This window comes from Agelaius phoeniceus, chromosome 11 (genome assembly GCF_051311805.1).
Source record: "Agelaius phoeniceus isolate bAgePho1 chromosome 11, bAgePho1.hap1, whole genome shotgun sequence".
In the NCBI taxonomy this organism is placed as follows: Eukaryota; Metazoa; Chordata; class Aves; order Passeriformes; family Icteridae; genus Agelaius; species Agelaius phoeniceus.
In genome coordinates, this window is record NC_135275.1 from 2,566,288 (window position 1) to 3,139,531 (window position 573,244).

The 573,244-nt window shown below is 46.4% G+C and overlaps 4 protein-coding genes and 1 long non-coding RNA gene across 20 annotated transcripts; 4 read left to right on the forward strand and 1 right to left on the reverse strand.

Moving 5' to 3' along the window:
• Positions 1–9,704: 9,704 nt before the first annotated feature.
• NUP210 (nucleoporin 210) lies at positions 9,705–58,966 on the forward strand. Its single transcript, XM_054639966.2, has 40 exons — positions 9,705–9,930; positions 17,570–17,706; positions 18,470–18,601; positions 19,453–19,549; positions 21,031–21,181; positions 21,509–21,641; positions 22,375–22,533; positions 22,995–23,063; positions 23,357–23,463; positions 24,468–24,608; positions 25,786–25,923; positions 29,041–29,196; positions 30,480–30,678; positions 31,265–31,410; positions 32,321–32,542; positions 33,753–33,926; positions 34,891–35,083; positions 35,352–35,458; positions 37,627–37,731; positions 37,858–37,959; positions 40,623–40,751; positions 41,415–41,542; positions 42,091–42,226; positions 42,536–42,598; positions 43,498–43,677; positions 45,055–45,135; positions 45,365–45,496; positions 45,682–45,840; positions 46,362–46,453; positions 47,094–47,268; positions 49,957–50,132; positions 51,102–51,319; positions 51,774–51,910; positions 52,628–52,751; positions 53,646–53,792; positions 55,546–55,796; positions 56,457–56,676; positions 56,811–56,906; positions 57,034–57,114; positions 57,583–58,966. The coding sequence occupies exons 1-40, from the start codon at positions 9,779–9,781 to the stop codon at positions 57,681–57,683; spliced, it is 5,646 nt and encodes a 1,881-aa protein (XP_054495941.2). The 5' UTR covers positions 9,705–9,778; the 3' UTR covers positions 57,684–58,966.
• Positions 58,967–102,349: 43,383 nt separating this feature from the next.
• LOC129124858 (IQ motif and SEC7 domain-containing protein 3-like) lies at positions 102,350–259,632 on the forward strand. Of its 10 annotated transcripts, none has more exons than XR_013183850.1 (6): positions 102,352–103,723; positions 161,139–161,168; positions 234,923–235,009; positions 239,027–239,137; positions 240,262–240,383; positions 240,956–241,257. XR_013183850.1 is itself a non-coding variant. In XM_077184516.1 (4 exons), the coding sequence occupies exons 1-4, from the start codon at positions 103,458–103,460 to the stop codon at positions 241,020–241,022; spliced, it is 450 nt and encodes a 149-aa protein (XP_077040631.1). In that variant the 5' UTR covers positions 102,350–103,457; the 3' UTR covers positions 241,023–241,257. The 10 variants fall into 10 exon arrangements, 2 of the variants coding, with proteins under 2 accessions (XP_077040631.1, XP_077040632.1); XR_013183851.1 differs by having other exon boundaries at positions 240,281–240,383; XR_013183852.1 differs by lacking the exons at positions 240,262–240,383; positions 240,956–241,257 and adding an exon at positions 259,613–259,632.
• Positions 259,613–400,749, forward strand: IQSEC1 (IQ motif and Sec7 domain ArfGEF 1). Of its 6 annotated transcripts, none has more exons than XM_077184511.1 (14): positions 259,613–259,657; positions 358,955–359,234; positions 359,803–361,067; positions 373,488–373,649; positions 374,977–375,099; positions 375,849–376,015; positions 378,236–378,375; positions 379,640–379,669; positions 380,712–380,837; positions 382,146–382,245; positions 385,450–385,623; positions 388,398–388,574; positions 394,718–394,767; positions 396,152–400,749. In XM_077184511.1, the coding sequence occupies exons 3-14, from the start codon at positions 359,809–359,811 to the stop codon at positions 396,599–396,601; spliced, it is 2,958 nt and encodes a 985-aa protein (XP_077040626.1). In that variant the 5' UTR covers positions 259,613–259,657; positions 358,955–359,234; positions 359,803–359,808; the 3' UTR covers positions 396,602–400,749. The 6 variants fall into 6 exon arrangements, with proteins under 6 accessions (XP_077040626.1, XP_054495979.1, XP_077040627.1 ...); XM_054640004.2 differs by having other exon boundaries at positions 385,450–385,611; XM_077184512.1 differs by lacking the exon at positions 259,613–259,657 and adding an exon at positions 266,056–266,832.
• A 7,808-nt stretch (positions 400,750–408,557) lies between these two features.
• ACAD9 (acyl-CoA dehydrogenase family member 9) lies at positions 408,558–423,213 on the forward strand. The gene is made up of 18 exons (XM_054640326.2): positions 408,558–408,856; positions 410,385–410,478; positions 411,805–411,906; positions 412,081–412,187; positions 412,908–413,008; positions 413,680–413,758; positions 414,680–414,854; positions 415,440–415,513; positions 416,738–416,813; positions 417,489–417,559; positions 417,890–418,009; positions 418,648–418,776; positions 419,535–419,614; positions 420,139–420,265; positions 420,968–421,045; positions 421,547–421,675; positions 422,406–422,478; positions 422,925–423,213. The coding sequence occupies exons 1-18, from the start codon at positions 408,698–408,700 to the stop codon at positions 423,023–423,025; spliced, it is 1,875 nt and encodes a 624-aa protein (XP_054496301.2). The 5' UTR covers positions 408,558–408,697; the 3' UTR covers positions 423,026–423,213.
• A 69,378-nt stretch (positions 423,214–492,591) lies between these two features.
• LOC143694996 (uncharacterized) lies at positions 492,592–499,128 on the reverse strand. Of its 2 annotated transcripts, none has more exons than XR_013183846.1 (2): positions 498,900–499,128; positions 492,592–492,770 (listed from the first exon to the last, which is right to left on the reverse strand). It is a non-coding gene; the product is annotated as an uncharacterized LOC143694996 (long non-coding RNA). The 2 variants fall into 2 exon arrangements; XR_013183845.1 differs by having other exon boundaries at positions 492,592–492,780.
• Positions 499,129–573,244: the final 74,116 nt, after the last annotated feature.

Sequence of the window (573,244 nt, forward strand, 5' to 3'; positions counted from 1 at the left end):
CAAGCTTAGGCAGGCTGATTTGAACTCCAGGCCATGCATTTACTTCAGATACACTCATCTTACAAATCTGGATGAATTTACAGCAAAAGATGCAATTTAACTATGAGGATTTAGAGGGCATGCAGTGTCCAAGGATAAGGACATGCATAAATGTACTGAGGAGCAGAGCACCTGTAATTGGAAAGATGCATTTTGAAAATAATTTAGAAAGTTAATAAAATTTTCAGATCCTTACAGATGCTCTTTGCATTGAAGGAGTATCTTATGCTCCACCAATTGGTATTTAATTAAAATATGTCCTTTATAAGAAGAGCTAGGATTTAAAAAAGAGCATAGTTAAATGACTGAGATACTGCTTCACATTTGAATTCTGAAGCAAATATGGTTTCTTGCAAATATTGTTCTTGCACACAGTCCTGCAGTATAACTCATCTGTTTTGTTCACTGCATGAAGAAAATCAGGCATAAGCTGGAAGGAAAAACTCTTTATGGAGTTTTCAGCATAATTTTTTTAGTGGAATAGAATTACAGTACCTAAAGCCAAGCAGGTGCAACATCTGGTCTGAAAGAGAACTCCAGAAAGGTCAAACAGAATGTGAGAGTGTGTTCTGAGTCCACAAAAAACTACTGCATCTTATTGCAAAGCTCTAGAATGGATAGTGTAGGATGGGGTTTTTTCCTTGTTTGTTTCCTTGCTTGTTTGGTTTTTAATTTGGTGATTAAATTTGAAAAACAGGGCTATTCATTATTTATACAGAAAAATCCCATTTGTCTTCTGCTTTTCACCAATGCTTTCCAATTTAGAAAGGGTCACTTGACTGTAATTAAACCAAATGTTAGTGAATAATTCAGTACCTTTTTTCTTCACCCCATCCTATTCATTAGTTAGGGCCAAAAGGCTGCAACTTTCAAATAATAACAAATCTTTAGTCAATAATTAGTAATAATTAAAGACTCAAAGCTGTTATAGCAGCTAGTTAGGAACAAAGAAAATTCTGTTTGTGAAATGAGAACTAATAAGGAAAAAATTAATTTCTCATCAACTTAAATATTTCTAAAAATGTAAGCTTTCATACACTGTACTCCTGGGAATCTCTTTGTAATTTCATTTGATAAACACAGAGCTAAAATTGGCATGCTTGTAATTAATTTACACTATTGCATAAAAACATGGGGAGAATAATATTCACAGAGAGAAACTGCATGGTGCAGTTGCTTTAAAGCTTTTTTCCTCTTTCTATGAATTATATCAGATATGTAGTTACATAAATCAGAATGGTACTTTGGGGGCTCTTACAGTCTGAGGTGGTTAAAAGATTTACAGATTTTAAGTAGAACTCAGTGACTGTAAAATTAGTTAATATTGGGCTATATGGAGAATCTTCTATATTTTTTCCTGTGTTTCACACAACTTTTCACAAACCTCTAACATGAGAAAAAAAATTAACATTCTAAACTAAAATTAAACTGAAATGAGGAAAAAAATTTACCAATTGTATGAAAATCTGTTGACAAACACTGTTCTGCCATTTTGGGTCTGGGTCATGATTAGAACTGTGAAGAACTGTTTAGCACTTCCACTGGAGGAAAAGTTCAAATTGCAGTTTTCTGCTGGAGCAGAGTTCATCTGACAAAAATCTTTAGTCCTGTAGGATTCCTGTGCTTCCAGTGTAACTGAGCCTGGCTCCAGGTGCAGCATGGGGGATGCTCATGACCTTCTAAGGGGATCCTCCTGTCTCTTCATCACCTCCTTAGCAGTGCTATGCAGAGAACTGATCTAAAAGAGTGACAACTTACTCAAAAGGACCCACAACCAACGAGAAAGGCCAGTGGGAGAAAAAGGAGAACACAAATATGTTCCCAGGATCCCAAGAGGAAACATTTCTAAATAACACAAAACCTGGTGGCTGGAGAGGAGAAATAAACAGGCAGATGGATGTCGATGTGCTCAGGGAGATCACATGGGAGTAAAAGCAGACTGATGACACCTTGTGGGGGGGAGCAGCTCTTCTCTGGGTGAGAACAGTCACCCCAATTTCACTGCATGCACTGATCTCCAGAATGGAAAGCAAAGGGAGGCAAACGACCTTCACAGGTTCCACACAAGCCAGCATGATTCTGACAATGGGCTCCCAGTTTCCTGCCTCAGCAACAGAATACAGAACCTGGCAATGCATTTAGGAACTGTTGGAGACAGGGCCCTCTCCTATGATAGATCCCAGGTGAGGGAATCACCCCGGCTTATTGTGAAGTTCAAAGGCAAACAGGAACAAATGTTTTCCCACTGTATTTTGGGTCTTTTCTAGGCTATTTCTTTTTGCATTCCACCACCTTATTTAGCTTTGGAGTGCTGCAGGGCATTGAGAAGAGTCCATAATTGTGCTGGGTGTTCTTTCTCCCTTAGCAGTTAGTGAGAAGTTAGAACAGGGCCCTGGGTACAGGCAGTTCAGATTTGCCAATCTCCCGTGCTCTCCCCTGCATTTGTCAATGACTGAGTTTCACCAACTATTATGCTGCCAATTTGCCTGCTTCTGTTCCCATGAAGTTCATCACAGCCTTCTCTTAGGAAGATAAATAATTTTGTTATCTGCAAATCCTGCTGACCTCATTTTTCTGTTCTACACTTCATTTCTGCCTTTCTGGATAATGAATGAGTGTATTAAATGCTAACTACAGTCCAGCTCCTTGGGATATACTAATATTAACCTCCTACTGAATTGAAAACTGACAGCCTAATGAATTAAAACTCTTTGCATGAGAGCAACAGTGTTGACATAGGGAAAATCAGGATGACTTGTATTTTACTCCTAAGCTGAAGAAAAAACCAAACCAAAACCCCTCTCAAAACTTTGCAAGTGCAAATACCTGAGATTTTCACTGAATTTAATGATGGGTCTTGGGGGAAAAAAAAAAAAAACAGGTTCCGTGAGGAAAAACCAAATCTAATTAAAAAAAGGGGGGGAACCACCTCTGTATTCCTGTTTCCTTTGCTGTTTATGGAATCACTGAACTATAAAACAGTACCCTAAGCATTTCCCCCCATGAAACTGCTAAAAGTGCTTTGGCTAGAATATCCTTGGAACATCAAAGCTTGTTTAGGTATTTGATCCAGAAGGGACAAGGTAAGCATTTATAGCTAATCAAGCCTGAAGTCAAAGATGAACAAGATGAACCAAACTGATGACTACTGTAGCTTTAATCATGCTGGCAGGACATGCTGCATTGTCAAAGTCATTTAGATTTTTCTGGATATCAGAAAAATTCCTGCATTTCTCTGACACTTTTGTAGAGTATCTGTACTGGATATTTCTGAGAGCAAAAAATATATTTGGAACAAACATCACCAAGCCACATAAAAAGGGCAGTTTCTTAGTATTCTGCTACTGTTATAAAAATTAATATATTAAAACTTAGATGTGTTATAAACTTCAGCAGAAAGTCTAGAGTTATTCCTGGAACTACAATACTTCAGCATCTAAAAATTATGTAATTTATACAGCAGCTTTAAAAACTCTAATTAGTGTCTTCTAAGTACAAATGGTCTTGTTTGAATTTTGTCCCAAAGAAGAGGTAGAAGAATGCAAAAAATGTTAATGAATATTCACATGCTTTTGAAGCGAACCTCCTTCATGCATGAACATTTTGAGGAACCAGTTTTTCTTAGAAGAAGTGTGCTACTTCACAGAAAGTGTGCAGGTGTAATAATGCATTTAATTAAAAATGTATTAAATGAAACCTGTGTTACTAAACTAATAGGCCTTTCCATGGGAAACCATAAAGTTCTTTGGGAAATTTGCCATGTTTTATCAAAGGTTTCAATAAGTTCTATCAAAGCAGATTCCTTTACTCAGGTTAGAAGAGCTTACAAAATGCCTGACCTCTAAAATCACTGTCCTGTGCCTCACTATCTGCAATGAATTTGTCTCAGGGACATTCTATTTAACCTTTTTATTTGCTACAAATCTGCAGTTGCAAATTCACATCAAAGACAACTTTTTTGCTCCATAAATTAATCCAGTTTTTCAATGTTGAACATTTCATTCCCCACAGTAACTTGATTGGTAGGTGGCTTACCTGAAAAAGTGACCCTGAAAGGATTTTAGGAGACAAAATAGAAATCTGGGCACCTGAGTGCAATGTGCACATGATCTGTTATATTCTGTGGTGTATTGCAGCACCTCCTGCTTTTCCACTGACATTCTGCTACAGGAAGTGATGCCTCCTTTGAAGGACTCACTGTGCATGTAACAGAATTTAGGTTTCTTCAAGGTTGGCAGAAGGAGTTGAATTTTTAGTACTTATGTATATATTAGAATGAAAAAAAATTATTCAAAGAAATGCAATTTTACAATTGAAATGCACACTTTCTAGTGTCTCTGTAAATGGAGGTCTGAGATCCTTATTCAGGATCAGAACCCTCCAGATCACTGCCCATGCTGAGATAAATGAGGTCAGAAAACTTCCACATGAAGAGAATGGGAAAAATATTAAAGATGATGAGATTTTATATATTGTCTCATGTTGGTGTTTAATGCATAAAAAATAGCAAACCAAGAAGAGTGTTAATGTTTAAAACAGACTTAGAATTATTGTACTGGAGTGCCTACTTAAGATTTGTGAGGTGTACATAGCATAATTTGCAACCAAGTAACCTTGAAAAAACCAAATTCACTTTTGTTAGTACTATTAACTAAGTCATTAAACATATTCACATGCCTGCTCATAAATTGTATTCATTGTTTTCAAGATTTAAGACTTCTGTGTCCTGCTAAATTTCCCTGATGTATTTAAAGCACAAACAAAGGTTGGGGTTTTTGTTTGTTACTTGTCTCATCTTGTGAATTCTCCTCACTCCTGCATTCATTGAGTTGTTGGGTGAATAGCTCATTAATGTGATTTCTATCTGTGTACAAAGGCACAGGGCAGAAGCACTGTTATGTAACAGCTTGAAAAGACACCTATAAATAACCTCCTTTAATAACCATAAATTTACATTAGAAAGGTAGATAAACTCTGAAGTGAAAACTGTTTATTTTTATCTGATGCTGCTATTTCATAATCTCAATGTTATCAGACTCATCCTGCATAAATTAGTGAGGTCTTGGGGTTTTATACCATCTGGGAAAGTCTTGCATATCGAATGGATTTATCGGAAAGGAACAGGGATCTAAAGAGCTGCATTTCTCTGTGGGGACTCAGTTGTACCTGGTACACATTGGAAAACTCTCAGCAGCATCCCTGGCAGATGAAGCTGTGCAAAGAAAGGCAGGCTTGGCTCTTATTTTACCCATTTTCTAAACACAAGTGCTCTTGTCTCAATAACCTGAACTGACTCAGCCTTGATCAATTTTAAATATTCCTTCCTTGACATCAGTAACTGCTTGCCTTAATTTTGGACAGTTTCTGAATTTATGCCTTCCTTTGGCCTAACACCTTGGAAAGAAGGAAAATTCTGGCAGGATAACCAAAATGTTCAGTTTTATATTGCTGTCAGTCCATCGTTATCCCTGTAGAAAGCAGTACTAAGGCTGAGAGGATGTTCTCATAAAACCTTCCATATGAAGGTGTATGAAGATACAAAAGTCTAATACAGTAAATTGAACATGATTACTGGTGGAGACAGCTATAAAGAAACAACTGGAAAAGGACACTTTGTGTACTCTGTAAGTCTCCAATACCCATTACAGGTAATGCAGGGTCCTGCCTCCTCTTACAGCTCAATTTCTACAGGCAGCAGGAGCAGCTGAGCCGGGACCTGGATCCACACTGGGCTGGATGGGGCTTGGGGCAGCCTGGGATAGAGGGAGGTGTCCCAGCCCATGGCGGGGTGGGATGGGATGGGCTTGAAGGTCCCTCCCAATCCAAACCATTTGGGGATTCCCTGAGTCTTCTGCTAGCGCTAAGGGGCACCAGCTGAAGTGCTGTTCCTCTGGTGTTGGTTTTTAGGTACCTTTTAATATATTGGATGCTTCACGTACTACTTTGACTGAAGTTCCTTTGGAGGAGATACTTTTCAAGGCTCTGCAGCTATGGGGGTGGAACCAGGAAGCGAATTAAGCAGAAAAAAGCCCAGCAGTGACAGCCATTGAGCTGGTCAGTCGGGAAATACTTGGAACTCAGTGATGGGTAAGGCAGACAAGGGGAGCAGCAGCCTGCCAGGGAGGAAGGAAGCTGACCATCTTTCCCCGTGATTTTTGCAGGATACTGTTCAGCTCTGCAGTGTAAACACAGACAGCATCAATCAAAAAAAGAGGCCCATCACTGTTATTCTGCTCTAAAGTTACTATTCCCAGAACATCTTCTTTGTCAAGTCTATTGACCTGCCCTTTTCATCTCCTCCTCAGCATGGTGTAGGCAACTCCCCATTCTCTTCCCAACCAGAGCTGCATCCCTACAGGAACAGGCATTTCATTAAATGTATTACTAGTGCTTGTCAGTCATTCTTCAGCCTTTAAATCAAATATGATTTTATTTAAGAGGTTCAGGATTGTGATAATGGAGAATGTTTTTCATCATTCTACTGGGTGAGCCCTGATTCTTTCAGCTTAATGAAACTGCTCTTACAAGTAAATTGTACCTAATGCATTCAGCTGCTGAAGCTTCACAGAGCTGGCCCTACACTGTTAACACACAAGTACAGACATACCTGCAGGGGTTAGGATTGGAGCTGATTTGAGTCAGCCTCACCCAGTACACTTTAAAATAACCCTGCACACCTCATTGCCTTACCATTTTGCTGAAGTTTCACCTTCTAAGTTGCATTTATTCAGAGTTGGTTTTGTTGTTTGGGTTTAGGTTCTCTCGGGGGGGTTCTTTTGTTTTGAAGATGAGTGTTTAAAATATTTTAAATTACTCAGATATTTAAAAATATGAAATGCCTGAAAATTAAGCCAGGTGTTTCTTGTCCAGATGGTGCTTTATCACTGTGCCATTCAGATACTTCCTTTTCTTGAACAAGGATTTAAAAGTGTTTCACTGCCAACAGATCACCTAATAATATATTGATACACATTTTTTCTAGCTTTATGAAAAATATATTTCCCTCAGAAACTGATAGATTTAAAAGATTTGATCAGAGTACAGTCTCTCTGGTTCCTTGGCAGTGTTTTCAGATCATCAGACCAACCAATCAAGTATGTAAAATCTTCCAGTAATTCTCTCCATTTTAGTTTCCTATTCCAGTAGAAACATGGTCAGCACCTGGTGCTTTGTTATTTATTGCATGTATTTTGATTGCCTCTAAAATCTCTTGAAATTCTTCCACAAGAGGCTCAGCTTCTTCGGGAACAACCATTTATTGTTTGCCTATCTCCCTCCTTCAGCAGCTCATTAAAACACTCCCTCTTATCGCTCTGTAATCGCATTCTTTGTGGCCGAGACATTTCCATTTGTGTTCTTTATCAGACTTACTCGGGTGTACATTGATATGTCTGTAAAATTACCTCAGATTCCTGGCGTGTGTATCCTGTTCCCAGTCTGCAGCACACCAGGTAACCCTGAGAGGAGATGTTTGTCCTGGCAGGAGGGATGTGCTGACTCCTGTGGGTCCCACAGCAGCGTGGAAAGGGAAAGCAGAGCAGTGCACCAACACTGCTAAGTCAGTCCCTGGTGTTTTAGTGACTCCTGCCCCTGAGGCAGGGACTCCTCACAGAGTACACACTGCACTGGCTGCCTCCCAGCTCACCCTCCTCTGGCCAAAAGAAATGCTAACACAGTGCTGCAATGCATGACTTCCAATTCAAGTGAGCACAAAATTCACTTGGTAATTTTACCATATAATGGAAACTTCAGATTTGCTCATCAATGTCTCCGGCCTTACTCGGCTCTTAAAATTGCTTGGTATGCTCTGAAAGATGTGTTGGATGTTTACTTGCAGTACTTCACTGTCATGATTCATCAATAAGCTTTAAGGTCCTAACTGCACCTTGCTGGTCCTTATGAAAATAACTCTAAGAAGTATGTATTACTGGAAAATTATTGTTCTCACATTGAACACTCATCACCACCACTGCTGATGAGAGAAAGGAAATAAGTTCTGAGACTGCACACCCTGCTTTTAAAGCTAGGAAGTACTGGGATACAGACATTTCCTCACCTCATTCACAACACAGGATGCAAGGTACTCACTATCTACCTCTTATTTACTCAGTTGTAATTGTACTAACTGTAAACACATTGTACTGTTTAGTCATGGGCGATTTTATCACATTCCTCCCTAATATCCCAGTCTTTACTGAACTTATCTTCCTAACATGCCTACAAAGAAAGGTTCCAACTTCATTGAGAGAAAAAGTAAAGAAAATAAATAACCCTCAGTATGTTAGCTGGGGAGCAATTTAAAGTGCAAAGGCTTGATTTGCCGACACCTTTAACATTGAACATCTTCCTAGGCCCAGCTCCTATTGACTTAAATTGCAGCTGCAAAGTTCAGCTCTTCTCTAAATCAGACCACACAATTTCAAGATGTGCAATCAGAAAATGAGTAATACACACACAGAAGCTGCAGGGAGAAGTGAACTGTCCAGGAGTACACATTCCTCTGGGATAGAAAGTGGAACAGCATTGCTGAGGTACTGATAAATAAAACACAAGCTGAATAAATAGTGCAAAAAGTGCTCCTATGTAAAGAGAACATCCTGTATAAGTTTACTTGCTTAGAATAAATGAGAACTGGTTAACTTCGGTAATACCACCTAAATTAGAGCTGGGTAAACTCTTAGCTGGTGTCCCTGGGCAGCAGGCTGATCTTCTGGGCAGGATTTAATGATCTTTACTCCAAGAAGCTTACGCTCTTCCTGAAATCCATTTTCCTGATGCATACATGTACCATCCCTCTCTCATAGGTAAGGACCGGCAGATCCTCCACACGTGGAGCATCTCTCATACAAGGAAAGGCTGGGACAATTGGGTTTGTTTAGCCTGGAGAAGCTTTGGGGGGACTTAACTGTGGCCTTCCAGTACCTTAAGGGACTGACAAAAAAGATAGAGGGAGGCTATTTGCAAGGACCTGGAGTGACAGGAAAAGGGTGAATGCCTTCAAACTGAAAGAGAGATGTTTTGAACTTAGATGTTAAGAAGAAATTCCTTCCTGTGAGAGTGGGCAGGCCCTGGCACAGGGTGCCCCAGAGCAGCTGAGGCTGCCCCTGGATGCCTGGCAGTGCCCAAGGCCAGGATGGACAGGGCTGGGAGCAGCCTGGGACAGTGGGAGGTGTCCCTGCCCACGGCAGGGGTGGGAGTCGGTGATTTAAGGTCCCTTCCAACCCAAACCATTCTGAGATGCTACAACAATGAATGAACTGTGGCTTAGCATAGCTGTTAGCACCAATGTGCCTGGGGAGCATGAACGGGGCCAGGAAGGCCAATGGCACCTGGCTTGTTCCAGCACTGGTGTGGCAGCAGGTCCAGGGCCGCGACTGTCCCCCTGTGCTGGGCTCGGGTGAAGCCACGCTTCGAATCCTGCATTCAGCTTTGGTACCCCACGACATAACAGACATTGAGGTGCTAGAGCCTGTCCGGGGAAGGGTCTGGAGCACGACTCCTACGAGATGCTTGGGGTTAGGCCCGGAGGAAAGGAGGTTTTTCAAACCACCAGCGCCTCGCTGTTGGCGCCGCTGGAGTTCCCCCGAGGGAGGGCGGCGCGGCCCCGGGGGGCGGAGGGCGGGGGGAGGCCCTGCCCCCGGGCCGCCCTGCCCTGCCCTGCCCGGCCCGGCCCGGCCCGGCCCCGCCGCGCCGCTCCCGCCGCACTTTCGCGCCCCGCACGGTCCCGCCGGCGCGCAGCATGGCTCCCCCCGCGCCCGGGGCGCTGCCTCTGCTCCTCCTGCTGCACCTCGCCGCCTCCTCCAAGCTCAACACCCCCAAGGTGCTGCTCCCTTTCACCCGCGGCACCCGCGTCAACTTCACGCTAGAGGCCAGCGAGGGTTGCTACCGATGGTGAGTGCAGGTGCCGCCGCCCTTTGTCCGCTTCTCCCCCCGCCGGCACCTGCGGCGGCTCCTCCGCCCGCGGCGGGGCCTGACGGCTCCCGGGGCAGCCGGGCCCTCTCTCACCGCTTTTACCTCGCTGCGGGTGGGTTTGGGCGGCCCAGCAGTGCGGGAGCAGACATGGAGATAATCCCTGAGGGGAAAGGTTGTTTATTTTGTGCAGTGGGGGTTAAACCCGCTGGAGGGGGGCAGTGTCTGCAGGCCGGGCCCTGAGCAGAAGGTCCCTGCTTGTAAAGGAAGCTTCCCGCCATGGCTCCGTGCCCGACATGTGCCTCACACCCCGTGTGCACCCACACACACACCGCACACGTGTCCACCTGCTTCTCCTTGTACCCCACACCCCCCGAAACACTCCAGCTGCTTCTCCACGTACCGTGCCCACTCTGCCTCCACACTCCCCATGTGCTCACCCTGCTGCTCTGTGCTCCTGCAGTGCCACTCCGCACACACACATGGCCACAGTGCCACTACACACACACACATGGCCACAGTGCCACTACACACACACACATGGTCTCAGTGCCACCCCACGCACACATGGCCACAGTGCCACTACACACACACACATGGCCACAGTGCCACTACACACACACGGCCACAGTGCCACTACACACACACACATGGCCACAGTGCCACCCACGCACATACATGGCCACAGTGCCACCCACGCACATACATGGCCACAGTGCCACCCCACGCACACACACGGCCACAGTGCCACTACACACACACACATGGCCCCAGTGCCACTACACACACACACATGGCCTCAGTGCCACTACACACACACACATGGCCTCAGTGCCACTACACACACACATGGCCACAGTGCCACAGTGCCACCCCCCACACACACACGGCCTCAGTGCTGCTCCATACACACACACACACACACACACACACACACGGCCACAGTGCCATCCCACCCACATGGCCACAGTCCCACGTGTGCGGGGACAGCACCCAGAACTCTGCTGCTGGTGTGGAAATGCCCTTTCTTTTGCTGTAGTCGGTAATGAAGGTCCTGGCAGCCTTGAGCTCAAGGTGTGCACATAAATGAGTCGTAGCTAAGTCGGGAGCCTCTCAGTGCTGCTCTAAGTGTGGGTAACAGCACCCTAAAGACTTCACCTGGGACAGTGAAGTCGAGTTTTCAAAGTGAAAGCTTTTCCGGTTTTCTCAGTGTTGAGCACGTGGGATGTACTCCAGGAACTTCTGGCTGGGATCCCCCTTCCTGCCTCGCACAGGGGGCAGGACTGGGCAGGGTTGAGCACAGAGGCTGAAGGCAAGTCCCTCAGCATGTGCAAATTTAGAAGGCTCACAGTAGTCTTCATGTTAAACGAATGTTGCCAACTCCTTGTCCTTTCTGTCGAGCTCCAGAATAGCAACTTAATCAGTAATGAGCAGGAGGTACCCACCTGAAAAAGAAGCAGCAGTCGAGGTATGTTTAGGATGATGCTTCCATGTGTGCCAGATGGATGCGTGTAGCAGTTTTCAGTTTTGTGTTTGGCAATTACTGAAATGCATCTTAAAGGGCTGTATTTTTATTCTCTTCATTTCTTTGCTTGGTTGTTGTATACTTCTTGTCTCTGGGCTGGGTACAAACCTTTGGTCTGTTACAATTTATATATTTGAGGGTGCTTATGCAGAAGAGCAGTAATTAATATTATCCAGAAGTCAACAAAATGAAAGTTACTAGATGAGCTGCCTGTGGTCATGTAATTTAATTTTTAATGGACTGCTTTAGTGAAAATCTCACAACTGTGGGTTTTTTCTCTTTCCTGACTCGAATTTTTGAAGGCTGTTGAGCCTTAAAAGGGTTTGGTTTGTGAGGTAAAGTACATTGTATAAAGCTAAACCCCAAAACTCATCAAAGCACTAGTAAAATCTGGAAGTACAGACGCCCTTTCCTGTTTGCCAGTGAGCTGTGAGGTAATGCTGGGTTGGCTGCAGCCATTCCTGCACATGCCAGGTGCTATCCTGCTGTCAGAAGCATGGAGATCTTTGCTAATCTCACTGAAGTCTGCAGATGAAAAGATGTAAGATTGTTCTCCAGAGAAATGCCAGATTTGACTCACATTCATATCTCTAATGGAGGTGATTTTTGTGCACTTCAGAGCATGTGCTATTGGTGCTGTTTGCAGCAATGACTCATATCCCTCATGCAGACAAACCTCAACATCCTTTTCCATCCTCTCCCTCTGCCCTTCAGAGAAGAATTTTGGTTGAGAATTAAGGAAATTACACCTGGTTCACCTTGTGTGTGCTGTTATTTTCTGTGGCTTGTAAATGGGCATTTATTCACTTCTGCTTTGCAAGGCCTGGCAGGATGTGGGTTGTGAAACTCGAGGTGTGCTCAGCAAACCCTCTGGAGGAAGCAGGAGCTGTGTGTGTGTGCCTGAGCAGAGGCTGCAGTTGCATCTGGGGCTCTCTCCCTCTGCATCCTTGTCCCACAGGCCTGGAACTGGGGGGTTAGGAAGAAATGTGTCTGGAGGAGCAGCAGCACAGCCCCTTGCTGGCAGGGTTCCTGTGCTTCCTGTCTCAAGGAGCTGCTACTGGACAGGGGCTGTTGAACTGAGCAATTTAAGAAGTACCAAATGCAATGGCTTGGGAAGGAGTGACTCTTCCTCACATTTGAGAAATGATGGGTGTGTTTGTGTGCATGAAAGCAAGGATTTGAATGGAAGTGGTCAGATTCAGGCCCTGTGTCTGGAGGGGGGACTGGGGGTTTGTAATATGGGAGATTGTGGGGTTAGAGGTGGCCTATGAGGGCTGTTCTGGTTGTTCAGCAGCATCTGATAGCAAGTGACACCTTTTGAAGGTCTGCATTACTCATCTCAAGCGTTCAGAATTCAAAGGCAAGTGTCCAATTTCCTGAAAGATCAGTCTATAGCATGCTGTGACCTTTTTTTCCCCAGTTTCCCTTTCAGCCTTCAAGTTTACCTCTGAAAGTAGGATATTTTCAAAGTGATTGTAGTGGTGTCTGAGAATTCCACTGATTGAGAGGGAAAAGGTCAAATTCTATCATCATCCCAGCAGACTGGGAGGAGCGGTAAAGTTACAAGCATGGCTCTAAAGTATTTTCTGATTTTCAAGATGCTCATGCCTTCTGGAGTTTGGGTTGCCTTTATGTTAAAATTATTTTTTGGGAAAAGCTTTGTTTTCAAAGCACACGGTATTTCCATCTGTAAATATTGTACATGGTCTTATTTTCAGGCATAAAATACAGTCTGTACAGATATATTTAGCATTTATATTGCATCTGTATTTGTCTTTTAACTACCTTAATCCATAAATTACTCCTGAAATTCAGAAGCAGAATTTTCTCCTTGAAACCTGTCATACCATAATAACATTGTCAGGAGGAGGAGGGGAACACATCCACAAAAAAACCATTTCCCCCCGAGATATTCTCCATGGCTGGGTGTTTGTAGCAGAAATTATCTGCCGTGTACAAATATGTTTACATATTTCATTATTCCATGGAGTGTAGAATTGAGATACATGGTGAGGGCTGGTGGAGTTGAAGAGGAGTTTATTGCCACCTTAATGAAAGGTTTGTGTGTGCTCCTGAAGCCCTCACTGAGGGGTTTGTGTTGAGGTAATTGCCATGGGAGAGGAGCTGGTGGCACAGTGGTGAAGGGAGAGATGCTGTGGCCGAGTGGTGTTGGAGCTGTGGGATGTTCTCAGGTATCCCAGAGAGCCCAAACCCACTGCACAGTGCTGCTGCTGCAGTAGTTGGCTGGCAAAGCTCATTTTCTAGCTCCTTACCTTGTCGTGTTTTTGTTGCAAATTGATCTTACTGTCCAGGTCTGGCTTGTGTGCTTTTAAAGCCCTGTATCAGTAATGTTGTTCACTGAGATCTGTTGCTTTGCTCTAAGACCAGTAGTCTCATCCCTGGCAGTCTGGGAGTTGTGTTGTTTCCTGGATCACCTGTTTTACCATGGGTCTAAAAAAACCTGACTGACTCTCACTGAAAAATGCTTTGTGTTAACAGTATCTCACTGAGATACTGTTAACTTCCATACTGTGAAGTGACATCTTAAGTGTTTGTTATTTCTCACCTGCTCTGCATTTCCCTCTTGTAAGGCATTGCAGGATGTTCTCCCTCTCCCTGAGTCACCTGGCTGTGCTTTCCCAGCAGGGCTTCAGGCTCTTGGAAGTGCCAGCAGGAGCTCAGAGTTGGTTTGAGGTGTGCTCGGTGGTAAAGTGAGAGGGGCTGTGCTGCTGTGGCTCAGGTGTGTGTGTTACCTGAGAGTGTTGGCTCAGAACCAGAGCAGGGGGTGTGAGTCTGTAGTAGAAGTGTTCTGACAGAGCCTAGGAGGCACAAGAAATAATGTTGTTTCCCTTAGGTGATGTGTGAATATCAGTGCAAGTTTACTGTTGGAAAAAGCTTTTCTCAGTCTGAGCATCACCTGTCTGTTAAGGCAGACAGAAGGATTAGGGACTTATTCATTTTGACCAACATTTCATTGCTGAACACCCATGAAATAAATGGTTTAGATTTCTGGTCATTTTTTAGTCCCAAGAGTGACTATATAATGTCCCTGCTGTATTGGTCAGTCCAATCTTCCCAAACTCTTGGAAACTTTTATTACCCAGTTTCCCTCTGACTGCATACTGGCCCAAATGCCTGATAAAATTCTAAATGATCAGATCAACTGACAGTCATGGTGCAGCTCCACAGAGGTGGATTTTTGCTGACTCAGTCAGCTGAGTTTGGTCTGAAGAGCTGGCAGAACAGTATAAAACACTGGGGCCTTGAGAATCAACAGAGACTTGCCAGGGAGAGAAACAGGAATAGGTGCCTGATCTTTGAAGCAACTGATAAATAAATGAAGTATAATCTGCTGAGGTATTGACATGTGGTGTTACAGACCAGTCAATGAAGAACACAGGCATGGGCTTGGGTCAATGTGTGGATACAATCTTGGCTCTGTGTCTGGGGCCCTGGAGGGGGATGGAAATGGTGAACAAAGCAGAAATGGACACGAGGACTGGCAGCCTCTTCGCCGGTGCCATTCATTCCTCAGCAAGTAGGATTTTACTCTGAGGGAAATACAAATTGGGGACTTTTGTGAGCTTTTTTTCCCCTTCCCTCCTCACTCTTCTTTCAAGTGCTTCCTCCCTGCCTTGCTGTTTCTTACAGGCGCTGGCATGGGATCCAGAGCAAGTGCCAGAAATGCTTCCCATTGCTGGCTTCTCAGGAGCTAATTTTGCCTTCTGACAAGCCCAGCTCTCAATGTCACACACTGACACGCTGCTGAAGAGCTGCTGTAGTTGGCAGGGGATATAAATTGCATTTTTTGTCACTTAAAGCTGAAGTTTCTTTTTCTTGCCCATCTAGGACCCAGTAGTGATCCCAGTGTAGTGCTGCTGTAATCCCCAGTCTGGCTGATTAATGCCTTTGCCTCTCTGTGCTTGGCCCTGCATCCAGGTAGCTGTAAACAGAATGTGCTTCTGATATTTCTGAATGATAGAGGGGTCATCAGATACTTCCTATGTCCTGCTGGAGAAAATATTACTTGTGCAGATTGTTTTTAAATATGAATCAATACGAAACCAAGCTTCAGAAAGGCCCACTTGAGTAAAATTTGTATTAGAAAAAAGACATTCAGCTAATATTCTGCCTCTTAAACTACTGCTAGAAGCCAAATAGTGTCTAATCTGTTTCTCTACTGCAGTGACTGGCTTTTAGCTGTAAAAGCGTGAAAGTTCCTTTAAAACTGGGGAGTGTATGTATGTTTACAGTTAAAATTTAATTTTTGTTGATTTTTGTTCCTCCCTTTTCTAGTCTGAAAAGTATCCTGTAATTAGATTCCGTTTTACAACACTGCTATTAGTGCAAACTGCAGTGGTTTTGTATTACAATTCATAGCCAGATATTAAAAGAACAAATACAAACCACAGTGAAACCCCTGTTGTGTTGTAAACACAATCAATACCAGACTGCAAGAATGCACAATCCTCAAATTAATAACAAAAAATCTAATGGTAGAAAGTATTAAGCAGTGTAAAGAGCTAAATAAAAGTCAATTTCATACATATAATACTTAATTAAAAATACCTGCATGCAGACTAAGTCAAATGCTCATGCTCAGCTTCAAAAGCCAACCAGGCAAGTACAGGAAAAGCCTTACTGGTTGTGAATGCTAATATTGTTTAAAGAAACTTGTCAGTGTTGCAAAACTCTTTCATGGTTGCCTGAGAACAACAGAACAGGAAAATAACTAATTGCTCACTTTTAAACTCTAAAACGTATTTTAATTTTTTAGAATAAAGCTGTGTGCTACTAATACAGAAAATCATGTTATTTTAGGAACAGTGTAAAACCTACTATAAAAAATATGCACATATTTGTGTAGTTGTTTAGGTATATAGACTAGATATAAACAAACAATTTTCAGGTTTAAGCTTTTAATTGGTATTTAAATTGCCCATTGCATACTGCTGTGGGCTGTTTTTTCCTTGATCAGATAAAGTACTTTGAAATTCTGGGTCACCAGTTGGTATTGTCATTTCAAAATCCTCTAAAACTACTCCTTATGCAAGCAAAATACTGTTGGGAGCTTAAGAGTTGAAACAGGATTTGCAGTTTTATTGCAGTGACTACAGCAGAGGTCCGTGCTCACCTGGGCTGCAGCTGTTAACTCTCAGATAATTGAGTGTGGTGTGATGTGTTGTTTTCAATAGATAGGATTTTAGTTAAGGAGAAATTCAGTTTTTCGCTGGTGTGGATTTGTTGGTTGTGCTGGCAAGAGAAGGAGGTGAAATCTATATGTGGGGATTTGGGCATACATGACATTGCTGTTTGTTTGGAGCTCCCATCCTGCTCCTTGCTGGTTAGAGAATTTTCCCCACACATCCCAGGTAGGCGTTTTTGTACATCTTCTAGAAAAAAACTCCAAACCCATCCAGCTTCCCCATCTTTACTGGAGGGATCCAGTGCCCACTTTAGATTGCATTTACCAGATAATGTTTTCATCAGAGCTGCTGTCATCATCCGGAGAAGCAATTGCCGAGCAGCTTTGTCACCCATCAGTGCTTGCTTTCATTGTTTTAATCCTTCAAAGGGCCCTTGTGAGCGGATCCCGGGCACACAGCGGGGGCTGTTCCCTCCCTGCCCGGGCACAGGGCTGAAGGTCCGGAGGGATTTGCAAGGGCTTTGGCTGCTGGAACTTTTCACTGCAGTTACCCCTCAGATGTGTATTGCTGCTAGCTCAGATTTTCTTTCAAGAGGCTTGGTTTTTAATAACTCTCCAACTCTTGTTGTTGTTTTATCTTGACGGTTTTGGCACACTGGAAGGGAGAGCAGGGCTCCACTAAGTAATGCCCTGGCCTGCTCCATGGGCTTAGGGGAAGGTTGGTTGATTCTGTGCTTGGTGGAGAGAATGCTGAGCTTGCCTGCCCTGCCTCTGGCCTGGGCTTTCCCTGTGCTCATCCCTCTGTGCTTGCCGTGGCTGGGGTCCTCGAGGAGCTGCTGCCATCCAGCTCTTCCCAAAGGCGGCTGCTGAGCACGCAGCAGGTCCCGGTGAATTGCTGGGGCGGGCGGAGGGCAGAGCCGTGCCGGAGTGCTGACAGTCCCCACCCGCAGGTCCTCCACGCGGCCGGAGGTGGCGAGCATCGAGCCCCTGGGGCCGGCCGGCGTCCGCTGCTCGCAGAGAGCGCTGGTCCAGGCGCGCTCCTCGCAGCCCACGCGCCTCACCACCATCATCTCTGCCGAGGACACACGTGAGTCTGAGCAACCGCTGCCTCTCGGGCATCCCGCCGTCCGCAGGGAACAAAGCTGAGATCTGGGGGTGCACAGGCACGTTTCAGTTCCTATGCACAGTCATTTTTGACTTCCCATGGGCGTGGGTTTTAACTTCTGCTTGCCTCAGAGAAGTGGTAATGATTTTAATGATGCACCCAGGAAAAAGGTAATTCTTAAAACCCCTGACCCCCCAAAATCCACAAATCGAGGGGGTGACTGAAATATAAAAAAGTTTTTAATAAAAATGACTAACACAAATTTCGATACTTCACGTTTGAAAAAGGTGGAAGTTGCTTTTGTGTCTGTCATGCAATATACCTGGTTAGCTTTTATAGTGAGAGAGAGGCACAACCAGATGGCCAGTTCAATGCCGTGCAGTCACTAACTGAAGGAGTCTGTGGGTGTTTATTGGCTGTGGGTAAGAGCCATTAATTTCTGTGGGACATGAGAGCACTGTAGCAAGTCTGCATAAGCACTCCCAGACAACTCCCACTGTACCTGTCAGTGTAGATGGAAATCAGAGTTTCTGCAGTCCAGTGAGGAAGGGAACTGTTTCTCTTGCTTTCTGAGCCACCGTTTGACCACGAGTTTCTTCATGGAGGTCATGACCAAGTTTCAGTTCCTTCAGTGTCAGTGTCTTGTGTCACTGGCTAAATTTGAGGTGCATCTTGACTTCTTGTTGTTCTTGATGAGCACATGCAGTGTTGTGCTTTCTTGTGCTCTTTCTGATGTCTCTTCAAGTGACTGGACAAGTGATTCGCTGTGATGCCATCGTTGATTTAATTCATGGCATTCAAGTTGTGTCCACAACAAGAGAGCTCTACCTTGAGGATTCACCACTGGAGCTCAAAATTCATGCTTTGGATTCAGAAGGTAAGAGATCTGCTTGTAGGAAATTAAATATATATTAAAACTTCTAGCTGTCTAGAATAGTGATAGATGATATCTAGTGATAGATGCACTAGCTTTATTTCTCACACTGTTGATTGTTTGAAGCCAAGTGGAGAATTTTAAGAAGTTGCTCTGAATAATACATTGTGAAATTGTCCTTTTTTCTTTTTATTCTTTTGAACTGAGGTAGTCTAAAGAATTTTGCAAAAGGATGTTTTTGTGAACAGTCAGGTATCTAACAGGAGGTTCAGAGGTGATGTTTGAGAACAATCACCTATTGCTCAATCTGTTTAATTACTACACAAACACTTACTTTTGGGACACACCATTTAGGCTTGTAAGAGTCAGTGCATTTGTGAATGCATTGTTATTTAATAGGAGCAGAAAACTTCTGCTTTTTGTAGTCTGTAGCATCAGAAAAAGAGCCATGATCTGCTAAGAATTGCATGCTTTCGACAGTCAAGTTTTGTGCACACATAGGACTCCAAGCAAGGGATTTTTAGGACAACTACTGAAGGGAAATAATGTGTCAAGCTGCTATAAAAGGTGTAATTAATTGTTTTGGTAACTGTGCCCATCCCACCTGTGTTTGTAAACTATGAATGCCAGGTGAAGTATGGTGATATGTTAATAATGAAAAGTAAATTTGTTTTTATCCTATGTGTAGTGCTGGATTTGTGGCTTGGCGTTGTGTAAACTCGAGGGTGCTTCATGGTTCTTCTTATAGGGATAAAACAGAGAAATTTCCCAGGGAAATAAGTCATGGTTTATGTTCCAGGAAGACTCTATGCTTATTCTCTGTTTTTGTTGTAATCTGGTTGTTTGATTTGTAGGAAACACTTTCAGCACTCTGGCAGGGTTGGTGTTTGACTGGACAGTGGTGAAGGACCCAGAGGCCGATGGCTTCTCAGACTCCCACAATGCTCTGCGGTAAAGTAATTTCCTTTGGTCTCAAAGGTTTGTTCAGTCTGATGCCTAAAAATACTTCCCAACATCTTGGCAGTTCATTGAACTGATGCCTAAAATTATAATGTTAAGGGTCAGTTGTTTCAGGTTGAGTTTTTTAACTTACTTGACAGCCTGGGCACTTTGTTCTCTGTTCAGTTTACCTGATAGTGTTAGTGAGCAGCTCTGGTAGCTCTGATGCAATGGTTAGAAATAAACAGATGCGGTTGTTGATCTTGCTGGAACATTTCATGCTAAAGGAAGATTTATCAGTAAGATTGTTATCTCAGGATTTCAGCAGAGTTTTATTTTTAGCTTTTTAAGGAATAAAAATCCCCTTCCACTTCAGAAAGGAGCTCTCCAAATGTTAAGAGTTTCAGGTGTCAGTGGACACTTAGTTCTGGTGTTGAAATAGGATTCCTTGTGGGGAAACCAGTTCTCCTGCAGAGCACAATGGTTAACAGCCAATTTCCATCCTCAATCTCCAAATACACTGCAAATGGAGTGGGGGGGAGCCAGCAAGACTTTGTCCCTGGGCAAACACAAACTGATTTTGTAGCCTTAGAGAAGCAGCATTGGCTGGGGAAAGCCTGCTAAGCCCATAATACACCTGAAGCTGCAGGTACAAGTGAGAGCCAGAATGAATTGCTTACTGGGACTGGATATCCCAAGTCCTGGTACATATGGAGCTTTTTCTTTCAGTATAAGTATTTGCTGATGTGATTTTAACCAAATTAATATTGATATATGCTCTACTGTTAGCATAATTATGATAGCATTAAAATGTTCTACAGGTGGTGCAGCTTTGCAAAATAAATCATAAATTGTCATGAAAATGTTAATATCCATAGCTATTCTCCATATGGCTCTACTGGTTTTACTCTGAAAATGCACATGAAGCCAAGCAGATCATGTGCATACAGAAGGTGACACCTTGTAAAACATGCTTCTTTTTCCAAAATTTCCTGTCATTTGCCCATTCATGGCAAATTCCTTCCCTCTCTTCTGTCCCTTTTCATTGAAATTTCTAACAGTTACTACAAGTTTTCTGCTTGTAGATGATTTTCATAGTCATTTATTAAATACATCCTGGCTTCTTGAGGGAGGTCAGAGTTATGTTCTGGGTTTGCTTTTATAAACATGAGCTTTGGGTCTTGCACATTAATTCTTCTACAACATAGAGAGTTTTTGCAGTCTCACCTACTGAACAAACTGGAGGGGTCATTGTAGACAACATATGCAGTCTTCTGATAGCTCACAAGCAAGCTTCAGACAAACTTATCTGTCACAGAAATTAGCTGCAGATACCTCAAAGAATGAGTAAAATTTGGATATCTGTTCCCAGGCAAACATCTTAAATTGGCTTAAAATTGGAAGTGACTGGGAGTAGATGCTGGTGGTGTTTCTCTGTGGGTTTACAAAGGTTGTTTAACAATTTTCTGTTCACTTTGTGATTCACCTTTCAGTATACTCAAGTTCTTAGAATCCACTTACATCCCACCTTCCTATATATTGGAAATGGAAAAAGTTGCCAAGCAAGGAGATACCATTCTGGTGTCTGGAATGAAAACAGGGAGTTCTAAATTAAAGGCAAGACTTCAGGAAAGCATCTATAAGGTAAGATTTCTGAATGTCAGGAGGGAAGATGGATTTCTGAATGTCTGAATGAGCATCTGTCTCAAGTTTTTCTGTATTCTCCAAAATGATCTTCATACAGACATGATTTTTTTCTTGATTCTTGCACTGTGTGCACAGAGCAGACCTCTGTACCAGTCACTGTCCCGTGCATTGCCCTGTTGTGACAAAAGTCGAGATAAAACTAAAGAGCCAATTGCAGCAAATAATGTTTTTCACTTCCAGATTCTAAGTTCCTGCTGCATGGTCTGCTTCAAACAAATGAGCTGCTTTTAATGTGGTTACTTTTCTTTCCCCCTCCATCAACAGGATGTGCAGCCTGCAGAAGTCAGATTGCTTATTTTGGAAAATATCCTTTTAAATCCAGCACATGACATTTATCTTCTGGTAGGAACATCAATTCAGTACAGGGTGCAGAAACCGAGGCAAGGGAAGATCACAGGTTTGTTCTGTTCTCATTTATTTTTATTTTTTAATGCTTTGTGTGAATTTTTAACTGCTGAGAAATTTTTAATTGTGTTTAAACTGCTTTGTTAATGTTTAATACTGTTTTCCTAAGGCACACAGTGATACAGCTGCTTAGTTCTTTCAGTCAAAAAAAATTGTGACTGTTAAGAATATACTCTTGCAGATTTTTCAAGGATGTAGAGACAAGGTTAACTTAAAATAGGAACTAACACTGTCATTTTAGATGTTGACAGTCACTAAGGAACTGACTGACTTTCTTATTTAAATCAAATTTGGATTAGTAACTTTTCTAACAGGAAATATTTTATTGGCAAATGGATTTGCTCCACAAAGTGAAGCCTTTGTAAATGTGGGTTAGCTGGCTTTATGCCCATTTCAAAATACAGTGCCTTGAGTTTTCTCTCCTCTCTCCTTTTTTCCCTTGTCTTTTTTTTTCTTTTGAAGCTGGAAATCAGTTAAATGTTATGTCTAAATAGTGAGATGATATTAATTGAGAATTGCAGTTTCACAGATATTAAATTTGCCAAGAAGCTCGTTTTTTTTGTGTGTGTTGATGTGATGACAGAAGTGCTATTTTTACAAGACACTGAAAATACTGATTTAGTATGTGCATTAGGCATCAATAAAAAGTAATCATCAATAATTAGCAGCAGCTAAACACTGCCACACCTGCTTTGATTGTTTCCTATGTTTTGTTTCACCTCCAGAAATAGCAATGCCATCAGAGCAGTACGAGCTGCAGCTCCAGAACAACATCCTCCATCCCAAGGGAGATCCCTCCTGGCCAGTTGCCAAGCTGGACCAGGCAACATCCACTGTGACTGCGTTGCAGCAGGGCCAAACCAACATCATCCTGGTGCACAAGAGTATCCTTCCTTGGGAATGCTTCTCCAGCCACCACTCTGTGGCAGGACACAAGCTTTCCATCCTTGGCAACACAGAAACATCAAGTTATCCTCATTTGTATCGAGAGTCTGGAAATCAGGAGCCATGGAAAGCAGCACTGCTGTGAATTCAGTCTCAGCAGAGCTGTCTGATGCCTTGGAATGTTTTAACAAATTAGGTTGGCAAAAGATCACTTAAATTGTGTCTGTTCCCCTCAGTCACTGTAGAAATGTCTGGGGCTTTATTTAATTTTTATATTTTTATATTTCAATCATTATATTCTCTAGTGAGATCTCTCCAAAGAGCTCACTGCCTTGCAGTGGAGCAGGGATAATGTTTATTTTCATGTACACTCAGCTGTACAATAGCCAGAGAGGCACGAGGAGTCCCAGGAGGATGCTGGTCCTGTGCAGAAGCTGTGTGTTCCTTGACTGAGCCTCAGGTATCCGCATGCAGGGCGTGTCCAGGCTGCCCAACAGCACTGTCTACGTGGTGCCTCCTGCATATTTGGGTTGGTATTGCTGCACTCTTCCTGATTGCTTAATGCAGTTTCTGGCCTTGTTGCTGATTTTCTTGCTGTAGCTCCACGCTTCCGTTCAGTGTTAGTTTTCACAGAAAAGTAATTTTATTCATAAAAGTAGCTCAATGTGAAATAGGTTTTATGTACTTTCTTTTATCTCTGTAGTCAGCAGTTTAAAATAATGAATGTTCATCTGCAGTGTGTGGGCACCAGAAGCAAAATGCTTTTCTCCATTAGATAAAGAGGCTGTTGGTTTGTGCTGTTCAATATTTCCTCTTTTGCAGGATTTACAGTTCATCCAGGTGACAGATGGGTCCTGGAAACAGGCAGACTTTATGAAATTACAGTTGACGTGTATGATAAATCAAGCAATAAGGTGTATTTATCTGATGTAAGTTGAAATGTTTAGATACTTTTCAGTGACTGTCTCCTAAATCCCAACTTGCTTTGAAATTATTTGAGTGGTTTCTTATTTACATCAAGACAGGACAGTGCAAAGCTTGTTGTTCCTTGCCTTTTCTATTTTTCAATTTGTTTTGTTGTTGTTACTTTTTAAAAATAAAGCACTCTGGGTGATTAATGTGAAATTATTGGAGTCTTAAGTGATACAGAAAAAAAATGGAAGTTGGACAAAGTCTTTCAGGTTCGACAGGGCTTGGAGCAACCTTAAATCATCCAGTGCCACCCCTGCCATGGCAGGGACACCTCCCACTGTCCCAGGCTGCTCCAAGCCCCATCCAGCCTGGCCTTGGGCACTGCCAGGGGTGCAGGGGCAGCCACAGCTGCTCTGGGCACCTGTGCCAGGGCCTCACCACCTCCATAGGGAAGAGCTACTTCCTAAATTCTGTATTCCAGGTAGCAAGTATACATAGTTCTTAAAAAACTGCAAAAGTAATGAAATATAAATAGTTCAATTGAAACAAGAAAAAAATTATTAAATTATCACTTTTCAGAATATTGAAACTAGGGGAATATTATTTTATTTGCCACAATTCCTTTTTTTGGATACAGATCTGAGTTTGAGTTAGAGCTCAGCAGTGTACTGTTGAGGCAATATATGAATGTGTTCTTTTGTGTTGAAGAAGGAAAAAATTAGAAGAATACTATAAAATATGAATTATTTAGTGGTATAAATATGGGTACTTTCATGTTACATTACATGTTGCTGATAGTTTAAGAAAAAACTTTCTGTAGAGTTAATGTTATGTCTAAAGGTAAAATCTTACTGAAAGACTGAAACTTCCCTAGGGAGAGTTCTGATCAGTTCCAGCAGCATGTCTTGAACTGTGTTATTAAACAGTGGTTTGCTCACTGACCTGTTGTGTGTTCAGGGTTTTCTGTCCTCCATTGATGTCAGTTACCTGTGGCAATTTCTGTTTCATGTTTTGGTTTTAGAATATCCGAATTACTACAGAGCTGTCCAAAGAACACTTTGAGGTGCTGCAGTCCTCCCTGAATGGGTCCTATCATTATGTGATGGCTGTGAAGGCAGGGCAGACCACGATTGATGCTGCACTGACATCAGTAGTTGATCAGGTGTGTCTTTGTGAAAACTCCTCTGCTTCACTGGTAGGCCTAAAAATAATTGAGCTGTGCAGTAGTGACTTCCTAGCAAAAGGAAACCTAAGAATTACATGGGGCTGAGCTGTCTTTGTTTGAACAGATTAAGAACCAAATTCTAAAATCCTTTCTTCATGGAAACTGTCAATTGAGTCAACAGAGGATTTGCTTAAATTAAAGACTGTGGGATTTTGCTCCCGAGCATGTGGCAAACTCCTGTTAAGGCAGTGGTGCACAGCACTGATTTCTTTTCTCGTGGCAGATCCTTGTGCTGGGCAAGGGGCCTCTCACAGGCTGAGGGAATTTTACACTTTATTGTGGTAGGATCATCACTCATACCCTGGCCTTGTTCTGCAGTCAGTTACATTGGGGAAGTTTGCTATCAATTGGTAAGTGACCTTAAACTCTGGAATGACAATCTGCCAAATGTATCAGCCTGCACATTTCTCCAAATTAATATTCATTAACTTTCTGCTGGTTGGGCAGGCTGCTGAATGTATGGCTAACTAGGGCACGTGGTGTGGAAGTGACTTGCTTTTGCTTGAAAATTCAACACTTCAACCCATTTGCTGTGAAATCATTTTAGTGATTCCTTGAGCAGGATTTAGTAGCTCCTTCAGTGTGATAAGCCACGGTCATTTTCTGTGTCAGAGATGTTCTCTTCAGTGGAAAGGCATCCCCTGAGAGCTGTTTTTGCCTCAGAGCTGCAGTAACAGTGTGTTGTGCCAGAGGGTTGTGGCACTGCAGTGACAGCAGAGCTGTGAAGGCCAGTGTTTGGGGGGGCTGAGCAATGGCACTTTCAGGCTGAATTTTGTACACAGTGGGATGAGCAAAGAGGAAATATTGAGCCTCCAGATTGGCTCTCTCCAAATGAGGTCTCAAAATAGGAGCTGTGAAAGAGTGTATTTCTTCTTGCCTTTTAAATTAATGTGGGCACCTGGATCTTTATAGCAATAGTACTCATTTAATGCAGTGGCACACCTTGCTGCCAGGAGCTGTTTGCTCACTAGGAACTCCTGTTCATAAGTGGTCCTAAATAGTTTTCCTTCCTCTCCGAGGTGTTTTCAAGGACTTGTCTGTACCTAAGGACTAAACAATAACTCTGGGAAGCTCTGTGGTGCCATTTATAACACTGTGCTTTTGCACTTTGCAGGATGGAGGTGTTCATACCTTACCAGTTCCAGTGCAAAACCAGCAGGATGTGGAGATCTATGTTCCAATATCTCTTGTACCCAGCATTCTGATGTTTCCTTGGCAGCCAAAAGCAGGAGTCTACCAGTACACCATCCAGGTATGCCAAAGAAGTACCCAGCTGCAGGGAATGTGGCTCAGGCAGGCACACTGGGGCATGACACCACTGAGCCAGGGTCGACTTTGGATACTTTAGGCATGGTGGCATCCAAAATGTAACTTGCAGGAACTTCATGGGACATTGGTTACAGGAATTTATTGTAAGTACAGGGCTACCGATGAAAGAAGGAATGATGAGGAGGACTCTATCTTACTAGAAAGTTAATTTATTACTTTACTATACTAGATTATATTAAAGAATACTATACTATACTAAAGAATACAGAAAAGATACTTATTGAATGTTAAAAAGATAATAATGAAAACTTGTGACTCTTTCTAGAGTCCTGACACAGCTTGGCCCTGATTGGCCAATGAGTTAAAACAACTGACACTGGAGTTTAATCAAGCAATCACCTTGAGTAAGCTATCTCTAAACACATTCTACATGAACACAACACAGGAAGAAACAAATAAAATAAGAATTGTTTTTCTTTTCTCTGAAGCCTCTTGCTGCCTTTCAGCTTCCCAAGAAAGAAACTCGAATCATGTTTAAAAAATGTGAATACCCTAGGAATTAATATACAGTTCAGAAAAAGCACCAAGAAACCAACAAACATAAAAAACTCCACTGACTTCCACATCTTGTCTTCCCTTCCTCTCTCCCTCATGCATGCACCACACACATATGCCTGGAATGGTTTGGAATTCCAGGAGCATCCTATATCCAAAGATCCACAGCAATCATTAGAGGCTGCCCTTTGCTGGCAAGGATGGGAAATATGAATGGGAGTGTGAAGTGACTGCAGAAAGGGCATGGCAAGATTAATTAGCAGCACTCTGCTGGCTTTGGACATCAGTATTCCTCACTGGCCACACACCTCGTGCTCCTAATACAAAGTTCCAGGGAGGCAAAGGCCACAGCTCAGTACAGAAGGGATGATTTCCATGTTTACTAGGTGTGTCTGTGCTCCCAAGCTGTCAGTTATTCCTTATGCTTCATGAAACAAATGGTTTTGGTTGCAGTATCCAGTATCTCCAGTCTAAGTAGGGAAAAGAAAGTTGTGCTTTCTCAGCCCAGCCTCTTATCCCAAGCCAGTGATACCCAGACCCTGCACTCAGGTGTTGAATGCACAACTCCTTCCTCTCCCTTTTACCATAAGGTGGTGCTCAGTTTTGGATCTGTGTTAAGTAAACCATATCCAAATAGGCAGCAGAACACTTTGGTGCCAGGCTCTTCTCGCAGGTAACAAGGGACAGGATGATGAGAGGAAACAGCCTCATGTTTAGATTGGATGTTAGACAAATTTTTCACAGGAAAAGCTGTCTAACACTGACACAGGCTGCCCAGGGCTGTGGTGGAGTCACCATCCTTGGAAGGGCTCAAAAATCGTGGGCTGTGGCACCTGAGGATGTGGTTCAGTGGTGGATTTGATAATCTCAGAGGTCTTTTCCAGCCTTACTGATGCAGTGACTCCATGGAGACAATCAGTCTCACAGGACTAAACTGCATTCTCCAGTAGAAATCTAAGGCCAGCTCCACTGAGTTAAGCCCTGCATTTCTACTTGTGTGTTCTGTGGGATTAGTTTGCTTTACTTCATGCTATTCCTGACCACACCAGCAGAGTGTGGTAAAAATGCTTAGTACTAAATCTGCATTTTCAGTACTTCATAATTCCACTGGAGTTTTCCCAGTAAGGAAAAGGTAATGTGGTTTTGTTTCCTACCTCTCTCACAGTTCTGTTCTCACCTTATCTTGCATATATAATGAAGTGTTTCACTAGAGAACATTCCTTCATGGTACTGCAATAATTGTGTCACTGTTCTTACTTTACTCTGATCTTTTTCTGTGAAAACATAGAAACTTTTTTCTCCCAAGATTTAAATTTTGCTGAGACTGCGACCTTTCTTCTGGTCTCTCCATCCCACAACACCACTGGTCAGCAACATTCACACAGCTCAGCTGTTCCTGCCTCTCCATCAGAGTTTGCCTCCCACTCCATAGCTTCAGTCAGGCTATTTCAAATGGGTGAATAAAGTTTTTCTGAAAATAAATGGAAAGGGATTTTTGATTCTAGCCAAATTCTGTTTATAGCTGAAGTAACTCCCTCCAGATGGTATCAGAATGCCTGGCAGGCTTTCCTTTGGCAGCTGTCTGGTTTGTTGGGGGTTGCTTTGTTCATATTTGTGCTAATGAGGTGGTTTCTGTTGCCTTCCTTCAGTGCACGCACGCACGAGAGGTGCAGTGCCAGCTGTGTGAGGCTGAGCACATGGAGGTTCCTGGGGAGGGCATTGCTCTCAGTAGCACTGTGGAGCTCCCTGCCAGGCTCTGGGTAATGATGAGGCTGCAGGGGAAGCAGCTTTACCCTTCCTCTCCTCAGTGCAGACTGACTGCCAGAGAGAGAAAATATAGTGAGGTGTCTGGGGTTTATGGCAGGGACCCTCATGAAGCTTCATACAGTTATTAAGAATTGGGTATTTCTGTTTTATGTTTTCTGTTCATCTCCCTGTTTCAACTAAAATACCTTTACAAATATGCTGAGCTCTTGGATTCTTTGAGCTTTTCTCACCACATCCCATGCATCTCCTGTAACCCACCACTACCTATTTATTAATTTGTCTGTGTCCTTCTGTAATCAGGTTGTGCACGTGCTCAGAGGAAGGAAGAAGGGAAATTACCCTCCTCTTAATTTTCTTTTTGTTCTCTTTCCTTGGTAAAAATTACTAGCTAAGTTCCTGCCTAATTGAGATTTGTTTGTTTTCCACACTGTCCCTCTAGATGAGATTTATCACCTTGTTAAATTTTAATTATGAAATAGGTTAAAGGAAGTTAAAGAAATTAAAACAATATACATTAAAAAATAGCTCCAGTGTTCACCTGTGTTTTACTCTGATGGAACTTTTGACATTTGTTTTGGCATGTGAAAAGCTGAAATGAAAAGGAATGAAGGGTACAAATCTTATGTATCTCTTGCTTATTAAGTTCTGAGATGTTATTTTATTTGTATGTCCTGTTCTCAGTGCATTCCTGGTTTTCATGCAAAATATCCAAAGCTGTGGAATTTGAGAGCCAGGTACTTGATTAAAAGTTTGAAAGATTTTCCCCTCTGTATTTCAGGCTCAGGGTGGAAGTGGCAACTTCAGCTGGTCCTCTTCTAACCCTGCAGTAGGCACAGTGACAGTCAAAGGAGTGATGACCACGGGGAGTGAGCCTGGGCTCAGCATTATTCAGGCACTTGACGTGCGGAATCCACTGCATTATGGGGAAATGAAGGTAAGAGATTCATTGTTCAGTGACTGGTTTTGAATATGGCTTTTGGGAACAGCAAAGGCACTGAGAATGCCATAGGCATTCCCCTTCTACTTCCTGCCCTGTGGCAGGTTAAGGGGTTAGTTTCACTTTGTGCTTCAGGGAATCCAGCACTGTCCAGTGCATTAACTTTACTGCCATTTTTGCCTCTTCCTGATTTCCTTGGCAAGTCTTTTTCCCTGTTGGAAGTTTTAAGTGCAAGAAGGAAATGGTAATTGACTCCAGGCCTGGCCATCTAAGCAGACGAGCCAAACTAAAAATTCATTCTGTAGGGTGATAGGTGGGTGTTCTCCCTTGATACCAAAGGGTGACAGTTGTTATCAGGATGTGCAAGGAAATTTCTGTCTCGAGAAGTAATTGAAGTGAGCACAGTGCTGCAGACTGACTGCAGATACCTGAGCTGGCCAAGAGAAAACAGTATTTTAGAAAAATTAGGAGAAAATGGCAATGAAAAATATAGCTCCCAAGAGGAATATTGTGGTGTCTCTGCAGACCATCCCCTGTTCTTAGGTCATGGTGGTCAGTGAGTGGTGTGGAGTGAGGAGAATGCAGAACAGTACATATGGTGGCCTCAAAGAGAAGGGTGTGACATTAATTAAAATCTGTTCAGAACTTAGCTTACATACTTGCTCTGAAATAATTCTCTGAACAACCCAGGATGCTGCTTTTTACCAGTGTAGCAGTTACCAGCTGGAGACACAGGAATGATTTTTTCAGCTAAAACTTCTTATCCTCAAACATAAGTCAAAGCCTGAAGATAGAAAGAAACCTTCTGTCCATGTGAGCTTTCAGAGCAGTGTATTGCACAATCTGAATAGGTTATTTTTGAATGCCTTTTTTCCTGTGTTAGGAGCTGCTTGCTTTGTGGAACAGCTCTTCAGAGTTCTGTTTACTGACCTCAGTGAACAAGTTTTTAGTAGTAGTAGTTTTAGGAGTAGTTAATCCACACAGATTACAGCTTTAACTCTGTCCCATATGGTTTGGTATCCTGAAGCCAGTTGCAGAAGATTAAGTAGTTAAAGATACTGCAAATAAAAGCTTTGATCACAGTGATTGCTGTGAAATCTGTGGATTCTTTAATGGATGCTGAACCTCTCCCAGCTGGTGATGGAACCTCCTGGAGATAGCACACAGCTTAGTCCACACTACAAAGTCTGTAAAGCAGAAGAGTTTCAGGAGCAGCAGTAGAGGGGAGGCTCCCCAGGCTGCTGTGGGAGCAGAGCACTGACCCAGCCCTGTCCTTGCAGGTGTACGTGAGCGAGCCCAGCGCCATGGAGTTCACTCCCTGCCCGGTGGAGGCGCACGTGGGGCAGGTGCTGGAGCTGCCCCTGAGGATCAGTGGCCGGACCAGCGTGGACAGGGGGGAGCTGCTCCCCCTGAGCGACTGCTCACAGCTGGAGCTGCTGGTGGAGCTGGAGAACCCCAGCGTGTTCAGCCCACTGGAAGGTGCTTTAACTCCCTCCCTGGGATGGAAGCTAAATTGGTGTCAGGTCACACCTCTCCCAAGTCACCAAGTCACAATTCTCCCTTTGTTCACTGATTCATAGCTCTGTACAGTATCCCCACAGAAGTGCTGAACCTCAGAGGGGAGGGGGTCCAAGTAGTTTTATTTTGAAGATGTGTTTGCTTTTTTATGCAGAATGGTTTGAGTTGGAGAGAGCTTAAAAAGCTCATCCAGTCCCACCCCCTGCAATGGGCAAGGACACCTTTCACCTGTCCCAGGCTGCTCCAAGCCCTGTCCAGCCTGGCCTTGGGCACTTCTAGGGATCCAGGGGCAGCCACAGTTTCTCTGGGCACCCTGTGCCAGAGCCCTACCACCCTCTCAGCCGAGAATTCTTTCCCAGTATCCCATCTAGACCTTCTCTATTTCAGTTTGATGCCATTCTCCCTTGTCCTGTCCCTACGTGTCCTTGTAAAAAGTTCTCTTCATCTTTCTAGTAGGCTTCCTTCAAACAGCCATGTTGAATTTGATGAACATGCCTGGGCATTTCTTTCCAAATAAGCTCTTGTATATTTTTAATTTATCTGACAGGAAGACTTAAGCCAACTGCTGATTTTTGCAGTGGAGTGAGGGTGAAGGCTGAATTTCAGGGGTACACCAGGCTGGTGGTTGTGTACACCCACGGGCACGTGCGCCTCAGTGCCAGCATCACCATCGCCGCCTATCTCCCACTGAGAGTGAGTCTGCTTCCTCTGCTCCTGGAGAGATCCAGGGTCCAGCACGGGAACACCTTTGCATGACAGGGAACTGGTTGTGTAAGGAATAGGTTTGAATAACTGAGGTGGGTGGGTTTACATTCCACCACTGGCTGGTTCACTGAAGAAAATATGAAAGAAGCTGAGTCCAGGGTCAATAGATGGAAATACAGAAGAGGCTGCTTTGTTACCTCGTCTGCAGAGGCCTAGCACTGACTGCAGGCTGAAGTCTGAGTATTTCACTATAGCTTTCCCTCAATATGGAAAAAATGTTAGTGCAAATCCTACAGATTTGTGGTTATAATGATGTAATATGATGTTGTGAAACACAAACTGGAAATGGTTTTTGTGTACTAAATGTCAGATTAATTGCTGTGGTGGTGAGCAGCCCAGGCTGTCCCAGGGATGCACATCAATGCAGAATTTGTTGGATAGGTTTGAAGTGAAACTTGTGTAGGAGAATAGCTATATACACAGAATTGTTCTGGAGAGAGCACTGTCAAGTGAAAGTACAATTTGACATAATTTCATTCATTTTAGATACTTATTTAAAAGTGTAGCAGAATACTATCTCTCTGTGCTCAGAAGAATATATTAAGGGTCTCCCTTTTGCTGTAATTCTCCACGAGAGAGATGTGATTAGAATGCAGCTAAAACTTTTCTTTGGATCCGTGGCTTCCTTTGAATCTAATCCAGCTGGACAGAATCCTTGTGGATTTTGGTGCAGCTCTGTTTTTCACTAAGTGTGCTGACAAACCACTGCATGGGAGAAATCACAGCCTTATCCAAGTACAGCTGTTCCGTTCAGAAGGAGGTTTATTTTGCAGAGCACAACCAAACGGTGTAAATAGATGATTGATTTTTAATTAATTAATTAATTAATTGATTACAGGCTATCGATCCACCATCTGTCACTTTAGTGACTCTGGGTTCCTCTAAGGATATGTTGTTTGAAGGAGGACCGAGGCCGTGGGTCCAAGAGCCTTCCAAGTTCTTCAGGAATGTTGCTGCTGAGGATGCAGAAAGCATTGCCCTGTCTTTACTTGAACCTCCCACACCTCGAAACAACAACCAGCACTGGCTTAGGGTGCTGTGCAGGAGCCTGGGAGAGCAGGTGAGTGCCAGAAGGGCTCGCTGTTGCCCTCCATCAGGCACTGAGAACTGGCTCCAGACAGATTTATGGTGCCATATATCTGTTGGGTAGCTAGATGCTTTTATAATGAGCCAGTAAAGAAGTTGGGTAAGTACACTGTTTATGCATTATGATGCAGATTTTAGAGCGAGCATTTCACAACATTACGTTAAAAAGTGGTTTATGATGGGTTTATTGCAGTATAAACCCAAGTTGTGGAAGCCTTATGTTGTGGGATGCATTAAACATCCTGATGAGCGCAGGTTCAGTTGGCATGAGCAGGATCAGAGCAGAAGGTTACTGAGCAGGCTGACTCCTCTGTCTGACATGCTCTTAACTGTGTTACCTCCCAGTGTAATTCTGTTTATTCTAACAAATGGCAGCCACAGAATTGACTGCTGTGCTCTCTGTGCAGCCTTGGTGAGCGTGGCCATGCTCATTGTCCAACTGGTTTTGTTCTCACCAACATACAGAAGTGATTTCTCCTGCTGTACTCACCCTCCTCAGCCCATGAAGCTTTTAGCTTCAATGTAATGTTTTCCTCCTGCAATTCTGCAAGGCCTGAGCATTTTGGTTGGGCTGTCAAGTTCATTGATTTCCTCAGTGGATACTTAGCCAAGTGGAGCTGTTTCTGTAAGTGCAGATTCAAAAGGAACAGGCCTTGGTGTTGGTGTGCAGGTCTGTGCAAGGCTGGCTGTCCCCAGCATGTCACACCTGCGTGGCTCTGCCAGTGCATGGGGGGATGGGGCAAGTGCCCAGAGCTGCCTCAGCCTTCTCTGGTTTTGTATCCACTTTCACTTTGCTGAAGGCTAAGAAAGGAGTGGAAAATAAAAGATGAGGTGTTTTTAAACACACTGAAGTGACTATAAACGTTGCCTTTGGGCTGTTCTGTTCTCACTCTGCAAGAGCACCTGCTGTTTCCTTTTTCAGTTACAAGAGATTTGTTGTTTGAATTGAATTTGATAGTAATGAACATGAACACCTAGGAAGAGTTCCCAGGAACAGTATTTTCATAGAGATAAAGACCTGTTCTTGAAATATGCTGCCCCTTTTACATCTTCCTGTGTCTTAATAGTGCTGTAAATCCCCAAGAATTTTATTTTTGCTTTTCATCCTGGTATCACAGTGTAACTGAGACCTGCAGAAATACAGCATGCCCGAACTCAACTCTTTCCTCATTTGCTATTTTCAGGTTATTACCTTAACAGTTGGGAACAGGCCCACAGTCACCAACCCTTTCCCAGTGGTTGAGCCTGCTGTGGTGAAGTTTGTCTGTGCTGTCCCTTCCCGGCTGACTTTGATTCCTGTTTATGGCAGCCCTCAGCTGGATCTCTCCTGCCCTTTGCTCCAGCAGAACAAGCAAGTGGTAAGCCTGGGAAGTGGCAGGAGAAGGAGGTGATCTTACAGCTGAAAAAATCAGTGTTTGGAGCTCCATGTGTGAAATAAAGCATCTGAGCTGCTGCAAGAGGAGCAGTAACTGGAGCTGTGGCCACACTGGTGCCCTTGGGAGCTCCTGCACAGAGCAGGCTGGGGGGGTCCTGCAGTAAATGGACAATGGATATGTGTAGATTATCAGGCATAAAGAACTTTGCTGTTCTGTTTTTCTTCCTAACTGGTGTTGTCACATGTTGGCTGCTGAGTAAACCACGTTTTGTCATGTTAATATTCCCAGGCAAATGTAAAAGTCATCCTCGTTCCCTAAAATGAATCATTTTAACGAGCTTCTATGTAATAACAAGGGGAGAAGGAGACTTTTGTGTATTGTTAGCCACCTCAGAGCTCACCTGCTTTTCTAGCTCCATTATGTGTCAGCCTACCTTGGTGCACTGCTGTTGCTAATGCATTTCACCAGAGCAACACCAGAATTTTGAGCTTTAACAAACAGCAGTGTTTGTCGTAATTTGTTTGAATTCTAAAAACAATTTTGTTGAGCTGTGGTTCAATTTTGTTGTTGTTTTGGGGTTTTTGTTTGTTTGTTTCAAGGTAATTCATTGGCTTAAAAAACCCCAAACCCATGCTCCCCTTAGAGTTCAGAGATTCACAGAATGCTCTGAGTTGGAGGGGACCCACAAGGGTCATGGAGTCCAACTCTCAATGGCCCATAGAGGACTTGAACCCACCTGGGGTTAGCAGCACCCTGCTCTGACCAGCTGAGATAATCTCAGGGCTGTTAGAGCACAGCTTAATGCCTTGCACTGATGGCTCCTTTTAGTGAACATTCCTCAGGTATTGATGTTGTAACAAACCTCATGGAACTCAGCATACATTTCCTTTAATGATTAAAGAATCCTGTTGTATCTGTTCAGTTCAAAATATTCCTTCTTTTTCAGGTCCCTGTTTCCAATTACCGTAATCCAATACTGGATTTGGCTGCCTATGACCAGCAAGGCAGGAAATTTGATAACTTCAGCTCTCTTAGTGTTGTGTGGGAATCCACAAATAAGGCCATTGCTCGTATTGAGCTGGAGCTGCCAATGGAGCTGACTCTGAAGGAAGAGGACAATGGTCAGAAGAAAATGCATGGTATGAGTGGGTTGAAATGAGCATTTCATTGTTTGAAGGTTAGGATTAAATCTGTTTGGCAATGTCTCATCTTGATTAAAGAAGTCACTGTAATCTGCAGTCATACTTCAGCTTAACATCAATGTGCATTTTTAGTGTGTGCTGTTAAAGAGAGGAAAAAAAGGAGCCAAGTCCAATGCCTTGAACCTGTCTTGAGAGAGAAAGTTCTTGTCTGATGACAATGATCCTAGAGGAACTGAGTGTATTTTTCATCTTTGTTGCATTCTAGGCTTGCAAACTGTGGTAGTTGACCGTGAGTTTGGAACTGCTGCCATCTCTGCCACTGCCACTGGGTTCCAGCAGCCCCATCTGAAGGCAGCCAGAGCCAAAGTGCCGGTAACAGCCCCTGGGGGGTTTGCCATTTCCCTGTGGTCAATGCCCAGTGTTCTGGTGGCTTTATTTCCTCCACACACAGCCCTGTACAAATGAGGCAGCTCCCTGGTGGAGTCTGGTTCATTCTGCAGAGGTTTGATACTGGTTCATGGTTTTCCTGCTTTCCTCTGCACTAGGTGCTGCTATCCATATCAAATCTGTCCAAGTCCTTGGGAGTTTTTTAACCATGTGAGCAAGGGCATTAGTGAGAAGTGCTTCAGTTGGTTTTGTTTCAGTTTAGGGTTTTTTAATGAATTGGTGAATCCTTGCTGCTTGTCCTTCACTAAAGCAGCCATGTGCTTTGTGCAGCTGTCACTGGGGAAAGCAAATGGATTATTGCCCCTGCAAAGCTGGGTGGGAAAGTTCTGCATGAGCAAAGCAAAAGCTGACTGATTCCTCATATGGACCATATGTTAGTCTGGGCTCTGACTAATGCTCTTTTTTTCTTTTTTTTCCTGAGAGACTCCTCCATTGTACAATGCCAGCCATAAGCCCAGGCTCTCATTTTACAAGTCATTAGCCACTCCCTGAAATACTTTGTGTGTAGGTACTCAACCTAGGGAAGAAAAACAGCAAAAGGTAGTGATGATGAACAGAGAGGGCAGGTGTAAACAGATGGCAGTTTTCTGGTAATATCATTTTTGTAAGCTGAATATAAGGGCACGTTTCAGCCTGTGGAATAACCTGACATGTGCAATAATTTCTCTTAAAATATTCTGCTTCCTAACTGGAATTTCTATTTAATCTTGTTAAACAAGATTTAAGTGGGTTTGAACTATATGCAGTACCTTGAAAACAGGCTTGAGGCAAAAAGTAAAATATGCAATGAGAGGTTACAGGATTTAACTCAAGGCAGGTAGCAGATGGGCACCAGTAATGTGAAATACCCTGTGAGCCAGGTTCTTCTCAGCATGGCCCAGGTGTGGCATCTGCTTAGTAAATTCTTTGAGAGGTGATCTTTTTGCCACTTGGTTCTTGACTTTTCTGTGAGGTTTCCACTCTTCTCCTGTTGGGAAGCATGGTGTAGATGCATTTCCCCTGAAGAATTTGCCTGCAGCTCAGTGAGAATTACTGCAGAGACACAGTTACTTTGCTGCTGAAGTTATTTGAGATATTTGGTTGTGTTTCTTTTTTTTCTCTTAAAAATTGAGCTGTAATATGGATACTTGATGTTCTACAATCATTTTGTAGTTCACTGTGCTCTGCCTTGTTAAACCAATATTACATATTCTTTCTTACTTTTAGAAATAATTAGTAAAGTGAATGCTCTAAACTTTGCCTTGAATTCAGAGAACACTGGAGTTCTCTTAAGTTCTATTCTCTGTGTTTAAATTTGGGAGGACTCTGGTAGCTGTCAGTGCCAGTCCTGCTGCACTTTGGGGGCTCATGAGTTGTTTTATTTCAATGAGGTGACCTGGCTGTGTTTTTCAAGTCCATCAGCAATGGGCTGCTCTGTTCTGCTTTCAAACCTGCCCATTCTCCTTTCTTGCAGCCAAAACCAAAAATCTAGTAGATGGGATATTAAGATGTCTTGACTGTTGTTCCATGTTTAAGTGGAACACCCTATTATGTCATTAGGGAAAGATGACATCCTTTCTACATCAAGGAAATAATTCTACTAATGAGGTGAAATGGGTACAGAGTAGTGACTTCCTCTAGAAACCTTTTTCCTTTTCTGAGCTAATGTTGTTATGAATGAGTGATTAAACCTACATTTGGTCCAGTGTTCATGTACTTACATTTAAGGAGGAATTTCTCTTGGTGGCCTGCTAAGAAGAATCATGAAACGATGAGTTTAGAGCTAGAAAACTTTGTGTGTTTGCCTTATCATTCTGTATGAACTTAGGCCATGGCTCAGAGTTAAAATCCTGTCTGTGCTTGTCAGACATCCCTCACTGATCCTGCAGTCCTGGGCCCTCATCCTCTGCCTTGGCCAAGGGTGCAGATCAGACCAGCCCTGAGGATGCCCTTCCCTGTGCAGGATCACTGACTGAGCCCTCTGGATCTTGTGGGCTTCTCATCCCTCAGCCTGTGCTCTGAGCTTTGGCTGCCTGCTTTAAACCTCCTGCCTGCACACACTGGACTCTGGCAGGGCTGTGCCTCTGCTGTAACTGCTGCCATTGTTCTTGCAGCACGAAGCTGTGCTCCCAGGGCCTGCCACCATTGAACTGATGCTCGTGGAAGATGTGAAGGTCAGCCCCACTGGGCTCTCCATCTACAACCACCCTGACGTCCAGGTGAGGAGTTCTCTGCTGCTTTCCATCTGCAGGGAGGAAGACATCACACATTACAGAAGGTGTGGGGGGAGACAGCTTTACTAGAAAGATACAGTCTTAATTCTGGATGCTTTTCTGGTTTTGCAGGCAGAACTTCACATCCAACAAGGTTCTGGGTATTTTTTCATTAATACCAGTGTGCCAAATATTGTAAGAGTGACACATGAGGAGACTCAAGGCATTGCTTTGGTGAGTTCAGTGTTTTGGGGTTTTACACCTTTTTGGCAACCAGGTTATTGTTCTGCAGCTTCAGCATTCCTGGGCATTTTGCAGCAGGTGTGGATAGAGAGGCAGCAGCTGCATTTTGGATATGTTTGCCTGTCACAGTTGGGCAGGGGGATCTTTGCACTGGCACTTTCTTCAGGTATAGTCTCAGGTACAGGAAATTGTTTCATTACAGCTGTGATGCACTTGTGTTCTCTGTATAAGATAAAAGCCAGTTCCATGTACTTCACCCATTACAACTTTGCAGTAAAATGTTCCTGATTTCTCAAACACACCACGAAGAATAACATGACAGAACTATTCAGAAGCTACACATGAATTGGTTTCCAAAGTAATACTGGAGTATTTGCTGTGGGCCAGTTCTTCTGAAAGTTTCAAATTCTTTAATCCTGTAGTGCTGTTTCAGGGTATTTTTTAATCACAGTATTCCATCCTGATTTTGTGAATGAATATCTATTCAAGAGTTTATTCTGATCTCCATGTGAAGTTTCTAATGCACTTTTCCACTAGAAGATGCCACTGAAGTGCAGGTGTGCTTGACTTCATCAAGCCCAGGATATGAAATGCATTTTGCAGTGAACACCAGTAAAACTGTGTGTTTGCATTGCTGCTTTCATTAGGCAAGAACTTGAAACAAAGCAAGTTGCTCTAAAGAGTGGTTTTTATAAATGTATAATTTACAGATTTGCCTTTTAAGAAGTAATGCTGATAAAGTTAGTGAAATAATGGTAACTAAGGTGTAAATGAGAATATCAGAAGAATTTGTGAAACATTTTGATTCTCTCTAACTGTTATAAGAGTGAGGTGGGAATATTTTTTCCAACTAGGCACAGAGGTGAGAAAAATGTAGAAGAGATGAGGAGTTTTTTGTACATAGTACATTGTTCAAACTCTTAATAGTTTTTTAGTCAGGTCTCCCTGATGAGTTTAACTGATGTACATGAGATGGGTTCAGTGCTCTTGTCTGCAATCCAGGAGTGGAGGAGTGACAGCAAGATAGGCTTTGTGAAGTGTACGAAGAGATTTAACTGCCTGTCAGATTAAAGGAGAGAAAAGTCCACTTTAAACACATTTTTTAAAAAATGCAGCCCCACACAGGTTTGGCAGGTTTGTTAGCCCTGTGTGCTGTGCTTGGGTTAAATCCCAGTACCAGCCCTGGTTTTCCATGGAGGCAGCAGAATGGCCTGGGAAATCAGCAGGCTCTGTCAGGCTGCTGCCATGGCAGGTACCAGTGCAGCCAAGTTGGCAGAGGATGAGTTGGCAGTAAACTCTTCTGAGAAACTAAATTCAAGTGATCTGGAGCAGTGATTCCCAGACTTTTCAGTGGGGCTGCCAAGGAGGAGTTCTGTTCCTCTCCCTCTGGTTTTGACACAGCAGCTTCTCTGGGCATGGGTGGGTGGTAGCAGGGGAGGAGTGAAGAGTGGTCACCAGTGCAATATCCCTGGATACTGGGAGCCACTGGACACCTAATAGGAGAGGAGAGCAGCAGAGGTGGCTGAGACAGGAAGCATTTTAAAAGTTGCAGTAGCCCTGCTTGCCCTTTTCCCTGTTTGCTTTCTCTGGTCTCCCAGCCCAGCTGAGCTCCATTCCAGCTCCACATCCCCTGCCCTGCTGCCCAGCCCCTGTGTCAGCCATCCTCTCTGGGAACTGCTGCTGTTCTGGAAGCTGACCTTTATTAAAACTTCACATCCCTTTTGATTTTGAAGCAGAAACAGGAGTAGTGCCCTCACAGAACAAAATGTCAGCTTTCCCCACTGCTCTGCTGCTGACTCCTGTGGTGCTGCTGGGCAGTGCTGAGAGTTCACTGAACTCCTTTGCACTGGGGGGGCCTGGCCATCTCCCCTTGTTCAGAGCACACAACAGGACACCCAACCTCACTGCTGTCCCTGGCCAAAGGGAGGAGAACAGCTGGGATTGTTCTGAGGTCTCTGACAAGGTCAGGGAGTTGCAGGAGAACTGCAGAGCTGATGTGAGCAAGGTGTGGGTGCATGGCCTTGGGAGAGGGGACTTCAGGATGGGTGCTTAGTTCTGAGGCCTTGTGTTTGTGACCAGAGGTCTCTTTCTTCATTGTTTTATTCTCTTTATCCACTAAGAAGTGTAACATTCTCTTTCTTTAAAACTTATGGAATAATAGTTTTATTAAAGAAACATCTCATCTGTCAGTTGTCCTCTTACTTACCAGGATCTACCACCAGGTTTGGGCTGCTCAGATAAAAAGCAGTGACAGTAGAGTACAGGAAGCAATACCAATGCTTTACAGGCCATAATTGTTGTCCTCGATTTTTTTTCCTTATCACTTTGGTTTTCACTCTACTAAGAAAAGTTTTGTTGTTCTAAATGATTTGTGTGTTTTTTCTCCTGATGGCGGGAGAGTAACAGGATGCCAGACTGTTCCAGATAAAGAGCTGTTAATTCACTTGGTGCCTGGGGGCTGTTTGCACTAGCTCAGTAGCATGATACTTTTTACATCCGTTTTACAGCTTGATTTTTATTTTGGTGGAAGAATTCTCTGTGTCTAAGCTTGGAGATTTCTGCATTCAACTGCTTCTTCCCTGAAAGTGAGACAAATTTTATCCTCTGAACAACAGAAAAGAAGTGCTATAATGCAGTTTTCTTTTGGCTTGCAGGTGCAGCCTCTGCTCCCGGGATCAGTGACTGTAATGATTCATGACCTGTGTCTGGCTTTCCCTGCCCCAGCTGAAGCTGAAATTCATGTATCTGATATCCAGGAATTGTACGTGCGAGTTGTTGACAAGGTCAGTGCCTTGGCAACAGCATTAGGAGCCGATCCAGCCTGCCCTGACTCCCTGGGCTGGTCCTGAACACAGAGATCAGACATGGACAAGATGCTAGCACAGAGAAACAACTACAACCTCCCTGTGTCTCTGTTCCTCCATCCCAAATTTATCCCTTTAGGTTATAAGTGTCTCACAGTATCAGATACCTGTTCATGTTCTTTGTGGCAGCAATCTCAACTTTTGCATTTACACAGCAACATTATTCCATAATTTATATGGACATGCTCATTTACATTTCCTCCTGTTTAAAGTGCATGTGAGCAATTATTTTAGGAGTAGGTTTTGCCCCAAGGTCATTTTCCATATGTCAGGTTTTAAAACTGAACAGAAAAAAGTCCAGCTCATTGCTCTTGCCAGTTTGGGTGTGCCTTAAAGAAAAGAAGTGTTGATATTTCTGGATGTTTTAATTATGCCCTTGCCAGCTGAAGGACCTGAGTTCATTCATTTCATCTGACACTAACTCTAGCTGGCAGGGATTAGTCTTTAAAATTAGTGCTAGTCTAACCTTGGGGCTCTATCTCCACTACCCTACTATGAGTGTAATACAAAATAAAATGAAACTGTTTATGCTAATAAATAAGAGTGGTTTGAATGCAGAATGACTGGATGTGTCTGTTTCAGGTGGAGATTGGAAAAACAGTTAAGGCTTATGTCAGAGTTCTGGATGATTCAAAGAAACCTTTTCCAGCAAAATACTTCCCAGTCATGGATCTCAGTCTCAGAGCAGCATCTCAGCTTGTTTCACTTGCGTAAGTTAATGGATTTTTAAAATTAATCTGCAAGTAAGAATTGGCAAAAAATGAATAAAGGTATTAGGTTAAAGACACAGTAGTACACAATGACTGAGATTCTATTTATGTTGTTTTTGTGAAGTCTTAATTGCCTGGGAAAAGGTTAAAGATTGTTATTTTTGAGGAAAGTTGCCTGAACTAACAGCCTGAATGTTGCTGGCTGATGAAAGAGACTGCATTCCTCCAGTGTGATGACTGATGAAGCTTTGTGCATCTTGGAAGCAGTGACTTGGCAAATAGTGTCAGGTGAAGAGTGCTGTGTGAAGGCACATCTGATGTTATCAAACTCACTGTTTCTGTTACTTGTTTCATTTTCATTTCAGGTATTTAATGTTACAATAAAGCACAGGTTGCAAATGTGTAGAAATGGGATAATTTCCTTAACTTTGCTTCAGACAGAGTCACTTAGCCTTGTGGTAGAACTGCTGGGCACTAAATGAGTCCTTTGCTTTGCTATTTGTAATGCACTCAGTAATTTATTATGTCTTTACTGGATTTCTTTGCAGCCCCCTGAGGGAGGCTCTGGATGAGCACACTGCTGCTTTCCTGGTGCGTGGGATGACCATTGGGCAGACGAGCCTGATGGCAGCTGTGGCTGACAGAAGAGGCCAGAGAATCAACTCTGCTCCACAGCAGATTGAAGTAAATCATTTCAGATAAGATACATGCATAAAGAAAGTCTGTGCTACAATGGAAGAGGAATGCATAAATTGTGGTTACAGTATGGTAATCAATTTGCCATAAAATTCATTCTGTCTGGAAGCTGACCTAATGCCAGTCAGATTTCAGTGTTGTTTAACTGCAGATGATGAGTTAAATTTCTGCATGCTCAATTTACCTTGATTAAGCAACTAAAGACTCAGTTGTACACTTGTACACTTGTACTGTTTTGTGGCATAATTTATCTGACTGAAGGATCCTGAACACAGGTATTCATCTTTCTGTTTTTAGGTCTTTGCCCCGTTTAGACTACTGCCAAGGAAAGTGACCCTAATTATTGGGGCTATGATTCAGGTGAGCCATCTTCTCACATATTTTCTTTACTTTGTAATTTCTGTTGTAAAATGAATCTTCATACCTGGTTATGAAGATTCATTTTCTGTTGTAAAATGACAGGATTGGTGGAGTGGGATTTTGGGAAGGGCCTGGAGTGACAAGACACAGGGAGTAGCTTCAACCCCTATGCAGGGCAGGGTCACATGGGATATTGGGAAGCCATTGATGCCTGGGAGGGTGGGCAGGCCCTGGCACAGGGTGCCCAGAGCAGCTGTGGCTGCCCCTGGATCCCTGGCAGTGCCCAAGGCCAGGCTGGACAGGGCTTGGAGCAGCCTGGGACAGTGGGAGGTGTCCCTGCCCATGGAACAAGATGAATTTTGAGGTCCCTCCCAACCCAACCCATTGTGTTTCTGTGATGAATACTCAACTGAACAAGAACAGTGTCATTCTTGAGCCAGCTTCTGTTTTGCTCTATTGCTGGATCAAAGGATTTGTATTTGCTTTTGTCAATTGAGTGTCAGCTTTTCTGGTGTTAAATACCAGCACAGCATGAGTAAATCTGCCAGCTCCATGAAGTTAGGCATTGTGGGATTGTTGTACACACTGAAACACAGAGCAGAGCTCTGCACCAGGGTGCTGAGGAGAAGGGGAGGTAAAGCATACTGACACTGTCTGGAGGGGAGATGGCATCAGCCTGTGACACTCTGTGAGGCACAGGGTTCACTTGTGTGCTCAGCTCACACATTTCCCAGGCTGACATCCTGCTGGGACCAGGGGGAGTAGTCCTGGAGCTGTCCTGGAAGGTGCAGGCAGCACTGAAGTCACTGTGGTGCTGAGCAGGGAGGGTGTGCCCTGTAGTGGTGACCAGAAGAACTATCTGAAGGGTTCATGTGCTGTTCTGTGTGCTCTTCTGACAGATCACTGCTGAGGGAGGCCCCCAGCCTCTCTCCAACATCATTTTCTCCATTGACAACGAGCACATTGCAGCAGTGAACAGCTCTGGGCTGGTCAGAGCAGTGGCCATTGGCACTGGGGTGGTGACAGGAGTGCTGCAGGCTGTTGATGCAGAGACAGAGAAGCTTGTGGCTGTGTCCCAGGTAATGGTGGTGGTGCTCTTGGCAGGGGGCTGACAGGGGCTCTCTGACTTGTGGCTTTGGCTCTGAAAGGGGGCACAGAGCCAACGTTTCTGCATGAGCAATGTTACCTCGTGCACTTCTCTGGTTTCCTGAAGATGAATACTCCAAATTCCTTCTCCCTGGCCTGTGAACTACACAGGTATTGGCACAGTGGTACTTTGAACAGGTAGGTAAATCTTGCTGTGCCTTAAACCAGAGTCTCACAGGTTACCTGGGGGGCTTTTTGACCAGTCTGGTATCTTCAGGATTGGTTAGGTTCAGGATTGGTGCATCTAGAAAAGCCCATCTAGAGAAGCCTTTCCAGCACAGCAGAAGGTTGTCCTTGTGTGCATATTCCCTCTTAGATCAGGAGGATCCAGAAGGCAGCTGTTGCTGTAAAAAACACACATTGTCTCCTAAGCTGCAGCAGCCTGTATAGAACACTGTCACCCCTTGTTGTGGTCTGAACCCATCTGTGAGGTGCAAGCAGTGAATCCCTGATATTCCCTCAGAATCTGTGTCCTTAGATTTTCCTGCAGCTGAGTGTGGGAGGTGGGCAGGCCTGCAAGGGAGCACAAGTCCCTGGGGCTCACATGAGACTCAGAGCAACAGAACTTGGGCCAGATCTTATGACTTCTTCCTTTGAGCTCAGGGCAGCACAGCTGCTGTGAACCACAAAGCTCTGCTGCTTGAAAGGTGTCAGCACAGTCCAGGAAGACATAAAGTGAGTTTTTTAAAAAATAAAATATCAAGAAATCTCCGCTTTTTAATGTCTGACCAGCAGTCTGCCTTAATGGTGTGACAGGAGGCAAAGTGAACTTGAAAGGTCAATCTGCTGCCCAGTGAGGTCCAGGTCTGACCTTTCCTCCCCAGTATATAGCAGGAATAAAATCTATAAGGAATGCCTGGTTATATGAAGAGGAGATATCAGAGTCAAACATTATTCTTTTATTCTCAGTTGTCCCATTTAGTCCTCTACAATCCTCATTTCATTCTAACTCCTCTCCATGTCTTCCTTTACCCCTGGTTTTCTTCATCCCTCTTCTTCTTCCTCTCCCTGTGATCTTGTCTGCTGCTGTCTCTCACCTCTCAGCTCCATCATTCATGTCATCAGTAATTTTGAGCAGATTTCTTTTTCAATTTAGGGGGCATTTTTAAATGCTTTTCAATCAAAATTTAATCCTTTTTAGTTTTTTACAGTCCTACTGAATTTGTCCATCTGTATTTCCTCTGACAAGTCATGATAATCACACGGCAACAGTGATTAGATAATGGCAAGATAGTGGCTATAGAGCCTGAAAGTGAAATCTGGTTTCTGTTTGACAAGTGTTTACAGTGTCTTCCCTTCCTCCTTCCCAGGACAAGGTGGAAGTTGAGGTGGTGCAGCTGACAGCTGTGAGAATTCGGGCACCCATCACACGAATGAAAGCTGGGACTCAGGTGAGCTGGTTTGGATTGGCTTTTGTCCCTTCATGTGTTGGAACTGCAGCTTGTGCTCATTGCTGTCACATTGTCTGCTGACAGCACTGCAGCTCTGGGAGGAGCCATTTTCTTCATGAGAGACCCCATCTCTTGATCAGTGAACTTAAATTTTAATTCTCTCTGCTGTGGGCAGGTGTTTGGTTTGCATGCTGGCACTACCTAAGCAGGCTGGTTTCTCTCTTTCCAGATGCCAGTTTATGTCATGGGCATCACCAGCACTCAGACTCCTTTCTCCTTTGGCAATGCTGTGCCAGGGTTAACGTTCCACTGGTCTGTCACCAAGAGGGACACTCTGGATGTCAGGACAAGGCACAGTGAGGTAAAGTGTGGGTGTGTGTGCAGTGCATGTGTGTGCAGCTTGGGCAAAGGAAACGGCCACATCAGGGCAATGCAGGGAATATTGCTGCCTCCACTGCCTCAAAACCCAGGATCAGTTGTCAGCACCTTGGTGCCAATGTCTGGGCTTTCCATGAGTCCAACTTGAATCCCTTTCTCCTGTCCAAGGCTGCTTTTCAGCTTCCTGCAAACTACAACTTTGCAGTGGATGTTTATGGCAGAGTAAAGGGAAGAACAGGCCTGCAAGTTGTAGTGAAGGTCCTCGATGCTGCAGCCAACCAGTTCCACAACATGGCAAGAGAACTGTCCGATGAAATCCAGATTCAGGTAGGATGATTTTCTACACGGTTCATGTTGAAGTATCTCCTTCAGAGCTGGACTGAAGTATCTGTCTTTGAAATCAGGAATTTGAAATGCAGGATTAGCTCCAGCTTTGTTTTATCTTTGAGTCCTTACTCTTGTTTGTATAATATTCCTCATTGGGGCTCATTCAGTTCATGGGTTCAGGGGAGCAGGGGAGTCTAAAGTAATTCAGGTGAATATGGGGTTCCCAACACCTTTTCTCTTGAGAAATCTTCTGTTTTCATGCTGAAGAAAATTCCTGAACTTACTACAGTTCAGTTTAACCATAGCCCTGGAAATAAATATTCTCAGAATAACTTGTAAAAGATACTGTCTCTCCTATTCTCAAATATTCATGTTCAGTTGTCTTGTTTTACCATATATATTATACAAGAGAAGAAAGAATGTTACAGCTCTGTTCGTGTTTGTTTGTTTGTTTTGAAGATTAAATAAAGTAAATTAGTGTCTGCACACAACAGTGGGCCAAAATTCCTCTTATTTTCCAGGTGTTTGAAAAACTTCATCTAATCACTCCAGAGGTAGAAGCAGAGCAGATCCTCATGTCACCAAATTCCTTTATAAAACTTCTGACCAACAGGTCAGTGCTCACTTTCCACACTGTGGCTTGTGTCATCCCTTTATCCAAACTGGAGGGCAGTTGGGTTTAAGGGAGCTGTTTCTGTCTCTCAGTAACACTGTTCATCCATTTAATGCAGAACTTCCCTGCTGGCTCGTGGTATCTTACTGTTCTCTTGGGCTTTGTCAAATCTTGTATTAGATTGTAGCTGGAAAATTCATTCAATATTGGGAACTTTCAGATCCTTTTTTTAAAAGCAGCTGAGCCAGTTAAAGCAGTATCCCGCTGCCTGCTTCCTGTAGAGGTTTTGATGGGAGATTGAGGCTTTGTGGAATATAATTCTGTGTGTTTTGCACACAGAGGTTATGGCTGGATTTTCAGATTAAAATGTCATTTCCAAATGAGAAATTCTTTTTACATAATCTGTTTTCAAAGACTGACATTTTGGACTCATACCAGGCCTGAAATGTAGTTTTCCCAGCATAATAATGGTCAGATAGAGACAGCAGGACACACACTGAGGGCAAAGCTTTAGAGACATTTACATTTTAGGGAGAGGGAACCCATAGTTTCATGGAACCACAGAATGGTTTGTATTGGAAGAGACCCTAAATATGGTTTTACACATTTAAGGGGTTCCTTTCTTTGTGTTTTGCTTCAGGGACCGAGTGGCCTCGCTGAGTTACCGTGTCCTGGATGGGCCAGACAAAGTCCCTGTAGTGAAAATCGATGAGAGAGGATTCCTTGTCTCTGGCCCCGCCATCGGATCCTCAACCATTGAAGTGGTTTCACAAGAGTTGTTTGGCATCAACCAGACCATCATAGCTGCTGTTAAGGTACTGTCAGCTCCCTTCCTTTGCAGTTTCCTCTAGTACCTCTTCACTACTGCAACAGGGATTGTTGGCTGCACTTCCTGAACGTCACTTCTGAAAAATGAGCAGTGTAGGAATTAACAGTTCTGAGCTTTGAACCATGGGACACCAGGGAATGTAAGCCCATCATCTCTGTTCAAAAAATCCTTGAGCCAAGAACTTCCTGCATCTAGCAGCATGAGCCTTGTGATACCCACTGCTCCCCTTCCTCCTATCCCTTTTTACTGTCAGCATCTTCCTGCTGTCCCAGTTAAAGGAGAAAAATGTCCAATTGAGTGCTTTAAGTTATTTCTAAGTTTAACTCCTGTAATCACTGTGAAGGAGCTTGGTGGATTTTTTTATTTTGAATTTTGGTATTTCCCATGGTGTTCAGCTTTGCCTGTAGGACAGGGCGTGGATCTGTCCTCCTGGGTGGGGAATGAAACAAGAAATGGGGGCCCAGTGTCACTAAAGCCACCCCTGCTGTGAGTTGTGGCAGTGAATTCTCCAGCTCTGTTACTGGTGACCCTGTTTCTTCCCTTTGGCAAGTGAAAGATGTCTGATGAGTTTGGGGTGGCTCAAATGCCATTTAGTCAGCACCCAGTGGGACTGAAGTCAGATCCCCCTTTGTGAGTTTGTCCTGTACACAGGATGGTGATACAGAGCTCTCTGTAGTAGAACCCATCTCAGTTCAGCACCTTGTACAGCTTATTTTTCCTGTACTTACTACAACTGTAGTGCCTTTATGGAAATGATATTTTTGACCTCCTGAGGTAACACAGTTCATTTTATGGCTGAAGAGCTGAGAGAGCTTGAGAGGTTTTGCCAAAGGTCGTGTCAGAGAACTTGTGACAGAGCTGAAGATGAGCTTGAATCTATTGTGTCATTCTAAGGCAAAGCTCTCTCCTTCACTTTGTCCTTCTTTCATAAGATCTGGTGTTGTCTGTGTACAAGTGTACACAATTAAGAACCAAACTGCTGCAGCAGCATCACTTAACACTGAGCCCTTGAACTTGGCTCAAAGAAGGGCTCTTACATAAGCCAGGGAGAGTGGGGGAAGAAGGAGTGACAGTGAGCTTAGCCTGGGACCAAGCTCAGCACTTGCCTGGACCTGCTGCACTCAGTACTTTATTTTATTTTATTTTTTCTTGAATTAAAAAAAAAATACATCAAAACCTGAGATGCTTTAACAGTAAAAGGCTGTTTTCATCAATATTAAATTTAGCAGTTGTCCCTTGTGGGATAGTTGCTGAGATTTTAAAGTAAAGCAAGCTTGATAATCTGTCAGGGAAATGGGGTTTTGTTGGCTTGTAACCACAGCTTGTTGGACAGAGATCTGTGTGCACAGAGATTTTAACTGATGAAACCAGCCCGTGGAGCAGACAGTGGGATATGCTGATGTTATAGCCCCTTTTTTTTTCTTTTTTTTTTTCTTTTTTGGATTCACCAAAGATGTATTTTGCTGGAGGCCAAATTTGTCCTTTCCTTTTTAAGTTCTGACATGTACATTTTCAGATTGCAGAGTTTTACGTTTTAGCTGAGCCTCTTAGGTCAAGAAAATAAAGGGATTTTTCTACAAGATAAGCTTGAGGCCTTCTTTTAAAATAGTTTTTTCAATATATTTGAGGGGTTTTGCTTCCTCTGCCCTTCTATGTTTTATTTTCCAACAGCTGTAACAAAAAGAGCAGATATAATTACTTTTGTTGGGTAATTTTGCTCGTTAACCTAGGTAAGTTAATCAAGAGTAGTAATATGCTATTTAAAAGCCAAAATACTAGGTTGTCAAGTCTTTGTCTTCAGAAAGCCTTTTTTGACTGGAGTGTTACTGCAGAAATGTGGGGGTGTGCACATATGGTTAATGGAGCAGACTCTCCTGAGGAGTTCAGAGCAGTTCCCAACTTGTGTCTTGGCTGAGGAGAGGCACTGAGGGAAGCAAGCTCAGCCTGCTGAGCCCCCAGGGTTTGCCAGCTGCCAGCTCTGCCTGGAACAGCTTGGCTTTCTCACCTGCTGCAGGGGAGCTGGGCAACAGTGACTATTCCATTCCCTCATTCATACATTGTGAGTTGCCCTTCTAATACCTGGGCAATGAATTGCACCTTTTATTTCAGGAGTTATTAGGAGAGAGGACATGGGGCCACTTCTTAACAGTTTGAATTGATAGAATAGTAATGTGTTCTCTGAAGTGTGTTTGTGATGTGTGTTTCTACATGATTATTGCCTGTTTCAGTTCCCTGTGGTACTAGAAAAAAAGGGCTAAGAAATACCAGCTGTGAGGGTACAAAGCAGAGAGAGCCAGGCTTTTCTCAGCCATGACAGGGCAAGGGTAACACACAGGAAACACAGTCTGAAGATGGGGCAGCACTTTTTACTGGGGTGGCTGTTGAGCACAGAGTGCAGGAGGCTGTGGAGTCTCAGTCTGCACATGGTCCTGGCCCTGGGTAACCCAGCTGGAGTGGGGGGCTGGACTAGACAGAGTCTGAGGCCCCTTTCAGCTGTGAAATGGAGATACTGATAACAACAGCTGCACGTGTCAGTCCTGGCATGTGGCTAAATGCAAATAGCTCATAAAGGCAGCTCTGGATATTTACATAAAAAGAACTCTTTTAGATTATTTTTATAGGGGAATCATAAAAAGCAATTTAACTTTCCTTCTCACTGCTGATGTTTTTCCAGGTCTGCCCCATCTCCTACCTCAGGATCTCCATGAGGCCCATTCTGCTGACCCAGAACAGAGAAGCACTGCAGGCCCTGCCCCTGGGTGTGACACTGACATTTACAGTCCATTTCCATGATAACTCTGGAGATACTTTCCATGCACACAATGCTGTGCTCAACTTTGCCACCAACAGGTGGGTGTCTGTCATGGGGGGTAATTACAGAGAGCAAAGAAAGGCCAGACACACATAGAACAAGGATGGTTCCAGAGATACCAAGTGAACATGCAGCTTGGGCTGGGATTAGCAAAGCAAGGGTTGTGTCTTTGCAGCCTTCAGAGGCAGTGGCAGGAAGGAGAGTTGCAGTTAGCAATCGATATTCCCTAGCCATGGAAAGCTGCCCAGATCATAAGCATGGTCCCAGTGGGGCCTGCAGGAGCTGTGCTCTGCTCTGAGTGACTCTGAATCATCCCCCTGCATGCAGCAGTGGCCCAGAGAAACAACTGATCCATCAGCATCTGCCTCTCCCAGTGCTGTGTTCCACTGACTCACTGAGGGCTTATGTAAGGTGAGGAATGTTCTGGGTCAGGGGCTGTCTCCTCAGATAGGCTTGTGCAGCCTTCCCACAGCAGGGACAAGCCTCAAAAGGCCTTTGGTCTCTGCCTCACAGAAGAAATGCTGTGAAGCAGCCTCCTGTAGTCTTCGGTAAAGTACCAGTAATGCTGTACTGAAACACGGTTTGTTTTCTGCAGAGCACCTTGCTGAATTTGGGTAAATACCAGAACTGGCCATCCAATGGCATTATGTCTGGGAAGTTGCATATTGGTGTTCAAATTTCTTGGCTTCTAACTCCCTTGAGAAAAGGGAAAAGAGACAGATGATGTCGTTCTAAAGCTCTACAATTCTCACAATTAAGAAGTAGTTTTCATGCATAATTATGATCTCAGTATTTCCTCAGCATCGTGGTGAACTGAGAACTGTAATTTGCCTCAGTGGCACCTAAATAATTTTTATAATTTCCTTGCTTTGCTGGACTTCATCAGATGATTGTTCCTGAAAACAAGTCAGGCAGCTGAAGGGTTTGATAGCTCTCCTGTTGGAGAGACAGTGCCATTGCCATTGCCAAGCCTTCCCTGATGCAGCAGCACTTGTGTTTGTGTGCAGAGACGACTTCGTGCAGATCGCCAAGGGAGCTGCCAACAACACCTTTGTGGTCAGGACTGTGAACGTGGGGCTGACCCTGCTCAGGGTGTGGGATGCAGAGCACAGTGGCACTGCAGACTACATCCCACTGCCTGTGCAGCATGCCATCTTCCCAGAGCTCCCAGATGTGGTGGTGGGGGATGTCCTGTGCCTCAGGACCTTGCTGACAGCCCAGGAAGGTGAGTGGCCTCCAGCTCTGTGGGTTAGCAGCCATTCCATGGGACACCAGGCTCAGCAAAACTACATGCATAATTTACCATGTTTGTTCAGAATCAAATGTCACTCTTCTTGTTAATGATAAAAATAGGTTTGATCAACTCCTCTAATTTTAATTGCACCGTGCAGTACATCTCTTGTTTTGAATTCCTGAGCATCATCACGCTTCAGACATTTCTATTCCATTGGCTGGAAAGGCTTGATTCTGTGGGACTCCTGCAGAGTCAGGCCTGCCTTCACTCACTCTGATTGTTGCTATCACTGGGCTTGTGTCAGAATAACTCTCAGACACCAGAGTGGTTCCTGGGCACTGGGAGGGGTGTGCCCTGCCTGGCAGTGGCACTCTCAGACACCAGTGCCCAGGAAATGCTGCAGTTGGCAGCAGGGTGTGAGCAGTGCCCCTGTGGTGTTTTCCAGGCCTGCCAGGTGTGTGGAGCTCCTCCTCAAGTGCTCTTCTTCTCATGGACCCCAAGACTGGCGTGGCCCTGGCAAGGGACTCTGGGGTGGTCACTGTCTACTATGAGATCCCTGGGTTACTGAAAACCTACAGAGAGGTGAGGCACTGTTCTGTTCCTGCTGAGATTGGTTTGTTTGGGGTGGACCTCACCAAACTGTATTCTGTGGAATTTTATTTTGTTATAAATATTTAGAAATGTTTTTAGAAATGCAGATGGTTGGGAAGATGGTTGGTATGTGGCCAAAAACATCATGTTTTTTTTTTTAAAACATCTGGCTAAGGAGGAAAATGTAGCATAGCCATTTTGATTTTTCACCTCTACTGTTCTTATATTGAACGTTTTGATTCCGTTGTTGGCCAAGTTGTTTCCAGGTGCTAACCAGTTTTAGAGTATGGCTGCTGTTATGAATGAAGCTTCACTGCAGGATGAGTTGCCAGCAAGAACTTGCTCAAGTGATGTGCCATGCATCACTGATCAGAAGTACTCCATTAAATTATTTTGTTTATCTGCTATGCAATCGTACTGTTGACATAATCCACTACATCAGCCAGCATAAGCACTAGACATTCTTTTAAAATTAAATTTAGACATAGAGCTTTATGCATATTAACTTCTGGGGGTTGGGTAGGAAGACAAAATGTTTTTGCTAGTTTAAATTGCTTGGAAAGGCAGTTTCTAATATTAGAGAAATGTGGGATTTCAAAGAAAAACATCACCTGGTGGAGTCTTTCACAACCAATCCAGTCTGGTTTTGCCTTAATTTTTATTTGTTGAAGCAGTTTTTGGTAACCATGTGCTTCATCCTTTTTTCAGATCTTGATAAATGCACCTCAGAGGACCACAGCAATGCATGTCAGTGGCATGCAGACAAGCTTGCAGGGAGCAGCAGCCTCAAAAGTCATAGTTTTAATTGGGGAAACAAACAAAAATTTGAAAGGTATGATTAAAAAATACTTATGCTGATGGTTTATTGTGTGTTTATGGATTCATGATGCTTTGGTTTATGTTAGGGGGGTTTTGTTTGTTGTTTAAGGGTAACAAGGTCCCCAGGAACCTCAAATGCCTTTCTGGAGTCCCAGGAGCTCTAGGAGCCATGGGACAGAATTTGGAAGGTGTTCTGGAGCACTATTAATATTTCACAACTAACAAAACCAGTAGATTTCAATAGAGGCACCATTTTTGATCATATGAACAACAGTTAATGGGCAATCAGCTAATTGCTTATATGTTTAATTGCAATTGCCTTCTTGGAGTTCTTACATTTTCTTACTTAGTTACCATCCTTAAATCTATACAGAACTTATCACCAGTTAGAATCAATACAAGGATTAATCATCATATTGTGTCCTCTATTTAATGTGCTGTATTTTGTGTGATTATAGATCCTTTTGGCTTCTAGTTTAACAATTAGCACTTCTTCCAATAGTATTTTATTTTGCCATGTGTGAGTTCTTAGCCTACCAGAAAAATCATCTCACCAGATACTAAAATCTAACTTAAAGCTGCTAGAATCATATAAATTATTCAAGAGACATCTGAGCAGAAAATTTTCTGCAGCTAATTCTTTCCTGTAAATAAATTATTCTTGTCAAGAAAACCCCACAACATATAAAATTTTCATTGCTGTCTCTTTGGGATTAAACCCTGAGCAAGGGCAGCTGTCTGTGATTTCCAATGATTTTAAGATCCTCTTAACTTTGTGAAACTATTTCAGAAGGTGGTAGAATAACCCAGTGCTGCAAGTCATGATTTTGCTTTTAATTAATTCAACTTAATTAGTTACAATTTTATTTTGTAATTAATCAGAGATGAATTGTTTCCTTCCTCCTAGGGGAGTGTTCACCTGCTCAGACTGAAGCCATTGCTGAGTTACAACCCCAATCCATTATCAGTTGTCATCTCGATTTCAACAGTGATGCCTTTGACTTCCCAGCACAGGATATTTTTGTGGCAGAACCTGGATTTGATGCAGTTTCAGGTAAGATGTGACAAGATGCCACTGCAGACAAACACAAGCTCTTTGGTCCAGCAGATTCCACAGAATCCCAGCATCATGGCTTGGGTTGGAGGGACCTTAAAGCCCATCCTGTGCCACCCCTGCCATGGCAGGGACACTTTCCACTGTCCCAGGCTGCTCCAAGCTCCCAGCCTGGCCTTGGGCACTGCCAGGGATCCAGGGGCAGCCACAGCTGCTCTGGGCACCTGTGCCAGGACCTCCCCAGCCTCCCAGGGAAGGATTTCTTCTTAACATCCAATATAAACCTCCTCTATTTCCTTCTGAAGCCTCTGGGCTTTGCTGTGTAGGAGCTCAGGCCTCAGTGAGTTGCTCACATGGACACTTCTTGTTTCAGTTTCTGCCTGTGACAAAATCTTGTGTTGGTTTTCAGAGAAATCCAGAAGTGACTGGCAGCCCACTTCATGTTTTGCAGAGTTTTTGTAGGAAGTAAAAGAAGCAAAGGAACAGTCAGGTGACAAGTATTCCAAAAGTGGAATGTACTCCCAAAACATCATGAACTGGGTCTTAAAAAGGGGGGAAATTGCCAGACACTGTGGAGGTGGAAAAAAAATTGTCAAGTCTACAAAATGTGTTGATGTTTTGAAAGTGTAACTTGATTTAGAAGAGCATCAAACCACCACGGGCTTTAAGTAAAGAACATTCATTATCTGTTAGATTCATCCCTGCACCTGTTGTGTAAACCCCTATTCTGCCCTGCATATGTCTCTGTTACTCAGCTAGGGGAAGAAAATAAGGGGAAAACATGCACCTGGCAAGTTCTTGTTACTGATGCTTTTTATCTTCCATTCTCTGGGAAGTTTTTACTACCTTTACTGCTAATAACAGATTAATTGGCCCCATGTGAGACTAGAAACATGGTGGATATATACATTTTAAAGGAGCTTTTATGAATAAACTACATCTTCACAGACTTGGTGATGGTAGGTGGCTAAAATTTTAACACTAGTTGAAAAGAATATGGAATAGGATTTTCAATCTTGTTTTCAGTAAAGCTTTTCAGTGTTAGTGTGTTATGTTCAAAGTGGAACTGAGTCTTGTGACTGTGTTCACAGGGGTCTGAGGATGAGGGAAGAGACGAGGATCTGACTCCATGTTTCAGAAGGCTGATTTATTATTTTATCATATATATTATATTAAAACTATACTAAAAGAATAGAAGAAAGGATTTCATCAGAAGGCTAGCTAAGAATAGAAAAAGAAAGAATGATAACAAAGGCTTGTGGCTCGGACAGAGAGTCTGAGCCAGCTGACTGTGATTGGCCATTAATGAGAAACAACTACATGAGACCAATCACAGATCCACCTGTTGCATTCCACAGCAGCAGATAACCATTGTTTGCATTTTGTTCCTGAGGCCTCTCAGCTTCTCAGGAGGAAAAATCCTAAGGAAAGAATTTTTCATAAAAGATGTCTGTGACAGAGTCTCAGTGACATATTAGAATAAAATGTGACTGGAAGTTACTATAGCATAGTGGTTGTTTTCATGATGTTCAGTTTGGGACAAGGAACAATTCTGTAGTTGTAGTGCTGGGATTGTGATGTTGGACTCCACAGCCCCACTGTCCCAATCCATGTGTGCTCTCCTCATCACTGCTGCTTGAGCTTTACCACCTTTCCTGGCTTTTCTCTGAAGATGTCCCAGCAACCTCGCTGTGCATGGAGAAAAACCCTCAAAGGTGAGCAGCTAGCAGCCCCAGCTGTCTTGTTCCTGCAGGACACTACACATGCTCCATCAGGATGCACAGCCTCACTGACAAGCAGCTGAAGCACCTGAGCAGGGGCAGGGCCTCTCTGCGGGTGACGGCGGCGCTGCGGGGCCGCGCGGGGCCCGGGCAGCAGCTGGGCACCGAGCTGCCCTTCAGCCGCTGGTTCTACGCTGACCAGGCTGAGATGCTGCTCAGCAACCAGGACATGAGCTCTGTGCTGAAAGTCTTTGGTGCCAGTGAGATCCTGGATAGCCTGGAGGTGAGTGTGTTCCCAGCTGAAAGCATTCTGAGCTCTCACAGGCAAGGCACTCCCTGCCATCTTTGCTGTGTCAAGATTTGTTCCTGAGATGATTTGGAAATGCTCATCTTGGAATGATGATTCTTCCTCAGTTTTCACTTTTCCAGGATCCCAGAATGGTTTGGGTTGGCAGGGACCCTAAAGCTCATCCTGTTCCAATGCATTGCTGTGGGGTGCCACTCACTCACTGGGGTGGTCAGGGGCCCATCCAGCCTGGCCCTGGTTTTTGGGGTAGTGCAGGTGTATCAGGCTCACCTGGGCCTGCAGCCTGGCACGTGAGAGACAGCTCATGGGTCAGGAAGCAAAAACCTGCTTGACCCCTGTGCAGGGGGAGTCTGGCCCAAGTATGTGTGTGACTGACTGCCCATAGCTCACACAGCCCATTGAGGGTCTGTGGGGTTTGGCTGTGTGGGGTTGGCCCAGGCCTGTGGAAGGGGCACCCCTGGCAATAGGCAGGGGGAAATGCTGCAGGTGTCACTGTAAGGGTGCACCTGACTCCTCTGGAGGGGTGAATTGCTCAGTGTTTCTGTGGAATCCCCCAGTGCTGGCAGCTGGCCTGGAGGAGGGAGCTGTGCTGTGCTGTCCCAGCAGTCTGATCCAGGTTGGATGTTCCCTGTGCAGGTGAAATGCGAGTCCCCAGCAGTGAAGGTGCTGGAGAAGGAGAAGTCCTATGGGCTGCCCAGTTATGTGGTGTACACTGTGAGCCTTGCTGATCCCAGAGTTCCCAGCCAGGGCTCCCTGTCCACCACTCTGACTGTCTCCAGTCCCATGACAGACCAGTCCATCACCATCCCAGTGACAGTGATCTACCTGGCTGACAGAACCACTGCACCCATAAGATGTAAGTTTAGCTCTGCACTCTGCATGCCAAAGAAACCTTTAACTTCTCTGATGTTTATGAGGTTAACTCTTTAAGCAGATTGGAGAAGATGCTCCTTTTAACTCAATATTGCCTCCTCTTGATCAATTCTGCAGATGAAGCCACTCTCTTCCAGCAGTTTGTTGAGTCTTACCAGGTGATGATCTTCACACTTTTTGCACTCTTAGCAGGGACAGCTGTTATGATCATAGGTAAGAGAAGGAAAGATTGCACAAGAATTTTTTTTTCCCATAGCTTCTTACAGTGTGTTAACTGTGAGATAAAAAGGAATAATTGCCATGTGAAATTATCTTGGTTTGTTTTTCAACTGTCTTGCAGCCTACCATGCATTTTTCTCGAATGAGCAGCACAATCAGCCAGTGTTCCACCCAAGGACAAGTCTTCAGCACACCCCTAACAGTAAGCAGCTGTCACCCAGTTAGAAGTGAATTCATTGATTAGTCTGGCAATTGCACTGGAATTGAATGTGGGAAGGTCTGTAATCAGGAGTGGCAATGAAGAATAATTCACATACTTACAGATGTGTTAAAGTTACAGTGATCTGCAGGCCTGGTTGTAAACACAAGTTTACAAGTTTATCTGAATCTGCCTGGTGATTCAGATAAAATAAGGCAAATTCAAGTGACTGTCACTTGCTGAGGGGAAATGTATTGTGCTCCCCTCAGACTTAAGTTCTGAACAGGAAGACCCACAAACTTTTGATACTTGCAGGATACCTTTTCAAGAGGCACTGAGCTACAGGGATGATTTCACTTGGGATGGACCATCAGGTTCATTGCCAGTGTTCAGCACATGATCAAGAGCAGTTGTTGGTTCCTTCTCCCACCATTCCCGAGCCTGATTGTTGTTCTCCTTCCCGTGTTTCAGGTTCCATCGTGTCACCCGCACATTCCTTCAGCTCCCAGGCCTCCAGCAAGCAGAGCAGCCCCGCGGCGCCGCTCTGGAGCACGGGCTACGCCTCTCGCTAGGGGCAGCACCTGAGGCTCCTCCTCATGCAGAGAAAAGAAATGATCAACTCAGTGCCTTAGCGAGCTTTAGCAGTCGGGATGTAATTCAGTTCCAGGTTTGCTCTGGAATAGAACTAGGTCCTTAATTTATTTATTTTTTTTTTACTATTTAGGGCTCTTTGAGTTTATGTTTTTATGTCAGTGCTTCAATTCTCAAAAGCTTGTTTTATCTGTTGTTTTTTGCTGCCTGCACAAAAAGCAGTGTTTATGCTAGTGGCTTTCTTGCACTCTTGAAGCAACTAGAAGTTATATCTTAATTAGAGTGATAACAATTTTATATTTACTTTTTATAAAAATTAGATGTCTTTCCAATGAACTTTTTTAAGAAAAGGAAAATTAGAAAAACAAGTGAAATATGAGCCAAAAATTGGAAGGATTGTATATTTCAAAGAACTGGTTTTTATTTTGTGTTCCAAAAACTCGGGAATGTATTGCACTGACAATGTTATGTTTAGCCTTACACTGGGATTCACCAGCACAGCATGCTGGTTTAGCATGAGGAATGCTGGAACAACTGTGAATAATTTAGAAGTTTTTTTTACAACAACGATTAGAAAAGGAAAAAAAAAAGAAACCCAGAACTTAGTGTGAGTTCCTTTGGGTACAACTGCAGTATTCCTTGGTACTGTAAGCACTTTTCTGAGCTGGGAGTGTGAAAGCATGTGCCTTCCAAGTGCACCTTTCTTCTGCTAGGAATCCTTTATTTTGAGGATAGAATCACATCCCAGTCACTTTTATTTGTAAGCAGGGTTTTGCAGCTATCAGATAAGGATTTTGTTTACATGCAACAAGCATCCCAGTTTTAACTGTGAATAATATTCTGGCTGTCTCAACTTTCCTAAGGACCATAAGGAAAGTGAAATAACAAAATACTTCATGCAAAATACTTTGTGTGCAGAACTATGCAGGCAAATAGATGAATGGAATGCAAACCCAGTGCATGGCATAGAGTTTTGGTTTCTCACAGTGTTAAAAGGATTGTTACATGTAATTGTACTGAGTCTTGTTCAACTTACTGGCTAGTTTTGGAGAAATTGTGCCTTAAGTGCTAGTACTACTTAAAAAGGTCAGTTTGGATGTAGATAATCATTTGAATCTGTATTAAAGCTTTTTAAGACTCCTTTGTTTTGAATTTTCTTGTGGTATGGTACAGTATGAACAGCTTGCTAGACTGTTCAGAATCTAGCACTGGACTATATTATTTAAATCTGTATTATTTAATAAAGCTTTTAAAGATTCCTTTATTTTGCTGTTGATGGAATTTTCTGTGGTTTGGCTGTTTAGAATTTAGCACTGGGCTGTTGTTTGAACTTCACTTCCTGCAGCCCCTCAGTGTTTGCAATCACGATTCTCCGATCTTAATTTTCTCTTCTGTTGACAATGTAATGTTTTTAAATATTTTGACAGTTTTTCAACTAGTATTTGTTGTCAGGGATTTCTCCCAGTTTTCATTAAGCATCTTCAATTCCTGCTGAAATCAGTGATGACTGTAGAAGCAGCTCTCAATTTTCCAGGTTTGTTCAAACTTCCCATTTTGCTCATTTGGGTTTTAAAGGCAAATGTGATCTTTTTTCCACTTCTATTCAGCAAGAAGCCAATGGGCTGTGAATGTCTCAGTGCTACTGTGATAAGCTCTTCAGAAATGATTAAAGGAGAGATTTTGCTCTCCTGTTGTTTCTCTTTCCCATTCAGCAATCTGGCACTGAATGTTCTGAAAAACAAACTGCTCCAAGTGGTGGGAGTACTTCAGCAAATGCTCGCTGTTTATTCCCTTTCTTTAGGCAAGTAGTTGCAGTCTCCTGGCAATGAAAAAACAAAAAATTAAGTGGGGAGCTGGAATGTCTCAGGAGCCAACCTCCTGCAAGCAACAACCAGGCTTTGGCCTCGAGGAGCTCACCTGACCTGTGGGGCCATTCCTGGCACGTGGGGATATAAATTTTTCTGAGCAGGTTGCTGCCAATGTAAAGATTTATTATTTTTTTATTTAATCAGCATTTAATGTTGATTTTTCCCCCTGTTCACTTACTGCTTGTTCCTGACTGTTTTCTCCCCTGAGAGGGAGAAGGGCTGCTGGGAATGTGTCTGTTCCAAGGTCCAGGTGTTATGTGAGTTGAAATGTCTGAGCTGTGCCAGGCTGACTTCTGCACCCAGAAAATCCCTGCCTGCCAACAGCTGATCAACAGGTGTGTCCCAAGGAATTACTCAATTAGATAAGGTCAGCAAGACTAAGTCAATATTGCTCTTCAAGCCAATGTGCTCCCTAACACAACATCTCAAACACAGGCCAATCTTTATTTCTCCATGTACCCCCTTTAAAGGCAAGGCAGATGATGAATTGCACATTGCACACACCTTTTCAGCTTTGCTCTTCCCGATGGGCAGCCAGGATTATGGTGTGCTGCTTCAGGGAAGGTTTTCCTGGCAGCATGTTAGCTGCCTTTTGTAGTTTAGATGAAGGATTGAAGTTCTCCAGGTGTCAGTGCACTCTTGGCTCACCCCTGCAGATAAAGGCACTCTTACCTTTCTGTTTGGTTGTTGATTCTGGCATTCATGAGCACATGTCAGTCATTCATGAACATCTCTGACCATTTCTTAGCACAGGGCTCCCCAGGCAGCTTGGGGAGTTTCCCCATCCCAGTTTGCCCAGTTAGAGACCCAGCTGTGTCTCCTTGTGTCCCAGGGATTGCAGCAATCCTCCACAATGTAGGAACTCTCCTTGGAGCAGCCCTGGAGACAGATGGTGTTTGGTTAACAGGCAAGGTGTGTGCTCTCCAGTTAATTCCTCTTTTTTAAAATGTTTTTTCTCTGGTAAGGCACCTAGAGGTATTGTTTGTGTATTGAGCTTTATGATTCTGTGTTAACTCTGTGTAGTGTTGGTGATTTGGTTAAAACCATTCCTTTTCAGCTGTTTCTTCCTTGTATCAGTTTCAGGTTTAAGGTTATAGCTGGCCTTAAACTCCAGCCTGTGTTCTCCACAGCACAGCCCCTGTGCTCTCATAGGAAATGCATCCATTTCTGAGCTGGGAAAAAAGGCATTCAGCAAGTGATGACTGTCTGACATTAGGTCTTTGGGTGATAGTAAATACTCTTAATTTTTATTTATTTTACTGGCAAAACTCAAAGACCTGTGTTTTATTTTCAGTTTGAATAAAGCTGGGTTCACTTTTCCTCTGTTAAATTCAATGAGACAACTTCTCTCTGTAAATTTGGCACACAGTTTCCCAGGACCTTCTCCTGAAGCTTGCAAAATTAAAACAAGAATGGGAAGCTAATTTTTCTCCTTGATTCACATTTCTCACCATGGCACTGAGCTGTAGCTGTAGCAGCAGTGGCTGCTTTCCACATCTTCCCTCACCCTCTTGTCCTCTCCATCTCCAGAGCAGTTTTTATCCCAGGTGCTGTGTTCACCTCTGCAGGTGCCCTGCTCCAGAGCTCTGTCTATTAATAAATTATTTCCTGCCATTTCCACCACCTTCAGCCCTCAGCACAGCCTGTGGTGCTGTGCTCTGGGTGCTGCCTCCCTCTCAGTGCTTTGCCATAATCCCCAGACAGATTGGGAGCTGCAGTTGCTGTTTTCCATGGAGCAGACTTTGTGTACATGTTTGCCATTCACCCAGTCATTCATTCATTCTTCCTTTCTCACTTCTTACTTGCCATCTTGTGTTTTAAAGTGCTGTTCCCATTCTGCTCAGTTCAAAGCTTTATCCCAGGCCTTACTTTTGCATTTTGCATAAATAAATTTATTTCAAGCTGTTTGTGCTTATGGATATGCCAAGGTCTCTTTTGTGACATTTTGTTCATTTTTTAATTTCATTTCCAAGCAAGCCAATTCCCACCTAGGACATCCTTACACACTTTGGGTGGGAAAGCACCACAAAACTTCCCTGGAGAGTCAGACCAGAATCCCTGCAATGGAGAACCGGAGGCTGCCTGTGCCAAGGGCAGCCCTAGCAAATCATTTTAGGCCAGCATGTGCTAATGGCTTACAGGGACCATCTTTAAATCAAACAAAAGCAGGATTGTCTAGATAAAATCTGGTGATTGAAATTCAGTTTACTGATCAACAAGCTCGGAGGTTCTGGAACTAGTTTTAAATAATTGTTCTATTTCACATGTATTCATCTGTGAGAGAGACAAGAGGTGGGAGATGCTTTTGTCTTTTGTGGCATATGCTTTACTTAGGAAATAAAGTTCTGAGACTCTCTTAAGTAGTAGAAGCTGCCCTTAGTAACAAAATAGTGAAAATTGTCATATTTTATCCAAAAGGAAGGGGAAAAATAATTTCCCAAAGTAATAGCTTGTAATTTGACAGCATGAGTCACTTGTGTTATTATGAGTGAGTCATGAATAGAAGAGGCACCAAAAGAATTATTTTTCAAAATGTACAAAGATAACAAAGGAACTACATCTCCCAAAATGTTGCTAGGAAGGCACCAGGCCATTGAACAGGCTAAGCTTATTTGAAGTACTAACTCACCAAAAGTGCTTTTTAAATTTTTTTTTGTAAAAATAATTGAAGGGGCTGCTTTCCATTATCTTTTTCTATAAAAGCCAATCAGCCTGTCTTTAGTGGAAGCTGGGTCAAAGCTCTCCTTAGAAGAATATTAAGAATCCTGGAGTTTCAGTGTTGTGATCCAGCCTTTCCCAGCTCCTGAGCTCAAGTCACCAAACACAACCAATAAAGCTGATTTGGGCTCAGTGCTTTGTCATTGCTCCTGTGCATTTTTATCTTTCCAAACTTTCTTTCCCCATGCCTCACTGGTCTTTTTTAGATCTGAAGCTGTGGCCATGTCCTGGTGTATATTTGGGGGTTTCTTCATTTGCTGGATTAATATTTCATTTCATGCTGGGTTGAGACTGGCCAATAGAAATAAATAGCCTTTGATTCTAGCACAATTAAGGATCTCTTGTGAAGAAAAAAGAACTCTGTTGTCTTGAGCATCTGACCCCAGCTGGTGCATTCTCTCTGCCAGCTGGTTCTTGCATGGAAGGAAAATTAATAAAATTGCCAAACAAAGAAGTATTTTCAGCAAGTCCACAAACATTGAAGGCTAAACATCCTCCTTGCGATGCCAGAAGTGGATTCCAAATAAGCAGCTGAACTGAAGCATTATTTTGATAGTGTTGTAGAAATATTGGTCTACTGGAGATGTTTAAAGGTCAGCTGGAGTGTTTTGTGGGGTTTTGTTGCTGTTACTGAGGTTTTTTGGTGCCTGACTCCTTAGATCTGGGCATGCTGTTTTCATCAGGCATCACTGACACGCTGGGCTCTAAGAATCTCTGTTACACAGATTATCACAACCATTGCTACACTTTCCATATTCCTCCCCTACTACAAAAAATGTGACTTCTGTGTGATTTTTTTTTGTGTCTCTGTATGAGATTCCACCTCCTTCAGCAGGAAGAGATTGATGAATTGAGATAATTGAAGAAGCAGACAGCAGTTGCTACCACTCTCAAATGATTTCATCAAATAATTAACAATTTGCTCAATGCTGTCTTGGGGGTGCTGGGAGAGCAGAATGTAGTTTAGGCATAAAACATGATACAGAAATTTCGTTTTAATTCCAGCTTTACTGAATGTGCTTCTGAAAGCACAAAGGTACAGATCACACTTCTGTCTGATTTTTAGATTTAGTGACAGTGCAAAATGTCAGAATTATGAGTAAGTTAAAAAGCAGTGCTGAGTTGTAAGGTCACAGGTCCCTGTTAGTGCTCACTCCATGCTCTGACTTAGCAAATCCCAGCTTCATATTCTCAGCAGTGATGGCACAAATCACTCCCTCTGCTTCATAACATTCTCTCCTTTTATCCTGACTCTTTCAGTTGCTGTTTAGGAAAGGTCTGAAGTGCTTTGTGTCCTTGACCCAGGTGACTGCCCAGCCTGCAGGGCTGGGAGAGCTGGGTACAAGTGTAAATACTCCTTCAATGCAGTGACTGATCAAGCAGTAGGGTTGACATAAGAGAAGCAATTGTTCCATGAAACACAGTAAAAGCAGGGTGGAAATACATCAGGTGTTTTCAAAGTACTATTTCCCAAGGGCAATCCTGCTCCAGCAGTGAAGCACAGGAGTAGATGGTGTAGAAAGCCCTGGACAGTGAAGTTTCCCTCCTAAACAGAGGAGGGCAGGGAAAGGCAGCCTGTTTGTGCATTTGGAAATTACTCTAGGCCCCAGTTTAGAGTTTAGCTGTGGAATGTTTGATATTGGTGAGCTGTAGATATGTGAGTTAGATAAAAATTATATTCACAGAATCCCAGAATATCCTGAGCTGAAGGGACCCCCAAGGATCACCCAGGCCAACCCTGGCCCTGCACAGCCCCCCCAGCAATCCCACCCTGGGCACCCCTGGCAGCCTCGGGGCTGTGCCCATTCCCTGGGCAGCCTGGGCACTGCCAGCACCCTCTGGGGAAGAAGGGAAGGATTTTTCCTGATCTCCAGCCTGAGCCTCCCCTGGCACAGCTCCAGCCCTTCCCTGGGTGCTGTCCCTGGCCAGAGAGCAGAGATCAGTGCTTGCCCCAGCCTGGTATTTCAGGAAGCCCTTGGAGCGAGCTGTTTTCCTTCCAAAATGAGCAGGATTTTGGTCTCTGCTCTGCCTGGTTCTGGCCTCCTGCCCAAACTCAGCATCTCTGTGTACACAAATGCTCATCCTCTGGGCATTGCTCCTCGTGCACCTGCCAGCAGCACTCCTCCCTCTGCCTTAGCAGGTGAGCTGATCTAATGATACAGGAGCACCTGGTTCCCAACCCTGTAAATCCAGGGCTTTCTGGCAAATAGCACTTCATGTAGGTAATAACACTCTGACAGCCCAGCAGTGATGGCTTTGTGTCCTCCAGACTTATTCAAATATCTCTGCAGCCTTGTTCAATGACTACACCTTGTCATTCAGACCCCAAGAGAGGAGTTTAACTTTTTGCTAAAGGAATTTTCTCTGGGCTTTGGTTGATTTGCCCAGGAGGTGGAAGTGCAGCTATTCTGACAGAGCTGGACTGTGTACTGGGATGAACATATATTTTCATGAAATCTGTCAAATGTCATTTTAAAAGTCATTGAGTGTGCTCTACAACAAAGCAGGCAGAATTACAGAGCAGAAAGCCTTTGTGAATGCTATTGTAAATGTGTCACAGCTCATTCTGGCTTTTGCATGTGGGCTTATCTTCAAATAGCATCCTGCTGTTATGATTAGTGATTGCTATTGTGGATAAAATCTCTTTGGTTTCAGCAACAAAATAAACCACTTTATATATAGAACCCACTGTTGAATAGGACCCTAAATATTTATTTTCCCATTCTTATTGCTAAACAATCTTCAAGGTGAAGCCTCTTGTCAAATAAAACAATGTCAGCAGTAAAACCAGGACTTGAGGCTGCCATGGTTCTAGAAAGGGCAGGCAGCAGCAGAAAGCAAGATCTTAATGTCTAAATGAGACATCCTTGGAACCCTGTGAGCTTGGAATTGGGCAATTGTGTTTTACTGGGATGAGCTTTGTGGTGTCCAGGTGTCCACCAGCAGCACCTCCTGCTCCAGGGGATTGGTAACCCCATGGGAAGTGCCTTGTGTCACCTGCTGTGCTTCCACAGAACTTTCACTCTTGCCACTTTTAAAATTATTCATGTCAACTTTGAGATTTTTGAATTGGTAGAGCACTCACAAAAATGTTTCCTCATATGATTTGGCCAGCCATTACATGATACAATATTATATTATATTATTATATATTATAAGCTATATGGCAGGGATCTGGATTAGATGACCTTTAAATGTCCTTTCCAACCCAAACTCTTCTCTGGTCCTATGATTCTGTAAAATATGAATAATCTGGTTGTACAGCTCACATCTTTCCACATTAAATTCTGCCAGAGAAAGCAAAGCTTTTTGCCTCTTAGGCTCAGTAGATGAAGACTTTTAGGCTTGTGGAGGATTGGAATAGTTCCAGTTAAGAGTAACAAGCCAAAATTTAGAAATAGCTGGAGCTAACCTTTGATGAGAGAGGAAAGAAGGAGTCTCCTAAAGCAAGTTCCTAAAGAATTCTCATTTAGGTAAAAGTACATGAGAAGGCAAAAATCTCTGAAAGTGAAATAAATTCAGGGCTTCTGAGAAGAAGCCCCAGAAGCACAGCTCTGAAGGTGTTGGGCAGTGCATGAAAATGAGACACAGAGAAGTAGGAGACAACTTTCAGTGCATCAGTATGTTTGCATAACACAGTGAGACTGGCAAAGGGAATTATGTCTTCATTTCCCAGTTTTATGAGAGCCTGCATGTGTGGAATAAAGCTCTGGGAGAAGACAGCAAGGAGGGAGAAGAAGGTTTCCTGTGAGTAATCTAACTTAAAAATTGGAGGTTGTCTTAAATTCTGCATCATCTTTCAGGCTGAATGGTGAATCTTTGTGTGAGCCAGTTTGTTTTGCTGCTGGAATCTGACCATAAAGTTCTTAGACACCAGGTCTCCAGTACTGTGTGTTCAGTTGTGCTTCAGGAGTTCTCTTATCATTATAAATGTCTCTCATTCCATCTGCCTGAATAGATAGGGCTGTGCTAAGTCTGTTATTAATTTTTTAGGTTGTTTCATTGCAGATAAATAAAATATTTAAAGTGAATATTCTTCCCAGCACCTGCAGCTGCTCAAACCCTCAGCCCATTATGCAGCTGAATTCAGGCAATAAATACTACTAACTTAAAAGACTTGCAGTGCCAGTGAGTGTTAGGAATGTTGTCTGTGAGAGCAGGTAACTGCTAAGTCACTGTTCTTTCAATGCTTCAGATCCACAGATACATTGGTGTACTTGTACCTCTTGGGAGTGACTGAATGATCCATTCACAGGAATTTATCATCTTGATTAGCCCGTTGTTCAGGCTCCTAACTGAGCAGCCTTTCCATTGGTTTCTGTCTGCACTCTCAGATAATCTCCTTTTTGCTCAGGCCCTGCTGCTGCCCACAGCCTGGACAGGGCTTGGAGCCACCTGGGCTGGGGGAAGGTGCCCAGGATGAGCTCTGGGGTCTCCTCCTATGACATTGTTGAGAAATGGAGCTGGAAACAAGTCTCAAGAGATGGCCTCACAAATAAGAGGAGATGCTTTGGAGAAATAGAATTATGAAAGATACATTGTAGCAAGACCTACAAAGTAATTTAAAATAATTTACTTTGAGGCACTGACAACATAGTGTAGCAAAAACTAATAAGCCAAAAAATACTTATAATGAATTACAATTAAAGAATAGTTAGCTTCTAATTTTAACAGCGTGAATTACAACATCTGTATTACCTCACTCTTCAGATAAGACTAAAAATAAAATAAAAGTTTTTAAAACCTCTCAGTTACCCCATCTCTGAGTCAGAAAATACCTTAATCCAACATCTCCAACCCAAACCATTCTGGGCCTCTGAGGTTCCATGGTCTGCAGCAGGAATTCAAGTGTTACCCTCCCAAGGTAGCAAAGCCCTTGTGGAAAGCTGTTCTTGCTTTCCAGGGATGGATTTATGGGGAGCTGCATCTCTAGAGCAGCTGCAGACTTGAAGGAGAAGGAGAAGGAGAAGGAGAAGGAGAAGGAGAAGGAGAAGGAGAAGGAGAAGGAGAAGGAGAAGGAGAAGGAGAAGGAGAAGGAGGGTGCCCTCCCTCAGAGCCTGCAGCCTGGAGTTTTAGTCTGGTTTTGGTTTTTGTTGTTTTTGTTTTTTTCTTTTTTCAGTCTATCTTGATTAGTGTGACTGTGTAAATCTGTGGGTACACTTGGTGATTCAGTGCCATTACATGGATTTACATGTGCAAGGAGACAAGTTTGCTGTGGTGCTTTGATTGCCTGCAGCTGTGGAATTTGCATTGTCCCTTGGATCCTGGTCACTGGTAAAAATGCAGAAGCATTTATTCAAAGTTCATAAATAGCTTCTCATTTTTAATTTAATGGGAATTTAAACATGAAACCATGAGAATTCATTTCAGTAGTGTCCAAAGAGAGCTTGGAGCCTTGTCTCAGGCATTAAGCAGGTTTTGTTTGCTCCTGATATCCTTTCACTTGGTTTACCAAGCTTGTAACACAGTTTATCTTGCACTAGTGTATTAGGTGAATTTTGCAGAAATGTATCCCCAAGAAGAACAATTAGATTTAACTCATGATCCCTCCTGGTTCTTTCTCCCTCCTTTTTCACTATGTTTTATATTATTATTTGCCCTCCCCACAAAGTAAACATTAACATTTGCATATTCTGTAAGTTACATTTTATGAAATATCACGTGGAGCAGAAAGGAGGGAAGGAGGGGTTGTTTTGGAGCCCACAGCACTATTTCAGTGCTTGATATAGAACAGTAAAATGTTTTGAACTCTGTTGTTGAGAATCCACGTGTGATATAAATCAGAATTATTATCCTTATCTCATCTCTGGGAAGGTTGCAGCACACAGAGATGATTTGTCCAAGGCCTCTGGCAGGGCAGAGGCAGGGCTGAAAATAGAACCTGTGTTAGAGCAGAGCTCAGTGACACCATCACAGCGAGGAGCAGGAGTGCAAATGGGAACGCTGGCAGAGGGGGGTGTCACACAGGGACACAGCTCTGAGCAGCTCTGCCCTGCCCATGGCAAATAATTCACCTGCAGGGCTGAAATATGGCCAGAGCCACTGAGGAAACTCCTTGCTGTCAGTGGTCAATAAACCACTTTCAAACGTAAAATAAAATAAAATAGAATAAAATAGAATAAAATAAAATAAAATAATAAAATAAAATAAAATAAAATAAAATAAAATAAAATAAAATAAAAATTATTATTATTACAGATATAACACCAACTTCCACATGAAACTGCCAAAGTTCAGTTCCAGGAGCAGCAGTGGAGCTCTGGCGCTGCCAGAGCTGTGCTTGGCTATATAATAATAATGACAATGATGGTGATGATGATGATGATGATAATAATAATAACCAATTTTTTTTCATTTTTATTTTTATTTTCTAGCCCATCTGAGCATTTGAACACACCTCCAGGAGCCAGCAGAATGCCCCTTAGCTCCTGTGAGCTGTGCAGAGGGGAGCCCAGCAGGCCCTGGCAGGAGCAGGAGGTTTTGTTTGCCCGGGGCCAGCCCGGCCCTGGCACCCAGGGGTGCCTCCCCTGCAGCCCAGCCTGGCACTGCCCGGGCCCGGGGCTGCTCCTGCTCCTGCAGCAGCTCCGGGGGAGTTGGTGTTGATCTGATCCTGCTGCACCACAGGCACAACGTGTCACTGTCCATCTAGGGCAGCGCATTACCCTGGGAAGTGGGAGTCTGATTCCACCGGGTGCACTGCAGCAGCAGCAGCAGCATTGTGCTTTTCAAATGAAAATATGTTTCTAAATCTGATGTTTGACAGCTTTTCACAATGCTATTTAACTATTGAGCCATTTAAGCATCAAAACTTCTTATCTGGGATAAACTGGTAGATGTGTTTACTTTCTGCTGGCTTCTTCCCCATTTATTTAGATTTAGAAACCAAAACTGTTGTGCCTGATTCATCCAAGAACTTAAATATATATCTAAAATTATGCCTGGTTAATTAGTTCCATTTAAAGTTTTTCTGCTCAAATGCATAAGCTTTTCAGCATGCTGCTGTTATGTACTAGATCAGGGCTTTGGGAAGAGAAGGAAATCCATGAAAAATTTTTTAATTGCCTAAAGTTTTAGTCTATAATTCAAAAGCTTCCTGCTATGTTTAAAGCCCAAACAACAAATCTTTTTTTTCTAATAATTAGTTGATGTGTACATATTCCTGAAGGATATTGAGATGTTTAATCCAGCAGAAAATTGCTATCTGGTGGACTACAGGGAAAAAGCAGGACAAAATTTTGTTATTATTATTTTTTAAAAATGTAGGCAATTATAATTAGGCAAGAATAAAGCAATATAGTTAAATAATGAGAGAAGCAGAGCTACACAGAGCTCAGTGTGTAGCTAGTACTGAAGTCATCATTGAAAATGGAGCTTTTCTCCTGTTGCCTGTAAAATAATTTATTGAAATGGCATTTTTTTATGATTTAAGCAGTGAGAAGAGGCATTGCCTGGCTGTGGGGTGCTGGGCAGGTTCTTCAGGCTGGCACTGACTGCAGGGGCCTGCAGGAATCAATTCTGGGCAGTGGAGGTGGGATGGGAGCTGAGCCCAGGGCCCTGCAGCGCAGGCAGAGGAGATTCCCTGCCCTGAGCTCCGGCCCGGCGGCTCCTGCAGGAGGCACCAAGGCAGGGGGGGGTCCCTGCTCACACCCGGGGCTCAGGGCAGGCACAGCCCTGGAGGGCCCTGCAGGCCCGGGCACAGCCCAGACACCCCAGCAGGCAGCTCTTGCATAACAGCTCCGAGCCAGCATCACTTCACTGCTGCAGTCAGCCCGCAGGGAGGACAGGGGGGTTGGTGCCTGGGCTCTGCACTCTTTCTCCCCATTTGGATGAGAGGACAACAAAAAAAAGCAAAAAAAAAAAGCAAAACATAGATAAATCCTGGAATGGTAATAATAATAATAATAATAATAATAATAATAATAATAATAATAATAATAATAATAATAATAATAATAACTTTATTATCTGTAATAATATTATTATTATTATATGCAATATTATATTATTAGAGTTTATATTATATTATTAGAGTTAATAATTGATTATAATAGCAGTGTACAGATTCCAGCAGCCTTGTTTGCAGAACAAAGTGTCTGCCCAGAGGGAAGAGAAGGAATTGAAAAGGATCCCCAGTGTGTGGTGTAGTAGGGTTAATGTTAGCAATAAATTAATTGAGGATGTATTTGGTGGTTTTCCCCAGTTTGGTGTATGTTAAGGAGATCCAGGTAAACTCTTTCTGCTGTTCAGGGTTTGGTGCCCAGGATCTCTGGATTTCCAGCCTGTGCCACAGGCTGGGTGCACAGGCTGGTGCTGGAGGTGCCAGCTCTCCCCACAGAACCAGGGTGACAGTGATGAGGAGGAGGAAGTTGGGCTCTGATTTCAGTGCTGAGAACAACCTTGAAAGATCTGTTTCCAGCTGATAACAACCCCACATCAGCTGTGCCTTGGTAAAATTCTTGTGGAGGTTAATCTGACTGGGAATGCAGAATTCTGTCCAGAATTTGCATTATTCAGGGTTGGTGTTTCTGATGTCCCACCTGAGCCTCCTGCCAGAAGGGAGGTGAGAGCTGCTGTCCCTGTCAGTGTCACCAGTGCTGCTCCCATGGCTGTGCTGCTGGGGGATTCTGTGCTGGGCCATGGGAACCCCTCAGCTTGGCTGCCAGCTCAGGTACCGGGGTGTAAGAGCTGAAATGAGGGGTGTGGGACTCCAGGGGCTCTCCAAAATGCAGTTTATGGTATCCAAAATGCAGTTTATTATATCCAAAATGCAGTTTATTGTATCCAAAATGCAGTTTATTGTATCCAAAATGCAGTTTATTCCATCCAAGGGTTACAGCAGTCCAGGGTGGTGGGTGACAGAGCTGTGCCCACAGCTGTCAGCTCCAGCTGCAGGCAGGCCTGGAGACCCTTTGGGTTTGGTTCCAGTGCATTATAGACTTTTCTTTTGGTTACAATGCATTTTATACTTTTCTTTGCTGAGCATCTTAATACAATAGAACCAATCTATAACTATTACCTATAGCCTATCCTAACTATTGTAATTACCATATTCATGTTACTGTTCTCCAATCACTCAAAGTCAGTACATCACAGTTTCAGCTGGAAGTTGTTTTTCAGTTTTCTTGCAGTGGAAAATTCTGAGACCTTTTTTCTACTTGCCACATTTGCTGCCTTGTTTGCCTGTGCTCCTTTCTGCTTGGTACAAACATCTTCTTGTTTGGGGTGGGTTTATCCTTTGCTCTAAGCCATAAAAACCCCTTCTAACTAACACAGCCTTTGCCTCTTGGTTATCCAGTGAGACTGGCTCAGCAATTCTTTTCTTCTGTATCAAAACTTGCTTCCATCTCTATTCCTTCATCAGACTCCACATTTAAAAATCTTTCTGCTAAGCACACACATCTGTGAGACTTTCTAGTCAAACTTTCATCCTTCCCAACACCTGGGTCTGTGTGGGACACCTGGTTCTGACCCAATGTGACACAAAATCCCACCCTTGGAACTCCTGCTGACAAATGCCAGCAGCAGTGTGGGTGTCTGGTGTGCAGACAGTGTGACACCATCAGCCTCACACAAATCTGTGTCACACAGAGCAGGAACAGGCACAGGGACAAGCTGCAAACACAGAGCTCCAGAGCCTGGCTGTGCCCTGCAGACACTGCCAGCAGCTCCAGCCTGCCTTGGTATTGTTAGATTGGGAGTTGTTATCTCTGCTAACCTTGGACATAATTCCAGCACTGGGGAGAGCTGCTGAAAAGGACCCTGACAGAAAATATTTGCTTCCCACATGGATGTTGTAAATACTCAGGCACAGATAAAGTAACCTTAAATGAAGGGTAAAAGTCTGGCTCATTGTAAGTCAGTGATAAAACCTCCAGGTTGGAATCTCACAAAATAAGTTTTAGAGCCCTGCATAGAAATGATAATATGAAGAGAAAACAATTTTTAAAAAAGAAATGAAATTCTGGAGCAGTTGATGAAAAGTGTTTCAAACTAAATGCTGTGACCTTGAGACACAAAATAGTTAAATATCCCATTTCCAGATATATTCTTAGGGGTCAGTGTGAGGCTGCAGGGATATTGGGCATGTCCTCTGTCTAGGAGGCATGGCATATCTGTATATTGAATTGGCAAACTGGGGAGGTGCAAAATGCCATCCCAGCAAGCAAAGAGCCGAATCCATGTGGATGTAGGAATTGCTTCCCAGTCTCTGGCAGTGCTGCAGAGGAAGCTGATGAGCCTGTCCTGTTCCCCTTATGGAGAGAAGGCAGCTGGGATCCTCCTTGGAAAGAGGGAAGGGCTGGTGTTACCCAAATTTATTCACAGGCAGCACCTGAATGTCTGGAGAGAACTTTTGTTCAGGAGGCTCAGCCTTGTGAGATCCAGAGGAATTTCTCCTTTGGTGCCCCCCATCCAGCTGGGCTCAGCAAGACAAGACACAAGTGCCTGGTTTGCAAACACAATCACCTGCGGGGTGTTGAACCCCAGTTTAACTTTGGGGTTCTTTTGATTTGCTCTGCTGGCAAAGGTACAAGCCCTTGGGGACAGCTTGCTGCAGCTTCCTGGTGGGTGATTTGCACTGGGGACATTTCCCTGCGTGCCACTCCAGCCCACAGTGCCAGTCCCACTGTCAGGAATGCTCATTATGGCTGTGCTGTCCCTGTGCCAGCACATCCTGGTGCTGTGCTACCAGCCCTGAGCCTTTCAGGGGAAATATCCCTGCTCAGAGCTGCTCTGTAAGCATGCAAGGAACAAATAATCTTAATTACAAGCTATTTACAAAGCCAGTAGGATGAATTGGTATTTGTTGTTCTTTGAACTTTAGAATTATTCTGCTAATAAGTGCATTGAATCTTTTTTAAGGTGAGAGAAAGTTGAGGCTGTGCAGATGCTCCTGGAGTGCCAATGCCATCCCCAGCAGCCCCAGTGAGCCCCTGAGCCCTCAGCTGGGAGCTCCAGAGCTGGGGCTGCAGCACAGCCAGGTGGTGCTCGTTGCATCAGGGCTCTGTTTGTATGCAGGCTTTTCCTGCCAGGGGAGGAAGGACCTGTGTCCTCTTCAGGATGTTAAACCAGAGGATGTGTCAACACTCTCTGATCTCCACAGGGCTGCTACATCAAGTTCTGCTGTGAATGGCATTTTCTCCACTTATTTAGGATTAATGTAATATTACCTTCATTAGTATTCCTGTTTAATTTGCATTTATCTACCTTTTCATCAATGACAAATTTCTGCTGGGGGTTCCATAATCATAATTTTGGTTCATCTAGGTTGGACTCTATCTGGAGCTGGAAGTTCTGGGCTAAAGGTTGGAGTTGATCATCTTAGAGAGCTTTTCCAGCCTTAGTCCTTCTGTGATTCTATAAACATTAGGGCTGTAGAGAGCATGAATGATCATTTAGCTCTGCTTGCCATGCAGAGGAGGATAAGGTAAAGCTAGACTGCTCTTTAGAGATGCTTTATTTAGGATGCTTTATTTAAGCTCACTCTTGCAGGCTGTGACAAGAGTGTGGGTTACCCTCACTGGAGCACTCCCAGGCAGCAGCAGGTCTGATGGGTGTCCCAGAGGCCCTGGAACCTTGAAGGGTCCCTGGCTCTGCTCAGCTCATGGATAGACAGGAGGGGAAGGGAGGTGAGATTTCGGGTTTGGGAGGGGTTGGCCCTGAATCCACCTTGTATTTTCTTGTATGATACAAAACTGTCATGTAGAGCAATCAATACTGCATTTACTGAAGTGCTTGGAAAACCTGGCCTTGGTGATCTTGGCTCTTCCAGCACAGCCCAGGCCCTTTCCTTGGTTAGGATTCCCAGTGCATGTTTTAAGCAGTGATGATTTCTGCCACAGCCAAACCCCAGATGGAGCACTCCAAACAAGGCCCTTCCTCCACCAAGTAAACATGGAATAATTGCTTCCTATTTCATGTGTATGGAACTCCTCTCAACACAGTCTGCCATCAGATGCTTTACTCTGAGCTGCCAGAAACTCCAGATCTATTTTTCCCTGCAGTGTTCTGTGAACACTTACTCATAATTTGGTATTTCCCGTTTGCAATTTTTTTTTTTTGTTTAGAGTTTTATTTTAGTAACATTAAAGCATCTATAATGCATGAAGGAAAATGTAGTTTTCTCATTAGTATGTCAGTGAAAAGAGCTAGAAAGGAAAGTGATGAGGGTAGGTGACCAGAAATCAAGGTGTTTCTCAGACAGAACATAACTGATTTTGGGAATCAGTGAGGGAATTCCTCAGCAATCAAGATTGGAACTGCCAATCCATGAGCTTTGTCCCTCTGCTCCTGTCCTACCCCTGTGCCCACACAGCTCAGGCAGAGCCTTAAAGGAGCTGGGTTTTGTTGAGTGGAGCCCCCTCAGTCACAGAATCCCAGACTGGTTTGTGTTGGGAGGGACCCAAAGCCCACCCAGCGCCAGCCCTGCCATGGCAGGGACACCTCCCACTGCCCCAAGGTGCCCCAAGCCCTGCCCAGCCTGGCCTGGGACAGAAAAGTCCCTTCACATTTTAATTTTATTGTAGTTAATCACTGACATTTCCATAACATGACATTTCCAAGTCCATGTCTGGACTTGTCACATAAACCCAGAGCTGTGAGAAGATCCTGGGTGTCTCCTTCCTTCAGGTACAATGTGCACAAACACTGCTCATGCACTGAAGCATTCCTTATAAATTATTAACCTTCCATGCCTCTTACCTCCCTGCTCTTAGAGCAGAGCTTTGGAACCAAGAGCCTGGGATTTGTTTTTACAGTTGAGATTTGTGAAGTGAAACAGCCACACACTCTCCTGTCCACTGTGAAGGAGCGAACAGAACAGAATAAACAGGTTTTCTGAGGTAGAAGTAGGTTTCATGTTCTGGTCTGCACCCCAATACTAATTATATCATTATATATATAGTAATCTGTATTTCACATGCATACAATAATAATTATTATATATTTGTTACACACAATTGAACACGGGTCAGCACACAACAACAACAACTTCTTGGCCTCAGTTAGCTGTAGAGTCCTGTCCAAAGCTGCTGGAATTCTAATTAATTTCTCACTGAAATCAATGGAAATGTTTTCATTGATTCTGATTGAGCTGTTTCAAGTGAAAGCATCATCCTGTCCACGCTCATTTGCAGATGTTTATCCAGACATTTCCTCAACGTAGTTTTCTGGGGTCTTATATTTCCTATGTTTTGGTTTTGGGTGTAATTGTTATGTGCTTTGGTTTTGATTAATTTTTTGGTATGTGTCAGAATTGTGGAAGTTTCTTCCTAACCTCACTTTCCTAATGATAAACACTGGAAGGAGATCAAACCAGCCCTGTATCTTTAGAAATGTATGGCCTGCCTTGATAGCAGCCTATGAGAGAATGTCAAGAGCATAAAAAATGACAGCCCTGCTCTCCTGCACACCAGGCAGCTTACTGGGAAGGGAAGGGCCTGGAGGAATTGCAGTGCAGCCCCTCAGTGCAGAGGCAGGGAGTGCTGGAGGGAGGGGAATCCAGCCTGGCTGGGAGAATCCTCCTGCATGGAAGTTGCCGGTTCACAGGCAGGGAGCAGACTCACAGCTGCCAGGGGGTGAGGCACCAGATGTGCCCAGCTGGCACTGCTCTGAGGGCTGCCCAGACCAGGGGGCACCTCTTGTTGGGGTCTCTGGCTGGTCAAAGTGACCCTGAGATGTGTTGGAAAGTCTCTTTTCCCAGCCTGGTGCCTGAAGGAGTCAGGGCTCTTCATTTCTCAGTCTCAAGGTTGTTTATTGTTCCTTATCTATAAAAAATTTGCTCCTGCCCTGCTGAGGTCCATCCAGCAGGACAGTTCCAGGCACTCTGCCTGCCCCCAGGGCAGGGTTATGTGTTTATACTAAAAACTACTTATACATTATTTACAATAACTTCCCAATACCTCAGGGATTGCTCCTATCACCTATGTTAGACAGTGAGCTTCTACTCTAAACCAACCCAAAAGTGCCAACATCACAGCAGAAGATGGAGGCCAAGAAGAAGAAGGAGAAAGGCTGGACACACCCATCTTGCCTCCTGAACCCCCATACCAAAAACCCCAAAATCGACTTTTCCACCCTGTGATAACTTCACCATTATTCTACCTAAACTGTGGTGGCTTGCTGATCTTCATATAAGGCTGGTAATTTGCTCCACAGGTGTTCTGGGCTCTGTGCCAGGGCTTCTGAGCCCCCTGGCAGGGTCCTGGCCATCCTGGACAGGTGGAGGGATGTTCTGGGTTCCCACAGGGGCTGAGCATTCAGCACCCACCGTGTCTGTCAGTCTGTCTGCCCCTCTGCTGGCAGAAACCAGCACCAGGCAGAGCAGCAGGGCCTGGCAGCTGCTGACAGTGCTGCAGCACCAGGGACAACTCATTCCTGGATCGTGGCCTTGCAGTGGGTTTTTCTGGATAAACATGGCTGCATCCAAACTGGGACATCATGGGCTGCAGTGCAGGGACCAGTGGTGCCAGCCCCATCTTAGTGCAGCCCTACAGCAAGGAAAAGCAAAGGACACCCTTCCCAAAAGCAGCACCTCAAGCCAAAGGTCAGTTTTTCCAAATGATGGACTCATACAAAAAATATCCCATCCCAAATGCAGCAGTGAGTGTAGGGTCATGGCAGTGACATCCAGGTGACAGCCAGGATTCTGTCAGATGAAACAGAATAACAAAGAGAGGCATTAAATTGTTCTGCCTTCAGATGGGAGTTTTGGTAGAAGTTTTAATAAAACACCTGTACCATGAGGCACTCAAGCTCCTCTTTAGGCACTGAGTCTTAAGGAGCAAATTGAAGAAAAGATTCCTGTTACAAAGGAGAACATCCAGAGGAGCTGAATGCCAGGGAAACAGGGCATCCAGCCTTTGTGACCTGCTCTGCAGCCCTGCTAACATCAGAGGGGCCAGGGACACTTGGAAATGATGGTACAAGCTATAAATATTCCACCTGCTTCCCTGAGGCTTCTAAAACTGTAATTCCTGCCTTGGGCTGCTCATCTGCTTCAGGAAACAGGAGTCAGTAGTAAACAGCAGCCACTTGCCAAAAAGCATCTTGACTGAGGGAGGGACAAATGAGACAGATTTTAGCAGCTATTGTCCCTGGGTTTTTGTGTCTGCCACTGTGACACTTGATTTGCAGCTTGGAACTTTGCTGTGGTGACAAAAGTCTGCCTGTAATGAGGAGGAGTTGGGAGTTTTTCATCAGTTATTCTCTGCTGAGAGCTGGCAGCTGCTCCTGCTGCTCCCTCACTGTGCAGAGCCAAGGCAGAGCTGAAGTGGTGCCAGTTCCTGGCTTTGTTTTGTGGTGCCTTTTCCCTGCAGGTACTGTGCTGAGCTCATTTTAAACCAGCTTTTGTATTATATTAAAAATAAGCTGAAGTTGTGGAGATTCTTCCAAACGTCATCTCCTGAGTGCCGGATCCTGTATAGTTGTGTTTTGTGTAGAAAGGATTCAAAGCCAACTCAGAAACAAACTGGGAAATTGTTCCCAAATCCTCCCAAATCCCATGAGGATTCAGTGTGGAACCTGCTCTGCTCCCTCCCCTGGCACCCTCAGTTTGTTTGCCCCGAACGAGAGCAAACACAGGTTCCTGGGGGATGTGCCCTCTGACAAAGGGAATCTGGATTTTAATTGTGCCACCTTTGTGCTTCTGGCTTGCCTCAGAGGCAGGTCTTCAGCCATGGAATGGGGCAGCACCTTCCAATCATTGTGGCTCAGGTAGAAAACTCAGTTTTGGAGGGTTTGCACATGCATTTTTTATTTTGTCTCTCTGAAAATTATGATTTATTTTGTCCTCTGTTTCAAAGAGCTGCGTGGGTGACACCAGATGAGGAGACTGAGAGGGGCCCTGAGCCCTGGGTGTCCCTGGCTGCAGAGAGGGCTCTGAGCAGGGCCCAGGCAGTGGAGGCAGAATTTGGAGCCAATGCTGCTGTCAAATAGCAAAAGAGCAGCTCTCTGGGTGAGACAAAGTTTGAGGAGATATTCTCTTAAATTCTCTTAAAATGTATATTCTCTTAGAAGAGAATATATATTTGAAATAGATGAATATTATTTTATCTTATTTATATTATATTATATTATATTATATTATATTATATTATATTATATTAATTATATTTATTATATTAATAGTTTAAGAATATATATGATTCTTAAAATATATATTCTCTTTAAAAAGGATATAATCTCTTAAATTAAGGCTCAATTCCCCTTTTTTTGGTCTAGAGCAGAGGCTTTTTGGCCTAGGACCAGAGCTAACTCCAGAAGGTGTGATCCCCTTGGACTTCCCTGGGGATGGGAAAAAGAGGAAATTTCAAAAGAGATCAGGGAGAGGCACCTGGATGTGCAGGGGCTGTGGAATTGCAGTCAGGCATATGGAGCCCAAGGAAGGGAAAGATGTATAAAGAGAAAACAGGCAGAAACTCTGCTGTCCTTTGTTTTGACTTATTATAGGAAAAGAAAAATGGCAGGATGGAAATGAGAGACCACAAAAATCTTTATTTTAATATGAGTATAGGGATCTGTGTTCAGGATGTATAAGGATAAATTCATTTAGTGCCAGTGATTACACAGGAAATGGAGGATCACTTAACTATTTTAAAGTTCAGGATGTTGTTAAAGAGAGGAAAAGGAAAGTTCTCTCCTCTCTTTGGAGTTTTTATTTTATGAGGTGGAAGGACAGTAGTGTAAATACAGATTTTCTTGGAGACAGACTCTTTACTCAGGTGCTTTATGTTAAACTGAATTGCATTTAGTAACTTCAGGTATATAAAGGGATAGAAAATTTAAATGAAACATGAATATAACAGGCTTTTGCCACCAGAGGCTTTGCACCATAAAAAGTGCAAAGGTTAATGGCATGAGAAACAAAGGGCTGCACATCCTGATTAAACCAAACCCTCTCCAGTCTGTTTCCTGCTCTCCATGGGGCACCAGCACTTGTGATCTGCCAAGGTTATGGCCTTTGTTCTTTATTACCCCTTGTGATAAAAATATTCCACCATCCTGGGGCTGCCAAGCTCCTGGTGAAGGCTCTGGGCCTTTGGCACACAGGGGATGCAGAATTCAGGTTTGGCCCTTGGGCTGCAGGGATTGCAGGGATTGGGGTTTGGGCCAGAGCAGGGGTGCTGCAGGATGGGGTCACCCTTTGTCACAGCTTTGGAAAGAGAGGGGGATTCAACATTCACATCCCCAAACACAAGGCCTGGCCCTGCTCTTCCCAGTCCCAGTGGGAGGGGGAGGATTTTCTTTTGATGACAAACTGTAACCAGTGGGAAATAGCAGCAGGCTCTGCCCCACACTCTCCTCAGTCCATTGCTGGATTCAGCTGCTTCTTCCACTGTTGCTTATTTTCAAGTCCCAGTGTTGTTGTTTGCTCTATTACACTGGAATTAAAATCCAAAATATCTGAAGCAAACTACAGTGGACTCGTAACACAAGTGGTCAGGAACCATGAACAATAAAATAATACAACTGGTAATGGTGAACTGAGCACTCTGGGTGATTTGTTTTAAAAAATCAGGTTCTGCTTGACTGCCAAACCTATGGGTACAACAAGGGTTTAATTTACCATATGAATTTCTTTGACAATTCTGCATGAATAACATAAGTCGCTAGTGGTAAAAATATATTCTGAAAGAACTTTTTTGTTTTCTGCTATAATTCATAAAATAATGCCATAAATCAGTGGGAAAATCTGAAGGCATCTGATTTATGTTTAAAGAAAGGTTTCCAAACTCTTTTCAGAGAGTGGGGGAAGCTAAGGGTACTAGTGTGAAGTAATAGCTGGATTTGTCAGGCACTTTCTGTCAAAAGATTTACAATTTCCCAGAAGAAATGGAGTCAGGGGAATGAAGTGTGCCAGATGTCTCAGTCACTGTGACAAAATCAAAGCCACTCTTAGCATGTAGTACCTGAGTGTAGGGCTGCAGATGCTTATAAATACATGGATAAGTTGTCAAAATGATCTTTTGACACTTGACTATTCAAACATATTCTATTATTAATTCTCTATAAACCAGTAATTAAATAGATTCTTCTTTACTACTCCTTCAAGGTATTCCAGTTCTTTAAAGCACCCTTGGGCTCCTGAGGTGCCTGTGGGTGACCCTTAGATGTGCCCAGGAGAGATCTGAGTGCTGGTAAGGGTTCATCTTCTGGGAGATAGCTCCATCCAGCATGGGGCTGTGCACTGGAAACCTTTCCAGTGGGTTTGTGCTGCTGTGAGGAACAAACCCATTCCCAGAGCTGCTCTGCATGGCAGCAATCAGGTCTCAGTTTTTCCTGATCCTTTGGGTGAAGCACAGAGCCAGGTACAAAGCACAGCATTCTGAGAGCCTCCACGAGGTGACAGTGAGGGTCAGAGGAGAGGAGGTTCTGGTGCAAAGCATCCTCAGTGTCTGCAGCTCCATGGCCCAAAGGAAGGGGTTTGAGTTCACTTTCCTGCCCCCTTCTCCTCTGAGGTTTGCACACTCTTAAACTGTGGGGGTTTTGATGCTTTAATAATGTTCTCTGTCAGATTTCTTTCTGGAGGGCATCACTCTGTCTCTTCAGTTTTCTCTGAGATTGTTGCAGCTCTCCATGACAGAAACTTCCCTTTGTGCTGTCTGGGCACCACAGCCTCTGGGCTGCCAGGAAGAGTCCCAGGCATGGGGTCTATGGATAGGGAAAAATAACTGCAGTAAGGCTGCAGTGAATAAAGACCCAGCCAGTGCCCACTGGGGTTGTGGTGCTGTTGTGAGGGTCCCCAGGATGAGGTGAGAGGTGAGAATTGACTCCAAGTTAATTCTAGGCTGATATATTATTATATTATATTATATTATATTATATTATATTATATTATATTATATTATATTATATTATATTATATTATATTATATTATATTATATTATATTATATTATATTATATTATATTACATTATATTACATTATATTACATTATATTACATTACATTACATTATATTACATTATATTATATATTACGTCATATCATATCATAATGATATACTAAAACTACAATAAAGAAAGAGAAAGGAGACATCAGGAGGCTAGAAAAGAATGATAATAAAACCCCCTGACAGAACAGAGTCCCAACACAGCTGGACTGGGGTTGGTCATTAATTAAAAACAATTCACATGGAACCAATCAAAGATGCACCTGTTGTTAAAGCAACCTCCAAATCACATTCCAAGCAATCAGATAATTATTGTTCACGTGTCTTTTCTGAGCCTTCTCAGCTTCTCAGGAGAAAAATCCTGGCAAAGGGATTTCTCATAAAATATCATGGTGCCCATGGCTGGAAGCTTTGTTGACACCCTGGGGTGAGGGCTCCTGCTCAGCACTCAGGGGATGCCAGGCTGGAGGCTCCACTCCTCAGGGCCAGGACACACTGGGAAGGTGAAGGGAAGCTCTGGGAAATGCTGCTCTGAATTCAAAGAGACCTTTGAAAGGCTCTTTCCTGCCCTGCAGAGGAGGAAGGAGACACAGTGGGGGGACAGGTGGAACAGATGCTGGGTGCAGGTAAAATCTGAGCAGCTCCTGAAAACTCCACAGCAAAAATCAGTTCCCACCCAACCTCTGCATCCCTTCTCCTTCTTTGCACTGCTCTGTTCCTTCACAAAAATATTATTGCATTGAAAGCAGAACAAGGCAGGGGACAGAAATATCTTGGCTCCAGCACAGAGAAGACAGATTTGCTCTCTAAGATTTGTCACCTGGAAAAATTTGCAGTTTCCTTTGATAACAAATAACACACAGAGCAACAGGAAATCTGCCAAGCATGGCAGAGGCTGTAAGTCACCACTAACAGGGACACTTCATCAGTGCAAAGCCATGAAGAGAGGGAAACACAACCACTGTGGCCCCACTGCATGGGAAGCCAAAGCTTGAGGGACACCTAGAACCCACATAATTCATGAAGATGGAGAGCAGTGTGTGAAAGGCAGCAGGAGCTGAATGATGAACTCCAGGTTATTCCAGTGCAGGGCCAGGAGAGGCTGAAGGAAGCACTCAGCTTTCTGTGCCCTGGTTTGGAGTCAGTCCTGCTCCCAGGGCTTGTCAGAGCATCAGTGATGCCACCAGAGCTGGGCTTGCCTTGCAGAGAGTGAGGAGAGCTGGAGAGCAGAGGGGTGGGAAGGCAGAGATGGAGGAGCAAAGGGCAATCCAGCACTGGCAAACTGGGAATCACTTAGAGTGATTATGGGGCTTAGAGCAGCATTGGTATCAGGATGGAGCTGCTGCACTGGACCCATTAAGATTGAGTCACCAGACAGTTCTTTAAGTTGGAAATTCATAATTACTTTGGCTTTACCCAGAAGTGTAATGTATTTAATTCTTTCCCAGTGCTGGACCAGGCAGTCAGTAATTACACTAATAGTGTTATCTCCCTTATTAAAGAATGTCTTATCTGAGTAATATTGCTCATTTATATGCATCTGGTATAATTTGAGTTTTCAGGACTTTTTATGATCATATATATGGTTTTGTCTTTCTTTTGATTCTTCCTTACTCCTTAGACATAATGTCTTTCTTGGTTGACAAAATGCCATTTCTATCTCTGGGTTTAAACTGGTTTTTAGCAACAAGGTTAAGTTTTAATTCTAGCAGGAGTGTGAGTCTGACCCAAGAGTTCTGGCCCTCCCCTTATCTCTGCTAGCAAGGGTGGGGCTGCTCCAGCTGTGAAATATCCTCACTGGTGCTCCCAATATTCCCCTTCAGGCATGCAGGCAAACAGTGGTTTTCATATCAGCTGTTCCAGGTTTGCTTGGAATCTTAATATTTCTTAGATTATTTTTTAAACAAAGGAACTGTTGTGACAGCTTGTACCAAGTTACCTACAAAAAGCTATTTCTCTTTCTCTTGAGTTTGCACTTGAATTTTCTTGTTGTGCTGCTTTGTGACACATTTGGGTTTGATGATGACACCATGAACTTGTCACCTTTTATCCAAGAATTTTTCCTTTGTAGCTTTCTGAGTGCATTTGCTGAACTGTGAGATTGAAATTTAAATTACTTCAATGCCTTTTATAACCCTTGTAAGTATGAATTATATTTCTTAATTATCTTTTCCAGTATTTAGGCATCTCACAGATTGGGAAACAGATTTTTCAAAAAGATATTCTTGATTATACAATACACTTGGTGTTTCTTTCTCCATAGGAATTTAATTTTTATTGAAGTCATTAAAACTATTAATTTTTGGTTGGAAAAGCTACACTTGGGCCCCTCAGGAAAGCAAGACTCCTGTCTCCAGGGAATTACAGACCACATCTCTCATTTGCCTGTTTTCCCATGGGCTCCGGCCCCCTTTGGGTGCCAGGGGACTCTGGCACAGCCTAATCCCAACACCTTTTCTTTGAAGTTATTACTTAAATCATTGTAAACAATTGTAAACAATGATTGTATCCATTAAAAATTCCTCTTAATCTGCCTGATTCTCTCCAGGAGTGAAGCTGTGTAGTCAAAATGCTGTAACACATCCCCACTCCCATGGCAGCCTGCTTGCTCTGGCCTAATTATTCTTTACACACAGCTTTTAGAGAAATGTGTTACTCCAGTGAGTATCTCCAGTTCTCAAGTGAGATCTGTCTTTTGCTGTGAGAATTCAGATAAACATTCACTGTGTAATGAAATACCCACAATTTTCACTGGAGCAAGAGGACTACATTTAGCCATAATTATACTGTACTCTGGGCCATGTGTGAGATCCTGATTCAGTTCAGAGTGTGAATTAAAGTGGAATCTTTTTGCTTTAAAAAGAATTGACCCAAATTCCAGATTATTCCTTGGGAATGCCCCCATTCCCTCCCACCCATTCACCATGAAAAATGGTAAAGTCAGAGTTTCATCCTGCTGAAGGGAAGAGGGGAAATGTTTAGGATCAGAGGAAAACGAAAGGATTTGGAGCCAGAGAAGGGGGACATTTCCCATCAGCTCAACAGAAAATTCTGATAGAAATTGCTGAAGTACAAAATATGAGGGACTTTTGGTGCAGGCCAAGAGCAGCAATCAGAGGAAGGGCAGCAAGTGCAGCAGCACAGATCTGAGGGGTTTCCAGAACTTCCAATCCCTTCTTTGTCCAAACAGTTTCAATGAAAAAACTCAGTGTGGAGGCCTCAGGGACAGCTCTGCAGGAGCCTCCCCTCGTGCAGCAGGATGCAGGAGCCAGCCTGGCACTGCCACAGCCCTGGGGACATCCTGGGGACATCCTGGAGAGCTGGCCCTGCCTGGGGGCTCTGCTGAGCTCCAGCCCCAGCCCCAGAAGGGAAATGCCATTTGCTTCACTTGCTCATCACTCAGGAAGCCCTGGGGACTTGGCCCCACCACCCTGAGGCTCAGAACATCCTTCCTCTGCAGATATGGGCTCCAGACCTGCTGCCAGAGACAGGGGACACAGCAACATTCCATCTTCTCCTGTAAAAAACAGGAAAAGTGGGCTTCCCTGTGCTGTACCAAGGCTTTCTTGTCCTGAGGACAGGAATTAGCTTTTCTGTGTCTGACTCTGCCTCTTACACAGCTGCAAATCCTGGGAAGGCTGAGTTACATCTCTACAGAAAGGACTAATAAAAATGTGGGGTTACTTTTAACAGATAGCAGTAGTTTCACTTTTCCTGGGATGCTGATAGCCTGTCAGTGGAAAAATGTAGGCTTGGACAGTCTGGGTGTGATTTATCTTCCTATGAAACCTGGCATGAATTTCCCAAACACTTCTAGTTCATGATAACACATCTTCTATTTCACTTCCTTCCATTGTTAGACAGAAAACATCACCTGATGAGTGGCCACAAAACCCAGCATGAAACCCAACTTTTACCATGCACAAGTGAAAACAACAGAAGTTTTATGAGCTGGCCCACCCATGTTGGAAATATTCATTTTACATGTGCTCCTCAAATAAATGGCACTGGAGCCAGCATCTTCAGCCATGAAAGGTACCCTTCTTAGTGTTCTCTCAGCTCTGACAGCTAAAAGGTTTTAAACATTGAAGAATTAATTATTCATTTTAATTAATTGTGAACTACTGTGTTTAAAAAAATACAAAAAAAACCCCCCAAAACCAAGTATCTGAATCCCAGCATTTTAATTGCCACAGGAATGATTATAATGACCTAGAAACTCTAAAGTTTTGAGGACAGAGCAGTAGAGTATTCTTAAAAAGCATTTTCCATCTGCTGTGTGGTGGTAGTTGCTACAGACTGCACACAGAGGCCTCAAATACCAACTCACTAACCAACCAAAGAATATAAATAAATCTGTATAAATGAGAAGAAATTCAGTGATGCCTCATTCATTCCAAGTTCTCGGGTGTAACAAAAGTTTCCCCACATTTGCAGAGCTCAAACCCTTTTTTATTTATCTTTCATTCAGCCAAACATAAAAGATGGGATGATTCAAGAAAAAGAATGTCCAAGCAAGGTGGAAGACAGGCATTCCCTGAGCTACCATTTGGAGATTCTGGCTGAAGTGGGCTGCAGGACCAGGGTGTGTCACTATCTCAGCCAAGGAAGTTGGTTTTGGCAGCAGCTGCTGGACTCTGAGGAGGCTGATGATGATATTCTGCTCTTGAATTGAAAAAATATACAGAACCAGCAGGTCAAATCAGCCTATTCTGTTAAAAGGAAGGTTATGGAAATCTCCCTGTTACAGCATTTCCAGTGGCCATCTCTGCAGGGAGGGAGCAAAGCTGGTTCAGAGTGCATGGAGAGAGGAGCTGAGAAACCCCGAGCAGCTCCAGAGCCTGCCTGGGATCCATGAACAGAAACCTGAGCCCAGCCACTGAGCCCTGCAGCCACAGAACTCAGTAAAAATGGGAAATTGTAGTTCTAATAGTGCTTGTTATATTATCTACTACATTAAATCCCTGACAAATATTTAATGGGATTAAATCTGTCTTCTACTCTAGATTTATACAGCACTGCCAGGGCATAAACTTCATTAAACTCTGTGTAACAGATATTTGAATCCTAACTAGGAAGTCTCATTTTCCAACATCACATCAGTTTTAGCTTTTCTATTTTATCCCTATTCAGTCATCACTTCCCATTAATTTATGTTTCTACTCACTTCCCTTAGCTTTAGCTGCTTCTCAGGTACTTATTTCAGCAGCCCTGTGCTCAGGTTCCAGCCCATGCTCTGGGACAGGACTCACTCTGTGCCCAGCAAGGAGCTGCTTTTCCTCAGTAAATGTTAAAATCAATGAGATCTGACAGATTCAGTGCAAAAGGGAACTGTGTTTCTCAGGATTATATTCATGGAACACAGAACTCTGTGCATGAGTTTATGGGTAAGTGCAAACAGATTTTCCTGTAAAGTTTAGAAATAAGAAGGAAAACTTATCTCCACTTCCTTTTCTGCTTTAGTCAGCAACATCCAGCATTAATTCATGAAAAGACACAAATTTCCCTTTTCTGTTCTGTTCTACTGAATTAATAGATGCACCTATTATGATTCTTGCCTAAATGCAAACAGACAAGGTGCCTTCCCTCCCCTGGGCCGTGCTGGAGCCCAGCTCTCTGCAGGTACATTGGGATTGTGCTTTTTCCAAACAGCTGCTCCCTCCTCTGCCCTGGTGCCTCCAGCCAGGAAGGCAGCCCTGAGCTTGTGTTCAGGAGCTGGATGGAAATATTCAACAGATGCTTCAGCACTCTGGAGCCAAGCTGGCAGTTGTGCACCACTGGAACAAACATGCCTGGGAAAATCGATGCATAATTAATTGATTTGCTCACTCAAAACTTCAGTGCTGATTGCAACAGCCCCCAGTTATGTAGATTTTTTGCTACCAGCTGTGGCTTAAATGAAATTAGTTTGGCCCATGTGAATATATATTATTTACAGTCAGGTCAGGTGCTGAGCTGTGGATTCATCTCCTGCAAACCCCTCATTCGTTGCACTCTGAACTGAGGGAAAGCTTTTCCCTCTTATGGTGAATTTTTCTTTCTTTCACTCAGCCCTCTCTCAGCTCCTTTTATATTCCAGTTTCATCCTTACCTTTAGATGAATTTTTGCTGTTGCTCCTTCACTGGCTGGAAGTTACTGGAGCTGTAAAAGCACAGCAGAAACTCAGTGATGACCCTGAGATGTGACCATATAGGAACTCACTCTGCAACCCCTAAATAATCACAATAACTGCATATATCAACATATGGCAATAGAAATGTGACATTGCCATCTTTTTCCATGGTTCACAGCATCTTTTTTCTTTTAAGTGCAGAGCATAAGCTTCAAACACACCAGGCTGCACAACATTTGTACTAATGCTGCCAAGCCACCCTCTAAAATATTTTATGAACCATGAGAACATTTTAATCTGTTGGCATTTCCTTAATTAAGACAGTTTTACTGCTGCCTGAAACAGAGGTGTTACATTAGCTGAGGATCTCTGCACTGGGTAAATTATGGCATCTGTCTTCTAAATAGAAGTTTGCATTACACATTGAGGAATGAACTGGTGTGCATTTAATCCAAATGGATGATCAGAGGTTTTTGAAAATTAATATCTACCTTTCTAGGAGATTTCCATTATGTTAAATTACGTTTTTAAAAGCCCATTGCATGAGTAATGTTAGTGCATATCAGTTCATAACATTAGCATTTCCTGCCACAATGGAGCCCTTGAAAATGTCCACTGAAAAAACACAGATTGTTTAAGATTTACTGCTTTGTAAAAATTCTAAGAAATGCTGCTCAGGTGGAAATATTTTTTACCTTACTGCGTCAAACTGCACAATACAACAAATTCATTTGGTGTGATTGTATATGCCAGTGGTAGGAAATTATTCATACATATCACACATATAACATTTAATGACTTTCAGAATCTTGCATTTTCCCCTAATAAAACACATAAATATTACACATTCCCACCCTAAGACATTTACTGCTTACAACAGGTGGAGGAACTATTCTGCAGAAAGCCATGGTTTCATGCTTTTTAAAAGGTGTAAGAGCTCTTATAAGGATGATTTTTAAAATAAGAATGAAGAGGTGATTTCCAATCCCCTGGAATTGCTATGGATACAGCAGTGTATCCATACAGCAGATATTGGGGCTGAGGAAGGGTCAGCTTTGGAACTATTTATAGCAGAACTGAGGTCTCTTACCTGAAAGACAGCTTATAAAGTGCAATAATTGGTGATTTCAGCCCTGACAGAAGTGTGTCTGTGTGAGCAGCAGGATCAGGATCAGCAGGGACATGGCCAAAATGTTGTGTTAAAAACCAGTGGTTTCATCACAGAAAAGGTCAGAGCTGTTCTGGGAGGGCTTGGAGCTTTTCAAATGCTGAGGACAAGCAGAGGCAGCAGAAGGGAAAGTCCTGAGCCTTTAATCAGTGCTGGGAGGTGCGGAACAGCTGGGGCTGCTAAACTCTGCACCAAGAGCTCTGCTGCTCTCAAAGCCCTCCCCAGGAGCCCCTCAGAGGGGATGGATGGATGGATGGATGGATGGATGGATGGATGGATGGATGGATGGATGGATGGATGGATGGATGGATGGATGGATGGATGGACCTGGCAGCACAGCTGGGACACAGCTGCACCCCTGGGCTCCTCACTCAGGGCTGCAGGAGGAGCTCCTGGCTCCCCTGCTCTCAGGAATGGCAGATGGGGGTGCAGCCAGGGAATTCTCTCTCACAGGAGCAGTTTAATGGCTCAGTGACCTCACAGGATGCCAGGCCTGAAGCTCTGGATCCTCACCTGGGGAAATCTTTCAAAACTTTTGAGTTTTCAAAACTTTCAAGAGAAAGCCTCAGTGGCTTAAATTGCTTAAAATGCTGGAATTTCCTTGTGTTGTTCTAATCTTCCCACTTTGTTCTTTGGCATGGGGATTTCACCCTTCCTGTCCTATCCCTCAGTATTGGTGCTGGTGCTCATTGTCCATAGGCATTCTCAGCAGTGCTGTGCAAATCCTGTATTCCCTGCAGAATTATGACTTTCTCAGCTCAGAAAATCAGCACAAGACTGCACATGAATTAAGGATTTACCTCATTATGGGAATGGACCAAACCCAAAGCAGTGGGTGTGGCACTTCATTGTGTGATTTAGAGGCCATGGAATACCCGGTCCAAGGTTGGACATGATGATCTGGAGGTCCTTTCCAGCCTCACTGACTCAGTGATTCCATGGCTGGGATTGGAGGGGGGGAGCTGCAGCACCAAGAGAGCCAAGGCTGGGAGGGTGCAGGAGAGGACCTGCAGAGGGATGGGTTCCAGTGTCCCCTTCCTGCCCCAGAAGTGTTTCCAGCAGGGGGATGCTGCCCTTGGAGCAGCCTGCTGGCTCTGCCAGGGTGCCCAAGGATGGAGAGTTGAGCCAGGAGGGCTCAAGGATATTTTCTGTGCCAGGTACCCACAAGCAGACCCTCCCAGCCCCAGCCCCAGCCCTGCTGGAGACTGACCTGCCAGAACCTGTTGGCACTTTGGTGTGTGAGTGATTCAGCCCAGGGTGCTCTCCTCCCTCTCACTTTTCACTGCATTGAAATTGGACATTCTACATGTGGAAATTACAGGTTCCTGCCTCTGAGGGTGATTCACACAACAGCACAACAGGCACTTGTTGAGGCATCCAGTATGACTTCATCCCTTGCTGTTGTTTCAGCAACTGAAAGAGGCTTTATCTAGGATGGGTTTCTGATCCTTTACATAGATTATTTTTGTTCTTTACATCACACTTGTACATGATTATCCTTTTTTGATTGTTTCAAATCCATAAAAGCATGGGAGTAAGAAATAGTCCAATCAATTTTCCAAATGCTGGAGGTCACTTCTATTTCCTTTGATGTTCTTGGGCCAGACACAAATGTTCTGAGCCACTTTTGCTTTGTACCATGGTGTGGAAAGCTGGAAGTTAATATCACCTAGGGATGGGGCCAGGCACACAGCTGGCAGACAGGGATACAACTGCACTTTGTCCTGAGCAGTCAGGAACAGAACCCCAGGGTGGGCATGGCTGCAAGGGGTCCCCTGGTCCCCCCAGTGACAAACTGGAGGGGTGGGGTGAATCTCTGGTGTGGCTCAGAGGTCAGCCCTGGGAACTCAGGTGGCTTCAGAGGACCAAGGCCATGGCTGGGACCCCTGTGAGTGCAGGGACAAACACAGGGCAGGTGACACAGCTTGGTGTGACACAGCTTGGTGTGACACCAGCAGCCACTCTGCCTGAGAAAAAGCAGCTGGATGGAATAGGCTGAATGCTGGCTGTGCAGACTGAAATGTTTCCAGCTAGAACAGGAGGTTTTCAATCCAAAATAAGGTTATCTTCTCCATGGGGCATTGTTTGGTGACCCAAAGTGCTTTGCTGGGATGATTTCAGGGGGTTTGTGTATCAAGGGAGCTCTCACAGGACTGAGGCAGCTCCTCTGCTGTAACCCAGCACCAAACACTGCTCCTGAGTCAGCACCTCTGCCTCAAGAGCTGCCTCCCAGAGACAGGGAGAGAGCAAATCCTCCTGCTTATCAGTGCTCTCCTCCTGAAGGGATCTGGGAACACACCAAAGGCAGCCACGCAGCATCTGTGTGCCCCAGCCTGAGCACCCCCAGTGCTAAGAAAAGAACATGGAACTTGTGTCTGAGATCCACCTCAGTGATACCACCCCAAATTTACCTCACTGCAGGAAACTCCATTGCCAGATGTGCACAGGCACAGGCCAAAATACCCCAGGGGAAAACATCCCCAGGGGAAAAAGTCTTACATTTACCTTGAGAGGATGAATCTCAAATAGTTCTCCCACAGGATTTTTCACCTTTCTATAATTGTGAAGCAATGATGGTTCAAGCATGAAATTTATTAAAGTCTTGTCTCCCAAACCTGGAGGTTTTGGGTATCTGTAGAAAGCTGTGGGCACCAAATGAGCCTCTCCACAGCACTGAGCAGTGCAATGCAGTCCTGGGGTTTTCCCTTTAGTAAGGGAAAGATTTTCCTCCCTGCAAGGAGGCATTGAGGAGTCCATTAGCAAAACTCCCTGAATGGGGACAGCTCAGGGACAGGGACAGGAAGGGAAACAATTTAAATTTTTAATATAAAATAGAAAATTATTACATTCTAATATCTGTACTGACATTCATCTTGGGATGACAGCCATGGAACAAGTTATATTTTCCTTCCAAGTTTGTGGGAATTTTTCCAACCTAGAGTGTGTTACAGCACATATCTCCTTAAGAGAAGTGCAGGGTTAGAGCCCTTTGCATTCTGCTGGAAATTTACCCCTGGATCATTCCCTACCAGGTTTTGTGCAGATTCAATGTGCTGCTGCCACCAGATGGCCCTTGTGGTGGATTCTGTTGGGAAAATCAGTGCAGGAGCTCTCCAAGGCAGAGCATTCAAATCAATTTAAAGGCGGAACACTGTTTACAAACAAGGATTTTGCATAACAAGGGCCTGCTTTCTTTGCCAGTTGGATGCTGTGAGAGCTGATATGCAGTGTTTCACCAAGCAGCACATTCCCTGTCATCAGCTGAGAAGGAATGCTATGGGTGTGCAGACCTTGTCAAGAATTCTTCCTAATTTTGCACCAAACAGAGCAGGATGAAGAGCAGAGTGTCTGAATTACAGTTTTACTGACCTTGAGTTCACAAGATTCTGTAACTGCTCTGAAGTGCAATCTTGATGAATAATGTCATCAGCACCTTTCTGATGCAAAATAAAAGGGAAAATTAAAAATAAAAAAAGTGGGAAGAGGGAAGGGGAGAAGGGAAAGAAGAAGGAAGAGGGAAGGGGGAGAGGGGCAGAAAGGAAGGAAAAAGAAAAAATAAAGGAGAAAAAAAAAAATCTCTTGTCGGGTTACAGCTGTGGATGCAGGAAGCAGAATGAGGCTTTGTCTGCTTCACTTCTGAGTTTGAATATGACAGAGATACATCCCCTTTTTCAGGAGCTCTCTGAAATGGGAATGAACACCCAGGCAAAGGCCTGTGTGATTTCCTGAGCTCTGCTTTTGCTTTGTTTGTTTTGGGGAAATGCTCCACGCTCGCCCTCATAGCAAGTGTGGCAAAGGCAGTGGCAGAAATTCTGGGAGATTAAAGGGGAAAAAAACCAACAGACAATAACAGAAGCCAAAAAGGAATGAGTTGAAACCTGCTCCCAGTCGTAGCTGCACCTTTTTGAAAGCCCTTTTTGTTTCCAAGGATGCGTTTATTTCATCCGACATCAGAAATTCCTCGAGATCTATTTCAACTGTCAGCTTATAGCCAGCATCAAACACAGAAATGACACAGGGATGACTTTTTGACAGCCAGTTTTTGAGAAAATGTAGCTGCAAAGTGAATTTTTTGCAATATGAAAGTCTTTCCAGGCCACACATTGAAGCAATGGCAGAACTATGTTCCTCAACAGATCTGAGTAATACAAACACAATTATGAGACCTTCTCTTTACATTTCTTCTTGGAAAATATCTTTTTCAGGTGAAAGGCAGAGCCAAACATTAATAATGCATCTTTTTCCTGTAGTAACTCAGCAAGTAAATGCAGTAGAGACTTTAAAATGCAGGATCACTGACAGTAAAACCAAGTTCCCAGTTCCCAGCCCTGCCATAGAATTCCTCAAAGATAGGTTTCAAGATCACTCACCCCAAAGTATTTGATTAGTGCCACTTGTGTGCTTCAGTAAAGAGCTACTCACATGAATCAATTCAAGATACAGAGGATACTTGGTTACATGGGGCAATGGAACACAGAGCTCAGTACAGTGAAAGGTTTTATATGGGGATCAGGATTAGCTTTTCCATGTGGGAATGAATCAGATTTATCACATAATTTAAACTGCACCTTCTCTGATAAGAAGGCATTTCTAAAGATAGAAATTCACTTTGTTGTCCACACAGAGAAAAGAAAGTGTCTTGAGCAGGTCGAGGATCAAAACTCTTACCAAGAAAACGGAATCAATACCAATTCAGAAGAGTGGGACAGAGGTTTAAAAGCCAAGGCACTTCTTCAATCCTTCCCTTCTCCCTCCCTTTAGGGCAGAGCCCTGCAGTGTCACAAACACAGAGGGCCCCACACATGAAGGGAAGAATCTGCCACAGGTCAGATCCTGCAGATTTTGCTGGGGTTTGGTCTTGGCTGAAAACACAAATGGATCCCATTTCCTTCTTCCCTAATATCTGGGTCTTTATGGACCTTTGCTGCCCTTGATTTTGCAAAAATACATCTCCACAGCTTCTGCCTGACTGGGATGGAGGACAGTCCCAAGGGGCCTCAGTGACAGCCAGGCCCTCAGGCCCTCAGTGACAGCCAGGCCCTGCATTTCCATGCACCTCTCCCATGTGTGGCCTCTCAGGGATCCTCTCCGAGGCTGCCAGAGCAGCACAAACCTCACAGACCTGGCAGCTGAGGAGCCCAAGCACAGCAGGCTGTCTTTGTGGGGTTGCTGTTCCTTGGGGAACCTCCTGGAGAGAGCTCCCTCAGAGAGCTGGGGTTCAGGGGAATGCTCAGAGAGAGAGAGCTGGGGTTCAGGGGCTCCCTCATAGAGCTGGGGTTCAGGGAGACCTCAGAGAGAGAGAGAGCTGGGGTTCAGGGGAGCTCTCAGAGAGCTGGGGTTCAGGGGAGCCCTCAGAGAGAGAGCTGGGGTTCAGGGGCTCCCTCATAGAGCTGGGGTTCAGGGAGACCTCAGAGAGAGAGAAAGAGCTGGGGTTCAGGGGAGCTCTCAGAGAGCTGGGGTTCAGGGGAGCCCTCAGAGAGAGAGCTGGGGTTCAGGGGAGCCCTCATAGAGCTGGGGTTCAGGGGAATGTTCAGAGAGCTGGGGTTCAGGAGAGCCCTCAGAGAGAGAGCTGGGGTTCAGGGGAGCTCTCAGAGAGCTGGGGTTCAGGGGAGCCCTCAGAGAGAGAGCTGGGGTTCAGGGGAGCCCTCATAGAGCTGGGGTTCAGGGAACCCTCAGAGAGAGAGAGAGCTGGGGTTCAGGGGCTCCCTCATAGAGCTGGGGTTCAGGGGAATGTTCAGAGAGCTGGGGTTCAGGGGAATGCTCAGAGAGAGAGAGATGGGGTTCAGGGGAGCCCTCAGAGAGAGAGAGAGAGAGAGTTGGGGTTCAGGGGCCCTCATAGAGCTGGGGTTCAGGGGAATGCTCAGAGAGCTGGGCTTCAGGGAGCCCTCAGAGAGCTGGGGTTCAGGAGCTGGGGTTCAGAGAACCCTCAGCAGTTTGTCACCAGCTCCCAGTTAGCTCATTCCATGTTTTTAACAAGTCTAAAATCTCGGAGGGACTGGGAATAAACTGCATTTGTCATCTGTACTAAGGATTTGTTTGATCTGGAGTTCCTCCTTGTGTTCTAAGGGCCTGCCCAAGGGGAAGGCTCTAAAGAGCTGATTAACACTTTGCTGCTCTCAGGGATGGTTCTGATCATTATTCTCCTCTGGATAAATCACACAGATCAATTCTGACAAAGGAACATGCACAAAGAGACTTATAAAAAATGAAGCTCCTTCTTTCTGTGCTGCATTTCCAGAACTTACATCTCCATCTCTTCTTTGTAGCAGCAGCACTTTCCCTTTGCACTTTTCCTTTCGAGTAGAATTCCAATTCATCTTTAGAGTGAATCAAGTTGCTTTTGCCTGCAGCTACTCATTGGCAGGGTCAGTTCTGGAAGATCCTCTGGCTTAGCAAAGCTGTTCCCTCTGCCAGTCTGTAATCCCCCTCCAAAGTGTTCACTGAGCACTTTGCTGCCACGCTGCTTTGTCATTCCCTGTAACATATTTTATAGGCTGTGATAGAGCCTCCTCTTGAGAGAACCCCAAAGCTTCCAAAAGCAAGGACTTTTTTTTCTTCTTTTCTTTTTTTTTTAGCATTTCAGCTGGAAAAGCTTCCAGAAGTTACTGCATTTCTAAAGAGAGTGGGATCAATGCTTTTCAGGAGTCCTGATCTAAGTGAAACCTTGACTCACAGCAAGAGCTCTGTTTGTATGACCAACCACCAAGAGGCTGGGGCTGCACCACGTCCATGGGAGCATTTTAATGGTGAGCTTTTAATAGTAACAGGACATGTGCAACAAAAGCTACATTCTCCATAAGGCCAGCATCCCCTTGGGCTGGATTCCCCCACTCTTCACAGCGTTTCACTGCCCTTGCTCATGCAAGACCAGAAAAAAGGCAATATTTGACAATCAGGAGGTGGCAAACACATTTTTTTCATGTAAGCTTGGACAGAAATAACCATGTTGCCCTACAACCTTCCCCAGCTGAGCAGAGCTGAACTCCTGGCTCTGGGGTCCCCAGGCAGCTGCAGCACCAGGGAGGGAGGGAGGGAGGGAGGGAGGCTGGAGCTGCACACACCAGGTCAGCTCTAAAGGGCTGGCTGAGGCTCCCAGGCTGAAATTGTAAATACAGACTGTTCCTAATGATCCAGCACCTCCCATCCATCTGTGTGCCTCCCAGCAGCATGAAAGAGAAGGGATAAAAAGGGATAAGAAAAGGTTGAGCCTGCCTGACCTCAGCGTTTTCTTGTTCAGCTTTTCATTTCCTGATTTGGAATCTTTACCTGAGACACCTTGAGGTTTAGTGCTGTTTCTTTGGGCAAGAAGCAATTGGAATTGATTTGTCCATTTTGTGATGTGCTTTTCTTTTTTGGAAAAGGATAGAAGAGTTTCCAGTCTGAATTTGCAAATCTATTTTTAAGCCTTGCTGCAAATAAAATGAAAGAACTTAAATTTCCCTCAGCTGTTGTCAGCGATAAAGCTGGGGGGTGATTTTTCCTCCTTTTGTACAAATGAAATGTTATTTCTCCTTCTCTTCACACGTGTATATTTATATATAGAGTGATATATTATGGGTTCCTCTCAAGAACAAAAGGATATGGTGGAAATCTGAACAACTGCAGACTGATAAAAACAGTGAGTCAGAGCAAACCTGGGCTGCTCTAATTGCACTGGTACAAATATACCTTAATGACCACAGGATCAAAAATATACCCCTTTAATCATTGCACAACTTTATTAGCTCATGCCCTGTTTTAGTTAATGACTGCCTGAATTAACATTGCCCTTTTCTACCTGCTATGATACACTAAAATGTTGTATTTTTGTGTGCTGATCTCATCAGCAGATAGTGCAGCTGTCCTGGGGGTGCTGCACAATTGGAAAAATTGATAAAATTCTCCATATCACCATTAAAACCATAGAAATATATCCAATAAAAGGTGGCCTGGGTGCAGGAAAGGTGGGGAACCCAAGTCTGCAGAATTTATAGGCTGCTGCAGTTCATGTGAAATGAGTAAAATAGGATATTTTTCCTTCAAGTTTTGTTGATGACAGAGATAAACAGTATGGTGTGCCCTGCTTTCAAACTGTGATTTTATCCATTGGATTCAGATGGAATGAACAGGATACATGCTGGAATTATGATTAGATACTGATTTTTCAGGATGTCTCACCCTTATTTTTTTTTTAACTTCTCTTGGAAGTCAGAATTATTTTCCTAAGGTAAAAAATATTGCTGTGCCATCCAAGTGACTTTCTGTTCCTGGCATTCTTGGAAGCAACCTGCCAGTTGAGATGTGAAAAGGGAACAAGAAATTAATGATAAAAATCTTTGGTTTTCACCAGTGGAGGTGTCCAACTTAAAATGCCAGTGGCAGAACTTGGACAACACTCTCAGAGTTGCACAGGGTGGGATTGCTGGGGAGTCTGTGCAGAGCCAGGAGTGAATTGTGGCTCCCTCCCAGCTCAGGAGAGTCTCTGAAATATCCCATGGTTCTATGAAAAGAAATCTGTATTTCTGAAGACTTTGTACTTTATCACAGTTGCTTAGTCTGATCTTTCTCTAATTTCTGTTCCCATGGATGTTTAAAAAAGAATGGAATATGATCTGATTTTCATGTTTCCTCATAATCTTATTCTGGATGCAGTGTTTGCTGAAATTTGCCAAGATAATTCAGTCTAAGCATGGATATGGTAAGCATGGAAAAACTGACTCTGACCAATTAAAGCACAGAAAAATATGAGAATGGAAATGTATGGAATCAAAATGGAATAAAACATCTTAAAATGGAAAATAGTGGGTGACTTTGACTCTGGCAGCCTATGTAATTAATCATTTAAAGGATGTTTTAAAACAAAACCCAACTAAACACACAAAAACCTCTGACAGATTTCCATGAGCAAGTTTGCTTATCAAGTGTTTGTTCAGAAATGACTTGATGAAAACTTTGGTTTGGGTTTTTATTTTCTACTGAAATGCTGCTATTTGATATTTTGTTGCTTTATAAGCTCACAAACACTGCAATGAAATCATGGAACCACAAGGAGTGGTGACAAGACATGGAATCAGTGATTTTAGCATTGGTACTTCTTGCTTTCAAAGAATTTCTGAAGCTGTATTTTGGGAAGGGTTTATTTGTTTCCTTTCCTCTTTCAGGATTCAGCTTCCCACCCTGATGCCAAGGTTGTGGTTTTTGTCCCTGTGTTTTATCCCTTTATGAGATGGGAAGTGTTTTCTTCTGGTATTTTTTTGCTCTTGCCCCAAGTACTTGGTACCACAGCAAGAATTCATCTCCTCCAGTCACAGTTTATCCCACAACTTAAAATATGATGTGTTCATAAAAGGTGGCCTTGATTCCAGCTCTGGTTTGGCTTCAATCTCAGCTCAAGCACCACAAAAAAATTTTCTGCACCATTTATAAAATAACTTCTTCAATTAACACCATACTCCAAATTTCATTATATTTATTGCTAAATTAGAGTTATAAGTTCCATTTAATCTCTTTTATAAAATTACTTCCCAATTTGACAGCAGAATTTGTTCTGTTCTTGTATGATTTCCCTCTGGAGAGCCCCAGAGCCCAGAGTATCAGCCAGGTCCTGTGTGAGCCCTGCCCTTGGTGTCACTGCCACCCTGCCACTTGCCACTCCCCAGGGACAGCTGGGAGCCATTCCAGCACACCCATTCCTTTAAAACCCAGCACTGAGTTTTCCTCTTTCCCCAAAGAAGCAAAGCATTCCTAGCTAATGTGTCCCTTTTATATTAGGGATGTATTGATATAGTTATTATTCATCTCTGTTAAATTATCACTTTATGTTTGAGTTGCTTGATACCTTACATTAACAGTACTTTTTATTTTCCAGGACACAAGGACACAGTCCTTTCCCAAGGACTTTGCACAAGAGGACACATTTGGTTTTTGCCTGCTAACATTCCCTGATATCACTTACCAAAACAAGATATGGAAGCAGAAATCACAGAAACCAACAAAAGCACAAAGGAAATCTTTTATCAAAGGCTCATTAGAATGAAGGCTTGGTTAAAGCTGCACACTTAGATGGATTAGTTCTGGACCACACTTTGCAGGCAAACCTCCAGATTCAGCTACAGAACCTGGAGGAGCCAATTTATAATTTCTTTCATAAATCAAAAGGCAATTCCTACAAACAGTAATGATTGGTCCACTCAGGATCAGACTTAGAAAATTAAAATTGAAATTTCTGCTGCCTTGTGAAGATATCTTAAAATATGGCCTGTAATTTTACCATGCTTAGCTTGGGATATTTCAAATGCTTCAGGAGCTGGTCAGGGTAAGAACAGCCCAATTCTCCAAGTACCATCCAAGCCAGACAGGCACTGTGGGGTGGAGCAAGCCAGGAGGCTCCTGAGAGTGGGTCAGGTATTCTCCCTTTATAGAGGAGGGGTTGAGGTACATAGATCAAGCCTAAATGCATTCCACTGAACTAAGAAAAAAGTGCAATATGATAGTATTTTACCAGAGATTATAATGAAAAGGATTTGGGGTAGGAAAAGGCATGAGGAAGTTTCATGCCTTTAAGTAGAACTCATATAAACTGTTAAGAGAAATAAGATATCAGGTCTTAAAAGTGGGTTATGTTTAACCAGGAGAGGAAAAAACCAGAAACATCACAGTTCCTAAAGGATTTCAGGTCTTTATGGCTGTGCTTTCTCCTTTTTCTTATTTAATCCCTCAGAGTCAGGTCTCATCTCTCAGGCATTTTTGGTTTTGGGGGCCATGGTCCTGGTCAGCAGTGGGATTCCCATTTCCTTCTTTCCCCCAGCAACCTCCAAAGAGTGCAGCAAACAGGCCCCCAAATTGTTGATTTTCCTGGTGTTATCCAGTGGATCCACTGGAGAGGAGCAGGCACTGCTGGGTGTGTGGAGAGCACTCAGAATGAGAGCAGGACTTTTGTCCTGCCTTGGGACACCAGGAGGGGACACACACATTAAATGCAGGGTGGGAAAGGGGCCTGGACCTGACACTGAAAGAGGAGACGTGTGGATGGGAAGTTAGGAAGGAATTCCTGGCTGAGAGGGTGGGCAGGCCTGGCACAGGTGCCCAGAGCAGCTGGGGCTGCCCCTGCATCCCTGGCAGTGCCCAGGGCCAGGATGAACACTGGGACTGGGAGCAGCCTGGGACAGTGGGAGGTGTCTCTGCCCAGGGCAGGGGTGGCACTGGATGGGCCTTGAGGTCTCTCCACCCTCAACCATTTGTGAGTTCTGTGACCTACATATAAATTGTAACAACAGGATAAACTTGAACAGCAGGATAACATTCCTCAGTGTCTAAACACAGCAGCAGAACCAAGAAGTGAAGCAGAGATTTAAGGGGGGTGGGGGGGAGCTAGGAGAGAAATGTAACCAAGAAGGAAGATGCTTCGAAGAGAATTTTAAAAGAGAGGGATGGAGGGCAGAGTTAAGATTGAGCACAAATCACTGCATGACTTCTGGATTCTTGTTTTTTATATTACATTGACCTAATTAATTTTACATAGAAAAATATGTATCACAGGCTTTTTCTTGGTCTTATCTTCCTTTGAAAAAAATTATTTCAGCTGTTTGCTCACCCATGGCATTATTAGCCACACCAAACCATTTGTGAAACAGTGACATTTGGTGCTCAGCCTCTACACAGAACTATAAATTCAACTCTGACAAACCACCCAAGCTGGGCAGTGAGTGCAAGAGCCAGGCTCTCAGATCAGGACAGGCAAACACAGAACAGGAAGGGACCCCCAGGGATCACCCAGCCCAGCCCCTGGCCCTGCTCTGACACCCCAACAATCCCACCCTGGGCATCCCTGAGAGCCTTCTCCAAACCCTCCTCGAGCTCTGGCAGCTCAAGGACCAGGATTGTGCCTGATCTCTGGTGGGCATCAAACAGCCCACGAGCCTGTGGGCACCAGGGATGTGACTCTGAGTCTGGACCAGACCCTGAACATTTAAAAAGGATCCTCTGTAGGGTATTGTTTTTTCAGAAAACACCAAAACTCGAGACACTTTAAGGTTTTCCCAAAGGATAATGGGGTATTTTAGCAGGGAAGTTGGACTGGATGACCTCCAGAGGTCCCTTCCAGCCCCAAACTCTCTGTGACTTCTCTCTTGCCAATAATAAATGAGTAAGAGAATCCTACTTACTGAATGAGCAACGTTCCCTTTCATATTTAAATCTTCCCTGGCACCTTCCCAGGCAAGAATTAACCATGTGCTATGTAGCTTATGGAAAGGGACTGTCTGAGGTAGGATGTTAGCAAGTAATAAGAATGTTATTTTGATGATTTTCATATTTTAAAAGGTTAGGCTTGATGTCACTTAATTTTCTAACTGAGCAAATCTGAACAAGCTGGGTCTGCTTTTACAATCTGTGTTTCCACAGATAGAGAGTGAATATATTATTGATTCTATGAATATGCTTATCTTCTAAGTTTACGTCTCCTTGGTAATTCACAGAGCCTGGTGGAGCATACAGGCTTTTGGAGGGGCACAGACCATCCCTGAGGCACGGAGTCCTCCTCCCTCTTTCAGTGCTGAGCAGCAGCAACATCCAGAACACACCAGGAACACGGTGCAGGCTCCAGGTGCCAGCCCCAGGGCACGTCTCAGGGTTTAATGTATTTATCAGGCTAATTCATGGATTCCTGTGGAGAGGGCTCCCAGCAGTTTGATTTGCTCCATGTCCTCTGCAGGAAAGAAGCCGGGAAGGTGAGGTTGGTGGGACCCTCCGGGAAAGCCCCCAAGTCCAGCAGAGCCCCCGGAGGGAGCAGCCAGGCACGGCTCTCCGGGCGGGAATGGAGCCTTTTCCCTGCTAGCGGTTCAGGAAAGCAGAAAACTCTCAGCTTAACGCGGCTCCTGCCTCCCTGGCAGCGCTCACGGGTCCTGTGAGCTCGGGAATTTCTGCCCAAAAAGGGACGCTTAAACAGATCTCGCTGTAGGAGCTGTGCTGCTCCACTTCCACTGCTCTTGCAGTGAAACGCTTAATAAGCTTTTATTGTCTGCACATCCTTTAATGAGTTTTGAGTGTCTTACTTTGCCTTTTATTTTGCATATAAGAGGCAGGTTCACTTGCTTTATTTATTGATTTAACCCCTGACAAATACTCTGGCTGCCTGCTACTGTGCAGGTTGCCTCAGTGAGATACCGTGATCAGCATTTCTTTCCACACAGAGCAGAGTAAACTGCACCTTAGCAAATACATTCTGAACTAATAGTATTCGGGAAAGAAATCTTTTCAAGAATTCTAAAGAAAAATACTAATCAGGTTCCTGAGAAGGAGGCTTGGTCTCTTCAGAGAGCAGCTGAAGACGTGTCTGTGAAGTCAGGATCCCCACTAGGACTGGAAATTAGTCTTTCGTGCTTCAGTCACCTCGACGGTCACAACAGCCCTTTTTGCTGCACTCGTGTCAGAGCAAAAGGAAGTTTTGCCAGAAGTTATTTCTGCCTAAAGCCAGAGTGGCCCTGGGAGCTGCCAGAGGGGTCTGGCTGTGGCTGCAGCCTCCCCTGACGGCCCTTTCCCCCTGGGGACAGGGACAGCAGCTGGCACAGCCAGCCTGTGCCTGGGAGCACCGAAGGGTTCGAGGCGGAGCCCCCTCGCCCTGCGGCACCGGCCGCGCTCCTGGAGCACAGGCGCGTCCTGGCAGAGGTGAGGAAGCGCTGACTCCACCACGAAGGGTCGGGGCGTCAGTGACAGCAGAACAACCACTCTAAGAACATTTAATTAATTGTAAACTTGAAAGTGGAAAAATGGACAGAAGAGGTAGAAAAAATAGAAAAAAAAATGAGACATAAAGAGGGAGGGAGGAGAAAATCACGTCTTCAGCTTCCTATCTTCTTCCTGCAGTATCTCCCCGTTTCCCTTTCCTACTCCCGGTTCTCACAAGCATTCCCAACACACACTTGGGATGATACAGGACCCAAAACCTCAGCAACTTTTCTTGCCTTGATGCAGCCTTAGCGGGAAGCAGCGTTTCACCAACAGAGGTTTTAACGCCAGGGATGCTGACGGGAGAGGCGGAGGGCTCTGCTGCCTGACTTGGGGCGTGCTGCTGGGGCTCCCGGCTCGGGGGGCCACCCCCGCTGCCCCCCCCGCCCCGGGAGCGCTCCCCAGCTGTGGCAGGGACAGCTCCGGTCCCGCAGGCCGGGTCCCCGCCCGCCTCCGCGCACAGCGCGCTGCTCCCCGCGCCGCCCCGGGGCCCCGCTCCCCAGAGCGCTCCCGCACCTCTCCCGGGGCTCTCCCGCCGCGGGGAACGGGGCCGGAGCTGCGCCGGGACGGGGCGCGAGCATGGGGCGCGGACATGGGATACAGGGATAGGATGCGGGCAATGGGATGCAGGGATGGGATGCAGGGATGGGATACAGGAATGGGATACAGGAATGGGATGCAGGGATGGGATACAGGAATGGGATACAAGGATGGGATGCAGGATGGGATGCAGGATGGGATGCGAGGATAGGATGCGGGATGGGATGCAGAGCTGGGGATGCGGTGCGCGGATGGGGCGCTCGCCGAGCCCCCGCCGGCCCCCCGGAGGAGCGGCCGCCGTTACTTAAGCGCATCCCGGCGGCGGCGGGGGAGGCGGGGAGCGGCGGGCCCGGCGCAGGGACGGCCCGCGCCCCTGCCCATGCCCGGCTCCGAGCGCGGCGGGGGCGCGGGCGCTGCCAGGCGACGGGCGAGCCCGGCTGCGGCTCGGGCAGGGCGGGACGGGCGCGGGGACAGCGCCGTGCGGCGGAGCCCGGGCGGCTCCGGGCGGCTCCGGCGGCGGCTCCGGCTCCCCCGGCCGGCGGCCCTGCCCTCGCTCGGCGGCGGGGGCCGAGCGGCAGCAATGGCGGCGCGGGGCCGCCGCCCGCCCGGGCGGCCGCGGCTCTAGGAGGGGACGCGCGGCTTCGCGGGGCGCCGCTCCCCGCCGGGCTATTTATTCCTCCCCTCTCGCTTAAGTTGCCAGCGGAGCGCGCTGGCCGGCGCCTGCCCCCCCCGCGCCGCGGAGGTGCGGGGCGGCCATGGAGAGCCCCGCCGAGAACCCCAGCAAGGCGGCCGAGTACCTGAAGGAGCTGAACAAGATTATCGAGACGCAGCAGGAGCTGCTGGAGAAGCAGAAGCGGAGGATAGACGAGCTGGAGCAGCAAGTGGCCAAGTTGTACCACGAAAACGCCTGCCTGCAGGACGAGCATCACCGGCACCTGGCCACATGCCGGCTCCAGCAGGGCGTCCCCCCCGCGCCCCCGGGGGTGCTGAGCGCCATCCAGGAGAACGCCAGGCACGAGAAGTAAGCGCTGTCCGCCTTTCTTTGCCCCCTTTTCGCGCAAGGGGTTTCCCTAGCGGGGTTTCCCTTCCCTTTCCCCTCCCGCCTTCGGCCGCCCGAGGCTGGCAGCAGCGGGACTCCCTGCGGGGTGTGCCCCGGGCGGCTCGGGGGACAGCGATGGGCTGCGGAGGGGTGGCCCCGGCCTCGGTGCCCGTGTCTCACTCGCTCCCTGGCCGGGCTCCCGGGGGGTTTCGAGCCGGGGCTCCCCAGCTGCCCCGCTGTCCGTGCCGGTGGCTGTCCCTGCGGCCGCCGCCGCCCGCGGCGCTCGGGGGATGCCCCGGGCAGAGCCGCGGTCGCGGAGCTCGCTGGCTGGGAGCAGCGGGGCGAGCCCTGCCCTTCTCCCCGTACGCGTTCGCTGCCGCTCCGAGACCGCGGGGAGCGGGGGTACCCGGCGGGGGGAGCCGCCCGGCCCCCGGAGATGCCCCGGGCGCTGCCCAGGAGCGGCCCCTGGCTCCGGCCGCTATCGAAAGTGACCCGGCCAGGGGTCAGTAAACATTGGCCGCTCGCCACCGGCGGGCTGGCCCGGGCCAGCGCCAGCTCGCCCCGTTCGGGCCGCCTTCGCTCCCGGCCGCCGCATCTATTCCAGCCTCTCTAAGCTGTAATTAATCGTCTGCGTTTCCCCAGCGCTGCGAAAGCCGCTTAGTTGCGCGGTTCCGAAGCAGCAGGGATTCGGGAATAGCAAGAACTGAGGTCGGCGCTTTCCCGGCGTGTTTTTACTTCTGGAAAAGTATTTAAGGCTTGGCTTTCCCGGAGCGGAGTGGGAAAAGCATGCATGGGATTACGAGCCCACTTCGCTGCTTGACACAGCACAATGGGCTGTTTGTGATCCGCTGCGCTCGAATTCCTCAGGTTTATAAATACAGACGCGGCGGCTCCCGGCCGCCGCCAGCCCCGGGATGCGGCTACGGCATCGCCTGAGCGAGGGCGAGCCCCGGCCCGAGCCCCGGCCCGAGCGGGTGCCCGGGGTGTCCGTCCCGCTGCGGGAGGCGCCGCTCGCTCGCCCGGGAGCTGCCGGGGCCCGGGGGAGCGGCTCGGGCAGCCCCGCTGGGCTCGGCAGCATCGCCCTCCGGAGCGCGGTGTCGGGCAGGGATGTCCCGGCACGGGGGAAGCGCTGCTGCCGCCGCTGCTGTGCTCGGAGCCGGCGGTGCTGGCGCTCCGAGGCAGCGTTTGCTCAGTGTTGCTGTGGAGGCTTCAGAAGGGTCGCTGGTCACTCGGTGTCCCCTTTGCCTGCTCCTGCTCCCAAGCCTTGCCCCTGGCCAGGGGAGCAGGCTAGGAAGGGAAGCGGCTCTGCCTCCCCAGAGCCCTTCTTGCTGTCAGTGATAACAGAGCTTCTTTTCCTGTGATGCTGGGGTAATCACTTTAGTCTTTTTTATAAACAGAGGCGTCTCTCTGAAAGTAAATAGCTCCTTTAATAAACTGGAGAGCATGCTGTCATTTATCAGTCAATCAATCAATCCCTTAAGGAGAAAGAGGTGTTTCCAGAAAACCTGGAATATTTACACTAATCCTATCCTGTGCCTCCATGTCCAGTACCCGAGGATTTTTGTGGCTGTGCTTGTAGTACAAGATGTCAACTCAGCTATCTTGTCCCATTTGTCTCTTGTAAACGACATTACCAAAAATTGTACAAATGGCTTGCCTTGTTTGATAATATTTCTCCTCTGCAGCCTAGGACTCATTTGCAGAGCCCTCCTTGGGCAGGCAGCTCTGGGCACTCAGAGGCTTTTAAGTCTCTTAAGTGGATTTGATGCTGGGATCAGAATTAATCTGGGATATTTATGGCAGAGTTGTATTGCTTTGAGGCATAGCCTGGGGGCTTAGTGGGGAGCTGGGAGCCAGCCCTGTGCAGCTGCCCGGGCCCTTGGCCCACGTGCCTGCCTGGGGAGCCACAGCCTCGGGGCCACCTTCAGCTGGGCACTCCTGCTGTCCCCTCTCCTCCCCCAGAATTGTTCTCCCGGGGGAGGAAGCCCCTTCTGTTGTGCAGGTGGCCCTGCCTGGCTGGTGGGTGGCTGTGTCACCCCCGTGGGCCTGGCACAGGGGCTGAGCTGTGGCTGCTGAGGCCCCACGCTGTCCAGAGCAGGGCAGGAGCCACTCATGGCATCAGTTCATTCTCTGGCTGGATGCAAAAGATGGAGGAAGTCTCCAGCTTGCAAACTAGAGAATAATGCCCTTGTTTTAAAGGCTTCTCCCAGTCCCACTGTTCCCTCAGCTTCCTGGCAGCCCAACCTGCAGCCTCCAGGGGTCTGGAGCTCTGCTCTCAGGAGCTCAGCCTGTTTCCTCTCAGCCAATTGTCCCATTCACCTGGGGCATGTGTGGGTGGGCATGAGGATCCCTTGTTTGCTGAAGTTCAGTGTCAGGTGCCAGTGATGCTGAACTGGGCAGTGACCACTGCTCCTCCTGACACTTTTGTACTTCAAAGCTAAAAATAATGGAATCCTTTGGAAAGGAAACCAGGCTTCTCTTAGTCAAATACACCAGGGCTTTTAGAAGTTGTCTTGTACCTTAACTTGAACAACTTTTCTAAACTGCTTAGACTCCTGTCCTGCAGCAGCTCCACCTGTGTGAGGAGGCTGTGGCTCCCTGACAGGGGTCCCATATTGCCAGATATGGTTAACTTGTATAAAAGGAAGTATGGAAAAGTTATACTAGATAATATGGCTATGGTTAGGTCTTAATAAAAGAGAGTAAAGAAATCTGACAACCTAAACAACAAAATCCCCACAAGTCCTAAATTTTTTCCGTTCTTACAATGGAAGGAATATACAGGTGAAGGCTGCTTAAATAATTTGGAAAAGCTGGTGTAGTTATAGAAATTCTGTAGCTTGTGAGGAGGGGAACTGTTAATGAGCCCTGAGATAGACTTCTGGAAGAAAGAAACTCAGTCCAATAGTATGCATATAAATATATAAAAATAAGCTGGTTTATGCACTTCCAGAAAATCTCAGAGTGGGAAAAAAGTTTCTTTTGTGCCAGTTGCTGATGGAAGAAGGGAGGGAGGGAGGAGCAGAGGGCTGGGTGAGCAGGTGCAGGTGTGCTGCTTATCCTGCAAGAACAGACCAAAAAAGGTTCGGGGGCAGTCTCACTGATTTTACAATGATTTGCTGAGAGCAAATCAACATTACAATGCACTGGTGGAAATGAGAATAGTTGATAACGAGGCTTTGTTAGGTGTGATGAATCAGCACGAGGAAGATAACAATAGGTGTTTAACTCATTAAGGTGTTTAAGTCTGAGTTGCATAAGACTAATTCTGAGTGAATCCATTTCATTTAATGTTTGAGAAGCAGCAAGAGCCTCTAGAGCTCAGCTCCTCGGTGTAATTCAATAATGCACTTTTTTGAGGGGAGTAAATCCAAATGCACTGCATTTTCTCACATCTATACAAGGATAGTTTTGTGTGTCTGAGAACTCAACACTGGCCCCTCTCAGCTTAGGGAGGCATGTTTGTGCTTATCCTAATCAAGTTAAAAGCTGTGCTGCTGTTCCACGGAGAAGGTGCCTGCTGAGAGGCTGAGCAGGAGCAGAGCAGAGCTGTCTGCTAAGGCAGAACAGTCTGAAGGAAGGGGCTGTGCTGCAGCTCGCTCTGAGTTCTGCACCTGGCCTGGCTGTTTTATTTTTAAATGAATCTGGGGCTGCTTTTGTTGTCTGGGCCACGGCAGCCCCGGATTGGAGCTGTGAGACACCCCCAGAGTGTCTGGGAGCCGCTGGGGTCCCGAGGTGTGCTGGGAGCAGCTGAAGTTGTTGCTCTGGTGACAGTCACATGTGAAGGCTCCTTGTGCCCTACATAAGGCAGCTTGTGACTTGGCCTGTGGCTGAGCTGCCCTGCACAGCCTCAGCAGCAGACGTTGCATTAGTGTAGAGACCAGCAGGGCTTGTTTTCTCTCCCTCCAGAGATGTCCTTTGCTGAGACAGGCTGTGTGAATGACGCAAATCCCATCTCCCTCCCGCGCCGCGCTCCAGCAGCAGCGTGTTTGTGTTTGTGTGCTCCGCTGGAGGAACCCGGCAGCTGCTCCAGGAGGCTCCTGCTTGGGCAGCTTCTGCCTCCTCTGCCTCCTTGGCAGCAGGGATGGAGATGAAGCGCTGCTGCTGGCTCCTGTTTCTCCAGCAGCTGCTGGGGAAGTGTGCTTTGTGGGGAACCAGGGCAGTTCTTAGCAGGGATGCACCCCTGTGGGTTTGTCTGGCTCAGCTGCTGAGGAATGCATCCATGTGGGAGGCACAGGCTGAGTCCAGGGTGAGCAGGTTCCTCATTCCTGCACGGTGCTGTGTGTCCTGTCAGCTCTGTAGCAGGCAGGGATGGTGTGATTCCAGCTTTGGGCAGAAACTTGCACCTCCAAATAACTTAAAAGAACCCTGTTTGCTTCATTTTCAATCCATAACTGGAACAGTGGGACTGCTGAGCCCTGAGAGTGAGAGTTTCACACTGAAGGGAGTGCTTTTGCTTTTGAAGCCCTCATTCTGGGGTCATTATTGTGATTTGGACAGCAGCACAAGAGTGAGCATCCCTTAGACCAGGCATTTGTGCAGCAGCTGGCAGGCTGCAGGAAATCAATAGTGTGAGGAAGAAGATGTGAACTTGCTAACTAAACTCAGCTAAATTATTTTGGATCTCTGAAATATTGGCAAATTCTGGTACTTAATATCTGCTAAACATTCAGCTAAATGATAACACATAAAGACAAATTCATTTGCAAGCTGATATGTGCTGTATAATCAATAAACCAAGGCAGGGAGGGGGTGCCAGGAGCACAGGGATGACAGAGCAGAGTGCTGGTTATCAATAAAGCTCCTGGGAAGTCAGAGGGGGAAGGGAGAACATGGCCCAGAAAGAGAACAGCAGAAATAGGTGCTGTTTTGGGAGAGAAAAACCAGTGTAGCAGAAAGTAACCCATGCTGTAACACAATAGCTTTAAAGATGGTTTTGAAACTTGCAGTAAACATGTCCCATTTAGAGCAGAGCAGTGCCAAAGAATTACCAGGACTCACTGGATGTGGAATCCTCCTCTGATGAAGCTTTTTATTGTGTTGACACAGAGCACAGCTTTTGAGCCTCCCAACTTTGCAGTTGTGTTCTGAACTTGAGGAACAAAGTGCATTTTTGTGCTCCTTGCTGCTTTGATGCCCTTCCTTGTGAATTCACTCCCGAGGAAACTGCAAAACACTTCCAGAGATGCACTTCTGGAAAAGATCTGGAAATGTGCATGGATGCTGGGGCCTGATGAGCCCCTGAGAGCTGCTGGGGGCCAGGTCTGAACCTCCCTTCCCTCCCTCCAGGCCAGCCTGGATCTGCTGCTCTGTGCACACACAGGTGTGGAGCTCCAGCAGGGCCCTGCTGGCTGTCCCCACCCACGGAGGGAAGGCCTCTCCTGCTCTGTAGTGCCAGTCTTTGCTGGGTTTTACCAGAAACCACAGCAGCCAGAGGAGCAGGATGGCCCCTGTGGAAGGAGGCTCTCACTGCAGCACCTCCGCCTGTCCTTGGCTCCTCAGAACTTGGCAGCTTTGGGTTGGTGGACCAGGCAATGTTTTTGGGGTCAACACTAAAAGGCAGTGTTGCTTCTGAGCTTCCTGCTGGGTGGGGATGCTGAGCTTTGTCCACTCTAAGTGACAAACCTTGGGGAGGAGCTGAAGAACAGACATGCACATCTCTGGACCTTGCAGCCTCCTTGCCCTGGTTATTTGCTCAGGAGGACAAGGCTCCTTCAGTCCTTAGGGAAGATACGTTCAGGCAAAAAAAAAATCAGTTGCAGCTCTTTTGAAAACCTGAAGCAAAATACAGCACACCCAAAAAAGTGTCTTCAGGAAGAGCTGATTTGAGGGCAGATCACAGAGCTCTGAAAGAAAAAGAGCCAGGCATTTCAAGGTGTTTTCCTACAGCATACTGATAGGGGACTAAATTATTAACATTGAAATAGTAAATTCTTAAATCTTCCTTGCCAGCAGCATCTCAAAAAGCTTCATTTGATTTTTTAGACCCAGCAGAAGAAGTTGGCTGTTGATGTGCTGGTCAGTGGTGCTGAGCTGAGCCCAGAGTGGGTGCAGAGGCTGAGCCTTCCTCCAGGGATTTCCTGAGGGCAGGAGGAGCAGCCCCTGCTTGACACTGCTCAGGTTGGTGTCCATGGTGTGCTGCAGACCCACAGAGCACCACAGTGCACTCAGTGTCCCTGGAGCTCATGGCTCAGCTGGGGCCATGGCCCCACCCTGGGCAGAGCTGCCCCACTTTGGGGGCTCAGCTGGGGTCACATGTGAAGGCTGGGGTTGCCATCCCCACTTTGGGGCTCAGCTGGGGTCACATGTGAAGGTGGGGTTGCCATCCCCAGTTGCTCTCTAGTGCCACTCTGTAGGCTCAGCTGGGGTTGCCATCCCCAGTGGGGCAGAGCTGCCCCAGAGCAGGCAGCCTGTCCCAGGTGGGTTTGTTCCATGTGCTCTGCCCCAGGCTCCTGCGTGCAGGTGCAGGGAGGTCATGCCATGCCAGGCCCCAAGGAGGTGTGTGGGAAGCTGCTTAGGTAAGTGGATTTTGCAGGTCAGAAGTAATTCCTGATGTGCAGCCCACACTTGCATTATTCTAATTTGATCCCATCATTCCGACTCAGGCCCTCTCTATTATGTTAATTGCACCTTTTTTTGGTGTGTTTTGCAGCCTGCAGATACTTTCAGGCTATACCTGCCAGCGCTCCTGCCTTTCATCTTAGCTCAGCGAGCCCGTGAATGAGGTTGTCATAATTCCTTTCTGCCCGTGTCCCTGCCTAATTGCACTGTTTTTCTCAGCAGAATTGTAGAATTGGAAATGGAGACAGTGTGAGCAGGCTGTGGTGCAGCAGAGCAGTGTGGCTTGAAGAGATGGATGTGATGGTGCATCCTGCTGGTGCTGGGTACCTGTCCCTGGGCTGCTCTCTTCCCTACATTCCTTGCTAGGAATTCCTCTCCAGATCCTTCATAGCATTTCCTAAAATACTGGAATTCTCAGCTGTTGTAGTTACTGTGCTACAGTGGGAGATGCTGGTTTTGCTGCCCAGAAATGTGGGTAGGAATTGTTGCTGTCAATAGTCATTGCCCTGTGGTTGAGGACAGGAGCAGGAGGTGTCTCTCAGTCCCTCCTGCTGCCCTGCTCCCTACCCTTGGCACAAGGAGCAGGGGGACTGATGGCTCTTTTACAGCTGGGCAAGTCAGAGTTAATGATCTTCTCCTAATGGGCTGCTCAGCTGGGCTGAGAAATGGTTGTGTTAAACAGCACACTTGAGACAAACAAGCCTCTTAAAATCCTGGGTGCCCTCGTGGCTCTAAACCAACTTGTTTGAGTTTAATGATGTTGTTTGTGTGGTTTGTGGCAGGAAAAACTAATAATGTTAAAATCAGAGAATGAATCCCAGGCTGGTTTGGGTTGGAAGGGACCACAAATCATCCCATCCTACCCTTGCCATGGCAGGGACACCTCCCACTGTCCCAGGCTGCTCCAAACCCTGTCCAGCCTGGCCTTGGGCACTGCCAGGGATCCAGGGGCAGCTACAGCTGCTCTGGGCACCCTGTGCCAGGGCCTGCCCACCCTGCCAGCCAGGAATTCCCTCCCAGTATCCCATCCATCCCTGCCCTCTGGCAGTGGGAGCCATTCCCTGTGTCCTGTCCCTCCATGCCTTGTCTCCAGTCCCTCTCCAGCTCTCCTGGAGTCCCTTCAGGCCCTGCCAGGGGCTCTGAGCTCTCCCTGGAGCCTTCTCCTCTCCAGGTGAGCACCCCCAGCTCTCCCAGCCTGGCCCCAGAGCTGAGTCTGCTGCAAAATGGCCAGAACTTTTTAAGAGGGTGAAGTGCTGCAGAACAGATCAGTTTTCCCAGCAGAACCTGAATCCCCGACTGGTGGGTTTTATTCCCGGCTGTTGTGTCCTGTTGGGTGTGGAGCTGTGACCCCGGGGGAGCCTCCATCCCTCCCCATCCCCATCCCAGTCCCCATCCCGGTCCCGGTCCTGATCTCCATCCCGGTCCTGATCTCCATCCCTGTCCTGATTCCCATCCCGGTCCCTGTCCTGATTCCCATCCCGGTCCTGATCTCCATCCCTGTCCCCGTCCCGATCCCGTCCCCATCCTGGTTCCGATCCCGGTCCCCATCCCGGTCCCTGTCCTGATTCCCATCCCGGTCCTGATCTCCATCCCGGTCCTGATCTCCATCCCGGTCCCCATCCCGGTTCCGATCCCGGTCCCCATCCCGCTCCCGGGCCGTGCTCCCTCTGCTGGCTCCGCTCTCCCTGCTCAGCTGCAGAGCCACATCTGGAGCGTGGGACTGTTTCCAATGGCAACACCTCCGCTCCTCCTGCGTCTCCCCAGACGGCGGAAGGGCTGCTGCGAACGCAGCTGAAGATTCATGAGCGAAGTTTTGTCTTGAAGTGCCGAGACAAACTTTCTTTTCAAGTGGTGCCGTTTTAAAACGTTCGCAGGAAAGGAATTATTCTGCTGCGAGGTGTCTGAGTAGACTGAGTGCTACTGCTGTGCTAGATAAGACAAATGCTGCCACTGAGTAGCTCTCTATAGCGACTGATTGAAATATAATATACATTATTTGCATGTTAATAAGATTTCTAGTCAGACTTCCCCGGCAAACACAAGTGGAGACAAAGGCCTGCATGTCATACATCTGTAACTGCAGCACAGCAATTCAGATTTGCTAAATGTGAATTCACTTCATTCTGTAATGAGGCAAAGAAAGCAGCAGGGGAAGGTGGGGAAGCAATCTCCTGGCCTTCTGCAGGCTTTGGGATGCAGCTGGGAGTTGATGTTTGTCAGGGGTTTCCATCTTTGCTGGATTTCTCCTGGCTCACAATGACTGCAGGTGACTTGGGAGCTTTTAATTGCTCCTTTTGGGTGTGGAACATGGAGATATGGGGGAGCACCAGGAGATTGTCCTCAGACAATTCTGTTGGGGAATCTGAAGCCCTGGTGGAGTTAAATCTGGCCAGGGACATCAAGGACAACAAGAAAACTTCTACAGGAATGTCAGTGGTAAAGGGAAGGGCTGGGAAAATGTGGGCCCTGTGCAGAATGAAACACACCTGGGACAAGGAGGGGGCTGAGGCCACCCAGCTCTTGTGTAAGCAAAGAATCATCTCTCTGAACTTCTGACTGCATCTCAACGAGCAGAGCAGCTGTTGGTAATCCCTGAGTTAATAAGACACAGCTGTGGGGTGGTACCTTCACTAGGGAGGTGTCAATGGGACCTGAGTGTGCCCAGGTGAGTGTCCCAGGAGGAGCTGGGGGGACCCTCCCAGGGCCAGGGGGGAGCTCAGTGCTCAGGGGAACGCTGGGGCTGGGCAGAGCTGAGCAGCACATTGGGGTCAGTAGAGCTCAGTGCCTTGCTGGGGCTGGTTACAGGTAAGGATTGGACACTTTAATGGGAGTAAATCCTTTAATGGGAGTAAATCCTTTAATGGGAGGTGGGCACAACCTCTCTTTGCTTGACTGGTCCAGGTTGCCTCAATTTCAGAGGTTCACTGCAGCAACATTTTGTTTTTCCTGTGAAGGTAATGTCTCGCTGCTCACACATGGGGAATATAAAATCTTGTTTGTTTGTCTTCTGTGTGCTATTAATGGTCCTGGAAATACAGTGAAATGTCAGGGATGCATGTGAGTTGTTGCAGACAAATGATTGGCTTCCAGTTCAGGTCCCATCAATCTGCAGCCTTAATCTCTTGGTATGGTTTTCTGAATTTAGAAAGTTATATTTCACTAGAATTAAGGTGATTTTTTGTTTTTTTTGACAAATGATAAGAAAGCAAACCCACTTGCAATGGATTGTGGTGGATAACAATATTCTTTCAGCGTGGTTTCTTGGCAGGACAGGCAGGGCACTGAGCCTTTGGGTGCACCCAGAGCTGTTGCAGGGATTGCTTGCCAGGTCTGCTCTGGGGATGCTCTCCTCAGTGCTGTGCTGGAGCTGGTGCTCAGAGCAGGGAATTGAAGGGGAAGGTCCATGGCAGGGCAGGGGATGTGAGCTGCCCTGAGTCCCGTGCCCAGGGCAGGCTGCAGGTGGGATTCTCCTCCTGTGGTGCAGCTGGGACCTTGTGCTGTGCTGGCTTTGGAGGGACCTCAGGGGATTGCAGAGCCCTGAGTCATCCTTCTTCTGCATCCTTGCTGCTCACCTGGCCCTTCACCTTCCTTCTGCCAGGGAGTTCAGAGCAGGAGCTGGCTCAGAAATGTTCTGCTGGATGCTCCTTTGTTCCCTCCTGACTGCCTTGGGAGGCAGGCAGGTATTCCTCTGGAAATTTAAGCATTGTTGTTCAAACCCAAAGCACCCTGACAGATCATTATTTTAAATTTTTGGCTGGAGTGCCAGGATCCAGTGGCACCATGGCCTGGGCTGTGTGTGCTCTGTGTTCCCTGAGGTTTAGGCTGCCTTTCTCCAGCTCGTGCTGAGGTGTCCTTTGAGAGCAGGTTGGGCTGTTTGTGTGGAAAGTCCTTGGAGTGACAGCAAAGAAGGAATTCACAGTTGTAGGAATATTCCCTGGGGGTTTTATTTGCTGCTGGGAGTTCTGATTAATGGCTCTGTGTTGTGGAGAACAGGTATATTTTGACTTTTCCTTGCATTCCATCTTTCTGTGTAGCCCAGGGCAGAAGAAGAATTTGATTTTGGCTTCAAGCTGGAGAAGCTGAGTGCACTCCAAAGAAAATCTCCTTTAGTCTGTTCATCCTGCCTGGCTCTCTGCTTCACCTAGGCAGGATTGTGGGTGGGCATTCTCAAACCCTCAGTGTGACTCTTGGTAAAATTCACTGCTAAAACCAAACCCTCTGTCCTGATCTCTTTAAAGGCAAAATTAACCTTTATCCTCTTGTATCTCAATTCATGCACATAACCTGGGTGTGCAGTGCCACAGGGGTGAGCAGCCTCTCATTACAGGAAGGCAAAGTGGGGATGTCTGACCCTTCCCATGGCTCCTTCCTGGAGGATTTTCCCCTTCATTTAGCACAGCCTTTCCTGCTGTTGATCTCCCTGATTGAGACCCAAAGATGAGGCCCTGCTGTGCAAGGGGAGGCTGGGATCCAATGCAAATGAACCAGCTAGATTTGAATAAGGAAAAAAAAAATCTGTGTTCAGCTTTCTATTTTAAGCTTTTAATTGAGTCCACCACTTCTTGAGTGCTTGAGGTTGTCAAGGGTTGAGAGAATGACTTTGTCTTTCAGGAAGGGAGGAAGCTGACTTTATTTCAGGCTTGCTGAGATTGTGACACCAGTGCTCTACAGAGTTAGTGCTGACATGGAGCACTGCCCCTGCCCAGTGGGCTGTGTTTGGGCTGTGCCAGGCAAGTGTTTGGAGATGAAAGTGCCAGGTGTGGAAGGGAAGAGAATCAGGAGTGAAGGAACTTACCTGTGACCCTTTTTCCAAATGGCTTGGGAGGAAAACTTTGAAGGCAGTGATCTGAGACACTGTGCATGGAATTCAATAGCTGCTCCTGGCTTGCATTGCAAGGAAATTCTAAATGGGTGATAAAAACTACTTCACATAAGGTAGGAGAAACCTTTTGAATCAAAGGTTGAGAGTTCTTCCTGCTCATATTTATTTCAAGTGGCATGCAGCTTGCCAGGCCCAGGCCAGGCTCCTGTGACCGTGTCCTGCTGTAGATGGAGCTGACCTTAGTGCTGGTTTAATTTTTAATCAGAGCCTGGTGTGCAGGTGACTGGAACTGAAGGAGGGAGGCAGGGAAATTAATTTCTGCTCCTGCTTTCCCCAGTTGCCAGGGTTGTGCCTTACAAATGGCCTTTGGTGCTTAAAAAAGTGAATGGTTGGGCTTGGATCTGGATTCTGTGTTGAGCAGCACAGGGTGCTTTTAATCCTAAAAAGGAGATTTGCTGAAATCTCTTCAGAGCACAGTGATGAAATGGGGTTTTGGTTGTGCCCCAGTGCTGCAGCAGTGCAGTCCTGTGCAGCACTAAGGTGGGTGGGGGGTGGCTGCAGCCTCAGGCTGCCAGGACCAGGGGCATGGGATTACCAGGGAAGAATGATGAGGAGGACTCCATGAGATCAGAAGGCTAATTAATTACTTTATTATAGGATATTATTCTATACTTTATTACACAACATCTAAACTGAAACTGCACAAGCACCCAACAAAACCAAATCTCCTGACTGACCTCAGGACACAACTTGCAGAGATTGGTCAAGAAAACAAAACACACCAGAATCCAATCAAGCAAATTCCTTCAGGTAAATAATCTTCCAACACATTCCACATGTTCCAAAACACAGGAGCAGTAAATGAGATAAGAATTATTTTGATCTCTGTGCTTCTCCAGGAAAAACCCGAGGGAAGCAATTATGTCTCCCTCTGTTCAGAGGGTGTGAATGCCACCCAGGGGATCCCTGCAGGCTCCTGTGCTCCCTGTGCAGTGTCCCTGTGTCCCCCCTGGAGCTGGGGCAGGGCTGGGGGAGCTCTGGGGGCTGCAGAGATGAGCTCAGGAGCAGCTCATGTGTGAGCACACATCCCTCAGGGGGGTGTGCTGGAGCCTGGGCAGGGCTCAGGGCTGTCAGGGCATCAGTGACACCTCAGGGTCTCCAGGGGGACTTTTACACCTTAGAGGAAGCCAAGAGTCCTTGGAAAAGCAGAGAGAACCTCGTGGTTTGTGTGGTTTTTCCTACTCTCTGCTCTCCTTCAGTGTAGTGACAACTTAAGGGTGGTAGAAATGTTCCTGTCTTGGAACTGATCACTGAGAGCCTCCAGAATGGATACCAGGCTCTCATCTCACAGGGTGTTTTTATGCGTTGGGAGTGGTTTTTTTAAATTTTATTTCTTCACCTGCCTTTTTTTTCACCCATCTGACCACTTCCTCCAGTGACCTGATCTCCACCCAAATGCATCTGATCAGAGCAGCTCCTGCTCAGGGGGATGAGGGCTCTCTGCCCTCTCTCTTGCTTGCTCTGAAAGCAAGAAGCAAGGAGAATTCTTTAAAGCACATTGCAGAGTTATGTAACCTCTCGAGGAAAGTGCTTCCCAGCACTGAGCTTTCCCTATTATGTAATGTGATACATCACCAGAACTTGCTGACACAAGCCATGATCTTCACCTCCACTTGCTCATGAAAAACCTGGTATTTCCTTGACCTCACTTGGCTCTGAGGACTGTGGGCACTATTAGGGCCTCGTTGGAGTATTTTACTCTGGACTGAGGAAAACTGCTGGCAAATCAGGTGCCAGTCTGAGCTGAGGGAGTGCTGTGTGTGGTCTGAGTTTGTAGCTTTGCTCCTGTGACACTGCTCTTGTTTTAAGTGCCTTTTTGCCTTTAAACAAGTGCTTCCCAGGCTTTGAGCAAGGAGCAGAGGTGGTTTCTGTGTGGCATGGCATGACCCTCTCAGGCTGTTTGAGTCATCTTGCTGTGAGTGAAGGAAGTCATTGAACATCTCAGAATGAGATGAAGAATCCTTTTCCAGCTAATGTGATTTAATTTGGAATATACTTCACTCATGCTAACAATGCAGTGAACCTCAGCATCACCAACATACTCAACTGCCCTTACAAAGGCACCTGGCAAAGGTCACCAGAGCTTTGCTTAACAATTCAGCTCATGCAGGTCTGGAACTTGGTCAGTCTTTGTGCATTGTGCTGATTTATGCTCTGGTATTCTGTCTAGGAATAGATTGTGTGAAGTGGCTGTTCAGCAGCCTGCTGTTGTGACAATAAATGCCATGGAACTGGTGTGATAGGCTCTGTGATTTTGGGGGTGATTCCAGTCCTCAGAAGACTGAGCAGTAATCACAACTGGTTCTGTTTTCCCCAGGGCATTTATGGACTGGAACAAACGAAATACTCAAAGCCTTTTGAGACAAACCCTACAAGCTTTCCTCTAAAACCCTTAGAAAAGGACCTAGAAAGAGCATTTAGAGACAACTAGCCAATTTGTAAGCCATTATGCTCCTTGGTAGCTGAAATGCCAACAAAATATCTCAAATTTATGTCACTTGCTCAACTGAGCACAGGATTTCCACTTTGCTGCCTGTGCTGAGTGCTGGTTTGGGCTGCTTGAGTTCCAGTGAGGCAGGAGCTGCTGCTGGTAGGGATCTCCTGACTGCCCCAGAGCTGCTCCCTTCCAAAGGATGGGACTGTGCAGGAGTCTGCCTGAGTAACTCATGTCCACTGCACAACATCACCTTCACCAATTGCAGTGTTTGCTGTAAGGCAGGGGAAGTAACAGGAAAGACTCAAGTGTGCTGCTTTTGACTTTCTGCCAGCTGATCAGGGAGTGAGTTTTACTAGAATTCTTGGTCAGAATCAACAATATCTTTCTTTAACTGAAGCAGGTTGCTTTTATTTCTGAAGAGCAATGTCAGTGTGGGGTGGTTTGATCTTCATGTGTTCAATTCCTGGGAGATGGAGGAACTCAAGTCTCTAATTAGCTGTGTGTTTGAAAGAAGTCAGAGTTCTGAGCTGCAATAATTGTGTTGTCTGGGATGTGGAAACAGCCAAAATCAACAGCAGTGCCTGGGGATGGGGAAGCTTGGGATGCTGTCAAAGCTGGGCAGTTCTCTTCTCTCTTGGCTAATTTTGTGTTTGATCTGAAGAGTGGAGGTACTGGTGCTCTGCCCATGCACTCGAGAAGGTGTGAATAAAGAAGGGTTAAATGCATGAGCTGCTCCAGACATCCTGGGGGATCACTGGAACGGGAATTCTTCCTGTAAAGAGCACAGGCTGGGAGAGCTGGGCGTGCTCACCTGCACAGGAGAAAGCTCTGGGAGACCTCAGAGCCTAAAGGGGCTCCAGGAGAGCTGGAGAGGGTCTGGGGACAAGGGATGGAGGGACAGGACACAGGGAATGGCTCCCAGTGCCAGAGGGCAGGGATGGATGGGAGATTGGGAATTGTTCCCTGGGAGGGTGGGCAGGCCCTGGCACAGGGTGCCCAGCAAAGCAAGTTATTCTGTTATTCCTCAGTGTTTAAAAAACATCCTGTCTCAAAATACCACATCCCCAAACAGAGCAGGTAGCAGACTAAATTATTTATCTGCTTCATTTATGGTCTCCCCTTGCAAGGCAGCAGTTGGAGAGTGAGTGAATTTCTTGTTGTGACTTTCTCTTTCCACTGACCAACCCCTTCTCTGATAGAAAGGCTGAGGCTCTTGCTGTAAGCCCTGGTGCTCTTGGGGAATCTCCTCATTTAGAGCAGAGCCCTTCTCCCTGTTCAGCTGGAAAGCAGAGCTTTGGGAAGATTTTGCCATCCCTGCTCTCTTCAGCTCCTCTAGAAGCACTGCAGATACCCCTCCAGATTTAACTTTGGCTTTGCTGAGCTTTCCTAACCTCCAGGAGTTTATATTTGGGGTCCATCTGTTAGCTTGGCCTCACATGCCAGTTTTGTACAGGCTTTTCTTTTCACTTCCTTCATGAGGATGTGAGTTCTTTACATGTATTTCCAAATTTAACACCAATGTCTAATTCTTCTGATGTCTCACTACCCACGGAGCTGCAGATATTTTTATTTACTTGTGACCAGTAATCCACTGGTGAGCATCAAAGTCCACGTTGAAGGCTTCCTGTTGGTAGGACAGGATTCCAAACAGCAGAAGCAGCTGCACAGCACCACTCATTAACTATTAATTATGGTATTCCTGTGTAAAGCACTTGCTTTAGGCTTTGGTAGCTCTGGGAGAAGGCTGCTGCTGAGGTGGCTGGGTTATGCTCTGCACTTCTGACAATGTGATTTTTCATGCTGCAGACTGAGCTGAAGGAATACATCACTGCAGCCTTACTTAAGGCAACTGAAAAACCCAGCCCTGCTCACTCACTTGCTTTGATAGCAAGAAAAAAAAATCCTCTTTCCTTTCATAAAAGTAGTGTGGATAATAATTTATACTTTGGAAAATCTGCCTTCCCATTATGTGCTAGTTTTTCTTTAAAAAACCCAATAAACACAATGAAAAAAACCAAACCAACAACTAAAAACCCCCAAAACAAAACAACCCAACCCTCAAACTCACCAAAAATCTCAGATTCTGATGGCTTTTCACACCTTGTGCTTTATTTTACCTCAATGAACCAAATGTGGTGAAACAGCCGCTGCCATCCTTTTGTCCTTCCTCACCCAACTGAATATTCTGTGGTGGTTGCACAATTTGAGTTTGTGCTAAATATAGCAGGGGAGTGCTGAAGGAGGAAATCAGCTGTGTCTGCCTGGGACACCTCTACCTGCTCTCAGTCCTCCTGGAGCATTCTCAATTCTCCTGGAGCATTCTCAATTCTCCTGGAGCATTCTCAATTCTCCTTCCCTCCCTCTGCACTCTCTGTGCTGCCTGGGGAAGCTCATTCTGACCAATGTGAGGTTGAAAAATGAGCTTGAAGTGTTCTGGCTGCCTGGGGGCATCCTCACTGTAATTCTGGATGTTTCTGGCTGTCATTTCTCTGCTGCCTTTTTGTGCTGGGACACAAAGCCTGCCTGAGGCAGAGGCAGGAGGGTGGGGATGCCCCAGCTGCTCTTTTTCCCCTCATGAAAAAAGACTTTTAGTGCTTTGCAAACAAGAGTGATATGGCACAACTTATGAGTTGAGGCAGTGAAAATGAGCTACAGTGAGATTTCATGTTGATATTTGTGTTTTTGTTAAAAAAAATATTTTAATGTAATATCTACAGTGTATTTGACTAAGCAGTCCATTGGACCTTGGGTTTTTCAGGAATTATCCAAATACAGTTTTACTTTAGAAAGCCTTTAACAGTCTTCCTGCACAGCAGCCACATTCTATTTACCAGCTGGATTCTCTTCTGCTTTTGGATATTTAAATACTTCAAGTCGAAGGTATTGTTTTTTGTTGTTGGTTTTTTCCCCTTGGAGAACATTTTACAACTGATATTTATAGTGTTTGCAGGTACACTGGCAGCTCTATGTTTTTAGAACTGTGTTTTCTTGATGTTTTCTTTATTTTGAAATCTGGTGAGATCCAGCAAGTGGACAGACTTCCTTGAGAGGAGCTACCTGCAGTTGTGGGTAGCTGCTGTTCTAATGCAGAAATTTTTTGCTATTATACAACACTTAAAACACACAATGAACTTAAAGGAAATTCACAACTGGGTTATTCTGAGAAAAATCTTAGCACTGCAGTAGAAAAGGGCACAGAACAAAGTTTGCTCTAACTTGGACTTAATGACTTTAAAAAATAACTGAAAAACCCCCAACTCCCCACAAAGCAAAATGAATTGCTGTCTGATCTCTTGTTTATAATTAAGTAAATGGATCAACCTGAGGCACTAAGAAGTGTGGCAGGTTTAGCCAGGGCTCTCAGTGGCCAGGGCTGCTGACAAAGCATCAGGACATTCATTGAAGTGCTGAGCCTGTATTTCCTTTGTTGCTCGAGCTGCCAGCAGAATTCCTGAGTAGCCACGAGTGGCTTGTTTGACTTGCAGCTCTCTGTGCTGTCCCAGGAGTGCTGGAGCTGGCAGGATTTGGCCCTGATCCGTGGGATGCAGCTGGGAGGGGCTGTGCCACACTTCTGAGGGAGTTCTGCCATTCACATCTCAGTGAATTCGCATTTCAGTGCTGCTGAAATTCCAGTTCCATGGAGTGGGCGTAGAGAACCTACTTATAGCACCAGTGCTGGCTGCTGGAACCATCTGCTCTTGGATCCTTGGCATTAATGAAGAGCTTGTTCTTCATGTAAGAAAGGGAAGAAAATCCTCCCAGAACAGCCAGCCTGGAAAACACAGGACTTCCCCCTCTTTCCTCTCCTCCCTCCTAAAAAGGGATTCAGAGAACCCAACTGTAAATGCCATGTGAAATGCAATTAAAAGGGGTTTGTGACTGAATGTCTTGTCTTGCTTGGAACACATCCTCTGGTATTTTTAATCCCAAGTCAGAAACTACTACTGTGTTCCTGCCCCCCGTGCTGGAAGGGTGTTCTGAGGAGAGGATCAGGAGGGGGCTCCAGCCTTTGTTTACATCTGGTTTTGTGCCCACCCCAGTGAAAGATGAGGCTGTTGGAAAACTTGCTCACTTTCTGAGAGGTGCTGATGCCTTAAGTTTTAGATTTCATATTTTCCAGATTCTGTCCTGATTAGTGTGTAACTCTGAACTTCATATAAAGTGTCAGCAAGTTCTCCTCACAGCTCCAGTCACACAGGACAATCCTTTCCCAACCCCAGCACCAAGGACACCATTACAGCTTTGGGCCCAAAAAGTGCAAACAACAGAGAATTGAGGAGAGCAGACTGGGAGGATGGGACTGCATAACCTGGAGCTGGAATTGGACAATTAAGCCCAACATGGAAATGGACCAAAACTTATAAAAGTGTGAAAACTCGTGACCTGGGATCCATCTTGGAGCAGAGCCTTGGCCAGGCTCTTGCACTGCCCGAGGTGCATCCTTTGAAAGCCTTTTAATAAATCCCTGCTTTATTCCTTTAACACTGCCCTGTTCTGGGCAGCCTCTCCTGGCATCAGTGGGGTGCAGCTCTGCCTTCAGCTGAGGCTGGGCTCTGAATGTCCATCATTAACCCAGGTTGTTGCTCTTGTTCTCTTTGCCATTGCCTCCCTCAAACACCTGCAGCACATGAGCTGCTGTTCTGGTTATTTCTGCCTCTTAGGAAGGGATCACCTTTCTGCACTGAAATTCTGGGCTTGGCTTATAGACTGTTCCTGATACAAGCACTGGGCCAAATAACATCTGTTTGTCCAAACAGATAACGTGAGGACACTTTGTTCTAACTCTTAATTTCTTCTGATTCTGTTAGATGTGAACTTGGTTCTCAAAGGTTGCCCTCACAGCATGTTTTTGGGTCATCTTTCCCTGATCTTTTTGAGACTGTCATGCACTGATGCCTCTTCTCAGGTTTGGCTGTGCTCCTACAGGTGTAACGTGTTACAAAAACCACATGTGGTAGATCAAGAGAATAAATATGATATCAAATAAATATAGTAGCTTTTATTTGTAGATGTTGACTTAGCTTTATTTGGAAGAGATTACAGTTCTCTTACCCCAGCAAATTTGAAATACAGTGTTGATATTGAACTAACGATTCTTTTCTTATCTTGTGTGTGTTCTGGTAGGCTATGAGCTGCTTTTATGTGCCTTTTTATAGACCCTGCTCCTGTTTCCAGATCGTGTGTTTCAGGGCCATGAAGTGTAACCTGACGTGCTAAATCAGCTTAGCTCTGGTCTGGCTTGCACAACACGGGATGAGGATGGATTTCAAATTTAATAATGCTGAATGACATCAAGTCCTAGCAAGCTCCTGACTGTCACTCCTTGCAAATGGCTTTATTTGGCTTGTAATTGATGCTTGAGGTAATTAGTGCACACTGCAGGGTGTTATCTAAATTCTCAGGGTTGATCAGCAGGCTGAGTGTCAGCAGTGTGGAAGCAGATCATGGTTCAGAAGCACAAAAAGGACATTTTGGAGCCTGGCACTAACGAGTTCTTCATACAAACCTGCATGGCTTTGCTTGGAGTTTTAGGAGTAGTGTCATGATTGACTTTTCTGTTCCTTACAAGAGCTGTAGATGGGAAGTGGGGAGCTGTTTTATAGTAACAGAGCAGGGGTTTATCCTTGATGTAGGAGCCTATGTAGCTGTGCTGGAATCTCACAATGGAAGTTTGCAAATTACCCAGCATTAACTGACCTAGGAAATGTGTTTAGGAGCCCACTTTGTCTTTGAAACTGGGATGGTGTGTGAATAATTTAATACACTCTGAAATGGAAAACTGAGACTGCTCTGCTCTGCTGGAGGGGCTTTTCTGGGAAGTAAAATGCTCAAAAGATGGGGCTGACCTCACCACTCTTCTGTATTTCTTTTAGAAGATAACTGCTTAGGGCTTTAAAGGAGCTGGGGTTTATGAATTGCAGGCTGTAAGTTCAAGTGTGGCTTGTTAGGAATAAATGCTCCCGTGCAGTTCCTTTAACAGTTTGATTCCAAGTGTTCTGTTTCTGCTCAGCATCAGGCAGGGCTAAGCTTTGCTATTCCTTCAGAAACATTTAAACTGCACACAGGGAGTTAATGAGGTCGGTGGGACTACTGGAAGCGCTGCATTTAAGGGTTCTGCTGAACTAGGATGTACATTTTCCAGGGATAACCAAGAAATGCTGGCAGTGCCCTGTTCATCTTGCCTGAGGGCTCTGCACCATCATTTCCCTTCCTGTGCAGGGCGTTCAGCACACACGAAGCATGCTGGTGCACTCTAGAACTGAAGGAGAAAAGATAATAAACCAATTGTAAAGAGCTCCAAATCTCTGCACTGTTCCAAATGCATCTCTCCAGCCTCTGGCTGAATCTCCTGTGGAGGGAAGCCAGGCTGTGGCCAGGAGGGAGCCAGGGCCAGCTGTCAGGAGGAGAAGCTGGCAGCTGGGCAAGTGTTTTAAAATAATTGCGTGGAGAGCATGCAGGAGAAGCTCTCCTGACTTCCCTGTCCACAGCTGGCTGTAGCCATATTTCTCTTTGTATTTGTCCTGGTTCAGGGCAAATTTGGGAGAGAATCCCCCAAAGGAGCTCCGGTAGGAAAGCAGATTGAATCGGCCCCTCCGCCCAATCGGTCTGGGAGAAAATACCTCCTTGGAGAAAAGTGGAAAAACCTGTTTATTAAACAATAAAACCTAAACAATATCAAACAATAAAATCCCTTGCCACTCCAAAAGAGATGACAAACTGAGAAAGTCCCTTCCCGGGTTGCAGCTCAGCTCACTCAGGCTCTGATCAGTCCCTCCGGTGCTGGAAATGTCGCAGGCCAGGCCCGGCCCGGTGGGCCACAGATGCAGCTGCCGGTGCTCCCCTGGGTGTTCAGTCCAGAAGTCCAGAGCAGGTTTCAAGAGGTCCAAGGAAAAGGGAAAAAAACAAAAGTCCAGGGAACTTCTTTGCCTCAGCTAGCTAAAACTAACTAAAACAAAGGAGAGCTCTGTCCCGCTGTCTGTCCATCTGCAGACAACACAGTCCAGGAGCAGGAATGTGGAGGAGTGAGGGCAGTGTCTGAAAACAAACTGAGCTTCTTCTCTGCCCCCTTCACTCTCTGGAACAAGTGTTAAAGGTACAAAACTTATTCTTCAACATAAACAGAACAGACAATTGGGGATAAAAGCATCATATAGTCAAGCTAGGACACTCTTCACAGAGAAAAGCAAGGCACAACTTCCCACAGATATTTTCTGGGATTCACATTCTCTGAACCTCAGGGAAAGAAAAAACAATTCTTATCTCAATTGCTGCTCCTCTTGTTGTTCACAAGTAGAATGCATTGTGGAAGATTGTTTACCTGAAGGGAATTGGTAATTGGATTCTGGTGTGAGTGTTTTGATTAATTGACCAATTGAATCTGTGTGTGTGTCAGGACTGGCACGAGATTCTGGGCAGTTGAGCTAAGTTGAGGACTTGTGCAGTTTCAGTTTAGATACAGTGTAATACAGTATAGAATAATATAGTATGATAAAGTGATTAATTAACCTTCTGATATCAATGGAGTCAGATGCATCACTGCTCTCTCTTCGTGGGGGTTGCCCTGTTTTCTGAGAGCTGCCATTTCAGTACATCTTGGAATTAGTAAAATGAGATAGATTCACACTGCTGTGCTAGGGGCTGGAGAGATCAGTCACCTCCCAAAGCACAAGTCAAGGACTGGGGAAGGAAGAGGGTAAAGATTGTTATGCAGAGGAAATGGGAATGTTTGTCAAATCTGACAATATTGAATATTTGAACTTCCACGTACTGCAGGCATGGTTTAGAATCCCAGCCCCATTGAGAGGATCTTTTCAGGCTGTGTTTTTGATATATTTTGCTGTGGCACACACTAGATTTTCATGCTTCTCTGGTGGAAAATGTTTGGCTTGCAGTGAAGTGCCACAAGTGAGAGACTGGCCCATGTTTTTATTTGTGAAGGATAATATTTTGCTGAAGTCTTTGCCAAAACCCTGCCATGTTCAGGGCAGGAGTGTGAGGACAGGGACTCAGGTTAATGGATTTCTAGGGAAGCTACTGATTTCCTCACTGCAAAGCTCAGGTCTAACAGATAGGGCTCTTAAATTTTGGCACAATTGATCAGTTCTGCAGAAGCACTGGGGTTAGTGCAGTTTTTAAAAATCACTAAATCCTTACCAGCAGCATGAGCAAGAGCAGCATTTACAGCTGAAATACAAATAACTCCTTAATGGGACAGCATTGAATTCTCATATTTTCATTTGCTGAGATAGACTTTTATTAAATAGTCAGCTTAATAAAGTGAGTTCATCTGTTTGGTATCAGGTGCCAATGTTCAGCTTGTGGCTTCTTTTTGTCACCTCTCTTCCCTGGGCCCTGCCCCAGGGTATAAATCTCACTCAGCAGGCTTTGGAGCAGCCCTGGAATGCCCTGGCTCAGGTGATCTCCAAGCAGTTTATGACCTAAGCATGATCCAGGTTGCAGCAGTGGATGTTTGCAGGGCTCCCAGGGGCAGTGACGTGATGAGCTCTTGGGTTATGTCACCCTGACCCATTTCTGGGTTCCCTCAGCTCACCAGCAGCTCCCAGGGCACCAGTGTAAGTTATTTAAATACCATCATTTGCAACCTGTGCAAAGCTCTGCATGAGGTGAGAATAATTAAATGGCTATAACTGTGATTCAAGTGGAACCAGGGCAATTTAAATTGATTTGGTGGCTCTTAAGAGAGAACTTTCTGTGTCACTTTGGGCAGTCCTGTTGTAATTACACTTTGAAGGGGTGTGTGTCCATCTCCAGCTGTTACTCACCTTGTCACAGGGCTGTGTCCAAATGAGGTGTGACTGATCCCATTTCCCAGGCTGTGTTCCTGGCTGCACAGGAGCTCACCTGTGGCTGTGCCTGTGTGTGCCCAACGTGAGGGCTGAGCCAGGGCAGGGCTTTGGATGTGCTTAAGCTGTGCCTGGGTGAGCAGTAACAGAACCTTGGGAGCATGGAAGGGTAGGAGTCTGCCCAGTAGCTGATAACAAATCTACCTTCTCTTCCCAAAAAATTAAGGATGACATTTTATTTTAATTTTTATTTTGGTGGTAATTGGAGTTTAAAGAAACTGAAGAGAGGGAAACCTGAAAGCAACCTTGGCAAGCTGTTGAAATTTTGCTGCATTAAACCAGACTCTCATTTCTAAGCTGGTAAATGAACTGCTCAGCTGTCCTCAGGAAAAAAACAGCTTTGAGTGTGTTTGTAGCCTGTCTGAAGGTAAAGGTGAGCTAAAGAGGATGTGGAACTGGCAATGCTGGCTTCATGGTTGGGCTCAATGATCTCAGAGGGCTTTTCCAACCTTAACCATTCTACAGTTCTCCCCCCCGCCATTAAAATAAAACAAGAAAACATAACCTGAACAGTCTCTCAGCATAAAATTCTCTTTAATTTTTAAACCTATGTATAAATTGTTTTTCTTTGTAAGCAATCCCTGCTAATACCAGATTAGCAGGGCTGTTTCCCTGCTTTATTCCTCCACCTGTTCTATAGGACACACTGGTATTCCCAAGCAAAATTTTTGCCACAATATTCTTAGGGTGGTGGAGGGAAGAAAAAAATTAATTTTGAGTTACAAATAGCTGTGATTTTTCTATATCTTTGTATAATTATAGCTGAAGTTATTGTATAAAGTGGGATTTTACTTTTAAGCTGAAAATTGGATGCATTTTGATACTATTTAAATGTCCTTAATATAATCCGATTTTATTTATACAGGTATAGTTTAAATGGCACTTGGAGTAATAGGAAGTGTTGTGTCTCCTTTGATTCTTTATAATAGGAAAAAATTACCTCACTGAGGTGTTGTCTAAGAACAAGTGGAAAAGATTTGGGTAAAGGATGTGCTTTTATATCCCTTTCAGTCGTGGTCCTGTGTGGAAGTCCCTGAGGTGAAGGTTTTCCTCATCACCATAAGAACAAAGTGCCATTGGAATATCCTTCTGGAAGGAAGAGACACTCGATGGAATACTGTTTCTGCCTTAGCACGTGGGAGAAACACCTCAAAGTGTTATTGGATAAATGCCTGGGAGGCAGGAGATGTAGGAAAGGAACTGGGAAGGACATTTAGGATGACAGCTTAGATACATTTAGAATCCACTGGAATTTCTGTGGCTCACTTTTACCCCTCTGCAGTGAGTTTGCTGCCTTGGCTCAGAGGGTTTGAGAGCTGTCTGTGCTGGATGAGGGCTCTGGGCTTGGTGGTTTTCAGAACCCTAACCCTTGGTGTAACCCTAATCCTAGGCAGAGCAGCAAAACCAGCCTGGGGCTGAGGCTGGTGCCGTGGAGAAAGCTGTGGAGGAAGCCATGTTGTGGCAGTCTTGTGTTCCCCTTGGGATGCCTTTGCAGCTGCAGTGTTCCTGGAGCTCTGGGCATTGTGGTTTTCTGAACCCTAACCCTAGGTGTAACCCTAAGCCTAGGTGTAACCCTAGGCAGTAAATGCAGACTAGGGCTCAGGCTGTTTGCAAGGAGAAAGCTGTGGTGGGAGCCTTGTTGTGGCAGTCCCGTGTTCCCCTTGGGATGCCTTTTGTAGCTGCAGTGTGCCTGGAGCTCTGGGCTTTCTGTTTTCAAAACCCCAACTCTAGGTGTAACCCTAACCCTAGGCAGTAAAGGCAGCCTTGGGCTCAGGCTGGTTCCAAGGAAAAAGCTGTGGTGGGAGCCTTGATGTGGCAGTCCTGTGTTCCCCTTGGGATGCCTTTTGTAGCTGCAGTGTGCCTGGAGCTCTGGGCTTTGTGGTTTTCTGAACCCTAAGCCTAGGTGGGGCAGTAAAAGCCTGGCTCAGCTGCTCTGAGCAGCTCCTGCATGGGAGCATTTCCTGCAGAACAGGCTGGGGATAGCAAACCTGCCACAAGGGACCTTTCCCCTTTCCCCCCCAGAAAACAGGAGTTACACTGAAAACCTGGCTGACCACAGCTACCCCAGCCAGCCTGTGCTTGGGTGGTACCAGAGTTTGAGTCCCTCTCAGTACAAGCAGGTGAAATTCTCTGCTCCAGTTCTGGTGCTGGAGGGCTGAGGGAGCCCCACTTGCACCCTGAATCCAGCCCTGGCACAGCTCTTTGAAGGGCATCAGCTGCTCAGAACAACCCCTGTGGGTTCTTCATCCTGGTGCTGCTTTAGGTCCAGCTGTGGGAAGGGCAGCCCTGGTGCCTCTTCAGCAGCTGGACCTGGAACTGCAGCTTTAGCTCAGTTTTGAGTCATCTGTTGGATTTACAAGCCAAGACCCCAATCATGGATGTGTTTTTCATGCCTGAGTGTGCTCAGTTGTGGTGCCCCAGGTGGGTAAAGGCAGCACCCAGTGATGGAGTGTCTGGAATGAAGCTCAGAGTTCCATCCCTTCTCCTGCAGCAGCATTCCCTCAGGCTCTGTGACTTTTTCTGAAGACAGAAGTGAAATGTGTGCAGGATTTGGGTTATGAAACTCGTGGAAAGCCATATGTGTGTACTTGTTCAGCACAAAAAGGGGGATGTAAGCACCCTGGTTTAACTTCAGACAGTGCCTTAGTGTTCACCTTCCCTCTCCCTCTTGCCTTTCCTCTCGTGCTCCTGGGGTGAACAGAATGTAACACAGAATCACAAAACCATGGAAATGTTTGGGTTGGAAGGACCTAAAAGATGACCCAGGTACAACCCACCTCCCACTGTCCCAGGCTGCTCCCAGTCCCAGTGTTCATCCTGGCCTTGGGCACTGCCAGGGATCCAGGGGCAGCCACAGCTGCTCTGGACACCTTGTGCCAGGGCCTGCCCACCCTCACAGGGAGGAATTTCTTCCTAATATCCAATCTAAACTGACTTTTAAAGTTCCAAGCCCTCCCCCTTGTTCTAGCACTCATTAGCACAGCACTGGCCTGGCCATCTCAGAACAGGCTTTGACTTTAAAAGTCCAATCTTAGAATTCTGCCTCTTTACCTGATACTTGGAGCTACCTCTTGCAGTGTGTAATTTGTATCTTCATTCTCCTTAAACCAAAGGAAAAATTAATTTGCTTCATCCTCCTTTGAGGAATCTCCATTTGCCACCTGCTGCCAGAGTTGAGCTCTGCTGGGTCATTCAGCAATTCCCAGTGTTCCCATGGAACAATCCATTCCCCTTGGCAGGCTCTGCCTTGCAAGGCTTGCCTGTGTATTTAGCACTACATGCCTCATGCCTTGAGCTTGTCCTCACAGCTCTGGTTGGTGCTGGAATTATTGGATTTGCAGGGAATGCCCTGACAAAGCAGGAATGATGAATCTGACTCCATGTTCTAAGAAGGCTAATTTATTACTTTATAATACTATATTATGTTAAAGAATACTATACTGTACTAAAGAATACAGAAAGGATACTTACAGAATGCTAAAAAGATAACAATGAAAACTTGTGACTCTTTCCAGAGTCCTGACACAGCTTGGCCCTGATTGGCCAAAGAGTGAAAACAACTCCCAGCAGAATGCAATGGAACAATCTCCAACACATTCCACATGTGAGCACAACACAGGAGAAGCAAATGAGATCAGAATTGTTTTCCTTTTCTCTGAGGCTTCTCAGCTTCCCAGGAGAAAAATCCTGGGTGAAGGGATTTTTTCAGAGAATGTGAATGCCACACTGGAATATCAGTGTCAAACTCCGGATCAGAGCTCTTCACTGGGACAGGAGTTTAGGTGACAACAATTTCCACCCTGAGCTGCAAACTCCTCCCTGGGGGACAGTATTGCCCTGTGCCCAGGCACCTGCAGCCATGCATGCCTGGCTGGGGGCAGAGGCACTCCTGAGAAGCACTGCTTTGGATTTCCCTGCTGCCTGGGCAGAGTTTCCCTGTGGCAGTGTCTGGAGTTCTCGTGTGGAGGCTGAGCAGAGACGGCGCTGCTGGAGCAGCTCAGAGCTGGATTAACTTCAAACCTAAAAATAGCCCACAAGCAAAAATGAAATTGTGGATTCTGGAGGGAGGGCAGAGGAAAATTCAGCTGTGCTGCCTCCTCTGGAGTCCTGGCAGAAAACAATGGAGCAGAGTCCAGACCCCCCTGAGTAGGTGGGATTCCTTCAGCTGTCACTGCACAGCAAATGGGCTTTTAATCTGATTGAACTGCAGTCAAATACTACACAAAATTCTGCTGCTTCTAAAGAGTTTTGGGGTTTTCTCCTCAGCCTTCTAAGCTTGCATTTGAGACAGTTACATCCTAATATTTTATAACTTGGATGATTGTGAATGACTTGAGTTAACTTTATTCCACAATCCTTCTCTTCCATGCCAGGATATGTAAGAATGCCTTTTGTGCAGGTGCTCTCTGGTATTGATCAGAGATGATCAATAGGTGATGTTCAGTAGCTAAACAGGCTGGCCAGGTTCTGGCCTTACACATAGTAGGAAGGAGTAGTAGTAACCTGCTCAAATACTGACTCTTTCTCTTTTTGTTCTGAAGTGATAAAGCAAGATTAACTCTTGGGTTTTGCCCCCAAGACAGCTTTTGAGCAGCAATTCTGTTGATGATTGCCTGTGGAAATAAAAACTTGAGCTCTCTTTGAGCAATCTTATCCTTCTTGCTCTTGCCAGAGGAGCAGCAATGGTGCATGAGCAGTCTGCACAGGTAGTCCTTACCCTAATGATGTTTGCAGTTCCTTATTAGGTTGTACCATAATCCCTGAATGTGATTAACTGGCAATTTACACCTCAGAGCCCTGGCTTTTACTTATAAAAGCTACAGAGATATAAACTAGAGAAACAAATTGGGAGTTAACTGTGCAATCAAAGCTATAAATGTGCCTCTGCACATTTATCTCTGCAGTGAGTGCTGCTGCTTTGCTGGCTCAAAGGACAGAGTCTTCCTTAGAGCAGAAGGGGAGTTGCTGTCCAAGACAGCTTTTAGTAACATGATGAACAGCAGAGGTGCTTAAGAGCATGTAAAGCACGTTTAGTCTTTATGGGCAGCATTAGTTAATGTTGTGGGCAGAGTTAAAGTGAATATTCCCACCTATGTGTAATTTGTAGGGGCCTGATTTGTAAAAATGCAGTCTAGAGCAGTTTAGCCAGTGCCCTTCTCAGCAGAGGTGTGAAAGGCAGCGTTGGCTGCACGTTTAAGAATAAAACAAATGTTACTGGTAGTGGGTTGGAAGGTTGTGTCTGAGCTGGTTGAGAACCCAATTCCTGCAGAGCAGATCCTTTCACAGCTGCTAGCAGTGAGCAAATGGGAATTGCCATCCTGAAGAGGGACCTGCTCACAAACACATCCTCAGTTCCTGGGGCTTGGAGTGGGTGGTGATTCCTTGGGAGAAATGCTCTTAAAACACCTGGTGTCTGCTGGAAGAAAGAGGATGCAAAATTCCTGAAAACAAAACTCAATTTTAGGAATTGCTACTCCAACTTCTTTAGGCAGAAGACTCTAAGCCTTGATCAGAGCTACTGTGAGTGGAACCAGCTCAATTTCAGCTTAAAGCACTTCAAGTGTTTCCTCATCTCATCCTTAGCACCATTTGGTTGTCAGCAGCAAGTGAAATGATTCTCTCCTCTGTGCTGTCAAAAGTGATGGGATGGAAGAGGAATTCTCTCTCAGCATAAATGGATAGATATGTTAACCCAGCAATCCTATTTTCATGGTGGATTTAATCCAATAAAACCTTCTGTTATAGTCATGGAGGTTTTCTGGTTTGTTTTTTCTAAGGGTTTACATTTCTGTCTGTTTTATGCACTTTTCTCTTTTCCCACAAAGTTTTCATTCCCTCACCTGAGACACACTGCAAACTCAAGTGGTTGCTGCTGCATTTCTACCTCTCTGAAGCTTCAAAGCCTTAGGACTTAAAGAATATTTGGATTTTTCAGCCCAATTTGGTGGTTGAAATTCATCATACCAGTTTTTAATCAAAGAATGCACATTGTGCATTGACAGTACTGTGAAGATGCTTAAACTCTTCTTCCCTTTCTCTTGGAGAAAGTATTTGACTTGTAGGAAGTGTGGGGGGGATGATGGACCATCAGTTTTGAGTAAAACCCAACCAGTTGTAGAACCAAATATACAACATTTGTACATGTGGCTTTGAGACCTTCCCTGGAGAAGCTTTATCAGAACCACTCAGAGCTGTCTCCTTTAGGAGGAGGTTGATCAGCTTGGGATGGTTTTGCATCTTCTTCCTAGAGTCTTTCCAAGCCTCAGTGCTGACTATTTATAAACACAGAGAGTTGTCTCCTCTGCCTTTCAAAATTTAAACTTCCTGGAGCTTAAAAGTAAATTTTTAAAAAGCAGTGAAGGAATTACTTCTGAGATGAAGCTCTGTTTTATGTGCTGTTCTTCCACTGATGAGCAGCAATTGTTGCTCACCCTGCAAATGCAAATGTTATTTCCCAAATAGCTGTTTTTTAACAAGTGCAGTTGGTTTCTGTAGGAGGAACTGAGTCCCTTGGAGCTGTTCTCATCCCACTCACCCATTGCCTTTTCCCCACCCTTTATCTGACCTTACCCATCTCTGGAAAGTGTGTCAGCAGTAGGGACAGCAGTAACTGGAGCTCGGTGACACCGTCATGTGAGAAGGAAGACAACAGCAATTAATTGTTAATATTGAGCTAACTGTGAGCTCCTGGCCTGCTGGGCTTCTCAGTGTGCACCTTGTGACCAGGGTACAGTGGGAACTTGTGGTGTTTGAGTGGTTTATTCCATTAAATCTTTATGGAAGGGTCTGAAATGGAGAGCACAAATTCACTCGCTGGTGCTGATCTCTCACATTGCAAATGCTAGTTTTAGTTTATATATGATAGTGTTAGTTTAGTTTGGATGTGTAGGGGGGGAAAAGTCATCCCATTCTGTGGTTTAGAGATCCTGCAGGATCCTCCACATCTGGGCTCAGCTGAGAGGCTGTTCCTGACTCCCTTTTCTTGCTGGATGAGCAGAGGGGATGCAGGAGACATTGAAACAGGGCAATTGTTCGGCACTGCCAGATTTGGCACCACATCAGAGCTGCTCCATCTTCGTGAACAGAGCAGGGTGTGGGATTCAGAACTTGCCAGCTTGGTTGAAGTGGGTAAGTTCCCATTTTGTGTGGAAGATGTTCCCAGAGTGCCCTTCCTTGGATCAGCTCTGCAGGGTGTGTCCCTTGGGGGTTTGTAGGCAATTTTTAGGTAACCTGTGGTATTTTCTGTGACCTCCTTTGAAGGGAGGAAGGAATGAATCTGACTCTGTGTTCCAAGAAGGCTAATTTATTATTTTATGATCTATATTATATTAAAGGATACTATACTAGAACTCTACTAAAGAATAGAGAAAGGATACAGACAGAAGGCTAAAGATAATAATGAAAACTTGTGACTCCCTCCAGAGCCTCAACACAGCTGGGCTGTAATTGGCCAATGAGTAAAACCAATTCACATGAAACCAATGAACAAGCACCTGTTGGTAAACAATGTCCAAACCACATTCCAAAGCAGCAAAACACAGGAGAAACAAATGAGATAATATGGTTTTCCTTTTTCTCTGAGGCTTCTCAGCTTCCCAGGAGAGAAATCCTGGCAAAGAGATTTTCCAGAAAATATGACAGTGACAGTAACCAACAAAGATTGATGAACCTAAGTTTGCTAAAACAAAATTAATTCTGGAAGAAGTGAGGAAGGGAAGTGCAGAGCTCATAAATGGGATTATTAAAGATATGAAGTAAGAGGAAAACAGGTCTTAGTGAACCATAGTCACCAACTTTGAGACTTCATTTAGCCCTTGGTAAAACTGGAAATGTTAAACAACAGCTTCCTGAATCCCCTGTCTGGGGGCAGCCACCTGGAGTCAGTGATGGGGATAAATACTGCTTTATTTAGGTGGTATTAATTCATACCACACTAGAAATTATATAATTTATATAATAACTTTTATAATTAGAACCAACTGGTGTAATTGATATTACTTTAATATGAAAGTAATTGGGTGAAAATTAGATGCTTAATAACACACTGATAATAAACACTGTAAACATCATCCCACGGAATTGTCTTTGGGATTTGGTAGAAGTTGTCTGAAGTCTGACTTTTTACCACAGACATGCACCAGATTACTCTAAAGCAGATTATTTGGGCTCTGTGCTGACTTCACTGCTGGCCAGATGAAGGGCCAGGTAAATCTCGATTTAATTACACACTGCTTTCCCATGGGGGAGATTCCTGAGTGCTGACAGTGATTGTGCTGGTTGTGGTAAGATTTTGTGCTGTAAATTCTGCCTAAAAACGTGCACTGGAGAACTTCTGGCACTTTCATGTATGACTATAATGCAATAGCTATAAATGTATGGTGCAGTGTAGCTGTAAGTGCAATAAAGGTGGAAAGAAAGGGAAAAATGGTCTGAGCAGTGTGAGAGATGAGGCCATGGTAAACTTTGTAGGTGTTGGTTTTCTCAGAAACTTCTTGTCAAGTGCTCAGTGCCTGTGAGTGCTGGATAAACATGAATTTGTCTTTCAGTTCAGTGTTTTGTGTGTATAGGGTCTGAGGAGTCTGTGCTGATCATCCTAAATGAAGCTTGGTCATGTTAATGATGAGTGCCACATGGAAAAGGGACTGGCATTGCCTGGGAAAGAAGCAGCTTCTTAACCCCATGGCTAAAAAAATATCTCATGTTCAATACTGGCTGTAAAACGTTCTTAATCTATTCCATAACTTTTTTGGTAACAGTTGTTTTTCATCCATGTGCCATATTCTCCCAAAATATGTCTCAACTGGGACAGATTGCTGTTAAATCCTTTCTGGAACACATTTCTGAGGTGTTTTTCCAGGAGGAGGTGTCAGATTTGGAGCAGACAGATGTAAATCCAGTCCCTCTCACACAGGGCTCTCTCTGCCTTGGATGGAACAATTCATGAGCAGCCCTTGTGGGTGGAGAATAAATCCCAAAATGGCCATTCAGTGGCACTTCTGGGGTGGCAGGAGAGCAGATTTTATTCTTGGTGTTAAATTGCCTCCTTGGCACACAAAGGGCCATGTCCTTGACCCAGGGGGATGTGGGGATTGTCCCTCCCCATGTCAGACTCTGCTGTCTCCAGACAGACCCAGTCCAGCTCTGCTGCCCTGCTCTGTTTTCTCACAGGTCAGCTTTCCTCCTGTGCCAAAATGGAGAGGAAATCATGGGCCGTGGATTTTGAGATTAAATCTAATGGTTTTCGCTGTCTGCTAGAAATTAATTTACTGCTCACCTGAAATAATATCTCTTTATCATGTAAATTAGCTGTATTGAAGGGGAAATAATAAGGGAATATGGTTTTTTCCTCCCTTCCTTGAGCAGTGAGGAGGACAGCTTTTTTGTTTCCTAAGCAAAACAGGTTTCTAATTAAATAACAGACTAACTCCTTCAAACTCTGCTTTGGGAGAAATATTTGGCTTTTTTGCTTGTTCCTTTTTTAAAATGGACAATAGAGACGTGCAGTAATTAAATATATATTTGGAAAAAATCTGGAATTCACAAGTGACTTTCTAAAGCTGCCTCCTGCCCCTCTGATGGATCATTGCTGGGGGACTGTTCATTGTTCATGGCTGTTCTTGCTCAATCCAGTGTTTTCCCAGCTCACAGGGAAGGCCTCCAGGTTTTCTGCTGGTGTGGGGATGGATTTTGCTCCTCATTAACTTTTCCAGCTCCTTGTCTGCTTCTGGAGAGCTCCTGCAGCTCCAGGCCTCCTTCTGGGCTGGGCTCCTGCTCCTGTTGTTCCTCCTGGTGCTGCTCCCCAAAGGATGATACTTTAAAACATCTCAGGGCATTCTGAGCTGGAAGGAACCCCTGGGGATCTGAGCAGCTCTGTAAAATCTCTGCAGGACTCACCAGAAGTACTCAGCTTCAAGTACTGGAAATCTGTTTAGGGAAAAGTTGATCCTAGTTGATTTTTCAGAGGAAAACTGCTGTGGTGTTGCTTGTGCTGTTGGGATTGTTTGTCCTGTTTCTGGGGGGTGCTGGATCAGAGCTAGTGGATTTTTGGCAGTGCTGGGTTAATGTTTGGACTCCATCTGAAAGGTTTTTGCCCCCTGGGTGGTTCCATGATTCCATGCAGCCCAGCCCAGTATGATGGAATGATCCTGGTGGGATGGAGGAGCAGAATCCCTCGAGCAGGAGGGTGAGGGAAGCTCCTGTGGGTGCCAGCCCTGCCCTCACTGCCAGCACACCAGCCCTGGCCTGCCTGAGGACACAGCTCAGATTCCCAGTTGTTTCCTTGCCTGTAGTGCCAGCAGGCAGGGAGAGCCTCCCTTGGCAGGTTGGGTGGAGCCAGGAGCCTCCTGCACCTCAGGGTCCTTCCCTGCAGGGACTCTGCAGTCAGACCTGGGGTTAACTGAGAAGAGACTTGAATGGTAAATGTTATAATGTGTATTTATGTACTTATTCCTCCTGAGAATTCCTTCTGCAGGCAGCAGGTTATTCCCAGTGCCCTGGGTGCCTGCTCCTGGAGGGAGGCCCCATGGTGTCACAGACATCTTTTATGAAACATCTTTCTTTAGGATTTTTCCTCCTGAGAAGCTGAGAGGCCTCAGGAACAAAATGCAAACAATGATTATCTGCTGCTGTGGAATGCAACAGGTGGATCTGTGATTGGTCTCATGTGGTTGTTTCTAATTAATGGCCAATCACAGTCAGCTGGCTCAAACTCTCTGTCTAATACAGAAGCTTTTGTTATCATTCTTTCCTTTTCTATTCTTAGCTAGCCTTTTGATGAAACCTTTTCTTCTATTCTTTTGGTATAGTTTTAATGTAATATATATCATAACATAATAAATCAGCCTTCTGAAACATGGAGTCAGATCCTGGTCTCTTCCCTCATCCTCAGACCCCTGTGAGCACGGTCACACCCTGGATTTGCAGCTCTGCTGCAGGCAGTGCATTCCCTAAAAGATGCCCTTGAAGGAAGGCTCAGGTTTTCCTTTCTGCCCTGGGAATGTATTAAAAACCTGGCTATCAAAAGGAGCAGAACTTGGGTGTCTTTCCTCTTCCTGTACAGATTTGAGGTACAATTTTAGGTCTTCCATAGAAAATGTTCTGCAGCAGCAGTGTTTAGTGATGACCCAATCCAGCTGCACTACTGGGGCATAAATCAGAATATTCCAGTACAGCAGTAATTTGCAGCTAAGCCATACAAGGCTATTTACTGCCCATCAGTGTTCAATAGAAAGCTCATTTTTAGAATAGATCAGTGATTAATACCTGATCACAGGGCAAGGGCTGCTCTTGTCATCAGAATTGTGAAGACAAAATGAGGAGTCTTGATGGGGTCAATGGTTACCATAAGCCCCTGCCTTTTGTGTAATGATCATTTTCTGTGAGGGTAATTAATGAACTGTTTAAGTTATGGAGGACATTGATAATATTGACACTGATGTATGAGCTGGATTTTTAATGGAGTAGATGTGCTGACTGTGGGAGTACTGTTGATAAATCAGACTTTCATTTTATGCATTCAGCTTGTGGTTAGAAGTATCCAGGTATTTTTAGAAGCCTGGAATGATTTACATATTCATTTGAAAATGTCTTTGTCAAAGCAGCACTGGTGTTTGTGTTCACACCCTGCACTTCCAGCTCCTCCTGGCACTGCAGGTGCACAGACACTGTCCTGCCCTCCACTCACAGGGACATGGAATCCAGCCTGGAAAAGTCCTTCAGGATCATCCAACCCAGCCATGAACCCAGCACCACCACCCTGGCCACCACTAAACCATGCCCAGGTGCCACATCCATGGTTTTTTGCACATTCTCAGGGATGGTGACTTCACCAGTGCCCAGGGAAGTGAATGCTTGAGAGAATATGGGAGAGGCAAAAAGGCAGCCAGAGCCTGGGGATGCAGAGCCCAGACATTCCTTGGCAAAGGTGAGGAAATGTTCTCTTGTCCTTGAGCTCCTGTAGAGAGAGAGCCCTTGTCAGGTGAGCAGGAGGGGCAGCATCTTTTGGTTTTTGCAGCTGTACTGTACTGAGAAAACTTGTTTTACATTTCTCTGCTGCTGAAAAAAAAACCCCACCAAGTAGAAAAACCAAATTTGCTCTTCTCTGTCTCAAAAAAAAAAAAAAAAAATCGTCCTGCTATTATTTCAAAAGAAAAAATGCTTCAGCTTTGTGCATAAATCCGAAGTGTTTTTTTATTTGAAGTGTTCCATGTGTGATAAATAACTTCTGTGCTTCTGTATGGCTGGGTTTAGTTATGGTGTTGAGATAAACCAAAGCAGAAAATTAGTCTGCTGCAGACACAGAGAACATTACTTATGGTTGTAGCAAAACTTTCCTCAGCACTTACCCAAAATAGCCACCAACCTTGAATTGTTTTGGATCTGAAGCCCTGGAAGCTGAGTGAGTTATGCAGACAGGAGACACAGATCACAGGTGAAAAATCACATGCAGAGGTGCTGCTGCCTTGGAAATAATGACTCTGTGCACAGAGTTTCAGTGGCAAATACATCAGCCTGAAGGTGCTGTGGCTGATTTCCTAATTGCATTGAGTGATGGAGGATGATGAGACAAAATGGCCAGTGAGAGGCTTGTGACACGTTATTATTGCTTGGGTTGGCACCTTGGCCAAAGGGGGTGATGGAGGCATGGTTGTTCTCCTGGTGCTGCCCTGTACCCTCTCTGCTGGCTCTGCACACATTCCAGCCCCTCCTCCTCCTCCCAGGAAACCCAGCTGCAAGAGGCACAGGGGCTCCACTTGCTGCAGGGGCTGCGTTGACTCAGGCTTGATGAATTTTTGGTGACATAACTGACTACAGATCTCCAGCAATGTCATTATTGACTGCTATGAGTATTCATTTGAGATGGAGGAGTTTTTCTGGTGCTGGTGGAGGTTTTCCAGCTGCAGTGCCTCTTACCTTTAGCCCTGACACCAGCTCTAGCTGCAAATGCCCAAAAGCCATTTCCAAACACAAATGGATTTAAGTTCCTGAAGCTTTGGATTCAAAATGGATTCAAATACCTGAAGCTTTTAGCTCATGACAAAAACTAGTTCTAAGGACACCAATGCAATGGCATTTTCCATGAAACTACTCATAAATAGCCTGGAAAAAGGCAGTTTTCCTGATGTATAGCTTCCACAATGCAAATGGAGAATTTGGCTGCCATGTTTCACTCTGTGACTCATCTTGGGAAGCGTCAAGACCTGTGATAAATCCTGCTGCAATGAATTGTCCTCATCAGTTTTCTCTGTGTTGGAGGCAGTTTAGTCTTGGCTGGGAGGTAAATTTCCATGGCTGATGGGAGGAGAATGGGCAGGATCTGATTCAGGAGCTGAGCATCTCTCAGTGGTGCAGGACAGAGCTGGGAGGGCTGGACCAGCACTGGGGCAGCTCCAGGTGCAGCCCCAGAGGGGAAATCTCTCTTTGGCAGGGCTTTCTAGGGGGGATAACACTGTATAACACTGTGCTCTGCTGCCCTGAGTACCAGCCTGATGATTAAGGTGCAGAATTACTACAGGCAGAGAGTTTTGGGTTTTTTTTTCTGCAAGTTTGTAAAACCATGCCTTAATTCTTTCACTGAAGTGAATGTTTATTAGGAACAGAGAAATGCTTTCCATGTTTGACATGGCCACAGCAAGGGGGTCAGAACTAGAGGATTTTTAAGATCCCTTCCAACCCCAGCTGTCCTGTGATTCCATGAAGGGTTCTGGGAGTGCTGTCACATAAATTACTGCCTGAACTGTTGTGTGACCCTTTCCATCCCACAGACCTAAGCAGGGGTCTCAGTAACCCATGTGAGGGGGGGAGGCAGTTCCTCAGGTTCAGAACCCCCCTTTTTTTGTAGGGGAAGCAATTTGTAACCTCTTCTTGTAGCTTGAACTTCAGTTCAGCTTCACCTCTCTTCTGTCTCTACCAGTAAAGCTGGAAATGTGTGAGTGGGGCTCTCCTGGGCTTTGGTTAGTGCCAGACAATTCCCTTTTCTGAGCCAGAGATGGGGTAACAGAGGCATTTTAAAACCTTTTATTCCATTTCCAGTCTCATGAGAAGGGTGAGACAATACAGATGTTATAATTCACGCTATCACAATCTATCACAATCAGAAGCTGACTATTTCCTAATTACAAAACACAATAAGCATTTCTTGGCCATCAGCTTTTTGCCACACCATGCTGTAGATGCCTTAAAGCCAATCATCTAAAACTACCCCTCATGGGTCCTACTACAATGCATCTTTCATAGTTCTATTTCTCTAAAGTATCTAGTCTTATTTGTAAGGCCATTTTTGGAAACTTTTTTCTAGCTCTGTTTTTTCTAGCTCTCTCTTAACAATATCTGTCGTATTCCATGGCATTTCTAAGTCAGCATTTCTTATCTCATATTTTGCATACAGATACATACTGTGTGGGTCTTCTGTCAGGCCCTGAGAATTCTCTACAAATCCATTTCCCACAGGTAAGAACCTTCTCTGGCTTAGGAAGCGTGGCAAGTTTTCATGTAAATACTCCACATGAAATCACCTGTGCTTGTGGAGATGTTTATTGCCTTTTACACCCTTGTGTTTAGCAGCAGCCCTGGCCTTTCCTGCTTCCAGAGGAAAATGGAGCAGTGGTACCTGGCATCACTCTCAGATATCCAGGGCTATTTTTTACTTCTGGCTTCCTACTTTGCTGCTGCTGAGCAGGCACTGTGAGCTCAGCCAGCAGACAGGGAATGTTCCTGCTGTTAAATGCAGCTGGAAGGGCTGGGTCCTGCCTCAGCAGCCCTGGCACTGGCTGTGGTGCTGCCTTTGCCCACCAGCTCCTGCTGTGGCACAGTGAGGAGAGGACCTGGCCACCTTTCCTTGGATCCAACACACAGGACAGGAGCCGAGCCCCTGAGCCTGTCCCCAGGGCTCCCAAATCCCCTCCTCTGCAGGGCAGGCTCAGGGCTGGGGTGGTGCCTTGGCCCAGCAGCTGCTCTTGCTGTGGGCTTGGCCAGCTTGGCACAACTGGTGACAGAGACTTCCAGGGGCTGTGAGTGCCCTGGGGTGGCATCTGTGCCCCCTGGCCCCTGCACCTGCCACAGCCGAGGGGTCCTGGGGGAGAGCAGGGCTGTGCTTCTGGGCAGAGGTGATGACAGGGGCATACAGAGATAAAGCTGCTCTCTGGGGCAACTTCTCCATGTCCTGATCTTTGCTTTCAGCAGGGGAATGTCTGATCCTGCTCCTGGTGAGAGCCAGGCCTGGCTGCCCCAGGGAGCTGCTCACAGGCATCATTCAGAGCAGCTTTGTGTGTCAGATTTACTACATGAACACTTGTTCTGGGTTACCTGATCTCCTCTACCCACCTCACTCTGTAAAAGTTAATTTTCTTAAAGCAGCTGCCTTCTGAATATAGGATATTTGGACTCTTACCTGCATTGTACAACTCCAGGTTATAAAGAATGATCTATGCATTACCACACTCTTAACAATTAAGTACTGTGTGAAAAAAATGTCATGAGCTTCTGGAAAATGGGATATTAATTATTGTAATAATTGGGCCTTATTGTAAGTGTGGTGAGTGATAAATGGTGTTTCTGTATATTCATTTCATATCAAGATCACTTTTATCCTTTAGTTCCAACTGTCTTGCATTAAAATTCATTCTAAAAGAAGTGTATTGAATATTTGGAGCTGGTAGCAAGGATTCACCTTTTCATTATTTTGCTGTCTCTGCTGTTTACCAGCCTTTGTGTGCTGTTTGATGGCTTTGGCACTTGCTTGGGGAATGGGAACATTTCTGGTCCCATAGAGTTGAGAGTCACCCCCCAACACCAGGAATGTCCCCAGCAGTGTTGCTCAAGGCCTGGGTGTTGTCCCCTCAGTGATCTGGTGCCATTTTAAACAGGTTCTGCTAAATCCTCTCAGTGCAGGTTCCTGCTGGAGCTGGGCTTGGAACAAAGCCAGGCTCTGACCTCTCCTGAATTTGGAAATGTGGGTTTGAGGGCTCTGTTTTGGGGCTCATGTGGGAATGACAGTCCAGTGTGAGCTCTGACTTCTTCTAATGCAATTCCAACAAAGGAACATTGCAGTCTTGGAGTCTTGTCTGAAACCAGCCCAAATAAGCTCAAGATCTGAGCTGTCCCCTCTGAAACAAGGTTCCTCAAGGAAGCTCCTGGTAATATATTCAAATATGTGCTGGGTTCTTTCTCAAGTGGTGGTTTTAGCTCCAAATACCCAGAAGAAGATGTTCCCTTTCCTCCTGAAGGAACAGCCTCTCAGCAGCCTGGTGCTGCCACAGAAATCCCCTCACCTTTATTTCAGCTGAATGGTTTGATCTGTGGAAGACTTGGTTGAAATCTAAAGTGATTCTAGTGGATATTATTTTCCTGAGCTTTGAGTAAAGAGCTGTTGCCACCAAACCCCTCTGCCAGCCCAGTCTGGAGCCCCATTTTGGGCAGGGATGGGCAGGGTGTGGAGCCCCATTTTGGGCAGGGATGGGCAGGGAGTGATGTCTCCAGAGCTGCTCTGAGCACACAAACACCCTGATGCTGCCAGCACATCCAGGTGGGTTTTTTGTTTTTGTTTTCACACCAAAGTTTCAGAGGACAGAACGCATGGGAGTCCCTGGCTGTGCCACTGGCCATGATTTCCTGGAGGCAGCTGCCTTGGGGCATGTGTTGAGCAGGAATTTTTTGCAGCATTTCTCAAGGCTTTTTTTCAGTGCCAGTTTTCCAGTGAACAGTTTGGATTGTTCCTCTCTGGTCTGCAGCCATGTGAGCAGGTGTGGGAGCAGAAATCCACAGGATGGAATGGTCAAGGTGGTTTGGTGACAGCCAAAGATGAGGCACAAACAGCATTTAAAGAGAGATCCAGCTGGCTGGAATCCAAATTGCACAGAGAATTGTGGCTCAGCAGTGCCTGTGAGTGGAAGAAGGGAATGGAATGAGAAAGGAGCAGAAATGAGTTTAAAAGCTGATATTTGCCACAGTGTTTGAGGCTCTCATTTCTGTAATTTGTAGAATAATGCAGATTTTTGCTGTCCTTTGACCTTATCCACACAATTCAGGTGCTCTGCAGGTTTTGATGAACTAGCTGAGAGAAAACTCTTTGCAATGGGGAATTGAGAAGTAAGGGCAGTGTAAATTATATAATTCCTGTACATTGGATATTGAAAGCCTTTCCCTTGTTAAGTGGCAGATTTCTGGGGCAGGGTCTTTGCTAATGCTTCTACCTAATGACAGAATTTGAGCTCTCCCCAATATCTTCAATGTCCATCAGTATCCAGGGACTGAAGTGTCCCCTTCCAGCTTTTCACTCCTGCAGGAAAGCACAACTGACTGACCTGTCTCTGGAAACATCTGGACCCAAACATCCTGGCTTTGGTATCTTGTGGAAGTGTCTCAGCTGGAAAAGTGTCCCTGAATCTCCCTGTGCTGTCTGTGCAGTCTGATGGGATCCTGAGCTGGGATCCAGCTTCTCCTGGCTCTGTCCTGTTTACCTTGCACAAATTCCACAGAGAAAATAAAATATATTCAGGCTCAGTCAGTTGTTTTCAGAATAAGACAATCTGTGAATTTTTATTTAGAATTTGGAGATCAGAAAGGCAGAAGTGTGACTTAACCCCTTCCCTGCTCCCCCAAAGTCCTGTCAGGGCTTTGGATTTGTAGCCACAGGGAAACCTGCAGGCCCTGCTGCCTCTGCAATGTTCTTTTTGTGATTTTCTTTTCCTCTAAGCCCTCTGTAGAGGTTTCCATGTGGCAGTTGAACAGCAGATAGATGATAAATACAAGAAAGCATTGAGAGGGATGAAAATCACTGGCTAGGTACTCATTTGTTCAGATTATTGTTTGCATGGATGCAAAAAATGAACCTTTAAATACTGGAAATTTAAGATCAACACTTAATAGAATAGCTTGTCTATTTTCTTAAAATGAATTCTACAGTATTATTGACTACCTGACAAACAGTGATGAATGCAGTCCCTTGGCTGCCTTCTGTTCAGGGTAAAGGCAATTAAGCACTATTATATGTTAGAATTTAACATTGCTCTGTGTGGGGATTCATTTGTGCACACTGAAATGAAAGCAGAAACGATCAACAAACATCAGTGTAATGACGTGTTCCAACCTTGATAAGGAAATTATGCCTTGTCTCTAATGGGCTCTGGGAATTTCAGGGAGCTGTTTGCCTGGGGATGATCTTACTCAGAGGATGTGAGAGCAGTGCACTCATCTCCTCACACATCCTCAGCCATCATCTGCAGCTCTGAATTAACTTACAAGGCACAAACAAAACGTCTCAAGTCTTTTACAAGCTTAATTTTTAAGTTTAAATGTCAAGAATGAAATCATCTGACTTAATAACATTGTGGGTGTGTGTGACAAGGCACCTTTCACAAAGAGCATGGAAAACAAGCTCTCAAACTGTGCCATTCCCATGCTGTGGAAGTGACAAAATGAGTAAAAAGAGTGCATCCTGCTTTTTCAGTTGTTTACAGGAACCCACCACAGCCTTTCCATTTGCTGTAAACACTTGGAACAAGTGTTGGGAGCAGTGAAGAAAGTCATGATGGAGATTGTTGGAACTGAATTGGAGTTGGAATAACTCAGAATTGCTTTTAAAGTGCTAAAACTTTGTAAAGAGGGTGTTAAGGAATGGAATACCTCTACTGAAGTTGTGTTGGTAGTTTCATTTCTATTAACAACACACAATGCTTCATTATTAAGCTTAAAACCTTCTACTATCATGCTAAGCATATTTTTCTGCAGTCTCAAGGTCTATCTTAGCCAAACTAAACCTCAAGCTATTGTTTCATGTCCTTGCTTGCTGTCACTTTTCTACTTTCAGACTTTGCAGCTGTAGGTAGCTCTAAGTTTTCTGTTCTTTCTGTTTCTGCTTTTACAACTTTCTGGAAGTCTTCTCACCTTTACTATTTCCCACATTAAGTCATTGGGTCATATTTGAAGATTCACCAGTATTTTTTTCATGAGCTTCTATTGGAATGTTCTCATCTCTGGACAAATTTGGAGTCACTAAACATAAGCCAGGCTCAGGGACCACTTTCTCAAGGCTCCATCAGTCCATTTAAAAGTCCCAGTTTCAGTGAATACTTGCTGGTCTCTTCTCCCAGAGACTGAACTGGGGGTACCTGCTGCTAAACCTGACCTGGAGAATGGGGCAGATTTTTCTGTGTGGAGACCTTGCCTTGATGTTTGTTCAGGTGAAGCTTTCTGCTGTTTTTCTTGGCTTTTCAAGTTGCTGTTATTGTCTGAGAAATTGGGATAAAACTACTACAGTGCTTCAGCATTTCTGTAATTTCCTCCAGCAGTTAGCAGTGATGTCAGTGTAATTTTCCCAGCTTAGAGTTACATTCAGTGAAATGATAAAATCAACCTGTGTTAGAATGTTTAGCTGTGAGTGAAAAAGTGGAGACAAATCTTCCCACTCTGTGAACATTTCATACCATGTTACTTCATAAAATTTTTAGTGGAGTCTTCTCTTTGTCTTAGTCTGAATTATCTAAAACTGGGTATGGCCTGAGAAATGGGATGTATCTGTAATGGTGTCAGTTTATTCAATTTACAGCCAATCTTTATTCTCTTAGCACCTACAACAGGGACTAATTTCATCCAGGAACTGCCTTTTAACCTTCCACTGATTGCCAAGAAAGGAGATGGGCAGGTTCAATGCTTCCAACATGGAAATTTCCATGTATAATATCCCAAACATCTCAGTCTCTGTTTCAGGTTAAAAAACTCCAAGCCACCACTGTGGCAATGTTCCTCACTCACAATGTTCCACACCACAATTGTGGTGCTGTTCACAGGGGTCCCAGGAGATGAGAATCTTGACTCCATGTTCCAGAAGGCTGGTTTATTATTTTATGATATATCTTATATTAAAAGAAAATGATCTATTAAAACTACACTAAAAGACTAGAAGAAAGGATTTCATCAGAAGGCTTGAATGGAAAGGAAAGGAATGATAATAAAATCTTGTGACTGACCAGACAGTCTGAGCCAGCTGATTGTGATTGGCCATTAATTAGAAACAACCACATGAGCCCAATCCCAGATGCACCTGTTGCATTCCACAGCAGCAGATAACCATTGGTTACGTTTCATTTCTGAGGCCTCTCAGCTTCTCAGGAGAAAAGATCCTAGCAAAAGGATTTTTCATGAAATGTGTCTGTGCCACACCACTAATGGGCAGGTTCCCAGCTCCTCAGGGCAGCTCAGATAATTGTAACAATGAGGATGCAGCAGGAAAAGCTTCAGTTGCCCCAGGAAAGGCCAAGTGCTCTCAGCAGAACTGGCACAGTCTGTGCTGATGTTGCCATGGGATCACCATGTCCTTGCTGCTGTCATGAGCGGGAGCACCAGTGAGCTTTGAGTTAGAATTGCTGGGTTTGTGTAGAAATTGCAGCTCCTGATGGTGGCCCAACTTTTACACCCTTATAGTGAGCAGGACAGGCTCCCAGCACAGAGAAATATCCTGTCCCCAGTCCCTGCCTCTGCACAGGAGTCTCTGCCACTGCATGGGGGCTGCCTGCTAAGCCCTGGGGCAGGAATTGTCCTGAGGGGCTGCACTGGGGCTGCAGAGGTGTCTGTGGGCAGCTTGTGCAGCACAAACTTTGTAGAGCCTGCAAGCACGGAGGTGTTGCAAGCACTGAGATGTGCTTGTCCTGTCAGCTCTGCTCTCCTGGCTCTCTGGTCAGCAGGGACCCAGTGCCAGCACCTGCAGGGCCCAGGCTGGGGCTCTGGAGTCATTGCCCAGCAGAGCTGCCTTCCATGGGGAGAGGTTTGTTTGGGAATTCATTGCTCCAGGTAGCAGTGATCCATCAAAATCACTCCACAAACTGAAGTGACTGCTCAGGTGGGGACTGTTGATTTATTGTAGAAGGAAAGGAATCTTAAATTTCAATATCTATGTAAAGAAGCCTCTGGAGTATCATCCATGTTTGATCCCTGAGCTCAGCTGTTTCCATGAGTGGAATGTTATTGCTTTTGTAATGGCAGAGTACTATCAAATTGGGCTCTTGATGGATGAGCATCCAAAAGGATGCTCTTCCCCCAGCTCTGCACCTACTGAATATCAACTTCAGTGTTGTGTTGGTTTACAGAGTGGAAGGCATTAAATTTCTAACACATGCTAAGAGCTGACCCCTGAGAAGGCAAAGCTGTTTAAGCAATTAATGATTGAGTGCCAGATAAATGTTATCATCATTTCATTGGCTTGTGCCAGTACCACTCATTGGGTGTTGTTTAAATTTCACTGGCAGCTCAAGCACAGCTAAAAATAAATTCATTTGTTTATAGACTTCTTTGACAACAGCCAAATAAACCCACACTGTGTTGTTTTGAACAGGAGGCCCAGAGCCAGCTGAGTGCTCCCTTGGAGTGTGGCTGGTGGGTGCCTGAGGTTGGTTCTACAGCTGCTTTTCCCCTCCCACCCCAGTTTTATTTCCATTAAAGCTTTTCCAGGGCTGTGTGCTCCTGCTGAAGTGCAGGTGTGAGTTTGCAGTGTGAGCAGCAGCCCCTGCTTTGTGCTCATGGGGCAGAGCACAGAGAGACTAAAAGTGGCAGCAGGGGAACTGTCCATGCTTGGGGCTGGAGCTGCAGGGCAGAGAGGGATCCTGAGCCCTTGAGGGCATGTCCATAAATCAGAGGGAACTTGGAGCAGTCCAGCAGTGCTCCAGAGGTCACCTGGGCTTCCTGGCAGGAGAGCAGAGAGAAACTTCACATTATTCCAGCTCAAGGACAGGAGGAGGTGAAGGAAGATAAGGAGGAGGACAAATGACATCAGCTGTGGTATCTCCAGTTGTGAGATACTGGGGTTTGGATGTCCTGGAGCTGCAGAGCTCTGGAATGAACAAATGCTTCTTGTAAGAAGAGGAAATGCTGAGACAAAATGTCTTGGCAGTAAAAATAATTCTGAGAAGGTTGCAGTGGGAATAGCCTGACTTGCTGTAGGAACTGGGCATCTGTACCTCTCTCTCTGAGGGATGTGTCAGGAAAATTAACCCACAAAAAACCGAGATTTATGTCCAAAAAGGAGACAGAGGAGTCCTTTTACTTTATTTGAATAAAGGGAGAGGCCATGGGGCATTCCTCTGGGATCTCTCAAATTTTTGGAGGACACAGCCTCTTTTTTTATCCCAATTTCCCATTTCCCTTCTCTCTTTCCCCATTGGCTGAGGTACTTGAGAGATACAGACTTCCCAAAACACCTGATACCAGAGATTTCCCTCTAATGTATAACCCTCCCTTTTAACTGTTAATTCTTATGGAATTTAGGATTTTTCCCCATTGTTCCTTTCATCTTTCAATGCCCAGTTTCATTCATCAGCAAACCTAGAGTTTGTTTGTACAGACAAATCCATCATTGCTCCCAGATGTGTGGAGAAGTTCCTGCCCAAGCTGGGAGCTGAGCCCTGCTCACCCTGCCCTCTGCTCTGTGCCAGGGCAGAGCTGCAGCCGCTCTCCTGGGGGAGCCAGGGCTTGCCTGCTCCCAGCTGGGAACTGTCACAGGCATCTTTCATGGAAAACCCTTTCCTTTGCATTTTTCCTCCTGAGAAGCTGAGAGGCCTCAAGAACAAACTGTAACCAATGGTTATCTGCTGCTGTGGAATGCAACAGGTGCATCTGGAATTGGGCTCATGTGGTTGTTTCTAATTAATGGCCAATCACAGCCCAGCTGGCTCGAACAGAGAGCTGAGCCACAAACTTTTGTTTTCATTCCTTCCTATTCTACTCTTAGCTAGCCCTCTGAGGAAATCCTTTCTTCTATTCTTTTAGTATAGTTTTAATCTAATATATATCATAGAATAATAAATCAAGCCTTCTGAACCATGGAGTCAGATCCTCATCTCTTCCCTCATCCTCAGACCCCTGTGCACACCATCACAGGGTTCTTGGAGCTGTGCTGGAGCAGATGGGCCAAAATGCAGTGAATCATCTTGGTGAGATAATGCCCAAAGAAAGCACAGAATCCCAGCCTGCTCTGGGCTGGGAGGGGCTCAAAGCCCATCCAGTGCCAGCCCTGCCATGGCAGGGACACGTTTCCCTGTCCCAGGCTGTTGCTGGAGCAGTGTCACACTGCCAGGGATCCAGGGCAGCCATCCTGGGCAACCTGGTGATTTGTTTTTTTTAATAGGAGCAGTGTAAAATGTTATGAGGTAGTTTTGAGCAGAGAGAACTCAGCTCAGAGGTACAGAACTGTGAATGTTCTCTTGCTAGGGGCCAGTGGGGATGGACAGGATCTGCTTTCACTTAAGGTGGTTATGTCACCAAAAGCAAGAGTGAAATATATTACTGTGAACAGTGACACCAATTTTTTTTTCTCTGAGGATTTAAAAAAAACCCCAAACAAACAATAAAACACCAAAAACTCTCACTCAACAGCAAAACCTCTGAAGACTCATTGGTTGTGTCCAGGTCAGTGTGAGCTGCTGGAAAGTGTTTTGACCTAAAGGACAAAAATAAGATGTGGCAATGTCAAGAGGCAATTGAAAATACCAAACTGTGAATTGAGGGAAAACCAGGTAGAGCTGATTGTGCAGGAATCTCTCAGGGAATGTTTGAGTAACACTTCTGGGGGATAAAAAAGGTATTTGAAGTAAAGCTTCTAAAAGCTGAATGGATTAGTGGTTAAAACTCTCCCTGAAAGTTGGGATGGTACTGAAGGTTGTTTGGGGACTGATTTTAAGAAAGGAGCAAAGCCACCCCACAAACCATGTTAAACACTGCCTTTCTCCACTCAGCCCCTAAAAAAATAGTCAAAAAACCTGACTGAAATAAATCCCAAAAATCAAACAAAGCAAACAAAAAAACCCCTCCAAAACCCTTCTGAGGCATTTTCAGAAGTGAAGAACTGGGCTGTGTTGCTCCATTCAGTGCCAAGATAATTTCAAAAACCTGTAACCTCCAGATTCTCAAAGGAAGGACATTTTCCATGGGGGTGGCTGTGCCAGTAACCACTGCAGGTTGTGGGACAGATGGAAGCTGACTAATAGCAAGAAAACCATTAGCTGTAAGTACAGCCATTATAATTGAAACTGAAGCCTCCAGGCATCCAGAGAGAAGCCAAGAATCCTGACTATGGGATTGTCTGGGTGTTTTTGTAGCTTCTGCATGCAGACTTAATAGTTACAAATTACAGTGTTTCTACAGATTTAACTGAGAGTTGAAATAAAACAAGTTGAAGACTTAAATCCCATTCTTTATGCAGTCTGTCTGGTGAGTTATAGCAGTAGAACACACACTTGGTTTTGTCTTAATCTTTTCAGGTTTTCTAATTTAGTCTTAATTGGAGGAAAGAATTACATCAAAGGCAGCAGAACTCCTGTGGCATTTGGAATTCCCAAGGGGCTCAGGTTGGCTTCAGGGGCAGATGAACACAAAATAATTGGACTTAAACATCCTTTAGGAAGGGATTGTTCCCTGTGAGGGTGGGCAGGCCCTGGCACAGGTGCCCAGAGCAGCTGGGGCTGCCCCTGCATCCCTGGCAGTGCCCAAGGCCAGGATGGACAGGGCTTGGAGCCGCCTGGGACAGTGGAAGGTGTCCCTGCCATGGCAGGGGTGGCACTGGATGGGATTTAAAATCCTGTCTCATCCAAAGCATTCTGGGATTCTGTGATGTACCAGGAATGATCTGTGGAGCCCAGCAGCTCCTGTCCTGAGTGGTGACAGGGCCCTTCCCAGGACAGGACACAGCAAATCCAAGGACAGCTTGATGACTTTAAGTGTTTCAGGTTCTCTCATGTTTGGCACCATCCTGAGCACTACTGAGTGAGGTTAATCCAGAGGGTGAGTTTGTTGAGGCTTTAGTACTTTCCTTACATCTTTGTGTTCCATTTAGTTTGTTCTCTAGAAGCACCATCAGTTGTTTCTAGAAAATATTTTTGCTGTTTTAATGGCAAATCACTCAGACTTCTCAAAATCTGTGTGTGGAATTTAAGGAGCAGATGCCCCTGGAAACAGGACCTGTGTGTAGTTTACCCTGGGTGTAGTAAACCCTGTAGTTTACCCTGAACATTTCATCCATACAGTGCCTCGGTTGAAATTGCATGGGGAGGTTTCCAGGGCTGGGTTTTGTAATTACTGTTGGGTCAGTGAATGAATTCCTGGGGTGGAGGGTTGATGGCAGCTGTCCCCATCAGTGTCACTGTTTGTTCTTTCTCCTCATGGAATAAACATAGATCTTGTCTTGTATGAAAGATCAGGGGAGAGCTGGAAGGGTCTCAAAGCCTGAGGATTAAGGACATAAATTTCATGTGCAGAAAATGTCTTGTTCTTGTTGGAGGCTCTTGGCCTTTAACTCTCTGATCCTGCCTGTATCCAAAGTACATTTTGACAAAAACCCTCTGCAGGCAGTGGATTTTATTAAGGAACATGGAAACACTCGATACAAATGAAAGATGAAACTTGATTCGATAATTTTCCAAATGTTTATGGCTGATGATTGCATGTTGAGAGGCTGAATTGATGATAAAGTGTTCTGCTGTGAGTATCTTCATAGTCTGAGAACCATTTAGCTGCTGTTGGAGGCAGGAAGGATCTCTAAAAGGGACCATAATTGGAGCCATGATTGTTGAAAAGCCTCACTTTTTCTGAATGTAAGATAAAAGGATGAGCTGCTTGTTTAAACCCCATTTTAGGAGAGATTTTTCTTTCTTTGTAAAGCCTTACCTGGAAATGGAAAGAGGTCTGAAATAATCCTGTGCTGTGGCTTTCCACTTCTGCTCACCCTTCATTCAAGCTGAAATAATGCCTTCTCTATTCAATATTCCACATTCAGTACAGGTGATTGCCACAGGCTAATGCTGCTTAATCCTGCCTTGTCCTTCTGCAGAAAATAAGTGGTGACAGGAATGTTGGGGAGAGATTTCTGATGTGCAGTTAGATATGAAAAATTTCCTGTGCAGCTCCTCAGTACCTGTGGGGTTAAACTGCAGTTCTCTCCCTCAGCTGTTAAAAAGCCACTCCACACCTCAGTTAATGAATGGAGCTGGAAAAGCACATTTAAAGGAATTTTGCTTGGGAAGTTGCTCTTCCCTGAGCTGGGGTAGGGACAGACAAGGCTGCAGGTCAAAGGTGCAGAAATAACTGGATTGGAAAGTTTCAGCTGCAGGGGAAAATAAGGAATTGACTCACTTGTAAAATGATAAATGGAGTAAGAATGAGGTGTTTTTCAAACAGAATGGAGGCAGCCTTTCAGTTTTCTGAATTTTTTTTTTTCTTAAAAGCTGTTCCAAATTATAAACAATTGAAGGAGAGATGGAGCAAGGAAAAGAGGTAAAATGGTTTTGAGGGCTCATAAACCAAGGATATTTTTTTTCATATTTTACCACTTGAGATTCAAGTCTTCATTCTGGTGCTGACTTTAAGATCACCCCTTGCTTGTCAAAGCGAAATATTTTCTTCCCTTCCATATGGCCCTTTGGCAGGGCTCTTACTTAGATCATCAATTGGCTGCTCTGTGCAGCTTAATGGCTTCATCTTGTGAGACAGGGGCTGGAGAGAGGCTGCAGGGATGGGTGAGAGAGGAGCTGGAGGGAGGCACAGGGATGGGTGAGAGGCACAGGCTGCAGGGATGGGTGGCACAGGGGCTGGAGAGGGGCACAGGGATGGGTGAGAGGCACAGGCTGCAGGGATGGGTGAGAGGCTGCAGGGATGGGTGGCACAGGGGCTGGAGAGGGGCACAGGGATGGGTGAGAGGCACAGGCTGCAGGGATGAGTGAGACAGGGGCTGGAGACAGGCACAGGCTGCAGGGATGGGTGAGACAGGGATGGGTGAGAGGCACAGGCTGCAGGGATGGGTGAGAGGCTGCAGGGATGGGTGGGACAGGGGCTGGAGAGGGGCACAGGGATGGGTGAGAGGCACAGGCTGCAGGGATGGGTGGGACAGGAGCTGGAGAGGGGCACAGGCTGCAGGGATGGATGGGACAGAGGCTGGAGAGGGGCACAGGCTGCAGGGATGGGTGAGACAGGGATGGGTGAGAGGCACAGGCTGCAGGGATGGGTGGGACAGGGGCTGGAGAGGGGCACAGGATGCAGGGATGGATGGGACAGGGGCTGGAGAGGGGCACAGGGATGGGTGAGAGGCACAGGCTGCAGGGATGGGCTGTCCTGGAGCTCTTCATCCCCCAGACCCTCCACACCCCAAAGTCCCCTCTGCTGCAGGAGGGGGAGCAGGGAGCAAAGCTTCCTCCTGTGTGTTCTGCTTGGCTGTGTTTCCTGGGATGCCATGGAATCCCAGTGATCACAATCCCATTTTCTGTGCACCTGGAGGGGCTGTGCTGAGGGCAGAACTGGCCAGAATTGGTGACAGGGCTGTGACCCCTCAGGGCAGAGCAGCTGCTGGGCTCTGCTCCACCTTCCAGAGGGGACACCCAACACTCTGGGCAGAACCCAAACATGTCCCAGCCCATCTGTTTAGAGCACAGCAGCTTGGGGCTGCCCCAGGCGTGCCAGGGCGATGGCACCTCCCTGCCCTGCTCACAGGGCCAGCAGCACTCCTCTGCTCGGGCCCAGAACCCGAGTTTACCCCGTGTTCAGCAGCTGCTGGGGGCTGTTGTGCTCCAGGTGGGGCCCCTGTCCCTGCTGGGGAGCTGCTCTGCCCTGCTGAGCACACAGATGGTCCCAGCAGCCGCGCTGGGAGGCACCAGGTTGGAAGCAGCAGCACTGCCTGCTCTGCAGCCTGGCTCTTCCTCCAAACCATTTCCAGGCATCAGGAGAGCCCAGGATACTGAAAAACCCCTGCTGGCTGCAGGTGAGGCGGGCAGGGCTCTGCTCACTCAGAGCATATGGCACAGGGCTGGGCAGGGACAGCAGGCTGGGCTCCTGCAAATCCCTCCTCAGAGACCTCTGAGAGTTTGGAAGGGACATTTCTTGGACAGCAGTGGCTGAAAGCAGTCCAGGAATGGATATAACAAGCTTGTTATGGAGCCCATATGCCAGGAGCTGCATTTCCATGGTATTTATCATAGGATCACAGGATGGCTCAAGTTGGAAGAGACCACTGGAGGTCATCCAGGCCAAGCTCCCTGCTCAGGCAGGGCTCCCTGGAGCTCAGGATTGTGTCCAGATGGCCAGGCTGGAGCAGAGAATGCAGTGAGTTATCTGTGGGAGATAAGTGGCTGCTGCCTCTCATGGGCTGGGATGTGTCTGCTGGGGCCAAACACGACAGAAATGGGATCTATGATCTATGGAAGTGGCTCTTTTCAGTGCTCCTGTCCAGGCTCACAGTTAGAATTCACTTTAAAGGGTAAAAGAAAAAAAAAAAAAAAAGGCTATTTTCTCACCATGGTCTGTGTGTAACAGCTTTGTAAGGACTGAGGAACTTTTGTGGTCACTGCCACACGAGCAGTGCATTCCCAGAGCTGGGATGGGGGATTCTGCTGAGGCTGGAGGTGCTCTGCACAAATAGGAGTGCACACAAACTGCACAGAGCACATCTGTGTTAAAAAAGGGCATCTGCAATATTAACTGTCACTTAAGATGGCTAAAAAGTTCATTTCTTTAATGGGAGTTGGAGAAAATAAGGACAAAAGGAATGTGATTAATGATGTTCTGGGTGAAATACTGTGCTGTCTTATTGAACATGGTTAATTGGTGATGGTAGGTCTAAAATCCAGTCAATTTAGCAAACAGGTTCTTTTTAAGCAGTCAGTCTTTTGTTGTGCTGTAACACAGAGCTCACAGCACAGCCCAGCAGAGCTCCTGGGCCTCACCTGGGAATTGTCTGGTTTTGGGGGAAGCCCTTCCAGCAGTACCTGGTGGTCTCCACAGCACACAGCAGGAACTGGGCACATCCCCTCTGCCTTTTGTTCCAAATGGTGCCTGAAAATGCCTCTTACATAAGTGCCCTTGGATTCTGCAGTGGGTGATTCACAGGTTTAGCTCACATTAACTCTCTGCATGATGCCATCCATGTGGGAGGTGCTGTCCTTTCATGCTCGAGCTGCCACAAGATCATGGGCCAAGCAGCAGCCCAAATTTAGCTTGTATGTATTGCTGATGTGACTTTTAAATCTGTTTGGGGCTTGATGGAAACTTCTTTTTCAGCTTGGTGGTGGGAAATCACATCTAAACTGCTCTCTGCACTCAGAGTGTATTTATGGGGCTTTTTGAGGGTGGGAGCAGTGGACTGGTGCCCAGTGAGTTGAAATGTGTGGAACACTGAGACAAATGAACCAGAAGGCTTTTGATACATTCATCATGACATCCAGCCAGTTTAAAAACATGGAATAAGATCAGAGATACAGGTTTTTTGTATCTTGAAGTTACCAAAAGTCCTGGGACCTTAGTGTGAGATTGGTACCATTATAGCTTAGTTGGAATTTTGTGGGAGGCTGTGGTGAGTTTGTTTAATTGTGTTGATGAAGAGGTGTTCACCCTGTTGTGCATAATGACTGAATCTTGCTGAAGGGACTTAATTAGTGGTGAAATTCATCATTTTTCTCATCCTGACACTCACCTTGTTAAAATGCTACTGACTGGGCAGTTCTTACTAGGTTTTTTATCACTTCTTTCAAGTCTTCAGTCCAGTAGAATCTATTGACTCCACCCAACACACAGAGCCTTGCTGGCCACAGCTCTTGGGAAGGAGAATTGTTGGGGAAGATGAAACAGGAAAGCCTTATAAATATGATTGTCTGGCAAAAGATTCTGAGAATATAGAAACTATAAGCAAGATTGAAAGGAAAGCAAGCTTTGAGATCCCTCAGTTACTGAACAACTGGAAAACAATGGTGTGGCCAGCTGAAGGTAATCCCCTTGTCATGAAACAATGCCCTCTGCTTGCAGACAGGCCCAAGGGTCAGAGCAGACCCTGCTGGCTTGGCAAAAGGGGCCCAAAGAGGAGTTTTTAGGGTTTAAAATATAACACAGTATGGTAATGTAGTGATTCTTATAGGCTGTATGGAAATGCTATAGGATTTGTATCTTGTACTAGATTGGTTAGTGAGAATGAGAATATTCAACACAGAAGAAGATTTATGGTATTGTAACTGGAGCCTTGCTCTCTTACCCTTTTACTCCCTTACTCTCACCCTCTCATCCTCTCTCCCCTCTCTTCTCTCAGTCCTGCTCCAGCTGTGCCTGGCAGCTCCCAGCAGGGCCCTGCACCCAGGCCCTTTGCAATGAACCCCAAGTTCCTGTCCTGGCTGCAGAGATCTCTGCTCTCCATCCATCCCCACCGTGCTGCCCCCGATGCTCCTAAAGAGAATCTCCACTGCCTGTGGGCTGGGTGGGACAGCCTTGGAGCAGCCTGGTCTGCTGGGAGCTGTCCCTGCCCACAGGAGATGGGCTTTAAAGTCCCCTCCAACTCAATTCCCAGTTTGTACATTGCTGGCAGTGCTCTGCTGCTCATGCAGACCCTTTAAGCAGGGCTGGAATATTGTAAAATCAGGTGAGCCCAAATCTGGGAATGATTGGCATCTGATTCCAAGGCTTTGGAATGCTCAACACTGGCTTTATTAAAACTATACTGTATTACATTACAACTATATTAGAGAGATACTATACTGCACTATATCATACTTACTTCTAACTAACTGCTGAAAACTCGTGGCTGTCAGCCAACAGTCCCAGCACACACACACGTGGATCCAACTGGTCAATGAATCAAAACACCCTCCCCAGAATCCAATCAAGCCATCCCTTCAGGTAAATAATCTTCCAGCACATTCCACAGGTTCAGAACAACAGGAGCAGCAAATGAGATAAGAATTGTTTTTTCTTTCTCTGAGGTTCCTTGCTGCAATTCCCAGGAAATATCCTTGGGAAGTTGTGCCTTGCTTTTCTCAGTGTAAGGGCAGGACAGTGGCTGAGCTGGGAGGTTTTATTCCAGCTTGACTCCGTTCCTGAGGCTGCTCTTCCCAGACTCCTGGGAGGAGAGTGTTGCTTTCCTTGGCAGAGCTTTGCACATTTGCTGGGATCCACGGGGGCACAGAACATCATTCACACCCAGCAGGCTCGAATAACAATCCTGGAAAGCTCTAATAGCCTTTAGATGGGGTTGGAGGTTTCCTGGCAACATCTGCCTGGGTTTGAAATGCTGCTCAGAACATTCACCTGCAGGAACCTCACACTGTTCACTGCTCCTCATACCAGGAGTATCATTTCTGTGGCCATCAAAGAATTCTCTCTGGAGCTCTTTCCCTTCAAGGTAATCAGTTCCTCTGCATTACAGATGCTGGAAGATTTCAAACACTACAGAAGAACAACCGGTGCTGGGTGCAGTTTTGAGGCACTTTCTGTGCTCAAAGCAAGGCTTAATCAAATGCATTGATCCTTGTAGTGCTGTGTAAAGGTTCAGTTCAATCTTTTCCTTTTGTGAAAAATGGAATTAGAATGCTCTGTAATACTTGGTCACTGTGTACTCCAAGAGTCTCCTACAGTAGCACCAGATCCTGTGGCTTGTGAGAAGATGCATTTCAGATGGAGTCTGATTATTCAGTGGATGTCTGACATGCTGTTAGAAACCTTGGCTTTTCCCCAGTTCTTTTTATTCTGATGGAAGTGACAGCTCCAAGGAGGTGAGATCTGAGTGGGATTCCTACCACAGGGGTGGCTCTGTGAACTATTTAAAGCCCTGTCCATTTGTGGGTTCTTGCAGAAAGGTTTCACTTCTGCTTTTGGCTGGTTTTGTACCACACTGTGCACCCCCAAACACGAATCCTAGACAAACAGAGTTTCAGAACTGTTGAAAACCACTTGCTGTATACTTTTACAGGACATTGCCACAACTCACTGTCCAGATAAAGTATCTGCTCAGCTAGGAATTGTTGTGGATCTCAGTCCATATCACACACACCTTGATGGTTCTGAGCAGTGTTTAATGTGGAAAATGATTACTCTAATGAGCAAGAGGAAAGCTGGTCCTGGAGCTGCCTTTGGAAGCAGATTTGCCTTGTGCTGTTCCCCTCTAAGTGCAGCTTTAGGTGTCAACAACAAATCAGATGCCACAGGGCTTTCAGCTTGTTTATTCTGGCTCTTGGGGGGAATAATGAGAATTGAACATTTCCTGCTGGCGTGAGCAGAAATCTTTGGGATGAGGAAAAGCCACTGAAGGAGCTCTGCTGCTGCTGCTGCTGAGGTTTTGAGGTCCTGCTGTCACCTCAGTGAAGAGGAGGCCTGGGAATGGGAACCTCTCACATTCCCAATCTGAAGGGCTTTTCCATCTTGTGCTTTTCCCTACGTTTTCTTTGAAATTGTGTTATTCCTGTAAATGGTCGCCAGTTTTTAGGAGCTGACACTTCCCACCAAGGATGGTTTGTCGGAAAATTGCCAACCAAGTCAGCAATTGGAAGCCAAGGTAGTTGGCTTGTTGTACTCCTGCATGGGGGTTTTATAGGAGGGTAGTGGTGACAAAGAGAAATCCTTGTGGTGGTGGGAGTGGAGCTGGTTTCTGAAATATCCATGATTTGGATATGGACTGTCAGATGGTGATGGCAGTACTTAGTGAAACTCAAAAATCATTCAGGATTTTAATGGTCACTTTGGTTTGCATCCCCCTGTAAACCTCAAGTGCTGGGGTTTTTTGTTTTTCTTTACATTTGGTTTTTGGTTCAAGGTTTGTTATGGTACCTGTTCCTCCTGGCATCTGCCTGCAATGAAATTACAGTAATTACTACTGTAGGAAAGTAATTTCTGCCTCTCTTGGCTATAACAATCTCAAAAAGGATGTGTTTCACTGTATTTCCTACTGAGAATGAAATTCCTGGGGTCAGGAAGAAGGCAAACTTGTACTTCAATAGGAATGCAATATTGTAATATTTAGCTCTACTCAAAATGAAATCTTGGAAACCATCCAGGGCTAAGGGGAGAAATCTGGGAGAACATTGTGTGACATTTATCTCATCAGTGATACCACTCAGATATCTAAATGGAATCTGTGCTGTTCCAAGTACTACAGCACAGAAGATATTCTCTTTATTGTGCACTTTTAAATTTTTTTTTTCCTTTAGGGTCTACCTTGAAATAAATCATGCAAGATACTGCCAGAAGCCTTTTCCCCTTTCTCCTTGTCTCAGCTGTGCCAGTATCATTTCTTTTGTGTGGGTCAAAAGGAAAAAAGCTAACCCAGAGCCCAGCACATGCTTCCTGTGTGAGCAGGAACATTAAATATTGATCCCCAATCCTGCCTCTCAAAGAATGCTCAAAGAAAATCGAATGCTCTGTCTCAGACTACAAGCAGTGGTTTCTTTCAGCTCTGTGTTCATTCAGCTCTGCTCATCAATTACTCATTCCCTGAGCAAAATTGACCCGCTCTGAGCAACTCTTCAGAATTTACTCGAGTAAATCTTACCCTTGAAAATGCAAATGTAGCAGCTGAGAAATTTCCCAGCTTTTCTGGGAAACCTGAAAATAAAGAAGGGGTGGTGGGCCCCCTTTGCCTGTTTGCTGGGCTGGGAGGTGATCAGCTGGAGATCCCCCTCACCCCCCTGGAAACAGTCCTGGGGCTCCAGGGAGAGCAGGAATGGGCTGCAGGACTTTGGGGATTTGGGTGCCCGGTGCCACCTCAGTGACGCTGGCTGGCTCCGAGCACTGGGACACGTTGTCCCTGCTGGATGAGTTTGTTATTCCAGAGGAGAGGCAGGGAATGAAGCCATTAATTGTTGTCTCCTGTATTTGGGAACTTGAAAGCAGAAGCAATTACAGGAACATCTCTCCCAGTGCAAGGTGTGTGCTCTGCCAGATGGAATTCACTGAGAGCTGAGTGTGGGGAGGTGGCACCTGAACACTGCATTCAGTAATTTCTTCATTACTCCTGGGAGTGCAGGGCTGAGCTCAGCTTCGTGGGACTTCTGCATTGGGAAAACTGCTCTGAAGTTGTTGTGTCTATTAAATACAACTGGTTTTTCTTTAGTTCCTAAAGAACTTTGGGGAGGCAGCTTTGGGAGTGAGGGAGGAAAGGAATTGGGCAAATGGTTCTATGTTTTCTTCTGGATTTTTGTTTGGTCCTGAAATTTGAATATTATGTTCCCATTTCTCCTTGGAGATGAAATCCTGTTCAGTGTGAATAATCCTGAATTAAGTTTCTTTGCTTAAAAATATTGGGAAAAGAGGAGAGGCTTGGTTCCATGTTTGATTGATGAAATTATCTCACCTTTAACCTGCCCCTCTGTAACTTAAGACATCTTATCTCTCCTTTTTGCACATTTCTGAAATTCACAGAAGTGTGAGGTTTTAAAGATTTTAAATTACCTTTATTTGCCAACCTTGGCCCCTTCTGAGTGTCTGATAAAGCTGAGTGTTGGATTCCAGAACTATTTGCCTGTGACCTTTTCAGCTGAAGTGTGAAGAAGAGATGAAGACAAAAATTAAAATGTACAAAATAATCTGCCTCTAGAATAGTGTCAGAGTGCTGCTTCCCACTTGTAAGGATGGAAAATAAATCTCTGTGCATGTTTGAGGAAGATCTTTATTGAGGATTCAGGGTGTGTCACCTGTTTGAATATTGCAGTTATTGACTTCAGCTGTTAACTGGGTTTTAACTTCTAACAGATTTCCTAGAAGCCTAAGTAGATGTGTTTCTTTTCTAAATGTCTTATTAGCAGAAAAAGTACAACAAGCCCTAGAGACACTCACTGAAGTACAGAGGGAGGGCATGCTTGAGAAGGTACATGGCTTTTGAATGATAAATGCTGGAAATAACTGTGTCCTAAGTATTTGTGTATTACTTTACAGGTCTGAAGGTGACAGCTCAAGAAGCCTCAGGTATGTGTGCATCATCTTGATTTCTTTGTTCTAAGAAAGTACTTTATTTAAAAGCATTAAATAGAAATCGATTTTTTTTAATGTGGGCATTTTATTGTTGGTGCTTAGCATGCCTTTGGTGTTTGAGTAAAGGTTCTTCTCCCTTGGAGGAGTTACTGAATGCTTCTGTCTCCAGCGTGGTTTGGGAGTGAGGGATTAGTTTGGATCATTACAAAACATTGATGGTTAGTTCCTGGTGCTCCCCATCCCAGTTCCTGTCACCAGCCCTGTGTCCTGGGAGCTGTGTGCCAGCTGCTGCCAGTCTTGGGGCAGCATCTGTGCTCAGGGGACATCCATGCACTTGTCTGGCTTTCTTAGCAGTCTCCTCCACCTGTCAGAGAGAGCCTTTGTTGACTCATTATTGCAGTGCTCATTCTGCACTTGGAAGGATCAGATAATCTGAATTTCATGTAATTATCAGATACTTTACTTCCAGCTTGCTCCCTTGGTGTTTTACACTCAGGGGTGGTTTTTGTTCCTGCCTCTCTGCACACATGGCTGAGTCAAGCTTGCAGAGCTTGCAAAAGGGCTCTCAACAGGACTGAGAAGTGAAAACTCCATCCTTGAATCTGAAAGTGTTCCATATTCATGGGAGCATGGCCATTGAGCAGATACCTTGATTCTGCAGCAGTGTGACTATTGATCAGTGATAATGAGGTTCATGGTATTGACTGTGGCTTCACCATCATTCCCTGCAGTGTTTTGGGACTGTCAGGACATTGCATCTTAAGGCACCGTGTTTATTTATTGTAAAACCCCAAAGCCAAGGCAGGACCTTCCCTTGCAGAATTAAAATCCAGTTCTTACCCACAGGTGTGCAGACCATCCCCAAGAACAGATGAGCTGCAGAACAGTCAGAAGTCTGTAGGAAAGGATTAAAGATCCTCTGAGGTGCTTTTGGCTTCAGCAGAGTTCAGGATCAGTGTGGTGTGGCCTGAGCTGGAGGCTGTGCAGGGTGAGGTGGGAATCTGTCCAGTGCACAGCAACTGAGCTGGATCTGATCCCCAGGCTGCAGGGAGATGCCTGTGGGCATCACTGCATTCTCTCCTTGGGGTTTTAGCTCCCAGCAGAGCTGCCATGAGCTGGCAGGTGTGGAAGGACTAGTGCTGGTCAGCTGCTGCAAACTGAAGCAAAGCCCCTGGCATGAGGATTTCCAGCAGTGTGGATGTGTTTCAGCCTCAGTGATCAGTCCTGTGTGTCCCTGAGCCTCCTGTGGGATTTGGCTGCTCCAAGGATGTGTGTGTGGAGCTCCTCTCTTGCAGAGTGTGTCTGGGGGGTTCAGGCAGTGCCCAGGCACAGCTGAAAGCCTCTGCCTTCAGCTCTGCTTTGGTGCTGCCTGAAACCCCAAGTCCAGCCCTGGCTCCTGCCAGGCACTGTCCTGCACTGGGTGCTCCATCAGGGTGGCTGCACTGACAGGGCACTGCTGGAAGGGTTTGCCAGGGCCTTTCCCACCTGGGAGGAAGGGTCTGCCCAGGCCTGTGCCCTTCTGGGACCTGGCAGTGCCCCGTGGCTGGGCTGTGCTGGTGGGAACTGTTGGGGGAAAGCCTTATCAATATGATTGTCTGGCAAAAGATTTTCAGAATATAGAAACTGTAAGCGAGATTGAAATGAAAACAAGCTTTGAGATCCCCCAGTTACTGAACAACTGGAAAACAATGGTGTGGCCAGCTGAAGGTGATCCCCTTTTGATGGAACAACACCCTCTGCTTGCAGACAAGCCCAAGGGGCAGAGCAGACCCTGTCAGCTTGGCAGAAGGGGCCCAAAGAGGAGTTTTTAGGGTTTAAAATGTAACACAGGATGGCAATGTAATGATTCTTGTAGGCTGTATGGAAATGCTATAGGATTTGTATCTTGTACTGGATTGGTTAAGTGAGAATGAGAATATTCAACACAGAAGAAGATTTATTGTATTGGAACAGGAACCTTGCTCTCTTATACTTTTGCTCTCTTGCTCTTTTACTCTCTCACCCTCTCATCCTCTCTCCCCCTCTCTTCTCTCAGTCCTGCTCTGAGCTGTGCCTGGCAGCTCCCAGCAGGGCCCTGCCCCCAGGCCCTTTGCAATAAACCCCAAGTTCCTGACCTGGCAGCAGAGATCTCTGCTCTCCATCCATCCCCACTGTCCTGCCCCCAATGCTCTGACAGGGACCCAGCAACCTGTGCCCCACAGAGCCCTGGGGCAGCCAGGCTGGGCCCTGGGGTGCTGCTCCCACCTTGCTTTGAGGCTGTTCAGGGAATTAATCCTGTTACTCACCGCAAGCTTGAGCTGCTCCAAGACAGCTCCAGCCTTCTCTGGCAGCCTGATTTTAACCAGACTGATGCAGTAGCAGGCAATCAGTGTAAATTCTCTATCTTCCCTCTTAAACTGCATTTTCTCTGATGTGAAATGTCACTGAGGCTGTGCTTTTGTGTTTCTGCCTGCACAACATCCTGGTCAGCTGTGGTCTTGTCTTGGGCAAAAGCTCCCTAGGCTCTGTTGATGTTTGGGCAGCATCTTTATGTTGTGGTTAATTTGCTTCCTACTGTTTTCCTTTCTTTCTGGCAAATGAAGATGAAATGTAATTATCTCAAATGAAATGATCAGTCAGGGGAATAGTGCTCAATCTCTGAAGAGATCTTTGTTCCTGCTCACAGAGGGATCAGCAAAATAGCAGCCAATCCAAATGCTGGCCAGCCAAGTGGTTCCATGGAATCAAGGGGTGCAAGGAGCCACGAGCAGATGGAAGGCAGGCATGGAATGTCCTGTCCCAGTGTTGACTGCACAGACAGAGGGAAGTCAGAAGGGCTCCTGTTTGTGGGCAGTAAATGAAAGTATTGGTTAGGATTGGTTGAGATTCAGCCAATGACACTGAAGATATGAAAGGATCACTCCAAATAACCTGAGATGCAGCCAGAGGTGTTGGTCTCTCCCAGCTGGGTGAGTGCAGTCAGGCTCCTGGCCCAGAGATTGGTCTGGAATAGCTGGAGTTTGTCATGCTGGAATGGAATATCCAATACAATTCCTGGAATTTTACACTATTGCTCAGTTGCAAAGGATATTGCCCTGGTGGATTTGTTTTCAGTAGCTTTATAGCTGCTTGTAACGAGGAAATTGCATCCACAAGATGTTTTATAGTGCTGTGAAATGCAGAAAACACAGAATCTGTGCACAGACAAGGCTGACACAGCAAAGCAATATGATTCCAAATAATACATTAAAACAACCAAAAATAGCCTTGACTTTATTTGTTTCATTTGGCTTTCTCATTGTGACAAAAAAATCATGAATTTTCCTGTTGTGCAAGCCCTTAAAATTCTTTCTGCTTATAATACAGTTGTGCTGGAATAAACTCACGTTGCTTTCCCTTTGGGGAGTGCCAGGCTGAGGTATTTGTTAAATCTGTGAAAATGAGGAGATGGCTTTGAACACTTTGCATTCTGAGGTGCAATGCACACACACAATGTGGAGCTGTCAGTGTGAGGAGCTGCTTTAATTAGCTTTGTTCACATGTTTCCAGGAGAAAATGCAATTTGTTTTACAAGGCATTTTGATATTTAGTGGTGTGAAGTGACAGCCACAATGGAGATGTCTGTGCAGTATATCCTGTCAAAGTTTGCAAGGATTGTCTCAAGGTTTAGCAGCAGATGTTCCTTTTCCCTCTGCACGGGCCTTGTGTGTTTAAAAATCACCAGAGTGGAGGATTTGAGCAGAGTGAGGAGCAGAGGGTTTCAGGGAGCAGCTGTGATGAGCAAACCCTCTGAAACCTGCCCAGAAACAACACCTTTAGGGGTTTTGTTTCTTTCCAGTTGCTCCTTCCTAGTTGTGTGCTTTCAAAGGAGAAACAAGGCACAAAATTAAGGAAGATGTAACAGAACTGCATAAAAGGAGAGGCTTTCATGGTTCCTGAGCTGGGAGGTGCCAAGGCTGTTGCCAGAAAGTTGTGGTGTCCTTGGAGGAGCTATGAAATAGGCCCAGGAAGAGTGAAAAGGCTGAAGGCTCATTTAAAAATAAGAAGAAAGAAAAAAGGGCAGCTGAAGTACTAATTATGGGGAAAACATCAGCTGAGTTATTTAGCTGAACTAAAAGAAAACAGTGATTTTTTTTTTTTCCCCAGTCTGTAATAAATGGGGGAAATGTGTGGAGTTGTGTCTGTTGAGGATCACACAGAAAGGCTGATTCCTTGTAAAGGTGCACATCAGATGAGACGGAACAGTAATTGTCTAATTTACTTTAGAGCAGGAGAGAATTGTGGAGGATCAGCCTCATTCTGTGCTGGGTGGAGGGGGAGGATTGGTGTGAAACAGACCCTGACCAACTGCAGGAGGCAGCAGCACAGAAAGTCCAGCAGGAAGCAAAGTTTTAGGAACTCTTTGTTTTGTTTTACTCCGGGAAAATCTGCTTGAACTGTGTGACTCAGCCTCCTCCCTGAGAACCTGCAAAGTACAATTAAACACAGAGGGACTTGTAAAGCTAATTTTCAAGTTGGAATGTATTGCTGTGCCTTCTAAATGACTCAGTGTCTATATGTAAAAATGGCCTTTTCTGGCTGGTTTGAATCATTCTGTAATGACTCTGCTACACTTTTATCACCAGTCCTTAAAATGTGCAAAATCATCACTTGTTAGTAATTTTAAAACCTCCCAAATTTTCTTACAATAGATTTTTTACATAAATGTCAGGCTGACCCTCTCCAGTGGAATGGAATCTGATGAGTCTCCTGATGTTAGTTTAAATTAGTTTTATTGCTGTTAACAGAAATAAAACATACGGAAACAGCTTCTGGTAGTTGAGATGGCTGTGGAGCTTCCAGTGGCTTTCAAATTAAGATTTAATCTGAACTTCAGAATGAAAGGACAGTGATGCATTCATCAAATTGTCAGAACTGCTTCTATGACATCTTTAACAGTGATGATACATTTGTCATGTTAAAAAACTCCTTTTATCTCCCCCCAAAACTGTATGAAACATAGAGCCAACCAGATTTCTTTAGTTCAGTCCCAGTGTCTTGCCTGTGGAGCTTAAGCTGCACATGCTGGTGAGCAGGGGGGATGTGTTTGTGGTTTGATGGTGTTCAAAAGGTGCCCATAATTCTGTGCTTCACATGGATTTTTACTTTTCTGGATTTCTTACTGAGAAATTTCTTACTGTAACCATCTTCAGGCCCTTCATGATGTTTCATCACTTTGCCTTTGGGTGATGCAAATGATTCTGTCACAGCCACAACACCACCAGTGTTTTATACAAAAATGTCCTGTATTAACTCAATCTGTTTTCCCCCCATCTTGGTTTGAACAGACAGATGTCTGCTAAGGGAAGCAGGAGCTTCCCCTGAAATGGAAAATGTTGACCCCTCCCTTTGAATTATTGTAATTTTGAAATTAAAAGGCTTTCAGGCAAAGATATGGGAATAGGAATAACAGTTCTTTACCAGGAAAATTAAAATGAAATGCAGTGATACAAACCAGCAGTGCCAGAGTGAGAGCAGGCCCTGTCCCCTGTGTGTCAGGGGGTGGCACAGCCCCATCCCATGGGGGCTCAGCCCTCCTGCAGTGCCAGCTGTGGCTCTGCTGGAGCAGGGATCCTGCACAAGGGGGGAGTTTTCCTCTGCAGCTCCAGGGCTGCTGCAGATGGGCCTGGGCTCCCTCTGGCCATGCAGGGCAGCAGAAGCTGCTCCTCTGGCAATGCACTGGGCAAAGGCTGCTGGGCTGTCCCAAACCTCAGATTGGATCCAGGTAGGAATGCTTGGCTCCTCCCCTGGGCGGAGCTTCTCCCCATGGGATGATGGGATTGGATCAGCCATGCAGGGACACTCAGTGGCCATGAACAGAAAATATCTCCTGGAAGAGATAAAGAAAACTGCCCAATGAAGAGAAGATACCTGCCCCACCTCTGACCCATGGTGACTGAATTCACACCCAGCTCAACCTGACACCCCTTAATACCAATCCCTTTGACTCGATCCTCGAGGAAGTCCAAGAGAATTGTGAATGGGGGAATTAGAGGAGAAAAGGATGTTGTGGTTTTTTGGCAGGAGTTGTGTAAACACAGGTAGGTGTCTGTGTGCAAGCAGATGAAGTTTTTGCATCAGGCCATACATTTTATTAATAGTTTGACTTCTGAATTGCTGCAATTCTGCTTTTTGTACTGAAAAGTAGAATCAAGTCTGGCTGAACGTTGGATTCCACCCAGGTGGGTAAAGCAGCACATGCAAGCGTTTTGCCCAGTTATTTCCCCTGGAAACAGACAGCTGTAATTTATGGATCCAGTGCTGATTGTGCTCCACAGAGCTCCCAACGGGCCAGTGGTTGTTGAATTTGCAATCTCAGAAGGACAAAGCTTTGTGAGTGGTTTCACATTAATTGAGTGCAGCTCATTTCTATCCCCAGCTCTTGGAGGGGCTGCTCTGGTTATCTGTGAGATAAGGCTGTTTAATGAGCAACATGTGTGCACAGCTCAATTCAGGGAGCCCAGGGCTTGCAGTGCCACAGGATTGCTCTTTGGAATTTATTAAGCAGTTTGAGTTTCCTTCATTATTTTGCCATTTTCTTTGGGCTGCTTTTGTTCTTTTCTATTAGAATTCACAGGAAAAGCTGGGTGAATCTTGGGGTTGGAATGGGAGTATAAAGAAAGGGGAAATGTGGGGTGTTTTGTACTTTCTGTGTGCTCTGTAATGTTGTTGGAGGGTTTTCCCCTGGTCTGTGCTGTGGGTAGGAGAAATGTGCATTTCTCCCTTCCTTCAGCCACCTGCAGCTGCCTGAGGGGTCTCAGTCCTGCAAAACAGAACTGGGACACAGCAAATCCAACAGAACCACTTGGGATCACAGAATATCCTGAGTTGGAAGGGACCCCCAAGGATCTCAAAGTCCAACTCCATCCCCACTGGAGCAGAGTTCCAGAGGGGCACGGGGTATGGTCTGAAGCTCTCTTATGGGTTTAAAGTAGTTTTTCTATTTATGTATTTATTTGTAATGGAGATGTAGTGTTATTCACAGAGCCCTGAGAGGACAGGAATAAAACCTGACTTCAGGAACAGAATTAATTTTCTCTGCAGAACACTGAAAATAGTCTGCACCAGCTCTTGGAAATCCATGTGCAAACTGCTGGGATCATGAGCAGGAGAGAGGCACTTCTGCTGAGGACCTGCCCCTATGCCCTGGTGGAAAAAAAGTCTCTGCTTCCTGCACATAATTTGTTTCTTTGAAAAGAATTCATGTATGAGACGTTTCTAGATAGGACTTGAAGCTAAAGCAATTTTCCTGTAGTGCTCTGCACACCAACAATTTAAACAAAAGGCAGAACTTGCCCAGTTTTTCTTCCTGCTCTCATTGCTTCATGTAGGTGGTCATGATTAGATTAATTCCATCCAACAGGAAAATATGCAGCAAAAAAATAGATCTGTGAAAATAGTCTGATAACTTTCAAGGCCCTTGTTTATTTTTTGCTTTCCTAATCTGTATCTTGGGTAGTTTTATGCCTCCATGTAGCTCAAGCATGGTCCTTGGATTAGGAATTAACCACGATTCAGGTATCTAGTTCCTTGTCTGAGCTGTTTTAATGATGCTTTTGGAAGTATTCCAGTAAGTGCAATTGTCAATAAGTGGAAGATGAAGTGAGCAAACTGTGTGTTGGGGAAGCTGAGAACAGTCACTAAAAACATAAAGACAAAAAGAAAATTTCAGGTTTCCACAAAATGCATTATAAATTCTTGGAGTCAAGGCTAAAGTTTCATTTGCATTTGTGACTGTAGCAGCCAAATATTGTATTGATTTCAAATTATGCTGATGTTGTTGTAGCTGGGTTTGTAAGTGGAGCTGTAGATTTTGTCCCTTCTCAAAGATGAAGAAAAGGCAGTAAAAGAGAGGCTTTGCTGGAGGTTCCTGGTTATTAAAGCTCAGTGAAGGCTGTAAGCTGGGAGTTCTTTGGTAAAACCCCCAGAGTGGGAGCTGGAACCTTTAGTGCCTCCCTGCTTTGCCCCATCCTGAGCTGTTTTCTCTGGAGGGGAGGAGCAGAAAGTGAAGCCTTTCCCTTGGCTCCATAGTGGATGCTCTCACTGCTCAAATCCCATATTGATCCTGCAGTCTCAGGAGCTGAACAGATCTTTAAATCCCTGTCAGCTTAGTCTTGCCTAACTTCTGCATCAATTTGGCCTCATTAACTTTTCGTTGATTAAATCAAACACATTACTTGGGATACCCCTGTAATTTATTTATAATAATTAACTGTACCAGGGGAATAAGATTTCTTCCTCTGAATTTTAATTCAAGAAGCAGTATCTGAACAGAAAAATAGAGATTGGAGCTAAAATTAATAGAGCTGCATGAAATACTGTACATTTATGTACATTTACCAAACAACAAGTGTGTAGAAGATAAGCAGGAACTGACTTGCTCCTGGTCAAATTTTCTTTGCCCTGCCCTGTGTATGGTGCTCTCTGATGAATCCCATACTCAAGAGCCATGTTTGGAAGTGTTCCAGGAGCACAGTTAGCAAATGTTCTCTGGGTATCCTCAGGCTTTCTGTTTCTTCAGTTATTTTTGTTTATTATACAAAGGAAATTTGATGTTTAAGAGTTTAGAAGTGGTAAAGATTGGAGTGTATTGCTGGTTAAAATGAACCTTGAACTCCAGTCCATCACATCCTTCCTTTCTTGATCCTGCAAACCCATCACGTGCATGAATTAGGATGACTTACCATTATTCTGTTTTGGGTAAAAACCATCCCTTTGTGCTCAAGCAAATATCAGAAATCCAGCAAGAATTCATTTCAGCTGCTAGCCCTCTCATAACCCTTCTGCTTTGATGCATAAATTGAGGGAAGTTTCCACTCTGCAATGAAGATGAGCATTGCAGCTCACCCATTGTCATTTATTATGTGCTCAGAGTGTACTGAGATAAGCCAGGCTTGCCTGGGCTGTTACAGCTCTTGATTTTGTGTCATTATCTATTTCTGCTGCTGTTGGCTTTGAAAGGAGCTGCTGGTAAATCACCTCCTGCCCCACGTGTGCCCCTGCCAGGGGACAGCAGCCTTGAGGCACAGCCACCGAGGAGTGAGGAGCAGCCAGGCCATGACAGGAGCCTTGCTTTGGTTGTGCACTTCATCTGCTCTAAATAATCCTTGGTCCTTCAAGAGCTGGGGCTGTGCACTGCAAGGGAATTGGTAATCCCATGGCTCTAAAATGGGCTGCACTTCCGCAAATAATTTAATTGTGAGTTAGTTGGCACTGCTGGATTTAGGCACCAGAACCATTTCAGTGCCTGGCTGACAGACCTTGGAGAAGCACAGAAGAGTGTCAGGGAAAAGGTGTCATCACTGAGGGGGAGGGAAATTCACTGTGGAGTGCTTTGGGGTGCTGAGGAGGAGCCAGGCAAAGAGCACTTCAATCTGATAACACAAACAGAGCTCCCTTCACAGCCTAAACCAATCTCTTCTGAAGATTCACCTTCATTTGAAAGTCAAAGAAGTCACTCTTCCAAAGCCAGATTCATAAGAAATAGTTGGCTTAAGTCCTAGTGAGAAGCAGTCCTGGTTTATGTCAGTGTTAAATACAGGTAATGACTTAAGTATTTGAAGAATTTTTTGAGAATTCTTAAGGCATTTAAATACATATTACTCCATGTATCTTAATCTTAAAAAGAATATTCGTAGAATTTCCTGTCTCAGCTCCACAGCAGATGCAGACATATGTATGTGTTTGTTAGAGGAACTGTGGAGGCCAAAAGAGTAGAAGCTTTGATATATTTTTCTTTCCTTTTATTTGAATTCATTTTGTAGAAGCGGTGTCAACATGTGCTGAGCAAGGCTGGAGGAAAAGCCCAAGGGTTACTCTTCACCTCACTGTGTCTATATTTTGGAGAGGCTGTTGACAGACAGACTTACAGACCTGATGCAGGAGGAGCAGGATTGTCCTTCTCACCTTCAGCCTCCTGCATTGCAGAGTGTGAGGGCAGAGATTTCCCAGATGTGTTTCAGTTTTAGTGCTGCTGAGTCCTGAACACTTCTCAGACTCAGTGAGTCCTCCTTTACCTTGTGCCCTCCTAGAGTGACCCCAGTTCTAATTTACACCAAACCATTAGAGCTACAGCCTGAAATAACCCCCCAAACCCCCAGCCCATCCTGTAGGGTTGGTGGGATCAGCTTCCTCGTGTACACAATCAAACAGGGCAGTGCTGCCACACAAACTCCAGGGGCTGTTGGGGCTCTGAGTCCTCCCCAGCACTGCCCTCCCTCACCTCAGCCTCTCCCAGGCTCAGGCTTTTATGGAGGTCTTTAATGAAGTTCAGTAATGAGCTTTTTAATTATCACTTGGAGGCCAAACATCCTGGTGCTGTTTCTCAGCCAGAACAGGTCAATCCTAAAGGTGTAGGATTAGATGGGAATCATAAAAGCTGATTATTTCTTAATTTTATTTTTTTTTCACTTAGCTGGTGGCAAAATTGATACCTACTCCTTGAAAGGATGTAGGAGGCTATTAGGCAGTGGATAATTAACAATAGGAAGAGGGTGGAAAGGTACAATAGGACTGTAAATTAATTACTGGTTCTTTATTCAGAAAGGACAACGTGATTCTGGAAACTTGTCTGTTCTCAGTGCCAGCTACAAGTGGGCAATATTAGGGAATAAAATTATGCAAGTAGAAAATAAGTGCCCTTAACCAGGCCTGCAAAAGAGGAGTTTTCATTTCTGGTTCCTGCCATATAAACCCTGAGCTCTTGCTTTGTCCTCCTTTCTCCTAACAGTAGTGCAGAGTGTGATGGGCAGGAAATTTCCTCTGCAATGGAAGAACTAAGCAGTGGACAGTCAGCACTGACCCCCATGGGCTATTTCCCATTAAACTCATCCTTCCTTCCATAAATTCCCCCAGTGCTGTGGGATCTCTGGCTGGAGCATCTTTGTTCTCCTGTAGCATTAGAAAAGCAAATGAACTCCTGCCTGTCTGATGAAGGTCAAACATCTGTCCAAGCCACATGGACCCCGTGCAGCTGTAAATAATTCTCATTAGGAAACAGAAGCTTGTTGTTTGTGCTCGTTTTTGGGGAGGTACAAGTTTTAAAAATGGAGTTGTAGAGCTCTTACCCTTCAGTTGCTGTGCACACACAGCACCTTTCACATTAAAACTTCATGTGCACTTAAGTGATGCTCAGATGAACTGCTGGTAAAAATCTAGACCAAAATAGGGGTGTTGAGAGATGGTGTGAGGTGGATTTGCTTTTTGGAACACCAGGAAATGAAAGCAGAAGAGTTTGAATGGTGGAGCCTTTTTAGAGCAGAGAGATATTTTTAGGTTTCCAGATTTAGAATATTTCCTTGAAGTCTTGTTGTACCACCTTACTCAGTAATTTCTATTGAAAACAGAATGGTTTTTCTGTTGGGCTTTGTTCATTTTGTCTTGCATGCAAGCACTTGCAAATGTGAGCAGCACTGGCAGGAACCATGAGCCAAACACAGAAATTCTCTGTTCAAGAGAACCACCTCACAGATGGTGAGCTCAACACTCAATTTTAACAGCTGTTCTCCTTGAGAGAAAGTATTGATTCTAAAAGTTGTAGAAATGGAAAGAGAGGGGAAAAAAAACAGCCCAAGAAATTGGTTTTCTGTGTCTTTAATACTGTGATAAGCTTAAGGAAGAGCTTGGGGTGCCAGTAATGGAGTTGGAATCACCTGCTTGGGGTTGTGGGGTGATTCATGAGGATGGGTCTGGATTAAAAATGGCTTGTACCACCTTGAAGGGCAGAAAAGCAGCACTGTTCACCCAGGGAGTCCATAACAGCTGGAAATACCAGTTATTTGGGTTTTTGTTCCTGCAGCTCCCTGGAGGTGGGAGCACAGTGTCAGGGGAAGATTCTCCTGGAGAACTGTTAGGATAGACTTGTGTTTCTTGTGTCTGGGTTCATTTGTGGTTGGCTTCTGTTTTTTTGGGGTTTTTTTTTTGTTTGTTTGTTTTTTTATTTTATTTTTTAATTAATTAATTAATTTTAAATTAAAAATTAATTTTTATTTTTTTAAATTAGGAAAAAAGCTGTAGCACCATAGTTGGGATAGTCTCTTGCCATCAGAACCAAAGTATCTTGAAGCTCCTTATTGCTTTGGGCATTGGGATGAGCTGGCTGTGAGAGGAGAGTGGGGCTGATTTTTAGGACACTGATTTTAAAGCAGGTGTTTGTAGCCCTTCCTCTCTCCTCTTCCCAAGTGTAATTGCTTCAAAGCCAGAGAGTTGCCAGGAATCTCAAAACATTTTTCCTTCTCCTCTGGGCATTGGTAGGTTAGGGAGGGTGAGGTTCCAAACTGGGGACACAAAGGAGGTGGCAGGGCAGTGTGAAGGGCACACAGGGATGAGCTGTTCCACAGCTCCACCAGAGCAGCAACGGGGCAAGAATTCCAATATTCTTTCCAATTTATTTTTTCTCTGTCCCTGAACTCACAGCTGAATCCAAAAAGCTATTAAGGAATCACTTGAAGATTTACTCTGCCCTGGAGGGCTGGGAATAGCCTGTTGGAGGGTCCTGTGCTGTAAAATATCTGTGATTCAGCTGATTGATCAATAATTTAACCAAGTGATTAAACTGAGGCTGTAGTAAGCAGATTGGACAAAACAGAAAATACTTTAAATTAGGAAGAAAAGGTGAACACTGATTTTGTGTGTGTGTGTGTGTGCACATTAAATGAATAGGATTTTTAAACTCTGTTTCCAGAAGAGGCATTTTACTGGGCCAGTATTTGGGAAGAAGATAGCACAGAATATCAGCATTCTATTACCTCAGTATCTATGATAATGAAAGATGCCTGCACTTACAGGGACAAGTGGAGCATGAAATAGTGCAGGGTGTCCATGGTGGGAAGATGGAAAAATGTTCAGGAAAAAGCAAATTGACAGGAAATTATAAACTTGGCATTGGTGGTCATTGATAACCTGATGACCTCAGGTAACTTCCACAGACCTCAGGTAACTCAGCTCAGCCCCACTGAGCACCACAGAATATGGTGAGGACAAGGGGGATGGATTTAAGCTGAAAGAGGAGAGGCTTAAATGGGACATTGGGAAGAAATTCCTCCCTGTGAGGGTGGGCAGGCCCTGGCACAGGTGCCCAGAGCAGCTGGGGCTGCCCCTGCATCCCTGGCAGTGCCCAAGGGTTGGACACTGGGGCTGGGAGCAGCCTGGGACAGTGGGAGTTGTCCCTGCCCATGGAACAAAATGAGCTTTAAGGTCCCTCCTAACTCAAAGCACTCTGTGATTCAAAGTTTTGGTGAGCTGGTTTTTACTAAGCTTGCCTGATGTTAAGTAGGGATTTTGTCCTGGGATTCCTGAGCAGCACTGGGGGCTGTGACCCAGCCCAGGGCTCTGCTCAGGGTGTGGAGGTAACCAAGCACAAGGGAGGGCATGGGGAAGGTGGGATTTCACCTGCCACTTGTTGGGGTGAGACCTGTGCCCTCTCAGAGCCCTGGTTCAGCCACAGTCCCTTGGAGTGTCTCCCCTAGGAGCCCATTAACTGTAAACTGTAATTAAAAAGAAGTGACTGTGACTTCAAACAGCCTCCTAAGTGCCATTTTCTGTACAAAACAATGACAAATACCTCGAGATAAGAGAAGGCTTTGTGCATTTTAATATCTTTATGATGAATAAATCATCTCCTTTGTAAGGTTAATGAAAGCAGATGGATGTGAGTGCTGGAATGCAGTTGCTCATTAGGAATTCCCTTCCAAAGTGTGTCCCTGGACAGTCCTGACCAAACAGTCCCTGAGGAGCTGTGGTGTGAAGTGATGATGCTGAATGCGTGAGGAGCAGCAGCCTTTGCCAAATATTTACTGAACTGCACTTAAATCCCATTCACATCTCACCTTTCTTCTCATTGCAGGAAGGAAGGGCTGCAGTGCCACAAATACTCAAAAAGGGCACACAGTTAAGAGGGTTTGCTGTTAGTGAGACTTGCCATTGAAATAAGGGCAAGTATTCCTAGCACAGAGCAGAATTCTGCTTTTGTGGACACTTTTGTCTGTTATTCTGATCCTAAGTGGGTATTTTGATATGTCAAATGATAAGATAAACACAGCAGAGTTTGCTATTGCTGCTTTTTATAGTTTCATAATGGATGTTCCTCACTCTTAAAAAGGCACTGTGCAGCAAAAATTCATTCACTACCACTTTGTGTGCTTTAAGCTGGCTTAGAAACAACTTCAGAAACTGATTAAAAAACCAAGGCAGAATGTATTTCTTTGAAGTGTCTTATTCTTTCTCCCTATTTCTCATTAGATGCTAATATTCAGTAAAAATTTAGCATCTTCCAAGTGACTCTGGAGGCTCAGATGGCCCCTTGCAAGCAGCTCTGGGTATCTGCAGCCAAGACACCAGCCTAAAAATGAAGGGATTTGTAAGTGCCTAAGAAAATCTCTTCAAAAACAAATCCCTGGGATCATCATATGAATACCTAGGAGTGTACAGCTTGAGCTGGGTTAGATATGCTTAACATAGATATGTAAGATATGTTCTATATGTTATTAGGTAATAAAACAATGTCTGTTTATTGCTGAATTAATAGCATTTCATTAAAATGCCTCTTCCCCCTTGCTGTACCTTGGCTGGAAGCTCCTTGTCCCTTTTCAGTCCCTGTTCCTGTGATTAGTTATGAGGGATCAGCTGGATGTGCAGGCTGAAAACCTGCCCTGACTGCTCCTCCCTGTGTTTGAAATGGTCTCTGATTTATCTGATGGTTTGTTTTTAGAAATACCCAGCAGCTGAGCTAGGGCAGGAGCCCATCTTGTTCTTGTTAATCAGGTTTTGTCACATGTGCCTTGTAGGACTCCTGTGCTAAAAGCTCCTGGCTGCTCACTGGGAGCTCCCCTTGGGGGCTCTGGGTGGCTTTGGGGAAGCAGGGCTGCTCTGGAGGTGCAGCAGAATGATTTCTGGAGGTGCAGCAGAATGATTTCTGGAGGTGCAGCAGAATGATTTCTCAGGTGCTTTGGAGGTGCAGCAGAATGATTTCTCACCAATATTGTGCTGGGCTTTCTGCTTGTTTTGGGAAATGAGCTGGTGTACGATGCAAGCCCTTCTTCTCTGATGTGGCTCAAGTTACTGTGTCAGTACTGCTCTGAGGATTTCAGAAACCTGTCCCAGGGGTCTGTAAAAGCTGCTGGCAGGTCACAGATCTGTCCCCATCACTGCCTGATTTCCTTCTGGTCTCGCTTAAGGCTGGAGGTGCCAACTCTTCTGCCTCCCTTCTGCCTCCCCCCGTGCTGACTTTGCTGTGAATCAGTTTCTCCTGTGTGCCCTCCCTAAGTGGCTGTCCCAAAACACACCCAGGTGACTCCTCAGGCCCCTCATTAGACTAAAACACCTCCAGAGATGGCTGCAGTGCCTTTCAGCTTGGCAGTGCCCATTTTCAGGGTGCTCCTTGCACACAGGCTCAGCCAGAGCCTGCCCTGACCCGCTGGGAGAGCCGTGGCTGAAGCTCATCCTGGTGTTGGACCAATGTCCTGATTAGTGCTGGGCTTCTTGGGGTGGCTCTGCAGGGCCAGGAGCTGCACTCAGTGATCCTTGTGGGTCCTTTCCAGGATATCCCGTGCTCCTACATTCCATAATTCCATCATGTGCTGGGATTGAACTGTGGGAAGGGAGAACACCAGGGAGGGTTGTGGTGGGCACAGATGGGGCAGGGCAGGGAATCTCACTTTCTTCTTTTCCTAGAGGATGTGTTTGGATAAAGAGTTCCATTCCCTGTTGAAGGTTGTGGGATTTCTGCCACACAAATGATTGCTCTGAGCTTTTCCTTCCTCCTTGGCATGTTTATGACACTGGCTGCAGGCTTGTGTTGCACTTTGCCATGCAAGTGGTTTATACGAAGGAAAAAAATAGAAGCAAGTTCCCAATAAATAGAACTGAAAATATTTTTAGAAGCTTGCTGCTTGATCAAGTAACAAACCTCATGTTCCTCAGCATCTTCTGATGAATAATGAAACAATGCCATGGAAAGGGGGTTATCCAGCCCTGCAATCTGCGCCTGTTTCCCTGGCTCTTGTGTGATAGTTGCTAATTAATAACAACACATTTTGAAGCTGGCAGTTGTGAGATTTTGGAGATCTGGAATGAGTATTGACCACTTACATTCAGAAACCATTAAATAAGCATTTCTTGCTGAGGAATTGTTTCCTGAGTCGTCATCCCAGACTGGTTTGGGATCAAATCTCATCTTGCAACCCCTCTGCCATGGGCAGGGACACCTGCCCTGGACCAGGCTCCTCAGGGCACAGAGGTGCATTTGAGGTTTTTGTAGAGTATTTTAGTGCAGAGAACTCCTGATTTTCCATTGAGTGAGAGATCCTCGTTGTGGAAGTGCCTTTGCAGCCCGCACTGGGGTGGGTTTGGGAAAAGCTCTCCCAATGTGTCCTGCCAGGAGCTGGGCTGGCTCTGGAAGCAGAGTTGAGCTATCTCTGAGTAATTTTCCATTTGCATTGCTTACACTGCTTATTAAACCCCAGCTCTCCAGTGTAAGTGGGTAATAATGGCTTTAGTTAATGAGGACTTGTTTGTGAATAATTAATTCCCATCTCAGAATGCCAGAGATCTCTGTTCAGTCGATAATGATGATGCTGCTGGTTGGTGTCCTGTTACATAACTGGATTTGGGAGGGGAAATGTGTTCATTCCTTGGTGAAGGACCTGGTTCAGTGCAAGCTCCTGCTTGTAGCAACACAGATCTGCTGCTTTGAAAAGTCTGCAAACGTCACAACAGAGCAGCTCCCACTTTGAAATGCAGAGTGGATGCTGGAATATGTGAAGTGGCTTTTTGGTGTCATTTTGTACAAGGGCTGTGCCAGCCCTTTCCCCCTGCTTTGTTCCATTTTCTGCCAGGTGGAAGGAATTGCTGTTGTAGCCATGGGAGGTGGGCTGGGATCTGGGAATGATGTGGATGGGATGTCCTGATGTTAGAGGATGGTTTTGATGCTTTAGGCACTTCCTTACAGAACTGGATGAATAACATATTTTTATTTCCACTTATTAAGATTTCTAATCTGTCTCAAAAAGTTATTTTTCCTTTAATATTCACATGGTGGGACTATCAGTGGGCTGGATTTTATTTTTTAGCACCATTTATTGTATTTTTCTTTTCAAGAAATTATGTTCATGATACTGAAGCTGAGCATGGTGCAAGAAGAGCCCCAAAGTTGCTGTACTTTGTGTAGGAAATAGAAGTTATTAGTCATGTGGAACAGCTAGTAAACAGTAGAATGAAAATTTTAAATCTTAATGTTATCACTTTCATTATGAATACAAGAATGCTAGTAATAATGCTTTAAATTATATCTAAAGGTCCTATATTTTGAAGTGAAGGAACAGTTGTAATTCTATAGGAAAAGCTGTTACCTGAAATGTGTTTACTGTACTTTCAATAAGATTAAGAAAATGAAAGTATGCCAGAAATTGTGTAAGCAAACTAATACTCATACCTCAGATGTCTTCAATAACCTTTCAGTTTTCTCTGTTGCCTTTGTTTAAATCATATTTTTAAGCAATAAAACCTGGGTAAACACTTCTAATGTGGTTTGCAGGACTTTTTCCATAACATATAACAGTAAAAAACGTGGCCAACACCAAAATCTGCACTATAGCTAAGAAATAAGCTTAGAAGTAATTTTCTTTCTGATGGAGATGCAATTTCCAGGTCCATTCACAGGCTGCTGTGTGCTGAAATTCCCTTTTCTTTCTGGAATACGAGACAATCAGTGTTGCCCTTGGTGAAGCCTCCCTTGTTTGCTGGTTTTTACCTGCCCAGGTGGGCCTGCTCTGCCTCCTGCTTTTCACAGAGCTGTTCAGACATGTGCAGTGAACTTGAATTTACAGCAAAGCATTCAGTGCTGACTGTCCATGGAGACATCTGGGGTGGTGTTCCAGGGTCCCCAGGACAAGGGAAGAGATGAGAATCTTGGCTCCATGTTTCAGAAGGCTGATTTATTATTTTAAGATACATATTATATTAAAAGAAAATTATTTACTAAAACTATACTAAAGAAAGAGAAAGAAGACATCAGAAAGCAAGCAAAGAAAGGAATGGAATCAATAATAAAATCTTGTGACTGCTCACAGCCTCGACACAGGTGGGGCTGTCATTGGTCATCAAGTAAAAACAATTCACATGCTGGGTAAACAATTCTCCAAATCACATCCAAAGCAGCAAAACGTGGAGAAGCTGAAGCTTCCCAATTTCTCAGGAGAAAAGATCCTGGCAAAAGGATTTTTCAGAAAATTTGTCTGTGACAGACATCCTGCGCACAAACTGTGGGCTCAGCCCAAGGCCAAGGTCAGACACCACTGGGGTGGGCTTTGGTTGGGTTTGGAGGGGCTGATGGGGTCTGGAAGTGCTGATTGAACTGCTCCAGGTCATCCCCTTCAGTCCTGGCTGGGCTGAGCTCTCCTGCAAGGAGGGAGCTGCTCACTGAGGGATCCTTGGGAGAGCTCACGGACAATTTAATGCAGCCCTGGTTACTTGAAATGCATGGATCTTTAAAAACCCTGTGTCATCACAAAAGTGAGCTGGATGAGGTAGCTGTGCCTGTAGTTGGGTTTGTGAGGTGGAAATACACTGGGGGATGCTGGGGAGGACTTGCTGCTCCCTTTGGAAATGAATTGTTAATTGTTAGTGTGGCACAAACTTCACTTGCTCTCAGTCAAGCCATGAGGCAAGAAGGGTTTTGTCTTCCACTTTTACACACAAATTAATCTGTGAGACACTGCATTTCTTTGTCTGTGATGGAGTTGTTCAAGCACTGCCATGAGCTTATGCCAATGAGATTTGGGATGGAATGGTATAAAAGTGGAATTAGGCCAAGCACCTCCTGCTTCAGGAGACAAACACTGCAGGAGGGCAGAGCTGCCATGCTCCTGAAGGATTTGATTTCCTTGGGCTTCTGTGAAACCCAAATCCAAGAAGCTATTGAAATATCAGAGGGATCTGAGGGCTGGTTTGCTCCAGCTGGTGTGGACTTACACTGAGATTACTCCACAGATGTGTCTGAGATGATTGAAGTTCCCACCTGGCAGTGGTCCTTAAAAACCAGAACCTGAGAGTCCCTGCCAGGGAAACAGGGCTGGTGTCCCCAGCAAGGAGAAGAAAAAGTGCCATAAGTGGCATTTTCTCCTTTTTGAGCCTTTAAAATGTGTTATCAAAGCTGTCTGCTCTGCAGGAAGCCTGGTGTGTCAAACTGGCTGAGCCCTGGCAAGTGCTGGAGTTCAAGGGAGGATCTGAGAGCTCAGGGCAGCACTGAGTGCCTGGGCAGTGCAGTGGGAAGGCAGAATTCTGCTTGGCAGAAAAGAGCCACTTTATGTGCCAGGAAATTGTTCTGTTCCCCTTCCTCCTCATTCCCCTCCTTCCAATTAATACTGTAACTGGGATAAAAAAGCTTCTTAGGTTTTCTTTTTGCTCTTTTTATTTTTCTTTATTGGTGGGTTGGTTTTGTGTGGGCTTTTTGGTTTTATTTTTTAATTAGAAAAAGCAGCAAAACCCGGATGGTTGAGGTTGAGTTTGGTGTGATCTGGGTGGCATGAGCATCTTTGCCTTTCTGACAGATTCCCTGGAGATTCTGAATCCTGTGCCAGCAGCATCCCTGCACTGAGCATCCCCACCCAGCTGTGCCACTGCTCCCCTCCAGGTCCTACAATGTCATAGGAAACCCTTTGGTCACTTGAAACACAAACCTATAATCATTGGAAGTAATTTTTCTGCTTCCTCTATAGAATTATTTGGTTTCATTTTTATTTTTTGCTGCTTTTGCTTTAGTTGTGTAGCTCAGCTCCCCTTGCCAGGCTTCTCTTCCCCTGTGGCACCATTCCCCTGACATCCAGGGTTGTAGGAGATTTCTCATTGACTTGCTGGAAACTGGAGGAGGCTCTTAAATTATGCATGAGCAGTCTGCTGCCTGCCTGAGTGAAGGATTCTTCACTGGTGGGGATGGAAGGGATGTTTTAAAGGCTCTTATTCCAGTCTGCAGCCCAGCACCACAAAGCACTCCTGTTCCTGTTGGGCACTGGAGTTTGGTGTGGCCAAAGTGATTCAGGCACAGCCGGGGCTGTGAGATCCTGTGGTCATGGGGGGGATGCTCTGGGATGGGACCCTAATGCAGATCCCTGATATTGTTATCACTGCTTTTAGTGAAGGGATAGGACCACCATCAGGCTAGAAATGATTTATTACTCAGACAAACATCAGTCTCAGAGGCCCTGAGATTTCAGAGAGCAAGCAGTCGGCCATAGCTCAAGATCAGCCACAAGTTCTTTGTTACAAGGCAATACAGAACTTTCTAACCCAATTAATTGAGCAACAAGGTTTATTTTACTTTTCTAACTTATCACTTTTTAACTTTGCTAAACTGCAGATACTTCCATCTAATGAGCTTCTGTCTAACGTCTACACATATGCTTTTATTATAACTTTAAAATTCTTAAATAATAATTCTTATTATAACTTAAAGTTGCTGCTCTATACTATTACATTACTACAATACAAACCCTTCACCATCTTAGCAGTACAATTTCTCACTTACTTAAGGTGTCACAGACATATTTTATGAAAAATCCTTTCCTTAGGATTTTTCCTCCTGAGAAGCTGAGAGGCCTCAAGAACAAAATGTAACCAATGGTTATCTGCTGCTGTGGAATGCAACAGGTGCATCTGGGATTGGGCTCATGTGGTTGTTACTAATTAATGGCCAATCACAGCCCAGCTGTCCATACTGTCTCAGTCAGTACAAACCTTTGTTATCATTCCTTTTCTATTCTTAGCCAGCCTTCTGATGAAATCCTTTCTTCTATTCTTTTAGTATAGTTTTAATATAATATATATCATAAAATAATAAATCAGCCTTCTGAAACATGGAGCCAGATCCTCGTCTCTTCCCTCAACCTAAGACCCCTGTGAACACCATCACACTTAAGGCATATTCTTTCTTACAACTATAGAAATATAAGTTTATGATTTTTCTGCTTCATATCTGTGTACTGTATTTTTACATCAATCCAAGTTTCTTCCAAGGCTGCAAATTAAACCCTTCCATATCTGTGGAAGGTTTTGTTTTTCTGATTTCCACACCCTGAGAAGGGGAAATGACCCTTCAGCTGTGTGGTTGCTGGGTGCTGTCTCCCAGTGACCAGCAGCCAGACTCCAGCTGTTCCACCCATGGGTGCCTCTGGAAAGGGGCTGAGCCCAGGAAGGCAGCCCTGAAAAACTCCAGCAGCCTTGTAGGGTTTGTGTCTGAGGCAGAGACATCCCACAGGAGGAGCCAGCCTTTCCCAGGATTGAGGGGCTCTTTGGTGTGGAAAGACAGGTGTCTGCTAAGGAAGGAAGGAGCCCCCCCTGAAAGGGAATGTGGAAACCCCCTCCAACAGAATTGTTACAATTTTTAAATTAAGGAGCTCTCAGGAAAAGATATGGGAGCAGGAATAACAGTTCTTTGTTAGGGAAGAAAATAAAAATAAAATAAACAATGCAGTAAAACAAAACAACCCTGTCAGAGTCAGACCATGCCCTGCCCCCTGTGTGTCAGGGGGTGGCACAGCCCCATCCCATGGGGGCTCAGCCCTCCTGCAGTGCCAGCTGTGGCTCTGCTGGAGCAGGGATCCTGCACAAGGGGGGAGTTTTCCTCTGCAGCTCCAGTGGTGGTTTAGATAGGCCTGGTCTTCATCTGGGAATCCAGTGGAGAAGAAAGCTGCTCCTCTGGGAATGCAGTGGAGAAGAAAGCTGCTCCTCTGGGAATCCCATGGAAAGGGTGTACTGGTGTTCCAAAATCTCAGATTGGATCCAGGTAGGAATGCTTGGCTCCTCCCCTGGGCGGAGCTTCTCCCCATGGGATGATGGAATTGGATCAGCCATGCAGGGACACTCACTGGCCCATGAACAGAAAATATCTCCTGGAGGGAGGATTGGTTGGGCAGTTTTCTTTCTCTGTTCCACAGTGAACAGAAGATACCTGCCCCACCTCTGACAGATGGCAAATAGAACACACACTGCCTTGCAGTCTGGGACAGGGGCAGGTCAGGAGCTCTCCTCACGTTCCTTGCAGCAAACCTCCTCTCAGGGATGTTCTCCATCCTCCTCGGGTTGTCTCAGCACTTTCTGAAGATGGCAGATCTCTCAGGACAGGTCTCATGGCACGTTCTGCCCTCCCTGGGATTTGCCCTCTGAGGATGGGTGGTGTGGCAGGGTTCCCCTGAGGAAAGCCATGGGGTGCTGGGGCTGCTCTGCACTCCAGAGCTCTGGGAGTCTGTTCTGACACAGGGCTGAGGTCTAGGAGGACAGGGCACCATTGGAGTGGTTCATGTCCCATGGGGAATGAGCCAAACCCAGCTAAAGAGCAGGACAGATGCAGGAAGAGCTGGAGGCAGTGTCCATGGAATGGTTTGGGTGGGAAGGGACCTCAAAGCCCATCCAGTGCCACCCCTACCATGGCAGGGACACCTTCCACTGTCCCAGGCTGCTCCCAGCCCTGTCCATCCTGGCCTTGGGCACTGCCAGGGGTGCAGGGGCAGCCACAGCTGCTCTGGGCACCTGTGCCAGTGCCTGCCCAGCCTTGGAGTGGAGCATTTATGGCTACAAATCCTCCAACAGCACCAGTGATAAACTGTGCTGTGGGGTTGTTCTTTTTTCAAATGGGCAGAATGAATTAAAACTTGTCAACTCCACAAGGCTACAGAATCTCTGAAGGAGCAGGAGCTGATTGCAGCAGTGCTGGGTTTGTACCCTGTGGTTTGTAGCACTGTTCCCTGCTCTGCTCAAAATGATGATTATAAAGTACAGCTCTTGAAATTACACCATTCTGTTCCATTAGTCATCATTTTTTGCACTGGATATCATTCAAATATTTGCTCTTTTTAGCTGATACTTTCCTCTGAGAAGTTTAATTGTCTAGAAAACAACCTAAGTACATATTTAAGGAAAACAGTCTGTATTTATGCGTTAGGGTTTCAGCTGCTGCAGCATTTTTTTCTCACATTTAGGCATGTTAGGAGGAGAAATGGTCTCTGGAGCTAAAAAAACCACAGCAAACGAACTCGGTGATGTTGAATGGTGGCACAAACTGATATTTCATGTACTGTTTGTGGTGCTTGAAAAGCTGTTCCAGACTTGGTTAATGCTTCAGGCTGGGCTTGTTAGCACAGGGCTGGGGGGTGCTGGGGTGTTAATGAGTGACCTGCTGTGTGTGCAGCACAACGTGGACATTACCACCTGCTCATGGCATTAAAATGAGCCTTGACCTTTATTATAATACAGATTTTAATGGTACAACATTGAAACTACTCTGAGTTCCAAGGAATTCTGCAGAGAACGTGTTCTCCCTCCCTGAGACACGGCTTTAATGGGCTTCAGCAAGAGAGAGACTTGGCAACCAAATGATTTCCCTGTCTCACATCCAGCCACGGGGAAGGTTGTGCAGAATGACCCAGCAGCCCTGGGAGCTGCTGCTGCACAGCTGAGAATGTAAAGGATGTGACTGAGAGAAGTTGGTTGTAAAAGCAGAAAAGGTGAAGGTTTTATGGAGATGATATTTGGATGTAGGCAGGGCAAAACTCTGTGTAGGGTTCAGCAGGACATGGCCTTTCTTGGCTCTCCTGTGCAAAATAGATTTTATTTCTGGGTATCTCAATCTTAATGCACAAAAATAACGTTCCTATAACTATGTAAAATGGGTAACACTTGGGACTGAATGCAGAAATTACAAAAAAACCCATCTTTTTCTCTTCTATGTTAAATTTAACTATTCCTGGTCTTTGCAAAGGCCTCATTGATCTTTGTAGAGGATGAGATACAAAATTCACCATTGATCTTCTGGGGTTGTGCAATTCTCAGCTGTCTGGATGGTTCTTAATTAAATACAGAAATTGTCTTTAATTCACTTAAATTGTTCTGTGCTGCTACTGTCAGGTGTTGAGCAGCTCCTAAATTTCTCTTATGGTGAATAAATGGGCTGATATCCAGGAGCTAAGTGCTGTAAATCCCACTGCCATGAATCTTCCATCCATCCAGAGGAGGAGCTGCTGAGCTCAGAGGATCTGAAGGATTTTGAGAAGCTCTGGCACTGGGAATGAGTCATTTTAAGATTACAGGGGTTTGGAGCTCCAGAGTCCTTCAGTTTTACTGCTTTTCTTTACTCCTGTGCACTACTGCCCAAACAAATATATGGAAATGTTAATTTTGAGGCTGAAAAATGGGTAGACAAAAACCCAGCAATCTAAACGCAAAAAAATCAGTAGGGTAATTTTAGGATGAAGAAAAACATTGAGATACTAAACTCATGCAAGGTAGGAGAAGCATTTTTCACTCTGTTTTTGGCTGATAGCAAATATAACAAAAATCTCTAAGGACTTTTCTTGCAGCTCTTGTCCAGCAATGTGCAGCCTCATCTACCTGCTCCTTATAACTGGGATTAGCCTTGCAATAACCTGGAATGTTACTGGGAAGAGTCTCCCTCTCTCCCATCCTTCAACAAAGGCAAAACAAAAAAAAAAGAATTTAATATTTAATTTTTTTTCCTGCTGTTGCAACATAAGGATTACAAGAAAAATTATATTAAAAAATCAATGAAATTTTCTCAAGAATGCTTTTTCTTACGTATTCACAGACATTTAAAATGTGAGGGAAAGTTCAACTTTTGCTCATGGGAAATACTCTGGGTGTAGTTGGGGAAAAATTGTGTTTCTTCTGCCTCTGTCACATCTTCCTGTGTTTTCTCAGAGCCACCGGAGCACTGTGAACGTGGGTTTGTAGATAGTCTATCAATGAAATAAGAAAAACATTCCTCCCTGTGGATGCAGCAGTCTGTAGTGCTGGGAAGTGCAAGCCTTTGATGGAGAAAGCAGCCAGGATATTTTCCTTAGTGAGTGAGGATTGTTTGGTTGAGCCCCTGTGCCCCAGAGTGTCTGTATTAAATTAGAGGATGGAATTTGCAATTTTTGCCACTGTTAGGCAGGATCAGCTTTGTGGACTTGCATGGACATTGCCACATCTGTTAAAATAAGTGTGTGGGGCTTGAATGGCTTTGCTGAATTAGTTCTGCTTTCATGGGAGCAATTCCTGAGCCACTGGGACCAGGATGTGGCCACTGATGCTGACCTGCCTGGATGTGACTTTGAGATTGCTGCCAAGGGGACTGAGACTCATTCAGGTGTTCTGAGGCTGTTGGAAGCCACAGGGATCACCTGGATGTGTTTTGGGCTCCTCTGAGCAGCGTTAACAGCAACACTGCTCATGGTCCAGGTGAAGCCTCAGACCTCCAAGGACCTTCTGCTTTTCAGCTTCAAAGTTAATATTTCTATGTAGAAAGTTTGAGGAATGCTGCCAGAGCTTGCCTGTGTGTGAGGCAGAAGTGGGGCTGTGATTCCAAGGAAATCCTGCATTCCTGGTGTGATCTGTGAGGAAAATCAGTGATCCTTGGACCAGCTAGCTGGGATAAGGGTTTGTGTGGCAGGAGCAGCCAACCCTGCTGGGCTCTGAATGTTTGTGAAAGGCTGCTGAGAGCAACCTTGAGGCTGGAACAAAATATTTGTGTCTCTGGGACAAACTGAGCAAACAGCAGCAATGTGATTTCCAAGGAATGCTCCTCCTGCTGAGGGATGTGTGGAAGAGCACACCTGGCACCTGCTCCTCCTGGGAGAGCTCCTGGGAAACTGGGGTGTCCTGGTTTAGGGCAAATTTGGGAGAGAATCTCACAAGAGGGGCCCCTCCAGAAAGCAAACCCACATGGCCCCTGCCCACAACCGGGTCGGGAAGGATTCCTCGGAGAGGAAAGAACCTGTTTATTTAACAGGCACAGCACCCCCAGCACACAGAATGAACAATACCAGATGACACCACTCTTTCACCACTCTGAAAAAGATGACAAACTCAGAAAGTCTCTCTTGAGGGTGGTCGCTCTGTTCTCAGTCCCTCCGGCAATGGGGCAGCTGCTGCCCAGAGTAGGCCCCACTAGGCCACAAGGTGCAAACTCACGGTGTTCCCAGGTCCCAGTCCAGAACAGGTTCAAGTTGGTTCAAAAAAGGAAAGGAGAAACAGTCCAGGAAGAAATTTGGACTGTTTAGCTAAACTAACTAATAAGCAGAAGCAAGAGCAAAGCAGGAGCAAAGCAAAAAGCAAAAGCAGCACCCATGTACTGCCCTGTCTCTGTGTCCCACCAGCTGTGGGGGAGCGGCTGATAGCAAAACCAAAACAAAACATTCGCTCTTCACAGCCAGTCTTGAAGGCACAGAACATGATAGCCAGCATCAACAGAACACAGGAATGGGGATACAGCATCAGAACGTCACCCTAGGACATGGGGAGAAGGAGCTAGGGCTCCTGCAGGGGGAAGGGGATTCCCTCAGCAGTGCTGTGTCAAGCTGAGTCTCTCCAGGACTGGGCAGGAGCTGCTGCATCTCTGGTGCATTCCAGGGCTTCTGTTCCCCTGTGCCAGGAGGATTTGAGGCTGGATGTGGGCACAGGGGCTGTCACTGTGATGGTTCAGCCTTAAAAACTGCTGCTTCACCTCAGAGAGGGTTTAAACTCTCCCCTCTCCATTTTGCTCCTTAAAGGAGGTGTCTCCTGCCAGGCTGGTTCTGCTGGCAGCCCTCTCCAAATGGGAGCAGCTTCTGGGGAAGGAGGGGTGGCGATGCTGGGAGGGCCCCCAAGAGGGCAGAGAATGGTGCATGACTCCATGGGTATCAGAAGGCTAATTAATTACTTCATTATACTATACTATTCTATACATCTAAAACTGAACCTGCCAAGCACTCAACCCTGCACACAACTGCTCTGAATCTCGTGACTGTCCCCTGACACACACACAGATCTGGCCCTGACAGGCCAAGGAAACAAAACATCCTCACTTTGGGTAAACAATCTCCATATTGCATTCTGCTTTGGCACAAACACAGGCACAGCAAGAGATAAGAATTGTGTTTTCTTTCTCTGATGTTCAGAGAATATGAAACCCAGCAATATTCTTGGGAAGAATTGTGCCTTGCTTTTCTCTGTGAGGAGAAATGTGGGGCTACAGAGGGGCAGCTGCTTCCTCAGTGCAAACCACGAGGAATATTTGCTCTTCCTGAGAAGGAACAGGAAGGAATTTAGTGTCCCTGGGCTGTGGATCAGCGATGCTCAGTGGGGTCTGGGAGCCACCCCATCAGTCTGGGCTGGTCACTGTGCACAAGGCACTGGGAGGCTCTGGGGAGGTCCCACCACTCCTGGGCTGCTTCCCAGGAGCTGCCCCTGGTTCCTGTGCTGGGATGAGCTCCCGTGGCAGAGGTTCTGCTCATTAATTTCCATCTTTAGTAATGAGGGAGAGCAGATCAGGAAGAGTCATTAGGCTCTGAGCAGCGTTCAGGGGAGGCTTAGGGGAGATTAAGAGTGCATGGCAGGAAGAGCTCAGGGAGCTGAATCCAGCAGGGCTGAGAGCTGGCCCTGGGGGACCCGGGATCAGCAGAGCTGCTGCTGGGCTGGGCTGGCAGCACCTGGAGCTGTCCAGCCTGCAAAGGGACCCTGCTTCCAATGGCCCAGTCCTGGGGCCATCCTAGTGTCCAGGTGCTTCATTCAGGCTGGCTCAGACTCATCACCATTGATGGTTCTTCACTGGACAATAAATAAATAAATAAATAAATAAATAAATAAATAAATAAATAAATAAATAAATAAACATACATATAAATGTATATATAATATATAAATATAATATATATTAAAAAAATATATTTATATGTATTTATATATATATAAAATAGAATATCCTGAAGTGGAAGGGACCCACAAGGATGATTAAGTCCAGCCCCTGGCCCTACACAAACCAATGGAAATTTTATCTTGGTTTCAAACCAGAGGGACAGTTCCACAAGGGAATTCTGTTCACAGCTGTGTTTTCACGTTGCAGCTGAAGCTCCTTGGCCCAGCAGCTCTGTGTTTCTGCAAGGCCAAGGACCCTGATGGGATCCAGCAGGAAGGATTGCTTTGGGGTTGCTGGGGTTTCAGTTTCTAGCACTGAAGGGAGGTGTTCTGGTGCAGTATCCTGGTGTGGATTATCTTGGATTATGTGACCCTGCAGCAGAGGTCTTTGTCAGAGTTCACAAAGAAAACCCAAACTACAGGAAAAGCAGAATCACAGGGGGCTTTGCCTGCCTTAATGGTTCTAGGATAGAGCCCACCCATTCCCCCAGCACTGCCAAGGCCACCACTGCCCCTTGTCCCCAGGTACCACATCCCCATCCTTGGCTTTGGACATCTCCAGGGACAGAGATTCCCCCTGCCCTGGGCAGTTCCAGCCAGGTGAGGATGCTGAGCCTTTGCAGCCTGTGTCCCTGTGCTGTGCTGTGCTGCTGCACCCACTCCTCCCCTGCCACCAGGGCTGCATCTCAGCCTGTCCTCCTGGGTTGCAGATATTTTTTACCAGGGTCATTCTGTTTCTTTGCTGCAGGATATGTCTGCACACATTTCTGCCTCTTTGCCAAGCAGTTTTAGCTTTAGAGGCCTGAAAATGGGTCAGCTCACAGCTGTGCCATGGAGTATCTAAAGCCTCTGGTATTACAGCCTGGTCACAGTATTTATTTACTCTTTAGCAATGCTGGCAAATATACAGATATTTTCTGCAAAATTAGGTGCATGAAGATTTCATGCAAACACATAATTCTGTGTGTGTTCAAATCCCTGGGGGAGCTGGGACCCTCACCCTGACTTGGAGCTGCAGTCCCAAATTCTGTGGCTCATTGCAAAGCCAGGAGGGATTTAGTGCAGGGGAATGAGCCATGCCCTGCCTGCATGGCCCACTGCATAAACCAGGCCTTGGAGAAGGTTCAGACCCAGATCCACTGGGCTGAAACTGTCTGAGAGTTTCCATCCAGGGGACAGTGAATATTTTTAAAAAGATAATACCTTGAAATAATCCTGTGAGTGCTTTGCCACCAGCACTGTGGATCTCTCTCTGTGTGCTGTACCTGGCTTTATAAACACTGCTCTACTTTGGTTTATAAAGCTGGGGAAGGTTTTCCCCATCTTACCTGGGCAGAGGAATCCAGGGAAATGATTCTGGGATCCTTTATGGCACACAGGGAAGCAGAGATTGGTGTCAGTTCAGGATGCCCAAGTTCCAGCCTAGGAAAGAAGGGCTTGGCTCTGGAAGCTCCATGAGTCTTCCTCCCTAGTCTTCTTTGCCAAACCCAGATTTAATCTCAAAGTCACAGCAATCTGTATTTTTCCCTCAAGACTTATACCAGAACATTTCCTGTAGGTAAGGATCAGGAGCACCCTGCAAATGGCAGTTTTGCCTAAAAGCAGCATAAATTGAAATACTTACCTCAATTTAGACTTCTAAAACTGTGGCCTGCATCATCCTCACCCCTTTTTACTTGCAAAAACAAGTTTGGGAAGGAGGAGACTTTGAGCATATCTGGATAATTTTTGTCTGAAATAAACTGCTTCAAATAGAGCTGTTGTCCTTTTGCAGAAGGATCAGAACTCTTTTGATAGAGACAAAAGCCTGTCCCTGATTCATTTTATTCTATCACCAGAGTGTTTGTTAACCCTGGTCACCTCCATCTCTCTTATAGCATGAAGTGCTGTTATTTCTCAGAAAACACTCAGGAGGGACTGAATGTTCTTCAGTTTACAGGGAGCTGCAAAGAGGTTCAAAGAAAATGTCTTGTCTGGTGTTCAAGAGGAAGGGTTTTATCCCATAAATAGCTAAATCAGAGAGAGGGTGATGCTGTGGTGGCAGGTTGGAGATGAAGGTTTGATTTCCACTGTAATGAGACCTGCCTAGGTAACCTCCCATAAATGCAAAGCTTATAAAAGCTCAGCATGCAGTGATTTAAAAGCATATTAATTAGAGCATTTATTAATCTGCAAATGTTTCAGTTTTGATTGTACTTAGCAAACAAAGACTTTTCTTTACAATAAGACTTTTGTAAAACAAGACTTTTCTTTCTTTTTGCCTTCTTTACAGTGAGGGCAACGTTCTCCTTTTGCTGCCAGGAGAATGCAGCATGTGGGAATGGCACCAGAGGGATGGGCAGGGACTGAGCCCAGCAATTCCTGAACTGATCCCAGAACTTCTGCCCTGGCAGTGCCCAGAGAGCCTGTGGGGTCTCCTCCCTGGGATTTCCAGAGCTGTGAGCACACAGGGAGGTGGCACCAGCTGCCCACTGTGCTCCCTTCAGCCTGACCCTGCTGGGATTCTGTGTGGGTTATCTCTGTGAAATTCCTTTGTTCCAGGTGCCCTGGGGAGGAGCAGGATTCCTTTCAGCTCCCCAGGAAGGTCCTGAGAGCTGCAGCCAGGCTCAGGGGTGTGTGCACACTGAGCACCCTGTTCATGTCACCTTCTCAGGGCAGCACGGGGACAAACTGAACCAAAAACCCCTCCTGGCAAATCCTGTACCAGTGAGCAGCAGCATTTCCCACTCCTGTCCTTGTCTCATGCTGCTGCTTGGAATGAAAAAGACAGAACACAGAGAGATTTGCATGTTCATCATTGTGGGTGTTCAGCAGCTGCTCTGGGACGTGCAGCTGGAAAAGGAGGGGTTGTAGTGTCAGGTATTCTGGGTTTTCATTTACTAAAGTAGGTGAGGTAGGGGCTGAGCAGGATAAATAATTGAGCTTTCCTCATATAAATATAACAGCTGTGAGTGTTTGTTTGGACTATCATAGAGAGCTGCAGAATATGTATCAGAGGGAGAGAATCCTCAGTGGGATTAATCAAAATTCTGTTTACAGAGTAGTGACTTAGGTTGGAAATGTGTGTAAGTGGGACAAGTATCATGCTCTAAGTCTGTCTTAAGTGTTTAATACATTTATACTTGTACTGTGCTTTGTTTATTACTGTATTATCCAGGTTCCTGTATTATCCACACAGCATCCTTCCTCTGCCCTGGAGAATTCCAGCTGCCCCAGGGCAGCAGGAGAGGCTGGGACCCCCCAGCTGCCCCAGGACAGGGACAGGGGGCTTTGCAGCCTTTGGGTGAGCTGAGCATGACAAGTGCTGGCTGCTGTAAGTAGGCTGAGCTCCCCCACTCACACCCAGTTATTTATTGGTTTGTATTTCAAATTAGTGCAAGTCTTCTCTGCCTGGCTCTAATTGGAAGGTGCCTGAGGGCATGGAAGCTGAAGCCATGTCAGCTTGGTCTGACACCAGCTGTAACAATTTCCTCAGGAACAACCCCAAATTGCAGGTGGGTGCTGCCTCCCACCAAAGCAGCAGGTAATAGCTGTCATCACAGAAGGATTCTGAGCAGGGCATAGTTTAGCATCCATAGATCTGTTGCTTGAATTCAATAAAATACATTTTTTTGGCAGCTCTTTGAAATACAATTAGATTAGAGAACGTCTGAGGAATAGTTGGACAACAGCCTGCAGTCAAATAAAACAATCTTTCAGCATTACTGATCTCCAAAAGGCTCCAAAGAAGAAAAGAAGGGGTGTTTAGCTATTAGAATTAAAATTCTGTCTTGGTATAAAAGCCACACAAGGAGCAAGGGAAGGATTTTCAGTGAGTGTGGTTTTTTGAAGCAGAATTGCCATTTCCAGTGGCTGAGTCCTCGAGGAATTCCAGCTTGTGGTTCCAGCTCTGTTCCTTCTGCCATTTCCACACCAAAGGCCATGGCTGGGCTGCAGTGCCTGCAGTTCCAGGAAGGGAATTGCAGCTGGAATTGCCACCCCACAGGCTTTACCTAACCCTAAAGCACACAGGTGGATTTTTTTTCATCTGCCAAACATTGAGGGTACTGACAGCTGGGGTGGAGGTACAGAAATGGTTTTTAAAATGCCAAATTCTGTCATGCTGGAACATATCCCAGCTCTGGGTTACAAAGCAACATGGATTTATTGGTGGTCAGAAAGAGGTGGCACTAAAATTAGAATTAATTAGCATGGATGCAGTTCAATAGTGAGCTTTGGCGTCAGTGCTGCAGGAGTTACTGGGAGAGAAGTGCTGGGATGAGAACTGGGATGAGAACTGGGCACTGACACCTCCTCAGCTCCAAAACAGGGGCAGACTCCAGTCCTGTGCTGGTTGCCAAGGGAAGAAAGTGACCTGCCATACTCTGTTCCAGAACCAATTTCATAAAAGTCAGGGAAATAAGTAAGAAAATAACACGTTAAAAATAAAATGAAAGAAAATTAAACCCTACTGTTCTAGTGATGTGATAGAGCAAAAAAAAAGAAGCCATCCAAGAAACTTCAATAAGTTTGAAACAGGTTTTCAAATCATCCAGCTCATTTCAGCCCATCTCCTTTCCTAGAAGCATTTCTCTAATGAAAACACTTTTCCTGCCATTAGACTAATTTTCACTTTCTGGTTGGCCTGTGCCTCAACCCACTCAGAATAATGGACTCCTCTGGAATTTGAATTCCAGCATTGAGCTTTAGCCCTGCCTGACACAAATGTGCTTTGGGAACCTGCTCTCTGTCTGTAACCTGGCAGTGCTGGGGTGGACTTGAATCATCTCACGTGCCCAGGATAAAATCCTGCTCAGACAGAGCCCCAGCCTGCTCTGGGCTGCCCAAGGGACACCTGCACATGGATCCCTTGGAGGTAGGGAGGTGGCTGTGCACTGCATCCAAGGAAAACTAACCCAAGGGCAGAGGCTGCTGGGATGCAGCAGTGGCAGTGGGACAGGAGCTCTGGGATGCAGCAGTGGGACAGGAGCTCTGGGATGGAGCAGTGGGACAGGAGCTCTGGGATGCAGCAGTGGCAGTGGGACAGGAGCTCTGGGATGGAGCAGTGGCAGTGGGACAGGAGCTCTGGAATGCAGCAGTGACACAGGAGCTCTGGGATGCAGCAGTGGGACAGGAGCTCTGGGATGGAGCAGTGGCAGTGGGACAGGAGCTCTGGGATGCAGCAGTGGGACAGGAGCTCTGGGGTGCAGCAGTGGCAGTGGGACAGGAGCTCTGGAATGCAGCAGTGGGACAGGAGCTCTGGGATGGAGCAGTGGGACAGGAGCTCTGGGATGCAGCAGTGGGACAGGAGCTCTGGGATGCAGCAGTGGGACAGGAGCTCTGGGATGCAGCAGAGGGACAGGAGCTCTGGGATGCAGCAGTGGCAGAGGGACAGGAGCTCTGGGATGCAGCAGTGACACAGGAGCTCTGGGATGCAGCAGTGGGACAGGAGCTCTGGGATGCAGCAGTGGCAGTGGGACAGGAGCTCTGGGATGCAGCAGTGACACAGGAGCTCTGGGATGCAGCAGTGGCAGTGGGACAGGAGCTCTGGGATGCAGCAGTGGCAGTGACACAGGAGCTCTGGGATGCAGCAGTGGCAGTGGGCCTGGGATTCCAGCAGGAGTCTGGCAAACCCAGACCTGGCAGGTTCTGAGGCTGAGCCACACCTCAGACCTCAGCCCCGAGGCTGGGCCCTCCTGCTGTGGGTTTGATGGGTTATTCCCACTCCATTCCTGCTTCAAAGGGCTGGAGCATGAATTGCATTGAATTCTGTTTGTTTCTGATGGATCATCACCGTCTCTCCTTTGGGAATTGGGTGTTTCACCTGGAAGGAGCATCATTGCTTTGTCTCTGCCTCCTCCTGTTTGTCACCTCCAGGTGGCACCTGCACTGCTCCCTGACACCCAGGGCTGCCTCCCACAGGGCACATCAGACCTCAGCCCTGCAAAATCAGGTGATCAAAGCTGGTGTGGGGTTTTTCAGCTTCTACCAAAGAATTGTCCCTGGCAAGTCTGATTTTCCCGTGGTGGCAGCCTTGGTGGGTTTACAGGCTCAGGTGAGCCTTGTCCCTGTGCAGTGATGCCAGGGGAACGTGGGATGGAGGCAGGGATGCAGTGCAGCCCTGATCCCGAGTCACAACAACCCTGCTGCTCGTGTCCCAGATCCAATCCTGCCTGTTCCAGCACTCCAGTGTGGTCAGGCTGGATTTCTCCCTTGCTGGAGAAGCTCCCTATGAGTGGGGACCCTGCCAGCCTATCATGGGCTCACTGAAGTTCCTCAATTCTGCTACTGATGCCTTCCTAGAAAGGCTCAGTTGAAAGAAACCTGTTACAAAGACATACAACACATGAAAGATCTGCTCCTTTTGACATGAAATTGCTTCACCCTCATTCCCAGAAGCTTATTTTCCAGTGAATCTCTTTTATTGATCTTTTTTCTCTTCTTCTTCTTGAGGCTGCTGTAGTCAGTGATTTTATTCTAAAGCTTAGATTACTTCTGAGAGTAGCTCAGTAACACAGTGTGATTCATCACATTAGAATATGGAAAGGCTGGAAGCCTCTCCTACTGTGTATAATCTGACAAGTACAAGTTTTAGATATGAAAAGGGCCTGGTAAACTCTGAATTTTGCTTTAGTGTTATCAATGTAGCAATTAAAACATGCAGGAGTTTTGCCTTCCTGTGGATGCCATGGTGAAGGTGCAGCTGCCAAAGGCAGAGGGCTGTTTGTGGCTGTGAAAAACACCAAGCACTTGTTTTTTAAAATTTAAAAAGTTTAATAGTAATAAAATGGTTATAAAAATAGCAATATCATTAGAGTAATAAAAGTTTTGGACAATTTGGATTAGGACAATAGGAGAGAATAGAAACAAAGAGTTACAGACATCTGGGTACCTATTTTCTGAGCAGCATAAGCCCGAAAAAGGACACATGTTAACAGAGGGTTAACCCTTAAAAACAATAACCAGTTGCATATTCATACATCTCATACATGATGCATAAATTCGATTCAAACACAGGATTCTGTCTGGACATCGTCAACTTCTCCCTCTTAATCCTAACCGGCTTCTTGAGGGCTGAGCGAGGCAGGAAGAAGTTAGTTTCTTCTGATAGGAGAGCAATAAATTCTTTTTCTCTGAAAGATTTCGGTGTTCTGTGGCTGCTATCTCACTGCAAGTCCTTTCTTTAAAACAAGTATCTTACATAGCGAAGTTTCTCTTTTAATATTTTGTTATAACCTAAAACTATATTTACCACACTACTTAGGAACATTAATACAGCATAAGTTTCTAACACAACACATAAAATATTCATTGTAATATTTGCAAAAAGCCAATCATAAAACACACATTTTTCACAGGGGCTCTGGAGGAGCAACACAAAATGCTGATCCCAGGCTGCCCCTCTGGCAGAGAGTCCAAGTGGGCAGCCTGGTTTCAGTCAGTGGGGATGCCCTGTCTGCCAGGAGCAGTGCCACGAGCCTGGGGCAGCAGTGTCCAGGTGACCTCGGAGATCCAGCCTGGGTCTGGAAAAATGGGTGAATCAGAGCTCCCAGAGCAGCTGGGTGTCACTGTTCTATTTTCTGAAACATCCCTTTGCCAGGATTTCTTCTCCTGGGGAGCTGAGAAGCCTCAGAAAAGAATGAAAACAATAATTATCTGATTGCTTCTCCCTGTTTTGCTGCTTTGGAATGTGGTCTGGAGATTGTTTGATTGGTTTCATGTGAATTGTTCTTACTTAATGACCAATCACCATCAGCTGTGTTGGACTCTGAGGAGTCAGTCACGAGTTTTTCATTATCATTCTTGCTAAACCTTCTGTCTGTACCATTTCTCTTTCTTTAGTATAGTTTTAGTATAGCATTCTTTAATATAATATAGCATCATAAAATAATAAATCGGTCTTCTGAGAACATAGAGTCAGATTCTCACCTCTCACCTCATCCTGGAAACCTCACAGACTCAACAGCTGGGTAATCCCTGCCTGGCACCACGGGGGTGTCACTGCATTTGGGGACTGTAACTCAGTGTGACACAGCCCTGGTGGCAGCTGTCCCCTGTGTCACTGGCCCAGGCAAATCCCTGCTTTCCCTCTCCCTGCCTTGCACAGAGCTGTGCTGCTTTCCAGGGCAGGGGCAGGGGCAGGTCTGCACCACTCCCTCCTCCTAAAGATCCAGGGGGACCAGCTGGAAATGGACAGCCAGGGGTGACACTGGGCTTCATGTGGGCATGGGGAAGGTGGAAAACATCAAGGAGAGGAAAAACTTATTTTATAAGAACTGATATGGATTTGCCTCTTGGAGGCCTGAACAAATACATTTGAACACAAGAGTGAACTTCATTTTCCTGGAGTACTTTAAAACCCATTTGGTGTATATAAAAATGGTACTATTTGAAAACATCATGGTTTTTAACTTTATAAAAGGACGGGGAAAACTCACTGCAGTTTGACCTGTATACCATCTCCTTAAAATTCTCTTGAATATTTCCAGATTTCTGAAGGTCTCTGTTAGCCTCTGAAGCTTTCCAGGGACTCAAATTCCTGCTTTTCCCTTTTGCTGTCTCATAGTCTAAGATGATGTGCTTCTAATTCCTTGTCTGCTATTGTAACAAGCAGCTCTGACTCCTCCTCCTTTGCTTGCAAAACACACAGTTCTGTTTTCCTGTCACTAATTAGTGTGCAGTGGTTTGATGTGCCTGGGTTCTTCTCACCATGGCTTTCCCTGGGCAGGACCTGCCTTTTTTCCCTTTTCCCTCCAGGCTGCAGTCCTGTCTCTTCTGGAGGGGCTGTAAGATGAAGCATTGCTCATCACTGCTCTTTCCCTGCCCTTTTGCACCCTGGCTGACTCTTGCTGTTTCCCTGACTCTGCACAAGGTTAGGTGAAGATGACTCCACTTAAACCTGACTCTGGAGATCAGTGGTGCCTTGCAGTGTATGTGTGAGTGCAGACCTATGAATAAATAATGTCAGATCACTGGCACTCGGATTTTTTTCCTGCTTTCCTCAAGAATGCCGCTTTTTGAGCCTTGTGGTTAGTAGAACTTGAGTTAATAAATAATTGGGGTCAACTGTGCATTAAATCAATGAAAAGTCTGCAGTGACAGGTATCTAAAACTTGTCAATGATTGCAAGACTGCCATCTTCTGAAAAGCAATTAACATTTCAAATTGCTGCAGATGGGTGGCAGCTGGGGGTGAGGGATGCCTGGGTGTATTTACCATTAATTGCTCAATGACTCTTTCAGATTGTTTTGGAAAACACACCTTGGTCCTCTTCACCTGCCTTCATTCACCAGTATTGACAGGACACAGATAACAACAAATTATTATTTAAATGATTAAACTTCCAGTGCCTTTGCATTGATTATCTCCATCTCAAGCCTTCCTGCTGCACACCCCTCAGTTAATTTTCAGTGTAACTCCAAGATAAACACTCCTGTGGTTGTTTCAGCTGTGCCTGTGAGAATGGAAGGAATTATTGTACTGCTTCCAGGAATTTCTAAGGCTCTTGAAATAGAAGTTGATGGGGAAAAAAAATTGACTGGAGGAAGCTATAGATCCCTTTAATGGAGAGCTGATAACACTGATGGAAAGCAGAGAGGGAGGTAGGAAAGACTCACAATCTCTTTGCACAGAAAGGATGGGCATTGAGATTTACGTTGCTTTGTACACTTCAGGGAGAGTTTATTAAAGCTGAATTATTCAATTACAACAGACTTGATTGAATGAACTGCTTTTTAAAGTGCAGATAGCACCTTTGTTTTACATAGAGTATAAAATCAACAGCATTAATATTTATAGGAACTTGTTTTGTCTGAATGAAACTGGTGTCAAGTACCACTGGTTGACTGCTTTTAAAATTAAAAAAAATCATCTCACCAGTATCATATGATGAGGAAAAAATGTAATTATCTGGGCAAGTGAGTTAAGCTGGTTTATGGCAGATGGGAACAGTTCCCACCTGCCTTCTCTTTTGGGGTGTCTGCAATGGGGCTGGCTAATATTGTCCCTTAAATTAATAAAAGCTTGTTCTTGGCACTGATCAGTTCAGGAACTGACTGTTGGAGCTGAGCACAGGAATCTGATTTTATCACAAATTACTGGACTTGGGACCATTTAGAGTGAATAATAACAGGGAACTCTTGATCAATATCTAACAAATCACAACCAATGAGTGGGGTTGCTTGGTTTTCAGTTGATTTTGCATTTCTAGCAGGAATTTTAACCTAGATGCCTTTAGCTGTAATTAGTTAATTGCAGGTGTGTTTAGCCAGAAGTTCTCTGAGTGCACAGTGCTTAAGGGGCTGATTCAGGAGTGTCAGGTTTGTGTCATGGAGTGGCAAATTCCCAAGGGCTGTAAGCATTTCAAGCCAGTGGCCAGGGATGGTTCCTGTCCTAGCCCAGAGGATTCCTCCTGCTGGATTCCAGCTGCCCTGGGGAGCTGTGTCCTCCAGGCCTTGTTAAACTTCTGAGTTTCCATCACTGCTGAGAGCCTGGCTGCTTTCCCTCAGATAACAGGGAAAAACTCCCTTCCACTCCTGTGGCTGCTTTGGGTTTTTTAAATGTGCTTTTCTTTTTAAAGCAGGATGTTGGATTTTGTAGAGCACCTAGGATGTTTGCCCAGCAGTTTTGCCTTGGCTTTGGTCCAGGGAATTTTCTGAGTTTTCCCAGACAGAGGTGATAAAATTTTGTGAAGTTCTGAAAATCTCACCGTTTTTGGAGCAGTTGCAAAGCAACTTTTTTCTGTGGTGATTGCAGAACCCTGAAATGGTTTGGGTTGGAAGGACCTCACAGCCCATCCAGTGCCACCCCTGCCATGGCAGGGACACTTCCACTGTCCCAGGCTGCTCCCAGCCCTGTCCAGCCTGGCCTTGGGCACTGCCAGGGATCCAAGGGCAGCCCCAGCTGCTCTGGGCACCTGTGCCAGGCCTGCCCACCCTGCCAGGGAACAATTCCTGCCCAATATCCCATCCAGCCCTGCCCCCTGTCAGAGTGAAGCCATTCCCCCTTTCCTGTCACACCAGGCCCTTGTCCCAGTCTCTGCCCATCTTCCTTGTTGGCTCCTTCAGGCCCTGGAAGGCCACAATTAATTCATTAATCCCTGATGAACCCAACCAGCCCCTTGCAGGCCCTCAGTCCTTAGTGCAGAGGTGTTTTTGACCTGCTGGGTTTGCAGAGCTCCCCTGACAGCAATGTCCCTCCCAGGCCCTGCTCTGCAGAGCTCAGAAGGGCCCAGCCTGACCCCAGGCTCAGCCATGAGGCTCAGATTTACACTGAATTTCCTCCCTGTCCCCACCCCTGCCTGTCTTTCCCATGGATGTTTCCCTCTGCTGTGTGTCAGAGCAGGATTAAGAGCTAAAGAAACCTGCTAATTACTTAGTGGGATCAGCATCTGCTAATGAGCTGGGGTGCAGCAGTCCAGCACTGGTCTGTAACAAATCTGCCTGCAGATAATTTGCTCAGAGCAGATTTTTGTCTGGGTGAGCCAGATCCATGTTTCACTTGAAGCAGTCACCTAATTAATGGTATTAACAGGGAGGGGTTTCACTTCCAGCAGGGAAAACCCCTCAGGTTCCTGTTCCTGGCACAGGGCAGTGACTGCAGCCCTCCCTGGACCGGGCTTAAAAGGGTTTGGGGCTTATCTGGAGAGAGAAGCAAATAAAGGTGGTGATGTGAAGGTGATCATTTGAACAATTTTGTGGGCACCTTGTCCCACTGACTGCAGGTGGAGTGTGGGTCAACATCTTCTAGCTCTAGACTTGATTGTGCCAGTGATGTCCAAAGAAAGAATGTGGAAAAATGTTTCTCTCATGTTGATTTTAAAAAATTTTGTCACCTTGATGCTTAAATATCAGCTTATTAATGGTGTGGCAAAAACCTGATGGGGGTCATGTCTCCCACACCTCCAGGGACTGCTGGATTCCCAGAGCACTTGGATGATGGAAACTGGGCTCAAAGGGAAGTAGGAGGCCCCCATGCTGTCCCAGCATTGTGAGAGCTATTATCCACCTGGCTGGTTACCAGCCAGCTCTGGAGAGAAGGCAGTAAAACCCCTATTTATGAGGAATATTCCTGTAGAAAAGTGTAATTTGTAGCACTACATGAGCTGATTACAGTCATTGAAAATCCAAACAATGCAGGAACACTTGGCTTAAGAAAAGAAGCATTAAGAGCTTAATACTTCCAAGCTGTCAGAGGAGTGACCCAGGGAAGGCAGCTGGAGTTTGGTCTGTATGGATTGGGAGCCACAGACCACAAAGTGGTGCTGCCTTAGCCATCTGCAGGCTGTGGGCATTTCTGTCCTGTGCTGTAAGTTGGAGAACTCACTGCCAGCACTTGAGAAGGCAGCAAAAATCAGCAAAAATGTAAAAAAAACCCCAACATAATGTAAATAATTAAAGCATAAAATTAAACACCCCTGATGCTTTGTTATTTCATGCCTAGTTAGGCTGAGCTTGTCATAACCTCTAAAAAAGCTTTGGATTTCTAATGCTAAAAAGGAATTCAGGAATTTGTATAGCTATTATATTTCATATGGTAATATTTCTGTGTAGTTCACTGTTATATAAATTGGTATAAAAAACTGATAATACGAGAGGTGAGTAATTAAAAGCTCAGATCTATATTTCTCTTACCCATGGAAATCTTTGCCAGAGGCAGCATTAGTATTTCAAGTCAATCACCTGTCCCAGCAGCACATTTGGAGAGCTGAGGATGCACTGAGCTGAGCTCTTTTGTTTCTTAGTACAGGGAGATGGCCACACTCCAAAGGAATTGGCTGGAAAACAGCAGCATAAAAGAACTTTTCCCTATTTTTAGGTGATTTTTTTTTCCCCAGTGAGCCATAACCAGCAGGGTTTGGGGAAAAACTTAAAATTGGAGAAAAACCTTGTGGTTATCAGCCACGCTTCTCCCAGCACTTTCTAGTGTGTGATGGATGGACATGAAGGTCAGTGATCCCACACCTCTCAGATCTTTTCCAAGCAATTTGTATTCTCTTGTGTAAAGCTTCTCTTTTTCTGGGCAGAAACACATCTTACTGCAGGGCTCACCCTGCCTTTGAAAGGTTCTGTGGGAGCAGTGATCCTATCTGGCTCACACACTGGTATCTCTTTTTTCCCATGTGCATCAGCTGGGGAGATGAAATTCTGAGTTCCTAGAGATGAGTAAAACCAGCAAAAATTCTGAGTTCCTCGAGATGAGTAAAACCAGCAAACCCCTGAGAGGGCTGGGAGGCTCTGTGATGCTTTTGGGAAAAGATGGTACAAAGTAATTTCTTTCTGATGTTATTTGATCTTTTGCTGTCTCATTATGATGGATGTTGAGCTGGGTCAGAAGCCCAAACTTCCCACAGCTGTACCCAGTAGAGTGGTGAAGATTTCGATCTAATTAAATTCCTTGTTCTTTCCCTTTGCTTATTGCTCCTCTCAATGTCATTCTGGGGAGCTCTAGATACTTGAGGCATGTCAAAACCACAAGTTTAAGTTATGTACACCACAGGTCAGTTCTCATTCACTTTGCTCTCCATCTTTTATCTCCCTGCTCAGAAAACCCTCTGAGGAATATTCATATTGTCTAACTTGGCATTAAAATAAACACTTCAGCTTCATTACTTTCACACACTTGATTTAAATACTTGAAGTGACTGATGAATTCTAAATTATGTTCAGCTGCACAGAAGCTTTACTGAAATTTTATAGAACTGGAGTTTGGGTCAATGGTATTAACTAAAGCCATTTATTGGTCAAGACATGGTGTTTTATGGAAAACATTAATGTAAAAGGGAGCTGACAGCTTCAGATGATCCAGCACACATATTGCTGTGGCAGAAGCCTGGGAGGTGCTGCTGCCAGAGCACCAGTGAATGCTCATTACAGATTTCAGGGATGAGTGTTCTCTGCTGCTCACCACAGCTGCAGAGTGTCTGAGGGCAGTTCCCAGGCTGGCAATGGATTGAGGCTCCTTTTCCAAAGAGAGGAAACAAGGCATGGCTCTCTCACAGTGTTTCATATCCATTAACTCCAGCTCAGGACTGAGTGTGAAATCCCTTTTCCCTGTTCCCTGCTCCTGGCTGGAGCTCACAAGGGTTCTTCCCTGTGCCAAGGCTGTCTTAGAACTTCAAACTGCCCCATTTCCATCCAGTCCCTACTTACCTTTGCCAATTCAGACTATTCCTGCTAATGAAATGATGCTTTTTCACTACAGTAATCTTTTCTCTGTCCTGGGAAACAAATTTTTAAAAATAACACTGAAATATTTTATGCCATTACAAATAAGTGAGTGAAGATGAAGATGGACACTTGATGTATGTGTGGTTGACACATTTGATATACGAAGTTTTGCTGTATTTCAGGACATTGTAGCTGCATTCAACAACTTATTACCTCAAGGAGTTGAAGTTCATCACTCTTTACAACACTTTTTTCAGCCTTTGAAATGCATCAAGGGCACCATGGTAATGGTTTATTGTGCTGTGAAAAGGGATCGATTTTTATAATGCAGTTACAGCAATTGGGGTGTCTCAAGGCAGCTCTCAGCACTCTCTTGCAGTCACACATTGGAGAGTTTGGGTTTCAGAGGCTGTAAAAAACAAAACAAAATAACCCAAAAAAACCCCACAAAATGAAAAACCCCACTCCAAACCAAACCCCAAACAAACCACCCTGGCTGACAAAATTTGCTGGTCCTGATGTATGGTCTATTCTTTCATAAGGAAAAGGCAGCATAAAGGTTGCTTTGCAGAGCTTAATCAGGAATTGGACCAACACTGCAGCTCTTGGCATCCATCTGGTCAAAAACTGGGTCTGCTGCTCTTCTTTATTTTAATAAGAGTTTGAACAGTTTCCTTTTGGATCAGAACAGCTGGTTCTGATCTTAGGTTTGCTGATGGAGTTCTGTAGTTGTACGAATTTTGAAAACATTTACATCTTTAAACCTCAAAAATCCCTTGAATTTCTAGGTGATTTCATAAATACTTGAGTACTTTTCCCTAATTTCCTCAAGTTTTTTTTTTTTTTCACAGCTCATTCAAGCAGAATTTTCTGCTGAATGGAGTTAAAAATTTCCCAACTGTAGTTCATAAAATCATCACTCAGACTTTACTGTTTCTGAAGCAATGTTTTGATGTACCCACTTTTGCCATGCTAAAAACTTTTCTGAGTGTCTGAGAAGGCCCAAACTGGTCCTGGAAAATGGTGGAAGAAGAATGAATGTGCTCAGTTCACCTGTGTTGGCTTTCTGGGTCTGTCCTACCTGACCATGAGGAGCTTGTAAGTGCCAGAAAAGATTGGAGTTTTAAAGCAGATGCTGTTGCTCATTCCCTGCTGGTTTCTGATGAACAGGAAGAAAAATTTCCTGGTGTTTCCCTGGGCATTGATGAGAGCCTCAAATTACCAGAAGGGCTCAGAGGAGTGCTGGGGTAGCAAACTGGGGTAACTTCCAGAAGGTTTTTGTGTCAAGCTAACCAAAATTTGGGTTTGGAAGCTGTTGGTAGATGGTCTCTGTGTAGCCACAGCTCTCTTCATAGAGAGCAGGCAGGAACAACTTCCCAAGGAGATTTCCTGGGAATTACAGCAAGAGGCCTCAGAGAAGAGAAAACAATTCTTATCTCTATTCTCTGCTGTTGGGAAGGACGAAAGTTTGACAAGAAAGTCTCACAGATATGTGTGCTTAGCAAAAAGATTTTTAAATGTAGAGTCTGATGAAGGAATAGAGATGGAAGCAAGTTTTGATATAGAAGAAAAGAATTGCTGAGCCAGTCTCACTGGATAACCAAGGAGGCAAAGGGTGTGTGAGTTAGAAGGGGTTTTCATGGCTTAGAGCAAAGGATAAACCCACCCCAAACAAGAAGATGTTTTTACCAAGCAGAAAGAGAGCACAGGCAAACAAGGCAGCAAATGTGGCAAGTAGAAAAAAGGTCTCAGAATTTTCCACTGCAAGAAAACTGAAAAACAACTTCTAGCTTAAACTGTGATGTACTGACTGTTAGTGATTGGAGAACAGTGACATGAATATGGTAATTACAGTAGTTATGATGGGCTATAGATAACAGTTAAGGTATAGATTGGTTCTACTGTATGAAGATGCTCAGCAAAGAAAAGTCTATAATGCACTGTAACCAAAACCAAAGGGTCTCCAGGCCTGCCTGCAGCTGGAGCTGACAGCTGTGGGCACAGCTCTGTCACCCACCACCCTGGGCTGCTGGAACCTCGTGGATGGAATAAACTGCATTTTGGGTACAATAAACTGCATTTTGGAGAGCCCCTGGAGTCCCACATCCCTCATTTCGGCTCTTACACTCTGTCCCTGTTGATTTGCACATGTGGAATGTGTTAGGAAGATTTTTACCTGAAGGGAGCTCTTAATTGGATTCTGGTGATGGTTGTTTATATTAATTGGCCTGTTGGGTCAAAGCTGTGTCCTGGCTGTATCTTTGTATAGTATAATACAGTATCTCTTTAGTATAGTTATAATATAGTATTAATGTAATAGAATATAGTTTTATTAAAGCATTTTTTCAGCATTCTGAGTCCATGGAGTCAGCTGCCAGTCCTTCCCAGACGTTGGGGTCACCCTGTATCCGATGGTCTCTGCCCATGTCCAGGAGAAACCCTGGACTGCTGGGACATGGGCATAACTTCTACAAGGTTTTTGTGTCAAGTTAACCAAAATTCGGGTTTGGAGGCTGTGTGTGGATGGTGTCTGGTGCCCTGCTCAGGAGCAGGCATGAGGAGCTGCCCTGCTGGGTGGGTTTGTCCTTGGTGCCGTGGCTGGGAGGGAGCAGCAGGAGCCGAGCGGGTCTCGCCCCCAGCTCCTTTCCCAGGGTTTCTGTGATTTCCCTGCCTCCGGCTCCCCTGGCAGAGCAGGGATCTCTAACGAAGGCAGACATTGCCCTCTCCTGGATCCTGCACGAACCGTGGAAAATGTGGGAAACGCCATCCCAGCCTCTCCAAATCCCTCATCTCTCTGCTCTGCCTTCATCCCCTTCCAGCCTTGAGGAACCACAGGAATTTAATAGAAGGTGCCTGGTGAGAGAATGGTGTTTGGGGGGACAAAATGATTTAATTCAAAGCGTTGTCTTAGCAAAACTCCTCAAACAAGGGACTCATCTGCTGACTCACCAGCAGGGTTATTTTTGATGGAGTGGTGCTTCAAGCAGCATTGTTTTTAGCAGAAAACAATCTGCTCATCTGCCTCCCTTCAGCAGATGCTTTGTGTGAGAGAATACTCAACTTATAAAAAGTTTAATAGGATCCTTGGGATCATGGAGCATATGCACACTATAAATACCCTTCAGTTAAACAGGCTGGGCTTTGAAGCTTCACATTTGGATGCTTTGCTGGATATCTAGCATTCTTTTTTAGAATGAACTTTAACTAGTGGACTGAAATATTTTCTATAGACTGTGTTAAGATATCTTTCTGTGGGGAAAGGAAAAAAGTCTGCTGTAGGTAAGAAAAGTGTTTAGAAGATGATGACAATATTCTTCTGAAACATCTATTATTGAAACCTGCCAGGTTGTTTAACTTCTGAAGAGCATGGGCTTGGTGAATAGCCTTCAATCAGCAGCTGAACAAAATAACAGCTTTAACAGCAGCTTTTTTGTACTGAAAAGGGGGGAAATAGCATTTCAGCAGTTCCCCGAGTCTCCTGAGAAGCTGTGTCTGTTTTGTTCAGGATCTCTGGTACCAGGGATAGAAGTTTATTCTGATGCAGTGGGATCTCACTGGTTTGCTTCGTTCTGGTTTGAAAATATCTGACATTTTCATACTCTCTTAAGTAGAGCAAAGTGAGTACTTGTAAAAACCTCCACAGGCACTTTGGTATGGGAATTGCTTCTGTTAGAACAAAATGCTTCCACATCTGATCCTGCTCCAAGCAGCAGCAGAAGGGAGGGTGGGAGTAGAGTGGAAGCAGCAAACCCCTTCGTAACCACGTTTCTAATTTTGAGACCACAAAAAAATAACCACATTGAGGACATGGTGAGATAGGCTTTGTGCTGGACATCTCTAAGCTATTAAAAAACAAAACAGAAAAAAACCAGCAAAACAAACAAAAAAACCCAAAGCTGAACTCCAAAACCTTCTACCTTTGCATCCAGACAGATTTTATGTGTATTCTATTTGCTGCAAACCTCTCTCCTTGCCCCATCCATCTGCAGGGACTGCACCTCCTAAAGGAAGGATTTTTGGCCAGCCAGTTGCAGTACCATCCTGCTGAAGTGCTCTGTCTCTAGACAACTCATTCACCTCTTAATCTCTGAGGTTTCATAGTTTTATGTACAGCAATTCTTTCTAAAATGGAGTCATAGATTTTTATTAACCTCTTATAGCAAGGATCATCATGAATGAATGGTCCTGCATTATATGAGCTGAGTTATTGCCACTGAAATCTTTGAAACCTTGCCCTAAATTATACATTTAAGTTATCTAGTATGTTCACTGAACCCTTAAGATTTAGACAGACACACACTATGCAAATACTTTTTATTTAGAATCTATTTTATTTAGAATTTTTATTTAAAAATTTTTAAACTGCATTTTTGCCATTTACAGATGTTATTCTCATCTAGAAAGTGATCTCATACAAGTTATGACAGGTTCCACTTTTTGCTTGTTTGTTTATCAGAAATCTCTGTAACCCCGTGCAGGGAAATACTGTTACCATCAGCTTTTTAAAATCAGGCTGTGTCACAGACACATTTTATGAAAAATCCTTTCCTTAGGATTTTTTCTTCTGAGAAGCTGAGAGGCCTCAGGAACAAAATGCAAACAATGGTTATCTGCTGCTGTGGAATGCAACAGGTGCATCTGGGATTGGGCTCATGTGGTTGTTTCTCATTAATGGCCAATCACAGCCCAGCTTGCTCAGACTCTCTGAGACACAAGCCTTTGCTATCATTCTTTCTTTCTTTTTGTATTCCTAGCCAGCCTTCTGATGAAATCCTTTCTTCTATTCTTTTACCATAGTTTTAATATAATTTATATCATAAAATAATAAATCAGCCTTCTGAGACATGGAGTCAGATCCTCGTCTCTTCCCTCATCCTGAGACTCCTGTGAACACCGTCACAAGTCTAGGCTGTGATATTTTGGGGTAGAAAGCACTGAAAAAAGGATGAGCTCCTGCCTAAAGCTTGGTCCTTTTCATCCTTTTATGTTTGTTTAAAAATTCCCATTTTGTTCATTTTGGTTTCCCATTTTGTTCATTTTGGCCTTGCACCTTTCGTGCCCCCAAGAAGTTCGGACAGAGGTTGATCCTAAATCAGCTCTGGTGTTGTTAATGGATTGTGTTCCCAAAATAAAGCTTCTGGGCAATAGCTGCTTGAAGAGTAATGAAACAGCAAAAGCTCTGAAGCTTTATCTGAAGTGATGCAAACACACATGAGAAGCTGTGGCCCTGAGGAAGGCCAGGCACGGCTCCTTAAGGAGCGGGGCTGAACTTCTGGATCCGTCCGGGCTCGGGTGTGGCCGCGGAGGCTCCGGTGGTCCAGCACCGAGCTGGGTCCTGTGCACACACAGCAAATGTTTAATTTCAGCCAGGCAGCTCTCATTAGCCAGTGAGTCAGGCTGCTATAAATACCCCAGCCCAGCAGACTTGTGCCATATTGTATCAGTGTCTGCAGGCAGCGGGTGAGAACTGAACTGACTCATGGGTGACTCACGGCAGAGCCGGCCCGCTCAGCATCCATCTGCTGGGGAGGGAGCAGGGCAGGAGCAGCGATCCTGGGCTTTTGGGGATGCTGGGCTTTACCAGCAGCCGGGGATGCTGGGGTTTGTCAGGAGCAGGGGATGCTGTGGCTTTTGGGAGCAGCAGGGATGCTCTGTTTTTTTGGGAGCAAGGGATCTCTGGTTTTTTTGGGATCAGGGGATGCTGGGGTTTGTCAGGAGCAGGGAATGCTGTGGTTTTGAGGATGCTGGGGTTTGTCAGGAGCAGGGAATGCTGTGGTTTTGAGGATGCTGGGGTTTGTCAGGAGCAGGGAATGCTGTGGTTTTGAGGACGCTGGGGTTTGCCTGCAGCAGAGATCATTTCTGAGCCCATTTCTGTCCTTGCCCTGAGTCGTTCTGTGGCCATCTGGCCCTTCCCGAGGTGCTGAACTCATCCCTTCACTGCCACAGGAAGCATTAGGGTTGAAATCCCTCCTCCTGAGAGGAGGACCCGGGGTTTCCCTGGGCCTTGGCTGTGCCTGTGGTGCCCCAGAGCTGCCCCAGGCCTGCAGTTGGGTTTTCCCACCTTGGCAGTTCCCGTTGTTACAGCGACGAGGTGATTCCTCTTTGATTGTGGCAAAGCAGAGCCTCTGCACTTTGAATCATTTTGCATTTTGTGCAGACCTGCTCCCTCAACAAAATTATATATTACTGCAACATGACTATTCCTGGAACACACATTGCCCTGGATTAAAGTGCAGCCCTCTGTTTTTCCCACTTTATTGTCATGGAATAACAATAGCACAATAGGGAGTTCCAAGACTTATTATTTCACATACACTAACCTTCAGTTTCAATTAAAGACTAAATTCTGAACCACCTACATTAATAACTTGCTTCCATTCTATTTTTATTTTTAAAGCCTCCCTTATATCTGTGCCTCTAATTATACCTTCTGGAGAAGCTCCCCAGACTGGTAATGAAGTGTTCACCAGACACTGAGAAAGCAGAGATCAGCTCAGAGCTGCTGGCAAGTCTCTTGTGCTCTGCTTACAAGGGATGACTCACTCTTGGCATTTCAATTTCCTCATTTGCCAAAACCAGCCTTGCCCAAACCCAAGCAGGCAGAACGTTCAGTGGCCACGTCAGGTTTGATGGCACAGCCTTCATTTCTCCTTTTGCCTTCATTTCTCCTTTTGCCTTTCTTCCCCAAACTGACCAGCTGGTACCTTGTCCCAGAGTGGAGAACAGCTCTCAGCTCCCCTTTTGGGCTCACAGAGGCAAACCTGCTAACCTGCTGTGGCTTAGGGAGGATGGATGGATGGATGGATGGATGGATGGATGGATGGATGGATGGATGGATGGATGGATGGATGGATTGGAAATTTAGTCCCAACCCCAGCATGATTTTTCCCATGAAAGATGGAAAAGATCTCATGACAGATCACTAAGGAAATCACAGTATCATTAAGGTTGGAAAAAACCTCTAGGATCAAGTCCAAGCATTAATCCAAAACACTTACACTGAGCCAGGGTTTGAGCAGTGAGGCTTTGGACTCTGCACCAAACACTCAAGAAAGCTTCTCTTGCCTGCAGGAGCTTGGGTGTGAGTCTGTAGGTTTAGATATTCAGTTGTTTGCTTAAAAATTAAAAAATGTCCGTGTTACCCATGTCTATTAAGTCCAAACTGGGCTGAGAAGCTTTTCAGATGTAGAGAATTTATTGTGCCTAAGGTGACCCCATTAGCCTTGGCTGATGAAACTTTCTCTCCATGTTTACTTGGGGTTTTGTGTCCCAGTTCGTGCAGCCCCTCAGAGGAAGGGCATGCAGGGCTGATTTAAAAGGAAAACCCCACTCCTCCTGCTTTGCCATCCCTCTCAAGGCACGACCTTCAGCCCTCTCCCCCTCTGCTGGGGCACTGAACTGGCTTTTTGTGGGATTTCTCAGCTTGCTGAGCTGCCTCGGGAGCTGCTGCCTTTGTTCTGCCCATGGATTTCTCCCAGCAGCCTTAGGAAATGCTGATTTTGTCCTATATAAGCAATCCACATGTATCTTTGTAATCTTCCTCAGCACTGAAAGATTTAGACTGTCTTCAGACATTAAAAGTCCTTTGAGTTGAACATTCCAGTCCTAAGTGTGTCAGCTCTCAGTTTGGGCCCACCCAAAGGCACAGGAAAGTGCTTCTCTCACAAAGCCTGCAGCCTACAAGGCCACAGCTCCACTTTGTTATCTCAAATACACAGCTAAATAGGAAGAATTTGTTTCTTTTTTGTTTTCTCCATTATTTTTTAGGCATAAAGAAAAACTACCACCAAGAAATAGCTTTTTGATGAGGCTGAGGGTAGGAACCAGCAGGATAGTCCATCAAATTGTATCAGCATTGTCAGAAAACTACTGCTGGCTGGTCTCATATATTTGCAGCTAGTTCTAGATTTTAATTTTGGTTGCATTTTAAGTTAGGCTAAAATTATTCTTTTTCTGGAGCAAACATTACAAGAAAGTTCTAGTTTATAATTTATTACATTGGAAGGCAATGAACTTTTCTGCCAGCAACAAAACCATTCATTGAAACAACTTTAAAAAACATTTTTTAAAAGAAAAAACCCTGCCCCACTGTGGCTGGTGGGGCTGGGATTAATAGGGATGATTTTCTGGAGTTCAGCTGAAATCCCCCAGCTCTGCAGACAGAACAGATTTACCTGCTGCAGCTCTGAGCTGCCTCCAGTGCCATCTGTCTCCCTCTTGCCTGGTGGCAGTGGCACATTGCCCTGCTGCCCGTGCCCAGGGGAGCACTGAGGAGCCCAGAGGGGCTCATGTCTGCAGGTTACATCCCAATAATCTGCTTGGTGAAGTTCCTTGCAGCATTTTTATCCAGGGGCCTTCAATCATCCTCCTCCTGTGAGGAAGAAAAACACTGAACCTGCCATGAAATACAATTTTGTTGGGTCTTTTCTTTGCAAAGGGCAACTGTGTGGGCAAGGCTCTCAAAAGAGGATTTTAGAGAGAGAATGAGAAGCAGCCATTCACCCTCTCCTGGAGCCACAGCTGTTAAGCTCAAAGTGGGGCTGCTTAAGAAAATAGCAATATTTTTTCCTTGTAAAGCAGAGTGGAACTTTGCAATGCTCTGCCCCAGAAGGTGCTTGATCCTGAGTCCACTCAGATTTCAAAGACAGTCATGGATGAAAAATGTACCCAGGCTTATTAACTGCTCCCATGGCTGGGGACTCACTGAGCTGGAAGTTCTTGGGCACAGGGGAGAATCAGAATGTGATTAAATTGCAGAGTGTGCAGTGTCAGTGACCTTGGGCTGCATCTCCTCTGACAGTGCTCACAGTCAGATCAGCCTGCAGCTGGAGCAGTTTGCTCAGGGCTGTCCAGGGAGATCCTGAGAACCCCCAGAGCTGGAGGTCTCACAGCTGCCCTGGGGCTCTTTTCAAGTGCTGTGTCACCCTCAGAGGAGAAAAGGACTTTTTAGCCAGGAATTCCCTGTCCCAGCCTGGCTCCTGTCCCATCCCCATCCTCAGCACCTCCTCCCAGGTACCCCAAAGCTGCTGCTGCCTCCAGGCCAAACAGCCCCAATTTCCTTCCCTCCTGTCCCATTCCCTGGGGTGTCTGTGAGAGGTGGGGGCTGCTGGACAATGCTGACCTTGCCAGGCTGAGATCTCCTCAGGAACTGCTGTTTTAGCAAGACTTTCATTCTGAGAGCCCATGTCAGAAACAAAGGGCAAGAACTTTGTATTTTCGTTACTTTTAAAAAAATTTTCAAGTTCTTGTCAGGATCTTTGGTGATTTGTGTGTGTGTGGGTGTGTTTTTGTTTGTTTGGTGGGATTGTTTTTTGTTTAGTTGGCTTTGTTTTGTTTTCCTGGTTTGCTGTTTCAATAATAATAGATGGTGAAGTTGAGTACTGTTCTGATATTTTGTGCATGGATTTTCAAATCACCAAACCAAAGCGTGTCCCCCTGGTGTGGTTCCTGCTGAGGGTGTTCTCTGGTGATCCACAACACAAACAGACAACAAATTGTTTCATAACCTGCTGTTCTGTTTCCAGATATTTGCATGGGAAAGAGACTTATTGCTTTAGACAAACTGCTGTTCAAGAAGCTTATGGTTAGAATTCATTATAATATTTCTATGGTTTCTACTCCTATAGAATTGTGCACTTTATATAAGAATTGCTTTGAAAGTCTTTTTATTTTGAATTTCATGACAAGTAGAATGAACATCACAGTAATATATTCTGATTGTGTTATTAATTATGCCCTAAAAGAGTTCTGATATGTACACTAGACTCAAAATTTGGTATGCACTTTATATTTAATTCCCAAAATCACTTCTTGTAGTATGTACTGTTGATAGCTGCTTTGTGCAGAGGAGAACTGAAATGGGATAAACACACAGGACTGCTCCTGTATTAATTATTCTGGCATAGTATCAGAATTTCTGGCATTGTTTCAAACCATTTCTGCACATAAAAGAATAATAACAGAAAGTTCCATGGCTCAACCCTGTGCCTGCAAACTTTTCAAGATGCTGCCCTTGGTTGAACTGCTCAATATCTCAAATTTCAGTTTGAAATGGGAATGTGTGCTGCAGCTTTCCCATTTCTGGGAGTTTAACAACAGAGCAACAGAGGCTTGCTAGGAGCTGTCCTAATTGCTTTTGTTGGTCTGGAAGGTCATTTAAGTTGCTTAAATATGCTTTTAATATGCATAACCAAAGAGAGCTGTGCAGCCATGAATAAAGAGCTGCAATAGCCGATACATTAAAGAAAGCTGGTGTGCAGAGGTTTTTGGGATTATTCTGGTGCCTCCCTGCATTCCCAAGGTCAGCAGTTCCCAGCATGGCTGGCACCCAGCAGGCTCTGGGATGAGCAGCAGCTGCTGGCAGCAAACAGAGCTGGCAAAGGCCACTCGAGGGGGTTTTGTGTCTGCAGGAGTGGTTGTGCTGTGTGTGCTGTGTGTGCTGTGTGTGTTGTGCTGTGCTGTGCTGTGCTGTGTGTGCTGTGCTGTGTGTGCTGTGCTGTGTTGTGCTGTGCTGTGTTTGTTGTGCTGTGCTGTGCTGTGCTGTGTTGTGCTGTGCTGTGTTGTGCTGTGCTGTGTTGTGCTGTGCTGTGCTGTGCTGTGTTGTGCTGTGCTGTGTTGTGCTGTGCTGTGCTGTGCTGTGCTGTGCTGTGCTGTGCTGTGTTTGTTGTGCTGTGCTGTGTTGTGCTGTGCTGTGCTGTGCTGTGTTGTGCTGTGCTGTGTTGTGCTGTGCTGTGCTGTGCTGTGCTGTGTTTGTTGTGCTGTGCTGTGTTGTGCTGTGTTTGTTGTGCTGTGCTGTGTTGTGCTGTGCTGTGTTGTGCTGTGTTGTGCTGTGCTGTGCTGTGCTGTGCTGTGTTGTGCTGTGCTGTGTTTGTTGTGCTGTGTGTGCTGTGCTGTGCTGTGTTGTGCTGTGTTTGTTGTGCTGTGTTGTGCTGTGTTGTGCTGTGCTGTGCTGTGCTGTGTATGCTGTGTTGTGCTGTGTTGTGTTGTCTTGGGTTGTGCTGTGCTGTGTTGTGCTGTGCTGTGCTGTGTGTGTTGTGCTGTGCTGTGCTGTGTTGTGCTGTGCTGTGTTGTGCTGTGCTGTGCTGTGCTGTGTTGTGCTGTGCTGTGTTGTGCTGTGCTGTGCTGTGCTGTGCTGTGTTTGTTGTGCTGTGCTGTGCTGTGCTGTGCTGTGCTGTGCTGTGCTGTGCTGTACTGTGTTGTGCTGTGTGCTGCTCTGGGAGCACAGAACCTGCTGTGTGCAGGCTGGGAGCTGCTGCTGGCACCCTGATCTCTGAGTGCACAGGGCTTGGTTTGTGGAGGATCGTGCAGGAGGGCCTGGAGAGCTCTGGAGTTTGGTTGTTGCTTGCTGCACTGAGATGTGCAGGGTGTCTCTGTTTCGGCCCATGCGTCCAAAGAACGAGTCAGAGCTCTTCAGTTTTTGGTCTTGAGATTGTTTATTAATTCTTATCTATAAAATTTTCTTTCTGCCCAGCCAAGATCTGCTCAGCAGGGCAGCCACAGGCACTCTGACTGCCCCCGAGGCAGTGTTGTCTTTTTATACTACAAACTACATATAACATATTTACATTTAATTCCCAATACCCATCACCCATGTTAGACAGTGCACTTCTACTCTGAACCAATCCCAAAGTGCCAACATCAAAATCCCAAATCCCAAATCACACAACATCAAAATGCCAATCCCAAAACACACACACCGCAGAAAATGGAGAACAAGAAGAAGAAGAAGAAAGGCTGGACACGCCCAAGTTCCTCCATCTTGTCCCCAAAACCCCTATTCCAAAAATCCGAAAATCTACGTTTTCACCCTGTGATCATTTTATTATTACACTATTCAAACCTCTGTGGCTTTCAGGTCCTCATACAAAGCTGGTAATTTGCTCCAGGGGTCACAATCAAACCCACAGGTGCTCTGGGCTGTGTGCCCAGGGTCTCTGAGCCCCCTGATGGGGTCCTGGCATCTCTGGGCACCCAGAGGGATGCACTGAGCTCCAACAGAGAGGATGGAGGGCTGGTTTTCATTTGCTCTTCATTCACCAAAATAATCTGCCTGGGGACATTTGGGGTTGTTCAGCCTGGAGCAAAGGAGGCTCAGGGGGCCCTTGTGGCTCTGCACAAGTCCCTGACAGGAGGGGACAGCTGGGGGGGTCGGGCTGTGCTCCAGGGAACAGGGACAGGAGGAAACAGCCTCAAATTGTGCCAGCAGGATTTCAGGTTGGATATCAGGAAACATTTCTTCACTGAGAGAGGAGTTAAACATTGGCACGGGCTGCCCAGGGCAGTGCTGGAATCCTCATCCCTGGAGGAGTTCAAGAAAGGGGCAGATGTTGCCCTGGGAGATGTGGCTTAGGGGGTGTGGGGGTTTTGGTCTTGGAGGTCTCTTCCTGCCCTCCTAATTCTGTATTGAAAGCTCCAGAGAACCAGCATTGACATCTACATGCTCGGTTTAGAACTAAACTTACTATTAAACTTATATTAAAATTATTGTTAAACTGAAGAGTTCTGGTGGAAAAAATTAATTGTGTTTCGGGTAGTGCTGGGAGTTATGGTTTGCATGAAAACTTTATCCCAATCATAACTTGCATTGTAAAGATGAACAAAAGTTGGGGAAGAGCAGGAGGGTTGGCAAAGGGAATCCTCTACCAGAGTGGGAAAACCCAAAAATATTCCAAGAGTTACCACTATCCACAGTTCTGTATAATTTGGAGCCAAAAGGGTGTTAGTGAATTTAAATACTTTTTTAAAGGGTGTCAATGAATTTAAATAATTTTTAAAGGGTGTTAGTGAATTTAAATAATTTTTTTAAAATGTATTAGTGTGTAGGAGGGAAATGCTGGTAGAAAGAAACTTTGAGAGTGAAATGCCTTTAGATTTGAGCTGTATCCAGCATGGGCTGTGTGATGGTGTTCACAGGGGTTCTTGGATGAGGGAAGAGACCAGGATCTGACTCCATGTTTCAGAAGGCTGATTTATTATTTTATGATATATATTACATTAAAACTATACTAAAAGAATAGAAGAAAGGATTTCCTCAGAGGGCTAGCTAAGAATAGAATAGAATAGAATAGAATAGAATAGAATAGAATAGAATAGAATAGAACAGAATGATAACAAAGGTTTGTGGCTCGGCTCTCTGTCCGAGCCAGCTGGGCTGTGATTTGCCATGAATTAGAAACAACCCCATGAGCCCAATCCCAGATGCACCTGTTGCATTCCACAGCAGCAGATAACCATTGGTTACATTTTGTTCCTGAGGCCTCTGAGCTTCTCAGGAGGAAAAATCCTAAGGAAAGGATTTTCCATAAAAGATGTCTGTGACAGGGCTGCTGTTGCCTCCCCAGTCCCTGAAGCTCAGGCTGAGTTCAGAGTGTGGGGCCCAGGGCAGGGACAGGGGGTACCTGGGGTGTTTGTGGGGTGTTTGTGGGGTGGGCTCTCGGGGGAGGTGTTTGGGTGGATGGCTCAGAGCAGGATGCTGTGGGTTTGTTGTTGCAGCTCTGGCAGCACGTGCTCAGGCACATGTTGGTTGGGATTCTCGTGTTCAGCTGACTCATCTCAAATCACTCTGGCTGCAGGAGAATGCAGGGACTGAGAGCATACATTGAATATTGGTGCTTTTGAGTGTTTTAGGCAATACAAATGGGGTTTTTTAAGCTTCCATTGTCTTAGAACTGTCCAAAAGTTCCTGTCTAAAATCTGCCATAATTCTGCAGATTCAGCTGTGCAGTGTCAGTCCCCAGCTTTATCTGCAGGTAACGGATGAGGAGAATGTTCCAGATGCTTTCCCACATGCAGCTGCTCCAGAGGTTTTCCTGCCCATCACACAGGTTCTCTCTGTGTGCCATGTATTATTGACAGGGCTTTTTCTCCCAGGAAATCCCCTTTGCATATCCCATTGCTCTCCTTCTGTGAGTTACAGCTTCAGGGGCAGCCTTGCACTGAGCTGTTCTCCCCCTGCATTCCTGCAGTTCTGAGATTCATTCCTCATTGCCCAGAGCAGCTGTGGCTGCCCCTGGGTCCCTGCAAGTGTGCAAGGCCAGGCTGGAGCCACCTGGGACACTGGAAAGTGCCACTGCCCATGGTGGCACTGGATGGGCTTTAAGGTCCCTCCCAACCCAAACCATCCTGTGATCCTGGGATTATCCCACTGAAAAGTTCTTGTTTGAAATTACTGACTGGATGACCCTGCATCAGCAAACAGCACCAAACTGGTGTCACTCCATGTGAACAGTTCAGAAAATCCATTTGCTGACCTTCCTGTAAGTTTAAAACACATTTTACAAACAAATACAGCCAATGCATGACTTTGAGGAGCCCCTTGGGGAACCAGGTGACTCCAGACCTCAGCTGGGATTTCTTTATCTCATCCTCATGTTCTCCTATAAGCCTGTAGTGAATTTGCATTTCAGCACTGAATCCATGGAATACCCAGCTGGGGTTTGGTTTGTATTTACCCTGTGGAGAGAGGTGACACTGGTGTCTGTATTAACATATTGACAGATTTATTGACATCAGTTGTCTTCAGTCTTGCCTGTTTAATTAATAAAATTGATCTGCTGAACATCTAGCTAATAATTCTGGCACAAATATTCCAGCTAGTCTTGTTACTAAAATGGAATTTCAGCCTCTTATTGTGGAATCTGCCATGAGTCTGGTTGCCAAAATAATTTAATGATCCTTAATTTGTGGTTTTTGCTTCATCTGAAATGCTTAAGCTGGATTTTATTGCAACAATTAAGGACAAAATAGTTAAAATGCCTTCACAGAAAATAAATGCAAAGGAATAATCATAAAATCCCAGCTTATTTTTATGTAGAAAAGATGAAACAAATAAATTTAATGTCAGCGTGTTATGTAAGACCCCTTGAACAGCAGCTGCAGTCAGAGTTTAAAGCTAGGAATAAAATACATGATTAATGTGCACCAAGGATGTAGGAAACACTTCTGAACTTCTTTTATCTTTTCTTTGCAGCCCAGTTGGCTGCTTTTCTGGCTTAGCTAATTGTTGGGTAAATGACTTTGTCATTCTGGGTTAGGTCAGAAAACCACATTAAAGGACAAAGCCACCTGCAGTGTCAGTGACACAGGGATCCTGGGCTGGAGGCTCCCTCTCACCTCTCTGCAGTGATTAATGCTCACACTGCCCATTAATCCTTAATGCTTGGGAACCTCTTCTGATGGCAGAGATGGCTCCACTTAGAGACCAGACCAGGAGCAGGCGTTAATTACATCCTGCTCATTAAGGTTTGTTCTGCTGCTGGCCCTTTTTGGGGCTGTACCTGCATCTCCTCCCAGCTGAAAGGTCCATGCAGGAGCATCCACCTGGATTTTGCAGCTCCGTTGTCCACAGGATGAAGGAATGCATCTCAACAAATGCATCTCAACAAATGCATCTCAACAAATATTTTGTACTTCTGTGATGAATAGGGGAAGAAATATAGATCAAATTAACCCAAGTTATATAATACAGTTATAAGTTATATATAATTAAAAACCTTTCCCAGGCTTGCAGCAGCAGGATTGCTTCCCAGGTCCCCATTGCAGTGGGGACTCCAGGCAGATTATTTATTGCTGGTTTTTCAGCAGCCAGCTGCCCAAACCCCTCCTGGCTCCTTGTCCCTGCTGTTCCAGGCTGTTCCAGGGATTCCTGCTGCTGCTGGCACTGCCTGTGTCTGAAATAGTCCAGGCCTGGGTTTTTCCTCAATATTTTATTGTTCAGTCTTGCATAAGCTGTAAGTTTACAGACTTCTTTATTTGTTCTCTGTTTGTGGCATTTTCATGGAATCCCAGACTGGTTTGGGTTAGAAAGGACATTAAAGTCCATCTTGTTCCACCTCCTGCCAGCCAGGGAACCAAATATCCTGGAGAAAACAAATCTATGGGATGCCTTTAAGTTTAGGACAGTCAAGGTAATACCCAGTGAAGGGTCAGGAGTGTAGTCAGGGCCTGCAGAAAGTGAGGGTTTAACATTTTACCTTAAAATGCATCAATTCCTTAATTGAGAGTTCAGGTTACTCTAGAGAGGTGATCCTTTCTCCAGAGTGACACGTTTGAGGAGCTTGGATGACCAGAACAGGGCAAAACTGCACAAACCAGAGGTGCCAAAAGGGGAATTGAGAGCTGTCACACAAAATCTTAACAGAGAAATATTTAAGGTGATCAATTTAATACAAAGCATTTTAGCATTTTCAGTGAAGTTTGTTTTAGGGCTGACTGAACACTGCAAAATTATTTGAATTTGGGTGGGAAAGACTTTTACTTTTCAAAGGCTTCCTTTTAAAAGCAGTTGTTCTGCATGGTGGGAGAGGAATAAATACTTGTTTAAAGCCTTGTTTTAGCAGAGTTCTTAAAAGGAAGTTGTTACTTGGGGCTCAGGTTGTTTAGCAGGAAACAAATGGTGTTTTAATAGTAATGTCATGGTACAAGTTAAAAAAGGATTTATTGTCAGTGATAACAGAGAGATTTTTCCACAGCTCTAACTGCTGCCAGCATTGTTTAATACTTGCAAGGGATTTTTTTGTGTGTGTGATGAGAGACAGTAAAATTCATTCAGCAGCCACTGAAATGATGCTGAGCTGAGGCCTCATTTTGGTGAAGGAGCAGGTTTAATAACCACTTCTAACTATATTAATGGTAAGTGGAAAGCATGTAAGATACAAGATACAATAGAGAAATGCATTTAGCATCTATATAAAGCTCAGAACATACAGGGATAAAATTATTACAGAGGAAATTCAACACAAGCAAATGTGTATCAGCTCATCAGTAACAACCAAGCTGAAAATTAGAAGCAGCTTCCAGTGAAAGCTTTGGGGCATCTTGCTAAAATAAACAGTAGGAAAAAATTATTCAGAGGCTTCAGACAGAACTACAAAGGCTCATGAGAAACATTTCAAAATGTGATTGAAAATGAAAATACTGAAAATGAAAATACTGTACTCTGGCCTGAGACATTCCTGGCAGTTCTTCTACAGCTGTTTACTTTTGCTTTGAGCTTCAATATTTTACCAGTGCAGCAACAGCCAGGGAATGTTCCATGGGGGCACACATGGCTGCAGGGAAGGGAGCACAGGGCTGAGTCCTTCCCATCAGATTCCAGGCATGAGCATCTCTGCTGCAGCCCTTGGGCTTCTCACCCTTACTCTGAGACACATTTTGTGCATTAGAAGTACAAGTGCCCAGAGGAATGAGCAGTGTGCAATTACATAACTGGGGCTCAGGGGGCTGGAAGCAGCCTTGGTGAGGAGTGGTTTGGATCCTGAGGCAGCCTGGCTGCTCAGGAGCTGCATGGAGCCTCCACAGGCCCAGGATCTCAGGCCTGGAGCCATGGAATGGTTTGGGCTGGAGTGTCACAGACACATTTTATGGAAAATCCTTTCCTTAGGATTTTTACTCCTGAGAAGCTGAGAGGCCTCAGGAACAAAATGCAAACAATGGTTATCTGCTGCTGTGGAATGCAACAGGTGCATCTGGGATTGGTCTCATGGGGTTGTTTCTAATTAATGGCCAATCACAGCCCAGCTGGCTCGGACAGAGAGCCGAGCCACAAACCTTTGTTATCATTCTTTGCTATTCTATTCTTAGCCAGCCTTCTGATGAAATCCTTTCTTCTATTCTTTTAGTATAGTTTTAATGTAATATATATCATAAAATAATAAATCAGCCTTCTGAAACATGGAGTCAGATCCTCATCTCTTCCCTCATCCTGGGACCCCTGTGAACACGGTCACACTGGAGGGGACATTAAAGCCCTTCCATCCACCCCCTGCCATGGCAGGGACACCTTTCACCAGGCCAGCTTGCTCCAAGGCACAGCTCAGCCTCAGGTGGGAGAGTGAATGAGGGGAGTTTTTAGGCTGTAATGGAAGTTTTCTATAAAAATGGTCTCAGGTCCCAGGCTGCTGTGTGAGCCCCGTGGTGCTCAGCTTTGTCTCTGTGTGTGACACATGAGGGGAACGAGCCACTTCTGCTTCTGAACTCCAAATAACAACCTCTGGGGCTGTGTCAGGACCAGGCAGGGGGAAGTTTTATTTGGGGATTAGGGAGGAGGAGCTGAGCATTCATCTTGTGTTTGAGTAGAGGGTCTGAGACCTCCTGGCAGGGGCAGGGCTGTGTCCTTCATCCCCTGTGGCCTCACCCAGAATTCCAACCACAAACTGCCTTTGGTTTTCTAGAATGAATCTATAGCCAAGCCTCCTAATCCTGCAGAGACCAGCATGTTAATAATAAACAGGAAAATGCAATAACTGCTAACAAATGGCTTTGCTTTTGAGTCTGTCTCAAAACCTTGAAGATAAATTCAAGCCCCCATTTCAAACAAACAATGTTTGACATTGCTCAGGTGATTGTTTATTCCTCACAGCCATGGACAGAACAGGAACCTCAGCAGAGAAAACTGGGTTTTGGGGACAGCTAGTTCTGTGGCTGTGCAGGTCACTGATGCTGGCAGGGATCAGTGTTCAGAGCACTCAGAACCACTGGGCATTTACTGGGACAGCCTGGCTGTGCTGGGCCCCATGGAGCTCCTCCAGGCTCTTCAGGGGGATCAGAGTCCTTGTCTTTAGTTCTTGTGGCTTGTACAGTGGTTAGGATAATGACTTGGGCATTTTATGTCCAGTTCTTTTCACACAGTGACATCAAGTGACTGTACAGGAGTCTTGCTGAGCTGACTTTGTAGTGCTGGGGAGGACTCGGCCCCAGTGTCCCCAGTTCTGCCCTACTTACTGCATTTTTTGATAAAGAAAAGCCTTTTTTAAAGTTAAAAGCTAAGGCTAAACAGCCTGTGCAGTTACTAACTCCTCACTTTGTAGTATTCAATCAATAGTGAAACATTTGAGTTCATTCTGCTAAGAAACAGACGTGGGCAGGCTTTATCCCACACTTACTCATCAGCCCAGCTCCCATTGTTCCAGGGGAGAGCTGAGGGAGACTGAGCTTGGCTAAACCAGTGTTTAACAGAAATCATGCAAATGAGTCTGTTATCTTGAATAAAACTGTGGAGTTTAGAGCCAGACAGTTGTTCCCCAGTTATTTTATCCAGACACATCAAACCAAACCAAGAACTGAATTGAAAGCTTGTCCCAAACACAAGCAGCAATGCCATACACTGAAAAGCTTCCTATTATCCTGTCCTCCTTGAACTGGATTGATTATCACCCAGGGAGCACCTTTTTGAATAGCTGGGTAAGTCATTCCTCACTTTTCATTTGACCTGTGCACTGTCAGACATCTGCAGAAACTGGAATTAACACCAGAAGGATGCACCAAGCTGCCAAGCCTGTTTATTCTGTTCCTTATATGCTGCTGGTGATTGAGGTACTTGACCTTGCAGTGGCTTGGAAAGCTCTTTGATGGGATTCTTTATGGAATGGTGTTGTTTCCTTAGCAGGCATTTATCATTTATGTGATGTATTGGTGGCTGGGATGTGCAAGTTCAGGACACACAAGAACCTTTTGAAATTGTACTTTTCCAGTGCTCTGTGTTTGGTATCTGCTAAAAATGAAGCAGTATTTGAATCATTATAAAGCTTCCCTGGAAGCAAGATACCTTTAGGCTGTGCAGCAGAAAAAAACCACTCCTCTAAATCTGTATTTCCCTGAAGTACCTTAATTTGTGCAAAAGATAATTCAACTTTCAAAGCTGACAGGTGATCATGTCAGTGCCTCCCAGGGTCTCATATCTGAGTCCAAGGTCTGGCTGCTCCAATCCAGGCCTCCAGTGTGGCATGGGGACACTGTGCTCTGGAGCCTGACCTGTTCCATGAGCCCATGGGGGCAGGAGTTATGGGATCAAGCTCCCAGGGAAGGGTTTGGGATCTGTACCACCAGAGATATTTGGGGATGGCCACACCAGGCTGGATTCTATTGTAAATCAAAGGTGACTCTGATGAAGGGGAGAGAATGATGAGGAGGACACCATGGATATCAGAAGGCTAATTAATTACTTGATTATACTATACTGTCTACATTTCATCTAAACTCAATCTGCCAAGGAATCACTCTGCATACACTGCCCAGAATCTTGTGCCTGTCAGTGACAGTCCCCACACACACACCTGGCCCTGACAGGCCAAGGAAACAAAACACCATCACTGTGGGTAAACAATCTCCATATTGCATTCTACTGTGGCACAAACACAGGCACAGCAATTGGTAAGAATTGTGTTTTCCCTTTCTCTGAGGTTCAGAGAATGTGAATCTCAGAAATCCTTGGGGAGTATTGTGTCTTGCTTTTCTCTGTGAGGAGAATGTGGCAACAGGATTCCCTGGAGCTCGCTCTGCTGGCTGGGGCAGCACCACATCAAGTGGGTATTTATGGAGTTTTCTTAGGAGGAATCCTGCTGGAGCACCTGTTGGTGCTGGATCCAAGCCCTACAGGTCATTTATGTGGGGGAATGGGGAATTTTGGGGCCTTTGCTTCCCCTCTGGTTTCTTATTGCATTCCACGGCACCAGCACATGCAGATGTGACTTGAGGCTGCTCTGACAATTCTACAAATTATCATCAAATTTACTTTTGTAAACCAAAATGCACCTCTGCTAGGCAGAACCATGGAATCAGGGAGTGGTTTGGGTTGGAAGGGACCTTAAAAATCACCATGTTCCACCCCTGCCATGGCAGGGACACCTCCCACTGTCCCAGGCTGCTCCCAGCCCCAGTGTCCAGCCTGGCCTTGGGCACTGCCAGGGATCCAGGGGCAGCCACAGCTGCTCTGGGCACCTGTGCCAGGGCCTGCCCACCCTGCCAGGGAACAATTCCTTCCCAACATCCCATCTATCCCTTCTTTCTGTCAGTCTGAAGCCATTCCCCTTTGTCCTGTTGCTCCAGGCCCTTTAAAACAGTTCATCTTCCTTGTTGGCTCCTTCAGGTACAGTGAGGCTGCAGTTAGGTCACACTAACTCATTTGCAGATTGGTTTGGACCAAAGATCTCCTGCCTCCCCCATTTTTTATTTTTGTTTCTAAAGTTTTGCAGCATCTTTGGCAGTTCCTGCTCCCCTTGAGCCCTGGGAGCTGTGTGGGTGCATCAGGAGGATTTGGCTGCCCCCTGTCCCTCTGGAAATGGGACAACTGGCCATGGAGCTGAGCACTTGACCATGGCAAATGAGCTGCCCTCATCAGTGTGTGCTGGTGTATATTTAACTTAATAATGTGAGCAGATGGTCATTGCACTGATTCATGAGGGAAGGGAGGAAGCTTGGCTTGGGAACGTCAGGGCTGAGCGCTGAGCATCGGAGCTGGGCGGGAGGAGGGCAGGAGCAAAGCTGAACAAAGCTCACTTTGTACTCTCTGGGGTCTCTTGGTTTGGTTTTTAGTTTGCTTTTCTCTTTTACAAAGTACCATCGAATAAAATCAAGTCGAGGTGACTCATCAGGCCTGCAGAAATGATCATTTCCCTGGAGAGGAGGTTTGTAGAGCACAAGCAGGATGGTGCTGAAGTGTTTGCACCTCTGGTGGTGCTAAAAAGGGGGGAGATGGGGAGGCAGTCGCCTGTAGAGTTATGAAACTTCTCACTCTGCTGTTGCTATTAAAGATGACAGCTCTTCTGCAGGGAAAAGGTAACACTGGAGTAATAATTCTTCAGTAGTTTTTATTTTTGCAAAGAGCAACTTTGTTTAAATCTCTTCCCATTTAGTAGGATTTAACTAGATTTTCAAGCCAGAAGCTTATAGTATAAAATATTCAGCCACTCTCCTCATTAGCCAAACTGGGAAGTTCACAAATCCTCAACCTGCAGCAGCTCTCAGGAACAGCTTGATTTGCTTCTTAATTCTGCAATTTTCACTGGAGAAATGCTGTATACAGAGGAATATCCTCTTGAGCAAGAGCCTAATCTCATGTTTAGGTTGCTGTTTCTCCTGGTTGCTGATTAGCTTTGCTGTCTTATCAGTTTATGTCATAGTATGTGACTATAAATTGACTTTGCAGTGAGGAGGGAATACGTTCGTCTTCACAGATGCTGCTGTTTCCATGGAGATAAAAGGACCAATGGCCTTTTCTTGGTTTGGACTGTACTACAGTGAGCAGGCAGAGATGGTGCATTCGAAAATGCAACATTTGGTGCTTTGATATTTCCGTCTAAATAGCAAATGAGAAAGCATATTGTTCCTCCTTGGTGATGAAGTTGAATAATAAATACAGCTTTGGGACTTTTTCTGCAAGCAGAAAGCGAGCCCACCAGGAATGTGAGGACAGCGTGGCTGGTTTATGCTTGCTAAACCTCCTCTCTGGGAAAAACCTTTTGGCTTTGCAAAATATAACCCTGTAGAGCCTTTGGGTTTATCTGATGCAGTGTTTGATGCTGGTTACATCACCAGCTTACTTATCCGTGATGTTCCACCGGGGCTGAGCCTGAATGAGCGTGCAAAAGCTGTGAATGTGATTTTTTTTTTTTTTTACTTTATTCTTTTTCCTTGAGAAAGAGCTTTTCTACCTCAGATTGCGTGAAAGAAAATATAAATTCCAAGGCCACCCCCCCTTCAAGGATGGCTTGCAGAAGGTGTTATTTGTGAGTACCTTTTCCTTCTTCATCTGTCGTCACATCTCTGATTTCTGTGTTGAGGATTCCAGAAGTGGGAGTAGTGATCAGTTTATTGTTGGGTAGGTTTCTTTCCACGAACCATTTTTAGGGTGTTACCTTTTCTGGTAGATGAATGCCCTGTATATTAAATGTGTTTAGATGATGATGATGATGATGATTGTGCATGTGGATATTTAAAAATACAGTGTAATAAAGTGAGTAGTCTGTGTTTAGCAGGGGGAAAAAATGAGGAAACTCTTCACTTTGCATCCAAGCAGCAATGCAGGGTGCTAGGAATTCTGTCTGTGATGAGTCAAGGATCTCTCTTCCATTTTGTTGGAATGCTTTGTCATATTAAAGTGCAATCTGTCTTTTCAGTACAGAAATAAAATGCAAACAGCAGAATGTGCAGTGCAGCCCTGAGCAGCATCACACCGAGGAGGCAAAGTTCCCTGTGGTTTTGTTGTTACTTTTATGCTGATGAAAACATAAAGATGAAACATTCATTGATTATTATTCCCTGGAGCAGTTTCTGGAGGGTTGAGGGCAGACACAGGAGCTGATTCTCCTGTGGGCTCAGGAGCCCCTGGAGGGAGCTGAGCCTGAGGCTTGGGGCTCAGGACTCAGCCAGTCTGCAGGATGGGGCTGGTGCTGGGATGGATGGAACACACAGGTGGTTTGCTCCAAAATGGACACAAACAGGCAGGAATTGATGGAACACACAGGTGGTTTGCTCCAAAATGGGCACAAACCAGGCAGGGATGGATGGGGCACACAGGGTTTCCTCCAAAATGGGCACAAACAGGCAGGGATGGGCCCTTGGATTTGTCCTCACTCCCAGTCCAGGGGCTTGGAGATGCTGTACCTCTTTTTGCAGTTCTGAGCCCTGGTTAACCATGCATTCCCTTTAGGGTTAAATTTGGGGGTTCCAGAGGATCCTGCATGAAACACACGTAATTGTCATCCCCAGCCTTTTCCAGTTATTTTAGCAGTGCCTCTGAGCAGCCTGATTTGAGTAAATCAGCTCCACGTTCAGCTGCACCATCCACACACAGGCAGAGTAAATAAAGCCATTCAAAACCAGACTCCTCCAATAGAATAACAAAAGAATATTAGTATATGTCTTTGAGTTTTCTTCAGCTTTTTGTGTTGTGCTGAAGGGGTGAATGGTAAAGTTGAAATGTTTTAAAATCAAAATAAATGTGGAGCATTTTGTAGGGAGTTGAAATAAGTAAACTTGGAGAACAGGTTGCAGCCTTCCAGGTATTCATGGATCAGCCTGAAATATCCTGGTGTGTGTTTATCCATGGGAGAACAGTTCTGGTTGTGTTGGACTCCATTTTAATTTGGGTCCTGGGATTTGGGGATTCTGTAACTCTCAGCAGGGAATGGATTTCACAGAGTGCTCATCATGTGGGGGTAAGGGATATTCAATCCCTGTATGTTGCTGTCTTTAACAGTGAGCTTGCAGTCTTATTTACAGATCCATCTTGTGCAGGATTTTCCTGTTTTGCTGCTTATACCTTTGGTATCTTGTACCCCCCTCAGCACGTTGCTGTAGAAAACAAGATGTGGGTTCTGCCTCCTACTATAATTCTGTCTTTTAACTCCTGTTTAAGAGAGCTGGTGCTGATGGTTGGAAAGGGGAAAATGTAAGCTGGGAATTTTTTTAAGAACTTTTCAGAACACATGTATATGGAAAATCTTTATGTTGTTTAAAACTGATGGGTTCTCAATACTGAAAATGTTTGTTAAACTGTTAAACACCAGTCCTTCAATGCTGAGTAAGTTTTCAGATGAAACCTTACATATAACAACTCTGTCAGTGTTCTTGTAATATATATATATATTATATACACATGCCAAAGATCTTTGCTACTGAAAGTATCTTTTTTAAGGTAAAAATATCTTTTTCATCTTTAAGTTTAGAAAGCCTGGTTGTTGCTGTTCTAAGAAAAGCTGAACAAGAGTGTCACACTACTTGGATTAGTGAAAGCAGTTTTTTCAGCTGCTGCACTGAATAGAACATATGTCACTGGAGCATTGTTTTAAGTAACAGGATTTGCCTTGCTGTAAATCTCTCCTGCTGTATCTGGGTAATTTCATTCTTTGTACTTTGCTATTTTGCCTCTTTCATCAGCTGCAAATCCAATATGTATAACTGGCACTGCTCAGCTTTGGGTTTGCTGTGTTATTGCTCTGTGAGATTATAAATGTGCCTGTGTTCTGTAAGGGGAGTTGTAGTTTCTTGAGGATTTCTGGGACCTGATTTAATGATGTGGGAGATACAGAAAAGAAGTGGTGAATATATCCACATTCTGATTTAATCTAAAAGATATTTTCCTTCTCTTGTGTCTCTTTGCTCTTAATTTCTGGGTTTGGACTGTGTGGGTTTTTCCTACAGATTTTGACAGCTCCCAGTAAACACAACTGACACAAGTGCATCTTATGAGTCCTGTGAATTATTCCACATCACCCTGCACCATAGATGGGGTTCTAGTTAAGACTTAAAAAGAATTTTTTCTAATTATAAGCATCTACATATTAATAGTCTTAATTAAATTCACCCTAGTTCCAGCTAACCCAGGATTGGAGCAAACTGTGCAGGGTTGCAGAAGGATCCCTCCTGTCTGTTTGTGTAGGCTGGTACTGAATTTTCATGAAACCTAAAAAAGTTTATAATAATTATTTCTAATTCTCTGTAATGCTAAATAAGTGCTGTGTTCTAGGATGGGACAAAATAATGGCTGTTCCTTGTTTAGTATGCTGGGCCTGTGGTGGTTCCATTCTCCCAGGAGATGATAATTATTTACAGGCCCTTTGATGGAGGAGAGGTCAGTGAGAGGGTGCCTGATGATTCCATTGAAAAATCCAGCTGTGGGCACTTGAGCTGGGAATACACAAAGGGAAGCATTATTCCAAACAAGAACTCCCAGTCTGCAGTTCTGCTGCGCCGTGTACAAATCCTGCTATTAAATCATTTTGATGACAACCAGATTTGATGAATTCTGGAACAAAATTCAGTGGTCTGTACTCTGGACTGTGTGTGCTGCTCGTTTGGAACTGCAGCTTTTATTGAGCATCCTTGTAGCTGGTGAAAACATCTTTCATTCCTGTGAAGAGGAAATGGAATTCTCGAGTGCTGTGAGCCAGGCTCTGACTGTTGCGTGGAAGGGGAGGCAGCAATGGGAGGAGGGAGATGCCAGCAGAGCAGCTTTGCAGCATATGGCTGTGCTGCTTGTGATGTGTGGGTGAGGTTTTTGACTCTCAAACTCCTGCAGAGTAATTACACTGCTAATTACACCTGCCAGGAGCTTCCTGCTGCCCCCCTGTGTGCCTCCCAACACACCCACCTGGATGTGGTGGCCAAGAAGCTGTGCCCAAAGAGCCACCTTGGGCTCTGTGAGAGCAGATCAAAGATTTGCTCCAAGAGCAATCCCTGGGCATGTTCCCATAGTGCCCAGGCAATGAAGGGAGGAGTTGGGCTTCTCCTGCAGCGTGTGCTGGTCTCTGCTGTGAACTGGAAGGTTTTTGTGGATGCAACCATAAAAGCAATGGCAGCATTTAATGTTGTGGGGTAGCCATCCAAAAGAGTGCATGCCAGGACATTAATTAATAATAACAACACTGGGAAAAAACCATAATATTGTCTGTGTGCCACCACAGCTCTCTGTGATGTGCTTGGCTGCAGAGTGCTGGACATACAGTGGGGTGAAATGAATAGCAAAGAAGAGAAGGTTTCACAGTGCTGCTTCAAAAACCAAAATCATACTGCCCTCTGTATTTTGGGTAAGGAACAGTAGGAATTTGACCTTGGAAATGGGAATGTGTCATGTGCTTAATCACCTTGAAGTGGCCACAGCCACAGACAGCTGCAGTCAAACCTGGGCTGGGACAGTGGGAGCTGCCATGAAAAGCTTCCTGCTGCTTTCTCTGCTTTGCAAAAAGCTGTCCTGTGGCCTGGGACGGGGTTTTCATTCTGGAAGCCCTTCTAGCAGGTTAATAAACTTGTTAATTAGCAAGCATTTAGCTGGAGTTGATGTGATTCTGTATTATTATGACTTTTACTGTTCATCACCTCTTTGGGTATCCTTTGATTATATTTCAAATGTTGTTCCTCATGAAAGTAATGGTTGGATTTATTAAACAAGAACAGGACAGACTTTATTAGTTTCTATCTACAATATTTTCTAATCTCAGCTGTTGCCATAACTCTGGATCAACTTGAGAAAGAAAATTTGAATTTGTAAAATAATGTTACTGTTCAACAGGATAAAACACTGGGAAATGCAAATATTCCTTTTAATAGATCCAATCAAACAAACCATTCTTGGCTCCCTCAGCTGACATGGAGGGAATGGGCTGAGGTAGGGGATGGATTTGTCTGCCCCTCCTGCTGTTCCCAAGCTGATTTCAGAAGGATGGGTGCACACAGGTATCCAGGACAGCAGCCTGTGCTGGAGTTATTTTTTTTCAACATTCTCATTGCAACGTGCACTTTATGGGAAAATGTGCCAGAAGAAAGGGAAGAATCCTGGCAGATGGAGGGGAACAGATTGTTGTTCCAGACCAGAGGAGGAATGGTGAATGGAGTCAGGGCTCTGGGGAGGGCAGCAGCAAAGGGCAGGGAGGTACTGAGCAGCTCCTCTCATCAGCCACATCATTAACTCCAGACAGGCTCCTTCCAGCTGTGCTCCTGCCCCCACTCCCCTCAGTCTGGAGTTTGGAAGCTCTTGTAGGAAGAAGCTCTCAGACAGCGATGGTTTAATAATTCTGCTGAAAATTCAACAGCAGCAGAATGAGCAGGGGTGGGTGGATGTCCTGTGCCACCACAGTGTCCTGGGCAGGGAGAGGGGACAAGCTGCCCCCAGGCTCCCAATCCTGCCAGGAGCATCTGCTGGCTCCGAGCACATCGTGAGAGCACAGGATAACCTGTTAGAGAAAAAGCAATTCCAGGTTAATGGCCAGAGTGTTCTGCTCTGCCAGGTTGTTTAAAAACCAATACTGAGAAAATTGTCTGCTGAGTTTGGGAGGCTTGTTGGGGATTGCAAGAGAAAATGAAAGAAAAAAATAAAAATAGTTCTGGCTTTATGTGATGACCAGTAGTCAACTTCTTTTTATTTGTACATCTGAGCAAGGCTCTAAAACCAGAAGATTAAAAAGAATTGTCATTTCTGTTTGCTGATGGACAGGAAAATGCTGTTCAAATGAGTGGATTCTAATGGCAAATATGATGGGGTTTACAGAGGGGTGAGAGGCACAGCCCCAGCTGCCTGGGGGCTGTGTGCTCTCTTAGGAGCTGGGTTCCTCCTGTTCTGTGGGGGAATGAGGTGTCCAGGGTTTGGGTCACATTTGGCTCTGGTTTTACTGGCAGACTCATCTGCTCTGCCAAGAACCTCGTGCAGGGATTCACAGGGGTTGCTCCCAAGGGGAGAGCTGGAATGAACTTGGCCTGGGAATGGGAAATGGCCAAACTTCCGTGTGCAGCAATGGGCCAGAAACTGAAATTACCAGCAGCAGCATTTGTCAGCTGTCATTTGTCTTGTCCTGGTGCTGAAGTACCTGGGCTCTCTTTGTAATCCTAAATCATCCTTTGAAGAACAGCAGCTACAGATGTGGAAACTAATCTTCACAGGGCTGAGTATCTGTGAGACTGTGAACAGGAGCAGTGATTAATTCTCCTCCAAATGATTGAAATGGATTTCTTCTGAAGTTTTTAGGTGTTAAAAATTAGTAAATGAATTCTAGCTTGAATGCAAACTTGTGTTGAAGGCTGATTGCAACATATAGCTATGAAGTTTAAAAAATAATTAAAACTCCAGCCAAACCAAACAAACAAACAAAGGGATTGGAACTGTAAACATTCTTTGGTATATTACAGAGGGGTAGATGATTGCAAGTGCTGTTTTGACAGGTGATTGAAGGCACAAAATGCCACATGTGAATCTTAAACTGCACTGGCAGATTTACCCCATTGCTTTGGGTAGAATGAGCATTAGTCAGGGGCTGTAAAGGCTGAGCCTCATCACTGTCAGGCTGCCATGAGTCACTGAGATCTGGAGGAGCCCAAACAGAGTTCAGCTATTCTAAATTTCAACGTTCAGAGCAGAGCCCAGACCTCGTGGTGCGCCCAGGATCCTGTCTGAGGATGCAGCCCTCAGTGGCCCCTCAGTGCCAGCCTGCAGCTGAGCCTGTCCCCTGTGTCACCTCCTCACCTGTGGTGGTGTCAGAGCCTCCTTGGGCAGGGTCAGCTGCTCCCAGGACGGGATTGCTGCGTTCCTGCTGCTCCTGGAACTCGGGGCAGGCCAGCTCCTGAGCCCAGGGCTGTGCCACAGGTGTCTACAAACCACAGCATGGGGAGAGCTTCTCTTTGTGATAACTCACTCGTGGGCAGTTTCGGAAGGAATTTGACACGGGTCCTCTGAATTGTATTTGATGATGTGGTTTATTTTCTTATCTTCTACATAGGCAGGAGGGCTGAGTTCAGCTCACATTGTTACAGCACAGTTCAGAAGGTCACAAAACCCTTAGTTACAAGATCTTTTAAGGAATTATTGACTAATAAAACACTACTAACAAAGATATTTATGTTTTTAACCCAGTCCTTAAATATTTTATCTTACAGATCCATACTACAATATAAACATTTTTAACCAATCATGTTATGACACTCAACCCTAAAGTACTGCATTCTAAGCTCCTTATTTACCTCTGTTATGACTTTATTTTTTCTATATCTTAAACTCTAAACTTTCCTTTGCTTGACATATCTCTACTTCAAACTATAAATCCACATTCTCACTTCTAACACCTAAGTTTAAAAACCTTTTCCAAGATCTCAAATCAAATCCTGTGTTTAATTCTAAACTTTAGTTCACAAACCCAAAATTCTACGAGCTCCTTAGGTTTCAGACTCTGTGGTATTTTCGGGGTCCCTGGACAGAGGAGGAATTGAGAATCTGACTCCATGTTCTTAGAAGGCTTATGTTATATATTATATTATATTATATTATATTATATTATATTATATTATATTATATTATATTATATTATATCACATTATATTACATTACATTATATCACATTATATTACATTACATTATATCACATTACATTATATTATGCTATACTAAAGAATAGAGAAAGGATACAGACAGAAGGCTAAAAAGATGATAATGAAAACTTGTGACTCCTTCCAGAGTCCCAACACAACCTGACTGTGATTGGTCATTAAGTAAACACAATTCACATTAAACCAATCAAACAAGCACCTGTTGGATAAACAATCTCCAAACCACATTCCAAAGCAGCAAAAGCACAGGAGAAGCAAATGAGATAATATTGTTTTCTTTTTTCTCTGAGGCTTCTCAGCTTCCCAGGAGAAGAATCCTGGGCAAGGAGGATTTTTCAGAAAATATGATGGTGACAAGATTCCACCACCTTCTTTACTGTTCAGGTTCTTTTGGAACCTAGGAATACTGGAGCAAGACATATTCATGGAGCCTTGAGGGCAGAATGGTTTTGGAAGAGCCAGGAGCAAACTCTGTTCAAAAAGCTTTGTTGAGCAGAGCTGAATCCAGAGAGATTCTTTCATATTCTTTCATATTTCACTGGTTAATTCTCTGAAGAAAGAGACATCTGTGTGGAAAAAGAACAGTGGTGGCAATGGAATCTGGAGCACTCTCCTACCGATTTCCTGCATTTCCTTCTTTTGCTTTTGCTGGAAAAACCAGGATGCCAAGGCAGGAGCAGGTTCCTCATGAGAGCAGTTCCCCTGCCCAGGCTGAGACTCGTGCCCTGCTGCCCCAGGACTGAGGGGAGCAGCTCGTGTGGAACACTCTGTGCTTTTCCTGACAGAAAATCCAGCTTTGGCTGCTTGGATAGAGCCCATCAATGTTTTTGGTGTTGTTCTCCATCTTTGGTTTGAGTTTTTTGTCTTCCCAAGGGGTTTGAAGGTGACCCATGGGTACCTGAACCTTGTGAGGTGTTAGAGGGCACATCCCACCCTGGGGTGTGTCTGGGCTGAGCTGCATCTCCAAAAGCCCAAGTACTTTACAGGAGTTACCACCTTTGAACAGAAAATCCAGCTGATCCTGGCCATGCAGATGCTGACACAGTGTTGGCAGCAGGAATCAGAACAGGCTGACCTTGTCTTTTTTCCTAAGGATTAGTAACTTGCTCCTTCCTGAACAAAGCCTGACTTCTTTTTGCTTAACCACTCTCTTTGATCTCGTAAGAAAGTGACCTCACAGGATTCACTTTAAGCCTCAGGGATGCAGAAGAATCAAAATCAATCTTCTGAGACTTCTATCAAAACACCAAGAGAAAGATGGGGGGAAAAGTGCATTTGTGTACTCTAGCACACACACACCCCCTCTGTTAACTGTCGGGTTGGATGCTCACAAGTTAAAGGAGGATTTTCAATTTAACAGCTCCCTCTTCCACTCAAAGAGCTAGGAGATATTGATTATTTTTTTATGATTTCCTAGAAGAATGCTGTGTCCTGAGAAATTTGATTAGGTGGATTTATCATGGAGGACTTGCTGTGCTGAGCCTTGTTTAATGTTTCCTGGCACAAACACCAGGAATGCAGGGACGTGTGTGCTGTGTGCTGCTTAAAGATTTTCCAAGCTTTCCTTCAGAGGTGGAAACCCCTTGTCTGGTTTTGTTTTTGTTTTTTGCTGCTTAGATTTTCCAAGCTTTCCTTCAGAGGTGGAAACCCCTTGTCTGGTTTTATTTTGGTGAAACAATACCAATCTAATGATCTGGGGTGCAGAATGTCTTTGTGCAGTAAGGGATTTTTTTGTTTTCTTTCTGTACTTTGAACAAATGAACAAATTTGAACAATTAAACTGCTATTGCACAGGTCTGAATATTGCTTAAAACATGCGTGAAACTTGGGTTCTTTCACATTTTCAAGTGGTTTATTTTGCAATATGTTTGTCATTGCTGGGCTTGAAGAAAGCTTTGTGTCCATGTCCATTGCACTGTCCCTCCTCATTCAGAGCACTGTGCATTAATTCCATGACCAGAGAACAGCCTGACTGGTGCAGAGTAAGGTGCAAGCCTAAAGCTTCATTTCCACAGGGACTTTAACCCTCAGTCTTTCAGCTTTGCCTTCCTTCTTCGTGGCAAGGCAAACCCCAGGCCTTAAATTGGCATTTGATCCTAATTCTGCAACAAACCTTTGATTGACTCCTCACTGCAGCAGCTCCTCCCCATCATTGTGGTGTGTGCATTTAACCCTGGCACTGTTCCCTGTGTCCCCTGGCATCCAGATCTCACAGCTGTGCCTCAAATTTCAGTCCCCATTCTCCTGAGTTTCCAATTCTCCTGTCAGCACCTGCCTTCCCCTCAAGAGCCCCTTTCTCAACACTGCTGGTTTGACTTTGTGTTTTTCCTTGTGTCGTAGGTCTTTAAATACTCTGCACCAGTTTTGCTGTCCAGCTCCATTGTACCATTCCCAGCTAGCTGTCCCTGCCACACACTCAGAGTACAGGTAAGAGTAGACATGCTCCACCCTCTGCTGCTCTTTGAGGGACATCTGGTGCTGCCATTTGACATGAGACAAGCAATAGTTGCTTAAGTTTTAAAAGGAAAAAAAAATTGGATTAAATATCCAATATTTTTGAGGTCTTGTAGGGTAGCTGTGGATAGAACCATAACTGCAGTGAGTCCTTCTCTCAGGCACTCTGGAATTACTCTGTAAAATGAGTGTCATGTGCTTTAAGGCGCACATCCCCCTGGGCTTGCAAAGGTAGGGAGAAGGGAGGTGCAGGCTGAGCTCTCACGTGACAAATACACTGAAATATTTATATAATTAATGGAGGATATTGATGTTCTCCTTAGCAACTCTTTTTTTCCATCCCTTCCAGTAGCTGAGGAATTCATCCATGTGTTTAACCCTCTGAAGGTTAAAGGCACGGACCTGGCCAGGGCTCAGCACTGCCTTGGATTTGAGTGAAAGAAAGGGGTTTTAAACACATCCAGGCCCTGAATACATCAAAAATACACATCTTCCAGCTCATATTGCTTCTTTTAACAGAGATGCCTTTACTACCTATGTGTTCTCTTTGATCCAGTGCAGAGAGCAGCAATTACATCCCATAGTACAGTTTAGTGTCAATGCCAGTGTTTATTGTAACATCTTAGGGAAGCATCAGAGGGCAGCTAATCTCAGTCATTGGAAATGTGAAAACTGTTAAAAAACTGTGCATGCCATGGAAAAGATTGTCTTGAATTTTTACTTCTGCTATTAGCAATCGACTTGGTGATAATTGCCAGCTCATGAATAATATTAATATCAAAATATTGGAAGCCTGGTGCTGAAAAATCAAAATCATTTTGCACGGGTAATAAGGAAAGACAAAAGCAAACAATGAATCCTAAATCTGTAAATGCATAAACATATTTCTGGTTTGAATATTTCATCCCCTAGTTACCTCTCTCCATGCATGCTTGGATTCACCCTGTTGGTTTGTGTTGCAGCATCTGTTTGTGTGTTTGGTTTTTTTTCTCCCATCAGAGCCCTTCATTTATTTGGTGGTAGTGAGTCCATAGTTGAGTTGTAAGACAGCTCAAATTCCTTTGGTGAGGAGCAGGGCCTGAAAACTCTTAGATTCCCTGCTTGCTTTTTAGTGAGGCTTTTAGTTTTGCTATGTCCTTAGTTGATAGTGCTTTAATTTTAAGGATCTTCCTGTTGGGATGTTGATGGGAAAACCAGCTGTTCCTTGAATGTCTCAGTGTCTTGCTCCACATAGGGTGTTATTTTTATCAGTGATATTTCTTCTGGAATTAAAGCTTAGAGCAGCTGAACTTCGTGCTTGAAAAATCTGAATTTCTTCAGGGCTTTTTTTTGTGCAGTGAGGACAGGAGTTCCCTGCTCTGGGGGTGTGAAGCTGTGCAGTGTCAGAGTGCTGTGGGACCTCCAGCTGATGGCTCAGGACTGTGAGTGGAAGGAGCTGATCCCTGGCCTTGTTTGCTCTCAAGGAAATTTGGGCTCAGGGGAGACCTTGTGGCTCTGCACAGCTCCTGCCAGGAGGGGACATCCAGGGGAAAAGGGGCTCTGCTCCAGGGAACAGGGACAGGAGGAGAGGGAACAGCCCCAGGCTGGGCAGGGCAGGCTCTGGGTGGAAATCAGGGCAAATTCTTCACTCAGAGGTGTCCAACCCAGCTGTGGCTGCCCCTGGGTCCCTGGCAGTGCCCAAGGCCAGGTGGACAGGGCTTGGAGGGACAGTGGGAGTGTCCCTGCCATGGCTTTGAGTCCCTCCAACCCAGACCAGTCTGGGGTTCTGTGAACAGGGGGAATATGGAAAAGCTGCAGCCAGCCTCTCCCAGGGACAAGAGGCAACCAAACCAAACTGCAGTAAGGAAATTCCAATTAGATACAAGGCAGGGAGAGAGGGAATTTCACCATGAGCTTGGTCAAACGTTGGAGCAGAGGCCAGCAGGGGACGTGGGGTCTCTGTCCCCAGCCACACTCAGGTCAGTGGGACATCCCTGCTGTACCTGCTCTGAGTAGGGACTGCACTGGCCACACCTCCACCAAATGATCCTGCACCCCACAGCACTCTGTTCTTGGGAAGGATAAAAAGAGCTGCAAACAAGAATATTTTAGTCTATAGAATTTAATTCCAAGTTACCCTGCAATGTTTATGCTGCCCCTGCTCACAGATGTGCTGCTGTGCTGGAACCAGGCTGTTACCATCATCCTCATGGCAGGAATTGGTTTGGTTTGCCCATAATTTCAATTTCTGAAGTTGTTATATCCAAAGTGCCATCCCCACAACTGTGATCTCTGAGTCAAGTGCAAATGATGCACCTGGTTTTGTGCAGGACCTGCAAATGGGGATCCCTTTGCTGTGAATGAAAATGAGCTGCTAGAGCTCTAACAGGATTGGGCTTTGCATTTCTACATACACATGATGGCATTAAATTTAGCTTTTAGTCTTCCCATTTATCAATTTATAAATAGAAATCATTAGAAACAAAACTAACAGACGTGGATGCTTTGGTCTGGCTGCAGTTTTGAGGCTTTATTTAGAAAATACACTGAGGGATTAATTTTGTAGCCCAGAATTAAAAATTAAATTTGCTCTGAAAGAAGCAATTAATGAATGCACTACAGTGAAATCTGGAGCATCTCTGATTTGCTGTTAGCTAATGGCTGGATGTTTTATTCACTCCAGCAGTTTTATTTCTGGTCCAGACGATCTTTGGCATCTGTTTTGAATGGTTAATAGGGAAATAATGCATTTTTAATAACTGCAGCTATTGCAGTAATCCCTCACTCATTTTACAATGCTCAAAAGAGACAGAAATAACACAAGTTATCTTGCATTCTCCTATTACAAGGGAAGTCTTGGGAAGCCTGAGCTTGTTGTGTCCTTCCAGCTAGATGCTTGTCTGGGTTCCAGTTAGCCCATATGCCTCCTCTGCTTGCTCTTTTTGGGTTATTTCTGTTTGGGAATTAAAAAATAGACAGCAATGTCTGTAGCTTGGCTTCTCTGACTCCCTTCCCCTTCCTGCCTCCCGAGTGGAGCCTTGAAAACAGCAGCCTCTGGTTGGAAGCTGCAGGTTCCAGGAGCTGCTCTGGGTCTGTCAGAGATCATTGGAATGCAGATTTGATATCTGGTGTGAAGAGAAAAGTAAAGGAAGTGTGGAACACCCAGAAAATAGAAATCCAGGTAGTCCTGTACTTCAGCTGCTGAGCCTCTGGTTTGATCCAGGCATCATCACCTCAGAGGCCTCACAGCTGGAGCTGGGCAAAGCCCAGAGCTGAAATGGCACCTGCAGGAAGGGAATTTCATCAGCTCTGTGTCCTGCCTGAGGAAGCTGAGTCCCAGCATTTTCTAAACAGGCTTTCTATGGCTCTAAACTGACAGAGAGTAGGTTTAGAATAGATATGGGCAAGAAATTCCTCCCTGTGAGGGTGGTGAGGCCCTGGCACAGGTGCCCAGAGCAGCTGGGGCTGCCCCTGGATCCCTGGCAGTGCCCAAGGCCAGGCTGGACAGGGCTGGGAGCACCTGGGACAGTGGGAGGTGTCCCTGCCATGGCAGGGGTGGCACTGGATGGGCTCTGAGGTCCCTTCCCACCCAACCAGTCTGGGATTCTGTGACAGATCTTTAGACAAACTTCAGTCAGACCCTCAGCCCATCTGTGCAGGAACCTCACACACAGAAAATTCCATGTACAGAGGTGCCCCTGCTGGGGATAGCCAGCCCTGTTCCTGTCTGCCTTCCCTGTGTGGGTATGGAACAGGCTGATGAGTGCAAACTGCAACTGTGGACACATTTGCTTACCACTGAGCATCTTTCCATCTGATGTCTTTTTTCATAACTGTGACTTCCTCGCTCTGATTTGCATCAAATGTTGGCTGTCACTCATTCCTGTCTCCATCCACCCTACCTTCCATCCTTCTAATCTCAAATTAGATGCCCTCATCATGTCCAAAGACCATTTTTTAAATCGTGAAGCTAGAGATTTTTCTTTTCTTTTCTTTTTTTTTTTTCCCCAGTGAGACCTGTGAAAACAAAATGATAATGCAAAGGATGTTATAGTACCAAAGAAATCCCATCATTTTCTTGCAGTCTCTGCCTGCTTAATGTTTAATCAGCACCTCTGGGAGGTAAAACCATCATTCTGAAAATACTGTACTTGTGTGAAATTTTAATGTGGAATCTTTGTTTCACCAGGTAATGTTGGCTTACATGCAACAAACCACTGTGTGGACGATGATAGAAGGATTGGTTGTGCTATTTCTTTCTGTCTGAGCCCCTGGGAGGCTTTGGAGCTGTTTTGCCACCATAACTGGTTAACACAGAGGCTCCCCTGCAACAATGCTGAGCTTTCAGATGCTTCCATCATGTATTGGAGTGGTTTGGTTTTCCTTAACTCTTCTCAAGAGCACAGTGGGAATTTTTGCACACTAGCACAGCCAGGGAAAACTGGGAAATAGCTTGTACCCCTAAAACAAACAAACAAACAAACAAACAAATCTCTTTATAGATAAATGTACCTTGCAACTCCCAGTTTATTTTTTCACACTGCTGGGCACCGCTCTCTTCCCTGAGACACAAAGCAAATACTTCTTGTGTCCTCCCTACAAACAGCCCTAGAGACATCCCACAGCATGCAGCAGAGCCCCTGGCCCTGTGGTAGCTGCCAGTCAGTGCTTAGTCCCAGGTAAGGACATATCTGAAGGAGCTGCACTTCAGAATTCTTTTTAGTACTGATATGGCATTTCATACATAATTGCATATATAATATGCATTGACATTTTCTACCAAAAAAATGTTGAATAGGGATCTAATTTCTAGCTGTATACCTCAGCATGTTTAAGCTCTCTAGAATATGCAGAGATATAAAAGCTTGGTGGTATTTTAATTTTCAAACTGAGCAAAGCAGTGAGAGCAGTGTGGCCCAGACCAGCAGCACGTGGCCCAGAGAGGCAGGATGCAGATGGACAGAGCAAACCAGATCCAAACTGTGACCAAATCCTGCCCCAAGTCAGTGTGAGGTTCAGCTGATTACATAAGGCATCTGTGCTCACACCCTATGGCAAAGGAAAGCTGGCATAATTAGAGTAATACTTGTAATTTTCCACTTGATGCCTACGTGATGCAGGGAGTGCAAATGGTGGATTGTGCTCCTGAGCACAGTTGGGAGAACTGGCAGAACAGCCTGAAATTTGGTTTGGGATTTTCTTGTTTTCCTTCCCTCATTGTGTTCCTTTCCATCCTCCTCCTTTAGCCTGTTCTTTACTTTAAAGGAAGTGGCCCCTCGTGGTTGTGTCACTGGTTCAGAAGTGGCTGGAGCCTCCTGCTAGGCCAGCATCTCCTTCCCTGCCATAAAGCACCTCCAGCATTACAGATGTGGGTATTCCAAACTGCTGCTGCCTCGTGGTGGCACCATTCATGATGCTGGCAACTCCTCCTGGAGACAGAGCTCTTCTTGCCCTGGGGAGGGAGGGAGGAGGGGGTGGAGAGCAGACCTGTTCATCACCAGGATTTCTGTGTGTGAGCCTCCCTCACAGGGGGGAGGCATTTGTTCTGCATTTCCAGCAGAATGTGGGCAGTGGAAATACCTGTGGGAAGTTCTGAGCGTGTTAAAATAAAGGGGCCGTGGCCACATTAGGCTGGGTATGTAAATGACAGCCTAATGTAATTTTTCTAATGGGGAAAACCAAAAGTGGCCCTTTCAAGGCAGTGTTTTTCTCAGAGTTTAAGTCATCAGAGTTGGCCTTGGCTCCTTGGGCTGTTCTTCCCTTTTTGGAGAGTCCTGTCTCTGAGATGGAAATGGGTTAACTGGGTGGTGCTTACAAACAACTCACAGTATTTGTGGATGTGAAAACAAAAGCAAACAGATTTCAAGCTGAATTTTCCTAATGCTGCTCCCTGTGATTCTCTTCCTCTGTCTCTTTTCTTTCTTGCCCCCTCCTTGGCAGGGAAGATAGTGTCCTGCACCAGTTCTGCTGCCCACCCTCGGGCTCTAGCAGCCCCTCCTCGAGATGACAGCGCAGCTGGGCTCTGCTGCAGCCCCTGCTCCTGTGCCCAGCTCCTCTCCTCCCTCTCTGTGGGCATGGACTGGCACTGCCCTGGGACCCCGTGCTGCCAGTCTGAGCAATGCCTCCTCTCCAGCTCCCCACAGCTCTCTCCTCCTGCCCAGTGCTGAGGACACACGCCAGCTGTGAACAGATCCCTCCAGTGCACACTTTATTTTCAGCTCAAATAAACGGTACCATAAGCCCTGAGGTGTAGTGTGAGTTTTGTTGCTGTGTGGTGTGGAGGGCACAGCCCAAGGGGATTTTTCCTCTGCCAGATGTGGGGTGGGAGGGCAGCTGTTGTGAGATCTCTGTTGGGCTGGTGTGAGTTTGTTTCAAGGTCGGGCAAACACCAGCATGAGATGTTTTATGGGTGTTGCTGCTGGAGATGAGCCCTTCTTCCTTTCCTTGGTGCTGGTTCTGAGGAGCCAGCACATCTCTGTTGTGGCAGCACATCTCTCTCCATGCCTGCTTCCATCCTAAGCTGCTTTGAGCTCTGTCTTCTCCTTTCCTTGGCCTCTGTGCAAGGCTTGGATCAACCAAAGGTCCCTGCTCACGTGCTTCTATTGCCTCATCAATGAAAATATTTCTCTCAAAGCTGTGGTTCAGTTGTCACTAAAGGAGTGAACTTGCAGCTGCACAGCCCCATGAGTGCAGCTGGAGAAATGAGATTGTGTCCATGGGTGTCCAAGTCCCTGCTGCTCACAAGGCTCTTGGTTGGTTGCACCTTTCAGACACATCCTGTGGCTCTAAGATAACCAGAGAATTTCTGCTGGCTGCGTTTTCCAACTTAACCAGTGCAGGCAGATGCAGCAGGGAACAGAATTTCTCTGCAGTGGCATTTACTGCCCTGAAAATAGTGGGAAAGAAGGACTGGGAGAGGGGGAAAAAGTTCTTAAATCTGTAGTTGCTGTCATGAGGTAAAATATTTCTCCCCACAGTCTGGGGCTGGTGTAAAGGCAGAGGTGGCTTGATGCAGGGGAAAAAGCAGGAATTTATTTGTACTTGTGTGTGGCTTTGAGGATGGGATAAAAGGAGAATCACCAGGATCAAGGAGGGAAGAACTGTGAAGGCAGCTTGAGGCTCTCTCTCATCTTTACAATGTGCTTTTTTCTCCCTAAAGGAATCTCCAAAAAACCCAAATACAGTTTATTTGCTCTTCTGAGAGGTTTAATCCAGTGTCTCTGTCCTTGCTGTGAAATGTTTCCTTGTGCTTCCCTTGTGACTGTGCAGTGTCCAGGCCTGGGCAGGGATTTGCTGGCACAAGAATAATCTGCCTTCATGATTTTGCAAGTTTTTCTGCATCATTTCTGCTCACTGCTCACACTCTGTGGCTGCTGCTGTTCTTTGGTATTGAATGTTCTCAGTTTCACATTTCTTAAATGTTTTTCATTACAATATAGAGTAATGAATATAGTACAATATACAATATACACTCATTCTTACTGTAAAATTTCAAAATAATGTATGCAAAAAATAGTGTAGTGGCTGACTGCAGTTTATTATATCCCTGGAATATATATCTGGAATTATATTCCCTGGAATATATTCTTCTGATGTTTACAGGGCAGGGCAAAACACTGAAATGTTTGAGCACTGCTCACCATTTGGGTCTTTTACTCTGTAATTAGGAGTTTCTCAGAGTTGCTTCTCAAAGATAGAAACAGTAGGAATTTCTGATATTTTGACTTGCTTATCTCCCTCCCAGATGTAAACAGTGATTACCACTCTCTCCTCAGTGAACTGAACTCTGGAGCACTGTAATTATTCCCTTGCAGAGGGGAGGGTTTGTCCAATCTTTCAATGAGTACCTTTTATCTATTTGTGCAAAGGAAAACAAAGAAGCCAGACTGATTTAACCCTGCAAATTCAACCCCCCAGCCTGCAGGGCCAGTGTGTGATTACCCTGGAAGTGGCTGCAGTTAATGATGAGGCTCAGGAGAAAATGAAGGCAAAGCCTGCCCAGCGTTATTGGCTGTCACAGGACACTGGCATGGGGTGTTTCTATCCAGTAGTTTTCCAATTAAGGGGAAATAGGCTCATTAGGGGTTGCTGGGATTTGGAACAGTTTGGATTTGGAGCTGTAGTGCCCCTGAATTGTGGCATTTTCTCTTCAGGAGCACACAGAGAGCTGACCTTCCCTGCTGCAGTGGAGGCCAGAAATGCAGGAGTAAACATTTCCCTCTTTGAATAAATCATGGCTGGCTGAATAAAACATGCTGTGCATCCCTGGCTTTAGCAGCACAGGCTGGTAGGGGCTCTCATAGCTAACCAGAGTTAGAAGTAGATGACCTAAAATGCTGCATGCTATTATAAAACAGGGAAAGGTACCAGCAGAAAAATTCCCCTTCCTAGGTGAATTTGCACTGTTTTTGTGAAGAGTGAAGACTGTCTTACTGTGCATTTTGGGATGGAAGGCAAAGTAGAAATGGCATTTTTCTTATTTTTTCTTATTTTCTCCTTCCATGAACTCAGAGGGCTTCAAAAAATCTGCTGCTTTGAGGGAGTTCAGATGGGGAATTTCTCCTTTGGCACCTTTAGGCTCTTGCACTGTTTAGGATCAGGTTGGTTGCAGTGTGGAGTTCTCCTGTGCAAACATATTCACCTTTTACATGGTTTTGCCTGGAATAGGTGGGTGAGACTCCAGCTTTGCACAGCAACCACTGCCTTGCTGTTATTTTCTGTGCTTGTATTATTTTCTCTCCTTTAACAGCTGTGGGAAGTCCCTAACACAGCTCAGAGCAGTGTGTGGACACTCTGGGCTGGAGCAGGATGAATTTTTGTGCACCACTAGATGGAGCAAAAAAAAAAAAAAAAAAAAAAAAAAGCCCAAACCAAACCAGTTCAACTGAGATAAATGAAGATATTCATCTCTCAAAGTAGATTTTAACTAGCTGAAGGAAAATGCTGTGTAATGTAGGAAAAGGAGTGATCCCCTGAGAAATGCAGCAAGGTGTAGGTCTCAGCATGGCTGCAGTCAAGGTTTTCAGATGCTCCCTTAGCCAAGCCAGCAGCTGTGCCATGGAGCAGAGACTGCCACCATTCCAGGCAGCTCAGAACTTGTGGAGAGTTGGAATTATAGAGTAATTTATGGCCGAGGCAGCTCCTTCCTTGAGCAGTGCCCAGGGATGGCAGTGAGTGGAATGGGATGGTCAGGGGTGCAATGAAGCAGCACTGGGACAGCACCTGAGGTCACTGGTGAGAGGTGAGCACCTGGAATTCCCTGCTTGGAAAGGCTGAGCCCCTCTGGAACCCCCTGAACCACAGTTTTGCAAGAGGAACAGGAACATTTGCATTCTGGAATATTTAGTTGCCAAATGGCCCCTTTGACATGCAGCACCAATTCCTTTTTCACCTGAAATGGAGTGGGGAGTTCTCAGAAAACCCGACCCCAAAACCCACACATCCCAACACCTGTGGGAGCCCTCGCTGCCTTTGTGTTGTGCCAGGATGGGGTGCGGGTGCTGGTAGAATCTTTTTAATTTTTTTTTTTTTCTTTTTTGATTTTTTTTTTCAATAATTGACAATTTCCTGGCGTGGGGGCTAGAGGGAGCTCCAATGCAGCCTTCCCGAAGCTTTCCCGGTAATTCACTCCTGCCTGGAGCTGCCAAGGAGGGAGGAGGCCAGCTCGACGTACTTCTGCAGCCTGTGAACACTGGAGATGGGATATCTATGGATATCTATGGACATCTATGGATATCTATGGATATCTATGCCAGGATGCCCTACAGCCAGTCTCATTTATATGTTTTATAACTGTTATCATAAATGTTGTCTATAAATTTTATACTTATTACCCTAAATAGGCTGTTTGATTGGGCCCCCACCTTTCTGGAGTGCAATGCAGGATGTGTTCCAGGGGAGGTTTGTGTTTAAAGCAGAGGAAAAGCCACAGGGGGTGTTTCACATCCCACTGTCACTGGTGGCTGTCTGGGAAGGGCCATGAGAACAGGACAGACACACAGCAACACCTCTCCTAGGTTAGTAGGTTTTCAGATAAAGAAATTGATTATTAAAAGGTATGGAACAATATGATCCTATAGATTTTATTACTGCTAAATGAACATATCTGCTGAAAATCAGCAGAAAATCCAGGTTTATTGTGCTACATCTACTGAAGTGATTTATAATAGTTAAGGGTATCACACCTGTATTTACAAGGTGTTTGGCATTCTGAGCCTTTCCCCTCATGTTTTGGGACGTGGTTTAGTGTCATGGGGGTGTTCAGCTGAAATTTGGACTTAGGATCTTAAGAGGCCTTTTCCCACCTCAATGATTCTGTGGTTCAGGTGGCTTTCCCATTTTCTTTGAACTCCCCAAACTGCAGCAGCTGCTCAAGAAGGGGAGGGTCCTGTCCAGGAGGGGCTGGACTGAACAGCACTGGGGGTTTATCCCATTCCCTGGGTATTTTATCCCATTGCCTGGGTGTTTTATCCCATTCCTTGGGTGTTTTATCCCATTCCCTCACTGTTTATCCCATTCCCTGGGTGTTTTATCCCATTCCCTCAGTGTTTATCACATTCCCTGGGTGTTTTATCCCATTCCCTGGGTGTTTATCCCATTGCCTGGGTGTTTTATTCCCTTCCCTTGGGGTTTTATCCCATTCCCTGGATGTTTTATCCCATTACCTGGGTGTTTTATCCCATTGCCTGGGTGTTTTATCCCATTCCCTCACTGTTTATCCCATTCCCTGGGTGTTTTATCCCGTTCCCTCAGTGTTTATCCCATTGCCTGGGTGTTTTATCCCATTCCCTTGGGGTTTTATCCCATTCCCTTGGTATTTTATCCCATTCCCTCAGTGTTTATCCCATTGCCTGGGTGTTTTATCCCATTCCTTTGGGGTTTTATCCCATTCCCTGGATGTTTTATCCCATTCCTTGGGTGTTTTATGCCATTCCCTGGATGTTTTATCCCATTCCCTCAGTGTTTATCCCATTCCCTGGGTGTTTTATCCCATTCCCTTGGGGTTTTATCCCATTCTCTCAGTGTTTATCCCATTCCCTGGATGTTTTATCCCATTCCCTGGGTGTTTTATCCCATTCCCTGGGTGTTTATCCCATTCCTTGGGTGTTTTATCCCACTCCCTGGGTGTTTATCCCATTCCCTGGATGTTTTATCCCATTCCCTGGGTGTTTATCCCATTCCCTGGATGTTTTATCCCACTCCCTGGGTGTTTATCCCCCTCCCTCCCCCTGCTCACCCTTCTGGCAGAGGGAAGGGGCTCTGGGGCTCAGGATGAGCCCGGGGTCGGGGCAGGGAGCTCAGGGCTCCAGTTCCTCACTGGAATCAGAGATCCCTCCTGTGCTGAGCTGCCACAGATGGATGGAGGAGGAGAGGCAGAGCGGCACTGAGTCCATCCACGAGGAGAAATGCCATTAATGATTTCAGGGAGAGTTTTTCTGGCTGTGTCTGGATCCTCTCCAGCCTCCTGCTCCCAGCCATGAGCTGACCTTCTGTGCCCCAGCCCCGCCACCACCCGGCTCCCTGGCCATGACCTGGAGCTGTCCATGCACTGACCCTCCAAAGAGACCCTGGGGACCTTCCTGGGGATGGGAGGGACTCCTCAGAGCCAGCCAGTTTTGGTTTTGGACTCCTGCAAGGTCAGAAGGAGTAACTGTGCAGCTGACATGAATGAAACAGAATCACAGCATGGGCTGGGCTGGAAGGGACCTGAGCAATCATCCTGTGCCATGGGCAGGGACTCCTTCCCCAGAGCAGGTTGCTCAGGCCCCACCCAAAATATTTTGGTTCCATAGTGAGTGCAAGGCAAACATTTGGTGTTAAAGTTTCTGTGAAATAAATGTGCTGGTATGGGAGGGTTCCACAGACCCTGATACTGAGGGAGCTGGAGAAAAGGAGGCTCAGAGGTGCCCTCATCACCCTACAGCTCCCTCAAAGGTGCCTGTGCTCAGCTGGGGCTGGGCTCTTTCTCCAGGCAGCACTGACAGAACCAGAGCACACCTTGAGGTGTGCCAAGGGAAATACAGGTTGGATAGCAGGGAAAAGTTTTTCATGGAAAGGGTGATAAAGTTCTGGAATGGCTGCCCAGGGAGGTGGTGGAGTCCCCATCCCTGGGTGTGTTTAACACAGCCTGGATGTGGCACTGGGTGCCAGGGTTCAGTTGAGGTGTTGGGGATGGGTTGGACTTGATGACTTTGAAGGTCTCTTCCAACCCAGTGATTCTGTGAATTCTGTGAATTCTGATGAGCAAGGCCACTTTGTTTGTGCCCAGCTAAACCTTTATGTGCCATTCATGTTTTATCTCAGTCATTTCTGTAAAAAGCAGGTATTGCTGTTTTCCCTTTAGACCTGAGATTTGAGAAAATTTTAAATAATTGTCTTTATTTGCTAAACAAGCTGGGAAGTTGGAATTTCAAATAACCAAAAGCTGTTTCCTTTGATTTATGTTTATTTCCCATATTCAAAAGAAGATGCACAAAACAATATAATGAAAATATGTCCCTTTCTAATTTCCAGTGCTTCAAGCAAGTCCTTCCCGTTCCATAGCCATTCAAGTATTTAGCTATTTTTATGTTATTTGTGTGCTCTTTGGCCTTTAATGATCTTTGGCTGATGCATAGTGATGCATGATGATCTTTGGCATATGCATTCCTAGAACAAATGCATAAAATCAACCCAATTTATGACCCGTTCATGTAAGCATTTTATCCTAAAGAAAGTATGTCACATCTCATTCACCTCTGAATTTTTTTTCCAAGCCAATCACTGGAGCATTGCACACCTGAAAATGAGATAGCGTTGAAATCCATCTTGCTCTCTTCAATTAAATTCATTTTTACGGAGGATTCAATTAGTTGTAATTGCTGCTTTACGACACGCGTTTGCCAGGGGCTGGGGTGGGGAGATAATTAATCTTGATCAGGCAATGGTGCTCCAATCATTTTCCCCTGTCCCAGCCCAGCCAGGGCTGTCATTAATCAGGAGCTGTCCCTGGCTGGGGGCTCTGCCAGCGCCGTCCCTGCCCAGGCAGATGGGCCTGACAGACCAGGCTGTGTGCTGGGCTCAGGCTGCTCTCATTAAAGTCACCTCAATCCTTTGTTAGGGTGACTCTCAGCTGTGCCCCCCACCCTCAGGAGTGCTGGAGGTGCCTTCAGCATCCAGCCTGGGGTTGGGGTGCTCTCCATGTGCCTTCAGGAGCCCACCAGGACATTCTTTATTGTTGTAGTTGAGACAGAGACAAAACAAAGCAACCCATTTCATTTCCAGAAGGCTTCAAACCCTGTTTTTATTCTAGCATGCATGCTTGTTCTACATTCTTACAAAGCTCATAAGTTTACACTTTACTCACTGGTCACGAGAGACAAGCAAAGTGCTTCTTGGAATAAGCAGTTACAGGTTTTTCCTATTTATCCTTCTTTCTTTCATGGTTTCTATGTCAACAACCTTGGCAGGGAATTCTTTCAGGGGTAAACATGGATGCTCTTGTCAAACTTCTCTGTGGCTCACAGAAGTTGGCTGTAAAACCTCTTCCACACTTTGTAACTTTAGTATTGAGTCATCTTTTACAATTGTTCTTCTTTTTGATTTGAGGGAGCTCACTGAAAGTTTTGTGTTTATTTTTATGCTGGATTCCAAGGGAGATGTGGACAGGAGCTGTCCTTGGGTCGGGACAGCTCCTCCCTCGGTGGAGGGAAGGAAAGAGCCAAGGCTGAGGCAGGAAACAGCCACTGCTTTTAGAAGTAAAGCTGAAAGCAACAAATAGGCATTATCAACTCATTTGATGCTTTTCATCAAAGACTGAAGGATGATCAAAGAGCCATGAAGGGAGGCAAAGGTTCAGGTGTGTAGTGGAGCAGAAGGAAGTCTGTGACTTCATTCCAGATGAGGCCAAATGGATGCTGAGCTTGGCTTTCAAATTCCTTTTAGGGACCTTATCACCGAAGGGGTATGGGGACAGGCAAAGTGATACTCCATCATCAAGGGACTCCATCATCAGAAGGCATGAAAAAGACACCTTATTATTAGAAATTTGCAGTTCTTAGAGGAACAATGGTGGACTAAGACCTGATTAGCCTTTAGGAATCTTCTCTCACACTATTGCTGAACTATGAATAGCACATTCTGGAGAACCATATCTATAAACAATGGTTACAGAAAGAGAGATGATAATTGTTTGAATTCTTTCCTCTAAGTTTCCCACAGCTTCTAAAAGCCTGGGAGAGCTATGCCTCTCTCTGTTCAGAGGATATGGAATTACTGCAGGACCTGTCTTGGCCACAGCACTGAGCCCCTGCAGAAAGCCCACAGTCACCTTGGTCAGGAGCAGGAGCATTTGGGAGGCAGTTTTTGGTAGTGTTCATGTCAGATGCTTTATCTTAACCTGGAGTGGGAAAACCTGGGGCTGTGGAGGTCAAAACTGGAGATGAAGTGGTGCCTTCTCCAGGCAGATGGGCAGGTTTCTGTCCAGTGTTTCTTCCATCTGATTCTCTGCTGTGGAAAGGGTAAATGGTGAAATGGTCTTTGAATAAAACTGAGAAATGGGGAAGACTCATTTAAAGCTTACTTTGACATTTTCCTTCCATGTTCTTTGTGTTTTGAGGGTTTTCCCAAAGAATTTCATCACTCTGTGTGTGTGTGTGTGTGTATGAACACAGAGCATTTTCCAGGTAGGGCTGCCCTCCAAACACATCCAGCTGCATCCAGCGGGCAGCCAGAGCCTTTGGATGCATCTGGGGCTGCTCATCCTGATTTCTGGGTTTGCACTGAAGCTGCAGGAGTTCTCATGGGTGCAAAGGCACCCTGAGCTGTTCTACTGTAAGTACTGGAATTTAGGATGAGTATGGGGAGCACTTGGGAGCTCTTGAGTTGTGTAAATCCCATGGTCATTTTATTGTGGTTTCAACTGGTTTGTTTTAATATCAAAATTCAGGGCAGTGAAAATTCTTATTACTGTAAATTGATAAAAGTAAACTGCCAGTTTACTTGCTGGAAAATCCTGTTTCCTTTCAGTTGAGGAGCTGCTCTGTAGCTGCCCATCCCTTTCCCAGCACACACACCACTAACCCCATGTTTTGTTGTTTGGCCAGAGACCTGCTGACATAGCTCCACTTGGGTTTGGGTTTGGATTCTGCGCTAGCTTGCTAATTGCATGTTATTTAACTTAGGTTTGTAAGCCTTTGCTTCCAGAAAGCAATGATGCTTCTAAAAAAATCCAACTCTGCTTTCAGCCTATAAGTTTGAGCCTGCAGAGGAGTGGGATCACTGAAACATTGACTGTGCATGTGGAGTGATAAAGAAGTTGTTTTCTGTCTTTAAAAAGAAGCATCATACCCTCTGACAGACTGATAGAGTGCTCTAGAATTTAAGCCATTAAATCTACTTATCTGAAATATCTCTGTCAATTTTCCTTTTGAGAAATGATGGGATTAAGATAATAAATGCAGCTTTGCTGAATAATAGGGAAGCAGCATATGGATTGCAGGTCTTTGAATGCACTTAGCAGCATGTGTAATTCTGTGTATTTCCTGGGAAACAAAAGAAGGATGCTCATTGATCCACAGAGTCTTGTAATGTGCTGCTCCTGTGAAATGCTGGGTGAGCACAGAGGAGCAGCACTGGTGGGCAGGGGAATATTCATTGTTTGGGAGGGGATGGATGGAAACAGGTTGGGAGTCATGTGAATGCTGAACTGGCAATGCTGATGGTTCTGGAGAGCTGCAGGAATGAGTGGCTTTGTCATGGCAGGTGATGGATGAGCCCTGGCAGTGCAGGCTGGGCTCCTGCTGCCTGTGGATCTCCTGCCCACCCCCTGTTCTGTCCCTGTGGGATGCAGAGTGCAGGGAGCTGCTCCAGCTGCAGACGTGCCCCAGCTCCCACTCTGAGCTGGGCACGTAGGGGCTGCTGATGGCAAGGTGAGAAACAAACCTGTGGCCTAAAAAGCAGGGGAAAAGTGGAGGGGAATGTGTCCCTGAGCCAGCCCTGAGTGCCAGCAGGAGCTGTCACAGAGTGCAGCTTCAACACACCTGCAGCACCTGCAGCAACAGGAACAGGCTGAGTGTCAGGTGATGCTGTGGTGAGTCTGCCTTGGGGTGGGATGGGATGGGGTGGGATGGGATGGGATGGGATGGGATGGGGTGGGATGGGATGGGATGGGATGGGATGGGATGGGATGGGATGGGATGGGATGGGATGGGATGGGATGGGATGGGATGGGATGTGGCCAGGCTGGGGTGTGTTCATGGTGTGCTCACCTTGGGGAGGGTTCATCCTCCCCTGTATCACTTGCACAGAGCTGCTGGGAGCTGGTTTTGGAGGACAGTGGTAGAGCTGCTGAAAGGACACGTGAGATTCAAACACAGGTTACACCTGCAGCTCAGGGTTACTCCCCAGCCTTTTTTTTCTGTTGTTTTTCAGCAGGGTGGTCTCCAATGCCTTGGGAGGATACCTAGGGATGTTTGTGGTCCCTGGGTGGGTCCTGCTGTGGGGAATTGTGCACGGTGTCTCTCTGGGCTGTTGGCTGGGATTTTGCTCACCCAGAGAAGAGCAGTTTGCCTAACTCAGGTACTCCCAGTGCTCCCTTTACAGCCATCAGGGAACCTTTCACATCATGTGAAAGTGCTTTGGGATTTGTGGCTCTCACAAGCATCACTTTCTGTGCAGATGATGTACAAACAAAAAGGGAAAGCTGCTGCTGGCCAGGGACACCAGTGAGGCCTCCTGGTGGAGAGCAAGTTTGTCCAACCATGTTGTTGAACAAGACGTTTTCAAACAGTTCAGCTCTCAGATTACATTAGCAGGCTGGACCTTGGCCTCACAGGGGATTAAACATAGATCTGGAAGCTTTAATGTCTTCAAACTGAGTTATATACAATTGGCTGCTGCTATCACAATGCTCCTTCTCTTCCTTCTTTGGAAAACCCCAATTCCCATGCTGCATGTATGGGTTGGTTTTGTTTTCAGGGTTCTAAATTTGAGCTGCAAATAGTAGTGAAGCTTGTTAATAAACATCTGATCTTTGTGTAACTCTGGGAATAAGTGCAATTTAAATGATGGGCTTCACTTCTAACAAAGCCAAAACCACATCACTGCAATATTTTAATATGAAATCAGTTCCTCTTGCAAGATAGCACCTTGAAAAACAATGCTGAGTAGATGTTCAGCAGATAATAAATTCTAAACTGCTTCTTGTCACTGGAGTGGTCCCTGATAAAGTTATTTTTCTTCTCAGAGTTCAGGGCTTGGGGGCTTGCAGATCCTTTGGAAAACCCAGCAGAAGTCTGGGCTGCATGAACACCAGGCAGTCACAGCAGTGAAATCCTAAACATTAGGGCCATTAACCTCTAGGTGTTGTTGTTGGAGTTAATTTAGCTCATGGCAGTTTTTGGAATTTAATTTTTCAAGGAACGTTCTCACTGTACAGGGTGTGTGTTACTACAAAGCAGAAATTACAGCATTTCTGCTTCTGCAGGTTCCCCTATTGTTACTCCTGCAGACTGCTCTAGGAATGCAGGTCCCAAGTTTGCAAGCACAAATGGCTTTTATTTAATGTAGTTCTGTTGCCCCTGCACAGAAACTCAATTTCACTTTTGCGCAGTGTTCTGAAATTAAGGAAGCCAGCTGAGCCTTGCTAGTCTGGCTATTTCCTCCTGGCTTTCAGGGTCATGTTGGGCTTTGTTTCCTGGACATTGTTTTTCTTAGAGATCTAAAATCTCTTTGATATGCTGCAATTGTATTTTGATTTGGAAAGCATGCAGTAAAAATGAGTGTTTGGGCACACTTCTGTGTCAGTGACCTGGGCAAACAAGCTGTGCTCTGAGGACAGGCAGGAGCTGCTTTCCATTTCCAGTGCTGGGAGCACTGCAGACCCAGCCAGGGGTCCAGCACATTCTCAGCTTTGGGAATGCAATTCACTTCAGCCCCCAGCAAGGAAAGCTTTTTTATTTCTATGAGCAGCATTAAGCATGTGTTTAAATACTTGCTTGTCTAAATGGTTCATTAAAATATTTGGAACAAAATGTATGAGAAAACGAGAGGCAGGAATTCCATGGTATCCTTTAAAGCCCTTCCCTCTGAAAACTGCCTTTCCATAGGTGAGCAGTGCCAGCTCTTTAAGCACAGCTATTAAATTGTCTGTCCAGCAGAAAGGCTGAATTGGAGGTGTATTTTCAGGTTGTGTCCAATGACTGCTACCAATGGAGCACTGATTCCCTCTGCCCCGCTCACCTACAGGAGAGGGGCAGGACAATCCTGTGGGATCCTCTGGAGCGGGGCTGTTCCATTTTACATCTGCACCGAGGCAGCTTTGCTGAACTGGATGTGCTGGTGCAGCTGCCAGAGCCATTGCAACTTCCCTGGGGGCTCCTGCCTGTTCTCCAACCCTGCTGTGTCCCTGCAGGCTGGCCCAGGGTGGCCCAGGGTGGCCCAGGGATGCTGGCCCGGCGGGGAGGGCAAGCGAGCACTGCAGTGTCCATGGCTGGCAGAGGCTCCTGGCAGTGCCAAGGCTGGGCCAGGAGGAAGGCAGGAGTGCCCTGGGAGCCTGGCAGTGCCAAAGCCAGAGCCAGGAGGAAGGCAGGAGTGCCCTGGGCCCTGGCAGTGCCAAGGCTGGGCCAGGAGGAAGGTGGGAGTGCCCTGGGCCCTGGCAGTGCCAAAGTCAGAGCCAGGAGGAAGGCAGGAGTGCCCTGGGAGCCTGGCAGTGCCAAGGCTGGGCCGGGAGGAAGGGAGGAGTGCCCTGGGCCCCTGGCAGTGCCAAAGCCAGAGCCAGGAGGAAGGCAGGAGTGCCCTGGGAGCCTGGCAGTGCCAAGGCCGTGCCAGGAGGAAGGCAGGAGTGCCCTGGGAGCCTGGCAGTGCCAAGGCTGGGCCGGGAGGAAGGCAGGAGTGCCCTGGGAGCCTGGCAGTGCCAAGGCCGGGCCAGGAGGAAGGCAGGAGTGCCCTGGGAGCCTGGCAGTGCCAAGGCTGGGCCGGGAGGAAGGCAGGAGTGCCCTGGGAGCCTGGCAGTGCCAAGGCTGGGCCAGGAGGAAGGCAGGAGTGCCCTGGGAGCCTGGCAGTGCCAAGGCCGGGCCAGGAGGAAGGCAGGAGTGCCCTGGGAGCCTGGCAGTGCCAAAGCCAGAGCCAGGAGGAAGGCAGGAGTGCCCTGGGCCCCTGGCAGTGCCAAAGCCAGAGCCAGGAGGAAGGCAGGAGTGCCCTGGGCCCCTGGCAGTGCCAAAGCTGGGCCAGGAGGAAGGCAGGAGTGCCCTGGGAGCCTGGCAGTGCCAAGGCTGGGCCAGGAGGAAGGCAGGAGTGCCCTGGGCCCTGGCAGTGCCTGGGCTGGCTGCCATTGTTCATGTGGATTAATTACTGCAGGCCATGGCTGCAGGTCTGGTGAAGGCCGCTCCAGCCAGAGCGATGTCGCTGAGGGGCTCCCTCAGATCCCTCCGAGTCTGGGAGGAGACCAGGCCCTTCAGCAGCTTCTGCTCCTGATACCCCAGTGAGAATTGCCCTCAGTTTGCTCCTTCAGAGCCTTTGCTGGGGGGGTCAGGTGAAGGAGTGTGACAGGAGCCAGGCTGCCAGGCCTGGGTCCCTTGAGCTCAGGACCTGTGGGGATTTTTGGGAATGAGCCTCCCAAATCTCTGCCAAGGGACATGAAGGGATGATTTTCTTTGAATGGCTGGATTATCATTTCAGTTTTGTTTCTGGGGGATGGGGTGTCCTGGCTGAGGTTGATCCTTCTGTCCTCTCCTTTCTGCCTGTTGGGATTGGATGCTTTGGGCTTTCCTTCCAAATGGAGCACTGACACTGGGGTCCGTGCTGTGCCAGACCATCCTCAAGCAAGGCTGAAGATTTCCATTTAGTGAAGCTGCACTTTGGAGTACAAAGAAATAGTTTAGTCCTCCTTTGTATGTGAGCATGTGGAGCATCACAGCACCAGCCTGCAGCGAGCAGGTTTCCCTTTCTTCCGTGAGCTGCCAGCTCCTGGGAAGAAACTGTGCCAAGCAGCAGCAATTATTCGCTGAGCAACACCCCAGACAGGGTCTTAAATATTTAATGTGTTATTCTGCATTCCTTCCCTCAGTGTGAGAGGGATGCAGTGCTGCAAGCACCGAGGCTCTGACAGAGCTCAGAGCTGCCTTTTCCCCTCACACCCCTCTGAGCTGCTGTCTGCAGACAGCATATCTTTGTACTCTGATGCTCCAAGTGAATCTCCCTTCTTAGCCAAAAGATGATATATTTAAGCAGTCTTTATTTGGGATCAAGCTGGGGGTTTGCTTCAACTGCAATTATTTCATCTGTCACCACTGTGCGTTTCCGTGCCAGAAGAATATCTTGGCTTTTCTCAAATTGGATATTTTTCTGGCTGCTTGCACGATGTGTGCTTGTGCTGTGTGGTTATTTGTAGGCTCTGCCAGCAGTAAGGGAGTAGTGCTGGGGTCTCCTCTGTCCTCTGGTGAGCAGCTAATGAAGCAGTTGCAGCCATCTGCACTGATGGGAAGGGACTTTACTGCCCCAGCTCAGCATTATCCAAGCAAATTGAGCCCGGAGGGTGGGGCTGCCCAGGGGACCCTGAGGAGGGCAGGCAGCTGGGCTGAGCCACCAGAGTGGGGACTCCCCCAGGATTATCCCCTCAGCCCAGCAAGAGCCTCCTCAGAACTTTGCCCTCCACCATGAGGTGTAAACCCAAGGCTGAAGTGTGGGCACGGGGCTGGGCTGTGCAGTGACTGTCCCTGTTCATCCACCTCAGCCAGGGCACAGTTCTGGGTGGCTCTGTCACACTGGCGCTTGCTGCAGTCACAGGGACATCTTCCAAAGCCTCAGTGGTTCCCACTGTCACTGCTGCACACGGAGAGGCAGGAGCTGGAGGGCTCTGTAGCAGTCCCAGATCAGTAACACTCCTTGTTCTGCTGTCACTGCTGAGCTAAACACCTCTGGAGGTTTTCACTTCTGCAGTGTTCATTCCCTACCCTCTCTATGTCACACAATATAAGGAGCTCCATCTTGGACTATGTCCAAAATAATCTGCAGTTATATTGATTTTTGTGTTTACAAAAACCAGTTTCTTTCATCACAAAAAAAGCAAAATAAACCAGAGCTTTGGATCGTGGCTCAAGATGCCAAGAGCTAATTGTGTGTTTCCCTTCAATCTGCTAAACCATTGTGGAATAAGGTCTTTTAGACACCCAGTTGCTGGGAATGCTCTCTGCTCACCACACAGTGCCAACAACAAGAGCTGGAGCCTGTGGCCTTGTTTTGTGCTCCAGGACAAAACTCTTGACTAGAATTGTGTTTATAGTTTTTGTCTGTGGATACCCAAAGCCTACTATCTGGATTTTAGACCAATGGTTTCTTGGAAATATTTGTATTTTCTTCTGCATGATGCACTGCAGAAGTGGGCTGGTCAATATTCCTGTGCTGATGGGCATAGATGGAAGCTCTGGGCAAGCTCCTCACCCAGGAGCTGAGGATATCCATACTTTGGATAATCCTTTTAGCCTTGACAGCAGTTGTTACTACCAACAATTGCACACATTCTTCAGGTTCCAGGCTGACCACGTTAGCAGTGAATAATCCCTGTGTGTGCCCAGTTTAGTTCCAGTTCATGCCACCATTCCTCTGCCTTTCCCTGAAATGCCAGGAATGTGCATGGTTCAGCTGAGTCACGGTGGAACTGGGGCAGATTCCTCCACTGCACACCTGGAAGGACCTTGCAAACTCCATGGAAACCAACTGGAGATACAAAACAGCCCCCAGGGTGGTTTGGAGCATTCCCTGAGAATTCCAGGCAGTTCTGCAGTCTGTGCTCTGTCTCAGCTCAATTTTCACTCAAAGCCTTGGGCACAGTTCTGCAGTTAATGTACTTTGGGAATTTTTAAAATTATCTTTATTAATACCAATGGAAATTATACATATATAGATGAGTCTATTATATTTAACAATATCTTTTTAATGGCTTCATTATTAGATATTGTCTGTGCTTCTTTCTGGGCTACAAATGCCCTGAGCCAGTGCTCATTAGGAATAAACAGGAATGTCAGACCTTCCAGCTCACTTTGTTCACAGCAGTGCAGTATTTTACTTTCCTGTCCAGTCAATTTGTTAAAAAGCAGAACAAAACTAACAAACCTTATTTTGAAGTAACCTAAATGAGATATATTTTTATCATCCCTGAAGTGACCCCGTGTGCAATGAGATGTTTGGTTTGCTGCAGCTTTAATGACATTGTGTTCAGAATCTGGGTTATTTTTATATTTTTAATTAATTTTCCATCTTTGAGCAGTTTGGAAAGAAACCAAAAGACTTAAATGGGATTTTAGCTGGAAAGAAAGAAGGGGAGTGATGATGTGATTATACTATTCTGTAAATTCAATAAGAATTAACTAACTTTCTGTACCCTAAATCCAGATCTTTTGGTAGAATTTAAATTTGATTTCTCCTGTTTCTACAGGGGGGGTTTGTGGCCACTAAATGTTGGTTTTCATGTTGTCAGACTGCTCCTGAGATTTTCCACATTCCAGGCTGAGTCTGGGCTGGGTGGCCAGGTAAAAAGGCTGGGCTATAACAACTGTGGGGGTGTAGCCCTCCTGTGTGGGGCTTGTTTTCCATCTTCCTCCCCACAGTGTGGGGATCTGTCTCATCCAGGGAGTTTCTCCACATCAGCTCCAGAAGCTTCTCCTGTCTTTGCCACTGTTCCTATATCACCTAAAACAACCATATAGAAGTTGCACGAGGGGAGGTTTAGGTTGGATATTAGGAAATATTTCTTCTCTGAAAGGGTTGACAAGCAGTGGCCCAGGCTGCCCAGGGCAGTGCTGGGATCAGCACCCCTGGAAGTGCTCAGAAAACATCTGGATGTGCTGAGGGGATGTGGTGGGATGGACCTGGCAGTGTCAGGGGAACAGAGTCATCCTGGAGGGCTTTCCCAGCCTTGATGAGCCTGTGGCTTGTGACCCTAAGAGGGGTATTTTTGCTGAAAGCTGTGCTCTCAGGTGTATTTATATATATAGAAATATATATATTATTTATATATATTAATATAGAAATATATTATATAGTATTCATTAATGTATAATAATATATTATATATAATACTTTATTTATTATATATTAAAATACATTATTTATATATTAATATATTATTTTTATATATTAAAATAGGTGTATTTATGAACAGAAATACACGTGCCTCTCCTGACTGAGGGTTTGGGTGCTGGGGAGTACCTGGGATGCCTGACTTCAGAAAGGAGAGCCAGGATTCCTAATGAAGCTGTAATCCTGCTCCTGGGGATTGTGCAAGGAGTCCCCAGGTCAGGAGAGCTCAGTGTCACCAGGGCTGTGCTGGGGCTGGGGCTAATCACTGCTAATTAGCATTTCTTCAGTATGCACAGCACACCCCTGCTGCACAAAGACACTGTCTGAGAAACATTTATTCATAGCACCAAGGGCCAAAACTGCTCCCAGCAGATTTTTTCTGCAAGTCTGGGTTAAAAGCAAGGCAAAGCCCCACTGAGTGAGCAGGCTGGCACCTCCACAACACACAGAGGGAAGCAGGAAACTGAATTATAAGTAAATGAAGTTCACCCTTTTCCATGGTTAAACCAACACCCAGCCACAAGGTTGGCATATGTGAGCCACCCCCTCAAAATTCAGCACCATTCACAGACCCTGAGCTGGGGAAGCAAACAAATTGCAGGGTGGCAGAAGCTCCCCAAATCTATTTTCATGTTTTAGTGCTTTAGTTAAAAGCTATTTGGACAATATGGTTTGTTTCCATTTCTGTACAGCTAATTCTTGCTGCTTTTGTGTCCTCCTCCCTTCACACCACCCTGTTTATTTCTGTAAACAAATTAGGAATCTTGGGATTCAAAGTAAAGATTTGCCATTGATCTATGAATGGCCACTGTAAATATAATTAATGCAATTCTAATGTGAATTTTATGAACCTCCACAGACTGTACATGTTTATGGGTCTGTGAGCAAAGGCCATTTGTGTAAGGGATAGAAATGGATGAGTGTAAGTAACCATTTAAAAATGATGGGGCTTTGGCTGATGTTTTATTACAGCCTGTGAAAAAAACTGGCTTCACCCTCAAAATATAACTCTATGTTACATATATATAATGTTGTTATAATAAACCTGGAGTCATGCTCAGAGAGAGCAAGGGTGGTTACACCACACTGCATGCTAAATATTGCTGCTCAAAAGTCAGCATAATTAGAGGACTTCTTCAGTTCCTACAATTACCTGAACTCTGTGCTGCAATAATTCTGCAGGACAACTCCACAGGTGCCTTTTTGGGTAGAGAGCAAAAAGCCCCTGAGTGTAAAAGTCACTCAGATACAGAAGGATGGAGTGCTTTTAGAATATTGAAAATTGATCAGATTGTGGCTTATTCAGACAAATGTTTTTCTAATTCCTTCTTCTAAAATCTAGGAAAGGGTGATGGTTTTTTTGGTTGGGTATTTTTATTTACTCTCATGTTTAATGGCATGCTAAGTACTCTGAAATGCCAGTTAGAAGGAAGAGAATGTAAAGTCATTGATATTTAAGGACATAGAATTTTTGAATAGTTCATGCTTTAATTTGGTTTATACTTTAATCTTTATAATTTTATTCTTTTGCTGTCACCTCAGGACTTCACTGGAAACAGGAAGCAGCGTCTCCACTGACCCACTCAGGTACTGTAGCAATCATAGCTGCTAGCTGTAGGTCTGAGCTGACAGAAATGCCCTGTTCTGCACCAGCTGCTCATCTCACAGCTTCACCTTGCCCTGCCCAGCCAGGTACTGACCTGATGGCTGGATATTCCTAAGAGTGGATAATTTGCTCTTTTCTGGGATTTCCACTTGAAATTCAGTTCTGGCTTCCAAGCCTGGGTTTGTTCTGGGAGCAGCACCAAGGGGAGGGACAGATGGTGTGTCTGTGCACAAACCACCTCTCTGTCAGGTTTTTACAACCTTCATGCTGCCAATATCTGACCTGTCCTGTCCTGGGAGGTGTGTGCTGCCTTGGGGACAGTTGTGTGGAGATGTCACTGGTGTTTCTGTTGCTCAGCATTCTGATAAAAGCACCCACCCTTCAGGGAGCTCTGTCACAGGAGGCACTGCCAGAACTGGGGTTTTACTTTGATCACTCCATTTAGAAAGAAATGTTTGGCCCTGTTAACACTGCATATCAAATGGGTACCTTGCATCTTTTATTCTCATCCCTACACACTGAAAAGTGCATCAAAGGCACAGAATTCCTTTGATAAAGCTGGGGCAGGGTCCCTCCCTCAAATCAGCAGCTGGTTTGGTACAAGTCTTCCTTTGGAGATGCTCTGGGTTGAGGATGTGACTTTTTCCCACATGATGTCATTTGAACCTTGCTTGAACACAACAGTGGGAGCTGCTCTGTTTAACCTTATTCAAATTAAGGCCCCTCTGTAATTAATCTTCCATTCTTACCCAATGTAAAGTCTTCTGAAAGTGAAGCATTTGCCTTGTTGCCATTTCCTAGCAGCCTCCCCCTCTGCTGTGATATTCCCTTTGTCCTCCCACAGCAGCACTGGACCACGTTCAGTCCCCACTGTACTTCTGTCCCATTGCCAGTGTGATGGGAACACTGGCCCTTTGTCTGGCAGGACAATGCAGGAAAAATCCCAACTTGCCCCTGCTCTGCTCCTCTGCAAATCTGTTTCAACAAGAGCACCGTGTTGCTGGGGTGTGATTTACCAGAGCCGGCTATTGCTGCCACCTTTATTGCAGGCTGCAAATAGATTTTATTACAATGGTTTTTCTTTCATGGAATATTTTTTTTTCCATGGGAGGAGGGTATCAGTGAGGAATTAGATGCATGCAGTGAATCCTTCTGAATGTTGAGGACTGGGCTGAAATAATATCTGGTGGTGACCAGACAAGGATGTAAAAATGCCACTCTAACTACAAATTGAATAGTTTTGTGAAGTTTTAAAAATCTGGAGTGAAACAATCACAGAGGAGAAACTGAAGAAAACTGTTGAGATTTTATCAGATAAAACTGAGAATTTTTCTTAGTGTTAAATAGTTATAGAGGGAAGAGCACGTGATACCCAGTCCACTTCAGCAGGTCAAATAAGCCTGCTCTGAAGCTGTAATTAGACAGCATTAAGGCCATTATTTATTAAGTACAATGAAAGATAATGGAAGGCTTCTTGTTCCTGGATGTGTTCTCATGAGCCTGTTGAGCAAATTGGCCTTTGAACAGCCCAGAAAATGGGATGTACCAATTAACATGGCCCCATGTCCTGTCAGGTATTTCCTAGTCAAGGTACTCTTTTTGCATTTTACCTGCTCACAGATTTCCTGTTCCCACAATCACAAGTGACATTTCCCCTCAGTGAACCACTCAGTGCTGGAAAGAGTAAAGGTTAATGTGAATATCTTGCTTCTGTCCATTATAAAGAGGAGAACATGTAAAAATTGGCATATTATATCTGTGTATATGTTGGTTGGCATATTTTCTTTCATAGCCCGCACAGGATTCATTCTGGATATTTTGAGTTGGCCTCTGTCAGCTTTCAGCTGGCATCTAAAAATATTTTGTTTCCTAGTATCTAAATTTTAACGTGGCCCTTCTGGAGGGGTGAATTGCCAGGCCTGTTCCAAATTAGCTGGAAATTTAAATGTTTGAGCTCTGCAGATATTTGGGAGGGATTTGTCATCTTCTGTAGAAAATTGATCAGCAGTGGTTGTGTGAGCCCAGGGAACAGATGTGCAGAAGGGACAGTTGGGATTAAGGGAATGAAGGGAACAGCAAAGTTCTTCCTACCCTTCTGCATGGGTACTTTGGCAGCTGAGTGGCCTAATAACCAAAACTAAAGGGTGGGATCAAATGGTGATTAGAATTCATCTGCAGGGGAGTGCAGAACTCTGAGAGCTGTCTGCAGCCAAAGAACTTTGTTTAGAGTTTCTGGAAGGTTTCTAGGCAGCAGAGCTGCCCTTCAAGTCAATATGGAAGGAAGAGACCTGAATTTATGTCCTGACTCTCTGGGCATCTCTGCAGAGCTTGTCACCAACACCTTGGGCTGTCAGAGGGTGTCCCCAAGCCTGAGGGCTTGTGTCAGCTCTTCCACCTGCCCTGGTGGGGCAGGGATGCTCCAGGAGTGGTACCCAGGAATGCCTGCAAGGGTCAGGGAGGGACATCTGCTTTGCCAGAGCCTTGAACACCAACATTTGACTTATTCTTTGTGCAGCCCAGGAATAACCCCCCAGCTTTGACATGGAGGCCACTTAGTGCACTTTTCTTTGTCTGCTGTAGTGTCCTGTGAGCAGCAAGGCCTTCCAACCTTCCAGGAGGAACTTCAGCATCTCTTTGCTAGCCCAAACCCTTGGTTTGTAGCCCTGCTCTGTACTCCCCCCATTTTTACTGTGGTATGTGCAGGGTATCATGGATGAATATGGGATCCACACTGGCTGGGTCCCGTGGGATTCCTGAACTCCTCAATACACAAGTGGCTACCATGAATTTTTGTGTGTGGCCAGTCGAGTGTTTCACTCTGGAGTCTTGAAAGACTTGTGGAAAATAATTGAACTACTGCAATTTCTGTGCTCCACCTAAATAGGGGGATAGTGAAATATTTTTCAGGATTGTTCCTGGCATATCACTCTAAAAGTTGAACTAAGTAAATAACAGCAGTTCAATATTAGTGCTTTGTGAAAGATTGTCACCAGACAAGTCAATTTTCCTGCTCTGCCCAACTTTTGAAAGCAGTACCCCAGGAACTCCAGCAGGCACTGGTGTCGTGCTGGGGTTATTTTATCCCTCAGTGGATTGTTTTCCTTCAGCCTCAGAGCTCCAGGGGTTGGCAAGAAAACCACCCCTAAAAAAGGAGGTGGTGCAATGTTCGATTTCCACTTGGCCCTTTTTTAGGGGCTGTTGTTGAAAGACTTGTCAGAGGCTGAACTCTTGAGTGAAATTCTCAACAAACTGCTTACAGCTCCAGTGCTGGAGCAGCAGCACATCCAAAAATCCCTGCTTGTCTTAGGCCTGGGAATTCCAAGTCAAAGGTTTCGGTAAATGCCTTTTTGAAAGAACCAGTTCTACATCCCGGCAGAGCGTGAGGTGAAGCTTAATTTCCTTTGTTGTTTTCTTCTGGAAGACAAGTGAAAATGAAGAACGTGTTGAGAGCGTGGGGCTTTTCATTTGCAAAAGTCCTCATTAGCATTTTCTCTGCAGGGTGGGATAATCGGGGCTGGATGCTGTCAGGAAATCCATGGGTACATGGCTCCTATGCTCCAGCCCACTGCTTAGAAATAGATAATTAGGGTGATAAATAGGATTTTTTTTTTTTCTGGAAAGGATATGATGCTGAGAAAGAAATTGCTTTGCAATGTGAACAAAGGGGAAGTTTCCTGAAAAGTCTCATTTCAGGATCGAGTCTTTGGCTGGCGTCTCCTGAGCTTACTTGTCTTGGGCTGGCTTTCCTCTTTTTCCTTGATCCTGGGAATAGCTAACCTTGATTATGGGATGTAGCCATTTTTTTTCTTTCTTTTTTCCTTCTTTTTTTCTTGAAATGTAAAAAACTCCAGACACAAAAATGTTACAACAGGGAAAACTCAATTTCTTTTCTTCTTTCATTTTTTTCTTTATTTTTTTTTTCTTGTGCTGTTTTTTTATGGAAACAAAGGAAAAAGGATTTCCCATTGCCATCTTGGCAGTACCAAACCCAGGGCAGGAGGCAGTGCCAGGAGGTTGGGCTCCCCAGCAGCCACTGGGTCTCCAGGGCCTTCCCTCAGTTCCTCTTTAGATAAAACCACCCTGGAGAACAGGGGATGAAAAGCTGGGATGAAAGAGTTTTGATAAGAAAATCTAAATATCCTCACCGTGATGGCATCAGTGACTTGAAAATTGCCAAGCTAATGAAGCCCAAGGGAATATGAGTCCAGGATGATAAATGGGCTTGGATTTGGGCAGTGTTTTGTGTTGTTGGGGGGATGTTGCTTCTCACAGATAACCAGTTGTGTTTGCTTAGGAGTCACCAGCTCTGGTGCAGCTCTGAAAGAAATCCCAGCAAATAAGTGCAGGCAGCACAAGGAAAGGACAGAAAGGGTACTTGAAAGAGAATCTTCACAAGAAAATATTTTCTGAAAGGCTCCAGTCAAACATATTTTTTCACTCCAAGTTGCTTTTCTCATGATCTGGTCATTCCCACCACCTGCCATGTCCTGTATAAGGTGTTTTTAGGGAAATACCACACAAAGTGTGACCCTGCTTAAGCATAACCCCCTGATTTCTTTGCTGCCTAAAGAAACTGCCAGTTCTTACATATATTTATAATTTCATTTAATTAAACTTACACAAGGCAATTTTCTAAGAAGATTCAAGGCACTTCTGTAACTGCACAGTGACAATGAGGAAAACCAGAACCCCTAAATATAGCTTATATAGATCCCTAAATATAGCTTATTATCCAGGCACTTGGGGAACTAGATAGGTCCACATGGAAAAGAGCCTCAGGTTGAGGCTTAGGGCTTGGGTTTCTCTGCATATTTTTGAAACAGCATTAAAATTCTTGTGGCATTTTAGGGATGAGATTGTGGGGGTGTTTTATGGTTTGTTTGGGTTTTTTTGTTTGGTTGGTTGTTTGTTGGTTTTGTTTTAAACACTTGTCCAAGTGCCAGAGTGGTTTTGAAGCATTTTGTCAGATTCTGCCTTTGGTTTTGTTGTTGTGACTGTTGAACTCTCAAGTCCCTGTGTTTGACAGCAGTGCAAGCTGTAGCCTAAATGTTTCCTGTGAGGGATTTTCAGAAATGAAACAGAATCAGAAACAGCCAAATTGTAGCTGCTGGAAAAGTAAACTTAGAGCAAACTGCACACAAGCATTGGTCTCCCTCAGGACACTTCTAATTTAACAACAACAACAATTTAATTTTTTTTTAAAGATAAATTGCTGTTGAATTTCTTGTGTGCCAGTCCTGTGTGTTGCAATGGAGCAGTTCTGTGCTGTTGTTAACTCAGAGTGTCCTGTGAGCCTGGAGAAGGGGAGGGATGGGCACAGATCTGGTTTCTGACCAGTGACAGCACCCAGGGAAGGGCTGGAGCTCTGTCAGGGGAGGGTTAGGGTGGAGCTCAGGGAAAGGTTCTACCCCAGAGGGTGCTGGCAGTGCCCAGGCTGCCCAGGGGATGGGCACGGCCCAAGGCTGCCAGAGCTCCAGGAACAGCCAGCACTGCCAGGGGTGCCCAGGGTGGGATTGTTGGGGGGTCTGTGCAGGGCCAGGAGCTGGATCAATGATCCTGGTGTGTCTCTTCCATCCCAGGAGATTTATAGAATCCCAGGCTGCTGTGAGTTGGGAGGAACCTTGAAGCCCAGCCCTTAAAGCCACCTCCCACTATTCCAGGTGGCTCCCAGCCCTGTCCAGCCTGGCCTTGGGCACTGCCAGGGGTCCAGGGGCAGCCACAGCTGCTCTGGGCACCCTGTGCCAGGGCCTGCTCACCCTCACAGGAGGAATTCCTACCTAATCTCTAATCTAACCCTGCCCTGTGTGACTCCATTCCAGGATTCTCACCCGTGGCAGTTCACGTTGGGATAGAGAGGAAAGGAGGAGGAGGAGAAGGAGGAGGAGGAGGAGGAGGAGGGGAGGGGAGGGAGTTGGTAGAATTGGGCCATGGTAAAATATAGACATTTTTTAAGATTTGTGCTCCTGTCTTCTCAGAACAAAAGCAACCCGCGTTTCTCGTGCCCGGCCGAGGTTTTGGTAGCAAACGCTGCTGTTCTGCCGTCCCCAGCCCGGGCAGTCCCAGCCTGCGGCTCGGGGGTGGCTCCGGAGCGGCTGCGGCTGCCGGGATCCCCCGGGATGCTCGGCCGGGATTCCCCGGAGGGGCTGGCCGTCCCCGCCGGCAGGCTGCCTGTCTGTCCGCCTGGCTCTCTGTCCGCTTGTCCTTCTGTCCGTCCGTCCGTGCCCGCGCCCCGGGGGCTGTCCCGCTGCCGCCCCGCGCTTCGGGGTTGGTTCATCCTCCCCCTGCGCTCCCTGGCAAAGCGCGTTGGGAACCAGATAAGCACAATCTGGTGTGCGAGCGGGAGGGTCTGAGCTCCTGCCTGCCTTCTTTTTTTTTTTTTTTTCTTTTTTTTTTTTCCCCTCTTCTTCTGCTTTTTTCCTTTTTTCCGCTCCTTTCCCCTCCCCTCACGAGAAGCCCCCAGCTCCCGAGGTGCCGCAGACAATGGAGCTGATGTGCTGGTACAGGAGGAGCTGATTAACGGGGGGGGAAAGGGGAAAAACAGGGAAAAGGGCAAACGCCTGCAGCCCCGTGTGCTGAGATCACAGCTCTGCTCTGGGTACCGGGCAGTGGTGTCACAGCCCATCGAGATAATTGCCTGCATTTTCCGAAGTTCTGGGAGCTCTAAGGATGCTTTCCAAGGCTCCATCAAAGCCCGCAGCTGGGATTTCTCCACGCTGTTAGTCCGGGGGGCTCTCAGAACGGCCTAAACCAGCCGAAAGCAGAAGTGGGATTTCTGTGTAACACCAGTGATCCCGGTAGGACTGGGGGCTGTGGGAGAGAGCCAGGCGGCGAGCGGGATCACAGAGCGCCCATGCATTCGTGTCCTTTGTGCGCCCGGCTCTTTGTACGAGCGGGGCACGGGGGCTGCAGGTGCTGAGCGGCTGCGGGGCTGCCCCGGCTCGGGCGATGCCGCAGCCCCGCCATGGGGCACGGACACCCGGCTGCTCACCGCGCCTGACTCATTCAAAGCCCAACAAAAAAGTCTTGTGTCGCTAAAAGCCCGCTGCAGACCGCGGTGGCGGCGGCAGGAGTGCTGGAAAATGCTGAAGTTAAAGGCCTTCTGCTTGGATTACTGGCAGTTTTTATGTCTCCAGCCTCTCCATGGTTTCTATAAAAGGTAAGAAAACGTTAACTCTGCAATGCTCTTCAGCACATGATGCCACCAGGGTTTTTCCTCGCCGTTGTGCTCCCTGGGAGAAGGGAGAAGGGAGTGGTAGGCAATTAATGAGAACTTGTGACAAAGATTGTAAAGCTGCTTCTTTCTTTCTTTCTTTCTTTTTTTCTTTTTTCTTTATTGCTTTAATTATCAGCTGCTGTTGTCTCTGTGCATGTAGATGTGAAGGTGAGGGTGCTGTTTGCTTTTAACCTCTACTTTAGGTCACATCACCTAAGACTCAGGACTTTTTCTTCCCTGCTGTTTTATCCTTAGGCACAGTGGCTCATGCTGGAGTGTCCACACTGTACATGACACTGGCAGATTAATTGAAATGTCACGGGAATTTATGGAACGCAGAGAAGACCCTTTATTTCCCTGAGATATTTAGCAATATAATAGTTCATCTTTCCTCTCCCTCCCAGCACAAAGTGCACATCAGAGTCATTCAGAGCAGTGGGCACTTCACTTAGACAGGTCTGACACCCAGCTTAAATGATTGATGGTGAATGGTGATCCTAAAGAATAGGTCTGGGTGTCAGATGCATTGAGCTTGCCTATTTAATGGAACAGCAAAATAAGCAATTCCATTTAACATGTCCCTGAACTTACCCTGATGCTTTTTAATCTACACTTCGTTTTCCTTGCTCCTGATTTATGGTGCTGAGCAGAGGGAATTGGATGGGTTTGAATTTGCTGGGGGAAAAGTGGGGATCCCTTTGCTGTGAACAAAACCCGGGCGATTCTCTAAAACAGGATTCCGTTCTCCTTACGTACACTTTCTGCCCTGGCTACCTATTGTCAGCCTACAGAAAGTGCTTTGTACTAAATGCTAATTGCAGTTGAATTTTTCATGCAGTGACTGAAGGCTGGAAAAGGGAACAGTTCCAATCTTTTTCAAGGTTTCGGGGGTGCCCCGCACTTTCTGCATTGAGTAACACGGGACCCTCATCTGTGACCATTGGCTTGTGAAGTTTCAAAAGATAGCTTTATTCTCTTCTCCTTGGAGTTTTGCACAGATTCCTCTGCCAAGCCAAAAAATTCCCAACCTAGCCCGAGCCCATTGTGATGTTTTCCTTGCTGAGAAACCATATAAAATAATAGAAATGGAGCCAGACTGTTTTGACACAAATAAATACTGAACTCGAGCTTTCTGTCTTGGGTTCCTGGCGAAATCCCAGCTTTGTGGCAAATGAATTTACTGGGGAGTTATTCTACATCTCCTAATGGAAACCCTTGCAATAGGGCTGCCCATTTATTTCCTTCCAGAGAATTAATTTACTTGCCATCACAGCCTGGATGTGCTTGAATCTTCTGTCTGCATGAGCAGCACTAAAACCAGGCCTTAAGCACTTCAGCATCACATAGAGGCACTTTGTTCTCATCTTTTTGAGAAGAAAAGAAAATTGAAGGAAAGTTGTGACTTCCTCACATTTGAAACAAAATAATTTGTTGGTTAAAGCACAAACAAGTGGGAAAAGCAGGTGCTGCAGAATAACAAACTTTAAATGCAAGGAAACTCATCTGAAAAAGAAAGAAAAAAACTTTCTGGAGACTTTCAATTACTTTTTATTAGTGATTGTAAATTGTTTTAAATGCTCTTGGAAAAGAGCCCAGGGGCAATGGGGAGGATTTGTGTGTGCCCCGTGTATATATTTCCTATTTTTGTGTACAAAATGAGGCAACAGATAACCAAAGCAGGACTTGGGTAACATTTCCATGGAGTGACCATGCTCTTTCCTTCTGTGCACTTCCTGACTCTGATTTTCAGTTGCAGTCACTGCTCAGAGCTGTGGAAAATGTTCCTGGTTGCTTGGAAGCTGTGACTTGCTGCTCCATGGTGGGATGTCCAGTTGTGTTTTCCAGCTTTTATTATTCAGGGAATTCTTGTGGGTTCATGTCCAGAGAAGGGAATGGAGCTGTGGAAGAGTTTTGAGGCACCAGGAGATGCTGAGGGAGCTGGGCAGGGGCTGAGCCTGGAGCAAAGGAGGCTCAGGGGGCCCTTGTGGCTCTGCACAAGTCCCTGCCAGGAGGGGACAAGAGGGGGGGTCGGGCTGTGCTCCAGGGAACAGGGACAGGAGGAGAGGGAACAGCCCCAGGCTGGGCCAGGGCAGCTCAGGGTGGATATTGAGAAAATTCTTCATGGAAAGGGTGGTCAGGCACTGGAATAGGGCAGTGGTGGAGTCCCCATTGCTGGAATGTTCAGAAAACACGGATGTGGCACCTGGGGACATGGGTCAGGGTGGCCTTGGCAGTGCTGAGGGAATGGTTGGTTGGACTTGATGATCTTTGAGAGCTTTTCCAGCCAGAATTCAGTGATTCTGGGTCTGCTGCCTGGCCTGGACAATTCTGATTTTTGGTATAACGTTATCTTGCTCTGGGGTGCGCTTCCATGGAAATGAAATCCATGGGCTTGAAGAGAATTCCATGCAGGGTGTGTTGGGGTTTGTGGTGGCCCCACTGCCCAGAGATGTGGGCTGGGAGAGATGGAGGACAAGGAAAAGGATCCATTCCCCCTCCCTGGCTGTGGTGCAGTGCCAGCTGGGGCACTGCAAGCAAACACTGAGCCTGGGTGATGGGGGAAGGGAGAACTAGGACAGGTTTTCAAGTTTATTTATGTATACAGGGTAAAAAATCCAGCTCCAAAATAGCAAGCTGGGCATGTGGCACTCCTAAAGAAATGCCAGGTAAGGGCGGATACCACGTGTACAGAGAGAGCCTCTCTGGAGTTTGTTCTCTCAACACAGCCAGGGGAGGGGGAAATTGGGAGAAATTCACCAACCACACTTGCAGTCTGTTCCTTGAATTTGGCAGCGCCTGCAGTAACCAGGACTTTGCCCATCCCATGTATGTTCACAAAACAAAAAGTTACTGCAAGGTAACAGTGCTTGTGCCTCCAGTAATGTGCTTGTAAACCAGCAGATAAACTGATTTATCCAAGTGTCAGCAAATTGCACAAAGCAAACTCAGGGGACTGGGGTAGAAACCTGCTCCAGGAAATGTTTGGTAATTCAGTGATTCATGAAAGTGAGATCTCAGTGCTCTTCAGTTGCCAGTAATACTGAGTGCATTTTGGTCAGAGCCCCTCACTTGGGGGTGCTTTTGGTGCCCTCTGAATACAAACACGGAGGATGCTGAGATGTGTTTCTGTGGCAGATTAAAGTGTAAGATGAGCAAATCACTGTCAGGTTCCTGTGGGCTTGGCAGGATGAATGTCTCATGCTTTACTTCCAGGATTATTATAAACCCATGTGAGTCCAGGTTTAGCATGTCAAAGTGAAGATTTTCCTTAGCCAGGGGGGAAAGCTCCGTGCTGTGCTGCTGCCAGCTGGTGGGTAATAGCCCGGGCTAGAAATTGTTACCATTAGCATTGCATTAAAGATCAAGCAGAAGGTGAGGAAATGTCTGACTGGCACCGAGGGCAGCTGTAATCTGCAGATTTTCCCTCCCAGAATGTCTTCTCTCTTCTGGCTAAAACAGGAGGATTTCAAAAAACATAAAGCAAGTGCCAAGTTTGTAAAGGCTGTTTTATTGGAATGCCTTGTTTGGCAAACAAAACTGTTTTTAAATTATTTCTTGTCATTTTCAATTTTTCTTTCATGGCTTTGGTCTCTCTAAAGGAGGCACGAGTCCCTTCCAGAGCAATTAGGGCCATTTGTAATGAGCCACCCCAGTAGAATAAGCAAAGGGAGAGGTGGCTGCCTCTTTGAAGCCAGGGATTAGCTGGAATTGTTTCTGCCACCCTTCAGCTGGGACTCACAGTTCCAGCACCCTGCTTCAGGATAGGGTGATTCATGTGCTTGAGCCCATCTCTGGGCAAAATAGGTCTGTATTTTGGTGTATGATTCATTCCCATGAGGATGTTTCAGTGTTGATTAAAAATGAAAATGCTTTCATGAATTGGCTTGTTAGGAGCAGCTTACTGCTGCCACCCTGGAATATCAGAGTATCTGAGTGTCAGAAGCTACTTGAAGCCACTCTGATATTGCACTCTGCAGGGCACCTGCAGCTCTGTGCTCATCCTCTCTCCCACTCTCTTATCCTAGAAAAATGTGTAGCATTTGAAGCCATGAAAGGAATTGCCAGCCTTAATTTAGATGCTGTTTCAAAGGCAGCACAGGGCTTGAAGTGATCTGTGTCAGGGCTGTCCTTTGGGTTAACTCTTTGCTAAAAAGAATGTGCTTGGAGAGGCTTTGTTCCTCATTCCTGGTGTTGCCAGCGTGGACTCTGCTCTGGGGTTGTGTGAGGTGGCTTCAGATGTGTTGGGTGACTGGCACAGAGCATGCTGCTGCTCCCTCTAAGGCGAAGGCAGCATAAAAAAAAGGTATAAAAAACTCCCTGGCCATGGGTCACTACATAATTAAATTCATTATTTAAAAACAGATTTAATGAAGGGGGAAAAACTTGTATACAATCCTATAATGCCACATTCCTGGAGGTGATGGCTGCATACTAATTACAGACCTTAGGAACAGGAATAAAGGGAAAAATCCTTGAAGTTCTGGTTCATGAGGGCAGGGAAGTGCTTTTGCACAGTGCTGGGCAGTGATGTCAGTGGGTTTGTGCATCTCCTTGCTGTCACTTAAACTGAGCTCCTTTGCAGCATCCCAAACAAAACAAAAGCAAAGTGGGTGGGGAGAATTACTGGAGCTCTGCCTTGAACTTGCATTTGGAGTTCACCATATATGTTGGTAGAAACAAATAGAGTTTGCTTTCACTCGACAGTGACTTCATCCAGAGCAGGGCTGAGTCATGTGCCCCTGGAGCAGCTCCCTCTCCAGAGGATCCTTTGGCCAGGCTGCTGCAGCTGCAGAGCAGCTGAGAGCTTCCCCCACCTCCCAAATCCTCCCCTCTGCAAGCACAGCCTGCAAACAGCACACATTGCAGTATTCCCACAGTCAGCCGAAAAATTATCAGGAGTAAACCCTCAGATAAACACACAAAGTAGCAAAATGCCTTAAAAGCCATCAGAGGATTTCTCTGTGCTGGGGGAAGTGATTCCAAGTTGGGAAATTTCAATGAAAATACACCAAATACCTGCTAATCTGGTGGAAGCCTTCCTTGCCATGTCATTAATCGTTCTCTGTGTCTGAAGGAGCCTTTGTGCAGGTGTTCATTGCTCACATGCCTGAAATCCACACTTCTGGTTTGCCTGGGACACCTCTGCTTTCCCCAAGGTGAGCTGTGGGATTTGGGCACGGCTGAGCCAAACCCTGCACCATTCTGTGGGGCTGGACCAGTGCTGGAACTGGCTTAAACTGGGTTTCAGACCTGGCAGTTCCTCGTGTGTGTGTGCCTGCCTTTTCCCCACCTTTTCTCTGCCTTTTCCCACCTTTCCCCTTCCTGCCTTTCCCTCCCTTTTCCCTCCCTCCCTTTTCCCTCCCTCCCTCTTCCCTCCCTTTTCCATCCCATTTTCATCCCTTTTCCCTTCCTGCTTTTCCTCCATCTTTCCTCCACCTTTTCCCACCTTTCCTCTGCCTCTCTGCAGTCCTCATGACATCAATTCTCCAGGCTTCCTAAAACTTTCCATTTCTCCACCCCCTTCCCTCTCACCCAGGAACCATCTGTGAGCCCTCAAGTTCTCCCTTCCTCACTCTTGCACAGATTTCAACCTTCCACAAACAGCTTGGTGGGGATTTTTTGGAACTGGGGTGCCTGTGCTGGGGGTTCCTGCTCTTTAGCTAGATCCCTGGAGCACTCAGAGTTTGCCAGGCTTTTCTTTCCCTCTCTAGTCTCTCCTGTATTTGGATGCAGCTGATGGGCAGCCCCTGGAGCAGTCACATTTTAATTGTGCCTCTGGCTCTGTGCCCTGCAGAGGAGAATTGGAAGCTTTCTGAGTTCTCTTTGATCATTGTCCAAGTCTGAGTCACAGCACAGGGAGCCCGGTGGTGGCCTGGAGACATCCCAGGAGTCTCTCAGAAGCTGCAGCCTGGAGGGTGCTGCAGGGACTCTGCCAAGAATCCCAAACTCTCCAGCCTTTGGGGGTGAGGGGAGATGCCCTTTACCAAAATGCCAAGTCCAGGCTGGCTTTGTTCCCCAGCAGGACTGGCATGTGCATGTCACTGCTGTCAGCTCCCAGGAAACAGCAGGGTTTGCATTTCCTTAGGAATGTTTGTGAAAAATCAGCAAAGGAGGTTTCAAAGGGAATGGAAGAGAATGCAGCAAAGGCTGGGAAGAAAATAGTGGTGAAGATATTTTATTAAAACCTTCTAAGTCAAAATGTTGGCTTGTTGCAGGTTGAAGAGTTAAAGATGCCCCAGGTAGTCCAAAAAGCCAGAATGCTTTTTCAGAGAAAAATTTAAACTCCATCTATTTGTACAACTCCTTGCAATCCTTAATTGGTAATAGCTGTTGTATAAGGGGAGTGCTACCTAAGTTAAAAATAGGCCTAGGACTGCACTGACAACCCAAACCAGGCTGGCTCCAGCAGTCACATTTTCCTTTTGTCAAATGACCTACAAATGTAACACACATCAGGACAGAAATGCTGTCAAATCCTGGTTTGGGACCATTTCATTGTGGTAAAGCTTCAAAAATCCAGGCAAATCATGTTCCCACCCTTGAGGGCTGCAGGGCAGGTTCCCTGTGGCAGGGATGTTGTGCTGAGCTCACTTAGGCTGGGCCTGGGCACAGCGGCAGCACTGATCACCTCACACACCGTGGCTGAGGGGATGCTGCCATCCAGGGCACTCAGCTTTATTCAAATCCAAACCAGATCCATTGTCCTGGCTGCTGCTTTGCTCTGGGCTCCTCTCCCTGCTTGCACCCACCAAGGTCTGCTTATCCTCCTGCAGGCCCTGCTGCCAAGCAGGAGTGGATCTGCAGAGGGGGGAGAGTGCTGGAGTGTGAGACTCCAAATTGAGCCCTGCCTTTCTATTAATAGCATTTAAAAGTAACACACCACCTCCAACTTGTAAAGGAACCTCAGCTCCAGCATTTTTAAATACTTGGAGTGATTTATGTCCCTTGTGGTGTCTTTGCCTGCAGCAGCTTTGTTTCCAGTGTGAAAATTAGAAAATAGATTAAAAACCTCCCGTTCCTCAGAAATGGCCTCAAGCTGTGCCAGGGGAGGTTTTAGGTTGGATATCAGGAAAAATTTCTTCACTGAAGGGGTTGGAACAGGCTGCCAGGGCAGTGGTGGAGCCCCCATCCGTGCAGGGATCTAGATCTGTGGATGTGGCACTTGGGGACATGGATCAGTGGTGGCCTTGGCAGTGCTGAGGAATGGTTGGGCTTGATGATCTTTGAGGGCTTTTCCAACCTAAATGATTCTGTGAATCTATTCTGCCTTTTCTTTCCTCCCCACCCCCCAACACTGGGGTTTTTGGGGATTTTTAACTGCTCTCCATTGTTCTGGGTTCCCTTAGGAAACAAAACCATTAGGAGAATCCCATTATTGTTCCTAAAATGGGTGGCATGTGCTTGGCAGTGGCCAAGTTGAGAGTTTTGACAAACTTGGTGAATTTTTCCCAGTGTTTCTGTGATATTGATTCTTCCAACTGTTTTCCCTGCCCTGCAGCAGCTCCCTGCTCCTGTGTGCAGTCAGCAGAACCAAAGCTGTGTGTCTGTCTTGGTGTTCCAGGCTGCCTTGCTGCAAGCCTTCCTGCTTCAGCAGCTCCCCAGCAGCCCCAGCAGCTGAGCAGAGCCTTTCTGCTGACCCTGCAGTTCAGGGGGACCCACCTTCAGTTGCCTCCACCGTGTGCTCAGCTCCCAAAAGCCACAGCATCATCTCGGAGTTGGTTGTGGCTGTTGGAATCAAAGATTTCCTCCTAGGAGAGATGCAAAATGTTGTGCAAAGCTGAGAGTCGCTTTCCCTGGTTTACAGGCAGCAACAAGCAGGTCCAGGGCATCCAGTGTGGCCACTAGTGATGCTGGGTTTGGAAAAAACTGTCCTGAAGTGGGAGGAAATTTTGGAAGGAGGCAGAACTTCTCCTTGCAGGTCAGGAGGACTCAAGAGCTTGTGTTCCATGGGGCGCTGTCATGGGTCCAGACACACAGGGCTACAGAGAGGGAGAGCTGCTGTGGGTTCTTGCAAGCAGGGCTGAGCTAAAAGGTTTCCAGGGAGAAAAAAAATCAGCAAATGATTAAATCTGTGCGGGGAGTTGAGCTCGGGTGGGTGCAGTGATGTGCTGCAAATGGAATCTGTTTTATTGCAAGGGGAAGAGATAAGTGATGAAGTTCTCATCCACACCCAGAGGGGAGGAACAGCCCAGGCAGGCAGCTCCAGACAGCCCCAACCTATGTGAGTGTGGGGTGCAGTGTCACTGCAGTGGTGACAAGAGGTGGTGATGAGTGCACAAAATGGAAAATCCATGTCCAGGGCAGACACGGCCCCTGCAGTGCTGGGGCTCATCCTGGTTGTCCTGAAGGGAAGGCAAACAAGGCTTCCAAACAGTGAAATCACTTGACATGCAAATGTGTGCCTTGTTTGGGGCACGGTGATGTCTCTGGAACAAAGGGGAGGGAAGTAAACAGCCCAGACAAAAGGGCCTCAGTGTCCCACTGCTCCTGGAAAAGCTCCTCTGTTCCTCAGTGGGGTTGTTCTGGCTACTGACAAACAGCTCATGTGCCCAGTTCCTCCTGGCCATCCCTTCTGGGACCTCCTCGGGGATGATACCCCAGAGGAGCTGCTTTTAGAGAAAATGAGAGACAGAATCAGGTTCTATTAATCTCCAGTTCTTCACAGCAATCAGCAGCTATTCCCTGGTGCTGCTGGCACATCCAGCCAGGCCCTGCCCTCCCTGGGCTCTGCAGGATGCTGTGGGCTTGAATATTCCCCTCAAACATCATCCCAAGGAGCATCTCACACCAATCCTTTCTTCATATTTGCAGCAGAATAAATAGCACTTTCTCACAGCAGAGATCTAATCACAGAACTAAGCTATGACTTATATATGTGATTTGCACAGTGTGCAGCATTTTCTGGATGTGTATTAAATTATATGTATTTCCTGCATAAAAATAATAGTAATAATAATAATAGCAATAACAAAAATAATAATAATATTCCCTGCTTGTTTGGAGGAGAAGCTACTTGGATTTGTCCAGGTCTTCTGGGAAATCAGTGGACAAGCTCAGCTCAGGAGCTAAAATACTCTCTACACTATTTAATGGTCTGGTTTTCCTGGGAAGTGCTGCAGCAATGATTTAAAAACCAAAGCAAATCAAAAACCAGTCCCCTGCAGCATCTCACCTCTGCCCCATGATGTTCCCACGTTGTTTTAACTCCTTTGGTCGCTGCTTGTGCACAAAATTTAGAAACGTGGCTGAAGGAGGTGATGAAAACTCTGCTCTCTTGTAGATCTCTTCCACTGAATCTATCTTTAGAGACAGATAAAAACACTATTCCTGCAGATGTTGGTGCTGTCAAAATATTGGGACTGCAGGGGAATCAAGGAGGGTGTAATCTAAATACATCAATTACACCAAGGGTTCAGGATTGAGCTCAAAGAGAGGGAAGGAGCTGACACAGCTGAGGGTGCTGTTTGATAGCTCTGTGCTGCACAGGAAAGAAACTACTGCTTTTGTTCTCTTTATAGAATGGGTTTATTTATGCCACATGAAATCTTGCTAGTGTACAGGGTACAAACCCCAGAAAATCTCTCCTGTAGGCACTTCATCTCTGAAGTTAGGGAAGGGACAGGGTTCAGCTGGGCTGCCTGAACTTACGTAGCTTTTTCCAGCATTGAAATGTATTTCTGTGATTATGTTAGGAACAGATGTATAGAAGTTTTCTAATGTAATTTTCCTTCATTAAGGCAGCTGATTTAAATGTACAGCGTGCTGTGGAACTTGGTGTGACTTTTCCTAACCAGCCATCAATAGCTTGCTCCAGGAGCAATTATCAGGAACTCCCAAAGCAGAATGTATTTCAAAGAGTGGGAACAGTCACGAGACCCTGGGCAAAATGGCCTTAGAGAAAATGGAGTTATGCAACAGCAAACAGACAGTTAATCACGGACTGATTCTGCTCTGTGAAGAAACAGCATGAACTTGGTTTCTTGCTTAATTAAGTTTTATAATATAAACATGTATCTGATGTCCAGAAGGGCCCCTGATAATGGTGCTGTTGACCTGGGCAGAGAAGGGAGTGTGGGCTGAGCAAAGGCTCAGGGAACTTTTAATCTGTCAGAGCAACAGCTCTGACTTTCAGGGTGGTCTTGGAGATGCCAGGGCAGGATTTAAAGGGCTGGTCTCTACAACAACAGTAATCATACTTTTTTCTAAAGTTTTTGCCATGTGAGTGTGTGCTGGGGCTTCAATTCATTGAAACTTTTGGCAATAAAGGCTGTGTGTTTGAACTTATTCAGCACAGCAAAAGGATTCCACATACGTAATCTATTTTGGGGTGGTTTTTTGGTTGATTTTGGGGTTTCTTGGGTTTTCTCAGGGGTTTTTTGTTGGTGGGTTTTTTCCTTAATCAGATCTTGCCATTTTACTGTTGCTGTCATTTCCAGGCTGAGTGTCACAGCTGATACTCACCACTGAAAGCCAGGACTTCTTTGTATGCCTTGAAATCCAGCTTTGGAAAATGACTCATTACTTTTTTTTTGGCACCAAAAAGTTTATTACAGTACACAGAAAATTCTGCAAACAGCTGAGGGTTCCTCCAGCCTGAGGCATTTGATGGAGCATGTCCTGGGTTAGCACTTACAGCTCTCGTAAGGGATTTTCTAGGGCACTGTTACTGGGCTGGGGGGTTTTCTGAAGTGGAATAAATGGGAATAACTTTCTGCAGGTGCTGCCTAGGTAGAGTTTTGTGACTTGGCAGCTCGGAGCAGTGAGTGTAACACGGAGCTTTCTGAACAGCCTCTAATAATCTCTGCTGGCTTGCAAATAATGTAAACACCGAATCTTATAAATCACGGAGCAAGGAGTAACCCGAGCCTTCAGATGGGAAAGCTGCCTTCCCTGGGAGTTCACTTGAGTGGAGGTCGGAGGAATCACTTGGAGCTGGTGAATCAGAGCTGGGCTGCTGCCTGAGCTGGGCTGGCTCTGCTGCGCTGCCGAGCCCCGTGCTGGGCTCTGGGATCCTCTCCTCGGCAAACACCTCGGGCAGGGCCATGAAGGGGGATGGCAGTGCCATGTGGAACCTGATGTGGAAATACTGCATTTCTGTCAGGACGATCAGGTACGGGGGCATTTGTACAACTTTGTTTTGGGAGGCTGAGAGGTGCATGTGTGGGAGCTCGCCCGTGCTGCTGCTGGGCTCCTGCTCCCTGCAGAGTTAACTCTCAGCAGCCTGAGAGGGCTGTTAAGGTAAATTCTTCTTCCTCAGACTTATACTGAACGTGCAAAAAGAAAATGATATGGTTATTACAAAGAAATCTTCCAGCAAAATGTAGTTTTCTGTCTCATTTGCAAGCAGGAGAAAAGAGGAATATGAAAGAAACTTTATTTTAGCAAGTGAAAATTCAAAAATTCTGCTTCTCTCCTGAATGCTTGCCTGTCATAATTTTGTGTTTGTCCTGTCTCCCAAATCCAGAGGTTGAGCAGCTGTTCTTGGCACTCTGGAAGCATCATTTGCAAGGAAGGGGTGTAAAGAAGGTGGCTTTTAGGGCAGGATAAACCCCTGGGTTCAGTGGCTGTTGCCTCCAGGCTGGAGTGGTCTGTGAGCGCACCTGGGCAAAGCCAGGGGCTGCAATAGGGGCTGGGCTGTGGGTGCTGAGCCTGGCTGGGCACAGCCCGGGGTGTTGGACACTGCTCCCTGCCAGGAGCAGCTGCCCAGGATTCCAGCAGAGCTCATGGCAGGAATCAGACACACTTGGTGATTGTGCATCCTCACCGCGATTTTTGTATATTTTTAAATAGTTTCCCAGTCCCAGGCCTTGGTTTCTTGGGGGGACACAGCTGTGTGAGCTAAGTGGTACCTTTGGCCATGCCAGGTCCCCTGGAGAGGTCGTGTAATCCAAGTAATTACTGCATTTCACACTGCATAATTATTCCGGGCTGAGGAAATAGTTTACAGAGCCTGAATTCCAGCATGCACTCTCATTACAACTCGGAATGAGACTGTGGAAGGCTTTTTATCATCAGGGTACCAGAATAAAGCTAAGAGAAATCCCTTAGTTCCCAGCAGAGTCAATATAATAGAAACTGGCAATAATCCCCAAGAGAGGATTCGATTAAGATAAAAATAATTTTATTTATGATCTGGGTTTAGAACCAGAAGTAGAGGGAAAGCCTGAAAGAAGCACATGAGTGCAGTCTTTGCAGCCCAGATGTTAATCCCAAACTCAGTGCTGCTGGAACTGCCTGAGACAAGTCCTGTGCAAACCCCTCAGCCCTGAGGGTGGATGATCCTAGGAAAACTAAACTTTAAAAGTTCCTCAGAGGCCTGGGTGTGGTGATTTTCCTGAAGTTTGACATGCAAACTGTGATGTCCTGTAAACAGCCAGTTCTTTATTTCATCAGTGACCTTAGTGCAGTGTAGGGTGGGTTGAATATTAGCTGAGTTATTCACGGCAGGGCTTATTTATAGAGCTGTTGGTGGCTCCCACAGGCAGTGAGATGCAGAGAAACAAGAGCATTTTCAATGAATGTTTTTGGTTGTTTTGACAGATCCTATCTTCCTTTGGCAACTACACCAAGAAGTTAAAGAGAATAAAAAACCGAGTTTTCCTTTGTGGAAAAAGTTCTCTACCACCCTAAGCTGCTTTTGTGACACAATTCAGAGACCTTGGAACTATTCCTGTGTTTTGGGAGACTCCATCCTGGGGCTCAGGTTCTCATTCATCCCAGTCCTTCTCCCTCTCTGCCTCTTCTCTTTTCTGGGAAGCTCTGGAGCCTGTGCAGCCCTGGCTGGAGGTTCCAGTGAGCCTGGCTGTGCTGTTGGGTGCTGCCCTGCCCTGCTCAGATCCTCCCTGCCCACCCCGGTGCCCCACACTGGGCACAGTCCCTGCCTGCACACACTGGGCCACTTGTCCTGCAGGCCTGATGAATGAGGGCATTTGTGCCTGCCTGAGAAAACAGCCCCACTCCAAAAGGAAAATGAGGCTTTAGGGTTGATCTTATTTGCATTGGACTGCAGCAGCTTTAGGAAAACATATTTGACTGAGCCTTTGTTGCCTGTTCTGGGCTGCAAGGCCTGCGGGCCTTGGCCACGTCTGAGCCCAGCCCTGTGGGGCCATGGCTGTGGGTCCTGGTTGTGCCCAGCCCTGTGGGGCCATGGCTGTGGGTCCTGGATGTGCCCAGCCCTGTGGGGCCATGGCTGTCTGTGGGGCCTGGCTGTGCCCAGCCCTGTGGGGCTATGGCTGTGGGGCCTGGCCGTGCCCAGCCCTGTGGGGCCATGGCTGTGGGGCCTGGTTGTGCCCAGCCCTGTGGGGCCATGGCTGTGGGGCCTGGCTGTGCCCAGCCCTGTGGGGCCATGGCTGTGAGGCCTGGCTGTGCCCAGCTCTGTGGGGCCATGGCTGTGGGTCCTGGCTGTGCCCAGCCCTGTGGGGCCATGGCTGTCTGTGGGGCCTGGCTGTGCCCAGCCCTGTGGGGCCATGGCTGTCTGTGAGGCCTGGCTGTGCCCAGCCCTGTGGGGCCATGGCTGTGGGTCCTGGTTGTGCCCAGCCCTGTGGGGCCATGGCTGTCTGTGGGGCCTGGCTGTGCCCAGCCCTGTGGGGCCATGGCTGCCTGCAGGGCAAACACTGAGCACAGGAAAGGCTTCAGGCCTGGGGGAGTCCTGGGGGTGCTGGAATCAGTTTAGGAGAGAGCAGTGTGGAAATACACTGCACTGCCTAAAAATAACGGTGCCTTTTTTGCTACTGGGGGCTGTTGGCCAGCTCCTAGAGCACAGTTGCAAAAGTTAGAAAGATGAAGGCATTTCTCTGCTGTTGTGCCAAAGCTGAGCTTGTTGCACTTAACGTGGAACTTGTGTCCTTGCAGAGCTCATTGCTCTGAGCCAGGGAAGCCTCACTACTGCCAGGTTATTTCCCAAGGCACAGCAGGGGAGAATCCCACCTTAAAACTCATCCAGTGCCATCCCTGCCATGGGCAGGGACACCTTCCACTATCCCAGGGTGCTCCAAGCCCTGTCCATCCTGGCCTGGGACACTGCCAGGGATCCAGGGGCAGCCACAGCTGCTCTGGGCAAGAGGGGCAGGGTTTGGCTGAGCCCCAGTGCAGAAAACAGGGTAATCCCTGAGCCCCAGGACAGTGCCCAAGGGGAGAGTTGTCATTCCTGTCCTGGCACTGGTGGGATGCAGGCTGATGGATTGTCCCTTCCCTTGCCCAGCAGTGGCTTGTGCCACACTGGGGTTTTGGGCTCTCCTTGGTGGCTGCAGTCCCTGCCTGTACCAGGCTGCTCAGTGTTCCTGCCCAGAGTCTCCCACGTTTCTGGGATGGGATCAGGAGTGTGTGCCAGCCCCTGAGGAGGTGCAGGGGTGGCAGTGGCTGTGTTGTCACCACGGCCCTGCAGAGTCCTTCACCCTCCATGCTGCCCTGTCACTGTCCCAGTCCTTGTGTTGAGGGTGACCCTGCCCTTCCACTCCTCTGAAGCCTCTGAAGTGAGGGGCTGTGGCACTAAAAAGTCATGCTCTCCTCCTCTGGAAGTCCCAACTTGTGATACTTACAGGGGGAAAACTTCCCCAAAATCAGGGAGCTGGCAAAGCCTGGGAGCAGGACTGGGAAAGCTCCCTTCACCTTTTATTTCTGTTACAGCTGCACTTCAGTGACCCCACAGCTGGGGGACAGGCAAAGGCACAATCAGGGAATTGTTTGTCCATATGTTCAGGTTGGCCCTGTTGTTTGTAGGATCCTGGCAGTTTTGAGGCAGAGGAACAAGTGTTGGAGAGGGGTGGGAGCAGACCCTGCGTGGGGAATGGCTCATCCCTGCTGAGGTCCCTGTGCCAGCCAGCTCTGAGCATGGGGTTAGTGGTTGGAGACTGGAGCCATCTGAATCAGCACATCCCAGCCCACAGAGAATAAATTACAGGGTTTATAGCAGGGTAACACATAGTTTTCAGCTTGCATCTTCAAGTTCTAGTGCAAGTAATGGAGGAAAACAGTCAATAGTTACTTCTTAGTGCTCCACACATCTGGAAAAAAGTAAGAATTAGTCCTCAGTCTGAGCTGTCTGGGAGTTTCTTTCCTCATTTTCCTTCTGCTACAAACATTTTCCATTTTGGTTTGGTCATACTTTATTTTTAGTTGTCTGCTTGGGCTTTTTTTTTTTTTTCCTGAAGACTGATGGAACAATGCAGTGATTTCATCAAAGAAAACCAACACCCTGAGCAGTGAAAGGGTCCCCTTTGGGCTTTGCTGGCCTTTGGGGCAGCTACTGGAGCTGGGGTGGTCAGGATGGAGCTCATAAAATTTAGAAGCATGGAGCACATAAATTTAGTGTAACTTGGGCAGGGGGTTGTTCATAAATGTTCTGAGCACCCAGACTGCTCTAAATTACACTGGGATCAGTGCAAAAGTGTGGGCTGGGAGCCAGGGCTGGGCACAGTTTGCTCTGCAGTTCATGGGCAAACATCAGCAGCTGACATGTGAGCAGAGATAATAGGGTAGATAATCAGATATTTCATTTGTGCCTGTCAGTTTTCCCCTGTAATGGCAACTCCAGCACCTACCTCAGCTGTTCCTCCTGGCACCTCCAGGGTTAATGTTTGTGAAGCTCACCTGGAATAGGAGAATATCTGTTATGTATTGTTACAGTCGGGAGCAGTGGAGTTGGCACCTTTCATTAAGATCAGACATTACCAGTGTGATTTTCCTTAGCTATTTTATGGCTTAAACACTAATGAGAATTACTAAAAATTCATTTATAAGATTAAAAAAAAGCCAGAACCCCAAACCCAGCTATATCCATATTTATCTCCACAACCTATTTTTGTATTCAGCTTCTACATGGGTTTCTTTGTCAACTGCAAAATGCTGCACTTGAGAAGCTATAAGACAAAGCCAAATGCAAGTCATTGTTACTGATCTCAGAGCTTTAATCCTCAGGCAGGGATGGTTTTCTGGAGGCTTTGGTGCCGTGTTTGGGTGTGGTGGGGCTGTGGCTGTCCCAGAGCCTTGCTCTGCTGGGAGATGGGCTCAGCCTGGCAGCCCCAGGCTGCTGGGCAATGTCTGATGCACTCCCAGTGCCAAAGGAACAAATCATGGCCAGGGTGGCACCATGTTGGTGTCCTCAGAATGCTGTGTTGGGGGTGTTGTGAGCGTGTCCTGTGCATTTTGCATCCTAAAATGAATTATTTGGGTGAATGTCTGCCCTGCTGTGCCTGGTCTATGCACAGACAGCTGCAGGGAATCACCGTGGCATTAATTCCTCTACCTGGAGCAGCTCGTTCAAGGGCAGAATTACACTGCTGGGTTCTGCGGGGAATTGTTGTTTTTAAAAAGTCATTTAAATGTTGCTTGTGTTCAGCCGGGGTGGGTGGGTGCTTACACGGCTGGGTTATTTCAATCTGATTGTTCATGTAAATGAGAGGTTTGTGGTTTAGGTTCAGTGAGCTTCAGCTGGTTATGGGTTACAGCCTCTTAGAGCTGAGGGCCAGAACTTCATCAGCTCCTCCTGCCTTTTTTTTGTTATGAGCACTTGTTAAAATACTCCCACTTTTACTTCTGCGTGTTCTTTTTGTCTTGCACTCTGTATTATTATTGATAAAAGCTCAAAATGCACAGGCAGGGGCTGGTACAGGCAGCAGGTGATTGCAGATTAATCCTTGCTTGAGGGATGGTGTAAAGCACCAGGGTTTGCAATATTTGCAGGTATTTAGGTGTTTCTTTGCACAGAACCCTTGAGGTGAGGGTGGCTGCCCTGAACAGGCAGTGTCAGCGCAGCACTGGGGGCTCCTGGAACTCCCATGTGGGGGTTTCAGGGCAGCTCAGATAATTGCAGGAGATGTTCTGGGGCAGGGAGGTTGGACTGGATGACCCCCAGGGGTCCCCACCCAATCCCTGACTCTGGAATGTGGAAGTGATGGGTGAGGGCTGGAGCTGCCCTCACTCCCTGCCCACGCCAGCTGCATCTCCAGGGTTCTGTTGTTCCATTGAAAGGAAAGGGATGAAAGGACCAGAAGCCACCTGAGCTAAGTAGCTCAAAATTAAATCAACTTCCAGCACTCTTTTGAGTTTTAATGTCTTTGCATTAAAATTACTGCATCAAAGTTTTGCTCAAACTTTCAGCAGCCCTGGGCTGGACTCTGCCAAGGCTCTGTGCTTGCAGGGTGCAGGCTCTAATGACATGCACTGAAACCCTAGAAGTCAGAAACCTAATCCAGGGCAGTCCAGAGAAGTTAACAGCCTGTTTTATTATTTATTTACACAGACCTTTCCAAAGAGCCTGTTGGAGCAGAACCATGGGTTACTGAGCTGGTAGAATTGTTTGTCTAGTGGTAGAGGAGTTTCATTCTGTTCAAGGCAGCTTTTTGTACTTCAGTGCTTGCTGGAGGTGAGGCATGTGGTAAAAATATACATGGCAGCTTTTTGGGCAGAATTAGTTTGAGTTTTTTGCTGCTTCCACTGCTGTTCCTGCTTCTCTTTGTCTCCTCAGACTGAATTAGAAATTGGCATTCAGGCTTTGCTCTGAAAGGGTGCTGCTGCTGCTGCTGTCCTTCACTTACTCAGTTGTTTGTAGTTTTGATATTTTTTAACTACTGAAGTAGCCCATGAGCTTGGGTCTTTTTGTTCTGAATGTACAAAGAAATAAATTAAATGGGAGCATTCCCTGCTCTTCAGCTTGAACAGAATTACCTTTATGGTGGACTGCAAAGCAAATTAGGTAGGGAGAACATAAAGCTCTGAGCTTATCTGCTTTTAACAAGATCATGCATTTTCCAGAAGGAGTCAGATGACGTTTTAGGAATTGGTAAGTACTGATCAATGTAAAGCTTATGAATCATGTCATTAACATCTGTGCTGGGGATTGATCATAGTATGAAAACGTGGGGTGGGAAATGATTTTAAGGAAACTGTCTTCTGCTTAAATGCCTGGTAAGAGTTTCATTCCTTTCCTAACAGGAATTAATTTTGCTATACAAGTACAGATTCTAATTCTTGCTGTGTTTTTGCTGTCCTTGATGCAATATCTACCTATTAATCATTTTCTTTGACAGTAATCATAAAACCAGCAGGAATTCATGCAGTAAGCAAAGTGTCACACGTTCAGTCATCTTTAGCAGAGACAATAATTCATGGGTATAATTAACTGCCTGACAGGTATCGAGTGTGTGAGGTGTTTGAAGAGGGCTTGGGTTGCTGGGGGGTTTCCTGTGCTCACCACTGCTGGGGGGGTGGCAGAGCTGTTTAATGAGGCTCTTGTGACAACTGCAGGAACAGACAAATAAATTAAAATAAAATCAAAGCTCCTCACGTTCCTATTTACCGCCTGCTTAATGACACTTAAGCAGAGCTGGAGGTGGGCAAGGCAGGGCAGCCTGAGCTGCTGCATTTCCATGCTGAGGGTGCTGCGTGGGGTGTGGAGCTGCAAGCTGATCAATTAACAATTAATATGCTCCTGAGTTAGTCACACCTGCCTTGGCCTTCTGGAAAAGTCTCAGCAGTGTGCATGGCATTTTGCATTCAATGAATTCTCATTAGCTGTGGTACCAGAGCAAGGAATGATATTCCTGCATGGCATCAGGGGGCCACTTTCATGGTCTGATGGGGCTGCTCTGTGCAGGGAGAACTCCGTGGCTGGGAATTACACAGGGGAATTACATCCTGACACAGAGCATTCTGGTTCAGCTCTCCTGAAAGCCATTTATTTTCACATAAATTGGTTTTCTAACGCGGGAGTCCTCTTGGACACTGCTTTCCCACATCATCCTGAGGGCTGAATCGCAGCCACGCTTTTGTCACCATTCACCTTCCTGAGAGCCACTTCACTGTGTTTGGATGGCAAATAAAGCCATCCTTCCAAGGAGATCTTGGAAATCAGGACTCCCTAGCATTTAAGGTTTAAGAAATTAGGATTTAGGAAATTGGAGCACTTAGGCTGAACTGAGGTGGTGCCCCTGCAGCACCTTTGACAAGCAGAGTGCCAGCGGCGGGGCAGGGCTGGGGAACAGCCCGGGCTCAGAGTTGGTAGTGCCAGCATGTTGTGCCCCATGACAGGGCACAGGCTGATCCTGCTCTTCTACCTGCAGCCTGAATGCCTCCTTGGGCTAGAGCAAGAGCCATTTCCAAAACTTTGGGCAGGCTCAGCCCACAGGGAGCCCAGTGCCGGGGGAAGTGCAACCTTTGTGCTGCTCGGGAACATTTGGAATGTGTTCCAAGCCTTGTGGACAACATATGTCCCTGTTCAAAGGCCAGTGTGGCTGCAGTCCCCTCTGCTGCCCACAGCCCTGGGTGAGGATCTCTTTGTCTCAGGTGTTCTGAAGGTTTGTCCCAGCTCTGACCCTGGAATGGTTCCCCAGCTCTTTCTCCCCTCGGAGCCGCTGGGGCAGTGAGTGCCCGGGGTCAGCCCTGCCATGGCCAGAGGCACCAGCCTGGCCCAGCTCAAGGTGTCCCTGCCCGTGGCAGGGGGTGGAACAAGGTGGGATTTAAGGTCCCTTCCAACCCAAGCCATTCTGGGGCTCTGTGATGCTGGGAAATGATTCCATGATTATCTCAGGGTCCAGCTGGGAAGCGCTCCCGCAGCCGAGGCATCCAGGCAGCTTCAGAGGAAGCTGTGGGAAGGAGATGCTGAGCTTCTGATGCCTCTGGGAAGATAAAAGGCACATTTGTACTTTGCCTTGGATGCTCTTATCTAAGAGCAAGCCCTGCTTGCCTTTGGGAAGAAGGCCGCAGAAGAAATAGCTATTGGCAGATCCAGTTATAAAAAAGCCTTTATAAAACCCATCAAAACAGCCCCCAGGCTGCTATTGTGGGGTTTATTGTGTTCCTGAGAAATAGAAGCTGGTTTAACAGAGGTTTCACAATGAAATTAAGAGATATTATGTGTTAAATTGCATATTTTTAGTCTTGTGTGTTCAGCTTAGGGTTAAAGCTCAATTCCAATTTCCTTGGAACTGTTGAGTGTCCACAAAGGACCTGCAACTGCTGCACAGGGATTTTGCACAGGTAGGTGTGTTTGTATCAGCAGATTTTTGTATGGCTTAGGGTTTAAACCAGCAAGAGTGAACTATTCCACCAAATCAATGAGATTGGGGCAGATCAATCTATTCAGTACCTTATTACCAATTTGAAATTATCTCCTGTTGTTTTAAAATGAGTGAAAACCAGGCACACTGCTTAATCTGAGTCTTTAGGAGAGCCTAACCCTGCTGCTGTAGTGGGCACACAGCCCTGAATTTAAGCACTTTTCCACAAGGGGCCTTGGAGTGCTCAGCTGTGGGGTTTTTCTGGCCATGGACACAAAGAACCTGATGGTAGCATTTCACTGACTGTATATTCTCAAGTTAATGTAGCAAAAACTTGTGGAGGAAAGAGGCCTTCGAATGCAGATAAATACTTGACTGCTTTTCAAAGATTAATTCTTTAAAATTTCCAGTGTTAATTTCTTAAAAACAAACACATGCAGAAGAACACAGACCATAAAGGCAGCCTCCTGAAAGACTTGTCCCAAGTTGTTTCTCCTCTTTCCAGGCTCTGGAACCACTGCATTTTGCAGGTTATTCCACCTGCACATTCTAAGTGCTTGAGCAGATTTGTTGCTCAGATGATTTGAGTTTTGCACAGTAATTCAAACCCAGGTCTAAAGGGAGACTAATCCCATTAATGCCTGTCTTGTTGCTGTTCCTCGGGATAACCATGGGATGGAGAGTGAAAAATGATGCTGGAAAGGGTGTAAAGGACACTTTGTAAATGCTTTTGTGCCTGTGCTGTCCTGTGTTCTCTGTCCCCACACGCTGTGACTGTAACAATCCATGGTGAGAGATAAGGAAAAGAATCCACACAAAAACAGGCTGGCAGGGCCATTTCCTCCAACACAGGGAAACACTGGAGCTTTCATGGAAATTGGGAGTGGACTCCACTGAATGCCTGTGCTGTGTGTGCCCTTTCAAACAAAGATGGGGCTGGGTGTTCATGCAGAGAGATCCAGAATTAAAATCGTACATTTGCACTGTTCCAGGCCAGGTTGGACAGGCCTGGGAGCAACCTGGTCCAGTGGAAGGTGTCCCTGCCCATGGCAGGGGCTTGGAATGAGATGGGCTTTAAGGTCCCTGCCCAGACAAACCGGTCTGGGATTCTGTGCTTCCTTGTTAATACAAGTCCCAGTGCTCTTCAGGGAGGCCTCAAACATCAACCAGCACTATAGCAGGCATGTGGCTGTTCAGCTGCTTCCTTAAACCTGGTAAAAAAACCCCAAAAACCCCAAGGGAAGAAAAACCCCACCCAAAAATCCTTTTGCAGGTTATTTCTGTATCAGATACTTTGTATTTCATAGCATGTATTCAACTGTTCAATGAGCTTTGCAGGCTTACAGAGTTTTGTATCAATATTTGATCGTTTCCTCTGACTTTGAAGAAAAGAAAAGTGTATTTCAGGTACTTAGGGGCCTTAGGGAAAGCTCTGAGCACCCGAGGGTACCTACTTGAGTGCTCAATGGTGTGAAGCTGTTTTGAGGAGGAGAAATCTCCTGGTTTGTATTTTAAGTACACTGAGAGGTCGATGGTTTGGTGCTGGGGTTTGTTCATTGAGCAGTTCAGATAATGAATTAGGAAACCCTGGAGATGAGCACTTAGAAGGCCTTTAAGACATGAAATCTTCAAGCCTTAATACAATAATTTTATAGCCATTTTCACCTGATGCTTGGTGGCTGTCAGTGACCTGAATTTGGGCTCTGAAGGAGTTCCTGGGCTCTCTGTTTCTCCACAGCAATTCTGGGGCAGGGTAAAGATGAGCTTTCCAAAATGCAAACAAAGAAGTTGGGCAGAGGAGAGAACAACCTTCCCTGACTTTGTTCCACTTGCAGGGAATGACAAAGCACTGCTCCCCTGTCCCTCCCAGCTGGGTGAGGTCTGACCTGCCCTGTGCTCAGAGCATCAGCTCCCAGGGCTCCTGTGGCCCTCATTCCACTGACTGAGAGCTCAGTCCCTGCTCTGTGCCTCCTCCCTGCCCCTGCCTAATGATGCCATTAATAAGAGGAGCTGTGTCCCTGATTTCTCAGGGAAGGCAGAGAAAGGAGCCATCGATGTCCTTGGGGTGCTGATGTCCAGATGTGTCTGGAACAGATGGACTGCTAAGAAAACAAGAGACCTGGAGGAAGTCTCGGCCTTTTCCATCTCTGTCTCTAATTTTTCATGTCTATCAAAGCACAGAAGATGAATTTCACTGTGTCTGACTCTGCTGAGAGGGAAGGGAGGGAAACATTTTGTCCAAACAGTCAGTGTTCATTAAAAAGGGAGATGAACTTTGCTCAGTGCTTTAAAAAATGGCCTTAAAATGTGGCCCAAATCTGTGCTAGTCATACATTCTTCATAACTTTCCTTTCAAAAAGCTTTTAAAACTCCTCAGCACGGGGCTAGGAGCACTCTGGATTGTGAAATTATCTTTGCAGACCTTGGGATTTTTTTCCAATGGTAATTTCAGAGCTCATATGTCAACAAAGCAGTGCACAGAATTATCATTTCCCTCTGGACTTTTCAAATCTGTATCTCCAGGGGAAATCTAGAGACCACATGACATCAGCTTGGAATATATTAATAAAAATGAAATGTGGCATTTGTTAAAATCCCTTTGTTGGAGAAACAGCCTATTTTTCTGATTAAGTGCTGTGTCAATGTTACATCACACTGAGTAAAGATGTTTCTGGGTATCAGCTGGGCTGACAAGCTTTAAAAGTACCTGGAATCCTCCTCTTGGCATTAAAATCCACCAACATTTGCTAAAGTAATTACTTCTGTTGAATGAATCTGTGGTTTGTCTGGGGAATTTGCTGCTGCTGAAGCTTTTTTCCCCCTCCAACCTATGTGTCACAAAGTAATTCCTTGCAGAGGCTGCAAAAGCCTTAATATAATCAATTCACATGCAAATAAACATAACTCTGTTAGTTCTTGAATGGAAGACAGGCTCTGGAAAAGTCTCAAACGGAGGCTTGTGGTTCTTTGGCAAATATTTTTCAAGTGTTTCCTCCTCTTCAAGCTGGAGATCCTTCTAATTAACCAGCTCAGGCAACAAATGCTGTCCAGCTGAGGGGCAGCTCCAGGGTTCAGATCCCAGATGGCTGAGATCAGGACATGACTTATCTACCAGAGAGCTTCACATGTGCCCTGGATTTTTTAATTCTTTCCCCTCACCCTTCCAGTATTGAGGCAGTTTGTTATGTTGCTATCAAATATTTATGTGGTTTGTCCATTGACTTTTCCTGAGGATTGCTGGGCTGGGAGGGAGCTTTCCCCAGAGCACAGGTTCTGCTGCTTGGGAGCTGCTTTGTTCAGCACCCCCTTCCCACCCATTTCTACAGCTGGAGTTTCTAAGGGTGCCCTAAAAAGGGCAGGAATAAAAGGCACCCAATGGGGATAATGTCAATGTTTACTTTTACTGTTTCTGTGGACAGTTAAAGCCTGTGTGATTTCATAGGATGATCAATACAAATTTCAAACCATTTTGATGTTCAGCACTGCTGAAGCACAGCCTGGCTGTAAAGTTTATCACTGGTAGCTAAACAAAAATGCAGCAATGCAGCTTCTGTCTTTGGGGTTATTTTTTATTATATTCTACAATTAAACAGCCTGTGAATGTTCCAGACCAGGTTGGACAGGGCTTGGAGAAACCTGGGGTAGTGGAAGGTGTCCCTGCCATGGCAGGGGGGGAACAAGATGATTTTTAAGGTCCTTTCATCCCAAACCAGTCTGGGATCCTGTGACTGTGGTAATGGATGTGGTGATGTGTTGATTTAATTGTCTATTTTTAAAATCTTCAATATTGTAGAGTGAGTTCTTTCATGGAGATGAGGACTTCGATTTCTAATTCCTGATATTTAGAGCTTCTCTGAGTTTTGGAAGACAGCATGATGGGAGTTTGTCTTGCTTCAAATTCCCCAAACACTGTGGTTCAGTGTTTGCATATAAGCAGAAAGCAAGACAGAAAGAGATTAAAGAGATTCTGAACTCTGGGAAGTCTGGCAAGGAGGTCTGAACAGAGGCTGGGTATTGCATCAGTGCTCTTCTGTGATCTCTTTTACATTGCATGGAGTGCAGAGGTCAAACTGATGCCATTCCCAAACAGTGCAGAGTATCCAAAATACCTTCAAAACTTCAGATCAAACTCCAGGTTAAATTAGAAACTGAGTTAAATGTTTTGGGGAAGTGCTGGTTTGGTTGTTTCATGGGTTTGGGTTGGAAGGATGCAGTATTCTGCTTTGGCACTGAGAAAAAAGCCAAACACAAAAAAAGGGGAAAAAAACCCCAACAAAAGTCAACCAATCCCCACTTTTAAAGTTGAAACTTGCATAAACCTGCATGAATTTCCTTGGCTTGCACATTTATGCCAAGGCTGGAGGGTTCTGCCAGGACATTTGTGGTGCCCTGTGAAGTCTGTCCATGCTATTTGTGTCTGCACAGGGAATGAGGAGCAGGGAGGAATTTTGCTCCTGACAGCTGCTGTGATCACTCTTCTGTCAGGTCCATCTCTGAATAAACCTGTTATTTACATGTGGTTCAAGTGAATGAAAATGCAATTTAAGGGACTGCTTTGATGTCCTTGAGAGTCCATGGGGAAACTCCCACTAACTCAGCCAGGATTTTACATTTGCCCTCAGGAGACAACCAGTGAACCTGGAAAATGGTACAGAGTGTGCCCTCAAACCGATGGCTTTTGGAATCATTCTGCTTCTTACAGTTTTCAGTTATCTTTATTTTCAAAATAAAGCAAACATTGCAGCTCTTGCTCCAGTAGCAATGAAATATTTCTTACATGAGGTAGTTTGTGGTCTGGTCTGTGCAGAGCTGGGCAGGCACCACCAGAAACAAATTGGGCTGCCCAAAGCTGGAGGAATTGGTTTAACAGGATGAGTAGAAAATCCTCTTTCTTGTCTGCAGGTAACAATTTCTACACACTTGGCCAATTTTGTGCTGTCTCTCTTCTGCTGATTTTCTCTCTTTTAGCTTTCAGACACTCCAGGTGTGGATTCAATTCAGGGTGCTGTCCCAGAGGAACATTCCTTGCTCCAAGGGAAAGCTTTTCCAGCTTTTCCTCTGCACCCTCTGATTGTGCCTGTGTGGCTCAGGGCAGGAGCACGGGGAGTGCAGCAGACAAGATCCCAGTAAAGCTGCTTAAGCAATTGGATTTGGGATGTGCTGAATGCCTCAGCAAACCTCCCAGCTGGGTGCTCTAATGGAGAGAAAACCTCATTTTGTGCCGTGGTGCTTAGCTCCTCTAAGCAGGTTTAGGAGCAGATCCTCAGTCCCTGAAACCACCAAACCTGGCTGGGAGGGGAGAGGGGGCTCTGAGGAAACACCTTGGCTTGTCACAAAAACAGGGTGTTCAAGGACATAGTAACTCCAAAGCTGGGGTAAAAAGAATAGATATACTTATATAAAATACATATAAATATATATGGATTATGTATTGTATGTAATGCATCAATGTACGTGTATATGTGTGTATATATATGTGTACACACACACACACATATATATATATACACACTTATATGATGTAGGCCACAGAAAGAGATGGTTTTTGGCATGTTTAAGGAGTTCTTTGCCTGTGCAGAGCTGCTCAGCAGTGGGCCCGAGGCTGGTGAGCTCTGGGTCTGGTAGGGAGTGCTGCTCTCCCTCCCAGGTACACTCAGAGCTCGATAAAATCAGCACCTTGTGCAATTCCAGGAGCTGCCAGCTGAGTTCCCTCTCTCCCCTCTGCATGCACAGCTGCCTGGGGATGTGGTTCACTCCTCTGCCTGCTCTGATGGAGTGGTGCCCTGGCCAAGCACCTTGCTAAAGCCCTCAGCACAGGTGGCTGATAATCTCTTTTAATTATAGTAAACGTGCTTAATTTCAGAAGTGATGTTTAAAGCTGACAGGAGGTTCCAAAGAGCTTTCCAGCTCTGCCTTCCCAGCCTGGCTGCAGCCACACAGCCTCCAGCTCACAGGCTTTTAAATTATTTACCCAAAATTGGCTTTGAAGGAAGAATTAAAAATTTAAAAAAAAAGAAAGAAATTGAAGTTTGAATCTATTAAGAACTTGATAGAGGAATGGAATGGAAATAAGAGCTCTCCTAGGAGCACTTTGGCTTCTGCTGACCTGCAGGGAATAATGGGTGAGTTTTGGAATCTCATTGCTTTCTATTTTCCCCCTCAGTTTCTCCCTGTCCCCCATCCCTGTTTCCCCTTTTGAACACCAAGCAACTCCACTTCTTTGACATTTCCAGTGCTCAGCCCTGTTAGCAGGTGAACAGAGTGATGTGAATTGATGATTCCCTTCCCAGAAGGGGTCCTGGCTGCTCTGCACGTGATGCCTCCTGCTCTGGGGCTTGGTTTGTTGATTGTTTTTCTTTGATTTGGCTGTAGAAAGGAAAGCTGTGCATGTGTTTAACTTCCTGGCTGCTTGCAGTAGCAGAGGGGCTGACAGGCTGCCTGGGCAGCTGCTGAATTTCACTCCATCATTTCAATATAAACTAAACCCTGCTCCCCTTAGCACCCCACACACAGCAATCTGTCTTCCAGGCAAAATTAAAACCAGTTTTAGCATCTGCTGAGCTGTGTAATGCAGCAGTCCAGGGGCTGTGGGGAACAAAGGCAGTGGGCAGGCAGGGGGATGTGTGTGCATCCCCTCATTTTGTGTTCTGCAGCTCAGGACAGTCATTTGCTGAAGATCACCCCTGTTCAGTGTGAAGTGTGCTCAGCCAGGATCAATACTGAGCAACAAAAGGTGCTAAACCTTCCCCTTTAATCTCTGGTGCTGTGCAGAATTGCAGCTCTCCCTGAGGCTCCCAGGGCTGCTCTCACTGGGAGGGGCTGGAGATAACCCTGCAAGAGACATTTCTGTCTTGCCTTTGCTTTAATTTTCCTGCTATTTAATAGTCCTCCTTTTAACCCACGCAGTGCCTGAAAAGAATTTTTCCCCCTGAAAAAATGATTCTGGTACTTTGCAGCTGAGACATTGAGATAATTGCTTTTCCCAGCCCTTGCATAGGTTTTATATCTGTTCCCCTCTTCAAAGTATCCCTCCTTCCTCCCCCAGTATTCCCAAGCACAGCTGGAGAGTCCAAAGAGCAGTTTGGAAATTCTATCAAGGCAGTATTGAAATGTCAGCTACTGTAACCACGTGGGTTTTCAGTTCCTTAGTGCCACAGCTCCAGATGTGATGTGAAAACAATCCTCCAAATGCAGCCAGAGATGGTAGGATTGCAGAGATTGTTTATGCTTTAACAATAAAGCAGTGATTTTCTATCTTATGTGATTTCTAGGCTATTAAATTCTTTATGTTATGGTGAGCAAGCTTGCAAAACCTTCATGTGAGGAAGCTGCAGATGTTTTGGCAGCAATGAAAATTTGGGATTCTGCTTCTGCCTCATCAGCTACTGCTCTCTGTTGGGTTTGGGGTGAGTTTTAGCAGCTTTGGGGCTGAAATGAAACAAGAAGTGTATTTGCTAGAGCAATAAACTGCCTGGTGGGGCAGGGCAGGGCAGTTCTGGGAATTCAGCCCTGGGTTTCTGCAGACTGCAGGAGGAGCTGCACGTGCTGTCTGTGCCTGGGAGCATTAACTCAGGGCTCATTTGAGAGGCTCCTGGCAGTTTGTGTGATGCCAGAGGCCATAAAAGATGCTGTGATTTGGGATTCTGCCCAAACCTGCCCCACATCCAGGCCTGTTCCTGAGGGAACTGGATCTGGCACGTGTTGGGGAGCACAGGGAAATTCACTTTGTTCTTTATTCCACGCCTCTTCTTTCCCTCTCAGCCCTTCTCTCAAATGTTATCTACAAGGCTTCCCACAGCATTTTCAGGGGGAACAAAAGCAGACCCGGGGCTGACTGGGAATTTGGGTGGTCACATTGTTTTCACCCACGGGGTTCAGGCCATTATTCCTCCACTGGGGGTTAACAGAGAATGGAAAAGGTGGAGAAGAAAAGAGGACCAAGGACTGGAAGAGGCAATGTCAGCTTGGAGCAAGGCTCTGGAAGAAATGGGGGAGCTGGAGCAGGGAGGAAAGAGATGTTTGGGGAGAGCTCAAATCTCCTGAGGGGTTAAAGGGAATCATTTAAGCCCTGAGTCTTTATTATTGAGCCAAGCTGCCCTCCTTTGCCACCAACTGCTTTGTGAAAGGTCATCCTTCCTCTGGGCCTCATTGCAGGGACACATCATGGGGACATTTGGGTGGTTTGGAGTTAAGGAGTGTGTGCTCAGATGGCAAAGAGCTGCACCAGGAGCCACAGGCAATTACTCTGCTTTACAGAGGAAATAATTATAGTTACACTCAGGCTATCACACATCTGGCTAGTGGAATTGTTGCTGAGGATATATTAAAAAAAAAGTATCAAGATCTGAAAGATATTTACTTTACTTTAAATATTTCATCCAACCTGTAGTACAAAACTTTGCCCAGGAAAGGGAGAACTGCATTATATGTATGTATCAATGGGTATTTACAGATAAAACAATGTACACAAGACTCCAAAAGAAGTTTTAATGTTTCAAAGTGGGATCAAATTCATTCATTTCAGTGCTGGAGTCCCCAGCAAACCTGTCTGTCCTGCCTGCTCTCAGGGCTGGATATTTCATGTTTATCCTCTTGTATGAGTTAGGCTGAAACTCCTGAGATGGAGAAAAATCTTCCAAAAATTTCAAGGCCAAAATTGAGCACCAGGTGTGAACTTTGATAGGTTTGAGGAGGGCTGAGTGTTGGTTCAGGGCTGGTTTTAGTTAAAAATGCAGTGAGTGCATCAGCTGTACCATTAAAGGAAGATGCTGTGGCATCTGAAGGGAAATTCTTTATTTAGCAGGAATATGAAGTGTGAAATGCCACAGCTGAACAGATAATTGAAGGAGACAGTCAGCCCTGCTCAGAGCCCCCAGTGTCCCTGGCTGGGGGAATTATTCAGCCTTTTAAAGTCCCATTAAAGTGCTCTGCTGGCCTCATGGAAAATCCTCTGTTCTGCACTCACTCCCACTCAGGAGACCTTGAGAACCTGAAAATTTAGTGCTACAAAACAGGCTTAATTCTTGCAGAAGGTTCCATTTAGTGTTGATGCACGTGGAAAATTAGAAAAGCTAAAAATGCACTGCTTTATCAACCATTCAGGAGGTTCTGTGCAAGGCAAAGGCAACTTTTTGGAACATATATGCAAAAAATTAGATGATAATTTGAACAGTACAGTGTGTGTCCTGTACAAGCAGTGCCCATGGTCCTTGGTTTCTTGTGGAGAAGGGAGTTGGTGTTCCAGTGGGAACAAAAGGGATACAAGAATAGAGATTTCAGGGGGGATGTGTGTGTGGGAGCAGCTGCCTGGGCATGGGATGGAGGTGGTGCCATCAGCCAGGAATCCCCCCCAGCTCCCAGGGAGCTGCTCTGTCCTCAGCCAGGGATGGAGCTCCTGGTGCCCTTAAACCACAACAGACTCAGTTATTGCTTCAATTCCCTTAAAATGTAACCCACCTTTCATTTTGTCATCTGATCGAAATAATAATGAAAGAAATCCTGATTTATCAGTGTGAGGAGGGTTTCATTTCCTCTGCCACAAGCCAACCCTGCAGCCTTGGTGCATCTGAATGGTCCCAAGTTCAGATTTTTGAGGCAGAATCCCAGGAGCTGGAAGGAACCCACATGGATCAGGTGGTTTGTGACCTGCAGAGCTGTGGTTAGGGATTAACCTGGCCTGGGGAATGGTAATTATTAATTTCTGAGCAGCAGTGGCTCTGCTGTGATCAAATAAGAGCTGCTGTGTTATCTAAGTGACTCAGGGTGATGTGAGCACCTATAAAAACCCAAGTGCAGGCACGTGGAGGAGAGGCAGGTGACTCTGGGGATGCATCATCCAGGAGCTGCTCCCAGTGATAAGCAGAGCATTGCAAATCCATGCCACAGCAATCACAGGGCAATATTTTAATTATTAATGCAAGAAGAATTTGAATGGCATTAATTGCAGCTGGTAAATTTGTCAGCAAAGGCAGAAAAGGGGAATTCAGCTCATTTCCTGTGCTTTGGAAGGCAGGTGAGGAAATGTTATCACTTCTTACAGTGTAATATTTTCTGTTCTGCTTTCCACAAGACAAAGAGCACCTGTCCAAGCAGCACATCTGGATAAACTGAGTCCAAATGCTTTCAGGAGAGTGGGCCAAGGAATTCTCTCCAACATGTAATTAATTGTTTTATGGGGATGGGAAAACAGAAGCCAGAGCAGTGCAAGTCAATGTAATTTTGATCTTGGAGGAGAGAGGAATGATTTAGACAATTGCTAATGTGTGGGAACCTGCTACTGATTTTTGACAGAACTGTGGAACAGCCAGAATGCAACTTAATTCTGCTGGGCTGGCTCTGTAATTGATGGGGCATTTATGGACTTGAACTGAAACAAACTTGACTTCTGTCTCAGAGCTTGCTGTGGGTTTGTGCAGGGTGCCAGGTGTCCACGCTCTCCAAACCCTTGGATGGAATTCTGATGGTTCCCCAAATGTGGCTGCAAATCAGAATTACTGCAGAGCAGCTGAGTTCAAGTGGAGTCCCAAGGATCTGCACTACAGAAATGTCAATATTCTGTTCCACAATCATTGTTCAATCTGTGGGGACACAGAGGGCCAGAGGTGACAGCTCTGGGGTGGTTTGGGCAGGAGAGTCCCAGCAAACAATGTGCAAATTTTAACAGGTAGTGGGTGACTAGCTAGTAGGTGATTTCAATAGGTAATCTTAATTTTAATAGGGAATAGGTGAATGCAAAGCAGAGTCTTAACTGGGGCTGGAGCCCACGCTGAGTGGGAATCCTGTCCCAAGGAATTGGTTCTGTGAAGCTCAGCAAGCTGCTGAGAGGCAGACGGAGCTTTGGTGGATAGGAGAAGATCATCTCAGACCTGCTCTGAGTCCCTCCAGAGCTGGGAAGGCTTGGAAGGATTTTGGCAGCTTCTCCCTGTGGAAGCTCAGTGTGTGGGATGTGTTCTCAGGTATCAGGACAAATTGCTGCTGAGATTCCAGTTTCTGTTCTGCCAGGCAGTGTCATTGGTAACTCCAGCACCAGGCTGGGATGTGTCAGAGGCAGCAGCAGCTGGGCCAGGCTGAGCACAGGGATGGGGAGCACCCATCCTCAGCTGCTGCTGCAGACAGAGCACTCAGGGCTTGGAACTGACACCTTCAGCTGCACAAGCAGCCCTGGCTGCACATTTGAGGATGGTTTTTTTCTGTTTTCTAACCATTTCCTCCCATGGCAAACCAAACTCTCCCTTAGTATTGCCTGAGGCCAGGCTTTACCAGCTGTCAGACTGCAATAAATCTATTTAAATAAATAAATTTTTTAAAATCTAGTTAAATAAATCAATCATTTCCAGCTGTAATGAAAGGTGTGTAAATGCCTTCAGAGTTGCAGCTCTTGGGGAAGGACCTCCTGCCAGCCCTGGGCAGTGGGAGTTTGTACATTTAGAGTGAATGTAAATTACAAATGTCCACTTTGTGCATTCCTGGGTTTCTGTAGGGCACAGACCTGCACATCACACTTGGCTTGGAAGGATGAGGTGCTGGGCACACCCTGCAAGGGTCTGACCCCTGCATGTTCTGGGTATTTGTGTAAGTTGATGTTCTGCCCCACCATGACATCACTGAGCTGGGATTTGGGCAGAGTGTGCACCTGCTTTGCAGAAGTACAAACTAATCCCATTTTGGGCTAAAAAAAGCCCAGTTTGTGGGCAGAGTGCTGGTTCAGAGCCTCCCATTCCATTGCCCTGCTCCCCAGGGGATTTCCTCCAGCATTCCCTCAGCTTTTGGTGCCACAGGGCTCCATCACTGAAAATGGGCAGGTGTTTCTCATACCTCATAATTCATTCTGAATATCTTAACTGTAAAAAAGAATTGTTTTACTTCAACACTGGGCTTAAGCTCTGCTGGCTGTTACTGTTGACATCAGGAACTCTTCATAAAGAGAGGCACAACCCCTCTCCCTGGGCAGTTTGGTGCCCCTTGGAGCACTGAGCACTGCCGGTGCCACCAGAGTCCCAGACTGCCCAGGGTGTGCTGTGTCCTTGCTCCTGACTCCAGCTTGCTCCTCCCACAGCAAGTTCAAGCTGATTCCCTCTCTCAGTGTGTCCAGCAGAACAGTTCCTTCCTGGGAGAGCATTCCCAGGGTTTTGGCTTTGCCAATTCATGCCCAGAGGAAAAGCTGGCTGAAGAGCAGGGAGGGGAGATGGATGCTGCTCATTTGCTGGGATGGGTTCAGGCTGCAGCCTGTGCCAGCCCAGCACAGAGCCCTGCTCAGGGACATCTTGCATGCAGCCATTTCCCTTTCCCCACCTCCTGCAGTGGTGCTCTGGCTCTGGTCCCTGCTGCCTTCACATCCCCTGTCAGAAATGGAGGTGCAGGTCATGGGGGGTTAATTGGGAGCTCAGCTCTTCCCACAGGCACGGAAAGAGCATTTGGGAACAGAAATAGAAAAGCTGCCCTCGTGTTCCTGCAGCCCTGGCCTTTGGAAGAGCTTTGCCTCGTGTCCTTCAGGGCTGGGGCTGCAGGATCCCTCCAGGGTTTGGGTGATGGCTGGGGCAAAGGGCAGGGAGCTGACAAAATGAGAGGACACCAGAGCAACCCTGCCTTTATCTCCACATAAATAGCCTTTTAAAGATACAGCTATTTTTAGGAGCTGTGAGTTAGCACAATTCTTTCTGTGTTTCTATCCTTCAGCTGAGCACTTGGCCTTTTAGCAGGAGGGGTTTTTAAAGCTGACCTGGTTCCAAACTAAAGGATAAATTCCTGTTTGGTGGGTATCTCGAGCATTTTTCATGATTCACCTCTTTGCTTGATTCACCAAAGCTCTGAGCACTCATTCAACCAAATACACACCCACTAGTACAGGCAAAGGAAAGTTATTCCAAATATTGATATTTCCTATGGATTTCTTTAGCTCTGCTTCCCAGCTTTTCCTGTTTGTAAAGGTGGAAAGGGACCAGCACTTCTTTACTTAGGAGGGGGAGAAGAATGGTTATTTAAAGTTATTTAAAGTGAATAAAAACTAATTATGATGTCCAGCATTGAAAGTCAAGAGTTCTATTTCCAGCTCTCCTTAGTAGCTTCCTGAGTTTGTGTAGCCCCAGGTTTGTTTCATTTTGGGGAGAAAGTGCTGATAAAACAATACAGGAGTTTTTCTAGCAGATCAGTTTAAGGAATTGATCTTTTGAGTCAGAATTACACCTGGGAAGAGCAGTGCATATGCTGGATTGATGGACTGTAAAGCACACTCATCGAGAGGGAAATGGAAAAATGTTATTCTTCCTGTCCCACTTGTCACTCTGGTATTTATTTCCAAAGAGCAGCTACTCCTTGGGAAAATTGCAGCAGCTTGAAAGTCAGCTGTGCCAGTGCTTTCTTTTCAAAATATATTGATTTTTACATTTGTTTAGTGGCAGCTCTATCTGTGCCCTCTGTCAGAGCTGCTGCTGGGGCAGGGATCCCCCTGGGGAAGAGGGGACAGCACTGATGGCCAAAGGGCACATCAGGAGTGCCAGAGAGGGAGATCCCCTGAGCCCCTGCCCAGCCCTGCACACACTGACAGGGGAGAATGGGGTGGTGCCAACCCTGGCACTGCTGGGAGGGGCAGGGGCTCTGGCTGATGGATAAACCTGGGGAAAGCAGCAAATCCAGGGAGCTGAGGCTGAAATGGGAATTTCTGGCCTTTCAGCACTGATCCCTTCCACTTCAAGCAAGGATGTTGTATGGTTTTTTCCTCATAATTCAGTCATTTTTGACATTTTGCTGCTCACAGAGCTAGAAATCTTTTCATTTCTGTCTTAATTCGCTTCCAGCTCATGCACTCTTGTGGCCATGCTGATTTTGGATTTCCAGCCCATATTCTCACCCCAGCTTGCACTGCAAAGGCCATTCTGACCCTTCCTCTGGCTCTGTGGGGCTCAGGGAGAGGATCCTTGGCTCCCAGAGAAGCTCCCACTCCTCCAGGCAGCCCGGTGGGATTTGCATTTGCTCAGGTGGGATTTGCATTTCCTCAGGTGGGATTTGCATTTCCTCAGGTTTGGGTTGGACAGAGGCCTCAGGCCTGTCCCACAGCAGGGCAGGGTGGTGAAGTTCAATCAGGAGCAGGCAGCAATCCCAGAGAAAAGTCCTGGTGCAGGGACCTTGCTGAGACCCTTGGGCAGCTGGCAGGTTCTGGAGTTTTCTCTTCTTTTCTGCCAGGGTTGGGATTAAATGCACCAGACAGAATTTCTTGTTGGGACTCAGATGTTTGTTAGTTCTTATTTATGTCACAGTCTCACAAACCCTGAATTCTACAGCACTTCACTCTAAGCTAAAAATGGAGCCCCATCTCTCTCTACAAGGCCTTTTAAGGATAAACTGTCCAATTTAGAAATGACACCTAAATTATTTTTACTTTTAACCCAATAACCAACCACCTGGACTTTTTTATCCATTTATACAAAACCACCCAAAGCCATGGAGAAGAAGGTGAAGGAGAAGGTGAAGAAGAAGGACCAGGCTCTACCCTAAAATCTCCATCTTGCTTTATATAAATTCCTGTATTCTAAACCCTTAAACTCTGAGTTTCCCACCCTGTGATATCACACACTTCTATTCAAACTCCACTCCCACAATCCCAGCTCTGCCATTCCATTCTGGAAGCTTCTCCAGGGCCTCAGGTCAATGCATTGTTCTCCTGGGGGTCAGTGGCAGCACAGAAAGGCTGAAATTCCCATTTTCCAGGGTTCCACAGCAGGTGGGATGGGGGTGACTCCAGAGCAAGGAACCACTGCTTGGCACACCCACATTAATGAATTCAGCTTTTTTAGTGCCTCATTCCCAGGCTTTTCCTCATGTCCCTGATCTTGGATTGACAGTTCTACTGAAAAAAAAGAAACAAAACTTTCCCCAACCTCACGTGATTTTTACACCTTCTGGTTTGTAATAACACACCTGGAAATCCCCACAGCAGCACCATCCTGCCTTATCTGCTTCTCTGGGATTTTCATTGCTGTGGGAAAACTGCCAGGGAGCTCCAACAAACCCCTCAGGAACTGGAGGAGCTGTGCAGCTCTACCTGTACACACACCCAATTCCCACTGGCATCCCTCTGTTTCTGCACCTTAGAGACACTTGAGGAGTAAAGTCCTAGGAAAAGAAAAGAGAACATGGAAAAGGAAAGGGGACAGGAAAGGGGAAAGGAAAGGAAAGGGGAAAGGAAAGGGGAAAGGAAAGGAAAGGAGAAAGGAAAGGGGAAAGGAAAGGAAAGGAGAAAGGAAAGGAAAGGAGAAAGGAAAGGAAAGGAGAAAGGAAAGGAAAGGAGAAAGGAAAGGAAAGGAGAAAGGAAAGGAAAGGAGAAAGGAAAGGAAAGGAGAAAGGAAAGGAAAGGAGAAAGGAAAGGAAAGGAGAAAGGAAAGGAAAGGAAAGGAAAGGAAAGGAAAGGAAAGGAAAGGAAAGGAAAGGAAAGGAAAGGAAAGGAAAGGAAAGGAAAGGAAAGGAAAGGAAAGGAAAGGAAAGGAAAGGAAAGGAAAGGGGAAAGGGGAAAAGAAAGGGGAAAGGAAAGGAAAGGAAAGGAAAGGAAAGGAAAGGAAAGGAAAGGAAAGGAAAGGAAAGGAAAGGAAAGGAAAGGAAAGGAAAGGAAAGGAAAGGAAAGGAAAGGAAAGGAAAGGAAAGGAAAGGGGAAAGGGGAAAGGGGAAAGGGGAAAGGGGAAAGGAAAGGGGAAAGGGGAAAGGAAAGGGGAGAGAAGAGAAGAGAAGAGAAGAGAAGAGAAGAGAAGAGAAGAGAAGAGAAGAGAAGAGAAAAAATAAAAAAGGAAAGAGAAAAAGAAAAGAGAAGAAAAAAGAAAAAATAAAAAAGGAAAGAGAAGAAAAAAGAAAAGAGAAGAAAAGAGAAGAAAAGAGAAGAAAAGAAAAGAGAAGAAAAGAAAAGAGAAGAAAAGAAAAGAAAAGAAAAGAAAAGAAAAGAAAAGAAAAGAAAAGAAAAGAAAAGAAAAGAAAAGAAAAGAAAAGAAAAAAAAAAGAAAAGAGAAGAGAAGAAAAGAAAAGAAAAGAGAAGAAAAGAGAAGAGAAGAAAAGAAAAGAAAAGAAAAGAAAAGAAAAGAAAAGAAAAGAAAAGAAAAGAAAAGAAAAGAAAAGAAAAGAAAAGAAAAGGAAAAAAAAAGAAAAGAAAAGAGAAGAAAAGAAAAGAGAAGAAAAGAAAAGAAAAGAGAAGTAAAGAAAAGAAAAGAAAAGAAAAGAAAAGAAAAGAAAAGAAAAGAAAAGAAAAAAGAAATTTCATCTCTTGCTCCAAAATACATCATTTTGTCTACGGAGATGGGGCAGAGCAGTAGCACAGAAGATCCACAGTTGTGTTGCACCTGCTACAAGATCTCTGATTTTATAGATCAAGTCCTTTAACACATTATCTGAAAAATTAATCGAGTTCTTGTCTTCATCTTCTGGGAGAGAGTGGGAGGAGGAGCCTGCAGGCCAAAGCCCATCAGACAGAAAGCACAGAGGGGCAGGTGAAGGAAAGAGCACTTTGCCTGTTAAATCTCTCCTTTAGGCAATATTGACATTGATGGAAATGTTCTTTTTTTGGTGATTTTTCTGATAGTTTGTGATTGTAAGGCACTGAAAGTCACAGGTTTCTAAAAATGAGTTACAACTCATAACTTGTGCATTTATTGGGCATGTGGAGGTCAGTGCTGGGAGGGGAAAAGCAGCTCAGTGAGAAGGTTTGGGCAAGTCTGGCAGACAGGAAGTAGAATTATAAATATTTTTCCCATATTTCCAATATTTTTCCAGTATTATAAATATTTTTCCAATGCCTTCCTACAGATTCCTTTAGCCTTATTTCCCTCTCTCTTCCTTTCTGGAATGATGGAAACAGACCCTCTCTTCTTTACTGAGGAGGAGGAGAAAAAGGGTTCTTAAAGTGAATAAAAATTAATTGTTACACCCAGATTGAAAGTCAAGGGCTCTATTTGCAGCTCTGTGCTGGCTCCTGATTGCTCCTTGGCACGGGGGCACCTCGTGACTCACATTCCAAAGGGCTCTGAAAGGAGAGCTCCTGATCCTGGATGAGCTGCAGGACCCATGTGAAGGGCAGGGCCAAGGACCAGTGGGGAACTGAACCCCCCCTCCCAAAAAAAAACTGACCAAAAATCTAAAAAACACCCCTAAAAGCCAGGGGGGTTTGGGGATGGATGGGGGCATTGGGTTTTTCCAGCCAGAAATCTGCCTGGTCCTTGTCACTGTGCAGCAGTTGGGAGTAGTGTCAAAATCTTAACCTGGCCCCATCTCGCGTGTCTTATCTGCAGAAAGGGAAAGAAAAGATTTGAAATTATTTTCTTCATAATATTTATCTTTTAATGTGGTTTCCTTGAACTATACAAGACTCTGGTCCAGCCAAACAATCCACAGAATTGTCCAGCAAAGCAAAAGCTGCCCAGAGAATTTTAATCTTGAGTCTACATAAGATCTGCACTTTTCACTGATCATGGGGTGGGGTTAAAAGCACTGAGTACACCTGAGTGAGAGGCTCTCACCTGAGCACAGCCCTGCTCCCAGTGCCTCTCTTCCAGTTGTTGCTCCTTGCAAGAATGTAGAAAAATTTCTGTTAAACTTCAATTTCCTTTTTATTCTAGGCCAATATTTTTCTTGTGCATTTTTTCCTTTGGGCTGCTCTGCATCTGAGTCTCCTTTTTTTCTGAAAAATTAGTTAAAAACAAAAAAAAGGCTGAAAATCTCAATAACAAAGAAAGCAAATCCCAATGATTCAGATTCAAAAACCTTTTTTCAAGTCCAAGTGCTGTTCCCTGTGAGAAAGAGATGAGCTGCTTTTTGCAAAATGGACCTTGGAAAATGAATTTTATTATGAACCTCTCTCTTTGTAATATGCTTATCTCATTTAGTCACAGTCAAGTATTAAAATTTTATATCAGTCACGACTGTATATTCATGGGCTACAGGTCCTAGGGATGATTTTCTGTGACTTGCATTTTGGACCAGTTCTGAGGAGATACAAATGAGCAGTTTGTGCTGGGAAGCCTTTACAAACTGTACTTAAATATGGAGAAGTCTTAAAAATTAAATGGAGATTTTGCTCTTTTGTGGCCTTAAGTGTAGAAGAGAAAAAAGGCAAACATGAAATAACTGGAGACTGGGAAAAAGGACCAAATTCATCTTGTTTTCCTGAGGAATGGTCATGTGCAAGTGGGCTCTTTATCTAAGCAAGACATGAGAGGGTTTTCCTGACTCACCTGGTGCTGGGAGCCCCTCAAGGTGCAGCCAAATCACAGCCCCTGCTGCAACAAGCAATTAAACACAACCATGGTCAGGATATTCCAAATGCAGCTGCCAAGGTTGTGGCAGGAGTGCAAAGGAATTCAGGAGCAGCAGGAGTAACCTGAGTTCTGGGAAGCACCTGAGGTGCAGTAGGTGAGAGGAGGTTGCTGAGAACCTTCCCAAGGCCTGGGGAGGGGAGCTGAGGAGCCAGGAGCAAATGCAGCGTGACAGGGAAGGGTCCTGGGAGAGCCCAGGGTGGGAAGGGACAGAGCAGAACCCACCAGGGTTTGCTGGAAATGAGCTCTGCAGTTGGGGGAGAGCTGGGGAGCTGGGACCTGCCAGCATCAGGGCAGGGCTGTGGGACACAAAACTGGCAGGGTGGGAAGGGTGTTCCTGGAGCTGCCCAAATTCCTGGGTGCTCCTGGACCTGCCCATCTTTGGGGGATGTGGAGCATGGATAGGGGAGGAATGCTGTGGTGTGATGTATTTGCCTGTCTCAGTCATCCCAATTCTTTCCCCAGGTGTGCCAATCACCTCTCCCTTCCCTTCCTTTGGCCCCTGCTGAGTGCTGTCCATCAATCCTGGCATTCCAGCAAGGGCTTCGTGTGACTGGCAAAGTTCAAAAGATGCCTCTCAGCCCTGGGGACATCGGGCCATCCATCCAGGTGTCATTTGTCCCCTGACACTCCCCCCCTTACCTTGTTGGTGGGATCCCTACCCCTTCCCTGCCCCTCTCCCCAGGATTAAAAGACACAGCAACCACAGCGGTTCTCTGTTCTGTTGGAGCAGTTGCTGCATTCAGAGGCCCGTGTGCCAGGAATAAAGCTCTGGATCAAAACCCTCCAGCAGAACCCGACTCCTTTTCCTTCCCCTCGCCTTGAAGCCTCTCTGCCAGAGGTAAACCTGAGCTCCTGCAAGCCTGGACTTGTCCCAAGCACCCAGCTGCAGCATCCAGCCAGCCAAAGGGGTCTCTGAGGTGAAACCACCACACATCCAGCTTAGCCAAAGGGGTCTGTGAGGTGAAACCACCAAACACCCAGCTTAGCCAAAGGTGTCTCTGAGGTGAAACCATCACACACCCAGCTTAGCCAAAGGTGTCTCTGAGGTGAAACCACCACAGCTGCCACCTCTGGTCAAGCAGCAAGGGCTGGAGGAGCCCAGGCACAACCCATCTGGCAATATTGGGATTTAATTCCAATAGAGGAAGAAGGGAGCATTGGCTGAGGGTGATCAGTCTCAATAAGGAAGATCAAAGTGGAATCAGCCAAATGGCAGAGGTAAAATCCTTGCAAAACTTGGATATTTAGAAACAATTTCTGCTTGCACTAAACCTGATGCAAGTATTAATTCACAGAATCCTGGAATGGTTTGGGTTGAAAGGGACCTCAAAGCTCACCCAGTGCCACCCCTGCCATGGCAGGGACACCTCCCACTGTCCCAGGCTGCTCCAAGCCCTGTCCAGCCTGGCCTTGGGCACTGCCAGGGATCCAGGGGCAGCCACAGCTGCTCTGGGCACCTGTGCCCATGTTTCACCACCCTCATTGTAAAAAAACTTCTTTCTTCTATTACGTCCCAGTTTATGCTGCCCTAAGAGTGTCATCAGCCAACTCTTTCATGCATTTTCTCCAATATATTTGTGTCAACATTTGAATCTGTTCAGCTTTCCCATGCTGAGATTTCCCAGCTGTGCAGTGCTGTGCTGCTCCTGGGTGGGTTGGTTTGGTTGTGATCTCTGATTTTGGAGTGCAGTGACTGCAGGCAGGCTCATCCTCATGGTCCCCATGCCCCCCTCAATGTGTGCCCTGCCAGCAATCAAACTTCCAGCTGGGAAATAAGGAGAACATGGCTGAGGCTGCTTCACTAAAGAAATGAACATAAATCAAATAAACTGCAGCAAAGTGACAGAAAGAGTCCCTGCAAGGCCAGGGAAGTGATGTCACAGGAGCCTGTGACAGCAGGCTCACACTGAGGGGAGCTGATGCCTTTACCCACACACAAACAAATGGATCTCTTTGGGAAGGAAGCAGCATTCCCAACCAAGGGGGCAGGGATTGTTCCCATCCCTGGGAAATGCCCCACACGTGCTGCAGTGGCTGGAGAGTGCAGTTACCAACAGGAGAGCAGGTACCAACTCCAGGCAGCCTCAGGATCATTCACTGTTACTGCTAAGGCTGTTCAGCATTTGAACAGATACCACTTGTCTGGGGTTTATTTTTAATGAATGTATGGGGTGTGCAGTGATTCTTCATTTTTAACCAAAATTCTTGTCTCTTTTTTTGTTTTTTTTCCCGTGCTTCTGTGAAGCACAGCCAGTGCTGAGGGCTGCTGCCCCTCCTCAGCCAGGGCTCTGAGGGTTGGCAGCTCCTTCCCTGCAGTGGGGAACGTCTGATCCCATCTCAGGGGCTGCAGCAGCACCAGGGCCCCTCTGCAGAGCCCCTTTCACTGAACTGAACCTCCAGCAGCACAGCTCCAGCCTAGTGTGGAGATGCTCTCAGCCACAGCCACTCACTCACTGCTGTTCTGCCTCTAAAACAGCCAGGATGAAGATTGAAATATATACAGGGAACATATTTCTCTATTTCCCAGATTTTCACAGGGCCCATCACTGGCTGAGCTTTGTTTCAGTCCCCAGCAGTTTCCCCTCTTTGCAGATGAGCTGGAAGGTTCAGCTACAGGATTCATCTCTGCTTCCACAGACAGCAGCAATGAAATCATCTGCCTTGATGTTCTTGCATATCTCCGTTGCTGTGCTAAATTATTGCCAGCAATGTAGCTAAAGCTGCTATCTGTCCTCTAATTCCCAGCCCTCTGTGCTGTGATTTCTTACCTCTTGCCTGGGCATTATTCTGAAGGTGATTGAAATGGCACTGTGGGTGTCAGCACATAGGTGCTACCTTCAGCTCTGTTTTGGCAGTCAGTAGTTCAGAATGAAAAAAAAAATAAATTAATTTATCTTAAGAAATTAAATCCTGAGAGATGATGGTGAAAAAATTACAGTGAAAATGAATTGCTCAGGAGTGATTTCATTTTGACCCCTATAACTCTCAGAGGCCACAGTTGTTGAACCCAGTAGGTAACATTTGCTTGAGTTTATCTGCTTTTATTAATATGCTGATGGAGGGAAGGTTTCTGAATTCATGAAGGTTCCAAGACCTTTTGCAGTTGTATTTATGGGCTGGAGAACCCTCCTGGCCAGGCACTGGAGCCAGGACAGCTCAGGACACCTCCAGGGTATTAAATCCATCCCAGCCCTGCAGCGCTGAACTGGACAGGCCAGGCTGGGGGGTTTTGCTCTGGGTTGCAGAACCAAGGCAGTGTCTGACCATGGTGCCATGTCCTGGGCTGAGCTTTCCCAAGGAAACAAAGGAAACAAGGGATTGCTGGAGTGGCTCACTCAGCCATGGTGGCCCAGCAGGTGCCTTGGCTCTCAGCAGGGCTGGCACAGAACCTGCTCTGGCTGGGGAGGAGCTGGAATTGCTTCCTTAGGCTGTGCTAAAATGTGAAACACACAGGCTGTGTGAAATACCCTGTCTGTGCACGGGGCTGGAGGGCTGGGATGGGGATTTTGGTCAGTGGCACATCCCAAACCTGGCCCATCCCAAACCTGGCCCATCCCAAACCTGGCCCATCCCAATCCTGGCCCGTCCCAAACCTGGCCCATCCCAATCCTGGCCCATCCCAAACCTGGCCCATCCCAAACCTGGCCCATCCCAATCCTGGCCCCTCCCAAACCTGGCCCATCCCAAACCTGGCCCATCCCAAACCTGGCCCGTCCCAAACCTGGCCCATCCCAAACCTGGCCCATCCCAAACCTGGCCCGTCCCAAACCTGGCCCATCCCAAACCTGGCCCATCCCAATCCTGGCCCGTCCCACACCCCTGGAGGGGCAGGCACACAGGATGGCAGCTTTGGGCAGGGGCAGCCCAGGGGCAGGAAGGAAGCACAGTTCAGACTGATGCCCTTTTAACTGCAATTTATAATCTGCAGCCAGTCAAGACAAAGCTTCCTGACACTTTTATCTTGTCTGTGGGCCTGCTTTAGGACAAGGGTAATTCTGATAAATGCTTCTTAGGATTTCCCTGACTTTCCAGGAGTGAAGAAAAGTGATGTCAGAATTGCACGGTGTTGAGCTTTGTCTGCTTTGCCTTTGAGGGAGAACTCCCCTGAGAAGGTGCTGGACTTTTAGCTGATGTAAAAGGTGCAAATGGTGCTGTTTAAAAGCAAACCAGCCACTCCAGTGTCATTGCACAACTTGTATCAGGATTTCTGCAAACACTGCCTTTCCTGGGACCTGAGTCCTTTTGGACTCCTCAACTCTGACTGGTTTTCCCGTGCCCCTGTGCCTCATCCCAGGGGTCTGAGCTCCACACTGGGAGCTTTTCTGCCTCTGAAGGTCAAAATCCTCCTGGTGACATCACAGCTGAGGTGCTTCCAAACGGGCTGAGCCCACGGAGTCACTGCGAGGTCCCAGGATGCAAACACGAGGAGAAGTGAATCAGCTCTTATGAAACAATGACCTCCTCCATCTCCCAAACAGCTTCAGCAGTGCAGCAAAAATAACACCAAGGAACCAAGCTGTTCCCAGAGTGGAAAGGGATCAGGTTTGCAGCTCGGGGCTCTGAGGGAGCAGGAGGATGGATGCCCTGCTCCAGTCAGCCCAGCCAGCTCATTGCTCACCCTCTCTCCAGCTCCAGCTGCTCTGGAAGCATGCAGCCTTGATACTCTTGGGTTTTATTCTAATTATTGCAGCAGTGATAGAACTTGTTCTTACCAATGTGGATTTCAATAACATTTTGCACTTATTCAGCATCTTTGCATTGAAAATCTCAGAAGTGCTGAACAGAAGGCAGTGGAAATCATCTCCGGTTTTTCCTCAGGGGAAGCTGAAGCAGGCTGGTAAGGACCTCTGGTGTGGATTGATAGTTCTCTGATTTTGGAGAGGCAGCACATTCAGATTTTGTAGGGTTTTTTTGCTGTTCTTTCCCCCCCTCTTTACTGGAAAGCTGTTCCAGGAGGATGCAGGAGGTGCCTCAGTCACTGGGAAGATGTCTGAGATTTTGGGCTGCTGTGTTTTGACCTTGAACCCTGAAAGGAGAGCTGTGTGCTGCTCAGTGGCAGATTGCATGGCCAGGATGAGGAAGGTGATCCCAGCTCACCTCTCTGCAGAAGGGGCTCTCATCCAGCACAGGACACAGCTCCTGCCTGCACTGGGGGCTTGGGCTCGTGCCAGAGCAGCACCTGAGGAGGATGAGGAGCCAGGAGCCCAGTGCACAGAGCTGCTCCTGTAGCCCTTGTGTTTCTGGGCTCCCCTTCCCAGCTGAATTCCCTCCCTCCTGGTTCTGTGGGGCCACATTCCCATGGCCATGGCCCTGCAGGGAGCCCACCTGGTGGCCAAGGCTTTGTCCCATGCACACCTCAGCTCCAGGCCCTTGGAACACCACATTTCTCCTACAATGGCATGACATTTCTCCTTAAAGGGATGAAAAATCCCCTGTATGTCCTAAAGCATCCACTCCACGTGGCCCTGCAGAGGAGAGCAGAGAGCTCAGGGTGGTGGGGGTGTGGGAAGGAGCATCCCTGGGACAGCAAACTGGAGAGACTTCCTGTGCCTGAGGAGGGACCAGGACAAAAATTAGGGAAGGAGAGGGAACAGCCAGCAGATGACCCTGGGGGTTTGGGACTGGGTTTGGGGCTGGCAGCCTGGTGCAGGCCCTGGTTACCAGGGAGGGTTTGTCACAAGGGGAACACCTCGCCTGTCAGTCCTGAGCCACATTTCTGCCAAGCTTCCCAGCCCTTGGAAGAGCTTCCAGTACCTTGCAGTGACTTTGAAAGTCACCATTAGTGATGCCAGCCCAGAAAACTAACAGAGCTGAATGAAATGCAGTGATTTTATCATCAGAGAAGTAAGAACTGAAGCAGTTCACAGAAACCCTTTATCAGATTTGAGAAAAGGGCTGTAAAAGCCTCAGGCTCTGAGTTCAGCCCAGCTGAACTCGTGGTATTTCTGTCCCAGACAGGGACAGGGCACTTCCTTCCCTCTGGCTAGAGGCAGTCAGTAGGATGCTGCAGTCAGGTACCATCATCACCCAGATGCTGCACAGATGTCTGACAGGTGGGAGAGGCTGCATGTAGTCCTTCAGATGCTGTTTCTGTGGATTTTACTCCTAACATCAAGCTCCTGGCCTGCCACCCCATTTGCAAAGCGCCAGAAAAGTAGTGGAGAAATTATTGTTAAAAAAATTTCCTTTTCAAGGGATTTCTCTGTGAAAGTGGAAAAGATCTGGCAGTTGTTTGGACAGATCTTGGTTTACTGTTTTCTCTACATGTGTGTAGTTTGCTGCTGTTTGAACCATGACAACTGGTGAGCATCACTGGAAGAGATGTGCTCAGTCTCACTGTGCTGAGACTGTGCTAAAGAGCACATGTGAAAACTTCACTCAAGTTTGACCAGAAACAGCAAAAACAGAGTTACTTTTTTATGTAATCCATGATTTTAAACCCTAAATTTCTTTGGGCTGCCCTGCACCCAGAAACACCTGGGTGTGCTCTGGGGATGAGTTCAAGCTGCACTGAAATGCCCCAGTAGCACAAGCACAGAGCAGGCATTTCAGTGGTACAGGAGATGGCTCTGCAGGATGGAAGAGGTGCGGTAAAATCGTTTTCTCTGGGAGGAGGAGAAGCCTGGCCCACACATTTTTGGGAGGTTCCCGGAGTGTAAAGCAGACCAGCCTGGGGTCTGACAGGGAGCAGGGCGGGTGCCTTCCTCCAGCGAGCCCAGCCAGCTCTGACCCCAGCCCAGAGCCCTGCGCGGAGCTGCCCGGGGCAGGGGCACGCTCAGGGAGCTCGGAGGGGCTGATGCATTTCTGCCTGCTCCAGGGGGGTTTAGGAGGACAACCCAGAGGAAAAAGAATCATTAATAAAATTACGGTCAGAAGACACAACACTTTCTGCTTGGGCGTGAAAGTTACGCTACGGCATTCTGCCGCTTCTGCATGGCCGGTATTGTTCCAAAGCCCGAGCCGCGAGTTGCTAACGATAATAATAATAATAAATAATAATGATGATGATGATAACAATACCAGCGCTCCATTTTGGGCTGGCGAGCGGTACCTGGCGATGAGCTGAGGGCTGGCGGGGCTGCGGGAGGCTCGGGCGCCGCTCGGCAGCGCTGCAGGGCTGGCGGGGCGCTGACCTTGCAGGCAGCGAGTGCGGCTGTGCCCGGGCTGGGCCGGCCCCGCGCCCCGCGCCCCGCGCTCGGCACAGGCGCGGAGCTGCGCAGGAGCCCCGGCAGCCCCGGGCCGCGGCCCCGGCAGGGAAGAGCCCAGGCAGCCGCACCTGCCCGGGGAGCGCATCCCCGGCGGCCCGCGGAACAATGAAGGCAGAGGTAGGTGAATGATGCAGTGCAGAAGTTGCTGCGGCGGGAGCTTCGCTACGGGGATGATTTAATGTGTCGGGCTGGCGGCGGGGGGAAATGTGAATAAATTCTGTTTCTGCATGTATCGGGCTGGGGGAGGCGAGCCCGGGCGTTCTGGGTGCAGCAGATGACATTTTCTAATTATACAGCTTTCTGTTATGCCTGAAGTAGTCGTGTACGAAGGTTTTGCTTCCTCGGTAATGACAGAAAGCCAGGCTTTTCAAGGCAGAGCTACTCATTTAACTTGCTGGAATTAACGGAATGTCGTGTTTCATCCCTATAAATGCATATCAAGTTCTCAGCAGAAAAATAAGGGTGTTAATCATCGCAGCTGATGTGCTGTGTTATGTAGATTGCTGGCATTGATTCCAGGCTGGAGGTTCGGGTTTCTTATTTGCATTTAGTCAATCGAGCCCGTGCCCACCCTGAATCCCTTCGGGTGAATTTCTGTTGATTTTGTTGCTGGATGTATTTATTCTTCTTTGTGTATCTGCCTCTAAATAAATCATCAGGACAATAAACAATCCTACAGCAGAGGGAGCAGAATGTTTCGGTTGCATCGCTGCAATCCATGCAGTTGGGGAAGGAGGGGTTTATGCAAACCATGAGTGTGGTTCAGGTGGATTAAATCGATCTCCTGTCCGTGGGAAGGTGCAGATCCATGGCACAGACGTGGGAATGGATTCTCAGCAGAGTTCCCCGAGCACAGCCCTGGCACTGTCCATGGGTGCTCTGTCCTTATGTAAGGGCTGGGATTTAGGGGGTTTCATTATTTTGTATAGCTCTTAGTGTATGTAATGCATTTCTTGGGCTTAATACATTTTTACGACAATTTTTCTAATTCCTGTCAGAGTCATTGGGTTTAAGAGATATTAGATTAGTGATAGTAGATTAATATATCTTTATTTTAATGAGGTACCAGTTAGGGGGAACTGCTTTGGGCTCGGTCTGCCCGTGCTCCCTGAAACACGGAATGGCTGGAACAGGGCAGCAGGAACCCGAGCTCAGCACCGGGCAGGAAGTTACAAAATCCCATCTAAAAACCCAAGACCTTGAGGAGTTGCTTGTCAGAAAGTCACAGGATCACAGCTGATGCTGTCAGGCTTTGCACAGCAGTTTGACTGGGAGCTGGTGATCTTATGGAGCTTTTAATTTCCACATGCAGCTGGAAGTAAAGGGCTGAAAAACCCCCTGAAGTCATGAGCTGAATTAAAGTTAAAATTCATGGTGTGCTGTTTTATGGGGATCTTCAGGGGCAGAATGAGAAATGCCCTGGCCTGTCACAGGCTGGCATGAATGGAGCAGTTTCTGTGCTGTGGGGCAGGGCTGGCTACGAGCCCTGGGAATTTGGACCTGAGTTCTGTGCACGGTGAGGGTTCATGGGCAGCAGGTCTGGGGCGGGATGGGAGGGCCATGGCAATCTGGGCTCTCTTCAGGCAGACTGGGAGGTGCCAGGTGCCTTAAAGGCTGCTTGGGCTGAGGCACTGTCACTGGGAGAAGGTCACAGGGACACTCAGGTCTGAACTCTCCCCTGCTCCTGTGTCCTCCCAGGCCTTGGGCAGCCCAGGAATGTGGGCACTGCTCTTCTCCTCAGCCAGGGCAGGACTTTGGCAAGTGCCTGCCAGGGTCTGTGCTGGGTTCCTCAGGGATTGGTCACTCTCCTCATCCGTGTGCAGCATCCAGGGGTCCACCAGCAAGAAAGAAACTCTGCTTTGTGCTTTTTTAAGTGCTTGAGGAAGAGAAAAATACTGTTTAATACCACTAAAAAATGACCTTTTCCCCCCACTAAATTATCCTTTGGTTTAAAACACAGTACCATTTGAAAGCAAAAATCTAGGGGTTTTTTTCTAATTTTTTAAAATTAAATAAAAGGGCCTTTGTCAGTTAAATGGTACTAAAAATACTGCAGCCTTAGGGAAAATTGAGGTATTGAATTTATAAGTACATATCATTAGAATTGCAGTATTTGTGCTTGTAGTTATATATCTGATCAGGTATTTGAAGATCCAGAGCATGTGTTTGGCTTTTCTGTAACCTGGACAGTAAAGGCTGAGCACATTGGGTGTGAAAGTTTGGTCCTCCAGACACAAATTGAGGGGGAAGCTGGGGGCCCTCAGGTCCTTCTTGCTGAAATGCTGAATTTCTGGAGGGCAGGGACTCGAGGCAGGTCCCACTCCCAGCCAAGCCAGGCCCTGCAGGAGCTCTGGGAAAAGGGAGCAGCCCTGGTGCTGAGGGGCAGCCCAGCCCCAGCCCCAGCCCCAGCCCTGCCTGCAGGGCCTGCCCAGGCTGGGCAAGGGCACTCGGGGCAGTGCCAGCAGCCAGGGCAGCCCTGCAGGGCTCTGAGCAGCCCAGCTGTGCCTGGGGGGGTGTGTGTGCGTTTGTGTTTGTGTCTGTGTCTGTCTGTCTGTGTCTCTGTGTGAGTTTGTGACACCAGAGCTGCGCACCCTGGCATGGCTGGGGTTGGTGTCTGTCTGTGTGTGTGTGTCTGTGTGTGTGTCTGTGTGTGTGTCTGTCTGTGTGTCTCTGTCTGTGTGTCTGTGTGTGTGTCTGTCTGTGTGTCTATGTCTGTCTGTCTGTGTCTGTCTGTGTGTCTATGTCTGTCTGTCTGTGTCTCTGTGTGAGTTTGTGACACCAGAGCTGCGCACCCTGGCATGGCTGGGGCTGCTCAGCATCCCTGGGCTCCTGTGCTGCTGCTGGCCCCAAGGAGGCCCTGCTGGGCAGTGCAGGGAGGGGAGGGCTGTTCCTGGCACCCAGAGCTTTGCTGGGGGCATTCCATGGGCAGGCAGGGTGTTTTGGAGCTCCTGTCTGTGCATGGCAGCGCTGCCAGGGCAGAAATGCCTCTCTGCAAGGGCAGCCAGGAGTTCAGTGCCATGGAGCAGCTCAGGTTTAAGCTGTAGCTGTGCAGGTGTGCTGTTAAAAATCCCAGTGACATCACTCCCTCCCCAGCCTGCAGGGAACTGAAAACCTTTGGAGGGAAATTCAGATTTTCCAGGAGAGAATTTTTATTTGGGAAGGAAAGAATGGCAGGGAAGAAGTTGGATTTTGCTTTGAGACTTCTCCCAAGCAGAAGCCTCTGCATTTGTTAGAGGGGACTCCTTCAGAAGCAGGAACTTGAGATTTGGCAAAGCACAGAAGGTTGCCAGGCTGCTGTGCTGTGCCCATTGGAAAATTCACCTCCTGAAGGTGAAAAAAAAGTCACCTCCTGAAGCATGAGAAGGGAGATGACAGGAAAAGAAACAACTTGGAAAAAAAATTGCTTTTCAGCAAGGCAAAACTGTATGTCTGTGCCTCTTGCAAGAAACAGCTTAGCTGGCTGCTTCCTCCAACAGCTGCATTCACCAGAGTGAAAAATCCTGCTGAAATTCAGTTTAATCCAGACTCCTCATTCCTTTAGGTCACTAAAAAAAATTCATAGACCTTGTACATGTGAGGACTGAGCAGCCTGGAGTTTAGGAAGTGTTTTGGGCACTTAGTAGTTTTCTAACGTGGGCAGGGGGAACATGTACCACCACGGAGATACTGTCAGGGGGGAAGCACCTTTTCCAGGAGGAATTGCTGATGTGGGAGCTGCCAGTCCCTGCTCAGTGTGGAGGCATCCAGAGGTCCAGGACTGGGCTGTGGTTTGGAGGAGGGAGAGGAGAGCTCGATCTGCTGCCTGGTACCATTTTGTCTGTTGTGATAGCTGGGAGATCTGGAGTTGCAATAAGAACTCCTTCATGTTTAATATCAGCCCTGAGGTGCCTGTGCCATAACCTTAAAGAAAATTAATTCCATGGACAATGAATCAGATCCCTGGTGAACGATCCTGGGTTTGTGGGCATTGCTGGGTTTTGTTTTGCTCTACAAAAACATAAATAAAGGTATTAAATCAGAACTACGTAGATTTACCTCCTGAAATGATTTTTATAAACATTTGCTGATTGAAATGCACAGCACAGGCACCCACAGCACAGATGCAAATGTCTTCATTTTCCAGATGGAAAGACTGAGGGAGAGGAAAGGAGAGAATGGTTTGTTCAGCTGCAGGGGAAAGTTGATATTAGAGGCAGAGTTGGATTTTAGAAACCTTCATTTCAGTTCTGTGCTCTCCCAGCAGCCTGGGAGCACTAGGCAGGATCAGTTTCATGATCAGTTTTTCCAGGTGTGGTTTGTGTGTGTGCACGTGAGATGTGCAGAGCACAGCTTTTAGCTCTTTTGGGTACAAGCAGCTCTCGAGGTGAGTTCCCCTCAGTGCCTTGCAGAACTGACAGGTGACTGGGGTGGTGGAATCTCGTGTTCCATGTGGCAGCACTGACTGCATCCTGCTCCCTCTGGTGCGTTCAAATCCAGGGAGCACAGCTGCACTGCCCTGCACTCCCACAATGAGCACAGCGCTCGAAAGAGCACCAACAGCACTGGAAATGACCAATATCTGCAGGCACACGGGGAAAGGACACTCAGGAAAAGGATTTTTCCCAGTCCTCCCAGTTTTCTCATGCATTAGTGCAGTGCTGAAGTCTCCACAGTGCAGAGGCAGAAGGCTCAGCAGCACAGCTGTGGTGGGATCACTCTGAAGGACAAAACCCCGGCTGCTTCAGGGGGTGGGTTGTGAACACCTCCTTGGGCTCCAGGCAAGGCCTTTCATACTCATGTTGTCCACTCCAACAGTATTTTCCTAAGATTTCAGCCAAGATTTGGATCAATTGAGATTCTTCAAGGCAGCAATCAGCAGAGGAGAAGGCAGGGATCAAAGAGTGTGGCTGGAGAAATGGCCTGGTGTGTGTTTATTGTGTTACTCAGAGTGTGCAGTGAAGGCTGTTGGTTCAGCTGTGTGCCCCTTCCACGGGGCTTCACCCAGAGAATATTCTTGGATTCAGTTCCAAAAGGGGAAAAAAAATTGTATTTCCTTTTAGACACTGCTCTCTTTTTCCATGTTTGATAGCTGCTGCCAAAGAGGGGTGGCCTCAGATGTGTTTCTTTCCAGCAAAAGGCCACAGGAAAATATTTCCTGGTAACCAGACCTTACTAGTTGGATACTATTTGTGGGACATGTTAGTATAACCATGATGCTTTGTATCTCTTGATTAATGTGATGAATAGCCCAATGGAGAAATAAAACACCATTCTGTTATCAGTAACAGAAGGGATGAGGTGGGAAATGGGAAGGGCAGAGCAACACCCTGCTTTAGGTGTCAGAGCATAAGGCATTTGTATCCCAGAGAGGAGCTTATCTGGGCCCTTATGCTCCTAAATCAGTGGCACACGTGAATTTCTAAAGCATTGCTGGGGGATCAGTGATGGTAACATTAACCTGCTGAGCCAAGTGTGGAAGGCTGGCTGGAAAGGAAATGAGCCAAAGAAAATAATTGTGGGGTTAAATTTCACTCTGCTCTCCGTCCTTCCCTTCCTGTTTGTGTGTTGCTGTGAGCCCCGTTGTCATGGGACTCCTCTGCAGTGCCATTTGTTTGTCTCTTCCCCCACCTGGACTTTGCCTCTCCCCAGAGCTCCTGCCTGGTGCTCCCTTCATCTCCTCTCTCTGGGGCTCAGGAACCGTGGCTGTGTTGGCTCTGCACCATCCAGAGCTTCTGCCCACCCTGCACAGCCCCTGAGGCCCAGGAATGTGGCCCAGCTTGCCAGGGAGGACAAGGAGCCTTTGGAGCAGGTGGTGCTGCAGGTGCCCAGCCAGGATTCCAGAGGGATCTGTGGAGCTGCCAGGGGTGGCTGTGCAGCCCTGAGCTGCCCATGTCCAACCCCCAGCAGCCCCTGTCGGCTCAGAGCTCTCAGAGCTCTCAGAGCTCCTGTTCCACACGCGGCTGCAGCCACAGCAGGGTGGGCAGGGCACAGAAAGGCAGAGGACTTTGTTCCCTCACAGGTGCTCCACAGCCAGACGAGGGCTGGGATTCTGTATTCCCCAGGAGTCCCAGCCCAGCTCTGAGCAGCAGCAGTGCCTGGCTGGATGCCTGCACCCCTCTGCCTCCAGCCTGCACAGATCTCCAGGAGCTTTCATTTTGCTCTTGTCCCCATTCCTGTAGGGTATTGAGCAAAGCCCAGCACCAGCTTTCCAGTTCATCCTTCACAGCCACTGTTTTTGTGAAAAGATAAGGAAAACCAGAGAGGAGATTTATGTGCAACTTCTGTTTGGCTCCAAGCTCAGCCATCAGTGGAAGTGAATGAGGGAGCTCTAGGAGAATACAAAGTCTTAGTATGCAAAAGGAGCAAAACTGGAGCAATTCACATTGCTGAGCTTTCTGCACCCAGTACAAGCTGTTTGTTAGGCAGTGTCAAGTCTGGGAGGGCTGGAATAAAGCAAATGCCTGGTGTGCATGTTTGCATATCAATAGCAGAAGGGTTTGCTGGTTGCTTTGAGGCAGAGCAGAGCAGACCTGGTGCTGGATGTTGGGAGCAGCAGCAGGGCTGAGAGCCCCGAGCCCGCAGTTGTGTTGTGTGTGCTGTGCAAGCTTTCCTCTCTGGTGAGCTCCAGATATTTGTGTGAAGGCTCCAGCCTCCCCACAGCACTCTGGGTAGGGTTACATCATCCTCCTGCTCACAGCACCTCATCTGATCGCTGTGCCTGCTGGAGAAGGATTCCAGCACCCAGCAAAGCAGATCCCAGCTGCTGCTGCCTGCATGAGCTGGCTCCTTATGGAGCTAAACAGGACTTCTTCAAGGGATTCCAGCTTGTGCACCAAAGCAGCAAATGAGAATTGTTTTCTTCACGATTAGATTTTAATTGGATTGTGAACAGCCAGGTTTGTCCCTTTCTCCAGCTGCCTTGGCACACTCAGTGTTCCTGAGCCTGTCATTGTGAACTGCTCTGGAAGCTTGGGCAGGGAGCCTCTCATTGCTCAGAGCATGAACTGCAGCTCACAGGGCAAGTGTCACAGCAGAGATATGTAGGAAGTTGAGTTTTATTAATTTATTTCAGTTTGAAAACTATTTATCTGTAAATGGGAAAGCAGCATTCAAACCCAAGGTTAACACAATCTTGATATATATATATAAATATATTTCTGAAGGATATACTTTGGTAGGATTCTTCAGGTCTCCAGTTTGGTATTGGAGTAGGGCAGTCCCCGATGAGATCATTCATTCATTTATTCTCTGAAGGAAAACTGGAGAACTGTGTACCTTGATTTATCAGCATGGTGCTGCTCTGTCTCCCTTATCTGTTGCTCAGAATTCAGTAGATAAAGCTGTATATAATGGTTACTGCCTGCACTGACTTATTTCTTGCCTGAACCAGAGAAGATTGGCTCTGTGCTAAATCCCACTTTCAGCTGGCTGATGTTTTGGAGAGCACAGAGCAGCCTGTGGGTGCCACACAGATCATGGCAGGACCAGAAATCTCGCTCTGGGGAAAAGAAACTGTGTCTGCTGGGAGCCAAATGTGATCTTGGGCACAGGCTGCATTCCTTTGTTTGCTTGTAATCACAGTGGAATTGTGCCATGGAAGAGATTTCATTTCCAGTTGATATTTTGGTCTGAAAAACGTGTGGGTGTTTGAACATTCTAGGAAAAGTGAGCCACCCTCGCAGGGTGTGTTTACCCAATCTTCTAAAACCTTCACTTCCTCTGACATTCTTATTTATCTTGGCACATGAATACTAAGTCAAGCTGTTTCCCCTTTCCTGAGCTCAGTGCTTTTGAAGGAAGCTGATGTTCAGCCTTGCTGAGGAATTCCAGAACCCTGAGAGGAGGACCTGGACAAGGAGAACGAGGCCATCTCGTGAGAGTGCCCTCCCAGATTTTCTGCTTCTCATAGCAAACAAAACCAAACCTCAGCTCAGAAGGACCATGTGATGCCAGTGCTGCAGGTCTGATGCCATTCTGGATAATATGATTACAGCAAGTTTAAAGGTTAACCTGTGTGCTGTAAATATATCATCTTATTATGTGAAATTTCTTATCCTAAACCCGTCTGGAAAGGATGAAACAGCATTTTTTAAGCACTTCACAAGGCCTGTCATTATAGTGGATGTTTCTTAGCAGTCTTGAAAGCATTTGAATTACTGTATAATGATATTCTGTCATCTCTTAGCAAGGCTCACACTCTAAACACTTTTACACACAATAGAAATTAAAATGGAATTGAGTAAATTCTGTCTCTCAGATTCACAGGCTGTGTAGTGATTGTCTGGGTGCTCTGGATTAAATTTAGGTTTGCATCTAATAGAGCTGGGTTACTTGGAGTAACAAATTGTGAAATGTGAAATAGTAGGTCACATGTGGAAAATCAAATATTAATGCTCTCTGTACACTTTTTTAAAAGTATGTGCATTATAGGCATAGTTTTTGCTTTATGCTTTTTCTGTGGTTTAGAATTTTGAAAAAGGAAGGGTTTTTTCTGTAAATACATAGCTTATAGGGTGAAAAAATATATGCCATTTTTTTTTCTAAAAATGTACAAATAGAGTAGATGTGGTGCTGTGGGTCTCCTGCACACATGCCATTTTCATGATCTCAGTTGATCTCAGTTCTCCAGCTGCCCAGGAGGTTGCCCAGGAGCTGTTGGTCCATTCTCTCCAGTGTTGCACCTGAGGAGAATTCATTGGGATCATACCAGGAAATGCAGGCAAAAGCAACTCCTTTGCACAGGGCAGTGATGGGGTTACTGAGGCACATCAGAGAAAATCCATATTTTGATATGCAGCTCCTCCTCAGGTCCAGTTCTCTCTGCAGTTGCCCCCATGGAGATCCCAGTGAGATGCTCACAAATTGGTTTCTGTCAGTTCCTGGCTTGGAAGATGTTTTCTCCTCCCCAGGTTTGTGCTGTTACTCCCGCCCTCCCTTCATAACTTGTCTGACTTTGGACTTTCAGGATTGAGTTCAGCATGGCTGAGCCTTCCCTGGTTTCTTGGCTGGTTTTGGCACCGAGGGTGGTGCCAAGCAGCCCCAGAGGGCAGCGTGAGGGACACGAGTGGTGATGCTGCAGCTGCAGCATCCCCTGGGTGGCTCAGTGCTCCTGCTGAGCTCTGTTTAGAGCATTACCCCAGGGCACACCTGTTCCTCACCCAACAGTGTTGAATTTGAGGGGTGGGAGGTGCAGTTTGAGGCAGCTGAAAGCAGAACAGCAGACAAGGATTTGTATCTGAGGGGAGAAACCTTCACGCTTTTCAGGCACAGGAAGGTGCAACCCTGATTTGTGGCTTTGTACCAAGAGCAGCAGAGGGCAAACCTCAGGCTGGTGGGTGCTGAAAGGTGCTGCCCAAAGGTTTCTGTCTGCTCAGGGTGTGCAGAGCCCCTCCCCTGCTGGGACACACCTCTGGTACCTCAGTGGGAAAAGCTGGGGGGAACAGGGACTTTGAGGGGGTTTGATTGGAGCAGTGGGTGATAATGGTCAAATAATGAGCTCATCTGAGTCCTTAAGCCATCAGACACGGTCTGCCAGGAAATGCAGCCATTCCTGAAGAAGGGGAATTTGCACTGGCTGTGTGATGCTTTGTGTTTGTTCCTCCCAATCTATTTTGTGAGCAGCCTGAATCTCGACAAAACCAGTGACGTTCTGAGGAGATGTGGTGGGCATTTCCCACACTTCTCTGGAGCTCTTAAATGTGCATATGTGATCTTTCACAGCTTCAGACTGGTGTGTTTCAACTCCTGCAGATCCTAGAGGAAAAAATGCCTGGCTGTTTTCATGCATCTGAACATTTAATGAAAGGGCTTGCCTTGCCTGATTGTACTTGTCACTGCACTGTTTCACCAGCCATAGACACACTAATTTGTGACTGTCCTGACAGCACAGAGCTGAGACTGCCTCGTGTTGTCATGTAAAAGAAAGAAAGGCTTGTGGGCATGAAGTGAAATGAAAATACTTGAGACTTCATACCAAACTATTCAGCCCTTGCTGAGCATTTTGCTGGCTGTGGTCTGGTTCTGGCAGGTACTCTGTCTGCAAGTGTTCTAGAGAATCAGAGCTAATGGGAATGAATATTTTAATTGATGCCTTCAGTTGAGCAGAAATAACTAGATGGTCTCGGTTCCCTAAATAAGAATAGAAAAATGTGTGACCAAAGCTGGTCACACAGCAGTCGTGTTCCAAATGATTGGATCACTGCAAAGAGCCTTCTTTCTTTAAATAGCCACCCTATTAGCTGAAGAATGGTAGGACAGCTCTGGAAGGCATTTCTGTGACACTAAATTATGCCTGTGCAGGATCCAGCTCCCTTCTCTGAGTCTGACCTTCATCTGCCAAATTCTGAGACACCCTTGCTGGGCCTGGGTGAGCTCAGGCCTGGCAGCTGAGACACTCTGATGTAAAGGATGTGTGGCAGAGCCTTTGGTGCACAAACAGGTGCAGGTCCTGTCCCTGCACACTGCTGGGGCTTCCTGAGCTGGGGCAGCTCAGCTCAGCTCTGAAATAAGGGCACAGTTTTATCCCATGTGGCCCCAGGTGTGTGAAGAAACCACAAAAGCTGCTCTTGGACAGGGGCTTTAATATTTTTGTGTTCCAAGCTGAAACAGCTCCGTGGCGCTCCTGCAAAGCCCAGCAGCCCCTGTGAAGCAGCCCTGGGCTGCCCTGGTCAGCAGAACCTCCAAGGGATGTTCTGCACCAGGGCACATCAGCTCACTTCATCTGCAGGCCTGGCTCCCACGCTAAACAATTAATTTTAAACCAGCATTCACCTCCCACCCCCGTGGCACAGCTGCCTTGTCAGCATGGAGGAGCCACCAGGCAGTTTCCCTTCAGTGCAGGACCAGTTTTAGCTCTGCTACAGATTCATGCCAAGGCTCTCTCTATAGCACAATCAAGAAGGGTTTCTTTGTGTGAAAATACCTGTTTTGTTTGGCTGCCAAAGCACTGCACGTTTATGGAACTCTAAATTTAGAGGGAGGAATTTTTGGTTAGAATAACATATGTTAATTTCTCAATGTAGAGATCTGAAGCAGGACTTTACAAACGCAGGTTTGATCCCTCTCAGTAAAGTTCCAGAAACATCCTTAGAGGACTTCAAATGCATTTTTCTAATAACTGAAGCTCTCTCTCTCTTCATTTTTATCACAAAAAAAAAAAAAAGAGAGAAAAGAACTTTTAGCCAGAGTATGAGGAAATACATTTTCAATATTCATAAAATGCTCCAAACAACTGCTTCCTTTTATTTGCCAAAGCAGGGTGGAGTAGTGAGTTTTGTGGTTGAGATCACCATCACCAAGAGGGATGAGGTATTGGCTTGGTGGTGATGTAATCCTAATTTAATGTTCATAATTTAAAAAAAAATTCTATAAATTTAGTTTAAATTGGAAGAGAATCCTCAGAGTATTTTTTCCTTGCAGCCTCAGCACACAGGTCCCTCGTTACCTTGTGCAAAACATCTGCAATTAAAATTCCCTCCTGAGCACAAACATTTTTCTCCTGGCCTGGTTGCCTCTGCAAGCTCTGAACCTCTCCCAGCCATCCTGATGATGAATACAAATCATTTCATGCTTTTATTTGTCAGCACATTAAAGGGCAGGAACGAGAGAGGGAGTTTAATTTGGAACATAATTGGTTCTTTTGTGGATCTGTGATAATTAAATGTGCCTACATGGACAGGCAGCCAAGACAACACCGTCCTTACTCACTGAGAGCAGAACTGTTGCTTTGCTTCAGAGCAAACTGTGAGTAAAATTTGAGGCAGAGCCGTTTTTAGTGCTGCACTGTGAGACTCTCCTCTCTCAGCTCCCTCCAGCTGTGGCCTGCTGCTGACCCTGAGCTGTCATTTGCAATAGGACTGCAATGCCACCTTCCATGCTTTTCCTGGGGTGAGCTGGGCTCCTGACAGTTCCTGATGTGATTACTGGGAGGGGAGTAGAGAATGGACACTCTGAGTGTCTGAGGACATGCTGCTTTCTCAAAGTTTACATACTTGGTTGGCTTCTGGCCACAGATTTTTCCCGTCAGCAAATCCCAGGAATGCCTTTGCCACACTCTCTTGCTTGGCCAGGATTAAGCTCCAAGTGTCCAGCTGAACCAGACTAATCCTCAGGCTGTGCTGAATGAACTGTTTGTAGGCCTGTTGCATAACACGTTCAGGGAGACTGCCTGGCTGGAGGAGTCCTTTCCAGGGGCAAAATGATGTCTCAGGTTTAGCTTTTATATTTTACACATTCTGGGCTGCTTTAGTGTGTGGGTCTGGGTTCATATCAGGGGATGGTGAACTCTGTGCACAGAGCAGGGAGACAAAACAATTCCTGCTCCAGCTGGGCACCAAGGACAAATGATCCAAATCTCAGCCCCAGAGCACAAACCCCGTGGGCTGGAGAGAGAAAAACAAGGATGGGACTGCATGGGCTAAAGCTGGAATGGGACAATGAACTGCAAGATGCAAATGGAGCAGAACTGATCCCAGGGAGAGACCCCGTGCCTGGTTGTGCATTTTGGGACCATTTTGGTTCATCTTGGGTGCAGCCCTGGCTGGGCTCTTGTGCTGCCCAAGGTGGATCCATTGAGGCCTTTTAATAAATCCCTGCTTTATTCTTTAACTCTGTCCAGCCTCTGCTCTGGGTCAGCCTGCACAAGGCATCCCCAGCACCCTGGAAGCTGCTCCCAGCCTGTGTCACAGGCAGCCCCTGGGACAGGGCAAACCCAGCCAGCCCCAGGCACCCACACGTGTGCCCTGGAGTGACCCACAGAGGGCTCAGCATGGCTGAGGTTTGCTTTGGACACCCAGAGCATCTTCCAGGCTGTGCGCCTGTCTTTGGGTCATGACAGCAAGGCAGAAAGGGATCAAATTGTTGTTCCTGATTCCTGAAATTACTGCAGGCTCTGCTGGGTGGGGAAAAAGTTGTGCTTTCCCTGTGGAGGAGCCTGGATCACCTGGAGCTGCCCCCCTGCCTGGACATGGTCCTGCTGAGCTGCTGCAGCATTGGTGAGGAAGTGGCCACTGTCCCTCACAGAAACCTGGCTCAGGATTCACAGATTCACACAGAAACACAGAATATTCTGAGCTGGAAGGGACCCACAGGACCACGAAGTCCTTAAGAGAATGGCCCAGCCAGGGGTTGAACCCCAGCTGGTGTTACCAGCACCCTGCTCTGACCAGCTGAGTAAAATACCAACATGTGTAGAGAGGAGAGCAGGTCCAGGGAAGGCTTTCAAAACAGAGATGTGACCTTTTCTTCCCCTACATCATGAATTGGCTCCCACAGAATTTATTTCATGCAGGTGGGAGGGAGGGTCAGGGCAAAGAATAGGAGATATTTCAGTTTTACTGAAATTGGCTCTTCTGTGAATGGGTTGACATGTGGCAATGCCCATATCCAAAATCATCTCATCCTCACTGTGCTGGGCTGTAAAAACAGGAGTACCTCCTAGACAGAGGATCATAAAGAAAACCTAATCTCACACTGGGGACTGGGCAGTTTTATTGTTCCTCCCAGAAAGCCAGATGAGACCTTGCTCAGTTTCTATTCCAGTGTATATCCATGCTGTGTAAATAAATTCGAGGTGAGGGCTTTTAAATGCACTTTTACAGCTTGTTCTGAAGATAATGGAAGCAGATTAACAATATAAAACTGCTGCAGAAAGTGCTGCTTATTATCATAGGCTTGACCCGCAGATAAACACAACCTGGAGGTAAGGACAGGCACAGGGCTGTGGGGAATTGGTGCAGGTGAAGACCTGTTGAGAGCTGGGAGATGTTTGTGTCTGTCCACATGGGCTAAAGGAGGATGTGTGAGCATAGGAACATTTCCTAAAATGGCCAAGCAGCCCCTGCAGTGTGTGATGTGCAGCACATACTGTGGAGTGTGGTTATCTCGTGAAGGATTTCTCTTTATTATCATTCACAGGACAGAACTCTTTACAGTGTGCACTGCACATTTTGGGCACCTGCTAAAGTGAAAATTCAGAAGTGAATGTTTTTGCTTTGGAATTCATTAAGGACCTTTCAGCTGATGTAAGGACACTGCTTCACATGCTGCTCTCAAGCCAATTGCAGCATAATTTAAAACTGCTGTTGCATCCTGGCCTGCACTGCTGTCTCGTTGCCCTCACCCTTGGGGTTTGAGAGCAAGTACATTCTGTAGAGATAAAAAAACCCAAGCATATTGTGTCTGTCTGCAAAATTACATGTACACACCTAAAATCAAGGGACTAAAGCATGGGTTTAAAAGCCATTTAATCAATAAAGGGTTATTGACTCTTGAAAGATTTAAGAGTAATACCATGGGTAATTCAGGGCCAAGAGGACTCTGTAATTCCAGCAGTTTCCAGATCCCACTACAGCATTTTGTGTTGTGGTGAAATGACTGGAGCCAAAGAGCCAACTGGATTCTGGGCATCCATCACCTCATAAATGCAGTCCTAATAGTTGCCATGTTTGTTAGAACACCATATTTCAATTTTTCTGTTTGTGAACTAAAAAGTCAAAGCTGCCTTTTGGACCTGGAAAAAGACTGCAAGGCCTCTCTGGTGGTATTTTGTAATTACCATGGTGCACCAGTATTCAGTGAGGGGGAGAAGACATGAAGATAAACACAACCTGGATTTTCCCTCCCTGGAACTCTTGGCCTGCAGCAAAGCACTAAAACTGCACATTTCTGCCCCTGTTGATGGTGCTGCTGGAGCCTCCCATCCCAGTCTGAGCAGGCAATTACAGCCTGGGGAAGCTGGATAAAAATCGAGCATGGAGCTGGTTGGGGAGGGATGGCTTTCCCCCACTGTGAAAGGCAATTAGCTGTAAATTGTACTTAAAGAGTTTAATAGCACAATATGCAGCTCATCTTCCCTTTGCCTGGCTGTTTATACCTGAGAAATAGGTTGTGATGTTGTTGTTTATTTACCGGTCTGGAAAATACCTTCATCAACAAATTCTCTTCAGAGATGATATGACAGTTGGGTGATGTGTCAAATCAGCAGGTATTTACTGCTGATGGTGCAGGAGTTGGCCTAGGCAGAATGGCAGGTTGATTACAGGGAAGAATTTTCTTTTTCCTTCCCATTTCATATTGAAGGCTTTGCTTTTTGTGGTGCTTGCTCTGTGTCACAGCCTGGGAGGACTCTGCTCCTACGCTGTGTTCTTCTTTCTGTCCTGTCATTTCTTTACTTCTGTGTTAAGTGACGGATGCAAGGGAATAAAACCATCCCCACACCTCACACTAGTGAGAGTGAGAAATAAATAAAATAAATAAAATAAATAGTCCTCTTTGCAGTGATTACAAAGGTCTTCCATTATCCCTTTGCCATGCTGGAAGTATTATTCATAAGGAGTTTAGATTTTAGTAGTTTATGGTGTAACTTCCCATTTAGCCAAGTCAACATCTAAAATGTTGACTTTGAGTGACCACTGACCTGGAGGAAGGGGATATTGAGTTAGTAAAACTAATATTATCATTTGGGCTTCCACTTTCCAGATTGCTGCCCATACCAAGCAGAGTTTTTGGACCTAAAAGTCATATATTGAACTGAGACTAGAAGGGGTAGCAGAAAAGACTTTGAATCACCTCTGATCACTTCTGGCTTGTCCTGCTATTTTAACACTTTGTACATCAGAATTCTTCTAATATAGCTCATGACTTGCATGAAGATGAAAATGTTATTCCTGTTCCCTCAGAATTAAACATTTACAGCTGCAAATGGTGTCTTTTGCATTTGTAAATTTTATCTTGTTAATATTTATAAATCCTTCAACAAAATAGGCTCGCACATAAGGCATGAATGTAGTTTTTATATTTCCTTACAGAGTGCCTTAATATAGCAAATACAAAATCTGAGTTAGAACATGCAGTAAAAAAAAACATTAGCTTTTACTACATGCAGAAGGAACAAAATAATTACAACGTGATGTGTTTATTAATCTTCTGAAATTCACTCTTTTCCGTCTGTTGTTTGGAAAATATGAACAAAATAGCACAGTGGTTGTGACTCTCATCAGCTGGGATTCCCAGCTGGTGGCTGATAGCAGCCACTGCGGTTTCAGTGGAACTATCAAGGTTTTTAAAAGTGTTGGACATTGCTGAATGCATTTACTGTGGGGTTTTGTCTCATTTTCCAGTGTTTCTGCCTTCATTTCATTTACTTTTGCTTCAGCAGGATCACACCTGTTTCATTATTCATTATTCATCTGTTTATCAAGAGCAACTCTGAAACAAACCAAATTGGAAAAAAACAGCTGAATAATGCTGCTGATAATGACCTTCTTGGGGTCTCATGCCCTAAAAATCCTGTTTATCCATATGTATATTCATACAACCAGAATACTCTCTCCATCTCAGGGTAAGGCAAAGTCCCTAAAGATGTTTAAGCCTTTTGTTCAGGGAAGGCTTTGTGAAAGCTGCTGTGTATTTCCCCCCACTGCAGCAGGATGATTTCAGTGCACATTTGTCTGTGAGCACGAAGGGACCTCATTTCATCATTGTGGCAGTGACTGTACCGTGCTCCCTTGCCAGCAGGAGGAAGTTCTAGCAAGCTGCATCGGAGAGATTTGGGGAGAAACGTTTCCCAAAGCAAATATTGATAGACTCTTAATTTCCTAAACCAGCACAACGTCAGCAAAATGCCTGGTATGTCCCCTGATCTTCAGTTCTCCAGGTGGGAACATGACAGCTTCATCACAAAACCCTCCAACATCCAACAGTGCTGAAAACTGGCATCAGGAAAGGTCTGGCTCTTTGTGCAGACTGACCTAAATGCTCTTTAGCAGTGTCAGGTGAAATAATAACCAGTCTGCTTGGCTGCAGGATTTTAATGCAAAGTGCCAGGTTTACATGAACAGAAAGCAGCGGAGATAGACATGCCTCTCAAAATTAAATTGTTTCCTCTCTTGTTGAGCAAAGGTGGTTGAGTTTTATCTCTTATGTTCTTCTAGGAGCTGGGTATAAATACAGAGCTATTTCAGTAGAGTCTTTGTTCCAGCAGCTGTCTCAAACCTCTCAGGTTATTCTGCTTACTGTCAGCTCTGTGGTGGTTTTATCCTGCATGAGGAATTATGGCACCATGTTGCTTGGTTCAACCTGAAAGGTCACCTGGATTATTTATACTGCAGCTTTTCCATGCTGCAAACCAAAATTGTACATCCATGTTGAGCCTTTTATTGGCAATCATAATCTTTATCTATTTTAGTATAATTAATTGGAAAACCCATATTATTTGGTACCATTTAAATAGAATCAGATGAAGAGGTTCTTTCTCCCAGCAAATTTCCACTCATTTTTAAGATTGCTTTCTACTTACAGAGCTTTAGATTTGCAGCTTTTTAGGAACAGTTCCCAAGAGCTGCACACAGATTTGAGGTTTATACCTGATGTATGTTGTGCTTTAGCCATAAATAGAACAATAATGGTGAAGATCAGCATCCTCCCCCCTTCCCATGCCAGGCAGTGGGAGCTGTGCAGCTGCTGAGCAGGTGCTCCCTTGGAGCTGATGGTGCCTGTTGTTTGAGCCCATGGAATATTAGCATTGTTTCCAAACTGGCTGCAGTCGCTGGGCTTTGAGGACAACAAATTAAATGGATCAGGTTTATGTAACTGCTGTGTTGACAGCATGGCAGAGAGAGTCTGGGTGGCTTGGTTCTAATAAACCCACTGGGGTCCAAAAAGAGAGAATGGTGCAGTGAAGAAAAACTTTCAAAACATGGCTAATGCACCAACTAACAGTGTATACTTAAAATAAAAATTGCATCCTAAATTCTTTTACCAGAGCAGCCAGGAAGACTTAATTTCAGCCTCATGCTCATTTGTGTTTGGCCTCTTGATGCAAGTGTGTCTGACCACACTTCATAGAAATGAGCCAAGAGGAGATGCTTTTTGTGCCTTTGTCTTTTACCCAGAGGGAAACATTCTAATGGCTTTGGTAAATGGATTAAATTGTGTTTTGAGTGGTGCAGACTCGGAACATTCCGTGTGTTCCCGGGTGCTTCCCTCGCAGAGCCTGACTTGCTCCAGGCGTTTGTTCCCCATCTGGGATTTTGCCAAAGCCCTCTCCTCCAGCAGAGCTGTTCAGAGCCCTGGCTGTGGTGACCAGACATGCAGACAGCCTGGTTAGCTGCTGCTAGCTCCCAACTCTGCTGCTTTTCCTCTCATGCAAAGTCACATCTTCTCTGCTTCCTTCACAAACACAGAGGGAATTGTCACCTCCGAGGGAGATGCTGTTCTGCCAGCTCCAGCTGTACATGTGAGTCAGCATGTTCTGGGAGCATGAATGCAGGGAAATCTTCTCCAAAATAAAACCCCCTGAATTTTTTGGAGTGTTTATTGCCTCCCTTTTGCAGTTCATATCTCACAGTTGTAGATGAGCTCATGCAATGCTTTCTGTGGAGTTTGTGTGAGGACATGGGCATGTGAAGCCCTCTCAGTACAGAGCTGAGTTTTCCAAGGAAAACTGTATTCTGGATGGAGAAAATCCGGCATGCAGTTGGAATTAGTCTGAGTAAAGAATGAATGCCTGAGATTTTTCTATGTTGATTTTCTTAGTGTGATAAAATTCATCACAGACAAGAAGTTATTTTTATTTGAAAACTTTGCAGAAGTGTCTGAGCTTCATCAGGTTTAAAATAATTAATCCTTCATTTTTTAGAAGTGAAATAATTGAAGGGTGTATGTGCCATCACCAGTGTAGCATTATGCCTTGGACAGCATATGCAGGGATTTTCAGAAGATTTCTGCTCTAAAGTCTATCTTTGATTCTGCATGGAATATTGTTGCAGCGAGTGGCTGTGAGGCTTGAATTCAGCGTGCTTCATTTTGAATGTTTGGGGTTCCTTTTTGCTCTACTTATATTTGTTTGCATTGTAGGGAGGGTAAATCCAGGCCTGTGGTCAGACAGGTTTTTGTCAGAGCTCTCAAGGCTGTGTTTTAGAGGAGGTGTAGATGTAGGCCAGCCTTGAACATTCTGTCACAGCGTGGAAGGGTCACCTTTCCTCAGTGCTAATGGTGCCTCCTCCTTTCAGCAATCCTAAACTGGATCCTGCTCTCAACAGCCCAAACACAGAGAACTGAGCTGCTGCTCTGCTGTGGAGCAGTGTGAGTGCTTTCTTCAGACCTAAGCAAAGCCCAGGTCCCAGCTCTCAGGTCTGTGTTGTTGAATGCTGATGGCAGGAACTTTAAACTCCTCCTCTCCTGGGAATGGCTCCATTGGTGCCACTGGCACTATCCATTCCAGGAAAAAAAAAGCAGTATTTTGGATTGTCTATCAGGTGATCTTTCTACATTGTTCAGAATGTGCATTTTGCTGCGAATTTCAAAAAGAATCCATTGGAAATAACTCCAGCTTGGACTGTTTGGCTGTTTCATTCCTTCTGGATTATGGGGGAGGTTTTGGGACAGTAGAAAAAGGGATGCTTTGAGTATTTCTCCACTGGTGAAAGCTAATTTGATGACTAAAAACCCCAAACCACAAGAAATACCTTCCTGCTATCAATACCCTCATCCTCAATAGCTAGAATATGCTGTAAGTAGATATTTAATATAAAATAAGTGTAAGAAAACATCACTAAAGAACTTCAGGACAGGCTCTACTGGTTTTATAAGCAACCTGGAAGCAAAAGGCATGATCTCATTTCTGTTGAGCACTGGCAGGTGCTTTGTCTACGCTGTGTGGAAAGAGAACCCTGTAAATAAAGGTGCATCTTTGCTGCCAGCTTCAAGTTACTTGTTGAAACTCATTGTGGTGGGTAACAAAAGCCTGTGGAGTGATGTGGGAGAGAAGCTCCTGGAATGGCTGTAGAGCAAGCACCTGATACAGTTTGGACACCCTCCACTGCCTGGGCAATTATTTCAGTGAATTTTGTGCTCATCTCCCTGTAAAAGCTGGAGGATTTTGTGTTGTCAGTGGAAAGTATCAGATACAAAGTTGCAAGATTAAAAGTTCTTAATTCTTCTAAAAGTTCTTAATTCAGATTTTGCTGGTATTTTTGGTAGGAAGAAAAATAATTGTAAATCAAGTATGCCTGAATTTCTTGAGATTAAATTTTAAACTGATTGAGCAATACTTCACATTTCAATTACTTTGCAATTCATAATTTAAACGAAAGGTGGCATAATATCCAAGCTGGTGATCCAATCAAGGAAGTGGAACAGGTTTCCAACACTTCTTGTTGAGCTGCCGTTATCTTCACTTTTCTTAAGTCTCTAGCAAGTCAGAATTCTCTTCCTAGAATTAAACATTGGGGCTTTTAGTTGATTACCAGACATGGAGGTGCTTGTCCTCCACTGTTTCCTTCATTGCAGTGGGGTTGCAAACCTCAGTGTGCTGGTTTTATGTTACAGGCTTCATGCTCAAAGCAATGCTCATGGTGAATGTGATGGGAGGTTTGATACTGTAAATATTCTCTATGTCCCTCTGGGCCTGTGAATGGATTACAGGGCCCAGCTCCCTGTGCATCACATTTGGCTGATGTTCTCTGGCACTGCTGGGGAATTCATAGGGGAGAATTACAAGACTAAAATTTATCCTCATGGCTGTTCAGGAGCTGAACACCTGCAGCATCTGAGAAGGGTTTGGTGACCAGGTGTTAGGTTGTGTCACCTCTTTGGTTTCCCCTGCTGGAGTCTCTTATTCATGGCCAAGTTTGCACCTTAAGCTTAGCTTAACTTTGGTTTGGGATAGGAGCTCAGATCCACAGGCCATGAAATGTTTGTACTAGAAACCCCCTGAGGATTCTGGATGTCTCCCCCTCTCTGAAACAGCCTGCTCCATCTCCAGCTGTGCCTGTCAGGCTCATGAGGATGGAAAGCTTTCCACTGTGGTTTCCATAGGACAGCCCTGACTGGAACTGCATCCCTCCTCTCCATCATCCTCTGCCCATGGTGGCTGGTACCAAGAACTGGCTGTGCTCTGCCCCCAGTCACCTCTCTGCAATCCCATCAACAAAATAAAGTGTTTCTTGTAATTCAGTTTTCTGCCTTCTCGGCAAACAGAGCTTTGAGCGCACCAGGATAAATCCTACCCTAGAGGAGGAGGAAATCTGTCTGGTCAGATAACACAAAATACAAATTGATTAAATTGCCAGTGCTCTTGCAGTCCTGTGTGTGCTGAAGAGTAGTAGGAGGAGGAGTAGTAGAGATTGGAGTCCCTTTGAGTCCAGAGTATATTTCCTGCACGTTGGTGAAGATAAGTAACATTAATATAAACTGATTCACTGAGTAATCTTTGGTGGATGCCAAAGATCATCCATTTACAATGCATTCTTTGTCTCTTTTATTGCCTCAGGGTAGTTTTATTTGCCAAGATACAAACTGTAAGTTCATAGCATGGGCACCTAGACTGGGGGGTGTGGGGAGGAAAGAATGTGTGATGGTAAAGCCAATGAATTCACATTTCAAATTACTTCCTGTTCCTAATCTCCAGATTGGTTAGCAGCTTTTCCTAGGGCACCTGGGGTGGTTCTAGTTGTAAATTAACTCTTTGGATTTGAAAGGATACCTACCTTTAATTGTGCCGTGTAATTAATTAACATAATAGATTTTAATTTTCTTTTTGTCTAATATTAAGATGAGACTTAATTAATTAAATGTTTTCTGTGACAGAACAAAAGGTCAGTTGAAAGTTAAAAGTGAATTTTCACTTCAGTGAATTTTGACTTCAGTGCTATAGTTTATTGCAAAATAACCTTTCTGTTTTGGGTGTGAGAAACGGGATTTCTTTTGCCATTTTTGCCTTTTGAAGGCAGTGATTTAAAATATGCTTTGGTTTATGTCCCACCTTGTGGGGCAAGTGGTGGTTGGTGGTGTGTGGAAATACCCTTTCAGAGGAGGTGAAAGGAGAGGGGGTCAGGCTGCCCTGTCTGTGTGCCATTCAGTGAAACCACTCTGTTCTCCCCTTAAGGCAGGAGGGATCCTTTGCTCTTTTATCCAGATTCAAAACAAGGACTGCAATAAGTGACAGTTTTAAAAGATGAAAATTCAGCACCCTGATGTCTTCAGTGTCAGTATGCAGTTGTGCCAAAGTATAACTGTTCTTATGAAATTGAGGAGTTATGCATTTCCAAAAAGAAAAAAAATATATCTTGCTCATCTGTGAACAAAGATCTACTGTGCATACTCATGTGCAAATTGTTCTCTCTGTTGGTATTTTGCTAATGGTGCCTAGGAGAGATTTAAGGCAAATCTGGGTGTTTCCCCCACAGATCTAACACTGGGGACACACATTTCTCCTTCCATTTAACATATTGGCAAATGTAATTGGTTATCTGCACCAAAGAGTTGGAAAGAGGGGTTTTCCTGGTCCTTTTTTCCCTTACCACGCTGTGTAGGTCAGTGTGATAGAGAAGACAATGTGAAGGTGTCACGTGTGTATCTCTGTGCTCTGGACTAGCACACTCAGCAGCACTGATGCCAAACAACAAATACCTGTCTCCTTAGCTTGGATTGATCCCTCTGCAAATGCCCTGCCTCTCAGTCCCTGATGCATGGCATGTAAAATGCAGCAGTGCCATTTAGAGTTGGTGTTTTCTGATTGCTTCTTCCTTCTGGTTTAACAGTGGGTGGAAAGATAAGGCAATGTTATCCTACCCTTTTACACCTCACCTCTTTTTCCAAGTTTAGAGGGATGGACAGTAGGTGTATTTTCAGGTTATGATTGGGATGGGGAGCTGGCTGGAGCAGCCAGTGGAACAGTGGGCACACACTGGTGCTCTGTCTCAGCCCAGTGGGCACAGAGAGGTGCCCTGTCTCAGCCCTGCTGTTTTGGGTGTGAGAAATGGGATTTCTTTTGCCATTTTGAAGGCAGTGATTTTAGATATGCTTTGGTTTATGTATAGGTACCTTACCCCACACCTTGTGGGGCAAGTGGTGGTTGGTGGTGTGTGGAAATACCCTTTCAGAGGAGGTGAAAGGAGAGGGGGTCAGGCTGCCCTGTCTGTGTGCCATTCAGTGAAACCACTCTGTTCTCCCCTTAAGGCAAGAGAGATCCTTTGCTCTTTTATCCAGATTGCTTTTTTATTCCGTATTTTATCCAGAGCTCAGGCAGGATGGGCAGGGGTGCCCTGTCTCCCTGTGAAAGCAGCCTGAGCTGCCCAGCCTTTTTTCTGAGACTTCAGCACGTTGCATAGAGAGGGCACTGGAACTTGCTGTGCTACCCTCCAGGCTCCAGCCAGGAAGCAGGAACAAAATTACTCCTTTTTTTATGCTCTTCATTCCGCCTTGGTGTGGGTGTTTCTCCAAGGTGTGTTGTCCTTGTTTCCACTCCTGTTTTGATTTACATCACTACAGTTTCTATTCCCTATAAAGATTACCACGGAAAGGTCAATATTTGTTGTTACTTTTAGCTAGGATTGAGCTTTGATAGTTCTTGAGCGTGGTCCCTGGCCTGAAGTTGGTGAGTGGAGGCTGAGCTCTGTTGGCACAGCGGTGTCACACGCACGCAGCTGTTCCCTGACCTGTGTCTGCAGAGGTAACCTTAGCCCAGAACTCATTTTGCTGCATGAGCACTGCTGGGGAATGTGGGTTTGTTGGTTTGCTTTGCCATGGTCACCACCCTTGGCACTCTGCAGAGAGCTTCAGCAGAGGCCTCTGCTGCATTGTGTGCAAGGGGACACTGTGGTGGCACAGGCGCCTGCAGGATTGGCTCAGGGATCTGCAATGCCAAAAAGATGTGTCTGTAAATATTCCCGCATTTTAATCAAGTTTTCTATATGAGTACTACAGTGCATCTCAATGCTGATGGATTTGACAAAATGGGAGCGTAAATAAATATTTTTCTGGATTTAAAAGTAGTTGCACTGCACAGCCATGAACTAATACAGAAACTATGAAAATATTTCCATGAAATGCCTTTAAATCTAACTTTATTAGGTAAATAGTAAGATCTCCTTTATAATCTTCTTCTTACCCACATGTTTAAATATGCAGTTAGTGAAAAAGTGATTTCTTTACCTTAAAAATGGATTTTGCTAATTTTTAAAAAAACTATTATTTATATGTGGGAATTGCAGTGATGCTTGTCATTTTACTGACAGTTTAAACTTGGTAGTTGCTATTAAAATAAACAACTGTAACACAGTCTGAGCTTCAAGTAGAAAAATTCCTTGGTTTCGAATGGTGCTTGCAGAAAGGCACTCATGGAAAATATGTCCTTGTGCATGGCACACACTGCACACGTGATCTCTGAGAGCAGCACATTATCCTGAGCCAGATGTCACAAATGCTGCTGGAGAGACAGTTCTGTCCAGAATCTGAAGTAGCAACATTCCAGTATTTACTTGAATGCTAAATAGTAATTATGTTCCCAAGCTTTCAGCCCCTGTCTGTGGGGTTTGTAATTATTTTCACATATGTGTTCAAAGAAACACAATTCTGTATTTTATAGAAATAGGAAATATTAGTAAAAAAATGTTAAAATCAGTCGTGTGTCTTTCTGCTTGATTTTAGTGTGTGCACTGAAGCTCACTCATCTCAGTAAATGTATGAATTGTTCAAACTGGAAAAAACCCCAAAACATTAAATATCAAGTAAACATAATTGTGCTTTTCTTGGGGATGGAGAGCTTTTGAGATGTTGATGACATGAAGCATAACTAGGCAATGTTTAATCTCGGCTGCCATTAATCCCAAAGAAATGCTTCTTGCAGAAAATACATTATTACTGCCATGAATGAAAGCAGGAAAAAAGAGAAAGCTCTGAGGAACCTCTGGTATGGAATAGTTTTAAAGGATGACTTGGGTTCACTTGGTTTACACAACTCAAGAGCATTAACCCAAAGTCTATTAGCCCCCTGCATTATTTGTGTCATCTCAATGTGTGTTTTCTGTCCAAATGCATTGCAAGGTATTTTATTCAGTAACAATTACTTTTTCAGACTTTTATTAAGGCTAAGTAACATTCTGGAAGGGGGAGTCCATGGTTCCAGCTTTCCCTCTGTGAGGTCTGCTGGTTTAGGGCAGCAGGACATGGTCCCTACTTCCTGAGTTTCCCCATCCTGACTCCCATGGGTGCCCACCACCCTTGCTCAGCAGTGGAACCAAACACGCAGCCAGAGGAGCCCTGTGACCTGGTGCTGCAAATGCTTGGGTGTGTCCTGGGCTCTGGGAACTCTGGATTCCACAGAGAAAGTGCCACTCCACGTGAGGAGAATGAAGGAGTCACCCCTGTACATATTTCATTGGAAGGAACAAAGGAGTTTTATACACATAATGGTATCAGCAGAGCTATAATTGCAATCACCTTTTATTCCTGGTACAGAGTCCTGCCTTTATTGCCCCACAAATCATAGAATCGTTCAGAACAGAGATTTCCCTTTCCCTTTCATTCCATCTACAATTTCTGGTGAACAGAGTGGCTTTCTTGGCTTCCAGATGAACTTCTTTCTCAGGGGGCTCTCTAGCTCCTTGTCAGCCCCTGTACTGCCTTTGGGGGATTTCCAAGCATCCACTCTCCTTCTGTGCATGGATTTATGAAAAAGAAATATTTCCTCTTGAAGAACTGCCCCTCAGTGCTGACTGACCTTTCTGGCAGCTTCTGCTCCTCAGGTATCGTTTCACTGCTGGGGTGAGTGAGTGGCAGCAACAGTGACAGCTGCAGAAAGGCTTCTGCTAAATTCTTTTCAAAGGGAGGTATGTGGTATTTGTAAAAAAAAAAAAAAAAAAGTTTCACGTGCCTGTGGATTTGTTAAGAGAAATTTTAAATCTCTTGATAGTGTTATAATGAAATGCAGTTATCTAGTAATGGATTGATTTTGTGGAAAACCAAACTGTGTCTTGCTGTGAGCTGCACTATGGGGAGCAGAGGCAGGGCCAGAGGATGAACACATCAGCTCAGAAGCAACGTGAGCAGCATTTCAGAGCTGTCTGAGAGACAAACCTAAATCATGTTCAAAAAGCTCTGCCTAATGTTACTTTCCCCAGTGTTGTTGCTGTGGATGTAAATAGTCAGGCAGTGTTATAGTGCACCACTAATACAGTTTACAATAGCTTCTAGCACAAATGAGGGTTTGTAGGATCAACTACTGACTCTGAGAGACAAAACCAGGTCAGAGGAGTGACAGCAGGGAATTTTCAGTCAGGAATCCTGGCTCTGGTTGAATGGTTTGACTGCAGTCTAAGCCTCTTTAGGCATTGTTTCTCTCAGCACTGTGATTTTGTATATGTGCTTCATAACTTGCTGTAGTTTGCAGGGTTGCCTGGTTTGCATGCTCCAGCCTTGGTAAATCAGTGTATCTTAGCATTTTGAAACCTTGTTATCATGTGGAATTTCCTTCTTTGTTCCAAAATTGCTGCTCTTATCCAAATCCTCTAGCCAGGGTATGGAGAGGCTTTGCTGGAGAGCACAGCCTTTCTCTGGCAAGGTTTCTTTTGAGGGCCAGCAACATAGACTGATATTTCCTCCCTCTGCAGAGTGCAGCATCTTGTTTTGTGGGAGGGGATAAAGAAGCAGAGCACATAGATAGATGTGTTTCACTTTAGCTCTCCCACTGATCTGCAAGGCAACTGAGAGAAGTTACTCTAATTTTCCTCTGCTGTGGTTTATAATCATTATGCTTCAGTATTCCCATCATTCACACAGCAATAAACTTGTTTAGGTTTTGAAAAGGTGAGGGGCTTTGAGATACATGGGAAGAAAGCACCACTTTGGGGTCTCCAAACACTTGAAACCAGTGAAGATTTCCTTTGCCTTAAATAGACTTAGGATTTGTTCTTTGGAGAGCAAAAAAGACTACAAAGATTCATTGTTTTGCCTTCTCCGTAGCAACTGACAGCATAAAGCCTTTTCCCAGATGTGTTTGTTTAAAGGCTTTATAAGTTCAGTTTAAGAAATGAAGTTGTAGTTATTGTTTTTATGCTGATTTTTGTGTGTTGGCATTAAAAAATGAAATCATCTAGTACAGAGCCATGGAAAATGCAGAAATGTGTATGAGAAGAGATAAATCCATTTAGGGGGGACACAAAACTGGGATGAGTACAGGAGCATGTTAGCTTTTGAAGAATTCCCTGGCATACTTGAGAATTCCCATGTCATTCCAGGTCATGTGGGAACATTATGTTTTATATGGTTAGAGGATTGATTACTGTTCACTGATAATTCTCACTGTGCACCAGAAGGGAATAATGTGAAAAAGGATTGTGCTGTACATCCTTGAAACTGATCTATCCCAATCTTTTTTACTGAATGTTTATTTTATTTAGGTTTACATTAGGTGTACAGGTAAAGCATGGGTGGAGGGAGAGCATGAGAAACAGAGAATTCACCATGGGAGGCAGGACGTGGAGGATCCACATGGGTTAGCATATTTTTTTCATTAATATCCCTTAAATCCCACTGTGAGAGGAATAACAGGTATTTTGACCTGTATATGCAGTTTGCTGTACAATGCTGCATGGCTGTATTTATACTCTGCAGGAAGAAAACTACTCCCTAGCAGTTTCTTCTGGGTTTTTTTTTTGCCTGTGTAACCCTTTGCTTTTATTCAAGCAAAATGCAAAACAAATGCTTATTTTTCAGCCTTCTCAGATCTTGGAAATAATGGTGTATTAAATGTGATTAAAGTGGGAATTACCCTTTAAGCAGGGTCATAATTACTGTGGATTTAGATGGCATATTGTACAAATTGCTGTGTGCTCATAATTACAAATTGAGTTTGTTGCACTCTGGGGGTTTACAAACTTTGTTTTAGCCATTAACACATTAAATAGCAGTGATTTATGTAAATTACTGGATAAACCAAAATTTCAGTGTTGCATTTAATCTAAGGTTTAATTCTATTTCTGTATTAGAAATGAAATAGGTTTAGCTTTAGCAGGGAGGCTTGAATGGTCTGAGGGAGTCATTCACTGCTGAGATATTGTAGTTTGAGAGTGCTGTTTGTTGGGCAACTGGCTGGAAACTGCAGTGGTCCAAAGTGAATGAAGCAGCAGCTGCAATGAGTGAGCTGCTTGTCACAGTAAGCTCTTCCTGAGGTCAGCCAGCCCACTTGCTTCACAATTATTCCCCTCAAACTTCTGGGCTGGTCTGGAAAGTGTAAAATCACACTTTAAAATCTTTGTTTACTTCCTCTTCAGAGCGATTTCCCAGTTCCTTCATTTGTGCTTAAGTCAAGTTGATCTAACGGAGCAAAGATCACTTTATGTTGTGCTGTTAGTTGTGCTCCAACAAATTGCCAGGTATAAGGATAGCAGGACGTGAAAAGTCACTTTTTGATCTCCTTACACTGCACTACAAATTTCCACAATATCTTAGTGGCAACTCTAACAGTAGCTCGGTGTCAAAATAGCAGCAGGAGGACAACAGAGAACATACATCCTACTGGTTCTGCCAAAGCTTCCTATGCAAAGTGCAGATCAATGAAGTGCTGTAGAAGCCCATGTTTGGCTCTGTGGTGGTAGAAAAGCCTCTCCTGCCCCTGTTTTCTGGAGCCTGAAACATCAGCTCTGTGTGTTCAGCACCTCTGTCATCAGGATGGCAAAGAAACTTAGCTATGTGCCACAAAAATTGTCCTAAGAAGTCATAGACTTAGAGATCTCTGCTAAATCACCGCTTGAGACAGGGTGGATTGTGCAGTGTGGATTACAGTTATTGTTACCTGAGGGAAAATTGAATGTACACTATTGATTAGGGTTGAATTAAAATGCTTTTGGAATGTTGAAACATTCACAAAAAATCCCTCCAAAAATAACTGCAACAGGCTGCCTCGACTCAGAAACCACAATGTTGTCTGCGTAGTGCAGCAAGAATTTGTTTTTCTGTGTTTAATTCCCCCTGTTGGAATACATGCGAGATCTTAAATGTGTAGATGATTTGGGCATTCAATCTCTACATTAAATTCGAACAACATATTCAAGCAAAAAATGACTTAACAAAAACTTTGTACCTGAATGGTCAAAACTAAATTGAGAATTCTGGATGCTTGACATTGATGGGGGGAAAGCCATCTGTAACAACTATCCATGCAGTGTTTGGAATGGGATGTGTTTGTATTGCTTGGTTATTTGCTGATCTAGCGTGATCGTATCTGTGGAAGGAAGATTGTGTTTGAAGTGGCTTCAGAAAAGCACATTCTTCAGAAAATTCTGTGACTGCTTTGGAGGTCAGAGCTTTCCAGCCGCACTTTCCAGTGTCTCCTCCCTTCACAGCCCACGCTAAAACTGTCTGCACTTCGTTCCTAAATGGAAACTGGTTTCCGAAGGAGAAGTTGACTTTTGGGAACTCTGTGTCTGCTTTGGATTTGTCTCTGTTTACAAGTAGAGACGAAGCTTGATGCAGAAGGCATTGAGTCAGGACCAGAAAAACGTGGGATTGTTGTGGATCCCAGACATTCGGGGAAGAGGCTGTCTGGATAATCATTAGATGTTGAAAGCAGGCACTGCAGCGTAAATAGTCTCTGGTTAGAGTCTTGCCGTGACATTCCTATGAAAACAGCCGGTGTAGGTGTGTCCTTCCTTAACGTGTTTGAGTTTCACTGAGAGCTAGTTAAACCCAGGCTTATTGGAATCTATGCCTAACGCTTCCTTAGGAAACTATGCAAAAACGCACACTCCATCCAAATGTTTAAGGGGGTTTAACTAAAATTCCCTCGATTCTTTTCACCACCTTGAAAGACGTGATCAGCCTCATGGGATGTAGCAATACGAGATGTGTCGTATGCACATCTTTGCTCCTCCTCGCACCCGGTTCGCAAGAGCGACGCTTTCAGTTCCTGACTAAAGTTTCCCCAAACTACAGAGCTTGGCCAGCGGAGCTTTGTTGTGTTATTATAGGGTATGAAGCTGTGGGAAGGGTATTGCGATTTTGTTGTCGGGGGGCCGGGGGTCCTTCGGGCCGGGCTCCGGCGGGCACCGTTCGGTGCCCGCCGGACCCGGCCCGAGGCATCCCCGGCCACGGTGAGGGGTGTGAGGGCGGCTGGTGTGAGGGGAGTTTTGGAAAACCGTGCCCGCTGGAGCCGCACCGAGAGACCCCCGGGCACGATGAGGGGAGCCTTGGAGAACAGTGCCCGCTGGAGCCCGCCCGAGGGGCCCCGGGGCACGGTGAGGAGTCTGAGGGCTGCTGGAGTGAGGGGAGCTCTTGTAGAACCGTCCCCGCTGGAGCCGCACGGAGAAGCCCCCGGGCAGGGTGAGGGGTGTGAGGGCTGCTGGAGTGACGGGACCCTCGGAGCCGCGCTTTTCCCGGGAATCCCGCCCCCACGCGTGCGCTCTGCCCGCTTCCCTGCCCCGCCGCCGGCGGCTGAGGGGAGCGGGCGCGGGGCGGGGCGGCCCGAGGGGCGGCTATGGTGGCGCGGAGCTCCCCGCCCGACACTCCGGCCCGGCCATGTGGTGCCTGCACTGCAGCTCGGAGCGGACCCAGTCGCTGCTGGAGCTGGAGCTGGACAGCTGGTGAGCGCTGCCGAGGGCTGCGGGGGTGAGCCCCGCGCCGCCGCTGCCGCACAAAGGGCTCCGCGCCGCCAACGCCGCCGCTGCCCGGGCTCGCTGTGGGGCGGTGCGGGAGGATGGGACTGGGGGGTCCTGCTGGCGCTGGGGGCACCCTTTGGTCCCTGGGGATTGTCCCTGGAGTCACCCCTGTTGTCCCCGGGGGTTGTCCCTGGGGTCACCCCCGCTGTCCCCGGGATGTCTCCGGGTCGCGGCGATCGGGAGCTCGTTCCCTGTGTCCCGGCTCGGCAGCGGGGACAGGCGGAGGCTCTGTCTGCCCTGCAGGAGCCCAGGGTTAAATCATCTCCGTGGCTCAACCGCGGCGTCCCAGGCGGCCCCGCTGCGCTGTGCTGGCTGTGGGTGACAGGCAGAGCCATAAATCGGCAGCTGTGGCAGCGGGCTGTGAGCTGACCTGGCGTGTGCCGCTCCAGACACCCATGTGTAAACACCGCTTTTCGGGAGAGAGCAGGGAATCACATGATTTGTGTCAAAGCAGAGTGAGTTGGACTGCAGAGCTCTGGTACAGCCTGTTCCCGGTGTCTGGGGCCGGCCGGAGACCTGGCCTTGTCCTGGCTACATGGGAAGGTGTGTCACACTCAGAGGGGTAAATCAACATTTGCCACTCGTGCCCTCAGCCAGAAAATAAGATAAAAGAAAAATAGTTTAGTTCTAAGGCCTTTAAAGTACAGATACTTGAATAACTGACGCAGGAGGAACAGAGAGTGGGATTTGTCATGTTGACACATACAGTCCCTATTGTTAGGATGTTCTTAACTACCAAAATAATGTGTGTCTAAAGTCCAGCAACACAGAGCTCTGTTCATGAGCTGCCTGAAAACTCCAGGCACAAATGAGTTTTCTTCTGGTGTGATGCTGTGTGGATTTATGATAAACTAAAAAAGTTATCTGCACTTGCAGTGCACTTGCAGAATGAATTTATCTCCGATGCATTGTGGAAGTTCATTCCACGAAGTGATTCAGCCAAATGCTGAGCTGTTTGACTGTTAAAGAATATTCAACTTAGCTAAAGATAGAAAACATCTTAAATTGGGTGTGGGCATGTGTGGAAAAATATAAAAGGAGGAAATGACTGGATTCAGTGTAACTATGTATGAATGCAACAGTTGCTTTTCTAGAAAAAAAAAGGCAAAATATTTTTTGATAAAAAGAAGTGTTTCATAGTACAGTTTAGTCATACATTTAATGATCCTCCAGCCCATTTTTTATCCTTAAGGAAAAGAATAATGTAAGTTTCCTGTGTGGAGTTGGCAATGTTTGCATAAGTGATGTTACCTTTGCATGGCTTGCTAAAAACATAATTCATAACAGTTACTTTAGTGACAGATTTGCCTATTACACAGTAACGTTCTGTTATTCATCATTGTTTCAGACTTTTTTTCCTCCATTTGTACATTGCTATGCACTTCCTTTCAGTTAAAGTTGATTATTCTGCCTGATGTGCTAAAAGAGGAATTGCTGAGTACTTAGTTTGGATGGTTGTATTTAACTGTGTCTATTCTTGTGGCAGATATCCTTCATATAAACACAGAATTCATTACATTTATCTAGTGCTTTGGGAAAACTACAGCCATGCTGAATAAAATGACCCATTTTCCATTTTACTTCTACTTTTGTACAAGGTTTGGTTTTGCTGTTGAGATGTCCTGTTCTAGTTCCTGAAAGATATTGAGAGTACTGTTACAAAGTAGTCAGCTGGGCTTTTTTTCTCTTGGTTAAAGTTCAGTGTTCAGGTTTCCCATGAGAAATCATCTATCATCCTTTTTTTTTTTTTTTATTTCTACCAATCTGAAATAATTCATTATCATTCAAGATACTGAAATCCAAGATCTGGAGCTGACCAGTGAAAACAGCATCAACAGCACAGCATTCAGCTTCTTTGCCCCTTTAGAAGCCCTCTGGGAATCCTGGTGCAGTTAATAAACAACCTGCAGTTCAGTTTCATGGAATAATTGGCAACTTTCAGGCAAGGAAGCCCAAGGATTCAGTTTTTGCACTGAAAAGTGCAAATACCAAGTTGAACAGTAACTCTGATTTGTTGTTCCTGTAAGAGTCTTGTATTGGAAGGTTGCAGGGACTGGATCCAGGGAATGCCTGCTGGGCAAGGAGACATTCTCTGCTGGAGAAGGAGCCTTCACCACGGCTTTGCTGGGTGTTCCTCTGGAGAAATGGGAAGTGATTTCTTAGGATTTCATGGCCTTCCATGGGTTTTCTCACCCTGTGACCATTTCATGTTTGCAAAATGAAAAATCTTTCAAGACAATCTGTTCATGTGGCTGTAGAAAGTGTTTTTCCCAATGCTGGGTCTTCATGAGGAGAAAACTTCTCCATTGCTTGGAGGCTGGGGCTGTTTGGTGCCTTTGAGGGCCTCAAGAGCAGTGCAAGGTCTTTGGGTGGAGCACCTCCTCTGAAACAACACTTTACATCCATCCTGATGCTGTTTTCCCTGGAGTCTAAAGGTGTCAGATCAGGGCCCCAGCTGTGCCAAGAGGCAGATCCCACAATGGTGGAGCTGATTAGCACACTTGGGTGATTGCTCTAGGGATGCCTGCAAGCTGTGCCTGCCCTGAGCACAGCGAGGAGGAGATGGGTGTGAAAGCTGCTCTAGGGGCAGTCAGTGCTCTGCTGCTGGATGCCATTACCTGGGGGTATTAAAAGCTGCTCACACACTTCAGTTGTGTTCCTTGGTGCCTAACACCACTGGAGTTCTAAGTCCAGTAAAAAACCTTGGGACACAAGTGCTGGAAATGAGGAGCTGCTTTCTGAGTGAGCCATGAGGCTTCCAGCTCCTGCAGGACTCTGAGAGATGCCAAGGAGGGTTTAAGGTATTTTTTGAATATTGGATTTTAAAAAAAAAATTGTGAAGCACCATGGCCAAGCAAGGGTTGTTGTGCCTTTTCATTGCAAGGATTTACCATAATTCATAAAGGTCTTTCAAGATGCAATTTTTTTGCTCTTTCAGCATTTATATGGTTCTTCCTCTGTTAGACCCAATGGTAATTTCATCATTAATTTCAGAGTCGGGCATATTTGAATCACAGCAGCTGTCAATCAATTATTTCTTTTTATGTTTATTTAATAACAGAACTGCAGGAGACCTCAGAAACTGTAACCAAAATGGAGCCCTGATTGCTCTGTTTGTTACACATTAAATTTGTGAGGATGTGTCCCTAACCCAGATATTGCCTGATCCACAGAGCAACTGGAATTATGAGGAGGTGGCTCATGAGTTAGGGGGGAAAGTGTGTTGGTGCATTGCTTTTCTGAACCATGCTTTGTTTAGATGTCATTTGTATTTAAACAGGGTACAGGCCACAAGCCAAATTTATATTCCTGAGTTTGCTGCTTTATTTCTGTTGCCTCGGAAGGCTGTGTAGTTACAAGAGCAGAATCAGCCTGTGTTTGGGGCTAAAAGTTCACTTTTAGTATCTTGTATATTGCCATTTTATGTCAAAATTATGTAAATACAGGCTTTGTTTAATTCATGAGTCTTTGTTATGCAAAACCAGTTACTGATCATGGACTTTTTTAGCAAGACTTATTAATCAAAAATATTTTACTTACGTAGCCCTTCTCGTGTCTTCTGGGAATCCATTTGAATTTTATTTAGGTTCCACTTAGGGTACAGACAGAGATGGCAACTTCACTGCACTGCTGTGATTTGACTCCAGGTTTCCAGAGAAGAACAGATGCTGCTTTAATCCACTGTAGCACAAAGCCCCAGTATTACGTTAAAGGGGAATGCAAATTTAACTAAATAAATCCTCTTGCTTCCTTACAATAGACAAAAGACTAGAAATGTTCTCATGAAATAACTGTAGAGATGTCTTTAATAAAAATAAAGTAAAAAAGACAAGCTTTGGTATGATAAAAAAAAATCAAACCCTTTAGTCCCTGTGAGAGAAGCAGAAAATTAGAATGATGGCTTTGATAGCCTTTAGTACAGGAAATTGATGTATTATATCTGTTAATGAGATTCTTTCAGTAGTTCAGTGTCATCCCAGTTAAACTTGTGCTTATAAACAAAGGACACAATTCCCAGTTGCCTTCTGCTGTGCAAGCACAAACCAAATGCCACAGCTATGATCTGACTTGCTTTTACATCAGTGGCTACATACAGGGCATGGCCATAGAAAAAGAGTCCTAAGCTTGTTTTGAGGGATGCTTGTATTATTTAGTCCAAAAAATTGCAGTGGCCCAAAAAACTCACCAGATTAAGAAGGAAGGATGTGTCATGAGCACAGAAAAAGAAAACCAACTTCCTTCTGTTTGTTAATATATCCATGACCTTTCCAGTCATCCTCACACAAGGCAAAGGCAGCGAGGATGCAAAGCTGAAGGGTTTTCTGTCACAGGGAATGTTTGCAGCCAGCCCTGACTCTGCACTACAGGAGCATTCACAGTTTGTTTTTAATTGAATTTTCACTCCCCAGCTTTACAGCAGAATGGGCCCAGCTCCATCTCAGGTCACACAGAGAGCTGGAAACGGCAGCAGGACCCTGCTCTGGGTTTAACTGAGTGCAGTGATGCTTTTTGGTGACCTGCAGTGGGAGTGGTTACAGCAGAGATCATTCCATTGTCATGGTGGGGCTGGGACAGGCCTGCACTGAATTCCTGGGGTGCACCCATGGGGAGGAATGGATGATTTAGTGGGAAGCTGTCCTGCCTTTAACAACAGCACCACAGACTGGGTTTCCCTCCTCGTTTGGGGGCTGTGCTCAGGAAGTCATCCCTCAAACAAGGGGACAGCAGTGCTCCTGAGCCAGCTGCAGCTCCAGGGATCTGAGTACAGAGAGCAGGCCTGCAGAAATCCCCAACCTTCTGCTCATGTTGCAGCCTAAGAATAGGTTTTCTCTCAATCTAACATCACTCTCTGTTCTCAATCAGGAATAAAATTATTTTTATTTCTGTGTGGTTCTTCATTATAGTAATGTGCTGTGAATTGGCTGCTGAATTTCCATTCCAGAGATGTCTGGGGTGATTCTTGTGCTTCAAGGTGACCTTTTCACAAGGTGTTAAATGTTAGATAATGTCAGCTGTTCTTGGATTCATGAAAGGAAGTTCATTATTATTGTTTATATTTTCTTTTCTTGTATTTTATTCTCTGAGTCTTGTTTAGAAGATACCAGTGATATTGAGCATTAGTAGAAACTGAAGAAGGAGCTGATTTTAATTCTCTTAGATTTGAGAGAATGGGACTTTACAGCTGATAGTTTCCTGCTAATTCTAGTCATTAATGCCTTGTGAAGTGAGAGAGAACAGAGGATTACCTGGACTTAATGGAACTTGTCCCAAATGATGACAATGTGATGCAAACTTGGATTCTTTATGTGTTATTAAGAAGTCATTAAGCTGTTTTTGATTAGGTTAGCCTAGAAGAAAGGTATTCCAGGTTTTCCTACCACAGTGCAGTGTGTTACACAAAACCATTTCTCACTGTCTTTGGTTGCAATTTTCAAAATCTGTCTTTGCACGATATCACGTTTTCATTTCACAAAGTGGTGACCCTTGTTTTCAGGAACTGGGCTTCTACCCCTGTCCTAAAAGACATTTTTCCATTGTGGAAAGATCTGTGAACTTTGCTGTGATGAAGAGCCTACAGATGAGCAAGAGTTACCCAAGTTGTGTATTTTAGACTCCGTTGTGGTTGAGCAGCCTCACGTGCAGCCCCAGCTAAGCCAAGCTGCATCCCCATCACAGACACTGTCCCAGAATATTCCTGAGCTGGGGGGGCCCACAGGGACCCTCAATCCAGCTCTGAGCTAAAGGCAGTGCAGGGTGTGGGTGGTTCTGGAGCCAGCAGTGCTGGGCAGCTGAGCTGCACCCAGAGGAAGCTGCAGCATGGCCTGCACAGCCCAGAAACTGCTCCTCTTCTCTGTGTGTGCAGTAAAAGATTTCCAAGGCAGGAATTGCTACCTGTGTTACTCTGTCATCAGTGAGGTGAGTCAGAAGTTCTATTGAAAGCCTACAGTTAATTCCTCTCTGACAGAGAAAGAGCTGTAAAATGTACAGACTCAGCATAATGGGGAGGAAATGTAAAAGGAAGGAAGTTTGTGAATGAGAAAAAGCATCTGTCAGCTCTTTAGCTGATTTAGAGGTTATGAGCAATCTTCTGAGGTCTCATTGCTACAAGACTGAAGATTTATGTGTGGTATCTTTGAGTGTGTCTGCAAAACCTTCTGTTTGAACACATTGCCTTGAACCTAAGGATCATCTACAACACTGTCTTTTCCACCAAGCCCTATACTTCCAACAAAAAAATCTCTTATTATTTGGTTTCCTTAAACACTATGTTCTGTACACTCTGATAAAAACCTTGGGTGTGCAGCAGAGGATAAAATCTCCCTTTTATGAGGATGCTTGTGATTACAGAGAGGTGAGCAGTGCTCCTGTTCCAGTGAGTTACAACACCCCTCTCCTGCTGTGGGCAGAGTGCTCAAGGCCAGTTCCTGCTCTCACTGCCTGGGTAGCAACACCCTGAGCTTCCCTGGGAGCAGGAACAAGTGCTGTGTTCTCATCCTTTTCTTTCCTACCTGAGAGTTTCCCATGCCCATTTGCACTTCAACATTTCAAAATTACATTGTTTTCCCTTAGAGAAAACTGGTAGGGTTTCATTCTCTTTTTGGGTTGGTTTTTATTTTTTGAGACTTGGCACAGCAAAGTTGGCAAAGTGGAGGGTTTGTGCGGTGATTAAAATGGAGTGGGACTTTTATATTATATATACTTTTAGATTCATTTAGATCAGTGAGAGGTTTCTCTGATCAGATTTGTAACAGCCCATCCTCCTTTTGGATTGGCTGTTTAAAGTATGTTACTCTGTAAGTTTTTGAGTTTTATCTGTAACTACAGAGGGAAGTCAGCCAACCACTAGAAGTTGAACAGTCCCTTTCTGATTTTAAAAGAAGATAATTTTGACCAACTTTTTCTTAAATCCTAGAGAGACAGTAAAGTATCTCATGTTCATCAGTGCCATTGTTTGAAAGCACAACTCATTAGATAGTAACAATATATAGTAAATATATATAAGTCATTGAAAGGAAATCATTTGGTTGTTCTAAATAGGTCCTTTTGTACAACATTTATTTGCCACGGGAGTTAAAATATGGTCTAAATGAGCACAGTTGTCAGTGCTCTGAGACTTTCCTCAATCCATGTCCAGTGCAGAAAGATGGTTTTGTTGTCATTTCTGCTGCATGGACTCTCTGCATGCTCTTTGTTTATGCTGCTTCTTAATTTCCTCACAGACTGGGAAAGACTGGTCTGCTCCAAAGTTGTTCCTAGTGCATGGTTCTGTGTTGTACTTGTAAGCATTTCAAATAGTGCAGGGGCAAACCTTTAAAGTGAGTCAAGTGTTAGGCTTTATTTGATCTATATCTGATCTAAGTTGATTGATATTTAATTTCTGTTATACTGATTTGATTTATATTAATTTGATTTAGAATTGATCTGAGATGAGATAGTTTTAACTATTTAACTAGAGCGTTCTAGGTATGACATTCCTGGGCCTGAAACATGGGCTTATTGAACAGGATTTTGTTAAGCATCTTCAAAGTAGTTCATGTTTCTATCCTACATGGAACAGCAGAAGGGAAAGAAGAGTTTTATCCACCAAGACCTGACTGGGAAGAGGAAATCAGTGCTGGTCTCTGACAGAACCTGAGTGCCCAGCAGCAGAGCTGTTCTCTCAGCCCTTCCTGGGACAGGCTTGACACAACAGCTGAAGAGGTGAAAGAGGAGGATGGCTGGCACAGGACACCAAGGATTCTTGCATTGTATCAAATGCTGCTTCAGCTGTGTGTGCAAATCAGGGTTTTTCAGCTGCAGACACTAAATCTTCCTTTTTAAACTTAGCAGTGTCTGCAGGGCATGTCATATAGACAGTGGAATGTGTGCTAATATCTTGCTATCTTCAGTACATGTCATATATAGTGTGAGTTTGCTAAATTAAGAGGATTTCTGCTGCTGAATGGTGTCTCTAAATAACTTGTAAATAGTTGGGGTCAAATTCTACTACAGCTGCATTGAGAAACTCCACAAATTTTTCAAGCTTATGTTGTGTAAAAGTTTGCATAGCAGGGACAGGACAAAGTCTGCAGTGGGAGGCAAACCTTCACAGATTTTGTTAAGTGAACCATCCCACAGACACCACAGTTACATTAAAATTGTTAGCTTTAGTCCATGTAAGAAACAAAGCATCCTTTTGAAGCATACAGGACATTTTCAGATGTTAATGTGTTTCATGCTGACACATCAAGAAGAAGAACTGGCCATAAAAAAAATACCAAAACTTGGGCTGGTTTGAGGCACAAGCCTCAAATGATCACCCCATAGTCATCTTTTGATAATATCAATTTTTAAAGAGTTGTTGCTGGATAAACACACGCTGGGTGATGATTAACACAGATTGGCAGCGAGTGATGCTGGCTGACTTCACCCGAGATAGAAGTGAACATTTGTAAGCTGTACCCAGGTTCTCTTGGTGCTGCCAGTCCACTTGTTACTCTTGCTAAATAATGACAATAAAATACAGCTTTGCCTTCAGCAGGGAGGTTCATGAGACACTGAAAGGCACTGGGGAGGGTTGGGTGGGTGGATCCTTCTGTACGTTCTTGTGTCTGATGGCCAATATGCTGCAACTGTTTGACAAAGTGATCTGAGAGCTGGTTAACCTTCCTTGTGCTCTTGGAAGCTGAAGATAGTCTCAGTAAGCTTTTCCCAAAGGGATATTCTTAGTTCTTAACCCTGTTGTGTTATTGCCTAAAATGGGTGGGTTGTTTGGCTCTATTTCCATCTCGCTGCTGTCCACCTCCATGTCAGAAGATACAGTGCATTCATTCCTGCATTCTGCTTCAGTGGGGAGAAAATAACCTCTCATCTTTCACTCTGCTCTCTGCTGCTGCTGCTGATGGCATCTAAGAGTGTGGGTCAAAATGCCCTTTTTCTAAAAGTATTTTTGTGAATGCCTTGTATGGGGTTACTTAGTGAGAATTACAGCTCAGCAGTAGCCAGAGGAGGGGCGCTGGGGTTGTGTGTGCTTTGGGAATCAGGGCTCGGAGCAGGGAGCAGCTGCAGGTTTGCAAGGCACTCAGGGGTGCCTGCCTGTGGAGCTCTGCCCTCCCTCAATGGCTCTCAATCTGTTTGACTCAGGCTGCTCTTATTGGCACTCTCACCACAGAATATTACAGAATAAGTGACTGCTTTGTTAGGGTTTGCTTCTGAGACACATGCAAATGGTGTCTGGATTTTTCTTGCAATGATATTTAAGTTCAGTCAGATGAATTACCTGGGACATTACTTTGATGTGCATTCAAAGGTTTCATTTGTTTTGAACAGAAACAGCTGAATTGAGAGTGCATTGGAAGTAAAACACATTGGTCAATATTTCTCTCCTGGATCAAAGCTTTTGTCACTGCCTGTGGATGCTGTTGTCCATCCTAATGGCTTTGAACTCTTGGCAGGGTGTATTTGAAGCTAGATTGGTTTGTTAATGCTATTGTGCTTATTGAATTCAGGGATTTGTGTAAGTTCTTAATAGAATTGACTTCTGTTTACTAGACAGCACAAACCAGACATGGCAATAAGGACTAGGTTCTAGTTCAAACGACATTAATAATAAACTTCTGCTCAAATGTTCTCACTCCAATGGGGAATTTTGTATTGGGGGTGGAGAAAATGCTCAACCATGGCTTCTGTGAAGTACATATGGCCAGTTCTGCATTTTGAGAATGAATGGAGAACGTTTGGTGGGGTAATTGGAGACAATACAGTGTGCAGATCAGGGCTTTAATTAAATGCACTCCTGGTTTATGGCAGAGAGCAGTACAGGTACTGAAGCACGAGGCAGCTTTGGAGCAGAGGGCTGTACCCTGAGCCAAAGGAGTGCTCTGTGAGGTGCAGTTGTGTGGGGAGGCACAGCTCTGGAGAGCAGAGTTCTGCTTGCAATTGTCACTTCAAATTACACATTCAAACCAGGGCTTCATTGCACTTGTAAAGGCAAAGTTTTGTGCAAGACATTGACTTTTGGAGAGGTTTGTTCCTATGTGGAATGGCCACATTTGGCCTAAACATTTTTGCTATTTGAGTGGTTTGTTTCAGCCGTCATGCTGGAAGTGCCTGGCCACACCAGCTGCTGCAGCAGCTGCCATCCTGCTTCTCTCTGTTACCCACTTGGTTCCAGGGGCGACTTCTGGTCTGCATTCTCCGGGCTAGGTAGAGAATTTGGGTCTATTTCAAGTGGAAATCTATAATTAGGAGCTAAGATCACAGTTTGACTGGTTTTAACCTCCACATTTGAAAAGATGGTTGGTGTAAAACAGATGCGTAGCAATTCTTCCTCCCTGGGCATTTGGACCTGTTTATACAGAATATTTATTTTTGAGTGAGGCAGAAGTTTTACTGGAAATGATGTTTATGAAATGAGATTTTAATGCAAAAAGCTTCACTCTGTGGTTTGCATTTAAATCCATCTCATAAATCCTAAGGCAGAGTCCCAAGAAGGTATCTGGATACTTCAGCTGTGGATATGTTGGTGTTTATGGGCAGAAAAGTTTCTGGAACAAAAGAAGAAGATGAGTTTGCTGAATTGTGTTGTGAGTAGGTGTGACTTCAAGGGAACCACCTTCACATTGCATTTTTCTTGAAGAGGGAGATAAATTATATGGATCCAGAGAAAAGCAGGCAAGTGAGAGAAGGATGATTTGGCTGAGGAATTTCATGAAGAACCACTCATGCAAATGCTTCACTGTTGCAACAAATAAAATAAAGTATCAATCTTCATTAATCTCAATTTGAATTCAGGCTGTGCTGACTACCTGGAGTTTTACTGCTGCTCTGCCACAGCCCTGCTCTAAAACCTCCCTGCTTCCCAAAGAACAGAGCCCTTGCATTGTCATGGCCAAGCTGAGTGGCTTTCTCACCTTGTGCTGACTAGAATTTTAGGCTGGGCATGCTTTTGTTGCTGTATTTGTAATACTCATGCTGCCTTTCCACAATGTAGAAGAAAAGAAATTTATTCAGTGTACCCATGTTCATGCTTCTAAGGATCTGAAATGCTATGGAAAAATCTTTAAAGATGTAACAGCACAAACTTATTATATTGTCATACTTCTCTTTGTGTCCAAAACAATTTTTTTAACAGGATTAATATAATGCTGATTGGCTCTCATGTGTGTACTATCCAGTTGTTAGGGCCTGTTTTCAATTTCATGTCTTTATATTACACTGTTGAAAGTCCATTCTGAAAGAGTGATGAAAATAATTCTGATTTCAGAGAATGCTCATTGTAAAACAGCTTCTCAAGCATTTGCTCTGTTCTGCTGGGAGGATCTTCTTCTATTTTAGAATGTTGCATGCAGTTTGGGTTTGGCATTTGCATTATTTAGAAACATGTTTCATTTCTTTGTTCCAAACTAAATCTGCAGCAAACCAGTTTGAACATTTGGGTGATTTCTGTAAGCATATGTTCCCATTATCTTCATATTTTAGTTCTAAAAATGCACAGGGACACTTGACTGCTTGTAAACTGGGGGGGTTCTGGGCTGAGAGGCAGCACTGAATCATCGCTGGCATGTGCTGTTATTGTTATACACTTCCTTTTTATAGGCACGTAGTTCTAAAGTTCTGGGCCTCAGGAGGAAAGGGACTTTCTGCTTTTCTGCTATCAAATGTCTGTCTTTCACAGTATAAATTCTCTGGCAGATAAATTCTTGTGCCTCTGTATCCAAACCAGCAGCTCCTCTGGTCATTTGGCCATTAGTCAGTGGAACAGATACATCCATACTCATGGAAAAGCTTGGGGTTTGCTCCTTTCTGGAATTCAGGTCTTTTTAATTCAGGTCTTTTTTAAGGTTTCCATTTTAAGCTCAAATGTTGAAGTTCTCTTATTTTCAAAGCTTTTTCTTTATTGTACTTTTTTTCCCCTTTGCTTTGCTAATAGTTTGGCAAGATTTGAAGGCAAAGGAAGGTGTGAATATAAAAATGAAAACTAAAGAATGACTGTAGAGAGTCAAACATCCTGAATAATATGTTATTGTTTTAAAATATGGTAGTGGATTTAAGGTACTGGTGCTAATTACAGCCTTTGTGATTAGAAGTAATAATTGAAAGTGTAAAATGAGGGCCAGGGAAGAAAAGACCTGCCAGGCTTGTGCTGCTAAAATGCCTGGAGAGGAAATGTTTTGCTTTGGTCATGGCTAACCACACAACTGGAGAGGGAGAGAGGAGACAGAGCTTCTTCTTATTAGGTAGTTGAAAGCAACTCATCCCTGAATTGTGGGAAATGACTGGAAAATCAGGACCTTTTCCTCCCCTTTTTGTCAGCCTGGACTTTTTTAACAGTATTATAAGCTGAGGCTTATGCAGGAAGAAATTTTCAGTTTCTGACAAAATGCTGATTCAGTCAGTGCTGGCAACTGTTTCAAAAAGTTATTTAGTTGTATAAAGTTTTTCAATGGCTCTATTTTAAATTTTTGTTCATGCAAAGTCATATTAATAATACTAATTATTTTTAAATATTTCATTTTCATTCTTCAGCTGTTCCATTCTCTGCTTCTTTGTAAAGGTTGCAAGCAACCTTTCACTTTTTCTGGCTTGGCAGATAATGAATGTCTATTTTCTGCTGAAACAGGAGTGCAATAAAACAGTTGGACTTATAGGTTAATTTCAGCTGCTTTGCATTCTCCTAATAATACACAATTAGAATATTCAACAGATTGCTGGGCTCACTAGTAATATGCAGTTGCACATTGCAGGGAGATAAACCAAATTAATCCACTAGATTTTTTTAAAAAAACAATGAAATTATCAGTAATTGTACTGGACATATCTGGTAGGTGGCAGATGCCTCAAATTGGAGACCTTTATTAAGAAGCAGTTCCTAATTCCAGTTAGGAATTTTAATTAACATTTCTTTAATATAATATATATGCATGTATATATAGTAAAAGCATAAGTAATAGTAATTAACAGTATTACATTGTCCATTTTTGTAGTGTGCTTAATATACTTAATGCCTCCCCCAGCAGAGAGGGGCAGTGTGTGCAGGCTGTGGAGGTGAAGCAGGGCTGCAGAGGTGTCTCAGCTTCTCCCTCAGTCCAGGGAGACTTCTGCTTCTCACTGCAAGCCTGGAGCAGAGCCCTTGACATTTTTGTGTGTTGGCAGTTTTAGTAAGTGCACAGATAAAAGCCAGCCCTGTAACCCTGCAATGACTGGCTCATGTTCTGAGTGTGTGTTACAGAATTGTTGGGTTGGAGAAGCCCTCCCAGCCACTGAGTCCAACCATTCCCCAGCAGTGCCAAGGCCACCCCTGCCCCATGTCCCCAGGTGCCACATCCACACGGATTTCAAACTGTCCCAGCCAGGGAACAGAGCAGCTGTGCAGAGCAGCCAGTTTCTCCAGGAGAAGGCTGGGAGGAGCAGTGCCAGAGGCTTTGCTGAGGTCCCAGCAGGTGACATCCAGCCTGTCCTCACCACCAAAGCAGGTCACCTTGTCACAGGAGGAGAGCAGGTTGGTCAGGCAGGACCTGCCTTTCCCAGCCCCAGGCTGGCCAGACCTGATCTCCAGGTTGTCCTGCTCTGTGAGCTGCCCAGCACTGAGGTCAGGCTGGCACATCTGGAGATCCCCAAAGTGCCCTTGCACCCTTGTGACAGATGGGTGCTGTGTGTTTGATAGCCTGCAGTGACCCAGGCCTGCTGGGAGTTGGCTCAGCGGGCCCTGCTGCCAGCTCTGTGCTGCTCCCTCAGTGCAGCAAGCCAGCTTGCCATCCTTGCAGCTTCACACAAGTCATATTTGTTGACATGTTTTTCTTCTCCAAACATATGTAAAGTAGAAAAAGTAGAAAGCAAGCTGCTTTTCTTTGCCAGTAAAGTTTCACTTTAATGAAATAATTCATATGGAGCTTCAGCTGCTCCTGGGAGGCCGGGAAGAGCTGAATGGGGGAAAGCCTTAAAGCCTGTGCACGTGTGTTTGCTTGGAAGGGCTCTTGTTGTGCCTGTTGTAAATGCAATTACTTCCATGCTTCAAAGGTCAGGTGGCAGGGAATGGGCCCATGAGCAAAATGAGATTGAGCATTACAGTCAGTCAAGCATCACATTTATACCTGAGAAAGTACAAAAGGCAAACTAAAAATTAAGAAGGAACCCTTCACTTTAGTCAGAACTCTGGGCAGATATCCTTCCAACTTCTTGTGATTAGGGCAGTGCCCTTTTTGTTGAGGAAAAGGTTAAGGGACCCATCAAAGGTAGCGTTATTAAAATGTCAGCAGGAGGTTATAATCAGCATGGAAGGGATATTAAATAGTTCACAATGCAAGGGTGAGGAAGGCAGAAAACGTCAACAGAACTGAAGAAGATAATTCCAGCCTTCCTGTTAAAAACAAATTTGCCATGCTTGTATGGAAAGTACTTACAAATAAACTGGCAGCTAGGATGTGATGTCCAAAATAGCACAGCTCACAGCTGGCAGAACAGAGGAAGGAATGTCAGTGTTTAAAAGAGAACGTGGAGCAGCTCAGTATCATCCCTTGTCTTTAATGGATGCTTCAGAGAAAATGACCTGTTTGTTTTTAGCGGGTGGTTACACAGTTTCAATGTCACCGGCAGAACTCTGGATAGTTTATCATTTTTAAGTTGAAAGCCAGCTGTATCACGGAGGGAAAGGGATTAGTTTCCTGTCAGCTTCCTTTTTGGAAAAAGCAATGTGTGCACACTGCAAATATTTCCAGCTTGGGTTAAGTATGTTTGAAAATACCTTTTGGTTGGAGTCATATTTTGATGGGCAAAGAGAGAGGACTTGCTTTCAGTTTTACATGTTTATAGAAGCATTTTAAGAAATCTAAGGGGCTTTTTTAGTTCTCCTTCCCTTTAAAAAGTACAAACTGTTCAAGCTGGGAGAGTTTGGCCGGGGTTAACCCTCAGCTCTTCAGTGAGTGGAGAACATTCTTTCAGAAATTGCTCTGTAGTTTTTGAAGGGACAGCTGAGAGACAACAGGAGGGCTTTGGTTTTTAAGTACAGATGAATGAAGGAAAAAAATACAGGGTGTGGTGGGAATGTGGAGTTTTACTTCTTTGGAGTTTGGATGTGCCGTTCCTAAAACAAAAGGTAGGGGAAGAGCTGCTTGTATTGGTGCATGTGTGAAGTGTTTGCTGAGTCTTTTCAGGAATTTTAAAAAAAATAAATCGTTTTTCTGTCAATGCTCTGTGTACACTGGATGAGACAGACAGTGAGTAGTGCTGTGAAACATTAAAAGATGGAGAGTGAAAGTGCATGTATTGCAATGTGAGCGTGTCCTCCTGCAAATACAACCCAAATACAAATTGCTGTTAGTCATCAGTACTTCAGAATACACCTAGGGCTTGGTTTTACAATGTTTCCTATTGTGTGCAACCCTTTCAATAGAAAAGGTGTTTTTCCTTTCCTTTATTCCTTAGCAATAACAGCGTTAGTGTGAAAACAAAGTAGTCTCTTTGCTAGATGGGTGCTATTGAGCTTTCTTCATCTGAAACCATGTTGCTTTCATTAGCTAGAAACACCATCCCTTGGGATGCTTTTACTCCAAAACCTACCAAAAGTATCCCATGGGAGCAGTCTTTCACTAGCAGGGAAATAAATGAGATTATTGTATCACTGGAGTTGGAAGTACTTTGGTTTTTAGAAACATCATAGCTCTCAAGATCCATTAAATCCCTATCTCCATGAAAGTAATCCTTTTATGTCAAATTGTAATATATGGGTAAGAAAATATTGCTTTAATTGGTCAAAGCAAAGAAAGACATAAATAAGCATCTGTCATTTTGAATGGAGAAGCTTGGAAATAAGCAGTCTTATAAGAAATTAGAAGTTTTCATGCATTTTACAGAGTAGCTCCTAAGTGACTTACTCAGGATGTTATTAGTAATTAGTGTATAAAGTTAAATAATGCTTGAAACCTCCATTCCCCTATTTGACTCATGCTCTAAAGATGTCACAGGCTTGACAGATTGAGACTTGCAAAAACTACAGCAAAAACTGCAGCAAAAACTGAGGTGCTTGTCATGAAAGCCACATTACTTGTAACACCTGCATGCGAACAGCAAAACTTGCTGGATGCCTACCCAAAATGAAACTAAAGCAGAACCGTGCTGTTTGCTGGGGAGAATTTCGGTGTGCTGGGCTCACCCGAGGCTTTTGCTGTCTCTCTTTTGTTGTGCAGCGTTGAGGGGGAGGCTCCCAGCAGCGAGACCGGCACGTCCCTGGATAGCCCGTCCGGCTACCCGCAGGGCCCTATAACGCACAGCTCCGCCCTGAGCCCCGAGCACTACGAGCACCCCTACGGGCTCTACTCCATCGCGCCGGGCCAGCAGCGAGCCCGCCGGCCCAAGCTGCAGCACTCCACCTCCATCCTGCGCAAACAGGCCGAGGAGGAGGCCATCAAACGGTCCCGATCGCTTTCCGAGAGCTATGAACTCTCTTCAGACCTACAGGATAAGCAGGTATTTGAGCTCTGGTACCTCGTTTGGGTCTGTGAATTGGGAGAAGTCTTTTCTAGCATCACTTCACTTGGGACTTTTAACTCTGTTATTCTTTGTCCCCTGCTTGAGAAATGTGTATTCTTTGTCTCCCTCCTGGAGAAAAGTGTAAAAGATATTAACAGTTTAATTAAGATTTAGTAGTTTTAGCAGTTAATACTGTTAAAAGTAAAAACAGTTCTTGGAACTGAGATTGTATGCTCCAGGAGTGTACTAGAATGTAATCATGAAAAACATTTTTCTAAGAAAATGAGTCATTTTGAAACCCAGGTGTTTTTGTTGTCGCAGAAAGGAAGAACTTATTGCAACTGATATTCTCTTATATCTGTGAGGTGAATTAATATACTTCTGTATTTTATGGTGGAATTTGCAGATGACTATTCAGTTCATCATTGGAGTTTTGAGGTTGTACTTTCAAAATCAATACATATAAAGTATATTAAAGAGGTTACGAGAGTTAAACGTTTTTGTGAGACTTTCCCCTTGTCCCGAGCGGCACGAAGTGACGAGGGCTGCGTGTGTTCCCTGGCAGGTGGAGATGCTAGAACGGAAGTATGGGGGCCGTCTGATCACCAGACATGCTGCCCGCACCATCCAGACCGCCTTCCGCCAGTATCAGATGAACAAGAACTTCGAGCGCCTGCGCAGTTCTATGTCCGAGAACCGCATGTCAAGGCGCATCGTCCTGTCCAATATGAGAATGCAGTTTTCCTTTGAAGGACCTGAGAAAGTCCACAGCTCCTACTTCGAGGGGAAGCAAGTTTCTGTTACAAATGATGGGTCAAAGCTGGGCTCCCTGGTACCGTCGGAGTGCAATGAGCTCGGGGACACAGCTACCATGAAGTCCCCGGCGGCGTCCACTGATTTCACTGATGCCATAACAGAACTGGAGGATGCTTTTTCCAGGCAGGTGAAATCCCTGGCGGAATCCATCGACGACGCGCTGAACTGCCGCAGTCTGCATTCGGATGAAATCCAGAGCGCGGAGCAGGTCAGGAGCCGGGAGATGGAGAGGGAGAGCTGCGCCCCGAGCAAAGCGGCGATGCACAACGTGGATCACAGGAAGCTGGACGAGATGACGGCGTCCTACAGCGATGTCACGTTGTACATCGACGAGGAGGAGCTGTCCCCGCCCCTGCCGCTCTCCCAGTCCGTGGACAGGCCGTCCAGCACGGAATCGGACTTGAGGCTCCGCTCCGTGAACTCTTCCCAAGAGTACTGGTCCATGACCCACAAAGACGATAAGTTAGACACTGATACGAGCTGCAGGAGTACCCCATCACTGGAATGCCAGGAGCAGAGGATGAGGATGGATCACCTGCCCCTGCTCACCATCGAGCCGCCCAGTGACAGTTCCGTGGACTTGAGCGATCGCTCGGAGAGGGGCTCATTAAAGAGACAGAATGCGTACGACCGAGGCATCCCCAGCCAGCAAGGCAGCCCTAAACATATCCCTCACAGCATTCCTGCCAAGATCATCACCCGGGAGGAGCAGGAGGCCAGGCACAGGGCTAGGCCCATAGACAGTCACTTGGCCATCAATGGCACAGCAAACAGGCAAAGCAAATCAGAATCTGATTACTCTGACGGAGACAACGACAGCATCAACAGCACTTCCAATTCCAATGATACAATAAATTGCAGCTCAGAATCCTCTTCTAGGGACAGCCTAAGGGAGCAAACCTTGAGCAAACAAACCTACCACAAAGAGACTCGCAACAGCTGGGATTCCCCTGCCTTCAGTAACGATGTTATCAGGAAACGCCATTATAGGATTGGGCTGAATCTTTTTAACAAGTAAGTACAGCAGTTCCTGCCTTCCTCTCAGTGTCACTGAGAATGAACCAGGAGTATTCTTCTTGTAACAGGTAAGGTAAGACTGGTGTCTGGAACTGACCTTTCAGTGAATAAACAAGGGGCTTGTGGTGACTATTCATGTTCAAGTTTAAGTTGATGTCTTCATAGTTTAACAGCTTCAGGAGAAAAAGAAAAAATGTAATTATGAGTGTAGGAATGGTGGTAAATTATTGAAGATTAATCCAACTCCCTTCTTGGGGAAAAATATGGTGGCTTGATCCTGATCCATTTTTTGGTGTTATGTTATAAAAAATTCAGATTTCTTCCTGCCCTAATCATGTAGGTGGTGTAAAACTCATTGGATAGGAATTAGAAACAGCATGCAGCATATGATGAGTTTCCTGTTTAACACTGGCAGGACCTGGAATTTGTTCAGTAGATTTCATTAAAACTGTGATGCTTAAAGCCAATGCACTGAATATTTTGTATACTAAATGAATATTTATCATTTATCACAGAACTATCACAAAATTCGTATTTCTGCCTATGACTAATAGTTTCCCTATGTTTTCCCTGTGGCTTGAGTGATTTCAGGCCTCCTTTTCAGATAGCAGTGCTTTGATGTGTTTGGATTGATAGGTTGCTGGTTCCTTGTGTATTTGTTCTAACATTATAGTCAGTTAAAGCTTTTTGGTGCCATCACATGAGCTGAGCATTACAGCCCCAAGTTTGGCTGTAAACACTTTCAGGTTTAGTTTTTAATCTGTGTGAAAATGCCTTTATGGGAGCTTCCAGCCAATTGGAATTATGCAAGTCACAGGATCACTGCTTGTGAAGTTGAATGGGTAGGAAAATACATCAATTAGCTCTTTTTTAGAAAAAAAAACCCAGCATGCAGGGGTGAATGAGAGCATTGGAGCTGTCAGGTGCTGCTAGTGACACATCAGTAGGAGGCTGAAAGTGAAAAATAAACATCAGGAGCAGACAAGAATAGAGGCAGTTGTTTGAAACAGATCAAAGTGACCTTGCTGCACAGATTTGCACAAAGATAAACCTGTTTTCTGTATTGTTCTGAGGTGATGAGCAGCTCCTCAGCAGTGAGTGCTGCAGGACAGGACTCTGCAGAACTCCAGGCAGCACCTCTGAGTGCATCTTCTGCTCTGTGTGATTTCCTTTTCTCCACTGCATTTTATCTCCAGCATTGAAAGCAAAGTGAAGATTGTCATTTCTCTCTGCTAAGTCAATGTGATTCTATTGATTCCTTGGACAGTCCCCACATTTCCCACATATCCCACACGTCTTGGGTGTTGATTGTGGCCCTTCAAGTCTTAGGATTGTGACATTTTCCTTAATGTGCAGTGTCAGGTATTGAACTGTCATAGAGTGTGATGGTACATAAGTCTGTAAATTCTTTTGAGAAGAGAGCTGGAGAACCTTCAAAGCTTTATTCTTGTGAAAGCTCAGGATCCCTAGAGAGTGCATCAGGTGGGATTGCAAATTGCATCTTGAGGTGAGTGGTCAGTGCAGTGGCCAGGTCAATGCAGCAGAGTCACTTCATTGTCTTTTCACCACATTATCTTCACAACAGATTTATGACCAGAAAACGAGGGAGCAGTGACAGCGTTGGCAGCAGCTCCTGGGAGGATGTGTGCTCCACCCAGGAGGAAGCACTGAAAGAAGTGGCTTTGAACTTAGCTAGTACAAAAAGGCAACTTTTTTTTTCCCAAATGTCTGCATCTACCAGAGGAAATTTTAGGCATGTGTTTTACAAGGAGTTCACGTTAATTTCATCGTGTCTTTGAAATCTTTCTTGCAAATTAAGATCCCAAGCCTTAATTAACAAATGTCCTTTCTTTGTGGTACATGAAGCTTGGCTGAAATGCAAAGAATTAAGAACCTTAAAGAAGTGCATAAATTGTAGCAAATACTTCTGACTTTGTTCAGCAGAAGTGGTAAAAAGGATTAGGATTTTAAAAGCATGGGAAGTCACTATCATCTTAATTGAAATTTTAGTTTTTAGCTTTTCTGGCTTTCCTATTTTAATAACAATTTTCAGAAGCCAAAGGACAGTTTTCTTATCAGAGACTCTTTGTTAGGATAGGCAGTTATGGGTGGGGTAAAAGTTGAGCACAGCTGGTGTCCAGTTCACTTAAACACTGATAGATGCAAAACATAGGAGCACAAAGCTCCCAGGACAATGGACAACACAGGACATTGGGAAAAAATTATAGGTAATTGAAAATCACTTTTCTGGGAGTTCTATGGGAAGGTGTCCCTACCCATGGCAGGGGGTTTGGAAGAAATCATCTTTAGGATCCCTCCCACCCCAAACCATTCTGTGACACTGTGATCATCACTTGATCATGGAATTTTTTTCAAAGTAACTTGGCCTTCAATTTGGAACCTGAGTGTTGATTAAAGAAGTGCACTTGCACTTTTCAAAGGCATTTTGTAGTAGCCCCTAAGCTAGAAGGTAAAGTATCCCCCAAAATGGAATGATTTCTGCCAAAGAAATTGCAAGTGAGTAACAGCTTCTGTGCACTGCCGTGCCTCTGAATGGCAGCAGTGATTCCCCCTGGCAGTGGGCTGGCAGTGTGTGTTCCCATTCATTCCTCCCCAAAGCAAGGGCTGCAGGTGCATGCCCAGAGTGCAGCAGCTCCCAGGGAGCCTTGGGCAGGCCAGCTGTGTTGAATTGGGCATTTTCTTCAGTGGAGCTGGAAAGAGATGTGGACTGGGAGAAATGCACTAGAAACCATTCCTCCCTCACAGGCAGAAGGAAAACACTACCTAGAAAGGTTTATTTTGCAGGCTGAAATTCCTGCCAATGCAAATCCATCCTTTGAGACTGGTTTGCTTATAAACAAGGTTTCAAGAGGCCTTTTGACTGCTGCTTTCAAAACAAAAACAAGGAGCAAAAAAAAGAAAAAAGAGCTGTGATTTCATTCTCCTGTTTGTTTTGACTGCAGGCTGGAAATACCAGGTTTACCAGTTATTGCACCCCATTCTGGTAGGATTTTCAGGTTCCATCCTGCTACTGATGCACTGATGGTTCTGAGAGATTAATTAGAAGTGTTTAACCTCAGCAGTGTGAGATGTGTCCTGCCCATGGGTCAGCAGTGCAGGGCTGGCATTCTGTGCACAGGGATTGCCACAGAGCCTGGTGCCACCAGGGGGGTGACAGCAGCTCTGGGGCCCTGCCAAGAGTTGGTGGCTGCCAGGTGTGTTTGTTGCTAACACTGCCTGGGTTACTGTGTCCCCTGGCCGCGGTGACACAGCCAGCAGGGCCATGGCAGGGACAGGGACAGGGACAGGGCAGTGCCTGCTCAGCACTCCTGGGCACGGGGCACAAACACCTCCTGTGCTAACAAAGCAGTGTCAGCAAAATGGGGACAACATCTGAGTGGTTTGAGAACTTGTTGCAGCTGTGCCTGGTGTTCTAGAAGATGGGAGATAAGGGTTGGCATTGCTCAGACTCAGTTTTTAATCTAGCAGAGCCTGGAGTCATGTTTAGTGTCTCCTCTGGGATATCAGCTGTTGGCAGGCACTGGAAATGGTCCTCCCATCTGGCAGGGTTCCTGTGGCATTGTGTTCCTTGCCATGGGAGCCAGTCTTGCTGGTGCTGATTGCTGACATTGCTGGTGAGGAGAGGCTGCAAAGTGCAGCTCAGGGGCTGTTTCACTGCTCTGAGCTTAATGCCAGGGCATAGTTTAGGCTTTTCATCCTAATCCTACATGTACTTCTTGGGGATACATGAACCACCACTTTACAGTGCTAGAACAGAGCCTGGACCAGCAATAAATTTTCCCAGATTCCTTTCCCCCTCCACCTCCCTTCTTTTGTCCTCTTTTCCTCTCTGGAAAGGGCAGTGACAGATGGAGAACTGTTCCTCACGTGTCCTCAGTGCATTACAATGCTCTGTGCTGAAGGGTTTGCTGTAGCTTCTTTTATAAAAGCCATTATCAAGGTTCCTGCTATTCCAAAGTTCTCCTGAAGGATTTATTGACAGAGATAAAAAGGCTCCAGTATCTGTTTGCAATATGCAATGATGTATCATCATTAGCCCTGAAAGCCCTACTGGCTTCCTTTATTGCACAATGGGGATGATTTTATTCCAATTTAAAACCCACTGTTGATATGAATTGGATACTAATTCCAGGAGCAGACTTTTTCCAACATTTCTGGATTCCCCAGAATATTAATTTAAGAAGGGGTTTTTTTTTCTATTTTACTAAGCAGATATGAGAGGAATTTGCTGAGTGCTGGTGGGATTATACCAAAGACAATATTACAAATTACAGTTTCTAGATAAATTCTTGTTGGAAATCTGAGGCACACAATAATAATATTGTGAGAAGGCACATTTTTCATTTTCCATGAAAGCAGCTTTAACTGTTCAACAGAGGTATAAGGTTTCCATCATTTTCCATCTCCAGGTAGAGACTGAAGGTAATTTGGATTCCTGCATACTGTCACACTCAGAAAGTGCTGCAAGTTTGGTTTCTATTTGAAATCCTTAAAAGTTTCCAAATGTTGCTTACTTGGTTTGTAAAAAATAGTTTTGCAAGTAGTCATTAATTTAACTCCTGTAATAAGTGCAGTAATCTGGTGTTCTTAATTTACACCCATCATACTCATAATGAATTTCAGTGAAGATGCTGAACATACTTCTGTATTGCTTAGAGTCAGTCCCATCCATTCCAGTATCTGGTCTCTAAATATGTGCTTTTGGACCGTCCTCCTTTCAATTTGAATTTGGAAGCTTATTGGAAACATTTCTAATGATGTTAAACTTTGTAAAACAGATTGAGTAGGAGGGAGAATGTGTAAATCAAACTGAGTTCGTTCTCCTTACCTTTGAACCAATTCTTTTCTTTTGCTAGCTGATCCCTAATATCTTCAATGATTTTTTTGAATGATTTGATAGAAAGAGGAAGGGGGAGAGAAGGGGCTTGGCCAGGATTTCACAACAGAGCCATTTGCTGTCCTCGTGTGTGTGCTAAGAGGGACTTTACTGTTGTTGCAACATCTGGACTGCAGATTATTCAGGCGCAGTCGGTTCCAACAAAAATTAAAATCAAAGCACTCCATGTAACTTGTCCTCTAACATGCCGAGGAGTTAGTAAGAGGAGAAGAATGTTCTTAGCATGACTCTCATTATTTCTAAAAACATTTAGCCCTAAGTGAGAACACCCAAAGAAAAAAAAGCTTTGTGTGTTTTGCTTTGTTCTGTGCATGTTTTATCTTTTCTCCCGGAGGAGCCATTTTTCCTCCTTTTTTTTCCAAAACAAGTGCTTGGATTAGCATAAATTATATCCCATCCAAAGCAGCTGAAATGTAGAACCAATAGTAAATTGAAGCTCTGGGTTCAAATATGGGCATGGGGATTCCTTTTATTGCCATTAAAAGGCAATATAAACTTCCCCAAATGTTGGAAGCAAATGTGGCTTTGCTGGAAGCAGCAATAGCTGAGTGTGAGTGGCCCTGGATCCCTGCAAGAGCCATTACCTCATCCCTGCCTCCAGCTCCTGCTGCCCTTAAACATTCCAGGCACACTCCTGCCTCCCTGCTACGTGCCAGGAATGGGAGCTGAGCCCTGACAATGCCTGCGTGCCTCCTGTTGGAAAATGAGCCCATGAATGGTGGAATTTGGCTGCCTGAGCAGCTCCAGACAGCGGCTGATGGGGCTCCAGGTGCCTGAATTGGAATTCCTTCTGTCCAAACATCTCCAGTGGTCAAATTTTGAAGGTGACAGATGTGACCAGCTGCCTTTGCAGGAATGCAGGGGACAGTTGGAATAGGGACATGGGAAGGCTGTGTAGGAAAAAGAGTTGAGGAAAAGGGAAGGTCCCATCAATGCTTTCTTGTGTAACAGTTCATACCTACCAGCTGAATTGGGGATTTGTAGGTCATGATTGGCAAATCAGGAGATGTTTAAACTGTACTTGCACAAAAGGTGTCCCTTTCAAAGGGAATGTGATTGTCAGAGTTTCCCGTTTTTACTCAGCAGAGTTGCAGAACTTGAAGCTGAAGTGCTTCTGTTTGGTGTAAGTGTGGTGAGGGTGTGGAAAGAGGATTTAGGGCAGGGACATGAGAAGACATAAGGACAGGGACTGTTCCTTAATTTAAAGGACACAGTCATCCTAAAGTGTTGTTCCTGACAACACTTGCATAAACATGAGGGCAACACTCAGCCCTGGCACACAGTTCTGAGAGAGGCAGCCAGTTCTCCATATGTCTTGTCCCAAAGTGGAATGTGCTTTGCTCTGCTGGCAGCTACAAACTCCTGCCCCTGCTCTGTGAGAAATGCAGCAGGGTCAGAGGAGGTGAGAACAACCTCACAGAGTGTTTTGGTTGGTTAATTTAACTAAAAAATTTCCTTCTTACTGCTTTCTTTCTTGTGAGGAAGGAAGGAGTGGGGGGACAAAGAAGCAGGCTGCCCACTGCCAAGGGAGGGAATAAAGAGGAGGTAGGAAATGCTCTGGAGGATGACTCAGGGCTGCTTTCACTAGCAAGGACATGTCCAGCTACTGCACTGGAGTGCTTGGGGTGTGCCTCTGTGCCTCTCCACTGTGCTGCCTGCTCTGTTCCTCAGGAGTGATGCTTCTTACACATTCTGAAACACTTAAACTCCATTTCCCCTCCTTGATTAGAATGAGGCAGACTTTCTGCTCAGGGGCATTTAGGTGCCTTTGATACACTTTTTGCCCTTTGATACACTTTTTACCCTTTTATAATCAGCTCTGATACAGGCAATAACTTTTGAGACCAACCTAAACATCCAGTAGCAGTAATAATGTTCAATGTATAATTTCCTGGCACCTTGTTAGGAAATGATGCCATAAAGAAACTGGTTGGCCAGGCAGAAAGTCATGGTAGAACCATGTAGGTCAGCTGCTCAATTTTATGAAAATATACATCTACAGAGTTTCCTCTCTTTATTTTGCTCCCTCACCAAACAGAACCAGGCACTGAGATCACTTCCTGGTGAATTCTTTCCTTAGTGGCATGAGTGGAAATTAACTTTTCGTGAACAGAGGTTACTCCAGGTAATTTGGTGTGATTGCAAGTGTGCCCTGACCTTTCCATCTGTGGTGGGAGGTCTTCAATGAACTTCAGAGAATTAATATCCTAATGTGGGAGAAACCATCCCCACTGGGGGCAAACTGTAGTGCTTCTGCCCAAATCATGGGAATAACTATCTTCCTGTTCCCATGAGATGCAGAGGAGAGAAATGTGCTCTTTCCTGGCTTATTCTCCTGACCCAGGGATTTTTTCTTGTAATTACCAGAAGATGCAATTTACAGCAGTTTTTCTTTCTCTTCGTTGAATAGTTGTGCAATTGAGAAAAGCACAGCTCAGGGTTCCCACTCAGTTTCTCTCCTTTTGCTCCTCTCAATCCCCTTTTGCCTCACTGTGGAGTGAACTCTGACAAGTTGTTTTGGCACTAGTTTGGGCAGTATTTTAAGGATAGTGGTTTTTTCCTTCTTAGCCAGAAGGTTTAAAATAGACCTAGGGATTCTCTTGGCTTCACTGCAGCAGCAGTGGGCTCTTCAGCAAAAGCAAAGCAAAAAGTACAACCATAGAAACAAAACTGAGCTGTGTGCCACACTAAGGAGAATGTTCAACTAACTTGTTATTGCCAGCCTGGTGATTTAAAAATATTTAACTTCTTCAATGATTCTAAGAAAAGTCTTAGGTTCTTGCATTTAAAAAGCCATCCCTGTTTTTTAGTGTTGAAGTAATGCTTATTTTTGTGACAAGTGTAAATATTTTCAAAATGAGATCGCTGGTATCAAAGGCAAGTGAGATTATTATTATTATTTCTTTTTTTACAGAGGGCTGGCATCATAGCTGCATTAAACACTCCACCTCTGACATGAAAAGATTTCTTTGGCAGCTGTATGTTTGTGAAGTGTTCCTGTTTGCAGTGGGTTTCTAACAGCCTCTAAGAAATGTTTCTACTTCTGGTTTGCTCCTTTTCCAATTGTCTCAGTTTCCCTGTAGCAGAGACAAGGAACCAACAAGCATAGGTGTGCCTTCAGAAATCCTGGAGTTACAGAAGTGTCAGCAAGCTTCTCTCTCTCAGTCAGGCTGGCTTTGCCCCCTTGCCTTAGAGCAGTGTGCTTGTGGTTATTTACACTGTTCATAAATCCCTGCTTTAATTCACATGATGCTTCTGGCATTGCTGGGTATTGGAAATGGCCCATGCTCGTTTGTTAATGAATGCTCTCATTTTACAGCTCTCTTACTGCCTGAGCTGTAAAAGGAAATACAAAGATTTCATGTGGTTTGGGGTGTTTGTAAGCTTTACATATTCAGCTTATATTCACATTCAGGAACAGGCAAGGCTTTATCCACCTTTGTGCTGTGGTTTTGTGGCAGGTTTCTGTTTCAGGCAGTGCTTGCTACTCCTTCTCTCCTCTTGGCTGCTGTGGACACAGGCACTTTATCCACACTGTGGCTTGGATACTACAATGGTGGTGCAGCTGTGGGGAGTGCTTGACTGGATTAAAAAAAATAATAATAAAAACCAAGCCAAACCAAACCATGCTGCAAAAAAAAAAAAAAAAAGCACCAAAAATCAAAACATAACAACAACAACAAAAAAAAAGAAACAAAAAAGAAACCCAAACCCAAAACACCTTTTTGGGCTCGTTCAGTTTGTCAGGAAGCCCCAAACCAGCACCAGGAATGTGAGAAGAGCCTGCTGGCACTGCCACTGAAGTGCTCACCAGCTCAGCACTGGGGCTTACTGGGTTTGTCCTGGCTGCACCAGTAAACCCAGGGGATACCAGAGCATCCTGTGCTGATCCCTCTTCCCATCCAGAATCCAATTTGATGGAGCTTTTCCTCCACCAAATTCATTTGTCAGAATCATTGCAGTGTTTTTGTAAAAGCAATATTTCTTGAAAATTTAAGGAGAACAGTTTGGATTTGTATAGGAAGTCAGTCAGGTTTTCCCCTTCCCTTCTTCCTAGGAGGAGCTGTCTCTGCCTCCCTTCTCAAACCCTGGCAGGTCTTGAGCCCTTCAGGATCTGGCCAGTACTCTCTAAGAAATGAGCTTATTAAAATATACTGGCTTGATCTGTTATTTTGAAGTTTGCATTAATCCTTCCATCATTTTATGTCCCTTAGAAGTCACTTTAAACTAGCCTAAAAGTCTTGTTATTAATCAGTTTCTGGCAAGATCCTTAGTCCTTTAATCAACCTCTGAGAATATTATGAAAAAATTTTGCACATCTTCTGGTGTTGATTTTTTCTTCTTCTTTCAGTAGATCCTTGTGATTTTTTTTTTTTTTTGGTTGATTGTTTCATTTTAGGTTGTTTTGTTGGGGTTTTTTTTTGAGACAGAAGACCTTTTTAAACTCATTTTGGAAGCAACCTTGTAAATATCAAAAGTTCTCTAAATAACTACATCATCAGCTATGCAAGGTGCTCATGTTAGAGGGTTTATTTTGATATTAGTTAATGTATTCAAATCTGAAAATAACTGCTCTGCTTCTGCTGCTTCCTCCATTGCTATTTATAGATTCCTTATCTTGTCTGTTATTGGTCTGTGTAATTAACAAGCCATCAGTGGGAATTTTCCTAATCACAAAAGACTCTTAGTTGTAAGTACAAAACAGTCTGTGCCCAACTCTGAGCAGACAGAAAGGAGGATACCTTATCCAGGGGTCCTGTCCTGTTCAGTCCTGACCCTTGTGTCCCATCCCTTCTGCATCCAGTCAGACACTTGGAAAAGCCAGGCTTTGGTGAAAAGGAAGGTGTGTTCAGTTCAGAACAGCTGGGTTTGCCAGCAGAGAATCCCTGGCTGCTGGTGTTGTTCAACCCTGGCCTCCCCACAGCCTGGCAGATCCCTGCTGTGAAAAACCACCTTGGGAAGGAGCAAATGAGCTTCTGGTGCTTTGCTGGAGGTCAGCACCACAACCTTCACATCCCCCTGTGCATTTAGGGAGCAACTCCTTCAGACTTGGTGGTATTTGAGATTTCTGGTGTTGGAGGTGATTTAAATTTCCATTATCCTATTAGTTCTTCAGTTTCTCTGGTTTTGAAAAGAGACAAAATGCTGCTTATGTTAAAAGCAGAAAGGGAAGGCCCCCTTGAGTAACATTTTTCTCTGAACCTATTGTTAACTTCACTTTTGAAGTAAATTTTCCTTGGAAATGCAGCACTTCAGAGCACTCTGGAAGAGTCATCATTTTCTGGTAAGTACTTTTCCTGGTGAATAAGATAATGTCCCTCCTGGTGGGAGGTGGGAAGGAGCTTAAACAACAATAAACCCTGAGCCTGCCTGCCTTACCAGTGATTGATCAAACAGGGAAGGAGCAGCCTTCATTCCTACAGCCTGGGGGTTCAAGTGTTATTTGCATATAATTGCTGCCAGGTTACAGCTTTTGTAACAAACTGGACTATTTGAAATAATCCTAGACTGCTTTCAAATAATCCCAGACTGCAAAACTCCCTGATATTTCACTCCAGCATGAGGGGAGTATTGATGGGAAAACAGCTCTTGGCTTCCAGTGTTTTGTAAATGGATTTTTAACTCTGGTTTGGACACTCACCTAGCCTGGATTGAAGGGTATTTGAATCAAGAAACTTCATATTACCAAACCAGGGCAAAGCTTCTTAGGTGAAAAAGCAGACCCTGACTTATGTAAAAATATACAACTAGAGAGGGGCTGATGAAAAAGAAATTATTTTATCTTTGTGATGATTTTAAATGTTCAGGCTTATGCAGGTGTTAGGAATTCAAATTGGTTTTTGGTACAGTAAGTAATGACCCAGCATTTTCTATATGTCAGGGAAAGGTGATCTTTGGATTAAGCTGTGGGTTTTGAGTGCTGTTTTCTACTTTGACAGTCACTGGAGAGGAGCTCTCCTGGGTTTGTATCTCTCTGAATTTACTGGACAAATGCAGCTCACTAACAAGGGGGAATGGAGAAAACTGTTCCTGTTTTTGTTGGGTGCTGTGAATTTAAATTTAGAAAGATTAAGGGTTCTGAAATACAGTTTAAAAGCATATGAACATAGCAATTACATTACTTACAGAAAAGGGACTTTTTAGGATGAAGGAGATTAGTTTTAGAAGATGACCGTGTGTGTAATCTTATTTCAGATGAAAAGAGCCACAAAGCCTGATGCAAGAAATTGAGATTTGAGAACTCCCTTTTGATTAAATTATATATATTTCTCTGATCTGTCTAATTCTTAATAGGGCATTAAGTGTATAATAATGGAATGTAAAAGAGTAGGAGAACTGAATGATGATGTATTTAGCAATGTTATTTGCAATTAAAACCCTGGGGAAGGGTTATGGTTGTGTGATCAACCTTGTATAAAAATAGCACGGTCACCTTGTCCTCTTGATTGATTTTGCTTGCCTTAAAGGAAATATCTTTTAGGTCATCCAGCAAGCTGCAAACCACCCACTCTTACAGGTGGACATTATAGCATAATTCCATACAAAATAAAGCTGATGATGGAATTACTGGTTCTGTAAAGATTCTCCTTGAATATTTTTAAAAGCAGTGATGGTTTTCTGTTGTGTTGCATTGCTGGATGATGCAGTGCACAGTGTGTGCTGTAAGGGGGATTTTGCAGCACTTGAGAATAAAGCAGCATTTGGCTTTATAAGCAATATCTTTTATTGCCAGCTCTGTCCCAACCCTCCTCCTCAGCACACACTTCTTAATAAGTTAAAATGAGTGACTTTGGTTTGCTTTGTTTTGGGATGTGAAAGTGGTTACAGCTAAATCTGGAGCTGTGTAAAGAGATGTAAAACACTGCAGAAACTGGGAAGGTGCTTGTCTGAGGGAGGGAAATCTGGGGCAGTGGGTGTGTTAAAGGAAGGAACTAAAAGTCTCAATTAGATGAGAGTTACACCATTTTTAATTGAGTTTTTTTGCTTGACTGGCTGTAGTTTTCCCCCTTATTTTTTGTTCTCTCAGCTTGCAAGTGACACCACTTCAGATGTTTTTATTCATTAAGTTTAACTTTTGCCAGCAGGCAGGAGGGAGGTCAGGAGAGCTCCTTGTTCCTTGTTTCTCAGCAGCAGCTTTTCAGTTCAGTTTCTGGAAGGTGCCTCTCTCCCAGCAACAGGAGCTTTTAGTAGCTGGTGTTGGGCTTTGTTTCACTGGCACGGGGGGGCTGTTTGCATCCAGAGCTTCTCCTTGGGAGGTTCTGGAGCAGGGAATGTGTGAAAACAGGCCAAGATGTGTCTCAAAGCTGTCAGCTCTTAGCAGCAAGCAATGGATTCAGCTGGACATTCCTGCAGCTCCACTAGCCCATGCTGCTGGGACATTGGTTAGAAGTGATTGAATATATTCACCATCATCGGCAGAACTGGTGTGGAATTTGTATCAGATGTGATCAGGAGGAATGGAAGCCAAGCCATACTTTTGCACTGTCATTTCTCCTCAGAAAACCCGAGAAGGGAGTGCAGTACCTGATCGAGCGCGGCTTCGTGCCCGACACGCCCGTGGGGGTTGCGCATTTCCTGCTGCAGAGGAAGGGGCTCAGCCGGCAGATGATCGGAGAGTTCCTGGGCAATCGGCAGAAGCAGTTCAACAGGGACGTGCTGGAGTGAGTATGGTGTGGGAAGGGGGAGCCCTGCCCTCCCTGCTGCACCTGCTGCCTGCGGGTCACAGAAAGGCTGCTTCATTCCCTGCCCCATCCTGCTCTTGGCCAGCCTGTTCCTGCGGGTCCTTAATTGTGCTAATTGCTTCATTTGGAGTCTGCACGTGTGCTTTACACCTTGGAATGGGAAAACACCATTTACACCAGGAATGAGAAAAGGGCTTTTGACACTCTGACAGAATTCACAATAATGGGAAGCCTGTGAGCATTATTGCAGAAGTGATAATAAAGTTTAGGTGAGGATTGGAAAGGGTGTGAGAAATGCCAGGCTCGTTGTTTCATTGTGCTTTTGCATAAAAGGAAAAATAGTAAAAGCAAGGTGTAAGAATCCCTGTCAAACAACAAACTAAATAACTATTTATTGCAATACAACAGCAAGGGGAATAAGTAGCTTGCTGTTAATCTACATTAGCTACAGTGTTACTGGAAGAAAAATATGAGCTTCTGCAATTTGTCATTGGATATCTATACATTTAAGAAAAAGCTTTTAAAAGTGGATGGTGCTTTCTGTGGTTTCTGCATTACAGTGCTGTTGCTTGCAGTGATTCATGTCTGGTCATTTCAAAACTAAAAGCTAGGCTTAAAGGAAATTTATAAACCTCTGATTTTAAAGCAGTCTTTAAACAAAGTATTAGAATGACATAGTTCATGTGGCTGATTATATTAAAATGGTTCCCTTTTATTTTTTGTCAGCACTGTATTTTCAGAGCAAGAAAATAATTATTTCTCCATAAATGTTAACTGAAAGTCATGGCAAATGATGTGGAGATGAGAATTACAGTAACAATAAAAGAGTATCCAAACAAGGTTATTTTTTCTCTCTGCAATTAAGAATGTTCCTAGACACAGAGCCATTTGGTACAGATTATTGTGCCTGCTGCAGGCTGTCTGAGATATGATATTTTGAGCAGTATAAACTATTTATTATTGTTGGAGGCATTGTGATAGTTGATTGGCCTGGAAGCACAGAACTAATAATTATTTGTGGCAGTGGTACATCACTTAAAATGATCAGACATTTGTCATTCCAGTGGCTCTTCAGTTAAAAAACACAAGGGTCTGCTCACATGTGCACATTCTCATTGATCTGTTATTTTCAACCTCCCTTCACAGCTTACCTGCAATTATTGCAATTGCTGCTGAAAGTTTAAAAAACAATTCCACGAATCTCCGTCAGATGGAAAATTGAAAAGTTTTTTCTGTTTCAAAATCTTCCCTTTGTACTGTGGTGTTAGAAATGAAGAGACAGGATGTGAATCTGTTTTTGTCCTAGCTGTGTGGTGGATGAGATGGACTTCTCCACAATGGAGCTGGATGAAGCACTCAGGAAATTTCAGGCCCACATCCGTGTCCAAGGAGAAGCCCAGAAGGTGGAGCGGCTCATTGAAGCTTTCAGGTAGGATGTAAAATAAATCCCTCAGTCCCCAGAAACCTGCTGCTTTGCAGTCAGACTGCAGAACTGGGGAACTTGGGCTTATCCAAGTTACTTTCCTGATTATTTTCAGTGTCATCATGAGGTACAAACACTTTCAAATATGTCTTGTTTGGGAGGGGAGGTTGCTAAGTATGGAATAGGAAGTTTCATTTGCTGGTGTTGTTCACGTGTGGCATTTGTATTAATAGAACTTTCTCAGAAGTTCTTTCTGGCATCAGTTGAAAAGATACTCAAAAATTTTTTAACATCTCTAAGAATATATTTGGGTTTAGTAGTTTATATGAGTGGAATTAAAAGCCCATGTACTTTCTAGGGAATGTATACTCCTGGCTTTTCATTAAATACTTCAACAACAGTGGGAGAAAGAGGAGTCACTTATCAGTACTGACAGAGCTGTATCCAGGGCAGGATAAGGTGGAAATCACCACATGGCAGTAAGCCAAAATCAATGCTGTGTTCTTACCTGTTGTTGGGGTATTAATCACTGAAAAAAATGGGATACAGAAGCTACTGTAGTAAGTGAAGTTACAGTTAAGGAGAACCCAACTCCTTGCATGTTCAAGGATTGCCTTAGGAAAACATGGATGGAAAGCTAAAGCTGTGTGTGGACAGGGAGCAGTAGCTTGCTGAGGCTCTGGATGCAGCAGGTGGGTTATTTGGTGCATTTGAGCAGTGCCTCCCAGCCCTGACAGCCTCCCTGGTGTTCCCAGCCAGCGTTACTGCATCTGCAACCCGGGCGTGGTGCGGCAGTTCCGCAACCCCGACACCATCTTCATCCTGGCCTTCGCCATCATCCTCCTCAACACCGACATGTACAGCCCCAACGTCAAACCCGAGCGCAAGATGAAGCTGGAGGACTTCATCAAGAACCTCAGGGGTAAGAGACCCTCAGGGCAAACTCCTCAAAGCTTTTCCCTGTCACTGTCCCTGCAGGGACACTCTGTGTTTTCTGGGAACGACTTCACGTTGCTGTCACCTGGCTGCCATTTGGACAGACTTCAGTCATTTCTGTAACAGCAAAACCAGAATTAATTGTGTCATATTTTGTCATTTTTATCTTGTCTTTCTTGAATGGATGGATGCATTGTCAGGACCTTTCATTTTAGGACCAGTAAAAAACCAAAATACTTTTGGTGTTCTGGAATTTCAGATCTTAAAAGTCCTGGTTGGTGATTTTATTCCCTGAGATTTATATAAGGCAGCAATGAACAACCTGTGCCTAGCAGATGTTCCAGCTTAGCAAAGTTTGTTAGTGCTGAGATTTTATTGTAAAATCCACAAATACTCCAAAGGCCTCATATGCATCTCTTGGCATAATGCTGCAGTTACATTTGTGGAGTTAGCTGCAGTTACATTTGTGGAGTTAGCCACAGCACATTCTGTCAGAACTCCAGCATGCATGCCAGCAGTTCTTGGTACTGCAGGCATTTCTGCAACAGGCTACCTTGCTGCAGTAAATCACTGCATCACAAAGGGTGGGCTGTGGAAGGCTTGGCCATGCGGCACAGAACAGAGGTGGTTTTGCTTGCTTCTATCTGCAAACAAATTGTATTTTATCACTGTATTTTTTATGGAAGCAGTTGTTGGGCTGGGGTGACAAAGTATTCTATCTTTGCTTCTGAAGGGGAGATAAGAGTTTATTGCTTTAAAACCTGTTTAAAAAAGAGACATGCATCTCTCTGTCCCCAGAAAACCCAACTTTAAGTCACTTAGTGAAATTTGACTCCTTCCATTGCTATTAAAAATTCAGGATCAAGCATTCATGCCATTGGTGTGGCATTTGTTAGAATGCCACGCCAATGGTAATCACACAGTGCTAAACAATAATATTGGATCTGGGCTATTTTGTTAATTTGTTTGTCCAGATTAAACTAGTTCTTTTTGAAATCTTAAATGAAATATTGGTTAAGTAATTTTAATGCATTCATAAGCTTCTCACATAGGAAATTATTTCATGAACCTTGAGTAAGACAGAGGCAAAATGAAATGGTTCTTCTGCTTCCTCCCAGGGGTTTATTCCTAGGAGAATGTCATATGAAGGTTTTAGTGTCTAAAAAGGAATTTAACTCATTGCAGCTTTAATACCAAACAGAGGTGTGAAAGAAAAAGAAAATCCTTTAGTGTAGGAGCGTCAGGGGGTAGGACAGTCGGGATGGATGGAGAGCAGAGATCTCTGCAGCCAGGTCAGGAACTTGGGGTTTATTGCAAAGGGCCTGGGTGCAGGGCCCTGCTGGGAGCTGCCAGGCACAGCTCAGAGCAGGACTGAGAGAAGAGAGGGGTGGAGAGGATGAGAGGGTGAGAGAGTAAAAGGGTGAGAGCATAAGGGAGTAAAAAAGGGTAAGAGAGTAAAAGGGTAAGAGAGTAAAAGGGTAAGAGAGCGAGGTTCCCGTTACAATACCATAAATCTTCTTCTGTGTTGAATATTCTGATTCTCACTAAGCAATTTAGTACAATATACAAATCCTATAGCATTTCCATACAGCCTATAAGAATCATTACATTACCATACTGTGTTATATTTTAAACCCTAAAAACTCCTCTTTAGACCCCTTCTGCCAAGCTGTAGGGTCTGCTCTGACCCTTAGACCTGTCTGCAAACAGAGGGCATTGTTTCATCAAAAAGAAATTACCTTCAGCTGGCCACACCATTGTTTTCCAGTTGTTCAGTAACTGAGGTATCTCAAAGCTTGCTTTCATTTCAATCTTGCTTATAGTTTCTATATTCTCAAAATCTTTTGCCAGACAATCATATTTATAAGGCTTTCCTGTTTCATCTTCCCCAACACTTTAGGAAATCAGCCTTTTTATGTCTTAGCTCTAGATGGAGTTTTAAAACAAAAAATCCCCAAACCTGGGTGATCTCCATCAATGTCTTGGTGTATGGGCAGCAAGCTTCTGGACCAAAATCAGTGTTTGAATCATGTTCACACCACTTCTTCTGCGTGGCTGAGGCAGCACAAGGGTGCACAGGAGGAGCTGGCTGGCAGCTGGCAGAAACCAGCACAAACATGCAGGCAGGCAGGCAGCACTGGGAGGGCAGGAAAGCAGAGAGTGCCAGGATCTTCTCCTCCCTGCTAACAGCAGCTTGGCCCTGCAGGGGTGGATGATGGGGAGGACATCCCGCGGGAGATGCTGATCGGGATCTACGAGCGCATCCGCAAGCGCGAGCTGAAGACCAACGAGGACCACGTGTCCCAGGTGCAGAAGGTGGAGAAGCTCATCGTGGGCAAGAAACCGGTGAGTGCCCTCTGTGTGCCACGGGGAGGGCAGGGCAGGGCAGCAGAGCTGGGCTGCTCCCCACTACAGACTGGCCCACAAATGGCAAAGGGCACAAACTGCTGCAATCATTCCCTGTAAGGTTGACTTAAATTCTGGAGTGTCCATGCAGATGAATTTTGGTTTTGCAGTTGTGGGTGACATGATAATGTTAGGAGTCTTAAAATCCTTTATTGTGAAGCTTTACAATTCTGAAATATCTGCATTTTAGGCAGTTCTCTTGTTTATTTCTAAAGAATCAAAGTGCTTTGTTAATGTGATATTGTGTAGAGAACTGTATTGCAAAATGTGCACTGTCAGTTACAGCTCCATAATTTACAAAAGTAACAGAGAAGTTCTGTTCATATCAGCATCTTTGTCACCTGCTCAGCTTCCTCCATGACCTGGGATTTGTAAGGGGATGTGGGGTCATTTTATCTCAGGACATTCTGAAATCAGGTCCCAGGGTTTCTGATGCTGGGTTTGAGCATCCAAAGATAGGATTGTTGTGGGAAAAGTCCTGAAATATTTTGCTATATAAATGAATCTTGCTATATAAAAGCATCTCTTGGAAAAGGAGAGAGAAAAGAAAGGCCACAGCATTTTGCCTCCGAATGTGGCTCTCAAGATTCTCCCTGTTACAGTTAAAGGGCTTTGAACTGTAATCTCTTCTCAGACAAGCCTTAGTCAGGGGAAGGAGGAAGGGAATGAGGGACCCCACCAAAAATCTAAATTTGCTCTGTTTCAAGTAAAGAATATTCTGAGGAGATCTCTTTGAAGAAGCAGAGGAAAGAAAGCAAAATTTTTATAAAAGCTTCTATCTGTTTTTGAGAGGAAGGGAAATAAATATTCTGAAGTCAGCACTTAATATGAAACTTTGTTTCTGTAATTGGGGATTTAAGCTTATATATAGGCTTCTGTGGGAGATATTTTCTTTCCATGTTTCTTTTTTTATTCAGACATGTGGCAATTCAAATCCTAAACTAATCCTGACCTTGTAAATTAAATGGGATTAAGAAAACAATGCCCTTGGTGGAGTCCTAGCTTGAAGGATTCTTCTGGTGGGAGACTTTTTAACTGTGTGCAAGGAATTTAGGGGAACAGGCAAGAGTCTTTATTGATAGCTCTATTTGTTTTTACTTTATAGGCATTTAGTCATAGTCAGAGCGTGCCGTATTTACTTGCTATGATACAGTTCTGTGTTTCTCTGAAGTTTAATCAACTTGTATGTGTCTTTCTACTGTAGATTGGATCTCTGCACCATGGACTTGGTTGTGTAGGTATTTCTCTCCTACTCCTTCAAAATTTGTAGTCATTGTAACTGGCAGCATTTTCCTAAACTGGAAATAAGACATTCTGTTACATTTAAAAAATAAAATTTTAAATTACTGATGTTCTTTCAGACAAAATTTTTGTTGTGTTATAGTAAAAACTCTCTAAAGTATAAAGATTTTCTTAAAATTTTATTTCCCAGAGGCTACTTAATTTATTGCCAAGGGTCTTCTAGACCTTTTTAGTACACTTTTTATTTATTTGAAATATTATCATCACTGGAGAAATTAGCCAGTAAGGAATAAACAAATAATTAAAATCACAGTTTGCACCTCACCTTCCCACCTGAGCTGTGTGTTTATTCTTTCTGGTCCATTTGAGAATTGAATGATACTCTGGAAAGATACTGCCAGTTAAAGTTCACTTCTGAATGGTAGATGAACATTGAAAATATTGATTCCAGATTTATGTTATAGGCATGGTCAGTGATAAAGATAAACTGTTCTTATAATGCACCAGTTCATGGATTTCTTTAGGTGTTGTTAACGAGATCTCATCATTGCATTTGAAAGAAATTAAGTCTCACTTGTCAGCTTCAGAGACACCTGCAGCAGACATTTCCAATAAGAAAATGGAAACTCAGTCTTGATTTTCTTGCTGGCTTGAGAAATAAGACAGATAGAAAATGCATTTGCTTTGTCCTGATGTCACCATTTTCTTGGTATTAGGGAATGAACAAATTGAATTAATTTGGTGGCTGACAAAAAGTAACTCACAGCATCTCACAAAAGCTAAACTTGCTTTGCATCCTATATTCTAATGGTAATAAAAATGCTCATAGAAGGAACTTTGATGAAGTTTGAATGTCCTGCAAGTTTGTGGCATAAATTCTTTATGTTTGTGTTGTTGGTCCTTTGATGAAAAGGTCTAATGGGCTTAGAGGGAAAAATATTTGAAGTGTTAAAGAAAAAAGATTCTGTGTATAAAAGATGCTCTTTCTTGGCTAGAAGCTGTTATATGAACCATGAATTTTTGTATTATTGCAGGTGCTCTCTCTCCCCCACCGGAGGCTTGTTTGCTACTGTAGGCTGTTTGAAGTTCCAGATCCAAATAAACCTCAGAAGCTTGGATTGCACCAACGAGAAATATTTTTATTTAATGATCTTCTCGTGGTATGTATTTCCAGGCAGAGAGAATGAGGTATTCAGAAATCCTATCTCCATGAAATCACTGGCAATTAAGTACATGAGCATTCCTAAAAACAAATATCTGTTACCCTCTATTCCAGCAGTCCTGGGATGATTAAGAGATTTGTATTTTAATTTTAAAAATTCTGTATAATTTGCTTTTAAACTTTTAAACTGAAGTCTTTTATTAATGGCTACACTCTGCAAGAAGGTATTTGATGCAGTAACTTTTACTACAGAGAAAAAAAACCTCACCTCCACTTCACCCATTGTCCTAAAGGATAAACAGAGACATTATTTATTCCATGAATAATGAATTCAAGGTACTTGTGGAAAACCAAAATTACATCCTAGTTTGTGTTCCCCAGGTGTTCTATGAACCAGATCTGTTTGTGCATTGAAATAGGAATAGGCTCTGTTGAAATAGATTTTACAGTTGACCTTACTTTTTAGTGTGCATTTAACTTCACAGACTTTAACTTGACCCAGTCTTTTGAAAAGCAGACACTCAGAACTCAGGACAGCTTGGAATTATTTGGTTGAGTTACTCTTAAAATGGGAAAATTTGTTGCACTCCATTTGGAATGCACTTGGCTGTTACCTGAAAACTGAGAACTACGGCAAATATTTCATATTTTGTTAGGGAAAAGACACATCTCATCTACACAGTTTTGCTGTGTGTGCTTTTTTGCCTACCTGCAGACCTTAAAACCAGGAATTAAATAAAAAACATTAATCCTTTTGCTTCTGAGTATAACCTAGGAGTTGTCAATGGGAGTTTGAGTGGAAACTGATGGAACATGGTTTTCTGCTATTTTTTATTGCTTACTCAGATATCAGTAGTTCTATCAAACTGTTTGGGGAATAATATAGGCCAAATTTGTCAGTGTGGTAGCACCTAAATTTGGGGGTTTAAGGATAACTTAAATGTATTTTCATTTTTTGCTAGCACAGAAAGGATGCATCCAAAGTATTCCAAAAGTTTTGGAATTTCAAAAAGTAGAGTTCTGGAGGAGAGAAAATACAAAGGCTTTGTGTCTGGATAAAATATTAACCCTTCTGCTTTAGAGAGATGATGCTGCAGAGCTTTGGTTTTTTCAGTAGCAGGAGTTTAAATACATCAGTTGCATTCAAAAAAAGGGAAAAAATGACAAGGGGACATTTTTTCTGACATATTTATAACTTTCTTTTAAATAAAATGTTTTCTCTTTTGCTAATTCTTCAGAGCAATCATTTTCCACAGGCACATTTGGTGGAATGAGTATTTCACTTTGTTTATCTGATCCCTTTCAGGTGACCAAGATTTTTCAGAAGAAGAAGAACTCTGTTACATACAGTTTTCGACAGTCCTTTTCCCTCTATGGAATGCAAGTTCTTCTCTTTGAGAACCAGTGTAAGTATTTCCTCTCTTTTTAGAAGAGCACTTTGTTCATAAATAAAACAAAAATGGTGTAAGTGAAAGGGATGGACAGGACTTGATCCTGAGTTTAGGACTAGAATTGCTCTGGATTTAACTTTGTTCTGACATTTAAAACAAGATGCTGTCAGTATATAAACCAGAGTTTTTTGGTTGTAGTCAGGAGCCAAATCTCCCCAAATGTGTTTGTGATTACTTGTAAAGCATAAAAGGACTGCCAAGAAAAAAAAAACATCTGCTGCTGAGTCACTGGTACCACTAGCTGGAACTGAGTGATAATAAATAATGACTCTTATAATGATATTTGTAATTCAAAACACTCTTTAATTTATTTTCCTGATTTATGGCTTAACTTTGCCTAGATAATATATACTACCTCAAATTTAAATATAAAACATAAGCTTTCATTTTCTGACACCTTTTGTTTATGTTTCTTACAAGCTGCATCAGTCCAATATTATTTTTATCTTTAGTGCTTCTTAGCAGACAAAAACCCAAATAATTTGCTAAAATCCTGTTTCTAAGCCCAAATAGAGTATCAGTAGTGACAGCAGAGCAGAGTTGTTGGTATGGTACATAGGGACACAGCCTGACTGAATTCATGGTTTGTGACCAAACCTTCACCCCCTGATAAATTTGGTACAGCCCAGTGTGAGCTGTTCCTGTGCTCTTCTGTCATGGAAGGTTCTTAGTTTTAATTTGTCCTTGAGAATGTGCTCCCTAAAAATCCATTGCTGTTACTGGAAGCCTCTGGAGAGTGCAAAAGGAAGGTTTTGCAGAGCTCACAGCAGCTCTGTAGCCCACAGATCCTTTCTGTGCTTTCACATGCATTCTCTCTCTCTTGTGAACATGTTATATGGTATAAAATTCAGTTTTGGAGGGGAAGGCCAAATACATCTATCCTGGATTCTACTAAAAATAGAAGGATTTATAATTCTCTGATGCCATGTTAAATAAAATATATTTTAAAAATAAAGCATGATAAGTAGAAACACTAATCAAATAAATTTAAAAATATCTGTGGTGAAACAAGAAGCAAAGGATTGGATTCCTCCCAGGGAACTGGAGACATTTTAACTGAGGCACTTCAGGAGGGCTTCTGAATTCACTGCAGTGAATCAATGATCAGACTGCACTCTAATACTGGTGCCTCTCAGGTGGGATGTGCAGTTTTCCAGTTGGGAAAGAGAAGTATTTGTCCCCTTTGATTTGTAAAATTCAATATTCTTGGTCTCCCCTGTCCCCAGCAAGCTTTGGGCTGTTTTGTCCAGAGCCATCAGTAACTCTGTGTGGAGCAGCTGTTCCCTGGTTTCAAGGGAATAAAAGTCAGTGTTGCTAAAACAGAAGCAACAAAAATATTGGTTTGGCTGCTGGTGAGGTTGAACAAATGACTGGCACTGGTGATAGAAAAATTGACTTTTAATGATAGAAGTCAATTATGTTGAGGGATGGATGAGCTGCAAAAGGGAAAACAATGTCACATATCTCTAGTAAATAAATAGGCCATATGGGAAGTATATTTTCCATTTTCAGTCAAAATCACTAACAAAATATAGAGGGGGAGCAGATCACTTAGGAGAGAGTGTAACTGGAACCAAGAAATACTGATGGGAGGGTTTCCTGATACTTGATGAATACAGTGCAGAGAAGTACCTCTGGTAATAAAATACACGTGTTTGTTACATGGAAATTCCTTCTTGGCTCGTGTGTGGGGGCAGCCCTGGTGACTTTGGGCTTGCCAGCTTTCCTTGTTTGTTTTGTAAACATTTTTATTCTTTCCCCTGGAGTGGTGCAGAGCTGCTTGCTGCATTCCCTGTGCCAATGTTCCCAACATCCCACCTGAGCCTGCCCAGCTCTGGGACCTTTTGGCTGTTCTTCTGTGTGAGGTGTTGACAACAAACCCCAGCAAAACTCCCAAATCCTTCCTCCCTCCTTCCCCTCAGGACCGTTTGAGCCTCAGGGCAGTTGCTCTGTTTTCCCTGAGGATTGTAAATGGACTTGCTTCACTTTTAGTTGCAGCTTTGATCTGGGAGTTAAGGTACCCTAAGAAAACCAAAGTGAAGGTACTCTAAAAACACCAAAGTGAAGGTACCCTAAAAAAGCCAGAGTTAATGCATTCTAAAAAAGCCAAGCACGTGCACTGGTTTCTCAATAGTTGAAGTCTTGTTGAAACCTCAGGGCATTGAGGGAGGGGAGTGCCTCACTTCATCTGCTGGCTCTTGAGGGAGGTTTTAGTACATGGGAGCCCTTGAGCTTGGGCTCAAATACTGAAGTAAATATTTGAGAGTTTTAGCAAACCCAGAGGGCAAGGCAGCTGAGTTAAAGAAAACATTGTGTTAAAATGCACATGTTGAGGTTTGCTGACACTCCATTGCTCCAGGTCTGTGCTTCAAGCAAAGACTGATTTGTTTTCTACAGCAGAACATATTTTCATTCTGAGTATCTTTCTGTAAATGAACCTTCTGTCTCAACCAGGAGATATTTTTGACCAGCTGTTAAAATTTCAGAAGTACACCTAGAAAAGAGGCAAAGACAGTTTCCTGAAACATCTGCCTTTTATTATTAAAAGTCTATAATATGGGTCAAAAGAGGGGTGGAAAAACCAAATCAGTCCTTTTACTTCTTCAGTATATGATTTCACAGGTACTTTTAATTTTATTTAAAAGAAAAAAAGGAAAGTAGGATGTCCAGGGAGCACAATCCAATAGGAAATACTAATTGTGTACCTGTTTGTGTGTTTGTCTTCCTGCAAATGGTGAGTTAAAAGTAAAAGACAATTTGTAGCATTTGAAATGTCTTCAAGTAGCCTTTACACTCAGCAAAACTTTGGTCACAAGTGGGTAAGGTAGGTCATGGGATCTGTTCCATGAAAGAAAAATTATCCTCCTTAGCTTTTTGCTTTTTTTTCCTACTGTTTTTGATATACATTGCTTATTGTACCTTAAGTGTAGCAGCTGCATAAAGATATCTCTCAATATTTGCTCAGTATTTGACAGTTAAGCTGTTCCAATGTACCTGAGGGATTTTTATTCTGATTTTGTGCTGTTAGACTTCTATTTCTCTAACTTTGTATCCTCTGTGGTAATATTACTAAAAGCTTTCCATTTTGGTGGGTATTTTTGTTAAAAGAAAAGTAATTGTAATAATCAGAGCTTAGTTTTCCTTGCCTTTTTCTTTCAGATTATCCCAATGGCATTCGGCTCACGTCAGCTGTTCCAGGAGCAGATATCAAAGTACTCATAAATTTCAATGCACCAAATCCTCAGGACAGGAAGAAGTTTACAGATGATTTGAGGGAATCAATTGCAGAAGTTCAAGAAATGGAAAAGCACAGAATAGAGTGTAAGTACAAAGGTACATATAATGGAGTATTTTCCAGCTAATCAAAATTTAAAAAAACCTAATACTGCCCTTGGTAAATTTAAATTTTAAATTAAAAATTACCATTAATAAAAAGTTTAAGTATATAACCCATTAGAACTCCTTAAAAGTTCAAAATAATGTGGGTTTTTCTGTGACTTTGTCTCAAGAAGGAGGAAAAAGCGAATAATGGCTTAAGCCCCAGCTGAGTTCATTGACTCATATTTACTGCAGTGTAGCTGCAGTGGAATTTATCTTGGACAAGCTGCAAATAACAATGGACAGAGGAGGGCTGGGTCTGTGATTTGTAGCATAAATTACAGCAAGAATTTTAGGAATAATTTGGACAGAAGAGATCTGGGTCTGTGATTTGTAGTATAAATTACTGCAAGAATTTTTAGGGATAATGTGGACCTATGAAAGATGGATCTGTGATTTGTACTGTAAATTCCAGTAAGAATTTTAGGGATAATATGGACAGAGGAGAGATGGATCTGTGATTTGTATCACAAATTACAGCAGGAATTTTAGGGGCAATTTGCCTCACATTGAAATTCCCAATGATGGCCCTTCCAATAAGCTTTATTGAATTTTTCTTGATTTCCGTGTTGTAATTCCTGTAGTCAGTAAGGAAGTCATGCTCCAAACTTGCATAGATTTTGCTGGTAGCCCTGTGAGTGTCTGAAGATTAAATTTTATCCCATTCTCCCAAAAGAGGCCCTTCTCCACATCCAGCTGTGGGCAGAGGGGTGAAGCTCCCTTTGAGCACAGGGTGATTTATTAAAAATATGGATATTGATCTAGTACTAATATCCAACTGTGATGCACAAAAACTCTCTAACAGTTTAAAGTTAGAAAGTGAATGTTTATTGTGGGATAGCTCCCAAATACACACTGCAATTTACAGGTGATTACAGAGTTCTTTTATCTATACAAGCATTGAATACCCTAAATACAAATAGATACTCATCACTTTGGAACATGCCGTTCCCACTTCGTATGGTAATTAGTTCAAAAGCCATTAAGTATGCATAGTTTGTTCCTTGAAATGGGTCGGTGGTCCCTTTCATGGGGAGGAGTCCCAAAATGAGGAAGTAAATGAAATCTTCCTCGTTCTGACCTTTCCACCTTTTCAATGTAAATATGACAAATGAACCCTTGGTAGAACTCCCATTCCCTGTCTTAATTTGGTTTCAGAACAGAGGAGGCCTACAATTGTCTTATGTTCCTAAAAGCTATTTATCAGTTTCTATATTCTTCATTATAAACCCAGCTAACCAAACATTAGGTTGACAAGCAATCAATTATTAGTTAACTACTAACTTTTAACTTCATCAAGGCCTACACATTTATTTTAATTAACTCCAATAAAACTTTATCTAACTAAAATCTTAACTCCTCTAAAACCTCTAAATTCCTTAAAGTTTATGTCTCAAGGGCTGTTGTGGGTCGTTTCATGAAATAAACACGGGCAGGAGATCTTTTTCCTTTTTAATGCCTTTATTAAAAGTGATCAGCTTGGGTGGGGAGAACTGACAGGTCCGTGCTCATGCCACCACAGCTCCAGGAGTGACTCAGAGGAGGAGGAGGAAGAGGGCAGCTGTGTCCATTGGTCTGTGGGCAGAGCTGGGGGTTCCATCTTTACCAATTCTCCAGTTTAATGTTTGAGGTTCTCTGTCTAGCTGACAAGCTTAGGGTGAGGAGTAAAAAGGGTCTTAGCAGATACTAGATTCTGTTCCTCACACCTAGACATCACTTTGCTTTGTCCATTTTGTGTTGGCTCGTTGTTTTTAGGGGTTTTTGGCTAGGTTTGGTGAGGGGCTTTTCCCATTTGCATGCTAACTCCGAGGTCTCCTCCTCTTCACCATCCGAGGTAACAAAAGAGTGGGCGGGTCCCCACCAGGAGCAGGCAAGGATAGGCCAGCACTGCCAGGTACCAGGGGAATGGAGACACCTCAAGTCCCTCTGAGCGAAAGGCGCTGCTGTTATTGCAGAGATATTGGACACTTTAGGAGGGTTTGTAAAAAGCTCAGTATCGATGAGGCAATAGCCAGGGAGCAAGGAGCCTTAGAGAAGGTTCTTAGAGGTGACAATTAGGGGTGTCAAGGGCTTTACACTTTAGGGGACCCGATGCAACATCTAGAGGAGCCCTTGGTAAACTTTGAGGTGGGACCCCTAAATGAAGAATTTGATCTTTTGGTTGATACAGGAGCAGATAAGTCCTGTCTCAACAAAGTTCCAGAAGGTATGGTAAAATGCCCAAGAGCATCTGGGGTTAGACAAAACAGCTAGGTGAAAGGATATCCAATAGCACCGGGACTGGCCAGTAACACCTAACCTTGTAATAGGTGATGTGAAAGTAAAAGGTACTTTATTGTTGTCTCACTGTGTGTGAGAGAGAGTCACATGCAAAGTCAGCCTCAACTTCCTGGGTGGGAGAGAAGGGGGAGGCAGTGGAAAGAGGAGTGTGTGACCTGCAAACCAGGCTGCTGTTCCCTGGGCAGGGGGGGCTGTGGCGGTAGGGTGCCATCCTCCAGGAAGCAGCAGGGTGTCACTCGACAAAAGGGGGAATGAATTCTTAACCATCAATGACAGGGAGTTAACGAAAATGACAGGTGATTACAATAACAAACAGTTAGAACTCCACCCTGGCAGCAACTGGCCCAACCTGTGACCTCTGCAACCTTTTAAAAAAATGGGCAGCTTATCTACTCATAACATTTCATGGCCACAAGCACCAATGTAAACCCCCCCCGTGTGTGTTGCAGCGGAGCTGGAGAAGCAGAAGGGGGTGGTGCGTCCCAGCATGTCGCAGTGCTCCAGCCTGAAGAAGGACTCTGGGAACGGGAGCCTGCCGCGGCCGTGCCTGGATGACAGCTACGCGGGCGGCGAGGGGCTGAAGCGGAGCGCGCTCAGCTCCTCCCTACGGGACCTGTCCGAAGCAGGTAAGCGCTGCCCCCGCTCCTCTCTGCATGCACAGCTGCCTCCGCAGAGCCCAGCTTGCCCTGGGCCTCCACAAATAGCACTGGTGGGATGGGATCTCACACTTCCAAATAGCTCCTTACTCCCCCCCGCACCCCGGCTCGTGGTTAATTTCTGTTTGGTTTTTTTTTTTTTACCTTTGTTCTGTTAAGCGGCCACTGTTTGAAAGCATTTAAGCCGTTGTAGGTTGCTATAGAAACTTTTAAAGGACAGTGAAGACAGAGGAAAAATTGTAAGTTTTTAATAAAACAGAAGTGACTGACTTGTGCTAAGAGTAATTCACTTAGTTTTCCTTTCTTTTTTTTCATCTCCTTTGCTTTTTGCCCCTCATAGAGTAGGCCTAGAAAGGGAAAGAAAGCTCCTGGTCTCTGTGTAACGAGCGCTTTCTGTGTGTTCTGTGCTCAAGTGTACCTGTGTTACCACCTGGATGAATGAAATTGAGTGAAGCCCTACTAAATTCTCTCTAGAGCTGAGTAACACCAGTGTGCCCCTGATGCTCTTTTCTTGTTCTGTAACTCAGACACAGTTCCTAATTCTTGCAGAGAGAGGTTGTTGTGAAGTACTCTTGGCAATAGAACCAAAGAAGCCCTAGTGGACAAGGAAACTGATAACTCACAAAGCCACTGATGTGTCTTAAGTTTTATTAACTGATTAAAGACTGGAAAGCAGTGGTGATGTGATTTTTTTAGCCAAAGCAAGCCAGGGGAGGTTGTACATGTTTTTATTTGATGGTTTGCCTCACACCTGGCATAGCCATGTAATCTTTCAGTGTTAAAGAGTCCTGTCACTGACAAGAACTCTTATCTGAACACTATGTCCACTATTCAGAAAGTACTTCCAGAGATAGTAGCAATCTGTTTTTTTTAAATTATTTGTTTTTTAGTTCATAGGCTGTGTTGCATACTCTGCTTTGTTCTTTCAGTTGCAGTGATGATGTACAGTGTAGTCATAATTTCAGTATTCTGTATGTCTTTGGTAGTAGACACTACTTACCTATTTCCTTTTTTTTTTAAACTAAAGAAGAGATTTTAGTTATGCTGCAATAAATAAAATTGTTGTAAACTGATATGATAGCCTGTGTTTTGTGGGTATATGTATGTGCATACAAATATGTAGAGAGTGAGCTCTTTCAATTCTTTTCTTCTCTGTTTAGGCTTTCATACTCACATCTCCATGTGCTTCATTAAAAAGACTTAGGCTCTTGATCCAAAATCAGGCTGAAGTTGAATATTGGTGCTTGCTTGGCTCCAGTGGATTTTAGATCAAGCCCTAGTCTTCACCACTCTTATCTCTCAGATTTGAGGATACTTCATCATCCTTTTCTGTTGTTTTGGTTTTATTTCATTAGAATGAGAACTACCATATTGTTAATATGTGAGTTCAGTGGGTATCTGTACCCCTAAATGTGATTTCTGATTAATTTTTTCATTCCATCAGAATTACTCATCCTTCTCTTTCAAACACTGCCATGTATTTGAATTCATATTATGGGTTTAATTCAACAAACCAGCATTTGTAATCACAAACACATTTCACAGGGCATGCCTACCACTGGCATGCTTATTACTGAAAATAACCTTTCTCCATGACAAAAAGTAGAAATCACTCACAGACTGAGGGTTTATCAATGAGTTTGTTAAACCCAACTAAACTTAATTTTAACTTGAAATAGCTGAAAATTATGGAGAGCTTCTGTTTGGTCTTGTGCAGTGCAACTGACTTGAGAAACAACCAGCCTGTTATTTGCTTTGTTATTTGGTGGAGTGACTTCAGGGAGATGATCCAGAACTTCCCTGCCTTCTCTCAGGGAATAGCTTGCATGTGAGGCTAATTTCATTTTTAATGTGGGAGAGGTGATCCATAGAAAAGCAAAGAAATCTCTTTCAGTTAGGAAGATACTGCACCCAGTGATTATCCCATATTAAACTGCTTCTCTAAAACAGGCCTGAGTTAGGTTGCCTCAAATGCTTTTGTGGATGAAGCACAGGATGAACAAAGAGGAGGAACAGGAGTCTGTTACCCTGTAGGAAAGTGGATTTTTAGAGAGACCCTTTCTACATTGAATCAGAAATAAATCTAACAAACATGAGAAAATGGCCTGGTTGCATATTTATGCAGGAAGACAGATAAATGTCCAGTGAACATTGCCAAGCCAAAGTTTTAACTGTGTGTTCAGTGAAAGGAAATGTGACTGGACAGCATTTGGCTGCACAGGTACTTGACAGAACTCTTTAGGAAAACAACCCATTGCTATGCCCCAGACATCCCAGTAAATGGAGGTTCTGGGAAGTGACTAAATTTCTCTGAGTGGCAGTTCAGAAGCTTCTGAGATCTAACAAATGCTGATACCCTGACTGATTCTGCTCCTAAGCTGGGAATGCACAGAAAGCAGGACTTGTCCATCAGGAATGCTTTCCTGAGAATGGTTCCATGCCTTGCCAGTTCTTTCCATGGAATAGAAAACACAATGTAGCATCCAAGTGTTTCGAGATGCGAATATGATACAAATATTTAGGGCTTTATTTTTCTCTAAAGTGAAATGTATCATTTTCATTGAACATTCTTGAGCTATAGTCAAGGAAGAACTGAATTTATTTGTTCCAGACTTTGAAATTCTTAATTTATATAAAAATATTAGAAGCCAGACAAATTTTAATCCAGCTAAAGCTGAGTTTTATGAGTTTACAGGAAGATGGGAAAAGTGTGATGTCCCCTTATGGCCACTGTTCCACAGGAAGAATGATTTGGTCACTAAAGCAGAGCAGGAAGGGTTGGACTGGTTGGGTTTCCCATTCTGTTTCTCCCAGAAACAGTCCCCTTGGACTGATTTTAAGTTCTTTAATTTGAATTCCAGCCACTTTGAGTTGCTGGGGGACCCAGTGCTTTTACATTGAGTTTACAGTGCAATTCAAACTTTATTCCCACATCCCTAACCTGTAAGGTGGGAATGGTACTTACACCCTGAACTGGTTTAAAAAATGCAATTTTCTTGTTTGCCCCAGCACTCCACAACTGGCACAGCCAGGTAGTGCTGCCCAGGTGAGGGGGGTACAGTGGTTCCTATTACTGGGAGCTGGGCTTGTCTAAAACAGCCACAGACCAAAAAAGATTACTGCCAAACCAAACTAAACAAAAAGTATTTCCAGAAATAAAATAATTCTGTTTCAGTGTGAGATCTTAAGATTCTACCTGTTTCACAAAGAAACAAGATGAAAATGTGACAAAGAGTACTTTCACCCTCAAAAGTGGTCTCTCTAATGATTGGAGTGAGCAATTTAATTTAAAACTTTTTTCCAAGCTTTTTCCCCCAAGACACTCAAAGCCAAATCATAATACCAAATCATAATATCACATCATTGATAGTGTTTAGCTATCAATTATCTCACTGGCCCAGAAGTTTCAAGAGCTATAGAGCAGCAGTGAGAAATATTTCCATGTACTGAGCTGATCTGCAGCCTGAGCTGTGAGATCATCACACATCCTGTGATGTGTCCTGCACACATCCATTCTGCAAGCTGCAATGGCTTTTATTAATAAAGCTCAATATTCTTTTGGCATGGTTAAGTTTGTAAAAACCTTGTAATCACTTCATATTTCTACTATAAATCTGAAATATTCTTGGCCCCATATAATGCATGTTCATGTGTGGGACATATGTTCATATGTGGACTTGTGTAAGTTAAAGATACTTCTTACAAGGGATATTCATATCTAACAGATAAGGCTAAATTAATTGAAATTTAATTTTATAAATTAAAGTCCACTCTAACAGCCTTAAAAAATTAAAGTAACCATAATATATTAAGCAAAACTAATCTTGAGATTTGACAAATACCACCTTGCTTTGTACCACAGCTACTAATTATCCTGCCAGTACATGCTTAGATGCAATTCTAGTTGAGAATTTCCCTGAGATGCATGTCAAGGCTGGAGCTCCAGGGAGGCATTTCTGGGATGGGATGCTATCCCAAAGACCAGGGAACAGTCTGGAATAAACACACATTGGCAGGGGGAGTGCTCCAGGGGATTTACTGAGTAAACCCATCACACTGCATGTCAGCACAGAATTGGGTTCAGTTTGTTTTTAGGAAAAGGAACAAAGCCTCTGTACAGCAATAGTGCCTATCTGAGGGAAATTACAGGCATTTTAAGGAGGATTTTTCTGTTTGTTCTTGGCTTTGCAAGTACTACTTTGCCCTGGAGTTACTCTGAGCAAAATTCCATCTGTCGCTCTCTGTCCGTATTTACTGTGTCCATGGTTATCTGATCAGACTGTGACTCCTGCCATATGCAAAAGGCATTGGATTTTTTTGTTGTGTTCTCCTTCATTTTTGGCCACGTTTAATGCCCCGTGTCAGCTCTCAGTCTTATTTGCAAGCCTGACTGCTAAGTTCTGAGGCGGCTGCCGCAGTGTGTTTGCATCAGCAAGCAAGAGTGGTTGGAGTGTTAATCAGTACTAATCCTGTTATCAGAGCAGAAAAATATCAAACCTGACTAGGAGTCAAAATAAGGGATGAACAAACCCAGTTTTTCTTGGGGGGCTCATAAGATAGTACAGCTCTGCTTTGGCTGAGGCTAAAACTGCAGCAGGATACGAAGCAGTGAGCTTTTGACAAAGAGCCCACCCAGGGGAATTGTTCCAAATCCCAATGAATTTCACAAGTCAAACACAACACCTTGACCACAAACATCTTCCCCTCAATTTAATGTCACTGCAGAGGGGATTGTACTGGGGAGCAACTCATTTTAAGAGGGGAAAATGTTCCAGGATGTAGCCTGGAACTGTAGCTCTTAAGAGAAACTTGTTTCAGGGCAGTGTCCTATGACCAACCAGGTCAATGTTATGCTTATAAATCCAGCAGGTGATAGTTTTTGATCATCCTGATCCTTTGGGTAGTCTGAATTGCCCTATGAGCAGTTCCACTGCTCCCTAGTTCTGATCCCAGGTGCTTTTGGGGTGTCTGTGATTAGGGTACATCATTAATTGGTTCAGTGATGCTGAAATCCTCACATTCTCCCCCAAAACTACCTCTCAGAGTAGAAGATTCTGAAGGCAGCAACGTGCCAATGCAGGGTGGAGATTGATATTTGGTCTTGCAGGAAAACAAGGAGAGAGTGCTGAGAAAGCTTTGGTTTCTAAAGCCCTGCAGATTTTAGGGAAGCTCTGAGCACCAGGAGGGTTCCTCAAAGCTCAGCTTTGTTTCTACACCCTGCCAGGAAAGTATTCTGAAACTTTGCAAAGCAAAGCTCCACAAGCTGTTTTCTAAAAATCTCTATTTCCACTGCAGCCAGATGCTATTTTCTCTGCTGTGAAATGAGAAAGAAAATCTGGGATCCTGTGTCCTGTACAGCTACTAAGGTTTTCTGGCTCTTTAGGCAAACAGTCTGGAGTTTCACGTGTGGGTTTAGGCAAAAGTTTTTGCAATTTGAGAATGTTGGAGTACAAATCCGACATGCTTAAAGATAAAGCACTGCACAGCTAAACAAACAAAATCTAGCCATAATGTCAAGACAGATTCCAGATTTACTGATCAAAAATTAAGTTTAGTTTTTTTTTAAACCTCATGAAAGAAGATTGTATGAAATCCACTGAGGTTCAAAGCTGAAATTGAAATGATCAATTTGATAAAATGCTAAAACTGATGAAGTGATAAAACTGATCGAGTGATAAAACCGATGCCCCTCACAGTGCCCCACACTGAAGTTCAGAATATTTCAATGTTAAATTTTGCATTTAAGTTAATGCCACCCCACAACTGTATCTCAATGTTTAAAGTAAAAAAAAACCTTCATGGCCAATCAGCTTCCAGGAAACCAAACCCTTTAAAATCCTTGCTGCTCAGCATCACGAGCACAGCGCTAAACCCAGCTGCCCAAACACGCCTACTTAAGAATCGTGCGAATTGCCAACAACATCACACCCCGCTCGTGTGAGCCGATCCCCAGCATCAGCAGCACCTCTCCAAATTCCCAGTGCCCCCAGAACCGCAGGCAGTGCAGGGAGCTGCTGGCCCCGCTGGCCCTGACGCCGTGGGGCTGTGGGGCCGCACTCCTGGCGCCGGTCGTGTCGCAGTCTCTAATCTCTGCTGTTGCATGTCCTGGGCAGGCAAGCGTGGGCGACGCAGCAGTGCAGGATCGCTAGACAGCAATATGGAAGTAAGTAGGAAGTTCCTGATGTCTAGCTGGATGTGATGATGTGCATTTCAAACCTTTCTTTTATATACATACATATTTTTTTGCTCTTTTTTCTTCTAACATATATATATATATATATATATAACCTGCCTGCCACGAATAAAATGCATGCCTAGGCTATTCACTCTGTATTCTTCCAGCTTACAAAGCACTGACAGCTTGTTTTAGAGCAATGCCATTTTTGGTTTGAGCTAACCTTGTTCCCTTTGTTCCTGCAAGCATGGTTAAATGGATATGATGTGTCCTTTTGCCACCATTTCAGTCTGGTCCCAGCTTAAAAGCCCACTTGCTCTTTGTTACCAAGTACACTGTTCTTGCTGTTTGATATTTAGCTACTACTATTGACTGTCATGCTCAACCATCTCCATTGCTTATTTTCGAGTTCAATTGCTATATGTATGCAGTCATGACACCATGGAATTGCACAGATAGGGCATGGGAGGATAAAAAAATTATTCAGATAGGTGAATTCAATGTGGATTTCATGAGATTTCATTCATCTTCAAACCATTTTTATATACTGTTCATGTCTCTGAATTCAGCTTGCAGATTTTTTCTTTTATTTTTTTTCTTTTTTTTTTTTGTGTTTGCTTTAGGTAGATTACAGTTTAAATCTAGCACACTTTGCCTAAGTACTGTTGTGTCCCATAACTCTTTAAAAATACAAACCCCAAATTTCAGCAACTAAATTCCAGGCTAAATAATAGAGAATGTTGGACCACAGGTCAGGATAATATAAGCACATAGAAATCTTAGTGGCAAAAATGGTATGGTTCCATTTAACACAAAATGCAGAGGTAGGACTGAGAAGCAGCACTGTCATGTATAGTAGTGGAAAACTGCTATAAGTAAAGATTTAAATACCATTTTAAAATCTGAGCTGTAACTGTAATATTTGCTGCTGTATGTTTAACTATTTAGGTTGCATTTAATGTAGTGCTTTTTTTTTTTTTTGTGGTAAAAAAGCAACTATGGTATTTTTGCAGTATTTTAAAATGTGTTTTTCCTTTAAAACACACACTTGTAGGTCTTATATCATGTTACTCTCCCGTGACATTTTTTTTAATTTGAAGTCATATCTCTCGATGTCAAAATACTGAGAGAAAATCGCTCAATGCTTAACATCCCCTAAGAAGGGCACGAGGGTCCCATTGGCCACTTAGGGAAGGTGGAGATAAAATTTCCCCTAGAACTCTCTAACATAATCCACCCATGCGAACCCTAAAGGAGGAGTTTGTGGGTCAGTGTGAACTTTTTCTTTTTTTTTTCTTTTTTTTTTTAATTTCCTTTTCGAACATTTCAAGATTTTTTTTTTAATTTTTATTTTCTATTAATTTCTTTTTAGGGGTCCATCATTAGCAGTCCTCACATGCGCCGAAGAGCTACATCAACCCGAGAGTGTCCATCTCGCCCTCACCAGACTATGCCCAACTCCTCCTCACTCCTAGGGTCCCTGTTCGGTAGCAAGCGGGGCAAGCCCCCCTCGCAGAGCCACGCGGCCGCGCAGCCCCCGCACCACGCGGAGGCGGCGGCAGCGCCGCACCCGCACCACGCGCAGTTCTGCCACCAGAACCCGCCGCCCTACCACCACCACCACCACTACCACCCGCCCCCGCACCCGCACCCGCACCCGCACCAGTACCACCAGCACGGGCACGGCCACGGGCACGGCCCCTACCTGCCGCACGCCCCGCACCACGCCCCGCACCACGCCCCGCACCACCACGGGCCGCCCCCGCCGCCCGCCGCCTCCGGCAGCAAGCCCAAACACAGCGGCATCAGCACCATAGTCTAGGCCTAAAGACCCTCCTCGAGACTCTAGTTCTAAACCCAGCTGCAAAGGCACTTACAGGAAGCAACAAAATCACACCGTCAGTTTTTACCTAGGCCGTTTAATGAGCTTAAAGGCTTGCTGTTACTAAATAAAATAATTCCGGTTAGCCCAGGCCATACTGGTTTTACTTATCTACTGGATAGATGTTCACCACCATCTGGTTAGTTCTTATTTCCAAACTTGCCTTGAAAACGTGCTGCTTGCTGAATCTGAGGAAAGCTACCTTTTACACCAAACCCCTGGACAATTTTACACACGTAATGAAAAGCTTAGCCTATGGAAAAAAAAAAACAGGGAAAAAAGTCAGACAGAACCAAGTGTTGCATTCTTGCTCTTTTATTCTCAATGGGCAAAAAAATAAGTAGACCTGATATGGTTGATGAAAGTACGTAAGTAAACTTTATATAATATAAATATATACATATAAATATATATATATATACTGTATAGTTAACATTTGTGCTTGGAAAGAAATTTTTTCAGTCCACAAAACTAGCAATATAGACTTTACAAGGAATTCCACTTACTTGATAGGACAGTATAATAGATGAATAGCATATGAAAGAGTAGACCAAAAACATTAAACGTTAGAAACCAATTTCAAACATTTCAGTATTTTCATCAAAAGTCCCCTGGACTTGTTAAGATTTCTAAGCAATCATTACTAAATGTGCCAAGTAACATAGCATTTAAATGTTGTACTCCAATACTGCTTTGTATAAATCCTTATTTTATTAACACGATGATATCATACGTAATCAGTATTAGAGCTGCTCTGCTATTTCAGGTAAGCAAACTCGTTAAGATGCAGTAATTATTCCGTAGCAATGGAGGGTGCCCACGTACCAGGGGGCACCTCCAAGCATTGGTCACACGAGTTCTTAGACACTTTAAAGGCTGTGATAACTGTGAATTTACATGATCCACATTTCTTTTGTAAGCATATGGATTGAAAGAGCACACGGGAAGAGTTCTGCCAGGTGCATGTAAACACTGCAAAAACATTCATCTCAAACATGAAAATGGCAAACCTCCATCCTTCTCAGCTACTTTGGTTCCTCTTCACCATAATTGCTCATTTTTACCCCCAGCAAAGCTGAATTCTAGTCCAGAGTGTTTCCAGTGGAAGTGCTCTAAAACTTGAAGGTTTGTTTTAGAATTTAGTATAGGGTTTTTATATATATATATATATTAAAAAAAAATTAAAAATCTGTAATTCCATGTAGCCATGTGCTAGCAACGAAGTGGCTTTACCATTTTTACTCATCACATTTGTTAGTTTGAAGCACCCAGCACTCAGCAGGCTGAGTTTATGCTCAAACCCTCACTTCCATAGTCCAGTTAGTTGCAAGACATCACATAAAAATAGGCTGTGCTGTTGTTGCTTATGTGTTGTAACCAAACAATTTGCAAATTTCTCTACAATTTGTATCCCGAAATCCTGTACAAAGTTATCCATGGCGCCTACTTTGTAGTTTCAGCACTTTGAGCCACTGCAAGGACTTAACACCTAAACAGTAGAGACAAAGGAATCACAACTGCAAAACTGTACCATCCTAAAAGCAAACCTTGAAGAGGATGAGCAAATGTTCCAGTGAGAGATGGGTAAAAGCAATGACAGCTCCAACCCGTCGGGTTTCTGTGTAACAGAAAACAAACAGTAATAAAAGTGTCCCAAACCGGGAGGACATGGGAGCAACAGAGTGACTTGTCCTGTTAGCTTGCTCATGGCATCTCTAGCGTGGGGAGGATGGGAGAGGTTCAGTCATTTTTTCCCCTTTCATACCATGGATACCACAATACCAGCAAAACTGCAAACTGAGCACTTTGTTCACCTCCACAGAGAGCAAATACAGCAATCTAGAGTTTAACCTTTTGTTTCCAGCAGTTTGTTTCACACATGTGCAATATGTTTTCCCCTTCTGCTCCTTCTCCTCAGAATGATCTCCATGAAAAGAAAAAAAGTGATTTTTATTTTTCTGTGTCACTCATTCTATTCTAAATTCTGCGGCTTACCTTAAGAGGGCTCGCCCAGGTCCCCTGAGGCTCTGTTCCTTGCAGTTTAAAAAATATATACTGTTCTTATAAGGGAAAGTAGAACTGTCTGCATGTCATCTAATGTTATTAGTGTGAGGCTACACTCTACATATTGTATAATTGCAAAATATATCAGTGTTCCTGTTGATATTAGTTGAAGTAAAGTGATAACATATTTCAATATGTAGACTTTTCTTCATACATCTGTACCAATAGTAGAGTCTAACTGTAATTTATAGGTTGTTCCAGAAAAGATGAAGAACCATTTAGGTGCAAACATCTCTGAGAAACTGCATCTTTTAATTAAAACAGAGGTAAGAAAGCTCCTCTTCACTGGGTGATGGAGTCTGTACTTGTTTCAGATGCAGAGGCATAATGGAAGTAAAATTCTGTATATGGAATAAAGGCAGAATATGCAGTAGCAGTGGAGAGGAAAATCTGACTCACTGTGTTGATTAACACTGAAGATATCAAATCTCCCAGATCTGCATTTGCTTTATGTTTAAAAAGCCCTTTCATTCATTTAAATTAGAATTGCATATAAATATTCTGTGCTTGAACAGTGAGCCACAGTTTAATGCCTGCCCACTGATTTTCCATGTGCAATCGATGTATTTGTGAACCAGAGTGTTGAGGAGATGTCACAAACGTGCATGCACAGAAACATTTCCACGTGGTTCCATGGGCACTGGGGAGGAGCTGTGCCTGCCCTGGGCGTGCAGGGAGTGTGAAATCACAGATCACAGAAACCAAAACTGGTCACCTGAGGGCACAGCATTTGGAAACTCTGTTCTTTCAAGCCAAGGAGGAGAAACAGTGGACTTGACTCTTTTTCCCCCCTAGTTTTGTTCTGTTTTGTTTCTTAGACTGTGTGTTTCTATGTACTCCAACCAAACAAATGTGTCTTGGTGTCAGCACAAGTCTCCAGACCTTTGCTGCTTGTTTAGGGTCATAGTAAAACCTCTCTGACTCCATCCTTGATCAACAGTTGCTTAGAGCAGTGTGGGTCATGCTTAGAATAGGAGAATTCCAGCACTTAACACTGGGTGGGGTTAAGAAAATGAATTAAAATGAATTCTTCAGCCTGCAGACAGGAGTAGAATGGAGAGGGTTTTTCTTAGATGCCATTGCCAATTACTAACTGGTACAGAACTGCATAGAGTGGCCGTGGTTCTCTCTTCCCATAAATGATGTGGCAAAGCAGTAATGCTGATCTGAACAAATGAAAGGGAAATGTAAAGAATGAAGGTGTGGCAACAACAAAAAAAAATCTTTTCTGGGACAACAATGAAATATATATTTGGGGTTTTTATTTTTTTAAGTTAAGAATGAAATGTAAAACAATGTAAAAAACAAAATATCAAAGTTCATCCTAATATAATGTGCGTCTTGTATTGCTAAAAAAAGAGAGTCGAACATACAGTGTAGAATGATTTTCCCATCATGTACTGCATGCAGCAGAAGCCTCTTGTTTCTTGATAAAATGAGCTGAAAGACAGTCAGCAGATATTTAAACACTGAATCTCTAGATGTTGACTTGCTGTTCCATATGAAGCTGTGTGTTTTCTGCAGTTAAGCATGCATTTTGCTGTTCCCTTGTAAAATACCATCGCACTTCTTGCCTGCAAAATGGATTCTCGTGTATATATTTCAAAGAAAAGTGGAACCAATAACAAGATTCAATTTGGAAAAGAGAAAAGGGGGTGGTGAAAATGGGACCAGTAGGGGGAATAGAGAATTCTCTAAATTGTACATAGTGTGTAAATTAGCATTACTGTAAGTCTGCAGTCACTTTGAGGTTGCCTATCTCCTGCTAGAAACTTAAATCAGCTTTGAGTTGTACTAAACTGTTAGAATTAGGTCTTGAATGCAGACTGTTAAAGACTTCAAAAATCATTATGCTTACAAGAAGCTTCTGTTCTGGGGAGGCTCGAGACCCCTTTTGTAACTCTGGGGAAGAAAGGAGTGCTTTCATTTTAATATGCATTCTGTTTGTAAGTAGTAACAGACCCTATTGATGTAAAACTATAACTGTGATCATGTGGAGAAATCAAATAAATCATTTAAAACTCTTTGTTTCTCATTTCATGCAATCCAATAGCTTCAACTCTTCATATTTGAAATGAAGGAAATTCCTTCTAATGGTATCCTGGTCCTGCTGAAGCAGTGGGATTTGTGCTGCTCCCTTCAGAGGGGCCAGGAACTGAGGATCAGGTAGAGGAGGTGGTGAGTGGAGTCTGTGACCCCTCCTCAATCAGCTTGGATTGGTGTGGTGGTGCTGAAATAAATTGAGTTCTAGAGTCACTGAAGAGCCAACAGCCAGGTGTGCAGACAGGGAGACAGTGACTCCAGCACCCAGGTGTGCAGACAGACAGGGAGACAGTGACTCCAGCACCCAGGTGTGCAGATGGACAGGGAGACAGTGACTCCAGCACCCAGGTGTGCAGACTGGGAGACAGTGACTCCAGCACCCAGATGTGCAGATGGACAGGGAGACAGTGACTCCAGCACCCAGATGTGCAGATGGACAGGGAGACAGTGACTCCAGCACCCAGGTGTGCAGCCAGGGAGACAGTGACTCCAGCACCCAGGTGTGCAGACAGACAGGGAGACAGTGACTCCAGCACCCAGATGTGCAGACAGACAGGGAGACAGTGACTCCAGCACCCAGGTGTGCAGCCAGGGAGACAGTGACTGCAGCACCCAGGTGTGCAGCCAGGGAGACAGTGACTCCAGCACCCAGGTGTGCAGACAGACAGGGAGACAGTGACTCCAGCACCCAGGTGTGCAGCCAGGGAGACAGTGACTCCAGCACCCAGGTGTGCAGACAGACAGGGAGACAGTGACTCCAGCACCCAGGTGTGCAGACGGACAGGGAGACAGTGACTCCAGCACCCAGATGTGCAGACGGACAGGGAGACAGTGACTCCAGCACCCAGATGTGCAGACGGACAGGGAGACAGTGACTCCAGCACCCAGATGTGCAGACGGACAGGGAGACAGTGACTCCAGCACCCAGGTGTGCAGACGGACAGGGAGACAGTGACTCCAGCACCCAGATGTGCAGACGGACAGGGAGACAGTGACTCCAGCACCCAGGTGTGCAGACAGACAGGGAGACAGTGACTCCAGCACCCAGGTGCACAGACAGACAGGGAGACAGTGACTCCAGCACCCAGATGTGCAGACGGACAGGGAGACAGTGACTCCAGCACCCAGATGTGCAGACAGGCACTGCAGAGGCCCTGGTGGACAATTCCCAAACCCGTCTTTGAGACCTTCTGGCCCAGGGCTGTGTGTGCAGCTGACCCCAGGCAGCCTCAGGAGCTCCTGTCCAGGGCTGGGCAGGGCCCTGTTTGTCCTTGCCAGGGCCAGGTCCTGCTGTGGAACCCCCAGGGGCTGGCAGTGCCTCTGGGGCCAGGAGCAGAGAACCCTGGAGCCCTCAGCCCAGCACTGAGTAAGTACTGAGTAAGTAGTGCCCAGTTACTCCTTGTCCTCTGTTTGTTGTGTGTCTCAGCTTCCAGCCCTGAAGGATCCTTTGCCACGTGGCCTTCCCAGTATTTGAACTGCAGTTCCAGTTTGACAATCACTGTGGGATATTCCATTGTGCCCTGACCTTGGTGCATTTCCAGCCTTTCCAGGGGATTTCCAGTGTGTTCTGGAAAGCCTGGCCAAGCTAATGCTCAGCTCTCAATTAAACTAAACACTGTGCTTGCTTCTGTTTTCTATGAATTTTAGGAGATTCTTGAATTATTTTGTGGGAATAGTCAACTATGACCTCTTTCTGGAGGGCTGTAATTTCAGGATGTGCATCTTCAGCAATGATTTATTTTTTGATAGGTAAGTACCCACTCACCATCGTCCTCTGTGCCACCCTCTGAGCTGTGAGACCCCTCTGAAGGTGCCCAGTGCCTCTGGTATAGAAACATCCCCTAGTGGAAGTAGAAGAATTTGCAGAGCTGTTCTTCACTGATGCTTCTAGTCCTGGTTTAGAAATTAGGATTTGTAGAATTTAAGTAGATTTTGAGAAGACAAGAGGTCTGCTCATGGCAGTGCACACACAGATTGCAGGAATGAGTTGTCATGCAATAAACAACTTCTCAAGCTCTTCTAGATAGCAACTTTTTAAACAACAGATTCTTTCCCAAATATTTTTTACATTTGTTTTTTGGTTGAAACAATGAAATGCAAGATTAAAAGGACAGAAAAACAAAATAAAGAACTTTAAATGTTTTGTCTGTATTTTCCTTCAGATTTTTGTTGACTTAACAATCAATGAATTCTATTTAACTTTGTTTTTTTCCAGTTGGCCTTAATGATTGATTTTCATTCAGAGTTTCATAAAAACAGGTATGGTATTTTAGCACATATTTATTTTATTTTAATAGTTGTGTAGTGTTTTATTCATCTCCACCCTGTGTTACAGCTGCATTAAATACACCTTTTCCAAAGGAATCTTTCTGGATTTTTACCCTACTTAGTGATTTTTGCTGCTGTATTTTGTTGACATAAAATTCCTGGAAGGGAACATAGCACAACCAATCTAATAGAAATATCTAAACCACACAAAAATTTCATTTTAGGTGTATTTTTTTAGTAGGCCTTCTTTCTGTTTTCTATTATTTCAAGAATTAAAGCCAAATCCTGTGTTACTCAGCAAAAGTAAATCAACTGCAGGATGAGGCTGGTCATGAAAGTTAGGAAAATCTTAAATTAATATTTCTGCTGGAAGTTCTTCCTCAGCTAAGCAAGACTTAAATGAAAATTGTGTGGGTGATGCTGACTTGAAGGCATCACTTTTTTCAAATCTTTAGATTTATCATTTTTGCCATGTGAATAAATGCTCATTTTTAGGGATAAAATGAAAAAAAAAAGCCTTTATTTAGCATTTTTGCAGTAACTGACTTGTGAAATTAGCAGCATGGTTCAGGAGACACAGCAGCTGAAAGCAGCCACAGGAGAGTGCAATCCATCAGCTCTGCTGGGAAATGGCACCACTGGAGCTTTCCTTTATTTTTCATACTTGGACACAGTGCTTTAGACAGGTCTGTGTAATGAGCAAAGCAAAAATAATCTGTCTTTAACAAGATGAGCAGGAAAAATTCATTCCAAGGCAAATGAAATATTAGGAGTGCACGATGGAAATGTCTTTTCTCTGCAGTTTCTCAGCTCTGCCACAGAACAATGCCTGGTTTCTAATGAGGAGATGGGCCCTGGGTGTGTGTCCAGGGAGGTGGGAAAAGCAGGGACTGTGCAGGAGTTCTGTGACTCAGCAGTGGCATCAGAGTGAACCAGGGCTGGAAATTAATTCATTTAATCATTGCCAGTCTGGTTCTGTAGGGATTTTTTATAGGAGCAGAGCTCAGCTGAGTGTGGGGCCCTGCAGGGAGGTGCCCACCCCTGAGCATCCTCCCCCTCCACCAGCTCCCCGTGTGCTCTTGGCTGGTTAGTCCTTCACTTTGCTGGCTAATATTTCTTTATGTCCATCTCCAACAAGAAAGAACATTTTTATTTAATGATTCATCCTTTATATTGTCCTTGCCATCTTTCTGGTAGTCTCGTTTCTCTGCTTCTGCCTCAGCCCTTACACCAGGCTCCCAAAAGTGACTCTGCTGTAATTAAAAATAACATCCAAAAAAACCCAACCAAACCCCAAAAGCAACCAACCAAACACACCCCTGCAATCACCAGAGTTTGAGATGCTTCTGTTGTCCTTCAACCCCTGAGTTTGGAAGAGCAACAACATTTTCCAGCCCAGTGACAATGTGCTGAATATTCCAATTCAGACTTGGAGCATCCCAAGTGTTTATAGCCCTGAATTTTCATGGCATTTCAGCAGGTTTTAAAATGTCCTTGATGATGTGCTAACTCCTCTGCTATGCCAGTCTGTACATTTTCAAAATAATTTGTTTGTGTATTTTATGCCTAAAGGAGGAGGAAACTTTGTTTTTGCTCTTCCTATTTTTTTTCTACTAGTGCAACACGCAGCTTTTTGGGCTGCTGCAATACTCCATGACCCTTCTCCCTGGTCACAAATTTCCAGACTGCCAGCATAGCTTCATAAAAAAAATAAAATTAAATATATATATATATATATATATATATATATATATATCTACTTGTCTATATATTAGTAGTGAACCACAGGGGACATGTCCTGAGCAATTCTTCTGACTGCAGGAAGTTGAAATGACTTTGAAAAAAAGCTGGTGAAAAAGCACTGGCATTTTGGGTCATCTGTTTCTCTTCCCAGATGCAAAAAGGGAGAAACAGATGCCTCATTGGACTAATAATTAAATTATTAATTAAGTTATTAATATAAATAGATAAATATTTAAATTATTTAATACAAATACTTAAATTATGTAATATAAATAATACAAATAAGAAATTAATTGATATTATACTAATAATTATTAATGAAATGTTCTTGAGCTCACGGAGCTCCTTCCTTTTCTCCAACATTACAGCGCAATGGAGTTCATTTTGGCAAAGAGGTTCTTGACCCATCTCCCCTCTGTGTTCATTAACAGTGCCAAGATGTGCTTTATCCAGTTACTGCAAGGTCTTTTTATAGCCAGCCTTGGCCTCCCACTCACCACTGTCCCCTGTGTGTGATGTGAAGGCAGCAGCACTCTCCAGGCTGGCCTGCACTCCTTGGGTGCAACCCCACAGCAAAGCTTCTCCCCTGCACTGAGCTCAGCTTATCTCCCCTCACTGAGCCAGAACTTGATTTCAATACATTGTTTGGCTCATTTTCCCTTGCTTGAAAAATGAAATCTTACTTGGCTGTTAAAAAAAAAAAAAAAAGTGAAATAAAATATAAAATACTTCAAAACATGAGGCAATTTAGTGCTTCCTTTTGATCTAACATGGCAGAGCTGATGGGCAATTTCCCTGCAAGTGCCACCTGATGTTGTGAGGAATCCCTTTCACTAACAGAATGTATCTTTATTTTTCAGGTGGTTTTTTAGATGGCCACAGTCCAGTGTGGATGGACAAGAGCCTGGACAAATTTATTGATGTATTTACACAGTGACCATGTTAACATCTGGGTTTCAAACACATCTCATCACTTGCACAGCACGTAACCAGGAGCAAAAGTGGAAATACCAGTTCCTGCCCTCACCTCTCCCAGGTCTTCATTTGTGAACCAGCTTTTTAAAAAAATATTCCAAGCCAGAAAGTGATGCAATGAGCACATCATCAATGAGCACACGCCTGTGGGAAAGACAATTATGGATGTCAAGAGCAAAACTTCCATACCATCTGTCAGGAGCAAACAATGATTGCATAAAGAGAGAAGGTACTTTATATATTTTCCTGGAAGTGCTGCAAAGCCTGGTGAATGTTTTTGTGAAGTAATTTAGTGACACTTTTTCAGTAAATAAAATATCTATGTCTCAAAGAGGTAAATGTTATCAGGTCATTTTATTATTGAATACCAGTTTTTAAGCAGCTGCTGGAAAAAGATGGAAGAATAAAAAGGAAAACTGAAGGGTAATTTTATTGTAGTCATTTACTGATCTCTACTCCTCTTGCATTAATTCACTCCTTCTCCAGAAGGAATTCTTCCACTTCTATGTGGAATGGGCTGAAATGGACATCGCTGTGGGAGTTGTGGTGGTTCACAAAATGAGAGTTATGAGGAGCTGTAACAGCTGAGGGATTAGCTGGCCCAGGAAGGGAATGGAAATGATGGGAACACATGGATGGCACAGACAGCAGAGAGGAGTCATAAATAAAAGTAGGGAAAAGAAAAGGTTGGGTATGTTGGTGAACCAAAGGACAAAAATACGGATTTTTATTTTTCTTTTTTTCAGTAGATGGTGCAGTTCTGTGCAAGGCAATTTGAAGATGTGTCAGGTCAGGGTGGAGGGATTCTGCAGAGAACTGCAGCTGCCAAGAGTGTGATTTCAGCTGTGGTTACACACAGCACTGGATGGGACAAAATCCGTGGTGTGGCACCACTGGTGCCAGCGCAGGGACAGAGGATTCTCTGTGCCAGTCATGGTCCACCTGCAGTTTCGTGCTGTGGGTGTGATATCACCCCCTGTGACTGGAAAACCCCAGGTGTGTATTTATTTAGGATACACTCCCAATGCCATCCTCATGCCTGCTGAGTGAGCACACAGGGTGGGGTGTGCTGGCTGCTGCCTCAGTTCTTGTGAACTTCCTGATGAGGCATCTTTTCCCTGTGCTTCCCAACTGCCCAGCCTTGTTTTCATTCTTTGGATCATTTTCTTCAAGCAGTTTTCACCATGCTCTGTTTATCCTTTCTTTCAAGCTGCCACATCACCCCTACATCACCAGAACCTGCCCGACTTGTCTCAGGAGAGGGTGGCCTCAGTTCAGCCCTTTCATCCCTGATATTCAGTTTGGGAGGTGTTGTGGGACCTACACCTCTCCTGACCCCAGGAAGATAAAAAACCTCATTTTTTAATCATTTTTTACCTCTCCTGCCCAGAGCTGGTATGTGGCACTGGTGTGGCAGTGCCACCCTCAGAGGGACATGGTGTGGCTCTGCCCCATTAACCCCATGTGTCACGAGGCTGAGGCTTTTCCCTTTCTATCCACACCATCAACCACCTGTGGATACCCTCTGGAGGCACTGGCACCTCATCACTGCACCCAAAGATTGCCAAATGCTGCACCCAGCTCAGCGTTCCCCACCCATTGTTCCCTGCCTGCTAGGATTAGACATCACCTCTTGCTTTTCCACCCTTCAAAACGAAAAGAAGCAGGAAAATGTGACTTAACCAGAGCTGAGTACATCCTTACCTTTTCCTCACTCTCAGCCCTTCTTGTTCCCTACTTGCAGTACAGTTGAGAGGCAATAAACATGGCAATTTATTTGGGTCACAAGATCAAAGGCTTTTCATTTTATGAGTCATAAGTAAAGCAAGCAAAATAAGTGAGTTCATTAAGCCCGTGTTTACTTGTTCTTTTTGCAAATGCCATTTTGTCACATTCTGCAGTTCCACACAGACCAAAGCAAAGGCAGGTGGACATGGAGATGCCTAAAATGAGAGAGTAGCAGCAGCTTTTAGAGGGCTTATTTTACCTGAAAGAAATAGTACAAATAAATTAATTCTACCCTTGAGTAAACGAAGCTTAGCACGCAGAAAGCCCTTGTGTCGGTGAGGAGTCCCAGGCACCTGCAGGTGAGGCAGCGGCTGTGGGGTGGCGGTGCCACAGACCTGACCGTGACCTCTCGCACGGAAGGGGAGCAGCTTATTTCACTGAATATCAGTAAATTCACACGGCTTTGGCACCTAGGTTTTAAAAAAACGCAAAACCTGTTGCCAGAGAAAAGCGAAGGAGGTGAGGGGACGCTCGGCGCAGGGCAGCGCTCACCGCAGGGCACAGTGAGCAGATAGGACTTTGACGCTTATTTATGTGTGGAAAGGGCTGCAGGAGTGCGGGGCCGCTCAGGGGAGGGCTGGAGCTGCCCGCACCATCCTGCTCCGGCTCCTGACACACACAGCAGGGGGAGTTATGCTCGCATTTAGGAGATTTTTGGGGCGATTTCCACGCGCTCGGTTTGCAGCGCAGCGTGTCCCGCAGCTCCAGGCGGGCATGCAGCGATCCCTGCCTGTGGTGCTGCTCCCCGCCTGGCCTGCGCCGCTGCTTTCGCCTCAGGAAGGCGACTCAAAGGTCCCTGGCTGCACCAAGAGCTGTTTCCCGGTGGCATCGTGCGGCTCAGGCAGGAGCTGCCGGACAGGGGAGGGGAGGGCACCGGGGCCTGACCCGGGCCCGGCACCGGGCGGGAGAAGCCGTGAGCGGCGTTGCTGCCGAGCCCGCGGGCGCTGCGAGCGAGGCGCCGCCCCGTGGGGCCCTGGGGCTGCGGGGCCGGGTCAGACGAGCCCTCATTGGGTGTGTCCCGTCCCCGCGGTCGCTGCGAGCGAAGCGCCGCCCGGTGGGGCGCTGGGACGCTGGGGCGGTGGGGCCGTGTCCCGCCCCGGGGCGGGCCGGGCGCTCGGCGGTGCCGTCACGGAGCACGGAGCGCCGAGCGCGGCCATGAGCGCGGTGCTGCTGCTGCTGCGGGCCCTGCGCGCCGCCCGGCCCCAGCCCCGGCCCCAGCCCCGGCCCCGGGCCGGCCCCTCAGCCCGCGGCCTGCGCACGGCCGCGCCCCGCCGCGCCTTCGCCAAGGAGCTGTTCCTCGGCACCCTGCACAAGGTGGGTCCGCGGGCGTGCGGGGGGCGGGCCGGGGCCGGCCGTGCCCGGGGGTCGCTGCCCTTTCACCGGCGGGCGGCGGGGCTGGCACAGACCGGGGGCATCGCCCGCCTGGGCTCGTCCGCACCACCGCCAGGGCCTTTTCCTGCTGCTCATCTCAGCCCGGGGCTGCGGGCCTTGGTGTGCGCCCACGGCAGGGCCCGGCCCCGGCCTGGCTGTCCCGCAGCCCGTGGGTCCCTGCAGAGCTCCCTGCCCTGGCACGGAGGGACGGGAGGCGTCTCCGTGTGTGCCGGTGCCCCTCAGCTGGAGCCGGGTTAACTGAAGGGACCCTTTGCACACAAAACCCGCGATGGAGCTCAGAGTGACCCAAACAGCCATGACGCCAAGCGCGGGGCTCAGCCGCAGCCCCCTGTGCCTGCCAGCCCCGCAGGCCCTGCAAACACGCGTGGCACTGTGCACCCTCTCTGGGCACACCGCTAAACCTGGACCGCTTCATCCTCTGGTTGTACTTGAAGGATCGAGGCTTCACATAAATCTCTGCCTACAGGTTTGATAGGAAAGATTGAAGGTCTTGTGGTGCCTTTAACTGGACAAAGAAGTTTAAGTCTAGGGCAGAGCGCTGTATTAAGCAGAGTTTGTTACTGCAAGGCTTAGAGTGTGCATTTATCAGAGATTGAAGGGTGAAGTAAATGAAAAGAAGGAATAATTCAAATACACTGAAATGAGTTGGGCAGTGAAGTCTCCTGCAACAGAGCTTGTCAGATAAGGTGTTACAGCAGGCAGCACTCAGGCTCCACTGTGTTAAACCCCTCTTCAGATATGTCTGGGGTGTTTTTTCTCTCAAATTTCAATACAACAGCTTTCTGAAAACCTCTAGCCCCAGGTCCTGAATTTTTGACGCTGATATTGCTCAGTGTACCATGAACAGATTTCTGTGAACAGAGATAAATTCTTTTGTTTGAAAGGGGAAAGGCAGTAAAAATCAGAAGTGTGCTTCTCACATAGCCTTCCACTCCTTGCCTGGATTTTTTTACCAATTCAAACCTGTCAGGCCATGCTGCTCCCAGTTCATGGCCAGAACACCCTGGGATGATAAGGAGTGGTGGGACTCACTCACCTTTGTCCTTGAGGCATTACAGGTGAAAAGTGCTGGGTGTTTGCAAGGGACAGTGTTCACAGGCTGAGCTTTGTAAACATTAAACTCATTTTTTATCAATCCCAACTCATTTTTTATCAATCCCTAAATAGTGTTAAAGCTTGTGGGCAATGAAGGATTTTTGGGTCTTTGTAGTTCTTAAAAGATCTCTCAATTTCTCCCTCATGTTTCTGTTGTTCACGTAACACCCTCTGGTCTGGTTTTGGTGTGTAATAAAGTTGGGTCCTGGGGAGTTCTGTTTCTGTTTCAGAGCATTTTCCACAATTCTTAATTTGCACAGTGTTTTACAGTCTTTGCAAGGCATATTTCCCATGATTTTTATTTCAACTACATGGTTCTTGTATTAAGAGTTATTAAATAATTCTCCCATTTTAGGAAGAAGTTTTTCCTTACCCAGAAATTAGCAATGAAGAACTGGCAGAAATCAACCAGTTTGTGGGACCTGTTGAAAAGTTCTTCAATGAGGAAGGTATATTATTGTGTTTTTATCCATGCAAGTGATTTAGTGATTACAAAATGATTTAGCTATAGCAGTTAAATAAGATTATTATACTTAAAGCATTTAATTTAGTTTATGCATTTATTGCTGCTCACATAGTGATGCTGATTCTGTAGCGTGTCCATTTATGGCTTTTTTGGGGAGTATTTGGGTGCTGATCAGAAGAATTAAGTCTCCAAAACAGGAAAAAAACCAAGGATGTAAAATAATTCTGGGATAAAGATAGGATTTGAAATTGTTTTTAGCTCAGCTGAATTGTGCTTCTAACCACTTCATGTATTGTGATTTTTTTTCCTAGTTCTGGTTCCTAGAACTTTTTAACTGTCCTGCTCTGCTAAAGCTGACTGTGGCAGGATGCAGCAGAGATACTCAAAAAATGCTGGCTCATTGAGGAGTTATGAAAAATCAAAAGCAGTTCTGGTTTTTTCAGCATTAGAGTAATAATTCTGTTTGGGAAAGGCCTTATTACCCATCTGCATTCCAGAGAGCATTGCAGGGTGTTCCTTCCATTAGTGCTGCCATGGATAAACCAGTTCCAGAGCAATTGCAGAATATTGGTTTGCACAGACAGCGATTTCTGGGGCAGTTAAACAGCATTGTCTCAGACTTCCCATTGACAGAGGTTTTCCAAACACTGCAGGAGATTGGAGAAGCCAGTGATTGTCACATGTCACAATTTGTGAGATCCAGGTGATTTTAACTGTAAAATTTTAGTGTTGCTCAGTGACAGTAAATAAAGAATTTATTCAAATTACATTTTTTAATTCTTTGGCTCTGTGGGGGAACATGATTTGTGGAGTAAACAGCCTGATGTTTAGGGGAGGAATAAAAGGGTCAAATTATAGAGACTGGAGAAAATAGGATTCCTGTTTGTTTTCACTGCCCTGGTACAGAACAGCTCTCTTAATCCCCCAAGAATCTAAAAACTCCTAAGAGCAAGGTTTTCTAATTACCTCATTTATGTTGTTTTTTTTTTCTTGTATTCACTACCTAGACTTGGTTCAGATAGAAAATCCTGGAAATGCTTTGCTTATTACAGTCTTGGAATCTGCTGGCATGCAGAACCAGTAGAAATGTTTGAGAAAATGAAATAAATGCTGGATTTTTCCCACTTCCAAGTCTTTTTCCTGAATGTTCTGAGGACAAACAGGAGAGTCAGGCCGAAGCTAGAAAGAAGAAATTCTTGGGAAGCTGGGGATGAGAAGTCTCATGAGTGACCTTGGCCCTGCTGGGGGAATCCTGCAGCCTCCCACACTGAGAAACACAGTGTTAAATGAGAAAAATTATGTATTTTAGTGGACTCGAAGAAAATCGATCAAGATGCAAAAATCCCACCTGAAACCTTACAAGGACTGAAGGACCTGGGTCTCTTTGGCATGCAGATTCCAGAGGAATATGGTGAGTAAATGCCACAGAAGAACACCCAGAGCCTTTAGGAGTGCATTTTGTGCCGCTTTTGTAGCTCTCCAGTTAAAGCTGCTGCATTCCTGTATTTCTGTATTTGAAATGGATTTTTTTGGGGGGAGAGTGGCACAAAAAATGTACTAAAATAATACCTGGTGCCTGTTCCAGGTGGTCTGGGCCTCTCGAATACCATGTATGCACGTCTGGGAGAAATCACCTCCCTGGATGGCTCCATTGCTGTGACCCTGGCAGCTCATCAGGCCATTGGGCTGAAGGTAATGCTGCTGCTCTGGGGCCAGGATTCTGCATGGAAAAGGTGAAGTGAAAAATGTGGGGCTTGGAGGGAGCAAATCAGAATTACTGAGGAAGCATAAATCAGGTTGTTGGTGTCCCCAGCAGCCTCTGCCACTGGTTCAGTGTGAGACAGAAAGGCTGGATAGGAAGCAGATAAGAAAGTTACTATTAGGTTAATTATTCTTAGGAAAACTACTTTATATGAGTCCAAGTTGTTGGGTTTTTTTTCTATTGACCAAACTTGTTTAAAGTAGCTAGAATAAATAGAATTGAGTTAAGAGTATCAGGGAGGCTCAGGTGATGAGGAAGGAAAGAATTCAGAAGAGAGCAACTTTGGTTGGCTGGGGCTATGTGTTGAGGGGCCTAGAGGAGATAATTCATCTGAGAGCAAGTGTGTCAATTTTGAACTTGAATACAGCCATAGGTTTTTACCTTTTAATGGTGGGTGGATGGCAGAAAGAAGCTTGAAACCACACTCAGTGTGTTATAGCAAGAGAAAATTCCTCGTGGAATTGAGCACAGAATGCTAATGAAAAAATATTTTATCGACTGAAAAATAATACAGTCTGATGTTTATTAAACTGTCTCTTGCTGTGCCATAATACTTGCAGGTGAAGCTTTCTGAACATGCTGGAGCTTCTCAGCTCCCTCTCTTTTCCCACAGGCTGGTGCTGCAAAGTTTCCTGTGCTTGTTTCTGCAGGGGATCCTCATAGCTGGCACCGAGGAGCAGAAGGCCAAGTACCTGCCCCGCCTGGCCTCGGGGGAGCACATTGCTGCCTTCTGCCTCACCGAGCCTGGCAGGTGCTGCTGCCCACAGTGCCTCCCTGCCTTAGCTGCATTGCTGCTGACCTTGAATCTTCATTAGTTGGGACCCATGCCTTCAGTGTATACATCTGGGGTTTAGTTTTAGTTTTTAAAGAAACATTCCAATTACTCTTTCCCCAGTGTGCTGGTTTTGGCAGTGTCCATGAAATCCCTGACTCTTTTTGTTCCCATCCCAGGAATTCATGTACTTAATTTCTTCCATGAATTGAAAGGATGCTTTGTGCTATGTCAGAAATAATGTGCTGTGACTGTTCTAGGATGCTTTCAGTTCTTATTCAAAATATAAAAGCCTAGTTTGAAGGAGCTACCAAAACCAAAAGGAAGAATTTTTGGTGTCATTTAAATGAGAGGCTCATTGTGTGTTCACATAGCTCAAAGTGTAGCTCCAAAATGTTGCTGTTGTGGCATTCTGCACATTCTGGTCAGGTCATAACCCTGATAACATGGTAATGAGAAGAAAGGTCCCCTCAGGTAACTTTTAGAGCTGTTCAATCTAGTGAGCTTCTGTGTTAGTTAAAAGCTAAAATTGATATACTGCTATTTAAGACCACCTCCTTTTCACAGAATGGGAAGAGGGGGAATATGCAGTTTTGGTTTTTTAAAGCATGTTTACTTCTTTGAACATTAATAACTTGTTTGTTTCCTAGTGGGAGTGATGCTGCATCCATTCAGACAAGAGCAACCCTGAGTGAAGATGGGAAACACTTCCTGTTAAATGGCTCCAAGGTACCCACTCACAGACTGGGAACAGGAAAGGGGATTGTTCCAAGTGTAGGAAGTGTCCTTACTGATTCCATACTGCATCAGTATGGAATTGGGAGGTTTCCAAGCTAGAGGAGAATGACCCTGCCAAAAAGATAACCCTTGTTGGTTTAGGCACAAAAGGAACAGAAAATTATTGTTAGAGAATTAAACTCCTGCATTAAACTCCTGGTAAGAAAAATAGAAAACTACCCCAGGTTCCTTCTCTATTGCCCACTTGTGTGCTCAGTTTCAGGGAGGCTTGGTTAGTTGGTAAATCAGCCCCCTCCATGACAGCTTAGGTAAAAGGAAACCTAAACCTGTATTTGGCATCTCTTCATTCTTCAGGCTGGATTTTAAAAGAAAACTTGATATTTAATTAGAAATAGGGCTGCTTGGAACTTTTCTGTTAAAAGAAACAGTGACAAAAGCCAGTTTTGAAGAAATCAGAGATGTCCTGGGTTCAGCAGTATTGGATGCATTGCAGACTTGATCTGTAGTTGTTGATCCATTTGTGGTGTGAAGAGAACCCACCCTGGGGGAGAGGCTGATCAGAGAATTTCTCATCAGAGTTGACTTTTGGGCACAGGGTTTGTGCAGTCTGCATTGCCCCTGTATCTCTCACGTGCCATCAGCAGCAGGAGGTACCAGCTTCTGTGGAAATGCACAGTGGATTTTAATTTAATGCATATTGATACTACATTCTGGTTTTAAAGTTGCTCTAAACTTAGCATGTGTGGTCAGCTCTCCTCAGAAATGTGCTCACCCTCATTAGAACTGAAGGGAAGGAGCAGCAATTTTTTCAGCACTCTGTTCTTTGCTCAGCCTGTTTCAAAACCCTGGAGAGCTGTGCTCACAAAATCAGCACAGTTACATTTCTTACACATCTTCCCTCTCTGAAAACAGGTCTGGATCTCCAATGGTGGCCTGGCCAGTATTTTCACAGTGTTTGCCAGGACAGAGGTTGTGGACAAGGACGGGCAGGTGAAGGATAAAATCACTGCTTTCATCGTGGAGCGGGACTTCGGCGGCGTCACCCACGGCAAGCCCGAGGATAAACTGGGCATTCGAGGCTCCAACAGTAAGAACCACCTACAATTCTTAGCAGAAATTGTTTTAATAGTTTAAGGTTTTATTTTGGTTGGATCATCTGAATTCAGAGGCAGATCAATACCTATTCCATGTTACAGTTAAGTTCATGTTTCTTTAGCTGGCTTTTCCTAGGAGTCCTTCCTTACGTAGGGTCTGAAATAAGAAATCCATTTTGAGGAGTTAGTTCACTGTGCAGTGAAAGAAATCACTCAGGAGATTCAGTGACAATAGATTTTATCTAGAAGTCCACTTTCTTCAGCTCTTCTAAGCTTTGTAATGATTGCATCTTTTCACCATCTTGGTGACTGTTCAGTCAGTTCCTTAGAACTAAAAATAAAGACCAAACTGTAGTTCTCTGTTTACATAGTGTATATTCATAACATTTTTAATATTCAATAATTGATGTCAACTACAGCCTTTTCCCACATTCTCACTTCTTTGGCAAAGCATGTATAATTCTGTCATAAACAATCCATTAGGAAGACTTCATTTCTTGCTACAAATAGTGACTTAAGCTCCTGAATATCTTTTAAATATTTCCGTGTCATATTTGTCATTTGATTCTGTGTTTCAGCCTGTGAAGTACATTTTGAAAACACCAAAGTGCCTATAGAGAATGTAATTGGAGAAGTTGGAGGGGGATTTAAGGTAAGCAGTGGAGAATAGCTACTGGTGATTTGTAGAAGCCTGAAGGAGGCTGTTTGCCCCTGTGCTGAAGTTTCCTCGTGGGTGGTGTGAGCACTGCCACACTGCAGGGTACAGGAGGACAGATTCCCCCACTATCTGTGAATTGGTGTCACTGGACAGTGCACAGTGTGCCATCACCTCAGATTTCTGTGGTTTTTCTCTTCTTATTGGGCTTTTGGTTGTTTTTGGTGGTATCCCCTCAGAAAAGGGAGTGACTTCAGCTGCCCTTCTGCACTGAGTGGGGGACACGTCCTGTGCTGGTTCCACAGCAGCATGAGGGAAGGGGACAGAGCAGTGAGTGCCACAGGGAGTGCTGGAGGCATGCCCAGCCCCAAGGTGCCCTGGCTGGCAGCTGCTTCTCCAGGGCTGCACTGTGGCACAAGGCAATGCTGGCAGGACCCCAGGAGAGAAAACCACAGGTGGCCTTGCTGTGTAACCTTTCTCTGAGAGTGTGACCTGGGGATTTGCAAAACTGCTCTTACTCCTTCTCCATTTCCTGCTCCTGCTGTAGCCGGCAAGTCCAGGCCTAAATGCTAAATGAAATAATTTCCCTTAATGTAGGAGAGATTAAAAGAAGATTGTTATGGTGTCTTCCTGACAAGTTACAAATGTAGGACAGTGACTTCTTTCCTAACAGGCTTTGACCTGAGTCACCCATGTTGAGAAACAACACTACAGACACCAGACTCCAAAATCTATTTTTGTACATTACTGGTCTGTATTTCATTTCTACACCTCCATTCTTGTCCCTTCTGTGATGTGTTGCTGAAAGGCATCTGAGGCAGAGAGCAGCCATGACAGGTCAGCTACAGGGAGAAATATTGTGGTTTTCTTCTTCATGTGATAAACTGGAACAGTGCTGTCCAGCTGGAATGTTGTTTACCAGCTGCAGATAAATGCATTTTTATCTACATTTTGCCTTCATGTAATTAGAATAGAGATTATTTCCAAGTCACTGGATCATCTACTTCAGATATAAAATTGGATATAATGGATGGCAGGAAAAGCCCAGTTTTGAAGCATTTTCCTTGGGATGCTGGGAGCTGTGGTGGCTGATGTGAGGGCACTTCCAGGACTGGCAGTGTGTCCCAGTGAGGAGTGAAATCCAGGGAACACTGAAGCAGGAAGCAGTGACCAGCATGGCCTTAGGAGAATGTGGCCTGAACCCCATCTGTTTCTTCCCAGGTTGCCATGAATATCCTCAACAGTGGAAGATTTAGCATGGGCAGTGCATCTGCTGGAATGATTAAGAAGTTGATAGGTGGGTGAATTGGGTGCTCTGCATGGCTGGGTGCCAGCAGAAACTGCTCTGCTTGAGGCAGATCATGCAGGACATTCAGAGTGGGAACAGGAGTCTTGACCTTGTCATAACACGCTTTGAAATCTTTAAAACACTCAAATATGGTTTTGAAAAATAGTTGTTAAAAGGCTGCTTGTAGAGGTTTTGCAATAAAGGTCTTTTTCCTTTTTGTACAGTGTAGGTTCAGTTCACAGAGTGGGTGCCTCTGTTGGACTTCCCTGAGGTAAAATGTTCTTCCCAAGAAAAAAAACCTCTGTACTATTTGCTTTTAGAAGGTGTAATCTCCCCTGGAACCTCTCACCTGAATAACTGGCTCAAAGCTGCACACAGTAAAACTGCTTTCTGCCAATAATTAGCCAAAACAGTAACAGAAGTCTCTCTAATCAATTAGCACCAAAACTGATGGCTTCCCTAAGAATACAAGTTCCCATTTCTGGTTCAAAAGCCTTTGACAGGCTGGTCCCAGACTTGATCAACACCATCAGTGTCAGGGTGATTTTCACAAAGTGCTGCTTCTGGAACAGCCAGGGGGCTCCTGGGCATAGACTGGAGTGTCACCATCCAGGGAAGGACACCAGCAGCTGGAATGGTCTGTCACAGCCCCTCTGAGATTGATTTGTTCTTCTTTCTTTAAAGAGCTGACATCAGAGTATGCTTGCACCAGGAAACAATTCAATAAGAAACTCAGCCAGTTTGGATTAATTCAGGTAACAAAATATGAAACACCTAAATCTCTGTGCTAAGTGCCAGGACATAGATTGCATTGGGGGTATTTTGGCTCTACTGGTTTAAAGGATTTGCTAGAAATTTGTCTGAACCTGGTGCTGACTTCTGTACGCTGATCTTTTAAATGTCCAGAATGAGAAATGTATAAAAGTATTTTTTATTTATTGTTGTTTTAAAGTGGTGCTTTTTATTGATTGATTAATTTGATGATGTAAAACGTATAAAAACTGCAGGTTTTTTGAAGTTTGAAGGTTGATTGTGGACTTTTGCATCTGAATTTCTGTATGATTGCTCCTGTTGCTGTGTGGCAGGAGAAGTTCTGTTTGATGGCTGTGAAAGCCTACGTGATGGAGAGCATGGCTTACCTGACTGCAGGGATGATGGACAGGCCAGGCTTCCCTGACTGCTCCGTGGAGGCTGCCATGGTCAAGGTACCCAGGGCTGGCCAGGGGCTCAGTGTTCAGGCTGCAGAGGGCTGAGAGCTCAGGGCTGCATTTAGACAGATGAGAGAAGCCCTGCAGCCAGGTGAAATGACAGATACTGTTCTGTCTGTATCCCACAAGCTCACACTTGTGCAAAACAAAACCAGCAGGGAGCAGGTTGGGAATGTCACAGCCCCTGAGCTGGGGTCTGAGGAGGCCTCACACAAGCACAGGGACACTCAGTTACACTCCAGCTGCCAGCCTGGCCAAGCTGCTGCTGTGCCAGCTTTCTCAGGGAGCTGGTGGCACAACAAACCTTTGGAATATCCAGGCTGTGGCTGCCAGGGTGTCCCTCATGGTCACTGCAGAAAACTCCTGCTCTGGGCTCCAGCCAAGCAGCTCAGCTGCTCTGCCCGTGTGGGGCTGCCCCTGTCCCTGGAATGTGCCTTTTTGGAGAGTGCCCTGTGCGTTGCATCACTGAATTTGGCAAACCCCTGAGCTGCAGGGACACAGTTCCAGGACTGGGGAACACACAGAAAACACTGCAGCAGTGTCCTGTGGATACAACCCCAGAGCAGGGCATCCTGTGTTTATTGCTGATTTATTATCTGCTCGCTCACTGCTGGTCAAACCCTGTTCCATGGCAGGTGTTCAGCTCTGAAGGTGCCTGGGCCTGTGTGAGTGAGGCTCTGCAGATCCTTGGAGGCCTTGGCTACATGAAGGATTATCCCTACGAGCGCTACCTCAGGGACACCAGGATCCTGCTCATCTTTGAGGCGAGTACCAGCATCCCCCTTTCACTGCAAACTGCAGTTCACACCTCCTATGAAGGTGAGCAGAAACCTGAAGGTTTCATTGATCAGGACTTTGTTCCTTCAGCTGCAAAGTCTGGAACAGTAAGACTGCAGGACTAACTTTGTTTTCTTTGGAATATCAATAGTAGTTCCCATAGTAAAATGAGCTGTGATGGCTTTTACAGACTGACCACAGTGTGAGTTACAGCAGTGACCTTTCCTCTTGTGTGCTTCTCACAAGTGAAGCAGGGAAACTCATAAAAGATCAACTTAGACATTTAATTAACTTACTGAGGGGCGTTTACATTAAAAGAAGGGTTGGTTCTGAAGCTTGTTCTCTTTCCAAGCTGGATTGTCAGTGACCCATCGTGAGCACATCAGAGTCATTGCCAGGCTTGATTTTAACTCAGCTCATTTTGAGCAGTTCTACAGCTATTGAAATGTTCCTTCACTGGAACAGTGCACAACATTTTTAATCAAAATGCATTTAGTCTGGTTTCTTTTTCATTGGGGTATATTTGTGTGTTTAATGATGAGGGGCTCAACTTCTGCAATGCCCCATGAAATCAGAATTAAAACTGAGATGAAGCAAAAGGCAGCAGTTAATGCGTGGGGAGAGTCAACATGTGATACTGGAGCAGTGGGAAGGGCACAGGGGCACAACAGACCTGCTTGGAAAACACTCACTGTTGTAAACTCTGGTTACCCACCTGTCTCACTTTCTCTTCTGCTTTTTCCAGGGAACCAATGAAATCCTGAGAATGTACATTGCACTGACAGGGATGCAGCATGCAGGGAAGATCTTAACTGACAAAATTAAGTATGTTCTTATTTATTGTTAATAGTTTTAAATAAACTAAACAGAATCAGGTAACTTTATAGATGAGAGAAGAAACTGCAGGGAAAACCTGCAGGATTTTATATTTATTGTCTGTAAAAGTTCAGTGTTACAGGGGCTCTTTGTCTTTTTAATGGGATGGTTCATAGATTTAGGAGTTGTAGCATTTAATGCATTTTATCTTGGACTTTTACACAAGCTGTAATTATTTCTTTCAAGACAGGAATGAATATTTTGTGTCTGAATGAAGTTGTATTGGCACAACAGCTGCATTGTGCATATTGAGTACTGGTCTCTGGAATTCCTTGTGGGTGTCTTTGAGAGCAGCTGATGACTCTTAAGGTCCACAGTTGTTCTTCATACATCACAGTAATGCAATAATGGTTCAGGACTTGGTCATTCATGGACAAGCTGCAGGCATTTTGCTAAAGCATTTGGAATTCCAACTGGTTGTGTCTGAACCTCCTGGAATTTTTTTAACAGCCATTCTTTCCCCAACATTTCAGAGCAATCAAGAAAGGAAACGTGGGAGTGGCACTGGGGGAGTTCCTGACCAGGTTACAGGACAGCCTGGGCAGGAAGGTGGATCTGGGGCTTGTAGGTGACCATGGGGTGGTGCACCCCAGCCTCCAGGTAAGGGCCTCTCTGCTGAGCTCTCGTGTTTGTTCCCTTTGCTGCTTGCCACAATTTCATCTCCTGTTTTGCAAACCAATATGTGTGCTTAGGGGCAGTGAGATTTTCCAGGGTAAGCAGGTGTTGGCACCATGACAGGGTAGGATGTTACAGTTATTGTCCAGGTATCAAGAGAAGATGAAGGCTGCTCTAAGCCTGTGTTTATACCAAATCCAGGTTTAGATCCATTTAGATAATTTGTATAAATTGAGCCTTCACCCTATTAAAATGTCTGTATTAGCTGCCCTTTGTTGTAAGGCTAGTTACAAAAGAGGAGTTTTTCCTGTTTAATTGAAACAGAGTTCCAGGTAAGAATTTCTCTGAATTACACATACACATACTTGCTTAATCACTTAGGAAAAGGTTTTTATGACCAAAAATGAATGTTCTGCTAATAGCAAAAAGATAAGGTATATTTTTCATGGGGTGTTCTGTTAGTTACTTTTGTCAGCATGAGCCTATATTGAAAGTTACCAAGAGTAAATTCCAGAAAATTTTAATGGATGTTTGAGAGAAAGAATAGTGCCTGTCTGGCTTTCAGCAGCAACGTGGATAAATGTTAAAAAAGAGAAAATCCAGTGTCCTCTTTAAATAGGGTGGGAGTATGTTGCTTTTCTGTTATAAGACTACTCAAATTGTTCTATTTTGTGTTCTGTTTTACAGGACAATGCCAAGAAACTTGAAGAAAACGTTTATTATTTTGGAACTACAGTCAGGGGCCTGCTAAGTAGGTTTGGCAAGGTAACTATTTATTTTGTCTGTTGTTTTTGTTACTGAATAGTTTATCCTTGGGGCCCCACTGGAGCCTGCAGAGGACTGAGTATGGCAGGACCAGCACTTCCTTCACATGACACATTCTCACTGGGTGTGAGAAAACACACTGACATTCTGTACCTCAGTGTAATGGAAAAGTTACATTGTTAGAACCAAAACCAAAGCACCAGCACCCTCAGGGAATTGGTTTTTTTCTTCTCATATAAGCACAAATCCTGCTGCTGCAGGCGTTTAGCAATGTAGTTTAAGGCACACATCAGTATTACAATTTTACAAGCAGACTGTTAAAAGGGGAAGCTTAGTAAGCCCAAAACTAACTATGAAAATTTCTGACCTAGGCTAGAACCGGTTTATGCAAAATAAAGCTGGACCTAAACACGAAGTATGGACAGTGATATTTGGTTGAAGTTTTGAATTTGGTTGAAGTTCTGACAAACCACAAGCTGATAATGATTTTCCCTCTGGCAGACAATAGTGGAGGAGCAGCTGGTGCTGAAGAGAGTGGCAGATGTGGTGATTAATTTGTATGCAATGACTGCAGCCATCTCCCGGGCCAGCCGCTCCATCAGCATCGGGCTCAGGAACCATGACCACGAGGTGAGTGTCCCTCAGCAGCAGCCATTCCCACTCAGGCTGTGCTCCTGGGAGCAGGCAGGCTGCATCTCTGGGGAATTATAGCAAACTCCCATAAAAGTGCAGCAGAATGTGGCTAAACCTGCCAGAGTGCAGGAGCCTCTCAGGGGCTCTGCCTGTTGAGCTGCACATTCTCACCATGTTTAAAATACTTTTTTAACACATACACAGACATTTAGAACCTCACCACAACTTTGCACTTTCTCTCAAATCTTTTAGCACCATGCAGTTCTTCCCAAGCTCTTTCCATATAATCATTAATAATAACACATAAGCACAACAGTGTTTGGGCAGCACAGTTCAGGACAGGACAGTGCTTATTGAGTAGCTCAAGTAAAGTTTCATGGCAACAGTGCTGTTGTAGGACAAGCAAATTTGCCCCATTTCAGTGTTAAAACAAACCCAACCTGATGAAGGTTTGGCTTTGGCCTTGAGACTTTGCTCTTTGTGTGAGCCCTGTTCTGGATTGATTCCCAATCAGTCTTGGAGCCAGTTTTGGGTGAAGGCTCATCCCAGCCCTGAGCCTTGGCAGTTCTGGCCTCCAAGGGACAGCTGAGGCTGCACTGCACATGACTGGGGTTCAGGGCTCCATTATCAAAGGGCTTTGAGAAGCTTAACTTACTGTATTTTTTCTACATGGTTTTCTCTTTGAAATTATTCACTATTTTTTAACTCAGTTTTACTCCTTTTCCAGGTGCTTCTTACAAATATCTTCTGCACAGAAGCGTATTTCAAGAATAATTATGCCATGGCTCAATTAGAAAAATGTAAGTACTATAAAATAATTCTTACACTCTTCTGTCTTTCAGACTGTGATCAAAAGAAGTTGGGTTTGATGTGACCAACAGAAGAGTTTTGCTTTGCTTTTAATTCAAACAAGCAGCAGAGCTTGAACCTGTTGAGAAGAGTCTTCACTTCATTACTAAAGCAAACAGCCAGGGTTCTTTATTGAACAATATAAAATCTATATTTTATGTATATACTCCTGACAAGTCACTGATAGAAATGAGGGATTTGGACTCTTTGGGAAGTACTGACCAGCTGCGCATTGGCTCTCCGAAGCTCAGTCCGTAATAATCAATCTTTTTCAGAAGAGAATGTTCAGTTTCTTCCTGGCACTCACTCTTGCATTTGTACTCAAAAACACTTCTTGAAAGAAATATACAACACCTCTTTATGGTCCCTTCGTTGATTTTTCTCTGTTTCTCCATAGATGCCGATGAAAACTTGGATGATTCCATTAAAAAAGCAGCAAAGCAGATCCTGGAGAAGAGGGCATACATCTGCTCCCACCCTCTGGACAGGACCTTCTGATCCCTCCCTGACAGCAGGCATTCATGAATGTCAGTCAGGGAGGAATTTGCTGCAGTTCCAGTGTTTAATACATTAAAAGCATCTGTTATTTAATCTCTTTAGTAAATGTAACTGTATAAAATAAAACTTCTTTCTAACCACTACTTCATAGGAAAAGGATAAATAAAGATATTTTATTTTAAGCTGAAGTTATTTGATTAGATAGATAGATATATGTATATATATGTCTGTTCCTCTTGGAGCTGGATAAAGACAGGGGAGGTTTGGATGGGGAGATGTTTCTTCCCAGGGAAGGGATTGTGTGGTTTCTCAGTATCTTTGCGCTTCAGTCAGCTGCTCCTTCACTGAGCAAGTCTGAAAGACTTGGGCAATCAGAACAGTTCTGTTTTGGAGGCACCTCCAACTCTCTTGTCCAGCAGCACCATCAGGACACTGAGTTGCCAGTGTCCAGGGAGGTTTTGCTGTCACCCTGAGGGACACCACTGGTCACTGACGTCCATCGGGCCTCTGAGCCATTGACCACAATCCCCTGGATGTGACCAGCCAGGCAATTCCTCATTCTCCAAACTGTGCCTCCATCAGATCCACAGCTCACCAAAGGAGGGACAAGGATGCTGGGCAGGGCTGATGTGTCCAGGGCATTACACAAGTCCAGAGTGGTGGCATCTCCAGCTCTCACCTTGTGCACTGAGGCAGCCGCTCCATCATGGAAGGCCTCTGGCTTGGTCAGGCAGCACAGACCCACCCTGTGCTCCTCAAGGTTTCCTTTGGCATATCCAAACATTGAAGAGATTGGGTGGTTTTACCCCCCGCTTTTATTGATTGTTCTTTGAGGACCACAAGAGGAAGCAGAGCCTTAAATTGCACATGAAGAACAAATGGTGAAGTAAAGGTTCCACCTTTCCTATGAAACCAAAGGCCTGTGTTAGCCATGGCCTCCCCAAGGTGCCAAACTTCCAGCTGGGAAGCTGCTGACAGGAGGGAATGTGGCACTTGTCACAGTGAGACTGGAGGGACTGGCAGAGGGCAAGGCACCATGGCCCTTGCTCTGCGCCTCTTCCTCCTGCTCCTCCTGGCCGTGGCCCTGCCTGCCAGGGCTGCCCAGGCTGCTCCGCTGCAAGCGCGGCGAGCAGGTGAGCCGGGAGCCTGGCTCCCCTTTGCCGGGACAGCGCTCCCTGCTCCCCGGGAAGCGCTGGGGATGGTTTTCCCCAGGCCTTTAGGGAGGGTTTCCTCTGGGGGAGGGAGAGAGCCTCCTTGGGCCCTGGGCAGCCCCTGTTTCCTCTCCAGGGATGTGTCACAGGGCCTGCAAAGAGGGTGGAGAGTGGCCAGGAGCCAGCCCAGAGCTCCCCAGGCCCCTGTGCAGCTTTGGCCTTCTCCATTGACATCTGGCTCCCACAGCCTTACCCAACCCCCTTGCAGTGCCCAGTTCACTATGGCAGAGGGGGATCCCAGCACACCATGGAAATGGGTCTGGTCTTTGCTCTCTTCTAGATTGGGATCATGACATGGCTTATATGGAAAAGCTGGTGAATGACAGTATGAAGATTGTAGGGCATGGTGGAGGCAAGTTCCCTGTGTGCCTTTCCTGACCAAATAATCAGTGTCCATGTGGGAAGAGGTCACTCATGAGCCCTTTCTCTTGACATAAGCTCTCACTGAGGCTGCCTGGCCAGGAGCAGCCCCAGGCACACAGGGCAGAGGCAGAGCAACTTCTCAACAGTGTTTGGGCAGCACAGTTCAGGACAGGACCCTGCTTATTGAGTAGCTCATGTAAAGTTTCATGGCAACAGTGCTCTTGCAGGATAAGCAAATTTGCTCCAGTTCAGTGTTAAAAGAAATCCAACCTGATGAAGGTTTGGCTTTGGCCTTGAGACTTTGCTCTTTGTGTGAGCCCTGTTCTGGATTGATTCCCAATCAGTCTTGGAGCCAGTTTTGGGTGAAGGCTCATCCCAGTCCTGAGCCTTGGCAGTTCTGGCCTCAAAGGGACAGCTGAGGCTGCACTGCACATGACTGGTGTTAAGGGCTCCATTACCAAAGGGCTTTGAGAAGCTTAACCTACTGTATTTTTACTGCATGGTTTTCTTTATGAAATTAATTCAGTTTTTCTAAACTTAGTTAAAAAAAAACTTCTTTTCCAATGCTTTTTCCACTTATTTGATATAGTGAATGATGGCCTAGTTATCCCATGGCTGAATTAGAAGACTGTAAGTATTAGAAAATGGAATCATTTTTACACTCTTATGCCTTTCACAGACTCATGAAACTTATTTTGTTTGATGTGACCAACAGAAGAGTTTTGCTTTGCTTTTAATTCAAACAAGCAGCAGAGCTGGAACCTGTTGAGAAGAGTTGCTTCACAGCTAAAGCAAACAGCCAGGCTTCTTGTTTTCCAGCTCTGGGCAGGAAGACCAAAATCTCTCAGCAGTAAATACTCCAGACAAGTAACTGCTATAGACTAGGGATTTGGGCTCTTTGCTCCCTAAGCCCTGAGTTCCTCAGAGCTGCAGCTCCCTGTTCTCTTTGCAGACAGGGGCTGGCTATGGATGACAGTCACATCTCTGGCCTGGTGCACACCAGGTCCACACAGGAGCTGAGGGATCACCCTTGCACACCCCATCCTGGAAGAACCGAGTTCATTGATGAATCTGACACGGTTTGATGCATGGCAGCAAAAGAAGGCAAAATAAAGGCTGGAATTGGTACCATTCCAACTGCTTTTCATTTTGTCATGTGTAATGCAGACAGGAACTACAAGTTTCCTATTCATGCACAATTCACTGTCTGAGAGCACTCAGTTCTCAAAGTCACAGGGCCTTGAAGGTCTGTGTCTGAGATGACTTTAAAAACAAAAACAACCTTCATGTGCAACACCTGTCTATCAAAACTTCACAATACAAATCATAAACTGATTTCTGCTGTTAAGTGAATGAAAAAAAAGCCCAAAACCATCAGCAAAACTGTGACCAAATAAAACAGGCAAACAAAACAACCACTAAGAAAAAAAACTAATCCAACACAAAAATCCCCACAAATCCAGAAAAAGATAAGAATCGGGTGAAGGAGGCAGAGATCCAAGAGCAACAAATGGGCAGAGGAACTACAGAACTACAGAAAGGACAGATAATAAGAAAGAAGAGATAATAAGTGGCTTTGGCACCAAGGCACCCAGGGGATCTGAGATACTGTTCTCACCCTTCTGAAAACAATCTGACATCAAAATAAACTGAAATACAATGATAATGATTCTGATAATGGGAACCTCCATGTTTAGCTTTCATAAATCCATTGTGTGTGAGTTCTGTTTTCCTTGTTAAGTCAGATCATCTGGCAAGGGCGCTTTTCTGTCCAAAGAAAGACACTGCAGTGGAAAAGGTGGCCAGCTGGAAAACACTAAAAACAAGAGCTACAAATAAAGTAGTGTTTAAAAAATATGTTTTTTGGTAGGTTTGCTGTTTGTTCATGGGGATTTTGTCTGTCTTTGAAAGCAGCCCCTTGGATGTTAATGCACACACCGAGTCCTTTCTAAAGGGCTGTCTTTGCAAAAAACCCTGCCAATTTTGTGATGCAAGACAGAAACAGACTCCCTTGGACTACAGCTGGAAGGCTTGGAAATGTGTTCCAGAAAGTCATGGTGGGACAGAGTCTGATTAACACAATTTAATGTCATGAAGTGCAATGTATAAATTATCCAATAAAATAATCCGAGTATTTAAATGCCAAGCAGCGGGAAAGGGCTGTGCATTGGAATGACAGGAAACAGACACAGAGGCATGATGGACAAGTTTCCCAGCCCAAGCAGACCAGAAGCACTGGGAGCACAAAGGGACACAGCCAGGAGGCCCAGCAGCTCCTTGCTGAGGGCCCATTTCATGCAAGAGCCAGCCCCCTTGAGTGGGAGAGGGCGCGGCCTCAGTTGCAGCCCCGGGTGCCTCCTGTGGGCCAGGGCACGGCCCTGGCTGTAAATGTCTTGGGCTGCAGCACAGGGCCAGGGTGGAGCTCAGCAGCCTCATCAGAGCCCAGGGCCGCGGCCCTTCCCTGCTGGGCCCGAGCACTTGTTTTTAAAAATTTTAAAAGTTTAATAATAATAAAATGGTTATAAAAATAGTAATGCAATTAGAGTAATAATAATTTGGACAATTTGAATTAGGACAATAGGAGATAATAGAAACAAAGAGCTACGGACATCTGGGTACCCATTTTCTGGGCAGCATAAGCCCGAAAAAGGACCCACGTTAACAGAAAATTAACCCTTAAAAACAACAACCTGTTGCATATTCATACATCTCATACATGATGCATAAATTCCATTCAAACACAGGATTCTGTCTGGTCACCATCAACTTCTTCCTCGTAAGCCTAATGGCGTCGCCCTGGCTGTGTGAGGCAGCAATAAATTCTCTTTCTCTGAAAGATTTAGGTGTCCTGTGGCTGCTATCTCAGTGCGAGTCCTTTCTTTAGGAAAAAAAAGTATCCTACATAGCATAGTTTCTATTTTAACATTTTGTTATAACTTAAAACTATACTTACCACACTACTTAAGAGTAGTAGCATTACTTTCTAACACAACACATATAATATTCATTTTAATATTTGCGAAAACCCAATCATAAAATACATGCATTTTTCACAATCCCCACTCTTATTCTTTGTAAATCATTTGGCTTGAGCAATATTTCTTGTCTACTGACATTTTCTGGACTATCTCAAACCACAACAGCTAGCAAAATAAAACAGGGGATTACACAAGGAAGAAATATCAAAACAGTTGTAACACATAAAATGAAAAATCTTAATTTCTTCTAGTACATTACCCCACCAGCTATGTTTTAACATTGTTTTTAATTTTTGGACAGATATCTGATATCTGGGTTATTATATGTGGTTTTTTTCTTTGATTTCTTTTGCTTTTTCTAGAATGCCTTTTCTGTGGTCATCAATCTTCAACAATCTGATATAATAAATTTTCCACAAACACCCCCTTCTTTAGCCAATAAATAGTCCAAAGCCATCCTATTCTGATACACTACAGGTTTTGTTTGGCTTAGCTGACTTGATATTAACTCTAATGCCTGGGCGGCCTTATTTGCTATCACTTCTATAACTGCTTGGAGTCTTGTAATACGACTCAATAGATAATTTGGGGTCAATACAGAGTTAAATTGCTGTGCTGGTTTTACCTTTTCATTTACTATTTGTTTTTTTACCAAATCTTGAACTGTCTCTTCAAGATTAAATGTAAAACAAATCCATCTCTCTCCTTTTGGACATTCAATTCCAAATCTAATCCATCTCTCTCCTTTTGGACATTCAATTCCAAATCTATTACCTCTTTTTCCTAAGTTTCTTGTAATCCAATAATTTTCTCCTTTTTGCCTACAGGTTCTTAATTTGGATGGGTTATACAGTGGCTGTTGACATAGGTGTGTGTAATAAAAGAGGAACTTTGGTTTCTTTCCATGCTTTCTGTAGCATTTGTGACACAGTCTTGTTGGTATCCCGAAAGGGAAAAGACAACAAATGAGTGACAGAAACAGGAATAACAGAGTTCCAGCATGGCTTGTACTCCCACCTCCCATGCCCGTGAGGTTGCAACCCACAGCAGGTGTATTTGATCTTCTCGGTGGCAAAATACAGAGGCCAATCTGGTCTTGCCCTCTACTTCCTTGTCACTTTCTCTTAACTAGTTTCCAGGCAAATTGGTTTTGACACCCTTTCACTGTGGTCTCTTACCGTTTCCTCATGTATCTCTCATTCAACAGGCACTAATAATTCCCATCCACAAAACAAAGTTATTACTTTACACTTCTTACAATAAGAGCATAAATTTTGTGAACTACATTACTAATGATTCCCACAATTCAAGCATTTACTTATAACCCAGCTAGCATGTCCAGTATTGGAATGAATCAAATAAAGTTTACTAATGGAGATGGTAATTCCCCTTCTCCCCTGTACAATTCACAGGCTAAGGTCAGAATACAAAAATAGTCTTGATCCTTCTGTCTGAAGTATTCCTCCCCAAGATGTTTTATTCAGGCAGTGCTTGAAGCCAGTGATATGTGTTGCCTTATTTCTTAATTACATGTTGTTCTTTGTACATTTCTTGGATCTTTTGGGTTTTCCCAAACCATGACCACTCAGTCCCCATTGGAAAGTCAATTTGTTATCACCCAGTTTAAATGTGATAGTCCATTCCTCAGGTTCTTTCACAAGTCCTTTGATTCTGCTGGCATGAATTCATCCTCTTTCCATGGTTCAGATTGCTGTTTCAGTAGTACCTGGAAAGGACTTCTTAATAGCATAGTAATAAAAGAAAGACAATACTGCATTAACTTCTACCATTTGCTTTTTTTCTAAACTTTCTGGGTTTAGCTAAAAGCTTTCTCCACAGCAGCCTCTTCTTCTTCTTCTATCCAGCTGTGCTAATAGCTGCAGAGGCAAATTCTTCTTTCTGTGAGTTGCAGTTAGTTAAATAAGAAAGGCCAGGCCGATTTTAACACAAGATGAATCACATCTATTGCTTTTTACTTTTTGGGCAACATTTAATTGTTTTAGCCTTACAAACCCATTCTTCAGAAAAAAAACCAACTTCTTTTTAACAGCAAACAAAACAAAAACCTTCTTACTTTAGAAAAACAACCCACTTTGTGAGGTTTGGAGAGTCATCAATCTCTGCTTTGATTGTATCTTTTAGTGCTAGCCCCCTCTCCCTCTGTTCACGGCCTTGCTGTCACTGCTGTTCTTCGCCCTTCCCCTGGTGCTGCCACTTCGCTGCAGGGCCGGAGCAGGGGAGAACAGCCACGGGCAGGGGGACCCTGGGGGCAGCCTTGGGTCTCTTTTGCCCCCTCTCTCTCTTCTTCTCTCTCTTTCTCTTTCCTTCTCTCTCTCTCTAGTCCCACTTACCGGGGCCAACGCTGCCATCCTGGACTCGGGACCCCGGCAGTCTGGGAGCCCCCCGGCAGTTCCGCCACGGAGCCAGCGCGCTCCTGCCCGGCAAACCTGTGTCCCCTGCTGCCAGCACCGCCGCCGGGTCACCTCCATGGATCGGTGCCTGCCGCAGCCCCCGAGACCCCGCCGCTCGCAGGAAGCGGGCAGACACCTCCCAGCCCTGACAACCCCAAACTTGGCGTCCCCAGGTGCTCCTGACATTCTTTTTCTTTCTCTAGTCAACTTATCCTCTTTTCTCTTCAAGGAGGGCCCGTTCTGCTAAACCCTTTCTGGACCCCAGTTTGGCATTGAATAACCTCCTAACAACCATGTGTTGAGACGCTTCCCTGCCTTTCATGCAAAAAACCCGCATTCACACTCCTGCTCTCTTCTAGCACCAAGATATCATCACCCTACACTCTAACATCTCAGAGTTTGCTAACCACCTCCCTACTTCAACTTCTCTCTTTCTTCTCTTCTTTCTTTTTTCTTTGATTCAACACACCTCAGATGGTACAAGGTGTACACACAACTAGTTTACTTCCAAAAGTAAGCCTACAACTTTCTTTTGCTAGGATTGCAGTAGCTGTTATAGCTTAAATACATACTGCTAGCTGTGGCTTACTGGGTCTAAGATCTTTGATATATAAGCTACTAGTTTTTTTACTCTTCCTTACTCCTGAATTAAAATTTTATGAGCGACTCCATTTTCTGTATTTATGTATAAATGATAAAGGATTTTTCTAACAAGGGTAAGCTTAAAGCTGGTACTTAGGCTAGTTTTAACTTCAACTCTTTTAACAATATCTTCCTTGGTCCATTTTATATCATCTCCCTCTGTCAATTTTTCATACACAAATTTTACTGCCTGTGTGTACCCCTTAGTCCATAATCTATAGAATTTCAATAATCCAAGTAGTTCTCTGATCTTCCTCTTTGAAGAGGGAGAAGGGATAAAATTCCTGCAATTCTCTCATGGTTGAGTTTCCACCTACTTTTATTTATTAAGTGTCTAAGATATTTTACCTCTGGTTCTACAAATTCCAGTTTCTCTTTTGATACCCTTAATCCTTTTCCCCCCCAGAAAATTAAAAAGTTATATAGTAGCTTCTCTAATTTTAACTTTAGTTTCTCCAAAAAAAAGTTCCTATTGGGCTTCTTTAGTGGGAGAATAGGGATATTATGAGAAGACACATAACGTTCTAATGTCTCAGAGTTGTTGGGTGGTTTTTTTTTTTTTGTTTTGTTTTTATTTTTTTACCAGCCTCAAATTTTCCCATCCTTCTAAAGATATGAGGTACTGACTTACACATATGGGATGATCTTCTCTCTCAATTGTAACCCTTATGGAGTCAATATTTACTCCTCCCCTATTTCCTTCCCAGCCCAAGCTTCCTTGTTGATTTTTTGCTTCATCCTCTTGGCCTAATTTTAAAACTCTACTGTCATTTTCCCATTTTCTGATATAACCCCTATTCCTAATTGCACTTGTAAGTCTCTCCCCAATAAGTTGCTACCTGCCCTGGGACCAATAAGACATCTCCCATCCAAATTTTAGCTTCCCCCTCAATTACCACATCTTTAATGACCAGAACTGTAAAACTTTCTCCTTTTTCCCCTCTTACTTTCACTGTATGTTTCCCCTCTAAAAGCTGTCCCTTAAAACCCTTGTTTTTTGCATTTCGCCTTTGATATGCTGCCTCATTTATTCCCTTGATTATGTAATTATTCTAATTATTCATGTGTTTCCTCCCCTCCTCATTATTTTTTTACCCCACTCAAGAGGTACAGTTGGCGTTTTGTCTTCTCTGGGGGTCCCTGTGGATTATCTTTTTTCCCAAACTTTTATTTCTGCTGCTCTGGTTAGTTGCCTTTCTTCCTGAGAAAATATTATTTTCATTATAGACCGCATCTCTTCTCAAGTATAAATGTTTGCACTTAAAAATTGGTCTAATTGTTCAGTTATGCCTATAGGATCCTCCAAATATTCTTTTTATTTATTTCTTACTGTGAAAAATGCATGTATTTTGTGATTGGCTTTTCGCAAATATATAAATTGAATATTATATGTGTGTTAGAAAGTAATGCTGTATTAATTCTCTTAAGTAGTGTGGTAAATATAGTTTTAGGTTATAACAAAATGTTACAACAGAAAGTATGCTATGTAGAATACCTTTTTTAAAGAAAGGACTCGCAGTGAGACAGCAACCACAGGACACTGAAATCTTTCAGAGAAAAAGAATTTATTGCCCTCTTATCAGAAGAAATTAACTTCTTCCTGCCTCGAAGGCGCTGTTCGGATTAAGAGGGAGAAGTTGATGATGACCAGACAGAATCCTGTGTTTGAATGGAATTTATGCATCATGTATGAGATGTATGAATATGCAACAGGTTATTGTTTTTAAGGGTTAATCCTCTGTTAACATGTGTCCTTCTTCGGGTTTATGCTGCCCAGAAAAAGGTACCCAGATGTCTGTAACTCTTTGTTTCTATTATCTCCTATTGTCCTAATTCAAATTGTCCAAATTATTATTACTCTAATTGTATTACTATTTTAATAACCATTTTATTACTAATAAACTTTTAAAATTTTAAAAACAAGTGATTGGTGTTTTTCACACTTACAATTTCTGACCTCGGACGAAGTCAAAGGGGCATTTACAAACCCCGGTTCACCTCCTCCTATGGGAACCTCTCTTAATGGAAATAGACTAATCCCTTTATCCCATTCTTTTTGGATTTTTATCTTCTATAGCCTTTCTCCCATATTTTTAGGAAGAATCAGGAGAGGGCTTACTTTTAACTGAACTCTTAGGGTTTCGATAAGGTGATTGCTTTAGAGAGTTCCCCTGAGCAGCCGGAGCTGTGGTTACCAAGGGAACGGAGCTCAGGGCAGGACGGGCGGCACTCGGCACAGCTCCGGGTGCGGGTGCTCCAAAGGCGGGGTCTGCAGGGGGAATCGCCCGAGGGGATCGGCACAGCTCCGGGTGCGGGTGCTCCAAAGGCGGGGTCTGCAGGGGGAATCGCCCGAGGGGATCGGCACAGCTCCGGGTGCGGGTGCTCCAAAGGCGGGGTCTGCAGCCGGGATCGCCCCAGGGGCTGTTTCGGTGCAGACCGAGCTGGAGCGTGGATCGGCCCCACATGGCTGATCCGGCAGAGACAAAGCCGGCGACTGACCCCGGCTGCAGCTGCGGGAGCCGAGCAGAGTCAGGGCAGCTGGGATGGGACAGACGGGACAGACGGGACCCCCCCTCGGTGCGGTCAGCGCGGTGACCACGGTGCACACGGCAGGACAGACCCCCACCCCCTGGCACGGCCAGCGGAGCGGCCGAGGGCCAAGCGGCCGGACTGGGACAGGCGGACTGGGACAGACGGACTGGGACAGACGGACTGGGACAGACGGACTGTGCTGGAGCCGGCACAGGGGCTGGGGGGGTGCAGACACGAACGGGTGGGGGAACAAACGGGAATGGATAATTATAATGGATAAGTAATATTTTGTTTCCAGCCTTTTTCTTTAACCGTTTTTCTTTTATTGCTTTTTCTTAGGGGATTTTGATATTGTTTAAAGATGTTGTAATATATGTTAGAAGTAAGTCATGCTATCAAAGAATGTATTTTATAAAGATTGTGAAATCCAAACCAGTCTCTGACCACAAGCAGCCTGAGGGACAGAGCTCTATTCAAACTTTGAAATTCCTGAAGGCAGCAGGATAGCGATCGGCATTTAGCTTATGAACAGACGCACCCAGCGCGATGATCACCGCCATCCTGGGCCTTTGGAAGAGGCCTAAGAGCGATCATCACCCTGTTGATAACATGGATCAAGATAGCCAGGGACGCCAGGAAGATTCATGTGAATACGTGGCTGCCCTGAACTCGATCAACGCCGCCTATATCGACCAGGAGACGGCGATTGTCCAGCTGTGCACAGTGAAAGAACCAACCACGAATATGCAGAGTTACAAAAGAACCTTGGACTCCTTGGCCTCAGGCACAATCAACTGTATAAAACAGCCCCGCTAGAAGGGGCTCTCGTGAACGAGGGGGGGTCCGATGCGATAGAGGTCGGATCCAGGTTCAGCCAGCGCCGAACCCGGGCTCGACGCTGAACCCGGGCTCGACGCTTCTACATTACATGTACTTCCATTCGTCCACATTCATTTGCTTTTACTTCTCATTCACTTTCACACGTTCTTTCACATCCTCGAGACACAAAGTGGATCCCTGTCGCCAGAGAATCGCGGCTCCCTGTGGCTTCCCCCTCGCCTTGGGTTTGGCCTCCAGGTGTCAGTGTGGCCGGGGCTCCTGGAAGGGCCCCGACTCTGGTGGCCTCTGGTGCCCGTTCACCTGTGGGGCTGTCTGCGTGTCACTGATGCTCTTTAGCCCTGGCCCCCTCACACGCCTGGGGAACAATAGCCTGGTGTGCAGGTCACCTGTACCTTATGCCACAGCCTCCACCTACCCGGGGGACACTGGCTTGTTTTGTGGGTCACACACTCCTCCTTCCAGTGCCCCCCCTTCCCTCCTGCCCAGGAAGTTGAGGCTGATTTGGTGTGAGACTCACTCTCTCACACACAGTAAGACAATAATAAGGTACCTTTACTTTCACATCACCTATTGCAAGTTTAGTACTATTACTGGCCAGTCCTGGTGCTATTGGATATCCCTCAACCCAGCTGTGTTTTCCAGTCCCAGATGCTCCATTCCCCTGGCCATGGAGCTCAGCCAGTGCTGCTGCTGGGTGGGCTTTGCTGATGCTACCACCTGGACAGAGCTGCGACAACTCCAGTTCTTTATTTGAACATAAAACAAGGGTCAATCCCTCCCCTGGCCGAAAGGCCTGCCCAGCTTCAGTTCTGGCCAGGGAACAGGACCAGGGGGCTCAGGGGCAGAGGGTCTCGTTTAGGAGGGGTGGGTTTTGGGAGGGCCTTGTGATGGGGCTGCAGCCACGGCAGGGCAGATAGGGGCAGACGTGGACAGCTGGGATAACAGGTAGGGAGCACTTTGTCTGAGTTTTTAGGCTCCTCTTCTGAAGCTGCAGAGGCGCTCCTGTGGAGAGAGGAGGTGGCTGAGGCCCCAGCTGCCAGTGGCACACAGGGAGCCTCGTGCACAGCAGGGCCCAGAGCTGGCAAGGCTCCCCAGCACGGCTGGAGCTGCTGGCGCAGCTTGGCCCAGCTGCACAGCTGTCCCTCAAGGCCCCGGCCAGCAGGGGACGGCTCTGGGCAGGCTCCCTGGCCAGGAGCGGGCCCCAGAGCGCCTCTGCCTTCCAAGGGCAATCTCGTCCCTGCTCTTTCTCCTCCCCACCTTGCTGTGCCTCTGCCCTGTGCCCCTGGGGCTGCTCTGGGCCAGGCAGCCTCAGTGGGCACCAGCACTGGCTGCAGCCCCAGCGGGCCCCCCAGGACAAGGCCCAGCAATTAAGAGGCCAATGAAAGCTCTGGGCAGCAGCAGAACCCTCAGCAGAGTTCTTTGGACAACCATGGACTGGCCACAAGTCCACAGCAGCCTCACTGGGAATGTTCCCTGCCTATGAGCAGCCTTTAAATGAAGCTGTTTGAAGTAGAGAATCACAAAACACTCACCATTTTTTCTTCCAGCAGTACCAGATTCCTGCACAGCAAATTAACAGGCAAAGTGCTGCACCAGCCACAATGGCCATCAACTTGATCAAACAAGCTGTTCCCCAGCAGAAAACTCTTCTCCGGGTGTTATCAGCAGGTGTTGAGGTGCCGGCTGCATCTGTGGGAGCAATGGGGAGCGTGCGCCCGTGCTGTGCTGCACTGCTGAGCTGGCAGCACGGTGGATACGGCCAGGACGTTCTTGCTCCGTTTCCCCCTGAGCTGGGGCCTGCAGGCACCTTGCTGCCCCTTGGCACAGGACTGCTCAGTACCTGAAGCCCTGAGCCTGCATGCCAGAATTCCTCTGGGCTGTGCCCTTCTGCTAAAGGCAATACTTGTCAAAGACATGGAAAAGGACAAGGAAAATGTCCAGGGTTTTGGAGCTGCTCGAGGACCCTTCCTCCTGCAAACAGCTGCCTCTCTGCATCTAGCCAGAGACTGGGAAATCCCAGGGGATCTCAGGCCCGTGGTGCAGTTTGGGCTGCCTGTGAGCTGATGCCAAATGCCTTCCTGCAGAGGCTGGGCAGAAGCTGCAGCCAGGCCAGGCTGGGAAACAGCCCTGCAGGGCATGGAAGCAGCAGCGGGGCAGCCAGGCTGCCATGGATCCCTTCCCGCTGTGCCGGGCACGGCGTGTCCAGATGTGCAGCCAAAGGCCTCGGCTGCTGAGCCCCAGGACAAGGCTGAGGGAAATGCACCCACCACGGTGGCTGTGCACATCACTCCGTTTTTGTTCCAGATGTTTGGGTTCCTCTAAGGACTTACTAGCTCCTATAGGTTTTTCTTCATTCTCAGGGGGTCTTAAGAGAAATATTTCCATTTCCCATGAATGGGTGCCACAAAAGCAGGGCTCAGCCTGTGGGGTCAGCAGGGACACACTGCTCACCCCTGCGATGGGAGCTGGGCTTGCGTGCAACATCCACCAAAGGGCCTGGGAAAGTCCTCCTTGCAACACTCCTGTAACTCAACAGCCACAGAAGCTTCTGCCATCTCTGCTCAGCTGCACGGGCACCACTGAGCCGCAGGAGCGGTGAGGGGATCGCACAGGGCGAGGGCACACACGTGCATGGCTCTGTCCTGGCACCTGCAGCCATGCCCCCCTGGCCCAGCTTTGGGCTCTGAGGTGGCAGCTCTCAAAGGGGGAAAGGCCTTGACCTACCCTCACCATGTCCCAGAGGCTCAATGATGACTATGGGTTGTGAATCCAGATCATCTTCATCAACATGATCATCTTCACTAACAGGATAATCTTCATCATCGGGATCATCTTCATCAGGTTCATCTGCAAAGAAAGGCAGGACAGAACAGCTCCTGTGACACTGCAGAAGATTCTCCTTCAGGCCCGAGTGGTAGTGAGGGCACCTGGGTGATTGGTGCCCTCCAAAGCACTCCCTCGGCTCTGCCTTCCACTCAGGAGCAGGGCCAGGGGGACCTTGTGCATGCAGTGGCCCCACACTGGGATGGAAGGAGCCCCTTGTGGGGCAGTTGGGGCAGAAAGGACTCCCTGGAGCTGCCAGCAGCTCCAAACCCAGCCCCAGGCAGGGCCAGGGCTTGGCAGTGGCAGCAGGAGCAGCTCAGGCTCCCTGGGGCTGGCAAAGGAGCTGAGAAAGGCTCAGCCCCGGGGCACAGCCCTGGGCCTGGCCCCTTCCCACTCTGCTCTTCTCCGTGGCTGCACAGAGCACACGGAAGGACACACGGCCATTGCACACGGGAGGAGGATGGACAGCTAAATGCTCCTTCCTCCCACTGACAGTGATGCTGTGGGATCACTTTTGGGTAAAAGAGCAGAAATTTGGAGGCCAGGATTTCCAGAATCCATCAAACTTCAGAGGATCTTAAGGGAAATGATGCAGTAATATTACTTGGACAGTGATTACTCTGTTAGGAAAGGGTTGCTGATAGCCTACCTTCACCAAGCTCCAATATCCTTAAGCCCTGCTTTACCAGCATTCCCAAATGATGCAAGTCACGATCCCAGTCTAGAAAGGAGAATAGATGGGAACGGTTCCATGCTGTGTTTGGATCCCCTTCTATAGGGAACCCAGCACTGAGAGGGGTTCAGGTAATGCTGTGTGCCAGGAGTGCCAAGCAGCAGAGAGGGCAGCTCAAGCCTCAGCAGGGCTCAGGCTCAGAGGCACAGCAATTACCTCCTGGCACTGGGCCTGGCATCGCCTCCCTTCCTGCAGCAGAGGCTGCCAATGAGCCCCTGCTTCTTCTGGGAAACTGTTCCTTCAGCACAGCCTGTCCTTCCATCTCTGCAGAAAGGAAAAGGGACAGCTGGATCAGGTGGGGCTGTTCCCCAGTGGGAAAGGGGCATCCTCAGGAGTCAATGCTTGTCTAAGTAATGGATTAGATTAAGGAGGTAGATCAGGTTATTGGGGCTGCTCAAGGGCCCTCCCTCCTCCAAACAGCTGCCCCTCCAGATGTGTTCAGAGACCGGGAAATTGCAGGGGATCTCAGGGTGTGTATGGCCTGTGGTGCAGTTTTGGCTGCCTGTCAGCTGATGCCCAATGCCTTCCTGCAGAGGCTGGGCAGAAGCTGCAGCCAGGCCAGGCTGGGAAACAGCTCTGCAGGGCATGGAAGCAGCAGCGGGGCAGCCAGGCTGCCATGGATCCCTTCCCGCTGTGCCGGGCACGGCGTGTCCAGATGTGCAGCCAAAGCCCCCGGCTGCTGAGCCCCAGGACAAGGCTGAGGGAAATGCACCCACCACGGCGCCTCTCCAGGTCAATCAGGATTTGGTCCAGTTGTTTGGATTCCTCCAGGGACTTATTCTGTTTTGTAGGTTTTTTCCTCCCTTTCAGAGGCCCTTAAGAGAAAGCATTTCCATTTTACCAGGAATAAATCCCACAGAAGCAGGGCTCAGCCTGTGGGGTCAGCAGGGACACACTACTCACCCCTGCCATCAGAGCTGGGCTTGTGAGCAGCAACCAAGAAAGGAGCTTGATAAGTCCTCCCTGCAGACACTCCTGTAACTCAACAGCCACAGAAGCTTCTGTCACCTGGTTCCTGCCAGGTTGTCAATGATTATTCTCTGAGGAGAACATTAACAACATACCTGCAGGAGGCTTAAGAGGCTGCAAATTCTCATGGAGCCAAGGTCTTGGAGAAAGCTTCCTAGCATGCTCATCTAGAGGGGAGCACAGATCAGACGCATTTCTATGGTGTGCTGGGATCCCCTTCTGACTCAGGGAACTGGGAACTGCAAGGGGGTCGGGTAAAGCTGTGGGAGCCAGATGTGAATGGACAAGGCCAAAGCTGTACAGGGGCCTGGGGAGCTCTGGGCTGGGCTGGCTCCTGGCCACTCTCCACCCTCTTTCCCTATGCTGTGTAACATCCCTGGAGAGGAAACAGGGGCTGCCCAGAGTCCAAGGGGGCTCTCTCCCTCCCCCAGAAGAAACCCTCCCTAAAGGCCCAGGGAAAACCATCCCCAGCGCTTCCCGGGGAGCAGGGAGCGCTGTCCTGGCAAAGGGGAGCCAGGCTGCCGGCTCACCTGCTCGCCGCGCTTGCAGCGGAGCAGCCTGGGCAGCCCTGGCAGGCAGGGCCACGGCCAGGAGGAGCAGGAGGAAGAGGCGCAGAGCAAGGGCCATGGTGCCTTGCCCTCTGCCAGTCCTGCAGCTCTTGCTGTCACCGCTGTCCCAATGGCAGCACCGCTGCTGCCACCGCCACTGCTGCCGCAACAGTTGTGCTCAAGGACTGACTGCTCGCTCCTCGTGCTGCTGTGCAACCATGGGGCTCTGGCACCTCTGTGACCTCAGAGCCTGCTGTGACCTCAGCCTGCTGTGACCCCTGAGCCTGCTGTGACCTCATGGCCAGGGTGGAGTTGTGTGGGGAGTGGGATCTGCCTTCTTTGGGAGGGAGCTCATCCTGCCCAGCTGCTGTGTCCAAGGGCTGTGACACAGTCCCAGCCCCGCTGATCTCACAGGCTGGGCCATGAAGGGATGGAGAGCAGTCCTGCCAAGAAGGACATGGGGGTGCTGCTAGATGAGAGGCTGCACATGAGCCAGCCATGTGCATCCAAAGGAGAGTGCCCAGCAGCTTGAAGGAGGGGATTCCACCCCTCTGCTCTGGTGAGACCCCACCTGGAGTACTGTGGAAGAGGTTTTACAGCGACCTCTGGGAGCCATTGAGAAGTTAGACAAGAGGATCCATGTTTACCCCTGAAAGAATTCCCTACCAAGGTTGTTGACATAGAAACCAAGAAAGAAAGCAGGATAAATAAGTGAAACCTGCAACTGCCTATTCCAAGAAGCATTTTGCTTGTCTCTTGTGACCAGTGAGTAAAGTGTAAATTTATGAGCTTTGTAAGAATGTAGAACAAGCATGCATGCTAGAATAAAAACAGGGTTTGAAGCCTTCTGGAAACGGGGTGTGTTGCTTTGTTTTGTCTCCGTCTCTACCATGACAGAGTACTGCATCCAGCCCTGGATTCCCCACACAGGAAGGACATGGTCCTGTTGGATCTGGTCCAGAGGAGGGACAAAATGCTCTGAGGGCTGGAGCCCTTCTGCTTTGGAGACAGGCTGGGAGAGCGGGCGGTGTTCAGCCTGGTAGAGAGCAGACTCCAGGGAGACCTGATTGCTGCCTTTCAGTGCCTTAAGGGGGCTTGTAAAAGAGATGGGACAGAACTTTTAGTAGAGCCTTTTGTGAGCAGACCGAGGGGGAATGGCTTTAATCTAAAAGACGGTTAATTCAGACCAGACAAAAGAAACCCATTTTTTACACTGGAGGTTTTGAAAGCCTGGCACAGGTTGCCCAGAGAGGTGGACATCCATCCCTGCAGACATTCAAGCTCATGCTCTGAGCAGCCTGACCTACTTAAAGGTGTCCCTGCTCACTGCAGGGCATTGGACTAGATGGCCTTTAAATGTCCCTTCCAAGCCAAGCCATTCTGTGCTCCTGTGCACCATCAAAGCAGTGCTGGATTAGTGCTGGGGTGATGATGTGGCACCTGTATTTTGGTAGTTGAGTCATTTAGCAATTGGCCCTGAGAGGATTCAATGGCTGGGCAGTGAAGTCTGCAAATAACAGACAGTGTGCTCAAGGAGTGTTGCAGTGTGATTGCATGGTTTACCCCAGAACCCCGGGTGTCTCCCCTGAAGATTCCCTCCCAGGTGTGTCAAGCATCCCTCCTTTCCCCACCCTAACCCCTGCCAAGCACTGTCTGTCAATCCTGGAATTCCAGAAGGGGATTTAGTGATTGGAGAGTCAAAAGATGCCCTCTACCCTGGGCAGGGGGGCATTGGGCCATCCAGATGTCCTTTGTCCCTTGAGACCTCCTCTCCTGTACCAGGTTGGTGGGCTCCCTATCCCTTCCCTCCTCCCCTCCCTCAGGTAAAAGGGTGAGCAACCATGCGGACCAGGAGTTCTGTTGGAGCAGTTGCTGGATTCAGTGGCCTGTGGGCCAGTATAAAGCTCTGGATTAAGACCCTCCATCAGAACCGACTCCTTTCCTTCACTCCCGCCTTAAAGCTTCTCCGGCAGAGGGAAACCTGAGGAGCAGACCCTCCACAGGAGGAAGCTCCATCCCGCCGCCACCGGAGTCCCGGCATGTCTGGACTTGTCCCCACGGGCCCAGCTGCAACATCCAGCTGGCCAAAAGTGTCTCTGGGGTGAAACACCACAGCTGCTGCTATTTGTTTCAGCTGCAGGGGCCAGACAAGCCAAGGCACGTCCCATCAGCAATGTAATATATGTTAGAAATAATTCATGCTATCAAAGAATGTATTTTATAAAGACTGTGAAGTCCAAACCAGTCTCTGACCACAAGCAGCCTGAGGGACAGAGCTCTATTCAAACCCCAAAATTCCTGAAGGCAGCAGCATACGATCGGCATTTAGCTTATGAACAGACACACCCAGCGCGATGATCACCGCCATCCTGAGCCTTCGGAAGAGGCCTAAGAGCGATCATCGCCCTGTTGATAACATGGATCAAGATAGCCAGGGACGCCAGGAAGATTCATGTGAATACGTGGCTGCCCTGAACTCGATCAACGCCGCCTATATCGACCAGGAGACGGCGATTGTCCAGCTGTGCACAGTGAAAGAACCAACCATGAATATGCAGAGTTACAAAAGAACCTTGGACTCCTTGGCCTCGGGCACAATCAACTGTATAAAACAGCCCCTCTAGAAGCGGCTCTCGTGAACGAGGGGGGGTCCGATGCGATAGAGGTCAGATCCAGGTTCAGCCAGCACCGAACCCGTGCTTGACGCTGTCTCTTTTGCTGTGGTGGTTTTGAGGACCGTATTTTGGTCACGCGAAAAGATAAATAAATCTTTCTGCATTTTTTGATAATTTGACTTTCGATTTAAATTTGATAACAATTCGGGCAACCCTGACCTGATTTGAATTGGGGTTTGGGGACCCCTCTCCAGTCAGGAGGCGCCCCACTGATTTCAGTGGGGTAACGGGATTGGGAGTTCGCGAAACCAATCTGTGGGAATCCACAAAATTAGAGGGTTTTGGGAAAGCTGCAAAAGGCCGGCCTCAGAGACAGCAGAACTGTGATTAGAGTTAAGCAGGAGCCATGAGATAAGACAGCAGAAAAATTATTTAAAAAGTAGAAGAGCAAGGAAAAATAGAGCAATGTTCTCTGTATTGACGTTTGTCTAGAATAACTCTCTAAGCTACGGAAAAGTTTAATTAGCAAGATATTAGGAAGTTTGAAGCTTAATAATGGAGCTCTGTGCATTGTGTTTTAAGGCTTACAAGTAGGTATTGTTTTCGAAATAAGCAAGCATTGTTTTAACCAAAGGTACGTGTGGTTATAGTGGTTGGATAGAACTACTGTCAGTATGCTTTTGCTTTGTGTGATTGGTCAAGAAACTTATAAAGTAAGTTGTAACATTAAATTCTTTGTCTGCTGCTGGGGATGTGAGCTGGTGGCATCTTTCCATTGTTATAATCATGTAATGAGACTGATGCTGAAAAATAAAACAGCTCAATGCACATTCCACAGCAGTCCCATCCCATTTGTGATTTGTACATAGCTCTTGGCAGGCGATAAATGGTGCTCCTCTGTGAGGAACTTTGTTAGACTAGAAGAATAAAAAACAAGATCATGGACAGTTCGGTCGTTGGAGGCCCAGGCTGGTAAAAGGAGGAATAGATCATCCCCTGCGTTGTCTGCACCTGATGTCCTTGTAAGTAATAAGTAGCAACTTACGGGCTCCTGGGCTACGAAATGGGAAATCATTTATCTAAAGCAGAATGGGACGTTTTTTACCAGCTTGAGAATATTTTACAGGATAAAGGATGTTCAAACTTCTCAAAACATGAACTGAAAGACTTATTAATCTGGGTAAAAGCAAATACTCAAAATATAGACTGGCAGTCTGCTTTTACCTTTGATTTTTGGGGCCAGATAAACTGGAAAATTTATAACCTATTCTCTCACAAAAAGGAAGAGACTGTAGGCAAACTAATGCCTGTCTCCAGAGCTTTAATGGGGAGTTTTAAACAAAATGATTGTAACAGACACTTTCTCAAACGCCAAAACAGAATATCTGGTTCTGAGACTTTAATTCTGAGTGGTGCTGGGCCGTCATCCCCTTCTGGGGGGATCTCGGGTTCTGTTCGGGGTTCTTTCCCTTCTGGCATGTCCGGGGTTTCTCCAGGTAGTGTGGACAGCACCCCGATCCCTGGGAAGGGGGAATCGGATCAGCTTTCAGCTTTGGTTTGTCCTCTGTTCTTTCCAGGATTCCCTGCCTCACTGATGGTGTGACAGGCCGTCCTCTGTTGCAGTGTGTCGCCATTTCCTGTCTCACCTATGCCATCCCCCTCAAGGATGCCAACCTTTCACCCTCCCCCTTTGCCCTCCTGCCTGGCACCTTCCAGCAAGGCGTCATGTGATTGGCAGATGCCACCCAGGCCTGGGCTCATTGGTTTGTCCTAGCGTCCACGTCCCTTGACCCTTCCCCTGCTCACACCTGGTTGGCCCTCACCTGTCCGTCCCCTCCTCCTGTCCCCGGGGCTTAAAAAGGACACGAGACCATGCGGTCGGGGTCTCTGCCGTGGTCTCTGCCGTGGGTCTGGCTCTGCTGTCTCTGTCTGTCTGGAACTGTTGCCAGATTCAGAAATCTACCATGCTACAATAAACTCTGGATCTAAGCTACACGGCAGAACCCGCTCCTTTTCTCTTCACCGTTGCCTGAATCTTTTCCACCAAAGGTAAACTGAGTTCCTATTTTGCCTGGACTTGTTCTGAGCGCACAGCTGCAGCACCCAGCCAGCCAAAGGCATCTCTGGGGTGAAAAACGCCACAGCTGCCACCTTTGGTCCAGCAGCGAGGCCAGACAAAGCCAGGCCGGACACACCCCGAAACATTCGGGGCTTAATATTTAATATAGTGGCGCCCAACGTGAGGCTGCACGGACCTGCAGCCCCAAAAGGAACCTCAGAACCTTGGAAAAGCGTTACAGCAGCTTTGCTTCCACTGGAAAGAGCTGTGGTTGCACAGCTCTCCAGAGAGACTTGGGACTGAACCCACAAAAAAAGGCACGCATTGTGCCTCTGGAAAGTGAAGCTCCTTTCTGGTGAGCGAATTTTCCAGGGGAGAATAGGGGAGCCCTTCCCACCCAAGGGGTCCTATTCAAGTGAAGAGACCAGCCTGCCTGACCTTGCCAAGAACTGCTTCAATTTCGGTGAGTATTTCTGCTCCTTCGGGGGGTAGTAGCTCAAAAACCTGTCTTTGCCGTGAGACGAGTTCCTTTTTGCCCTTTGCATTTTAGGCTGTGCAGCCCTGCGGTGATAAGGTTGTTCCCTCTGTAAAGCTTTAACTCTCCGGCGTGTTCTCGCCACTTTTGGAATTGGCGCCAGCTCGGAGGAGCGGGACGGCCCTGCCTGCCCCTCCCCCTGGCTCGGCGGCGTGCTCGGCTCTCGGTGCTTGGGGGGTGCTGCGTTCCCGGGGCAGGGGAAGCTTTGTCTGTCTCCACGCGGCGCGCGGCGGCCCCGGTTTCGGCTCGCCACGTGGCGTGGGGGGGGGCTCTCTCTCTCCCTCGGCGCGGGGGGGGGTGATCTGCATTCCCACGGGCGGGGTCCCGACTCCCTGCTGCTCCTGCCCGCGGCAGTTTTAAAAGCAGTGTATACAGCTGCATTGTGAAAGCTTTCGTCTGTTATCGCCTTTTAACCGTATTTTTTTTTTCTTTTTTTTGAAATCAGTAGCTGATTTTGGTTTTGTATTCGGTCGGCGGGAATTTGTTCTGTGCCATTTACATCTAAGATGGGCTCAAAACTAAGCACAGCACAAAAAGGAGTGTATTATCATATTATTCGAATTTTAGTTAATGCAAATGTAAAGTTCTCTAAAGGAAAATTGAAACAGTTCGTAAGGTGGCTTTTTCTGCACTTCCCACAAACTTCTCCTGAGGAAATCCACAATCTTCAATTTTGGGATAAAGTAGGGCATGAATTGATAACCTTGGGACAGTCTGGGAATACATCCTCAGCTAAATTTGTGTTCTGGAGCTTACAAATTCGGACTGCTTTGCTCAAACAAAGGGAATTGGAGAAAAAGCCAAATATCAAGCCATGTACCTCTGCTCTCCCTGTGTCCTCCCCTTCCAGCCCTGAACCTCTTACCCCAAAACTTGGTATTTTAAACAGAGCAAACCCTGCTCACATGCTGAGAAGTCGACTCCCAGTGCAGGTTAAAATGCCTGAGTCCCCTTGTCCACAGGGCCCTCCCTGGCCAGGTCTTGTGGAAAACTTCCCAAAACCCTGTTTCCCCCACTCTAAATCCCAGAGCACATGTTAGCTTTTCGGAGAGCAGTGATCCCCAAAATGGCCCCCAGTGCCTAGGGGGTACCCAAGATGGAGGATGCCACGTGGCACCCTCCCAGACCTGGTCATCTTCTTCCCAAGATCCCCCTGAGCATCCCAAAATTCCTTCCCCATCCCCCTCTCCTCCTGTTCCTCGTGACACCTTCCCTCCCCCTCCCCTACCTGCTGTACCCTCAGCTCCGCCCCTCTACTCCTCCCAGGGGGTGTCTGCCGATGTCATGTCACCAGGTGTCCCCGCCCCCTGCCTTCCCCATGTCCCCGCCCCCTGTTCCCACGGTATCCCCGCCCCCTGTTCCCGTTGCGTCCCTGCCCCCTCGCCAGGTTCCCTCGGTGGGGGCACGCCCACTGCATGTCCCCGAACCTGCTTCTGTGCTCCCGTTGCTTCCCATGCAAGGGATACAGGGCAGGAAGCTGCAGACCCAATACAGGGTCCCTCTCTGTCATTTGCCCCTGTTTCGTATCAGCCTGCAGCACAAGGGGGAGCAGCCCAAACTGCTAATTGGAGCTATTTTGGACGTCAATTGATTAAAGAGATCTGCAAATCTCACAAGGAGTATGGCCCACACAGTCCATATTTCCGTGGCCTTTTAAATTCTGAATTGAGCAGGACTGTAGTTGTCCCGCATGATTTAAAACAGCTTTTCTCATGCCTCATGACATCTACAGAATTCAAATTATGGGAATTAGCATGGAAACAACTGATAAAAGAGGCTCTCCCAAGCTTGCATGCTGATCCAAACACAGCAAAAGATGCTAATGGCATGCCAATTACCATTGAGCATCTCTCAGGTGAAGGGCAGTGGTCTGCAGCCGCAATCCAAGCAACTGTAATCCCTGTAGAAGCACTAGAGAAAGTAAAGGAAGCTGCTGAGAAAGCATTCTTTTCCCTCCAACCTGAAGGGCCTTTTGAGCCTTATAGTAAGATCAAGCAGCTACCATCCGAGCCTTTTTTGAAATTTGTAGAAAGGTTGACTAGCGCCATTGAAATCCAAGTTAAAAAAGAGAATGCAGGGGAAGAGGTTTTAGAGGAAATGGCATTTACAAATGCAAATGAACAGTGTCGAGCGGCAATTTTGAGCCTTCCTCTAGAACCCCCCCCTACACTAAAAGATATGCCTCTAGTTTGTAACAGGAAAGTGCCTCTGATGAGTGCGGCTGAAGACACCAGACCAAGGCTGCTGCCAAGACCACCTCAGCGTGTCACCGTTGCCAGCCCTGCGCCCATTCCCTCAGCACAGCAGCACCCTGGGCAGCAGCGACGACCAGCAATGGTCGACCCCACAAAGCCATAAAGCCATGCCTGCTTTGCCACAATCTTGGGCATTGGAGTAACCAGTGCCCCCTGAAAAAGCAATTTGATGAATTTAGAAATGGCACGGGAGAGAAATTACAAGCACTCCCAGGGGTCAACAACAACAAAAAAACTGAATGGGGAGCGCCGGCCTGCCAGGCATGCAGACACAAAAAGAGCAGGCCAAGGGAATAAGGGAACCAAAACAAACAGTAATGTTACTGTTTCTGTAAGTGAAGCTGATGCTTCAAAGTCCACGTCTACTGGTCCACTGTTAAAAATGCAAAAAAATAACCTTTGTTATAATTTAAGTGAACCTACGTTAACCACGTCTTCTGTCAATGAGCCTTACAGGTTGCAGCTGACAGAACCACTCCATCTGAAAGATACAGATTGGCATTTTGTCTCTGTCAACCCAGATCAGAAGGGTACTTGGCACCGTATTCGTTATAAGTACATCATCATTGGGGACACCAAACACACACCACATGAGATAGAAATTGCTCCAGGAATGACAACATCAACCCTGTTTCCACCCACCCATGTTTCTTCCCAAAGGTCAAATTGTTGCCCAAGCTATCCCTGTGCCGTTTTTGCCTGAAGGCACCGAAAAACAAGGGCCCACAGTTGCCCGGGCCCAAGTTATTGGAAGAGATAAACCCAAATTATGGTGTAATGTCAGTGGGGGTGGGGAGTCAAAATGCATTGAGATGCTTGTAGACATGGGTGCAGACTGAACAGTGATCCCAGTACAAGACTGGCCTGCACATTGGCCTTTGCAAAACATTGCTGGTCACGTTCAAGGTGTAGGAGGCCTGCAATTGGCAAGACAATCCAAAAGCATCATCCAAATCGAAGGACCAAATGGAGAGTTGGCAAATATCCGTCCATTTGTGCTAGATTATTCAGAACCTTTTTTAGGGAGAGATTTGATGGCCCAGTGGGGTGTCACAATTGATATTCCAGACTCCCCATAAGATTTTTGTACAGCGGTCATTGAACAACAATGCCCCCACCCAAAAATTGAAGTGGAAAACAGACAAACCAGTTGAGGTGAAACAGTGGCCGCTCAGTAAACAAAAAATAAAGGCGCTTGAGGAGCTAGTGGAAGAGCAACTGAAAAAGGGTCACATTGTGGAGACCACATCCCCGTGGAACTCTCCAGTGTTTGTCATCCAAAAGGCTGAAAAAAAGAGATGGCGGCTCCTGCACGACCTCCAACAAATTAATAATGTCATTGAAGATATAGGCTCTCCCCAGCCTGGTATGCCATCCCCAACAATGCTTCCCCAGGATTGGAAATTAGCTGTTATTGATATAAAAGATTGTTTTTTCCATATTCCCCTACACCCTGACGATGCACCGCGTTTCGCATTCTCGGTCCCCACCATCAACATGGAAGCCCCTATGAAAAGGTACCATTGGATAGTTCTCCCTCAGGGCTTTAAGGTCTCACCAGCGATCTGCCAGTGGTATGTCTCTTCCCTGCTTTCCCCAGTGCGTGCAGCTGCAGAAAAGGCCGTCATCTATCATTATATGGATGATATCCTTGTGTGTGCCCCCAATGATGATTTACTCACACATGCGCTTGACCTAACAATCCATGCATTGATTGTTGCAGGGTTCGAGCTCCAGGAAAAGAAAATTCAAAAGATGCCACCTTGGAAATATTTGGGCCTAGAAATTGGAAATAGGACCATTGTTCCTCAAAAACTAGAAATAAATCCAAAGATCAAGACCCTTGCGGATGTCCACAAGTTGTGTGGGTCTTTGAATTGGGTAAGGCCATGGCTTGGTCTGACTAACGAAGACCTTGCCTCTCTTTTCAATTTATTGAAAGGGGGAGAGGAGCCAGGTGCTCCTAGGTCTATTACCCCAGAGGCACGGAAAGCTCTAGAAAAGGTTCAGATTGCAATGTCCACAAGACAGGCCCACCGATGCCGGCCTGACCTGCCATTCAAATTTATCATCCTAGGTAAGTCGCCACACCTCCATGGAATCATTTTCCAGTGGGAGGAAAAACAAACTCCTAAGGTAAAGGGCACACCTAAAAAGGGCCAGGACAAGAGGGACCCTCTCTTGATCATAGAATGGGTTTTCCTCAGTCACAAAAGGTCCAAGAGAATGACAAAGCCTCAGGAGCTAGTAGCAGAACTGATCCGGAAAGCAAGGACCCGGATCAGGGAGCTAGCAGGATGTGACTTTGAGTGCATTCACATTCCAATTGAGTTAAAATCGGGTCAGAATTCTATGCAAATATTAGAACAATTGTTTCGAGAAAATGAAGTGTTGCAGTTTGCTCTGGATTCCTACTCAGGACAAATTTCTGTCCACCAGCCTGCCCACAAAATGTTCCAACAAGATGTTCAATTTATTCTGAAATTAAGAAGTGCTCTGAGTAGGAGACCTTTAAAAAAGGCTCTGACTGTCTTTACAGATGCATCCGGGAGGTCCCACAAGTCCGTTATGACTTGGAAGGATCCTCAAACCCAGCAGTGGGAGACAGACATTGCTGAGGTGGAAGGTTCACCTCAGGTTGCTGAATTGGCTGCAGTTGTTAGGGCTTTTGAAAGGTTCTCAGAACCATTCAATCTGATCACGGATTCTGCATATGTGGCAGGAGTAGTATCCAGGGCAGATCAAGCAATACTGCAAGAAGTGTCTAACATCGCACTTTTTGAATTGCTCTCAAAACTTGTAAAGTTAGTCACTCACCGGGACCAACCATTTTATGTGATGCACGTCAGGTCACACACCGACTTGCCAGGGTTTATCGCTGAGGGCAACAGAAGGGCAGATGCTCTTGCTGCACCTGCAGTGATGGCCACTCTCCCAAATGTTTTTGAACAGGCAAAAATCAGCCACCAGCTTTTCCACCAAAATGCACCTGGCCTGGTTCGTCAGTTTCACATCACTCGAGAACAGCCAAAGCGATTGTGGCCACATGCCCAAATTGCCAACAACATGCACTCCCTACAGTGAGTACGGGAGCAAACCCTAGGGGGTTGAACAGTTGTGAACTGTGGCAAACAGATGTTACACACATACAGTCATTTGGACGGCAGAAATACGTTCACGTTAGTGTAGATACCTTTTCTGGAGTGGTCTATGCCTCTGCCCACACAGGAGAGTCATCTAATGATGCCATTAAGCACCTCTTACAGGCTTTTTCTTTCATGGGCATCCCCAAAGAGTTGAAAACTGATAATGGGCCTGCCTATAAATCCAAGGAGTTCGGGAGCTTCCTGCAGCAATGGGGAGTAGAGCATAAAACTGGCATCCCCTACTCCCCTACAGGTCAAGCCATTGTAGAAAGGACTCATTGCAATATTAAAAGAGTCCTGGACCAGCAGCAACAGGTTCTGAAGGTGGAACCCCCCCACATCCGGTTGTCCAGGGTGCTGTTCACAATAAATTTTCTGAATTGTTCCTTTGACAGCCTGAATCTGCCCATCCTGCGCCACTTTGGGGGAAGCAGTCATACAAAGTTGAGAGAAAAGCCTCTGGTTTTAGTAAAGGACCCTGAGACTTGGAAAACTGTGGGACCTTACAAATTGGTTACTTGGGGACGTGGATATGCCTGTGTGTCCACCCCCTCTGGGTTAAAGTGGGTTCCTTCCAAATGGGTAAGGCCCTATGTTCCCAAAGTCTCAGAGAAATCAACAGAAGAGCCCCAGGTTGCCAATGCTGCCTGGAGAAGGAAACGCCGCATGTGTTCTCTGGAGGAAATTCCATTTAAGCCTCCTTTCTGGAATAGTTTGTAATATGTTTGTCCTTAGTTCCTTGTACCAGTTTAGATCCCATGGTTCGTGTGTAGCCTCAAGACGCCATGAGACCAAGCCTGCTCCTCGTCCTACTCGTGATCATCCCACCAGCGATCTCCTGGATAGTCCCTCAGCCCAAAGCACGTGTGGACTACCTTGGCAGAAGACCTCAGACATCAACAGAGAAACTGACGACTGGCTGAGTAGACTGTTCAAAGACTGGGGACTCTTGGGCTGGGTGGGATCTGTTCTGAAAACTGTAATTTTAGTACTGTTTAGATTAGTTTTTGTTGTTGTAATTGTTAGCATTGTTTTTAGACTAGTTGACCGCATGGTTCTCAAGTTGATTTCAAGCTCATCTCCCCCCCCTGAAGTTTACCATTTGGGAGCCCTTAGTGCTTCAATGAATGACATAGAACCCTCAGTGGAAAGCACTGAACCTCCTGTAGAGGAGGAACCGATTTACCAACCATGGTTTGGCAAGCATTCTGCACCACAAACCCAGTCCTCTTCTTTTTAAACAAAACTAGGGGGAGATGTTGCAGTGTGTCGCCATTTCCTGTCTCACCTATGCCATCCCCCTCAAGGATGCCAACCTTTCACCCTCCCCCTTTGCCCTCCTGCCTGGCACCTTCCAGCAAGGCGTCATGTGATTGGCAGATGCCCCCCAGGCCTGGGCTCATTGGTTTGTCCTAGCGTCCACGTCCCCTGACCTTTCCCCTGCTCACACCTGGTTGGCCCTCACCTGTCCGTCCCCTCCCCCTGTCCCCGGGGCTTAAAAAGGACACGAGACCATGCGGTCAGGGTCTCTGCCGTGGTCTCTGCCGTGGGTCTGGCTCTGCTGTCTCTGTCTGTCTGGAGCTGTTGCCAGATTCAGAAATCTACCATGCTACAATAAACTCTGGATCTAAGCTACACGGCAGAACCCGCTCCTTTTCTCTTCACCGTTGCCTGAATCTTTTCCACCAAAGGTAAACTGAGTTCCTATTTTGCCTGGACTTGTTCTGAGCGCACAGCTGCAGCACCCAGCCAGCCAAAGGCATCTCTGGGGTGAAAGACGCCACAGCTGCCGCCTTTGGTCCAGCAGTGAGGCCAGACAAAGCCAGGCAGGACACACCCCGAAACATTCGGGGCTTAATATTTAATAGTCCTCCCATTCCTCCGCAGAATCATCCACCCCTGCAATGCCCGGGAAAGTGTTTGGGATTTTCGTTGTGTTCCAAGAATGTGGGGGGCAGGGGTTATGTTCTGGGGAGGATGGGAGTCGCGCGGGTCCGGGAGATGAGAGCTGGGGGGGCTTTGCAATACAGGGGCTGCTGTTTCTGTGCCCTGTTCCTCTTCCAAACAAGTTGCGGCCAGATCTTGTTCTGAAGTTGTGCAGGCGGGGACTGCCGAGGGGGGCTCTGGATCTGCTCTGCCTGGCCGAGGGGCTGTGGGGGTCACTCCTGCCACTGCTTCCCCTTCTCGGGAAGACACCCCCTCAGATCGGGTTCAGGCGGGCAGATTACTTTGCAGTTCTGAGAATTCTTTTAGTATAAATTCCTCCCCCAAGCCTCTCCCAGGGTTTTTGCCGTTTTTGGTTCCCCAGCCTCCGGATATAGGTGGTGGTGGGGCTTTGGATTTGGCTCTGCCTGCAGAGAAGCGAGCATGGGGTAGGACAGAGGTGGCGGGTGGCAGCCAGGGGCTGAGCGGGCCGGGATGGCTCTGCCCAGACAGATGCATGGGGTGGAGGCAGGAGAGCTCAGAAAAGTTTCTGTGGAGACACAGACAGTTCATTTAGAAGCCTTGAGGCCTATCTCATTCGCTGATGGGGGGGAAAACAGTATGTCGAGATCACAGCTTGGAGCTGAGAGTTTTCCAGCTGAGTGCCTGCAGGTGGGGATACGGTGTGGAACCTGTAACAGTTCATTAGAAAGTGTCACAAATACAAATTCGGGATTTGTGGCTCGAGAGCAGCCCAATTTGTATGATTCTAACAAAACCCAGTTCAGTGAATTGAGACGTGATTTATCAGGCTCTGGTTTTTTTCCTGGAACAAATACAACACATTTCTCGGCCGCTACCTCCATTGTGGGGGGGGTTGTTGGGAATGTGAAGCTCTTCTCCTCCTCCTCATCCGCCCTTCCTGGCTGGGCTCCTGGGAAAGTTTGTTGCTGCAGCAACACCTCTGCCATGAACTTGGAGCTTGGCAGAGTTCCTGGAACAGCTGATGACAGTGACAATACTACCTGTTCTGTATCAGACACAAGAGTGGTGAGAGGAAAAAATAAAACACAATCTAAATCAGAGGTAAACCCTCCATTGCAATTACCTAATTGGTCTAATATTAATCAAAATTTAGAAAGAGATTTGAATTCAAAGAAACAACTCCTTGCATTACCTGTAAGATATGGTCGTAATGATGTAAATCCACGATTTGAAAGTCTTTCTCCCCATGATATAAAAGAACTGTGTCAAGCTTTGAAAGAAAGTGGGTTCTCTTCTCCTTATTTTAATAATGTGTGGAAAAGTATTTTTAATTCTTATGACTTAGTCCCTGCTGATTGTCAAAATGTGGCTTCCCTGATTTTAACCAATTCACAATATCTTTTATGGGAATTACAATGGAAAAAACTTCTTCATAAATTGATTGAAAGATATGAAAATACTGCTTATGAAAATATAGAGGTTACCCGACTAGCAAGTGATCCACCTTTCCATAGACTGGAAAATCAAGCAGCAAAATTGCCTCGGCCTGTATTAATAGATATTAAAGATGCTGCTAGAAAAACTTTGTTTTCAGTTGAGCCAGCTAATACCCATGTAAATGCTTATACTACTAACAGACAAGGTGAAACAAAATCCTATAGTTCTTTTCTAGACAGATTAACCCAAGCAGTCGAAAAGCCATGTCCAGCTGAACAAGCTTGCTCCTATATTGTTCAAAACCTTGCTTTTTTAAATGCTAGTGAGGAATGTAGAAAAATTATTTTAACTTTACCTCATCAGCCTCCAACTGTTACACAGATGCTAACAGCTTGCAGTAGGCTCACTGCTCCACAACATCTTGCTAACATGCAAGTCAATGCATTAGGAAAAACATTGGGAGATAATCTGACACAACGAATGGATAAATTTGAAAAGCTCCTAGAAAAACAAGGAAAAAATTGGGAAAAATCTGTTGATACTGTACAGCTGGACTCTGATAAAAAGGCTTGTTGCTTTGCTTGAGGTAAACCAGGTAATGGTAAAAAGGATTGTCCTATGAAAACAATCCAACCTAAACAACTTTCTATTTGCCCTCGATGTCAAAAAAAGAAGCATCTTACTAAGTACTGTCACTCTCAATTTGCCATCGATGGCAGACCTTTGTCGTTAAACTCGAAAAAGAGCGCAAATTACCACCGCGCCCAGACACAAGTAGTGGTACCTCCTAGCAGCCAGTTACTTCAGTCATTTATCCCTCAATCAACCAATCCTCAAATGGTTCCAACTCAATACCCTCAAGTGCAAGGTTCGAATTGGCCTCCTCAAAATTGATTCATCTATTAAATAATTTGTGTTGTGTAAGCATTCCTACTGGAATTGTCAATCTTTTTCAACAAAGACAAGATTTCTTGATTCTAGGGAAAGCCAAAACCAAAATTTTTGGACTTTCAATCCTTCCTTCTGTTGTTTCAGTAAATTGTAATGAAGAGCTAGTGATTTTAGCTCTTGCACCTGATGTCCCTATGGTAATTCCACCAAAAACACCTATAGCTATTACATTTCTTTTACCCATGAATACACCCAAGCAAAACAACTTTCCAAAGAATTCAGTTGTGTCTGTGCCATTTAGTACCTCAGGTCCAGACGTCTTTTGGGTGCAATGTTTGGACCGTGACCGACCAAAGTTGACTTGTAGCCTGACTCACTGTAGTAAAACAATTTATGTTACAGGCATGCCGGATACTGGGGCAGATGTCACTGTAATTTCTCATTGGGCCACATGTTCTGGCCCAATGATTGGGAATTGTTGGCTCCTTCAGGTTCCCTCACAGGGATCAGAGGTGCTATTGTGTGTTTGCAAAGTGCATCCATGATTAACGTTACAGGTCCTGAAGGAAAGACAGCGACAGTGTGTCCTTTTGTTGTTCAGAAGCCTCTCACCTTCTGGGGGAGAGACGTCTTGTCCCAATGGGGAGCAAAACTGGAGGTGGGCCTGTGATGAAAACCACGTTGAAACCTGCCATTTTAAAGCTGACCTGGAAAACTGATCATCCTATATGGATTGATCAATGGCCTTTAACAGAGAAAAAATTAAATATCCTTAAAAAATTGGTAAAGGAAAGTCACATTACCCCCACAGATAGTCCCGGAATTCACCAGTATTTGTCATCCACAAGAAGACATTGGACTCCTGGAGGTTGCTTCATGATCTGAGGAAGATCAATGAAGTGATTGAAGACATGGGACCTCTTCAGCCTGGACTCCCTTCTTTATCAATGATCCCAAAACACTGGCCTCTTGTCGTCATTGATTTAAAGGACTGTTTTTCCACATTCCACTTCATCCTGATGATGCTCCAAGATTTGCCTTTTCAGTTCCCGTCATCAATCGAAGAGAACCTGTACAGAGATATCCCTGGAAATCATTGCCCCAAGGAATGAAGAATTTGCCTATAATTTGCCAGTATTTTGTTGCACAAGCTTTGTCTCCAGTTCGACGGAAGTATCCAAGATCCATGATTCTACACTACATGGATGATTTGCTTATTGCAGCTCCAACGCAGACAGAGATGGAGGAAACCTGTGCTAGTGTTGTTACTGAAATCCAAAATGCTAGACTTGAAATATCTGCAACAAAAATCCAAGAAGTTCCACCCTAGAAGTATTCTGGGATGGAAGATGACTGAAAAAATAATAACACCACAGAAGATACAGCTCCAGACCAGTGTCAGCAATCTGCAAGACTTACAACAGCTTCTAGGAGAAATCAAGTGGGTCATACCTGTTTTGGGAATCACCAACAATGAACTGGGTCCACTTTTCAATTGACTGAGAGGAAGCTGTGACAATAACTCTCCTAGAACCTTAACACCTGAAGCTGGTGCAGCCCTTGACAAGGTCATGGAAGCTCTCCAAAGACGACAAGCTCATTGCTGTATTCCAGAAAAGCCTTTCTGTTTTGCAGTTTTAGGAGAAAAAATGCAACTTTGTGGTCTCATTTTTCAGTGGTACCCTTCTGAGACAGATCCTTTGTTGATAATAGAATGGATTTTTCTTCCCTACAGGTTTCCAAAGACTATTCTCACAGTTTTAGAGATGATAGCACAAATTGTAATTAAGGCTAGGACCAGATTGTTAAGTTTAGCAGGTCAAGAATTCGCAGTTATCTATTTACCATTGCAAAAAGATTATCTTAATTGGGCAATGCAAAATTCGGATGATTTGCAGTATGCATTGTTGAACTTCCCAGGTGTTTGTTCTGTTCGTTACCCAGCTCACAAATTATTGCAAGCAAAATTGAGTTCTAGAGAGAAACCTAAGTGAAGAACCTTTAAACGCAATAACTCTCTTCACTGATGGCTCTGGCAAAAGTCACAAATCAGTCGTAATTTGGTTGAACCAAAAAACTAATGCTTAAGAGTCAAACATTCAAATAATAGAAAAGTCTCCTCAGATTGTTATGCTTGCTGCTGTAGTTCGAGCTTTTCAACTCTTTCCACGACCTCTTAATTTAATCACAGATTCTGCTTATGTTGCTAATGTAGTTAAGAGATTAGAAGGATCACTTTTAAAGGATGTTAGCAATGACACTTTATACCGTTGGCTTTCATGTCTTTATACAACTTTGCAATATAGAACTAATCCATGTTTTTTTTCTCACATCAGGGCTCATTCTTTGCTTCCTGGATTTTTAGTGGAAGGAAACGTGAGAGCCGACAAACTGACAATGGTTATTTCAAAGACTTTGCCAAATATTTTTGAGCAAGCAAAACTGACCCATGCCTTCTTTCACCAAAACCCGCAAGCACTTGTGCGAATGTTTCAAATTTCCAAAGGTCAAGCTAAGGCTGTCATCAGTACTTGCCCTGACTGTCAGCTTGTGCAGCCTCCTGTTTCTGCAGGAGTGGTCAATCCACGAAGTTTGCAAAGCCTGCAGTTATGGCAAACAGATATCACTAAATACCCTTCCTTTGGTAAACTTTAAAATATTCATGTTTCAGTAGACACGTTTTCTGGTGCAATTTTTGCTTCTCTTCACACAGGTGAAACAGGTAATCATGCCTGTCATCATTTTTTGCAAGCTTTTGCTTCATTGGCCCCAAGAAGTAAAAACTGACAATGGTCCCGCATATATATCTCAAAAATTGGCCACATTTCTAAAGGAATGGGGTGTTTGTCACATCTTTGATATTCCTCACTCTCCCACAAGCCAAGCAATTATTAAGAGGGCACATCAGACATTAAAACGCATTTTAGATCAACAGAGAGGGGGAGTGGAGGTCACACCACAGATGAGGTTGAACAAAGCTTTGTCTGTTTTTAATTTTTTAAACAGCTTAGTTGCAGAACCTGATCCACCAATTTTTCGGCATTTTTCAAATAACACACAGGCAAAACTGAAAGAAAATCCTCCTGTTTTAATTAGAAACCCTGAGACTGGAGAAACTGAAGATCCTTTCCAATTAATCACCTGGGGCAAAGGGTACGCTTCTGTCTCTACAGGTGCAAGAATTAAGGGGGTCCCAGTCAAAAACGTCAAACCATATCACACCCCAGAACGTGCTGACGAGTCCAAAACCAAGGAAGCAAGTACGCAGATGTGAGCCGAACAGAGGGATCCTGGGTCATGCCTGACGTTCCTTGTGCATCGGTGGAACCTGCAAACTCTGATTTTATGTCATTTATAAGTGTGTCAATTGTGTGTCAATTGTTTGTTTCGTAGAGCTGATTTTTGGCAAAAGTGTAGGTTTTGTTTTGTTACATTATAGGTCCCCTCTATTGGATCTTAAAGGTGAAATCTTAAGGTCAAAAGCAAAGTTTTTAAATGGATATATATGTGAGGATTTTGCCAAAAAATAGCTCATGAAAAGGATGGAGCAAAATCAAATTATATGCTGGTGTTGGTGGGTTTTAATTGCTTCTTGTAGTGCAGATTTGCCTGTGGAACAACCAAAAACAAATGTTTGGGTGACCTTAACCAATGCAGCAGGCTCGGATACTATATGTTTGTCTAATTTGGAACCAGAAAAGCCTTTCTCAACCTGTCTGGTTGGTGTGCCAGTAAAAGATTTGCCTTTGATCAAAAAGCAATCCAAGAGTGAGCCAGGTGAAACTGACAATGAGAACAATCCTGCATTGAATTGGAACGTTTAAGCCAAAGAATTGGAAATCCTTGGTTCTTTAACAATGGATTTTTGTCTTACATTTACAGCTAATGATTGGGGAGAAGGTGATCCTCCAAAGTACAATGGTACTCCCCATTATTTTGCATACAGAAACTTAAGTTTTTGGTGTAATTATTCAAACAGTTGGGATGTGCTTTCTGAGGCTAACAAAATCCATGACAATTGCCAATGGGATGTTGGTTCATTTGTGGAGATAAGGCTTGGCAGGGCATTCCATCACACCTTGAAAGTGGCCCATGTAGCATTAGAATGCTCACTGTGATTGCACCTACTGCCAAGGCAGTCATTAAGAAGAGACAAAGGGGAACAAGATCTGATTGTCATTATGATGAAAACTGTAAGAGTGATTTCATGCCTTGGAAGGCTGCAACAAGGGTTTCAGCAGGTTTGTTTTTACCCCAACTGGCTTCAGCCAGCAATGGCATTGAAACAGTTAGATCGGGTTGGATGTTGGCTGAGTAAACAAACTAATGCCACATCCACTGCAATCAGTGATATGTTGACTGATGTTAATAGTGTTAGACATGCTACCCTTCAAAATAGAGCAGCAACCGATTTTCTTTTACTGGCACAAGGACACGGTTGTGAGGAATTTGAAAGATTTTGTGGTAGGAACCTGTCAGATCATTCTGAATCCATCCACAAAAGCATACAAAAACTGAAAGACATGACAGCTCAAATTAAATAAGATGGTGGGTCCTGGTTAGATGATTTGTTCCAAGAATGGAGCTTTGCACCCTGGCTAAAGGAACTTTGCAAGATCAGATGGAAAGCCCCAGATGGAATTTATTGGATTTGTGGAAAGAAAGCCTACAGTGAGTTACGTCCAAGGTGGAAGGGATCATGCACTTTGGGCATGATCCGGCCACTTTTCTTCACTCTCCCTGGAAAAAAAAGCAACTTACTCAGGGCTCCTCTGTATGAGACCCTGAGGAGGGAGAGAAGATGCTTGAAGAAAATGATACCTGTCATAAGTGGCAGGCAAACTTGGGGGGAGGGAGTGGCCAGCAGCAAGGACAATTGATTATTAAGGGCCGGCCACATGGGCTCAGGATGGAAGCTATGGATAGAGGACTCCAATCTATCTACTGAACCGGTTGATCAGGCTGCAGGCAGTGCTGGAAATTGTGTCGAATCACACCTCAGAGGCCCTGGATTGTTGAGTCGACAGCACTCTCAGGTACAGGTTTTTGTGTACCAGAATCGAATAGCTTTAAACTATTTGTGGGCCAAAGAAGGGGGAGTCTGTGGAAAATTCAATGAATTGGAATGTTGTATTGAAATGGATGATTATGGGGAAACCATAAGAGGATTGGCAGCCAGAATTAAGAAAGTGGCCCATGTCCCAGTTCAGAAATGTAATTCGATCTTGCCGTCATCTTGGTGGGACAGATTATTTGAGGGGGCCTGGTGGAACAAAATAATGGGTTTTGTCCTGTGTTCAGTAGCAGGAGTCATATTCCTCACTTCTGTAATACCTTGTTTTATTAGACTGATACACTCTGTGGTACAGGGTATGCAGATAGCTGTAGTGCCTGTGCTTCCAGAAACCACGTGTCCAAGATCATGAGCCTGGGAGAAGGGAAGTGTGCAAACAATGCTACCAAAGTCTTGGCAAAATTTGAGAAACAGGTCAAAACAAATGGGAACAATTCTAATGGTTTTCAGGGAATCCCGCAAGGAGTGCATGACATGAGAATTTAATAAAGGCTTGTCTTTGTATGAGACCCTTAAAAGTGGAGGGTAGATGTAGGAATTAAATGGATAATGGTAATTTGGGATGTAGAGGGAGCATGAATTAATGTGTTGACATTAAAGGGGAGAGATTGTAATATATGTTGGGAAATAATTCATGCTATCAAAGAATGTATTTTATAAAGATTGTGAAATCCAAACCAGTCTCTGACCACAAGCAGCCTGAGGGGCAGAGGTCTATTCAAACCCCAAAATTCCTGAAGTTGGCAGGATACGATCGGCATTTAGCTTATGAACAGACGCACCCAGCGCGATGATCACCGCCATCCTGAGCCTTCAGAAGAGGCCTAAGAGCGATCATCGCCCTGTTGATAACATGGATCAAGATAGCCAGGGACGCCAGGAAGATTCATGTGAATACGTGGCTGCCCTGAACTCGATCAACGCCGCCTATATCGCCCAGGAGACGGCGATTGTCCAGCTGTGCACAGTGAAAGAACCAACCATGAATATGCAGAGTTACAAAAGAACCTTGGACTCCTTGGCCTCGGGCACAATCAACTGTATAAAACACCCCCGCTAGAAGGGGCTCTCGTGAACGAGGGGGGGTCCGATGCGATAGAGGTCGGATCCAGGTTCAGCCAGCGCCGAACCCGGGCTCGACGCTGTCTCTTTGGCTGTGGTGGTTTTGAGGGCCGTATTTAGGTTGCACAAAAAGATAAATAAATCTTTCTGCATTTTTTGATAATTTGGCTTTCGATTGATCATTTATAACAGCAATATTGGTAATTCCAATAAAGGAGAAACAGGAAAGGAACACAGCTTCCAGTTCAGATAAATGCCAGCATTTGGCTGCCCATTCCTTGTTAAGAAATAAAGGAATGTCCTGAAGATCCCTTCATGTGGGTGCATTATTGGCTGTATCAGTACTTGTGTTCTGTAAAACAGGTAAGTTGTTAATGCTTCTTGCCCATTTATCACCGGATGAAACCCAAATACTGCATTGCTCCTTGTCTGGTTGCTTCCAAGTCAAGCCAAATTTTGTTCATGATTGAGTGGGACATATTCATCTGTTCACAAGCAAATTCTTCTTGCCATTCACACAGTGGCAAGATTCCTTTTTGGATTTGCTAATCGGACTGTAAATAAGGCCGACCTCTACCTAGAATTAAAGCTGATGCATTGGGAGGCAAAGTTTTGAGTAATTTGTTCTGCTGTCTTGCACTGTAGAGAGTTGTTCTGGAATTAAATGACACTTGAAGACACACGTGTAGTCTACCATACTTCTGGCATACTAGAAGTGAAAAAAAACAGCCTTTGAAACATGATTTTATCCTTTCTTCCTTCTCCTCCTCCCAGGAATTTCAATGTCTGAGGTCTTAGCTCTTCAGCTGCCTCACAAACATTGTTTTAATTCAGAAAGGCGTCCATGCCTTGAGCCACAAATCAGGACTGTGGCTGTGAAGCTTGAAGCAATGTAGGTTTATAGCACTAAAAATGATAATCCATTCCCAGGTTAAGCCAAGCATTTCCCAAGTAACTCTACTTATCTTCAGTGATGTTTCCAAAAGGATCATTGTAAAAGCTGGGAAGGGGAAGAAAGAGTGTCATCAAAATTAAAAAGACAGCGTTCTGAGATCTTATATTCCTATAAAAAGAGATTCAAAGTTGTTCACATATGGAACATTGACTAAGATGTGAACTAGAGATTGTCAGAATAATTTCTTGGGAACCAAAAAAAAAAAATAGAAATAAAAATATGTTTACATGTATATATTAAGTAAACCATCAGACTAAGAAAAACAACAGACCTGCCAAAACTAAAACAAATAAGGCTGTTTCATCTGTCTCAATACAAAAGAAATGACTGAAAAAAAAATCAGAGATCCTCAAGACCATTACTATATACAGGAACTTCTAGGTATTGGGAAAAAATGAAGCAAACTGCAGTGCTCAATTCACAGAGGTAACCTTGGATTTATTGGTGGATTTGTTGCAAAATTTCTGAGAGCAGACTGGAAAAGCATAGGGGTTGCTCAGCCCATGTGTGGGTATTTACAGCAGTGTGAGATATGTTTCTGGGACCAACAGCAGGGAAGAAGAGCAGCAGACAATCACTGGGACAATGTCTTTGCTGGCTGTAGACTTTTTGTCAGTCAGTTCCCTGGGGCTGGGGGAGCTGTCACGGGGCAGGGAGGGCCAGGGCTGGCAGTGGCTGCTCAGGGATGGGTTTGGCCCGTGTCCCTCCAAGCAGCGACTGCCCAAGCAGCTGCGCTGCCCCCGGGCTCCCCTCCCGGCCTGCTGGGCTTTGTTGGGTGGCACAGCCTGTGTCAAGGGGCGGCAAGGTGCCTGCAGGCCCCAGCTCTGGGGGAAAGGGAGAACGTCCTGCCCGCATGCACCGTGCTGCCAGCTCAGCAGTGCAGCACAGCACGGGCTCACGCTCCCCATTGCTCCCACAGGTGCAGCCGGCCCCACCACACGTGTTCCTGATTCCCAGAAGGGGTTCAGAGGGGGTTGCTCTTGGTGAAAACTGCATGCTTGTGATAAGGGCAAGTTTTGCCTTCTGTTTCTGCCAGGAAAGGATTTGGAAGTGCTCAATGGAACCTTGACTGAGAGCTTCCTGAATCAGCACTTCTGTTGCAATAAAGAGATGGAGCTGTCCCCCCCGGTGTCTGGGTGGTAGCAGCAGCAAAGCCCACCCTGCAGCAGCACAGGCTGAGCTCCATGGCCAGGAGCAGCCGTGGATGGCCACGGTGTGGGCAGGCAGGAGCCAGGCAGGGGCTGCTGTGAGCAGCGGCGGGGCCCCGAGGGCTGGGGGAGCCCATGCTGAGCGTGCCTGGGCTGAGGGCACATTTCCTTCCCTGGCATCATCTGGGCCTGGAGCTCCTCTAGTGACATGCCCAGGAAAAGAGGGAAGTCATCAATAGGATATCCAGGGACACAGCCTGACCAGCAATGCCAGCAGGCAAAACAACTGTTTTGCTGAGCAGTGGCCCTTTGATGAAGCAAAACATTTACAATCAGGGCAGTCCATTTGTGCAGATGGGGGCACACTCTAGGGGTACAGCTGAGGCCATGAGGTCACAGAAGCCTCAGGGGTCACAGCAGGCTGAGGTCACAGCAGGCTCTGAGGTCACAGAAGTGCCAGAGCCCCGTGGTTCCAGAGCAGCAGGAGGAGCGAGCAGTCAGTCCTTGAGCACAACTGTTGCAGCAGCAGCGGCGGTGGCAGCAGCGGTGCTGGCATTGGGACAGCGGTGGCAGGACAGCGGTGGCAGCAAGAGCTGCGGGACTGGCAGAGGGCAAGGCACCATGGCCCTTGCTCTGCGCCTCTTCCTCCTGCTCCTCCTGGCCGTGGCCCTGCCTGCCAGGGCTGCCCAGGCTGCTCCGCTGCAAGCGCGGCGAGCAGGTGAGCCGGCAGCCTGGCTCCCCTTTGCCGGGACAGCGCTCCCTGCTCCCCGGGAAGCGCTGGGGATGGTTTTCCCCAGGCCTTTAGGGAGAGTTTCTTCTGGGGGAGGGAGAGAGCCCCCATGGGCTGGGGCTGGCCCTGTTTCCTGTCCAGGGATGTGTCACAGGGCCTGCAAAGAGGGTGGAGAGTGACCAGGAGCCAGCCCAGAGCTCCCCAGGCCCCTGTACAGCTTTGGCCTTGTCCATTCACAGCTGGTTCCCACAGCCTTACCATACCCCCTTGCTGTGCCCAGTTCACTAAGGCTGAGGGGGATCCCAGCACACCATGGAAATGGGTCTGTTTGTGCTCCCTCCTAGATTGGGATGGCATCATGGATTATCTCGATGGCCTAATGGATGATGGCTTGAAACCCCTGGAGAATGCTGGAGGCAAGTTCTCTCTTTGCCTTTCCTGACAAAATTTTCAGTGTCCATGTGGGAAGAGGTCACTCATGAGCCCTTTCCCTTAACATCATCTCCGGGTTGAAAGAATCTGGAAACCTTTCCCTGCTCCCTTCTGGAGCCTGAGTGATCCCACAGTGGAGGCCCTGAGGGGTATCCCCTATGTTACACCCCATTGGCTCCCTCCACTGTTCTTATGTTCCTGAGCCACTGCCTCCCATTTGCTTGATTGACCCTTATCTTTGTAGTGCCCTGAGACCAAAGTCAGGCCTCGGGCCCCCAGAGAGAGAAAGCTGGACCCACTCTGTGTGTGTGTCTGGGACCTGAATATTTCACCACATGGCTGAATTAAACATCTGTGGATATTTTGTAAAGGCCCTTTTTGCTTCTTTACCTTGGACTTTACTCAGAGCAATGCAGGCTGCAAAATCCCACAGCATCACTGTCAGTGGGAGGAAGGAGCATTTAGCTGTCCATCCTCCTCCCGTGTGCAATGGCCGTGTGTCCTTCCGTGTGCTCTGTGCAGCCACGGAGAAGAGCAGAGAGGGAAGGGGCCAGGCCCAGGGCTGTGCCCCGAGGCTGAGCCTTTCTCAGCTCCTTTGCTGGCCCCAGGGAGCCTGAGCTGCTCCTGCTGCCACTGCCAAGCCCTGGCCCTGCCTGGGGCTGGGTTTAGAGCTGCTGGCAGCTCCAGGGAGTCCTTTCTGCCCCGACTGCCCCACAAGGGGCTCCTTCCCTCCCAGTGTGGGGCCACTGCAGGCACGTGGTCCCCCTGGCCCTGCTCCTGAGTGGAAGGCAGAGCTGAGGGAGTGCCTTGGAGGGAACCACTCACCCAGGTGCCCTCACTGCCACTCGGGCCTCAAGAAGAAATGGAACAACTTTCTCTTAAGGTCCTGCTAGTTGGATCAACCAAGGTACAGGAGACAAGAAATCTCTGGAGGCAGCCAAACTTCTAGACAAGATGCTGAGTGACCTGGAGAGGCGCCGTGGTGGGTGCATTCCCTCAGCCTTGTCCTGGGGCTCAGCAGCCGGGGCCTTTGGCTGCACATCTGGACACGCCGTGCCCGGCACAGCGGGAAGGGATCCATGGCAGCCTGGCTGCCCCGCTGCTGCTTCCACGCCCTGCAGGGCTGTTTCCCAGCCTGGCCTGGCTGCAGCTTCTCCCCAGCCTCCTCAGGAAGGCATTGGGCATCAGCTCACAGGCAACCCAAACTGCACCATGGGCCATACATGCCCTGAGATCCCCTGCAATTGCCTGGACCATGGGGAGATCAGGAGTGACTGTAGTTTGTAGAAGGGAGTACCCTGGCCAATCCCAAAAGTTTTTATGATTTCCTGCTCCTTATCTATCAGTTTGACCAGTATTGCGTCCTGAAGATGCCACCTCCCAGAAAGGGGAACATCTCCATCTAATCCAGCTGTCCCTTTTTCTTTCTGCAGAGATGAACCGAAAGGCTGTGCTGAAAGCAGCACTTCCTGGAGGAAGCAGTGGCTCATTGTCAGCCTCTGCTGCAGAAAGGGAGGCGATGCCAGGCACAGTCCCAGGAGGTAATTGCTGTGCCTCTGGGCCTGAGCCCTGCTGAGGCTTGAGCTGCCATCTTGGCTGTGCATCAGTGCCTGCCCTCCAGGGATGTTAGACAGGCCCTGCAAAGAGGGTGGAGAGTGACCAGGAGCCAGCCCAGAGCTCCCCAGGCCCCTGTGCAGCTTTGGCCTTGTCCATTCACATCTGGCTCCCACAGCCTTACCCGACCCCCTTGCAGTGCCCAGCTCCCAAAGGCTGAGGGGGATCCCAGCACACCATGGAAATGGGTCTGAAGTGTGCTCCCTTCTAGATGAGAGTGCTGGGATGGGTTGGGCAGCAGCTGGGATGGAAGATGGTTTGGAACCCTTGGGAGCTTCTGCAGCTAAGTTCTCAGAGAAAAATCATTGACAACCTGGCAGGAACCAGGTGACAGAAGCTTCTCTGGCTCTTGAGTTACAGGTGTGTCTGCAGGGAGAGTCTTCCCAGGTCCTTTGGTGGATGTTGCACACAAGCCCAGCTCTGATGGCAGGGGTGAGTAGTGTGTCCCTGCTGTCCCCACAGGCTGAGCCCTGCTTCTGTGGGATCTATTCCTGGTGAAATGGAAATACTTTCTCTTAAGGGCCTCTGAGAGGGAGGAAAAAACCTACAAAACAGAATAAGTCCCTGGAGGAATCCAAACAACTGAACCAAATCCTGATTGACCTGGAGAGGCGCCGTGGTGGGTGCATTTCCCTCAGCCTTGTCCTGGGGCTCAGCAGCCGGGGCCTTTGGCTGCACACCTGGACACGCCGTGCCCGGCACAGCGGGAAGGGATCCATGGCAGCCTGGCTGCCCCGCTGCTGCTTCCACGCCCTGCAGGGCTGTTTCCCAGCCTGGCCTGGCTGCAGCTTCTCCCTGGCCTCTGCAGGCATCAGCTCACAGGCAGCCTAAACTGCACCATGGGCCATAAATCCCCTGCGATTTCCCGGCCTCTGGGCAGATCTGGAGGGGCAGCTGTTTGGACGAGGGAGGGCCCTGTGGCAGCCCCAAGAGCCTTGGCCTTTCCCTGATCCTTATGCATGTCTTTGACAAGTGGTACTTCCTGAAGATTTCACCTCCCCAATGTAGAATGGCTCCACCTGATCCAGCTGTCCCTTTTCCTTTCTCCAGAGATGGACCAAAAGGCTTTCCAGAAGGCAGCACTTCCTGAAGGAAGCAATGGCCCCGTGCCAGCCACGGATACAGGAAGCGAGGAGATGCCAGACAGTGCCACAGAAGGTGATTGCTGTGCCAGGCTCAGCCAGGCTGAGCTGTCCTGCTGGGGTCCCACCGTGTGAGACACGTCCCGAAACCTGGGAGGGACTTCATGGAGTGCCCATGGTGGGGAAAGGGCAGAGGGGGAGAGCAAGGCTCCATTGTGTCCTGAGAGGGCCTGGCTGTGTGCCCCTGGGCTGGGGGAGCTGTCACGGGGCAGGGAGGGCCAGGGCTGGCACTGGCTGCTCAGGGATGGTCCCTCCAAGCAGCGACTGCCCAAGCAGCTGCGCTGCCCCCAGGCTCCCCTCCCGGCCTGCTGGGCTTTGTTGGGTGGCACAGCCTGTGCCCAGGGGCGGCAAGGTGCCTGCAGGCCCCAGCTCTGGGGGAAAGGGAGAACGTCCTGCCCGCATGCACCGTGCTGCCAGCTCAGCAGTGCAGCACAGCACGGGCTCACGCTCCCCATTGCTCCCACAGACGTGGTCACTGAAGCAGGAATATATGCCCCGGATCCAGTGCGCCTCCCAAGAATTGTCTGCCCCCAGGATGTGCGCAGGAAGTGCATGATAGGCACAGTGGTGATAGTGTTCACCGTGCCACTTGTGCTGATAGGCTGCTATCTTGGCATTCGCAAGCTGTATGAGATCAGACGGTCAGTTGCTGATTTTTCTCCACCGTTTTTTATAACTTGCTCCATAGCATTGGTAGCCTGACTCGCAGTCATGCTGCTGTGGAGTTGTTGCCAGTCCATGGTTGTCCAAAGAACTCTGCTGAGGGTTCTGCTGCTGCCCAGAGCTTTCATTGGCCTCTTAATTGCTGGGCCTTGTCCTGGGGGGCCCGCTGGGGCTGCAGCCAGTGCTGGCGCCCACTGAGGCTGCCTGGCCCAGAGCAGCGCCGGGGGCACAGGGCAGAGGCAGAGCAACTTCTCAACAGTGTTTGGGCAGCACAGTTCAGGACAGGACAGTGCTTATTGAGTAGCTCATGTAAAGTTTCATGGCAACAGTGCTCTTGCAGGATAAGCAAATTTGCTCCAGTTCAGTGTTAAAAGAAATCCAACCTGATGAAGGTTTGGCTTTGGCCATGAGACTTTGCTCTTTGTGTGAGCCCTGTTCTGGATTGATTCCCAATCAGTCTTGGAGCCAGTTTTGGGTGAAGGCTCATCCCAGCCCTGAGCCTTGGCAGTTCTGGCCTCAAAGGGACAGCTGAGGCTGCACTGCACATGACTGGGATTCAGGGCTCCATTACCAAAGGGCTTTGAGAAGTTTAAATTACTGTGTTATTTCTCTGTGGTTTTCTTTATGAAATTCATTCACTTTTTCTAAACTTAGTTTTAAAAATAACTTCTTTTCCAGTGCTTTTTACCGTTATTTGATATAGTGAATGATGGCATGATTATCCCATGGCTGAATTAGAAGACTGTAAGTACTATAAAATGGAATAATTTTTCCACTCTTATGTCTTTGACAGACTCACAAAACTTTTGTTGGTTTGATGTGACCAACAGAAGAGTTTTGCTCTGCTTTTAATTCAAACAAGCTGCCGAGCTGGAATCTGTTGAGAAGAGTCTTCATTACTAAAGCAAACAGCCAGGGTTCTTTATTGAACAATATAAAATCTATATTTTATGTATATACTCCTGAAAAGTCACTGATAGAAATGAGGGATTTGGACTCTTTGGGAAGTACTGACCAGCTGCGCATTGGCTCTCCGAAGCTCAGTCCATAATACTCAATCTTTTTCAGAAGAGAATGTTCAGTTTCTTCCTGGCACTCTTGCATTTGTACTCAAAAACACTTCTTGAAAGAAATATACAACACCTCTTTATGGTCCCTTCGTTGACTTTTCTCTGTTTCTCCATAGATGCCAATGAAAACTTGGATGACTCCATTAAAATAGCAGCAAAGCAGATCCTGGAGAAGAGGGCATACATCTGCTCCCACCCTCTGGACAGGACCTTCTGATCCCTCCCTGACAGCAGGCACTCATGAACGTCAGTCAGGGAGGAATTTGCTGCAGTTCCAGTATTTAATACATTAAAAGCATCTATTATTTAATGTCTTTAGTAAATATAACTGTACAAAATAAAACTTCTTTCTAACCACTACTTCATAGGAAAAGGATAAGCAAAGAGATTTTATTTAAAGCTGAAGTTATTTTCTTAGAAAAAATAGATAGATAGATGTATATATATGTCTGTTCCTCTTGGAGCTGGATAAAGACAGGGAAAAGGGTGGGGGAAGGCAGCAGTGAGGTGGCCTCACAGGTTCAACTCTGCACTCTGCTTTTGGCACCAGCATTATCCAAGTTCCTGTACTTGTTTTCCTGGAGAATTTGCAGTCAACAGAGCTTCAGTCCCTTTGATCAAATCAGTCTTAAGGGCAGCTCCGGGCTGGGTCAGTCATTTAGACTCGAGCACTGACTGGGGGCCAGGCAACAAAAGAACATTACCTGCAGGCCACCCATACAGCTTCTCATATTAATGAGAACAAAACCTTTAGTTTTGCAAACTCAGGGATGGTGGGGGGATCTTTGCACCATCAGGCTGAGGTACAAGGCTCTGGATCTGCACAGCATTGTGGTAAAGAGGGGAACACAGGTGGGGACAATCCAGGCTGTTAGCAGAGCCCCCACCCCTTGATTAAGGACATCACAATTGCTTTTAGAGCTCCTAAACCAGCTGGTGAAAAACTGATCTTTTCTCACTCCCTGCAAAGTGACAGGCAAATTGAACAGGAAGTCTGCCCCTTCCTCCATTATCTCTGAGCATCAAAGCAAAGAACCAAGGGAAAAAAAAAACCAAAAACAAAACAACAAACCAACCAACTACAATACACGTAATTTTTCGCCCAGGCTGATTTTTTTTAAGAGCATTATAAGACCGACTATGCCAGTGCTGAATTAAGAGTGTCACATGTTATGTGCCTTCCACAAAGTGTGGGACAGCTGCTGCCATGCAAAGGTGGGTGCAGGGTCAGACCCTCTACTTCAGAACGAGCCCTGCCTTCCTGAGGGACAGAAATTCATCTGTTAGAATCCCTTGGAGCTTCTGGAGCTGCTCTTGGCCCACCTGTGGATAACTGGGCTGCTGTGGAGCAGCGGAGAACTTTCAGCTTGGTACCCATGTATGGGGTCTGCAGAATCTAAGCAGCATCTTCATGGGCCAACAACAGACTGGAAAGGAAAAACCAGCATCAGAAACCAGTGAGATGGAAAACTTTTGGCTGTTTGAGATAAAAAATACCAACTAAAAATCTCGGTGGCAAAGAACAACATTTCTAACAAGGATTCCAGTAGAATAAATGACACAGGTGTTGGAATAACAGCCAGTGCCCACAGCAATGACAATTCTTTGGAATAAGAGCCAATGCACACTGCAAAGACACTTCCCTGTCCTGTGGGCTCCATAAACCATTCATGAACATAGCACTTATCCCAAGTGCTTCCCAAAGCTTCTCTGCAAGGAGCACTGGAGAAGTGCATGGGGCAAGAGTTCTGCAAGTGCCAGGCTCTTGTGCAGCAGAAAAGTTGTAAAATATAAAAGATTCTTGCAACCACAATAAATCCATCATTTACGGCTTGTAAATACTCCAGTGAATCTCTGGGCAAAAACAAACACAGGGCGAGCTTTCCAAAATATGGTTTCATGACAAAATTCCAGTTTGTCTGTTCCTGTTTGTGGGAGAAGGTGAGGTTACAAGCTGCCCAGCTCAAGAAGGAGGATCTACACTTCCCTGTCATTTTTTCCTACTGACAAAGGAATTAAGACCAAGAATTTGGGTAAATGGAAGTATAAAACTGGAGCATGGATGAGGTTTCACATCCTAAGATACTTCATTTGCTAAAATACAAATAGTTTTATTGTGCACGGATCTCTTTGCCGAACCTCTTTGTCTTCAAACTCCCTTCCTCCATGGCAGAACTGAACAAGCTCCATATGTCAGAGCATCAAGTTAAAAGCTCTGTGATGAGTTAATTTTAATGGATCCATTACCAGTCCATGGGGTTGCTGTCATGAGGAGCTCAGGTGGCTTTTTGTTGAGATCAAAATCAATGTGCCATTTGTCCTAGCTCCATCTGTCCTGTGGCAGCACTGGCTCCACCGAGCACACGGAGTCTTTTTGTGCCATTTCTAAATGAAAATTGAACATCCTAAAGAAGCCAGGCAAAAATAATGAGAGAATAGTCACAAAAAGTAATTTAGGCAGTTTGCTGGGTATTGATCTAACAGCTACCACTTCCCAAAGTCCAGGCTACGCTAAACAAGGCTCTTTCCTCTGCAAGCAGCCTTTCAATTTGTAGTGTTTCATACACATGCAGAAGAACAAAAAGCCACTTCCACTGTACAAACATGAGCTGCACCTGTGCAGTAAGTTGTGCTCAGTAGCTGACCTGCTGGTTTAGTTTTGAGGCGGTTTTAGGCAGGAGATGCTACCATAAAATTTCACAAGAAAACTATCAAGTATCTAAAATATGCAATATTATGTTATTTTCTACCTCCAATATTGCCAGCACATAGCTTAAGGAAGAAAGGTATTTACCAACCAGCACAGATGAAAAAAATTAAAATGAAAAAAGGGCTTTTAAGGATATCAGGGTGATGGCCACCAGTCATTTTCCAGCTTTGCAGGGTTTCAGTTCAAAGTCAATCTAAACAAGCCAGCAAATGTCTAGCAAGAAGGAAATCACAGTTCATATCTACTCCTAAACCCAGCTTTGCTGGTATTATTTTCCAGCTCTCAATAGATGTGTCATAATTTACAAATAAACAAAATATCATGCATAGAAATATTTCGTAATTATTAAAATACAAAGACAGATAAATGATAGATAGATAGATAAATGATAGATAGATAGATAGATAGATAGATAGATAGATAGATAGATAGAAAGATAGATAGATAGACAGATAGATTGACAAGGCAGATAGAGACATATGAATGTCACAGGCACTTGCCTGTGTAACTTTGTATAGAAAGGGATGGGGAAGTGAGAGGTTAATCTTTTCCACACATGGGAAACAATCTTTTTTCCAGAAGAATCAGCTTCCTTCTTCAGTGACCACCAGGGTACCTGAAGACCCCACCAAGAAGGCCCTGTGATCCCAATGGCCTGTGCATCCAGCAATTCTATAAAGTAAGGCCTGCCTCTTAATGCTACAGTGGTGTTAAAGACGTTTATTCTCAATTTTTGGTGACAAGAGGAACAAACTGAAGCCAGTTACTGTAAAATGCCTGCACAAGCAGCACTGCAAACCACAGCCAAAGGAAAGATGAAGCCAAGGTGTCCCACAACCATGGCCCAAGCGGCCAGAGAGCCTCCTTCAACCCTGGCTGCATTGCAGCCCCACTGACCACCAAGAATCAAAGGGCCCTACTGAGAGCAACAGACTTAACCCTCTGCCAGGACATAAATGTAGAGAGCAAAACATTAAAAATCCCCACACCATCAGCCACACTTCCCAGTGAGAAGGGTTGGAACTCTGTGCCCCTCAACATTTCCCCGGCAGGTTCCCAAAGGTAACGGGGATCTAAGCCGTGTCCTCCGAAGGAACAGAGCCAGCCCCCTTGAGTGGCAGAGGGCACGGCCTCAGTTGCAGCCCCGGGTGCCTCCTGTGGGCCAGGGCACGGCCCTGGCTGTAAATGTCTTGGGCTGCAGCACAGGGCCAGCGCGGAGCTCAGCAGCCTCATCAGAGCCCAGGGCCGCCGCCCTTCCCTGCCGGGGCCGAGCACTTGTTTTTAAAAATTTTAAAAGTTTAATAATAATAAAATGGTTATAAAAATAGTAATGCAATTAGAGTAATAATAATTTGGACAATTTGAATTAGGACAATAGGAGATAATAGAAACAAAGAGCTACGGACATCTGGGTACCCATTTTCTGGGCAGCATAAGCCCGAAAAAGGACCCACGTTAACAGAAAATTAACCCTTAAAAACAACAACCTGTTGCATATTCATACATCTCATACATGATGCATAAATTCCATTCAAACACAGGATTCTGTCTGGTCACCATCAACTTCTTCCTCGTAAGCCTAATGGCGTCGCCCTGGCTGTGTGAGGCAGCAATAAATTCTCTTTCTCTGAAAGATTTAGGTGTCCTGTGGCTGCTATCTCAGTGCGAGTCCTTTCTTTAGGAAAAAAAAGTATCCTACATAGCATAGTTTCTATTTTAACATTTTGTTATAACTTAAAACTATACTTACCACACTACTTAAGAGTAGTAGCATTACTTTCTAACACAACACATATAATATTCATTTTAATATTTGCGAAAACCCAATCATAAAATACATGCATTTTTCACAATCCCCACTCTTATTCTTTGTAAATCATTTGGCTTGAGCAATATTTCTTGTCTACTGACATTTTCTGGACTATCTCAAACCATGACAGCTAGCAAAATAAAACAGGGGATTACACAAGGAAGAAATATCAAAACAGTTGTAACACTTAAAATGAAAGATCTTAATTTCTTCTAGTACATTACCCCACCAGCTATGTTTTAACATTGTTTTTAATTTTTGGACAGATATCTGGTATCTGGGTTATTATATGTGGTTTTTTTCTTTGATTTCTTTTGCTTTTTCTAGAATGCCTTTTCTGTGGTCATCAATCTTCAACAATCTGATATAATAAATTTTCCACAAACACCCCTTCTTTTGCCAATAAATAGTCCAAAGCCATCCTATTCTGATACGCTACAGGTTTTGTTTGGCTTAGCTGACTTGATATTAACTCTAATGCCTGGGCGGCCTTATTTGCTATCACTTCTATAACTGCTTGGAGTCTTGTAATACGACTCAATAGATAATTTGGGGTCAATACAGAGTTAAATTGCTGTGCTGGTTTTACCTTTTCATTTACTATTTGTTTTTTTACCAAATCTTGAACTGTCTCTTCAAGATTAAATGTAAAACAAATCCATCTCTCTCCTTTTGGACATTCAATTCCAAATCTATTACCTCTTTTTCCTAAGTTTCTTGTAATCCAATAATTTTCTCCTTTTTGCCTACAGGTTCTTAATTTGGATGGGTTATACAGTGGCTGTTGACATAGGTGTGTGTAATAAAAGAGGAACTTTGGTTTCTTTCCATGCTTTCTGTAGCATTTGTGACACAGTCTTGTTGGTATCCCGAAAGGGAAAAGACAACAAATGAGTGACAGAAACAGGAATAACAGAGTTCCAGCATGGCTTATACTCCCACCTCCCATGCCCGTGAGGTTGCAACCCACAGCAGGTGTATTTGATCTTCTCGGTGGCAAAATACAGAGGCCAATCTGGTCTTGCCCTCTACTTCCTTGTCACTTTCTCTTAACTAGTTTCCAGGCAAGCTGTTTTTGACGCCCCTTAAATGTGGTTTCCCACCGTTCCTCAGGTATCTCTCATTCAACAGGCACTAATAATTCCCATCCACAAAACAATGTTATTACTTTACACTTCTTACAATAAGAGCATAAATTTTGTGAACTACATTACTAATGATTCCCACAATTCAAGCATTTACTTATAACCCAGCTAGCATGTCCAGTATCAAAATGAATCAAATAAAGTTCACAGTGTGGTACTGATGGAGATGGTAATTCCCCTTCTCCCCTGTACAATTCACAGGCTAAGGTCAGAATACAAAAATAGTCTTGATCCTTCTGTCTGAAGTATTCCTCCCCAAGATGTTTTATTCAGGCAGTGCTTGAAGCCAGTGATATGTGTTGCCTTATTTCTTAATTACGTGTTGTTCTTTGTACATTTCTTGGATCTTTTGGGTTTTCCCAAACCATGACCACTCAGTCCCCATTGGAAAGTCAATTTGTTATCACCCAGTTTAAATGTGATAGTCCATTCCTCAGGTTCTTTCACAAGTCCTTTGATTCTGCTGGCATGAATTCATCCTCTTTCCATGGTTCAGATTGCTGTTTCAGTAGTACCTGGAAAGGACTTCTTAATAGCATAGTAATAAAAGAAAGACAATACTGCATTAACTTCTACCATTTGCTTTTTTTCTAAACTTTCTGGGTTTAGCTAAAAGCTTTCTCCACAGCAGCCTCTTCTTCTTCTTCTATCCAGCTGTGCTAATAGCTGCAGAGGCAAATTCTTCTTTCTGTGAGTTGCAGTTAGTTAAATAAGAAAGGCCAGGCCGATTTTAACACAAGATGAATCACATCTATTGCTTTTTACTTTTTGGGCAACATTTAATTGTTTTAGCCTTACAAACCCATTCTTCAGAAAAAAAACCAACTTCTTTTTAACAGCAAACAAAACAAAAACCTTCTTACTTTAGAAAAACAACCCACTTTGTGAGGTTTGGAGAGTCATCAATCTCTGCTTTGATTGTATCTTTTAGTGCTAGCCCCCTCTCCCTCTCTTCACGGCCTTGCTGTCACTGCTGTTCTTCGCCCTTCCCCTGGTGCTGCCACTTCGCTGCAGGGCCGGAGCAGGGGAGAACAGCCACGGGCAGGGGGACCCTGGGGGCAGCCTTGGGTCTCTTTTGCCCCCTCTCTCTCTTCTTCTCTCTCTTTCTCTTTCCTTCTCTCTCTCTCTAGTCCCACTTACCGGGGCCGACGCTGCCATCCTGGACTCGGGACCCCGGCAGTCTGGGAGCCCCCCGGCAGTTCCGCCACGGAGCCAGCGCGCTCCTGCCCGGCAAACCTGTGTCCCCTGCTGCCAGCACTGCCACCGGGTCACCTCCATGGATCGGTGCCTGCCGCAGCCCCCGAGACCCCGCCGCTCGCAGGGAGCGGGCAGACACCTCCCAGCCCTGACAACCCCAAACTTGGCGTCCCCAGGTGCTCCTGACATTCTTTTTCTTTCTCTAGTCAACTTATCCTCTTTTCTCTTCAAGGAGGGCCCGTTCTGCTAAACCCTTTCTGGACCCCAGTTTGGCATTGAATAACCTCCTAACAACCATGTGTTGAGACACTTCCCTGCCTTTCATGCAAAAAACCCGCATTCACACTCCTGCTCTCTTCTAGCACCAAGATGTCATCACCCTACACTCTAACATCTCAGAGTTTGCTAACCACCTCCCTACTTCAACTTCTCTCTTTCTTCTCTTCTTTCTTTTTTCTTTGATTCAACACACCTCAGATGGTACAAGGTGTACACACAACTAGTTTACTTCCAAAAGTAAGCCTACAACTTTCTTTTACTAGGATTGCAGTAGCTGTTATCGCTTAAATACATACTGCTAGCTGTGGCTTACTGGGTCTAAGATCTTTGATATATAAGCTACTAGTTTTTTTACTCTTCCTTACTCCTGAATTAAAATTTTATGAGCGACTCCATTTTCTGTATTTATGTATAAATGATAAAGGATTTTTCTAACAAGGGTAAGCTTAAAGCTGGTACTTAGGCTAGTTTTAACTTCAACTCTTTTAACAATATCTTCCTTGGTCCATTTTATATCATCTCCCTCTGTCAATTTTTCATACACAAATTTTACTGCCTGTGTGTACCCCTTAGTCCATAATCTATAGAATTTCAATAATCCAAGTAGTTCTCTGATCTTCCTCTTTGAAGAGGGAGAAGGGATAAAATTCCTGCAATTCTCTCATGGTTGAGTTTCCACCTACTTTTATTTATTAAGTGTCTAAGATATTTTACCTCTGGTTCTACAAATTCCAGTTTCTCTTTTGATACCCTTAATCCTTTTCCCCCCCAGAAAATTAAAAAGTTATATAGTAGCTTCTCTAATTTTAACTTTAGTTTCTCCAAAAAAAAGTTCCTATTGGGCTTCTTTAGTGGGAGAATAGGGATATTATGAGAAGACACATAACGTTCTAATGTCTCAGAGTTGTTGGGGTTTGTTTTTTTGGTTTTTTTTTTTTTTTTACCAGCCTCAAATTTTCCCATCCTTCTAAAGATATGAGGTACTGACTTACACATATGGGATGATCTTCTCTCTCAATTGTAACCCTTATGGAGTCAATATTTACTCCTCCCCTATTTCCTTCCCAGCCCAAACTTCTTTGTTGATTTTTTGCTTCATCCTCTTGGCCTAATTTTAAAACTCTACTGTCATTTTCCCATTTTCTGATATAACCCCTATTCCTAATTGCACTTGTAAGTCTCTCCCCAATAAGTTGCTACCTGCCCTGGGACCAATAAGACATCTCCCATCCAAATTTTAGCTTCCCCCTCAATTACCACATCTTTAATGACCAGAACTGTAAAACTTTCTTCTTTTTCCCCTCTTACTTTCACTGTATGTTTGCTCACACTATAACCTTTTGGAACATATAACAGGCAGGTTCTTTCTGGCCCGGTGTCTACTACAAATTCCAATTCTTCTTCTTGGGGACCCACTTTTAAAGTTATCACAGGCCCCAGGTGGTATTTGTCCCTTAAAAAAATATACCCTATTCCTCCTCTGTGCCCATCTCTTTAAAGATTTTCATATCTTCCACTTACTTAGGACCACTTTCTTATTTCTCTTAGGTTTGTTTATCTATTTAGTTGGAGTTTCTTCTTTCCCCTCTAAAAGCTGTCCCTTAAAACCCTTGTTTTTTGCATTTCGCCTTTGATATGCTGCCTCATTTATTCCCTTGATTATGTAATTATTCTAATTATTCATGTGTTTCCTCCCCTCCTCATTATTTTTTTACCCCACTCAAGAGGTACAGTTGGCGTTTTGTCTTCTCTGGGGGTCCCTGTGGATTATCTTTTTTCCCAAACTTTTATTTCTGCTGCTCTGGTTAGTTGCCTTTCTTCCTGAGAAAATATTATTTTCATTATAGACCACATCTCTTCTCAAGTATAAATGTTTGCACTTAAAAATTGGTCTAATTGTTCAGTTATGCCTATAGGATCCTCCAAATATTCTTTTTATTTATTTCTTACTGTGAAAAATGCATGTATTTTGTGATTGGCTTTTCGCAAATATATAAATTGAATATTATATGTGTGTTAGAAAGTAATGCTGTATTAATTCTCTTAAGTAGTGTGGTAAATATAGTTTTAGGTTATAACAAAATGTTACAACAGAAAGTATGCTATGTAGAATACCTTTTTTAAAGAAAGGACTCGCAGTGAGACAGCAACCACAGGACACTGAAATCTTTCAGAGAAAAAGAATTTATTGCCCTCTTATCAGAAGAAATTAACTTCTTCCTGCTTCGAAGGTGCTGTTAGGATTAAGATGGAGAAGTTGACGATGACCAGATAGAATCCTGTGTTTGAATGGAATTTATGCATCATGTATGAGATGTATGAATATGCAACAGGTTATTGTTTTTAAGGGTTAATCCTCTGTTAACATGTGTCCTTCTTCAGGTTTATGCTGCCCAGAAAAAGGTACCCAGATGTCTGTAACTCTTTGTTTCTATTCTCTCCTATTGTCCTAATTCAAATTGTCCAAATTATTATTACTCTAATTGTATTACTATTTTAATAATCATTTTATTACTAATAAACTTTTAAAATTTTAAAAACAAGTGATTGGTGTTTTTCACACTTACAATTTCCGACCTTGGACGAAGTCAAAGGGGCATTTACAAACCCCGGTTCACCTCCTCCTATGGGAACCTCTCTTAATGGAAATAGACTAATCCCTTTATCCCATTCTTTTTGGATTTTTATCTTCTATAGCCTTTCTCCAGTATTTTTAGGAAGAATCAGGAGAGGGCTTACTTTTAACTGAACTCTTAGGGTTTCGATAAGGTGATTGCTTTAGAGAGTTCCCCTGAGCAGCCGGAGCTGTGCTTACCAAGGGAACGGAGCTCAGGGCAGGACGGGCGGCACTCGGCACAGCTCCGGGTGCGGGTGCTCCAAAGGCGGGGTCTGCAGGGGGAATCGCCCGAGGGGATCGGCACAGCTCCGGGTGCGGGTGCTCCAAAGGTGGGGTCTGCAGGGGGAATCGCCCGAGGGGATCGGCACAGCTCCGGGTGCGGGTGCTCCAAAGGCGGGGTCTGCAGCCGGGATCGCCCCGGGGGCTGTTTCGGTGCAGACCGAGCTGGAGCGTGGATCGGCCCCACATGGCTGATCCGGCAGAGACAAAGCCGGCGACTGACCCCGGCTGCAGCTGCGGGAGCCGAGCAGAGTCAGGGCAGCTGGGATGGGACAGACGGGACAGACGGGACCCCCCCTCGGTGCGGTCAGCGCGGTGACCACGGTGCACACGGCAGGACAGACCCCCACCCCCCGGCACGGCCAGCGGAGCGGCCGAGGGCCAAGCGGCCGGACTGGGACAGACGGACTGGGACAGACGGACTGGGACAGGCGGACTGGGACAGGCGGACTGTGCTGGAGCCGGCACAGGGGCTGGGGGGGTGCAGACACGAACGGGTGGGGGAACAAACGGGAATGGATAATTATAATGGATAAGTAATATTTTGTTTCCAGCCTTTTTCTTTAACCGTTTTTCTTTTATTGCTTTTTCTTAGGGGATTTTGATATTGTTTAAAGATGTTGTAATATATGTTAGAAGTAAGTCATGCTATCAAAGAATGTATTTTATAAAGATTGTGAAATCCAAACCAGTCTCTGACCACAAGCAGCCTGAGGGACAGAGCTCTATTCAAACTTTGAAATTCCTGAAGGCGGCAGGATAGCGATCGGCATTTAGCTTATGAACAGACGCACCCAGCGCGATGATCACCGCCATCCTGGGCCTTCAGAAGAGGCCTAAGAGCGATCATCGCCCTGTTGATAACATGGATCAAGATAGCCAGGGACGCCAGGAAGATTCATGTGAATACGTGGCTGCCCTGAACTCGATCAACGCCGCCTATATCGCCCAGGAGACGGCGATTGTCCAGCTGTGCACAGTGAAAGAACCAACCATGAATATGCAGAGTTACAAAAGAACCTTGGACTCCCTGGCCTCGGGCACAATCAACTGTATAAAACAGCCCCGCTAGAAGGGGCTCTCGTGAACGAGGGGGGGTCCGATGCGATAGAGGTCGGATCCAGGTTCAGCCAGCGCTGAACCCGGGCTCGACGCTTCTACATTACATGTACTTCCATTCGTCCACATTCATTTGCTTTTACTTCTCATTCACTTTCACACGTTCTTTCACACCCTCGAGACACAAAGTGGATCCCTGTTGCCAGAGAATCGCGGCTCCCTGTGGCTTCCCCCTCGCCTTGGGTTTGGCCTCCAGGTGTCAGTGTGGCCGGGGCTCCTGGAAGGGCCCCGACTCTGGTGGCCTCTGGTGCCCGTTCACCTGTGGGGCTGTCTGCGTGTCACTGATGCTCTTTAGCCCTGGCCCCCTCACACGCCTGGGGAACAATAGCCTGGTGTGCAGGTCACCTGTACCTTATGCCACAGCCTCCACCCACCCGGGTGTTTTGTGGGTCACACACTCCTATTTCCACTGCCCCACCTTCCCTCCTGCCCAGGAAGTTGAGGCTGATTTGGTGTGAGACTCACTCTCTCACATACAGTGAGACAATAATAAGGTACCTTTTACTTTCACATCACCTATTGCAAGTTTAGTACTATTACTGGCCCGTCCCGGTGCTATTGGATATCCCTCAACCCAGCTGTGTTTTCCAGTCCAAGATGCTCCATTCTCCTGGCCGTGGAGCTCAGCCAGTGCTGCTGCTGGGTGGGCTTTGCTGATGCTACCACCTGGACAGAGCTGCAACAACTCCAGTTCTTTATTTGAACATAAAACAAGGGTCAATCCCTCCCCTGGCCGACAGGGCCTGCCCAGCTTCAGTTCTGGCCAGGGAACAGGACCAGGGGGCTCAGGGGCAGAGGGTCTCGTTTAGGAGGGGTGGGTTTTGGGAGGGCCTTGTGATGGGGCTGCAGCCACGGCAGGGCAGATAGGGGCAGACGTGGACAGCTGGGATAACAGGTAGGGAGCACTTTGTCTGAGTTTTTAGGCTCCTCTTCTGAAGCTGCAGAGGCGCTCCTGTGGAGAGAGGAGGTGGCTGAGGCCCCAGCTGCCAGTGGCACACAGGGAGCCTCGTGCACAGCAGGGCCCAGAGCTGGCAAGGCTCCCCAGCACGGCTGGAGCTGCTGGCGCAGCTTGGCCCAGCTGCACAGCTGTCCCTCAAGGCCCCGGCCAGCAGGGGACGGCTCTGGGCAGGCTCCCTGGCCAGGAGCAGGCCCCAGAGCGCCTCTGCCTTCCAAGGGCAATCTCGTCCCTGCTCTTTCTCCTCCCCACCTTGCTTTGCCTCTGCCCTGTGCCCCTGGGGCTGCTCTGGGCCAGGCAGCCTCAGTGGGAGCCAGCACTGGCTGCAGCCCCAGCGGGCCCCCCAGGACAAGGCCCAGCAATTAAGAGGCCAATGAAAGCTCTGGGCAGCAGCAGAACCCTCAGCAGAGTTCTTTGGACAACCATGGACCGGCAGCAACTCCACAGCAGCCTCACTGGGAATGTTCCCTGCCTATGAGCAGCCTTTAAATGAAGCTGTTTGAAGTAGAGAATCACAAAACACTCACCATTTTCTCTTCCAGCAGTACCAGATTCCTGCACAGCAAATTAACAGGCAAAGTGCTGCACCAGCCACAATGGCCATCAACTTGATCAAACAAGCTGTTCCCCAGCAGAAAACTCTTCTCCGGGTGTTATCAGCAGGTGTTGAGGTGCCAGCTGCATCTGTGGGAGCAATGGGGAGCGTGAGCCCGTGCTGTGCTGCACTGCTGAGCTGGCAGCACGGTGGATACGGCCAGGACGTTCTCGCTCCCTCTTTCCCCCTGAGCTGGGGCCTGCAGGCACCTTGCTGCCCCTTGGCACAGGACTGCTCAGTACCTGAAGCCCTGAGCCTGCATGCCATAATTCCTCTGTGCTGTGCCCTTCTGCTAAAGGCAATACTTGTCAAAGACATGGAAAAGGACAAGGAAAATGTCCAGGGTTTTGGGGCTGCTCGAGGACCCTTCCTCCTGCAAACAGCTGCCTCTCGGCATCTAGCCAGAGACTGGGAAATCCCAGGGGATCTGAGGCCCGTGGTGCAGTTTGGGCTGCCTGTCAGCTGCTGCCCAATGCCTCCCTGCAGAGGCTGGGGAGAAGCTGCAGCCAGGCCAGGCTGGGAAACAGCCCTGCAGGGCGTGGAAGCAGCAGCGGGGCAGCCAGGCTGCCATGGATCCCTTCCCGCTGTGCCGGGCATGGCGTGTCCAGATGTGCAGCCAAAGCCCCCGGCTGCTGAGCCCCAGGACAAGGCTGAGGGAATGCACCCACCACGCTGCCAGTCCACATCACTCCGTTTTTGTTCCAGATGTTTGGGTTCCTCTAAGGACTTACTAGCTCCTATAGGTTTTACTTCATTCTCAGGGGGTCTTAAGAGAAATATTTCCATTTCCCATGAATGGGTGCCACAATTCAGGGCTCAGCCTTTGGGGTCAGCAGGGACACACTGCTCACTCCTGCAATGGGAGCCAGGCTTGCATGCAACATCCACCAAAGGGCCTGGGAAAGTCCTCCTTGCAACACTCCTGTAACTCAACAGCCACAGAAGCTTCTGCCATCTCTGCTCAGCTGCACGGGCACCACTGAGCCGCAGGAGAGGTGAGGGGATCACGCAGGGCGAGGGCACACACGTGCATGGCTCTGTCCTGGCACCTGCAGCCATGCCCCCGTGGCCCAGCTTTGGGCTCTGAGGTGGCAGCTCTCAAAGGGGGAAAGGCCTTGACCTACCCTCACCATCTCCCAGAGGCTCAATGATGACTATGGGTTGTGAATCCAGATCATCTTCATCAACATGATCATCTTCACTAACAGGATAATCTTCATCATCGGGATCATCTTCATCAGGTTCATCTGCAAAGAAAGGCAGGACAGAACAGCTCCTATGACACTGCTGAAGATTCTCCTTCAGGCCCGAGTGGCAGTGAGGGCACCTGGGTGATTCATGCCCTCCAAGGCACTCCCTCGGCTCTGCCTTCCACTCAGGAGCAGGGACAGGGGGACCTCGTGCCTGCAGTGGCCCCACACTGGGAGGGAAGGAGCCCCTTGTGGGGCAGTCGGGGCAGAAAGGACTCCCTGGAGCTGCCAGCAGCTCCAAACCCAGCCCCAGGCAGGGCCAGGGCTTGGCAGTGGCAGCAGGAGCAGCTCAGGCTCCCTGGGGCTGGCAAAGGAGCTGAGAAAGGCTCAGCCTCGGGGCACAGCCCCGGGCCCGGCCCCTTCCCTCTCTGCTCTTCTCCGTGGCTGCACAGAGCACACGGAAGGACACACGGCCATTGCACACGGGAGGAGGATGGACAGCTAAATGCTCCTTCCTCCCACTGACAGTGATGCTGTGGGATCACTTTTGGGTAAAAGAGCAGAAATTTGGAGGCCAGGATTTCCAGAATCCATCAACCTTCAGAGGATCTTAAGGGAAATGACACAGGAATATTACTCTGTACAATGAGTACACTTGGGCAATGATGACTCAGTTAGGAAAGGGTTGCTGGTAGCCTACCTTCACCAAGCTCCAACATCCTTAAGCCCTGCTTTACCAGCATTCCCAAGTGATGCAAGTCACGATCCCAGTCTAGAAAGGAGCACAGATGGGAACGGTTCCATGCTGTGTTTGGATCCCCTTCTATAGGGAACCCAGCACTGAGAGGGGTTCAGGTAATGCTGTGTGCCCGCAGTGCCAAGCAGCAGAGAGGGCAGCTCAAGCCTCAGCAGGGCTCAGGCCCAGAGGCACAGCAATTACCTCCTGGCACTTGGCCTGGCATCGCCTCCCTTCCTGCAGCAGAGGCTGCCAATGAGCCCCTGCTTCCCCTGGGAAACTGAGCCTTCAGCACAGCCTGTCCTTCCATCTCTGCAGAAAGGAAAAGGGAGAGCTGGATCAGGTGGGGCTGTTCCCCAGTGGGAAAGGGGCATCCTCAGGAGGCAATGCTTGTCTAAGTAATGGATTAGAGTAAGGAGGTAGATCAGGTTATTGGGGCTGCTCGAGGGCCCTCCCTCCTCCAAACAGCTGCCCCTCCAGATGTGTTCAGAGACCGGGAAATTGCAGGGGATCTCAGGGTGTGCATGGCCTGTGGTGCAGTTTGGGCTCCCTGTGAGCTGATGCCCAATGCCTTCCTGCAGAGGCTGGGGAGAAGCTGCAGCCAGGCCAGGCTGGGAAACAGCCCTGCAGGGCGTGGAAGCAGCAGCGGGGCAGCCAGGCTGCCATGGATCCCTTCCCGCTGTGCCGGGCACGGCGTGTCCAGATGTGCAGCCAAAGGCCCCGGCTGCTGAGCCCCAGGACAAGGCTGAGGGAAATGCACCCACCACGGCGCCTCTCCAGGTCAATCAGGATTTGGTCCAATTGTTTGAATTCCTCCAGGGACTTATTCTGTTTTGTAGGTTTTTTCCTCCCTCTCAGAGGACCTTAAGAGAAAGCATTTCCATTTTACCAGGAATAAATCCCACAGAAGCAGGGCTCAGCCTGTGGGGTCAGCAGGGACACACTACTCACCCCTGCCATCAGAGCTGGGCTTGTGAGCAGCAACCAAGAAAGGAGCTTGATAAGTCCTCCCTGCAGACACACCTGTAACACAACAGCCACAGAAGCTTCTGTCACCTGGTTCCTGCCAGGTTGTCAATGATTATTCTCTGAGGAGAACATTAACAACATACCTGCAGGAGGCTTAAGAGGCTGCAAATTCTCATGGAGCCAAGGTCTTGGAGAAAGCTTCCTAGCATGCTCATCTAGAGGGGAGCACAGATCAGACTCATTTCTATGGTGTGCTGGGATCCCCTTCTGACTCAGGGAACTGGGAACTGCAAGGGGGTCGGGTAAAGCTGTGGGAGCCAGATGTGAATGGACAAGGCCAAAGCTGTACAGGGGCCTGGGGAGCTCTGGGCTGGGCTGGCTCCTGGTCACTCTCCACCCTCTTTCCCAATGCTGTGTAACATTCCTGGAGAGGAAACAGGGGCTGCCCAGGCCCATGGGGGCTCTCTCCCTCCCCCAGATGAAAACCCTCCCTAAAGGCCTGGGGAAAACCATCCCCAGCGCTTCCCGGGGAGCAGGGAGCGCTGTCCCGGCAAAGGGGAGCCAGGCTGCCGGCTCACCTGCTCGCCGCGCTTGCAGCGGAGCAGCCTGGGCAGCCCTGGCAGGCAGGGCCACGGCCAGGAGGAGCAGGAGGAAGAGGCGCAGAGCAAGGGCCATGGTGCCTTGCCCTCTGCCAGTCCCGCAGCTCTTGCTGCCACCGCTGTCCTGACACCACTGTCCCAATGTCAGCACCACTGCTGCCACCGCCGCTGCTGCCGCAACAGTTGTGCTCAAGGACTGACTGCTCGCTCCTCGTGCTGCTCTGCAACCACCGGGTCTGGCACCTCTGTGACCTCAGAGCCAACTGTGACCTCAGCCTGCTGTGACCCCTGAGCCTGCTGTGACCTCATGGCCAGGGTGTAGTTGTGTGGAGAGTGGGATCTGCCTTCTTTGGGAGGGAGCTCATCCTGCCCAGCTGCTGTGTCCAAGGGCTGTGACACAGTCCCAGCCCCGCTGATCTCACAGGCTGGACCATGAAGGGATGGAGAGCAGCCCTGCCAAGAAGGACTTGGGGGTGCTGCTAGATGAGAGGCTGCACATGAGCCAGCCATGTGCATCCAAAGGAGAGTGCCCAGCAGCTTGAAGGAGGTGATTCCAGCCCTCTGCTCTGGTGAGACCCCACCTGGAGTACTGTGGAAGAGGTTTTACAGCGACCTCTGGGAGCCATTGAGAAGTTTGACAAGAGGATCCATGTTTACCCCTGAAAGAATTCCCTACCAAGGTTGTTGACATAGAAACCAAGAAAGAAAGCAGGATAAATAAGTGAAACCTGCAACTGCCTATTCCAAGAAGCATTTTGCTTGTCTCTTGTGACCAGTGAGTAAAGTGTAAACTTAGGAGCTTTGTAAGAATGTAGACCAAGCATGCATGCTAGAATAAAAACAGGGTTTGAAGCCTTCTGGAAAGAGTGTGTTGCTTTGTTTTGTCTCTGTCTCTACCATGACAGAGTACTGCATCCAGCCCTGGGTTCCCCACACAGGAAGGACATGGTCCTGTTGGATCTGGTCCAGAGGAGGGACAAAATGCTCTGAGGGCTGGAGCCCTTCTGCTTTGGAGACAGGCTGGGAGAGCGGGCGGTGTTCAGCCTGGTAGAGAGCAGACTCCAGGGAGACCTGATTGCTGCCTTTCAGTGCCTTAAGGGGGCTTGTAAAAGAGATGGGACAGAACTTTTAGTAGAGCCTTTTGTGAGCAGACCGAGGGGGAATAGTTTTAATCTAGAAGACGGTTGATTCAGACCGGACAAAAGAAACCCATTTTTTTCACTGGAGGTTTTGAAAGCCTGGCACAGGTTGCCCAGAGATGTGGACAACCATCCCTGCAGACATTCAAGCTCATGCTCTGAGCAGCCTGATCTACTTAAAGGTGTCCCTGCTCACTGCAGGGCATTGGACTAGATGGCCTTTAAATGTCCCTTCCAAGCCAAGCCATTCTGTGCTCGTGTGCACCACCAAAGCAGTGCTGGATTAGTGCTGGGGTGATGATGTGGCACCTGTATTTTGGTAGTTGAGTCATTTAGCAATTGGCCCTGAGAGGATTCAATGGCTAGGCAGTGAAGTCTGCAAATAACAGACAGTGTGCTCAAGGAGTGTTGCAGTGTGATTGCATGGTTTACCCCAGAACCCCGGGTTTCTCCCCTGAAGATTCCCTCCCAGGTGTGTCAAGCATCCCTCCTTTCCCCACCCTGACCCCTGCCAAGCACTGTCTGTCAATCCTGGACTTCCAGAAGGGGATTGAGTGATTGGAGAGTCAAAAGATGCCCTCTACCCCGGGCAGGGGGGCATTGGGCCATCCAGGTGTCCTTTGTCCCTTGAGACCTCCTCTCCTGTACCAGGTTGGTGGGCTCCCTATCCCTTCCCTCCTCCCCTCCCTCGGGTAAAAGGGCGAGCAACCATGCAGACCAGGAGTTCTGTTGGAGCAGTTGCTGGATTCAGTGGCCTGTGGGCCAGTATAAAGCTCTGGATTAAGACCCTCCATCAGAACCGACTCCTTTCCTTCACTCCCACCTTAAAGCTTCTCCGGCAGAGGGAAACCTGAGGAGCAGACCCTCCACGGGAGGAAGCTCCATCCCGCCGCCACCGGAGTCCCGGCATGTCTGGACTTGTCCCCACGGGCCCAGCTGCAACATCCAGCTGGCCAAAAGTGTCTCTGGGGTGAAACACCACCATTGCTGCTATTTGGTTCAGCTGCAGGGGCCAGACAAGCCAAGGCACGTCCCATCAGCAATGTAATATATGTTAGAAATAATTCATGCTATCAAAGAATGTATTTTATAAAGATTGTGAAATCCAAACCAGTCTCTGACCACAAGCAGCCTGAGGGACAGAGGTCTATTCAAACTTTGAAATTCCTGAAGACAGCAGGATACGATCGGCATTTAGCTTATGAACAGACGCACCCAGCGCGATGATCACCGCCATCCTGAGCCTTCAGAAGAGGCCTAAGAGCGATCATCGCCCTGTTGATAACATGGATCAAGATAGCCAGGGACGCCAGGAAGATTCATGTGAATACGTGGCTGCCCTGAACTCGATCAACGCCGCCTATATCGACCAGGAGATGGCGATTGTCCAGCTGTGCACAGTGAAAGAACCAACCATGAATATGCAGAGTTACAAAAGAACCTTGGACTCCTTGGCCTCGGGCACAATCAACTGTATAAAACAGCCCCTCTAGAAGCGGCTCTCGTGAACGAGGGGGGGTCCGATGCGATAGAGGTCAGATCCAGGTTCAGCCAGCGCCGAACCCGGGCTCGATGCTGTCTCTTTGGCTGTGGTGGTTTTGAGGGCCGTATTTTGGTCACGCGAAAAGATAAATAAATCTTTCTGCATTTTTTGATAATTTGACTTTCGATTTAAATTTGATAACAATTCGGGCAACCCTGACCTGATTTGAATTGGGGTTTGGGGACCCCTCTCCAGTCAGGAGGCGCCCCACTGATTTCAGTGGGGTAACGGGATTGGGAGTTCGCGAAACCAATCTGTGGGAATCCACAAAATTAGAGGGTTTTGGGAAAGCTGCAAAAGGCCGGCCTCAGAGACAGCAGAACTGTGATTAGAGTTAAGCAGGAGCCATGAGATAGGACAGCAGAAAAATTATTTAAAAAGTAGAAGAGCAAGGAAAAATAGAGCAATGTTCTCTGTATTAACGCTTGTCTAGAATAACTCTCTAAGCTACGGAAAAGTTTAATTAGCAAGATATTAGGAAGTTTGAAGCTTAATAATGGAGCTCTGTGCATTGTGTTTTAAGGCTTACAAGTAGGTATTGTTTTCGAAATAAGCAAGCATTGTTTTAACCAAAGGTACGTGTGGTTATAGTGGTTGGATAGAACTACTGTCAGTATGCTTTTGCTTTGTGTGATTGGTCAAAAAACTTATAAAGTAACATTAAATTCTTTGTCTGCTGCTGGGGATGTGAGCTGGTGGCATCTTTCCATTGTTATAATCATGTAATGAGACTGATGCTGAAAAATAAAACAGTTCAATGCACATTCCACAGCAGTCCCATCCCATTTGTGATTTGTACATAGCTCTTGGCAGGCGATAAATGGTGCTCCTCTGTGAGGAACTTTGTTAGACTAGAAGAATAAAAAACAAGATCATGGACAGTTCGGTCGTTGGAGGCCCAGGCTGGTAAAAGGAGGAATAGATCATCCCCTGCGTTGTCTGCACCTGATGTCCTTGTAAGTAATAAGTAGCAACTTACGGGCTCCTGGGCTATGAGATGGGAAATCATTTATCTAAAGCAGAATGGGACGTTTTTTACCAGCTTGAGAAATTTTTACAGGATAAAGGACGTTCAAACTTCTCAAAACATGAACTGAAAGACTTATTAATCTGGGTAAAAGCAAATACTCAAAATATAGACTGGCAGTCTGCTTTTACCTTTGATTTTTGGGGCCAGATAAACTGGAAAATTTATAACCTATTCTCTTGCAAAAAGGAAGAGACTGTAGGCAAACTAATGCCTGTCTCCAGAGCTTTAATGGGGAGTTTTAAACAAAATGATTGTAACAGACACTTTCTCAAACGCCAAAACAGAATATCTGGTTCTGAGACTTTAATTCTGAGTGGTGCTGGGCCGTCATCCCCTTCTGGGGGGATCTCGGGTTCTGTTCAGGGTTCTTTCCCTTCTGGCATGTCCGGGGTTTCTCCAGGTAGTGTGGACAGCACCCTGATCCCTGGGAAGGGGGAATCGGATCAGCTTTCAGATTTGGTTGTGTTCTCTGTTCTTTCCAGGATTCCCTGCCTCACTGATGGTGTGACAGGCCATCCTCCCATTCCTCTGCAGAATCATCCACCCCTGCAGCGCCCAGGAAAGTGTTTGGGATTTTCGTTGCGTTCCAAGAATGTGGGGGGCAGGGGTTATGTTCTGGGGAGGATGGGAGTCGCGCGGGTCCGGGAGATGAGAGCTGGGGGGGCTTTGCAATACAGGGGCTGCTGTTTCTGTGCCCTGTTCCTCTTCCAAACAAGTTGCGGCCGGATCTTGTTCTGAAGTTGTGCAGGCGGGGACTGCCGAGGGGGGCTCTGGATCTGCTCTGCCTGGCCGAGGGGCTGTGGGGGTCACTCCTGCCACTGCTTCCCCTTCTCGGGAAGACACCCCCTCAGATCGGGTTCAGGCGGGCAGATTACTTTGCAGTTCTGAGAATTCTTTTAGTATAAATTCCTCCCCCAAGCCTCTCCCAGGGTTTTTGCCGTTTTTGGTTCCCCAGCCTCCGGATATAGGTGGTGGTGGGGCTTTGGATTTGGCTCTGCCTGCAGAGAAGCGAGCATGGGGTAGGACAGAGGTGGCGGGTGGCAGCCAGGGGCTGAGCGGGCCGGGATGGCTCTGCCCAGACAGATGCATGGGGTGGAGGCAGGAGAGCTCAGAAAAGTTTCTGTGGAGACACAGACAGTTCATTTAGAAGCCTTGAGGCCTATCTCATTCGCTGATGGAGGGGAAAACAGTATGTCGAGATCACAGCTTAGAGCTGAGAGTTTTCCAGCTGAGTGCCTGCGGGTGGGGATACGGTGTGGAACCTGTAACAGTTCATTAGAAAGTGTCACAAATACAAATTCGGGATTTGTGGCTCGAGAGCAGCCCAATTTGTATGATTCTAACAAAACCCAGTTCAGTGAATTGAGACGTGATTTATCAGGCTCTGGTTTTTTTCCTGGAACAAATACAACACATTTCTCGGCCGCTACCTCCATTGTGGGGGGGGTTGTTGGGAATGTGAAGCTCTTCTCCTCCTCCTCATCCGCCCTTCCTGGCAGGGCTCCTGGGAAAGTTTGTTGCTGCAGCAACACCTCTGCCATGAACTTGGAGCTTGGCAGAGTTCCTGGAACAGCTGATGACAGTGACAATACTACCTGTTCTGTATCAGACACAAGAGTGGTGAGAGGAAAAAATAAAACACAATCTAAATCAGAGGTAAACCCTCCATTGCAATTACCTAATTGGTCTAATATTAATCAAAATTTAGAAAGAGATTTGAATTCAAAGAAACAACTCCTTGCATTACCTGTAAGATATGGTCGTAATGATGTAAATCCACGATTTGAAAGTCTTTCTCCCCATGATATAAAAGAACTGTGTCAAGCTTTGAAAGAAAGTGGGTTCTCTTCTCCTTATTTTAATAATGTGTGGAAAAGTATTTTTAATTCTTATGACTTAGTCCCTGCTGATTGTCAAAATGTGGCTTCCCTGATTTTAACCAATTCACAATATCTTTTATGGGAATTACAATGGAAAAAACTTCTTCATAAATTGGTTGAAAGATATGAAAATACTGCTTATGAGAATATAGAGGTTACCCGACTAGCAAGTGATCCACCTTTCCATAGACTGGAAAATCAAGCAGCAAAATTGCCTCGGCCTGTATTAATAGATATTAAAGATGCTGCTAGAAAAACTTTGTTTTCAGTTGAGCCAGCTAATACCCATGTAAATGCTTATACTACTAACAGACAAAGTGAAACAAAATCCTATAGTTCTTTTCTAGACAGATTAACCCAAGCAGTCGAAAAGCCATGTCCAGCTGAACAAGCTTGCTCCTATATTGTTCAAAACCTTGCTTTTTTAAATGCTAGTGAGGAATGTAGAAAAATTATTTTAACTTTACCTCATCAGCCTCCAACTGTTACACAGATGCTAACAGCTTGCAGTAGGCTCACTGCTCCACAACATCTTGCTAACATGCAAGTCAATGCATTAGGAAAAACATTGGGAGATAATCTGACACAACGAATGGATAAATTTGAAAAGCTCCTAGAAAAACAAGGAAAAAATTGGGAAAAATCTGTTGATACTGTACAGCTGGACTCTGATAAAAAGGCTTGTTGCTTTGCTTGAGGTAAACCAGGTCATGGTAAAAAGGATTGTCCTATGAAAACAATCCAACCTAAACAACTTTCTATTTGCCCTCGATGTCAAAAAAAGAAGCATCTTACTAAGTACTGTCACTCTCAATTTGCCATCGATGGCAGACCTTTGTCGTTAAACTCGAAAAAGAGCGCAAATTACCACCGCGCCCAGACACAAGTAGTGGTACCTCCTAGCAGCCAGTTACTTCAGTCATTTATCCCTCAATCAACCAATCCTCAAATGGTTCCAACTCAATACCCTCAAGTGCAAGGTTCGAATTGGCCTCCTCAAAATTGATTCATCTATTAAATAATTTGTGTTGTGTAAGCATTCCTACTGGAATTGTCAATCTTTTTCAACAAAGACAAGATTTCTTGATTCTAGGGAAAGCCAAAACCAAAATTTTTGGACTTTCAATCCTTCCTTCTGTTGTTTCAGTAAATTGTAATGAAGAGCTAGTGATTTTAGCTCTTGCACCTGATGTCCCTATGGTAATTCCACCAAAAACACCTATAGCTATTACATTTCTTTTACCCATGAATACACCCAAGCAAAACAACTTTCCAAAGAATTCAGTTGTGTCTGTGCCATTTAGTACCTCAGGTCCAGACGTCTTTTGGGTGCAATGTTTGGACCGTGACCGACCAAAGTTGACTTGTAGCCTGACTCACTGTAGTAAAACAATTTATGTTACAGGCATGCCGGATACTGGGGCAGATGTCACTGTAATTTCTCATTGGGCCACATGTTCTGGCCCAATGATTGGGAATTGTTGGCTCCTTCAGGTTCCCTCACAGGGATCAGAGGTGCTATTGTGTGTTTGCAAAGTGCATCCATGATTAACGTTACAGGTCCTGAAGGAAAGACAGCGACAGTGTGTCCTTTTGTTGTTCAGAAGCCTCTCACCTTCTGGGGGAGAGACGTCTTGTCCCAATGGGGAGCAAAACTGGAGGTGGGCCTGTGATGAAAACCACGTTGAAACCTGCCATTTTAAAGCTGACCTGGAAAACTGATCATCCTATATGGATTGATCAATGGCCTTTAACAGAGAAAAAATTAAATATCCTTAAAAAATTGGTAAAGGAAAGTCACATTACCCCCACAGATAGTCCCGGAATTCACCAGTATTTGTCATCCACAAGAAGACATCGGACTCCTGGAGGTTGCTTCATGATCTGAGGAAGATCAATGAAGTGATTGAAGACATGGGACCTCTTCAGCCTGGACTCCCTTCTTTATCAATGATCCCAAAACACTGGCCTCTTGTCGTCATTGATTTAAAGGACTGTTTTTCCACATTCCACTTCATCCTGATGATGCTCCAAGATTTGCCTTTTCAGTTCCCGTCATCAATCGAAGAGAACCTGTACAGAGATATCCCTGGAAATCATTGCCCCAAGGAATGAAGAATTTGCCTATAATTTGCCAGTATTTTGTTGCACAAGCTTTGTCTCCAGTTCGACGGAAGTATCCAAGATCCATGATTCTACACTACATGGATGATTTGCTTATCACAGCTCCAACGCAGACAGAGATGGAGGAAACAACACCGTGCTAGTGTTGTTACTGAAATCCAAAATGCTAGACTTGAAATATCTGCAACAAAAATCCAAGAAGTTCCACCCTAGAAGTATCTGGGATGGAAGATGACTGAAAAAATAATAACACCACAGAAGATACAGCTCCAGACCAGTGTCAGCAATCTGCAAGACTTACAACAGCTTCTAGGAGAAATCAAGTGGGTCATACCTGTTTTGGGAATCACCAACAATGAACTGGGTCCACTTTTCAATTGACTGAGAGGAAGCTGTGACAATAACTCTCCTAGAACCTTAACACCTGAAGCTGGTGCAGCCCTTGACAAGGTCATGGAAGCTCTCCAAAGACGACAAGCTCATTGCTGTATTCCAGAAAAGCCTTTCTGTTTTGCAGTTTTAGGAGAAAAAATGCAACTTTGTGGTCTCATTTTTCAGTGGTACCCTTCTGAGACAGATCCTTTGTTGATAATAGAATGGATTTTTCTTCCCTACAGGTTTCCAAAGACTATTCTCACAGTTTTAGAGATGATAGCACAAATTGTAATTAAGGCTAGGACCAGATTGTTAAGTTTAGCAGGTCAAGAATTCGCAGTTATCTATTTACCATTGCAAAAAGATTATCTTAATTGGTGTCGAGGTTTAGGGCAAATTTGGAGGAGAATTTCCAAATTAGGGCTCCTCCAGTTAGCAAACCCACACAGCCCCTCCCCCCAACCGGTTCGGGAAGGATTTTTCGGAGAGGAGTGGAAAGAACCTGTTTATTTAACAAGCACAGCACCCCCCAGCACACAAAATGAACAATACCGGATGACACCACTCTGAAAAAGATGACAAATTCAGAAAGTCTCTCTGGGGGTGGTCACTCTGGTCTCAGTCCCTCCGGCGCTGGGGCTGCTGCTGCAGGCCAGAAGGTGCAGGATCTTGGTGTTTCTCAGATCCCAGTCCGGAGCAGGTTCGAAGTGATCAGAAAAAGGAAAGGAGAAACCGTCCAGGAAGAAATTGGACAGTTTAGCTGAATTAGCTAAAGAGCAAAAGCAAGCCGAAGCAAAGCGAGCAAGAGCGAAAGAGCCAAAGCAGAAAGCAAAAGCAGCAAAAGCAAAAGCTGCAGTCCCTGTGTCCCGCCAGGCTGATAAGAAAACCAAAACAAAACTTTCCCGCTTCAGAGCCGGTCTTAAAGGTACAGAACATAATATCCAACATTAACAGAACACATGAATGGGGATACAAGCATCATAACGTCACCCTAGGACATTCCACCCCTTATCCCCATATCATCAACATACTACCACACATCATGCATTTATTCATACAAAATTTCCATCTGCTCCCCCACAATTTACAAGCAACACCCATTATGTCCTCATCACATCCCCACACTGGACCACTGAATCCAGGCCCTATACTACAGAGCTGCAGGATTTCACCCCTTTCACCTTACTCACTCAAAGCTCCATCTTTCACTTGCTCAGACCTTCGACACTTGCACATGTCCTTCTCCATCTCCCACTTGCCCAGACCTTCAACACTTACACATTTCCTTCTATCTCATGTCTGTATGGTTTAATGTACAGACAATGGCAGTAACATCCAACAAACAGTGATATTGCATATCATTCTCACCCCACAATCAGATCTCCCTGTGGTACACATCGTGTTGTTCCATCTCTTTGCATTATCCACCATGTGCAACCTGGTCCCTGAGCAAAGACAACCCCACGAATGGGTTTGTCTGTACTCAAGGCAGAATTGACCCACACATTCTTCCCTAACAAACCTCTGACATGTACCACTGGGACTTTATCTCCATCTATTACATTCAGGGAGTCAGACTGGGCAGGACCTGCTCGGTTGGTGGAACCTCGGGTGTTAACTAACCAGGTGGCCTTTGCTAAATGCTGCTCCCAATTTTTGAAAGATCCCCCACCCAAAGCTTTTAGCTGGGTTTTTAGTAGTCCATTGTACCTCTCCACTTTGCCTGCAGCTGGTGCATGGTAGGGGATATGGTACACCCACTCAATGCCATGTTCGCTAGCCCAGGTGCTGATAAGGCTGTTCTTGAAATGAGTCCCATTGTCTGACTCAATCCTCTCAGGGGTACCATGTCTCCACAGGATTTGGTTTTCCAGGGCCAGGATGGTGTTCCGGGCCGTAGCATGAGGCACAGGGTGGGTTTCCAACCATCCAGTGGTGGCTTCCACCATGGTCAGCACGTAACGCTTGCCCTGGCGTGTCTGGGGCAGTGTGATGTAGTCTATCTGCCAGACCTCCCCATACTTGTACTTGGACCACTGCCCACCATACCATAGGGGCTTCACTCCCTTGGCCTGCTTGATGGCAGCACACGTCTCACAGTCATGGATAACCTGAGAAATACTGTCCATGGTTAAATCCACCCCTCGGTCTCTTGCCCACTTATAGGTGGCATCTCTGCCCTGATGGCCTGAGGCATCATGGGCCCATCGAGCTAGGAATAACTCTCCCTTGTGTTCCCAATCTAGGTCTATCTTTGACACCCCTATCTTTGCTGCCTGGTCTACCCGCTCATTGTTTTGGTGCTCCTCATTGGCTCTACTCTTGGGGACATGGGCATCTACATGGCAGACCTTCACAGGTAGCTTCCCTACCCTGGTAGCAATGTCTTTCCACTCATCAGCAGCCCAAATTGGTTTTCCTCTACGCTGCCAGTTAGCCTTTTTCCACCTCTCCAGCCATCCCCACAGAGCATTGGCTACCATCCATGAATCAGTGTAGAGGTAGAGCTTTGGCCATTTCTCTCTTTCTGCAATGTCCAGGGCCAGTTGAACGGCTTTGAGTTCTGCAAGTTGACTCGATCCACCTTCACCTTCAGTGGCCTCTGCGACCTGTCGTGTGGGGCTCCATACGGCTGCTTTCCACTTCCGGTTCATCCCTAAGATGCGACAGGAACCGTCAGTGAAAAGAGCAGAGCGTGTTTCCTCTGGGGGCAGTTGGTTATATGGAGGAGCCTCTTCAGCCCGTGTCACTGGTTCTTGTTCTTCATCTGTGACACCAAAATTCTCACCTTCGGGCCAATTTGTAATTACCTCCAAAATCCCAGGGCGATTCAGTTTACCTATATGGGCGCGCTGAGTGATAAGAGCAATCCACTTGCTCCATGTGGCACTGGTGGCATGGTGAGTGGAAGGAACCTTGCCTTTGAATATCCACCCCAGCACCGGTAGTCGGGGTGCCAGGAGGAGTTGTGCTTCTGTACCAATCACCTCTGAGGCAGCTTGGACTCCTTCATAGGCAGCCAAGATTTCCTTCTCTGTGGGAGTGTAGTTGGCCTCAGAGCCTCTGTAGCCTCGACTCCAAAATCCCAGTGGTCGACCCCGAGTCTCCCCAGGCACCTTCTGCCAAAGGCTCCAGGACAAGCCATGGTTCCCGGCTGCAGAATAGAGCATGTTCTTCACATCTGGTCCTGTCCTAACTGGGCCAAGAGCTACTGCATGAGCTATCTCCTGCTTGATCTGGACAAAGGCCTGATGCTGCTCAGGGCCCCAGTGGAAAGTGTTCTTCTTGCGGGTGACCAGGTAAAGAGGGCTCACGATCTGACTATACTCAGGAATGTGCATCCTCCAAAAGCCTATGGCACCTAGGAAGGCCTGTGTCTCTTTCTTATTGGTGGGTGGAGACATTGCTGTGATCTTGTTGATGACATCTGTAGGAATCTGACGCCGTCCATCTTGCCACTTCACTCCTAGGAACTGAATCTCACGAGCTGGTCCCTTTACTTTGCTCTTTTTAATGGCAAAACCAGCTCCCAGGAGGATTTGGATGATTTCCTTTCCTTTCTCAAACACTTCTGCAGCTGTGTTCCCCCACACAATGATGTCATCAATATATTGCAGATGTTCTGGAGCCTCACCCCTTTCTAGTGCAGTCTGGATCAGTCCATGGCAGATGGTAGGACTGTGCTTCCACCCCTGGGGCAGTCGGTTCCAGGTATACTGCACTCCCCTCCACGTGAAAGCAAACTGAGGCCTGCATTCTGCTGCCAGAGGAATGGAGAAAAATGCATTGGCAATGTCTATAGTGGCATACCACCTCGCTGCCTTGGACTCAAGCTCGTACTGGAGCTCTAATATGTCTGGCACGGCAGCACTCAGTGGTGGAGTCACCTCATTCAATGCACGGTAGTCCACAGTCAATCTCCATTCTCCTTCAGATTTTCGCACAGGCCAAATGGGGCTGTTGAAGGGTGAGTGGGTCTTGCTGACCACCCCTTGGCTCTCCAGCTCTCGGATCATCTTATGGATGGGGATCACAGCATCTCGAGTGGTTCTATACTGTCGTCGATGCACTATGGAGGTGGCAATTGGCACCCGTTGATCTTCTCCCATCAGACATCCTACTGCAGATGGATTCTCAGACAGCCCAGGCAAGGTGTTCAATTGCTGGATGCCCTCTGTCTCTACAGCAGCTATCCCAAATGCCCACTTGAGTCCTTTTGGGTCTTTGAAATACCCACTTCGAAGGTAGTCTATGCCCAAAATACATGGGGCCTCTGGGCCAGTCACAATAGGATGTTTCTTCCACTCATTCCCAGTGAGGCTCACATCAGCTTCCACCAAAGTGAAATCCTGGGATCCCCCTGTCACACCAGCAATAGAAACAGACTCTGTCCCCACATGTCTCGATGGAATTAATGTACATTGCGCGCCAGTATCAACCAAAGCTTTATACTCTTGTGGTTCCGATGTGCCAGGCCAACGAATCCACACAGACCAGAAAACACGATTTTCCCTAGCCTCTACCTGGCTAGAGGCAGGGCCCCTCTAAGCCTGGTTATCCTTCTTTCCCTGGGCATATGTCTTGGATGTTCCTTCAAGGGGATCAGATGTGGCATCATCAGCATCATACCTGGTGGTTCGGCTACGGGCAACTGGAGCTGCTTTCCTTTTGGTGGCTTCCTTCAATTCACGCACCCGTCATGCCAGAACAGCAGTAGGTTTTCCATCCCACCTCCTCATATTTTCTCCACAGTCACGCAGGTAGAACCACAGCTCTGTTCGTGGGGTGTACCTTCTCTGGCCATCTGGGGAACGTCTGCCTTGGATACCAGAACCTCTGATCTGTACTGCTGAGATTTGGAGGTCTTCTTTAATCTCCTCTCTGAGCTTCTTATGATTCTCCTCTATCTTATCCTCTAAGTTCTGCAGACGTGTTTCTACCGCTGCAATTCTGGCATGTGTTGGGCCATGCACAGCATCTGCATATGCTCGGAGCTTCCTTGCCATATCCAGCACAGTCTCGTCCCTCTCATCCCGCTTCATTATGGCTAGGGCAGAAGCATATTCGTGTGGCCCAAGTCGCACAAGTTTCCGCCACATCACAGACGTGCATGGCACCAAGTCTGGGTTCCTAGTTGTTACATCATCTGAGAAGATCATCTCTGCCACTGCCATCTCTCTCAGGCGTTGGATCCCTTGCTCTATGGTCTTCCACTGTGTCTGTTGCATATAAAGATCATCTGCACACAGGTATCTTTGTGCAACACTTTCCAAGACCCGTGCCCAGAGGCTCTGAGGGTTTGCCCCCCTCATCATTCCTTGGTCAATGACAGGATCCTGTGACAGGGATCCCAAATGCCTCGCTTCTGTGCCATCCAGAATTGTAGCCTCGCCTGCAGCATCCCAGAGACGGACTAACCAACTAATTATAGATTCATCAGGTCGTCTGGTGTAATCCCTCCGTAAGCCACGAAGGTCCTTCAGGGAAAAGGACTCAATATTTGCATCTGGTCTTGCACCTGCTGCTTTGACTCCTGATTTTATGTCAGGAGGCATTGAGGTTCCTTCTGCTGCATCATCATCATCATCATCATCCACTGGTCGATTGGTCTTGTCCGTGCATTTCCCACTTCTGGTACTGGTAGCAACAGCCATTGGTTTAGCTGCTGGCTTAGGCTCACTATCTGTTTTGGCTGCTGGCTTTGAGCCTGTGGTGTTGGCTGCAGCCTGAGTGACTGGGATAGCTGATTTATCTCCCTGCCCCCCTGCCTCCGTCTGCTGTCCTACAGTCTCCAACAGAGTGCGATAAGCATATGCCAGGGCCCAGCTCACTGCAATGACCTTTCTCTCCTTAGGCTCATCCTGGTATTTCTCTTTCAGATATTTCCCCACCTCAGCTGGGTTCTGAATTTGTTTATGGGGAAAATCCCAGACTATAGGGTCAGAGAATTCCTTCAGGATGTGGCCCATTTCCTCCCATTTCCCACACCACTCAGGATGTTTCACACCTGGGTCTACTCCTAAGTCAGGGGTCTCATCAGCCCGTCTAGAAATCTCAGCCCTCATTCTGGAGAGACAGCAGACTGTATAGAGGAAGGTTACCAGATAGAATACAAGAAAGATGGTTTCTCTAACATTCAGGGGAAACTGAACATCCTTTACTACTGATGCAACCGATTCATAGGAGAAGAAGGAAAGCAAAGGCTGAAAAGCCTCATTCCCTGCTGCTCCTCCTCTAACAAACTGGACGAATAACCATAGCCAAGAACCATTCATACCTGGAGCAGACCCCAAGATGTTTATAAACTTCTTGCACATCATTGCCATCAAGCCCAGCAGGATAGCTATTCTGGTCACTGCCCCTCTGCTGTAAAAACAACGTATGAGGGCCAATACTAGAACTATTTCAGGATAGGAAAATAAACCTAGGGACCACAGAGGTATTAAAATCTCGAAAAACCCTAGGGACCAGAAGCACATGCAAGCCTTCACCCCAACACTCATCATGAATTCAAAAAGCATGGCTATTAACTGCTTCAAACAGAGAGTAATGGCAACCAAAATACCCTCAAAACAGGGTTTTTCCACTCACTCTCTCGAGCCCCACGTTGGGTGCCAAAATTTTGTCGAGGTTTAGGGCAAATTTGGAGGAGAATTTCCAAATTAGGGCTCCTCCAGTTAGCAAACCCACACAGCCCCTCCCCCCAACCGGTTCGGGAAGGATTTTTCGGAGAGGAGTGGAAAGAACCTGTTTATTTAACAAGCACAGCACCCCCCAGCACACAAAATGAACAATACCGGATGACACCACTCTGAAAAAGATGACAAATTCAGAAAGTCTCTCTGGGGGTGGTCACTCTGGTCTCAGTCCCTCCGGCGCTGGGGCTGCTGCTGCAGGCCAGAAGGTGCAGGATCTTGGTGTTTCTCAGATCCCAGTCCGGAGCAGGTTCGAAGTGATCAGAAAAAGGAAAGGAGAAACCGTCCAGGAAGAAATTGGACAGTTTAGCTGAATTAGCTAAAGAGCAAAAGCAAGCCGAAGCAAAGCGAGCAAGAGCGAAAGAGCCAAAGCAGAAAGCAAAAGCAGCAAAAGCAAAAGCTGCAGTCCCTGTGTCCCGCCAGGCTGATAAGAAAACCAAAACAAAACTTTCCCGCTTCAGAGCCGGTCTTAAAGGTACAGAACATAATATCCAACATTAACAGAACACATGAATGGGGATACAAGCATCATAACGTCACCCTAGGACAATTGGGCAATGCAAAATTCGGATGATTTGCAGTATGCATTGTTGAACTTCCCAGGTGTTTGTTCTGTTCGTTACCCAGCTCACAAATTATTGCAAGCAAAATTGAGTTCTAGAGAGAAACCTAAGTGAAGAACCTTTAAACGCAATAACTCTCTTCACTGATGGCTCTGGCAAAAGTCACAAATCAGTCGTAATTTGGTTGAACCAAAAAACTAATGCTTAAGAGTCAAACATTCAAATAATAGAAAAGTCTCCTCAGATTGTTATGCTTGCTGCTGTAGTTCGAGCTTTTCAACTCTTTCCACGACCTCTTAATTTAATCACAGATTCTGCTTATGTTGCTAATGTAGTTAAGAGATTAGAAGGATCACTTTTAAAGGATGTTAGCAATGACACTTTATACCGTTGGCTTCCATGTCTTTATACAACTTTGCAATATAGAACTAATCCATGTTTTTTTTCTCACATCAGGGCTCATTCTTTGCTTCCTGGATTTTTAGTGGAAGGAAACGTGAGAGCCGACAAACTGACAATGGTTATTTCAAAGACTTTGCCAAATATTTTTGAGCAAGCAAAACTGACCCATGCCTTCTTTCACCAAAACCCACGAGCACTTGTGCAAATGTTTCAAATTTCCAAAGGTCAAGCTAAGGCTGTCATCAGTACTTGCCCTGACTGTCAGCTTGTGCAGCCTCCTGTTTCTGCAGGAGTGGTCAATCCACGAAGTTTGCAAAGCCTGCAGTTATGGCAAACAGATATCACTAAATACCCTTCCTTTGGTAAACTTTAAAATATTCATGTTTCAGTAGACACGTTTTCTGGTGCAATTTTTGCTTCTCTTCACACAGGTGAAACAGGTAATCATGCCTGTCATCATTTTTTGCAAGCTTTTGCTTCATTGGCCCCAAGAAGTAAAAACTGACAATGGTCCCGCATATATATCTCAAAAATTGGCCACATTTCTAAAGGAATGGGGTGTTTGTCACATCTTTGATATTCCTCACTCTCCCACAAGCCAAGCAATTATTAAGAGGGCACATCAGACATTAAAACGCATTTTAGATCAACAGAGAGGGGGAGTGGAGGTCACACCACAGATGAGGTTGAACAAAGCTTTGTCTGTTTTTAATTTTTTAAACAGCTTAGTTGCAGAACCTGATCCACCGCTTTTTCGGCATTTTTCAAATAACACACAGGCAAAACTGAAAGAAAATCCTCCTGTTTTAATTAGAAACCCTGAGACTGGACATACTGAAGGTCCTTTCCAATTAATCACCTGGGGCAAAGGGTACGCTTCTGTCTCTACAGGTGCAAGAATTAAGGGGGTCCCAGTCAAAAACGTCAAACCATATCACACCCCAGAACGTGCTGACGAGTCCAAAACCAAGGAAGCAAGTACGCAGACGTGAGCCGAACAGAGGGATCCTGGGTCATGCCTGACGTTCCTTGTGCATCGGTGGAACCTGCAAACTCTGATTTTATGTTATTTATAAGTGTGTCAATTGTGTGTCAATTGTTTGTTTCGTAGAGCTGATTTTTGGCAAAAGTGTAGGTTTTGTTTTGTTACATTATAGGTCCCCTCTATTGGATCTTAAAGGTGAAATCTTAAGGTCAAAAGCAAAGTTTTTAAATGGATATATATGTGAGGATTTTGCCAAAAAATAGCTCATGAAAAGGATGGAGCAAAATCAAATTATATGCTGGTGTTGGTGGGTTTTAATTGCTTCTTGTAGTGCAGATTTGCCTGTGGAACAACCAAAAACAAATGTTTGGGTGACCTTAACCAATGCAGCAGGCTCGGATACTATATGTTTGTCTAATTTGGAACCAGAAAAGCCTTTCTCAACCTGTCTGGCTGGTGTGCCAGTAAAAGATTTGCCTTTGATCAAAAAGCAATCCAAGAGTGAGCCAGGTGAAACTGACAATGAGAACAATCCTGCATTGAATTGGAACGTTTAAGCCAAAGAATTGGAAATCCTTGGTTCTTTAACAATGGATTTTTGTCTTACATTTACAGCTAATGATTGGGGAGAAGGTGATCCTCCAAAGTACAATGGTACTCCCCATTATTTTGCATACAGAACCTTAAGTTTTTGGTGTAATTATTCAAACAGTTGGGATGTGCTTTCTGAGGCTAACAAAATCCATGACAATTGCCAATGGGATGTTGGTTCATTTGTGGAGACAGATCTTAGCAGGGCATTCCATCACACCTTGAAAGTGGCCCATGTAGCGTTGGAATGCTCACTGTGATTGCACCTACTGCCAAGGCAGTCATTAAGAAGAGACAAAGGGGAACAAGATCTGATTGTCATTATGATGAAAACTGTAAGAGTGATTTCATGCCTTGGAAGGCTGCAACAAGGGTTTCAGCAGGTTTGTTTTTACCCCAACTGGCTTCAGCCAGCAATGGCATTGAAACAGTTAGATCGGGTTGGATGTTGGCTGAGTAAACAAACTAATGCCACATCCACTGCAATCAGTGATATGTTGACTGATGTTAATAGTGTTAGACATGCTACCCTTCAAAATAGAGCAGCAACCGATTTTCTTTTACTGGCACAAGGACACGGTTGTGAGGAATTTGAAAGATTTTGTGGTAGGAACCTGTCAGATCATTCTGAATCCATCCACAAAAGCATACAAAAACTGAAAGACATGACAGCTCAAATTAAATAAGATGGTGGGTCCTGGTTAGATGATTTGTTCCAAGAATGGAGCTTTGCACCCTGGCTAAGGTAACTTTGCAAGATCAGATGGAAAGCCCCAGATGGAATTTATTGGATTTGTGGAAAGAAAGCCTACAGTGAGTTACCGCCAAGGTGGAAGGGATCATGCACTTTGGGCATGATCCGGCCACTTTTCTTCACTCTCCCTGGAAAAAAAAGCAACTTACTCGGGGCTCCACTGTATGAGACCCTGAGGAGGGAGAGAAGATGCTTGAAGAAAATGATACCTGTCATAAGTGGCAGGCAAACTTGGGGGGAGGGAGTGGCCAGCAGCAAGGATAATTGATTATTAAGGGCCGGCCACATGGGCTCAGGACAGAAGCTATGGATAGAGGACTCCAATCTATCTACTGAACCGGTTGATCTGGCTGCAGGCAGTGCTGGAAATTGTGTCGAATCACACCTCAGAGGCCCTGGATTGTTGAGTCGACAGCACTCTCAGGTACGGGTTTTTGTGTACCAGAATCGAATAGCTTTAAACTATTTGTGGGCCGAAGAAGGGGGAGTCTGTGGAAAATTCAATGAATTGGAATGTTGTATTGAAATGGATGATTATGGGGAAACCATAAGAGGATTGGCAGCCGGAATTAAGAAAATGGCCCATGTCCCAGTTCAGAAATGTAATTCGATCTTGCCGTCATCTTGGTGGGACAGATTATTTGAGGGGGCCTGGTGGAACAAAATAATGGGTTTTGTCCTGTGTTCAGTAGCAGGAGTCATATTCCTCCCTTGTGTAATACCTTGTTTTATTAGACTGAGACACTCTGTGGTACAGGGTATGCAGATAGCTGTAGTGCCTGTGCTTCCAGAAACCACGTGTCCAAGATCATGAGCCTGGGAGAAGGGAAGTGTGCAAACAATGCTACCAAAGTCTTGGCAAAATTTGAGAAACAGGTCAAAACAAATGGGAACAATTCTAATGGTTTTCAGGGAATCCCGCAAGGAGTGCATGACATGAGAATTTAATAAAGGCTTGTCTTTGTATGAGACCCTTAAAAGTGGAGGGTAGATGTAGGAATTAAATGGATAATGGTAATTTGGGATGTAGAGGGAGCATGAATTAATGTGTTGACATTAAAGGGGAGAGATTGTAATATATGTTGGGAAATAATTCATGCTATCAAAGAATGTATTTTATAAAGATTGTGAAATCCAAACCAGTCTCTGACCACAAGCAGCCTGAGGGGCAGATATCTTTTCAAACTTTGAAATTCCTGAAGGTGGCAGGATACGATCGGCATTTAGCTTATGAACAGACGCACCCAGCGCGATGATCACTGCCATCCTGAGCCTTCAGAAGAGGCCTAAGAGCGATCATCGCCCTGTTGATAACATGGATCAAGATAGCCAGGGACGCCAGGAAGATTCACGTGAATACGTGGCTGCCCTGAACTCGATCAACGCCGCCTATATCGACCAGGAGACGGCGATTGTCCAGCTGTGCACAGTGAAAGAACCAACCACGAATATGCAGAGTTACAAAAGAACCTTGGACTTCTTGGCCTCGGGCACAATCAACTGTATAAAACAGCCCCGCTAGAAGGGGCTCTCGTGAACGAGGGGGGGTCCGATGCGATAGAGGTCGGATCCAGGTTCACCCAGCACCGAACCCGGGCTCGACGGTGTCTCTTTGGCTGTGGTGATTTTGAGGGCCGTATTTAGGTTGCGCAAAAAGATAAATAAATCTTTCTGCATTTTTTGATAATTTGGCTTTCGATTGATCATTTATAACAGCAATATTGGTAATTCCAATAAAGGAGACACAGGAAAGGAACACAGCTTCCAGTTCAGATAAATGCCAGCATTTGGCTGCCCATTCCTTGTTAAGAAATAAAGGAATGTCCTGAAGATCCCTTCATGTGGGTGCATTTTTGGCTGTATCAGTACTTGTGTTCTGTAAAACAGGTAAGTTGTTAATGCTTCTTGCCCCATTTATCACTGGATGAAACCCAAATACTGCATTGCTCCTTTTCTGCTTGCTTCCAAGTCAAGGCAAATTTTGTTCATGGTTGAGTGGGACATATTCATCTGTTCACAAGCAAATTCTTCTTGCCATTCACACAGTGGCAAGATTGCTTTGTGGATTCGCTCTAAACGGACTGGAATTAAGGCCTACCTCTCACTAGAATTAAAGCTGATGCCTTAGGATGCAAAGTTTTGCAAAATTTGTCCTGGTGTCTGGCACTGTAGAGAGTTGTTCTGGAATTAAATGACACTTGAAGCGACACGTGTAGTCCACCATACTTCTGGCATACTAGAAGTGAAAAAACAGCTTTGAAAGACGATTTTATCCTTTCTTTATCCTCCTTCTCCTCCCAGGAATTTCAGTCTCTGAGGTCTTAGCTCTTCAGCTGCCTCACAAACATTGTTTTAATTCAGACAGGCATCCATGCCTTGAGCCACAAATCAGGACCGTGGGGTGAAGCTTGAAGCAATGTAGGTTTATAGCACTAAAAATGATAATCCATTCCCAGGTTAAGCCAAGCATTTCCCAAGGAACTCTACTTAACCTCAGGGATGTTTCCAAAAGGATCACTGTAAAAGCTGGGAAGGGGGAGAAAGAGTGTCATCAAAATTAAAAAGACAGCTTTCTGAGATCTTATATTCCTATAAAAAGAGATTCAAAATTGTTCACATATGGAACAATCTAGAGATTGTCAGAATAATTTCTTGGGAACCAAAAAAAAATACAAATAAAAATATGTTTACATGTATATATTAAGTAAACCATCAGACTAAGAAAAACAACAGACCTGCCAAAACTAAAACCAATAAGGCTGTTTCATCTGTCTCAATACAAAAAAAATGACTGAAAAAAAAATCAGAGATCCTCAAGACCATTACTATATACAGGAACTTCCAGGTATTGGGAAAAAATGAAGCAAACTGCAGTGCTCAATTCACAGAGGTAACCTGGGATTTATTGGTGGATTTGTTGCAAAATTTCTGAGAGCAGACTGGAAAAGCGTAGGGGCTGCTCAGGCATGTGTGGGTATTTACAGCAGTGTGAGGGATGTTTCTGGGACCAACAGCAGGGGAGAAGAGCAGCACACAATCACTGGGACAATGTCTTTGCTGGCTGTAGACTTTTTGTCAGTCAGTTCCCTGGGGCTGGGGGAGCTGTCACGGGGCAGGGAGGGCCAGGGCTGGCACTGGCTACTCAGGGATGGGTTTGGCCCATGTCCCTCCAAGCAGCGACTGCCCAAGCAGCTGCGCTGCCCCCGGGCTCCCCTCCCGGCCTGCTGGGCTTTGTTGGGTGGCACAGCCTGTGCCCAGGGGCGGCAAGGTGCCTGCAGGCCCCAGCTCTGGGGGAAAGGGAGAACGTCCTGCCCGCATGCTCCGTGCTGCCAGCTCAGCAGTGCAGCACAGCACGGGCTCACGCTCCCCATTGCTCCCACAGGTGCAGCCGGCCCCACCACACGTGTTCCTGATTCCCAGAAGGGGTTCAGAGGGGGTTGCTCTTGGTGAGCACTGCATGCTTGTGATAAGGGCAAGTTTTGCCTTCTGTTTCTGCCAGGAAAGGATTTGGAAGTGCTCAATGGAACCTTGACTGAGAGCTTCCTGAATCAGCACTTCTGTTGCAATAAAGAGATGGAGCTGTCCCCCCGGTGTCTGGGTGGTAGCAGCAGCAAAGCCCACCCGGCAGCAGCACAGGCTGAGCTCCATGGCCAGGAGCAGCCGTGGATGGCCACGGTGTGGGCAGGCAGGAGCCAGGCAGGGGCTGCTGTGAGCAGCGGCGGGGCCCCGAGGGCTGGGGGAGCCCATACTGAGCGTGCCTGGGCTGAGGGCACATTTCCTTCCCTGGGGTCATCTGGGCCTGGAGCTCTTCCAGTGACATGCCCAGGAAAAGAGGGAAGTCATCAAGAGGACATCCAGGGACACAGCCTGACCAGCAATGCCAGCAAGCAAAACAAAGGTTTTGCTGAGCAGCGGTCCTTTGATAAAGCAAAACATTTACAATCAGGGCAGTCCATTTGTGCAGATGGGGGCACACTCTAGGGGTACAGCTGAGGCCATGAGGTCACAGAAGCCTCAGGGGTCACAGCAGGCTGAGGTCCCACCAGGCTCTGAGGTCACAGAGGTGCCAGAGCCCCGTGGTTCCAGAGCAGCACGAGGAGCGAGCAGTCAGTCCTTGAGCACAACTGTTGCAGCAGCGGCGGTGGCAGCAGTGGTGCTGGCATTGGGACAGCGGCATCAGGACCCCGGTGGCAGCAAGAGCTGCGGGACTGGCAGAGGGCAAGGCACCATGGCCCTTGCTCTGCGCCTCTTCCTCCTGCTCCTCCTGGCCATGGCCCTGCCTGCCAGGGCTGCCCAGGCTGCTCCGCTGCAAGCACGGCGAGCAGGTGAGCCGGCAGCCTGGCTCCCCTTTGCCGGGACAGCGCTCCCTGCTCCCCGGGAAGCGCTGGGGATGGTTTTCCCCAGGCCTTTAGGGAGGGTTTTCATCTGGGGGAGGGAGAGAGCCCCCATGGGCTGGGGCTGGCCCATTTTCCTCCCCAGGGATGTTTCACAGGGCCTGCAAAGAGGGTGGAGACTGACCAGGAGCCAGCCCAGAGCTCCCCAGGCCCATGTGCAGCTTTGGCCTTGTCCATTCACAGCTGGTTCCCACAGCCTTACCATACCCCCTTGCTGTGCCCAGTTCACTATGGCAGAGGAGGATCCCAGCAGACCATGGAAATGGGTCTGTTTGTGCTCCCTCCTAGATTGGGATGGCATCATGGATTATCTTGATGGCCTAATGGATGATGGCTTGAAACCCCTGGAGAATGCTGGAGGCAAGTTCTCTCTTTGCCTTTCCTGACAAAATTTTCAGTGTCCATGTGGGAAGAGGTCACTCATGAGCCCTTTCCCTCAACATCCTCTCAGGGTTGAAAGAATCTGGAAACCTTTCCCTGCTCCCTTCTGGAGCCTGAGTGATCCCACAGTGGCGGCCCTGGGGGGTATCCCCTATGTTACACCCCATTGGCTCCCTCCACTGTTCTTATGTTCCTGAGCCACTGCCTCCCATTTGCTTGATTGGCCCATATCTTTGTAGTGCCCTGAGACCAAAGTCAGGCCTCGGGCCCCAGAGAGAGAAAGCTGGACCCACTCTGTGTGTGTGTCTGGGACCTGAATATTTCACCACATGGCTGAATTAAACATCTGTGGATATTTTGTAAAGGCCCTTTTTGCTTCTTTACCTCGGACTTTACTCGCAGCAATGCAGGCTGCCATCTTGGCTGTGCATCAGTGCCTGCCCTCCAGGGATGTTAGACAGGCCCTGCAAAGAGGGTGGAGAGTGACTAGGAGCCAGCCCAGAGCTCCCCAGGCCCCTGTGCAGCTTTGGCCTTGTCCATTCACATCTGGCTCCCACAGCCTTACCCGACCCCCTTGCAGTGCCCAGCTCCCAAAGGCTGAGGGGGATCCCAGCACACCATGGAAATGGGTCTGAAGTGTGCTCCCTTCTAGATGAGAGTGCTGGGATGGGTTGGGCAGCAGCTGGGATGGAAGATGGTTTGGAACCCTTGGGAGCTTCTGCAGCTAAGTTCTCAGAGAAAAATCATTGACAACCTGGCAGGAACCAGGTGACAGAAGCTTCTCTGGCTCTTGAGTTACAGGTGTGTCTGCAGGGAGAGTCTTCCCAGGTCCTTTGGTGGATGTTGCACACAAGCCCAGCTCTGATGGCAGGGGTGAGTAGTGTGTCCCTGCTGTCCCCACAGGCTGAGCCCTGCTTCTGTGGGATCTATTCCTGGTGAAATGGAAATACTTTCTCTTAAGGGCCTCTGAGAGGGAGGAAAAAACCTACAAAACAGAATAAGTCCCTGGAGGAATCCAAACAACTGAACCAAATCCTGATTGACCTGGAGAGGCGCCGTGGTGGGTGCATTTCCCTCAGCCTTGTCCTGGGGCTCAGCAGCCGGGGCCTTTGGCTGCACATCTGGACACGCCGTGCCCGGCACAGCGGGAAGGGATCCATGGCAGCCTGGCTGCCCCGCTGCTGCTTCCACGCCCTGCAGGGCTGTTTCCCAGCCTGGCCTGGCTGCAGCTTCTCCCCAGCCTCTGCAGGAAGGCATTGGGCATCAGCTCACAGGCAGCCTAAACTGCACCATGGGCCATAAATCCCCTGCGATTTCCCGGCCTCTGGGCAGATCTGGAGGGGCAGCTGTTTGGACGAGGGAGGGCCCTGTGGCAGCCCCAAGAGCCTTGGCCTTTCCCTGATCCTTATACATGTCTTTGACAAGTGGTACTTCCTGAAGATTTCACCTCCCGAATGCAGAATGGCTCCACCTGATCCAGCTGTCCCTTTTCCTTTCTCCAGAGATGGACCAAAAGGCTTTCCAGAAGGCAGCACTTCCTGAAGGAAGCAATGGCCCCGTGCCAGCCACGGATACAGGAAGCGAGGAGATGCCAGACAGTGCCACAGAAGGTGATTGCTGTGCCAGGCTCAGCCAGGCTGAGCTGTCCTGCTGGGGTCCCTCCGTGTGAGACACGTCCCGAAACCTGGGAGGGACTTCATGGGGTGCCCATGGTGGGGAAAGGGCAGAGGGGGAGAGCAAGGCCTCCATTGTGTCCTGTCCGGGCCTGGCTGTGTGCCCCTGGGCTGGGGGAGCTGTCACGGGGCAGGGAGGGCCAGGGCTGGCACTGGCTGCTCAGGGATGGGTTTGGCCCATGTCCCTCCAAGCAGCGACTGCCCAAGCAGCTGTGCTGGCCCTGGGCTCTCCTCCTGGCCTGCTGGGCTTTGTTGGGTGGCACAGCCTGTGCCAAGGGGTGGCAAGGTGCCTGCAGGCCCCAGCTCTGGGGGAAAGGGAGAACGTCCTGCCCGCATGCACCGTGCTGCCAGCTCAGCAGTGCAGCACAGCACGGGCTCACGCTCCCCATTGCTCCCACAGACGTGGTCACTGAAGCAGGAATATATGCCCCGGATCCAGTGCGCCTCCCAAGAATTGTCTGCCCCCAGGATGTGCGCAGGAACTGCATGATAGGCACAGTGGTGATAGTGTTCACTGTGCCACTTGTGCTGATAGGCTGCTATCTTGGCATTCGCAAGCTGTATGAGATCAGACGGTCAGTTGCTGATTTTTCTCCACCGTTTTTTATAACTTGCTCCATAGCATTGGTAGCCTGACTCGCAGTCATGCTGCTGTGGACTTGTGGCCAGTCCATGGTTGTCCAAAGAACTCTGCTGAGGGTTCTGCTGCTGCCCAGAGCTTTCATTGGCCTCTTAATTGCTGGGCCTTGTCCTGGGGGGCCCGCTGGGGCTGCAGCCAGTGCTGGCTCCCACTGAGGCTGCCTGGCCCAGAGCAGCGCCGGGGGCACAGGGCAGAGGCAGAGCAAGTTCTCAACAGTGTTTGGGCAGCACAGTTCAGGACAGGACAGTGCTTATTGAGTTGCTCATGTAAAGTTTCGTGGCAACAGTGCTCTTGCAGGATAAGCAAATTTGCTCCAGTTCAGTGTTAAAACAAATCCAACCTGATGAAGGTTTGGCTTTGGCCATGAGACTTTGCTCTTTGTGTGAGCCCTGTTCTGGATTGATTCCAAATCAGTCTTGGAGCCAGTTTTGGTGAAGGCTCATCCCAGCCCTGAGCCTTGGCAGTTCTGGCCTCAAAGGGACAGCTGAGGCTGCACTGCACATGACTGGCGTTAAGGGCTCCATTATCAAAGGGCTTTGAGAAGTTTAAATTACTGTGTTATTTCTCTGTGGTTTTCTTTAAGAAATTCATTCACTTTTTCTAAACTTAGTTTTAAAATAACTTCTTTTCCAGTGCTTTTTACCGTTATTTGATATAGTGAATGATGGCATGATTATCCCATGGCTGAATTAGAAGACTGTAAGTACTATAAAATGGAATAATTTTTCCACTCTTATGTCTTTGACAGACTCACAAAACTTTTGTTGGTTTGATGTGACCAACAGAAGAGTTTTGCTCTGCTTTTAATTCAAACAAGCTGCCGAGCTGGAACCTGTTGAGAAGAGTCTTCACTTCATTACTAAAGCAAACAGCCAGGGTTCTTTATTGAACAATATAAAATCTATATTTTATGTATATACTCCTGACAAGTCACTGATAGAAATGAGGGATTTGGACTCTTTGGGAAGTACTGACCAGCTGCGCATTGGCTCTCCGAAGCTCAGTCCGTAATAATCAATCTTTTTCAGAAGAGAATGTTCAGTTTTTTCCTGGCACTCACTCTTGCATTTGTACTCAAAAACACTTCTTGAAAGAAATATACAACACCTCTTTATGGTCCCTTCGTTGACTTTGTTTCTCCATAGATGCCGATCAAAACCTGGATTACTCCATTAAAAAAGCAGCAAAGCAGATCCTGGAGAAGAGGGCATACATCTGCTCCCACCCTCTGGACAGGACCTTCTGATCCCTCCCTGACAGCAGGCATTCATGAACATCAGTCAGGGAGGAATTTGCTGCAGTTCCAGTATTTAATACATTAAAAGCACCTGTTAATTAATGTCTTTAGTAAATATAACTGTACAAAATAAAACTTCTTTCTAACCACTACTTCATAGGAAAAGGATAAGCAAAGAGATTTTATTTAAAGCTGAAGTTATTTTCTTAGAAAAAATAGATAGATAGATGTATATATATGTCTGTTCCTCTTGGAGCTGGATAAAGACAGGGGAGGTTTGGATGGGGAGATGTTTCTTCCCCGGGAAGGGATTGTGTGGTTTCTCAGTATCTTTGCGCTTCAGTCAGCTGCTCATTCACTGAGCAAGTCTGAAAGACTTGGGCAATCAGAACAGTTCTGTTTTGGAGGCACCTCCAACTCTCTTGTCCAGCAGCACCATCAGGACACTGAGTTGCCAGTGTCCAGGGAGGTTTTGCTGTCACCCTGAGGGACACCACTGGTCACTGACGTCCATCGGGCCTCTGAGCCATTGACCACAACCCCCTGGATGTGACCAGCCAGGCAATTCCTCATTCTCCAAACTGTGCCTCCATCAGATCCACAGCTCACCAAAGGAGGGACAAGGATGCTGGGCAGGGCTGATGTGTCCAGGGCATTACACAAGTCCAGAGTGGTGGCATCTCTACCTCTTCCCTTGTGCACTGGGGTGTAACTTTGCTGCTGCAGTCTCAGGGAATATGTTCTCTGGCCAGCACACTCCCTGAGTGCGATGGACAGTCACAAGAGAGGCTGCCCTTGGATCCCTATGGAGACCTTCCTGGCTGGCGGTGTGTACAGGAGCTCGCAGCTCCCTGCAGCAGACACCTGTGGCGCAGGTGACACAGCAGCAACCCAATACGAGGGACTGAGGCGAAGGAATCGAGAGAGATCACTTGTTTGAGTCCTAAGGAAGGTTTATGTCCCCAGAGGAGTCAGGGACAAGTGACAGTAACTGAGGGCAAAACACTGATTTTTAAGGAAGGGAGGGAATAACAGGAGGACACAACTTTTTACCAAGGGGAAGGTGTAATGGGTTAATTTCTCAACTTTGTTCATGAAGTCTGTAAAAAAAAAAAAAAAAGGGAGAGCTGACTAATATGTTGAAAAGCTGAATATGAATATGTAACTATATGCAGCCACACGCCTATATATGGTAAAGGCTATTGCAGGGTCATCAAAACTCTGAGAGAGAGGACGGGAGCCTTCCTCCAAACGACCACCAAAAGGCAGAAAAAGACCCCCTAGCAACTATCGGCGCTGACACAGTAAACACCAGAAAATACGCAATCATGATAGATAAAAGAGAGGCCTGAACCGCCGGGTGGGTGTGAGCCGTTGGTGGAGATTCCCTGGCTGCACCCAGCACTGTAAATTGCCTATTATCGCTTGCTCTGTCAATTAATAAATTACATTTCATTTGGACTTGTCGGTGATTGGTTCCTCACAACAAATTATAACAGAAGGCATTAGGGAAGGAGTGCAGGGCAAGGGCTATCCAGCAGAAACCAACAAGGGGAAGGAGCAAACATTGAAATCCAATCTTGCTTCGAGGAAGGGATGAACAATAGGGTACACACCAGAACAAAAGGCTGTGCTGTCTTTGATAGACAGGGGGATTGACATACACTTGGCGGGTAAACAACTCAGGACTGAACCATCAGAGAAACCAAATGGGATACAAGGAATGATCCATTACAAACATATAACAAGGAATATTTAAAACTCACTACAGAAGAACAAACTGTAAAATAACAGACTACCACACTGGGGTGTTGGTGTTGCAGTGGGTTTCTATTGTGTTTTCAATTGCAATTCAGTTTCAATAGTAAGTTCTATAATCCCCCCCCCCATCTTTTGTACTGTTATAGCATATTTTATCCTTAATGGATTGTTCCTTTGCACCTCTCTTGTTGGTTTTGCCCTGGTTTTCCATATTTCCAAAGACCTGCCCTTTGTTCCTGAACGTTCCCTGTCCCTCCTCCTAGGAGGAACAATGTCAGTCCCTCCTCATACCTGCCCCTTTCTCCAAAAACTTTCCTGTCATTTTTGTATCCCACAAGGTCTCATTGGTTGGTTCAAACTGTTCCCCTCCCCTGTAATTCCCAATTGGTTTAAACATTGTATTCCCTGCCTTATGCTTCTCCCCAGCTTTCTCCCAATTGGTTCAAGTTCTGTACTCTCCCCTTGAACCTCCCCTTGTTGTAAAACCCCTTCTAGAGCCTGGACTTGTGTCTTTCTGTCCCTGACCTTCCTGGGTATAAACACCTTTGGGAGTCATACAGAAGACCTCTCCTTGTTCCTTGTCCCTACCCTCGATGCACTCCACCTGTGCCATAGAGCAGTTGTGCCCTACAGCCGCACCCCAAATTGTGTGGCTTTTTGGGGGCCACCCCCTCCTTGTGACAGTGCTGGGAGCAGCCCAGGCTGAAGAACTCTGGCACCGCATCACTGAGGCAGCCACTCCATCATGGAAGGCCTCTGGCTTGGTCAGGCAGCACAGACCCACCCTGTGCTCCTCAAGGTTTCCTTGGGCATATCCAAGCATTGAAGAGGTTGGGTGGCTCTTCCCCCTGTTTTATTGACTGTGTCCTTTGAGGACCACAAGAGGAAGCAGAGCCTTAAATTGCACATGAAGAGCAAATGGTGAAGTAAAGGCTTCACCTTTCTGATGAAACCAAAGGCCTGTGTTAGCCATGGCCTCCCCAAGGTGCCAAACTTCCAGCTGGGAGGCTGCTGACAGGAGGGAATGTGGCACTTGTCTCCAGCCAGAGATCACTCACTCCCCAGCATCCTGGGCTGTGGCTGACAGTGCCTGAGGAGATCAGAAATCCTTGGATGTGATCTCCTGTGCCAGTGCCCAGAACACAGAGCAGTGAGCTCAACTTGGTGAGGCAGGCCCAGCCCTTGGACATAACCGCCAGGCAGGATGAGCTCCCTCCCCAAGAAGGAAAATTCCACTCATGAAGTCCATCTTCACGCAGGCCATGAAGTCACAGTAGGATTGTGAGGTCACAGCGGGCTGAGGTCAGAGCAGGCTCTCGGGTCACAGAGCCCTGTGGTTCAACAGCACCACAATGTCCAGCCCCCTGCGCGGCACAGCAGGAAGGGATCCATGGCAGCCTGGCTGCCCCGCTGCTGCTTCCACACCCTGCAGGGCTGTTTCCCAGCCTGGCCTGGCTGCAGCTTCTCCCCAGCCTCTGCAGGAAGGCATTGGGCAGCAGCTGACAGGCAGCCCAAACAGCACCACGGGCCTGAGATCGCCTGCAATTTCCCGGTTTCTGGGAAGATGCAAAGAAGCAGCTGTTTGCAGGAGGAAGGGCCCTCGAGCAGCCCCAAAATCCTGGACATTTTCCTTGTCCTTATCCATGCCTTTGGCAAGTATTGCCTTGAGCAGAAGGGCGCAGCACAGAGGAATTATGGCATGCAAGATCAGGGCTTCGGGTACTGAGCAGTCCTGTGCCAAGGGGCAGCAAGGTGCCTGCAGCCCCAGCTCAGGGGGGAAACAGGGAGTGAGAACGTCCTGGCCATATCCACCGTGCTGCCAACTCAGCAGTGCAGCACAGCACGGGCTCACGCTCCCCATTGCTCCCACAGATGCAGCCGGCACCTCAACACCTGCTGATAACACCCGGAGAAGAGTTTTCTGCTGGGGAACAGCTTGTTTGATTAAGTTGATGGCCCTTGGGGCTGGTGCAGCACTTTGCCTGTCAATTTGCTGTGCAGGAATCTGGTATTGCTGGAAGAGAAAATGGTGAGTGTTTTGCAGATCTCTACCTCAAATAGCCTCTTTTAATGGCTGCTCCACAGCAGAGAACATTCCCAGTGAGGCTGCTGTGGAGTTGTTGCCGGTCCGTGGTTGTCCAAAGAACTCTGCTGAGGGTTCTGCTGCTGCCCAGAGCTTTCATTGGCCTCTTAATTGCTGGGCCTTGTCCTGGGGGGCCCGCTGGGGCTGCAGCCAGTGCTGGCTCCCACTGAGGCTGCCTGGCCCAGAGCAGCCACAGGGGCACAGGGCAGAGGCAAAGCAAGGTGGGGAGGAGAAAGAGCAGGGACGAGATTGCCCTTGGAAGGCAGAGGCGCTCTGGGGCCCACTCCTGGCCAGGGAGCCTGCCCAGAGCCGTCCCCTGCTGGCCGGGGCCTTGAGGGACAGCTGTGCAGCTGGGCCAAGCTGCACCAGCAGCTCCAGCTGTGCTGGGGAGCCTTGCCAGCTCTGGGCCCTGCTGTGTACGAGGCTCCCTGTGTGCCACTGGCAGCTGGGGCCTCAGCCACCTCCTCTCTCCACAGGTGCAGCCATGCATCTTCAGAAGAGGAGCCTAAAAACTCGTACCAAGACAACTTGACCCATTATCCCAGCTCTGCAATTCTGCCTCTATCTGCCGTGCCGTGGCTGCAGCACCTTTAGGAGTCATTCCCAAAATCCACGCCTCCAAAAGGAGACCCTTTGCCCCTAAGCCCCCTGATCCTGTTCCCGATCCAGGAGTGAAGGTGGGCAGCCCCTGTCTCCCAGGGCAGGGCTTCCCCACATTTCATGTTTCAATAAAGAAATGGAGTTGTCACAGCTCTGTCCAGGTGGTACCATCAGCAAAGCCCACCCAGCAGCAGCACAGGCTGAGCTCCATGGCCAGGAGCAGCCGTGGATGGCCACGGTGTGGGCAGGCAGGAGCCAGGCAGGGGCTGCTGTGAGCAGCGGCGGGGCCCCGAGGGCTGGGGGAGCCCAGGCTGAGCGTCCCTGGGCTGAGGGCACATTTCCTTCCCTGGGGTCATCTGGGCCTGGAGCTCATGAGACACACAGGGATATTTTGAGGTCCCTGCTGAGGGGTGCAGGGATCCCTCATGAAGCACAAAGGAGTATTGATGGCCTCTCCTAAGGTGTGCAGGGATCCCTTATGAGGTGTGCAGCGGGGTTACATTTGAGGGGGTGTTTTATTCTTCTCAGCACAGCAAAGGGTCACTTGGCCGAGGTTTTGCAAAGCTGGCAGAAAGCCTCTTGCAAAGCCTTGGGCCTGGTCTGTGGGCACAGTGGGCGGGCGGAGCCCATCCCCTGGGGCCAGGCCGGGCTGCTCAGGCCGGGCCGGGCTGGGCCAGGCTCGGCCCCGGCAGGGAAGGGCCGCGGCCCTGGGCTCTGATGAGGCTGCTGAGCTCCACCCTGGCCCTGTGCTGCAGCCCAAGACATTTACAGCCAGGGCCGTGCCCTGGCCCACAGGAGGCACCCGGGGCTGCAACTGAGGCCGTGCCTTCTCCCACTCAAGGGGGCTGGCTCTGTTCTGTTATAAATAAGAAGCTTGACTAGGCCAATATTCCAGCAGCAATCAATTATATTATGGTAAAGTATGAGCAATACAGCACTGGGTACTGTGGGGGAAGTTTTCCCTCCCACTGCACACCGATAGTTGAGGCTTACAGGTATTTATAGGGATACTCATAAGTTTTCTCAGCAGTTTCTATTCCAATTTATACTCATCAGGAGTTTCTAGTCCCAAGTTTTCTGTCACAATTCTATACACTATTGTGATTTAGTTTTTCTCAGGATGTATCCCAAAAAGGAATATCCCCAGATGGTGGTGGTCTGGTTTCCCAAAGGAGAAAGACGAATCCCATCTGGTGAGGTCCAGCTCTCCAGATGCAGGTCCACCTTTTAATTACAAGGACTATAAATCTCATAACAGTGATGTCCAACTTCCCTTGGTCAAAACTATTAATCCTTGAGTTGATGTTCATCTTCTTTTCTCAAGCTGCTTTTCACTGTTTTGGTAAGGCCTGAGATAAGCATGCTTCCTTTGTATATATTCTAAAGCTATAGTTTCAAAGATCCTTACTACAAGCAATATTCTAAAATTTTATGTCAAAAGGTTAATATTCCAGAACTCTCTAAGGCTTAGCTGCAAGCACAAATTTCATGTCAAACAGTAACACCCTTAATGCTTTAATTCAAATGCTCCTAAATCAACTTAAGACTTCTAAAGGCTAATTGTGAACAAAAGATGATAGGTTCAAAGGCCTTTTTCCATGCTTTACTTTCCTCAGATATTATTAGAATTCATCTTTATAACTGTCCCCTGGTTGGTTTCTATGCATATTACAATGACAGATACACACGTTGCCTGTATGTACCTGACGCATAACACAGCTTGGTATTTCACAATCTTGCACTTCATGACATTAAATTGTGTTAATCAGACTCTGTCCCATCATGAGTTTCTGGAACACATTTCCAAGCCTTCCAGCTGTAGTCCAAGGGAGTCTGTTTCTGTCTTGCATCATAAAATTGGCAGGGTTTTTTGCAAAGACAGTCCTTTAGAAAGGACTCGGTGTGTGCATTAACATCCAAGGGGCTGCTTTCCAAGACAGACAAAATCCCCATGAACAAACAGCAAACCTACCAAAAACATATTTTTTAAACACTACTTATTTGTAGCTCTTGTTTTTAATGTTTTCCAGCTGGCCACCTTTTCCACTGCAGTGTCTTTCTTTGGACAGAAAAGCGCCCTTGCCAGATGATCTGACTTAACAAGGAAAACAGAACTCACACACAATGGATTTATGAAAGCTAAACATGGAGATTCCCATTATCAGAATCATTATCATCGTATTTCAGTTTATTTTGATGTCAGATTGTTTTCAGAAGGGTGAGAACAGTATCTCAGATCCCCTGGGTGCCTTGGTGCCAAAGCCACTTATTATCTCTTCTTTCTTATTATCTGTCCTTTCTGTAGTTCTGTAGTTCCTCTGCCCATTTGTTGCTCTTGGATCTCTGTCTCCACCCGATTTTTATCTTTTTCTTGATTTGTGGGGATACTTGTGTTGGTTTAGCTTGTTTTTTTGTTTTTCTTGGTGGTTGTTTTGTTTTCCTGTTTTATTTGGTCACAGTTTTGCTTTTGTTTTTTGGGGTTTTTTAATCCACTTAACAGCAAAAATCAGCTTGTCATTTGTATTGTGAAGTGTTGATACACAGGTGTTGCCCATGAAGGTTGTTTTTGTTTTTAAAGTCATCTCAGACACAGACCTGCAAGGCCCTGTGACTTTGAGAACTGAGTGTTCTTTAGGCAATATGCGGAATAAATGACTCCACAGTCTGATGTAGTTGTGAAGTGGGTATGTATTGTCAGCACCCAGCACAAGCGAGACAGCTCTCATGAAAACTTGTGCCCTGAGCCTTGGTGTGACCCACATCTTTATTCTTGAAGATGTTCCACATTCATTACATTGCACAACCTTGCCATGCATATTCAACCCCTGGCCCTGCCTGTCCTCGCCTCGCATGGTAATCTGGGCATGCCTTGTGGTGGTCACACGGGGGTCTCTCAGTGATCTCTGAGGCCGAAGATTGTGGTCTTCCTCATGACTGAACTTCTGAACTTTTCTCTTTTGCGCATGTGCTTTGGTCCCTTGGGGCTTATCTGAGTACCTCTGTCAGCCTTGATCAGCTTGGAGATAGAGGAATCCCTTTATCTGAGTTTCTTGCATCCCTTGGTCTTCTCCCAGTTTTGTTCTTGATGCAAGAAGCTTCAGATATTTGCATTTTCCTATGCCCTTTGTATCATGGCAGAGCTTCTCAAATAAAAGGTTAAAATTCAGCACATAATTCTACAAGCTAAAATTAAAATGCTTAATTCATATTGCTAACCAAGGTGAACTTCAAAAATCTCTGTTTCACTCTCAGACAGCAAATTGTGCATGAATAGGAAACTTGTAGTTCCTGTCTGCATTACACATGACAAAATGAAAAGCAGTTGGAATGGTACCAATTCCAGCCTTTATTTTGCCTTCTTTTGCTGCCATGCATCAAACCGTGTCAGATTCATCAATGAACTCGGTTCTTCCAGGATGGGGTGTGCAAGGGTGATCCCTCAGCTCCTGTGTGGACCTGGTGTGCACCAGGCCAGAGATGTGACTGTCATCCATAGCCAGCCCCTGTCTGCAAAGAGAACAGGGAGCTGCAGCTCTGAGGAACTCAGGGCTTAGGGAGCAAAGAGCCCAAATCCCTAGTCTATAGCAGTTACTTGTCTGGAGTATTTACTGCTGAGAGATTTTGGTCTTCCTGCCCAGAGCTGGAAAACAAGAAGCCTGGCTGTTTGCTTTAGCTGTGAAGTGAAGCAACTCTTCTCAACAGGTTCCAGCTCTGCTGCTTGTTTGAATTAAAAGCAAAGCAAAACTCTTCTGTTGGTCACATCAAACAAAATAAGTTTCATGAGTCTGTGAAAGACATAGAGTATCAGGCAACCCCAAATCTGGGAACGATTGGCATCTGATTCCAAGGCTTTGGAATGCTCAACACCTGCCTTAATAAAACTATACTATATTACATTACAACTATATTAGAGAGATACTATACTATACTGTACTGTTTTATTTTGTTGGTTTGTTCCATTCGTCCTCTAGGTTAAAATGGTTCTGCCCTGGTTCTCCCTCCCCTCCCAGTTAGTGCCTGTCACCCCAGTTGTTATAGCAACCATTGTATCTTTTTACACTCCACCCCAGTTTCCCTAGTAACCGAATGTATCCTTTCCTCAACTCAACCCTACCCGGTGCCTTGTCCATCACTGCCTGCCACCACCTTTTTCTCCAGAAACTTCTCCTTAGCGCTCGGAGTGATTGGATTGGGGGCCAGGGACCCTCCCTCGAGTTGTTTTCATTGGTCTTTTCTGTATGTCAATTCCGTGTACCCCACTCCCCCCTGGATTCCTATTTGCTCCTGACCTGGTTCCACCCCTGCCTCCCACACCCTTTACAACCTCATGTAATCCCTCCCCCGCCCTCTTCGGTTGCTGGCTTCCTTAGGGCCTTCAATAAACCTGAACTTTGCCCCGACCGGAGAGCACTCTCTTCTTTCCCTGCTGACCGCAGCCACTCATCAGCCTCGTCCTGCATCTGGCAACATCTTCAGCTATAACGCTGGGCGTTTGCCTGAGGCGCTGACCTGAAGCACGGCTATTGGGTTAAGTGCCCCCCTGTGCTGCTAGCTGTGCTGGCAAACTAGCAGGGACACTTTTCAGTGGCCGAACAGCTGCACAATACGATACGATACTATATTATACTATACTTCTAACTACTCAAAAACTCTTGACTGTCTCCCGAGAGTCTGGACAAAGCTTGGACCTGATAGGCTAATGAACATAAACAATTCCGCCAGAATTGATCAAGCAATCACCTTGGGCAAACAATCTTCAGAACGCATTCATATGAGCACAAACACAGAAGCAGCAAATAAGATAAGAATTGCTTTGATCATTCTTTTCTCTGCTTCTCTCACAGATCCTCTGTGTTCAGAGGGCATGTGAATACCACAGATAGAAGAGTGTAATAATTTTTTCATTTTGTAGTACCTACAGTTTGTTAATTCAGCAATGGGATAACTAGGCCATCATTCACCAAATTAAGTAACGGTAAAAAGCATTGGAAAAGAAAATATTTTCAAAGACAAGTTTAGAAAAAGTGAATGAATTTCATAAAGAAAACCACAGAGAAATAACACAGTAATTTAAACTTCTCAAAGCCCTTTGGTAATGGAGCCCTTAACGCCAGTCATGTGCAGTGCAGCCTCAGCTGTCCCTTTGAGGCCAGAACTGCCAAGGCTCAGGGCTGGGATGAGCCTTCACCCAAAACTGGCTCCAAGACTGATTGGGAATCAATCCAGAACAGGGCTCACGCAAAGAGCAAAGTCTCGTGGCCAAAGCCAAACCTTCATCAGGTTGGATTTGTTTTAACACTGAACTGGAGCAAATTTGCTTATCCTGCAAGAGCACTGTTGCCACGAAACTTTACATGAGCTACTCAATAAGCACTGTCCTGTCCTGAACTGTGCTGCCCAAACACTGTTGAGAACTTGCTCTGCCTCTGCCCTGTGCCCCCGGCGCTGCTCTGGGCCAGGCAGCCTCAGTGGGAGCCAGCACTGGCTGCAGCCCCAGCAGGATCCCCAGGACAAGGCCCAGCAATTAAGAGGCCAATGAAAGCTCTGGGCAGCAGCAGAACCCTCAGCAGAGTTCTTTGGACAACCATGGACTGGCCACAAGTCCACAGCAGCATGACTGCGAGTCAGGCTACCAATGCTATGGAGCAAGTTATAAAAAACGGTGGAGAAAAATCAGCAACTGACCGTCTGATCTCATACAGCTTGCGAATGCCAAGATAGCAGCCTATCAGCACAAGTGGCACAGTGAACACTATCACCACTGTGCCTATCATGCAGTTCCTGCGCACATCCTGGGGGCAGACAATTCTTGGGAGGCGCACTGGATCCGGGGCATATATTCCTGCTTCAGTGACCACGTCTGTGGGAGCAATGGGGAGCGTGAGCCCGTGCTGTGCTGCACTGCTGAGCTGGCAGCATGGTGCATGCGGGCAGGACGTTCTCCCTTTCCCCCAGAGCTGGGGCCTGCAGGCACCTTGCCGCCCCTTGGCACAGGCTGTGCCACCCAACAAAGCCCAGCAGGCCGGGAGGAGAGCCCGGTGGCAGCACAGCTGCTTGGGCAGTCACTGCTGAGCCTGGCACAATAATCACCTTCTGTGGCACTGTCTGGCATCTCCTCCCTTCGTGTATCGGTGGCTGGCACGGGCCACAGCTTCCTCCAGGAAGTGCTGCCTTCAGCAAAGCCTTTTGGTCCATTTGTGGAGAAACTAAAAGGGGACAGCTCGATCAAGTGGAATCATTCATTCCCCACTGGGGAGGTGGCATCTTCAGGAAGTACTACTAAAGACATGGATAAGGATCAGGGAAAGGCCAGGGCTCTTGATGCTGCCACAGGGCCCTCCCTTCTCTGTCCTGATCTGCTTGAGGCTGGGAAATTGCAGGGGATCTCTGGGTTTGCATGGCCTGGGGTGCAGGTTTGGGCTGCCTGTCAGCTGATGCCCAATGCCTTCCTGCAGAGGCTGGGGAGAAGCTGCAGCCAGGCCAGGCTGGGAAACAGCCCTGCAGGGCGTGGAAGCAGCAGCGGGGCAGCCAGGCTGCCATGGATCCCTTCCCGCTGTGCCGGGCACGGCGTGTCCAGATGTGCAGCCAAAGCCCCCGGCTGCTGAGCCCCAGGACAAGGCTGAGGGAAATGCACCCACCACGGCATCTCTACAGTTCATTCCTGATTTGGTCCAGTTGTTTGGATTCCCCAGGGGCTTATTCTGTTTTGTAGGTTTTTTCCTCCCTTTCAGAGGACCTTAAGAGAAATTATTTCCATTTCTCCCGGAGTGGATCCCACAGAACCAGGGCTCAGCCTGGGGGGTCAGCAGGGACACACTACTCACCCCTGCAATGGGAGCTGGGCTTAGGAGCAGTGACCAGCAAAGGAGCTGGAAAAGATCTCCCTGCAGACACACCTGCAACTCAAGAGCCAGAGAAGCTTCTGTCACCTGGTTCCTGCCGGGTTGACAATAATTATTCTTTGAGGGAAAGTTGGGAACTTACATGAAGGTGCTCCTAAGGGTTCCAAACCATCTTCCATCGCAGCTCCTGGAGAAGCTGACCCAGCACCCTCATCTAGAAAGGAGTGCAGATCAGACCCATTTCCATGGTGTGCTGGAATTACCTTGTGCCTTAGGGAACTTGTCACTTGTCACTACCATGGGGATGGGTAAAGCCATGGGAGTGAGGGGAGTAGAAATTTTCCAGGGTAGAAATCCATTTTTGTTTACATAGAATTTACATCTTTAAGGATGTAGCTTGCTGTGTAGTCTGACTGCAAAAGCCTAAACTCAGAGAAACTGCTTCAGTGAAGGACAGAGATAAGGGCAGGGAGACAGAGGGTGATAGAATGAGACAGAGAGACTGCTGTGAGAGCAAGTCAACCTGACCTAAGAATTCTTTCTGATAAAGAAGGACTAGCAGCAAATGTCACGCGAAATTCATAAAAATGAATATGTATGAACCTATTGTGAAATTGTATGCATATGTATTTGAGAGGGGGATAAAAAGAGACCTGAAGTTCCCAGAAGTAGGCATGTCATTTTAGGGGAAGGATTCCCACATGCATCGAGCGCTGTAATAAACATATCAGCTTTACAACTTTCACAAACGTTGTGGAGTTTTGTTTATCTCTGCAAAACATTCTGGTGACCCAGATGGGACCGTCTCTGTCCCCACAGGGGCAGAAGGGATAGACGGACCTCCAAGGCGTGCCCCGGGATTTTCCCGGAGGAGCGCCACTTGTCTCGGCTTGCCTGCTGCGGAGACAGACAAGGACCTGCTGCTGTGCGGGGAATACGGTATGTATATCAAAGGGCCCCAGAGGGAAAAGAGAGATAGGATGGCTGAATAAGTCACTCAGAGACATCTGAGTGCTCAGCCTGTGCTTGCAGCCAATTGAGTGGCTGGACTAGAGACAGGGGTTCACCCTCTGATAGAGGGGCCGCTAGCAACCCTGAGGGTGGGTTGAGTGAACCTGTGTGTGTGTGTGTGGGGTCCGGACACTGTATCATTGTATGGTCAATGCATTAATGTTAATGTGTTTGTAATCGTGCGAGTGTGTGGCGTATGAAAGAGAGAGCGAACAATGAGTTCACCCATGGTGCGAGGGGTGAGTTCTACCCGTGTTAGAAGCGGCCGGGTGAGGCTTGAGGCGCCAGCTGAGGCAGGCTCTGGGGGCAGGGAGTGCCCCGCGGAGAAGTAGAACAAGTGGAGAAGCATCAGTGAGGATATTTATTGTGTTTAAATGTGGTGATTTGTGTAGATTTGGCACATTTTAACCGTGAGTACGAGCTCAGGGCGTTTCTTTGCCCTGGTAGTTTGGACTTGACCTCTGGAATTTTACTGTGCGCTGTTATTTTAATTGAGTCCAGAGAAAGCTGATGTGGGTATGTAGTGTTGTGTTCAATTGTTCTGTTCTGTTCCCCCTACGTTGTATTATGTTGGTTTGCTCTGTTCCCTCTATGTTTTAATGGTTCTGCCCTGGTTCTTCTCCCCTCCCTCATTCTGCCCATTATCCCTAGTTGCTTAGTAACCACTGTATCTCTTTCTAGTTCCCTCCCCGCTTGCCACAGCAACCAATGTATCTTTTCTTTGAACTCCTCCTTGGTGCCCTGCCAGTCACTCTGCGCCCCCACCTCTTTCTCCAGAACCTTCTGGTCAGGGCGCAGGGTGATTGGCCTTGGGGCCGTGGCCCCTCCCTTGATTTGTTCCTATAGGTTGGTTTCTTATGTCAGTCTGTATCATCCCACTCCCTGTTGTAACCCCATTCGTCCAAGGACTTGCTCCTCCTCCACACCCCCTTCCCTTTATAAGATACTTTTGCCCCTCCCTCAGCACTCTTCTGTTGCTGGATTCCCTGCAATCTACATTAAACCCAGACTTGCCCCAGCTGAAGAGTCCTCTCTTTATTTCCTGCCGGACACAGCTAGAAGCGGCCACATCTGATCACAAGGAAGCACAGCTGCTACGGCACAGGGCAGCACCTAAGGAGAGCAACATTGGTGTTAGCGTCCGTTATTGGCCACAAGGGATCCCACGGAGGAGATCGCAGTGGTGGACTCCGATACCAGGTTGCCGTGGCCTTCACAAGAAGGCAACATAGTGGTGCCGAAACCCAGGAGCGACGCAAGTCCGGGCGACGGGAATACTCCTGGCCAGGGGACAGCATTCACAGTGCCGGAACAGGGGGACGCCCCGGGACCCGCGATTCGTATGGAAGCGATAGCGAAGGTCGTAAGTTCAATACATATGCAATGGGGAATCAAATGTGAACTCAGGAATTTTAATCTCACTTTACCGAGACTCCTAGAACTTGGGGTCGTTTCTCGACCCATAGATATATTGCACTCTGAGGTGTGGCAGAAATGTACTGTCGCACTAGCAGAGGACACAAAAGCCACAGGCAGCAGCAAAAGCCTGAAAGCGTGGGGGAAGGCAGAAGCAGCCCTACGCAAAGCATTAGAAGAACAGGAGATGTGGAACGCTGCGCGTTCCTGTCTGTTAATCACGCCACAGCTGGGGGAGGGGGCGATAACGCGAAACTCCCCCGGTGGCGACCCGATTGAAAGCGGGGAGACGGGGGGGCCGGGTGCATCCCATCCCCCCCGAGCCCAGAGCCCCCGGAGCCCCCGGGGGACCCCCTGACCCTTTCGGGGGACCCGCCGGGGCCCAAACCCCCTCCGGAACCCCCTGGAATGCCTGTGGGCCCCTCGCCTATCCCTTCCCCGCCGCTAGCCGACTTGGAGCAAGAAGCGGAGGGACTCGCGCGGTCCTTTTGGGAGGGACTGGCGGCAGAAGCCCGAAATATCGAGAAGGCAAGCGCACGGACGGGTGGCGGAGGGGATCTGCCGCCTTTCCCGTTCGAATATGGCGCGGGTGGCCGGGAAGGGGGGTAGAGCCCGTCGGCCCGCGGCGGGAAGAACCCGAACCCAGCAGACACGCATGCGTGGGGGGGCGACAGAGGGCGGGCACTCGCTCGGGAGCCGCGCCCACTGCCGCCACCATATATGGGAGAGATCCCTCCCTGCGGGAGGCAGGGCGAGCCCAGGGGGGGGGAGCGGCACCGCCCCCGAGGGGAGGAGCGGGGCCGTAGCCGAACAAAACGGCAGGGGAGACCGGAAGTTCATTGGCAGTTGACTTCCGACTCTGAAGAGAACAGCACCTCCCCAGACCGCTCTGCGGAGCCGACCGAGTCCAGCAGCGACTCAGAAGCAGAGAAAACAGAATCAATGCGGTTTCGGTCGAAACCAATTAAAACTTTTAACACAGTCGGGAACCAGCCCCAATACGAACTCACCGACTGGGGTAAAATCAAAATCAAATGCGCGGAATGGGCACCCGCAGCATTGGTGCATGCCTTCCCGGTGAGAATTACGGGACCCCAGGGGAACCAGCAAAGAACGTATACTCCCGTTAATTCCAAAGACGTTCAGACAATAGTAAAAGCTATCTCAGAAAAAGGAATTAACTCAGGGGTGGTTTCCACTCTCGTGGATGGTCTTTTTAGCAATGATGATTTACTCCCTTTTCATATAGTGCAAATAAGCCGTATGCTTTTTGAGAGGGAGGGGCCGTGCGGGATTCAGCCCCCTCCTGCTATGGATGCAAGACGGCCCATCTATGCCAATCCATAATAGGGCAGGGGATCTTCATACCCTATGCTCCCACAGGCAAAAGCACACAGAAAGGGAGAAACATGACCTACCCCAAAGCTTTGCCCACAAGGGTCACCGACGTCCCGACTGGCGATGAGGAAGCCTTCCAGATAGGCCGCTCAGCCAGGTCAGGCTCGGACCCAATCCTTCGCATGTTAGAAGCTACCTTTCTATCCCTGAATGAATCTAACCCTAACCTAACCGACTCCTGCTGGCTCTGCTACGATGTTAAACCCCCCTTTTATGAAGGAGTCGCTTTAGATACCCCCTTCAGCTATTCCACAGCCGATGCCCCTCGCCAGTGCAGATGGGACACACCCCGCAAAGGAATTACCCTGAGTCAAGTCACAGGTCAGGGCAGATGCTTCGGCAATGCAACCCTAGCTAAGCGGAAAGGCGACGTCTGCACCGAAGTAGTTGAGCCCGACAGGAAAAATAATAAGTGGGTAGTCCCATCCGCATCTGGGATGTGGGTTTGCCAGAGATCTGGAGTGAGTCCCTGCGTGTTTCTTGCCAAATTCGATAACTCTAACGACTTTTGTGTTCAAGTTCTGATCATCCCTAGAGTCCTGTACCACTCAGACGAAGAGGTGTATCACCTTTTCGAAGAAAACAGCCGGCTCCACAAGAGAGAAATATTAACAGGTATAACTATCGCAATGCTGCTTGGCCTAGGAGCGGCTGGAACGGCAACAGGTGTCTCAGCCCTAGCAACTCAACACCAAGGACTGTCCCAGCTGCAGATGACCATCGATGAGGACCTGCAGAGGATCGAGAAATCCATTTCCTTTCTAGAAAAGTCAGTCTCTTCGCTCTCAGAAGTGGTCCTGCAGAACAGGCGAGGACTGGATCTCCTGTTCATGCAGCAAGGGGGCCTGTGTGCTGCCTTGAAAGAGGAATGCTGTTTCTACGCTGATCACACAGGAGTCGTTAGAGACTCCATGGCAGAACTCCGAAACAGACTGGCTCAGAGACAGAAAGACAAGGAAGCCCAACAGGGCTGGTTCGAATCTTGGTTCAATCAATCACCATGGCTAACCACCCTAATTTCTACCCTAATAGGTCCATTGGCAATGCTGCTTTTAGCTATTACCTTTGGGCCATGCCTGCTGAACAAGCTAGTCTCATTTGTTCAGGCCCGCCTAGAACGGGCTAGCATCCTGTTCGTGGGACAGCAACAATTCCTGTGAATCCAACAGGGAACACTGCCAGTCACGAGAGACTTGCCTGGCAGAAACTTACTCAGGTTTCCCAAGATCCTTTTCCCTAGTCAGATCTCAACCTCCTACCTCATTTCAGTGCCTATGTATAGGATTACCTCGTTCATTTGTGAAAGAGGGGGGGGAAGTGTAGTAGTAAGGGACAGGCGTTTGGAAGATTTCGGGCTGTGACGGAAAATTACAGGAATCCTTCTGCCCCCCTCCCCATAGATAAGGATCATCCTTGGAATGTAGCCAAACAGGTAGCCCCCCTAACCTATGGATGCCAGTAACTTTCCACTCCATACTAACCCTAGAAAGTATAGCCAAACCCCTGTCTGACGTAGAGAAACCCCTTAGTCCATAAATACCCTCGAGACCCTTCAATAAACGCCTTTAACCGTCCACCACATTGGTGTTAGCGTCCGTTATTGGCCACAAGGGATCCCACGGAGGAGATCGCAGTGCTGGATTCCGATACCAGGTCGCCATGGCCTTCACAAGAAGGCAACAACAACCTGCCATAGAGGTTAAGTGATAAATGCCAAAGTGATAAACGGGATAGCCTGCAGGCAATTCCCGTGAGTTTTTGGTGCTTTAGGAGGCTGGCACCTTATATGCAATGCAGAGTTTGTGAGAGGCACTAGTATTACTGTTCTGTGTCTTAAGTGTAAATTAAAGGTTGCTGATCAAGCCAATTCAGAACCTGAGATCTTAAAGCTTATGTGTGAGAATCACATCTGATACCTGCCTCCTGGAGGTCTGTGTGTGAAGAAAAACTGAGAAAAAACACTGTGAGGCTTGGGTAGAAACAAGATAGTATAGAGAGAAGGAGATAATGAGAACTAACCAGAGTAAAGAGGTTCCTGAACTAGCCCCTTTTGAAAAGAGCTCACTGGGAGAAGGCTGCCAGTAGGGGCGGCTCAGACAATGAAAAGATTTATAATACCTTATTGCAGTTAATGCTGTTTTAAAATGAGAAGGTAAAGTCCCGTATGCTGATGTGTTTTTTGCTTTAAAAAATCACCCAGAATAGCAGAGTAACTGTGGGTTCAGAGCTCCCTCTGACCTACTAGTGTAGCTCTTAGAAAAAAAAAAAAAAACAAAGCAAAGAGAAGGCAAATCAAACGTGTTGTTCAGCATGCAGCGTAAGATAGCAACGTATGAAGTCAGACAAAGATTATCATGCTGAAACGCAAAGCAATTACAATTTGCAAATTGAGTACATATGATTCGTTAAAGGCTCCTCCTAAGGTAAGGGAGGAAGGATAAAGACGACCTCCCCAAAAGGGAAGAGGACTCAGGTCCAAAGGTATGCCCACTCACACCCATCCCCCTCCTGGCCGTTCAATTTCATCCAGAACTAGGAGGTAACAGACCCCTCTGCAAGAGGCAGTGAGACCAGAAGAAAAGAAAAGGATGGAATTTAGTTGATACAGAGGCCATATATTCAGTTTTAAATAAAGCTTTAGTACCTGTGGAGAATGTTTATGTTGTAGTGTGGGGAACAATTGGCCAGACTGAGAAGGCATACTTTTGCAAACCTTTAAAGTAACATGTGTACTTAGAAGCTTTTGTATATGACCAATTTGCTAAATATTCTCAAATAGAGAGGTTACTCTGGAGGCAAATGATATACAGATGTTAAGCTTAACATTAACAGCAATTGAAATTAAAAAAGACATTAGTAAAGAGATATTAGAATAAGTAAATAAGTATTTTTGGGGGTATGGGCCTCTGCTGTACCAGGGAAGGTGAAAAATGCCCCCCCATAGTAATCAAGCTTAAAGAAAGAAGTCAACCAGTGAGAATTAAGTAGTATCCCCTCAAAAAGAAGATAGGGAAGAAATCAGCCCAATAATTGATAGTACTAGATTGAGAGCTGTCCATAAGATAACAAAAATTTATACCCTGTAGTAGCAAATCCATACACTTTCCTAACTTGTTTAACACCTGAGCTAACCTGTTTTAGACCTGAGAGATGCCTTCTTTTGCCTCCATGAAGCCAGCCAGAAAATTTCTGCAATCAAATGAGAAAACCCTAAAGCAGTGGAAAACCCAGCTCATATGGCCCATGTGCCTGAAGGCTTCAAAATATTTCCCCACTCCGATTAGAGAACAACTTGCAAAGATCCAGAGTCCTGGGAAGCTCCACAGGAAGAAAGGGAGGCTGTTGCAGTACGTGGATGATCTTCTAGTAGCCACTCAGACAAGAGAAGCATGACTGGCCTGGACAGTAGGCCTTTTATATTTCCTAAGATTCCAAAGATACAGAGTATGAGAGAAAAAGGCACAGGCAGTGAAAGAGCAAGTCATCTACCTGGGGTACGAGGTGAGTGCTGGGCAACGGACTTTAGGGCAGGCTCGCAAGGAAGCCATATGCCAGACCCCAAAACCCCAGACAATAAAGGAACTCCAAACCTTCTTAGGCATGGCAGGGTGGTGCCGGCTGTGGGTTTATAATTATGGACTGCTCGTCAGACCCCTCTATGCTCTTATTGCCGATAGAAACAGAGATCTCCAGTGGACAAAGGAACGCACACAGGCCTTTCAGCAGCTAAAGAGTGCCCTCATGTCAGCTCCAGCTTTGGGACTTCCAGATGTAAGTGAACCATTCTTTCTGTTTTCCCGTGAAAGACAGGGAATTGCCCTGGGAATATTGGCTCAGGACTTGGGTCCATACCGGAGGGCAGTTGCTGACTTCTCCCAGCAACTAGATGCAACAGCCAAGGGATGGCCAGGTTGCCTCAGGGCTGTAGCAGCAGTCGTGCTGAATATTCCAGAGGCCCGCAAGTTTACCCTGGGACAGAAATGACTGTGCTAGTGTCCCACACAGTGTCCACAGTACTGGAAGTAAAGGGTGGCCTCCGGCTTTCACCACAGAAGTTCCTGAAATACCAGGCCATCATGGTAGAGCAAGATGATGTAGAGATAGTGGTGACTAATATTGTCAACCCAGCTTCTTTTCTCGGTGGAAATCAAGGAGAAGCAGTACACCACAATTGCCTGGAGATCATTGAAGCTACTTACTCCAGATGCCCAGACTTGAAAGACACTCCTCTGGACCATGCAGAGACCTGGTTCACTGATGGGAGGAGCCACGTTGCCAGTGGAAAGCGACATGCTGGATACACAGTGACTACCTGCAGAGAAGTAATAGAGTCTGGACCCTTACCAACAGGTACCTCTGCACAGAAGGCCGAGATAAATGCACTGACCCATGCCTTAGAAACAGCAAAAGGAAAAGAAAATAAGCATCTATACAGACTCGAGGCATGCATTCAGAGTCGTGCATGCACATGGAGCCATCTAGAAAGAGAGGGGACTGCTAACCTCACAGAAAAAGAAGAGACAATCCAGCTGCTGGAAGCAGTTCAGCTGCCTGAAAAGGCATATTAAGGCACACCAGAGAGTGAGCTCAGAATTGGATGAAGGAAATGAGCTAGTGCATGGAGAGGCAAAGAAAGCAGCAAAAAGTGGAGGAATTATGGACAGATTTCCCTCAAAAGTAAGCCAAAATATAATAATACTAATCAAAAGAGACATGCAGCCACAAGGGGTGGGCTGCCATTGAAAGAGAGCCAGTAATCCCTTCCCATTTTTGTGATCACTAGTGAAAGAAAGAAGAGCACCAGAAAACACACTGGGGCCTAACTACTTAAAAGCTTTTATAAAGTGTGGCTCCTTTCCCAGAATGACCAAGGCTGCCAGTGATACAGAGTGCATCAAAATAAAGTGTTGACTTTTAAGTAGTAGTTTCCACAGGCTTTCTGAAATGCATATCTGATTGAAAGAATCAGTGCCAAGAATTTATATGCCACTATTACACGGGTAAACGAACAGTGATATCCTTGCCTCCAGACTAACCCCAAAAATACCGCAAGGCTGAAACTCGGTTGTCCTGGGTTGACTATATGATGCTTTATTCCCAATTCTGTTTATTTTTCTATTTATTTTTTTCTATTTATTCTTATTCTGTTTACGTCTCATTCTGTTTATGTTGAATAATAAGTTTTGCACCTTTAAGAGTGTTCCAGAGAGTGAAGGGGGGGGAGAGAAGAAGCAGCAGTTTTTTTCAGACACTGCCCTCACTCCTCCACATTCCTGCTCCTGGACTGTTGTTGTCTGCAGATGGACAGACAGCGGGACAGAGCTCTCTTTTGCTTTTAGTTAGTTTTAGCTGGCTGAGGCAAAGAAGTTCCCTGGACTTTTGTTTTTTTCCCTTTTCCTTGGACCTCTTGAAACCTGCTCTGGACTTCTGGACTGAACACCCAGGGGAGCACCGGCAGCTGCATCTGTGGCCCACCGGGCCGGGCCTGGCCTGCGACATTTCCAGCACCGGAGGGACTGATCAGAGCCTGAGTGAGCTGAGCTGCAACCCGGGGAGGGACTTTCTCAGTTTGTCATCTCTTTTGGAGTGGCAAGGGATTTTATTGTTTGATATTGTTTAGGTTTTATTGTTTAATAAACAGGTTTTTTCCACCTTTCTCCAAGGAGGTATTTTCTTCCTGGACCAGTTAGGAGGAGGGACTTATTTGATCTGCTTTCCTACCGGAGCTCCTTTGGGGGATTCTCTCCCAAATTTGCTCTAAACCTGGACAGCGGTCAACTTAAGAGAGGCCATGGGCCTGGACAGCAGTGGCAAATTAACTTTTCAGAACTCCCAAGGAAAGAGGAGTATCTGTACTTATTAGTATTGACAGATACATTTTCAGGGTAGCCAGAAGCATTCCCCACCAGAACTGTCAAAGCTCAAGAGGTGACCAGAGTATTATTACAAGAAATAATAGCATGCTTCAGAGCTCTAGCCACAATATCCTCAGATAGAGGATCACATTTCATTTCCAAAATAGTGCAACAGTTTACTAGCCACCTGGGCATAGATTCATAGATCGAGAACTTCACACTCCATACCGCCCCCAATCAAGCAGCCAGGTGGAGAAAATGAATCATTTGATTAAGCAGCAGATTGTAAGACTGGGGAAGGAAGTTAATCTACCCTGGCCCCAAGCTCTTCCACTGGCACTATTGCAAATTCAAACTAAAACTCGAGCTAAAGAAAAGCTGAGTCCTTTTGAAATGCTCTATGGAAGACCACGGGGAATACAAAAGAGAATGTCCACACACATTGGAGAGATAACACTGGGCACCTACATGGTGGCTTTAAGCAAACAGCTCAGAGAAATTGAGAAACACGTGGCTAGAACTCGGAGCAAAGAGCTAGATAGACCAGTACATAACACACAGCCTGGAGATCATGTACATGTTAAGCCTCTTGCAGAAAAGACTTTGGAACCACAGTGAGAGAGACCACTGCAAGTGCTTCTCACCACCTTCACCGCAATCAAGATCAAGGAGCAGAATGCCTGGATCCATCACTCTCGAGTGAAGAAAGCCCCAGAAGCCCCTTAGAGAGTGTCATCAAGAAACAATGAACTGAGATTAAAACTTACTCAGGCAAAATGAGTATATTGCAGCCAGGGGTAGTTTGTCATTTCATTTACAGAATTGTTTTGTATATAATTATAACTAGAGTCTTAGAATTAGAGAGTACCTCTATTCAAAGCGATGCTGAATGGCTTTGGTCCCAAGCTTTTAATCTGTATACTAAATCCATGAGAGAACTTTCTGAGATAGAAGAGCTAAACCTATCCACTGTAGTAATTCATGAAGATCAGGTGTATGAGGAGCAAGAGTGGCAAGAATGAGAACTGTAGACACTTCAAGAGATCAAGAGAGAAGAAATCAAAAGCGAGCGCTAGGTAGTCAATGGGACGGCTTATGAGAGACCAGATGAAATTAGTGTCTCAACCTCCCCGTATACAGGCACCAAGAAGTTTGTGATAGCCTAAGTGAATCAGACCGTTGGTGTAATTTCACCTTGATACAGCCTGTAGAAGTGACCTGCCTTTAAGCTCGAGATGCTATCAAGCTCTCATTTAAATTTTGAATAGACACTGCACTTTTTACAACAGCAGGACCTTATACAACCCACACTAGTAATCAAATAGTTCAGACCCAACCCAAACTTGAACCTGAAGTGTATGAAATAGGCCCCTACGCAGTGAAGAATGTAAGTGAAAACAACTGTTGTTCAATCCAGAATGGTCTCTCAAACGTGTTGAGTTGCTAATGCAAATTAACATCTCAAAAATCCAACCAGCCTGCTCCTCTTTCCTGAGAACATCCTTTGAGGGCTGGACAACGTGGTTACAAAGACAGGTATACCTCAGGAGCAGAATAAGAAAAGATCTAACTGAGATATTAAGGAAAGGATTGAGAGTATTAAATGGAATTGATTCAGAAATACTGATGAATAAGCTGGCCACTGCAGCAGGTGGCCTAGCAAAATTGAAGCAGCCTTTACAGTCATCTCTATTGGCATTAGGAACTAGCCAGTGGCAGATTTCAAAAGTACTGCCAAAGTGAGAAAAGACCAGGGACATAGACCACAAGTTAATAGTAGAAGCACTTAGTACAGTTCAAGATAATGTGTCTTTAGCTTTCCGTTGTATACAAGCACAGTTAGAGATACAGGCAACAGCAGCTCTGATCATACGGGAAGGGGGTGAAGGTAATTTTCCAGCTGAAATACGGAACGTTGTCTGGGATAACGTGATTGATTTTGAAAGGAAGTTTCAATCCTGGTGGACTATGCTAAATGTCACCTATGATCCTGCTTCTAATGTGGCCACTGCCTTTGTGCTTACCATACATAAAGCCACCGTTTATGTCATCCACCCCACCATTGCACTAGGATTAAATCATGAAAAAACTGTGCTCTACCCTTCAGAACATAGGGTGTGGGCACGAAAGGTGAATGAAAAGTGGCAAACAGTAAACTTAGAATCCTGCATTACTAGGGAACAACTAGGATTCATTTGTGGAAGCAATACTATTAATGCCCAAGATGTGTGTCTAGACACTGAACAGAGTATTTGCCACTTTGAGATTCATCCAGTCACTGATCAGAAAACTGTGCGCGTATATACTGGTAAAGGTTGTGCGTGCTTGAGAACTGCTTGTGCTGCTGTAAAAATTAATAATAACAATGTAATTTTGTCTAGCAGAATTAATTTAAATTTTTGTATTTGTAATGTTGTTAAGATTATCGGGTGTGATTTTTCGTACGTGGCCCCAGTGACATCCCACCAGTTGATTAAAACCAATTACACAATGTAACACAGACTATCACCTACTCCTACTGGGATGGACCTTACATTGGTAAAACAATTATTAAGCACCAAGACCTACTGGAGATCTTGAAGGAAATTCCAGAAAGCAGAGAAAACCTTAATTACTGTCCAACATGATACAAAAGAAATAACCAGAATTCTGCAAAGAATAAAAGAAAATGCAGATCATCACTGCTGGGATGTGATCTTTGGGTGGTCACCAACTGCAATAATCCTTAATAAGCTGTGTCATCCCATTGTACTTTTGTTAATATTAGTTGGAATAAGTTTAGGGTTATCCATTACATTGCTAATTTGAAATTGGAGAATACTACAGCAAACAGCTGTGTTAACCTCCTTATCAAACGTACATGGTAAAGCATTAAGAGACACTTATTGTCGTAGGGATTTGCATTAAGTAAAAGAATTTTCTTATTTTCTAGGAAAGGGGGGAAAAGAGACAGAGTAGAAATTTTCCAGAGTAGAAATCCATTTTGATTTAGGTGAAATGTACATCTTTGAGTTAAGTCTGTAGTTTGAAAACATAGCTGTTTAGTCTGACTGCCTGTTCTGGTAAAAACCCTAGGCTCAGAGAAACTGCTTCAGTGAAGGACAGAGATAAGGGGGGGACAGAGAGACAGAGGAACTGCTATGAGAACAGGCCAACCTGACCTAGGAATTCTTTCTGATAAAGATTAACTAGCAGTAAATGTCACACCAAATTTGTAAAAATGAATACATATGAACCTATTGTGAAATTGGATGCATATGTATTTGAGAGGGGGATAAAAAAGGATCTGGAGTTCCCAGAGGCACGCGTGACGTTTAAGGAGATGAATCTCCACACGCATCCAGCACTGTAATAAACATACCGGCTTTACAACTTTCACAAAGTTGTGGAGTTTCCTTTATCTCTGCAAAACAGGCCCCAGTTGCAGCTGGCACACAGAGACCCTCCTGCACAGCAGGAAATTCCCTCCGTGCTCAAAGTTTGCCTCTGAAGACTGAGAGATGAGCTTGTCAGAAATCCCAGAAAATATCAGGGAAAGGGTTTTAAGTCCGTTGTTGTCACTAGGTAGAAATCTCCAGAGGGAAAAGAGCCTCTCCAGTAGGCTGGGTGTCTTGTGATGACTTAGTTCTTCTAAGAGTAAAGATTACCAATTAAATGCAGTTTTATTTTTTATTCGGCAAGTGTAAAAGTGTTCCAAATTTTTCAGAATTCTAAACTACAGTGGGAAAAGGGAAGAAATATTTGGGGATATTTTTCTACAAAAAATGTTTCTGAATACTTCTAAAATCTTCTGCTGTGTATAAATGGAAAACGAAGACAAAATGGGGTTGCTTTTACTCAGGAGCCCCGTGCCCAGCTGCTGCCTGCCCAGCCCTGGCTGTGCCCAGACAAGCAACTCCGCCAGCACTGGTGGTAGCACAGAGACACCTGAGATGAAGGCTAAAAATATTGCTGGACTCAGGCCATTCCCTGGCAGGAGGGCTGCACATCCTGGCCTGGCTGGACACCAGGGCCACCATCATTTGGAACAGAGGATCCTGCTCTGAGTGGTGGTACCAACAAGCTGTCCCTAGCAATGAGCTGGTAATGCAGCCGTGGAAGGGACAATGGACACGGGCACGGAGATGCAAGATGACAGGTCCAGTTCCCCCTGGCTGAGTTATTTGGCCGGTCTTGTGAAGCGACAGAGGCGCTCCTGTGGAGAGAGGAGGTGGCTGAGGCCCCAGCTGCCAGTGGCACACAGGGAGCCTCGTGCACAGCCGGGCCAAGAGCTGGCAAGGCTCCCCAGCACGGCTGGAGCTGCTGGCGCAGCTTGGCCCAGCTGCACAGCTGTCCCTCGAGGCCCCGGCCAGCAGGGGACGGCTCTGGGCAGGCTCCCTGGCCAGGAGTGGGCCCCAGAGCGCCTCTGCCTTCCAAGGGCAATCTCGTCCCTGCTCTTTCTCCTCCCCACCTTGCTGTGCCTCTGCCCTGTGCCCCTGGGGCTGCTCTGGGCCAGGCAGCCTCAGTGGGAGCCAGCACTGGCTGCAGCCCCAGCAGGGCCCCCAGGACAAGGCCCAGCAATTGAGAGGCCAATGAAAGCTCTGGGCAGCAGCAGAACCCTCAGCAGAGTTCTTTGGACAACCATGGACTGGCAACAAATCCACAACAGCCTCTCTGGGAATGTTTCCTGTCTACAACATTAGACTTTCAAAATTAGCTGTTTGAGGGAAAGATGAACAAAACACTCACCTTTTTCTCTTCCAATAAGTCCAAATTCGGACACAGCATAAGATGAAGATAAGCTCCAAAATAAGCAGGCCTGCCATTAATCCTATCCAGCAGCCTGTTCCCTTACAGAAACCCCTTCCAAGGCCCTTCTGGGAATCAGGAACACGTGCTGTGTTTGCATCTGCACCTGTGCAAGCAATGGGGAGCGTAAGCCCGTGCTGTGCTGCACTGCTGAGTTGGCAGCACGGTGCATGCGGGCAGGACGTTCTCCCTTTCCCCCAGAGCTGGGGCCTGCAGGCACCTTGCCGCCCCTTGGCACAGGCTGTGCCACCCAACAAAGCCCAGCAGGCCGGGAGGAGAGGCCGGGGCAGCGCAGCTGCTTGGGCAGTCGCTGCTTGGAGGGACACGGGCCAAACCCATCTCTGAGCAGCCACTGCCAGCCCTGGCCCTCCCTGCCCCGTGACAGCTCCCCCAGCCCCAGGGCACAGAGTCAGGCCCTGTCAGGACCCAGTGCAGCCCCTGCCCAGTCTGGAGCCAAGGCTGGCTCTGGCCCTGGGCTCACGGCAGGGCTCCCGCTCGGGGCTGCTCCTGTGCCTTGGGCCTCTGGGCACTCAGGGCCAGCTCCGGAGCAGCTGCAGCGGGAGGGACGTTGGTGCACAAGTCCCCTTTCCCCGGGGCTGTGAACGAGCTCCAGAGGCCTCCAAGCCTCCAGAGGCGCCTCCAGCTTTGGTTGCTGCCGGACCGTGCAAGGGCAGGCCCTGGGGGAAGAGCTGCTTCCACACAGCCCCGCCAAAGGCTGAGCATGGCACAGCAATTACCTCCTGTACCTGTGCCCATGTCTGGCATCTCCTTTCCTGCAGCAGGGGCTGCCAATTGGCCTCTGCTTCCTTGGGGAAACACCTCCTTCTGTCCTCCCTTTTGCTCCATCACTTGCGAAAGGAAAAAGGACAGCTGGATCAGATGGAACAATTCCTGATTTCTTTTGGTGGCATCTTCAGGACATCATGCTTATTAAAAATGTGGATAAGATTAAAAATCCATCTGGCCTTTTGGGGCTGGGCCAGGACCCACCCTCCTCCACATAGCTGCCAGGCCTGAGCTGAAGGTGTGAGGGGATCGCGCAGGGCGAGGGCACACACGTGCATGGCTCTGTCCTGGCACCTGCAGCCATGCCCCCCTGGCCCAGCTTTGGGCTCTGAGCTGGCAGCTCTCCCAGGAGAAAGGCCTTGACCTACCCTCACCATCTCCCAGAGGCTCAATCCTGAATGTGGGTTGGGAAGCCAGATCACCTTCACCCACAGGTTCAGCTGCAAAGAAAGGCAGGACAGAAGAGCTCCTGTGGCACTGCAGGAGATCCTCAGGCTGCAGGCAAGGCTCATCCCCGGGGCACAGCCCTGGGCCTGGCCCCTTCCCTCTCTGCTCTTCTCCATGGCTGCACAGAGCACACGGAAGGACACACTGCCATTGCACACAGGAGGAGGATGGACAGCTAAATGCTCCTTCCTCCCACTGACAGCGATCCTGTGGGATCCTTCAGGGCTTCAGAAGGGAGTAGGGCAAGGTTTCCAGAACTGATCAACCTTCAGAGGAACTTAAATGAAATGCCACATAAGTGAGCTCTTGCCACATAGACACTGATTATTCTGTCAGTAAGGGTACATTGAGAACTTCTCTCCAGCATCTGGCAAGGCCTTCAAACCACCATTTACCAGCATTTCCAAATAATCCAAGTCATGATCCCAATGGAGAAGGGAGCACAGATCCTACAGAACCATTTCCATGGTGTGCTGGGATCCCCTTCTGCCTTGGGGTATTGGGATCTGCAAGGGGATGGATAAGGCTGTGGGAGCCTGTGGCTCCTGGTCACTCTCCAGACACTTTGCAGTCCCTGTGCAACATCCCTGGAGGGGGCAGCTGGAGCAGCCCAGAGCCCTGGGGCTCTCTCACTCGCACACAGGAAACCCTCACTAAATGCTTGGGGAAATCTGCAGTGCCACAGCTATTGCTCCCAATCTCTGTCCCTCCCTCCTGCTTGCCCACCTGCCCATGGAACAGCTCCCACAGCCCAAGGGCACATGGCCAAGCCCTCTCAGGACCTACTGGAGCCTTGCTCTCCCCCTCTGCCCTTTCCCCACCATGGGCACCCCGTGCAGCTGCTCCCAGGTTTCGGGACATGTCTCCCACGGAGGGAGCCCAGCAGGACAGCTCAGTAGCCGAGTGCCCTGAGCCTGTCCGGGATAATTCCTCTGGGCTGTGCCCATCTTGTCCAGGCTGTGCCCGCAGTGCCAAGCAGCAGAGAGGGCAGCTCAAGCCTCAGCAGGGCTCAGGCCCAGAGGCACAGCAATTACCTCTTGGGACTGGGCCTGGCATTGCCTCCATTCCTGCAGGAAATGCCGCCTTCCATAGAGCCTCTCTTCCTTCCATGAGAAAGGAAGAGGCTCAGTGGGATCAGATGGAATTATTGCACATCCAGGATGTGGCCTTTCAGGAGGCAATACTTGTCCACGACATGGATAAGGACCAGGGAAATCCTGATCCCCCAGGCACTTGGGGCTGCCTGTGGCCCTCCCTCCTCAAAGCAGCCACACCTCAGGATGTGCCTGGGGTCCAGGAAATTGCAGGGGATCCCTGGTGCAGTTTGGGCTACGGGGCAGCTGATGCCCAATGCCTTCCTGCAGAGGCTGGGCAGAAGCTGCAGCCAGGCCAGGCTGGGAAACAGCCCTGCAGGGCGTGGAAGCAGCAGCGGGGCAGCCAGGCTGCCATGGATCCCTTCCTGCTGTGCCGGGCACGGCGTGTCCAGATGTGCAGCCAAAGCCCCCGGCTGCTGAGCCCCAGGACAAGGCTGAGGGAAATGCTCTCACCATTCCCTTTCTGCAGTTCCATCACCATTTGTTTCAGGATGTTCTTTGGCTCATGGGGTTTCTTGTGTCCTGGGGCTTTGTTCTTCCCTCTCAGAGGACCTTAACAGAAAGTGGTTCCCTTTCCCATGAATGGATGCCACAAAAGCAGGGCTTAGCCTGTGGGGTCAGCAGGGACACACTGCTCACCCCTGCGATGGGAGCCAGGCATCTGTGTAGGAATCAGTAAAGGAACAGGAAAAGTCCTCCCTGCAGACACATCTGTAACACAACAGCCACAGAAGCTTCTGTTACCAGGTTCCTGGCAGGTTGTCAACAATTATTCCGTGGTGGGACAGTGAGAACATACCTGCAGGAGGCTCCAACGGCTTCAAAACTATATTCAACCAATCTAATGGAGAAGCCTTTGCAGCAAGCTCATCTAGAACTGAGCACAGATGAGAACAATTTCAGGGTGTGCTGGGATCCCCTTCTGCCTCTGGGAAATGAGCACTGCAAGGGGATCGGGTAAGGCTGTGGGAGCCAGATGTCAATGGACAAGGCCAAAGCTGCACAGGGGCCTGGGGAGCTCTGGGCTGGCTCCTGGCCACTCTCCACCCTCTTTCCATGCCATGTGTAACATCCCTGGTTGGGGGAGCTGAAGTTGCCCAGAACCCTGGGTGCTCTCACTCCCACAGCTGCAACTCTTGCTATAGCACTGGGAAAACTGCAGCAGGCAGTGCCACAGCTATCCCCCTGTCCCTCTGACCCTCCTGCCCTTTCTCCCCCCTTGCCTACCTTCTTCTATCTCTGCATCCCTCTTTGCCCTGGCACAAATCCCCCAGCCCAAGGGCACATAGCCAGACCCTCTCAAGACCCACTGGAGCCTTGCTCTCCCCCTCTGCCCTTTCCCCACCATGGGCACCCCATGCAGCCACTCCCAGGTTTCGGGACATGTCTCCCACAGAGGGAGCCCAGCAGGACAGCTCAGTAACCGAGTGCCCTGAGCCCGATCGGGATAATTCCCCTGTGCTGTGCCCATCTTGTCCAGGCTGTGCCCGCAGTGCCAAGCAGCAGAGAGGGCAGCTCAAGCCTCAGCAGGGCTCAGGCCCAGAGGCACAGCAATTACCTCCTGGGACTGGGCCTGGCATCACCTCCCTTCCTGCAGCAGAGGCTGACAATGAGCCACTGCTTCCTCTGGGAAACTGTTCCTTCTGCACAGCCTCTCTTTCCATCTCTGCAGAAAGGATGAGGTACAGCTGGATCAGGTGGGGCTGTTCCCCATTGGGGATGTGGCAGCTTCAGGAGTCAATGCTTGTCAAAGACATGGTTAAGAATCAGGACATCTCTATCAACATTTCGGTAGGCCAGGGCCCTCGGTACTCCAAACAGCTGCCCCTTCAGATGTGCATGGGGACAGGGAAACCGCAGGGGATCTGAGGCCCGTGCTGAAGTTTGGACTCCCTGTGAGCTGATGCCCAATGCCTTCCTGCAGAGGCTGGGCAGAAGCTGCAGCCAGGCCAGGCTGGGAAACAGCCCTGCAGGGCGTGGAAGCAGCAGCGGGGCAGCCAGGCTGCCATGGATCCCTTCCTGCTGTGCCGGGCACGGCGTGTCCAGATGTGCAGCCAAAGCCCCCGGCTGCTGAGCCCCAGGACAAGGCTGAGGGAAATGCTCTCACCATTCCCTTTCTGCAGTTCCATCACCATTTGTTTCAGGATGTTCTTTGGCTCATGGGGTTTCTTGTGTCCTGGGGCTTTGTTCTTCCCTCTCAGAGGACCTTAACAGAAAGTGGTTCCCTTTCCCATGAATGGATGCCACAAAAGCAGGGCTTAGCCTGTGGGGTCAGCAGGGACACACTGCTCACCCCTGCGATGGGAGCCAGGCATCTGTGTAGGAATCAGTAAAGGAACAGGAAAAGTCCTCCCTGCAGACACATCTGTAACACAACAGCCACAGAAGCTTCTGTTACCAGGTTCCTGGCAGGTTGTCAACAATTATTCCGTGGTGGGACAGTGAGAACATACCTGCAGGAGGCTCCAACGGCTTCAAAACTATATTCAACCAATCTAATGGAGAAGCCTTTGCAGCAAGCTCATCTAGAACTGAGCACAGATGAGAACAATTTCAGGGTGTGCTGGGATCCCCTTCTGCCTCTGGGAAATGAGCACTGCAAGGGGATCGGGTAAGGCTGTGGGAGCCAGATGTCAATGGACAAGGCCAAAGCTGCACAGGGGCCTGGGGAGCTCTGGGCTGGCTCCTGGCCACTCTCCACCCTCTTTCCATGCCATGTGTAACATCCCTGGTTGGGGGAGCTGAAGTTGCCCAGAACCCTGGGTGCTCTCACTCCCACAGCTGCAACTCTTGCTATAGCACTGGGAAAACTGCAGCAGGCAGTGCCACAGCTATCCCCCTGTCCCTCTGACCCTCCTGCCCTTTCTCCCCCCTTGCCTACCTTCTTCTATCTCTGCATCCCTCTTTGCCCTGGCACAAATCCCCCAGCCCAAGGGCACATAGCCAGACCCTCTCAAGACCCACTGGAGCCTTGCTCTCCCCCTCTGCCCTTTCCCCACCATGGGCACCCCATGCAGCCACTCCCAGGTTTCGGGACATGTCTCCCACAGAGGGAGCCCAGCAGGACAGCTCAGTAACCGAGTGCCCTGAGCCCGATCGGGATAATTCCCCTGTGCTGTGCCCATCTTGTCCAGGCTGTGCCCGCAGTGCCAAGCAGCAGAGAGGGCAGCTCAAGCCTCAGCAGGGCTCAGGCCCAGAGGCACAGCAATTACCTCCTGGGACTGGGCCTGGCATCACCTCCCTTCCTGCAGCAGAGGCTGACAATGAGCCACTGCTTCCTCTGGGAAACTGTTCCTTCTGCACAGCCTCTCTTTCCATCTCTGCAGAAAGGATGAGGTACAGCTGGATCAGGTGGGGCTGTTCCCCATTGGGGATGTGGCAGCTTCAGGAGTCAATGCTTGTCAAAGACATGGTTAAGAATCAGGACATCTCTATCAACATTTCGGTAGGCCAGGGCCCTCGGTACTCCAAACAGCTGCCCCTTCAGATGTGCATGGGGACAGGGAAACCGCAGGGGATCTGAGGCCCGTGCTGAAGTTTGGACTCCCTGTGAGCTGATGCCAAATGCCTTCCTGCAGAGTCTGGGCAGAAGCTGCAGCCAGGCCAGGCTGGGAAACAGCCCCACAGGGCGTGGAAGCAGCAGCGGGGCAGCCAGGCTGCCATGGATCCCTTCCCGCTGTGCCGGGCACGGCGTGTCCAGATGTGCAGCCAAAGGCCCCGGCTGCTGAGCCCCAGGACAAGGCTGAGGGAATGCACCCACCACGCTGCCTGTCCACATCACTCCATTTTTGTTCCAGATGTTGGGATTCCTTCAGGGACTTACTAGCTCCTCCAGGTTTGTTCTTCCTTCTCAGGGAACCTTAAGAGAAATATTTCCATTTCCCATGAATGGATCTCACAAAAGCTGGGCTCAGCCTGTGGGGTCAGCAGGGACACACTTCTCACCCCTTTGATGGGAGACCGGCTTCTCTGTCGGAATCAGCAAAGGAGCAGGAAAAGTCCTCCCTGCAGACACCCCTGTAACTCAACAGCCACAGAAGCTTCTGCCATCTCTGCTCAGCTGCACGGAGGCCACTGAGCCGCAGGAGCCGTGAGGGGATCGCGCAGGGCGAGGGCACACACGTGCATGGCTCTGTCCTGGCACCTGCAGCCATGCCCCCCTGGCCGAGCTTTGGGCTCTGAGGTGGCAGCTCTCAAAGGGGGAAAGGCCTTGACCTACCCTCACCATCTCCCAGAGGCTCAGTCCTGAACGTGGGTTGGGAAGCTGCACCACCTTCACCAACAGGTTCAGCTGCAAAGAAAGGCAGGACAAAACAGCTCCTGTGGCACTGCAGGAGATCCTCAGGTTGCAGGCAAGGCTCAGCCCTGGGGCACAGCTCTGGGTCTGGCCCCTTCCCTCTCTGCTCTTCTCCATGGCTGCACAGAGCACACGGAAGGACACACGGCCATTGCACACAGGAGGAGGATGGACAGCTAAATGCTCCTTCCTCCCACTGACAGCGATCCTGTGGGATCACTCGGGGCTCCAAAAGGGAGCAGAGCAAGATTTTCAGAATTCTTCAGTCCTGACTTAACCTTAAGGAAAATCGCAGATGAGTGAGCTATTGTCACTTGGACACTGATTATTATGTCAGTAAAAAGAGAAATTCAGAACTTGCCTCCAGAATTCTTCAAGACATTCAAAGTATCATTCAACAAGACTTCCAAATCATCAAAGTCATGATCCAAATCTAGAAGGGAGCAAAGACCCAAGCTATTTCCACGATGCGCTGGCATCCCCTTCTGCCTCTGGGAAATGGGCCCTGCAATGGGGTCAGGAAGGCCATGGGAGCCAGATGTCAATGGAGAAGGCCAAAGCTGCACAGGGGCCTGGAGAGCTCTGGGCTGGCTCCTGGTCACTCTCCACCCTCTTTGCAGGCCCTGTGACACATCCCTGGAGAGGAAACAGGGCCAGTCCCAGGCCCATGGGGGCTCTCCCCCTCCCCCAGAGGAAACCCTCCCTAAAGGCCTGGGGAAAACCATCCCCAGCGCTTCCCGGGGAGCAGGGAGCGCTGTCCCGGCAAAGGGGAGCCAGGCTGCCGGCTCACCTGCTCGCCGCGCTTGCAGCGGAGCAGCCTGGGCAGCCCTGGCAGGCAGGGCCACGGCCAGGAGGAGCAGGAGGAAGAGGCGCAGAGCAAGGGCCATGGTGCCTTGCCCTCTGCCAGCCCCACAGCTCTTGCTGCCACCGGGGTCCTGACACCGCTGTCCCAATGGCAGCACCGCTGCTGCCACCGCCGCTGCTGCCGCAACAGTTGTGCTCAAGGACTGACTGCTCGCTCCTCGTGCTGCTGTGCAACCACCGGGTCTGGGACCTCTGTGACCTCAGAGCCTGCTGTGACCTCAGCCTGCTGTGACCCTTGAGCCTGCTGTGACCTCATGGCCTCAGCTGTTTCCCAAGAGTGTACCCCCATCTGAACAAATGTGACTGACCTGATTGTAAATATTTTGCTTCATCAAAGAGCCACTTCTCAGTAAAAACTTTGTTTTGCCTGCTGGCATTGCTGGTCAGTCTATGTCCCTGCAGATGCTCTTGATGGCTTCCCTCTTTTCCTGGGCATGCCACTGGAGGAGCTCCAGGCCCAGATGATGCCAGGGAAGGAAATGTGCCCTCAGCCCAGGCACGCTCAGCATGGGCTCCCCCAGCCCCCGGGGCCGCGCCGCTGCTCACAGCAGCCCCTGCCTGGCTCCTGCCTGCCCACACCGTGGCCATCCACGGCTGCTCCTGGCCATGGAGCTCAGCCTGTGCTGCTGCCGGGGGGGCTTTGCTGCTGCTACCACCAGGACACTGGGCTGACAGCTCCATCTCTTTATTGCAACAGAAGAGCTGGCAAAGCTCTGGAATGGAGACGGGAGGTGGCAGAGGGAGGCACCTTCAGTGTCATTTGGAGGGCAGGTCAGATGATTTTGGGAGGAGTGGGATGTGGTGTACTCAGCTGGGTATGGAAGGTGCTGAACTGGTTTTAGGGTCGTGGCACAGGTTAGGATGGACTGGGAGGGGGTGGAGTCATATTGAAGATCTCACTGAGGAGCGGAGGAGGCTCAGGGATTCCTGCAGGGAGCGGAGGTGTCACTGGGATTTCCACAGGCTGTTTCCTCCTAGATGGCAGCTGTTCTGTGGTTGTCCTCTGAGGGCTTCTGATGGAGCTACCCAGGTTCTCATCACTGCTCGAGGAGCTGTTCAAGTTGTCTGGGTGTGAGCTCCTGCCACTGTCCTTCAGCTGCTTTACAGAGGTGCAGCAGTGCGACTGTGGAGAGAGGAGGTGGCTGAGGCCCCAGCTGCCAGTGGCACACAGGGAGCCTCGTGCACAGCAGGGCCCAGAGCTGGCAAGGCTCCCCAGCACGGCTGGAGCTGCTGGCGCAGCTTGGCCCAGCTGCACAGCTGTCCCTCAAGGCCCCAGCGAGCAGGGGACGGCTCTGGGCAGGCTCCCTGGCCAGGAGTGGGCCCCAGAGTGCCTCTGCCTTCCAAGGGCAATCTCGTCCCTGCTCGTTCTCCTCCCCACCTTGCTGTGCCTCTGCCCTGTGCCCCTGGGGCTGCTCTGGGCCAGGCAGCCTCAGTGGGAGCCAGCACTGGCTGCAGCCCCAGCAGGCCCCCCAGGACAAGGCCCAGCAATTAAGAGCCCAAGGAAAGCTCTGGGCAGCAGCAGAACCCTCAGCAGAGTTCTCTGGACAATCACAGACTGGCAACAACTCCACTGCACCTTCTCTGGGAACATTTCCTGTCTACAACATTAGACTTTTAAAAGAAGCTGTTTGAGGGAAAGATGAACAAAACACTCACCCTTTTCTCTTCCAGTACGTCCAAATTTGGACACAGCATAAGATGAAGATAAGCTCCAAAACAAGCAGGCCCTCAATTAATCCTATCCAGCAGCCTGTTCCCTTACAGAAACCCCTTCCAGGGCCCTTCTGGGAATCAGGAACACGTGTGGTTGGGCCGGCTGCACCTGTGTGAGCATTGGGGAGCGTGACCCCGTGCTGAGCTGCACTGCTGAGCTGGCAGCACGGTGCATGCGGGCAGGACGTTCTCCCTTTCCCCCAGAGCTGGGGCCTGCAGGCACCTTGCCGCCCCTTGGCACAGGCTGTGCCACCCAACAAAGCCCAGCAGGCCGGGAGGGGAGCCCGGGGGCAGCGCAGCTGCTTGGGCAGTCGCTGCTTGGAGGGACACAGGCCAAACCCATCCCTGAGCAGCCACTGCCAGCCCTGGCCCTCCCTGCCCCGTGACAGCTCCCCCAGCCCCAGGGGACAGAGTCAGGCCCTGTCAGGACACACTGGAGCGATCACCTCCTGTGCCAGTGCCTGGAACTGCCTGCCCTCCTGCAGTAGAGCCACTGCTTCTTCCTGGAACAGCCAACTTCTGTACAGACTTTTGGTTCATCGCTTAAGAAAGAAAAGGCACAGCTGCATCAGATGGGACTGTTCCCCATCGCTGGCCAGGGGCTATGTAGAAATTATGAACAGGACGGGACTGCTAGCAATGTGTCTTGAGCTGTTTTATTTTCCAGCATCAGCCTCATTACATGGTTATGACAATGGGAAGATGCCATCATTGCATATTCCAGGCTGCTGAGAAAGATCTTAATGTTACAACTTATGTGCTCCAGCAATTTATATACAGACATGAATGGACGGGGCCTCTGTGACAAGTGTCTTGAGCTCTTTATTTTTCAGCATCAGTCTCATTACATGGTTATGGCAATGGAGTGATGCTAACAGCTCACTGTTCAGGCGGCAGGCCAAAAAATCTTAGTGTTACAACATACAATATAGCCGTCTTTGCCAATTCCATAGAGCAAAAGCATTCTGACAAGTAGTTCTATCTAATCATCTTAAACACACGTAGCTTTGGTTAAAACAATGGTTGCTTATTCTCGAATACGATGCTTGTTTATAAGAGACAACTCATAGAGCACTATTCATAAACTTAACCTTCTTAGTATCCATTAGATAAACTTTTTGCAACTTAGAAAGCTAAACTACACACCTCTATTGTTCTATTTCTCATGTCTTCTCTACAGCTTAGATATTTTTTCTGCTGTTTTAGCACTGTTGACAATTCCACTGTATCTGAGGCCTGTCTTTTTATCACCTTCCTAAAACCCTCTGATTTTATGGATTCCCACAAACTTACTTTAAAAGCTTTTTGACCAATCACACAAAGCAAAAGCATACTGACAGTAGTTCCATCCAGCCACTATAAGCACACGTACCTTTGGTTAAAACAATACTTGCTTATTTCTAATGCAATAACCACTTGTAAGCCTGAAAACACAATGCACAGAGCTCCATTATGATGCTTAGAACTTCCTACTATTTTGTTAGATATACTTTTCAGCATCTTAGGGAGTTATTCTAGACAAGCGTTAATACACAAACCATTGTTCTATTTGTCCTTACTTTTCTACTTTACATAATTTTTCTGCTGACCAATCTTATGGCTACTGCTTAGCTCGAATCACAGTTCTGCTGTCTCTGAGGCCTGCCTTTTGCAGCTTTCCCAAAACCCTCGAATTTAATGCATTTCCGCATTCCCCATCAGGGAGGTGCCACCTTCAGAAGCTAATACTGGTGAAAATCATGGACAAAGATCAGGAAATCAGATGAGCTTTTGGGATTGGCCAGTCCCCTCCCTTCTCCAAACCGCCACCACTCCTGATCTACCCAGAGAAAATTGCAGGGGAAATTGCAGGGGATCTCAGGCCCGTGGTGCAGTTTGGACTCCCTGTCAGCTGATGCCCAATGCCTTCCTGCAGAAGCTGGGCAGAAGCTGCAGCCAGGCCAGGCTGGGAAACAGCCCTGCAGGGAGTGGAAGCAGCAGCGGGGCAGCCAGGCTGCCATGGATCCCTTCCCGCTGTGCCGGGCACGGCGTGTCCAGATGTGCAGCCAAAGGCCCCGGCTGCTGAGCCCCAGGACAAGGCTGAGGGAATGCACCCACCACGGCGCCTCTCCAGGTCACTCAGCATCCTGTCCATGGGTTTGGCTGCCTCCAAGGATTTCTTGTCTTCTGTGACTTCCTTCTAGGTGTGCGAGTCTGTCTGAATTTTCCCTCATCTGCCTCACGATCGTCATTTGAGGACCACTGAAGAGAAGACCCCCCCTTGTCTAGCGGTGTAGGAGAATGTCACACGCCAAAGGCCCTGAGACCTGAGAGCACAGTGCTAAGTTACTGTTTTGACAGGTGTTGTTTGCTGTATGCTACACTGAGCCCAAAGAAGGGGGCACCGTGCCCTTTTTGCAACAATAGCTTTGGAAGCTCTCCCACCTCTCGGCCTGGCTGGACTTCTCCTGAGTTTCGGGTGGTCTCCCACAGAAGACCCTCACCTGTTTTACAACCACCGTGACAGACAGACTGAGATGTAAGAAGCCTCTCCATCAAGGACTGAGACATGAAACCTCTATGTGAAAAGTCCCCTCTCCTCCTTCCAAAGACTGGGACAGAAACCCCCAGTCTGGGGGAGGTGTGTGGGGGAGGCAAGCTGACCAAAGCGAGATGTTTGCCTGCAGGTTGTGACCACTGGACCACGAAAACAATGGTTCTCGTTTACTGCTGAGAACATGGACTACCTGTTACATCTATTCCTTAATGTATTTCTTCCCCCCCGCCTCACAATTTTCAATAGAATTATCATAATAAAAACCTCTGAGTTAGCTAGAGATTCCCCAAAGTAACAGGCGGATCCTCGACTGCACTGGACCAAAGGACTTTGTCTCTAGGTTTGGTAGCTATATCCTCCTCTTTCTCTCTCTCTTTTCTCTCTCTTTCTCTATATTTTTCTCTCCCTTAACCCCTCTATCGCATTTTGCTGCGGTCACTCAATAAAGGTGCATTTCTTTTGATTACTACTGCAAACCCCCTGTGCCGTGTCGGATTTTTGCTTCCTGAGATCAAATCCACGAACCATGACAAGCCCCGTTCGTAAGGATGGATCGTGACACTAAGCTCTTAGAGGACCTTAAAGCAAGGTAGTTCTCTTAATGAGACTGGTTCAGATAAGACCGTTGGGGCCAGATGTGAATGGAGAAGGCCAAAGCTGCACAGGGGCCTGGAGAGCTCCGGGCTGGCTCCTGGTCACTCTCCACCCTCTTTGCAGGCCCTGTGACACATCCCTGGAGAGGAAACAGGGGCTGCCCAGGGCCCATGGGGACTCTCTCCCTCCCCCAGAGGAAACTCTCCCTAAAGGCCTGGGGAAAACCATCCCCAGCGCTTCCCGGGGAGCAGGGAGTGCTGTCCCGGCAAAGGGGAGCCAGGCTGCCGGCTCACCTGCTCGCCGCGCTTGCAGCGGAGCAGCCTGGGCAGCCCTGGCAGGCAGGGCCATGGCCAGGAGGAGCAGGAGGAAGAGGCGCAGAGCAAGGGCCATGGTGCCTTGCCCTCTGCCAGTCCCACAGCTCTTGCTGCCACCGCTGTCCTGACACTGCTGTCCCAATGTCCACAAGAGTTGTTAAGGACTGAAGCCTGGACATTGTGATGCTGTAGAACCACAGGGCTCTGTGACTCCAGAGCCTCCTTTGACCTCACAATCCTGCTGTGACCCCAGAGCCTGCTATGACCTCACAATCCTGCTGTGACCTCATGGCTGGAATTTTCCTTCTTGGGGAGGGAGCTCGTCCTGCCTGGTAGTTATGTCCAAGGGCTGGGCCTGCCTCCCCAAGTTGAGCTCACTGCTCTGTGTTCTGGGCACTGGCACAGGAGATCACATCCAAGGATTTCTGATCTCCTCAGGCACTGTCAGCCACAGCCCAGGATGCTGAGGAGTGAGTGATCTCTGGCTGGAAACAAGTGCCACATTCCCTCCTGTCAGCAGCCTCCCAGCTGGAAGTTTGGCACCTTGGGGAGGCCATGGCTAACACAGGCCTTTGGTTTCATCAGAAAGGTGAAGCCTTTACTTCACCATTTGCTCTTCATGTGCAATTTAAGGCTCTGCTTCCTCTTGTGGTCCTCAAAGGACACAGTCAATAAAACAGGGGGAAAAGCCACCCAACCTCTTCAATGCTTAGATATGCCCAAGGAAACCTTGAGGAGCACAGGGTGGGTCTGTGCTGCCTGACCAAGCCAGAGGCCTTCCATGATGGAGTGGCTGCCTCAGTGACGCGGTGCCAGAGTTCTTCAGCCTGGGCTGCTCCCAGCACTGTCACAAGGAGGGGGTGGCCCCCAAAAAGCCACACAATTTGGGGTGCGGCTGTAGGGCACAACTGCTCTATGGCACAGGTGGTGTGCATCGAGGGTAGGGACAAGGAACAAGGAGAGGTCTTCTGTATGACTCCCAAAGGTGTTTATACCCAGGAAGGTCAGGGACAGAAAGACACAAGTCCAAGCTCTAGAAGGGGTTTTTCAACAGGGGAAGTTCAAGGGGGGAGTACAGAACTTGAACCAACTGGGAGAAACCTGGGGAGAAGCATAAGGCAGGGAATACAATGTTTAAACCAATTGGGAATTACAGGGGAGGGGAACAGTTTGAACCAACCAATGAGACATTGTGGGATACAAAAATGAGAGGGAAGTTTTTGGAGAAAGGGGCAGGTATGAGGAGGGACTAACACTGCTCCTCCTAGGAGGAGGAACAGGGAACGTTCAGGAACAAAGGGCAGGTCTTTGGAAATATGGAAAGCCAGGGCAAAACCAACAAGAGAGGTGCAAAGGAACAATCCATTAAGGATAAAATATGCTATAACAATACAAAAGATGGGGGGGGGGATTATAGAACTTACTATTGAAACTGAATTGCAATTGAAAACACAATAGAAACACACTGCAACACCCCAGTGTGGTAGTCTGTTATTTTACAGTTTGTTCTTCTGTAGTGAGTTTTAAATATTCCTTGTTATAAGTTTGTAATGGTTCATTCCTTGTATCCCATTTGGTTTCTCTGATGGTTCAGTCCTGAGTTGTTTACCCGCCAAGTGTATGTCAATCCCCCTGTCTATCAAAGACAACACAGCCTTTTGTTCTGGTGTGTACCCTATTGTTCATCCCTTCCTCGAAGCAAGATTGGATTTCAATGTTTGCTCCTTCCCCTTGTTGGTTTCTATTGGATAGAATAGATATTGCCCTGCACTCCTTCCCTAATGCCTTCCCCTTGGTAAAAAGTTGTGTCCTCCTGTTATTCCCTCCCTTCCTTAAAAATCAGTGTTTTGCCCTCAGTTACTGTCACTTGTCCCTGACTCCTCTGGGGACATAAACCTTCCTTAGGACTCAAACAAGTGATCTCTCTCGATTCCTTCGCCTCAGTCCCTCGTATTGGGTTGCTGCTGTGTCACCTGTGCCACAGGCGTCTGCTGCAGGGAGCTGCGAGCTCCTGTACACACCGCCAGCCAGGAAGGTCTCCATAGGGATCCAAGGGCAGCCTCTCTTGTGACTGTCCATCGCACTCAGGGAGTGTGCTGGCCAGAGAACATATTCCCTGAGACCGCAGCAGCAAAGTTACACCCCAGTGCACAAGGGAAGAGGTAGAGATGCCACCACTCTGGACTTGTGTAATGCCCTGGACACATCAGCCCTGCCCAGCATCCTTGTCCCTCCTTTGGTGAGCTGTGGATCTGATGGAGGCACAGTTTGGAGAATGAGGAATTGCCTGGCTGGTCACATCCAGGGGGTTGTGGTCAATGGCTCAGAGGCCCGATGGACGTCAGTGACCAGTGGTGTCCCTCAGGGTGACAGCAAAACCTCCCTGGACACTGGCAACTCAGTGTCCTGATGGTGCTGCTGGACAAGAGAGTTGGAGGTGCCTCCAAAACAGAACTGTTCTGATTGCCCAAGTCTTTCAGACTTGCTCAGTGAATGAGCAGCTGACTGAAGCGCAAAGATACTGAGAAACCACACAATCCCTTCCCGGGGAAGAAACATCTCCCCATCCAAACCTCCCCTGTCTTTATCCAGCTCCAAGAGGAACAGACATATATATACATCTATCTATCTATTTTTTCTAAGAAAATAACTTCAGCTTTAAATAAAATCTCTTTGCTTATCCTTTTCCTATGAAGTAGTGGTTAGAAAGAAGTTTTATTTTGTACAGTTATATTTACTAAAGACATTAATTAACAGGTGCTTTTAATGTATTAAATACTGGAACTGCAACAAATTCCTCCCTGACTGATGTTCATGAATGCCTGCTGTCAGGGAGGGATCAGAAGGTCCTGTCCAGAGGGTGGGAGCAGATGTATACCCTCTTCTCCAGGATCTGCTTTGCTGCTTTTTTAATGGAGTAATCCAGGTTTTGATCGGCATCTATGGAGAAACAAAGTCAACGAAGGGACCATAAAGAGGTGTTGTATATTTCTTTCAAGAAGTGTTTTTGAGTACAAATGCAAGAGTGAGTGCCAGGAAAAAAATGAACATTCTCTTCTGAAAAAGATTGATTATTATGGACTGAGCTTCGGAGAGCCAATGCGCAGCTGGTCAGTACTTCCCAAAGAGTCCAAATCCCTCATTTCTATCAGTGACTTGTCAGGAGTATATACATAAAATATAGATTTTATATTGTTCAATAAAGAACCCTGGCTGTTTGCTTTAGCTATGAAGTGAAGACTCTTCTCAACAGGTTCCAGCTCGGCTGCTTGTTTGAATTAAAAGCAGAGCAAAACTCTTCTGTTGGTCACATCAAACCAACAAAAAAAGATTAGTGAGTCTGTGAAAGATGTAAGACTGTAAAAATTATTCCATTTTATAGTACTTACAGTCTTCTAATTCAGCCATGGGATAATCATGCCATCATTCATTATACCAAATAACGGTAAAAAGCACTGGAAAAGAAGTTATATTTAAAACTAAGGTTTAAAACAGTAAATGAATTTCATAAAGAAAACCACGTTTAACACTGAACTGGAGCAAATTTGCTTGTCCTGCAACAGCACTGTTGCCATGAAACTTTACATGAGCTACTCAATAAGCACTGTCCTGTCCTGAACTGTGCTGCCCAAACACTGTTGAGAAGTTGCTCTGCCTCTGCCCTGTGTGCCTGGGGCTGCTCCTGGCCAGGCAGCCTCAGTGGGAGCCAGCACTGGCTGCAGCCCCAGCGGGCCCCCCAGGACAAGGCCCAGCAATTAAGAGGCCAATGAAAGCTCTGGGCAGCAGCAGGACCCTCAGCAGAGTTCTTTGGACACCCATGGACAGGCCACAACTCCACAGCAGCATGACTGCGAGTCAGGCTACCAATGCTATGGAGGAGAGTTATAAGAAAACCGTGGAGAAAAATCAGCAACTGACCGTCTCATCTCGAATGCCAGCTTGCGAATGCCAAGATAGCAGCCTATCAGCACAAGTGGCACAGTGAACACTATCACCACTGTGCCTATCATGCACTTCCTGTGCGCATCCTGGGGGCAGACAATTCTTGGGATGCGCACTGGATCCGGGGCATATATTCCTGCTTCAGTGACAACGTCTGTGGGAGCAATGGGGAGCGTGAGCCCGTGTTGAGCTGCACTGCTGAGCTGGCAGCACGGTGCATGCGGGCAGGACGTTCTCCCTTTCCCCCAGAGCTGGGGCCTGCAGGCACCTTGCCGCCCCTTGGCACAGGCTGTGCCACCCAACAAAGCCCAGCAGGCCAGGAGGAGAGCCCAGGGCCAGCACAGCTGCTTGGGCAGTCGCTGCTTGGAGGGACACGGGCCAAACCCATCTCTGAGCAGCCACTGCCAGCCCTGGCCCTCCCTGCCCCGTGACAGCTCCCCCAGCCCCAGGGGACAGAGTCAGGCCCTGTCAGGACCCAGTGCAGCCCCTGCCCAGTCGGGAGCCAAGGCTGGCTCTGGCCCTGTGCTCGCGGCAGGGCTCCTGCTCGGGGCTGCTCCTGTGCCTTGGGCCTCTGGGCACTCAGGGCCGGCTCCAGAGCAGCTGCAGCGGGAGGGACGTTGGTGCACGAGTCCCCTTTCCCCGGGGCTGTGAACGAGCTCCAGAGGCCTCCAAGCCTCCAGAGGCACCTCCAGCTTTGGCTGCTGCCGGGCCATGCAAGGGCAGGCCCTGGGGGAAGAGCTGCTGCCAGAGAGCCCTGCCAAGGGCTGAGAATGGCACAGCAATTACCTCCTGTACCTGTGCCCATGTCTGGCATCTCCGGGTTTTCTGCATCAGAGGCTGGCACAAAGCCATTGCTTCCTCTAGGATATGGCCCCATCTGCGTGGACTTTTGCTCCATCGCTATAGCAAGGAAAAAGGACAGCTGGATCAAATCTAACCATTCACCATTCCAGGAGGTGGCAGCTTCAGGAGACAATACTTGTCAAGTCATGGCTAACGATCAGGAAAATGGCAAGGGTACTGGGGTTGGACCAGGGCCCTCCCTCACCAAAAAAGCCCCTACACCTGATCTGCCTAGAGACTGGGCAATTGCAGGGGATGTTAGGGTGTGCATGGCCCATGGTGCAGTTTGGTCTCCCTTTCAGCTGATGCCCAATGCCTTCCTGCAGAGGCTGGGCAGAAGCTGCAGCCAGGCCAGGCTGGGAAACAGCCCTGCAGGGCATGGAAGCAGCAGCGGGGCAGCCAGGCTGCCATGGATCCCTTCCCGCTGTGCCGGGCACGGCGTGTCCAGATGTGCAGCCAAAGGCCCCGGCTGCTGAGCCCCAGGACAAGGCTGAGAGAATGCACCCACCACGGCGCCTCTCCAGGTCACTCAGCATCTGGTCCAGATGTTTGTCTGCCTCCAAGGATTTCTTGTGTCCTCTGTCTTGGTTGTTCCATCTAAGAGGACCTGAATGGAAAGTTCAATTTCTCCTTCAGGCCTGAGTGGCAGTGAGGGCACCTGGGTGATTGGTGCCCTCCAAGGCACTCTCTCAGCTCTCCCTTCCACTCAGGAGCAGGGCCAGGGGGACCTTGTGCATGCAGTGGCCCCACACTGGGATGGAAGGAGCCCCTTGTGGGGCAGTTGGGGCAGAAAGGACTCCCTGGAGCTGCCAGCAGCTCCAAACCCAGCCCCAGGCAGGGCCAGGGCTTGGCAGTGGCAGCTGGAGCAGCTCAGGCTCCCTGGGGCCGGCAAAGGAGCTGAGAAAGGCTCAGCCTCGGGGCACAGCCCTGGGCCCAGCCCCTGCCCACTCTGCTCTTCTCCATGGCTGCACAGAGCACACGGAAGGACACACGGCCATTGCACACAGGAGGAAGATGGACAGCTAAATGCTCCTTCCTCCCACTGACAGCAACCCTGTGGGATCACAGAAGGGAGCAGGGCAAGATTTCCAGTTTCTTTAAACCCTGAGATTATGTTAAGGTACAGGGCTCATGAGTGAGCCCTTGCCACATAGACACTGATTATTTTGGCAGGAAAGGCACACAGAGAACTTGCCTCCACCATGCCCTAGATTCTTCATTCTGTCCTTCACCAGCTTTTCCATATAAGCCATATTATGGTCCCAGTCTAGAAGAGAGCAAAGATCAGAACTTTTCCATGGTGTGCTGGGATCCCCCTCTGTCTGTGGGAACTGGGCCCTGCAAGGGGGTCAAGGAAGGCCGAGGCAGCCAAATGTCAATGGACAAGGCCAAAGCTGCACAGGGGCCTGGAGAGCTCCGGGCTGGCTCCTGGTCACTCTCCACCCTCTTTGCAGGCCCTGTGTAACATCCCTGGAGAGGAAACAGGGCCAGCCCCAGGGCCCAAGGAGGCTCTCTCCCTCCCCCAGAGGAAACTCTCCCTAAAGACCTGGGGAAAACCATCCCCAGCGCTTCCCGGGGAGCAGGGAGCGCTGTCCCGGCAAAGGGGAGCCAGGCTGCTGGCTCACCTGCTCGCCGCGCTTGCAGCGGAGCAGCCTGGGCAGCCCTGGCAGGCAGGGCCACGGCCAGGAGGAGCAGGAGGAAGAGGCGCAGAGCAAGGGCCATGGTGCCTTGCCCTCTGCCAGTCCCGCAGCTCTTGCTGCCACCGCTGTCCTGACACCGCTGTCCCAATGCCAGCACCACTGCTGCCACCGCCGCTGCTGCCGCAACAGTTGTGCTCAAGGACTGACTGCTCGCTCCTCCTGCTGCTGTGCAACCACCGGGTCTGGGACCTCTGGGACCTCAGACCCTGCTGTGACCTCATGGATGGGGCAGGATATTTTGGAATGGATCTCAAGAGTTGTCCTTCCAGCGAGGAGAGGATGTCCCTCCCTGTACCTCTTTGCAATCTCGTATTTATTTACTCACCAGAAGTGAATTATACGATATTGGACAAGTGAGACTTTTCCTGGTACTACATAGAACAGCAATGTCAAGTCCAAAATTCAACTCATGTTGGTGATTCCCACTATTGCAGGCACCAGCAGCCCTGCCACGCTGACATTGAGTCCCTGCTGTGCACTGTGCTGCCCCTTGGTCCATATTTAAAATGTGAAGACCTTGATTCCCAAACTTACAAAAATAATGCAACACAGAACACCAGGGTAGCTGCAGGCTTTAGGGGACACCCAAACCCACTGCACATTATATGGGTGTCCTCAGCCACCCTAAAATCCCCCTGTGTGCCTCACAAGAGACCCCCGAGCCCTGCTCAATTTGCAGACGCCCCTGCACACCTTTGGACATCCATTAAATTCCCTGCACAACTTCTTGGTGTCCCCAGTCCCCTGCACAGCACAGAGGTTACCCAAGGCCCCTGCATGCCTTTAGAGGGATGCAAACATAACATTCAGGGAGCAGCAACAGTGCTGAGCTATCTTCTGTGTGTGTGTGTTCACCATGTGTCCCTGGGTGAACAGATGAGGCCTGGGGGGAAAACCCCACTCTGCTCATAAGAGATCCTGGGCTGCCACAGGCCCAGTCTCTGTTGGGCTCTGAGCTCATCCCTCAGGCTATGAAGGAATTCCTTCAGAGCCCAGCCTCTTTCCATTGCTCTCAAGGCAAGCACCTACTGATGGCTTCCCTCTTTCCCTGGGCATGCCACTGGAGGAGCTCCAGGCCCAGATGACCCCAGGGAAGGAAATGTGCCCTCAGCCCAGGCACGCTCAGCATGGGCTCCCCCAGCCCTCGGGGCCCCGCCGCTGCTCACAGCAGCCCCTGCCTGGCTCCTGCCTGCCCACACCGTGGCCATCCACGGCTGCTCCTGGCCATGGAGCTCAGCCTGTGCTGCTGCTGGGTGGGCTTTGCTGCTGCTACCACCCGGACACTGGGCTGACAGCTCCATCTCTTTATTGCAACACAAGAGCTGATTCGGGAAGTGCTGCAGTGCCGATTTCTTCAGCCCGACTGGCTGCCAACACCAACACCCAGAGTGGGCCGCCCCCAGCAAACTGTCAGCTCTGGGCTTTGGCTGTAGGGCACAGCTGCTTGACAGCACGGGTGGACTGCCTTGGGGGTAGGGACAAGGAACAGGGAGACGTATTCTGTAGGTTTAGTCCCTGCGGAGTCAGCGACACAAAGACACTGAATTAAAGGCATACACCGGTTCCTAAACTGAAGAGGTCCCTGGGGAGGATACAGTCTTTAGCCAATTGGGACAAACTGAGGGTGGAACACAAGGCGGGGAATACAATGTTTAAACCAATCGAGGATTACAGCGGAGGAGGACAACTTAAACAATCCAATAGGGTTACAAAGGATACCCAATGGATAGGGAAGTTTCTAGAGAAAGGGGCAGGCTTCGGGAGGGATTGACATTCAATGGGAGGCGGAACAGGGAACAAAAGGGCAGGTCTTTGGGGAGATGGACAACTAGGGCAAAACCAACAATGCAGGGGGGATAGGAGCAACCCATTGCTAATAAAATATAGTATAACAATACCAAATAAGGGGGAGTTATCAAACTGACTACTAGGACCGCATCACAATCAAAAACATGCAACGCAACAGGGAAGCTCTCAGTCAGGGCTCTGTTGAGCACTTCCAAATCCTTTCCTGGCAGAAATTGACAGCCAAACTTGCCCTTATCACAAGCAAACAGTGTGTTCCCCAACAGCAACTTATTCCGAGCTCCTGTGAAAAATGCATCTTTTGTAATTGGCTTCTAACAAATAATAAAATGAATATTATATGTGTTAGGTTAGAAACTTATGCTGTATTAATTTTCTTTAGTAGTGTGTTAAATATAGGTTTCGCTTACGACAGAATATTAAAAGATAAACTATGCTATTTAAGATACTTGTTTTAAAGAAAGGACTTGCATTGAGAGAGCAGCCACAGAACACCGAAATCTTTCAGAGAAAAAGAATTTATTGCTCTCCTATCAGAAGAAACTAACTTCTTCCTGCCTCGCTCAGCCTTCATGAAGCCGGTTAGGATTAAGAGGGAGAAGTTGACGATGACCGGACAGAATCCTGTGTTTGAATCGAATTTATGCATCATGTATGAGATGTATGAATATGCAACTGGTTATTGTTTTTAAGGCTTAATCTTCTGTTAACGTGTGTCCTTTTTCGGGCTTATGCTGCCAAGAAAATAGGTACCCAGATGTCCGTAATTCTTTGTCTGTATTTTCTCCTATTGTCCTAGTCCAAATTGTCCAAAATATTTTTCAGTCTAATGATATTGCTATTTTTATAACTCTTTAATTACTAATAAACTTTTAAAATATTAAAAACATGTGATTGCCATTTTTCACACCCCTTCTGGGAATCAGGAGCATGTGCTGTGGTTCCAGCTGCACCTGTGGGAGCAAAGGGGAGCGTGAGCCCGTGCTGTGCTGCACTGCTGAGCTGGCAGCACGGTGCATGCGGGCAGGACGTTCTCCCTTTCCCCCAGAGCTGGGGCCTGCAGGCACCTTGCCGCCCCTTGGCACAGGCTGTGCCACCCAACAAAGCCCAGCATGCCAGGAGGAGAGCCCGGGGGCAACGCAGCTGCTTGGGCAGTCGCTGCTTGGAGGGACACGGGCCAAACCCATCCCTGAGCAGCCACTGCCAGCCCTGGCCCTCCCTGCCCCGTGACAGCTCCCCCAGCCCCAGGGAACTGACTGACAAAAAGTCTACAGCCAGCAAAGACATTGTCCCAGTGATTGTGTGCTGATCTTCTCCGCTGCAGTTGGTCCCAGAAACATCCCTCACACTGCTGTAAATGCCCACACATGCCTGAGCAGCCCCTACGCTTTTCCAGTCTGCTCTCAGAAATTTTCCAACAAATCCACCAGTAAATTCCAGATTACCTCTGTGAATTGCACCCTACAGTTTCCCCCATTTTTTCCCAATACCTGGAAGTTCCTGTATATAGTTTTGGTTTTGCGGATCTCTGATTCTTTTCAGTAATTCTTTTATATTGAGACAGATGAATCAGCCTTATTGGTTTTAGTATTGGCAGGTCTGGTTTTTTTCTGAGCATGATGGTTTACTTATTATCTACATATAAACATTTTTATTTATGTTTTTTTTTGTTCCCCAATTATTTTGACAATCTGTCATTCACTTCTTAGTCAATGTTCCATATATGAACAATTTTGAATCTCTTTTTATAGGAATAGAAAGATCTCAGAAAGCTGTCTTTTTAATTTTGATGACACTCTTTCTCCCCCTTCCCAGCTTTTACAATGATCCTTTTTGAAACATCCCTGAGGATAGGTAGAGGTACTTGGGAAATGCTTGGCTTAACTTGCGAATGGATTATTACTTTTAGTGCTATAAACCTACATTGCTTCAAGCTTCACAGCCACAGTCCTGATTTGTGGCTCAAGGCATGGATGCCTGTCTGAATTAAAACAATGTTTGTGAGGCAGCTGAAGAGCTAAGACCTCAGAGACTGAAATTCCTGGGAGGAGAAGGAGGATAAAGAAAGGATAAAATCGTCTTTCAAAGCTGTTTTTTCACTTCTAGTATGCCAGAAGTATGGTGGACTACACGTGTCTCTTCAAATGTCATTTAATTCCAGAACAACTCTCTACAGTGCCAGACACCAGGACAAATTTTGCAAAACTTTGCATCCTAAGGCATCAGCTTTAATTCTAGTGAGAGGTAGGCCTTAATTCCAGTCCGTTTAGAGCGAATCCACAAAGCAATCTTGCCACTGTGTGAATGGCAAGAAGAATTTGCTTGTGAACAGATGAATATGTCCCACTCAACCATGAACAAAATTTGCCTTGACTTGGAAGCAAGCAGAAAAGGAGCAATGCAGTATTTGGGTTTCATCCGGTGATAAATAGGGCAAGAAGCATTAACAACCTACCTGTTTTACAGAACACAAGTACTGATACAGCCAAAAATGCACCCACATGAAGGGATCTTCAGGACATTCCTTTATTTCTTAACCAGGAATGGGCAGCCAAATGCTGGCATTTATCTGAACTGGAAGTCGTGTTCCTCTCCTCTTTCTTCAAGAGCACACTGTCTGTTATTTGCAGACTTCACTGCCCAGCCCATGAATCCTCTCAGGGCCAATTGCTAAATGACACAACTACCAAAATACAGGTGCCACATCATCACCCCAGCACTAATCCAGCACTGCTTTGATGATGCACAGGAGCACAGAATGGCTTGGCTTGGAAGGGACATTTAAAGGCCATCTAGTAAAATGCCCTGCAGTGAGCAGGGACACCTTTAAGTAGGTCAGGTTGTTCAGAGCATTAGCTTGAATGTCTGCAGGGATGGATGTCCACCTCTCTGGGCAACCTGTGCCAGGCTTTCAAAACCTCCAGTGAAAAAAATGGGTTTCTTTTGTCCAGTCTGAATCAACCGTCTTCTAGATTAAAACCATTCGCCCTCGGTCTGCTCACAGAAGGGTCTATTAAAGTTCTGTCCCATCTCTTTTACAAGCCCCCTTAAGGTACTAAAGGCAGCAATCAGGTCTCCCTGGAGTCTGCTCTCTGCCAGGCTGAACACCGCCCGCTCTCCCAGCCTGTCTCCAAAGCAGAAGGGCTCCAGCCCTCAGAGCATTTTGTCCCTCCTCTGGACCAGATCCAACAGGACCATGTCCTTCCTGTGTGGGGAACCCAGGGCTGGATGCAGTACTCTGTCATGGTAGAGACGGAGACAAAACAAAGCAACACCCTCTGTTTCCAGAAGGCTTCAAACCCTGCTTTTATTCTAGCATGCATGCTTGTTCTACATTCTTACAAAGCTCATATGTTTACACTTTACTCACTGGTCACAAGAGACAAGCAAAGTGCTTCTTGGAATAGGCAGTTGCAGGTTTCACTTATTTATCCTTCTTTCCTTATTGGTTTCTATGTTAACAACCTTGGTAGGGAATTCTTTCAGGGGTAAACATGGATCCTCTTGTCAAACTTCTCAATGGCTCCCAGAGGTCTCTGTAAAACTTCATCCACAGTACTCCAGGTGGGGTCTCACCAGAGCAGAGGGGTGGAATCCCCTCCTTCAAGCTGCTGGGCACTCTCCTTTGGATGCACATGGCTGGCTCATGTGCAGCCTCTCATCTAGCAGCACCCCCAAGTCCTTCTTGGCAGGGCCGCTCTCCATCCCTTCATGGCCCAGCCTGTGAGATCAGCGGGGCTGGGACTGTGTCACAGCCCTTGGACACAGCAGCTGGGCAGGATGAGCTCCCTCCCAAAGAAGGCAGATCCCACTCCCCACACAACTCCACCCTGGCCATGAGGTCCCACCAGGCTCTGAGGTCACAGAGGTGCCAGAGCCCCTTGGTTGCACAGCAGCACGAGGAGCGAGCAGTCAGTCCTTGAGCACAACTGTTACAGCAGCAGTGGCGGTGGCAGCAGTGGTGCTGGCATTGGGACAGTGGTGTCAGGATAGCGGTGACAGCAAGAGCTGCGGGACTGGCAGAGGGCAAGGCACCATGGCCCTTGCTCTGCGCCTCTTCCTCCTGCTCCTCCTGGCCGTGGCCCTGCCTGCCAGGGCTGCCCAGGCTGCTCCGCTGCAAGCGCGGCGAGCAGGTGAGCCGGCAGCCTGGCTCCCCTTTGCCGGGACAGCGCTCCCTGCTCCCCGGGAAGCGCTGGGGATGGTTTTCCCCAGGTCTTTAGGGAGAGTTTCCTCTGGGGGAGGGAGAGAGCCTCCTTGGGCCCTGGGCAGCCCCTGTTTCCTCTCCAGGGATGTGTCACAGGGCCTGCAAAGAGGGTGGAGAATGACCAGGAGCCAGCCCGGAGCTCTCCAGGCCCCTGTGCAGCTTTGGCCTTGTCCATTGACATCTGGCTGCCTCGGCCTTCCCTGACCCCCTTGCAGGGCCCAGTTCCCAAAGGCAGAGGGGGATCCCAGCACACCATGGAAAAGTTCTGATCTTTGCTCTCTTCTAGACTGGGACCATAATATGGCTTATATGGAAAAGCTGGTGAAGGACAGAATGAAGAATCTAGGGCATGGTGGAGGCAAGTTCTCTGTGTGCCTTTCCTGCCAAAATAATCAGTGTCTATGTGGCAAGGGCTCACTCATGAGCCCTGTCCCTTAACATAATCTCAGGCTTTAAAGAAACTGGAAATCTTGCCCTGCTCCCTTCTGTGATCCCACAGGATCACTGTCAGTGGGAGGAAGGAGCATTTAGCTGTCCATCCTCCCCCGTGTGCAATGGCAGTGTCTCCTTCCATGTGCTCTGTGCAGCCACGGAGAAGAGCAGAGAGGGAAGGGGCCGGGCCCGGGGCTGTGCCCCGAGGCTGAGCCTTTCTCAGCTCCTTTGCTGGCCCCAGGCAGCCTGAGCTGCTCCTGCTGCCACTGCCAAGCCCTGGCCCTGCCTGGGGCTGGGTTTGGAGCTGCTGGCAGCTCCAGGGAGTCCTTTCTGCCCCGACTGCCCCACAGGGGGCTCCTTCCATCCCAGTGTGGGGCCACTGCAGGCACGAGGTCCCCCTGGCCCTGCTCCTGAGTGGAAGGCAGAGCTGAGGGAGTGCCTTGGAGGGCACCAATCACCCAGGTGCCCTCACTGCCACTCAGGCCTGAAGGAGAAATTGAACTTTCCATTCAGGTCCTCTTAGATGGAACAACCAAGACAGAGGACACAAGAAATCCTTGGAGGCAGACAAACATCTGGACCAGATGCTGAGTGACCTGGAGAGGCGCCGTGGTGGGTGCATTTCCCTCAGCGTTGTCCTGGGGCTCAGCAGCCAGGGGCTTTGGCTGCACATCTGGACACGCCGTGCCCGGCACAGCGGGAAGGGATCCATGGCAGCCTGGCTGCCCCGCTGCTGCTTCCACGCCCTGCAGGGCTGTTTCCCAGCCTGGCCTGGCTGCAGCTTCTGCCCAGCCTCTGCAGGAAGGCATTGGGCATCAGCTGACAGATGGCCCAAACAGCACCATGGGCCATACATGCCCTGAGATCCCCTGCAATTTTTCGTTTTTCAGGCAGATCAGGCGTACGGGCTTTTTCGATGAGGGAGGGCCCTGGCCCAGCCCCTATAACCTGGCCATTTTCCTGTTCCTTAGCCATGACTTTACAAGTATTGTCTCCTGAAGCTGCCAACTCCTGGAATGGTTCCATTTGATCCCTTTGTCCTTTTTCCTTTCTCAAGCGATGGAGCAAAACTCCATGCAGATGTGGCCATATCCTATAGGAAGCAATGGCTTTGTGCCAGCCTCTGATGCAGGAAAGCTGGAGATGCCAGACATGGGCACAGGTACAGGAGGTAATTGCTGTGCCAGGCTCATCCCTTTGCAGGGCTGTGTGGCAGCAGCTCTTCCCCCAGGGCCTGCCCTTGTACGACCCGGCAGCAGCCAAAGCTGGGGCGCCTCTGGAGGCTTGGAGGCCTCTGGAGCTCGTTCACAGCCCCGGGGAAAGGGGACTCGTGCACCAACGTCCCTCCCGCTGCAGCTGCTCCGGAGCCGGCCCTGAGTGCCCAGAGGCCCAAGGCACAGGAGCAGCCCCGAGCAGGAGCCCTGCCGCGAGCCCAGGGCCAGAGGCAGCCTTGGCTCCCGACTGGGCAGGGGCTGCACTGGGTCCTGACAGGGCCTGACTCTGTGCCCTGGGGCTGGGGGAGCTTTCACGGGGCAGGGAGGGCCAGGGCTGGCAGTGGCTGCTCAGAGATGGGTTTGGCCCGTGTCCCTCCAAGCAGCGACTGCCCAAGCAGCTGTGCTGCCCCCGGGCTCCCCTCCTGGCCTGCTGGGCTTTGTTGGGTGGCACAGCCTGTGCCAAGGGGCGGCAAGGTGCCTGCAGGCCCCAGCTCTGGGGGAAAGGGAGAACGTCCTGCCTGCATGCACCATGCTGCCAGCTCAGCAGTGCAGCTCAACACGGGCTCACGCTCCCCATTGCTCCCACAGAAGTGCTTGGCAAGTCAGACACAAACGCCCAGAATCCACGGAACACCCCAAGAATTATCTGCTCCCAGGATGTGCGCAGGTCCTGCATGATAGGCACGGTAGTGACGCTGTTCACTGTGCCCATTGCCAGGGTGCTGTGCTTTGTTGGGTTCCAGTGGTGGAAGGGAAAGAAACGGTAAGTTGTGCTCATCTCTACAGTCCAGCTTCTTTAAAGGTTGAACTTAGAGAACATTCAAAGAACAGAGAGGCTGCTGTGGAGTTGTGGCCAGTCCATGGTTGTCCAAAGAACTCTGCTGAGGGTTCTGCTGCTGTCCAATGCTTTCATTGGCCTCTTAATTGCTGGACCTTGTCCTGGGGGGGCCCGCTGGGGCTGCAGCCAGTGCTGGCTCCCACTGAGGCTGCCTGACCCAGAGCAGAGCCAGGGGCACAGGGCAGAGGCAAAGCAAGGTGGGGAGGAGAAAGAGCGGGGACGAGATTGCCCTTGAAAGGCAGAGGCGCTCTGGGGCCCGCTCCTGGCCAGGGAGCCTGCCCAGAGCCGTCCCCTGCTGGCCGGGGCCTTGAGGGGCAGCTGTGTAGCTGGGCCAAGCTGTGCCAGCAGCTCCAGCCGTGCTGGGGAGCCTTGCCAGCTCTGGGCCCTGCTGTGCACGAGGCTCCCTGTGTGCCACTGCCAGCTGGGGCCTCAGCCACCTCCTCTCTCCACAGTCGCGCTGCTGCCGCTCCAGCATCCCGGCTAAGAAGGCGTGCCTCTCCCTCGCCCCCAGAGAGCCCAGAGACCGTCGGCTTTGACAGCTCTCACGCGAGACCTCGGCAGCAGCTGTTGCCCAAGAAAGCAGAGCACCAGCCCTCCGTGCCTCCCCCACGGCCCCCCAGCCCGGCCGTGAAGCGGAAGCCTTCCGAGATCCCCCCACCTCCTCCCCTCCCGAGCCCGCCGCCCTGGTCCAGCTAGGACTGCAACTGGGCCAGCCACGCAGGGCTTGGCCCACCAACAGCTTGGGCACCTGCTCTGCTCTACAATTAGCACGTGTTACCTATGGGCAACAGCCAGAGTCAGTTTTCATACTCTTGGGCCTTCAACAGGAAGGGCTGAAGATTCTTCCCATGCCCTTTCTCATCCTTTGAAGAGATTTGATTTTCATACAGTTGGGAGCTGGTTGCATCTCTTAAAGACTTTATCAGCACTGCATGCTTTAGCTTACCTGTCAGGGAAAAAAAAATAAAAAAAATCCTTCAGTTTAGATTTCCTTTTTAGTGTGGTTTGGCCTCTCACATTTTGAGCAATTAATTTTCCATAGTACTTCTTCCCTTTTCCTTACTATCCATAAAATTCATCTGGACATAAACATCACTAGAATTACTGAGATTTACCTCAAAGCCCAGAGGGGAATCTAGCACAGAATATTCTCCCTGTGTACTGCACAACAAGAAAGATTCAGAGGAAAATACAGTGGCAGCTGAGGCTCGTGGACCTCCCAGAATACTGAGCCTGCAGAGGAGGCAGACAGCCCTGGCAGTGGCTGAGGGGACTTTTCCCCACAGACTCCTCTGAAAGTGTGTCACTCCAGGAGGGGAAAGCCTTTAAACCTGTGCCTTACCTTCCTCCTGTGCTAAAATGTAAGGCTCCTCCTGAGCTACAAACAATTCTCCAGTCCTCAACAAAGCTACTCATGTTCTTGACTTCTCTTAAAGAACAAAAGCAAATGTGCTCATCAGAAATTTCTCATCAAAGCCTGTTTGCAGAGAAACCCCACCATATGTGAGAAAATAGTTCTTAGCATCAGTTCACTCAAACGAAAGACAACCCTGAATTGAGCAGCGCTTTAAATCAACTGGAATTCTCTTTCCTCACCTATCAGTTGATTTGCTCCTTTTTTGTCCTAGAGAGAACATTAGAACAATTTGCTCTTGACAGGATTCCTTGGATGGCTCCCAAACTGGTGGCTGCTCACCACGCCTTGCCTGGGCTCTCAAAGCAGCCTGTTAGCAGCACCTGACTTTGCCACCCTGTTCAGCCCTTGGACACGGCTGGTGCTACGGTCCCCTCTGGTGCCACAGTCCCCTCCTGGCTCGTGGCATGTCCCTGCTGGTGGAGGAGCCCTGCTCAGTGCTGCTGCCTGTGTTCAGCAACGCCGGTCCTACTCCCCAGCCAAAGAGAGACTAAAGTCACTGCTTTGGGCAGCTCATGTGAACGAGTTTAGCGCTTACTCACCTCTATCCCAGATCTCTTAAAACCCACCCAGCAAGACCATAAAGTCACCTCATCTGCAGAGGTGGGCGGGTCTGAGCGAACAGAAGGTCGGCTTTCACGCACATTGGGGTTTTAATTTAGTGGAGGCACGGACTCGGTTCACAAGCCTGACTTGTCAAAGTGGATTGTACGATGCTATTGTGTTGCTTGTATTAAAGAGAAACCGGAAGGGAGAAATGAGTTAGGAAATGAGAAACACACTTGGGGCGCAGGCTTGGCAGACAAACGGAGCAGGGTGGCACCCGGCCGCTTTGCCGGAATCCCTTTTCGTGCGGGACAAAGGTGGATGCGGCTCCGCTGCGGGGCGAGCCGGGCGCTCGGCCGGGCGGGAGCTCAGGATGCTCGGGTAGCGCTGTGGGCCAGGTGGCAGCGATGGAGCTGCCTGAGGGCTGGGAGCCCGCCGGCTGCGGAGCCGCGGGCAGCGCCAAGCGGCGGCCGCCGGGGCCCTGCTCCCAAGAGTGCTGCGAGGAGATCGTGGCGCTGGAGCGGGCCGAGGACCGCATCGTCACGCTGGAGGAGGAGAAAGGCAGCCTGCGGGAGCTGGTGGAGGACATGCGCGCCGCCCTGCAGAGCAGCGATGCGCGGTGCCTGGCGCTGCAGGTGAGTCCGGGCCGGCCTCTGCACAGGCCTCCCGGGGGCGGCTCGGCTGCCCCGAGTGCTTCAGGAGAGATGCTGCTCCCGGAGAGTCTGTGTTTATAACCCCTCCACTGCCAGACTGAGACCGAAGCTGCTCCTTCATCCTCGGCATTAACTTTTTAGCAAAGCTTAGTTACAGGGAGGCTTTAAGGAGAAATGTATGGCACCGGTCTACCATTAAATATAGCTGTGATGAGCACTCCTGTTAAAAGTGTCGGGGAGTTCACCTTAACAAACCCACGCGTACAATGCTGCTGCTTCTACTGCATGTGCAGTCAGCATGTGCTGATACCACATGCTGGATGTGCACCAGTGCAGGGTTTTTCCTGAAGTGAGAAAGAACTTTTGGATTGCCACCTGCACAAGCACAAGCAGTGTCTCAGTCAGAAGTGCCTATAGGAAATATTAGAAGGATGTTTTCCTCAGAGTGTGGTCACGAGAGTTCAGAGTTGGAGCCAGGAGTTCTGCAGGCAGGCTGATGAATAGTCTGGGGCTCCTCTGCACAGCCCCATTAATTCCAGGGCTGGATTCTGCTGGTTCTGCCATACTGGCTCGAGTGACACACATACACACTTAACAGCAGTTCAATTCCTCTGGCATGAAATAGCTTGGAACAGGCAGAGCAGGGAAGGGCAGCATGGACCCATTGTGCTGGCAGGGCTCACCAGGTGTGATTTGATACTAACACAGCACTCCCAGAACTCTGCTCCACCTGTGACACTTCCACCTGCAGTAGATGACTGTTGTCTTCACAATGTCCAGCAAGGCAGGTCAGAGACACTTTTACCATTTTCATCTAAAAAAGGCAAAGGAAATCAGCAGCAAACACAAAGTCACCACTCAAAGGTCCCAGGAAGAATGAAGATGACTAAGAGGAGAGCTCCAGAACACCCCCAGCTGCTCCCTGCTCTCTTCCCCTGAACACAACTTCATTGGAAATATCTTTTTCAGCACACTGTCTGACTCCTGAATACAGACCCATAGTAATGACATGAAAGCTACACAGAAACTTGTGCAATAACATGAGAAGGGTGTAGTTTGAAAATTAAATGCATGGCTAGGTATTAAAAACAACTTTCCAGAGATTGTTTCCTTCTCCCTGTATTTGGCAAAGGTCAAGTAGCTTTAGTTGCTGATCAACTCTATGGGATTGAAAAAAAACCAAACCAACAAAGCACAATCCAACCACTTTCAGTCTTCATTAAAACCCATCAATTTCTCCCTGCTTTGTGCTCCTGGTCATTACAGGTGGGACTGTGGAAGAGCCATGCTAGCCATACAGGAGAAGGACCCTGCTTCATAGGGAGGAAGAGACCATTAACACAGAAGCACTCCCAGACCAAGTGCCTCCAAGATGTCCTGGAGGAAATGGAGCTCATGCGGAGCTCCAGGGATGGGCAGATTGAAGAAGCCATCAGGTTCAGCCAGGAGCTGGAGAAGGAGCTGAAGAGCTCTCAGGAAGCTCTGGTCAGCCTGGAAGATTGCAACCGTAACCTGAAGAGGGAGCAGGCAGAGATGAGGAGGAAGGTGGAAGAGGCCAGACATGCTGTCCTGAACAGTCTTGGCAAAGTGAAGGAGCTGGAAGTGAGAACTAAGGAGGTGCCACATCTGCAGATACTGAGTGGAAGGCAGAGCCGAGGGAGTGCCTTGGAGGGAACCAATCACCCAGGTTCCCTCACTGCCACTTGGGCCTGAAGGAGAATCTTCAGCAGTGTCACAGGAGCTGTTCTGTCCAGCCTTTCTTTGCAGATGAACCTTATGATGAAGATGATTCTGTTGATGAAGATCATCCTGTTGATGAAGATGATCTGGATTCCCAACCCATACCTATTACTGGGCTTCTGGAAGATGGTGAGGGTAGGTCAAGGCCTTTCCCCCTTTGAGAGCTGCCACCTCAGAGCCCAAAGCTGGGCCAGGGGGGCATGGCTGCAGGTGCCAGGACAGAGCCATGCACGTGTGTGCCCTCAGCCTGCGTGATCCCCTCACGGCTCCTGCGGCTCAGTGGTGCCCGTGCAGATCAGCAGAGATGACAGAAGCTTCTGTGGCTGTTGAGTTACAGGAGTGTCTGCAGGGAGGACTTTCCCAGGCCCTTTGGTGGATGTTGCACACAAGCCGAGCTCCCATCGCAGGGGTGAGAAGTGTGTCCCTGCTGACGCCACAGGCTGAGCCCTGCTTTTGTGGCATCCATTCATGGGAAATGGAAATATTTCTCTTAAGGTCCCCTGAGCAGGAAGAACAAACATAGAGGAGACATAAGTCCCTAGAGGCATCCAAACCCATGGACAGGATGCTGAGTGACCTGGAGGGGGGCTTGGTGGGTGCATTTCCCTCAGCCTTGTCCTGGGCTCAGCAGCCGGGGGCTTTGGCTGCACATCTGGACACGCTGTGCCCGGCACAGCAGGAAGGGATCCATGGCAGCCTGGCTGCCCCGCTGCTGCTTCCACGCCCTGCAGGGCTGTTTCCCAGCCTGGCCTGGCTGCAGCTTCTCCCAGCTGCAAGAAAAAGTACTTTTTTTTAATATGTTGTTTGGTAGGTTTGCTGGTTCTTTGTGGGTTTTTTATCTGTCTTTGAAAGCAGCCCCTCGAATGTTAATGCACACAAAAAGTTGTTTCTAAAGGGCTGGAATTGCAAAAAACCTGCCAATTTTGTCATGCAAGCCAGAGACAACTCCCCTTGTTCTGCAGCTGGAAGGCTTGGAAATGCGTTCCAGAAACTCATGATAGGACAGAGTCTAATTAGCACAATTTAATGTCATTGTAATATGTGGTATAAGATAATTCATGCTTATATAAAATATACATGAAAAAAAATTGTGAATAAAGTTGTGCCTGTAACAAAAATCTTTAAAGCCTAAAACCACAGACAGTTAAGATATAGACTGCCACACAAAATTGTGAAACCCCAGATGGCAGCAAGGGTAGAGAGCCTAATTAGCAAGCGAAATGATGTTGCTAGTATGGAGATGAGCCATTCCCTGGACTATCCAGGAAACACCCAAAAGCAATGAATACTCCATAAGTATCTTCAAACATGATAGCAATCCAGGTACCCCTAACCCAGCATCAGCATTCATCTCTTCCCAGAAAAGGCATTGACCAGCCCTGCACAGAGAAAGGAGACTGCATGCTTATGGGGAAGCAAGGGAAAGGATAGAGGAACCTCTGCCTCAGGCAGAAAAAACTGTATAAAACCTGCCCAACGGAGATGACATTCCTGAACGGAGGGGATCCCATGCGATAGAGGTTGGATCAGGGTTCACCCATCACCAATACCGGGCTTGACACTGTCCCTTTGATTGTGGCTGAGACCGTATTTCAGTCCCGAAAATAAAAAATTACATTATTATTATTGATTTGGCCTTTTCATTTATTACCGATACCATCATGAAGTGCAAGATGTAAGTTATCCAATAAAATAATCTGAGTATTTAAATGCCAAGCAGCGGGAAAGGGCTGTGCATTGGAATGACAGGAAACAGACACAGAGGCATGATGGACAAGTTTCCCAGCCCAACCTGACCAGAAGCACTGGGAGCACAAAGGGACACAGCCAGGAGGCCCAGCAGCTCCTTGCTGAGGGCCCATTTCATGCAAGAGCCAGCCCCGTTGAGTGGGAGAAGGCGCGGCCTCAGTTGCAGCCCCGGGTGCCTCCTGTGGGCCAGGGCACGGCCCTGGCTGTAAATGTCTTGGGCTGCAGCACAGGGCCAGGGTGGAGCTCAGCAGCCTCATCAGAGCCCAGGGCCGCGGCCCTTCCCTGCCGGGGCCGAGCCTGGCCCAGCCCGGCCCGGCCTGAGCAGCCCAGCCTGGCCCCAGGGGATGGGCTCCGCCCGCCCACTGTGCCCACAGACCAGGCCCAAGGCTTTGCAAGAGGCTTTCTGCCAGCTTTGCAAAACCTCGACTGAGTGACCCTTTGCTCTGCTGACAAGAGTAAAACACCCCCTCAAATGTAACTCCGCTGCACAGCTCATGAGGGATCCCTGCACACCTTAGGAGAGGCCAGCAATACTCCTTTGTGCTTCATGAGGGATCCCTGCACCCCTCAGCAGGGACCTCAAAATATCCCTGTGTGTCTCATGAGCTCCAGGCCCAGATGACCCCAGGGAAGGAAATGTGCCCTCAGCCCAGGCACGCTCAGCCTGGGCTCCCCCAGCCCTCAGGGCCCCGCCGCTGCTCACAGCAGCCCCTGCCTGGCTCCTGCCTGCCCACACCGTGGCCATCCACGGCTGCTCCTGGCCATGGAGCTCAGCCTGTGCTGCTGCTGGGTGGGCTTTGCTGCTGCTACCACCCAGACACATCTGTTGACAACTCCATTTCTTTATTGAAAAATAAAATGTGGGCCAAGCCCTGCCCTGGCAGACAGGGGCAGCTCAGCTTCACTCCTGGCCAGGGAACAGGACCAGGGGGCTCAGGGGCAGAGGGTCTCGTTTAGGAGGCGTGGGTTTTGGGAAGGCCTCGTAACGGTGCTGCAGCCACGGCAGGGCAGATAGGGGCAGACGTGGACAGCTGGAATAACTGGTAGGGAGCACTTTTTCTGAGTTTTTAGGCTCCTCTTCTGAAGCTGCAGAGGTGCTCCTGTGGAGAGAGGAGGTGGCTGAGGCCCCAGCTGCCAGTGGCACACAGGGAGCCTCGTGCACAGCAGGGCCCAGAGCTGGCAAGGCTCCCCAGCACGGCTGGAGCTGCTGGCGCAGCTTGGCCCAGCTGCACAGCTGTCCCTCAAGGCCCCGGCCAGCAGGGGACGGCTCTGGGCAGGCTCCCTGGCCAGGAGTGGGCCCCAGAACGCCTCTGCCTTCCAAGGGCAATCTCGTCCCTGCTCTTTCTCCTCCCCACCTTGCTGTGCCTCTGCCCTGTGTGCCTGGGGCTGCTCCTGGCCAGGCAGCCTCAGTGGGAGCCAGCACTGGCTGCAGTCCCAGCGGGCCCCCCAGGACAAGGCCCAGCAATTAAGAGGCCAATGAAAGCTCTGGGCAGCAGCAGAACCCTCAGCAGAGTTCTTTGGACAACCATGGACTGGCCACAAGTCCACAGCAGCCTCACTGGGAATGTTCCCTGCCTATGAGCAGCATTTAAAGGAAGCTGTTTGAGGTAGAGAATCACAAAACACTCACCATTTTCTCTTCCAGCAATACCAGATTCCTGCACAGCAAATCACCACGCAAAGTGCTGCACCAGCCACAATGGCCATCAACTTGATCAAACAAGCTGTTCCCCAGCAAAAAACTCTTCTCCAGATGTTATCAGTACGTGTTGAGGTGCCAGCTGCATCTGTGGGAGCAATGGGGAGCGTGAGCCCGTGCTGTGCTGCACTGCTGAGCTGGCAGCACGGTGGATACGGCCAGGACGTTCTCGCTCCCTGTTTCCCCCTGAGGTGGGGCCTGCAGGCACCTTGCTGCCCCTTGGCACAGGACTGCTCAGTACCCAAACCCCTGAGCCTGCATGCCATAATTCCTCTGTGCTGTGCCCTTCTGCTCAAGGCAATACTTGTTTAAGACATGGAAAAGGACAAGGAAAATGTCCAGGGTTTTGGGGCTGCTTGAGGGCCCTTCCTCCTGCAAACAGCTGCCTCTCTGCATCTAGCCAGAGACTGGGAAATCCCAGGGGATCTCAGGCCCGTGGTGCAGTTTGGACTGCCTGTCAGCTGATGCCCAATGCCTTCCTGCAGAGGCTGGGCAGAAGCTGCAGCCAGGCCAGGCTGGGAAACAGCCCTGCAGGGCGTGGAAGCAGCAGCGGGGCAGCCAGGCTGCCATGGATCCCTTCCCGCTGTGCCGGGCACGGCGTGTCCAGATGTGCAGCCAAAGCCCCCGGCTGCTGAGCCCCAGGACAAGGCTGAGGGAAATGCACCCACCACGCTGGTTGTCCACATCACTCCGTTTTTGTTCCAAATGTTGGGTTTCTTTCAGGGACTTACTACCTCCTCCAGATTTCTTCTTCTTTCTCAGGGGACCTTAAGAGAAATATTTCCATTTCCCATGAATGGATGCCACAAAAGAAGGGCTCAGCCCGTGAGGTCAGCAGGGACACACTACTCACCCCTGCGATGGGAGCTCGGCTTGTGTGCAACATCCACCAAAGGGCCTGGGAAAGTCCTCCCTGCAGACACTCCTGTAACTCAACAGCCACAGAAGCTTCTGTCATCTCTGCTCAGCTGCACAGGCACCACTGAGCCATAGGAGCTCAGCCTCAGCAGAGGGGATCGCGCAGGCCGAGGGCACACACGTGCATGGCTCTGTCCTGGCCCCTGCAGCGATGCCTCCCTGGCCGAGCTTTGGGCTCTGAGCTGGCAGCTCTCCCAGGAGAAAGGCCTTGACCTACCCTCACCATCTCCCAGAAGCCCAGTAATAGGTATGGGTTGGGAATCCAGATCATCTTCATCAACAGGATCATCTTCATCAACAGGATTATCTTCATCATCAGGTTCATCTGCAAAGAAAGGCAGGACAGAACAGCTCCTGTGACACTGCTTAAGATTCTCCTTCAGGCCCAAGTGGCAGTGAGGGCACCTGGGTGATTGGTTCCCTCCAAGGAACTCCCTCAGCTCTGCCTTCCACTCAGGAGCAGGGCCAGGGGGACCTCGTGCCTGCAGTGGCCCCACACTGGGATGGAAGGAGCCCCTTGCAGGGCAATCGGGGCAGAAAGGACTCCCTGGAGCTGCCAGCAGCTCCAAACCCAGCCCCAGGCAGGGCCAGGGCTTGGCAGTGGCAGCAGGAGCAGCTCAGGCTCCCTGGGGCTGGCAAAGGAGCTGAGAAAGGCTCAGCCTCGGGGCACAGCCCTGGGCCCGGCCCCTTCCCTCTCTGCTCTTCTCCGTGGCTGCACAGAGCACACGGA

What these genes read in the sequence shown, in the direction of transcription:
- NUP210 (XM_054639966.2), top strand. Translation starts at nt 9,779, where the DNA reads ATGGCTCCCCCCGCGCCCGGGGCGCTGCCTCTGCTCCTCCTGCTGCAC. An exon ending in AGCTTGTGGCTGTGTCCCAG is followed by an intron (nt 43,678 to 45,054) that starts GTAATGGTGGTG and finishes CCTCCTTCCCAG; the next exon opens with GACAAGGTGGAAGTTGAGGT. An exon ending in GACAGCTGTTATGATCATAG is followed by an intron (nt 56,907 to 57,033) that starts GTAAGAGAAGGA and finishes ACTGTCTTGCAG; the next exon opens with CCTACCATGCATTTTTCTCG.
- LOC129124858 (XM_077184516.1), top strand. Translation starts at nt 103,458, where the DNA reads ATGGAGAGCCCCGCCGAGAACCCCAGCAAGGCGGCCGAGTACCTGAAG. An exon ending in GACAGCTCAAGAAGCCTCAG is followed by an intron (nt 161,169 to 234,922) that starts GTATGTGTGCAT and finishes CTTGTGTCGTAG; the next exon opens with GTCTTTAAATACTCTGCACC. An exon ending in GCCACACACTCAGAGTACAG is followed by an intron (nt 235,010 to 240,955) that starts GTAAGAGTAGAC and finishes CCTCCTTGGCAG; the next exon opens with GGAAGATAGTGTCCTGCACC.
- IQSEC1 (XM_077184512.1), top strand. Translation starts at nt 266,756, where the DNA reads ATGCTGAAGTTAAAGGCCTTCTGCTTGGATTACTGGCAGTTTTTATGT. An exon ending in CTCCATGGTTTCTATAAAAG is followed by an intron (nt 266,833 to 358,954) that starts GTAAGAAAACGT and finishes TTTGTTGTGCAG; the next exon opens with CGTTGAGGGGGAGGCTCCCA. An exon ending in GGGCTGAATCTTTTTAACAA is followed by an intron (nt 361,068 to 373,487) that starts GTAAGTACAGCA and finishes ATTTCTCCTCAG; the next exon opens with AAAACCCGAGAAGGGAGTGC.
- ACAD9 (XM_054640326.2), top strand. Translation starts at nt 408,698, where the DNA reads ATGAGCGCGGTGCTGCTGCTGCTGCGGGCCCTGCGCGCCGCCCGGCCC. An exon ending in ATCAGGCCATTGGGCTGAAG is followed by an intron (nt 412,188 to 412,907) that starts GTAATGCTGCTG and finishes TTGTTTCTGCAG; the next exon opens with GGGATCCTCATAGCTGGCAC. An exon ending in ATCTTAACTGACAAAATTAA is followed by an intron (nt 419,615 to 420,138) that starts GTATGTTCTTAT and finishes CCAACATTTCAG; the next exon opens with AGCAATCAAGAAAGGAAACG.